Below are 576,716 nucleotides of genomic sequence, written 5' to 3'. Positions count from 1 at the left end.
TACACCCATGAAGTACTACGATACAAGTTTGTCGTATTCTGTTAAAATAAACACTTTACACGGATACGAAAAACTGCCAAAAATTGAGCTCTTTTGACTCAATCTCGGGGTATCGTGGAATAAGGTAAAATTAGGTAAACCGTGTTGAAGGTAGTTTCCCTTTAACCACGGTAAAAACCACAACTCATTGACAGGTTTTTTATACTCAACCTTGAGTTAAATATGCCTAAATTTAAGTTGAATCTACCTAATTTTGAGTATACCTCAAACAACTCAAAAGTACCTTATTCCATGGAAGGCCTCGACTGAGTCGAATCTCTCTCTTTGTTTATGACAACACTAATAAGTGCGAAAGCGATGCAAGACTCAAAACTACCTAAATTTAAGTTAAAAAAAACTTATTCTGCGGGTTGTTTTATTTTTCCGCGTACACTCCGCATTAACTAGTCTCCACTCTACCATTAGCCTGTGCACGCTAACGAAGTAGACATAAAAATGACTTTTACTGTGAGCCATGTTTACCAATACTGCCATTAAGCTGTGAAGCAATGTCTGTAAACACGGCTCACAGTAAAAGTCAATTTATGTCGACTTGCTGGTCGACTTCATCTGCGTGCACAGGTTAATATTCACACCGATCACAGAAACTGCCAAGAGCAGAAGCTGTGGAAGCACAATAATCCGTGCGCCCAAAAAATATTTTAAGGCTTGAAAGCCAACTGTCAAAATTTTCTTTGAAATGAAATTCCGACAAACCATTACTCGTAAACCAAAAATGTTGGTAGTAAACAAAAGAAAAAAGTTTTCTCTTTCATAAACTGCTGTGAACTGTGTTTGGTCAGTAACGGTTTTTCCGGAATTTCTTTTCAAAGAGAAATTTGACAGTTGGCTTTTAAGCCGTAATCATATGTTTGGCGAGAATTATGCAAAAGGGAAGAAACTTTTTGGATTCGTATCGTTTATTATTGAATTGTTAACATGAATTTTTGCTGTTTGACCTCTATTTGACATTGAAGTGTAAGGTGAAACGGGAGGGAGAATTCTGGTCATGCAATTCAACTGAAAATGAAAATTTAAAAAAAAAAGGTATTTTTTGTATCCCCTTAGCTATCGTCTGAAACGCGGTTTTCCATCATTCGAAAATTAAATTTAACCATTTTGAGTTTAAATAAAAACAAATTTTCCCCCGTGATTTTGGTTAGAAAAAAAGCAGTAAATTTCGTAAAAATGCTAAATCGACAAAAGCGGTCCGTTTTTCGAACATTTTCTCAAGTTTTTTCCAAGTCAATTGATGAATTAGTCCCTGATATATCGTGCCAACCAGTTGCAAAAACACGACTTTCGGAAAACCTGCGAATGCGTTGTAGGGGACAGCGCGTAGCCCGGAAAACTAAGCTAATGCGTATTTCTGTAAAACCATTTAGGCATGTATTTCAAACATATTTTAGAATATAAAAATACCAAAAAAACTATTTTTGAAACTATATTTGTTGAGAACCTCTTTGCTTTGCTTAGATGCGTTAAATTATATCAATAGTTATTTTTACGATATCTTCATGAAAGAATGTATCACAGAAATATAGCACTGCCAAGTTCGATCAGCAGGCTAGCAACGAGAGCCAAGGACGAAAAATACGAAGTCGGAGAAAATTTCGGATATCGTCGCCTAAAGAAATTTCATTACTGATGATCTCTCCGTCGGAGTGGTTGACAGCTAAATGGCATCGGTATCGGGAGAAATACCGCCGTCGATAAATTCTCAGCACCAGCTAGCAGATAAATAGAAACGAGTAGCGCCAAGAAGGATAAAAAACCCTGCGATGGTGGTTGTAAAGACATGTAAATCATTATGGTTGATACCTCTGGATCGGTTCGTGTCTCAACAGGCGGTGATTTTTGCAGCAGACCTGAAAAGTTAAGATATACCGCGAAGGTTGGACAGCAAGCAATAACCGATTAACATAAAAAGAACAAGAGCACAGTCCCTGCTGAAGTAGAACCTAACGGTTGCCCGGAATGGATGAGGAATGCGAGATGCTAAAGGTTTAGGTTTAGTTAGTAAGCTTAAGGTGTTATATACAAAGTTGTGCCGAAAAAGTGCGCTAAGTTCGTGATTTTCTAAAAGTGGTTAATCCAAATTTTATTTGAAAAAGCGAAAAACAGTTCGTTGGTAGTACAATTGAAGTTCGAAAAAACAAGTAGAATTTTAAAAAAAATATTCAAGGTTGGCGGAGTTATGACCCCCGAAGCGTGTTTTTTTGACAAAGGTTTGCGGTGAACGCTCTCCAAGCCGAACCGCTCAACTGAAACCAAAAAAGTAAACAGACTATTGAAGAAAAATGCATTGTGGTGTACTTGAACTTCACAATAAAAAAATCCTTCCTGCAAAAAAGTGTTGACCAAAAAATTCAGTTTTATGATGTTCAAAATTTTAAACAAAAATTCATTGCAAAGAATCAAAAAAATTTGGATGAAAAAGGAACCTTCAAGTACACAAGAGTTTAAATACAAACAATTCAAAAAAATATATGAAAATCGGATGAATAGTTTTTGATGATATCACGTTCACCGCAACGGTTCTTTTCGAAAAACTTAGTTCCGAGATAATTGCGTTTAAAGTTTTGTGTTAGCTTCCCAAGCAACCAAAAGTGCGTATAAGGGAGCTGGATAAGCTTCCCGTTTTAAGTTATTTTGCGATATGTTTTGTGTACTAATAGCGGCTTAAGCAGCTTTCAAGTTCCATTAAAGCTTAAGCAGCTTGAAAGTTCGCTAAGAACTTTATGTGAACTTTAAAGTGTGCTTTTTAAGTATTATCCGTACTTCTGGTTGCTTGGGTTCATTCGCGGAAAAACCAGCGCGCTGTGAACGGCTGTAATTTTAAATCTGGTGCTCCGATCTGGATGAAATTTCACGCAGACATTTTCAAAAGTGTGTATTTTCAGAATATTCAATAAACAAATTTTCGATTTTTTGGGTTCCAACTTTGTATATAACCCCTTAATTACTATGAACCAATCCGACACTACCACGAAGCAGCAAGCAGCGGTATCTGCTTTCTCGACAACAGAAATTTACCCAATTTGTTGGGCGTAGTCGATTGGTACAAAAGACTCGGTCCTCCAGATCTCGGAAAAAATCTAGTAAATTATAAACGAAAATAATCAATTTGTTGGGCGTAGTCGATTGGTACAAAAGACTCGGTCCTCCAGATCTCGGAAAAAATCTAGTAAATTATAAACGAAAATAATCAAAACCGTTTAAATTTTAATTAAAATTTTTAAGTTCAAATTGGTAATTTTCTGCGCACAGGCCTGAGGCAGACTATGGAAAAAAAATCCATATCGTGAGTCTGAACTAACCGAAGCAACTCCAAAAAGGGTAAATAGCCTATTTTAGCTTTATTAGGGAGAATGCCACAGTGTGTCATTATTCATGCGGCCTACAGTCTATGGAATGCTTATAAATTGGCATATGCATCTTTGTTTAGTTCCTAAGATCCAATATAATGACAAAAATAGACTGAGAATGGTGCAATAGTTCTGATTAGGCGCAACTAAAACTCGAATCTTAGGCACCAATTAGTACGTTGACAGACGCTCCTCTAACCAACGGCTTCAAATAGGTAGGGTGCTAATAAAAAACAGGGCGAAAACAGGCTCATTACCAATTGTGGTAGCCATATGTGTTGTGCTACGTTTTGATATTGTGATAGAAAAATCACGAAAATGCAAACGGATTTTCGTCCGAAAACAAACAAACACCACTCATAGATTCGAGAACAAGAGAAAACAAACGAAAACTCAGACGAACATAAAATCAACCTCGAAATGGTTTGAGTACTTTCAGAATGGCTATGAAAAACGACAATGTTGACTTTATGTCGTCGTAGCAACCACCTACCGTACGGCGAAGTCAGAAAGCGTAAAAAGATTACACGTAAACTGTGATGGCGTGCTTCAGTAAAATATTTCACCATTGTTGTAAGTTGACGAGGAAATCGGTTGAGGTGCGTTGGAATAGTAGATTCAGAACGCTAGATTGGGATCATCGCTTGTATTCGCATTGCTTGTGAGTAGTTAACTTTGTTCCAGTTCTATCCATTGATTTTAACTCAATTTTCGATAAACTTTTATAGTCAAGCGAGGTACGTTACAACCGCATTACCCTTTAAATTTAATTATTTTTAGAGTGTGCAATTAGTTTATTCTAATAAGCGAATTTGGTGAAATAATAACGCTCTGAGTGTGTTTCGAAACGAAAGATGAAGGTACATTTCCTTCTGAAGATGTTTCTATTACCAATGCCAGCGGTAATCCGACAATCATCATCTACAGTTATATATCTACTGTTGAAAAGAAGTAATAAAACTGCACTTTTCAACATTTCTACTTTGCCTTCCCAGCTATTCAAACCAAGACGAACACGACAGACGACGAAATTGAAATTCAAAATATTGAAATTTAAAATAAATGTTTAAACAATAGATTTTATTTTATTATTTTATTGGATTGCTAAGGTCTTGCATGTGTGTGCGAGCAGCAGTGTGGGTGCCAAGATCAGGAATTTTCACAGATTGATATTTGTTCTTCCCAACTCCATTCTTTGTTCTTTTCTGTTGCTACTTCCTGATCCAAAGCTACGCTATTTTTAGTAACCAAACTCGAGTGCTGAGTAAGATGCTCCCCTCCACTCGAACTTTAGCGGGGAAGCGTCTGAAGGATAATCAACGGTTATATCAGTAGTCAAACACTCGTTAGACAAAGGTGCACAAAAATAGCTTCCTGTCGCCTTGTGGAGTAAGCGGAAAACCGCTGACATCTTATGTCCGTGATGTTGCTATATTGCGAACTGCTTTTGGTCAAGGAAATAAGTAAATAAGACCAACAGAGATTTGTATGACTGGTATTGTGCTTCTCACCGAAGAAAAGTTAACCATTTCCAGCGTATGGTGCCTGTAGAGCACCATAACTTTAAACAGTTATAACCTTTGGTTATTTATTTACAAAAATAAGTTAGCTTGATAACTGGCGCTATCACCTTTCATTTTAGTACTCACTATTATAAGTAAAACTAAAGTTATTGTAATTGAATTGATTGGATTCCATTGAAGCAATGCTGCCATGAACAGTTTTGTTGAAGGTGAAAAATGAATTTTTGAAATCCCAAGTAATAATCAAAATGCTTGGAGGATTTATCATTGTTTTATCTTGGATTTAAGAAGGAACCGTTGAAGTCGATGATTTTATTATGGTTTTTTGAAGCTGTCATTTTCAGCTGGAAATTTACTTTAGCAGCATTATCGACGCAAATTCGGTTGATGGTTCGTCCTAGAGAAGGAGTGAGCTTTGCGACAGCAGCGACTTGTTGTGGCGGAAGGCTCTCATCGAAAAAAACGCTTAAAAAATTTGTCAGAGAACAGTTGGAAAATTTCCTTAGTGTCCGTGCCTTAAACTCCATTATATGACATACAAGATGGTAAACCGGATTCTTTTCGCTGCTCGTTCATATACTTACAGAATGACTTGGGCTTACATTTCAGTTCACGCTCGACGTTTCACTGGTATCTAAAAAAAAGCGCGTCAGCTTTGCTGTTTTTATTCGTGGTTAAGTTGAAAGTAGTGGTTTCGTGTCTTATATTTCAAGAATATTTTAAATGCTGCTTGTTTGACATTTTTAATCGTCTAAGGACGGTTGATTGCCAGGGAGGGTATTGATTGGTACTTTAAAAAAATATGAATATTGGGATCTAGCATTTGTGATGCTTTACTGCCGAACGAAACGTGTTGCCTAAAAGTGAGTTTATTATTTAGGATGGCTCCAAGATCTTTACCGCGATTTCAGCTTCTACTAAACGTGTATTTGAAGCGAATCTTTTGTTATTGAAGAAAATCACTGAATTTCATCAAGTTGTGAAAGTGTTCAATTGAGTCCTTAAATGAAGAATAAAATTCTTCTTTTATTTCATAAACCGATAAAGCCTTTCTTAATATAGCAATGTAGATGTTCAACCCCGAATGATCTTTAACCCATTCATGCCCATGTTGTTTGTGGACAACAACGTTTTTAAACAGCTATAACTTTTGATTGAGGTAAGATTTGCTCACAAAGACAAGTAAGACTAATAAATATGAATATTGCCTCTCATTTGAGTATTAACACTTATAGGGATCAGCTCTAGAAGTGGAGTTATTGTATTTAGTCTGACTGGATTCCGATGGAGCAGTGCTGCCAGAGACAGTTTACCTTGACGACGGAAAATGAATTTATCTTATATCTTCGTTATGTTGCAATATTCTTGAAAACTGATAAAACTTATCAATTTAGACAGTTCTTGGCAATGTTTTCCACGCATTTGGACTATTGTAAATATTCTAGGAAAATTGTAATCAGCATTGGAAGGTAAAAAATGAGCAGCTTTTAGCACTGCGAGGGAAGCACCTATCGTTATGAAGAAAAACTTTTCGTGTTTCTTGACCCCACCGTTGTCAAGGAAAAATAGTTTTGAAATTTTACATATACTAGAAAAAAGTTGGGCATGAAAGGGTTAATTGACCACAGAATGATCTTTAATTGATTTTCTACGAAAATGTAAACAGCTCCTCGTTTGACACTATCGATCTTCCTCATCAGCGAATTTAGCCACGTGGGCATTTTTGACAGTAATCCCAGCAAATGGATAGGGATTAAAGTAGGTCACTCGAAAGTATGGTCGTTGCAACGACACGACCAGAAACTTAATGAAACATCGTGAAATAAAAGTGTCGCGAGTAATTTGCCGCCAGTTACCCACACATTGACTCACCCCTCGGTATTGATAAAATATTAATTTCTCGAGCAACACTGGTTTGTTTTCTTCACTTGCGATTGCCAGGATACCACGATAATAAACAAACAAACGAAAAAATTTGCAGAAGCTGTTCATCATTCCTGTACTGTATATTTTTCCGTTCCTAACAGTTCTATTGTAGATAACGGTCTATTTCGTTATTGAAAGTGTTATTTTGCTGGTTGACTTCACTGAGTGCTACGTCGGATTCGCTATTACAGTAGAAATTCCGGTACGTTTGGTGTGCCGAGCAAGGCGAACCTGCAGTAGCATGATCGGTCGTGGTATCCTAAACGGAACTCACCGTTCACGAGATATCGTCGGCTGGACGGTGACCTATCTGGTGCTTGTGATCGAACTGATAAAGAAGGGTGAGTGTATATGATGTGAGAAAAATACACCGGCAAAGTCCCAGTATCCTGATAATTGAAACTCTTTCAGAATACGAAGGAAACTGAACATTGAAGCAATCGATTATTGAATTTATTTGGTCAAATATTTGGATTTGGAATCAGTCCTATTGAGGTTCGGACCTATCTAGTGGCCGCTGTAATAAGTCAAATGACAATATTGTGCACACGACGGTGTTGATGTACTACGATGGTAATAATGACGAGAATGCGTATGATAGAAAAAATTTTAGTCCCGAAATATGCATCGAACGTGGGTGATTTTGCTGTGAATTCTGATGAAATGGGTGATAAGCAAAAATGTGCATTGCACATTGTAAAGCCAAAAATTGTTCAAATGTATATCGCACCAAGAATTCAGCATCATTAAAAAAATTATTCTCTAAAATTTATTTACATTTAAACTAGCTGTTATCGACTCTTACTGTTCACAACGAAATCGAATAATTTTCTACTTTTTAGACGACTGGAAAAGTTCCTTCCCGTATCAGACCCCAGCGAGAAACCGACCAACAACAGAAAAAAGTATCCAAACAGTAACTTTAATGTAGTTGCCATTGTTGTGCGAAACAAAATATACACGTCGACTTCATTGAATTGGGTGGTGAGTTAATACTTGAAAACGTGTTTTGAGTTTCCGTCCTAAAATATTTTTCATCGTTTGTTGAGTTGTAAAAAATACTGCGAACTAACCAATGAGGGGTTTGTCCCCACTGCACAGTGGATCCACTCCATACAAAAGCTGGACAAAACCTCAAAAGTAGTTTAAAATGTCTGAAAATATCATCTAAGGGTAATTTTGGTGCGCTGAACTCGATTTTGATTAAATTACGACGCTAAAATGAAAATTAGACAGCCTAGGGTGGTTATAAAAGCATTTTTTTTAATTTCGCAAAAAGGGAATTTTATTAACTTCTCAAAACAGATACTTCGTAAGTGAACAGAAACATTTTGATTTCCTAGGGTAGTCCTTAGCAACGAGTTAGCTAGGGTGGTTCCAATTTATCGAAATCTGGAGAATAAAAAATGATGTAATTTTATACATTTGTTTGTAGATCTGCAGTCCAATCTGAATACCATCGTAGAAAAAATCATTCCTTCGTAGCTCTTTAAGAGATAATCCTCATGTACTAATTTGTGAACGTATGCCTTTAGAATAGTTATGAAAAATAGCATATCTAAAGGCGTTTGATAGATTGCCTTAAATTTTTGTTTTTTGGTTTATTTAATTATAGTTATCGTCATAGCTATTAAGAGATGACGGGTTTATTTGATTTTGATGAAGATCTCAAATCACGCCCTACTATGCTCTATTCACAGTTGCTCATACGATGCATGCTGCAGCTAAGCCGCTCAATACTTTTCCATTGATTTTCAATTTCAATGATGATATGAATATCTCTCCTTGTGGGTACTGACTTGGTTTTTCGTACGAAAATATCCTGAGCATATTTTGCACTGTATGTGTATGCTAAAAATAGAGACGTGAGCGTTTTTACAGGAAGCTGTCGTCAATTTGTAAGTGAATTATTGAGGGAGATTTTGAATTTGATTGTTGATTGTGATAGATGATTGTTGATTGTGATAGATTCAATAGGGGGTTTGCACTTGAAAATAAATGTTGCATTACATTAATTACAAAGAACACTTCCCACACTCACGTGTTTACCTTACATCGGTCATAAGTAAAGCTAACGACCTGCCTAACAAAGAGATAGGATTCATGGAAAGATATAATAATAGTTGCAGTTAGTTTACCTCGTTGATTTGGCACGGATCTCAAACCAAACATCATCAAAAAATGGCAATGATTTTTATTTCAAAATTCTAGGAAGGTTCTCATTTATTGTCCACCTGATTGTCCCGGAAGCTGTTTGGCCAGCACCTGATCATACAAATCTTGGACTCACATTTTGGCCGTATTATTTGTTACGATCCAGTTCTGAAACCTTTCCGAATGGGCATATACCGAACTGTACAGCACAGAGTTTGTTGACCATAATCACGTCCAACACCTTGATTACATCTTTCGGGAAACAGACAAACGTTCCTTGAAATGGTTCAGAACTGCACAGACGGTGGGTTGGGATATTTTCAATACCTTTGCGATCCTCGTACTCGGCCATGTTGTGATTTCATTACTGTTGGGAAGAAAGAACTCGCTCCTTTTTCCATTGCATGACAATTCGAGAAAACACCAACTATGCTAAAAGTTTGAACAGGGTTTCAAATAAAAACTTTGTGTATGGATTGCCATTCATGTTTTAATATTTTTAAATAAAGAAAACATAGCTGGAACCTTGTTCATATTCGTGATTACCCTCGGTAGTTCAAAATCGGCACGACGGGGTCTCAGATTAATTTCATAACCACAAGGGATTATTATTCCCAGCGATTGAAGTGATTGTTGATGTCAGTAGATATTTTGATAAAATAAAACACCGTCGAAAATTGAATTCGCTTCAAGTCTGTGCGATGTCTCAAATTGATAACATAACGCCAAATCCGCAAAAATCGCGAAAGCCGCGCGACCGTAACAATTCTGTAATCTGACTGAATGATATTAGAGATCAGGAAATGAAATCATAATTAACTATATGCAGACAAAATTCAACCAATTATAGTATCACGAATTTATTTCCACAAACTATCGATAATACAATTATTAAAGAATCATAGCGAACGGTAATATTAATCGCATCGGAACCCTTGTTGAAACTGAAACACGCAATCATTTTGTCAAAATATATTCTGGGATGGTTCCTGGTATCATTCCACGTATCATTCACGTATGCCACAAACTGCATCATCTTTAGTTTGGTCAAACCCGTCGATGGCGAACTTCTTACAGCGGTCACGATGGTGTCGCCCAATGCAAACCTTTAATAAATGCTCGTAATGGTTAATCAATGAATAAAAAAACTTACACGAACACAGCCGCACTGAATCATATCGTCCAGGATCAGCTGGTCAATGTTCAGATAATGAAACATAAGCAGCGGTCGGCGGAAATCCGTTTCGTTTGTGTAGTATGCATCCTAGAGGGACGTAATCCACTGGATGTCCTTTTGCGATTCTTCTCTCTGAGTGTATATGGCACAGTATATTTTTTACGTAATCTGCTGGTTTTCCCTTCCACTGCTGGTGTAGCGAGCGGATCGACTGCCAATACTTAGCAGACACAAAATGGCTTCCAAACGTCACGACAGAAGACTTGCCATTACCACCCTTCAAAAAAAACTTTCCATTACCACCCTTGGTGTTTTCCTTCCATATGAGTAGAATTTGCAAAATAAAAGTATTTTAAACAATTGAAGATTCCAGCCAGTTTATTTATGGTCACAATATTTTCCCCTGCGTAACTATGGGTTACTGTTATTAGAAAACAACAGATTCGTCAGAGCTGCTAGTTTCATGAATTTTTTAAGCAAACATCAAATTTGACATTTCCAGTTACCTGAGTTACTGAGGGGTAGTCAGATTTGAGATACAGTTTCGGAATGCAAGTGTCTAGTCGTGTCGTTGGTCGTTGTTTGTTATTTTACGTAAAAAATCGAATCGGGGTCCTTTCAAAACATTGCTCACGTCGTTGAAAAACAATAAAAATATTACCGAACCAAGATAGGTTCCCAGTAGAATACTTATGTAGTTCTAGTCTCTAAAACTTTGCAACAGTTAAAACATGGCAAATCTTCTTGAATGCTGCCAATAGATCAGTGTAAATAACATCCGTTTGATTTCGTTCCGCCATGCTCGCAGTGACGTATGAAGCAAGACATAAAAAATTCGTAGGTGGTTAAGGTCCTGGTCCTGGATAGGGATCTTGACTACACTTCAAGATAACATGGAGGCTAAACCGAACTTCGATATCTCATATGAGGTCCACATAGTGGATCGTCAGATGTGGGATGTAGGGATTTCCATATTACCTCAAGGTACAATATCATTCTATACGGATGGTTCTAAAATGGGTGAGCAACGGGAGTCTACGGACCAAGAATTAAAGAATATAAAAGATATCAATGAGAAGTGGCCTGCAGTTTTCCAGGCAGAGGTATATGCAATATACACCTGCTCGGAGGTCTGTAGGAAACGAAACTACAGACATGCAAAAATCACAATCTTCTCGGACAGCCAAGCAGCACTGTTGGCAGGTCGTCGAATTGTGAGTCCAAACTGGTTTGGGAGTGCATCACATCTTTACAACAACTGGCAACTCGAAATAAAGTAATGATATTCTGGGTACCTGGCCACCAAGGAATGGATGGTAACGAAGTGGCCGACGAATTAGCCAGGCGTGGTTCATCAAACGTGTTTAGTGGACCAGAACCATTTCTAGATATATCTACCTGTGCCATTAAACTAGAACTTTCGGCTTGGGCAACAGACCAACTACTAAACGACTGGCGTAACGTAGAAGGCGCTCGACAAGCTAAGAAATTCATATATCCAGATACAACGAGAGCAAAAAAAATAACGGATCTAGAACGTAAAGACTTGCGTATAATCACAGGTTTATTAACGGGACATTGTCCTGCTAAGTATCATCTGAAAAAAATGGCAAAAGTCAAGATGAAACTTGTCGATTTTGTAACTATGAGCCCGAGAGCTCGGAACATATTCTCTGCCATTGTGCAGTACTATTTCTTCGAAGGGAGCGATACCTCGGAAGGCCTCTTATGACGCCTCACGAGATATGGCATACCTGTCCCAAACGGATCCTCAGCTACATTAATAATGTACTACCCGGTTGGGACGACACATGTGGACAAACAAACAACTCGCTTCCAACTACATTGGATTCGGGCAATTTGTAACATGCAGGGGCAGCCACAAAAGATAACCTGAATAGTGGTCGCAGTGGCAAAGTTTCCCCTAACAAAAATTTTTAATGAAGTGATGTCTGTGTCAGTTTTGCATGGGGCTTAGCAGTGCATGTTTGTGTATCAATACTCGATTCCTGCGAATCCAGGGGTGAGCCGATAGGGATCATTTTTTCTTGTCACTCTAAATTACATATTACTGCATTGTACAGTACGCTTGTCACGTGAGTGACAAGGTTTGCTCACTTTTTTGTACTACACATCTCACTTAATAATAGCAGATAGACGCAGTTCGATACTTCGTGAATTTTCTCATGCGGCTCGCTTTACTGTTTTAAGCGGTAATTCAGCGATTGTCATGTCCCGGCGAAGGCATGTGATACTTGATCGACATCATTACCGTCGAATAAATGGTCGCAGTCAAACTCAGATAGAACAGCACCTACTGTAGTGGTCTGCATTATGATAGTCTTGAAAAGCCAGACAACAGAAGGTCGATAATGAGGGACAATTTTCACCAAATAAGTCGGGCAAAAAGTGGGGGCAACGTACTGAATGCTAACAAAGCAAAGATTCAAACTGCGGCCGTCTTCGTTAACCACGTCGTTGATTCGAAAAAGTATGAAAAAAGTAGCTGTCGATTAGGTTGATGCAGCATGCATGAAACTCGGAGTTATAAAGGTTGGGATACAGGAGCTTATAGTGAAATGGATACCTCGACATCCCTAGAAAATTGAAATTAAATTAGTTATGGAATTTGCGTTTCGACTTCGTAGCATCAATCCGGCGCTAGCTTAGTGCTGTCATTAAGTTAGTGTCGGATTCTGATGAGACGAAGTCGATACGCAAATTACATAAGTAATTTTATTAAGCTAAAGTTATCTCGTTTATTATTTCTGTTATCTGTTCGTTGAAACAATGCATGCATCTAGTGTGGATTGATAGTCAATCAAGTGAACCCTTTGGTTTTATTTATTCAGAGGACACTCCCGCAGGAAATACCATGCTTCTCCGTCAAATTTCAACATATCATCAAGAAACTAAATACATAAAAAACAGATGAAAGATAACCTTAGCACAAACAACTTTGCGACGGTAACAAATCAAATTACGTCAATAGCTTTATTCGCAAGAAAAAATAGCGCACAACGCATTGGTATTAGGTAGCTCAGCTTCATACGAGTGGTACTCGTTAAAGAAGCTTTCTCATATCCTCAGCGGACGTGTTATCCCATCTGTAAAAGTTGAGGCGAGACCAAATCTGAATGTAATTTGTCATCAAATAGATCTAATTTGTCTCCAGGTCTCGCTTCGGAAGCGACAACCAGCAGCGTGCGGGTTCCGATCCGGTGGTATTCAAGTGGAAAAGGTGTTTGACTTTTTCTATCGGATTTCCCTCTCTTTGTGAGTGGTGTGCGCAGGGATGTTCATTTTTGCACTGTTTAGATAAAAATAGGATTATTTTTGAATTAAGTATTAAATTAATTTCTGCGACCAAATTCTTAGGACACTTAAATACACATTTAAACAACTATCTCACTCTTTCTTCCTCATAGGGGAATAGACAACTCGGTTCGGTATTTTCTTTCCACATCAGATTAAGAGGTAACTTTCCATTTCCCATACTCATCTCAACCTGACTGCCAGGCTCAGGTAGTACATCGCTCATTCACGTCTTCAATAAAATATGCTCGTTTCGCAAGTTTATTTCCGGTCGGTGATGTTGCGTATTTGCATTTCCATACCAATTCTGAAATGGTGACGCAGGATTCGCTCTGTACTACAAAAAGGACCGATGCCGGCAGTTGATAAACCTTCACAGTTAGGGATAGACGAATACAAAAAAACATTCGAAAACCAGGCAGCAGGTAGTCTATTTATCATATCAAGCTTCTTTCTCGACCCTTGCAGTTGAATTTGTGAACAGCCATCATCATGAATAAAATATTTATAGCGGTATCAGCTTAGGGGAGTTGGAATTCTCTTGATACAATTTTTTTTTCTCGTTACTAGAAGGGAGAGGGGGTGTAGCAAAATAAAACATGCCTTGACTTCATGCGCCAGATCAGAGGTTGAACTCAGCAGCTTAGATGTTTTAACATGGAGGATTTTTTCCGTCACCTTTCCGGTGTGATGATAGAATGATAACAGCTTTTCGTGTGTAATCAAATTAGGCAGATGAAAAGGATTGGGAAGAGAAGTGTTTTATTAAAAGAAATGTTCCTGTCGAGTTTTTCATTTACATCTGGATATTTTGAAGTAATCATTTTGTAGTAAACTAGACTCAAATAGAGGCGAATCGAATGAATATAGGCAGAATTGCATAGCTTGCAGAAATGACCATCTTACAAAGTTACTGGTAAACCCTTTAAACATATGTAACAAGACTCAACGCAACTAGAATTTTAAATAAGGAGCTTCTAAAAATCGAAAGATTAACATGTCAGTTTTATTAGAACCCTGAATAGGGAATTCTTGTCTGATGAAGTTCTAGGCTGTACGGAGCCATCACTGACAACTCGGAAGCTTTCGTTTGAGGTATTTCTGATTATTGTGCGTTGGTTCGTAGTGTTGACTAATCGAATCGAAGGACAATAAGCGGTTGAAAACTTTGTTCCATATTAAACTACAGGAAAATATCAAATCCTTCCAATTTTACTTCTACTAGGATATGAACACTTCTAACATTCTTTAAGGATAGGTCCCGTCGCTAGTCTTGCCAAAGTATATATTCCATCAGAGTGAGAGGTAAAAATAGTAAAATCATTTCCCAAAGGTGGCCGTGGTTCATATGCAGAGGCAAAGAATTATAGACCAATCTGGCTAGCCAGCTTCAACTTGGAGTCAATTAGACTATACATCCAACCTTGGAGCATATTGGTACAATTTATTGAAAAATTCAGTATTCAGTAAAAATTTGTTGACTAACTAAAAAGACTATGAAAACTCATATTCGAGCCCTGCTTGGTGACAGATCTTTTCCTGCTGTGTCCAGGAAAATGGTCAATTTTCACCGCATCCATTTCTCACCGTCAATGCACGAATGGTCAATCTTTCTAAATCTGAGTTGACCAGATAGACACTACACCTACAAGTTCAAATATTTGTTTATAAATCGTTTGTCTACTAGACAGAGCCTAGTAATTCTGCTAATAGGAGGTATTATACATGTAGTACATTTATTGAATATGAGAATCCATTCAATCCTGCAATCCATCAAATTTGATAATATGATTATTGTTAAACTTAGGAAAAGGAGCTCTAGACTTATACGGACAAAGTATTGATCTTCGTTGTCCTGTATCACGCTGTGGTCTGGAACCCAGCAGATCGATGTTCACATGTCATAACTGTTTTCAGTAGCGTGCAGGAATAGGTACTTAGTTTTCTCCACAGATTTTAGGCCAGATAGTGAATCGGCGACGATAATGATTCTCTCATTCTCGTTTTTGTTGGCCAGAGCTAAGGCAATCGCTGGCGCAGCAGCCTCCGCCGAGAATACTAAACACGGAGCATGGAGGTACTTCGTTCTCTGTCTTTTACCCGGTGGTGAAAATTCGGTAATGGTTGGCATATTTGGTTTCAAATAGCCTTGGTGCGTGCTCCGATGGGGTTAGCATTACAAGGCCTTCGATGAACCTTGTGCAGTTTGGCTAGTGATGTCAGTCCAGTGTTGATGAATTCTCAGTGTATTTCGCTAGCGATCAGCATCAAAATGCCGTCAGACCCTGACGTTCGTTCCAACCATCACAGAATCCGTTTGAGGACCAACGGAAGGGTAACGTGCCTGCTTCAAGGCTCGTCAGTGGTGGTGACGTGCCTGGAGCTACAGCATTGCAATATTGCACATTTTGGAGTACCATAAACCGGGTTGACTTTGATCACTCCAAACTTTTTTCGTAGATTGCTTATTTGGCCTGAATAGTCTACCGAATCCTTAAAATTTGAAATCAGTTTTGCTCTAAACCTTATAAAATACTGATTTGTTATATTTTTTGAGTACATTGTTTGATTTTTGGGCAAAAAAACCACAAAAAACCGAAATTTTACTTTACCTTATTTTACGAAGCTTCGTATAGTATCTATTTTTTATAAAACAAATAAATCTTAGTTTTTAACAAGAGTAATAAATTCTAAGTGAGTTTTAATTTTCTTTAGGGTGGGGCGCGCTAAATTTATTTTAAATATTTCGCGTATTTTAAAAATAATTTTCTGTAAAACTAGTTGGCAATAATTTCAGATTATTTCCAGCTAAAATTTGCAATATTTTTTATATTCAATACTCCAAAGCGTTAAAATGAATGAAACTCTTTGTACATTGATAAACTACTGAAATAAAACAAGTGTAGCAGTAAAAAATGCTTTCAGATTCTGCAATTATTTTGAAGAGTGAAAATATAAAAATCTGGTTTTGTAAAATACCACGAAATGGGGTGGAAATTGATATGAAAAAATATTTCTGACCAGTAATACATAGGTAACATGCAACGTTACTGTTACAGCTGTTATTGTGCCCAAATTATATTTGAGAACCATTGCTTTGAAAAACTATAAAAAATAAACAACAAAAATCAGCAAAAATGAGAACGATTTTTTGTTTCGCTTCAAAATTAAATTAAATTAATTAAATAAATGATTTAAAACGATTATACGATAATAGTAATTGTTACCACCGTAGTAAAACAACCAGTATTTAAACTGGTATTGTCACGAATCACATTTCCACTGACAGCACGAAACCTGACGAAACACTAATGGCAACCGTACACTGGGGTACAAATGTACCCCACGCCAACTTTGACACCTGCTTCCACGAAGGCTATAAGCAAACTGACTATACCATCTTTTCCTACTCTTACTAGGAACTCTAAATTGAACTATGGTTAGGGTCCCAGGTCGATAAATGCCGAATTCTCGTTTTTACACGGCCGGCCCCAAAGAAGGCGTGGGGTACATTTGTACCCCAGTGCAACGTTCTAGGGTTAATGTGGGTGAACATGCAGGTTATCAAAGGCATCCCGGAATACGAAGGTGGACTTGAAATTAAAAATCATTTTTGGACAAATAGTTATAAGCGAACAATTTCAGGTAAAACCATCCAATCTTCAGTACATGGTTTAAAAATGTTAAACTTGAAAAAAAAGTGCTGCGCCGAAAAATATGTAATGATTACTTCCAAACGTGATCAATGTCACCCCGGTTTACGGTAGCTATATTAAAGCTAATCTACCGACTGCGTCGACCGCGGCTTGTAGCTTGTAGCTATTACCCAGTGACGACTATCATTATATCTTCCACGTAAACTAGAATATAGACTTCAAGCGTGGAAGCGAATATTGAGTTAATAGTCACCTGGAATAGTGTAGCGGCTAAAACGGATCCTTGTGGCACTGTTTGCGTTTCTACGATGCTGACCTTGAAGGAACGTTCGTTCAAGTAGTCGCTAATGAATCTTCCTACAATAATGCGCACCAACTTTTATTCTTCGTCTTCTCTATTGTCTTCCTGACATCGTTACAAAATCTCCGCAAGTTTTCTGTTCTTGGCTCTCGTAGTGGATGTTGTTGGTCGGTTCTCTGTAGGATTATCAGTGTCTTCCTTCGTTTGGCGATAACTTTTTTCACCTCTGAATTTCGCCAAAGTATTGTCCGCTTGAGTGTTATTACTTTCGTGTGGGGTATGCCTTTTCTGACGTCTTGTACTAGGCTCAGTGTAATCTCTTCCGGTATGTAGTCGTGACAGCGAGCTAATAAACTTTCTAAATCTGTTTCGCACAGCTCCAAATTCGCACTATAGATTATCCACCTGACTTTTTACTTGAGGGGGGGGGGGGGGGGTGCTCGCTTCGCTATGTTTATTATTAATGGAGCGTGGTCACTACACGTAGGTATACTCCACCACGTAAGAGAGTCTACGATGAAACGAAAGCACACATTCTACAGAGGACAAACCTGTTGTTGCTCTGCCGTTCACCATAACCACTACGTAGATAACTTGCTTTATAGCAAGTTTCCTCGTTTGCAGCATTTGCACGCGCCCCACGTAGAATGGTGGGAGGTATGATGAATATTGAGATCTTCCATTAGTATAAACGGGTCTCCTAACTGTTCCAATACCTTCACCAGTTTTTTACCGACGTTGGCTACTCCTTGCGGGCCCCAGCTGTGCAGGGTCTCGGAAATCTTGTTTTTTGAGCGGTCACAATCAATATATTTCTAAGCGGTACGGGGGTGACCGCGATATCTGTCCGAATTCCAACGCTGACATTATATTATATATGCTAGTGCCGTCCGCTCCTCTCGGCCATTTGTACCATCCGCTTAGCCAACTTGCCGGGTCTACATTTGCTCTCCCATGGGTTTCGACAGGTTTCAGTACTATTTTTCTTGTAACTAAACTTGTTGGTGTTTCTATTTTTAGGTGGGTTCGAGATTGGTACCGAGGTTTCGAGGGCTCTGAAGGCATGAGCGCTACTTTCGTCGGTGTGGCTCGTCTCTGTTTCCAGGCGGCTTATCGTCTGTTGGATCTCGTGTACGGTCCGCCGATGTCTCTTGGCTGAAGTCTAGGGGATCTGATCCGTTCTTTATCTGCACTGCTACTTACGGCTGATCGAGACGTCAATAATTACCGTGGGATAACTTCATTGAATGCTGTCTCGAAGTTGTTCGAGCTGGTGATTATGGAACCTGTTCAGGCTAACTGTAAGCAATATCTAAGTGACGATCAACATGGCTTCACGTCCAGGCGGTCAACTGCATCTAACCTGTTATGCTTAACATCCTACATAATAGAGAGTATGGAACGTCGCGCTCAAACTGACGTTGTTTACACCGACTTATCTGCCGCTTTTAATAAGCTAAACCACGATATCACAATAGCAAAAATGGAGAGATTTGGAATAAATGGTAGTGTTTTGCAGTGGCTTTGATCTTACCTGACAGACCGAGAGATAGCGGTTGCCATAGGAGATTGCCAGGGTCCTATATTCACTTCTACGTCAGGAATACCTCAAGGAAGCCACTTGCGACCGTTGATGTTTCTGATATACTTCAATGATGTACATCTAATTCTGAAGACTCCCCGATTGTCCTTCGCGGATGATCTCAAGATTTTTCGCATAATTCGTACAATTAAAGATTGCAGATTTCTCCAACAGCAGCTTCAAGCCTTTGCTGACTGGTGTACCATGAACCGCATGTATGTAAACCCGAAGAAGTGCTCGGTAATATCATTTTCACGGAAAAAGGATTCGATCTATTTTAAGTACCGTCTTCTAGAAACAGAAATCGAACGCGTCAGTCACGTGAAGGACCTGGGAGTGATTCTGGGTTCTCAACTTACGTTCAAACAACACGTCTCCTATGCAGTCGGTAAAGCGTCTCGAGCGCTAGGATGCATCCTCAGGATAGCCAAAAATTTTACAGATGTATATTTTCTCAAATCGCTGTACTGCGCTTTATCCTGATCAATCCAAGAATATTGCCCTGAAGTGTGGAGCCAAAACTACAATAACGGCATTGAGAGAATTGAAAGCGTACGGCGTCGCTTTTTACATTCCGCGCTCCGTAGATTGCCGTGAAGAGATCCTGTCCGATTACCTAGCTATGAAAACCGGTGTCAGCTGATTCAACTGGAACCCCTTTATGTTCGAAGGAATATAGCAAGACCTTTGTTCATGGCCAACACTTTGCAAGGTCATATAGATGCCCCAGCTATATTAGAACAAATCAATATAAACGTCGCACCACGAACATTACGCACCAACATTATGCTTCGATTACCGTTCAAACGCACTAATTATAGTATGCATGGAGCCATCACTGCTCTACAAAGGATTTTCAACCAGGTTGCTTCAGCTTTCGATTTCAACGTGTCTAGACAAACTCTGCGTCAGCGATTTTCTAGACTTTTTAATCGATCTTTTAACCACATTTGACTTTTTTACCGTTTTTGTGAATTATTGTATGACCACCATTTTTGTATATGACTTGAATGTTAGTAATAAGTTTATTATTAAGACCAACACCATTGGGGCTTTGGTATGCGTGTTGGTGTTGTTACCGTAACACAACTTAGTTTTCTTAAAGATGTGTGAACCGTAGGGATAAATTATAATCAATTAGTGTAGGAGCAACGGTGAATTTAAAGTGGGCGGTCGGTAAAGAAGATATGTGGATTAGAACGCAGAGTTTGGGTGAAAAATGCAGTGGATTGACGCGGAAAATGAAACGGAAAGAGTGAGAGCGAGAGAGATAGTGAGCGGGAGTTGAAGTTGGTTAGAAGGCTACGATAAGGGAAGGCTATTAGTTAGTTGGACTTGGACGATAAAAAGTGTAAGACGTGTTCGAGGTGCCATCGCTACGGCCCTTGTGGAAAAAGTTTAAACGAACATTATTAGCTAGACAGTTACTGCTACGTCCTTTTCCCAAATTGGGTCGCCGTTTTCCTAAAACTAAAAGTAACGGCTCACCGTCAAGGACCCCGTCGCAGGACACGATTGCCTCGTGCATTCCGGCACTTTCGCCTGCTAAACGCCAAGGACGACAAGGCCTGCGCGCCCAAATGCAGAACCACCCGTTTCTCGTGGTCCCGGATACAGTGAATGTAGTAGCTCTCCCGGCCTCGTAGCCCACAAAACAGCTCAACCTTCCTGCCTGCCGCACGTGACATCCCTGATCATCGTCGCCCGCTGCTCGCCGCCATCGAAGACTCACGCCATTGTCACCACCGCACCCGAACCGGAATAAATTTTGTACGTAAGGTAGGAAGTGTGTTATTTTCTTTAGGACCACCACACATCCGAAAGCTCCCCTACTTCCACAACGCCCTGGGACTCGGAACTCAAGAGGCCTTGAGTGCCCACTCCAGGACTCCCATACCAGGAGTCGGAGCTTAGGCAAAACCCCCATCTGGGACTTTGCACCTTCCGAGGCGAGAGCCTTATATCTGGCGCCCAACGTAAATTAAAGGTTCCTAGGAGAGAAAAAATATTCATGGAATATTTTTTCTTAATCAGTTGTGGGGGAGTTTTCGAGCTTTAACCTCTCAAATCCACTCTGGTCACATCGCACACGAAGAATTGGTGGCCATTTGTAGGTAATTCCGCCGCGGTAGTAGAACCACGTGGTAAATTCTGAGCGGTCAGTGGGGCATCAAAAGCTTATAAGTCATTTTCGATGAAGTGTAGTTAACCTCGAACAGTCTTGAAGTGCTTTGAGTAGAGAGACGTTTGATGTTCGGATCGTTTTCTTACAGATTAATAAGTGCCATCTAAACCACATTTATTCCTTCTCCGCGATCGTATCAACCATCTACAATGCCTCCGTCACGTTCAGTCTCGGGTACAGATTTCGGGACACTCTATCACAACCTGCGGGTTGATCATCTTACCGCGGGCGAACTTGATTACGAATTAGCACTCCGAAACGTGTGTATTAGCGATGACGAATCTCGGTGTAGGCGCCGTCGTCGGTTGAACGGAATCCTGAAAAACGAGCGGGAAGGTCATGAGTTTATTATTCACTATAATCAAGACCCGGAGGTGGATCTTAGTATCTGCCGACTGCTATACAATGAACTTGATCGCATTATATCCGCATCGCCAAAAGATGAAGCTTTTTTCTGTAGGGCAAGGTTGTTACATTTGGGTCATAGATTAGTTCTAATTAAAAACCATTCAGTAGGAGAGGTACAAAAGAAAGCTAAATGTGAGTTTAACAAAGTGATTGGACTGTTCTCAGAGCATTTTTGGGACGATGAAAATTGGTCTTCCGAATCAGATGAACAAGGGTCTGACGAAGAAGATTTGTTAGATGAAGCCGCAGGAACCACAGACACACCTCCTATCGTAACGTCGACAGTCACAACCTGCACAGGGACAATTCCTAAAACTCACCCAGAAACTGGCTTTATTACAAAAGAGGATTTTCACCAAGTTATGACCAATATCAATTCACTCATTCAATCAATGGCTATACAAATTACCGATTTGAAAGAACAATTAACTCAGCCACAACCTACGAAGACCGTACAGAGTCTGAATGAAACAAATCCTTTTCTGTTTCGGGACGATTTCCAATCAAATAATAACCCAGTACCCCCTAGCTATGATTTCCGGAAGGTGTCTCGATCTTCAACCATAACCACTACTGCCATTAGTAGGGGTATACCATATCCAGCACCCGCCACTACAGCGACTTCACATTTTATCCCAGCCAGCAACCCAAATCCTTTTTCTGGCACCAATAATCAAAATCATTCGTTCAATCGTAGAATTGATGAAATACAATTTAGTCCATTTGATCATGGTTATGTGCATCAACAAGCAACTCCCCGTGCATACGGTAATTTTAGGCACCCTTCGCAGATTTCCCAAGAAATTTCGCAACGAAAAATGATTCCAGTTTCACAGTGGAAAATTAAGAAGTACTCGGGAAATGATCAAGGGTTGGCCCTCAATGAGTTCCTCAATCACGTCCAACAGCTAGCAAGTTCAGAACATGTCAACGAGTCCGATCTCTTCGATTCGGCGGTTCACTTGTTCGAGGGAGCGGCGCGAAGTTGGTATACGTCTCAGCGTAATCAAAGTTCCCTTCTCGGATGGGCACATTTGGTACAAGAGCTTAAAAGCGAGTTTAGGCATCCAGACCTAGACTCTGTTCTTCGTACCAAAATTTATCAAACCCGGCAACAGAAAGGCGAGTCGTTCCAGCAATACTATTTGCAGATGGAAAAACTGTTCTCAGCTATGAATCATGGCATGGCTGATGCAGAAAAGGTTGAAGTGTTGAAGATGAACTTACGATATGATGGCAAGAAAGCTCTCGTTGGTAAGAACGTACGAACTCTGAGGGAATTGATAGCCATCGGGAAGGATTTAGACGCCACCGACTTTTCAGCTTTTACAAAAGTATTTGAGATGGGCAAACGCGAGACCTGTGCTATCAACTCAGGTAATAATTCCGGTCATTCTGCCCGAACTTTCTTTAACAAAAACCGTTCGGATGACAATAATGCCCAAACATTAAAAGGGAACAAAATGTGGAAGGGTCAGAAGGGAGAATACCAAAAGTACCCCCCACAAACAGACCACAAGCATGCATCTACTAATAATAAAACAGATAGAAGGAATATGCAATCTCCAGAATCAGGTCCTAGCCAACAAAGTCCTTTGTTGAGACTGGTCTCAAAGTACGTTCCCCCTTCTAACGACGAGTGTTTCAACTGTGGGGAGAACCATAAACTCAAGGACTGCCCAATTCCGAGAAGAGTTTTTTGTAGCGTGTGCGCCTTCAAAGGCTTCACGAACGAAAACTGCCCTTATTGCTTAAAAAACTCGATCAGGAAGGCCTAAAGGCGCAGGTGCTTCCTATAGCGCGGGAGGAGGAGTGGTCCCCTTTATGGTGGTCTGAGGTCAGTCAATTTTACGAATTAGCATTGAACGAAGAAGATTACCAACCACCCTCTCCAGCCCAAATTCACAAAATTACCTTTCATAATACGCTGGATGACAGACCTTATGTTCAGATTAAAATTTTTGATATACGAGTTAATGCCTTATTAGATTGTGGAAGTAATTTGTCGTTCATAAATTCCAAAATTTACCGTCAGTTGCACCGAGTAACCATTCGAAATCCGTCGGAACTGGTAGAGCTGCAGACAGCAGACGGATCGCCAATGGAAATCCTTGGAGAGGTTCTCATCCCATATACATTCCACGGCAAAACGAGAGTGATTCCCACCTTAGTGGCGCCTAGTCTCACAAAGGAATGTATATGTGGCATGGACTTCTGGAATGCCTTTGGAGTGTACCCGTCAATTGCTTCTATCTGTTCCATTTCAAGAAGCTTAAATACTATACCAGATTCGATTGGACCAGTTTTATCTGAGGAGCAAATAAAAATCTTGAACCGAATAAAAACTAACTTCAAATGTGCTCGGGCAGATCGGTTAGATACCACACCGCTTTGTGAGCACCAAATTATTCTCGACGGTGCATTTAAAACTGCTAAGCCGATACGACAGTATCCGTACCCAATTTCCCCAAAAATTCAGGAAGGATTGTTCACTGAACTGGACAGACTGCTGGACCGGGGAATAATTGAAGAATCAAACTCGGACTGGTCGCTCAACATTGTCCCGATTCGGAAAACGTCTGGGGCGATACGGCTATGCCTAGATGCTCGTAAATTGAACGAGAGAACGATACGTGACGCGTACCCCCTGCCTCATCCAGGACGAATCCTCGGGCGGCTGCCCCGAGCTCGGTTTCTTTCGACGATTGACCTGTCGGAGGCCTTTCTTCAAATTCCACTGGCGAAGGAGTCAAGAAAGTACTGTTCTTTTAGCGTACATGGGAAGGGCATGTACCAATTCACGCGACTTCCTTTTGGCTTAATTAATAGCCCGGCGACGCTAGCCCGTTTGATGAACCGCGTCTTGGGGCACGGAGCACTAGAACCAAATGTCTTCGTTTACTTAGACGATATCGTCATCGTAACGGAGACATTTGAGGAGCACATACGTTTGCTCGATGAAGTCGCGACGCGCCTCCGCGAAGCGAACTTATCGATTAAATTAGAAAAGTCCCATTTTTGCTTGAACGAAATACCCTTTCTAGGATACATCCTTTCCTCGCAGGGATTAAGAATTAATCCCGAGAAGGTAAGGCCCATCGTAGAGTACGACCGTCCTAACTCTATAACCAAACTCCGCCGCTTTCTCGGTATGTCGAACTACTACCGACGTTTTATCGCGGATTACAGTAAGACTACCGCAGCCCTTTCTGAACTTCTCAAATCGAAGTCTAAATCATTGAAATGGACTGTAGAGGCGGAGGAAGCGTTTCAAACAATAAAAGAAAGACTGATAACAGCTCCAATATTGTCCAGCCCTGACTTTGACCGTGAGTTTATTATACATACTGACGCAAGCGACTACGCCATTGCTGGTGTGCTAACCCAGAAGATTGAGGGGGAGGAACGAGTCATTGAATACTTTTCAAGAAAGCTAACCACGCCAGAGCGATCATACCACGCGACAGAAAAAGAAGGACTGGCAGCATTGCAATCGATCGAACATTTTCGCGGGTACGTGGAGGGTAGCCACTTTGTGCTAGTGACCGACTCATCCGCTTTAACCTTTATCATGAGGTCAAAGTGGAAAACTTCCTCTCGCCTTAGTCGATGGAGTTTATCGTTACAGCAATATAACATGACGATCGTCCACCGTCGGGGAAGGGACAACATCGTACCCGATGCTCTATCGCGAAGTGTAATGGCGATATCGGCCAACTCGGAATCGGTCTGGTATAATGATTTATTGCAGTCAGTACAAGATTCTCCGGTTGATTACCCTGATTTCCGACTCCAGGGTAAATTGTTGCAAAAGTATGTCTTCAATGACGACCTCGCAGATCACCGCTTCGACTGGAAGATTGTTCCGAGCCCGGAATCGAGAAAGGACATTATTATAGCGAACCACAACAATAGCATGCACATTGGCGTTGATAAAACGCTAGCCAAAGTACGTCAGCAATATTATTGGCCCAACATGGTAAGAGACATCAGGGCCCATATTAAGAAATGTAACGATTGCAAAGAAATCAAACCTCCCAATACATCCACGGTACCTCTAATGGGTGAGATACGTTCCCCGTCCCGTCCTTGGCAAATCATCGCGATAGACTATATGGGTCCCCTACCGCGTTCGAAGGCGGGGAAACAATTCATCCTGGTTACAATGGACCTGTTCAGCAAATGGGTGCACTTGCGCGCATTTCCCCAAATATCGTCAAAAACTTTGTGTGTCGAACTAACCGATCATTGGTTTTTCCGGAACTCCGTCCCCGCGATTATTCTATCGGATAACGCCACTACCTTCACGTCCATAGATTTTAAAAATCTGCTGGACCGCTTTGAAATTAAACATTGGCTAACCTCGCGGTACCATTCGCAAGCAAACCCAGTCGAACGAGTAAATCGCGCTATAAACACGGCTATCCGATCGTATGCGAGAGGAAATCAGCGCGAGTGGGATACGCGCCTGTCTGAGATCGAACTTATAATCAATTCCACTATACACACTTCCTCTGGTTACAGCCCGTTCCGGGTGGCGAAAGGTGAAGAGGTCATCTTGAAGGGAACCGATCACTCACGGTTAGTTGACGAAGAGGAAACCTCACTAGAAACCCGGCTAACGCGAATTCGCGAAGATTCTCCTCTGTTATATTTCATTGTTAAAAATAACCTCCAAAAGGCACACACTGCATGTGCAAAAACCTACAACTTAAGAGCCCGCAAACCAGCTGAACCTTTCAAGATAGGCGAAACAGTTTATAAAAGAAATACGAAGCAGTCAAACGCAAGTGAGTTCTATAACGCCAAACTCGGAGCTCAATATTTACCTTGCACTGTTGTGGCCAAGCACGGGTCATCTTCGTACGAACTAACTGATTCTAATGGCCGCAATATTGGTGTCTGGCCAGCAAATTTGCTGAAAACCGGGTAGACCAAACCTAAAATGAAACTAACAATATAGAACAAGAGAAGATCATCGTATAGCAGATTGCTATTGTTCATGTTTTCGACCAACAATAGTGATAATTACCTCATGACCTTCAACACTCCTTGGTGATAAAAGGCCACAACTTAGCCAAAAGTAGCATCTAATTCCCTATCCAGAACGGTGACTGGGAGATCATTCATGGCGGTAAAGCTGGTCTATACGTGGAGATGAACGTTGTATTGAATATCCTAGCTCCAAATCGCGGAGACGTCTGCGAATCATGGCCCTGGAAATCCTCTCGAAATCACGCGCGGATTCTGACCTTCATAGGTTCAGAGTTAAACGACTACTGATATCCGGATAAGATTTCAACTTATACAAAGCTGTGTAAGTGAAATTAGTATTGCCCTTGGCTAACTGCACGAAAACCCGATCCCATGGGAAATTTATTTAATTAACAGTGACATGTAAAAGTATTCAAACCCCTATTATAATCCTACGAGGTTCGAAGCGAGAGCTCTTATCACCTAATCTGTGATCCTTGTCTCGTTCGATCGATCATCGTGACGATTTCACCCGACGTGTTGTAAGATACGAATCTGGCTTTCATCCTTAGTCTTACGTGAACCTTAGACGTCGTAATATGAATCCAAATTACTCGCGGCGCGTCGGTTTCGTACCCTTTCCGTGAAAAGATTAACAAATGTGGTGTAGAAGGCATATAGGGTGATGAGCCTATTTGCGCCATGTTTCTATTATCACCCTACCCATTTGAAGCCGTTGGTTAGAGCAGTGTCTGCCATCTTTGTTCAACGCATTGAGTCAAATGGTAGCGCAACAATAGGGGCACTCGATTCGAGTTTTCATTGTGCTCAAACACGAGAATTTTACTGTTTTCAACGCATTTGTGTTATTATATTGGTTCTTAACAACGAAGCAAAGCGGTTGATGTCAATTTTTACGCATTCTATTGATTATAAGGCAAGAAATTATCGAATTAGTGAGGCACCTTCCTTAGTATGGTGAAAATAGGCTCATCACCCTACATAATCGTTGTTGCGTAATCCGTCTGCGCTACTCAATACAATTTAGCACTGTCTCTGGTGCCTAAGCTGATCGAGAATTTTGACCGTAGTAAATAAGACTAGGAATGCACCCGATGATCGATGTAAGAATAGCCAAACGTTTATTTATATTAGTGTAAGTGTTTTTGGTATATTATGGTGGCCACCTATTCTTCTATGTGTGTTTATCAATCGTTTATTTTTCTTGTTATTTCAATATAAGGTATTTGTGTATAAAAAAAACGAATTATGTATCATTCATTTTTTTCGCTGACCAGAGGGGGAGTGTTACCGTAACACAACTTAGTTTTCTTAAAGATGTGTGAACCGTAGGGATAAATTATAATCAATTAGTGTAGGAGCAACGGTGAATTTAAAGTGGGCGGTCGGTAAAGAAGATATGTGGATTAGAACGCAGAGTTTGGGTGAAAAATGCAGTAGATTGACGCGGAAAATGAAACGGAAAGAGTGAGAGCGAGAGAGATAGTGAGCGGGAGTTGGAGTTGGTTAGAAGGCTACGATAAGGGAAGGCTATTAGTTAGTTGGACTTGGACGATAAAAAGTGTAAGACGTGTTCGAGGTGCCATCGCTACGGCCCTTGTGGAAAAAGTTTAAACGAACATTATTAGCTAGACAGTTACTGCTACGTCCTTTTCCCAAATTGGGTCGCCGTTTTCCTAAAACTAAAAGTAACGGCTCACCGTCAAGGACCCCGTCGCAGGACACGATTGCCTCGTGCATTCCGGCACTTTCGCCTGCTAAACGCCAAGGACGACAAGGCCTGCGCGCCCAAATGCAGAACCACCCGTTTCTCGTGGTCCCGGATACAGTGAATGTAGTAGCTCTCCCGGCCTCGTAGCCCACAAAACAGCTCAACTTACCTGCCTGCCGCACGTGACATCCCTGATCATCGTCGCCCGCTGCTCGCCGCCATCGAAGACTCACGCCATTGTCACCACCGCACCCGAACCGGAATAAATTTTGTACGTAAGGTAGGAAGTGTGTTATTTTCTTTAGGACCACCACACATCCGAAAGCTCCCCTACTTCCACAACGCCCTGGGACTCGGAACTAAAGAGGCCTTGAGTGCCCACTCCAGGACTCCCATACCAGGAGTCGGAGCTTAGGCAAAACCCCCATCTGGGACTTTGCACCTTCCGAGGCGAGAGCCTTATAGTGTATAAGACTAATAAAGAGTTTTAATAATAAAGAGTTTAAATCTGATGTTCACGATGGCTGGAACTATATTTGATAAAAAGTCTGCATTGTGCGTTGTGGTTCTCTTCGTGGATGGTTTAAAAAATACCGGGTGGCCATGGCAACTGGGTCTCTTCGATCTCGTTGTTGTTAAATTAGTTATGGAATATGCGTTTCGAATTCGTCTCATCAAAATCCGACACTAACTTAGTGACAGGACTAAGCTAGCGCCGTTGCTGGTGTTTGTGGTCATCACAGCTAAGAATTCTTTCCGGTGACCTTCCAGGTGCGGAAGAAACGGGAGACTTGAGCTGGCTCTCGCTATCGTTGAACTGATTTGATTACTCTTCTCGTGTCAGATGTAGTCTTTGAGATTAAGCGGGGGATCGCCTGCTCTGGAGCCCAGCAGGAATCGGGACACTGGAGGCGGCCTCAATTAACGTATCTGCTAGGCTTTTTGGTACCTAACTATTCGGATATATCGATGGACAATTGGGACACGGAGTTTCTTAGTGCCTCGATGCCCAAGATGTTGTTGCGGAAGCTCGATCGGGTTATTCGGGAGTTATTTTTAAGATGCTGTATCTCGGCATCCCTTTTTCCTTTTGCGAATTGTTCTTTTTCGCCTTGAGCTTGAGCTCAATCCTCCTTCAGTCTAGCGATAGTACAGTCTCTACTTTTGGATTCGTGCGCTCTCGAGAGATTGTTCGGTAGAGCTGGGTGCTCTGTGGTTTTATTAGCTACTCTTGCTTCAGGAAAGGACAGGTTTTTGAAAATTTTTACTTTAATTGTGGCTTCTATATTTATGAGTTTGGTGCGCTTTTTGGCTCTAGTTGGGAGTTCGCCATTGCAGTTTATGCGTCTGGGAGGGTTGGTGCTTGGGTTGTTCGGTGATTAGCGATTCAGGCTGCAATTTAGACTAGTTTCCTGTTTGGAGCACACCTTTGTACCATTTCTAGATTCGCCACCACGGTAGCACAACATGTGGGTCCGGTAGAAGGGCCAGATATTAGTGCGTACCTGGCCGAGATAAATGTATTCGGGGAGGATTAAGCCGCGGAAAGAAATTATCGCCAGGGGCTATTGCCCACTACGGCGTTGTTCAACGTGGTTATCCTAAAAACCATCCTTCATCTTTCAGCTCGTTTATTTGCCGTATGTTTATGTCATTCGCCATATTATTGGTATCGATGTCGTAGACTATACCCTAGGGGATGTGGAGTGTGTGATAAGAGTCCACCACTACTTTTCGACCGCAATCAGTTTGTTCTCACGCAACAGAGCTTGGTACGTCTTTTTCGAGGGTCCTTAGAACATAACGGACTCCTCTGCCCTCTGACTCGGGGGAATAGGTAAAACGAAATCCACAGTGAACATTTATTGTGGCGTGTGTCCGGTTACTTCGTCTGCGGACAACTTAATTGATTCCTGACATTGTTACGTAAGGAGCCTACATTATATCCGCACTTAGCCTTCTATAAAGCTATGAAGTAAAGTCGCATTTTTGATACTTTATTCTCACGATCAAATACCTTCCCTATCTCTAGAAGAACAGTTTCTGTGCCAAAAACCCCTGAAATGTATATTAGCATACAGAATAATTGCACGTCTAGTACCACCATTCTGATACCCAATTTACTCTTCATGACTCATATAACCCTGTCAATTGTGATGAGAATGTCAATTATGTAACTGGTACATTTTTTCGCAGCCGTTTTAACTTTGCCGCCTACAAGACACGAATGCAAAAACGTGAAATCTATGGGGTAATGCGGAAACGTTACTCGATTCCTTCTCTAACCTTCCTCTCTGGCGCGATTGAATGGACTGAAAAAGCAACCATTCGTTTCTTCCACTGAAATAACTACCTAAGGACTGAATGCACTCAATACTCGCGGTATTTCCTTGTCAGCATCCGATTTAATGTTGTTCTTTCCATCATTTCTATCAATAATTGGCCAATGTTTGAAAAGTATCTGATACTCAAATAATTGAAAATACATACAAATACTATTATACGCCGCGTTTGGGTTACATACATCCAACCGATAGTCGTCTTTTCTTCGTTTGTTCAGTTCAGAATCTGCTTACAGCGCAATGCAGAATGGCTGCGGTGAAGTAGTAATAGTCCTAGTATCAGACCACCGACCGTCTCCATTTTTATGCGGGGAGAGATTTTATATGGAGACAGAGACCACTGTTTAAGAGGTGCTTCAAAATGACAAGAGCGCGGAATAAAAGCTGGTAGCGTCGTTGGCATAAAACCAAACTCGAACGCTTGAGCAGCACTCCGTCAGGTTTTTGCCAGTAACTTCTCCACCTCATTATTAGGGTACGGTAAAATGATGGAGATGGATGTTTGTATTCAATGGAGGATAACTGTTGTATTCATGTTTTTCGCGGTTAAATTTTGTATGAGACTAGTCAAATGTAATTATACGGTCATTACCAAGCAAGGCTTCGAAGTGGAAAGCTGTGAAATTGTGAGAACAATACCTATGCTGAGAAATGTTGAATTTATTTCATTTTCAAACCGAACAAATGATAACTTGCATGCAAGTTTTCACGATTGAATCGTACGAATGATAGATGACGAAATTATCAGTAAACACATTTGAATTGTTGTAAAACACTATATATCTTGGAAATCAAAAACAAAAATTTGATTATTTTCTTCTCCCTTCCCCAGCAATAAAGGTATGTAGTGGACGACTGTTACTATTTGTTGTTACCGTTCTTCGATTTCTGCTTGATCTGAAGAACATTGGCGTGATAAAAAAAATAGTGGAAGACCTCTAGTAGCGGAGGCGGTTCTATGGGAACCGTCGATCGATACCCCAGCCTAATTGAAGATGTTGAAGCAACTTCTCTTCTGATTTCTAAAGATAGAGCGAACATCCCAAGTGCTGGATCAGTTATACGTGATTCTTTATTCTTCACAATGCCAGGTCAATCTTTTAACACTAATAGGTAGATGAATATTGATTCTGTTTGCATCTCAAAACGAATGATGCTGAACAGGGCACTCGGATGAATAACCGAGCAGTATCGGAAGCTATTCAACGAATGGACTTTTGCTCTTTTCGCCGGCGCGCTAGCAAAATCACAAAAGCGGAAATAGCGAAGCTCTTGATTGAAGCAACAGCGGTACGAGAGAGAGAAAAAAAAAACAGTATTGAATGTGCATCTCACTAGTGGATAATTCGATTCGTAATTAAAGCGTCTAATTGGCGGAACCGATGAAGTTAAAGCAGGGGAAACTTGGTGCCTGAAAGTTCTCTTGCTGTAGTAGTTTGTTTGGGTGCTTTCGTGTGGATAATCGACGGGTCCGAAAAGTTTAATTGTTTGACAAAGTACTTTCATAATGGACCGCTCTCGATAACTCGGATCATAACAAGAATTTATTTGGTTGAACAATAACAAACGCCGGTATTGTTAATGTGTAGCAAGCTAGATCATTTAGAATGTAATTTGTGTATCCACCAAATCCGTTTAAATATTTTCTACGCCTGACTCCAGGCTCATCAACAGAACAACATCAGTTTATAAAATGAAAATATTAAATTCGTTAAGTGGGGTTAGGTGCAGTTTCCGAATGATTGGATATCACACCTTGAATAACACGGTGCTACAGCGATTTTGTACTTTTCAAGAGACCCAGTATAGATTGTAGATCTCATTAAATGCAACACAAAACAATGTATGAAATGTATACATTGTATACCCTCAAAATCTTGATTTATAGCAAAAAAACAATTTTTCGAAATTTTTTACGTGATCATTTTTCAACCGATTTTCAAATTGAGTGTTTTGAAAAGAAGAAGAAATAACCTTTCCAACGGTATGCTATGGTAGGTTCTTTTGTTAAAAGTACTATGCGGTTTTGATACAAGACTATGAAAATTACCATTATTTTGGTGTTTTTCATTTAAGATTTGAAAATTACTCAACATTTGATACAAGACTATGAAAATTACCATTATTTTGGTGTTTTTCATTTAAGATTTGAAAATTACTCAACATTTTTATTGGAAAATGTCTTCATTTTAATAAAAATTTAAGGAGAACATTTAATTCCGCATCCAATGACCTATTTTTGATCAGAATCGGCTGAAAAATGGCAGAGTTATTATTTTTTCCAAATTAGAAACTTGTTCGCATGAACTGTTAAGGGGTTAGTGAGGTATTGTCTCGCACTATAACCCAGTAAAGTTCAGCCGGAAATGAACTGGAACACTGGGTGGTTCCAGTTCGCATTCCGGCTCCAGTGACACAACCGATTCTAACTAGAATTGTCCCAAAACCGCATAGTACTTTTAACAAGAAAGAATAACATAGAATATTGTTAGAAAGGTCATTTCTTCTTCTTTCCAAAACCCTTCTAAAATTTAAAATCGGTTGAAAAATGACTGAATAACCGTTTTTGACTATAAATAAAGATTTTGAGGGTATATTAAATTGATCAAACGTGGTTTTGTGTTGTATTTGACCAGACCTACAACCTTTACTATATCACTTTAAAAGTACATTCAATTATTTTTATTTTGTAGCACCGTGTAATGTTTTCTTTTTTGTAAACGTGGTTTAAACACTTGTTAATAATCTATCCAACAAGCCTCTCTTTCGCTGTAGTCATTGCTTCATCTACTCGATGCGGCGAGGCATAGGTATGCCGAAGCAATTCGGCAGGTCGACAAGACCGAATAATGAAGAGACAAAGCTAATTGTAAACAAACGAAACAAAGAGAAATCATCAGGACCACTTTGCACGACAGGTTAGGACAGGTGCTAAAATATATTCATTATGAAATAGTAAATCAACTACCACTAATCTAGAATTGAGTGAAGGTCGATTATGGTACGAGCTACCTTATTATGTCACACAAATAGGATTGAAGTAAGATTTACGACACCGAATTTATGCTCGAGTAGCATCATGTTTACAAGCATCTCTTATTACTATTTAGTTGCTTATCATCTAGAAATCATCTATAGGAGTGTAATTGTCTACTAGAAGACACCCGAGAAGAAACTAATTGTATGTTAGTATGACTTAAGGGGTTATACCACTGTAGAATTTAAAAAATGGAATTATTTTTATTGGTCGAAAATGTGCTAAGATCCTAAGTCTTGAAAATGATATACCATAAAACCACAATCGAAGGGTGTTGTAAAGAGATGTAAATCATTATGGTCGACATCTTCGAATTGGTTAGTGTTACAGGATTTGTCAACAGGTGACGATATTTGCAGTTGACCTATGCAGGTCAGATATACCGCGAAGCTTGGAGAGCAATCAATAAAAAGCAACAATGAAAAAATCATTAACGGTTAACAAAAGATAAAAAAAACAAGAGCACAATCCCTACTGAAGTAGTACCTAAGAGTTACCCTGGATGGATGAAAATTGCGAGGTATAACAGGTTTAAGTTTAGTCGGTAATCTTTACTACTACAAACCAATCCGACGCTACCACGAGTCTGCAGGCCGCGGTGCCTGTTGAAGATTTCTTCTCGATAACAGACATTTACTCAATTTGTTGTCGATTGGTACACTTCAGGCCTCGGCAAAAGTCTTCAAATTTTGAGGGTTTTTAGGTATTTAGTGAAACACCATTCACTTTGGCAGCCGCATCGGTCAACTGACACTTCCCACAGTACAATACTGTTTGATCAGCTCGTGTAGATTGTTGTCTGCTAAACACTCGCAGATGTACAAGTGGAAACTTGAAGATCTCACTCTACTTGTCGTAGGACCATAAACAACCCAACCTAAACTGGTCTTCGCGGCGATGGGCTCTTCTCGATGACCTTCTCGAACTTGTGTCGTTGCGGACATGTGTGCGTGCTTTATTCCAACGTCTTCAAAACTCTTGACCGGTAAGTTGCGTAGGTTGCGGTACCTACAAGTTAGTTCGTCATATCACAGCGTTTGTTGGGGAAGTGCCAATATACGGACAGTCCTAACGTCGTCAACCTTGTACCGTGAGCTGTCTTCGTCGCAGGATATCTCGAATATGATCTGTAGAAAAACCGAAACAGTATTGTACCTTTCATGCGGTGCTGCGATATTATCCCTTTCGATGCTTATTGTATTTGGCCGGATGGTCCGATAACCTGGCGAGTCGGGTTTTTCGTACCGTGCTTTCCAGAATAAAAACGAGTACAGATGAAGAGTATGCTCTGCCTTTCATCAATCATTGCAGCTCATTCGCTTAAACGTCTCGCATCCCTTCTCTTTATGGCTCAACTTGTTGCAGACCAGACATGACGTCGTTCTCTCCGGAGCCTTTGGTTTCTTGCTCGGTTAGACCTACTTCTCTGTTGCCCGGTGCAATTGTAGGATAAGCGTTGAGAAATCCATTCTCTCTGGCTTGCCTGGGTGTGATGCATGCAGTTCCAAGGAAGGAGTAGCTGAAACTCATGTAGTTCCCGAATAACCGTAAATCTACTGTCAAGTACTGTCGCTGAAAAAAACCAATTTCAAATTTGCGACCAACTTGTGGACCAGCTCATCAAGTAGTATCGGAATTGACAGCAGATCAATCTATCCTGCCGCTTCCAGATGATCGTAAAAACTCCTACAGCCATCCCTAAATTGACCCGAGTCCTCAAGTTGTCCTGCTTTGGTGTCGGTACCTCGTGCACCTTGGCTAGCAATGCAAATATACTTTTTAACAACATTCAATTAGCTAGAGATTACTAAGTAGGGAAAGTGATGAAAATTAGAGCCGTGTCGATTCTCACGGTAAGGAAAGACAAGTCTGTCTTTACCAGGAGACATGTTGGTAGACTTAAGTGATTCGTAGTTATACTGCCTAAGAAGTCCGACTCCTGCCAGCAGAAGACAAAAGATTAGTCTGTAGGATTTCAAGTCTGTTTCTGTCACTTGAGTACTATAGCTCTAATTTTCTAACTTTCCCTACTAGGTAATTTAATGTCGTTAAAAAGGAAAAAAGAAAGACCAGACGTGACTACATAAGTCGAAAAAAAAATGAAAATGCCAACTTAATTTAATCAGGGCGCCCATATAACACCTGCAACCAGGGATGCCAGGTGCACAGATTTATCTGTATTTCACAGATTTACAATACGCTGCACAGATTGCAACAACTGCACAGATTTCCACAGTTTTCTGTTTTAACGCACAGATTTCCACAGCTTTCTTCTAGAATGCACAGATTAACACAGAGTTCTCAATTTTATACCTTGCGCTTAATTTTTGACACGTGCAAATAAAAAAAGGTAAGATAGACACAGATTTTTAAATGGGCCGCGCAGATTTTTCAAAATATCACCTGGCATCCCTGCCTGCAACATATATAAAACTAACGACGGCCGGCAAGGCATTACCTTTAAGTTAACTCGGCCAAGGTTCTCCGCTTCACTGTAACCGCATGCTGCCGTTAATGTTGTATACGCACTAAAGAACAGGGGCCATTCCTTTGGATGCCCACTAATCGCAGCCAAATATTTCGGTATCACTTATCTCGTCGCCAGCTGGCGAGCTGTAGTACCCCCCACCTTACCTGTATGCACCATCGAAGGGTGTGTTAATTGCGGTTGGATATAGTGAATGAGTGGAGATTTTGGAAATATATTATTTGAAGATTTTTTTGACTGTCATCTTGAAATGATATACCATAGAAACATTCGCATATTCCATACTGTTAAAATGTGATGATATTTTTTTCAATTTTCTAACTTAATATTGTACAAAACTTTCGGGCAGCCATATCAGTAGATGGTTTCTTGCCACTTTTCGAGAAAACTAAATCTCTTCGTCTGGGCTTAAAACTAGGCGTTACAAATAGATGTTGTTAACAACTGTCACGCAACTTTTGACGATTATTCTTGACAAGCGACAATTAAACAAGATTGCTCTCAATCTTCAAACTCTTCCTGAATTTCTTCGTCGTCACTATTCATTGTCACCGTTGAGGAAGTTAGGGGTCGCTGTACTCTGCCAGGGTTTGCGTAAGGCTCTAGATTGATACCTGTTTCCGCGACAAGTTTATCCAACAAACTCTTCTCTATCAACTCCTGTTGATACCAATCCAGCTTCTTCTGTGCAAGCTGTTTCAAATAGAACAGACCTTCTGAGTATTGGCTGGTCGAAACCAAACATTCCACCAATAAGGCCAGAAGGTCCCAAATTCTCACCGGTGGGGCAACCTGATCTTCTAATTTAACCTTCAATATTTTGATTGCTGATAAGAACTCTCTTCTTTCTACAGCGTCCTGTAGATCTATAAACTTTCGAACTTCCATCACTGCTTGTTGTAATGTTTCAGTGGTTTTCTGAGAAGGTGGCTGTGCTCTGGATAAACACTTTCCTGCTTCCTGCAAAGCCTTTAAAGCTTTATCATAGTCACGGAATTCGTCAATTTCTGCCTGAGCACAGTTGGCATAAAAATTCGCTAATTGATTATAGGCCTGTCCTTTTGTGTAAAAAGTTACAATATTTTTCAAAATTTTAGAATCGCTCTGCCAGCTCAATGCTTGCAAATAATTAGCTGCCATCACATATACTTCCTTTTGACGTGACATCCCTGCGAAAAAGATTATTTTCTCGGTATCGCCAGATTTTAATAAACTTTTCATCGCACGAATTTTATCGCCGGCTTGAGTAAACTTTTTCGTGGCAGAATGATAGTCACCTTGCTCTTGTAGCATCTCGCCAAGCTGCAACAAAAGCGCCACTCGACTTTCCTCTGGGATTTCATTTTTTGTAGGCGTTAAAAGCTCCGCCAAAGTTTCCGTCAGCGGTACCGAGTGTTCAGCAGCCACCTTTAAAGCTCTTTCCAGCTGTCGAGCACTTGCTAACAACTGAACAGCTTTATAATTTTGCTCAACCCCGATGAAAAAGTCAGCGCAGCGACCTACCAACTCTGGATCAGAGCTTGCATCCAGTTCGGAAGCAATCACCTGAAGCGATTCTGGCTGCTGGGATTTGAATGCCATTTCTACAGCTTTATGCAGCATTCCTGCTCGATGATACAACTCGACAGCTCGTCGATAGTCCCCATTTTCTTCAAAATAAGCTGCCGCTGAAGCTTTATCACGTGGTCGCGCCGTGCATGCAACAGTCCAGAGATCGTCTTGGAGATCATTTTCCTTGCATATTCGTACGGCATTACCATACGTTTCTGCTCGTGTGTAAAATTGAATGGCTTCTGAAAACTTCCCACTGTTTTCATAATATCTTGCCAAATGATAACAAGCAGCCCGATCCTTGCTATTTCTGGCTATCTCGTCTGCTTTTCCAATTTGACCAATGAAGCATAAGATTCTGACTTGAGAAAACCAGTCCTCAGACTTCTGATAAATTTTAAACGCTCCTTCCATATCACCGCTACTTTCGATATACTGTGCCCACCATTTCAACAGCTCAGGATCCTTCGTGGTCTGCATATATTTCTTTAACGAGGCCGGATCATCCATTAGCAACTGACTAACATTATGCATTAGCGTATTCGTTTTCTCGTAGTATTGTATTGCTTTCTGAGTCTTACCGTTTTCTTTCAACCACTCTGCATATTTATAATATGTGTTTTTCAAGTGTACCCTATCCAAATTCTCTGCTATTTCTAACGCTTCATCAAATCTACCAGCAGCCTGATACAACTTATTCAACAGATCATAACGGCCAACTTGTTTGTACAGAGATTCTGCTTCTGGAATCATGTTCAGCTCAATTGCCAATACCGCAACGCGACACTCATGCTCTAACGTCGTATCTTCCATAGCCTTTCGAAGGGCGCGAACCGATCTAGCCTTCATGAGATGACCTAGGCAAACTTTTGCTACATCTAAACGACCAGTATGTACGCAAAGTTTAGCCAAATTAGTCCAAACTGTATCCGATTTCAGTGACCGAATGCAACTAAACGCTTGATCCATGTTCTCCTGTGCCACATTCAAACTGAAGTTCAGAACCATATTTCTAGTCACCACATCACAATGCTCCATACCTTTGAAGTCCCGGAGCGGGATGTGTTCGATCTGATTCAATTTTAGAAGTACCACATGAGGTATGCACAAATTTATCAACTGATCGCCACTATTTAATTCTATTACCTCAAGCTCCTTTAATTGCGTTTTTTGGTCCACAAACATAATGTTGATTTGCGACTCAGGAATATTTCCAGCTTTCCCAGTAACCTTCTGACCCGATCCATAGATGGGTTTAGTCTCGCAAACTAACATCCTCGGGTCATCAGTGTCCCAGAAAAAAACTACCGGCAGATGCGGAATAACCGAATCTGAGTCAAGCTTACTTGAAAACTCATAGTACTGGATGATGTTACTTTCCAAATTCCAGAGATACAACTTTCCATCCGGAAGCAACTGTTCATTTGCTATAGTCAGCGCCAGATAGGTTCCGGTTGAGTTACTTTTGGCTGAAATGATTTCGCCAAACTTTTCGAACAAATCGTACGCACATTTCGGTGGTTGTACCAGCTTGAGTTCGTGACGCGAAATGTCAAACAACTTGATGTAACCGTTCAGGGTGAAGACAGTCAGATACTGGCCCAACAGATCGGCTCCGATTGGTTTACCTGAAAGACAAAACATCCTTGTTTAGACGAAATCATGAGAAATGCAACTTTTAAAAGAAATGTTTATATAAATTGTAGTAATTGTACATGCTATGACGACTTGGAAACAATACCGAAGTGAAGAATCGTATGGACTACATCTTTTGAACGTACAATCGCTGTCTAAAGCTACGCTTTCACGAGCAACTTAAAGAAGCAATCAGTCGCAAAATTTTAGTCTCTTCTATCAGCAAGCATGATCAAAAATTGATCGATGTTGATGTGATCCCATGGAATTTCAAAGTATGCTTTTCTCTAGATCGCCACAGAAATCAACCAATAAGCCCCTTGAAATCGATGACTTTCAAATGTCAATCAGTTTTTAACTTTCAGTTTTGACATAAGACTGTCTTTTAGTTAGGGCATGCCCCAACTAGCGAACACCCAATTAACGAATTTGCGCAGTATCTTCACGAGATTTTGACGGTGTAATCGGGTCTGTCTAACCGTCGTAAACTTGCTGAAACACGAAGTTGGTCGTTTCGAGAAATCCTCGCTTCAGTCGGGTAAGAAACTTGACTGTGAGCCATTACGTTTGACGTCGTCCGTAAAGGCCATGAAGATTTATTCCCCATCATACTCTTTTCGCGTGACTTTCGCCAGGTCTGCTCTGTCTAACCACGTCTATATTGACAAGGTTGACGTTTACGAAGAACCCGAATTTCCTTTAAATGTGAAAAGTTGAGTGTGGCATAGTGCACTAAGTGCGGAGAGTCTTATAAGGAAGATGGATGCACGAGTGATGCTGAAAAGTGCCTTTATTGTTGCCAGACTCCACACTATCTCTCGATACAACAATCCCCAATTTACAATTAAAGGCTTATCCAGAAGGTGGACCGCTGAAGTATACTGAAATCGTGGCTTGGTTCTTCAAAGACTTCGATATTTCTATTTCTCTTAAATCACTTATAAAAATTCTCCCAACAGTAATAACATTTTTGAAGGAGTTAACTTGAAGTGTAGCTCCTTGCAGCGATCGTATTTGTATATAGCTAGCTAAACCTAACCTAATTATTCCTAATATCGATTCTTTCAAATATTTTATTTTTTTTTGTCGAACGTTTATCGAGAAAGGGCTCTCTACGGTGCACTGCTAAAAGAATGCGTAATCAAAACATAACGAACGAAAGCGATGGATTTTGAATGTTGCAAGGAAAGTATACCCGAACTCTATTCCTACACAGAAAATCATCGTCGGGAAATTACCTTCAACGCAACATTTGCAATGATAGAATTCACATGCATGGATAGAATAAAATTAAACTGATTGAAGAATCTGCCTGACCCTGAAAAACCGTTTTTCTAATTTGTTCAAAGGGTTTCTTATACAAACCATTTTCCGACGTTACTGGAGACAAGTGAGAGTGATTGCTATCCCTAAACCGAGAAAACCAGCCTCCGACAACGATTCGTATCGACCGAGTTCAATACTTTCCTGTATCCCCGGTAATAATAATAATCTTAATACGCATCGATAATTGGATTGAGGAGAACGGGTTGTATTTAGATACTCAATTTGGTTTTCGCAAAGTTATTAAGCCATTGCACAATATTAGCAATGTATCGCCACAAATGCAATGTATTGAAACCTATAATTTCATACAAAATTCAAAACTTTTTGAGCGACTTAGTGGAATGTCACAATTAATCCTGTTATGACAGATGTCTTCCGTTTAATTCCACTACAGAAATAATAATAAAAAACTGTTGCTTTTCACTAAAATGAGATACTAGAATTTCAACTATTACTTATAGAAACAAGTAACAGCGCGAGATATACTTTTGAAATCTTTCTGTTAGGTGTTTCTGATCGGGGTATACATATATAAAGCTGATATAACGCGTACATGCTTTAAAATCTTTGACCATGTATGCTTTACATATGAGCTACTGAAAATAAATGTCATAAGGACAGAAAATGCTTCGCAAAACCCGCTTCAAACCGAGGGGCGACTCACTCTAGTATTTTCGATTCAGGCTAACGTATTGAGAGACGTATTTGTGTATTTTTCACAGATGACACGTATTTTGTGTATTGATGAGTATTGGTTATTTCTTTCATAATTCTTACGTATTAGCGCATTAAAAACGTATTTGTGTATTGTTCACGAAATGCAATGTATTATGCGTATTGGTGAATTATTTCATAATTCTTATGGATTAGTGTACTTAAACGTACAATTGTATGCACGCATTGTATTTTTGTTGAATAATCAATTGAAACCGAATGTTACTGAATTTTGACGTTTAAATGTTATTGTAGAATGCAAGTAGAATAATTTCATAAACGCAAATAATAAAATTAGTACAAATGGAATTACTAGTGATTTTTCAAGATTAACGAACAATTAAGCATTATGCCAAATTTTATTATTTAGAGAATTAGAATTTCTAATTAGGCTTACCCAATGGTAATTTTTGAGCAACGCGGTATTATATTTAATCACTGCAGTATTATCTAAATTTATTTCAAAAATTGAGATACATCTCAGTAAAATTGAGATGCTCCTAAGTAAAATCAGCCGAAATTCCTACTGGTTGTACTAGACTCGGTTGCGTCACTAGAGCCTGAATTCTGGCAGAATCCAGCCGGAATTCCAACTGGACTTAGAGTTATGGCTGAACTCATTCCTGCAAGTTGATCGGAAGCGACTCGTAATTTGGATTCTTGTGTTTTGTATTATTTTTTATAATTTTAATTATAGAGGTTTTAACCTTAGGGTCATTCGCCTCTTTTCTGATTAGAGTAATTTCTTGTGGAAAAATCTCTAACCCTATGTGCGGGGTTGAGAATCGAACCCAGGTGAGCTGCGTACAATCTTGTGTTTTGCATTCTCAATTCATCGAGCGTTGGTTTCGATTCTATTCCCCCAACGAGTGTTGATTTATAATGTAACCTGTATCTAAACAAAATGATCCATCGCAATGTAAACTTCGAACTTGCAAGATTTTAGAGCTTCACTATTTGAGGTAAACATTAAACATTGTTTAAGTCGATAAAATGAGCGAATTCTTGATCAAAAATTTCCTACTGATGCTGGTAGGAAGTTTCGGATTTATTTATGTTCACGTCCCCTGGGAGTATTTTCAAATGTACGGGATGTTTATTTCCATTAAAGATTATGGGATTGTTCCTCTGAATCAAACTAACAAGAATTCTGATTGATTTCTGCCTACTTGTCATTCTAATGATTCACCGATTCTGAGTCCGTTTGCTAGGAGTCCCAATTCCGAGAAAAGTAAACAATCTAGCTTGAAAAAAACATACGCTATGTCATAATAAGAAATATACTGAATTAGTTTCATTTGGCATGAAATTAATGTAATATTTGTATGGCTTGTATCAACAGTGTATTACTTGACGAATTGGATTGTTATCGACGCATTGAAAAATATTTCCGGTAATAACGTATTTTTGTGTATTATACTACGTTCACACTACGAGTTAAAACGTGTTTTGACGCTATCTTGATGACATTTTTCTTGTTGCTAATTATTATAACATGTTTTAACTCTGTAGTGTGAACATGGTATTAGCGTATTTTCGACGTATTATCGACGTATTGAAAAATTCTTCCGGAAGTAACGTATTTTAGTGCATTAGTGTATTTTCGGCGTATTAAATGTATTAAGGTGTATTGAAGCATTTCTCGTGTATTTTTTCAATTGGGTATTTTCAATTCACTTTGAATGGGGAATGAATTGCCCCTCGCTTCAAACATATTAGAATTTAAAAATCGGAAATAAAGTTCAAGTATAAAAATCGGAGAGAAATCCTTCAGCATAAGAATCGCTTAAAGTCAGTATGAAATTTGGCTGAAAATAAATAAATCGTACGCAGGAGCATCCCTATATTGTGACGTTCAAGATTAAAAGTCGTCTAAAAAACTACTTTGTGTGAGAACGAAATTTGTCCGGGTACCCACAAATTGAAATGCTCATAACTATGGTTTCCTTTAACCAATTTGGACACTTTTAGATGTTTTGGATTTAGGAACGTCCACTTTTTGATTCTGTAAAATAAAACCAGATGAACGGATCTGGTTCTTGGAAATCCGGATTTTCCGGAGTAGTGTTGCAGTACTAGGGTATGATTTGTAAATTTTAATAATGTCCTAGCAATACGAGTATCAAAACTCTTCAAATTGTTTCGGAAGTCTGTTATTTATTGTTACGGGACCCTATGGCAATTTGAAAAGTGGAATTGGAATGGAATGGCCACTCACGGCCCCACGGGAACCTGCTCCGGAATGTCCGTTCCTGGGTCAAATCACCAAAACCGCGAGATACAGCCTACTGATGCAATTCCAAGAATTTTGATACCCATATTGCTAGTATTTCATTGAAATTCACAAACAATATCCCAGCACTGGAACAAGCTTCCGGAAATCCGGATTCCCGGGAACCGAATCAAGTAGCCATATTCATTTTTACCAAGTCTAAAATGAGAGATGAGTTCCTGAATCCAAACTACTTAAAAGTATCAAAATCGGCTGAAAATTACCTTAGTTATTGGCACTTCAGTTTTGTGGGTACCCGGGTACCCACGTCGACCTGTTACGTAGTAAAAAAATAAGGAACCCCTCCTCACTCCCCCTCTTACTATATCAACAATATTATTGACCCAAAAGCTTAACTTAGTGAAGTTCTAAGATGTCAATTTCCAGCTATGGATAAAACATGGTAATTTCATGAATTGAAACCTAAAAAGGTACCCGGGTACCGCGTCGGACACATAACCGTTAAACAATAGATAAATCGCCGTAACATTGTGACAATGCCTGAGATAATCCCAATGTAGTGGTCAATTGAACAGTAATAAAACATTAAACTCGTCATACTTTAAGCTCACCTTCATTATCATTGAAGAATATCTCCTGCAGCACAACTCCACTGAGCGAATAAATTTTAACATGTTCTGCTCCGAGGGCTACCACGCTCTGCTCGTAGAGGTAAATCGCGACACAATCAACGCCAAAACTGCCGACATGCGTGATGGACAGAGTATTGGCATCTTCATCAATGCCAGTCGTTGAGGACACGATGGAAGAGCCACCGCCGGTAGCACCCATGCTGCCCACTCGATAGATAGCGACCGTACGGCCATTCGTTACGACAAGATTTATTTCACTCAATGCAAGATGGATGATGGAATTATCGCTTTTCATCACCGCCTTTCGCTGTTTCGTGTCACTTGTCGCAGAAGCCAATGAGTTCTGCGACACAAGAGCCAGCTGGTTTGATTTTTTCTGGGTTGCCCACAAATTTCGGGTATGTCCAGCTAGCAGCGGTTGCTCCTTCAATATGAAAACACTAGATAAACAGTTTACCATCATGCAGGGTCGATTTGTGTCCGTTATCCCCCAGGTGAGACTTTTAATCGTTCCTCTTACCGGTGTAACATTCGATAGCTGCCATTGGTTTTCCGGATAGTCATATGACCGATTAACATTCAAGCGCCGCCATGCATACAAATTTCCCTGATTTGTACCGGCACTCAACGTTTGGTTTTCCTTGCAATAGGCAACACAAGTAAAGACTTCTACTGCAGGAGCGCGCGAAACCGCGTTGTTCCCATCAACATTCACACCATTCACTAATTCCATCGATAATACGTAGTTATCGTTGCTTTCGATGTCCCAAATCCTTACGGATAGATCGCCCGTTAGGATTGCAAGAGCCGCTCCCACCCCGGCAACCCAGGTAATAGCGCTCTTATAACCAGACACTTTCACCGATCCCGATAGTTTCACTCGATCCAGCTCGGTGATTTGACCGTTGCCATCTACCTCGTAGTGACCAATAGTAATATCTTCCAACAGTAGTACGATTGAGTCCCTGAAAACAAACAAATTATAGTGGGTTATTTCAGGACCATCAAAACGCACACCAAGCACTCAAAATGAAATGATCAATGAATACAATGGCTGGAATGCAGCGTCAAGAGATTTCTAAGATATGAGTGGCATTCCTCGGAAGATGTAGTGGACACACACACAAAATAATATTGACCAACTAAGAAACTAATCCACAGGGCACTTAATGTGCGTGGGGAATACGCATATTACTGTATGATTGGAATTATGACTGTTGAACATCAAAAAACCAAAAAAGGTATTAAATAATAATACTAAAACCAAAATTAACCAGTTTGTTTTAAGAAACACTGGCTATAAGGCTATAATAGTAAAAAATGCGCATGTGGGTTTTTGAAGGATGGAAATTCTCAATAAATATGCAGTTGATATTTATGCCTCATATGTACTCGTCAGACTTGGGCTATTCAATTCCACCTGATATAATCAGTCGTGCTGGTCGGACCAATATCTGAAGTAAGAAGTACCGCAAAATACCATCCCTACCGTTGTGAAAACAGCAGAAGTAAAAAGATTAACAAATACTAGAGCTCCCCGCCAAAATAACGTTAGACTACTACTTGTACTTACTGTTTGGGATGCCACAAGATCTGAATGATTGGGATGCTATCTCCGCGTACGATTTCTGTGCATGTGCCTTGTTGATTGATATAGTATAAGAAGCCGGCCTGGGTACAAGCGTAGAAACAGTAGTTATCCTGCGACGATGAATGCGCCAAATTGCGCACAGCCGTTCGTGGCCGCCAGGTAGTCAGCGTGTCCAGTGCAGCTTCATCGCCAGCGACCGCAGCTCTGTAAACACAAAAGACCAGTAATGTGACATGTCACTCTGAGTAAGACAATTACGATTACTTGGCCAGATTAGTCAACTCTCGATTGCTTGCGCTTTCAATCGACCTCCGGAACGTGATATGCAGCAAAGGATCCCTCAGCTCATGATGGAACAATGTTAAAAACTGTCCATGACCATCATAACGCCACCCAGTAAGTACGCCCATGGCATCAGCCGTAACGACTCTGCCACCCTTTTCACTAAACTCGAGCAACATAATTGGGGACTTGTGGGGCCCGTTGATCGTCGTGAAGTCACGCTTTCCTTCATACCACGCGTGGATCTCACCATTCTCCCAGCCACTTAGCAATATTTTCTTCTCCGGGTGCCACGTAAGAACGGTGGCTTGCGATGTTGAATGCACTGGGTAAGTGATATTTCTTAAAGGTATACCCTACGATGAAAAAAACTTAAATTGCAAGGACAATATTTCAGGGAAAATAATACTCACAGCATCGTCGAATATCGTAACGGATCCACCTCTTTCATTGCTATAAGATGCCACCGCAAATATCGGCTCATTTGGATGCCAACAACTGACGGTACTGATAGCTTCACTGTCCAAAAATTGGACCTTTGTGTCAAAATACAGTGTCATCTTCCAGGCGGTAAAAGGAAGCGAAAATTTTTATTGATCAAACCAACAAAATGTTTCCGACAGCTTGATGAATGAACCATTATCTCATTCATAAAATTATTTGTTTACTAGCAATCACACAACAAACCGTTTCCATGGTGACAACGCACAGGTGCAGTGTAGTTTAAAACATTATATTCTATTTATAAAGACAAATTACGATATTTTAATAAATGCCAAATAATTTGTTTTAATTGATATTGTTTTAATGTAAAAGCAATAAAAATCTAACAGGTAATTCATTAAATTGTTAAGAATTTCAAGAACTAAACACCTGTTGATTTTGTTGTCAATTACTGTACTACAAGTTTCATTCAACCCATTCAACCTGCTTTATTTCCCCTCTCAATCAATGATTGGCGATGATGAATAAAATGATTACAGTAAAGGGTGTAGTACTGGCGCTACTAGCGTTGTGAAGTAGTACTAGCATTGAATCCTAGCAACACTGCCATTCGTTGATCAACAAAAGGAAGAAACTCACTTAAACGTCAAACAAAAAAAGCTACTGCTGGATTTTTTTTAAAAAACCAACATTACTAGTTTATAAGTTCCCGAAAACATAACAATATCTTGGAATTTACCAAATGGAAGGTAGGAAACTATTATTATGTAAAGTACAGCTAATAACATACACTCGAAAGATCAAACGGCGGATACAACTCAGTACTGTCGGCTATGCCTTCAGCGAGTGGAACATTCGGAAACGTCGGATCCCCTAGCGGACATATTTGCCAGAAGCAAACCCGATGGCACAACCTTAGCCGAGCAGATACGAGACTGCCTAGGACTGTACATTGACGCTGGAGATAGTATAAGAAAAATATGTGAAAATTGTGAACAAACTATCAACCTGATTGACGAGTTCCGTATCTTATGCCATCAGACCGATGAGATCTATGAATCGCTCCAGTTACAAACAGAGGATAAAGAAACACGGAAACAGTATCAAGAACATGTCACGAAATTACGAGTGCTTGTTCAGGAACAACGCGTCAAAGTCAACAGAGCCTTGGAGAGTGAAGATCTTGATGTGAAGGAAATTTCTGTTGACGTGGATCAAGATTTTCGACCCTTCATGGTCAAAACGGAATCCGTTGAAATTGATACGGAATGGATTGAGGATGTGAAACCGGCTAGCTTCCTGGAAATCAAAGCGGAGTACCTAGAGTCGGAGGAAGAACCAAAAGAGGATGCTCTCGATGACGATACATTGTGTGCCGCAGGTAAGTTTTGTTGCCTTATATTCATTATGCTTATATCTAATCCAGAATTATTAGACCTCCAAGATAGGGACGCGACATCGGAAGATGAATCCTCGGATGAACAAGATGCAAGCAAGTCGTAAGTATTCAATGAGATATTATGCCGTAGCGAGCTAAAAAACATCGGGGAGGATTGATAGTTTAGTTCAATAACCATAACATGCCTTTTGTGACATTTCAGCACGAAATTGCCCCTCTCTTTAAAGCTAGCTATCGCAAAGGAAATTAAAAAAAATCCGGGGCTGCTGGATATATCGGCGTCAGGGTAAGTGCAAGGAATTGACCTATTTATGTTGATAGGTGATTTGCTTTGTAATAGATCTGCAGCTAAGGCTTCGCTCCTTTCTGTCCTGTTTCATTTCAACTGAATAAGAATTGAAAACAACATATCTATTCTTTATTATTACTATATTGCCTATAATCGCAAGTCAGTTCAACATAGATAAACAATCCCACAGAACATGGGACTGTCTTGCTATTATAAGCAGTATATTACCAGGGTATTTTGTGAGGGCATTGAAACATTTGGTATAGAAAATTTCAAAGATGTTCAAAAAAATTCCCCTAATTTATGACATTTTTACCGAAGCTCCATATTGGATAAAGGCTGGAAAAAGGTAGCGCAGAAGTTCGGAATGGACGTGCCTGCGATTCGCCGACACTGGCGCCGCCTACGCTGGCAATACGTGTCGGCCCGGAAACGAGAGGAGCAGGGTGTGAAGAAACGATTTACGAAAAACAAAACCTACGTGCACTTGAATGCAATATTGCATTCGATTTATGGCGATGGTTCCAGCAATGTTCAAGAATGCCCTGAAGAAGATGAAGAGGACTGGCTCGGCAATCAGGACAAATGTATTAGCCTTGCAGAAAAAGTGTACAACCACCCAATCCTTTGGAGTATCAAACATGCAGAGTACGTATGACATTTCACTTAGTTTGCATCACTTGTGTTGATTTTATTTGTTTCAGCTTTCACAATACGGAACGGCGTGATCGGATCTGGGAACAGATCGGTGCTGAGATGGGATCTGAAATGGGATTTTTAAAATCAAACTGGAAACGTTTACGCGACTGGTATCGAAGTCGGTACTTACGGTTTCTAAAGAAGCGAGTTCAAAGTAATGATCCTAGCTTAAAGGATCCTCTGTACAAGATTCTCGATACAATGCTCCGTTCCAACATGCGTGTGGGAGCTCGAGGAGGGGCACAAAACATAATCAAAATGGCTCAAGCCACCCCAACGGAATCCGATGGCAATGAAAATTCGAATCAACAGGATCAGAGCATTGCGGAAAAACCGTACAGAATATTTGACAGCGAAAAGAGGCTAAAACTTGCGCAGATTTGTCACAGTTATGAAATAATTTGGAATACCAGACACCAATAGTATGTACGAGTTTTTATGCGTTAGGAACATTTTCTAAACCGTTCTTATTGTAGTTATAATTTTCCTGGTAAAAGGGACTCATATTGGGATCAAATAGCAGAACAATTTAATGTTACACGAGCGGAGATTAAATTTCAATGGAGTCGACTGCGTGGGGTGTATCGGAATCGATATCTTCGTGCCAAAAGAGGTGATATAGCTAGTGACGATCCGCTAATTAACGAACCTCTCTACAAATTACTGGAAGCTATGCTTGGCGAAAATATGCTAGTGGGAGCGCGAGGTACGAGACAGACAGGACAGTTCAAAAGCTACGAACAGGAAGCTGGAATGAACAAATTCAGAACATACGACAATGAGCAAAAGATGCAGCTGGCTGAGGTCTGCCGTAATCATGAAATTATTTGGAATTCTCAGCACCCAGAGTAAGCAAACAGCAAACAGCAAACTCTTTATGATATCCCGAGGAAAAATGGAAATTTTATTTTATAGGTACAATATTGCAGTCAAGCGGGATGCCGCATGGGATCAGATAGCGGAACATTTTAATGTCACACGCGAGGAAGTAAAATTTCAGTGGTGTCGCTTGCGAAATGTTTATCGTTGTAGATGTCTGCGTGCGATGCGAGGACTGATTCGCAAAGACGATCCTATTTTGACTGATCCTCTCTACAAACTGTTAGAAACAATGTTCAGTGAAAACATGCAAGTAGGTGTACGCAGCCAGCTGCTTTCCGATAATCCCGTAATCAAACCCAGTGACTTGAAATCGTACGGTAGCATTGAGCAGAGAGTACAGCTGGCTGAAGAAATTTCGAAACATGAAATGATTTGGAACATGGATCATCCAGAGTGAGTACGACATATGCCCGAGACATCCTTCCACATACCTATGGCTCTTTATTTGTTTGATGTGGCCATCTTGGCTTTCTTCATTGCTTCGCTGAACGTTTATTATGTCTATGCCAATGGGTCTGGATCATTTAACATAACGGACATTTGGTATAACGGTAATTTGCCATAATGGTCATTTAGCATAATTTTGAGAATTGATCACACTGGAGGTTATTAGCCTTTTTATCTACAGGGAAACGGTCACAATTTTAGCCCGCGAGAGAAATAATTTTTAGCTGTGCTGCAGCTGAAGGTCTAATATTAGTTCATTATACTTTACAATTTAAGCCCAACCGGAGTGCCATCATCAGGATCGACCCCACTAACATCCTGATTATGGCATACTGGCCATGGCGAACGTCAACGAACAGGTCACGGATCATGAATTGGACGGCGTCTTTGGACTGACAGGCGTGCTGTTCTACTCCCTGAGTAAAGAAGGATGGCACAAACTTGAAACAGTGGGATAACAGCACGGCTGCCTCCGTCCCAACAAAACCCTGGCAGGTCTCCGGGTACGTTCAAAACTCGTCACCGTTTAGTTAATGGCACTAGGTTCGTTTGGAGCATTCCCTATTTTACGCCGATTCAGCTCTGAACACTACACTGCCCATAAAAGCATAAGAGTCCCATGTTGAAAAACAGCAAACCGAGAAAAACGCTGTTCAAGATTGTCTCATCCATTGAGCCAAATGGATGGGACAACCATGTTTTGGTATTTTTTTGATATTTTCTAAACAAACCCGGTAATCTTATTTGTGCAGTGTGATTCAGTGGTGATACAGAATACAATCCAACGGATAACTCATTTTCGACAAAAATCCACATGGGACTCTTATGCTTTTATAGGCAGTACACCCCGTGAGGGATACTGTAAACCCTAGCATGACCTCACTGCTCGAATAGATAATCATGGGATCGCAAGAGCTTGAGCTTGCGCGACCACCCCTAGCTGCTACTCCGTCATCGATCTAGACTAACTGAAGTTGCACATGCCATAATCGCAAGTCAGTCCCATGTTCTATGGGATTCCTTATCTACATGGGCTGACTTACGATTATAGGTAGATCAGTAGATGATTATGCTTGGGAGTAGCGAAACATTTTTCAATGTGCAACTCCTGGTAATCCTAAAGTGTGTATTGATCAATACCGGCGCCGACCAGGCCCGAACATAGATGGCGGAAGGAAAGGGAAGGAATGTTAGTCCGATATTTGCTTTTTCTAGAGGCCGTATATACTATTGCGCACTCCACAAGTATCACGGAAGGAGGATATTTGTTAGTAATTATAGCCACAGACGAACAGACATAACATTCGAAAACAATGCTTCGTTCGCTTTAATGTTAATTTTAAATGTATTTGTAGTTGGGACTGTGGCAATCATGGCGCCAATGGCATATGAACAAGCGTATGGGGGATAGACCACTAGTAAAAAAATTGCTTCCAAAGCTGAGGGGTAACCCACCAGCAAATAAGTAGTTGGGACCGTGAATAAAAGGTGGAGCTAGTATTCTGGGCAAATCGCCGAGTCGATATTTTTTAGGGAATTCCCTCATAGTGTTATGTCTGTTAGTCGGTGGTATAGCAGCCAAAGACCGACGCCAGATAGGTGACTCTCCACTATCTGGACTAGATATCAACCCATCAACTCATGGACCGGGGTCCAACGGCTTTACTTCCCTTCCGAAGGAAGACATGAACACAGATTTTTTCATCACAGAAAAATTTCAACGACCTCGGCTGGGATTGAGCTCAAACCAACTGCGATGGGTGGCGGTCACGCTTACCACTCAACCACCGGCGCCGTCATAATAAAAGATAATCATGGGACCACGAGACAGTAGAAGAGTCCGCAATACTTGTTCGGTGAAAAGAGCGAGGGACACGCCTGGCGACCAAGAGGACCGAAAAAGCAGAAGAGCGAGCTGGAGGGCTCCAGCGACCAAAGGAACGTTGGGAAAGACCGTGGTTGGCGCATCGTGGAAAGTAAGCAGGCGAAGCGGAGGGAACGAAGAGCAACGAAAGAAAAGAAAAAGGAACAAGAGAAGAAAGAGAAACGAAAACCTTCTCGGGAGAGGCACAAGGGCGATGCACTGATCATCGAAACGAACGATACGACGTCCTACGCCGCTATTCTCAAGAAAGTGACAGATGACCAAGAGTTAAAGGAGCTGGGAGAGAACGTCGTTAAAGAGACGTACTCAGAAAGGCGAGATGATCTTCGAGCTGAAGAAGGATCCTCCCATCAAGAGCTCGACCTACCACGAGCTCGTTGCTAAATCCTTGGGCAGTGAATCAAACGTGAGAGCTCTGTCGCAGCAAGCCGTAGTCGAATGCAAGGGTCAAGACGAGATAACGACCGTAGATGAATTGTAGGGTGCATTGATCGAGCAGTGCAAACTGGGCGCGCCGGGAGACTATCCGGATTTGGAAATCGTATGGAGGCACTCAAACTGTACGCCAGTTAATCGGTAAGATAAAAGTAGGATAGTCGGTGCTCTTTGAGAGTGGCTCCGCGAGTTACTAAACAGATGGAGCGATGCATCAGGTACTCGGAACTCGGAGATCGAACGAAGAACTGTAATGGGCCGGACAGGTCTGCACTGTGTAGAAAGTGTCCTAGCGACTGCACGAATCAACCAAGATGCATGATCATCAAATAGGAGGACGGAAATGACCAAATGACAGGTGGTTTCAAATGCACTGCGTTCAAAATGGCGAAGGCAGGCCAACAATGATGGAGATTGCCCAGCTTAATCTCAATCATTGCGACAGAACGAAGTGCGACGTTGCAGTAATTGCAGAGCCGTACCGTGTTTCTCCCGATAATGATAAGTGGGCGGTGGATAGTCCAGGAATGGCCAACTAATGGGCGGTATCCCTGTCCAAGAGATGGTTGATAACACACGAAGGCTTCGTGGTCGCCAGGATCAACGGCGTATACGTCTGTGGCTGCTATGCTGATGGACACCAGAGCAATACAATCGGATGCTGACCTAACCAAATCGTTAGTCGGACGTACGCTGGTTGTTATAGTAGGAGACTTTAACGCTTGGGCCATGGAGTGGGGTAGCAGGCTGACCATAGCAAGAGGTTTCAGCTTATTGAAAACCCTGGCGAAGTTGGAAGTAAGACTGTGCAACGAAGGTTCCGCTAGCACATGCCGTAAACGGGATAGGGAATTCATCATCGACATAACATTCTGCAATCCTTCGCTATCGGATAACACGAATTGGTGAGTTGATGAGCAGTACACACATAACGATCACCAGGCGATCCACTACACCATTGGTTGGTGAAATTGTGCTGACAGCGTTCCTCCAATTCCGTGCGCCGATTAAGATGTCGGAAACAGTAGCGAGGGCATGTGATGTAACAATGCCTAGAAAAATGGAGCCAAGGAACTACAGGCGTCCGGCGTACTGATGGAACGAAAGCCATACTGGTGGAACGAAAGGCGTCTCCTGCGAGCTGCCTGCCTAAAAGCCAGAAGACGCGAGGCAGTCAGACAAGAGTGGCACGACCGCTTCAAAACGCAAGATAGTGCTACGCAAGTCCACCGACTGTGCAGGGAAGCAGACGCCAACTCCTGAGGTAATGCTTACCGTGTCGTTAGGGCCAGGATCAAGGGTCCAATGACGCCAGTCGAAATATGCACGGACAAACTGAAAATTATCGTGAAGGATCTTTTTCCGAAGCCCGATCCGTCCCATCCGCATGGCTGCCTACACCTTACGTTGATGTAGACGGTGGAACAGGAGATGAACCACTGCGACCAGTATTTAGATCTATTGTGGTATGCCCCTTCCATCTAAGTGTATTATCTACTACGATATATCACTATTGATGAGTGATTGTCGTTATTGAGATACACACTCTTCCCTGTTAGGCACACCACTTCGTATGAGGTTTATTACCAGCTTGGGATTTGCAGTCCAAATATCAAAAGGCTCCCATGTTCCTTTACCGATGACTCTTAGTCTGCGTTGTATCAATGCACTGCATTCGCAGAGCAGGTGCTCTGATGTTTCACTTTCAGATCTACAGACGCGGCATGTATCGTTTGTAAGCTTACCAATTTTCTTAAGATCATATTTACTCGGACAGTGTCCGATAAGTAGTCCTGTCATGATGCATAGCTAGTCTAAGCAACTCCAGGCTTTTTTTTTCGTTGGGTGAGATAAATTGTTTTGATTGTCGTAGTCCAGGTGTGGTACTCCAATTGTTCTTTATAGCTGTGATTTTCTACTTTTTCAATTCCACTTTGAGGGCACTCGATGAAACTCAACAGTATGGTTCTGGGCCGATAAAATTAGCAGAAACCCTCTTCCTGCTAACTCATCGACTTTTTCGTTCCCTGCAACTTTACCATGTCCTGGAAGCCAGTATAAATTAACATGATTTTTCTTCGCCAATTGTCGGAGTGCAAGAATATACTACCATACTAGTTTTGAGCGACATTTAGGAGCCATTAATGCGATGAGCGCAGCCTATCTGACTATCTGAGAAAATGCAGATATTTCCCCACCGGTATTTACTTTTCAGACATACCCCAAGTAACAATTGAAGTTTTGTGATAGATTTATAGCAACTCATAAAACTTAGATTCCACTTGTAGCGTGCTATAAAACTTCAATTGTTACTTGGGACTAAAGTGGCTTCTAGAATGGAATATAACCTGCGGGATGATCACTTCTCAAAATTATGCCAAATGTTTGCTATGCTAAACGTCCATTATGCAAACTGACCTTAGGCCATACGACTTTATGCCAAATGGCCCGCTCCCCTATGCCAAAGACTCCGAAATAACGGTTCCGATCGTATAACATTTTACTCAAAACTTTGACACTTTGTCGGAAAAACATTTGCCAGGATAAATCGCCCTGAAATAAATTTCCAAAATTTGCGGATAAGCAAACTCTGGTCCTCAGAAAGAAGACAAAATTTTGCATATGTCTTTATTAAACATCACTGTTAGCTATCTAATAAAAAATAGTTTATTCTGAGTGATAATGCATTCCGAAAAGTGTTTTTCTTGATGTTGCATTTAGAAAACTAGTTCAATAGAATAGTACACAACACCCACAATTATTTTTAAACCATGCTATTTGTTACAGCTTTCACAAATCGGAAAAACGAGGCAGACTCTGGAGACAAATTGCCGCCCAGTTCGAAGTGGAACCGCACGTGGTGCGAGATGAATGGAAACGTTTTCGCGATTACCACCACGCCCATAAAGTGCGTATCGCTCAAGGGGGCCAGGACGAGACCTCCACAGACACTCTGTACCAGGCGTTGAATCAATTCCTGTCTCCCATATGTGAAGGAGCAGTGAACATAAAAGCAGAAAAAGGTAACAGTGATAATAGCCGAAAAAGACCACTTCCAAATCTTTCGAATAACCCCACTGTGATGAAGCGTCGCTTCACTGGCAAACGACAGTATGACGATCTTGGATGTATTAGAATCAGAGAAAACGGAAGCATCCGGTATCATAAAATCTGCGAGCTGTGTGGGAAGCAAGTCGAACGGTCGATGTTCGAATTCCATATGAACGGTCACAATGGACTGACTCCGTACGCTTGCTCGTTCGAAGGGTGTGATAAACGGTACGGCAACAGGATTACCAGAGATCGACACGAAGTGATAGTCCACGGGGAAGATGGATTCCGATTCGAATGTGATCAGTGTGGGGAGAAGTTCAAGCAGAGGGCCAAATTTGACTATCATTATGCGATCAAGCACAAGAGTGAAGAAGTACCCTGTGGTATCTGTGGAAAGCTACTAAAGCACAAGTAAGATATTTTTTCTTACCCTAACATAGTTGAATAGAACCTACGTCTTTCAGGAGTTTGATAAAAGACCATGAACGGCTCCATACTAGCAGTTTTGTTTGTAAAGTTTGCGGCAAAGTGCTTCAGAAGAAATGGTCTCTACATGTTCATATGCGTGTCCATACACAGGAAAAGCCGTATCCATGTGAATTATGTGATCAACGGTTCATGCTGAAAGTTCAAATGAAAACGCACCTCCTTAAGAAACATGGCCTTCAATTAGATGAACTACAATCAGCAATTGCTGCACTTGCCGCGACTAAATGAATACGATGATCAAAATGCTAAGGATTTCTCAAATTCTCTAATCAACACATCCGAATACCCTCGTTTTACACATTTGTACTGATAATTTATTACATTTTAAAATTATTTTTACATCACGGGATAAATTACATCTCAACAAATCCTAGGAAGCGAGCTAAAATCAATACCTAGTGGGACAAACAGACTAACAATAACGACTAACGGACTTAGGAGAGGCAAAGTTGTACTTAAAACAGTAAGATTAATTCGAATTGAAACTTAAAATTATCGACTTTTGGCACTCGGTTTTATTCTTTTTCATACTTTGTCAGTAAGGCTACTAACGTTCTAATCTTTTAGAAAGCATGCGTTTGAATGTTTGAAAAAATAAGCATTCAAAAGTGCGACTCTAGGGGTTTTCTTTTGCGATGCCGTTTAGCAGCTGCTGGAACGGAAAATAGACGATGGAAAAAACGGATTTCGTTCGATTTTTTACTCTAATAGCTCTGTTTGGCTGCAAGCGGCTTCTATAGTTTAGTGCGTTATTTTATTTGTGCGCAGAGCTGAGCGAGAGAGCAGGTATGTTCATACTAGTATGGTTAACACACAACATTCATGATGCGGGGATGCGAGGAAATGATCTGTTTAAAGCCACCAACCAATTAAGGAATGACGATTTGACGAACACATGGATGCATTGCTGAGTTCCTGTCTTACCACAGTCCGCTTTGCGCGTGGTTACGTGATTTAATGTCCACTCAGCTTTGAGGAATCATTTTGTAGGAACTGACATGGGATGGCTGTCATGAAAGGGTGAATACTTGTATTATGTTATGCGTGATGAATTGACTGAAGAAGTGTCAATGCCAAGAATCTAGAATACTATTATATACTATCATACTAATATATAATAATTCTGTGATAAAGGTAAATAAGTGCTATCTGCTGAGCATTTGTTGCATATACCAATACACTTTCGCAAACATGTTTGGACTTACTCTTTGTCGCGGAAAATCTGACCGTTCTTTTTTGAATTGGGCCACAGCTTTTAGAAGACTATAGCTTAATTTGCATACACCGAATAATAAAAGAATACTTTAAAAGAGTCAAAAGCATCTTGAATACGAAGTACCTAATGCCTTTGGCCAAAAATTGATTTAGCTTCGGCTTATTGCATTTCCATTCTGTTATTCTTTGTCGAAGCCAGGAAATTCATCGTCGGATAGTAACGGCAAATGTTCAGTGGTTGGTCATTTCACTAACATTTGCATATAGTGGAATAATTTGGCTCACTTTTACTGGTTAACTATCTTCCTTCCAGTTGTTTGTCTATCTAACACTATCGGGATGACACACGGAAGCCGTTAAGCCTTGCTCGCAGGACTATATATTCGGTATGAACTGTAAACGCTGGATCCCCAAATGCCACTTGTTTCGGTTCGTTGGTTGTTCTTGCGGCTGTGACGTTTGAACCATCGTATCGTAATTAGGCAATCCATTAGACGTTTGTTTGACAATTCAGCGGTGGGTTCTGTCAACAAGTCTACTCCTGCGAACAGAAAAACTCGTCCGACAAACAACTTTGTTAGTCCGATTCGTTTGATGTTGGATCGAATCAACGATATTATCGGACGTCGCATCCCTCGGAGTAACGTCAGAATAAGTAAACAAGAATTAATCAGTTGATCAGAAACGTTCGTAATTGTTCACTACTGTTCGCTTTTGTCAGATCAAAATAAAACTGTTTTCTTTAACCAGAATCGATTGCTTATATAGCGCTAAAATGTTACGATGTTATCATTTTATCAATTTGCTAGTTGTTATCATGTTCTTACGACAATTTCTTTTCGGTGGATTTCTACAAATATTGAATGGAACCATTAGTACACGAGGCGTTAGTAATGTCATTACTGTGCAGTAATGTCACTTTTAATGAACGTGTAAGGCGAGTAATGATGGAATTCCCATACAATTCCAGTAATGACACTACTTAGTAATGACACTTTTATAGCGCGTGTAAGGGCCCTTATGATTTTACTTAGTGTATATTATTACTCTTCTTCTTCGTGTTGTAGTTATTTTCCGTCGTCCTATTTCCACTACGAAACGAAACACCGACGCCAGAGAGGTGACTCCACTATCTGAACTAGATATCGACCCATCAACTCATAAACCGGTGATCAACGGTTTTACTTCCTTTCCGAAGGATCACAGATTTTTTCACCTCAGAAGAATCTCAACGACCTTAGCTGGGATTAAACGCAGACCAACTGGGGTGAGTGGCGGTCATGCTGACCACTCAACCACCGGTGCCATCTATATCATTACTCAGTGTCATTTGTAGTACTACCCTTCTAATGTATGCTACACACACCACATGCAAAGGCCTTAGTATAAAGGTACGCAAAGAGTGTGCAGAAAGTGAAGCAGAAAAATTAAAGGGTTGTGTACAGGACACGACCACGGTGACATTAAAAATGTAGCTTTTTTCAAGAGCGTGCAAATGTATTTTATCTATCACACATATCGACTCAAGTTCTTGCTCACTCGCCTGTTTTTTATGTTACAATTTGCTATATACCCTCCCCATTAAAACATAATTTATTGAAGGTCTTTTAACGGTAATCTATTAATTAATCAAGTATCTCACTAGGTGATTGGCATTATTTGGCTAATCCATCTAGTAAAAATAGGCTGGTCTGTCCAGAAAATATATTTAAAAGAAAAGTTCCATATTTAGAACCGTGACGAGGAAGCCCACGCCCAGCAACGGAAATATACAGATTCTTCATGAAATATGAAATTTCATTTTCCATTTAAATTTTCAATAATGTATTAATGAACTTAAGTAAACAATCTTAAGGTTAAGTATTTCTTGATCGATTAGTGGTGAAAAAAATGAAATTATTTGATAAATTACATTGTTATGCAACGTTCGCACTACCAGTTAAAACGGGTTTTATGCTATCTTGGTGACATTTTCTCTTGTTGCTAATTATTAAAACGTGTTATAACTCTGTAGTGTAAACATTGTATTATTAAACCAATTCTGCAGCGTTTTATGTTATATAGGTGTTTTATGTGGTAATAGGACTGACATAATTATATCTTCAGTACAGCGGTTTGTTGCATAATTTCAAACAGATATATTTTAAAATTAGTATACCTAACCGTTCAATTTGTTGTATACTTTAAAACGCAATTAGAACTGTGTTTTAACTACATAGGGCAGGACAGATACTCTGACTGGATAAACTGGGAAAACAATTTTAAGTCCAGTAACGATTAAGACATGGCTTGAATTTGAATCGAAAAAGAACACCCGCCTAAACTGCTGCTGGGACAGTAAGTTCTGTTTTAAAATTTTCCGTTGTGTACAGTACGAAACAAAAGTGTTTGAAATTAGAAAACAAAAAGTTCTGCTGGGAATGTGATTGTTTCCGATGCAATTACACTCAGGTTTTTTTTACGCAGGGGATACAGGCCGTGCAAATGAAAACCGCCTAAATTAAAAAAAAAACGCGTGAATGAAAACCGCGGAAATTTCAAAATTCGCGTAAAAAATACCGCGTAAGAAAACCTGAGTGTACTCCCCTATATAAAATACTACGCTGCTGAACAGTGCAATAACTACAGAAGCACGTTGTCAGATGCCTTACTGATAAAAAAAACATATAACCAAAATATGAAACATATGAAAACCAATAGGCTCTTTACCCTAGGCAGCTACAATGCGCCGTAAACATGGATTAACAAGTTACAACGCACACGCATGCATAAAAATAAATATATTTTATTCAAACGCAACACTCTTAAGCAGCACACACCGTATTGAATTCAATCCAAACCACCCCACCCACCCACTTTGCAAATCATTCTGTGACACCGTGCTGGTACCCGAAAAATCCGCACACGGCCACCGCTGCCGAAAATGCATAGCGTCTACCGCTTATTGTAGTGCCCACACGCTGCAGCCATGATCTTACCCGTTCGACATAAGAACAAAAACTGATTCAAACGGGTACGCGTCACCTCTATTTATAAACTAACCGTATATGGTTTAGTCACATAGGTGCGAGTGTGTGCAAATGCCAACGTTGCCGAAAATCGATAGCGCTTATTGCATCGCCCGGAGACGATGTTGTTCGTATGAGACAAGAGCAACAACTGATTTAAACGGACATGCGTCGCTTCTATTTATGACTTTTCGTCTTTCATTGAGTCACTAAGCTGCCCTCTTTTGACGGCTGTGTCTGAGAAATCTGCCTCACGAATGGTAATTTTCCCGTTTTTCGTGAACTTTTTAATTTTACCAATTTCCAAAAGTCTACTTTTATTGGGGAGATATTAAATTATTACCAATATTTAAGTTAGGTGTTTCTGAATCGGTTGGTGTATGAATGATTAAAATCCATCTAATAATATCGGAGTTATAAGCGTGCAAACCTTACATAGTTTCGTTACATGGGAGATAGTTTAGATTTTAGAATGACACCTAGCCCCAGATAGTGGAGTAAGACATTTTTAATGTCAAAAAAATCTACCTATCGATCAAAATTAGAATCCAACTTTGCCGCAGAGGTATCACAGATGGATTCCAATTGTGCTCGATAGGTAGGCTTTTTTTGACTTCACTCTTTGCGCAACTGTTCTCTATAGACTGTGATCACATGTAACTAAAATGAATAAACTCCATTCCATATTCGTCACATGAACAAAAAACACTTATTCTCTCTACTTTACCCTAACCACTACTCTGCGTCTGGTTATGGGTCCAGCGATGAAAAAAGTTTCGCCATCTTGCAAAAAAGAAATCGTAGTATAGGCACGCGTTATTTTCGATCAACAATATCGCGCGTACCATGGAATGAAATTGTTTTTCGCTGCAGAAGCTGAGTAACAGCAATTATCAGACCTGGCGTTTTAAGGTCGAGTTACTGCTCGTTCGAGAGGAGCTCTAGTGCTAGGTAGACCTAGGTTAAAAACCGGAAGAAGAATCTATCGGTGTATGGAACGCGGGTGATTGATCGAAGACAATCAGCACGAACTGATTCGTACTTAACGATCGGCCAAAGAAGCCTGGACAGCACTGCAAAGCCATTACCAAAGGTCAAGAATCACGCTGAGAGTCATCGCTAAAACGGATTTGCGATAAAAGTTTCTGAGACGGTGACAATATGGCGGAACATCTTTTTGAGATGAAGGAGCTGTTTTCTCATTTGACCAACGCCAGTGGGGAAATCGATGATAATCTTACCGTCGCGAGTCTCCCCAGCTAGTACGATACCCTTACTAGGGCACTCAAAACCCGATCGGACGACGACGTCACACTGGAGCGCGTCAAAAGAAAGCTGTTGGATGAAGCGTCAAAACGGCAGGGTACTGTGTCAAACTCGGCATTGAGAGTCGGCAGCGGCAACAACAAGAAAAAGCCAAATGCCTGCCATTACAGCAAAAAGACAGGGCATAAACAAAAGCAATGCCGTGAGATGATCCGCGATTCGAAGAAGGTAACCTCGAGGAAACTCTAACAACAAGGAGACAGTTTAATTCGCATTCGCTACAGGAGGAGCAACGATTGTCGGCACAGCAAAGCCGTGGGTCGTCGTTAACAATTAAGTTTGTCAACCTGGCGGACGGTAAATAAGCGAAAGTTTGCGGCGGATGTTCCGGTGTCGTCGAATACGTTAATTAAGAGGGACGTAGTCCTGAAAGGACCACTAGTTTTGCGCTTTACACTCCGACTCTATGCATGAATGTTTTGTCTCTACCAGCACCAGTCCAGAAACAAACTACAGTTGTTTTTGACACATCCGGTTGTCGGATTCTTCGTGGAAACACTACCATTGCTGTAGCACGTTTAAAAGAGGGTCTGTACCAGATCAAACATTCTACAGACATCGTGATGGCAGCTGGTAGTCATTACAACAGGGACGGTTACCACGTTTGGCATCGCAGATTTGGTCATAAAGGCAATCGATCTTTGGAAGAATGCTGAGTTAGTCGACGGTCTGACGATTCACGGATGTAATGTTGACGTAACATGTGAGTGCTGTCTAAAAAGTAAGACCCCCGTACTCTTTTTCCAAATGAGTTCAAATCCACATCAAATGCGCCCATGGATCTGGTGCATACGGACGTCTGCGGTCCGGTACAGGTGTCGATGGACAGTGGTTATCGATACTTCATTACCATGATCGATGACCATAGCTGGTATTGCGTGACATACCTCTTCAAAGAGAAGTCGGAAGTTACCACGAGCATCGAAGAGTATGTTTAGTACTTTGAAACTCTTTGAGCGAAAGCCGAAGGCAATCCGCTCTGACCAGGGCGGTGAATATAGCGAAAAGCAACTGCGCATGTTCTGCAAGCGAGAGGGGATGTCAGCTCAAAATACCGCGGGATACAGCCCCGACAGAACGACATGGCGGAGCGAAAAAATCGTTACCTTGTTGAAACGGTGCGGTGCATGCACCGCTAGTTCAACGTTATTTGGCAGAAGCTCTAAACATGGCAGTATAACCCCAGAGCGTGTTGCCAACGAAACCAGTCGATGTTACGCCGTTTGAGCTTTGGAGTGGTGTTAAACCTAAGGTCAATCACTTGAAAATATTCGGCTGTCATGCGGAGGTCACCTCCCAAAGATAAAAAGAAGAAACGATGCCACAGCACAAAAGTTGACGTTTGTGGGCTATTCATCGGAGCATAAAGCTTATCGCTTCCTGGAAAAATCCACACGAAGTCTACGTAAGCCGAGATGCCAAGTTCATCGCAAATGATACGACAAGTGATCCAACGGAGGAACCCATCGATGGTAAGAGAGGTAAGGAAATTTTGTTCGATGTTGGTTTGAAAAGCAACCTAACCGCATCATATGCTCAGCCAAAAGCGGAAGATACCGAAGATTATGATTCAGTCGTCGAGAATGTGAATGATGATATTGAGTTGACCGAACCGAAAAAATGGACACATCAAACGAAAGGTATTCCACCAGCACGATATCGTGATGTCACTGGCGTGACAAAGAACTCCGTTTGGTAGGTTGCGATGCAGAAGGAGATATAAGCTCTCCAAGAAACCGACACGTGGAAGCTGTCCCCCTACCACTGGATTACAAAGTGGTAGGTTGTAAATGGACGTATAAAAGGAATGAAGATGAAAACGGACAAGTGGTACGATACAAGGCGAGATTAGTCGCGAAAGAATTCTCCCAAAAATTCGGTCAGGACTATGACGGGGTTTACGCCCCCGTCGTCCGTCGAACGACCTTTCGTATCCTATGCAGGAAAAAAGACGTATCGTAAGTAGGTAAAATGTCGTATTGACAGAAAAAGGTCGTACTGTTGCTTAATAATAGCAATAATCGTTACTATTTCATATCAACCGAATTACACCATTAAAGCAAGGGAAAAAACAAAACCGTAGATTTTTTAGTATTTAAAACGGTTTAGTTCCTAAATAGGAATTAAAAGAATTTTTGCCATACTTCAAATTTAATTTTCTGTGTTCGAGCAATAGGTCGTTTGAAAACCCATCGTAGAATTACTGTTAATATTTTTATTCTATATTATTTGGAAATATCATAAACTCCTGAGTATTTGTTAATTGAAGGTTACCTTTTCTGAAAATGGGTACATTCGGGAGGTGGTCCACAAAATTATTCCTCTTATATCGACAAACCTTCATTATGCCTTTCAGGAAAATGATATGTGAAAAGATTTGAAAGATGCCACTCAGATTTAAACATCAACATACAACAAAGCGTGGAACGTAAATACAAATTATGTTAATTGACATGTTTCATTCGATTTCTAAATGAATACTTATTTATGTTTGATAGTTATGAACTAAAAATACAAGAGCTTGCAGCACATTGCTTGAATTATTCAAGAAATAGTTTTCCTTTCAATTCAAACCGGGGGTTAAAATGGTTGAAGGCTCTGTTGAGATATTCGTATATTGAACTTGTCTATTGTACTTTAAATCTTATGAAAGGGTGGTTTAAGATAACGACAACGCGCTTAGAACATGATAAGGGAAGTTTCCCCCTTTTCCATCGCTATTTTCCGCTTGTGCAGATCCGCTAGCACCGGTACACCTAGCGTCGAGTGCATTCGTTCGAACGAAAACTCATATTCACCAACAATGGCCAGTAAATCGACATTCAGAACGCTGTTGCTTCTGCTTGATGCTCCATTAACTGATCGCGAAATACTTCCATTTTTCTCACTTGCCTGTGTTTGAGCGTTACCGCCTGAGGTAACCTCCTGCAGAAGTGTAGTCGGATCCAATATATGCCCCAACGGAGCAGCTGACGATGTGATAGGCTGCATGATCTGCGTTGGGGGTGCTGGTGCACGTCGGATCACTTGGGGCGAGACGATTGTTGAAGATGGAGCGCCACACGATTCGGACACTAAATATTATTGATGCTAAGTTTTAGTTCATATCTAGGTCAATAAATAGTCAGTCTATTAATAAAAGAATAAAGGCGCGATTACAAACGACCAGAATCGTTACATTTTGTAAAATGAAGACCAAAGTCGCCCATTTATAAAAAAATCAGTTTCAGAGACCAACGTTTTAACGTTTTATATTGGAATATTTGCAGTAGGCGAAAGAAATTTTAACAGAAAAGTATGCGGGAATGATTTCTCGATAAGCGAGTTAAAGATATGTAAGCAGATATATGAATTGGCTAAAAACTAATATGTATTGTTAAACTAACAGAAGCAATATTTTAAGCATGCCGGGATAATTATAACATAAGCAACAGAGCACCTCTACCATTTGCAAAGTTGCACGAATCGTATTCGTTCTTCATCAGTGAAACTAACAACTCACCTGTATTGGAAGCATACTCCACTGGAGATGGTCGATTAAAAGGATTTTGCCGACGTGGGGGCGCTTTCGGCGTTGGTAGCGGTGTAGTTTCGGGGGTCTTCTCTTTGCATCCCTCTATTTCATCCAACTGTCGCTGCAGTTCCGCTACCATTAGCTTCATATAATCGTAACCGGCGCAAGTTAAAGCTTTCATCCATTGTTCCATGTTTCCTTGTGATTCTGTGCTCAAATAATATGTCCGGTTGTTTGGACCATGGAAGATAATCTGGAAGCAGTATTGCTCACTTTCCTCGGCAAGTTCTGTAAAAACAGGATGGTTGTATAATACGGGTAGTATTCTAGTTTGAGCGCTACCTACCCACGGTACATCCTTCTAGGATAATCATCCCAAGCGGTTCACGTTCACCTTTTCGCTCAAAATAAAACAACAAATTTCCTTTCAGAACAAACCACCGGCGCTGCCAACTTTTGTTTATTTCACCCCGTTTGTTGAGCCATCCTTCCAGATCGACCGGAGGTGAAGTGGCAAACATGCAAAGATTCTTCTCGTTGATCTTCATAGTTGTGACTCACTATAACATCTGCCACTCGGTCGATCAGGAGCTCCACCCAAAACTAGTTGTTTCTGCTACAGGATTTCACGATAGTCTGTGGTTTACTTACTGGACATAACGAAAAATAATATAATTAATAGATTCCTTTTTATCTACATTAAATGAACAATTGATAACAATATGTTTCAAGTCGATTCTAACGATAGTATTTATGTTCAAAAATGGATTAAATACCTAAAGCGAATTATTAAAGTTACTGAAATTTTTAGATAGATTGAAGCTGTCAATGTGCACTGCGAATCAGAGCTGCCGTTTAAAGATTAAAATTTTTTAAGCGCAGAATCATGGTACAGAATACACACAAATTATTATGTACATCGAGATATACATATTTTCCATCCAAATGCAGATTTTATTGTAATTTCAAATAAAAAAGGTTTTCGGACATTTCGGAACCCGTTTATTTCTAAAAGTAATCATTTCTTCAATAAAATATTATCAACGAGCCGTAACCATAATTCTGTATTCAACTCATTCCAACAGTAGGCTTTTTGAATTGAAATTTAAACGTTGTTCTGAAATCCATATTCAAATTATTTTTTAATTTACTTGCATCAGCGTGCAATCTTATTAACTGTTGAGCGCACATAAGTTATCAAAATTCATATTCTTAATTGTATTACAGACAAAACTGCATATTATTTTTATATTAGTGCAATAAAGATTTTAAATAAAATTCCCTGGCAACTCTGCTACACACAGAACGATTTAAAAAGTAAACAAAACTGATTAGGGCTGGCATCAGAGATCCATAACACTAGGAAACACGGAAAAACTTGCTGGTAAAAATATTGGAAGCCGATTCCCATCTTTCATGCAATACTGATGAAAAGGTAAATGTAATATTCATTAATTTTACCAATAGATTTTTGCAATTGGCAGTGGCATATAGACACTACTTGCTGGCATATAAAAATGTATGTATTTACAAGCAATATTAATTTTACATTCACATTTCATACCCATAAGGCACATAAAACCCGATTCTATAACTATACACACATATAGCTTAGGTGTTTGCATGCATAGTTTATACTGTTGACATATAGAAGGCATGTCTGCGTGTGATTTTCGCATTTATTCTTCATATGGGTCTTAAGTGTTTGAAGTAAATAGCATTTACGTTCGGATTTTTATCAGTGATGGTTTGATACCAATCCCGTTGCTGCTACTAGACATATAAACCGTTTATAAATTTACCAGATGACCGACGAAATCGGGTGCTTCAAGATCGACCGTTCAATTAACCCACTAGGTTGGGTTTCGTCGGTGAACAATTTGCGTCAACATATTAATGGCCAGATTTAAGCTGTGTAAATATGGTTCCAGTTTTAACCTAGCAACTAATAGACCAAATTTAATTGGTTGAAATAGACCGAATGCAACAGATTTTGTCGGTCATATTTAATCGGTTGTCGCGTCCGTAGAACACCATGTTGAACTATCATAAAAGTCGGTGCACTAATCGGCCGATCAATTGGTGCTTAGTCGACCGATTTTACCAACGCAATCCGATTTAGCCAGTGTGAAATTTGGGAGGATATTCTATTGGGCTGTACAGCTGTCCCCTTCCAAACCATCAACTATATCCGCTGCCGCTATTGAAAATCGACATACGACGCATATAAGCAGCCTAAGAAACCTTATAGAAAATCATCCTGCCCACACCACTTTTACAGTAAACGGCAAGTTACGGCGGGTAGCCTAGTACAAAGCATCATTAGCCTACCCGAATAGAAATGCACAACAGTATTACAGCATTTTTTATTGTTACATTACAACGAAAAACAATGTTATTCTGGAAAATTTACAATGGAAATATAATCACATTTGTTGTTTCTACAGCCAATTTCGTTGTAAACCCGATTTTTACATGGAAAAAAGGGGGTCGTTAAGGGATGTAACAATGAAAAATTGATCTTTTCCCATACATTCTGAAATCAAAAACATCGATTTACATTGTTTTTCCGTTGTAGATTTTGGAGGTATGAAGGACTGCATCATAAGTACACTCAGGTTTTTTTTACGCGGGGGATACGAGCCGCGTAAATGAAAACCGCGTAAATTTCAAAATCCGCGTAAATGAAAACCGCGTAAATTTCAAAATCCGCGTAAATGAAAACCGCGTAAATTTCAAAATCCGCGTAAATGAAAACCGCGTAAATTTCAAAATCCGCGTAAATGAAAACCGCGTAAATTTCAAAATCCGCGTAAATGAAGACCACTTAAATTTAAGAATCCGCGATAAAGGGAACCTCATTGATGGATACCGCGTAAATTCCAAAATCCGCGTAAATGAAAACCGCGTAAATTTCAAAAACCGCGTAAATGAAAACCGCGTAAATTTCAAAATCCGCGTAAATGAAAACCGCGTAAATTTCAAAATCCGCGTAAATGAAAACCGCGTAAATTTCAAAATCCGCGTAAAAAAAACCGCGTAAAAAAATACCGCGCAAAAAAAAACCGCGTAAAAAAAACTTGAGTGTATATTGATGTTACAACAAAAGTTGTTGTTAACTAATAAAACTGTTGTAAATTCAACGTTTCTACGATCAATTTCGATATTACTTTCTGTTCGGGTACCGTTCGTCAGCATCTTGTTTAACCCTTTCATGCCCAACTTTTTTCTAGTGCATGTAGGGTTTCAAAACTATTTTTCCTTGAAAACGGATTGGTCAAGGAACACGAAGAGCCTATTTTCATAAAGATAGGTACTTCCATGGCAGTGCTAGAAGCTGGTCAATTTTTACCTTCTAATGCTCAATGCAATTCTCCTAGAATAATTACAATAGTCCAATTACGTAGAAAACGTAGACAACGACAGTCTAAATTGATAAGTTTTATCAGTTTTCAATAATATTGCACCATAACGAAGATATATGAAAAAATCATTTTCCGTCGTCAACGTAAACTATCCCTGGCAGCACTGCTCCATCGGAATCCAATCAGACTAATTGCAATAACTTCAGTTCTAGAGCTGATCCTTGTAACTGTTAATACTCAAATTAAAGGCAATAATCACATTAATGAGCCTTACTTGTTTTTGTAAGCAAATCTCGCCTCAATCAAAAGTTATAGCTGTTTAAAAACGTTGTTGTCCACAAACAACATGGGCACACTAAAAAAAATTATATGGTAACATTTACCATATGAGGAGGTTAATTCGACTTTGTGAGTATAGTGGTTTCTAACCGACAATAGCATCAGGTCACTTGAACCATATCCATGTTCAAGATTACTATACAAGAGCTTTGGACCATAATAGTATTATTGAACATTCTATTGTAAGCATGAACATTATAAGTGAGATGCTCGGTATAACAATACACATAGTTATTTTGACTACGAACTGTTTGTTATAACTAAACTAGGAGAATGGAATATTTTACCATGCATTATGCATAATAGTAAAATTGAACACTCTGTTGGAGGAATGACCATTATGAGTGAAATTCTTGGCATAACAATAAGCATAGTCATCTTGACCAAAGCTTGTTTGAAATAACTACAGTATTGGAATTTTAACATTTTTTGCTTAATATCGTTGTTTTTGAAAATGACGCGCCAATATAATTAGATAAATGGTAAAGATGTATTTGAGCCAGTTTCAGCTAATCTAGCTTTTGGAAATTTCTCGCAGGTCTCTTTTTTGTTTATTGACGACATACAAATTTTATTAAAAATAATAATCGTTTCAGCAACCAAATCTTAGTCTTCTATTTCTGCCTTTACGCTTAGCTAAAAGAAACAAAAATTTTGATATTAAGATGTTGTTATTAATTGAAATTAAAGTATTTACTCACATAGTGTAATATTGTGTATTTAGCGAAGCAAATACTTAGTCCTACAATCCATTGAAGAATATTATCTTGTATTTCCTTGGACTCAGAAGCCGATTCTTAGTGTACAGACCTTGGTACAGACCATTTGTAATGCTAGTGCTAAGCTCATATTTAGCCACTAAATATCTTTCATGATTGGAACTCGGCTTATGAGGCCATCGACTTACCGTAATATCACAGAGATCTTATTGCAATCGTAAAAAAAAATTAAAAGTGTACCAAAAAGCACGCTTGTATTTTGTGTACACTGCAATGGCCGCGTCATGTTGGAATACAATCTGAATCTGAACGCAAACCTTGACTAGTTTTATAGTTGTTAGTAGTACAACTCATTTTCAGCTGAAAATCACTATACGCAAAAGGTATTTACAACAGATCTCACGTCTATATAAACGGTGTATATAGTTAATTCAATCTTTTCATTCATATAATAACTATAAATTTAGTGTTCACGGCTTCTTACTATATTGTGCAGAGAACAATCAAACGAAAAGGAGTTATAACAATGACACTGGTGATTTTAAAGACGTTTACTATGTACATATTTTCATTTTTACTTTTATTTTACTAGTGATCCTGACTATTCCATTGTCAGTCTTTTGATGATAGATATTGTTGGAGTGAGCATGTTCAAATTGTCATAAATAACAACAGCATAGTTAAGCGGCAATCGATTTTAGTAGTATTTATTACGATACAGAAGTTTAGTATTACCAATTTCATGGTCGTTACTGTTATATTTGCAAATAGTTAGAACAACCACGAGAGTCAGGTCACAGATACCATAGGATTTTTCTCAGTGCATGAATGGGTTAACCTGCCTAGCCGCCTCCCCAGTAAACGAAATGGCGGCTAGGCGTGTTAAAATACATGCTGGCGAGCGGTAGGCTATTGAAACATTGTTCTAGGCAACCCGCCGTAACTCGCCAGCAACCCACCCTGATACTGTGGGTCTTCGTTCACTGGGCGATTTTCCCACCGGACACATGAATAATACTCTGGAAATTTGGCACCCATGCTTGAACATAAGGAACTCATTCTCTTTATTTTTGGTATGTAACACAATCAGCTGTTTGCTGTGAGTATTATTCTCACAATGCTCAAACGAGCTTAACATCATCAGCTGAGTACCCATAAGAAGACGTCTGTCTATAGATTTACAACAAAAACATAAACAACTATCTTCAAAACAAAACATTTTCATCGACGATTAGTGAGAAAACTCAATTTTCTGTAATTGTAATCATTCTTTGACTGGTAAAATATAGTGCGTTTTAAACGATGGGAAACCAACTGGTAGGAGTTGCTCCTTCGCAGATTTTCCCGGTGGAACATTATCTAACTGGTGCTTTTGAGTCCGAGTTGCAGTATGAATCCAGGTAGATGTTACATTGCAATTAAAATAAATCCAAAACTATTCACGTAAACCAATACTGTATGCATTTTTTATTTCAACGCAGCATGGGAAGCACTCGCTTTCTCAAAGTTGCACGTGCTAAATCCGATGAAGGATTGGTAGTGGTGAAGGTATTTGTAAAACATGACCCATCCCTTCCGCTGGAGCAACACGTCGATAAGATTGAGTACATTAAGAAGAATCTTGCAAATGCAGTGAATTGTTTGCCTTTTCAACGTGTGCTGGTGAGTACTACCGAACTACCGGTGGGTTAACCGCGATCGAGATCGATCCACGATCGCTTTCATTAATTTGTTAAGAACTATTTTTGAAAGAGCATTGTAACATTGGAAACGAATTGGTAGGCTGACAACTCTTAATTTTCTTTAGTTTTAATGCATCTTTGTTTTCTCTAATTTTATTACAATTATCAAACTAATTGCTGTGCTCATGTTTTTATCCTTCGCAGACCACCGAACGTGCAAGCCTGATCATTCGTGAGTACGTAAAGCACAGTTTATACGACCGCGTATCAACTCGTCCCTTCCTCACACTGATTGAAAAGAAGTGGATCACATTTCAAATCTTGTGTGCGATGCACCAATGTCACAAACAAAAAATTTGCCACGGAGATATCAAGCTGGAAAACATAATGATCACTTCATGGAATTGGATTCTGTTATCCGATTTCGCGTCCTTCAAACCGACATTTCTACCAGAGGACAACCCGGCAGATTATAGTTTCTTTTTTGACACTAGCCGCCGGAGAACGTGCTACATAGCGCCGGAACGGTTTGTCAAGTCTGCCAGTGGCGAAACCTTGCCGCAGAAACCAGATGTATCACTGGTGGGAGATGATCCTTGTTACACGGGAAATTTACAATCCGAGATGGATATTTTTTCGGCTGGCTGCGCGTTGCTTGAGCTTTGGACGGAAGGAACGGCTCCGTTTGAGTTTTCTCAACTTTTGGCCTATCGGCGAGGAGAAGTTGAGCTGGTTAACAAACACCTGGAGTGTATCGAAAACGACCGCTTGAAGAGTTTACTGCAATCGATGCTAAGTTTGGATCCGAAAAATCGAAAATCAGCAGAGCTCTATCTAGACCAGGAGAGAGGCAAACTCTTTCCAGAGTATTTTTATTTATTTCTACAGTCGTATTTACAGATGTTCTCAACCATTCCAATCGTCCCTCCTGATGAAAAGATTGCGCGGTTACACACCGACGTTGATAAAATAATTGAATATGTAACAGGTAAAGGAGGTAGTCAGCTGCCACAGAAAGAGTTAGAAGAGGTCGATCCAGAACTGAATGATATCGAGAAATCCAAACAACAATCTGAAGATGATGGTATAATTCTGATTACCGCCGTGGTGTCTTCTTGTATACGAGGTAGGTAGTATACAATATAAATTAATTTGATTACGAATGACATAATCGATTTATGAAATCTTCATTTGCAGGTCTCAAGTTTTGCAGTTCTAAACTTGCATCACTGGACATACTTCGAAAACTCGCCGAGAACACCACATCCGAAACTATCCTTGACCGTATTCTCCCATACATCCTACATCTCGCGCAAGATTCTACCCCGCGAGTTCGGGTTTGCGCTTTAGATTCACTTACCCTCTGTCTCAGCTTGGTTAGAAACCTTTCCCGAAGTGACGCAAATGTATTTCCCGATTACATACTCCCCGCAATAGCCCCTCTCGCTACTGATTGCTCCACAATGGTTCGTGTGGCCTACGCCAGAAATATCGCCACCCTAGCCGAAACTGCTGTGGGCTTTCTAGAACAATCCCAATACAGTTGTAGCTCCGAAAATCATGCTCCCCCACACTACGAAACGGAGCTCAGTGCTCTACACGAAATGCTTCATCAATCTGTCTTATCCCTTCTCACGGATTCCCAACCGATTGTAAAACAGATGCTAATGGAATCCGGAATTACTAAGCTGTGTGTGTTCTTCGGTCGTCAGAAAGCAAACGATGTTATTCTATCCCACATGATCACATTCTTGAATGATAAGGAAGACAAAAGCTTGCGTGGATCTTTCTTCGATTGCATCGTCGGTGTTGCCGCCTTCGTTGGTTGGCACTGCTCTCCTATGTTGATACCCCTGCTACAGCAAGGTTTAACCGACCCGGAAGAGTTCGTGATTGCCAAAGCGATTAGGGCAACTACTTCACTGATTGAGCTGGGATTGATTCAAAAGTTAGGGATTATTGAGTTCATCGCTGAGTGCGCCTGCTACTTGAATCATCCCAATTTGTGGATCCGACATGAGATATGTGGACTGATATCGACATCTGCAAGGGTTTTGAGTGCTCTCGATGTCCAATGCAAGATCATGCCGTCGATTGCTAATCACCTAAAGACACCCTTGATTCAGGTTGAAAAGCCGGAATTGCTGATGGATAGTTTGCTGCCACCGATTCCTAGAAATATATACGACGCCATGATCAAGTGCAACGACATCAATCAGTTGATCGAAGTCCTACGAGAGCGGAAAGTGGCTCGAAGCAAGTGCGGCGAAGGTTGTATTCCACAGTACGGAGAGTTGACAACGCAGATGAAAAATGTAAGTAGTGTAGTAGTTAAGAACTATTTCTATATGCATCTAAGCAGAGCAAATCGTTAGGGATTCATTTTTGGATAACAGCAATCATTACCAAATTCTTTCGATTTTGTTGAGAATATAGCGTGCACGACAAAAATGGAACGTTCATGATGTTTAATTTAATTTAATATTTTTTTTAGTTTGCATCTTCATTCAATATGTTAAGTGTTCATCCTCAAATCTTGCCTTTCCATCGTAATAATCACCTCATCAAAATTGAAATTAAAATATGATTTGATCTCATGGTTAAGTGATTTTTGCTGTAGCAAACAAATTAAAATTACGAGTTAAGAGAAGTAACAGGTTCAACGGATCTTAACCCTTAAATGCAAACTTTTGCCATTTGACAACCTACCCAATTCTGTGACAGAAAGCATTATATCTATCCGTAAAAAGGAATAACAAAGAAAAATTAAAATGATGCATTTAACGGTTAAAACTAATTTTCAAACCTGTAAATAAAAACGGACATCTCAACTTCACCCATTGTAGCTCTTCCGACGACTTAGCACCGAAGGCCTGACGGACCTTATCGAAGCTCAACTGCTGGCAATGAGCGCCCACTTGATAAAACTTCACCGCTACAAACTAGCGGAAACTCGTTTCTCGCATAACAACGGTCGTATTCAGCTAAACTCTACGCTCCTCCGTGTTGTTACTCTAGGGGATCGTGGCAGCAGAGGTGATCCTGTTTCCAAAAGCAAACAACGTAAAAGTGAATCAGACAACCCCCAGGAATGGCAGCACATGTTTACCGCTGTGGACTCACACTCCCCATCCCCTACATCACCATCAAATGACTCGGTGACGTCTGTTCTAACCGCTACTAATCTGGCTCCACCGACACATTCGACTCCTTCTTCTAGCCTGGTAGAGTACAGCATGCCCGAGCGCACCGCTATGCAGGAGCGTTCCGCAGAATGTAGAGTGGAATTTGAAAAACTAGTTACAAAACTAAAGACTAGATACGCTACCTATGCGTTGAACAGGGAACTACGCGATCCGACCATAAATGCATCACCTCTTGCATCGGGCTGGAAAATGAACGGAACACTAGTAGCTCACTTGCATGAACATAAAGCAGCGGTTAGTAGAATGACCACGCTAAAACCGTACGGATCGCTGTTCGCCAGTGCTTCAATAGACGGCACAGTACGGCTGTGGGACTGTAACAAACTAGATGGTCAACAATCGATTAATCGCTCTCGGCAGTCCTATCATGCAAATACTCCATTGCACGCCATCGCCGCTTGCGATGCAGGTCAATCACTGGCCATCGCTGGTAAAGATGGTGCACTCTTGCTGTTGAAGATTGATACAAATTCTAGTAAAATGGCACTACAACAAGCTCGCCATCTTGATTCGAACACACGGGTAGATAGGTCGAGTGAAGAGCCACACGGCGATGGACCAGTAGTAGAAATGCAATCATTGGACCAAGGAGCTCAGAGTGTGATCGTTTATGCCACACTCTACGGGGCCTTGGTTGGGTGGGATATCAGAATGCCAGGTCATGCATGGCGCCTAGAAAGTGACCTACGGAAAGGAGTAATCACAACATTTTGTGTAGATCCAACCAGTTCATGGCTCACTGTCGGAACCAGCAGTGGTCGCCACATATGTTGGGATCTACGATTCTTGCTTCCAATTGCTGAAATCAAACATCCGCACGACTCCAGAATACGTCGAGTTTCTCACCATCCAACTGAACCATCATGGCTAGTATCAGCTTCCCAAGGTAATAACGAAGTTTACGTGTGGAACATAGAAACTGGTCATCGTCAACAAGCATTCTGGGCAAGCCCCAGTCCTCCACTTTCAAATGCCAATGTTTCGCCACACTCAGTTTGTTCACTTCTTCCGGGAGTTGTAGATGGTAATGGCTTCTTATTAACCGGTGGAACTGACCAACGTATCCGATACTGGGACACAGTAAACGTAGATAACTGCTCCTTGGTAGTACCAGCACCACGAGATTACTTGGCAACGTCCAACATTTCCTACGAGTAAAACTGTTGTTTGTTAACTACTACCGTTCTAGTAATAATCGTATCGCTCTTTTCTGCAGATCACGTCTCATCGACGGCACCAGGGTTACATCCGAAATTCATCCCAACAGCAGTGTCGTAGGGCCTGATCGCAGCAACCGAGCTGGCTCGGAAGATGTGCCCCGATCGGGACCGGAAATGCCTGCTCCAGGGCATCACGATGTCATTAGCGATTTGCTGATGTGTCGAACGCCGAGGCAATCTTTTGTGATATCTAGCAGCCGGGATGGGGTCATCAAGTTGTGGAAATGAGCACTATCGTAGCTATAGGAGATTATCGGCTGACTTAATAAATATAATGAATTTATATTATATTATTTAGAAGTTTACATTAATCTTCTTCATCTATTTTTTGGTAATAAGTGAATATTCATGCTTTCAACACACCAATAAAACTTGAAATTTCTATTATTCTGCAACATCACATGAATGCAGGTCAGTTTTTAACTTTTCACTTTGAAACGATTCCGTAACCCTACTCAGGTCGCCCGTTGGATTCTTTCGGGCTTTCTCCACATTTCCCATTTAGATTGCTTCGAATCGCTATGAAAAATATTGTTAGCTAACCGAATGCGGAAGCTAGATGTCGAGCGCTGTAAAAAGATTTTAAACCTCTTCAAGCGAAATAAATCTAATAATCGTGTTCACGAAACAGCTGTCCTTACATAAGCTCTCTTTGTGTAAAAGACGTGGACGACGAGTACAAAAATATATACTTGCCAAAGCATCCCGCAAGTGTTATGAAATTTAAAACAAAAACAGCGAAATACTGCGGGAAATCTGCGGGATGCTTTGGATCCAGTCTTGGTTCCAGAAGGCGACAAAGTAAATACGGAGGCATAGATCGGCATTTTTAGTAAGTGTGCCCTTCCGTGGATTAAAGAGCAAAATTGACTTAATCTGAATGTGTCATTTCAACAAGATATGGCTCCGATCCACATCGCTAATCGTACTCAGAAGTGGTTATTAGTACATCAGTCGTTCTGGGCAAAGAACACGTAGTGACCGTTTCCAACTAGGGCACCTGTACAAATACAATAATTTCACCTATTTTGTCAGCAAACCTCGAGCACTCCATGGATTGCAAACTATGGAGAAGTTGATGCATGCCGATCTTGATTTCGCGCGGAACGTACTGCCAGAAGATTCAGGAGTATATTGAAACTAGCACCAGAAAATTTAGAAGAACCAGAAAATACATGATATCTATCGCCGAGGTTTAATCCCACAGGTGGTACAAGGCAATCGATTTACTGAAAAAAAAATTAAAAAAAAACGACAACAAATTGATGCGGTTTGTGTAGAAAGTTTTCGACCATGGTCCTTATCAGCTTGCTGTGGAGAAACAGAAGCGCACTGGTAGTCTAATTGGATGTCATCATACGTTACCAATCATAGTAGTTTTTTGCGACTTGAAACTACACGGGCAGATCCATTCCACATTACAACAGGTGTTCCTCGAGGAAGTCTTCTCGGACCTCTTCTTTTTGCGTTATTTGTGAATAAGCTCCGCGGTGAATTGTTTTAGTATAAAGTAATGTACACAGATGATTTGAAAATGTATCGTGTCACCTTAGATAGACTGTTGCGCATTGTCAATGAACCGCCGATTGTTTTCGATTACACTCAAGTTTTTTTTTACGCGGTTTTTTTTGCGCGGTATTTTTTTACGCAGTTTTTTTTTACGCGGATTTTGAAATTTACGCGGTTTTCATTTACGCGGATTTTGAAATTTACGCGGTTTTCATTTACGCGGATTTTGAAATTTACGCGGTTTTCATTTACGCGGTTTTTGAAATTTACGCGGTTTTCATTTACGCGGATTTTGGAATTTACGCGGTTTTCATTTACGCGGTTTTCATTTACGCGGCTCGTATCCCCCGCGTAAAAAAAACCTGAGTGTACTTGATGTGTTCTGCCCCTGTAGAACGAGTCAAATCTGTGAAGGATCTGGGTATCATCCTCGACCGAAAAATACGATTAACCGCACATTTCGCTTCGTTTATAACTAAAGCCTACGCTGTGCTTGGACTCATCAAATGCAACACTCGTGATTTCAATTATGTGTATTGTCTAGAATCTCCATATATCATACTGATATGCAGTGTTCTGGAATTTGAAGTTAACATTTGGACATCGCGTGTTTTGAGCAGGCAAAAATGAATTTCATCAGGATTGTCTTCGTTGACTACCCTGGCCAAATCGATATCAGCTGTTCTCATATAAAGAACGCTGCGCTCTCATCTATCTCCATATACTGCAAGATAAACTAATTGTTCAGCAATGACATTTCTTCATTGACTTGTTTACAAATAACAGAGGTTCCCCGTGCACTATTAGCAAATCTTGATCTGAACGTTCGGAGATCTTTCCGGAGAAAAGATTTTTCCGGCGGTCAACTCTCCCCCTCTCTGGTAGTATTTTTGTTTTGTTTATGCTTGCTCAGTTTTGCTCAAAATGTCGTTGAAACAGGAAGCTCGGCAAAAGTATACGATACAACATGTTAAAAGCAAAAATGTTGCGTCATCTACTGTTTAGTATACCCTATGATCCCTAACAATTACTCGCAAGCAAGGTAGTGGAAGGCCAGCCAAATTATTGACGCCAAATGATTTTGCTCACTTTCTCGTGTCTTCAACAAGAATTCTCTGAGCCAACAAGATGCCTCAAAAAAGAACTGAAAAGAGTTCAAATAAAGTACCGAAAGAGAACAAAAGTCCCAGGATACACTGAGCAACAGACAGCAACGCTGCAATCTCAATGCCGCTAAATAAATTATATCTTCTTCAAATACGTTTGTCTTTTTTGACAGCTTGTCTAGTCTAGTCTACTCTACACATACATAGCCAATAAATGTAGGAATCCTGGAAAAATGCAGACCTTCGCCTACAATTTTTTTTGTCAATATTAATGTTTGTGGTACATATGATACGTGACACAATCATTAAAGTGGCCAAGCCAACTGTGCAGCGTACAAAGTGAAGATGATTCAAAATTATACGGCAATTAAATTGTTCATTTAATGAAGAACTTAATCAACGAACTATTTCGTTGATTAAGTTCTTCATTAAATGAATAAGGAAGAAACGTGGACAACCGTACCGACCGTTTCAATTTGATGGGGATTTGATGAATCGTAGGGAGTAACTTGGCTAAGAGGATTAAAGTCACTCCTTTGGTCCTAGGATCCTGTGATGGGATGGGACAGAAGTATTTAGCCCTGTTCTGGCTGATGAGCCTAGGTTATAGCGCCTTTACTCGCTCTGTTTGTCTTTTTTTGACAGCGCGAGAAAAAAATTCACAGTTTTAGTTGTCATCTGATATCTCACTTTGTGCAGGAAAAATAACTTCCTCAGGATTGGTTCAAAAGCCGCATTTCCCAAAAAGAAATTTCTATGTTGGAAAGCTAAGTAATTCCGTCTTCATAGCTTCCAACAAAAAATGGCATGACGAATCTACGTGAAATGCCTCGTACATGTATACTTGAAAATTGTGGTTATATCTTATAACCGACCCCACAACTCGCGATATTTGTACTGTTACAGTCAGTATAACTGATGATAAAATGGACAAAAATACGTCGATTGTTCGGTATATGAGCCGCATAATGAATCATCACCTTGTGGTGATTTTAAAAGAGTTGTATCACATTGTGGTAGAAATGGTAGTAATGCAAATACCCATCACATTATTTGTGGCAGCTCAGATATAAATTCGAGAAGCTCTCAATTCATGAAATACTAAGCCTAACACTGAATCTACATACTCAATGCAGGAAATCGCTAAACATTTGCACGATCTGGCAAAGAAGAGGTGTTAAATTTTACGCTCCTGTCTGCTATTCGCCATGTTGAGTATTATTCGTGTGATTTTTGTGAATACGATTACGGAACTTTTATCATTTGATAAAATAGTAATTGTTCTGTAGTAAATTGTCTTTCCGGATTTCTGGTTCGCTATACACGACTACGAATCCTTGTACAGGGAGCTAAAACTCTATGATATGCTATTGGTCATAACCCATTATGGAAAAAAGCTATATGCTTGATCAGGAGGGTTCATTATTCTTTCGGTAGTGAAGAATCCAGGCTGCTCATTGTTTCGTCTTGTATTGTGTCGACATTTTTTTCATTTCCTTACCACTTTCTTTAACCTCCTTTTTTCTCCCACCAGTAGAATGATAAGATTACGGGGATTTCTGTAATCTTCATGTCATCACATCACATGATTTGATATTCATAGTATGTAAAACAAAAATAAAGCTGTGGCACAAGGTGGTAAACGCGCGCTAAAATCCTGTTAATCCTATTTTTATTGAATTGTCTGCTCTAAAGTTATCACCAAAGGGGCCGTTCATAAATGATATCGCCTATGGATAGTTGGAAAAGAGGGCACCGTAACATGAATTACCCAAATTTAAAAACTGGATTTGAGACGTATTGGTGGAGAGGGGCTAATAAAACTAACAACAATTTACGATATACTTAGAGGGGAAGTGTATTTTAGACTATATTTTTCTTTTCTGTGAGACGCGGTTTATGAATGGCCCACAAACAAACAATATTCCATATTCATACTATCACGCAACATCGATGACAGAGCAGTGGGATTAGTGCCAAGTTCCCTCTGGGTCGTGCAAAACTAAGAAGCAACATTAATTTAGGCACAGAGAACAGTCCATTTCAAGCGAAAAAATTGAGAAAAAAAACTTTACGGTGTATCCAAAGGTAATTGAGAAGTTAATTCCAGAGGTAATTCTGTTGTTATTCCGTTTAGTGCGAGAGTTTTATTGATTTGACAGTGGAGCACACAATTGATGCCCAAGTGACCGTCATAGTTATATTGAGATATGCCAGTATGCCATAACTAAACATGCGCTACACTCGGAGACTATAGGGGAGAGTGGGTACGCTTGATCCCACTTTTGTTTTTTTCTCATAACTTTTCAATTCAATGAAATACGAATTTTAATTGCAAAATTCGCCATCTTGTAGTCCATTCGAATTGTAAGAGCTATGAATAATGTGTAATTTTGAAAGTCATGCCAAAACGAGGTTTTCGTACAAACATGTGGTAACTTGATACCCCCCCCCCCCCCCTACTAGGACTAAAGAAAGCCCACTATGACCTATAGATACGAAAGTTCAGCTAACCACCTATCCTGACAAATTAAATAATAAGACTACCTTTCTAGATGGACGACAAGCTTTAACCACAGTAGAAAGCCAGTCCAAATATTAGCGGTAAATCAGTGTTGTTTAACTGGCTTTTTCAACCTTCAATAACTTATACCATGACTTGTTGACGGAAAAAACATTTTAGATAAATTAATAGGGCCAGGTGCTTTATGAAAACGATGTTTTTCTATTTCTATGCATTTCGAAAGTTTTTGAGAGAACTAATGATAGGGATCAAGAATACCCAGTGTTACAGGGATCAAAGATATCTGTTGTATGAGGTGAACAAAATTTAATTTTTTTTGTTTGTGTTGAGAAACTTTTTATTCAAAAACGTTTTTTTCTAGACAAAAGCCTTTAGAAAATAATCGTACATGAATATATTCATAAATAATAAGTTCGACTATCTCATACAACCAAAAAACTTGTAAAAAGATCTTCGAGATGGATTTAAACACATATTTTCTAAAATATGACAACTTTTCCAAACCAAATGTATTACGTCAGATTTGTTTTTAAAACATCATAAACGAGCAAATACTTCATTTTCTTTTAATATTGTAATGACACATTCTTTCGTGACGTTACAACAATTTGACGAATCTTTGTTCGACAATTCTTTTATAACTTTATCAAATGAGCACCTACATCAAAACTTATTACAGATTCAGAAAGTAGACAAAATTTCACGAAAGATTCAATCAATATAAACTGAATATACTGGAAGAGGATTGTTTCCTGACCGATAATGTAGCGTGACGTTACAACGCGTGACAAATTAGAACTTTTAAGGCATTTCAATAAAAGTCAAATCATCAAATTCTAGTGTATTCAGTTTATGTTGATTGAATCTTTCGTGAAATTTTGTCTACTTTCTGAATCTGTAATAAGTTTTAATGTAGGTGTTCATTTGATAAAGTTATAACATATTTGTCGAATGAAGATAGGTCAAATCGTTGTAAACGTCACGAAAGAATGTGTCTAATAACGTTATGCTTATAGATTATGAGATATGGCCAGGGATGCAAATATCCCCAAGGATCAAGTGTCATCACTCTCCCCTACATCACATAAAAACATATTCATTTCGTGGTCACATTGCCTGTTTGTGGTGAATTCTAGACCTATATTTGTCCTTCAATCCAGCTTCGTAATGCCTATTAAATCGTCGCTGAGTCGGTGGCCTTCCTTATCATTTCTTACCCTACCCTAAGTATCGGTGAAGATGCTCATGGCCGGAAATGCGGATCCTCATGCTATTGGTTTACTGAACTCAAAAAAGGTAAAGTTCATTCCCGATCATTTATCCCACAAGCAAGATGAGTTAAACTACATATGGACGACATGATAATTGTTAGTATGCAATCTACGAATAGCACCGTACTTCGCAACGCAACGCAAAAATAATGATTTGGCACCGCCAGGTACAAATCTACAAATGAAATGGGAACGTGCCAACCGAGCCAATTTGCTTTGGTTTCTGATTCCTGAAGCTGGTATAGCTCTGGTCCAACTCGGAAGCGGTATGGATGAGAACCAGAATAATGCGCGAATAATTCGGTTGAAATGGAATCTGAAAACTGATGAGATGCTTTTTACGTTAGATTTTCCACAGTCGGATTAATATTAATTCAGTCTTTAGTGATGATCCTTACTAAACGTGAATTTTTGGAGCTCATGATGAGTAATGCCCAATATCTATGCAAAGCACAAGAATTAGCATCACTTATATCTCCAGATTCATAGTTTTCAATAAGGGACCATTAATAATTACGTAACGCAAAAATTGCCCAAAATTGACCCCCCCATGTAACAAATTGTCACAAATTTCTCCATCCCCCCCTCCCCTATTACGTAACAAATTCCCAGAATTTTTTTTTTCTCCGGTGAAAACATGTTACGTAACGATCTAGCTAACTCCCCCTCCCCCCTATGTCACAACATGTCACAACTTGTTGTACCCCCTCCCCCACTAAAAGCGTTACTTAATTTATGAATGGTCCCTAAGAACTACGAGCTGACCTTTTCCCGCCAATTAGGTATTACAGCAACGATTTGCTTCACTAAATAGCCCTTAACTGCCGATTTGTGAAACTTTCTATCGAAAATTTTTATTTGAGCTTTACAAATGTGTTTACACTCTTTTTAACGCGGTTTTTTTGCGCGGTATTTATTACGCTGATTTTTGAATTTATGCGGTATCCATTAACGAGGTTTCCATTAACGCGCATTCTTAAGTTTACGCGGATTTTGAAATCTACGCGGCATGTATCCCCCGCGTAAAAAACCTAAGTGTAGAAATATACAAGATGATTCAACATAAGTTCTTTTAACAAGGCATTTTGTCGTGGTTAACGGGTGCAAAGCCGCGATGGCCGAGAGTGTACGCGAATAATCGTGTTGACGCCGTTCTCACCAAGTTTGGCGTATTTTACGAGAGCATACAAAATTCAACTGGTGCAAGAATTGAAGCCAATCGATCTGCGCGTCACCGTGTTTGGGCTATTGAAAATATTGAAAAGTGGCCTTTAAGCGGCCCTTACACGTTCAATATTTTTGTCAATACCAGTATTGACGATATTGTTACAATATTTCAGTCCCGTTTGAAATCCACATCGTCAATACAACTTTTTTCCATTACACGTACAATACTTTTGTCAATACTCTCTAGTATTGACAAAAATGTTGAACGTGTCGGTGTAAGGCCCGCTAAATAGAATCATTGTTTTCTGGTTCAACGGTCGCGTCAATAAGCAAGATTGCCGCATTTGGAGTGAGGAGCAACCCGAAGAGATACAAGAGCTTACACGTTATCCACAAAACAAACGGTTTTGTGCAGATTGTGAGCTGGTGGTATCATTGGGCGCCATATTATTGTGAATGGCCCCCATTATCGTGCTATGTTAACATACTGATTACTGTTCGAACTTGAAGCCTGCAGTTTTGATAACATTTGGTTCCAACAGGATGGCGTCACGTACCACACAAGTAATGTAACAAAGAAAATATTGCATGAGAAATTCAGTGAACTTTTAATTTGTCGTCATGGACCTGTCAATTGGTCGGACTTTTTTTCTATAGGACTATGTGAAGTCAAAAATCTATGAAGATAAGCCTGTAACTATTGAAACATTGGAAGCCAACATTACTCGAGGAATTAGTCAGATACGACTTGAAATGCTCAAGCATGTCATCAAAAATTGGACCATTCGAATGACGCTGTTATATTCAACATTTTAAAGAAATTGTTTTCAATCCAAAAATGGCAAAAACTGTTCTTTCGAGTAATAAGTAAAAGTAAAAAAATGTAATGAATCACTCTGTAATTAAATTTTCATAACGCTAAGACTTATCTCTCCTTTCGAAAACCTAAAGTAGGGCAACCCTTAATAGGCAGCTGAATCTTTCATCAAAACAGGTATCATCAATCCAAAACGTTTGCGATTTTCGAAGCAACGCAATGAAAAATTATTATTTTGGCAGGTTGAGCTTCAAATTACAAAATATAAGCATTTTCCTGTGTTTAGGTAAACAGCCCTAATATGTCTAATTTGTTTTCTAGATTTGAGCAAAATCGGATCCATCATATCTAGTCGATAAAAACTTACCTTATTACCATTTTTGGACGAGCGTCGATCTTCATTTTCTAACCTGCACTATTATGTCTTGAAAAAAAAGAAAAAGGGACCTCACAAATTTTTACAAACTAAATCACTATTTCTGTGGACTTTGGGCTAAATCGAACATGATTAGGGAGGGCCGCAAAATGGTCAAAGCTTGCAATCTAAAATCAGAAATCTATCTTATTTCAAAGAATGTGGACCAACATAGGTCAGACAAAAAATAAGAATAAATAAATAAATAAAAGAAGTTCGATTATTGATATTTTTCAATTACCGGCGATTTAAAAAAAACATTCCTCTAATGATCACTTCTATCGATAGCTCAATAACACCTCCAAAAGAATCTATCCAACTTATATAGTCATGAGCGGATTAGATCATAAATCACTCATTAAATGACCATTAATTGGCCCTTTGGTGACTAGCCTGCTAGTAGGACCAGATCTATCGCGCTATTGCCATAACTAATAGTGTAGGCATGTACAAGCATCAAATTGGTCGTAAAATAAGCTTTGCACGCGTGAACAACCTCTCTAAACCTGGTTGTCAACAACGGTAGTGCGGCGGTGCGAGTAATACAAAACGAGTGACCGAAATATTTTGTATGATTGACAGATTGCAATTATCTTTTCAAGTAAGTCGATGTAGTGCAGTTGTAAACTAGCCTATCCATCCATGCAAAGATTTTGCGATTAGCTGTATAGAAAACCTGTTTCTAAACACCTACCAACGTTGAAATAATCTTGCTCTTCGTCTCTTCGAATGGAAATGTATAATATACAACTGAAATGGAACCGGTATCTTCATTATATAATGAACCATTAAGAATTCTAGCTACAATTCCCATATGCAGAATATTCTAGGAAGTTAATCGCGGTACTAAAATTCTGTAGATTATAGAACAATAAAGTTATAACACCTGTAGGTGTATAGGGCAAAACTTAATTCATTTTATCTCGTTAATCATTTATTTATACGCTTTTCGCCAAAATCTTTAGTTGGAGCTGTGTGACTAAATTCGATGACAGAGAAAAATTAGAGCAACATTTGTTGGTAAACCCTGCGTGTATATAAGGAGAGTGACTGCAACTGTGAAAAATGAAACAATGATTATTTGTCAATGTTGTTCCAAACGAGTCAAATCCATGTGTTTTGAGATGTCGTCTGGAATGACACTGACAAATAAACATGTCAATTTTTTCACTGTAAGGAGACACTCTGGGTAAACCCATAATATATAAAAACCTAGAAACAGTCGCAATCAACCAATAATATACCATCTATACCCTATATCAGATGACAGCTCATCTCGCAGGTGAGCATATTTACGCGTGATACTAATCGGTAAAGAACCGATTCTAAGGCTGGGCAGAATAACCTACCGACACACAAACTGTGTGACGATCGTCTGCAGGATTGTCCGGTAAGAATACTAATCAGCCCATATTCTGTAGGGGATCGTCTCGAATGTGTTTTACGGTTACTTACAAAGAAGCAAACAACAACAAAGTGTACATGAAACGTGATATCAATAACCAGAAAAAATCAACTTAGGCGGGTGAAATTGTGTTCTCGGGAATTACGTAAAATCCCCACTTAATCACATTCGGTCGTTAAACTTGCTTTTGTTCGGTATAATAATCGGAAAATTTTATATCACAGCACTTGCACAAGGTACTGCGTCTAACGATATGAATTTAAACAAACATGTATAAAACTCATTTTAAGAATGAAATGTTATTTAGATAATCCCTTATTAATCTCATCTTTCGTTGATAACTGTCGGATTCTGATGAGACGAAGTCTAAACGCAAATTCCATTACTAATTTAGTAATAGATTTTATGCTCTTCACGCGCAAAGATGGTTTTAATCATAATCATAATAAACATAAGAGATTGCCAGTAGTTGCTAATGTTCATTAGAACAGCATGCTGGAAATAACATGATGACCCACATTGTTCAATCTATATTGATCCTTGCATGCTGATCAATACCGACGAAGGCCACGTCCGAATGCAGATATTCTGAGAAAGAAAGGAATATTAATCCGATACGTGTCTCTACTAGAATCTTCTGCATCTCCACAAGTATCACGGGTAGAGAGAGTTGTTAGCGAGTGTACCGATAGCGTTATCATATAATGATTGCTCTGGGCGGCCGGCTGCCGAGAATTTGGGAAATTTCTCATTTTTTTAATTATTACGATTGGCCAAATAAACAACTTGAATTCCGGATAACCGACTATGAGGAGCATTGCTTATATTTTAATAAAATGTTCACTTATCTATCACGCAACGAATTTTTCGTGGATTCTATCGTGTCGGTGCGGAATCTTATATAAGAGGTATTTCTGCGCGTCTTAATTTTTTCTTGTGTCTCGTACTATTTTTGTAGATAGTTAGAATTGCACATGTATAATGGTTTTGTAGTAAGAGGGGCTTTTATTAATATTAAACTGCAAAAATAATATTAAAACAGAAATGGAAACTGAGTTATTTCCATAGCATTAGTATAACAAAATGCCGATTCTAAGCAAATATAGAATGCCGATTCTAAGCACCCACTTCCATGTGCGATTTATTTGTCGTTATGATCACTACTGGTTATGCCAAGTAAGTACTAAAGAAGCATAAAACATTAGATCTACTGCAGCTCAGAATGAAGATATAGAATTCAGTTGATTCAGACTTTATTCCTACAGAAGACAAACCAGCAAAAGGACAAGCAACAGAAAATCTAGAATAGAAAAAAAACAAGAGTGGAAACGAACTGGCGCTACAACTAAACAATATCGACCGTTTTCGTGACAGGAATATCAAAAATTTCTTCATGCTGATACGACAGAGAAAAATCGATAAGTGGTCTTCGATCCCTGTCGTGAACGGTCAATTCTCACTGCTCGTACATGATTGAAGTAATCACTCCACTCAGACAAGATCATGCTTACTCCCCATGCACACTTAATCTCCTGTGGGTAAATTCACTAATTGGTCAAACAAGCACCAAATAAAAATAGAACCCAAGTAACGATTGAAATTTTATAGCATGATACAAGTGCAATCTAAGTTTTATGAGTGGCAATAAAACTACCATAAAACCTCGATTGTTACTAAGGACATTAGTCTTTAGTAGTCTACCACAATAGATCTAAATATTGGTCGCAGTGGTCCGTCTCCAACAAAAAAAGGACATTAGTCTACTCAGTTCAAGAGTAATGTCAGCCCGATTCCCATAACCCGGGGCGGATGCGTCCTCCCTTACAATGCCCTCTTCACGCGCAAAGATGGTTTAAAAAAAATCGTTTATGGTGAAAACAATAGTTTTTACCAAAATTGTTCTCTACTAAGAAGAAATATAGCATAATGCATCTTGCATTGGCTTGCTAAGCCAAACCAAATGTTTCGATTTCATTAGTTCTTATCAACCTAAAATGAGCTCTTTCTATTGGGGGCCATACACAAATGACGTAGCTTTTTTCGGCGTTTTTTGACCCCTCGTAGCATTTTGTCACAAAACTCTAACCTTCCCTTTGTAAATAACGTAGCATTTCTGACAACCCCCCCCCCCCCTTCCCAACGCGACCGGGGGATGAAAAAAAATTAAATATGTTTTACAATTCTTTTAAATCCATGTATTTACAAAATGTTTGAAGGCCTTTATCTACATTTTCATTTCAATAGCAAATTGCGAGCAAAATAAGCCCATTTCATAACTAATATCGCGTTAATAATTTTGTTTTAAGTTTTATATGTCATGGAACATGAACAAAAGATCTCTCAGTTCACGATGCTGCAGATGCCCACGATTCTAGGAAGCATACATTCAACAAAATTACTAAATTATATTTTATTGAATCCGAAGAGGAACATTAAATTATTTTTTCTAATCAATGGGTTTTAATTTCCGTAAAAAAATTTTAATGCTACGTCGCGCAACTTCTGACCCTACCCTCCCCTCGTCACACTTCGTCACAAATTTAGTATACCCCCCCTACCCCCCAAAATGCTACGTCATTTATGCATGGCCCCTAAGTCCTATTTGCATTTCCTTTGTTTCTTGGTTTTCAGTATTTTAGTGTATTTTTGTAGTAATTTTGGGCTTTCCGTGGTATTGCCAATAACTAAATAGAGCACGAATCTGAATGTCCCTCATGGGGTAAGAGTCCGGGCAAATTAATTAGAAAACCGCTAACATATCTGATTTTCGCGGATGGCACTAAAGTGTTAGTTGGCAAGGTTCGCGCCATCTTTCCATTAAACTGTACTGAAAAAAATCCAAACGTTAATTCTATTAGCTCCAAACCGCTTAAAATTCATATGAAGAAGAAATGCTATTGTTATCACGCGCACACATACCTTCTATGTGTCAACTGTATAAACTATGTATGCACACACATAAGTTATATGTGCATATTGTTATAGAACGGGGTTTTATGTGCCTAATAGTTATGAAATGTGAATGTAAGATTAATATTTCTTGTAAATACACACATAAGGTTTATGTGCCAGCAAATAGTGTCTATATGCCTCCGTTAATTGCAAAAATCTATGTGTCAAATCAATAGGCATAACGTTTACTTTTTTTTTAGTGTGGTAGAGCGTTACACTACTGATTCAAATTTGGAACAGTCTCCTGGCGGGCATAACTAGAAATCGACTCACGGGTGGGTTTTCAAAAACTCGTTTTTTGGGTAGCCTAATGACTATGTAGAATTCAACAACCCGTATCCCCGGGACAGAGATTGCAAAAAATCTGGTATCTAGAAATCGCCCGAATCCTATCCGAGAGAAATGAATACCAGTTTTGGCTCGCAAAAAGTTTTTCCGAACTCGATTTGAAAGACGATTTTTAAAATTATTACATAGCATCGAGAAGCACAAAAATTAAGGATGACCTTAAGAGCTGGCTCTTACTAATTAAACGTAGCATGCATGCTGTTAACTTAATACAGCTAAAGAACACGTGTTGTTTCATTATTTATTCGTTAACTATGTTTCTATTCACCGCACACCGTGCTAACATAGTAAATTCTTAAATACAAAAAAATCGTTATTAAATCTCGCTTGAACTGAATATTCAATTCAACCTGTTAGTTGAAACAGCCACATACAAAATATTTTATCTGCCCACAAAACCAATAATTTCTTCCACCACAAGACCTATTTCGAAATCGCAAGGCCTTAGTTTCCGCACTCCAATGCACGGAGTAATACTTTACTGGTCGTATATCGAATCGCATGCCACCATTAGGCCTAGCATGAACGTTTAATGTGGTACCTTCCTAAGCATTTAGCGTAGGTACCCTAAGCAGTTGTGCCTATAGACAGCCTTACAACTTGCAACAGGTTTTACACTCAATTGTGGTGGCATTTCGTGAGTAGGAGCGCCAAATTTATATGGTAAAAAAAACTTAGCCAGCAACTTAATTTCAGTCTGTTGTAAACGTCTCTAGACTGAGCTCGTTGTGTTTTGTTTTGGTTTTGAAAAAGTGGATGAACCTAGATGCGAAATCAAAACAACTGATAATAGTGACAGTGAACAGAGCACAAAAGTCAAGAACTTTTTCGCGTTCTTCCTGTAAGGATTACTTCCTGGACCGGTCGACGTCGTAAGTTTATTCCGGAATGCATCCATTCGCGATCGACCTACAGTAAGAACGTTGACTTATTTAAGGTGTCTTTAAAAATACGTCATAAACACAGCTGATCAACGGAGGCCTGATTGCACATTTTGATTCGATGGGAATGCACCGCCTTTCAAGCTTGTCGCGGCAGGTAATGACTATTGCATCGGTGCACGAACAAGAAAGAAGTTGAAGTTCAAGATCTGCAGCAAGCTTTCGATTGCGCTGTGACCGTTACGCACGCACCGCACAGGGCAAGGTGAGATGACGACAGGCCCCCCATTATTTTTTTCCTTCATTAAAAGTCTGGCGAACTGTCTTTTGAAAATTTGGCTTCATTCAAACAATGCCTGGGAAGGCAAGTAAAAGGGCCTGATGAGTTGAGAACTCTTTAAAATATTTGGAGACATCTTATACATAAGGTATTAAGGGTATCTCCTAGTATATAATAACTAACTTTTTTCATTTTGCTTTGATTTTTAATTCTTTACTGTGGTATTAATGCTATTAATGACGATGCTGGCTACAAAATACTTATAGAAATATGTTTACACCGGCGGCTCCCGGGGAAGCCCAGTGCATACACATTTTCGTAGGTGTTCCAGATAGCGTATTTGTTTGGAACTCATTTCGCCATACTTTGAAATCAGGATATATCTTCTTATGCAGGTTGTCATGGTTCATGGGCGCAGCATGCTAATTATACTAGATTCCGGCAAGGTCATCCATACCTCGGTCGAGAAAATATGAATGGGTGCGATTGTGTAGTGTGCGATCAAGCGATATAATGTCTTAACAGAAATAACCTTCAGAATATATCCAAAAGATTCAATTAATCAGCAACGATAGCGTACTTCCCCCTTGATTGACGCGCGACACGTTTACATCGTTTAATACAAATACTAAATGTGTTACCTGTCATTCAAAAACTACTTAACCGATTTCTTTCAAACTTTGCATACCCATTCTATATTAAAATAAACTCAATCCATACGTTGAATTTTTGCGATAATTTTTCATTGTTTATTCATAAAAAGGCGGAATTTTTTGTGAAAAATAGTAATTTTATTTAAAATTTAAAAAACCCTGTTAATTGAAAATTTATCTCAAAAACTCAACGTAGGGTTGGGTATTTTTTACATAGAATGTGTATGCAAAGTTTGAAAGAAAGCGGTTAAGTAGTTTCTGGATGGCAGGTAACACCGCAAATCCTTTTTCTCAGAGACGTTCTACAAAAAGTTTCGTCACCGAGTCGTTTGTTGATATTTTTTCATATAAAAATTACAACATGTTATTGAAATGATATACTATAACGTACAAGAGTTTTGATCAATTCGCTTCACGCAAAGCTTTAAAAAAATCGAAAAAAAGTGTTTTCACGTTGAAACCCTTGAATTTTACCGATAACGAATCTACTTCAACTTTGAGATTGTCATTATCACGATAAAATTTGATATGCATGTCAAAGTACACTAGAATCCTAACATTTCGTTTTCTGATTAAGATCGCAAAGATTCCGTGCAAACATCACAGAAGAAAGTGCAAATAAATAGGGTGATGGCCTATTGCCTCCCTGTTTCTTTAATCATCCTACCAATTTGAAACCGCAATGCATTATGGGGCAACTAGGCCAAAAAGCTGAACAAAATTATTTTCTGCTGTTCTATGTATTATTTTGCATTTATAATTCAAGGGAAGCTTAAAAATTTAATGTTAGGCACAGTTTTCATAAAAATCCACCTAACAGTGTGAAAAAAATTTCTTCTAATATTTTTTTCAAAAACCTAACCTAAATTGAACCATTGTGATTGGTGGCTATAATTACATTTGTAGAATTATTTTCTTAGTTGTTTTATTATATTTTTCTTGGTATTGGGAATAATACATAAACTACCTTGTTCGATTGTTAACTATTATGTTGTTATGTAGCTAAAAGTAGTATTCTAAAGAAGATTATCGTTAACTGAATAGATACTACAGCTCTGTATGCATTCAATATTAGAGTCACAATAATGCTGTTCGTCATTGAGTATGTATGTTTCGTTCAAAGATTGAGATGCGAATGTTAATGACTGCCCAAACAAAATATTTGTGTCGACGTAGAAGGAAAATTACTAGAGAAATCTCATTCTAAATAGTTAATTGAAAAAATCTCTTTCTGTTCATCTACTACGAACAAATGCATCAAGAAACCTTCTTCGAAAGTGCTAGTGTATACTTAAGAAAAGTGTGTAACGTTAACATTCCATCTCTTTAAGTTGTGTAGCTGGGTTGAAAAGGCGAGGAGGGAGGGAGGTGAGGGTTTGTCGCTAGTAATAGATCGAAAATACATGACTACTATGCACTGAAAATGATCGACACGTTCTATTCATGTGTTCCTTGCTCTTGAAAATCAATGGACACACAACACCTTAATTTCAAGTGTTTTGTCGTCAGTTTTCATTCAAATGCTTGCGACACTTGAAATCTAATATTCAGACATTTGCTTTGAAAGCATTTTTAATTTTTTACAGCATGACGATTCCATAGGAATGTCATCGAATTTGTCGGAAGCAGCACTGTTCGGAAAATATAGAAACCTTCAAATAAATATTACAAAAAAATATATAACCTAAAGTAAAATAAGTATTTCATTTGATTTTCTAATGTTGGTAACTCCAAATTTAAGGGGTTATATACAAAATTGGAACTCAAAAAATCTAAAAAAACATTTATTGAATATTCTGAAAGTACATACTTTTGAAAATATCTGTGCGAAATTTCATCCAGATCGGAGCACTAGATTTCAAACTACAGCCGTTAGCAGCGCGCAGGTTCTTCCACGTATGAAGTTAACACAAAACTTTAAACGCAATTATCTCGATACTAAGTTGTTTGAAAAGTACCGTTGCGGTGAACGTGATATGGCAAAAACTATTCATCCGATTTTCATCTTTTTTTTTAATTGTTTGTATTAACATTCTCGAGTACTTGAATGGTTCCTGTTTTATCCAAAATTTTTTGATTCTTTGCGATGAATTTTTGTTAAAAATTTTGAACACCACAAAACTCATTTTTTGGTTAACACGTTTTATTTGCAGAAAAAATATTGGGAAACCAATCCGTTCAAGTACACCACAGTACATTTTTCTTCAATAATCTTTTAACTTTTTCGATTTCAGTTGAGCGGTTCGGCTTGGAGAGCGTTCACCGCAAACCTCTGCCAAAAAAGCTCGCTGCGGGGGATAGGCCATAACTCCGTCAACCTTCAAAATTATTTTAATTCAACTTGTTTTTTCGAACTTCGATTGCACTACCAGTGAGCTGTCTTTTGCTTTTTCATAAAAAATTGCATAAAACGCTTTAAAAAAATCACGAACTTAGCTCTCTTTTTCGCCACAACTTTGTATATAACCCCTTAAGGAAAAGGACACTTTAATTATAATAACAAAAATAGCAAAATTAAATTTCTTTAGAAATAGGGCCGGCGAAACATTTTTTTACCCGAGTGGGTAGTAAGATTCGGAGTGATTTCTACTCGTGCTGACGAAAGTTCAGACTTGGTATATGTAAGTGAAAGTGAAAATTTCCAGATAATACCTGGTGGCTATTTGTAAATACTCTTTGTTAACGGACCGACGGCTCAGCGAAAATGTGTTTGTTGATTACTGAAACTACAAATGTTCCACAGAAAAGTACCAATTACTCTATTGTTTTAAATTTTGTGGAATTAATTATCTGTTTCCTTCGATAAAACCTTCTTTGCGTGGCTACTGTAGCCCGCATGATAGTGTTGACTAATGGGAAGGTATCTCCGACAACAGACAACCCGAGGTCGGAGGTCGATTTAAAAATTTATCCGATGGCAAAATAATGTCGATAAATTTCCTTTTCGATATAAATTATATTCAGCTAATATAACTCATTTTCGATATATCGCGTAAACTAACTAAACAACACTCGGTCGTGTACGAAGAAGTATCTTGTCTACTCACCCGTCTGGGAAGTAGAGATTGATGGTGTAGTCTCCAACAGGGGCCTTAATTGCGAAATATGGGGTTGGCTCCTTGCAGAACGTTTTGCTTCAGTCAGTGAAAATTCTGGTTTGTAAGCAATGCGTTCAGCATAAATCGAGGAGTATATGAACTTATTTTCAACCAGTCTCATGACGAACCTTTCGTCGGATCTACTCTTCCAAATTTTGTTCTTTTGAACGGGGCTCGTCTACCTGTTCGCCTTTTTGTGTCTCAGAGCATGCCGTTATTGCGAACAATTGGGCCATACAGCTACCCAATGTAGAAATCACGACTAATTTCTACACTCCCTTGTCCACTAAAGAGCGAAAGTCTGACAATTCCATTGAGCGAACATGTTCTAATGTGCCTATAAATTTCCGAAAAAAAGAAAATCATTTCCTCTCCTAAGCTGCCTCGTGAAGGCCTGTGAGTATCCTTTGATGGGTGCTATTACAAACCCGAAGTAAGTGGCTCCTCGTCTGGGAAACTTACAGGATTTTCCTCATGGGACATCAAAAACCCCAAGTGTCCCTATATTTCACTCCCATGATTTTCCTAGGTTTAACATGAAGTATTTGGTTAATTTCCTACGTAGATCTTCCACAATTTTAACATTATTTGCCAGGGCCGAATTAATCCTCAGTACTACCAGATATTGAAGTTGTTGGCTGTCAAATCTGAATCAAAGGCAGACATTGTTCCCCATATATCGCACCTCAGCTGGTTCAAGAAGACTTCAACTCTCCCACCGTACGCTATAGGGTTGTCCTCACGTTGATTACTGATCTATTTTAGTGATTGATATTCGCGACAATTTCTATATGGTCATGACTACTCCACCACCGCGGCCAAGCGTATTGAATTTATCATTGTACTCAACCTCAATTAGTGTGCCTATTGATTGGAACAGCTACGCGTCCACTATATCCGAAACAATCGAGTCAAAACAAGAAATTCCCCCGTTGGAAGCATACAATGTTCTAACTGGGGTGATTATCGACACTGAGATCAGACGAAACAAGATCCGGCGCAAACAGCAGTGGACGGTCTCCCATTTCGTGGTGGGTAGAGAGTACTCAGAATTGTACGCGAAAAGATCCTACAAGTACTTTTTGATTGTCGGATCGCCCGATTTTTTCCGAATATATGCAACATTTGAAACGCAAATGAAAAACTTAATGAATGCTGAAAACGCGGTTATTAGCACCGGTTTGTCGATGGATTAACGAGTTAAATAATGTTCCGTCTGGTGGCTAAGTTCTACGTTGTGTATTCTACTAAACCGTTGAGCGGAATACACGGAACCAAGAATCCTTTTTCGGCGAGAACAGAATCCCATATAGATCTACACTCAAACAATTGATGTTTCACGATGAAATGATAATACTTTATTTAATCGAAATCAGGCATGGGAAAAATCATTTCACGAAATGATCAATTTGAAATCATCCACCAACATGCTCTTACTGTGAAACCCGATCTCGGCAACCCTTCTTGTGCAGAGTTACGCGTTCATGTGAAAGCGAGAAGCAAAACACAAAACTGAAAAAAAGTGTCAGCGCCCGGCTATGATTCATTCTCCATCGCATACGTAGTGTTTTGAATGAAAGCAGAAAGGATCGCAAATGAATGCATTCTTTCATTCACAAAGATTCATTTCAAAACATTCACCGGATCGTTCTAATAAAAAAACTTGTCGTTCTTGTTTATAGACCTATGAAATTTTCACATGGTGATCTCTTATTGTTGAGAAAGTAGTTTGCAATGTGCTGGTTAAAAAAATAACTTCTTAAAACGATTCCGTGCATATCACAATATCAATTTCAAGTGGATTGTAGTGCAATCTACTTCTCAACATTGATTATAGTGTACATTTGCACTATAAAGTTGACCTAACCCAACCAGAGAATACAATGTCACATTTATTTGTGAACTAAAAGTTGATTCACCTGTGAATGTTTACAGTACAATCTTCCGATTCAATCCCCGTATGAAGAACACGATCTTCTTCATTCTACATAGTACGTGTCATTCTTTTACCTGGCTCACATCTTAGGAAGTTCATCTCTACCTACGTTCAGATGTGTTCTTTTGGAGAGTTTTAGTCGGATCGTGAATGAACGACTGGCTGCTGTCAAAGCAATGAACGGATTCGCCAAGAATCATGCGAATGAATGATAATTCCCATCCCTGATCGAAATGATAACACAAATTTATCTGATAGCAAAGATGCTTGCGCTAAGTATTATAGTGCGCATATCACTATAGCGTTCGTTAGATGATGACAGCTTTGCATCGCTTTTATGCTAATTATCATGACAGTAATGGTGAGGGTGATCATAAAAGAAGCTGTGCTGCATATACTCTCCCCAAAAAACTGATGGTTTTATATTTACCCATTAACGATAATGTTCACATCGTTGCAGTTCCAAGGATGCTCTCCATTCGATGGAGCATGGAAACCACTCCTTACATTTTCTAGGGAAAACTTGGGGTTTCTTTAGTTCATTATCTGAAAAATCATATCATATTACCATAGTTTGAATTCTTTAGCATTCCTCCATTCCGGGTAATGAGAAGGTGAACATTTAGATTAGTATGGTAATGAGAAAAGGCGAACAGTTAGGCATTAGAAGCTGATATTCATGAAAGGTCGCGTAGCTTCAACGAGTTTTTCAGTATTGCTTATCACGCTAGAAAATTGGCAAATTTCGTGGAACAAGGGATGTTTAGGAATCCCAAAGCCACAAACAAGCCTTGGTTCAAGGATAACACTTGTGACTTCATTCGGATGATATCTCGGGTCATGTCCAGTCATTATACGTTAAATGAGCATCTCCGGTGTAATGGGGTCGTGGAGAGCGGTCTCTGCGCTTATGGTGGCGATTATCGCAACATTAAACATGTTGTCTGGTCATGCGCCTAGTGCCCTAGCGCTAGATCTCAGTTAAACGAGTTCCTTTCGGCCTAGTTCCAGTCGGAGATGTGCTAGCTATCCTCGATCTCCCTATATGTCTCTCATATACAAATTTTTAAACACGATAAATAGCCAAATTTAGTTATCTCTTCTCATTTGGTTGATAACAGCTGCCTGGAAATCTGGTCACAAAAGAGTTCCCAGCAGATCAAAGGATGATTCATGATGTCCTGTAGTATTTTTCCGTTTACCAAAAAGCTGCAACTTTAATTTCTAATATTGTTGTCCGCCCTGCCTTCACCTTCCCTGATACGGTCTCTGCTACTCTGATGTTGAAATCAATTCCTATTGTATATATCTTTTGTCTTCCTTATAATAAGCCTAATAGTGTTTCTCCATGTTTCAATTGTTAATCAAATAATAGTATGTGCTAAAAAAATAACATTGTATATCTAGTCTTTGAAAATATTTAATATTTGTTTTAAGATGTAGATGTGTCAAAATATATTCCCCTTAGTATTACTAAAAAATGAGTTTAAATTTTAAACAAATTCTTATTATTATACCATATTTTCAAGAAATTTAAATTGTATGCCAAAAGACATGTGCATCTCAATAAAAAAAAATGAAATTATTGTGCATCAAGAATTTCAGACGCATGCATTTTGTACGCAATACAAATATTTCAAGTTTTAGTTCGTTCCAAAGTTTCGAGTGGGTATTTTCCCTCTCTGTTATTTTCGAGTGGGTAGTACTACCCATACTACCCACGGTATCCGACGGCCCTGTTTAGAAATGTTATTGATTATCAAGTGGTCGGTAAATTGATTTTCTTTTTTTATTATTATTCTCAGGCCCTTGTTGGTATTTTATTAGTAGATGCTGATGCCAATACATACGAATTTGGAGACAAACAAACAGAATCTGGACTTAAGGGAAGGACGATATAGTAAAAATGCAAAGTATTTTAAACGTCAGATATGTTTCATACCTACGCGGCTGGATAAGACTGTTCAGTCAGCCATTCTTCTTAATAGGAGTAATTTGGGCATTCGCCATTTATGATATGATTTTAGTTGGAGAAATCATACTGGGTAGAGGCTGTGCATGCCCAGTGCTGATATGTGCTTAAATTCTACACCAACCGCCAACCTTTCACATCTTTCTATAACAAAACAATCCCTTGCTAATTAAATGTTTAAATCGCTATCTTTTAGTAAATTACTCAAACTTTTGCCAAAGATTTAGTGGCACTCGATCTGAGTACTGAGGCTGAATATAATAAGATATGCGAATATATGCCTAATATAAAGATGAGGCGTGCCTCCAGTGCACCATTTCGGAAGAGGTTAAATAAAATTCATATTTTTTACAGATACTCTTGTTGTCAAATTCATTGTAAGCATAATGTTAAATAATACAATCTATCCCATCGTTCCAGCCGGCAAATTTTCAAATATCACATCGATCAAAACAGTGCGTGCTTCTGGTTTGCATAGAACTTCGCCCACCGGTCAGCCGGCCATACATGTACAGACAAAGAACGAGCGCAAACCAGAATCAACGAACTACAGCAACACAAGCGCCCCAGGTTAACGACAAGTAGCAAAAGGTCCTTATAAAAGCATAGACTCGCGCTTTTCCATTCACCAGATCATCAAACGTTTGCTGCTCGATCGGACGCGCTTCAAAGTGAGATAAACTAAAATCGCGGGCCGTATGTTATTCCATTCTATTCCGCCGCATAAGCCATCTAAGGACAACACCGGATGATCGTGTGAAAAATCGCATCGGCTGAAGTGTAGTTAGCCGGTAATCGATGTGATCAAAGGTGCAACGTCTCTTACTGATTAAATTGAACATTCGTTGCTGCGCATTTGTGAAATAGTGGAACAAGTGATCTTGAACATATCGTTTAGGGGCACGTCTCTATGATACGTAGAAAAGTGGTTTGCGCTTAAACTTACTTCGAAAAACTTGGATTGCCGTTAGCTAAAAAAATATCCCAAGATGAAGTCACTATCGTTGGTTCTAACAACATTGCTGAGTCTACTGTTGCTGACAGAGCTGACTCTGGCATCGCCGGTGCTGCTCGACAAGTTGTTTGGGTTTGCCGCCTACCAACCGAGCAATTCCGGTTACGGGTATGGAGGTAACCAATACGGGTACTACGGTGCAGGTGGAAGTGGTGCAGCCAGTACAACCCATAACCGCAAACCGAAGGGTCGGTCGTACAAAGAAATCTGCCGGGTAGTGAACCCTACACCATATGCTTTGCCCGGTAGAGTCCCATTCCCTGCGGCTCCATTTTGTCCATACTAGTTGTTAAGAATATAGTGTGAATAAATATTCATCCGTGCGTTCCTTTCAAGCGTGAAAATCGCTTTGATATTAGTCATAAAAAGATCATAACTTTGAGTTGCATTTTAGTAATAAGATTCAAATAAATTGGAAAATTTGAAAACGTATTGATAAGATTGGAATAAAGGTGAAGAATATTCTATGAATAAGAGTAAATATCTGTGTTATTGTATTTTTGTTGTGTTTCATTCCGTAACTGATAACGTTGACCGTGACTTAAATAAGTAATAACAAGTTGCGTTACTTCCAATCATATTAAATTAGCTGTACACAATGAATCATATTATAGCGTGTGTTCTCAGTTATCTGGAGTTCTTCTGAATATTGCGAAATTTATACTCGTTCAACCTCGAGTGACAAAAATACCAATACTCGTTTGTAGGTACTTCTAATAAACCGTTCACCTTCGGTAGCAAGGTGCACATATATGAAAGAATCGAGTCGCAAGAATTCAAACATTCTCCATGGTCATTTCAGCCGTTCGATTCACAACCAAAGAGGAGTTATACAGACTAGTTCACTAACCGTACGCCGCTCAACCTATACACCAGAGATAGACATCTAAGTTAGAACATTTTTTAAATGATCGCGAGTTAACATTCAAATGAAAATACGTTACAAAGCACCCATCATATTGCTCGACATATTGCCACGCTTTTGTACGTTAACGTAGCATCAATGATCTTTAAAGAAAGTTCTGGTCGTATTAAAATATTTCTTCGGTGAAATATTTAGGAAATTGTATTCCAATTTACATAATACCACAGACATAGGTACAAGTTTTGAATACAATAGCGAGTTGGTTTCAAGTGATTCAAGTTCTACCATCTTCTTCTTCCCGCTAAGTAGGAGCTCCCCATGAATGGATATACGTACTCATAACTTATACTCTAATGGGGACCTTTTGTATTACAGTAACAACAATATGCCAAGTGTTCTTAAGAACCTTTGTAACATGTTATGTAAAAAAAACCCCGGCGTAAAAAAGCTTTTGCAAATGCCGTGTCAAATAAACGTTTTATGAAAAAAAAAATATATATGCCAAGTGTCCTTAAATTATGAATCTGCCTTTCGATATCTTGGATCAAAACTCAAAAGTCGAGAATGTACTTCGTAATCTTGATGTGAAATATGACGTTAACGAGATTTAGCAATTCTTTGTGTTATTGTTTGCAAGATGTTGGTATTGTAGGACAAATATTGAAATTAATGTTAATATTAGTTGTCTTTAAATCCTGCAGATAATTACGGATATAAGCCGAGGATAAGCAGCAGACGAAGCTAAAGGTTCTTCAACAAACTTCACCTTGCGAAACTATCGATACTGCTCTGAAAGCAGTTTCAGTTATGAAAATTAAATCCTTATGACAATAGATAAAGGAATAATTTAGTCAGTACTCTCAGCTGAACCTTTTCCAATATCAAATGTGTTGATGTTTTCTGTAGATTCTTTGTGTATCAATACTCGAGTACGCATCCGCTTCCATCTAATACCAACGAGCAATTCATTTATATTGTCGGAAAGTGTGCTTTGCTAAATAACATTGTATTAAGAAGTATCAATCAAAAGCTAGGCTGATCAAACATAACTACGACGTTGTGGTCGTAAACGCATCCGAATAGCTTTGTTCAATGTTTAACAGGTGGAACACATAATTTGAGGGACTCACGGACGTTATTAATAACGGAAAAAATGCCACAACCAACGGTACGATTAACACAAAATGGTACCCTGAAATCAGGTATTAGGCATATACCATTACCTGTTGAAAACGTTTGCATCGTGACTCCTTGCATTTTTCACTAACCTTTGTTTTGACAATCTCGTGTCGGGATATTTTCCAGACTACTATGGGCGTAAATCAATTATTGAACAGTGGCGCCACAGCATTATGCGTGGTTCCTGCACACTAACATATTTGTAATTTGATATGTTAGCGATGGTGAAATTTAGAGTGTTATGTCTGTTTGTCTGTGATAATACTATAACACTTATTTGGTACATTTTCCATTTTTTTAACGGTCCCATAAAAATTCACACCATTCGCTGAGAAATTCTATTTTACGATAAGTTCGGTTATCTCAGCAAATCGCATAATCGATTTCGTTTTATTTTTGCTATTATTTTGGGCTTTCTCAATAGAAGCGTTATGCAATTGTTCCAAAAACCGGCTTTCTAACCGATGTCCTGTACCACAATAGATCTAAATACTGGTCGCAGTGGTTCGTCTCCAACAAAAAAACCAAAGTCCAGAGGACCGAGTGTCATATACCATTCGATCCAATTCGTCAAGTTGTTCAAAAGTTTGTGTATATATGTGTGTGATACACACTGTGTGTGCATGAATGTTAATAGAAAGATAATATCGGTTTCTCAGATATGACTGAACCGATTTTGTACAGTATTGTATTGTATTGTTCATTGCGGATGTAACTACGATTGGTCATTTGTCTTAAAAATTCGTATATTACATTTAATGTTTATATTTCAATTGTCTTAATTGGACCGATTTTTACAAATCATGTTTCAAATAAAAACTACAAGGGGCAGCCCTACGGGGTTGCATGAGCTGTAGACGTGGGATTATACTACTAAATGTAAAATATTTTTTTAGTACATTAGAGTAATAATAAATCAAATATATTTCTTACGTATAGTGTAAGCACAACCAATCTTCATCGAATGTTGCATATTGAACCAAACCTTCTTGGTTATCAGGTCATTTCATTTATAGTAGGTGATCGAATCCGATTAAACTTTTTTGAGAAGATCTGAAGAAAGAAGATCTGAAGAAAGACAGAAAACCGTAACCGAACTAATATCTGGAACTAAATCTTTATAGCACAAGATCAGCTAAAAATTGTAAAAACTTTTCGACTGTGTGTGGTAAAAAAAATCCGAACCCGAAGTATGTACCTATTAGCAGAATCAAAAAAGGATAGGCTGAGTGGAAATGAATCACGTGAAGTGGAAATGAATCAATGAATTGATCGAACGTAAATAATAAACTTTGCTTGCCATCGATCCGCGTAAATTTGTTCTAAGAAAGTTTTCGTCTTTACGCAACGAAAGCACAGATTGCTAGCATGCAGGTTACGCATGCAACAGCTAACAAACAGGAATGCCACATTGAAATCTGTGTTTTGGTCAAAAATATCTTTTTACCATCTGTGATAACTGAAACAGGAAAAAATTTCCGAAAAATCTGTGAAAAATCACAATATTTCCAAAAATCTGTAAAATTTTCATCAAATGCCAAAAATCTGCCATCCGCGAAAAAAAATCTGTGACATTACAGAAAAATCTGTGAATATGGTAACCCTGCCAACAAATTAGATACCTACACATTCGTCTTAAACATTGAACCCAAGCGCATAAAGCAAAATGAGTCAACGCTGATGATGATGGGTAGAGTGAAAGAGACAACTAGTACCACGACACTATGTTAACCGTGTTTGCAAATAGAGCTCGAATGTACAAGCGATTTTGTATACGAATAATAAATAAATCTGTGTTCGAGATTGTACATAAAAGTGTGCTGGAAACGACCACAGCACAAAAGAAAGCATAGTGTTTGAACGGACAAGCTCTGGCGCGTGTTGGAAGGTACTGGGTAGCGTACCTCCACAGCCAGTGTAACGGACTTCTAATTCAGCTACACTGGCTGAGAAAACATACAGCGCAGCGATCTACTCCGCCTGCCGTTCAACAGGCAACTGCGCTTGTCCGGCCAAATCCGTTCTTTAAATAGTCGAAAATGACGTCATTCATAGAAACGTAGCGCGCTAGGTACACAAATCTGTTGTGCCGGACATGGGAAGCGCTATCTTCTGTGTGTAAAAGCGCGATCTTTTGACTAGGTTGTACATTATTTAAATTCTTAATGCATACAAAAATCTATGGGTTTATCTATTGGAATCCATTCTTAGAAGTATTTCGGGGCGATATGCGCAAAAAAATTGAAAATTTATCGTGAGATGGCTGAATTATATGTGTTTAAAATCGGACCATTGGACTTTTCGTTACATACCATTTTTGTGGAATTTGCAAAGTGCACCCCCATATCGAAAACAAAGACGTAGTCCTACGTCAAAAGTACTATGGTCCCATTGGATGCTATTGAATTTCATTATTGATCCGACACCCGGTTCCAGAGTTAGGGGTTGATGACTGCGGTAACATAGAAAACCAGTGCCACCTAAAAAATAGAAGTGTTATAGCCTGAGTGTTGAGCACATTGACCAGTTGACAAGAAAATCGATTTTTGAGGCGTTCAAAATTTAAAAAAATATTCATTGCAAAGAACCGAACCTTTCAAGTACACGGGATCGTAAATACGAACAATTTAAAAACATCAAAGTCGGTTAAAAAGAATTTGAGATATCACGTTCACCGTAAAGGTACTTTTCAAAAAACCTCCATTCCGAGATAATCGCGTTTAAAGTTTTACGTTTGCGTTTCAAATATCGCGCGGAGTCGATCATTCCTAACCAGGGGGTTGATGTACAGACATTGACAGTAGTAAACAGATGGTGGGCCCAGCCACTTCTAGGCCCATGCCTCCCATGCTCTTGCATTGGGTTGTTTTAATTTCAACAAAGGGAGATGTTTATTGTCGATTATTGTTTATTTGTTGTACCTTCACCAAGAGACCTCTTGGCCCCAATGGTGGTTGCTTAAGCTAATTACATTTCAGTATAGATAATATTTTAGCTTCAATCGAATTCCTCATCCGGTTGAAGTTAAAAGCCGTCGCCACACTGTCAGGCTCTGGCGACCATAGTTGGTTCTCATGAATGGAGCTCGCAGAAAAGAGTTATTGCGTAGAACACGAACGCGGGCTTGAAGATCCAGACGTCCGAGGATTGTAGGGCAATCCACCCTGGCGGACAGTAAGTCTGAGACGAACAGGGCTCGAGAGCAGTCCCTCCGCATGCCTGTGTCAAGGTGTGTTAACTTTCAAAGGCTTTCGTAGTTCGGTAGCTGAAATCTGTTTTGCCAAGAAAGATGTCGGAGTGAAAAGCATATGAGCCGACATTGGACGGCCTCGATTCTGTCAACGCCGTTCTGGTAGAACGGATTCCAAATAGCAGAGCAATACTCTAGCGTTGAGCGAACCAGTGCGCAATAGAGTGATTTTAAACAGTATACTACCTATTATCGCAAGTCAGTCCCATAAAGATAGGGAATCTCACAGAAAAAGGGACAAATATGCGATCATGGGCAGTTTTTCGCTATTCGGAAAATGAACCTAAGCTGTCTTGATTCCTTATCCACGATGTATGAAATATGTGGTTTGAACGTAAGTGCTGAATCCATGATGACTCTAAGATCGTCGACGTGAGAATGTCTTGGAATGCACGAGTCGAATTAATGGTAGTTAAACCGAATCGGATGGCGTTTCCGCGTGAGTGTAAAGATTGAGCATTTACTCGGGTTTAAACTCATTCTGTTTAGGTCACACTACATACTAAATCTCTCCAGTTTTTTCTTAAGAAACTCGGCATCGGTTTTATCCCGTCTTTGTCAAAAAAATTCATGTCGTCGGCCAAGGAAAGGCGGGGTCCTTGTGATTTGATATTGACATCTTTAAAGTAGAGGAGAAATATTACTGGGCCGAGATAGATTCCTTGCGGGATGACGGACGTAGCGAAGAATGGTGCAGATAGACAGTCTTTAATGCGGATTTGGAATTGCATTCCATCGCGGTAGGAACCAAATCAGCGCAGGAGTTGTCCATGAATACCGAGTTTATCCAGCTTCGCTATTGCGATATCATGATTGATTTTGTCGAAGTCCGCAGACAGCTCCGTGTAAATAGCATCGGTTTGCAATCTGTCAGCGAATCCATCGAGTGCATATGACGTGAATGAGAGCAAGTTGGTCGTTGTCGATTGTGTAGGCTTAAAATCGTGTTGTTTGTCTGCATTGTGATGTTTGCAGTGAAAAAATAGGATCTAAGACGAAATTCCCCGATAGTTATCAATGTTTAATTTGTTTCCTTTTGGTGAACCGGAAACATTTGCGTAACTTTCCAGCAGGAAGGAAATGTTCCAGTAGTGAGTGATAGCACGAAGCGGCTTGGCCCACCATATGTTGACTACTGTCAACGTCTGTACATCAACATAGCGATGCCACCCCCTAGTTAGGAATAATCAACTCCGCGTGATATTTGAATTTTGTAATTTGTTTCTCGCATAAATAAAAACATTATATATGCAATTTCATATCAATTTTTATGATTTTAAAATAATTTATGTAGGGATAAAAGTAAAAAAATGCAAAATTTCAATGAAATTGCTTTGGTTAACTTCAATTCATTTTCGGGTCCATTAATTTTTCTTGGATCAGTTTCAAATTTTACAGGTGTTTTTGTTAGGTTAAAAGGAAACTTGTTCAGCTCGGCGCTCGTTGAATTATTTTCTAACAAATCGCGGACAGGCTAAGGTTTACTATGCTTGGTTGCGCTGCTTCCAATCGTTTGTTAATGTGGCAAAAGTGGTGACTGCCATTTGAGTCCAAGCGGGTTCGCGGCAACGCAACCTTTTTACGTCTTCAAACTATTGGATTGCCTTAGTTATAAATGGCTGACTTTTTCTCGGCGGAATGTTGTTAAGCACTAAAAGTAGTTTTTTTTGCGAATTACAAAGAGGTGATGCAAACCCTTTTTCCTTGTTGTCATGAACAGTTACATGATGCATTACATTTTTTGAATATTTCATTGCTGATTTTATCATTAAAATCAGTCAAAAGGGTCGCCCGTCATAAATTGTTGAAACCAAATGGGCTGAAAACTTTAAATGGTAATATTTTCGTCAAAAATATCTTTTTGCCTTTCTCATATAAAGAAAGGCTATGCAATCACTGTAAAAATCGACTTTTTAACCGAGGCCCGGAGGGCCGAGTGTCATACACCATTCGATTCAGTTCGTTGAGATCGGCAAATGTCTGTGTGTGTATGTATGTGTGTGTATGTGTGTGTGTATGTGTGTGTGTCATTTAAACTCACACAATTTTCTCAGAGATGGCTGAACCGATTTTCGCAAACTTAGTTTCATCTGAAAGGTATAACGCTCCCATAAGCTGCTATTGAATTTTTAGTTGATCCGACTTCCGGTTCCGGAGTTACGGGTTGAAGAGTGCGGTCACACAGCAAATTCCCATATAAACTGGTACAACCATGATGTTCAAATGATGTAAAACATATTAAAATTGATGTAACATTACTCTAGTTTGCGGGTCTGGATCACTAATGATCAATCAAAGCAGCTTTGACCACATTGGCCACCTATGACGGTTCATGACGCCCCCGGGGAACCCGCCAAGTTCCTAAGCTAATATCACACCCATTCCCCAACGAATTCTCTACCGATTTTTACAAACTGGATTTCAAATGAAAGATACAGTAATGCCATTGACTGCTGCTGAATTTCATTCGGTTCTGACTCTTGCTTCCGGAGTTACAGGGGTGTTAGTAAGGATACACTGGAATTTCCCATATAAATCGGTACAATCGTAATACCTCAGAGGCTAAAAACTATTGAAATGGTCACCAAATTACTTCTAATCGCAGATCTAGATCACTGATTGCCAATCAAACATTCATTGAATGTATTGTCCACTATCGACGATTCCGGAAGTCCGGAATTCCGGAAGTCCGGAATTCCGGGCATATTCCACAATTAAAGTCACATCGGTTCTTCGGTGATGACTGAACCGATTTTCTCAAACCAAGTCTCAAATGGAAGGCAAAATATGCAGTTGAGTATTACGTCGCCGCCCCTCCTCCCCCCGCCTTGCCCTTACACCTCCCTCCTTCATCACTCCCCTCCCCTTGGACCACCCTCACGCCCGCATTTCCTTCATCCACCCCGTATACCGAAATAAGATGAAGGATTTCTGACGCATCCTCCACTCTCACTCTACTAACCCCCCATTCCCTCCACTTTCAAACCCATTCCACCAACATTTCAAAATATAATTACATGAAGATAACATTGAACTCATGCTGATTAAGGTAATTAAATACTATTCTTTTGCCTTTCTCATATAGAAAGGTTATGCAATTGCTCCAAAAACCGACTTCCTAACCGAAGCCCAGAGGGCCTAGTCTCATATAACATTCGACTCAGTTCGCCGAGATCGCAAAATATCTGTGTGTATGTATGTGTGTTTGTATGTGCGTATGTATGTGTGCATGTATGTATGTATGTATGTATGTATGTATGTATGTATGTATGTATGTATGTATGTATGTATTTTTGTATGTATGTATGTATGTATGTATGTATGTATGTATGTATTATGTATGTATGTATGTATGTATGTATGTATGTATGTATGTATGTATGTATGTGTGTGTATGTGCGGATTTGTTAACAATATGTCCACATCGGTTTCTCGGAGATAGTTGAACCGATTTTTAGAAACTAAGATTCAAATGAAAGGTATACTATTCTCATAGGTTGCTATTGAATTTCATTTTCAACCGACATCTTGTTCCGGATTACGAGTTGAAGAGTATGGTTACAAAACAAAATTTGTTGATTTGTCCACATCGGTTTCTCGGAATTTTCTGAACCGATTTTGACAAACTTGATTTTAAATGAAAGGTCCATCATCTGCTGTTGAATTTTGTGTGGATCCGAGTTCTGGTTCCTGAATTACAGGGTGATACGTACGATCACGCAGCAAATTTCGATTCTAACGAATTCTGCGATGAATGTAAAAAGGTAAAATTTTTGCCTTTCTCAATAGAAAGGTATTGCAATTGCTCTGAAAACCGACTTTTTAACGGAGGCCCGGAGGGCCGAGTGGCATATACCATTCGATTCAGTTCGTCGAGTTCGGCAAATGTCTGAGCGTGTGTATGTATGTGTGTGTATGTGCGTCTGTGTGTGTGTATGTGACCAAAGATGTCACTCATTTTTCTCAGAGCTGGCTGAACCGATTTTGACAAACTTAGTCTCAAATGAAAGATACAACGTTCCCATAGACTGCTATTGAATTTCTGATGGATCCGACTTCCGGTTCCGGAATTACAGGGTGGTGAGCACGATCACGCAGAAAATGTCGATTTTAATAAATTCTGCAATTAATGTATAAAGGTTAAAAATTTCTCCAAAATATGACCACAACTGCTTCGATTTGTAGTATTAGGTCTCTAACATCCATTCAAAGTCTTTTTGGCCACATTGGCCACCATCATCGGTTCTGGAAGCCCCGGCGGAAGTATCCAAATTCAGAATAACAATCACATCGGTTTCTCGGAGATGGCTAGACCGATTCAACCAAACTTAGTCTCAAATGAAAGGTGTTGCACCTTCGTAAATGGTTATTTAATTTCATCCCGATCTGACTTCCGGTTCCGGAGTTACAGGTTGTGGCGTGCGATCACATAGCAAATTGCGATTCAAACCGATACTCCGATGAAAGCAAAAAAGGTAAAAATTTCGCTAAAATGTCTCTCAAACAACTTAAATTTGCTGTTCTAGGTCACCGACGGCCAACCAAACTTTCGTTGACTACATTGATCACCATAGACGGTTCCGGAAGTGCCCGGGAAAAGCGGCCATCTTTCAAAATTGACGTACTCACATCAGTTTCCCGGAAATGGTCGGGCCGATTTTCACAAACACTATCCCAAATGATAGCTATAGTATCCCCACAGATGTCTATAAAATTTCGTACGGATCGCTTGGATGCGTCCTAACTAATCCATCCGGTCACATATGAAATTCCCATACAAGCCGGAACTAAATTTTTTTTCAAAGGGGGGACCCCATGAAATTTCAGAAATCAAATTCGTTTTTGATGCCAAACATCTTTAAAATGCATGAAACGTCGAGATTTTATGTTATCTCGAAAAATTTTTTTTTATGAAAATCGAATTTTTGGGACTGCCGATTTCGCACCTTTTTTCAATTTAATATTAATGTTGCTGTTTTTTCTTTTACAAAATTTTAGAACTCGAATAGTGATTTTTTCTTGTATATTTGTCATGTCATGTATAATAATAAAATGTAATATATTCATTTGAAAGCTTTTAATGAATATAAACAACGCAAATATTCACGTGTTCATGATTGAGAAAGGCACAATTGCACCGCTAGGTGGATTAAAACAGGTTTTCCAGGATGGATTTGATTTGCCAATGAAAAATGTTCTATTGGAATTGCAATTGTACCTATTTTGAGCATTTTGACTCAAACCCGCTACACCTGATACTTAAAGAATCTTCTTCTCGGCGTTTATTTAGTTAGGAATCCTAACTTAGGATACGGGTCGTAAACGTGTTCCTTCCTACCTGACAATAGTATGCCAAACAAACGGAACAAAATCACGCAAACACCGCTAAGCATCCATTAAGGAGAGATTAGTTTGTGCCCATAATGTATTCAGGCGAATATACCACTTTCATTTTACCAAGAGGTCATTATCCTATCCCATAGGTCATTACCCTGGCGTAGTGCATATGGTCATCATATTCGCGCTAAACGACCACCCGCAATGTCTGCGGTTTTCTTGGGCGCAAAGGAGAACGACTGTTGCGTTTTACATTTGTTTCATAATCTATTCCCTGTGCGGACAATAGCTGTACCTAGTGTATACTAAAAACTAGTGACACGAGTCCGTGCTGCTTGTCTAATCAAATTTAAAATAACAAAATAAAAATTGCTAACACGACATGCCACAATATCGTAGCAGATCTAGTAATCATCTTTCGTGTAATTTAATATCAATTTTATATATGTCAAATAAACAGTAAATATATTAGTAACTTACCCATTCGTTCACTAAATATTATACTCATCCTAATCTTGATTCCAATAACTTTCCATTCTTACTCACCGGCGAAGATTACTAGAGAACTATTAATTTGGTAGCAACATACAAATTCCACCAAACTGGGCGTACGCTGTGCTAATGTGATTGAAAAATACTAGTAGTATTACTTTGGAGTATACAGATTTTTGCCAAGTTTCCGCAGATTTCTGAAGAAATAATACATAATATTATTAGAAAATCCGTAAATTTCCAAAGATCATCCGTGAATCTGGCAAAATTGTTGTTGGCATCACTGTCCACAACACAATGCGCACTCAAGATCCCATTTTCCTCGTCATCTTTACTACAGGCATGCTGCCGTGGGGGATTGGAGTTACCTGAGTGACGAATAACTCACGAGAGCATGCTCTTTTTAACGGTAATTCCTTTACACTTGTCGGCATTCGCCAAATTTTTATTAAAGCATAAGCCACTCACTTTTGACAATCACGTTGATGTGCAGAAGCAAAACAAACAGCATAAAACTGTGATGTGTCATTGTGATGAGAGCAGAACTTCTCCAAACGATCTGAATTTTTTCAATTAAAATATTTGTGTCATTCTATAGAAAACATTTGCGCATCTTTATTTCAATGTTCTGGTGTTTTTTGAGCTTCACAGTAGCAATATCCTATAAATTGGACACCGTTTCATGTTAAAATGGAATCCCAAAAATACACACTCTCCTCAATGCGGCAGGACATCATAGACAACAACTTGCATGTTAAGGCTATTATCCAAGTATAATTTCGTAATTCTATCAATATTTTATCAAATCTAACGATATATGGTATTTGCAGGACATTCTAGCATATCGTGGCTCAATAGCAGAACTGAATACATTAAACGAAGCCGGTCGTGGCAAGTTAGCTGCTTTGAGAAAATGTATCGAACGCCTGGATGACTGGGCTCGGGATGAAGGTGATCAACAAATATTCAAAGAAGTAGACCAGCACCGGGAGCAATTCTCCAAGTGAGTAAATTATGATAAACACTGGTGGTATAGCGTTTAATATTGCTGTACTTTCGCAGAACTCTTCAAGCATTCCGCAAAGCAAACATATCAACTATGCTCGAAATCGAGAAACAACACAAAGAGGAACTATTTGCCCTAAGTCCTGATAGTGAATTGCGCCAGCGACATCCTGGGGCAACATCCACCAACCGCTCCTCTTTACTGTCCCAGCAGGAAAGTGTTACCGATCGGATGCGATCGATATCCCAGCAGTTGTCGGAAACCACAAACAAGAGCGCAGCTACGCTGGAAACCTTGATCTCCTCCAGTGTCAGTGTTGAGGGAACCCGAGACGAACTGCTCACCACTGCCGGGACCATTTCGCAGTCGGGAAAGTTGTTAAAAAAGTATGGTCGGCGCGAATGCACTGATAAGATTCTGCTATTTTTTGCGTTCGCCTTCTTTTTGGCTTGTGTATTCTACATCGTGCAAAAACGACTGTTTTAAAAATATTTCGTCTTTCTCCAAGACAAAGGCTATGTTGTGTGCTATTCAAATTTTACTACATGAAAGATAAGGTACACTAATTCCAGTTGATCCATTCATTAGTTTATTTTTCGATTGTATTTTTGCTTACTGGAAAATAAACCGTCAAGCCATTTGGATCGCGGAGAAAATTCAAAATGGAGACAACTGAAAGCTACTATTCACCAACATCCAAAGTATTTTAGCTAAATAAACAATGACATTATTCTTCGCTAACAAGTTATAGCGTAAATGCTACAAAAACTTGTATCCGTAAGAATCGCATAAATACAAGTGAAATTTGCATCCACTATTTTGAGCTGCATACACATCGTCTATTTATTATAAAGTTAATCAAATAAATAGATCACAACAAACACAGATGTGGTTATACTTGCATCCTAAGCCCCTGCAAAGTGTTTTATAAATCTGCGATGATGGATTGTAACATCTTTTCGCTCGAAACTTTTTGCGATGATGAATTGTAATGTATTTTTGTTCGTAATTTTCTTTTTTTTTTTATTAGTTACGCCTACCGTATTTGTCAACCCTTAGTAGATGTCATGTTCATCCTAATATAATTTTAACCCATCAGACTGATTCCTATTTCATCGGCGTCCAATTGTCCAGGTTAATCGGTGACTTTTAACTGCTTTAAAAGTAAGCGAAAAACTTATATGGTCCAGTGAAAATACTTAACTTTAAACCGTCCTAACGAATAGCAAAGTTAATTTTAAAATTATATATGAAAATGAATTCAGTGTACCAAAACTACACTCATTTGCAAATGAATTCTGCGCCCTTGGTTTTTAATGTACAGTCGTGATTCGCCGGTTGGACCTAGGGTTTGCCGCGGTTGCGCTAATTACCGCAACCACGCGGCAATTACTGCATTCGCACCGCGTGCGTAGACGAGAGACTCGACGTAGAATTTACGTAGCAGACTAAGCAACATCGCAAGAGTGAGACCGACAATCGACATTACCTTTTTGCTGTGATTTGTCAATTAAACACGATTTTCAACTGATACAATTAAAATAATAACAATCAGATATCGAGACAGTTGTCAAAAAATCCCAATAAAAATGTTAAAAACCATACCACACATGATAAGCGAGATATGGCGTGTTTGAATCATAGCAGAGCTATGTGTATGTATAGATAATTTATTGCCCCTTAGATTCGATATCAACCTTTAGCTCGTTCAAAAGTACGATATAAAGTAAAGTTTGCCGGTCTAAATAGGGGCTAACTGAAAGTCAGCTTGAAATTAAAATGGATGAAAAATGCATTGATCATTTTCTGGTGGCCAAAAAACTACTAAAATGAATAGAAATAATTAATAAACATTCAGTTAGTTCTACTAACTGACTGCTACCCTGAATAACGAAAAACATAAGCCGTCAACAGTCTATTGCTAACAAACCTAGAATTTGTAGATTTTGTTTGCATTATTTTATTAGTATGAAAACAAATTTGAGACCTACGAATTGCAAATATTTTGTAATTAAGTGGACAACTATGTGTCACTATCTTTAACTAATAAAATTACACTAACAGTTATGAGTTGCAAACTTGCTTGGTCAGAGCTTCACTTTCTCTATGATAGATTTATTTCATAACAAGTTTTTGTTCAGCATAAAATCAGACTTTCTTCAAACGCGGCTAATGAAAATTACATTATTATATCTTTGTCTCAATTAAAAACGCATTCAAGGCCCTTAATAAAACAGGTACGACTTAAAAATTAAAATTTTATCAAAACGCTGCTCTTATCAACAAAACGCGCAAGCATCTGAAATACAACTTCTGCAAAAGCGTATTGCTCCATTTTTGTTTTCACTTTCTCGACACACTTTGTGTTTGGCTAACGTTTTTCGATTTTCTGTGGCTCATAAAATTAAGCTCAGGCAATGTTCAGCAATTTTATGTGCGGATGGCACATTTTATTTAAAGTTAATTTGGTTTCAGTGTATGTTAATGTGATTTCAACTATCATTTTTGCAGAGCTGTTGAAGCAAAATGCATGAAAATACCCATTGGTGGATGTATTGCCATTTGAGTCATTTTAATTTGAACATTGCTCTCCAACTAACTAGCGTCAAACTAACGAATTTGTGCTGTATATGCGCGAACATGTGTTAATCATTTTTAGTGTGTAAACTGTGTTTCCCAAAGTTCATCGAAGCGTATATACACGCGTGGCGCGCGTATTTTATGAGAGCCAAGAGAGCGAATAGACTCGTCGTACACTCACAGAGTACATGCTGGGTACCACGGCTCACAGAAAGTATATGTAAGCCGTGGCTGGGTACAACAAAATAGAAAAAAAAAGTTGCGAATTTTAGATAGGTACCCAGCTCTCAGCGTCATCATCATCGGCTTGCGCCTCGACGACCATGAAGTCAATTTTCATAATTTCATTCACGCTCGTGTATCAGACCGTGTTGGATGTGTGTGGATGAAATTCCGGTTGTGCATGCCAAGAAAGTAAGAGTGAGTGGAGTTTAGAAAATTTAGCTCGCAATCTTTATTTTAATTTACTGATGAGCTTAAACATTTCATCATTCCGTCTGCAGACCGATGAAATAGATGCAATGAGTGTAATTCCGCTGCATAAGTAGTGTAAACATAGGCATCACAACTCTAAGTTTATTCATAACATTTTTAACTTCCCTATTATTGGTTCAGCAGCATAGTGAAAACTTGCGTATGTCTAGTGAAATTACACAATACAAAACAAGCTTATAAATCGCGACGTGAAATGATTAGTACCGATGTCGATTTAGACACAGGCGAGAACAAATAAAAAGATTGCAAATTCTTCACGATAAGATTTGTAACAGCCTAATAGCAGGTGTTTATTTCCACACCGCAAGAAAGTGAAAAAATATTCATAGTTGAAGCTTGCTAGTTGGGGCAACTGCAACAGAAACCAGACAATAGAGCGGTGAGCTGTGCGAGTAAAACAAGTTTGTGGAGAACGTGCTTTTCGTAGCGTTTCGTCGAATCGCCCAGTCTCAAATTCCTGAGATATTGAAAGGAACACAGAAAGGACATGGCCGAAACAGTTTACGTCGGTGGCATTGAAGGGTAAGTGAATTAAGCTAGGTTCGTTTAAACTTGAATGATGAGGCGGGCGTGAGGCGTATGCGTTGTATGCGATTGGTTTAGGGAGACATTCATAGCACAGAGAAAGAATTTATAAGAACGCGTAAGAGCATGCTGCATAGCGACATTGTTGTATAGGCATACTTTAAAAATGTTGCTGGGTTAGGCTCATAATGGATCATTTAATAATCTAAACCATTGTAGATATTCTTGATATAACCTGTTTGGATCGAAAAAAAAATTTATATGCATAACCTTTGAAATCCCGTCTGAAATGAACACTATCGAAAGAGCGAATAACTATGTATCAATAATGATACATAGTTATTCGTCATTTTATAAACAAATAAACGTGGATCTCCAGTACAAATCAGTAATACGATTAAGCACAGTTAAGTTGAAATCAGTCTATCAAGTTGCAGTGGAACAGCTTTCGATATAAATCAATCACATACATACATGCAACAGATGCTCATTAGCTCGCGTGTTTTTTTCATTTATGGTGGGTACATAAGCACATAGCACGCGGTCGCTATTATTTGCAGTACTTTCCTTATTACCTTGGTTGTTTCGTGGGGTGATCATTTCATCTAACGTAGGCAATATCTTTCCCCTGTATTTGATGCTACAGGAATATGGAAAACACATACGTTTAAATGAAATACCCGAGACGAGTAGTTAGAGGTATTAACACAGATGAGTAGTTGTAGGACTCGACATCTCACTGCATTCGGTTCATTTTCGGTACATTGAAGTGGTCTAAATGGGCCAAATCAGATGACGAATTGATCGTCCGCAATAAACTGTTGCCCTCGATTGATGACATTGACAACGTTATTGACTGATTGAACGTAGACCCATCACCCTACTTCGGTTTCCTGTATCCATGAACAGGTCGAAGCAAAAACACATTTAGATTACAGGTTACATATCTTGTTTCAGGAAGATAGTCTTACTAAATTAGGAAGGGAAAATAACATCTGGCTAATATGTTTCCCAATGTAGAACAATATTTGATAACATCAGTAATTAATATTAAACAGCCCCCTTCCTCCTACTAGAAGCATTATGATAAACTGAACCAATAAGCTATAAGCTAGCAAACCAATCAACGGATGGAACATCTATTATACAACGATAACTATGGGTTTGGTCAAGTGGGTAATCTTATCATTGCGTTTTCATTATACCTGCAAAACATCGTACTGATAACAGTACTCTTTCACTGTCAAGATCGTTTATTGGCTTTGCCCCTTTGCTGCCGCTTGACCAGGAAACAAACTAAATTTACATCGATACTTTATCAGAAATGGAAAGTTCGTTATGAGTGCTGCAGGAATAGTGCAGATCATCTGATAATACCTAGATCGATGGCAGTCCATATGTGTAATATTAGAAGAAGCCTTATAAACAACAATATTGTGCGCAATACCGAAACAACTTATTGGACAGGCAAAATGAAGATATATATTTACAATCGACAGGTGACTGGCACACTTTGTATTAGGTAGAATATCTAGTCTGAATAATCTATATCTATATAATTCGATTCACCTAATGGTACAATTATGCCTTTCTAATATAGGTAGACTATATATGGCTTGCCTTTGTGGCTATATGAATAATGTATTTCAAAATGCATATCTGTTTCGCTTCGCCCCAATATAAAAATCAAGTAATTGACGGAAAATGTAAAATGAATCTATTTCAACCGAAGTTGTAGCAACAATGACCTGTGCAAGATGATAAATGAAAGGTGGGAACATTTTTGCAGCTGTCAAATTTGAATAGCGAAATAGAGAAACCGCCTACTTCACGTACTTCAATATTCCATTGAGTTCTACAAGATGACGACACGAATGAACTCAGGATGAATGAAGTTCATGTTTGACAATTCTCGGTGGTTTGTTTACTTTGTCAGTTACGTGAGTGCGAGTGCAACGGGTGCTCATCTGTTCCATTACTCACGTAACTTCCATGTAAACAAACCACCGAGAATTGTCAAACGAAGTTCATCCGGCTCATTTTGTGGGGTTATGTCGATTGGTGTAAAATCTAATTGCAAAAGGCAAATTAAAAGAATGCAGAACAACGAATTAATTTTTACAACCCAGCACAATGATTTATTGACACATTCTTTCGTGACGTTTACAACGCTTTGACGAATTTTCAACTTTATTAAATGAACGCCTACATCAAATCTTATTATAGATTCGAAAAGTAGACAAATATTCACGAAAGATTCAATCAATATCTTGTTTTTGTACGCTTGCAATCAATATTCCGAACTGCCATTTAGCCAATTTATAGATATGTATAAGTTTGTTTTGCAGATGACAGCTTCAATTGTCCCCTGCAAAACAAGCTTATAGCCATTTGTAGCTGCAAATTCCAAGAATATTGATATCCATAATGATTACGCTTGGTTTTGACTGGATTTTAGCCACCTCTCCTAAAACTTTTGAACTGTAACCAGTATCATTGCACCAAAATGATTTTCTGATAAACAATGTTCTAGCAAATCAAAGAAATTAGATACCAATGTCAGTAGGTATCAAAGCATATTAGTTAGTACTAGTGTTGATGAGTTCATACGATACCACACTCATAAACCCATATCTCCGGCGCCGAAACTCCGATCCAAACAAAATTAATTAGCATCCGATAAGACTGCTACACCTTTCGTTCAAACTTTGTTAATCGATTTAGCCATCAATGTCACACTAACACATATTTGTCGACCTCAACGAATTAAATCGCATTGTACCTATTTTATATAAGTCGTTCTCAAAAATCATACGGAAGCAAAAAACTCTGCAAATTATAGATAAAATAATAGGAAGAAAATTGAAGTGAATCATATTGTAATGACATTTTTTGATAGTATTGCATGGCCTTTCTTCTATGAGAAAGGCAGCAAACTACTTATGATAATAACAGCTAATACGTCGTTTTAAGGCAACGATATGTGTTCGCTTACTATCTATATGCAACTCCAATGTACTCGATCGTTCCCAATTGACTGGAGGAAAACGTGCATCCCCCAACGTGTGGGTGGTGCAATAACCGTTAAACTGAAATCAATAAACAACTTGACAAGATTGATAGCAAAACAGAATCCCACAATATACTACTACGGGTTGTAAACGGTTTTACGAGGGTTGTGCAGTGGCACACACCCGCATCCCTTTGAATTCAAGGTTTTTGTTGTGAGTGGCTGAGCATATTTATTCCTGTAACAAAATATTTTGAGTCAGCAATTGCTGATTCACACAGTTCTTTTACATCTGGAACTGTTCATGACATCGATTAACGCGGAAAAATTGTCGACCGTCTTTGAGTACCTAACCTGGGAGTTGTCAGGCGATTTCTTGTTAAAATTTTTCTCTTTTTAATCATTCAATTAATGATAAATAAAAAATTTTAAAATCTGACGGTTGCTGTCTCCAAAACACGAAAAGTATGTGTATTCAGGAATTTTTAGGTTGAAATCTTCATCTGAATTTAACGTAACAGTACGCATTTTGGTCTGTATTTAAAACACTGCGTGCTGTCTCTTTTTATTGTGGAAATGTATTGGTACTAGGGTTATCATTGCTTCTAAGGTAATTGTTTTCACTTCGTTTACCCTAACATTTTTTGGGGAGAATTCGGCATTTCTCGACCTGGGACCCTAACCATAATTCAATTTAGAGTTCCTAGTAAGAGTAGGAAAAGGTAGTATAGCCAGTTTGCAGGTGTCAGAGTTGGCGTGGGGTACATTTGTACCCCAGTGCACGGTTGCCGTTAGTGTTTCGTCAGGTTTCGTTCTGTCCGTGCAAATGTGACTCGTGACAATACCAGTTTAAATACTGGTTGTTTTACTGCATAAGTAACAATTAGTGTTATATAATCGTAAAAATCATTTATTAAATTAATTTAATTTAATTTTGAAGTAGAAAAAAAATCGTTCTCATTTTTGCTGATTTTTATTGTTTTATTGTTCCTTTTTTATAGTTTTTCAAAACAATGGCTCGCAAGTATAATTTGCGCACAATAACTGCTGTAACAGTAACGTTGCGTGTTACCAATATACTACTGGTTAGAAATATTTTGTTCATTTCAATTTCCATCCCATTTCGTGGTATTTTCCAAAACCCGATTTTAAGCTTTCACTCTTCCAAATAATTTCACTTTTTCAAAAATATCGAAATTCCATTTTATTACGCTTCTAGACCATTCTTTCAACTTTTAGAATCATTTGATTTTTCTCAAATTGGTTAAAAACTCTCAAAGTTATAGTAATTTTTGTGTAAAAATCAAAACCGACCGATTTTTTCACTTTTTTTGTTCATACCAATTTATGTATCATTGATTCAATATATTCCGTACTTTAACTTACAGAGCTGTTTTTGCAATTAAAAAACGAAGAAAATGATGTATTATACATATCTTTTTTTTGCCTTTTTACCTGCGAAAATTGCAATTAAACGCGTGGGGTACATTTGTACCCCAGTGCAACGTTCTAGGATGGAAAACGCAAGTGCAACGTTCTAGGGTTAATTCGGGGGGGGGGGGGGGGTTGCTTCTAGTTGATTCACCTATGAGAATGATACATTTAGCTAAAATAACTAATGTCATTGTTGAAATAAAAAGCTTGTTGATTAAACTTTAGTTGTTTTAACTGTATAATTAATAACCTTAGCTGGATAAACTAAACCATTACTGATTCAAAAAGCTTGCGGATTCTAATTGATTGCGGCTTTGGTTGATTCAACTAAACTTATATTAACTCAACTGAAATTATTTCTAGCTGTAATTTTTAATTTTGGAACATTTCTCAAAAAAACGTTTTTAATCCACCTAACAGTGTGATGAGACATTTCTTATAGCTCTTCTGATATTATATCGATTGAGAATATTTAGAACTTTATGTTTCGCGATGTTTTTGATAACACATGTAGAGAACTAAAAACTGAAATTGTAGCTCTTGATATCACGCTGCCTCTGAAGTGCATGCGTTCACAGTTCTAACTTTACTTCGATATCGACTTTTTCTAAAAGTGACTTCCCAGTAGTATCTTTGATTTAAATTATTATCGCTCATCCTAATGCCAAAGAACATTTAAAAAAACTCACGAAACCCGTTAAAGAAAATCATCATCACTGGAATTTTCGTTTCTACGAAACTTTTCGATAACCTTCCATCCCTTGTGTTAGTGCACTGGGTGCACGCTGCTCTGAAAATCTAGCGAAATCGTTTTAGGGCACCAGCGGGTCTCATTCCGAGTCATTTGCGTGATTTTCGGCGGTTAACTTCTATCCCATAATTTTCAGTTTAGCTATTCGAGAAATCGTGCTCACCGCAAGTCATGAAAAATAAACTGCCTTGTATAGCGACGGTCACTACCCCGTTTACTAAAACTATTAATAATTCTCAAATACTGTTTAATTTTGACAACCTTTTTAGGGAAAGTTGTTTAATAAGCTTTTGTAATATTGTGTAGGAAAAAAAGCTGAAAATTTCTGTATTTTGTCTATCCGCAACATATAAGCCCTTAACTATATCAATTAATTTAAGAAGCTCTTTTAACATAAACTATCGCACGAATAGGAATAGGTTCACCAAAATGTTGGAAGAAGTCGATAAAATAGTGTGTAGAACGACTTTGTTTCTACTTACTTAGGGTCAGCGGCGTAGCTAGAAATTCGGTTAGGTGGGGGTTTGGTGAAAATAGAACTTAATCTCCAAATGGCATAATTCCGAAACCGTCATATTTGAAGTTTTAAAATTATGGAGAATTAATTTTTCAAAAAATAGTAACAGAGTTCGTTTCTTCAGCGAATTTGTTGAGACTATCATTTAAAACAACTTTATTTGCAGAAATGAATACTACGTGTAGGGAGTATATCGAGTTTTAAAATGATAGTTACGAAATGTTCCTTAATCCATTTTTTTAGCTTAAAGATTTTTTTATTGCGAGCTTCACAAAATCAAGCTTTGGATAAAATGTAAAATTTATTGTTTATAAATAGTAGAAGATCATAAACAGTAAAATCATAATAATTTATTTTAAAGGTACAAATAGCCTAAAATATGTTGATACCATGAACACACGGAGCCTTTATGTGTTCAACAAAGTGGTTTGTAATTTCACTCCCCAAAATTTTGCTGAAGACATTAAGTCTCGAACTAGATTTGTTTGAAAAGTAAATTCTCCATAAATACTTGTTAGAGGATATAACGTTAACATAGGTAATGTCGTCAATTTCGGCAGCAAATTTAAAAAAAAACTGCAGAAAACGCCATTTTTGCACCTTTAAACATTCATATCTTGGAAACTAAACATCAGAATCAAAAACCATTTAATAGCGTTCTGTCTAGGTGATAGGCCTTTCATTTAAAATTGATTTGGATAAGATAATATAAACGACGTATAGACGTAGAACGATAACATATTTCCCTTGAAAAAGGCCAAAACCAGTGGCCGAAGCGTCGGGCAGCATACAATACCCGTTCTGTTTTGAAAGACTGAAAAGCCGAGAAATAAAAAAACAAAATTGATAAATCATTGAAATCCCCGATCTATGCTGGTCAATAAGTTTATCTTCTTTAGTTCTAAATCCTTTGCCGATGGATCTTTGGCGTTTTTATTTATATATAGTGCGACAGGTTCAAACAAAGAATTCCACTTCTTAGATGGATCTGTCGGATTTCCCAGTCCTAGCTTTTTGTAGTCAATATCCAACTAGAATAAACTATACCGAATTATAACATACAAATACATTATAAAACACAATATTACCAGTTGGTACCCAAATTCTTCTGTCAAATGAGGGTAGCTATCAATGAGCTGATTGACTTTGGAATACTGGCGTAAAGTAGCTTTTCTGGCTGGAAAACTAACTTCCCACTGTGCCAGGACAGTAGTCCAAGGAAATTTGTTAATTTTCAACCAAGCTAGCGCTGAAGCTACTTTTGGCAAAAGACCTACACTGTCACTATCGTTAGTATTCGGTGCAATATGCAGCTTTTCCTTTTGATCCCACTTACGCTCGGATTGTTTAATATAATTAATCCGACTGTACAATTTTCCAGAGGGATTGCCACGGCTTTTGACTTTTGCCATGTAGTACGTTTCCTAATATAAAATTTAAAATGTAGTCATCAATATGACCATTCGATTGTATAGAGAACACAGATATACATATAAGTATATGATACTATCAGTAGTGCAACTTATTAGGCATTGCCTTTCTTTCCTTTTTGAACAGTGCAACAAAAAATTCGCTCAAATCATCTACAGCTTCGGCATAAGTTTTGAGGTTTAAGGTTAGGTGGTACCTTGCAACAGTATCTACAACTAAGCTCCTTCCAGCATCCGATAAATAATGCGTTTCAGCTGTCTGCAATAACTGTTTACCGTATATAGTTTGCCGCAAAAGATCCTTCAGCAAATCTGTGGAGTTAAACGGGATGAACTTGCATTGCCTTCTACATCAATGCCCGCAGTTTCGCATTTGACGGGTGGAATACATATAGCACCTAAAGATTTTTCCTTGGAGGTCTGCTTTGTTGATGTTAGCTATTACGGAAGTATTCTAGAAATTATTTTAGTTTTTTCTCATTGTTTGTAAATAGCTCACACTGATTTGTTGCGTCTTCACTAAGAGAAGATGAAAATTCGTCTCTATAATATCACTCTCGTTCCGAAATGCTGTTTGACTGCAACTAGGTTCATTATGGATGATTCCACAGTTTAAATAATATTCCGATGTGGTACTCTGCAATAATAAAAAAGTAAGAATGATAATGACTTAAGTTATTTTGATTGCCGGCATATTACGCACCAACGTCAAATCTAAAGGTTCCTCGAAATTTGTGTTAACAGTTTTGGTCTCCGCTATATCTAAATATTCTTCCGTAGTAGCATCCTATAGAAAAATAAATCGAAACCAAATGTTAAATTTATATAACTATAAAATATAGTTGGAGCATCAAACCTGTTCGAAATCAGTTTGCTCAGCTTGCTGTGAAACTTCAACGCTTTCAGGATGAGAAACATTTATGGATTCACTTTCAGCTTCTTTCGAGACAAGTGTTACGTTATCCAAACTTCGTTAAGAACGTCAATATAAAGTTTTCTTCTGCAAAGCTTTTTCAATTCTACTTACGTTTCTTCTACGCCAGCTAACGATCCAGGACCACAACTGGTTAGTGTCAACCTCCGCATGAACGTTTTCGATTGCGTTGGAACATTCGGTCTCGCTGAATGTTAACAGTTGGATGGTTGTGATTTTTGCGCCTGAAAGGAAGAGCAAAATGATTTTTTATTAAATCAATTGAGAATAATTACTTTGACTTACGTCGGAATATTTCCAAGTTTACACCGGGTGCACCGTTAAAAAAATCCGCGATTAGCTTCAATTCGTCCACAATTATAGGCGCCATTTTTGTTTTTGCTTCACTTTTTTTTCGCACAAGTGACAACATTTAATTTCATAAGGCGCGGTAATGAAAATCCAATGTGTGACGTAAGATATTCATACGTTGTTCTTAAAAGAATTATAGGTAGCGTATGGAACTCATAGGGGCCATACATGGGGGGGGAGGGGGAGTTTCAAAATATCTTACAAATTCTTATCTGAGGGGGAGGGAGGGTTTGTCCTTTCTTACGTAATATCATAAAACAAGTTTAAAAAATTAAATCCATAAGAAAAATATTCTTTTTAATAAGAAAATTTTCATTTGTGCCATATAATCCTTGTATATCAAACAATATGAGTAATTTTTTGGCTCTTGGTTGTACATTGTTCTGTTCGGGAACTGGAGTCACAATATGCCTTACAAGTTAAGAAGTGTTGATACCCTTCGTGTTGTTAGACCGACTTTGTTCTTTTCAAACGTTCGATTCAAACCCGCAAGGTATCTGGAAAATGTTCTAACATGCGATTGTCAAAGATCTTGAATGTCGAATATTTCCAGAGTGTGAACTGAATTTTATTTCAAGAAAATTCGAAGATGGTTAACTCGGAGCTATGCGTACGATAAGCGAAACACACAGCTGGAACTCAGAATAAATTCGTGCTAGAAGCATAAGCATAAGAGATCGCCCGTAGTTGCTACTCCGTTATTGACCAGAACCAAATTAGGTTGCAAAATGTTCATTGGAACAACATGCTTGGGAATAACATGATGAGCCACATTGTACAATCTATTCTGATCCCTGCATGCTGATCAATACCGACGCCGGCTACGTCCGAATGCAGATCTTCTGGGAAAGGAAGGAATGTTAGTCCGATACATGTTGCTACTAGAGACCGAGGAATCCTCTGCATCTCCACATGTATCACGGGAAGGGGAGAGTTGTTAGTAAATGTGGCAGTAGCGTTATCATGTAATAATTGCTCTGGGCAGCCGGCTGCCGAGAATTTGGGAAATTTGTTGTATTAATACGATTAGCAAAATGAGCACCTTGAACTCCGGATAGCCGTCTATAAGGAGCACTGCTTATATTTTTAATAATATTCAATCACGCGACGAATTTGTTCGTGGTTTCTATCGTGTCGGTGCTGATTTTACCCGGCGATCGTTTGAATAAAATGCGGAATCTTATACAGAAGGTTCATCGGACTCTTCCATAGGTGTCGCGGAGTTAGTGGTTTGGAAGGGAATAGGGTCTAGGATTCGCTTCCAACCCCGGATTATTTATTGCGACATTATTTGGACTAATTTTGCTATTCCGTCTCTACGATATATTTTTGGGTTGCAAACTACCGAGTGATAACACTTTATACAGACAAAGAGTTATGATAGTTCGAGATGTTATAAATCAACGAAAATATTTCCTATTTTCCTTATTGGATTGTTTGTGAACACGTATACGAACGATTATATCGAGCATTGAAGGGAAATCGTTAACCCGTTGCACGGGCCTGTTGCCAATAACGGAGCTTGAAATTAGACTTGCAAGATCACCAAAACAGATGCGGCGAACCTTCAGTACGCATCGACCCGCGATCATCGACACCAGTCAAATCAAAGTCCCAACAATTCGTCTTTACGGTATTGTCTTCCCGGCCAGATCCGCTCGCACCCCCTCACTCTGCCACCACCGGCAGAAGGCCAACAGCACCCAGTCGTCGCCTGTCCAAGGACCAAATGTCATCAATAGACCCAGACTCGCGTGGGGGCATGAGATAGAATTGAACGCTAACCAATGAACATGACAGAAAAACACTTATTCTTCGTGCGGACATAACTGAAGGTAATTGCCAACCGGTCCCCGATCCCTCTCGCGAATTGTCAATTCTCAAACATTATATATGATTGAAGTCATCATTCCACTCAAATAAGGCCATGTGTTTTCCCTAAGCACATTGAATGTTCTGTGGATCAGTTCCCTCGTTGATAAAACAAACCCCAAACAAACATAGGAATTAGTTTGCTCAGTCCAAAGAAAAGTTAGCCGACCGGTGGATACGTGTTTTTGCCTTTCTCAATAGAAAGGTATTGCAATTGCTCTGAAAACCGACTTTTTAACTGAGGCCCGGAGGGCCGAGTGACATATACCATTCGATTCAGTTCGTCGAGTTCGGCAAATGTCTGTGTGTGTGTGTATGTATGTGTGTGTATGTGCGTCTGTGTGTGTGTACGCGAACACAATCTCACTCACTTTTCTCAGAGATGGATGAACCAATTTTTACAAACTTAGTCCCAAATGAATGGTGCAACGTTCCCATAGGCTGCTATTGAATTTCTAATGGATCCGACTTCCGGTTCCGGAATTACAGGGTGATGAGTACGATCACGCAGAAAATGTCGATTTTAAGAAATTCTGCAATGAATGTATAATGGTGAAAAATTTTCCAAAATATGACCACAGCTGCTTCGATTTGTAGTACTAGGTCATTAACAGCCATTCAAAGTCTCTTTGGTCACATTGGCCACCATCATCGGTTCCGGAAGCCCAGGCGGAAGTATCCAAATTCAGACTAACAGTCACATCGGTTTCTCGGAGATGGCTAGACCGAATCAACCAAACTTAGTCTCAAATGAAAGATGTTGCGTCCCCGTAAATGGCTATTAAATTTTATCCCCAACCGACTTCCGGTTCCGGAGTTACGGGTTGTGGCGTGCGATCACATAGAAAATTGTGATTCAAACCGATACTTCGATGGTAGCAAAAAAAGGTAAAAATTTCGCTAAAATGTCTCTCAAATAGCTTAACTTTGCAGTTCTAGGTCACCGACGGCCAAACAAACTTTCGTTGACTACATTGACCACCATAGACGGTTCCGGAAGTGCCCGGGAAAAGCGGCCATCTTTCATAACTAGCAAACTCATATCAGTTCCTCGGAAATGGTTGGGCCGATTTTCACAAACTTAGTCCCAAATGATAGCTATATTATCCTCACAGATGTCTGTAAAATTTCGCACGGATCGCTTGTATGGTTCCGGATATATAGACTGAACGGTCCGGTCACACATGAAATTCCCATATAAGCCGGAACTCAAAATTTTTTTTCAAAGGGGGGACCCCATGTAATTTCAGAAATCGAATTCGTATTTTTGATGCCAAACATCTTTAAAATGCATGAAACGTCGAAATTTTATGTTATCTCGAAAATTTTTTTTTTATAGAAATCGACTTTTTGGGACTTTGCCGATTTCGCATTCGATTTTTGCCTTTCTCATATAAAGAAAGGCTATGCAATCACTGTAAAAATCGACTTTTTAACGGAGGCCCGGAGGGCCGAGTGTCATATACCATTCGATTCAGTTCTTCGAGATCGGCAAATGTCTGTGTGTGTATGTATGTGTGTATGTGTGTGTATGTGTGTGTGTCATTTAAACTCACACAATTTTCTCAGAGATGGCTGAACCGATTTTCGCAAACTTAGTTTCATCTGAAAGGTATAACGCTCCCATAAGCTGCTATTAAATTTTTAGTTGATCCGACTTCCGGTTCCGGAGTTACGGGTTGAAGAGTGCGGTCACACAGCAAATTCCCATATAAACTGGTACCACCATGATGTTAAAATGATGTAAAACATATTAAAATTGATGTAACATTACTCTAGTTTGCGGGTCTGGATCACTAATGATCAATTAAAGCAGCTTTGACCACATTGGCCACCTATGACGGTTCATGACGCCCCCGGGGAACCCGCCATGTTCCTAAGCTAATATCACACCCATTCCCCAACGAATTCTCTACCGATTTTTACAAACTTGATTTCAAATGAAAGATACAGTAATACCGTTGACTGCTGCTGAATTTCATTTGGTTCTGACTCTTGCTTCCGGAGTTACAGGGGTATTAGTAAGGATACACTGGAATTTCCCATATAAATCGGTACAATCGTAATACCTCAGAGGCTAAAAACTATTGAAATGGTCACCAAATTACTTCTAATCGCAGATCTAGATCACTGATTGCCAATCAAACATTCATTGAATATATTGTCCACTATCGACGATTCCGGAAGTCCGGAATTCCGGGCATATTCCACAATTAAAGTCACATCGGTTCTTCGGTGATGACTGAACCGATTTTCTCTAACCAAGTCTCAAATAGAAGGCAAAATATGCAGCTGAATATTGCGTCGCCGCCCCTCCCCCCCGCCTTGCCCTTACACCTCCTTCCTTCATCACTCCCCTCCCCTTGGACCACCCTCACGCCCGCATTTCCTTCATCCACCCCGTATACCGAAATAAGATGAAGGATTTCTGACGCATCCTCCACTCCCACTTTACTAACCCCCCATTCCCTACACTTTCAAACCCATTTCACCAACATTTCATACTATAATCACATGAAGATAACATTGAACTCATGCTGATTAAGCTATATAAATATTATTCTTTTGCCTTTCTCATTTAGAAAGGTTGCATAGCTCCAAAAACCGATTTTCTAACCGAGGCCCGGAGGGCCGAGTCTCATATAACATTCGACTCAGTTCGCCGAGATCGCAAAATGTCTGTGTGTATGTATGGGTGTATGTGTGTATGTATGTATGTATGTATGTATGTATGTATGTATGTATGTATGTATGTATGTATGTATGTATGTATGTATGTATGTATGTATGTATGTATGCATGTATGTATGTATGTATGTATGTATGTATGTATGTGTATGTGCGGATTTGTTAACAAAATGTCCACATCGGTTTCTCGGAGATGGCTGAACCGATTTTTACAAACTAAGATTCAAATGAAAGGTATAATATTCCCATAGGTTGCTATTGAATTTCATTTTCAACCGACATCTTGTTCCGGATTACGAGTTGAAGAGTATGGTTAGAAAACAAAATTTGTTGATTTGTCCACATCGGTTTCTCGGAATTTTCTGAACCGATTTTGACAAACTTGATTTTAAATGAAAGGTCCATCAGCTGCTGTTGAATTTTGTGTGGATCCGAATTCTGGTTCCTGAATTACAGGGTGATACGTACGATCACGCAGCAAATCCCGATTCTAACGAATTCTGCGATGAATGTAAAAAGGTGATTTTTTTCCAAAATGTAAACACATTCATGTTGCTAAAATATTTGTAGATCTAGGTCACCAACAGTCATTCAAAGTCTCTTTGGCCACACTGGCCACCATCGACGGATCCGGAAGCATCCAAATTCAGAATAACGGTTATATTGGTTTCTCGAAAATGGCTAGACCGATTTGATCAACTTAGTCTCAAATTAAAGGTGTTGCGTCCCCGGAAACTGATATTAAATTCCATCTCCATCCGACTTCCAGCTCCGGAGTTACGGGTTGTGGAGTGCGATCACATAAAAAACTCCGATTCAAACCGATACCGCGATGAATGCAAAAAGGTGTAATAAGAATGAAAGACATTTCCATAATGTTATATTGTACGAACCACCTATTAAATCATAGTTTGGAGAAATGAGAAAGGCACAATTGCACCTCTAGGTGGATTAAAACAGGTTTTTCAGTTCAATATTACCATGGCTGTTTTTTCTTTTTCAAAATTTTAGAACTCGAATAATGATTTATTTTCCTGTATATAGTTGTCATGTGATGTATATTAATAAAATGTAATATATGCATTTAAAAGTTTTTAATGAATATAAACAACGCACACATTCTCGTGATTCATGATTGAGAAAGGCACAATTGCACCGCTAGGTGGATTAAAATAGGTTTTTTACAGTGCCATCACATCAACGAACGCACAAAATTTACATGCGACAAGATATCTGCAATCCCGAATATAAAAGAATCAAAACCTCTACTCATTTGCAATAAAATAAGAAAGCAATAAAAACAGTGGAATATCCAAGAGTATTCAAAGATAGCACCGCCGACACCGGTGACAACGGACGCGGACGAAATTAACTGAGCACCGATCGGCTGGTTTGCCACCTATTTTTCAGGTGAAGAATTTTGGGGCGACACCTGGTAGTCGCTAGTCGCTGGTGAAACACCAATTATTTGAATATGTCAAATTTCCCTATCGCCGCACTTTTTCACTTTTCGGATCGAGCTTTATTTTCCGAAAAACCACTTTTCACTACTTCTAGAAAGTACACCGTGTTTCTAGATGTTTTCTGTGCACTCCCACTGTCCTTGCATCGGGAATCGACGGCCCGTAATGCGAGGAAAAGACTTTTTCATTTGCCGAAATTAGACCTTCACAAACTGTCACACCTCGCGTCAGTCGAAAAATGCTTTTATAAGCCACTTCACTTTGTATTATCGCCAAATTGCACCGTTATTCACACTTTCGACAACCAAAAGGCAGTAAACCGCGCCGTAAATAACCAAAATTAACCGACGCGAAGGGAGCGCTACGAGAGTCAACCGCTCGCGACGAAGATACACACTCCCTCAGAATAAATTCGAAATTCTGCAGATTTTGTTAAATTTTGTCATGAGTTTTCTTGTAATAATTCTATACATATCGTTTTCGCTATCTTATTATTTGATGAATTAACAATTCGATTTTTTAATTACGATAATCATGATAAGATCTTATGTAGGGGGAGGAAGAGTTCACCAAGATCTTACGAACTCTTATCTGGGGGGAGGGGGAGGTTGAAAAGCTCTAAAAAAGGCTTACGTAATTAGTGTACGGCCCCATAGTTGCTCTATGTATTTTAGATTTTCAAAGTTTTTGCTGCTACATAAGGCGAAACTTACGAATTACGCTAGTCTAGTTACCTGAGTGTATAAGACAAAAAGTTTCAATAACGTTCAGTAGTTTGTGACTGTCCAGTGTCAGGTGTGGACCATTGCTTATAGAGCCAGTATTGCACCTGGCCCAATGTATACGTGACTGATTATAATCACCACAAACAGCGTCACAGACCGATCATTTATCACAAAGCTCGTGTATATCGCTGAAGTGCTTATTGATCCGACTCAAATCCTGGCTATAATATGATGGAATGTAGATTGCGTATTTAGTTAAGTTTTTACCTTATATCCTTGTCGAGAATGAGACTTGTTTCGTATTTTGCCTACTTATCTTCATACTTCTAATATAGGTACTGTTAGGCCACCGCGATTAGATTAGAACGCGCGGGAACATATATTACTTAATATTACGCTAACAACACTCGATGCGAAACAAGTGAAGTGAGATGACTCGTTCAGATAATGGGACAAAGTACTATTATCGTTGCTAAAAGCGATTGAAAACGGATGAATACGAAAGAAAACGTCCAAGCATTCGGCTTTGACAAAAATTTTGGCCCTAGCTGCTCAGGAATCTGGCCGTACACTGAAAGATGTATTGAATTCAATCCATTATTGCCGGACATATGCTCGAGCATTGGAGTTACAGTTGGTTGCTCTTGGGTAAAAAATGGTCGTCTCATCGTGTTTTCACAAAACTAACGACGTCAAATGGATCAGTCAAATCTCTAGGCAGCGAGTGCCAATCTGAGCGGTGGCGCGACCGACGTGATTAAGTTGACAAAGAGGTCACCAAGTCAATTGAATTATTAGACCTCTTCCCGTTGTTGTATTTCTAGTACTCTCTGTAGGGTCAAATTAATATGTAATTGTTCAATTGCTTTCATAATTTTGATTCCCTGTAAACAGTTGTTTTTCATAGGTTTGGAGCTTTGGAACTCTTAACTCAACGCAATTATTAGAATCCATTTCCCGCAGTGGTTTTTTGGGTATGGATGTCATGGTTTGCCTATAAAGACATAAGCGTCCCATTTGGAAAATCGCGCATCGAAAACGACGCTCGAAACTTCATCTTGTTTCAGTGCGGTCGTTTTATAATATCAGTATTTATGTGGTGCTGAACATGATTATGAGTATAACCACAGATATCTGTAGTATAACTTGACCCTTAAATGTGTAAACCAATTTTTCAAATTTTTTGACAATATGTCTCATAGCTTTAGTATGTTACTATTCTAATTTTGAGATGGTTTTCGCAATGTTGTTTTGAAACAACATTGCGCATTTAAGGGTTAACATACCTAATTTGTAAGAATTTTTATAGTTTGGTGGATTTTATACGATGAAAATAGGCAATGGCGAATAATGACACACTAATCCCTCCGCGTCTTACCATACGCTTCCCTCGTACGTGGTTATTACCGCAAAATCGATTAAGCCGGACTAGATAAGAGATTTTTCAAATTAAAGAAGTTAAACGTGGTGAAACTGAAAACTCCGAATCATCTTAATTCATTTTCTTTTCCTCAGCCGCTATTCGAAGCAACTCTAATCTGGTCATGCCAGCCAATCTCAAGTATAAAAGCAATCTACAGTTCGCATTTTCGCACAGGTCATTGCCGGTGCTTATCGATTTGGCACAGCTAGTAATTGCGCATGAAGATAATAGATGTTGACGGGATGTCGTCGTAGAGACCGAAGCTTATTTTGTTTGTTTTTTGCCTTTCTCATATAGAAAGGTTATGCAATCACTCTGAAAAACGTCAACCTAATCCCGGCCCGGAGAGCCGGGTGTCATATCCCATTCGACTCAGTTCGTCGAGATCGGAAAAAGTCTGTATGTGTGTGTGTATGTATGTATGTGTGTGTATGTGTGTGTATGTGTGTGTGTATGTGTGTGTGTGTATGTATGTGCGTATGTGTCAAATAATGTCACTCATTTTTCTCAGAGATGGCTGGACCGATTTGCCCAAACTTAGTCTCAAATGAAAGGTGCAACCTTCCCATCAGCTGCTATTGAATTTTGGATCGATCGGAATTCTGGTTCCGGAATTACGGGTTTCAGAGTACGGCCACACAGAAATTTCTCATATAAACTATAGGAAAAATTAAAAATAGAATTTTTATTTTTGATGCTAAATGTGTTCAAGGTGCATGAAACGTCGAGATTTGATGCAAACTCGAAAAAAAAATTTGACTACGATTCACTTTTTTGGATTTTGGCACATTTTTGCCTTTCTCATATAGAAAGGTTATGCAATCACTCTGAAAAACGTCAACCTAATCCCGGCCCGGAGGGCCGGGTGTCATATCCCATTCGACTCAGTTCGTCGAGATCGGAAAAAGTCTGTATGTGTGTGTGTATGTATGTATGTATGTGTGTGTATGTGTGTGTGTATGTGTGTGTGTATGTGTGTGTGTGTATGTATGTGCGTATGTGTCAAATAATGTCACTCATTTTTCTCAGAGATGGCTGGACCGATTTGCCCAAACTTAGTCTCAAATGAAAGGTGCAACCTTCCCATCGGCTGCTATTGAATTTTGGATCGATCGGAATTCTGGTTCCGGAATTACGGGTTTCAGAGTACGGCCACACAGAAATTTCTCATATAAACTATAGGAAAAATTAAAAATAGAATTTTTATTTTTGATGCTAAATGTGTTCAAGGTGCATGAAACGTCGAGATTTGATGCAAACTCGAAAAAAAAATTTGACTACGATTCACTTTTTTGGATTTTGGCACATTTTTGCCTTTCTCATATAGAAAGGTTATGCAATCACTCTGAAAAACGTCAACCTAATCCCGGCCAAATTTTTTTTTCGACTCGTTTAGGGTTTCTGGATTTTAACAGAGGCGTAGTTGATGGTTTACGGAGAGGGGTTACACCCCCCCCCCTCTACTGTTCGCGCCCCTCCTTTAAAAATGTCCTTAAATCACCCCTCAGACCACCACCCCATCCAGCCCTCATACCCCTCCCTTTCAACCCCGTCATCTTTAAACCACCACTGTATCACAAAGCATAATAATTTAAGCTGGGGAGTCGTTCGTTCATGGGACTTTCGCCCTCTTCACATACCCAGCCCCGCATGACAAAATGAGTTAGCAAGCAGATAACATTGATCTAATGCTGATTAGGCTAATGGAGTATGATATTTTTTTGTTTCAAGTGTTTCACCGTCGACACGTAGCTCATCAAGTTCGTGGCTGGCATGCCATTGTGTATAAGTGCAAAGTGTACTAAGAATGTAATGGACATTTCCACAATTATGTTGAACATAAAAAGCCTCCGTGCCATAGTTTAGAGAAATGAGAAAGGCACAATTGCACCGCTAGGTGGATTAAAACAGGTTTTTTTTATTTCGTTTAGTTATTACTGATCAATACGGTGCCTTAGTTGTTCAGTTTGATCTAGTTCACACAATTTTCAACCAATTATAAGTATTATTAGGAATTCATTCAAGTTTGATACGCTCTTTTGTAAGGTCAGATAAATGGAAAAATCGGATACAAAATTCAAGCGTCAAAATCGTACTGAGGTATATTCAATTAATACCATTATTTATATTGACTAGCCCATCGTTAAAAATAACATAATACAGTGTTTTATTTCAAATGATGAATGATTTTAATGGACTTTCAGATACCTCCGAACCATAGATCATAAATATTGACAACCTTGGGTGAGCTTGAAAGATGAAACGAAATTCAATTCATGCTCGCCGCGCTGAAGAAAATGTTTCGGTTGTTTGCCTCATTAAATATTCTTTAGTTCAGTTCAGAGTTTTCATTCAGTTATTTTCGGTTCAAAGTCTACTTCAGTTGCACAATTTTTTTTTTTGTTTCTTTTCTGGTTCTAAGTGGGATTATCAAGCAAAAATGAATCCTACACAGATTACGCAGTTCACTTATGTTCGAAAATGAAAAATGTGCTACATTCTAGCTTCTATTTGTTCACATATAACAAATGAAAGCTGTTTGCTGTTTTATAGTTCATCCGCACTGAAGGCAATCGATCCGGCGTGAAATTTCAGTCAGCTTGAAAATGACTGAATGAAGAAGGCGTTTTGGCAAATCCACGCAGAAATTGGCAACTGAATTCGAGATTTCGTATCACTGCTCCAAATGTTCAAAGTGTGGAATTAAATTGTTGAAGTCAGATCATTTGAAGTTTATTTGATTATTTCAAACGATTGAATTTTGTAATTTGTTTTAGATCGTCACATTAAAATTTTGCCAGAATTTTGTAAGTAGTGAAATGTAACCATTTTTCATCTCTTGAAATGCTTAAATAGTTGTGGAAATGCATCAAGTATTATTGTAGAGCTGAGCTAATTGATCAAAAATATGATACTCTACGTCAACTCACCAACCAACTACAAACTATTCAAAATTCGCATCAAAATTAATTAACTAAATCAGCGATTCTCAACCTGAGGTCTACGGACCCCTAGGGGGCCGTGAAGTAGTCACCAGGAGTCCGCGAAGAAGATTATTTATTTCGGAAGGAGCTTTTTTGTAACAGACTAAAATTAATATTTGAATAGTATACAACATGGATGTTAAGCCATGGGGGTCCGCAACAACCCTGGGTGATTACAAAGGGGTCCGTGGAACGAAAAAGGTTGAGAACCGCTGAGCTAAATAATAATGAATAGCTTGATTTGTATATATTAAGTGTACTGGCTCAGACGATTGTCCGATATTAGAAATAGGAAATACTTTCGTTGATTTATAAGATCTCGAGCTATCATAACTCTTTGTGTGTATAACGTGTTATCACTCGGTAGTTTGCAACCCAAAAAATATATTGTGGAGAAGGTATAGCGAAATTAGTGTAAATAATGTCGCAATAAATAGTGATTTGGCCTATTATGCAGATAAGATTAGCTGTTCTAGGCAATACTCCCACGAGCTGTGTGGAGTTGAAATTGCTTTTGTTTAGAAAACATAGGATACTCTCGGTAGCCGGCTACCCAGTGTTTAAAAAGAACCAAAAACTAAACAAGATCTTCTTTTTCGAGCGATCGTGTTCTCGAAAACTTACTAAACTACTACCTAATAAACTATGTACAGGTCGTATCGCTTGCATGGAGCGAATCCTAGAACACCAACTTCGCTACACCTATGGAAGAGTCTGATGAACCTTCTGTATAAGATTCCTCATTTTATTCAAACGATTGCCGAGTAAAATCAGCATCGACACGATAGAAATTACGAAAAAATTCGTCGCGTGATTGAATATTATTAAGAAATATAAGCAGTGCTCCTTATAGCCGGCTTTCCGGAGTTCAAGTTGCTTATTTTGCTAATCGTATTAATACAACAAATGATAAATTTCCCACATTCTCGGCACCCGGCTGCCCAGAGCAATTATTACATGATAACGCTACTGACACACTTACTAACAACTCTCCCATTCCCGTGATACATGTGGAGATGCAGAGGATTCCTCGGTCTCTAGTAGCAACATGTATCGGACTAACATTCCTTCCTTTCCCAGAAGATCTGCATTCGGACGTGGCCGGCGTCGGTATTGATCAGCATGCAGGGATCAGAATAGATTGTACAATGTGGTTCATCATGTTATTCCCAAGCATGTTGTTCCAATGAACATTTTGCAACCTAATTTGGTTCTGGTCAATAACGGAGTAGCAACTACGGGCGATCTCTTATGCTTATGCTTATGCTTATTAAGTGTACTGGCTCAGACGATTGTTCCAGGCAACTTCGAAGTCTAACATTTTATACTGCAATGAAGAAGAATTAGGCAATCCATGAGACGTTTCTGATCAGCTGATTATTTCTTATTCTGACGTTACTCCGAGGGGTGCGACGTCCGACAATATCGTTGATTCGATCCAACATCAAACGAATCTGACTAACAAAGTTGCTTGTCGGACGAGTTTTTCTGTTCGCAGGAGTAGACTTGTTGACAGAACCCACCGCTGAATTGTCAAACAGACGTCTAATGGATTGCCTAATACCGTTGTCGAGAAATACCGAGCAACTAACTCTCCAAAAATACCTAGTTTAGCAAACGATCTACGGGCACTATCAACAAATATGTGTACGAAAAAGAATGTCTACCGAAGTGGTTCTGTGTTGGCCTAATTTGGTCTCTTGTTACTATTCAAAACCCCTCCCGGAACCTGAAATGGTATAATGCTCAAATCAGTGCTGAAACAACCTCTTCGCCAAACTGTCGTCCATTACAAAAAACTATGCACTAGTTGAGCGGAAATTATTCGAAACTAAGAGGACCGCAAATGTAAATAATTTCAACGAAACGGGCGGCACTAGCATCTGATGATACAATATGGAACCTAATGGTGGATATATCACAGAATGTCCATTGAATAAATGGACAAGAGAATTACCACCGAAATAAGTTATTTTTGTAATAGATGTGTAAAATTTTTAAAATAAATCTTGAGCGTTTTTTCAAAACGTCATATCTGCAATAAGTTACTCTCTTTGTTTACTTTCTCTTTCGATTTTTACGGCGTCACTTTAACACTTTTCACTTATTTTACAGTACAAATCGAAAGACGGTGGTTTTAACTAGCATATTATGCAAAGAGTTGAGGGATAAATGTTAAAGTGACCGAATTATTAACAGAAGAGAAAGTAAACAAAGAGAGTAACTCATTGCAGATATGACGTTTTGAAAAAACGCTCAAGAAATGTTCAGTTTTATGGTTTTTTTTCATATTTTTTTGTTTTGCTACACCGAGCAAAATTTAGATTGAATTTCCATAATAACCTCTTATGACTTTCAGACATAAGGATTTTAAATGGATTTTATAAGTCTGTCTTATGATTTGGAGGGGAATTTTCCAAATCCATCTCTTATTATTTTCATAAGAGAGTCTTATGAAATTTATGAAAATGTTCGAATAAACGCCATAGGTGCCCATTTATGAAAATTGCTGACATTTATAAGCAGATAACAAAGTAAAAATCTTGAGCGTTTTTTCAAAACGTCATATCTGCAATGAGTTACTCTCTGTTTATACTTTCTCTTTCGATTTTTACGGCGTCACTATAACACTTCACTTATTTTACAGTACAGATCGAAAGACGGTGGTTTTAACTAGCATATTATGCAAAGAGCTGAGGGATAAATGTTAAAGTGACCGAATTATTAACAGAAGAGAAAGTAAACAAAGAGAGTAACTCATTGCAGATATGACGTTTTGAAAAAACGCTCAAGAAATAATGATTTCCATAGAAAAGTCTTATGAAATTCATCACAATGTTCGAATGAATGTCATAAGTTTATTATTTATGGATATTATTGTGCATTTATATAAAAAATAGATCATGGCTGACTCGAGCATTTTTAGTAGACAAAAAATCAAAAGTAAAAATCAACCTTGAGAGGATATTATGTTTACACCAACCGACATAACCTTACAAAATGAGCCGGATGAACTTCGTTTGACAATTCTCGTTGGTTTGTTTACATGGGAGTTACGTGAGTTTGAATATAACAGATGGGCACCCGTTGCACTCGAACTCACGCAACTGACAAAGTACAAAAATCACCGTAATTGGGTCATTAAATGAGAAAAAAAAGTCGTTTTTATTACTTAGATCGAAAAAGCTGATTTTCGTGATTACAACAATGTTTTTTTCCAACTCAGGAAACGTGAAAATAATATTAAAATTTAAAATAAAGAAATATGTTGACAGTCTGGATTTGACACTATAGGAAGGATTTGACATATCGAATTTCACGTCAAATGATGCCCTGTCAGAAAAAATTAGGGCATGTTTTCTCGGTTTTCCCGGAGGGTTATTTTTATTTGACATAAGAACCATCCATTGCATATAGTTTTATTTCATTTTGGGTGTTGTCCTGATTGCCAAGATGTAAACAACCGCAGTTTACATAAGATTTATTTTAAAAAACAAAAAAACCGTTTTAAAGTATCACAACTAAATTTTTTTGAAATAGTGTTTTATTATGTATATTGGACCTAAAATTTATCGAATGGAACGGAAAACTATATATAGCTTAATGACCCAATTGTCAACCATGAACGTCATTCATCATGAGTTCATTCTTTTGGTCGTTTTGTAAAACTTCATTCGGGACAGATGAACCGCCAAGTGTAGATCCCTTCAGAAAATTGAAGAGAAAACTCTCATTAAATATTAAAATTTGTGCATAATGAGCAATGCTTCGTCAATATTTCCTGGGAAACTGGACTTAGACAACTGGGAAACTGGACTTGAAAACATAATGATAATGATTGTTACTTTTCAAATGATTTTGATAATTATAGAATACGCGTCAGACACTAATTATATGCACAACTTATTTCATTTCAAATAATCGGATATCTTCTTTAAAAATCACCCGAATAGAAATGTACAGTAACAAAACCATGATTTTCACTGTGACAGTACAGTAATTTTACAATAATTTACAGTAAGTTTTAGTGTTATGCTACAATACAAAAACAATAAACTTTAACGTTTTTACAGTAAATTTCAATGTAAAATAGACTTTTACAGTGAAGGGGTGGTTATGTATCTTAACATTAATAAAATCAATTTTTCTCCATACATTTTTTTCCCGAAAACAGTAAAACTTAATGTGAATGCACTGTATCAGTTTTTTGCTGTACAGTGAAATTCATTGTTACATGAAATTGTATTGTAAATCTACTGTGAGAACTTGGCATCGAACAATGTTGAAACAGTAATAACTATAATATTTATTGTTTTATGATTGTTTGTAGGGTAAATGCTATTGTAAAATTCTATCCGGGCATAACCACGGAAACTGATTTAATGCTCACAGTAATTTATTGAATAACATAAAGAACAATTATCTAAAATTTTGTTGCAATTTGACTAAAAATCTCACTTCTTTTGTTTCAAACAGTGGTAACCAAAAAGCGCTGGCCTGAAACTATTAGCTTCCGGTTGGCCGTCAAGGCCAGTACTGAATTCATAAGAAACAATTATGAACTTTTCACAAAAGTGACGTTTATGAAAAACAAAATATAATTTTATAGAATCAATTACAGATCTCATATGGGTTTCATGAGAAAAACTTATGAAATTCTTTAACGCATATATTGGAGCGAAGTCATAAGACTGTTTTATGAATATGAATTAAAATGAAATATGAATTATTTGTACGTCTATGGAGTGCATGAATAAAGATAAATGAATTCATAAGCCTGCCTATGATATTCTAAAGCGTTCAATGGTATCGTCAGAAGGCTGGTTCATATGCCGAGACTTATGAAATTCTCAGATGCTTTTTGCTCGGTGTAACAACAGAAAAAAATCGGACGGTCAGAACATATGACGTCAATTCAGACCCTTGCTTGATTATGAGCTGGTGGATGAGTTGTCCTTAGAAGGTGATGTTCGTGCTTTGTGTTTGTGTTGGACTGGAGGCACTCAAGATAATGAGGATAAAATTTTTCAATATATATATATATATATATATATATATATATATATATATATATATATATATATATATATATATATATATATATATATATATATATATATATATATATATATATATATATATATATATATATATATATATATATATATGTATATATATATATATATATATATATATATATATATATATATATATATATATATATATATATATATATATATATATATATATATATATATATATATATATATATATATATATATATATATATATATATATATATATATATATATAAATCAATAATCGTAAGCGTAAACGTAGCCGGTGTACGAAACCAAACCAAACCAAGTTCTACATGAATTCCGTGAGAACAGTCGAGGAACTGTTTCTTCCACTTCAAACGACAAGCTGGCGGATGCCTTCGATGTCTATCCATCGATTCGTATTGTAGCACTCGACCACGAATCCTTATTGGGATGAAACACCCAGGGAAACGTGTCGTACGGAAGACTAGTGAGATGGGGTTGGATGATCCGACAGCTGCAAAGACACGTCTAGGTTGGACGATTAGTGGTGAATGGCAAGTGAACCAACCACTTGATTCGGCATTGTGTATTATATTCCATGTGCGCCGGGCCGACCAAGTCCAAGAAACAGACCCGTCCCTGCATCAAATCATGAAGGCGTATTTTACGCTGGATAGCTTTGGCCTGCAAAACCAGTGTGTACTCTACTCTCGTGCGATGATCAACGCTGAAACCCAAGAAGGTGTTGGGGTTTTTGAACACGTTCAAAGCATACGTGTTTATATTTACTATAGACACTCATAGTAATAGACCAGCGAAGGCATTTTTATCGAGCCAAACGAACTGTCAAAATCCGGAGCCAAACGAGCATGACGTCATTCAATGCAAACAAGCAGAACAAGTATTGCGATTTTATTTAAAAAAAAATATTTTGTTATTCACAGTAGGCTTCACTTTTCGTGTTCGTATTAGTATTTCACAACGTTATTTAGAAAGATATTTATTGTGTTCAATATAACTACACAAAAAGCATTTTACTTATGCTCTTTTTCATCAACTTTCTGTTTCTGAAGAAATTGGATTTTTTCTTTCTTTTCTCAATTTCTTGTTGCTCAGTATCAAACATATAACTTCTCTTTTGATTCATATATTGAACCACTTGAAATTTTTTTTTGATAAAAACAGAGAGTCGATCACGTTCGAGCTTGCACATTTTTGGGTGATGCCAGTTTAACATGCTTGTTTTTCTAGTTGCCAGTTTTGTGATTTTTACATCCGCGAGTCTATTACTATGAGTGTTTATAATATTTACCATCCAAATCCCACCAGCCAGCAGTGGTATTATGAAAAAATCTTGCATATGTTCTAGGAGGTGTTAGCGCTGCCGATTTTCCAATGACCCATTTCAGAATGACAAAGACCTAGCGGTACATTCCGAGGTCTCATCCCGTCGGCAAGCCCCGCTCACGTATCAAATTAATTGCAGTATTATTATTAAACTTTCGATTCCTTCCCACGAATAAGTGCGCTTGAAATTGACGCGTATTTAGTGTATCATTAAATTTAAATTGATCGCTTTCAAGATTTAGCTTTGTACCTGATTACATATTTGAGTGATGACCACGTAGAAATGGAATAATTTGGAGACGTTTTACAAGGAAATGAAACGACCTCACCGGATTTCATTAGCTGCAATGGAAGTTCATCTAAACTATGAGCAGCGTTTGACATCTATTCTCTTGAAATTTGGTTCACCTTTTCAGCAATCGCAAATCAGGAAACCGACGATCTTGAATTTACTGCTGCGCCGAATCCTACCAAGCGGCAAAACACTCTTTGTAGGCCAATCACACTGCCTTCACTTTCGTGTACGATGCTTTCATACCCTAGGTAATATTAACAATTTTTTGAAATCATCATTTGTATAATTTTGACGGGAGCAAAAAAAATTTCACATCCAACGCGTAGGACTACGACGATTAAAAAAAGATACGCACGGAAATTCACCTACGCTGAACTGAGTGGTCGGGCGAAGGACGTGGTATCTACCAGTTTCCCGGTCACTAACCCGAATAAACCCGGGGAAGGTTGAATGGTTTGAGATGCAGCAGCTAAGGCTTTCAGCATGTCATTAAACTCCGTCCTGTTGAAATGCCCAGATCAACTATGTTCACTATAGACGATCCTCCTTCAGTTCCGCGAGCATCCAGTAACTCTGACTGAAGATATTCGCGACTTATTTCACCAAGTGCGAGGTCAGGAGGAAGATCAGAAATGCCAACTGTTTTTCTGGGAGGACGAAAACAGTGCAATCGTAGCATATGTGATGCAGCTTATGAACTTTGGAACCCGCTGTTGGAATTTAAATGCCACTACGTAGACGACTTGTTGGTGAGTGTAGACATAGAGCAAGAAGCGATCGAGCTAGCCAGGACATCAAGTATTTGCATTCGGAAGGAGGATTTGAGATGTGCAACACGGATGAGTATCTCGGAGATAGTACTATCGCGATTACATGAGTCTTCTAGAGGAAAAGAGCCCTGATCTGCAATCAGAAATAGCCCCTCGGAAAGTCTTGGACATGTAACCGGGCGTCAGATGCATTCATATCCCGGGTGGGGTGTAAATGCCGCTCTTCATGTCACAGGAACATATGGCCTGCCATACGAGATATTTTTTGCGAGCTTCTACAGATTAATATGTGTTTGAAAATCTCTTCACCTTTGCTCTTCCAGCAGATGTATAACATTCCGGCCCAAATAGCTTTAGTCTGCCTTGATGTAAATTTCATCGTCCTGTACCACGCAAACTTCGTCAGCATCTTCATGTACAACTTCCGCGATTATTCTCTGGCCGACTTGTTTTGCTTATTGTCACGATTTGGAGTCACCACCGTATTAAAAGTCGACAGTCCAGGATTCCACTTGAGACAGTCTTCCCGGTTGTCGACAAATGTTTTCCGAATACTTTTATTACGTTGGTGACAGTTGATTTGGCCACATTCAACAATTTCGTCGACTTGGCCTGAGAGTAGTTTGGATTTTCGCGACGAGCGAGAAAAATTTTGCCTGGTGCTAGTCTTGCTTCGATGCCATTTTCACAACTGAAGAGCAAATGTCAGAATCAAACAGTTGGCATTATGCTACACACATACAAGATTAAAATGAGAGGTGACAGGTTTCTTGATGTATGATAATAAGCTTCCTAACATCTCACCACGCGCGATGAAAAAACTTCTCACCAATTTACACAACCAATTGTATCTGGTTCAAACAACCCTATAATCGACAGTATTCGGATAAACAAGAGTTAATCGACTGCTATCATTTCGTTCAATTGCCCACAATTGAATAATGTGGAAGAAATGATTGCTTCAACTCTTCTTGATCATTCTCTGTCTAACCTAGTTTTCTTTAATTTTTCAAGACTTGTGGTCACAGGTTAGATCCAACATTCAGGAATATCACACGTAGCTATTTCAGTTGTTAAAGGTTGGGAATAATTTAAAAATGCTATGTGCAAAAAAGAACAACATAATATATTATACGCAATTTAATTATATAAGAAAGACTATTAAATTGTTCTTCGAGTTTATTGAAATTGTATTTATCCTACCTTTACTAATATCTTTCTCTCCCTCCTTCCAGCGGTGCAACACACTCCAAGTTGGTAATATGCGATCTGGTCGGGAATGTTGTAGCCTCGACCAAGGGCCCCGGTACCAATCACTGGATGGTGGGAATTCCCGAGGTAGCCAAACGTATCGATGCAATGACCCGGGATGCCAAGACCCAGGCACTGATTCCTGAGAGCCAACGGCTAGCAGCGATGGGACTGTGCCTCAGCGGTGCCGAGCAGGAGGCTACCAACAAAGAGCTGGAGAACTATCTGCGTTCACATTATCCGGATGTGGCAGAGCGTTATACAGTGGGCAGTGATACGATTGGAAGTATAGCGACGGCATCGAATTTCGGTGGAATGGTAATTATTTCGGGGACGGGCTCGAACACGCTACTGCGGAATCCGGACGGAAGCACGTACGGCTGTGGCGGATGGGGACACATGATTGGGGATGAAGGTGGAGGTTAGTGTGCGATGCATGGAAAATGTTGATTCGTGGAATAATACATTTTTATATTTTCAGCCTGGTGGATCTCAAAAAACGCCATAAAAGCAGTATTTGATCACGAGGATAATTTGCACCGAAGTAAGCTGAGCATCGACCGTGTTTGGGAACTGATTCAGGAGCACTTTGGCGTGAAAACAAGATTAGACCTGCTGGATCATTGTTATGCCAAATTTTGCAAGCCAACCTATTCCGGTTTATGCGCTAAACTGTCAACCTGTGCTATGGAAGAAGGTGATCCTCTTTGTCGAAAATTGTTCGAAGATGCTGGCCAGGAACTGGCCCGTTCAGTTTGTGCTTTATCACCTCGTATCAGCCCAGCTTTAATTAGCAAATGCGGAGAACTGGACATCGTTTGTGTCGGGTCTGTCTGGCTAAGCTGGGAGCTATTGGAACCAGGATTCACTAAAGAACTGGAAAGAGCCAAATTCAAATATGATCTGAAACTGTTGAAGCTAACCAACACGATGGCCCTCGGTGCGGCGTACATAGCTGCGGATACATATGGGCTGCAGCTGCCAAGAGATTATTCCAAGAACTATGAGGTATTCTATGGTCACCGAGCCGTACTGAATGGAAACAGCAACGGAACTAGTAATGGAACCAACAAAACGACTAATGGAAGTTCTATAGAAGCAGCTAACGGCACTATTCAATGAATATCCAGTTGTACAAACAATACTACATAAGTGATTTTGTGTTTTAATTAGCGGAAGAGCACAAAGAGAACTGAGATTTTTGTATAGACACCAATTGAAATTTATAGTAAATTTTTTACGAAAGCAAATTGCACAGAAATACTATATCGTGTTGATGTAAAAATATATTCTAAAGGCAGTATAAAATCATATATGTTTATGTATTTACAAATACAGTAAATTATGCATTGTCAATCTAGTCGTATTGTTCTATTCTGAATCTTCGAGGTTCACCTTTACGGTCATCTTCTCCACTCCACGGTAGATACTGATTGTAAGGACACGGTCCTTGCCTGCCAGCAGCTCATACACGTCGGCAGAGTTTTTCACTTCTTTGTTGTTTATGCTAGTAATGATGTCACCCGGGTAGAGACCGCCACTGTAAGGAGAGTAGAGTTTTTTTTTAATTTTCAGAGCTAGTACGGGATAAATAGGAACATAGTTGAAATAAACTCAATACACTGTTGTTGCATTGCGTTGTTTTAGACTACAAATTGAATTGCTCTAACATAAGTGATTATCGCGTGTTTGAAAATGTTTACAAAACCTTTTTCTATTCGGTTTTTTTAAGGGCCATAATGGCGACCTGCATCGTCTTTCTCATAATACTTTCAACGCATTGGATAGGCCACCTAAACCTGCAATAAGAGATGTTCCGTAGCCCTCCAAAATTAATTAGGTAAAAAACTGAAACGACCCTTCCCATCTAAACCTGTAATACACTAGCTTATTCTAATAACATTAGACATTTCAAACATGCCATTTAAGTCGAGTAGATTTTAACCCCCGGACATAGACTACTTACACATGCGCTGGCGATCCTTGAATAACCTTCCACACCAGAATTCCGCTTTGAACGCTCTCTGGCACGTTTAGACTTCGCTGGCGCAGTTCCCTTAGAATTTCCGGCGTCAACGTTAACATCGTGATACCCATATATCGTCGAACCGGAATCTTCGCGGTGCTGTAACCTTTCGCTTTTCTCCTATCGGCTCCTTTTTGCAGAAACTCTTTAGCGTGATCAATTGGAATTGCGAAACTAATACCCGGCGTCACCTTCATACTGTTGATGCCAATCGCTTCACCATCTAAATTCACCAGTGGTCCTCCGGAATTACCGAAAGTTATCGCTGCGTCTGTCTGAATGTAGTTAATATCTTTTCCACGCAATCCCAGTTCCTGAGAGGGTCGTTGAGTGGAGCTCACTACTCCCGCTGTTACGGTATTATTCAACGCAAGTGGGCTACCCAAGGCTACTACCCATTCGCCCGATCTGAGTTCGGACGATTTACCGAGCTTCATAACCGGTAGATCCTGGCATTTGATTCGCACCGTTGCAAGATCCGAATTTGGATCCACATCCTCAACGGTGCCCGGGAAGGTTCGTCCGTCCAGTAATTTCACAGTAACTAGCGCATTCGGTTTACTTATCACTACATGAGCATTAGTCAAAATCAAACCATCCTGCTCAATGACAAATCCGGATCCGTTGGAAACCGTCACCGGTTGACCGGAGAAAAAATCATAATGCCGCGTATCTTTAATCTCAATGTACACTACTGCCGGGGCAGATACATCAACCACATCTGCTATAAAATTATACATTGCCCGACGACCCTTCAGATCTTTGCCATGGGTAGCGGCCGAAACACTGGGCAAAAATGAGTACGTTGTTCGTTTGGTCCCGTGACCATCATCTTCATCGGTTGGACGTAACCAGAAACCAGTGAAAAATCCACACAAAGAAGCTATAGAACCAATCGGTATATCACCCCCAGAAGAAGAATCGTTTCCATGCTGACCCCGTCGCCTTTGCTTACGACCTTCTATGCTTGCAAATCCACCCGTCGATAGCGTTGTCGTTGAGAGTTGCCTGACATTCGAGTAGCAGATAGTTCCGGCTGAACGAAGTTTAATTGTTTGCCTTATCACTTGCATTATGCGGTCGAATTCGTACTCTAGAGCGGCGACCGTTTGTATTGCACCGATTGCACCCGTGTTTGTTTTCTGATTTGGTGGAAACGGCCACGTTGAACTTTCTTATCGCGCAATAATAACAAAAACAAACGAAATTGTCATAACATTGCATAAATTCGATTGGTTCTCAGAGTTCTCGCGACACTCACAAAATGTCACTCTTTCTCAACATTAATTCTTGAGCGTTTTTTCAAAACGTCATATCTGCAATGAGTTACTCTCTGTTTATACTTTCTCTTTCGATTTTAACGGCGTCACTATAACACTTTTCACTTATTTTACAGTACAGATTGAAAGACGGTGGTTTTAGCTAGCATATTATGCAAAGAGCTGAGGGATAAATGTTAAAGTGACCGAATTATTAACAGAAGAGAAAGTAAACAGAGTAACTCATTGCAGATATGACGTTTTGAAAAAACGCTCAAGAATAATTATTTCTCTCTATTATACAACTGTCAAACTCAGCTGATCATACGAAGAGAGCCGAAAACCAAAACAAGCCGATGCTAATCATGAATGAACGTGTGTGTGACTACTCGGTCCACTCCCTCCGTTGTATTTCAAAGGATCCATTTTTAAAGAGCTGAGGAACAATACACTTTAGCTCGATCGGTTTGCCTGAAGCATCCTGTTACTTTTGTGTTGCCAAACCGAAATGTCGGAAGCACAGTGCATTTCCCAGCATGTCAAATTTAGCGAAATAAGTGCAATGTTGGAAAAGGTTAAGGAAGCCGCAAAGGTACCCAGCAAACGGGACCAAGTGCTACGGCGCTACTTTGCTTCCTTTAGCCAGTTCCAGCGAGAGTACCGACAAAAGTATGGTGATACAGGGGTAAGTAATTAAATCAGTTTAAGCTGTAAAACAGAAAAGCTAGATTTCTGGGATAATATGAGTATGGCATTGAAACAGTAATATTAATTAAATTTTCTGCGCATTGCACTATGAAACCTACAACTGCTTAAACGTATCTAATACAAACCCAGTCTGTGGGAATGGCTCCCAAGTCTGTGGAAATAGCGTCAAGGATTTTCTTTAGATCTTTTGCTAAAACGTTGTGATTGAGACAAATGTATTGTATTCTTTATTGAGGTTTTAACTCGATAAGTCATTCGCGCTTGAGACTAATATAATTATTTGCATGTTAAAGTGCTATTTGTTCCCTTTTAAAATGGTAGTCTTTACGAACTAAATTATGTATTGATTGATTCGACTGCTTGTCTTACCGAATCTGACGTCAGATGTTATGAGGCAGTTATCCCATGGCTTATTTGATAACCAATCAAAACCAACTGTAAATGTTTTATTTCCATTGAAAACACTAAATAAATCTATGCCCTAGTTTCAAAAACTATGTTCAACCTACACTGTCTTATTCTTCCTTCTCAATAGCGTTCCACAATCTTTCCAATCCTGCGTCTGCTACTGCCAACAGCTGACCGCGAGCGGGACTCGTACGGGCTGCGGATCAAATCGCTACGAGATATGTACATCAAAATACTAGGCATCAGTGAAACTAGCGTCGAAGCTCGTAAACTATCGGGTTTTGATGAGTCTGGTTCTAGCAGCGCAGGTGGCGGAGATTTCGCCGATCGAATTTACACCTTGATGCGTGGCAGGTGCCCGCAGGAGTGTCGGCTAACTGTCTGGGACGTCAACCTGCGGCTGGATGCTATCGGGCAACACTACCACAACGGCGGCCAGCGCGGAAAAATTCAGAACGAACTAATTCGAATGGTCGAAGGGTTGACTCAGTTGGATCAGAAGTGGTTGATTCGGATTATCTTGAAGAATCTGCGGCTGGGTATGGGCCAACAGAAGCTGCTGGCATTATATCACCCGAAAGCAGGATTAATGTTCGATCGGTTTAGCAATTTGTCCAAGGTGTGTGAGGTGGTGGAAACCGGCGAGGGTTTGGAAGAATTCCAAGTACGTAGGGGCGGAATGGATGTGCAGCTGTTTCATCCGGTGAAACCGATGCTTTGTCAAAGAGTTAATTTAAAAGTAGTGAATGGTATGCTGCAAAAGGAGGAATTTTGGCTGGAAACCAAAATGGATGGAGAACGGTTTCAGCTTCACAAGGATGGGCAAATTTTTAAGTACTTTTCTCGAAATAGCATCGAATACAGTCACGTGTTCGGAGAAACTCGAAACCATACGGGGTCCTCTTTGACACCCTATCTAGCCAGCCTGCTATCTACAACGGTTCAAAGTATTATTTTGGATGGAGAGATGATGGTATTCGACAAGAGCGAGTTAACGTACCATGATAAATGTGAGAATACCGATGTTAAGAGCATCAGGGGTGACAACCCTAGTATGCGACCATGTTTCTGCGTTTACGACATATTATTTTTGAATGGAAAAAGCTTATTAACCATACCGTATGCTGAAAGAATTCGTCTCCTAGGGACAGTAGTTGAAGAAAAGCCAGGCGTATTGACATCTTGTAAACGAACCAAAGTGGAAAATAGTGAGCATCTAGTTGATCTACTGAATCGAGCTATCGATGCACGTCAAGAGGGAGTCGTAATAAAGAAACAAGATTCCGCCTACAGTCCAAACGAACGAAATGCTGGTTGGTACAAAATAAAGCCGGATTATATCGACAATTTAGTTTCTGACTTTGATTTGTTGATCATCGGTGGATTCTACAACTACAGGAAAACGGCCATCAATACTTGGCTTGTCGGTATCCTAGATAGTCGTCCGTCTAAAGAAGAAGACACATCGGTGTTTCTTGCCGTCACCAAGGTGGCAATGGGACTGTCTAACGAGCAGTGGAAGCTATTGAACACATCGTTACGACCTCATTGGCGAGAGGTGTTATCACAGAAAGAAGGACGTAGTACAGTTTATGAAGAACCTCCTGGACTTCGTTGGGGCCAAACTCCGCCCGACGTGTGGATACCCCCGAAACATTCGATTGTTCTTCAGCTGAAAGGATCCGAGTTAGTCCGAAGTGACTCTTATGGTACGGCGTATACCATTCGCTTTCCCCGTGTAATGACTATCCGCAGCGATAAAGGTTATTTAGATGTTTGTACCAAAGAAGAGTTTGACCAGCTATGTGGATCGAGTACTACAGTAGCCAAGTTGGCTAAGCGATATGTAACCGCGTCAGATTTGGTATCGGATACTGGTTCCGCAGGATCAACTCCTAAGCGTAAACGACCGTCAACTGTTCAGTCTCGTCGTTCAGGTAAATTACCATTTGTCGTAGCTTCGAACCCTACCGAACTGGACGACCAGCCAATCGATAGTATTTGTTCTGGGTTAGACTTCTGTGTTCTCTCCTCTGCCAAAGGCTTTCCCCCGATTTCGGAGTTGGAATCGATGGTTCGTCGCCATGGAGGTAGAGTAGTAAAAAATCCGGGACCTAAAACTTACGCAGTGATCGCAGGCGATCGAACCTTCCGTGTAGAACGAATTATCGATAATGGACAACATAATGTCGTCACCGTGGGTTGGTTACTTCGAGCATTGGCTGGAGTCGAATCAAGACAGGAGCTAATAGAGTTCAAACCAAATGATATGCTGGCAATTACTCCCAAATTGCGAGAGCAAATGGCCGATCGGTTTGACCGTTACGGAGACTCATTGACGGAACCGATTTGCGGTTTAGATGAGATGCGAGAGATATTGAAGCAGATGAACCTGAACGGATTACAGTTATCGATGATGGAGCTGCGACAAGGGCAGGAAGAGATCATTGGTAAAGCGTCGGGCTTTCGGATATTTCGGGGCATTGTTGCACGTTTGTATGATGCAAATTTGAGCGAAGATACCGTTCGGTACAAAAGCAAGTTTCGTATGTTGAAATTTGTTAGAGCCGGTGGACTATGGGTATCCGAGAAAGCTGATAATTGTGTTACTAATATATTTGTGATAAAAAATACAGAATTGGATAAGAACCACTTGAAGCAGTGGATTGACAGTTTTCCCAAACAAAGTATTGAGCCAGAAGTTCTGCAGCTTGATTGGATCGAAAGTTGTTTCAGCAAGAACCGTTTATGTGACGAGCAATTGTACAGAGTGTTTTGATTTTAGAAAAGAACAAATTTTTAATATATTTTTGATAATAAAATTTTATCTTGTTTTGTTGACGATAGCTTTAATTGCACACGAAACTGGTCTTTTAATTGTAGATACGCTTGAATTTCCTAAGATTTTCCTTTATTTGTTATAACTCAATTATTGCCACAATATATAGATACCTATACACAAAACCTACCTAATGCAATGAACATCTAGCACATCTCATTGGAACCCGAATCAGTCAGACCGTGTTACATATTTCGCTGGTCCTTAAAGACAAAATGTTGTTGTCCTACCTTGTCTAGCCCCGTATAATTCAAGTTTGTCCGTGTATTTTATTACAATTGTTATAGTGAAAATGTATTCAACCGACTCGATCAACCATTTACTTTCGAACTAGCGAATAGCCTGGGACATGTGCAGTGGAGTTAGCATAAGCTCAAGCTGTGCGTCTTTGAAATTGGCTCCACGGAGGTTTGCTTCTTGCAGATCACTTCCAGAAAGATTGCAGCGCTGTTGAGAAAAAATAGGTCATTGCTTGTTTCAACCGAAAATATATTCAAAATCCAAGGCCTTAACAGTAGTTAATTAGCGTTCGTAAACCGAATCCTTACCTCTAAATCCGCCCCCGCAAGCACCGCCGCCCTAAGGTTGCAATTCTTCAGATTTGCATTCCGAAGATTGGCCACCCGCAAGTTCACTCCAGCCATGTTGCTATTTTCTAGACAGGCGCCCTTCAAGTTAACCCCTTCGAGATTACTCCGCACTCCGGACGGATCCTCGAAATTACAACCCTGCAAATTAGCACCTTCCATGTTAGCACAAAGCCCCTTCACGGACAACAGCTGGGCTCCTTCCAAATTGGCAAAACTAAGATCAGCTCGTTCAAGACAGCAGTAGTTTAAATTAGCTAGGGACAAGTTGCATCGTTGTAGGCAGGCATACTTAAAATTAATATGACGCAGATCCAGCTTTCGCAGATCAGCACCAGCCAGATTGACGCCCTGGAAGCGCAGTTCCGTCATCTGGGATGTCTTTATCAGAGCACTTATTACATCCCGACGCGTCAGCGGTAAATCCTCCATATTGGCAGCCTGCTGCTGTTGCACTAAACTTTCCAGCTGTGGAATAAGGCCTTCAATACCGAAAAACTTTGCCTCCTCCAAAATTCCTTCCAAACTCAAGTGGCCGTCGTAAATCAATTGCCCGTGCCTGAGATAGTTAAGTATCGGCTCAAAGTACTGCGAACTGCGATCAATCAGAAAAGCACCTTGGCTGTCCTTGTCGCTGGGACACATTGCATCTTCCTGGGCAAACATCCGAGCCAGCATACTGCGGGGTTCTTTATTCAGCAGTGTACTCAGTGTTGTGGTGAAAACTTTTCCACCAACGTTCAGACTGACCCACTTGGACGGGGTTGGTTCGGATGGTGTTGTATGCTTCTTGCTATTAGCATTACTCAGACTGTTTTCTTTTGATGGAGATGGAGTATTTGTTTGTTTGGAATTACTGCAGCCAGAACTTGAAGGTAGACAATCATCGCCTAGGCGATTATTTGTCGAAGAAGAAGGAAATTTCTTCGAGTTCATCGCTACCTATATCTTTCTTATGGCCAATACTATTGTACGGGAATTATAAGCTAGGATGGAACTGTTCGTTACACTGATATTAAATTTTTAACTTGATTTGGGCAACTTTTACAAACGTAAATCTAGCTAGTCAGATTTTTTTCCTATCGCACTTTTTGTTTTCTGCTTGTCACCTCAACAGCTCAGTTTTAATTTCTCCTTTCAGATATCAGATCAATAGTACTTATTCAAAAGGTCCTAAGTGACATTGAGCTCGAACTGAGAAAAACGAGGCTGAAGTTTCATGGACCTAAAACAAATCCCTATTAGAGAACAAATATGTGTTTTGATGAAACAATTATGCCAATATAGTCTATGGACTATGCTCTTTAGGTAAAGAATACTAAAAACATGAAATGTTTAGTGCTAATGTAGTTTTCAAGCGCTTTAAAATGATGCGTCCTTTTGAAAATTATAGGACCTTTCACATAGGTCTTTTTTTCGGGCCTAAGAATCATACGACGCTGCACATAAGGCTTTTTTCAGCAAAGGTAGCTCTTACGACGAATATTGAATATCTTAAAAGTTTTCGACAAAATGAGCACCGGAATACGAATGTTCTTCATTACTATGGTAAATAGTTGCACTGCATTTAACAGAAGTCTTGCAGTAAAAAAATTGCGGGAAACTTTAGTTTATATTAACAAACCATTGGCTGGAAGTGGTTAAAACCAACGAATGGCACGTTACTTTAGAATAACTAAGCTTTCCAATTATCATTTAATTTATTATACTTTCTAAATTCAACTTCGAAAATAAGTCGCATGATCAGAAGAAAATAATTTCTTTTATTTTGATGCTTAGGACGTTTTTACTAGGTACCTATGTGCAGTGGGAAAACATAGAATGAAATGAATCATGCGTCGTTTTTGCATGGCGCCTATGAACAGTCGCAGAGGTTTTGAAATGTTTCACGCATAGGTCCTTTCAATTTAAAAGGTCTCAAGTGCAAAATTTCAAAATAAGATCATGAAAACTTTGCGGCTTTTTATACAATGCTTGTTATTTTGATAAATACTGGGTATAATGAATCCTGGTTTTCGGTATTCGTTAGCAATGTTGTAATCACATGCTGCGCTGCAAATAACTCAGTTTGTTTACATTTGTCACTAAGGTCCATTTGAATCAGCACTCTTGAGATATTCTCTTGACACAAACTGTCAATCTCATATTTATTAAGCCCGTATCACACTATTGGAGGGTGTCTTCACCCTGTAAAGTTCAGCCGAAAATGAGCCGGAATTCTGACTGGTTCTAACTAGTATTCCGGCTCCAGTGACACAACCGATTCCAACTAGAATCGGTTGTATCACTGGAGCCGGAATACGAACTGGAACCAGCCAGAATTCCGGTTCATTTCCGGCTGAGCTTAACTGGGCTGTAAAGTTCAGCCGAAAATGAGCCGGAATTCTGACTGGTTCCCCAGCTGTCATATATAAAACTGTAAGCCAATTTGAACATTTGAAAAAGCTCGCCTAAAGTATTTATAATGGTTTTGAAATGCTCTATGACATTATAAAACTTATTCCGGACACGTACAATACCGGTTGGCCAGGTTCCACATTGAAAATAATCCGACCGAAAAGTTATTTTCGATTTGTTTTCCTCCACCTATCATAGTCTGTTGAACGCACAAATCGTTGAACGCACCAGGGATACCAGGCATATTTTTCAAATGTCTTCACATTTCATGAAAAAATGTCTTCATTTGACTTCACCGACCAGGATTCTGAATCGGTTTTAGATTTTTAGCCAGAATTCTGCCAGAAATCGGTCAGGCAACCGAAACCGTCTTCACAGCCTTTCAAATGTCTTCAAAATGAAGACATGTCTTCACATCTGGCATCGCTGGAACGCACTAACGACACGAGACACTTCAATTCTACCCGGTCAAACCTCTCGGAATTTGATTCGGAATCCTGAATGGAGTAGTATGGATTCCAAATCAAATGCAACAATCGATTCTGAAACCGATTGAGTCGGAATCGGTTGTTGCATTTGATTTGGAGTCCATACTGACTCCATTCAGAAATCCGAACCGGTTCCGGAATGAGTTTAACTGGGTAAAACTGCATCACAAATCCCTCTAAGAACGGTTGGTTTCAAAATTGTCCAATGAAGGACGTTCGTTGGACCAATTTGGACAACGTCCAAATAACCGTTCAACAAACGTCCATCGTTGGACCCGTGTTGAACGATTTTGAAACAATTTTTTGGACGTCTCTTTGGGATCGTCATCGTGGCAAGTAGAAAGTTAGCAAAAGTTGAGCAAAGCGAAATTGATGCTGGCAGAGCTTCTACGAGCATTTTACGCGATTTGTGCGAGAATTCTGGCAAAGAATTCGCTCAAATGCAACAATCGTTTCTGACAGAAGCGGTTAAACCTATAGGGGCAGATCACTCTAGGAATGTATAACAAATTTGCATCAACTTAGAAAAATGCATTTAATTTCCATTTTTGCATCAACTTTGCACTCCCTCGCAGAAAATTACTTAAAGATTACTTATCAATCGTCCTACGCTGATCCACTTTGTTCGATGTTTTGTTGAATCTAGGGCTGTTTTTGTAGGATTTTGACGTCTTACACGTAACGCAAAATCCATTGCACGCAACGCACAATGCACTACGAATTTTTATTTTGATGGAAATAAATGCATTTAATTTCGCCGATTTTTAAAAATGCATCGCAAGTGATCTGCCCCTAGGGTTAAACCAAATACAAATATGTTAATACGGAATGCTCTAACGATTTTTCAAGGACACGTTTTATAACCCAGGTACACCGATAAAGGTACACTGTCAGAGTGACAGCATACTTTGATGAAATATTGCCAAACTAGCAACACAGCTTTTGCTTTGTTGTTATGCTTGAAAATTTATGACAAGCACAACCGCACAAAATCAAAAGCTTGAAGAGTCATCCGGTGCTCCTGCTGCTGCTTCCGATAGTTAGAAAAAGAGGATATATTCAGTGCTTTCGCCAGTCACAAGAAAAAGGACCAATACGTGGAGCCACAATTCGAAGACTTGCTATCAGCTGGTGTGGCTGCTTGTGCTGTTTCTGCTGATGCGACTGCGGCTGTTGCTACTCCCGATCCCGCACCAGTTGCGGCCCCGCCGCCGGTTGTCACCCCAAAAGCGGCGAACCCGGTGAGACAATCATCGGAGGAAACACCGAAACCGGTAGAAGCTTCTTACAGTAAACCTGCTGAGCAGTGTATACAGGCGGAGAAATTGTTCAAGCAATTTGGTTTGGATGCTTGGTTCAAGCCGGAGAAATTGCACCCGAAAGTGGAATCCCTGATCTACTGGCGCGATGTTAAGAAATCAGCAGTCGTGTTCGGCAGTGGCCAATCCTGCTCGCCATGTCGCTAATTTCGCTGATCATCGTTTTCTCGTACGTTTCGCTGCTGGTCCTTTTCGGAACCGTTTCGTTCCGAATCTACAAGAACGCACTTCAGGCCGTACAAAAGACACCCGTTCAAAGAATACCTGGACTTTGCGCCCTCCCAGTAAACGAAATGGCGGCTAGGCGTGTTAAAATACATGCTGGCGAGCGGTAGGCTATTGAAACATTGTTCTAGGCAACCCGCCGTAACTCGCCAGCAACCCACCCTGATAGTGTGGGCTATCGCAGGAGAAAGTACAGCAGCTGATCACGGTTGCTGTAGCGCATGCCAACGCCCTGCTGTCGGAGCTACGCCGTCTGTTCCTGGTGGAAGATCTAGTCGATTCTATCAAGTTTGGCGTTGTCCTTAACTGCTTAACCTATGTCGGCGCCATTTTCAACGGAATGACGTGTGTCATTGCATTCGTTGCACTATTCACCTTGCCAAAGGTCTACGAAAATAAGCAGTCGATTGACGCTAACTTGGAACTGGTCAGAAGCAAAATTCTGGAAATCACCGAAAAATTAAAAGCGGCCGTTCCTCTGGGATAGAAAGCCTAATCCGATAAGGAGAAATAAGTTGATAGCTTGTAATTGTAAAAGAACCCTTTTATTTTTTAATTTATTTAACATGATAACCAACGACACGACCTGACACTTAGTGAAATTTATCGAAGAAAAAGTGTGCGAGTCATTTACTGCCATTTACCAGTACATTTAGTGACCCCTCGATGTGGTCAAGAAAAATAGTTTTCCAGCAGCACTTTCTTGTTTTGCTTTTGAGTTGCTGTGTATGCTATAGCAACCTTTTTTGTTTATGTAAACAAGCAGTATGAATAAAAATCCGAAAAAAGAGGAAACACTTTTCCAACAAATATTCGAGTGAGTGCGAATTTGCTGAACTGGCCCTACTTCGGTGAAAAATCACACGTGTCGGAACATGTGGGAATAGCCGGTTCATTTGCAACCAATTTGTGACGGTGCTAATGACACAGGTGTTTGGTGGGCTATTTCGATCAACGCGGGAGATTTAATGACTGCATTGCAAGTCAGTTCGTACTTTTAATTGTTTAATATACAACTGAAAAAGTTGTTATCTTTTTAGGATTTCGAACGTTCTTTGACTCGAGGCCCGCTTTCATGACCCGTGGAATGACCGCCAGTGCTCAAATATGAGTTCCTTTCAGTAAGATGGATCAGAAACTAATTCGCATCACTCCCGAATCTCAGGTGAGGGGAGAAATTTAATTTGAAAGCGTATCTTTCATAAGACCAGAACCAGCGAGCGGAGCCCTTGCGTGGTCTTCTGGTCCCCTTGGCGGGATCTCAGGTATGCGTTCCAACAGAAGTTGTAAAACGTCCCGCTGACATAAGCTGGATAACTATGTAGCTTCAGATAATTACATACCTACTGACTTGTCAAAGCAGTTTGGGTTAAAAAGCATTGAGACTGACGCCCCTTGCAGACCCCCAGCCTTACTATTTCTGCATCCAATAGACACCGAGGGCGAAATATACCGATGAAAAATGGAGCAGAATAAACACATCAGATGGAAAGATTTTATTTAATTTTACTTTAATCTCTAAGTACTGATATACGAGAACCTGCAACGGTTGTAGGAATGAAAAACGGTAATCCTTCGCAGTCTCCATCACTCGAGGTCAGCTAAATAAGGTAATGACGTGAAAGTTCTTTATTCCATGTAAAACTTAAACCAATGTTATCGCTTCCAGAAAAAGAAAACTAGAAGGATGAAGAATTAACTCGTACTCGTTCCGTTAGCCGAGGCAGCAGTCCTAATGCTAGAACCCACACTTCGGAAATCAGTAAGAATGGCGTTCCCTCGTCGTCCAAGATACAGGACGATGCGACGTTGTCGGAGTTGGAATTGCAAAGGGCGGCTTGCCTATCGCAACTGAACGAATAATTGGACGAGTGCTCCCAGTTAGTACTGACGGTTAACTTTCCCTCAGCGAGTCACAGAAGACAGTGATGCAGTAGCAAGTTAGAGGTACAAAATTGTATTTATTTGAACCACAGATGAAAAATATAAGCGGTTTATCAACAGTGAATGATGTACCTAGTCTATTTAAAAGTATCCAAAAATTCCACAGTTTAAGTACGATTATTATTAATTAAAATTAATATTGAATTTTCTAAGCTTGCATTTTATACTAATTTGAAAATACCCGAAGGAAATAATCATGGTTATATTTTATGTTCGACTATTTGCTTTGTTTTCACAATGTATGCAGAAGGAGCTTCCTTTTTGCCTTTCTTATCGTTTTTAGCTAGAATGGCAACTTCTACCTAGATGGGTTCGGGAATATCGACGGTCTGTCGCAACATACTCCCCCCAAAACCTATGGTTTTCAGTTGCACTACGTTGTGGCCAAATGTATGATGGTGATCAGGTTCTGTAGGTTGTTGAAGGACGTTATGAAGACGATCTTGGTGCGATTCCTTCATTGTTGGTTGTAGACAATACACTTGGCACTTGGAAAGCAATTTCGCCAGAGCACTTGCGTTAGATTGAACACACTCCAAGGCGGTGCAAATGGTAGAGCCGTTCCACAATCCTGGTGCAAGCTCAAAAGCGTAAAAATAGTGCACTCCACTACACCGGAGCCCTGCATTGAAACGGCAATACATAACTGTGGTTCATTCGCCCATACGGAGCCAATTCGATCAATTTTCGTCATTATTTTCTATATTACAATCGACTTGATTCACTTCACCAATGGCATGAAGATTGGCAAACGAAAAAAAATAGGGTAGTCATCAGCCAAAAAGTAATTTTATATCCATCACATTTAGAGCAAGCATTACTCCAATTTTATTGTATATTCTATTAACAGTATAATAATTTTACTTACATTCGAGCCAGCCTAATAGTATAGAGAGATGACGCCGGCGTGAGTGGCGTTCTCCCAAATCGTGTTCATTAACAAACTCACATTCTACTAACTGATCAGCCTCAACCTCATTCTGAAAGCGTTCATATTTTTCCTTTCAATTTATTGTAACTCGTTTTTCCTATATTGTATTATCCGTTTAATTTGCTTTATTGATCACTATGCTGGGATACTGATGAAATACTGAGTCATCGTACATTGTACACTAACCTGGCGACCACATCGGTTGCTTTTTTCGCCCGTGTTAGCCTCACAAATATTTGAAGGAACAATCTGCGAAGACTGTTGCATGTATGTACAACAATGCGTTAGGTAAAATTTTATAAGTTCTTTCCAATCGGAGTTCTTCAGAAACCGGACTGACAGCAGTGGAAAAACAGAGTTGGACAACCGCGGGTACAATATTTATTCATCCTGCATCATGCCAGATTAGGAACTATCCGCTTATCATCGCGGGAACTGGAAAATCGTATACCAGCTACAATGTTTGTGAGGCAACCAACATTTTTTTCCACTTTAAGTACTTTATTTTTGTCCTACAAAGGAAAAAGTAGGATATAAACGATGAAATAGATTTATAATTATTCGGATACTTACAATGTGCTATCGGTTTATTTTGTTTTCACTCCCTTAACAACGATAACAACGGCGTCTAGACAACGGCTAACAAATTCGTAAGTGTTGCTAGTTTCGTGCGTTTTCTAATCAAATGTCAAATTTGACAGTACCAGTTACCTGAGTCACTGAGGGGTAGTCAAATTCGTGATACACTTTCTAAATGCAAGTGTCTAGTCGTGTCGTTGTGATAACTTTTAAACAAGTGAAAAAGCTAATGCAACCAACCACAAAATAAGATGTGCAAAACACGAAAATCAAATATTTTATTTTGAAATCAATTTGATGGAAATATATCTGTTTTAGTATCAAGTCAGTGAAGCATGGATTCTAGATTAACGACTACGTTCTTACTAAGGAAAACCATGTTGACGACGGAAAAAATAATAAATAGATGAAAAACAAAACGATTTCTCCTTTCCGTTTCATTTGATTTAAATGCCGTGATTTCTGGATGAGATCCGCGAAAACACACATTTCAGAAAAACGACGCATATAGTCATTATATTAATCTTTCAAATAGTTAAACGGAGATGAATTGGGTCATTAAGCTATATATAGTTTTCCGTTCCATTCGATAAATTTTAGGTCCAATATACATAATATAACATGATTTCAAAAAAAAATTCGTTGTAATACGTAAAAACGATTTTTTTGTTTTTTAAAATAAATCTAATGTAAACTTGGCAACCATACATAGGAAAACAGCGGTTGTTTACATCTGGCCTATCAGGACAACACCCAAAATAAAAAAAAACTGTATGCAATGTATGGTGTTTATGTCAAATAAAAATAACCCTGTGGAAAAACCGAGAAAACATGCCTTATTTTTTTCTGACAGGGCATCATTTGTCGTGAAATTCGATATGTCAAACCCTTCCTATAGTGTCAAATCCAGACTGTCAACATATTCCTTTATTTTAAATTTTAATATTATTTTCACGTTTCCTGAGTTGGAAAAAAATATTGTTGCAATCACGAAAATCAGCTTTATCGATGTAAGTAATAAAAAACGACATTTTTTTCTCATTTAATGACCCAATTCAGCACTTAGTACCAAACAGATAGGATGAACATTCAGCAAAACACACCTATCCAACTAAGGATCGTTTTGTTGAAGAGTCAGTAATAAAAGTAGCGAATCAAATTTAATTGTTTTTGATTTTGTTCAAATCTTCGGACAAGGGATTAATAGATTTGTTCCAGCGCACAGATGTGGCTGGCTTTTGAAAGCACAAATTTTTCGGCGGTTCAGCATGTGTTTAATATCAATGAAATAAGTGGTGATTTAGCACGCTTCTTTTATCAACCCACTCCTCCGTTTCTGCGGGGCTATTCTCACAGTCACGTCACATAGTGACTAGAAGAAAATTTTCTAACATCCACAACGTAGTAGCGCCAATCTTGGAGGTGACGATACAATAATAATCGTTACTGAGCAGCTTAGCGGGAGGCGTTTGAATTACTCTTGCGACCTTCGATGCATCCCTTTTTACAAACCTGCGGTTTCTCCAACGATGTCGGTTGAACCATCACTGATATCCAGTCCTTGGAATTTGGTTGTCACTCCTACCAACTTTTCAGCTTCAATTGCTACGTACCTGTAAATACCTATCGATGAAGGGAAATCATGTGAATGCGTTTTGTGCATATTTTATCTATTTATATAAAATGTGAGAAAAAGCTCGAGAGAATTTCAATGAAAATCAAACTGATAGCACAATATCCTCCAGGCTTACTTAATTTTTATTAGAGACTTTTAAAAAAACATTAATTCGTCACGATCCTCCAGGCCGTTTGCTTATTTTTGAAGCACTGCAACGTGTAACGTGGTTCGGATCAAGTTCCGGTCTCAGTTCATAGTTCTCTGCACCTTAACCATTAACCACGTGTAGCACCGGATGGTGCATTTAAATAAATTTTAAAAATATGGTACCAGGTCTTCTTTATCCTGCATGGCGTTTGATGTGAGACGCCATATCTCCTATCAGAGAAAACGATTTTTCTCACCTGATTCTGAAGAGTTACTTCGGGTTACAAACGTTTATTTAGTTGCAATAGGAAAGCCCACCTCTCTCAATTTGACTCTCAGAATCGGATGAGGAGTGTCACGTAGTGTATAGTAAGATTAGTCGCTTCACACGCCACTCAAGATAGAGGTGTGTGTCTCACAAATGTGCATGAATAAAAAATCATTTTAAGTATGCCAGGCCTACAATCGTTGAAATGAGGCTCAAAATGGGTAACCCCTGTCTATGGTAGGGGAGTCATAGAACGATTTCGGATAGACACATCTTGCATAGAATATGAGAGGTGCGCTATGGACGAAGCTAGCGCGATGCGGTTTGGCTGCATAGCTGAGTCCAAGGTCCAAAGCGGCGCAAAAGGAACTGTAGATCCGTCACACGAAGTGTCTGCCAATTCTCCTTCGGAAGCGCAAGGAAATCCGTGGTCAACTGATTTGCGTGTGTAACTGGATATTTACGCTACTAATACTGGTGCGTCAAATACTGCCAAAAAACGCGTACACTATCATCACCACTTGCCAAAAACATGCCGAGGGCAAATTGCTTAGGTTACCCGGTAACCTTGGTTGTAATTGGTAGCTTTAACAATTCAGGAACGAGAACGTTATTTCAGCTTCCGCAAATCGCCTATTCTTCGTCCTTCTCTAGATCTCTCAAATTTCTGTCGAATCGCCTGTGTTTGTCGCTCATGTGGTACACGACGCTCTGCTGATGCTTGAATGTTTGGCTGCAGATTTTACACAAATACATCTTCTCCTTCACTACGGCCTTAGAAGCCTTGCATTTGTGCACATAGGTATACTTTATACCACAATCGCGACAATCGAACAGTTTCTCGGTGGCATGCAACTTCTCGTGCAGCCAGAAACTTTTCGCTGATCGGTAGACCTTGACATGTACTCGAAATTTGTGCTCGGTCAGCACGCCGACTTCGCATCCTCGGTACACCGTTATGATTGTGTTGGGTTCACAAATTATAGGATTGAGTGAACCCTCGGTCGCAGTATTCGCACACGTACGGAGTTCTCCGGGTGTGCACCCTGATGTGTATCTTAAGCGTTATCGATTGAGTGAATGTTTTCAAGCAGAAAGGTGTTCACCTGTTTACAAAGATTATCATTATTTTTTTTAGATCCAATGCTGAATGCGTGTTACTACAATTACCTGTGTGGGTCTGCACGTGTAGAGTAAGTTTTTGGTTTTCGCAAAATCCTTTTCCACAAAATTCACATTTAAAGGGCTTTTCTCCTGTAACAGTAAACATTATATAATTAGAATTTATGGAAAGAAATGATTAAAACCTTAACCTACCCGTGTGCCATTGGATGTGCGTTGTTATCAGGTACTTGTCGGCAAACCCTTTATTACAATGTGGACATCGATGCCGAATGGGTAATGAACAATCCTCCTTTAGCCGCGTCATCAAGTCCCAAATTACTTTGTTTTATCTTGTGATCCGGATCCATAAAATCGACGAAAACGCTCTGCAACTCACTCATTTAAACTTTTTCCTCTCCCATCCCGCCAATAACGTAAATCTTCTCATTTGCTCCCCTGATGCGCATTTCGGGTTTCGGTTCCAAAGAAAAATGTGGTAATTCATCAGCATGCGTTTTCGATATCTGATCACTCATTCTTCTTAGCTGGGTCGAATCTGAAAGTAGCTCTCGGAAATAAGTAGCTGCTGTATGAGTGTTGTGCGGCATTTGTCACAAGTAATGTAGCTAGATTGTACTAGCGAGGCGATGGGGGAGTTCAGCTTCGTCAGGGCGCACCTGATTTGTACCTTTCGTTCTTCCGTAACGGCTAACACGTGTCGAAAGGGTCATGTACATAAGCCATCGCAGAAACTACACCCGCCGGAGCTGTGGCAGTAATGAGGCTACTTAACTGTAGAAGTGACAAAGTACATAAATAAGTGAGCGGGAAATGCAACTAGAATCCATACCGTGTACATCGCCGTTTTGTATATCCAAAAATACAAGAGGATTAATTATTTTTCAAAATTCCGTGATAATTAATTTTTCTTCTACTACTGAACTTGTCACTATAAAATGAAAACAAAGAAATGAAAATTTCAGCATACTTTGATCGAACAGCGTTTCCAGTTTTATTTTTCTTCTACAATTCTGACCTGTCAACACGAAAGAGATGAATAGGGTAGACAAATTTGATTGTTTGGTGAGTCAAAAAACGATGACCCTTTTGTATGGGACCTTGGCGTATTTAATTTGTATTTGGTTAAACCAACCGATGCTGCTCACTTTTATCCCGAATCCAGCCAGAAATGTACGGCCAAGATCTCTGTATGCTTCTGCCACATCTTTGTCAGATGTTTTGCTCGATTCGTGCTAAATTCTGCCAGGTAGGAATTGCTAGGATCTTTGCACAGTTTATGTCCGAGTTATGCCAGGGTTTCCCTCGGTTTGCCAGAAAACGCGAGCGAAACCGAGTTCGCCCTAGCTCAACTAACCCGCCAGCATACGCGCAGAAATCTGACAGGGCTGCCAAACCAAGACTGACAGAAATCTAGCAGAGCGGTCTCTGCCAGAAAGTTTGGTGACTGGGTATATACTAAGACAAGACGTGACAATCGGCTTCTTATTTTTCCTTCGGCATTCTTCTTTTCACACATTTTTTCCCTGCCGAAATCTTCCGAAGTGTTGCTATTTTTATTAACCCTTTCATGCCCAACTTTTTTCTAGTGCATGTAGGGTTTCAAAACTATTTTTCATTTGAAACTGTTGGGTCAAGAACCTCGAAAAACCTTTTTAATAAAGGTAGGTGTTTTCCTTGCAGTGCTAGAAGCAGCTCAATTTTTACCTTTCAATGCTCACTACAATTTTCCTAGATTACTTACAATAGTCCAACTGCGTGGAAAACGTAGCCAAAAACAGTCTAAATTGATAAGTTTTATCAGTTTTCACTAATATTGCAACATAACGAAGATATATGAAAAATTCATTTTTCGTCGTTAGCACTGCTCCATCGGAGTTCAATCAGACTAATTGCAATAACTTCAGTTCTAGAGCTGATCCTTGTAACTGATTCTAGTTAGAATCGGTTGTGTCACTGGAGCCGGAATACGAACTGGAACCAGCCAGAATTCCAGTTCATTTCCGGCTGAGCTTAACTGGGTTTCTGAATAATATTAGATTATGGTGTGGTTTCTGTCTTATTTTTGTTAAAGTTAATCAACCACGTATACGGTAAATGTATGATAAATACTTGTTTCACTTCGCTGCACAATTTCAGTTCAATTTAGTAATTTTTGCTTTTTTAACGATAATAATTTTATTTGTTAAAAAGTAATGACAATCTTTTCTTATAATAATTCTTATATTGCTTGTGGCACTAAACACTGGATTCTAACCGCAATGCGCACTTACTATTATTCTATTAAATTCTTATCATAGACTGGTTAGCTCGACTGGTCTGTCTATGAAAGTACGATCTCTATCACTTGAAGTACATGTGTTTTGACAGCTCGCAGTTTTCAGTAGTAGTTTGATCACTCGCACTTTGAAAGTGCGGAGTCCAGGTTGGTGGGAAGTGTGCAATAATAGCAACATTGCCAAACATCATTTCGCTATCCCTGCAGTAACATTGCGTACGGTGCAAAAAGTCAAAATCAACCAATCCAGGAGCTGGACCATTCTGACGTAAAATTGGAACAAAAACGACCCCACCCCTATTAGGGCCCCTTACACGCGCAATAAAAGTGTCATTACTAAGTAATGACATTACTAGAATTGTATGGGAATTCCGTCATTACTCACCTTACACGATCATTAAAAGTGACATTACTGCTCAGTAATGACATTACTAGCGCCTCGTGTAAGGGGCCCTTTAGGGTTATATTACCACCTTTCTATCTTGCATGTCATATGCAATTTGTAATCAGGTATGTTCAATGCTTGCCTGTCCCATTTTTTATCTCTTTCTTTCAATGGTCAAAGATCGTAACAACCATCTCGCTTGGTTAGCGGTTCATCTAACCACACTGTACAGTACAGACCTTGCCTTACCGGAAGTGACGCCTATCTGTTTGCGTTCGTGATTTGATAGAAGACGAAGAGAGGTTTCGACTTTGTCGTAGCAAGCAGCAGTCCTCGAAAAGTTTTTGCGAGTAAAAGGAGAGCATAGTTACTTCCTCACGGGTGTTTTAATCCTTGTTGAAATTCTGCGTTTTTCTTTTTTGTTACGGAAAATCGAGAAGTTTTTGCTGAGAACAAAAGATAACTGTTAATCTTTTGCTTTTGAACAAAGGTATGCATTTGGTTATTGCGATTCAGGTTGATTTAGTTTTTTTTTTCTCGTTTGATGTTTGAAGTCGGATTTTTTTATCCGACCGTTCTAGAGATCGACATACGCGGTTTTTCTTTTATCGTAGTAGGCGCTGTCACTGCATGTAATAGTTTTTTTTATCCGTTTTCAGAGTTGTGTCAACGACATTGTGTAGTTTTCCGATTGCATATTGGAACGAAATGGCGACCGAAAGCCAAATTGAGACACTGCCAGCCGCAGAACAATCGGCCCCATTGGAAGATAAACGTGAGTATCAAGCATAATGAGGGCTTCGCTTCGTTGCCCTTATTTGACATGCGAGTCAAAACTCTAGTACTAATTGGAATTAGGAAAGCGTTGGGTGAAATCATCGCTATAAAAACAGGTTTGACGCATTTGTTTGTTTTTCATTTTTTTATAACATTGAAGAAAATCATTCTAGTGAATTGTAATTTTTACGAAGTCAAGTTTGGAAAAACATCGCCTGCGATGATGTCAGATATACACATTTCGTAACAAGAAAAGAATTTCAACCCCTCGCTTTCTTCACGTCCATGTCTCTCGCCTTCAACTGCTTCTACACTTTTCCAGTCATTGGAACCTAACCTCATTTCTACAATAATTTTTGTTTGTCTATTGCAGCGAAAGAGGTTACCAAACGCACAATCCGCCTGGAAACATGGCAAAAGATCAAGGATCAAAAGCTGTCACCGCTGCGTCGGTTCACCGTGTTTAACAAAATTCCAAACTTTGCCGGATCCGAGAAAGCAGCGGAATTGTTAGCCGAAACGGAGGAATTCAAGAAAGCTAGTGAGTACGATGGGATTTTGTTATTTTGGTAAGAAGAGTAATGGTTGCACTGAAAAGAAAAGAGCAATGGTATTGTTTCAGCGTTTGTAATTGTAATTTGTGATTTCGACACAGATCTTTCATTAGGGCCTAAGTCGCAATGTACTCAAATGGAGAAAAATCAGTTTCAATATTCGGCGAAGGTTTTCTAAATGTAGTTTTTATTGTAGGTATAAATTACTTTATGACCGTGTTTTTCCGGAAGCATTTTTCGTTAAACCTTATGACAATATAACAAAGAATTTAATTCCTATGTGCTTTTAGTGGGTAGAAACTAAAAAAATGTTTACGCCCAATTTGCATCCCAGTCGTGATTTCGCCCTTCAGCAACCACCATTTGCGGAAGGGCTAAACGGTGTACATAATTTTCAGAAGGGCGCGGTAAAAGGGCTAAACTGACTCTGTCTTGCTGGGTAGGGCTGGGTAAATGGGCAAGCTTGACAGTATACTTTTTAATAGGGCTCAGCAAATGGGCGCATAGAAACCCAATGTAAAAGAAAGGGCGCGTGAATCTTTTCTTATAATTTCATGAAAATATCGAAATATTCGAATGTTTATGTGCAACAACTATCGAGTAGACATGATCATAGTAGATATTGCTTATCATTTATATAACAGAATCGCCGTTTATTCTTTTATTTGTGAATAATAACCGTACGCCCGCTTCTGTCTAAAAATGTAAGTTTGGCCTTTATATTCCATATGAGAAGAAGGGCCTAAGTCGAAATCTCGAAGAAAATGCATGTTTCGCCGTTTTGTTTTCTTTAATTATACATCGAACTAAAAACCATTTTAACTAATTTTCACCTCAATCTTGTAGTATTTTTGTTGCATAATGTCGTAATAGCGAAAACGCAGTTTGTTTACATTTGCGATTTAAGCCCTAATGAAAAATCTATGTCGATTTAATCGCACGGTAACCTGTTTTACCATTGCTCAGGTCAAGGATAGGGATGAAAAAAATGTGGATTTTGTTTATGCGAGCTAAATTTGTTTTTAATTGATTCAACGCCTACCAGTATTAAGTACAGGTGAATACGTTGAGACAGACAATTTGTAATTTCATTGAGTTTGATGAGTTACACTGTTTTTCATTTCAAAAAAGTAGCTCTGGTTAAGGTTCATATTCGGAGCAAATAACTAAATCAACGTATTCGTTGCAGCATTTAAAATGGTTTTCTTCACATGGGGCTACACATTAGTTTATACGTTGAGATAGACTTATTACACGCAAGTTCGAATGGTCGTACCATCGACTATAACGGTGTAGCGCAATGTCATACGCGAATAATAAACTTCTTATCAAATCAATTGCCCGGTAGGTGTCAGGTACTTGTAAATTGATAAATCGAACAATCCAATCGTATGAAAAGTATACAAAGGGTTACAACGACTTTGTCGATACTTCTTGTTCGTTCAGGTCAACGATATACGATATTTCTTGGCTTATGACTATGAAAGTTCGTAAATATTAGTAAAACCGCTCACCGCATTTGTATTTCAAATTTCAACTGAAATTTGTAACGAGTCCACATTCCATCCTTTTACATGTCAGAGCAAACACCGTTTGGGTTGCTCTGTTCACTTTTAGACAATATGATCCCAGTCTCTATTTTGAGAGAAAAAATGCCCTTTGTTCACGAAACCAAGGATTTTATGGTCATTATGTGCCACGCTACGTTTCGTTTCATCGACTTGAAATCTGATTCAATAATCAAAAGATTCTGTTAACGAGTGTGGTTCTTTAAACAGAACACGGGAGTATCTTTTAGGCTTTTCATTTCATTCATCATCTTTCATGCGGTTTTCATTTACGCAGTTGTTGAAATTTACGCGGTTTTCATTTGCGCAGATTTTTGAGTTTACGCGGTACCCATTAACGAGGTCCCCATTAACGCGGATTCTTAAATTTACGCGGTCTTCATTTACGCAACCTGTATCCCTCGCGTAAAAAAAACCTGAGAGTATTTATATAAAAGTCAATGTTTTTATGTATATGATTTATAGACTCCGAAACGGCTTAACCGATTGCTGTAGTTTTTTTACGTATTAGACATTTGTCATGGAGCGTGTTTGTGTGCTATTGATTGGGAATTATCTGCCCGCCATATGGCGCTTCGGAACAAATTGTGTTTTACTCCTATTTCGTTGAATGTCGCAGAAACGCGCGACGGGTATTAGCTAGTCTTATATTTATGAGTTCCCTGCTGGATTGTTCGTTTACCATCTTTTCATCTAACAGCAATTCCATCACTACTGATTTGTTCTCGGTCGTTGATCACTAGCAGAGTATTTTCTCATAATTTCGATCGCTTCGAAAACATTCGCGCGTCTTTCCTGCATAAAGCTACTCTTTTCCTCCACAAGCACCTATTCGTTGTAGCAACGTTTTGTTTTACTCTGTTTACGAGCAATACCGTTCGCTGTCCAAAACTGCCGTGATCCGCATAACAGTCCCATTTGCTATTAGTTTCCTATGCAGGTGGGACTGTTATGCGTATCACGGCAGAAAAGTGTAGTCCGGAGTGAGTCCTATGAAGGACCATTCATTAATTAGATCTGCTGTCTTTAGAATGTTCTGATATCAGAAAAGTGTCGACCGTCTATCAGAACGTGATCGGTTTGAAGTTTCGCCATTCGGGTGTCTGGCTGTGGCAAGATGTATAAAGCTAAGTCGTTCTAGTTATTTATTAAGCTATTAAGTCGTTGTAGTTATTGGCATTGACCTCGGGCTTCATCTTGTCCTTTCTGATCTGGGTATTTACATTCCCGGATGAGCGAGTGTCTTCTTGATCAGATGACAATAGAACTCTTCCTCGCAATGATCATTTTTATTTCGATTAGTCCTCGATTTGTTCCGCTTTAATCTTTGGGTCATTCACCTCCTTTTTGGGTTAGAAAAATCTAATCCTAAGTGCGGGGTTGGGAATCGAACCTAGGTGAGCTGCTTACAATCGATTTACCGACTACACTATTCCCGCCCTCTTGTGCGTATTTATTATTAAGTTGCAGCTGAAGTATTTGATCACGCCAACACGCCACTGCATATGTTTCTCAAGCACTATAAAACCCATCAGGTTCCAACATCAAGTACCATGTTTCCTATAAACATTGCCGTATCCGTCCTACGCAAATACAGTAAAGACCCGTTGACAAAATTGGGACATTGACGAAATCGAGACGCGAAAAATAGTATTAGGGGGGGACACGCTTTTCTACTCTTCCGGCGTCATATCCTGTTACAGGTATTACTTAATTTCAATGAATGATGTGTGTATAGTTAGCACTACCAAGATGAACCATGACAAATGGATTAATTGTCGCTTAATTGTAAATTAGTTGCGAAGTTAAAAAAATTGTGATTTAACGAACACGGTTGCTTCATTTGGGATCTAGGCTCCAAGTTATCCGAAATTATGCGGCAGAAGAGGTCAATCGGAAATTTCAGGGTTGCTGGAGGAAGTTCTTGCAGTTTATGCCAGTTTCAATGACGAATAGGCAGCACTTCCTCCCGACAACAAACAAGGGGAGGATGGAGAAATTTTGGGAGATTTACTGAGTACAAACGTACCTGCAATTCCACACGGATCCAATCCTTCCGATAACCAAGGATCTCTTTCTGAACAGCTCGTAGGAGACGTAGGAGACGATAATAAAGCGTCTCAGGGATCTCATGCTTTTTCAAAACCTACTGAAACGCTAATTGGCGGGATTGCTTCACTGACTACAATTTCGTCAGTTTTAAGAAAGACGGTGTGAGAAAGTAATTGCCTACTACTAACGGCGGTCGAACACTTCCGAGATTACTTGTAAGGTTATCATTTTCGGTTCCGGAAGTCTGTCCTTGATCCTAGAAGCCTGGATCCATGCCTTCAGCTGGACCGATTAAGAAAATACGCTCATACCTATTAGATAATACGTCTCATGGCGACATGACCGGGAACCCTATCGATATAAGGGATCCCAATCTCTGCTAGAGTTCTAACCGCACACCGAAAATTTGATATCAGACTCACGTCCATTCGGGAACACACGCAAATATGTTACAAAATCACGTCAGCGTACAAACGTTAGAGCCCCTCGCGAATTTCCAAGCAACTTACGCCCACGAACTCGCAAACATGATTACACCCCGGTGATAAGGTGAACGTCTCAGCACTCATAAACTTATCAACGCGATCTCAAGCGTCAACCTACAAATTCCCGCGCTCGCGCCATCATGAGTCGAGATCTTCCGGAAGTCTCTATCCTCGGTACCAACAGTCTAGGTCCATACTGCCGTGATACGCATAACAGTCCCACCTGCATAGCAAATGGGACTGTTATGCGGATCTCGGCAGCATATTAATCAATAAAAAAAGTTGTAAAATTAAGATAAATAACTCCTATATCCACTAGACAAAACGTTGCATAGCGACACGACCGGAAATTCTAGTGATATGGGATAACTCACTCTCTGTCAGAATGTGATCCGTACACCGAAAACTAAATGAATGACGGTCCGCAAATATGTGAATGGCCGCAGGGTTTCAAAATCGAATTTATAGAATCGAAGACACATACACGCGAACACACGCGACAAACACGTCAAAATACGATCGCGCATACTTGATAACACCGCGGTAATTATGTGAACGTTTTAGTACATATGAAGTTACAAACGCGGTCTCAAACGTGAACCTGCAAACGCGCAAGGTCATGAATCGGTCACGTCCGGAAATCTTTACTCTTCATACTAGCAACTTAGGTTCACACATCCAGTTGGACCAAGAAAAAAATAAAGCTGATATCCACTAGACCACACGTTCTACTGCGACATGACTGGGAACTGTGGTGATATGGAAGAACCCACTTTCTTCTAGATTCTTAACCGCACACGAAAAAATATGTATCAGATTCACGCGCGCGATCATTCTAGAACACACGCGAATATGCGAAAGGCACGCGGTTATAAAATAGACTTTATACACGCGAAGTTACATACACGTTAGCACACGCGACATGCAAACGCACACGAGATCGAACACGTTAACGTACAAATGCTCGAGTCCTTCGCGATGATACACGATATCGCGAGTCCATACGCCCAAACATACCTGAACCGTACATTCAGAATCACGGCTTGCTACAATTGGCCTAAAGCAGTGTTTTAGTGGGCGCTACTCGCCTGCCTCGTCTGCAAATTATAGTATGTGATTCTGACGGGGAGCCCTACCGAGAACCAAGCTCTACAGGTCCAGTAGGACAACTCTCGAAAAAAAATAACACTCACCAACACAATCAATTGCATATTCTCTCATATCCATTCATAATATCTCGAATTCAGAACATACAAACACCATCGCGATATCACAAACCGGGTCACAAGCGCGAACATGCAATTGCAATCATCCACACATACTTACACCCGCGATCATGCCAACATTAAAACACCCCGGTAATTAAATTAACGTTTTAGCACTTATAAACTTACAAACGCGATCTCAAGCATTAACCCACCGCTCGCGCGATACTGAATCGGTCACGTCCGGCAGTCCCTGCTCTTGTTCTTTAGCATCCTAGATTCATACCCTCAGCTGGACCAATAATAAAAATGATGCTCATATATCTGAAGCGCACACCAAAAATTAAGTACCATATTCACGGCCCGTGCGACCATTCTAGAGCACATACAAATATGCAAATGGCCACACGGTTACGGAATTTATGCACGCGAAGTCACATTCGCGCTAGGACCCGTGACAAACAGGTTGCCATACAGATTGACATACTAGATGCCTTGACAGTACGTTCGAATAACCTTTCAAACCCTCCCCCGGCCATCCATCTTCTTTTCCAATGGAGTGCATGTAGTCATTATCCAAACTATCCACCTGACCCGCACCACGACCCGACTGACTTAACTACAACTATTCCACGTGGTTTCGAAGAAAAAAAATAATGCAAACTGGTTTTATTAAGTATTGTTCAATACAACAAATTTATGTTTAATTGAAGAAATAATTGTATTTATCAAGCAAAATGTTCTCGCCGAAATATGAATTCTATTGCATCCCTATCCGCAGATTCTGTCAAGGTAAACATTGACATGGCCCAGGAACCAATCAAGCTGGAGGTGATCAAAGCCCGCAAAACGCTATTTGTACCACCTGCTCAGAAATCACCAAACGTGTACGCAAAGATCAAGAACTGCGACCCAGACGTGGTAGAGATGGCAGTGCAGAAGAAAATCATTAAACTACAGGGCGCGGAGGACACGTTCGAAGAGATTGGTGAGTACTTATTTGTTTTGTGGTTATTTTTTCGCATGATAAGCACAGCAGAATTCGCTACTTATTGCACAAAATATTTTAAATAAAGGTGATCTTGACTGCCGCGGGAACTCATAACAACTGATAATGGGGAAATATACCAGCATCGTGGCAAATGGGGTTGTTGAATGTTTTTGTTTCTTCTTTCGTCATCAGATATCAACGGCATCGAAAAGCTAGACATGATTGTGGTGGGGTCCTGTGCAGTTGACCGGCAAGGTCACCGAATCGGCAAGGGTAATGGATATGTCGATCTGGATATCGGCATCCTGACTTACCTGGGAGTGATTACTAAGGACACACTGATCGTGACCACAGTACACGATGTACAAGTGTATGACACGCTGCCGGACAATCTGTTTCAAAGCTATGATCTACCGCTAGATATGATTGTAACCCCGACAGAAGTGATCCGCGTCGGTAAGCGACTTTCTCGGCCGACCGGAATCGAGTGGAAATTGCTGTCTTCAAGGCGGCTGGAAATCGTGCCGGTGCTAAAAAGCATCAAAGAGCGAGAGGAAAAGTAAGTCTATGCGGGGCGTAAGGGTTTATGCGAAAGTGACACTTTGGCTTTTCTTTTCACAGATCCGGTAAGGTGATTGAGCTTAAATCGGAGGACACCGATGTTGAAAGTTACCAACAGAAAGCACGCCAGAGGCGATCGTTCCGTCGTCCTCAGTCGGGTAATCGACGAAGGAGGCGATCCGATCGAAGGGTAAGTGAGAAGCATCAAAATGGTACAGCCGAAAGCCACGAAGATGGTGAGATTAATGAGAAAACCGACGGTGAGGGAGAAGAAGGCAAAACAAAACAACGCCCACTGCGGAGGCCTCGTAATCCTAGACGCGGTCCACGAAGATCAGGTAAGGACACGGGCGAATCCGGTGCAGAAAAGTCCGAAGGTGAGGACAACGACAAAAAGGATACTGGTGATGGCGATAGGAAAAAGGGTGATCGTCGCAATCAGCGTGGACGCCGCCGGGGAAATCCCAAAGCGGACCGAAAGTTTGGACGAGTAGAACGGGATTTGTGCATTCGGGTAACGAACATTAGCCGTTCGATGAGAATCAAGGATCTGAAGCAGGAATTGCGAACCAGAGAGTGTAATCCGATTTTCATAACCTGGAACGGATTCTACGGCAAATGCTATTTGCATTTTCAGAAGAAACCCGAGCAAGACGACGAAGAACAGGGAGCTGAATTGTTGAAACAGCTGGAAAATCTGACGCTCACTGTGACTCCGAGGGAGAAGGAAGGAGAACCGGCGGCCGAGCCCAAGCAAGTAACACTAGCGTGTGAGATTATGAAACGAAAGGAAGGTGGTGGTGGTGATGCCGCTAATGCAGCGACTACGAATGGAACGGTTCTGGAAGGTAGCCGGATTGAAACGACTGACGTGACTTCTGTCTAATAGACACAGAAGCCGCAACAGACGCTATCCCAGAAAAGAAATAAGCGCGAACAGAGTGCAAAATATCGGAGACACCGATTCCCGGCGATTAGTGAACCGGAAGCGGTCTTCGCCGTGGCCAACGTGTCGTCCAATCTCTTTGTTAGTTCCCCTCTCCCATCCAAGTTGTTTCGAGATTAATTTTACTAATGGAAGAAAAAGGAAGCATATGCCGTTGCAATCGTGCAGCAGTCGTAACCGTTGAAATGCGTCAAGATTAGTTTATTTGAAAATATTTTCACCGCTGCGCTTCCCCGACCATTTTGAATTTTGGGCCTGAATCGTGGTACGCCCTAAAGGAAACGCAAAATTTACCAACTATTCGCGCTCGTTGCGAGGTTTTGCTGGACTTTAACTTTGCAACCGATAGGAAAGAGCGCTAGAAGGAACATCGAATCGAATGCTGTTTTATGTTACTAACACTAGAAGACGTATTCCAGGGAGATTATTTATGTTTATGTTTTATGAATTAGCCTTCCCTTCCGATATCTCAACCACAAAGATTTTCCGCAAAGAGAGCGTGAAGCCGCAGAGGCGCGCGTGCGAAATCCGAATTTTGCTACCTTGTGTCGAAAACAAGAGAACGATAATATTACGTGAAACGAAGCGAAGCAGAGAACAAAAACAAAACAAACCCGATTGTATATAATACTGAAATGTGCACTAGAAGCAGAGATTTTTTTTACTAGTGGAATATAAGCAATTCTTTTTCCTGCTTAACGGACAAGCGAGACGAACCATTGAATTATCGCTAGCAATTATATTACAACAGCAAAATCTACCAATCAACTATACTACTATTCTGTTAAAAGGACAATTTTTGAATGAATTCCGATCTAAAAATATATTCAAACCACAGCTGGTATGTAGAAACTAATATATTGGAAGCAATGAGATTCAACATATTTCCGATTTGAAAATACGCATTGAAAGATCGAATAACTTAACCATCTATTGTGCATACGAACGAAAGCGACACAGAGATGCGCTTGCCTATTTATAACTATATAATATTCATGTTGATTGAAAAAGAATATTTTCTTCTTTGCAATTGAACAAGACATTGAGAATCAGACAACGTTGGGAAGCAAAAACGTTAACGCGTGAGCAAAGTGACGCAAGATAGCGTTTCTGTACTTGAGATCCAGATTTTTTAGGTTTATCATTATGACGATAAGTTTTCGTTTTGACCGTGCAGACCACAAGCGAGCAAAACCATTTATTACCTTTCAGTCACAAATTGAAGGGATATACGTTTGTTAAAGGAAAACAGTGCGCGGACGCCTTGTCCGCAGATGTATATTGTGAACCACGTTTTCAGACGGGAGAATCGCAAATGCGCAACGAATGTAAGAAGCTCTGATTATAATGATAGGAGATGAATTTTTGAATAGACAAATAACTTACCTTACCGCATTGAGTCAGCTTGTTTGTCAGGAGAAGAAAAAGAAAGAGCGGTAAAAAATTGAAGCAAATAATAAACGCTAGAAAAACATAAATCTAACAATTAATTACTTTACGGTTGAAATTTATGTAAGGAATTTGAAGCTGATTGGGGCAAGCTGTAATTATCGTATCCGGTTAGAAACAGAATCCATGAGCGGATACTCCCATGCTAAACAAATCACTTTGCTTAGCCTCGATCAGACAAATTAGGTTCTAGGATTAATACGCAGGATTCGACCAACGGTGATATCAAGTTCGATCATTAGTCTGTCGGAGAGTTTGCTGAACATGTGAAGCTCGCTTCGTTCATGCAGTAATTTAAAAATAGCGAACCTCTCAGGAGTGATGCTTGTTCTTGTTTAGCCAGTAGAACCTCTAAGCTAAATAGTATATTGAATATGAAAGAGGGTGGTCGAATTCTAGCACCGATTTTACCTATTTACTAATGTTCACTCTAATAATTACAAAAGCAAGCAACCACACGCGTGTACCGTAACAGCAAAGATTGTGTTGTCCCATAAACCTTTTTTATTTGGGCAATCGAATTGGGAAATCTGAAAACTAGGGATGTTCGCAAACCAACAAAACGTCGCGTTTCACATGGACTATGGACGTTGTTTTGATTTTTTTTAGTATACACCATTTACGGTTCATAATTCTCAAATACAAAATAGTCGCAATTTCGGCGCTTATAAGATTGCGCAAGTATCTGCGATTTGGTCTAACAAATTAGCAAATTTATCGATACACTATTATACCGGTCCGTGATCCGAATTGTGTTGTGTGCGTGTCGCCCTGTTCGATAATTAACCAATTCTGTGACCAAAAATGTTTCCCCTTCCAAAAATCTCCTTCCAACAGCAAAAAAACGCTAATTAACGGTTTTCTTCATTAGAACAAAAGCTAGGGTAAGATTGTGAAATTCAACTAAAGGAAAAATCGAGCATATGAAACACAAAAGAGGTAATCAGAGTGTAAGGTTAATAGGATTGCGCAAAGCACCCACTAAAATACGAAAGACGAGAAAAATGCTAGCAACAAGTATATACAATTAGCAAGCAGAGAAAAGTACACGACAAAACAAACGAAACGTAGGTTTAAAGTCTTATATAATACATCTAAAACAAAACAAAGTAAAGTAAATGATGAGGGAGACCAGAAGGTTAGCTTTCGTTTCGATCTAGCCAATTAAAAAAAATCAAAACTGTAGCTAAACACTGGCGGTCACGAGAAAGCTTTCCTTCTTTTTGGAAACCCGACGTATAAAAGTAAGGTTTACTGACGTTTTCTTTTAACAAAATACTAACCAACCACAAAAAAAACGTTACATTCACTATTTAGGCGACCGTTGTTTTCACCAATCCCCATATTCCGCACTATACTAATAACCGAAGCAATCTGCTTGAAAAATTAACTGGCGTATTTTAGAATGTATTGCAATATACTGCCCATAATCGGGTGATAGTCAAACTGTACGTGAGATTATACTGCGGATTATGGTCAACTATATAATAAATTCATAATTGGTCTCAATCAAGATCACTTATTTTGTTAGACTTTTACCACAACCTCCAAAGCAAGCAAAAAATCCATTTAGTCTTTAGTACATTCTGGTGCAAGCGCATGCAGCAGCAAGAAGAAAATACACAAATGAATATTACGTGGACAAGAGAAAATAAAATTAGGCCGTAAAAATGAAAGAGGTTACGAGAAAATGCTGAAGGTATGAATTCGAATCATCAAGTTAGAAAACATCTGCAATTGTTTATCCAAAAAAATCGCCAAAAACAAAAGCACGCACTAACAGGAAAAAGAATTAAAGTAAAAATAATCAATCCAGAAAAGGAAAACAGTAAATTGACGATTGAGCGAAGATGCAATAGTTGCACATTCTGAAAGGGCTTGGTGAAGCTTTGACGAAATAAATATGGAAGGGAATAGGATCGATGTTGGAAGCTCTTGAAATATAGAGTAAGTCAGCAAATGAGAAAGAAAAACACAACAATACAACGCCCAGGGATTTCACAAAAACGAGCAAGCAGTAAGTAAACCTAAATAAACCAAAAACAAGCAAGAGAGCTACATGCTCGAACTTGTAGAACAACAATAACTGCAAATCATTAACACAAAAACCTGTTTGATAACGGAATATTACAAAAACCACAAGATCAACATTTGTACGAAAATGAACAATGAAAAAAAAAACTTTTTGAATAAAATATTTTACGCCTAAAACAAATTGTATGATTTTATTCAATGTGTTATTCCCATTTTCGTCACTTAACAACATAAACAAGCGTAGCACAGGTTTCTTTTTTCATCCCTACCGCACCGTTGACTATTGACGTTCCCTTCTGCCACTAGAACCTATGAATAGCCAAGTTCTTGAGTATTTTAATTTGTTGTGTCGCTTGGAAAATTGTATAAAGCGTACTTTCGTTTCAGTCTAATACCGTGCTATCATTTCATGGCTTGTTACTTGTTTGTTTTGATCGCTCCGATTAATTTAAATATTCGACGTGTTTGGTGAGTGCTTATAGTGTTTCGTATTATTCGGTTTTTTTTTTACCGTTATTTTGGCCATGATCGCATATTTGTCCCGTTTTCTATGGGATTTCCTATCTTTATAGGATTATAGGATTTGCGATCATGGGCAGTATAGTGAAGTTTTGAATTCGAAACGTTTTTTTCCTGTTGCGGGAAACTACTACTGCGACCATTATTCAGTTTATTTTTTGAATCGAGGAAATTATGCTGCACAATAGCAAAGTAGGAATCGTAGTTACAGAATCGATAAATGCCATTTTGACGTAGTGCGCATTTTTCGCATAATGATGTGCTATAATGCGCACTACTTCCGACGTCGTGGATTAGCACTGAACAAAACAAAAAACGATTGTCGCTGATTGGTAACGATGATATGAATTTCTTAGCTTGTCGAGCGTCTACTACTACACGTCAGTCGTTTGGTAGTTTATCTCTTGTCCAAGTTGAAAGTTTTATGTCGATGGCACAGGTCTCTACAAATAATTCTGGTCCAATAAACGTGTTTGATGAACCATGCCTGACTAATGTGTCGGCCACTTCACTGCCAACGATTCCTTGGTGGCTAGGTACCCGGAATATCACCACTTTATACCGAGTTGTATATTACATATACATACCTCAACCTGGAAACCCGTAGGCCACTTTCTCATTGATATCACTCCTTCAATTCTTACTCCGTAGACTTCCGAGCCAGTCAGCTCAGTCATTTTAAAACCATACCTTGTAACGTTCTCCCGGTGGAAACTCAATGTTCGTCAACAATTCTCAAGGGATCTCCGAAACCAAACACTCTTTGCTAAAATCTGAATTAAGCGCCGAATTCTGAAGGGATTTGCTAAATTTCCACCGTTGGGTTTGCCTAGCTACTCGTCGGCCGTCGCAGGTTCGGCCCGGTCAGTTTATCAAAGTTTCAGATCTACACAAAAAGAACCGATTATCATTTCATCACAGTTATATTCACCGCAAAATTCCCTCGCCCGCGCACTTCATTCGTTTTCATTAGAAAAACTCTAGTAAGAGAACTGCGGAGAGAAAAACAGCATTTTTGGGAACGTATGACCCGGCATTGTATGGCAACACGTCCAATGTTATAAGGATAGGCAATGTTCGATTGGATTCGTTTTTTGACAGCTAAACGCGAATCCAATCGATCCAAAATGGAGTCTCCGCAGTTCTCTCTCTAGAGTTTTTCTAATTCAAACGAGCATTTACGAAACGCAAAAAAACGATGCATTTTAGCAGGAAAAAGAGAACGCAAAGTCATCGCTTGCTCGATCAGGAAGCGAGAGATCGAGATATCAATTCTGTGTACGACTTTTGAGATGGTAGGCAGTACCGTTCCACTGTTTCAAAATTTGGATACGACAGTCGGTTTGCTTGGTTGATCGTACGCCGTTGCGTCGATAGGAAGATTCTAATTAATTCTTTTTATATTGATGCAATAAAAATTGCAAGATTTGGATGGTCCGTGTCCGTAGCCTGGACCGACGATGCTGAGCGCGTCTGTCTAAGCCGGTTGGCTCTCGATAACAGCGATATTGCTGTCTAATCGCTCGTTTCCGTGCCTTGAACCAATAATGCTAAGTCGAGATTCGAGCACATCTGAAGTCGGTTGGCTCTCGATAGCAGCGGTGTAGCGTGCTTCTGGCTAACGACTGTGTTATTGTAACCGCCCACTGCGTCACCCGATCGAAGATCGTCTTCCTTCCTCAGCTTCGTGAACAAATAGACAACCTATAGAATGGTATTGTACAGTGTTGCAGTTGCAGTATGAGGACTATCTCACATCTGACGATCCACTATGTCGACCTGTACTCGCAATCGCAAAGCGGCGAGGGCAGCCCAGGAAGGCCATAACGAACACGAGTGCCGACAAACCAATAGGACGGCGAGATCAAGCATTACCTCTGAAGACCAACAGTGTGACGAAGCGAAGGCGAAAAATCGAGGAGCTCTACGAATTCGTGAAAAGCAAGGGCAACGTGCATGGACAAATCATGGATCTAGTGATTATCATCAAATTCGCCGTAGTAGCAGCCGAATGCAAACAGATGGCGTTACTGGCGAGAGCTGAAAACACCGAAAAGACACTGAAGACTACGGAAATAGCGAAAGCAGATGCCGAAAGGCAGCTGGTATTATCGTTCTGTGAAAAGAGTAAGGGAAACACCAAGAGGAGGAAAAAGAAGGAGAACGTGGCAAGAACCCGGCGCACTCAGAAAGGCGAAATGCTATTCAAGTTGAAGAAAGATCGATTGATCAAGAGCTTGACCTATCGCGAACTCGTGGCGGAAGCGGTGGGAGGAGAAGCTAACGTGAGAGCTGTAGTTCAGGACGCAGTGGTCGAGTGCAGGAATCTTGACGAGATCACAACGGAAGATGAAGTGAGGAGCGCGGTAATAGAACAATGTAACCTAGAGAAAGAGCAAATGTCAATCAGGTAGAGAAAGGCGTACAGTGGAACACAGCAGCGATACGCTTATCGTCAACCGCAGCCAACCAGCTTATGTCGACCACTAAAATCAAAGCTGGATGGTCAGTGTTCTCGTTACGATTATTCCCTAGAGCAACTAAACAAATGGTCAGGTGTTTCATATATCTGGGTTTCGACCATCAGGCTAAAAACTGTAGAGGCCTGGACAGATCTGATCTGTGCAGAAAATGTAAGGAGAAGGAACACCCTCGAGGAAGTCTAGATGTTGACGGCAGAAACAATAGGCATCATAGAGACCAGGATGGTTCATGTCAAGTTTCAGCTGGCTCACTACAAGTTGGAGGTAGTGCTGGCCAGCGATCGAAGAAAAAATCAGCCTGTCGTCACCAGCGTCGGCGGATACTCAATTCCATCGCGGCGGATACTCTATTCCAGTTGACAAGCATGTTTCGCCTAATGACTGTTCGTGTTGCGAGCGCGTGCAGAACGATATCGTCGGAGGCGGTATGTGTAATTGCCGGGACGATTCCAATCTGCATCGCTCTGGCTGAGGATGTGGAATGCTACCAACGGCGAAATGCAAGCAGACTGCTTCGAGTGGACTCGTTGGTTAAGTGGCAGCAAGAGTGGGACAAAGCGGAGAAAGGAAGGTTGACCCACCGACTCATCCCAATTGTGTGTCGGTGTGGGTGCATAGGAAGCACGGCGAGGTTACGTAGTTTTTGTCCGTGCACGGATGCTTCCGATTTTGACATGCTTCGTCGCCCCTTTGTCAGGAATGCGTGAACATTCCATAGACACCGGAGCATGTGGTCTTCGAATGCCACAGGTTCGTAGGGTTGACAATATCGTCGAAGAGATGTGCCACGACGAGTATATCTGGGATTTTGTCAACAGAATGGTTAGGAGTATACTCTCCGAGCTGCAGAAAAACTGGCGAAGGGTCCAACAAAGTAGCTGTTGGCAAGAAAGCCTATGTGAAACCGCCAATCGGGTGTCGGGAGAAATTCCGCTGCCAGGGAACTTTCTGTCATTGTTGACTAGGGTCGCCGCCGGGCACAAGTTGAGCAACACGTGACATAGCACCGGGTCGCTGGGCGCCAGTGAACTGGACGCCAGGACTCACCGGAATCCTCGCTAATAGGCTAGATCCACCGCCCGGTGTCTACTCTCTAGAAAAACATGGAAAACCGGGAATTCTCAGGGAAATTTATTTTACTTGGAACAACCTGGAATCCTTAGAGAATTTTGAAAGTTGACCATGATGATATTAAAATTGTATTAATTGTCACGAGCAACGTCATCCGTAAAAGACTTTAGTCCCTCAATACCATCTTACTTTTTCTAGAGTATTAATTAATCTGCACTGAATTTTGATAGGATGAAATAACTATTTACAAAAGAGAGAAAATGTAGATTTATAGATTCATACATTTTTTTAATCCTCCATCACTTTACTTCACTTATTTGTTTATTTATTTATTAGTCTTAGCGACTGCTACGAATACCAAATATCTAAAAAAACCTTTATTTGGGTTTACTTGCCAATATAACTAACAATCATTCAATTGAACAGCAATCTCAGTTTTTTCTTACTTTTGAATACCGATTTATAGACCGAATCAAATAATAAACAAGTGGGAGAAGCTTGCAATAATCAAATGCTAATGCAATATGCACTTTTTGATGAATTTTTCGTTAGTTTTCATTTCAAAAAATATAGATCGCCAACAATAATGAAACTTGATATTTACCAATTTCATTTATGTTGGGCTACATAAAAAGTCACTTATTCGTCTGATAGTTCTGGAATGCTGTCCATACTGCATGGTGAAATAAATCGAAATGATTGGTAGTGGTCTGTTAAGCGCCTGGGAGTGTTTGTTATTTTACCATACATACGTACATTCGTATTATATGAAAGTATTAACTTATCATTGCATTCATATTTGTGTGTCGATTTCAGCTTCTCGAAAAAAGTTCTGTCTTCGTTTTGCTTCCTGTTTCGTTGCCCAGTTTATCTCGCCTTTCTTTTGCTCACGAAATTTCCGCAGCTATCTCGGAGCCACACTTAATCCATGAAATAACCTTTGAGCCATTCAGCTCTCGACTCTTCTCTTGCTGTTCGTCTCCATCTATTACGTCGCCATTTAATTCTTTAATTCTCTCAGTGAGCGGTTTAGCTGCTGATTTCCTGAGCCTGGTAGCTCATGTTTCCGTGAGTCATTTAACTCCCAGCCTTATCTCTATTTACTCGGATAGTCTTCGGCGGTGAACTCACACTACTCCGATTGAGAGTTCCCTGACAGAAGAATCTCTCCCGACACCGATACCCGCATTCTAGAACCATTTAGTTCCCAGTTTTATCGAGATCTACTCGGATATTATCCGGCGGTGAAACTACCCTACTGAGAGTTCTCCGGCGGCGAAATTTCTGTCGGTATCGATGTGCTTCGTAAACCAATTAGCTCCTAGCCAATTAGAATTTACCATACTGTAAATTCCTCGGTGGTGGATTTATCCCGATACCGATGCTTGGTTTTCGTGAGCCATTTAGCTCCCCGCTTCGTACCGATCTACTCGACCTAGTCCCTGGCGGGGAAGCTAGCCTACTCAACGGGCCAGTCAGTGGGTGCCGAGGACTGTCCAACGATTCTGGGTGGAGCATAGCTCCCGGTGCACTGGCGCCCCAACGACCCGCTGCTTGCTGTTCGACGCGAAAGGGTGTAGAGGTCAGTCCGGCGATTGCGGTAGAGCCTTGCGTCCGGTTCACTGGCGCCCCGATGACCCGAACCCGATGCTGCGTTTTACATTACTCAATTGGTCCCCGATGGTGGGTCTATTCTACTCCGGCAGAGGGTTCCCTGTGGCGGAATTTTTCCCAAACCCGATTTGTTGTTTCATGATGGCGCTGCTTTGTTGGTTCTTCCGCCACTTCCTCTGCAGCTCGGTGAGTATACTCGTCTCAAACCTGTTGACCGCATCCCAGATATGATCATCGTGGTACATCTTCGACGATATTGGCATGACTTTGATCTTCTTCGAATCTAGGGCATTCGAAGACCACGTGCTTCGGCGTTTCTTGCACGTTCAGACACTCCGGGCAATAGGTTGACGAAGTATGTCCAAAACGATGCAGGTACTTCCGGAAGCATCCATGCCCAGATACAAATTGCGTTAAATGGAAGTTCACCTTTCCATGTTTCCTATGTGCCCACGCTGTCACAATTGCATGCCTTGGAGATAGATCTTGGAGGTCCAACGAAGCTATGTTCATCGGTTATCGGGAGCGATTTCTCTAGTTCTGTAAGGCATCAATGCCACGTCCAGAACGAAAAGCGTTTTGCCGTTCGTCGAGGCGTCTATTTACGATGCGCTTGAACAGATTCGCTATACAGCTAGTGAGCGAAATTGGTCGGAAAGCAGTAAGTCCTGAGTCGTCGTAATTGGGTTGAAATAACTATAGCAATCCGCCAGTCTCACCACGGCAGCAAACGCCGCACCTTGTCGATAAGAAATCTTGTTAGACTCAATCACGATTTAAAAAACTGAATAGTTTTTGTTTTGCAAACTATCAACGAAAAATGCAACGTAGAGTTAAGTTGTATCCCAAATCGCCAATATGCAGCAGAAATACACCGGTGAGCCTTCTGCTTCAGTGGCAATAATTTACAATTTGTCTGCAAATCGTTCGCTTCTAAGGCCGATGACAAGCTGGCGCGGAAGGCGAAGCGTCTGCGAACGCGAATAAGCACTTTATATGGTGTTTTGCCGCGTACGCCGACGCTTTCCACCGCTTTTACTTTGACATAACTACGCGTTCTACACGTACACTTGTAAGATACGGTTCGAACGCATTCGCTTTGCTTACCGCAACCGCATCGTATTCCACGAAAACATGCCATCGGCCTATTCATCTCTGATATTCTATTAGGACGCATCGATTATGCTGCTTCGCTAGAGCGGGTCAGCATTCACGTAAGGTCTACAACGTTACGAGGAAACGTTCTTCTGAGATGAATTAATCACACTGCTAATACCGCCATCATGGGACTACAGAGCCTTTTCAATCGTGTTGTTCGACTTCCATCCGTATCGGACTTTGGAACCAATTCCTGCAGGTTTTTAGAAGTAATTTGTTTGTTTCCATCATTGGGGCTGATTGCAGGACTATTAATGTGTGAGTTAAATGTATCTGTCAAAAAATATACTGGTTCTTCCGCTTCCGAACTCCGTAAAGTCATTCGCTCGTTGTACTACAATGCTTCGCTGTCGGTTACCATGCAGAGCATTCACTCTAGGCTACTGTCCGGTCGCTGTGATGCTCGGCAAAATCTTCCTACGATTTGTGTTCTGCTAACTTGATTTCTTTCCATGACGCTGCTCTTGATTCCTAGAATCGTATGAGTGCTGTTGGTCTATTTGGAACAGAGATCTCTAGACGTCGAAGGGCTCGAAGATGTTTTCTAACTGGTTAACGATCTGCTTCATGTATCTTATGCTGTTTTTGCGTGACCCCGAAACTCAGTCAGATTGAAATCCCAACCGCTGTCAGTTCAATTATTTTGATTGCAGTTTGAGTTAGAACCTGACTTATTTTCGCTTCAAGCAAAAACAACATTAATTATTAACGTGTCCAATCTTCCAATCCCTTGCTATTGAATGACGCACGCATTGTTAATGAACAAGTAAAACTCGAAAAAATAATGCTTTGGATTAAATTTTCTTTCTTTTTGAATCTGTGATTTTTCACAAAGCCCTGGAAAACCTGGAATACTCAGGGAATTTTTTTCTTCAGATTGAGTAGACACCATGGGTGGTTAGAACGAGTAGACCGCGTCGAACAGCTAGCAGTCTGTCGTTATAACACCAGTGAACTGGAAGCTACACTCCACCCGCAATAGCTGGCTGGACAGACCTCGAGAACCTACTGGCTGGCCCGTTGAGTAGGCTTGGTCCACCGTTGGGGACTCGAGTAGATGAGAACCAATCAAGGAGCTATTGGCTCACGGAAACGAACATCCGTATCGGGAGAAATCTACCACCAGTGAATTCACGGTAGGGTAGATTCACTGCCGTAGATTATCCGACTATATCGTGACAAAAGTGGGAGCTAATTAGCTCACAAAAAAGACATCGCTACCGAGAGAAACCTCGCTGCTACAGAACTCTTAGTCGGAGAAGCGTAGTTCATTGCCAGAAAATATGCGAATAGATCTTGATAAAGCTGGTAGCTAAATGGCTCAAGGAAGCGGGTATCAGTGTCACGAGAAATTCTTCCGTAGGGGAACACTCAGTCGGAGTAGAGTGAATTCGCCGTCGGGGACTAACCCAGTAGATCATGATAAGGCTGGGTGCTGCATTACTCACGGAAACCGAAGCTAAAAGGCTCATGGAATCAGCATCTATACTGCTCACTGCAACGAGAGCTAAATAGCGAAGTAATAAATGGAGACAAGAAGCAAGAGAATAGTCGAGAGTTAAATCAAAGCTCAACGAGCCCCGCGCAAATCATGCCCTACTATGTTCAATTCGCAGTTTTTTCTTTTCATCATTCATTCAACCAGCCGAGCTGCTCAATCATTTTCCATTTATTTTCGGTTTCATTGACCCTGTGAATATCTCTGTACTGGTATATTGACTAAGTTTTTCCAGCAAAAGTACTCTGAACTAGAGATGGTCGGGTTTCATTTTTTTCGAACCAGAACCCGACCCGAACCCGAGAGCAAGAAAATTTAAAAATCCGAACCCAACCCGAGCCCGAAATCTTAAAATTTGAAAAACCCGAACCCGATTCGAGTCCGAACATTTTAAAGCTTAAAAACCCGAACCTGACCCGTAACCGAGAATGAAAATTTTGTAAAACCCGAACCCGACCCGACCCGTGAATTTTAAAACCCGAACCCGACCGGAACGCGAAAATTTAAAATTTGAGAAGCCCGATCCGAATCCAACTTGCAAATACTTAATTTTAATTTTTAATTCTAGGCTCCCAAGCTGGACCCTAGGCTCATCTAAGAATAGTAGAATCACTCGAATCTGAAGTAGCACCATACACATTGAGTTATATCTGCATATGGCAAAACAAATCACTGCCGAGTAGAATCCGCATTTATATTTACTATTATTGAACGTCGAATTTGTAGTGTTTTGAGAAACTTATAAATCGTCGATATCTTAACCGGAAATTAAGTTAAATCGGCGGCTAACTCATGGGGAAACTGAAAGCTTAATGGTCACAGTTTCCAACAACTTTGCCCGTCGTACTTAACCAATTTTATTATCAGAAACCATTCCTGCAAGGCAGTTTCGTATAATTTATTACATGCAATTGGCAATCCGTATTCGACAGTTTACATGACGTCACCCACGTTACTGGTTGGTACGGTCAAACCTGTATCGAAGGGTATCAATCAAGATTTTCTGACGTGTTCTTGATGTCCCATCATTAGCGTTAGGATGATCTATGATGAGGTATCTTAGTTATTTTATGCTTCAGATTATATGGTAAGCGCGCCAGTAGAGATGCTTCGATATCTTCAATAGAGCTCTCGGAACGAATCTAAACTTTTAAAAATCCGTTAATGGCTACAACAGAACATACAAAATTTTTGCGAACAATTCCTTAAGTTCGTGGAAATTAATGTATTTTCATGAAGGAATCCGGATCATGCCCGGGAACATTCTGACAGAAAGTGCTTGTTTCATATATGTACCACTGATTTGATAGGGGTGTTATTATACCATCACCATACGAGTGTCATGAACAACGAAACCTGGCGGAAGTGAAGCTAGGTTTAGGTCTGATGGAACAGTCTCTAGAAAATAAATTTGGCCTAAACTATCCGCTTTTAAAAAAAATAATGTGCCCTTTTTAAATTTGAGCCGCCATAATGACACCAAAGTACCACCAAATTTGTGAGTTCAAATTCTTATTTTTCCGTCAAAGTTTATTTTAATTTCAAGCAATCTTTATCATAAACCAATTTGATTATTAAACTTCTGTTAAAGCAGGTACAACCTATTTGTTTCATTTGACCAACTAAATAGTGCTCGCTTAAAGTTTGTTTGGGGTACAAATGTACCCCACAAAACCGTTTACATTAGTTTTTTGTCATGTGTACATAATTCAAAAAAATATTATATCTTTTTTCTAAAAGCAAAATATCAATAGATAGTAAGTGAGAAACTTATGTGAAATTCTATAAACTTCAACATTGCTGAACAATAGAATCTGTTATTTCATATAATAAAACTACTATAGCACGTAACTAGAAAATGCGCTTGGATCGGTATCGTAATTTTTGCTTTTACGGATGAAAGGCAAAACACATTCGTGAGTATGATTTGTATACAGTATACAAGATGCATCATTCGATTCGTTATCTTCTGCAGCCCAGGCTCTGGAACACACTTACTTTAAATACACGTATAATGCACCGGCTCAACCTGTTCCTTCGACGCCTTCCTGTTTCATCTCCGTTACTGCATATTGCTGTATTTTTAACGTTTGTATTGGCGTTTGGTTTTCAAAAAAGCATCGGAATAAATACATTTTTTGACCGGTTTTTGAAAAAAATTGTTCAAAAGGAAATTTAATAATCTTTACAACGTCGTATAAATGGTCAAAATCGATTTGAAACTACCGGAGTTATAGCAATATGAAGAAAAAGGAGAATTTTGAAGTATTTTAAAGACTTATTCTATACAAAATGAAATATTACATAATTAAATAGTCAAAACACGAATATTTCTAAACAGGTTACTTTACGAATGATTTTAGAATAAAACTATCCAATTTGATTATAAATTTAATAAAAATTAGACATATTAGAGCGATTTTAGTTTTGGGGTACGAATGTACACCATGAAACCGTTTACGTAGAGAAAAAGTTGCCGCGGCCTAAGTATCGGTTTTAAAGTACCTGTCGAAATTTATTCCATTATAGAAAGTTGAACCGAAATTTTCCGATAAATTCCTGTTGACTTGGTTTATTACTAGTTATCATGAAAAATAAATCGCAAAGAGATGTGAAACACGTATTGTTGAATGCTCTCTCATTAATGTTCGTTTAAAAAATTAAATAATTCAGGCAGTTTGCGAATTTGAAGAGACGGAATTTTATGCAAGAATGCAATATTTGAGCACCAGAAAATACGACGAATTCTAGCGATTCAGAGATGCTAACATTTGGTATGGTTATATGTGCCATCCATTCGTATCACGAAGAATAATTCACTACTACAAAAAAGACTGCGTTTTGTGTAGAGACGCAAACCGTGTCATGAAATAGTAGGGTTGTTTTGTTCAAAACTCGAACCCGACACCGATAATTTGTAATTTGTAAAACCCGAACTCGACCCGAGCCCGAAAGTTCAAAATTTCAAAAACCTGGACCCAACCCTAACCCGAGAATTTCAAATTTGAAAACCCGGACCCGAGAAGCTTAAATTTACAGAACCCGAAACCCGTCGGGTTCGGGTCGGGTCCGGGTTTCGGGTCCAAAAACCCGAACCCGACCATCTCTACTCTGAACATACTTCTTACTGTTCATGTAAGCTTGAAAACCCAAAATATGTCAACATTTAACCTAGACTGGCTGCTACGTAGCAGATGACAACTTTGGTTGGTGAATGAAAAAGCATCAATTTGAAATGAAGACGTACGGTTTGGAGTGATAAAAAAAATTATTCTGAAAAATAAACCGTTTAAAAATATGATAATTATTATACCTACTGTTAGTTTCAGACAGATTATTATTATTATATGTTGGTCTTGAGATTTGTTGTAACATATTATGAAACCAGAAGGTTGTATCATTTGGAAGTGCGGGTTCACAAACTCGACCCAACTAGCTCAATTAGATTTTCACTCAGGGTCGGCAACCGTATCAGGGAGGACTCGAACAACCCGAAACTTACCCTTTTCCGAGGTGAAATTAGCGAGAGACAACTACGCAAGGAGTACTGGCTCTGAATGGAAAGAAACAGAAGTAACATAATAGAACTTCTTTATTTCCCGATTCCGGAATATCGGTACCGCAGTGTAGGTTGATCGATGAGGCCCTATGATGAAGGTTGGGGAGGTAGAGGAGAGAATCGTACCTTCTTGCTTAGTCGATGTGACGGTTCGACCGCCATAAGATGACGCTGTTCGACTACTGTGCCGCCTGAAGAGCTGCACGTTCCGTCGGTCAGATGCTCGCACCACTTAGGAGATGCGCGTCGATTCACTGCAGCGAGGGGTGTCACGTCGTATTCTCGCTGAAGGGTGTGGTGAGGAATTCGGGGTACTTCGGTCTGTTCCCAAGCATCAGCGACTGCTTCAAAACCGTGCCTGTAGCTGAACGCTGGGCCCCGCCGGGGCTGACGGTGTGGTTCCGATGGGTGATGTTATCGGATACCTATTCTGGCGTGTCCCACACTACCTACTTCGATCCCGTGGGTTCTCGAAGGAAAAGAGCACTGTGGCGATTTATACTAACTGAATATTATTCACGGCACAGGTCACTTTTTCGGCTCCGTCCTCAATCGGGTTTCTGAGGGCCTGACTTTTTCCCGTTCGCTTGGCTTGATGATCTATCATCGACTGACTTTTCATTTCCATCCTCACTTACCATCTCTTCTCCCTTTCCATTACTCTGCGATCTTCATTCTCTCTCTCCCGCTACCGTTGACGTGCAGGATGCAGTAGTGATGAGCAGCCAAAATATCCCTTCGAGGTGATATAATTTTGGCTGTTCAAATATTTCGGGAACATTTTACAGGGTTTGGCTATTAGTGCGGTTTTTTCCGTCTTTTAAGCGTTGCGGTTTTTCCGTTACAAAAAAGGAAAAGCTGCTGCTGGCCCAGGCACTTAATGACGGTTCCTTAAGGGAACCTTTGCTAAGCCCCAACACCTGGTGTGGATGTTCCGGGGTGAACGCAAAAGGTTTCTTTTTGAGGTCTGGGTCGGTATATAGCAGTGCGTCCGTAGTTTCTCAAACGGTAACGTTAACAATTTAGTAGTATTCCGAAAACTTACGCTGCCTAATTATTGGATTATTAATTTTTATCGGGGTTAGTAAACTTATCCTATGTTAAACAAAAATACAAAAATTATAGCAAGAGAATTATACTCACGACAATATTTAAACACAGAGCCAGATAAACAAATAGAAAATAATTTTAAACACTTACAAGCTAATTCTTACAAACTACCAAAAAACTCCAACCCTGATGTCTCTCACTTGTTATGAACAAAAGGGACGGTAACACATTGTACAACATCTGATACTCCTATCCCTTACGTCTCCGCGAAACCAACCGGGGTAAGAGGTCGGGTTCTTAGCCCAACCGCTGATCAAATATTTTGATCGCCAAAGATATTGACAATAATTGTGGTTGGGGTCTGACACAGTTTCACTTCGAGCGGAAGCGACATTAGTGAAAATCGAGGGAGATTCGTGGTCGTATGTTTACAGTTAAGGGGAACAATTGAAGCGCGCGTAGATTTGCTAGTATCTCCGTTATTCAAAGTAAATCTTTCAGCACAGTCAATGCTTATTTTAAGCCGTTTACAACGATTTAATATTTTCTTCATGAATAAAATTGATAGTTTTTCGGTTTGTTTACACTCGATTATCTGCCGGCCTTCAAAAGAGCGTGAAAGCGCCCGATCTGCTTTATAAAATAAATGAGGATAAGTTATACAATATGTCAGGATAAGGTTGTCATTTTTATGTTAAAGTAATAGTACGATCTGCTGGAGCGAGATGATGGTTCGATGTATAGAAACAGCAGCAGTGCACAGCAGTAGATAACGATTCTAAAAATCATCTAAAGCCTATAATCTCCTTTACTTCGAAAGGATGCCAATATTTTCAACCAGAGCTGGCACTAGCTAGCTGAAATCGTTATCTAATATATTATTTTTATTTTTTGTCTCCGATTGGGATACGGTTCGCCATACTCTTACTGAAGGGCATTAATTCAACTGTGGGGTATTACCTGTTTCAATAAAATCGATCAATGTGCTTGCGAGACTTATCATAGCTATACATTTAGGCGCTTACCATGGCGCAGTTCAATAACTGTTCGCATGAGAGAAAGGCATTTCTGCCATTCCGACATACGATCGGGAGGTTAAAATTAACGATGACATCATTCGTAAAATTAGTTTCTGCGATTTCTTCATCTTCCTATAGCTGCAATAAGGTATTGAATCTCGAGCGTTGTCTGGCCGGTTGTAATGTGTTTCGCTTTTGTGCAAATCGCGTAATTTTCCACAATTTAAAATTCGAAAAGGTTGTGTATATTGAAGCTCGCATTGTCACCTGAGTAAATATTCGATAATACCAACCTATAAAATAAATATTTGCCACAATTAAAGGCAAATGAAATCTGGAAACTATTAACATAGCAAATGAAGATGGCCCTGCATAGTCTTCACAAATAGCGGCTTAATCGGCATTTAGAAACAACTTAAAAGTGGACCACAACGTTAAGTGTTCCCTTCTCCGGTTTCCCCCGGAGGCTTCCCAGCGTATCGATCGAGGGGAATCGCGAATCGCCATTGAAACTCATACACTCACAAATGACCATTTAAAATATATAGGAATAAATGTTACGACGGTGGGACGATGTCGTTTGGTCGCGAATTTCTCCGCTTTTGGTGATCGCAAGAAGTGGTTTGCCGATTTGCGAATCTCGGATCCGTTCGGTTGTTCGAAGGGGTCATACACGTCTAGGAAACGGCTTATTCGTGCCTGTGTGCTGAAGCTTTGGCGTCGCGTTTATGCTTTGGTGACCATGAAGACACCTCGACTGCTTCAACAACCAGTTCGGGAAAAAAATCACCCACTAGGATCGCGGTGCTGTGGCTCGGTTGATGGAGTGCCTTTGTCCTGCGCTCGCTGGGGCTCTGTTTGTCTTGGCTGCGTTGGGCACGAGCGACCAATCAACGAAGGCGACAACAGGAGTGGCTGTGTGTCGGTGTGTTGATGGTAGTCATTTATGAGCTAATTTATCAACGAGAACCGCAAGTTTTTCAATTTAAATCTTAGGTTCGACTACCGACAACGGTGCGGTCAGCGAAGTTGCAGTACAATGGAATGGGCAACGATTTGTTAGAGTGCAGAAATAACGAGTATATACCGTCATCAGAAATCAATGATAGTTAAAAAAGATTTACAATCCTAGTTGCTATATGGTCTTGTTACTAGGAATAGGATCGGCGGCGTCAAAGCATACATAGGAAGTGGCGCCAGTCGCCTATAGGATTAATCTGTCTGTATTTATATTAGTGAACTTCAACGGAATGAATGACTAATCGTAGCAGCAGCAGCAGTGAATGGTTTATACGAGATATTTATGTTCAAAGTATCGTTTTCAAATCGATAAAACCGTAACCATGCGTGTACAAACCTGTCAATCTTCGTTAGTCCAAATATCGAATGCTACATATCGTTACTGAACGCAACATCCAACATCGGTAACAGACGCAACCGGGAGTATCAATTATCATTCAGGTTGCAATACGCATATCCGTTCACACCTTCTTGGAAAATCAATTAAGCATGTCTCTTCGGTGCACAGACTCGTATCATTCATGAACTTATAAAACGGAAATGAAATATGTATCTTTGTAGCATGATTGAAAGATCGGTTAGGTAACAGTCAGCATCACGATCGCCTATGACTTTGATACATTATTCATTAACCCTTCGGTAGTTGCGTATCACAGTGTATAGATATCGTGTTAGTAAATTCAGGCGAAATCGTTTTAGAGCACACAGTGTTTCATTTCACGATCAAATATCGTCAAACTTTCGAAACTTTGATCAGGAGACGTAATTTATATAAAAGGATTGAGTGATGAGTTTTCCCAAAAATTAAAAGGATTTTTTTAAACAAATCTAACTAGAGATAGTGTCTTCAGTAAAGTTGTAAAAATACTTTTAGAAATAACTTAGGAGAAGATGTGAAATTTCTATATCTTTATATTATCGCGACTGACTGCTCGGTCGTCTATGCAATCTTCTTTTTCCGGACACCCTGGAAAACCCTTACAGTATCGTGAATTGTTGTTTCAACCGGATCAGAATTTCACTACTGTTGCCGATGCACAGAAGAGTATTCGTGTCAAAAAGCTGGCCAAAAGCATTAATATAATTTGTTCTACGAAAAAGGATCCGGTAATGAATGGAAACCAGTGTAATAGGATGTGCTAAGCAGTTTTCATATGGAATTATGTTTGTATGCATCTGGAAGTGCGGTTTCAACTTTCTGTACCAGCTCCCGAATGATCCGAAAGCGTCGTTCCGAGCCAAGGAGACCGTTTTGCTGCGCGTGATTCGTCTTCCGTCTATTTCGTTCAAAACGTTGTATCTTTTACAATATATGGAACAAAACGCTCAAATTTTGCACAGATATTCTCTGAAAGTAGACTATATAATATAATATTATATAATCGCGTAAATAAATGGTATGTAAACTGAATAATACATCATTTTGTAAAAGGCCTATTAAACACAAAACGGAAGAAAGTGGCAGCCATCACACTCTTGATTCACTTGCTAGGACATTGATTTATCAAATGATATTGAAATTTGAGGTGAGAAATGGTGAGAACATAAATAAAGATAACTTTATACTACCAACATATTTAGGAAATATTGTGCAATGCATTCAGCTCAATTATTACTGTCAACTTTATTGAAATGTGCGATTAATTTCGATTTTCGAATATACATACCAATGGATTTAGCAGATACTTTAGGACTAGGCGATAGATAATACTGCGCTTTAGTCCATGTATAATTCTGGGCCGAAGACTTGGAATCTTCTTTTTGTTGTGCATTATGTATTGGAGATGAAAAGTAGAGTTCTCAAATCGACAATGGTTAGGGTAGTATCAAACAATCATCAGCATTCTCAGTCTGCGTTGAACTAACTAGTCATCGTTCATGATACTCAATGCACTTTTATTATAAGTCAGATCAAAGCGAATGATAAAAAAAATTATGCCAAAGTTTTTCATGAAGGGAAAACAATTAAACTTTTTGTATCCGTAAAAGAGAGTCGAGTGCCGTAATAAAAAGTGAAAGAATAAAATGTATAAAAACACGTTGTATTTGCACGAGGTAAAAACTGTTACTGACAACAACAAACTGCTACTCGGATGACGTCGCTTTTCTGAAAGCTCCCGCTGTCAGGATCGAGCCTCTTGATAGGCAGCGGTAGAAAACCACCAGTGTTCCCAATCGTAACATCTCCCCTCTTAACCTTCTGGCAGTCGCGCTGGTGCACTGAGTGCACGCTGCTGTGAAAATCTAGTGAAATCGTCTTAGGGCACCAGCGGCTGCTCGTCCAGTGGGCCATAAGCGCGACTTCCGGAGGGTTAATAGAGGTGGTATGGAGCGTGCCACTGAGACACTCTCGGAGTCCGCGAAGAATGGCGTGAGGGTCGATGATGAGGAAGACCTTGAAGCTTCTGAACTGAATGATGAAGATGATTCTGATTCTGGTGACGGTCCATGCCACGGTGTGGACAACGCACGGTTGGTTTATAGAGCGACATATGCGTAGGCGTTGTGCTTACCGATACTGATGGTGAAAAAGCTTGCATTTGTTGAAACCGCAGGCGAAACCACGCTTCGCACATGACGTCCAAAGGCAACGGGTTGCTAGTTTGCTTAGGAAGGTGTCCGACAGTTGGTGTTAGACCGGCAAGGCTGCGCATCAGTTTGATGTGAGATCGCAGCATACGACGTTCTTCCATCCACACTAGAGAGACAGTAAAAAAATGATCCCTATCGGCCCATGCCTGAGTCGATTCCTAGTTCCACCAGGAGTACTTGTACCACATTTGAAGCAAATCGGACAAGTCTAGCTACCGGACCAACGTGCCCGAAGTTTGTATGGGATTTTTCGACAATTTACATGGAGAAAACCCACTAACTCGCATTTTCGCCGCTAGGTGGCACTATATTCATCGTATTATCACTGTAAGTGAAAATAAGAAAAATAATTTAATGGCCTACAACTTTGTCGAAGACTGTTAGTCAATCCGGCTTTGGTAAAAGAAGTTATTGAACTTTTAACGAAGTGATGTCTGAGTTAGTTTTGCATGGGGCCTAGCAGCGCATAGTTGTGCCCAGAAACCACTCCGCTTGGTCGTTAGATTGTGGATGGTAAATATGACGCGGTCGGTGCTGAATGACGTTCATTGCGCAAAATTCGGCAAACTCCACACTTGTGAACTGCGTCCAATTATTGTTCACCAGAAGAGTAGACATTCGCAGCCGAGTGAATATACCGTACATGGTGGTCATCATGGTGCGATTTGAACAACCTCGACCCATTTTGAGAAAGAATCTAATACGTTGAGGAACTGATCGCCTTCGATTTGATCTGCAAAGTCGGTGTGTACTCGTTGCCATTGACCACACAGTTTTGGCCACGGCACAGAAGGAGAGTGCAGGAGTGACTTTGCTACTGAGGCATAGTGCTGACAAGCTCAGTAACTCACAATGTCATCATCAATGGATGGCCAGTACACGTAACTTCGGACGATGGCATCCATCTGCTGAATACCGGGATGGCTTAATGTCTGGTACTACGGTACGAAATAACGATCCTGTCCGCAAACAGAAGACACCCGTGGAACCGCTTTATCTCTGGTTTAACGGTTTTCGTATGAGGTCAGCCATCCTTGAAGATTAGCGAAGAAATGCTGCTCGAAGGTTGTGAAACTTAGGGACAGAACACAAGTTAAAAACCAATTGCTACTGACCTAATATCCGTTTCAAAAGAGATGCACGCGATGACGTAATCCTCCTCGGTTTTTTAATCAGACATGACAATACAGCTCCATTACAGAACTTCTGTGTCGGCATGTACTCGATTCCGACATCGTAGAGTCACACCGTTAAGGTAAACGTTGAAGTCGGTTGGCTGAGTATACCGGTATCCCTTTCTTGGAACCAAGGATACGCAACATTTGAGCGTGATCGGTCTGCAGTCGAAAACATCGATCAATCAGCGTTTTGTGGAACTGGTTACGGCGAAAATAATGGTTTACGGCAATTCTCTTCGGCTTTGATGAGTGCTCTCGAAGCGTGTTGGACTACTTTGATGGTACAGCACACGAAACCGATGAGAAATCCGATAAAAGAAGCATTGGCTATTACGATGTACTTCTCGGAACGTAGTGTGTGACAAGAAGATTCGACGAGAGTAGTTGTTTGAACCGCTTGAATGCATGTTGGCACTGTTGGGTTCATACGAACTTGGAATCTGCCTTCAGTACATTGTCGAGCGAGTACTGCAGTGTTCTCATGTTGAGCACGAACTTGCCATGAAAATGTATCGCAACCGAGAAAGTAGCGGTCGCCAGAAACATCTGTGGGAGGCAGTAGCTTAGTAATTCCCTCGATTTTTCCGGGATTCGGCCGCATTCCACGACTTTCGATGATGTGACCCAAACAGGGAATCTGGTCCTTACCGAGCATTCCAACTTCTTGGATGCAATCATGTTCTTTTTCGGTTTCGCCACCGACAACGACGTCATCCAAGTGGTCGCAAGTTTCTTTAAGACCGGCCAGCATCTTCTCGATGTTTCCCATCAGGTGCAATTTTCACACCCGATGGGAAACGATTGATACAGCCCGCGATGGGTATTTAATGTAAGATGGTGAAACTGTTTATCGACCTCTACTTGTAGAAAAAACATCCGAGACATCAATCGGGCGGAAAACTTCAGTTTGCCAGCATGTTAATCCCGATCAGCCCATTTATCTTAACCATCCGTATACATCAACGTGAAAAGAGCGAAAGTAGGCCAACGAAAGGGACACCAAATATCACGATAGAAATGTGGCACGAAACAAATTAAAGTAAGATTTTGATTTTTTTTTATTTATTAAGACCTTACATTATGAGGAGAAAGAAGGATAGGGAGAGGATTCGTTGCGGCCGAAAAGGTGGCTTTCTGAGCGGGGAAGAAGAACGACAAGTTTATTACTTGCCACGCTGCTGCTGACAATTATTCCTGGGGTGAATTGCAGCTGCTTGAGCGACGTTTTTGGACACTCTTTCTATAGCCGGAAGGCTGCATATTCCGGATTCACTAGTCGATCACGCGATTCGCGTCTATCTCCGGTTGCTTGACGTTGAAGTGGCCTTTATGGCTTCAAGGTTTTGAACCCCGCAGGAGTGTTGGATACGTGTTAACTTTCCGAGTCGATCCAACCACTCCTATTTTTGGTATACGACGTCCCACGTGGTCATTAACGAGGTGGCAGCGCATTGAATATCGAGCTCTAGTAAGCGTTGGACTTTACTAGAGCCCTCACCTCCAAGACTGTGGCTACCGTCTTCCCGTAGTGTGTGGCTCGACAATAACGGGCTCTCGTTGGTCACCAGCACAGGGCTCACCGAATTTTCTTCCGGGTTAAATAAAACGGGGAACTCCTTGAGTTCCGGATTACTTCGTTCGAGTAGTTCCTTCCAGTACCGAGCACGAGGTCGCTTCCACAACCGATTGAGCCGTTTTTGCGGATTCCGCAGATTCCGATGGCACTGCTTGCTTTGCGGACTCAACTCCTTCAACAAATCGCTCCTGCGGCAATATTTAGTTAATAGAGATGGGCAAATCGATTCAGTTTGGAGAGTGAACAGTATCCGATTCACTCACTAAAATAAATCGACTCTTTTGATCGATTCAGTGACTCGTGCTTTGAAACATGATTGTTTGAGTTAAAAACGAGAAAAAATCCAGGGCTTTAAGAAACGCTTTCGTGTTACACATATTTGAAGTAATTTTCTATCATAGTTCCATTTTCAATAATGGACTCAATTCATTTTATGTTTTGTTATTAGAGAGAATGTTGACCTTGAAGCTACCTATATGCGTTTTAGCATAATTTCGAAAAGAGTATGATAAACTAATTTTCTTTCCTTCCATCAAATAGTTGGATCACATGTGAGTGTGAGAAGAAGTTCTGCTATTATTTGATATTCTCAAATTTAACTGCAACTGTTGGATTTGGCGAGACCTCCCATTCAGGCGCGATGTTGATAAAAACTTTTCAATAATGCTAATTTCTAGCAAATTCTACAGTTATGTTGGATATAACAGCTGTTTTATTCCGTGTAGACAAACTGTGTTCAATGTTTGTTATTCATTTTGTTTTTTTATAATCATGGCAAATTGTCAAAAGATTCATAATCTTGGCAAATTGTTAAATCGACTCATTCGGTTCTAGTTGGATCTCATTGGGCTAATAATAATTAGCTACTTTTTCAGTGAATCGCAGTTATTTAAAAAAGAATCGCGGTTCATTCACTCTTTTCGAAGAGTCGATTCTTGTGATCGATTCGTGATTCATTCGCCCATTTCTACACACCTAGAAAAAATCGTGTAAATATACGTCTCCTGACCCTGACATATACGAGCATCAAAAATGACTTAGTTTTACGTTTGGTTTTAATTTTACATGACGTTGATTTTTGTAAATCGAGTAATTTTACTCAACATATGGCGTTTGTTTTCAATGGCAGTAAGTGTAATTTTATGTCATTGCGCATGTAATGTATATGTGTCATGTAAAATTAAACGGAACACGGTAATGTTTCGTCATTTCGAGAATTACGGGTTGTTAAATTGTGTCATGTTCGCAATTACGTCAATGATAAAATTCATAATTTTTTGGTGTGTAGTAGTTAAAATAGCGGTCGTGCTCCGCGATGCCCAATTTTCTGAACAACAACCTAACCTTAGCTTCGTCATCTAAATGTCTGACATCTTTTTCGAAAAGGTCATTTCCGGTATTTTCCGGCCCCGAATGCAAATCCTAGTAAACCGAAGCAGGATCTTGAGCTTGCATTAAACGGTGATATTCTTATTAAAGATGTCGAAACTGGTGAACCCGTCGAAATTTGATCCGTCAGTGTAGGACATTTTGTCACACTTGACTTCTCAGAGTTTATCATAAAAAATATTTGCGGGTATGGGAGATCCGACATTCCATGAATCTCTTTTTTCATGAATATGTATGTCAAAGAATACAGTTGAATCAAAGGTATTACGATTTGAATTATATGAAGAAGAATTGATATTTTGTGCCATATAGTCGAAGTACAAAGACTCGAAATTTGCAAAAACCAAATGGTGTTCTCATGTCACCAGAGACATCTATTTGCATGCTATAAGCTTTAGATTTCATTCTACTGTCGATAACACGAAGATTGTTTTGCTGTCACAAGATAACACAATTCGTTCAATCGAGAATTTGATACTTTGATGCCTTTACCTCAAAAAGGTGAAATTTCTTCACCCACGCTTAACTTTTAGCTAGGTTTAGCATATAGAAATTTTTCGTTTCTTCTACGAAACCTAGCCTTTCCAATACGATAGGTGCCTAGGCTGACCAATCTAAATTGACGACGTCATTCTGATTCATCCAAGTGCTTCGGTGTTTCGAATCGTTATCCTCTTGAGACCAAGCCTCATTCGTATTGATGAATCATTGTTTAACAGTAAGCAAAAGAATTTGTTTTTGTATGGATGTCACGTAACGATAAGTCTGGATTTTTATAAAGCAGAGCGCTTATCATTTTTTCGACCGTTTCGACATTTTTGAGGACCACGATCCGCCGGGTCGTCGATATTTTTTGTCTCCAAATATCGGTTTACCCAGTTCAGGTACAAATACCTTCTTTTGTCTTTTGGGATGAAGATGACCATGCTACTCCATGATTGACCAGAACAAGCGAAATTACACTGTGTATCAACGAATGGGGTATTGGAGTAGCTATCCATCCTTAAAGTACACGTTTCGAGATTTCTATACTTGCCAAATGCTATATGAAATGCCAATAACGGTGCCGGCCACGTCCGTAAGGTGTAAAGTCGTCGGGGAAGGAAAGGAATATTAGTGTACCAAACGTTGTAATGGAGATCGTGTATACCTCTGCACCTTCACGCTTGCCACGGGAAGGAGTTTTTGTTAGTAGGATGGGGTATCAGGAATCAGGAATCAGAATATATTGGCTCAAATGGCACGTTTCCCGTACATAATCGGGGATTTGTGCCTTAAGGATGGGGTAAAGAGTTACACAAATCAGCCGGCTGCCGAGAATTTATGGTAGATTTATCTTTTGTGGATATAATTTTGAAATGCTCGGTTTGTAAAAAAACAACTTCTGCTCCAGACAACCGAAGGTTAGTGGTGTTGCGTTTATTTAATTGAATTAAACGGCAGGTGAACGATTTTATTATTCCTTGCTTCCTTGATTCCGGCGAAACACGACATTCTAAAACCAATTAAATATAATGAATGTGATTACTTTTAATGTCTCGAGACATTTTTCGGAATGCCTATGTAATTGAAGATTTCATAATATAAGCAATATTTAGAGTGTATAAACTTTGGTATTACTATAAAAATGAAATGAGAGTGCAGTAATTCATTTCTCCGCGGATAATCAATTCTTATGTTATAATTATTCGTGAGCGTTGTTTTAAACGGTATAAAATAAGCACTGCCGAAATACCTGAAACGCCAAACTTTGTATGTCGAATTACTAGAACAAGATTGGAGACAATAAAAACGAAAAGAAACTAATTTTTCATCTTTTGCGTCAATCATCAAGCTATAATATTTCTATACCCATGAAGAAATATGGTTAACATGACAATTATATAGTGCATATACTTCTCCAAATCATATGAAAGTCCTCAATACAATGAGAACAATTGGCCTGTGTTAAGCCAAAGAGGACCAAGCGCCATTTTGAGGTACTTTATCTAAAATCGCTTTAACATCCAATGTAACACCAGTAACTCTAATATCTATTATGTTTTGGGAGCTCAAATAGCAAACGAAAGCAAGCAAATGTTCTTTGACTTTCTACGTAAATGGTAAGTTATCGAAAAATGAATTTTGGTACGAAAAATACACGAAAAAACTTATGGCGCTTAGTTCGGTTTGGCTTAACGCAGGCCAATTAATATAATTGATTGATGATTTAATGGATTAAAAGTAAACCAATGAATATGACAATAAAACATTTGATCTTCGTTCATATGACTGCCGCAAATTGGAAACTAATTGTGAATTCTTCTCACGAATTGTGAATTCTCATTCCTCATACATAATTCAAACGTCATCATTTACTCAGACAGCGCCATGCGTATTCCCTACTTGCATTAAATCCTCATTGGGTTAATTGATCCTAGTGGATCCTCAGTGGTGGATCCACGGGGAGGGTCCTGGGGTTCCGGATAAATTTTAAAATAGTTTCTATTTTAAATTCGTTCTAAATTCCAAATCATTTCAAACCAGTATCGACAACCAAAACTGTTTTTAATTGAGAAAGGGTATTACATATTACGTATTGTACACTGAACATTTCAAAATCGAAATTTCGAACCCCCTCCGAAATTTTTTTCTGGATCCGCTCCTAGTTGGTAAACAAAGAAATCAGTTTGCTCAGTCCAACGAAATGTCAGCTCGATTGGCATCAACCGTTCCTTACAATATCATCAAATCAAAGAACATTTAACATACGACAAAATATGTGCAATTCTGAATGTAATCAAGTGAAGACTGCTTAATTATTTGCATTAAAATAAGATCTGGATAAAATAGTTTGCATAACCAAGGTGGTCTATTTTCAAAGATAACACTGTTGATAAATTACTTTATAAAAATAGGTGATAAAGGTCGTGGACGAAAATAGCTGATCACCGCCTTCTTTTGTCTTTTGGAATAAATACTAGAAAAATGCATCATACCAAGACACGAGAATTACACTTATAAAGTTAGTTGGATGAAAATTCGATAATAAACATTTAATTATGTTTACAAAGCATCAACAACATTCTAAAAAATACAGTGCGTACTACTACGACTGTTAATAATCACGATAACGGTCTTAATGGACAGACTGTAACTCAGTGTACCCTAAAATGATATTTGTTTTAAGATAGCAGTAGTGACGATATTGCATTGATGGTCGCTCCATTTGGTGTAGAAAATTTGAAATTGATGCTTTTTCACACATATTTGGTATATGTTTGAGCCTTTTGCGGAATCAATTCTCGTAGACCAAATAAGTTAACGTTTTCAGAGAGCTTTCTTAGGCATGAAACCTATCATTTTCATATGCAAGTGACGGGTTGTAAGGAATATTGGGACAGACTAGTATGCAGTGTCAGTGTAGCTACTGAGCCTCATTAACCCTCAAACAATGGGTCGTTTTAGACCCACACGATTTGTGCAAAAAAGTGTTTTTCAACAAAAAAACGCTTTTAATCCACCTAACAGTGTGATGAGACATTTCTTATAACTCTTATCACTCTCTTCGGATATTATATCGTTTGAGAACATTTAGAACTTGATGCTTCGCGATGTTTTTGATAACACATACTACATGGGATAGTGGCAGGACTCAGAGAATCGCTCAAATCAGCATAGGACAACATCAGTGCTAGAAATCTCAAACCAAATCAATGGGAAAGCGAAAAAATGGCCCATAAAATAGACATACAAACGAATTATTGCTAATACTCTGTTAATAAAATATCTAAATTCCTCAATCAATGCATTGTGGTGGGAAAACTGATTTTTTCTAAAGGGGTTATGTATATTGTACTGAGCCAAAAAAATCGAATTTTTTTTGAATCGATTTAAAGTTTATACTTTACTCAAATTTCCAACGCGACTGAGAACTAAGAAATCAACGCTTCTTCTTGAAAAGGGCGATACTAGCAGTGACACCATTCAAAGAAAATCAACAGTGAATATTTCCAGACTTGGTTTTATTTCCTATTTAAGAAATATTGTATTTTTTACATCCTATATTGCATGATTCAGTGATCGAAATCCAAAACTTCATGAAGTATTTGAAATTATTAAATTAAAATTTGTGTTTGCTATTGAAACTGACAAAATGATAGTATATAATATAGTATATAGTATATAGTCCCTTTGGCGATTGTTTACTTTTTCGATCCCACCTATCAGCATTGAAGTACGTTACGTTTTTTTACAATACCAATTTTACAATTGGTAGGGGTTTGGTGAAAATCGATCTTACTGTCCAAACGGCATAATTCCGAAACCGTAATTTTTGAAGTTTTAAAATTATGCTGAATTAATTTTTCAGAAAATAGTAACAGAGTTCGAGTCTTTAGCGAATTTGTTGAGACTTTATTTAGTCGTGAATAAAAAATTCACCAATAAATACTTCTTGGACGATATACTGTCAAAATTATTTTATCAAATGATGCGCTGTTTAACGTTTGGAAAACTCATCGAAGATACTAAACCTCCGAAATTGGCGGTTTCAAAATGATGTTATCTTGACCTTGAATTACTGTTTTTGAACATTTGAACTATACATATAATTGGTCATACAACAACAATCAATTTCTCATCAAATTCGATCAGGATCTGCTAGAGTCGAATGGAAATCGTCATTTTTCATAAATTTCTCTCTACATTCGGAAAGTGTTATCCTCGTTATTAATCATACTACGTTTTCGTCTCAACTCGACGCATTCCCAAAATAAAAACCTGTTTTAATCTACCTAGTGGTGCAATTGTGCTTGTCTCATTTGTCCAGACTACGATTCCATGGCTGGTTATGTTCAATACAATGGTGGAAATGAATATTACATATTCAGTACGATTTGCACATACATACAACAGATCGACAGCCACGATCTTAAGATACTATGTGATACTGAAACATCGCTTGAAACTAGCGACGGATCATGGAGAAAGATCCGGGAGGTCCAGGTCCTGCCGAAAATTTTCAACTTATTAAGAAATTTTAAAGTAGTTTTAATTTTAAAGTAGCAACCCCTCACTGCATACTCCCTCCGGGCCGGTATGATTGACGATTTTTGGAGTGATTGCATAACCTTTCTATATGAGAAAGGCAAAAATGTACCAAAGTCCAAAGAAGTCCATTTTTGTCAAACATCTCAATGTTTCATGCATTTTAAAGTCATTTGGCATCAAAAATACATATTTGATTTAGAAAAATTTTTCATTTCAGTTTATATGGGAATTTGCTGTGTGATTGCACTCTTCAACTCGTAACTCCGGAACCGAAGGTCCACAATCAATGAAAAATTCAATAGCAGCCGATGGGAAGGTTGTGCCTTTCATTTGAGACTAAATTTGTGCAAATCGGTCAAGCCATCTCTGAGAAACAGAGGTCACATTTTTTCCACATACACACATACATACACACACAGACATTTTCCGATCTCGACGAACTGAGTCGATTGGCGTATGATACTCGGCCCTCCGAGTCGGGATTAGATTGATGAATTTTAGAGTGAATGAGAAAGGCAAAAACATTTTTAGCAAATGTTGAAAGCTATGCATTTTCTTGGTGAGCAGTTCTATATTTCATAGACATTAAATAAATTTTAACTTCGCTTTCTATTAAATAAAGACCCTTATTACAGTGCATCTCTACAAAAGCGAGCTCAATTTGAAAAGAAATCTGAGGATTATGATTGATTACAGAACTCTGGAATTTTCTATTGGAATGTTTTCACGCAGGAATTTGATATTGATGCAATTAGACAACTGTGAAATCAAGACCAATAGATCAGTTACATATCAGGAGGACCCCATTCCGACAATTTATCGAAAGTCCTCATGATGTTTACAACAACAGGTTATCAATGTACGGATCAGATAATTGTTATTGTGATACTGAATTAAATCAGTCAGCATCAATAAATTTTCAACTTCAATCCAATATTTTTTTTGGGTGTGGTGGGGGGAGGGGAGTTGTATGGTGTTAAACCCCAAAGCCTTCTCTTGGCTACGCCGTTGCTTGGAGTTATTTACTTCGCTTTCATTTTCCGATATGTTTCAGATCGATTCGATGGTTATAAGTTAGAAAAATTGCAGTCAGAAGGTTCGCACAAATGAACATTTTTGCACTGATAAGTTATCAAGTTCCTTCCAGACAACTTGGAAGTGTTCGGTGATTATTTCTAGCGGTTGTAGATAGAAAAATGAAATACAAAATTCGTTTTATCGAAATAATGTTTGGCTTATTTCATTGAATTATTACTATATTGAACAATAAATAGGCGACAAAGAGTAATCCACAAACAACAAGCCATAACTTTTAAAGTATTCAAAATAGATATTTAAAGTGTTCAGTAAAATTATTCGCAAAAGTAAGAGCTAAAAATTTGCTGAAGGCATCATTTCGATATAATAACTTCCAAGAAAATTTGTGAAAATATCTCACTCATAGGGGGATTAATCAACTAAAGCACAATACCAAAAGAAAGAGCATATTACCTCCATTAAATTCTTCGAAGGTACTATTGACCTAAAATAAGCCGTTTTGGCGTTAATAATAGATTACATGTTTTTGGTCATATTTCTGGCAATGGGAAATGATAAAAATCTTTCGTCAGCATTTAATGTTAAATATCTCTTTTGATAATAGTCCGATTTCAACAATCTATAGCTTGTTCGAAAGGTATTCGTTAAAGCTGTCTAAAAACTTATAAAGTGTTAAGTCTATATTGTCAATTTCGGCAGATAATTTAAAAAAACTGCGAAAAACGCCATTTTTGCGCATTCAAACATTCATATCTTGGAAACTAAACATCAGAACCAAAAACAAAAATAATAGCGTTCATACTGTTTTTTAGTTCTTTCATTTAAAATTGGTTTGGATAAGATCGGTTCAGCCATTGCTGAGAAACACGAATGAGAATTTGTCCGTTACACACACACACACACACACACACACACACACACACACACAGACATTGTCCCAAATCGTCGAGCTGAGTCGATTGGTATATAAGACTCGGCCCTCCGGGCCTCGGAAAAAATCTTGAAAGTTTGAGCGAATTCTATACATTTCTTTTATAAGAAATGTAAAAAGCTTGTTTTCTTTCGCAGATTTCGGTTTATTTTTAAATAAATAATGCTTGTGAATATATAATGTTTATTTAAGTCAAACATTGAACTACAAAGTTTAAAAAATTGTAATTGATCAATTACTAGAGATATTTGACTTTGAATTTCACGCCGGGTCGAATATAACCCATTATAGCGTTATAGCGCCTAATATCATGGAAAATTTTGGTGTTATAGCGTTTGAGGGTTAAAGAGACCTTCTCCTGGATTCGGCGGAAAATCAAGCAATATTTTTTGGAAGAAAATGAAAAAACATACTAACTTCTGCTCTTGATTTTTTATTCGTCATTCATCGATAATTAAAAAATGATTTTTTTTTCGAAAATTTTAAATGGCTGCTTCAAGTGGCGGATCTCGTCGGCCTCTGTGTGCGAAATATCGTCCTACTTCGCCAAGTGTACTCCTTCTCCTGGATTGAGCGTATAATATCTATAGAGAGAAAAGTTGCATCGTTATGTGGGGCTATGCGTAAAGTATGCTCTTTTGTTCCCCAGCATGTACTTCTAAAATTTTATTATGCGCGCATCCACTCATTGCTGAACTACCTTGTATCTGTGTGGGGCCGTGCCAGTATTTCGAATATGAAAAAGCTACAAACGCTTCAAAACAGATGTCTTAAAATTATTTATAAAAAACAATTTATGTACCCTACTATTTTGTTATACAATAATAATGCCCATAACCCATAAGGTAAAATTTGCTTGGGTTGACTAACTACCAAACAATAATGTACATCCACAATGCTTTGCATAATACTATTGCTCATAATAATCTAGAATTTACGACAGGAATTCGAGCTCACAGCACCAGACAAGCCAATCATTTATTATACTCCAGAGTATCCACGAACCTTGGTCAAAGACGCATTTCTTTCATCGGACCTAAGTTATTCAACCAGCCTCCTACTGATTTAAAGCAAATAACATGTCGCACTCGTTTCCAAGCAAAATTGAAACTAATTTTTAAAAATAAAATAGAAGAATTTTTAATATAAACTTTGTTCACCACCAATCGAGCTTATTCCTTTAGCTATAATTGGTTAACATTTTTTTTAAATAAAAACAATTGATAAATGCATTTTTATAGCAATAAGTAATAAATAAATTTAAATTATTATGAGCTTCCTGCAAAGCTACGATGGGACCCTTAAAAGGATTCTTTTCCGCTGGGTACTCGCCGTAGCTTCTTGTCAAATTTTGTGTTTTGTCGGTCTCGGATTTTTTTTTGTTCTCAGCGTTTCCGCGATTCGTAACTTTGTTTTGTTGTGCTGACCTTTTTTTTGTACGCTGAGAACTGATGTGTCCACTACCAGGCGGCTCCGTTTGTGAGCTTTTTGGTGTGGGGGTAAGAGGCGGGCTATTAAAAAAAAGTGCGTGGCACTCTCGTAGTTAACCGAAATGAGAAATTAATATAAATTTATTAAAGTAGATAAAATTTCCGATGACTTATACTTAATTTCAATAAATTTTGATGAAAAAAACCAGTGTTATAGACGTTAAAGAGGAAAGTGAAATTTGCTTTTTTTTATTACAATCTCGTTTAAAAATAATAGAAAAATATTTTTCATGCCAATGTTAGATATAAGACATACAAAAATGTATATATTTCCAAACATTTTTTGGACAAAGGAAATTAGATCAATAGAACAAGCCCTGTTTTTGCCGTTAGAAAAAAGAACATGGTTTCGAGAAAAACGTTATTTTGAAGCCGCCATTTTGAATTTTCGAAGAAAAAAAAACATCATTTTCTGAATGAAAGATCAAATGCAGAAGTTCGTATGTCTTTAATTTTTTTCACAAAAAAATCTTCAATATTGCTTCGATTTTCCGCCGAATCCAGGAGAAGTTTCCCTTAATAAATAATTATTCAAAATCAGAAACGATTTAAAAGACATAACCAATAAACGATTTCAAAATAAAGTTATAAATACGAGTTCATGTCAATAGCAATTCATTTTTTTGATTATCATAACACGCGACCGCCTGTCAGCATTTTATAACGTTTAAATTTCCGAGTAAACATACCCCGGAACAGAAACAAATTGCCTTTCTATCGAGCCCTTCGCAAGCAGACAAATAGTAACGATAAACAGCTTCATTTTCAAAGCCCAGAATGCGTAGGTTAATTCACAAATTTCACCCCTTGGAACGATGTGCTATGTGGAACGTAATGCTTATGTGTCGGAGACGGCGCGCGTCTGTTCTTGCTTTATTGGGTGGATCATATGAACATTATTCATCCTTGCCACCCCTCTCTATCAGCACGTTAGCCCCGATCGGGTTATTTGGGTTTTATCAGTTGATTGCAAAAAAAGATCTTGACAGTTAACATAGTAACACTGTTCTGTGTCCTTTATCAATCCCTACCTAGCTAATCGTTATTATTCAACTAGCTAGTCGAAGTTAGAAGTGTTTTGATCTCATGTGGGGTGCTTTGGTCAATTGTCCTAAACGAAGTACTCGATCCGAAGCGCGATTCAGTCCCTTGATTGCGTTTGTTGTCGCTTGATTAGTTACTCAAGATCACGAGAGGCACACTTGTATTGACTTGGTATGCCTCTACCTACAAGCATGCTAATGTTCATATGTAATGTGGCCTCCATAATGTCATGAAGAGGAAGCCCACGAGAATGTACATAAGAAGAAGTCATCTTGTCACGATGAAGCATTAATCAAAAATTAATTACACTCGCGAGTGTGTGTCGAGTCGAGACTAGAAATCCAAGGGAGAGGTTTAAATTCCTAAGGTGTTACTTAAGATTTCTTACAGGACGAACCGACTGAATTAATGCAAGCTCAGAATGCAGCGTTTCTTGGCTGTTGATCAGCCACCTCGTGTGGTTTTGGATAGGGGAAAGAAGATTGAGACCGGTCATAGGAAATTAAAGGTATAAAATACCTATTATGTTGTTAATGATATGTTCGTCGATATGTTCATGATATGTTTAACTTTCTTTATCAATCCTTATCTAGACAATTGTTATTATTAGTACTATAGGTAGTCGGAATTAAAATTCGCAATGTATGTTTAGCATATTTGTGTACTTGGTACAGTTCGTGATTCATGCGTTTGCGCCATTCTCCATTGGGCTGCCGAGTAAGTGAGACCGGGGCTAGTAAGAGGTTGGGGTAAATGTAAGCAAGTTGCGGAGCACTTCAGTCGGCTTTCGTGATGGACATGTGGCCATTAAATTGTTTTTACAGTGCGTATGATGCGCTCCCAGCTTCCGCCCATATGTGGTGCCAACGCCGCGGCAGATTAAACACCCACTCAGTATCTGGGCTTACAAACTCCTTTGTGATCACTTCCTGATCTATCTTCCCAACTGGCTTTTTAGCTCCCCAACAAAGTTTGTACTCCGATCACTATAAATCTTCCTGGGACAACTTCGCCGTGCAAAGCAATTTCGAAGGGCAATGATGCACGAATCAGTGGTAAGTGAGTGTACTACTTCGAGGTGGATTGCGCGAACCGTCAAGCAGGTGGCAAGCATAACTCACCGTTTTTCCATTCGTCTTCCAAGGGCGACTTCTACTGGGCCAAAATAATCTACGCCCATGTGTGTGAAGGGTCGGGAGAATGCAGCTAGTCTGGCTGCAGGAAGATCAGCCATGATCGGGTTTCGTGGCAATGAGGCTTCATTCTTACAGCGTTGACAGTTACTGCGTATCGTTCGATAGTAGACACGGATTCGGGAAATGTAGAATTTTTGCCGTATCTCGTTGATCACGGTTTCATGATTTTGGTGGTGGTATTTGTTGTGGTAGTGTTGCAAAATAAGAGAGGTTATGTGGTGATTACGAGAAAGAGGTATCGGACTTTTAGCATCCTCCGTAGCGAAATCGCAAGCAGCGATCCTACTTCGCATCCGAAATATACCGCGGTCATCCAACCATGGCGTCAGTTGGTACAGTTGGCTCGTTTTGGAAAGTGGCTTTCGAGGGTACTCATTAAGTTAATTCACTTCTACGGGAAACGTTCCACGTTGTTCTTCCATAGAAATTGGTGCTGTGCGGATTCGCTCGCATTGTAGCTTGCGGCAGTTTGCCAGAAAACGCTGAACAAGTGCAACTACATGGACTAATCGCTTCAAGCTAGATAACTTGACGATGCTTACGATTGGTGTTGGTTTGATGTGGTGAAATAGTAAACGGTGACGGCTGCCTCGTTCACTTTTTTCTGTCGTCTGCCACGTTAAGCTTGGTTGGGATCCATCGCCATTCCCTTTTATCGGTAGTTTCAAGAATTTTACTTACACGGTAGGCGATGAATTGTGAGTATCGGCGATGATCTGAGCGTATCCAGCACAGCACATCTCTGGAGTCTAACCAGAAAATACGCCGGTTGATTGGTATAGAAAGTGTCTCTTCGATTGCGCGAGCAAGCCTAGCAACAATTACAGCCGCCTGAAGCTCCAGCCTGGGGATAGATTGGTACTTCAATGGAGCCACTTTGGTTTTGGCTGTTACGAGGCGGCATTCAACTTCTCCAGCATGCATGAAACGGATGTACACTGCGACCGCCATTCCATTCTCACTGGGATCTACGAAAGTATGCAGCTGTACTTTGATGGAATCCTTCGACGAATGTGTTTGCCTATTGTCGTTTTGGATTGACGGATTGATGTTTCGAGGCTGGTTGGCACAGCTTAAAGTTGAGAGATCTTTCATGACGCCTGAAGATTCAACGCTATCAACTGGAGGTGTTCGTAGCTGATAGCAACGTGAAACCTGAACCAACTCGACTTGCGGAAGAACTGCCAACCAAATTTTCCATTTATTGTACAAATCGTCATCGATTTCTTCGTCTTGAGGTACATAAGGTAATGAGCGACCAAACCAAGGGGATCGAAGATCGTCATAAGCACACGGAGAACCTCTCGTTTCGTAGGGCATCGTTGACCTGATAGTAAGGTGCGGTCATAGCGATTCCATCCAATCTTGTAAGTGAAAACATCCTTTTCCGTACACCACCACATCCCAAGCACTTTCTCGGTGGACAATTCGGGCGAGAGATCGGCGTTGACGGTGACGAAAGTATATTTATTAAAATAATTACTAAGGTACTAGTAATGGCCCTATACTAATAAATTTCTTTGCGCCTTAGGATTTTATTTGAACTGGTGGACTTCCTTCGTTGTAGTCCTTTCCAAAAAATACTTTTATAAACTAATGCCTGTTTTTTCACTGAAAAATAATCAATCAAACTATAGCTGTGATATAATGTAATGTAATGAAATTATTGCTTCAATTCATTAAAAAAATATTAACTTTCCTCAATTTTGTTACACGAAAAGGTTAATGTAATTAATTTCACATTTTGTTACACGAAGGAAGTGGGTACTCTACTTCGCGAATAGACATCTTGCAATACCTAAAAATAGTTGTATCCGTGACCCCTACTCTCTGTATTCCTTCAAATAATTAATTCTGCATTTGCGATTCCACATTAAATTGCCATCTTCATGTTTCAGAATAATCATATGGTTGCAATTTATACAAACTGCTGTCATAAGGTCTGTGAAAGTAGAGGGTTTAGTACTGTTAAGTGATTGGGTATCATATTTTTTGCAATCAAACTGGATTTTTTTTTGTTTCGATTATTATGTCATTTCCTCTTATTAGAAAAATCTCTATCTCTATGTGTGGTATTGGGAGTCCAACCGAACTATGCTATACTCGCTTCCAAATGGGAGTGGTTCTTTTGTTGCTTCAAATTGTTTTAAATAGATTTCCCCTGTTATCAATTTCCAACCAACTTTTTGGTGTAATCATAAAATCGTATTTGACGACATTTATGTTTTAACGAAAATAGTTGAAATCTTCTCATTTTTTCAGTTTTCATAGTTCTCAATCCAGAAACTACCACATTCCATTGCTAGTCCGTCATGCCCCTCTATCCTACATATACATTCGTGTCCGCTGCTTAAATTATCAGCTAATGGTTTTTACCTCAGTACTGACCGCGGGAGCTGATCATAATTTAGCGCTTTTGTATGATGATTGCAATATCCATTCAATCGCTATGTTATTGAACGCCATCCGCGAGCTGGTGTCAGCAGGTGTCGCGTGTGCAGTTTGCCTCATTAGGTATGCGATTGCATTAAACTTAAGATGGTTTTTTTTTTTCTAATCATTACTGACCTCCTTTGGATATCGATGGAATGGTTGCGAAACTCGGCAGGAATTCAAGAAACTTCAATGATATGTGTAAATAGCCGCTATGAGCAAGGTGCAGCATTAATCAAGGTGATATAAAAATTGATGTAAAACATGTCGTTTCCGTTGTTTTTCAATCTCAGCAACTTTATGGCATAAGAAAATTTCAAAATACATCTGTCATTTAGATGTGTTTTATCGAAGCGTAATAGCACAGAAAGGACTGGGAATCGAGAATCAGAAAATATTGGCTCAAATGATACGTTCCCCGCATATAGTCGGCTATTTGTGTCTTGTCGGATCTTCTCATCATTTCCCTGAGATGAAGGAAAAGAAAAGAAGGAGGAAGAATGAAAAATTGGAAGGATGAGAAACTAACATCAGGTAAATTGAACTTACAAGTAGTCGCCCAAACACAGTTTCGTCTATGCGCAGCCGAAAACTCGAAATCGCAATTGCGTTCTAATTTACAAAGCTCACATCAAAATGACTCAGGGTGCTGAATAGCAGCCATGTAATAGTCGAGTTTGCAGTCGCCGGCTAAAACCCTGATCAGCATGCCAAAGTATTGTTTCGAAATGCGTAAAAGGTTTTTTTTCGAAATCACTGGGCACGGTTTTATCAAAAGAGCTGTAGTTTGTAGATTGCGCCAATAGTTGCAGTGCTCCTTTATCCCACTTGTCCAAATTGGCAAAGCATGCTTATGACCAAAGTCATTTTCGGCGCCTGCTCGGCCCAGTTCGTCGGACCATTCATTACCAGTAATCCCGGAATGTACGGGCGCCCAAACGAAGTAGATAGTATTTTCAATGCTAAGTTCTTATATTTAATTTCGGCATGCAATCATTAATTTCGACCTTGATTTGTCCCTTTCATTGCTGCTTGATTATTAGAGCAGATGTTTTTAACTTTGCCGGACAAGCTCTGTTGATTTCTGCTTGGAACACAGTACAGTATCTACCTAGCAGTGCGACTGTTCCAATCTCATTTCACGACAGTAGATAGCGTGGCCTAGTTTTAAACGATTGTGGTGCTGTTCATTGCTGATAGTTTTGCGTCATTTAATTACCAATAGATTCTGAAAAATCGAACTTAATTTTTTTTTACATCTTTATTTGATTCAGAAGATTGCACCTCTCGGTTAAGGGGGATCATTTGATGTTTTTACCTTGGAATAATCATTCCGGTGCAAGTCACTGTAGTATCGCGGATGACCATCCTATGTCAAAACTTCATATGGTTATGTAACAATATTGTTGCTTTGTTTTCATCACCGCTAGCAATTTTGGTATGGACGGTCATCGATTTTTTTCGGTGAAAATTAAAACAAACTGCATTTTACCGGACGTTTCGACCTACTAACATGTTCAGTCATCCTCAGCGGCTTACTAAAATATAATATTTGTTAAAATCTAACACTAAACATGTAACAATAATATACAGATTTTAGAGATTTGTGGGTATCCGGGTACCCTGTCGACCTATTAAAGGTTAATGGACACACAACGGTTAATTTGTTTCAATATTTTTTGAAGATAACTTGTTGATTATAGCCATTGGGGTTAATTAAAATAAATATAGATAATCTTTAGGTGAAATGTTGCAGTGAAACTTGGCAAAAGTTAACTCTTCTGAATTTGTTTTGACATTGTATTTAAATAAAACTTTATGATAAATTTTATTGTCAGTAATAAAAAGAGATAAGCATAATTTTGAAACAAGTACGTTTTTAAATTACTGAGTTTCACATATTACATATTTGATCGCATTTTGAACAATCCTGTTCACGAACATTGTAGAATTGTTTTCAGTTTTATATAACAAAACCTATTTTTTAAGAAACCTACTTTTATAACCAATATTTTAACAACAGTTTTTTCGGCATTTAATTAGCAAGGGACTGGAAGGTGAAGTATATTTTTCAATATTTAGAGCCATAGTACTCAAGGGAGAGCAAGGTATTGAAGGGAGAAAGTTTAGAAAAGCGTGGAAGGATCATATATGCAAGCTTAGAGCTCACCGGCGACTTAACCTTTTGTCTGCTACCGTAGGAGTCAGGGTCTTTTGGCATTAGAAATGCGAATCACCTGAGTCTACGGCATGTCCGGACAAGCGTAAAGTAACTTGTTACTTCATGCTGTCGGAACCGTCGACAGCAATAAATAACAATAAATCGAAATTGTCCAGGACTTTTTGGAGTGGCAATCAATCTGCAGCTGCGGCAAACAAAGTTAGATTTAAGACACAATCGGGATTTTGAACCGAGAAAGGGAACTTATTACATAGAATGCCTTCAAAAACTTCGACTACCTCTTTTAGACAAGACTGTGGTTCTTGTTTTTACCTGATTTGACACCGTACCGTTATGCAAAATCAATTCAAGGGGTGTATAGAGTCATCAAGATAAATTTTGTGCTCAAGGACTGCAATACGCCAAACTGCCCGGAACTTCAGTAAATAGAAAGATACTGGGCAATTACGAAGCTGCCGCTAAAAAATCAGATGTAGTTATAAAATGAAATGAAAATGTAATGAGAGTAAAAGAAAGCATGTGGGAAGAAGTGCATGTGCCGAAAATTCTTTTGTTTGTTCCAATTGACCATGCATGACAATAGGGCTTACACGAAACAATAACAATCGGCGAAAACCAAGTAACAATATACCAATAACAATATTTTTTTAAAAATATTCCTCAATTTCGGAGGGGAGAGATGCCGCACATTTCTAAAAATCGATCCTGCATCAAAGTAAACCATTCAATATTCGACGAAATCATTTTTATCAATTACAAGTTTCTAAAATACTGTGAAAAGGTTTTTTGCCATGGAAAAAATTCATCAAATTTTCACGAACATTTTTTTTTAAAGTCACCCGACGCGGCATCTCTCCCGAAATTACCCTATCTTTAAACGAATGAATTAAAAAATATCCTTATTTTTAAATTAAGGAGCTTATAAAAGTAAAAGTTCCTAACATATTGAAGGTGAGCAGTAGAGTGACAGGAAAAAAATTACCCCTATCGGCCCATGCCTCAGTCGTTTCCTAGTCCCACCAGGAGTACTTGCTCCAAATTTGAAGCAAATCGGACAAGTTTAGCTACCGGACCAACGTGCCTGAAGTTTGTATGGGATTTTTCAACAATTTACATGGAGAAAACCCACTAACTCGCATTTTCGGCGCTAGGTGGCACTGTATGCATCGTATTATCACTATAAGTAAAAATAAGAAAGATAATTTAATTGCCTACAACTTTGTCGAAGACTGCTAGTGAATCTGAATTTGTTAAAGAAAGTTATTAAACTTTTAACGAAGTTATGTCTGAGTCAGTTTTGCATGGGACGTGGCAGCGCAACGTTGTGTATCAGTACTTGATTCCCACGAACTGAACATTTTTGTGAAAAAATGGTTAGGTTTAGGTCAATAGTATGTTCAAAAGATTTATAGTAAGTAATACGAGTCATGTTTTGGTTAGAAAATTTTAGTTCCACATTTTACCGCATAGAGGGCGCCAGCACTAACTTTTCACCGGAAAGAGATAGAGATTAGGTGTCTTCTACAAAGTTGTAGAACAAGCATTTCCAAATAATTCTTCCGAACATCTCGATATTCTATCTCACTTCTATAAAAAGTTAGTGTTGGCGCCCTCTATACGGTCACAGGTGGAACTAAAATTTTCCAACCAAAACATAGCTCGCATTATGTACTACACCTCTTCTGAACATACTATTCAGCTAAATGTAACCATTATCTCACAACAATGTACAGTTTGTGGGAATCGAATACCGATACACAACCATGCACTGCTAGGCCCCATGCAAAACTGACTCAGACATCACTTCGTTAAAAGTTTAATAACTTTCTTTAACAAAGCCGGATTCACTATCAGTCTTCGACAAAGTTGTAGACAATTAAATTATCCTTCTTATTTTCACTTACAGTGATAGTACGATGCACACAGTGCCACCTAGCGGCGAGAATGCGAGTTAGTGGGTTTTCTCCATGTAAATTGTTGAAAAATCCCATACAAACTTCAGATACGTTGGTCCGGTAGCTAGACTTGTTAGATTTGCTTCAAATTTGGAGCAAGTACTCCCAGTGGGACTAGGAATCGACTCAGGGGTGGGCCGATAGAGTTTTCAAAAATTCGTCATTTTTCTGGGCACTCTAGTGAGCAGTAACAAGTTCCTGATGTGATGAAATTGGACACAATGAGGCTTCAGAAAAGCCACATTTTGTTTTTCAATAAGCATACTGCTTCGCCAACAGAAGGCTTTGACATCAATTAGGGGAACTGTGGGTAAGACGGACAGGTTGGTGAGTGGTTATTTTAGGGGTACAACATTAAAACTTCAATTGTATTGTATGTATACCCCATCATTATGGGTAACCAAAACCATGAATTATGAAACACTTAGTAGGCTTTGAATACTGTTAAGCGTGTACAATTTAAGCAAATATTGATAATCAGTAGTGCAGCTTCGTGCGGATGTAATTTTCAAGTTTCCGATTTTAAGGTTTATCGATCAAAATATCAATTCTTTTGCGGATTTTTTCCCTTTATTTCAAAAAAGTAACTCTTAAGTGTCATTTTTGTGAAGAGGTAAGTTGATTTATGCGTGAATAAGTACACACGTTTAAAAAATATGCGTACTGGTGGAGCAAGATGGACAGTCTTGATTAGTTCTATTGATTCATCTTTATATGAATGTCTTGCGTGTAGAAACGAAATTCTAGCAGTCAAATGTGGAGAACCATCCAGTTAGCTGAAGTCCCACATGCAGTAGACTGCAGGATGTACGTTAATGTGACCGAAGCTAAATACAGAATTCCTAGAATCTGGCTGTGTGTAAACTGAAGTTTATGAAAATCGTTGTTTTCTCGAAAACGCTAAAATTTAATGTAAGTTGGATAAATTAGTGAACTTTCAGAAACAAAATTGGTCTAACAGATACTTTTTATATTTTTTTCTGTAATATGTCAATAAATTCAAATAATGCAAATACAAAGTGCAATTTTAAAAGACTTTTCCAACGGTCAAGATCACACAATTTCGAAAACATCAACTTTGAAAGTTTAACAACTTCGAAGGAGCTTTCCATCATAATAGCTCATATTTTGATATAATAATTTTGGTGATGAAAACTCCTAGAAGTGATTGCGAAGACGAGATTTGGTGTCTTCAGCAAAGTTGTTGATAATGTCATTTTAAAAAACTTTGTAGAAAATATAAAGGCTACATAAATGCAATATATCGATATACAAAACAATACTAAAAAAAATCTTAAAGCCAGTTCTTTGCAATAAAACTTTAGGGACTACCTTGAATAGAATGTGAATTTTATTGCTTATACACCGCAGAAGAGATTTATCAATTACAGTAATCAGAATAACTCGTTTCAAAAGTTTTGTTTCACACATGGTCGGTGTTAAGTCAGACCGCAAGACTTTAAAAAAAATAAGATTATCATAGCGCTGAATATAGAATTTCTTCAGCTACATTTTAGCTGATTTGAAATATGTTACAATGAGCTAGAATTATAGCAAAGATTAATTTCAAATTATAATGTAAAGGATACTGCGATTCAAACTTTAAACTGGTTTTTCTCGAAATCAATACAATGTCACTTAGTCCGGTCTGACTTAACACCGACCTTATAGTCTAATATATTTCGATATTCTGAGCACAAAGAGTATTTATGTCTTCTTCAAAATTAGTAATGGAATGTCTTCAACAAAGTTTTTCTTTTCATTTTGATTATAGGGGTGTTAACCTAGGGTCTTCCGCCTACAAGGTACTCTCCCAAATACTATGCCGTCGACTATCACCAATTGCAAGAGAGTTCGTGGGGCAGTACCAGGCGGATTTCATGAGCGAACGATCTACCACGGACCAGGTGTTCGCCCTTCGTCAACTACTGCAGAAATGCCGCGAGTACAATGTGCCCACACATCATTTGTTCATCGACTTCAAAGCCGCATACGACACTATCGATCGAGATCAGCTATGCCAGATTATGCACGAGTACGGACAAACTGACGCGATTAGTGAAGGCGACGATGGATCGGGTGATGTGCGTAGTACGTGTCTCAGGGACGCTCTCGAGTCCCTTCGAATCACGCAGAGGGTTACGGCAAGGTGATGGTCTCTCGTGTCTGTTATTCAACATCGCGCTGGAAGGTGTAATAAGAAGAGCAGGGATCGACACGAGTGGTACGATTTTCACAAAGTCCGTTCAGCTACTTGGCTTCGCCGATGACGTTGATATTATTGCACGAAACTTTGAGAAGATGGAGGAAGCCTACATCAGACTGAAAAGAGAAGCCAAGCGCGTCGGACTTGCCATCAACACGTCGAAGACAAAGTACATGATAGGAAGAGGTTCACGAGAAGAGAATGAGAACCGCCCGCTTCGAGTTTGCATCGGTGGCGACGAAATCGAGGTGGTTGAAGAGTTCGTGTACTTGGGCTCACTGGTGACCGCCGACAATGATACCAGCAGAGAGATTCGTAGACGCATCGTGGCAGGAAATCGTGCTTACTTTGGCCTCCGCAAGACACTTCGGTCGAACAGAGTTCGCCGTCGTACGAAGTTGACCATCTACAAGACGCTGATTAGACCGGTAGTTCTCTACGGGCACGAGACCTGGACCATGCTCGTGGAGGACCAACGCGCACTTGGTGTCTTCGAACGGAAAGTGCTGCGTACCATCTACGGTGGAGTGCAGATGGAAGACGGCACATGAAGACGGCGAATGAACCATGAGTTGCATCAGCTGTTGGGGGAGCCGCCCATTTGTCATACCGCGAAAATCGGACGACTACGGTGGGCCGGGCACGTAGCCAGAATGTCGGACAATAGCCCGGTGACAACGGTTCTCAGTTGCAATCCGACCGGTACAAGAAGACGTGGCGCGCAGCGAGCACGATGGATCGACCAGGTGGAAGACGATTTGCGGACCCTTCGCAGACTGCGTGGCTGGCGACGCGCGGCCATGGACCGAGTGGAATGGAGGAATCTTTTGTATACGGCACAGGCCACTTCGGCCTTAATCTGTTAATAAATAAAAATAAAAACCTAGGGTCTTTCGGCTCTTTTTTCAGGTTAGAAAAATATCTAAACTTATGTGCGGGGATTGGGAATCGAATATAGGTGAGATGCGTTCAAGGCAATCGACTTACCAACTATGCTTTGCCCGCCCCATTCAACGAAATTGTTTGAAATAGTGTTTTCGAAAACTTTGCTGAGGGCATCAAGTCTCGAACTAAATTTGTTTGAAGAAAATATACTTTATAATTACTTCTAGGAGGATTAACCTCCAAAATTATTTTATTACAAGATGTGCTGCTTTACGTTGTAATATACTTCAAAGATACTAAACATCCAAAGTTGACAGTTCCGAAATAATGCGATCGTGACCGTAAACAGTTTTTTCCGAGCAATAATTTTACTTTTTTCACTATTAAATCTCGCAAATTCAAAGCGAGTCCTCGTATACACCATTTTATTACACCATTCGCTTGAACACTCAAATGTACACCATTTATAGCCACTAACTTGAAATATTTTAAAATTGCAGGATTTTCAATCCTTCTTAAAGACTATTTATATAATTGATTATACCTAAAATAACAAATGCTCATAAAAACCGATCCTGACCAAACGGAAAAAGTAATTTTTCATCATTTTCCTTCTATTTTCTCAATATTATTATCGCTATAAATCACATTGAGGTTTTATGTTAACTCTATTCATTCTCAAAAAAATACGGCTTAGCAAAAATTTAAAATTATCCAATTTTTCGGTGAGGAAGTTTGTGTTTCATGATAATTTGACAACTATAGGACAAAATCCAATTCCAACTATTTTTCAAAAGTCCTTATGATGCCTGAAACAATAGATTCTTTATGTAGTGATGAGACAATATCCTTCAAAAAATTTTATTGTTCCATATTAAATTTAATTAGTCAGCTGTAAGTTTTTTTCAACGCAAATATTTTGGTTGGGGGGGGGGATTGTTCAAATCCCAATCCCTTCCCCCCGCAAGCTACGCAACTGTTTCGCACGAAGTTACTTGACTCATATTCATGGTTTTAGGAGCTAAATTTCGGATTTTTTTTTAATGTGCCTGTGTATTGTTGTGATAACGTGAACTAATGTTGCACAAGTTCACGAATTTGGATGCTTTATCATGATTATCGAAACTTAAGAACAGGCAAGAAATATGATAAACAAATTTTTTTTAAATCAAGCAATAGTCCACGATGCTATATCGCATAAAAGTGGAAGTAAATTTTAACATTTTATGAACTATTTTACAAGAACAAACGGTGAACCGTAACTAGTATGCTATGAATCAGGAATCAGTTCACGAAGTAGAAGAGGATCCATGAATAATATTCGAAGTTTTGTGAAAAAAAAATCAAATGTAAATATTAAGACCATACCAAAAAATACATAATATTCAAACTAGATCATGAAAGTGGAATCGATCAGTGGTTTTCTTATAGTTTGGTGAATTAGTCCACGAAATCGTATGTATATCAGATCTTGATCAATGTACTATGAATGAGAAACTAGTTGACGGAGTAAAATAAAATCCACAAAACATATTCCGAATATTGTGCAATAGTCCACGAACAATTGTGCAGACCAAGCAATGAGTTGATTCTACTATGAACATGAATGAAATCATGATGAAAGGGACATTAGGCATCTCCTAAACGCGAGAACTTATTCACGCTAACATAACATAGATCTTGAAACTAGTGAACCACTTCACGAAGCAAAAATGGATCAATGAATAGTATTATGAGATCTGTGTACAACGTCGCATAGTATTTGAACATATTAGAATGCGTAAAATTATTTTATGGCTTCATGAAATATTTTTCGCACATTAATGGTGAATCGAAACTATGAATTAGTAATTAGATCATGAAGCATAAATTGGCTCATGAATGATGTTCTGAATTTTTTGAAATAGTTCACGAGAAAATACTAAGCCTTCTTTGATTTTGTAAACCAATTCATAATGACTCATTTTTATTGAAGTATTATTTATACTATTGGCTCATTTTTATTAAAGTACTATTTATTAGCACAATATTATCGGTCGGTGTTAAGTCAGACGGGCTAAGTCGCAAAACATCAAAAATGAGATAATGACAACACTGGATAAGGAATTTCTTTAACTACATTCGACTTTTGCCAGATTTGAAATATGTAACCATAAACAAGAATTATGGCAAAAAATAATTTCCAATTATAGCGTAGAGGTTGCTGCTATTCAAACTTTAAACCAGTTTTTTCTCGAAATCAATATTTTGTCACTTAGTCCGGTCTGACTTAATATCGACCAATTCTTCAATCAGTGATTTAAAGCCGGCATGGTTTGATTGAAACAGTTGAGTACATACAATCCTCCTAATGCTTCCTAGATTCAAATTAGTATTTGCCCCGTGCGGCTCTTGACGTCCCTGGCAGTGCTTTTCTAATGATTTGCAATTTAGATCAACCTTTGAACCTCCCAGTCGTTCGGTTTTAGCTCTAATAAGACTGGTCTTGTAGGCATACATACCATTCAAACTAAATAAAGATATAAACTTATTCTACAATAATGAAGGTGAAGTAATAAGTGCAAATCTAGACGATGTACCCCAATCAACACATTCAACTACTGGTGCATTTTTTGAGAGCCGCGCTTGCCTCGATTCAACTGGTGTTTATCAATATTGTTATCCCACACCACTAGGCAACTATCCAAATCGCATGCTCATGCAAGCCCGCGCGATGGCACCGAGAGCAGCATGCTCGGTTGGGTTTTTTTTTATGTTGCATGCCTCCACGCATGCACGCACACAATCTTGCCACCGTTAAAAACAAACGCGACCTACGAACGAAGCACGCCTCGTCCATCGGCACGAGCATGGTTTAATGTTTCTCTCCCTCTCTGTCTCTCTTGTTTGTGTTCTCTCCACATCGGTCTGAAGTTGGCTGCAGCTCTGTCGTCGTAGTTGGCTGAAGCAAAAGAAAACGGGTTTCTGCCGTTGGTCGCGAGTCGCGCAAAGTCTCATCGCATCACACACATCACATGCACAGTGCCCATCATTTCTCGGTTGTGCCTTTGCGAGTGATGTTGATGGTTCAAGTTCGCTAGCTAGCAGTTCTTTCCAGTGTTTGAAGTTCGTCGCCTTCGTCGCAGTTGTTTTGTTGAGTCGAGTTTTAGCTGTGGCGGGTTTACCGGTACTCGGTGTGTTTGGGGTCCAGATTACAGCTTACGGGGCTGAGTGTATGTTGTGGTCCCAGTGTAGGTGAAATAAAAACCGTGCTTTGCCACTTGATTGTGACCACCAAGCCTCGAAACGATAGCCTCCGAACGGCCGGGAGGACGCACTTTCAGTGGTCGATCGGAACAGTGAAAGGGGTGGGTGACCGAACCGGGTGAAGAAAGCCAAAGAAGACGGCGAAGAAAAAATGTTTAATTGGCAAGAAAAAGTTGAATTTTGAAAGTTTGCGTGATTTTTTTTTTCGTTATGTGAGCTGCTTGTTTGGGTCGGGTATTGAAAAAAATTGATGTGATTTAGATTGATTTTCAATTGTGCGGGGAAAATTGCATACGTTTGTTGGTTGAGCAAGAGAAGCGGACAACGTCAGGCTTTGAGAATAACGTGCTCGGTTGCAGTTTTAAACAGGTTATAGATAAATTGCGACAATCTGCTAGTGGAACAGCTATTTGGGTCCCCTGCAGGCACGTATAGAATTTGCAGCTTGGAGTCGGACCGTACAAGTGCTGCAATTTTCGCTAGATTACGCCATCGTTGAGGAAATCTCCAGCTAGAAGGCCAGCGCTTGATGAATGACAATTGTGAGTGTCTTTTGTTTCAGAATAATAGTATTTTCATTCAGATATGTTTCCAGATAAGTTTCCATATCCATACCGTAAACCACATACATTTATGTGAAAATAGGTTTCGTAATGATAGTTTCGATAAACAAACATGAGTTGAAATATTCTAGTCAAACACAAATTTTTTTTTTGTTTTGAATGTTTCTTCCGCAGCGCTAGAAGCTGCGCATTTTTTCCCTCCGAATCTCAGTACAGTTTTTTCGGCATTTAATTAGCAAGGGACTGGAAGGTGAAGTATATTTTTCAATATTTAGAGCCATAGTACTCAAGGGAGAGCAAGGTGTTGAAAGGAGAAAGTTTAGAAAAGCGTGGAAGGATCATATATGCAAGCTTAGAGCTCACCGGCGACTTAACCTTTTGTCTGCTACCGTAGGGGTCAGGGTCTTTTGGCATTAGAAATGCGAATCACCTGAGTCTACGGCATGTCCGAACAAGCGTAAAGTAACTTGTTACTTCATGCTGTCGGAACCGTCCTATCATTTCTGTATGTACTGGCAACTAATTTAGTTACAATTCAATCTTGCTCGAATACTTACCAATTCGGTGTAGCTAGCAACGCTGCGTATTCTATTCTTATTTTTTTTAAATTCTGGAAATAATGCTTATGTTTTGATATTGATTTATTCGAGCAGTTATTTAACTGATAATGGCTTATTTTACATCCTTTATACGTCAGTGGAATTGTGCAAAATTTGATATTCGAGTAATTTTCGTTTTTACATATTACAAATTCCATATCCATCCTAATTGTTTTTAATTCGAATACCAAACTTAACCAATTCATACAAAATAAGGAAAATATCTCTTAAGACACCATCGCTGAATGGCTGTCTTTACGGGCCATTTTGTAGATTCATCATCTTGACTAAGATTTCCCTAACGATCAAGTACTTGAAAACTTTAGACTTACCTCACAGAAAAAGTAATTACATATTTTTAAAAGTGTAAATTTATATTCGGATGCTGGATGCGAAGTTCACGAAAAATTACATTTTCCCATGATATCAAATATACGAAAGACCTACTATGTCCTTTTCCCTGCGATAGATTATACAAGTAAACTCCAGTTGTATTTTCAGAGCGTACAAAAATTTCAATGAACCGCAAATTGCTGAAAATCGAGGGGTTCGAGAATTTGTTTATGCCACTAGTTTACCATTTTCAACCAATTTCGGGCAGTTGGGGACTATTGGAAGGTAACAAATATTTTACCGTTCGAGATCCACGTGTAAATAGGTCCCGCTTCTTCATGAACTGTCTAACACAGCTTAAATACTTTGGATGAATTGATTTTCGTGTTTCTCGACCAAACTTTTTCTCACAACCAATGCCGACGCTGGTGGTTGAGTGGTAAGCGTGACCGCCACTCATTCCAGTTGCTTGGGTTCAATTCCAGCCGAGGTCGTTGAGATTTTTCTGAGTTGAAAAAATCTGTGGTCACGTCTTCCTTCGGAAGGGAAGTAAAGCCGTTGGTCCCCGGTCTATGAGTTTGGTGGATCTAGTCTAGATAGTGAAGTCACCTCTCTGGCGTCGGTAAAGAAGAAGTAGATCCAACTTCTATACTCTTGCTAACAAAAATATCCTCCTTCTGTGATACTTGTGGAGGGCGCAGTAGTATATACGGCTTCTAGCAAAAGCAAGTATCGAACTAACCATTCCGTCCCTTTCCTTCCGAGATCTACGTTCGAGCCTGGCCGGTGCCGGTATTGATCAAAAACACTTTAGGATTACCAGGAGTTGCACATTGAAAGATGTTTTGCTACTTCCAAGCATAATTATCTACTTATTCTCTGTTCAACTATAGCTAGTCCAGATCGATAACGGTCGCACAAGCTCAAACTTTTTCTCACAACCAACGGTATATAAATGCTTGTAGAATTTGTATGTAAGTAACAATGTGTGGCAAGTTTCCAGTCACTTAGAAGTTTAGTTGTATATTGTATCAATGTAGGTTTTGAAATTTCGGATGAAAAAAAAAAACAAATTTTGAACGTTTTCACTCTCGTCCTGGACAAAATTACTTATTGTATAGCACATTTGGTCAGAATTCTTAATCATTACAGTTGCATACGAGTAGCATAGCTGAGTTAAAAAATTTGTCAAGGCCAGAAGCAGCTATAATGATACTGCTGCTTATTGTGTCACTTGCATCGGTTGGGATAATCATTTTCTTCGATGTTGTATTCCGGAGTTATATATTAACACAAATTGCAATTTTGGCGATATTAAACTCGGAACATTTTTGGATGTGGGTCAAACTCGAATATAACATCGAAGAAAACTACATTAACCCCGACTGATTCGAGTTGTTCAACACGGGTATAACCTAAACTTGATATGTTGTAACGACATTTAATTAGCAAGAGACTGGAAGGTGTGAAGTATTTTTCAGTATTAAGAGCCAAGGAAGAGCAAGGAGGTGAAGGAATTAATTTTACAAATGCGTGGAAAGTTTTCAAATGCGTGGAATATGAACAAGCTAAAGATTTTCTGACGACTCTACCTTTTGTCTTCTACCGCAGGAGTCAGGATGTTTTGGCATGTTTCAATGGGAATCACCTGAGTCCGCGACATGTCCCAACAAGTGTACAATGACTTAGTACTTTATGCTAGCGGAACCGACCCTAAACTTGATAAATATGAAAATTTGACAACTTTTTCAATGCCGCCAAAATTTTTCGGATTTTTTTGCATAGTGCTAGTGGGATGACTACATTCTACCAGCACAAGTATTGCTTCACAAGGCGTTCCATTTTTTCTTTGTTTTTCGTTTGTGTTCTTTTGCAAGACTACAAGATGTTTAGAACATTTCGAACATAGTTTGAAAAAGGTTGTTTTGTACTATGGCCGCAGAGTTTAATTTTTTTTGGAACATGAAACGTTTCTATACTTCCCTCGATTATAGACTGGTACGTGGAGAAACTTTCAATATAATTCGATCAATCCAGTTGTCACCATTCTGCGAGCTTATGCCCAAGAATTAAATCTTTCTTAACATTACACAGGGACAGTCATCGGGGATGGCTTCGAACTCAAAACTCTAATCGACCTCTACAAACTCACAGAACCCGAGGTAAATGAGCTGATACTATAAGTAAGTTTGTTGTATCCACGACCTTATTTAACCCAAATAAAAAGTAATTGTTGGATCATACCTGTCAAACCTAAAATCCTCTTCGCAGAGGTTCTAGTTTGTCGATTTGGGATTATGAATTGTTACAATATCCAAACGAAAGTTCAACAAAGATGTATTTGCAATAAGATGAGCACGTTGGGTGTAAGCTAATTAGACAACTGATGTACTGTCGAAGCAGAACACTTTTGAAATCATCAGAAGGAGAGGAAATTTTCGTGGAAAATATGTGGAAAGTATTTCGAGATCGAACGAGCCAGAAAGTCGAACCAGATAAACCGTCCAGAGACTACCTTTGATGAAATTCACTAAGAATTTGTCGAATTCGTCAATAGCTGTGGTCTATCGCAAGCAAATCTATGATCCCCTTGTTTACTGTGGATCAGTTAAAGTTGGTAGACGAACAAAATTGATCAGTTAAAGTTGGTAGACGAACAAAATTGATGTTGCAGCGGCTTGTTATTTGTTTATTTTTTAAGGTAAGAAGGAGACTTTTTTTTGAAACGGGCCACAAAAAAACACGTGTTTTTTTATTATAAATAACATGTGTTAATTAGTGTACAAAAAATGTCCACAACTTTTTAGACAGTTTTGATAGTTAGCTAATATCTTATCAATTGTAGTTGACAAAAAGTTCGGATATTTTAGCTTTCGCATAAACGTCAATTGTCACAATGTTATTCAAGTAGATTTTATGAATATTTGGCGGGATTGAGTCCCTAGGTATGACGGAAGTCGAAAGAAGTCACATCTTATCGAAACATTTTCATGCTACATCGTGATCTACATGATTCCTCAGAATAATACGAGATAGTTGAGGCTGTGGTCCACTAGTAGGTTGGTAACAGTCTATTATATTTCTCTGGAAAAACCAGCTTAGAGGCCGTGTTGTATCTGGTGTGTTGAAATATATCAGCCAAAAATCGATGTACTGAGGCCCTGATTCCATGTCGTAAAAAACTGAAAACAGAGGTCCTCAAGTCAAGTTAATACTTCGTACCGTGGACTGAATAGCTGGCAGGACTAAAATATGTCAGTCGCGCATAGAGTGTCGTGGGTCTTAGTTTTGCTATAAAATAAGTTTGGAAAATTCAAAAAATAAGTTAGAATAAGTATTCTATTTCCAGGTATACAATAAATTACTGTTCGAAAGTCGAACTGAAAAAGTTAACGCCAAAGGAGCTGAACTGGAAAACTGAAACTCCACCAAAGTCGGCCAAAGAGCCCTGTCAGTTATCAAATCTAAATTGAATAGATGTATGTACAACTAACTTGTTTTAATTGTGCTACAAAAAAATTCGACTAAAAATCTCCAAATTAAAAAAGGCGAATATTATTGCACACTTTATCAGTCGTTTTAACAACTTCATAACAACACAAAGTGATTAGAAGAGTGGTCATGACTCGATCAGAAACACATAACAGAAATATTTCAAAACTATAACTCGCATTGTTACTTGTTATAAATTTCTGTTATTTTAACTACTAACGAGACCTAATTTATAACACAATATGTTACAAAAATGTGTTCAGTTATAATCTTGTTATTTCATTCTGATCGGGGAGTAGTACCGCAGGTGATCACCTTAAAGTTATAGCCATGAACGACCCACCGTACAAAGTTGTCAAAGCACCAACCCTGCACTAAGTCGAACTTTTGGTTGAAATACGGAAGCGCTGGAAATTCATTGTGGATCTCAAATCATTGTTAAACGTTTCCCTGATATGAGTTTGAACGGACTTACAATTTGTTACGTCCTGTGCGATGGCCGTTCAAATCTCATTGGAGTAAGGGGTTCTCGAACCAATTCACCTCTTTACACCATGTATAATCAACTCGAATCGGTTACCCTACCGTCGATCTCGACTATATGAACGGAAATGTAGACGCGGTAATCCTTCATAAAAGACTTGACTTTCGAGATATCTGTCACGGCCGAATATTTCTGCATCAGTTTTTCAGTTATCTTTAGAATACTTAGCGGATAATTTTTAACCCGAGAGTAGATCAGATATGGTCCAATTGAGGTCATTGTGTATGATTTTGAAAGGAAAGTCGGAGACTTCGATAACGCATTTCTTGACGTTCATTGCAGCATAATCTGGGTCTTTTTCAGAAGAATTCAGTCATGCGCGGGCCTAGAGCCCGGTCCAAAGTGAAAACGTAAAGAATGCAAAGAAAAATACATAGATGGTAGAGCAGCAATGTTAAGATCGACATTCTTAGCATTTTTTTCATTTTTATTTATTGTAAAAAAAATAAAAAAAACCCACGGCTCAGTTGTGCCTAAGATTTAAAAAAAGAGTAACAATGTGGTTGCCTATCATTACTTGATGTATGGCTGGATGCAACCGATTTTCTTAGCAACTGGCACAAAGAAGGCGGAAAACCTTTAACAGCATCTTTGTTTCACTCGCATGTGCAAAAAGATGAGTGGGTAATACTTGGGACATAACCGGAATATCGTGACAGCATTTGAGCTGGTAATTAAAATATCAATAATATGCATCGTGATATACAAACCACTAACTAGCTAAAAGCTCCAAAAATTTCTCCTTAGTAGACTTCTCTTGATATATAGTCTCCTGAGTGAATGCTCTATCCGTCGCCTTGAAACATCTTGCGTCAATCGATTTCACGAAAAGGCAGTTCATGTTTTCCGGCTTGAATTTATATGAAACACGAACAAGCCAGTGTCGATTTTGTTTTTGAAATCGGGTTCTCGGTGTTTTTATTAGCTTCCGACCATCGGAAATACATCTAACGCTCACTACAGTATAGGCTCCCGGAAAACTGCTCCGTCCGTCGCCTTCAAACATCTGATGGACTTTATTTTTTTTAGTAAATGTGACCTTTTCGACTGTAATGACTGAATATATGAATGTAGTTTTTTTGGTTTTGCAGTCTATAGTAGTAGTAAGAATGGTGTTTTGCTTCAACTTCGACGTTTCGGTGGCTAATTCCACCTTTTTCAAGGGATTTTAAAATAATTCCGTGAAAAATGCTGAATAAATCAAACGAATAAACGTCGGCGGTGAAGCACTACATCGTTTACTACAGAATACCGTAAATCCGAAAAAACTCCATTCGCTTATTTTTTAAATTTCACCAAAGTTTGTCGTTCTGTTGGTGGTCCATAACTGGCTTTTGTCGCTTTCTGAAAATTTTCTTAAAAGTTGCTTAGTTGGAAAAGTGTGATGCTTGCAACATTAACATGAAACATTCTAGTAGTGCTTTATCATTTACATGAACCCAAGAAATCATCAGCTCATATTTGTAAATGCCAATAAATATGTAGTCACATTTTCTATTTTACGACATTCAATAATCTAGAGATTACTGAGTAGGGAAAGTTATGAAAATTTAGAGCCATAGTACTCATGTGATGTAAAATATACAGATCGTTGAACTAGAAGTGACAGGATCATTAGAAACAGGCTTAAAATCATACGGACTAATCTTTTGTCTTCTGCTGGTAAAAGTCGAGCTAAGGCAGCCCCTTATATAGATCTATACTACATAGGGACACCAAAAGGGTCTAAAGACATCCATGGTATATCTGATCAAACACTACATTGAACTGATCTCATTTTGAAATGTGCTCTTACAGCCGCCCTCTTATAAAACGAAAACCTTCATTAACACCCAACTGATGATTCTCAAACTGTCGACTGTCCATCAAGTCTTACAATCACGCATCAATTCTATTTTGTTGTAAATTCACAGGACCAGGAATCTTCGAGAAGCCCATCCGGCAACCTTTCCCACAGCAATTATCATGCCCAATCACGACTTTGTTGCCCAATTCAAGATCAATTTTCCCGAACAGATTCCCCCCAGGGCAAATTGAGTGGCTTGCCTCGACGACCGAAAGCCGAAAGTACAACGGGCATTAAAACTAAATAAAATGACCAAGCCGCTCCGCGGTGCGTCGCGCAGCCCTTCAGTTTGGGAAAAAATAAACTTGGTGCGTGAGAATGTTGCGTTGTTTTCAAACGTGTAGAGTCAAGCAATAAGGAAAATGCGTTTTCCCATCCATTACAGAAGCCAAAGCACTAGAAGGTCACATTCGGGCACTTGGAAGTAAAACTCATATACTGTTTAATGTGTTTACTTTCGCCTTTCGAGTTGTGAATTATGCGGTGATAATGTTCTACAGTGGCACAGCTCAAGTACAAACAATGGTATTCGATGACTCTGGTGGCACATTGTGATCGACGTAGAATGCTATCACTTCTCGCTGAGATTAAATGCAGTCGAGTATGTTTCTCTTGATTGCTCTAGGATTAGTTGTCATACGATGTACAAATAAGCATAGAGTTTTAGTAGCTAATGCTTTAATTATATTATTAATAATTACAAAGAACCGAAAGCCAAATTCCAGTTCTGGGATGTAGTTACAGATAGACAAGGACGAAGGCGCTTTTTTATTTTTCCTAACTTAAAATACACAATGATAATTTAAACTATTTTACACATCACTTCTCTGTAATCGTCAACCAATATTTCAGACATGATGATATGTTTTATGTGTATAATATGTAATTACAGAATTCTTTCGATCTTGACACCCGTTGAACCTGGCACACCCCTCAGAAAATCAGGGAAGAAGTAATTGATAAAAACAGCTTATACATGCTGCACGTTTCTTGATAGTATGATTTTCTCGAAGACAGTATTTTTTGTTGACTGACGACGACACAATCAACGGCGGAATGTTAATTGAAGCTGGCCGAGCTGCACCGTATTCATACATAATAGGGTCCAATTGTTTCGACGTACCTCAGACTTAAAAATGACAATGACAATGAAAATGGATGTAAACAAATCGTTTATAAGCAATACAACTTCTTGTGCCGCTTGTGTGCTTTGTTCGGCTACAATGAATGTGCCAAGATAAACGTTTGTGAAAGTTTAATCTATTCAAACTCTACACGCTATGGAGTGCGTTGCCATCAGCTTTAGAATTGACAGCGACGCCTCCTAGCAGGTCTATCGGCCGAGAGCTGATATGGAATTATGCTAAACAACAGCGTTGACAGTTGGAGTGGGCGTGGGTGGATCCAATCGCGCACACGCCATCGGCCACTATTTGTGCGCGTTTGCTTTACAGGACCATTTCCAAGCCGTTTCGTTCGCGGGTCGAGTAACGTGTAAACAAAGACGATTGCGGTTCGCGTGCTGAATTGGAAGAGCGACTTCTTCGTCGGCCGTTGGTTTATTGAGCTCATCCACTACTCACAATGCGGCACGCCATATGCTTCCTACATATTTTGCAGTTGAGGTACTAACGTAGGAATTAGCAGTGTGCTATTTTGGTTATGTCACCCGCGCGAAACAGCGATAAACGAAATAATGACCACTGAGGAGGCGCTAGCGCACTGTCAGCGAAGTGGCCGCTCCCGTGCTAATTTTTTTGGATATCGCCTCATTAAAATTAGCTTTATCGCGAGGCGATTTGTGTGTGTTTTTTGTTAGTTATAATAACTGGATTTTCGAAGGCACCCACTCTAAAGCCGGCCAACGGGAGTATCGGGGTTCGAAAGATTTATGTGATTATTTGACGAAGTTTTCGATTTTGGAATTGGACTTTTACAATATTACTACAGGTTCGAACGATGTTGAGTGAGCTCATCACTTGCTGTTGACTCGCAAATGACACGCACGACAATTACTGGAACAAACAGTAGTTTAACACGTATTTGTTTATCTGGATCGGCGTTTTTTCTGTATTGTTTAGTCAGCACAGCGGCGATGGGTTTTAGTGCACATAGAAAATATTTCGCTATATATTCCATCGTTGGTGCATTCATGAAGAACTGGAGTGTTTCGAGTCATTTTATATGAATGCATGCTCTTCTATTTATGCACAGATGTACTTTCGAAAGAATATGATCTAGATCGAATTACTCTACCAAAGAAATTGGACGCGCTAATGTGCATACATCTATAAGGTAATGTATCTATGCATATGACGGTGCTAGATCTTCCAACCTGAGATTCTTAAAATTGGCGTATTTCCCGGGATAAGAAAGATAAGTCTTTTTCCCGGGATGTCGCGTATCCCTCGAAGCCAAGATTTAAATTTTATTTAAAAAATAACTGCAGCGGAGAATTTCCTGAAAAGATATAACTCATAAAATATTTAGAATCGGTAGTAATGGTCGGACGTAGTATGATATTGTTAATTGCTATCCAAGAATATTCAATGTTTTATATAGTAGGCGCGCGTAGTAGTTCTGTGGAAAATTAAAACTATTCATACTATTCGAGGTGATTATAATAAAACTGTGTTGAAAAAGGTAACTGTGAAGAATTATTCCTTCATCAGGAATCGACATCTAACCCGTAAACTTCAAATTGTTAAGAACTTTGTTTTGTTAATGTTTTATCGATTTCGGCGGTTTAAACTGAACCGCACTATCAATTGTCTCTTATGAGCACCCAGGGACAACTTGACAGATAGTGCTTGTTTCATATGTGTACCACTGATTTGATGGTGGCACTAGTATGTACGAATACCACGAACAACGAAACGAAAAAGTTTCAAGAGAAAAGCGTGTTTCGTTACGTCTGTTATGAACGTCGTCAATGCGGCTAGAATAATATTTATTAGAGAATAATTTTTTCCCTAACTGGAAACCGTCAGCAAAGTTACATGAATCTTATTATAAATTTAGCTGGAAGTCGTTGTTTTTAGCAACCCGCTCGCTTCCTTCCGAAAAATGTTTTGGTTTTCTTGTTGTGTGAAGTTCGTAGTCGGTAAATCATTGGTGCTTTTTTCTCGAGAAATATAAATGAAAAACATTTTGGCCAATGAAAGTAAACCACCAAGCTTCGTGAACTTACGACATCTTGTTTCAAGTTTACTAAGAACGTCAAGAATTCTAGTATTTTGATCGGGAAAATAAAAAAAATATATGTAGGATTTTCGACACATTTAGCAAAATTCGTTTTGAATAGAATTTGTGTGCTTTTATCAGAATTCTGGCAGCAAACCGGTAGTACTCGGTTTCAGCATGAATGCTGCCAGGAATGTACAATTTTATTCGACTCCTACCGGAGTTTTATTCGACTTTTGCAGTTATTCCGTCCGGCAGATATTGCGATGGTTTTGGTACGGATTCCATCATAATTATTCTGGCATTTTACTCCATTCTGATAGCCTAACGGAATGGCATCTGCCGGAGGATTTTATGCCTGGTAGAATGTTTATTCAATCCGAAAGATTTTCGGAAATTAAGTGGAAGTGGCTTTATTTTGAAAGTCATCTTCTTGTATTTCCGAAAATCGAATTTATTCTATTCTGTATTTTTTAAATTCAAAATGGAATCTATATTTCTGTTTAGGTATGACGGAAAGAGAACAGCTTCTAATTTGAACAGCGAATTAAATTTGATGATAGAAACACTTAAATTGTTTATTTTTTACAGATATGGAAAATAAAAAATGGGATGCGCCTTTTTCAAATTTTGCTCCATTCGAGCCGCCATGACATCACCAAATCACCACAAAATTTGCTTATGAGTTCAATATATGGGAGCTGTCAAGTTATCCCCGGGCTGCTTATGAGTAAGCTCTTGAGAATTAGCGCATTTGCGATAGTATTCTTGAAATAACGGGAAAGGCTATGAAGGCTTTGCACGCAGCTTACCTTGGTTTGGTTTCCAATCCAATCAAACATAAAATGAGAAAAAAATCTAAAGCTATGAATAACTAACTAAAAAACTTGTTACTTCGAAGCAAACAAAACTAATTGCGATATTTTGTTTATTATTTGCGAGTTGGACTTCGTCGTACTATGTTTTAGCGAGATGCCATTTATTTCTATCTGAATTAACGGGAGTAACAAAAGTATTGAATTGCTTATACCTTGAAAGGAGATAAATTGTATTGAAATGTGGTAAGATGTGTCAAAAATAGTTGAATTCAATGCATTAGGAATGTCGTACAAATACGAATGGGGATAAACTATTTTAGTATTACTGTAAAGACCAAAATTATTTCGAATGGCTTAATCTTGACAAGTGGGAAATGATAGTTTTTACAGGAATACCAACAAGGCATACGAAATTTGAAAAAGAATTTTTTTTTGAGATTCAAAGATGGCTTTTATTTTGTGTTAAAGTCAACGTTTCAAAGGGAGTATCCCTCCATCTTCAGGACAAAACGATTCTTTTCGGGGTGGAGAAATCTCTTTTGGAAAAATCTCGAACCCTATGTGTGGGGTTGGGAATCGAACCTAGGTGAGCTGCGTACAATAGCCATTTACGGGGACGCAATACCTTTCATTTGAGGCCAAGTTTAGTCGAATCGGTCTAGCCATCTCCGAGAAACCGATGTGACTGTTATGCTGAATTTAGATACTTCCGCCGGGGCTTCCGGAACCGATGATGGTGGCCAATGTGGCCAAATAGACTTTGAATGGATGTTAGTGACCTAATACTACAAATCGAAGCAGTTGTGGTCATATTTTGGAAAATTTTCACCATTATACATTCATTACAGAATTTCTTAAAATCGACATTTTCTGCGTGTTCGTACTCATCACCCTGTAAATAAATACCGCAACCGCGCGGTATTTACCGCACCCGCACCGCAAAATCTGCGGTGCGGTGAGACACTTTTTCCCGCAGATGCGGTGCGGGAATGAGCTTTTACCGCGCGGTTTTACCGCACCCGCACCGCAAAAAAAATAATAAAGTCTCACGTTTACATTAAAAAGTGGATTAAAACTAGGACTTTAACCATTTGAGAAGGACGCAACTAGATTTATTTCCTTAGCAAATGCTTAGCAATAGCATTGTTAGAAAAACCCCCCTGTCAGAACGTTCGAGTTTTACTTTTCACCCTACAATAAGGCAACATAAAAAACTTTGAATTGGCATAAATTCCATTGACTTGCTAATTATTGGAGAAGAAATCGAAATATAATAAATATTCGACTTATCGCTACTTGATTTCTCACATTTTGGTTATTCTAAATTGATAAACAGACTGCTATTACGAAAGAAAATCTTGCTGTGTCCGAAATAATTTGACGCTATTTTATTACATATTTTGGACACTAGTTAGTTTATACTTCTAAGATAAACTTCACAAACTAACAATTTCAAACACATAAAATCCAAGTAGAGACAAAATTATTAGATCATTTAAAAACAATAAATTTGTGCTCTTAAATCCAATTTAAAAGTGCATCACTCCTCCCGATTCCTGTTGGAAAGCGTGGAATTATGAATCGTTTTCGAGATCAATTTTTCAATTTGAATTTTGATTAATTTAAAGGAATTGGAGATAAACTAATTATGCTGGGACATAAACACAATCCAAAGAATATTTTATCTTCATCAAACCAAACGAATTTGAAGTAATTAGCAGTAAAGGAGACAAATGTATGAAAAGCGTTCAAAATAAGGATGGGTCCAAATTAAGCTGATTATTCTATCATTCATTCATAAACATTGTATTTCTATCTTCTTTGATTGCTGTGAAAATTCAATGGGAATTTTTCTGCAGTCAATTTTATTGGACTCTCTCAAAAAGTATGCTACATAACTTTTTTTGCGCACTTCCATTCAAATTTACGATCATTTTCTACCAAATCAAGTCCTAATATTCTTCAGTTAAGACTATTTTTTAGCTTTTTTGAAGTAAAGTTATTCGAAGTTAGTTTTTTATAGTGTATGGTATTACATTTTTTTGTAATTCTCAAAGTCATATTGTGACAAGTGTGAAAGTTAGCTCAGATGCCAAATACCACATAGTTTGACTCCCGTCCACTTGAAGTTTTTGTCATTGGCTCTTTGGGAAACTATTAGAGGAAAATACATTAAATACTATAACTCTCGAACTAGCTTTTAAAAAATTACAGTTCATGCATTTTTAAAGGGAGCAATCTTAGTATTTGAATGATAATACATCTGTTTCTTGAAAAATACGGAAATCAGATTTTTGGGATATTTTGTCCATGAAACCCCCTATTTTTAATAACATTTCTGCTGTATGCTACAAATCATACATTTTTTGCAGTTTTTCTAATGTTCAATAATTCTGTACCGGTTGATACCGGACCTCTGATTAGATGTAATGTATAGAGCAATTTTTTTTCGTCAAATATGGCGTCGTTCTTATTGATGAAATACAATTTGTTTTTATTTTACTGTATTGGAATATATGCGCTACTATATAGAACCTTAATTTTTTTTGGTGAAATTCCTTTAAGAATGAAAGGTGGTTTTTACTACGTAAATGCGGAAAACATCCATTTCATTTTCACATGTCAAAAACAATGAAAATATGAAAATTTAAAGAAAAAAATATGCAACTTCATTTCTTATTACATTTTTATGCCATTTTTTCAATTAACTGAAGAGTTGCTAAAATAAAAATATTCCTATTACTGCAGTAGAACGTGTTTGAATGTATAATGTTTGCCTTTAAATGTACGGAATTTTATTAATAGAAAATGCAAAAGTTGATTTTTTTCATAAACATTACATTCTGAGGAGTCTCTTAAAGTTAAATTTCGTGTGAATAAGAATAACATCTTTTTATACAAATGAAAAATTTTTCAACACTTTTTTTTAAATATAAAAATTTTACCACATTACCTCGGGTGCGGTGCGGTAAATAAAGTGCGGTTGCGGTTTAATATTTTTTTTTGCGGTTGCGGTGCGGACAATCCATTTACCGCCCACATCCGCACCGCGACGAACCCTACTTGGGACTCCGACCCAATACACAAACCCCTATGCTTTCACTGGGTTATGATAACGTCCCAGGTATAACACAAGATTATCGTTTTGGTGATAGTGATCGTACCACTGCCTCTAAAGAGACAGGCAGATCACTCACATCTGCTATGGGCCTGAGTGCCTAGGGTTGCTGGTTTGAATCCTGCCTCTTATGGTGAATTTTTTTCACATAATTTCTTTCGGTTAACTCACCATTTCGATCTGTTTTCCCCGTAGGATACCACCAAAAAGTTCTAAATAAGATATTGGCACTTACGTCAAAACCCAAAAGAAATGAATTTAGTGTCTAATTCGAACGGTTAGTTCACTCCCGTCATACTTCTGTTAACTGAGCAAGGGACCAGAAATCGACAGTCTCCATTAGCTCTGTCGCCCATCGAAGTGCATTAAGTAAAAAAATAAAATCAGACATCAGATGGTAGGGTGGATGTACCAATAGTCGCATACTTAAGGAAAACTTTTGATAAAAAATCGATGAATAGACCTATGGACAATGTCAATACATTAAACGAAAGCTTTCAGTCACTACTTCATAGGAAAAATATAAAGATGGTTTAATAACCAATTTATGTATTCAAAACTGCTTGTACCACTATAGGAACACATGTACCAATAGTGGTGCAATCGCTAATTTCGGTTCCTATTGTTGCAAATCCCATTGCTTTCTTATTGGACTTGCAACTATAGGTACACTATATCAACTATAGGTGCAAGGGAGCTCAAAATTTTAAGAAAATCATTTTTTTCAATAGTTATTTGAGCAAATTTCAAGGATAACAGTTTTATTTTCGCATAATTTTAGTGCGATGAATCGATAAAAAAATATTTGTTGATGGTTGGTACCTTAGTTTGGTCTACAACCCACTACTGCAACTATTGGTACACCTCAACTATAGGAGCACCCACCCTAATACAAGCTCAGACTTTGGTTTTGTTGGCTTTGTTGGGTGGCAGCAGCGGTTGTGTGTGATCTCCCTCTAGAGGCAGTTGTACGATCACTGTCACCAATGCGATAATTATGTGTTCTTTCTGGGACGTCATAGCCCAAGGATAGCATAAGGGTCTGTGCATTGAGCCGGAGTTCCAAGAGTTTTAGCTTCGAATCCCGCCTCTGGGGGGGGGAGAGTTTTTTACACAATTGCTTTCGTTTAACTCATCATTTTGCATTTTCCCTTTTGGATTCCACCAAAAAAGCCATAAATAACGTATTGGCACTTACGTCAAAGCCCAAAAAAAATGAAGTAATTGGATAAAATTATATTATCAAATGACGTTTACGTTATCTCCAGGGACAGAGCATTTTCTTCCAACTATAAGATCTAGCCATTTGAATAACGCAGTTTCCAGTCCTTATTAAGACACTGCCTCATGGTTTGTGTGAGAAGGACGCGGCAATCTTATTACCGCTTATCAGATAAGAACGTTATCAACAACAGCATAATTCCGAAGAGATAAGTGAGAGAATTCTTACCTTGAGAAGCTGGCGACCCCAGACATCTAGTCTAAGTTCTAACTTGATTGATACCTTGACGCTCACTCCTAAACCATTGTCATTGAAATGGTGTATAATGGATATACTGAATATAATGAATAAAAAATGTAGTAAATATAAAGCATATAATAAAAATAATGTACGAAATGCAGATGATGAAAAATTTGATTGTTATTTTGTATGTATCTCAATAATTTGAATATAATGGAATGTAATAATTTATGAATGGATTTTTACCTACAATGAAGTTTGGATATTTCATTCTATATTTGTCTATTTTTGAGTAATTATGCAAAATTCGGTATTCTTTTAGGGACTGCCTGGCCTGCTAAGCAGGTTATTGTTAGCGTTAAAAGACACTGCCATGAACTGAGAAGGAAATTTCCCCATGTTCTGTTAATTTTTTTTCTGAACTATGAACTATCAAATAAATACAGTGTCTTGATGAACTGTAGGCAGATACAGTTGCGTGGAAATAAAATCTGCGTTAATGACTGAACCATATGCTCGGCCTCAATTTGCATTTTTGCATTCCATGCATAATATTGTATGTTAGTTGTTTTGCGGAAATACTCATAACAAGTACTTAGCAATACAATAAATACCCACCTGACTTTAAAGCAGAATATACGTTGTCTTTCACATTTCGATCGCCCCTAATGCTTCGGTATGAAAAATCGTCTTGGGCATATTTATTTATTACGAATCTTCGGTTAAAGAAATTCCATGTCAACAGCAACCAGGGTGCGTGCAGCTAATAAATTGCGTCTCTGTGCTAAACGCTTCCTGCAATGAGCACTTCCGCAGCTCGTTAAATCGTTCACCAAATGCACAAAAATAAAATAAATAATCGCAGACCCAGTCAGTGTATACGTATACATCCAGCCCAATCAAAATCTATTTGTGTTCCTATCCGAGCGATACGGTGAAATGAATTTCTCGCATGAGCGATAACTCATTTCCCTTCTCGGTGCGGAATTCTTTTCGGCACCACTTTCCCAATTCGGGGGTGGAAGTACGACCTTGTTCCTACTGATTGTCACACTCACCGGTGCGGTGGGTGCACCGGTTGCTCGGTGGTCAAGTTGAGTCCATCCTAGAATCAATGGGATTTACACATGACAGGTCATCATCCTTACATTGAGAAGATGTTTTAACCCTTAAGCTTGCCATCCGAAAAAAAATCCACCCAGCAAACAAGAGGAAAAATCGATATCAGCAGCGGTAAACTTACCCAGGAGATGACGATGCGACGATTTTCCTGGATTAGTTCCATGTCACTGAGCACCATCCGGAGTGCGCAGTCGCGAGTGAGAAGCAGCCAGGCGTGCTGAAAATTATTGATTTTCCTCTGCACTCTCGGTGTGTTTTAGCTGGAGGAGCCATCCTCCACAGATACACGAAGCATCCGGAACACCCTGTAGTTGAGTTACGAGCAGAAACGGGCGAGCGGATTGCGATTACTTCCAGCTGAAGGAGCTTAACTTTTCGATTCCAACCATGGTTGGTTGGTTAGTTGGTTGCCATGGTAGCCGGCAGCACCCGTCACGCATCAATGGCGGCCAGATCCGCGACGCGAAGGATCTCATTTCCGTGTGCGGTGCAGTTTAGTTAGGTCAAGTGGGTGCTTTCGACCTGTGAATTCCAGGGGCTCGGCGGGAAGGTTTCATTTGCATTTTAGGCTGTATCGATCGGGGTCCAAAAACTTGGGATACTTTTGTGATTAGCTCTTGACTGTCTCAGCCGTAAATGAGCATCTGTTAATCAGACTTATTTGGAATCGATTTTGTATTTACTGATCTCAAAGGTAAATATGGGTACCCAGGTAAAATGAAATTTGTAATCAATTTGAAACCAAAACTATCAAAATTACGGACTGACTTTGCAAAATACGTGTCACTCGAATATTTTCCATTCTTTGTATGTATACCATTCGCGTATGCTTTTAAAACTTGCCTTTCGATAAGCGAAATACCTTTTTTACTTTGCAGTAAAAAATTAGAAAAATATTGTTCAATTAATTTATTAATTACTTTATCTTAAAATACATCTCCGTGGTAGAAAGTTACTGCGCACCGCGCCTACCAGGTGTAGTGGAACTTTGACACTTTAAGCTCATTTATCTAGGAATGTTGCTTTTTTAATGTTTTTTTTCGTGATCGTGATTGTCGATAAACTATTCAACCGATCTTCTAGATTGTTTTTGTGCCATGACTATGGCTTGTATTAATATTGGTGACCCTTTTCAAAATTTCGGAAGAAACAGCCGGTGAGTTTTTGAATGCTTGTAACTTCCATTGTACTGAACGGAACTACACCATGTTCATACTATTCAGTCGGAAAAATGTGTATCAATTTTGTATTAAATTTCAATTTTCATAAAATCTTTCGAGCGGCATAAAAAAAACTAAGTTTTTTCCGCCCATTTCAGGCAGAGCCGTCAATAAGGGGTACCTAAAAGACCCAATCGTAGACTGGGAGGTTATATGTAAAGATGCGGCATGTTCATTTTCTACCATTCGTTGCTTACGTGTTGAACGTGCAACGTATGGATAGGAATATGCGGACGGTAACGAAAAATAATTTCGACAGTGTTGGCATAAATTTGTACATATTTAAACATAGTACACATTTTTCGGATCTCAGGACCACATGCACGTGTTTCCTAACTGGGTGCAAAGTTTATCGGCAGCTTTCCACTCTGCTGTGCGAGGTTGAACTTACCACACACTAACAAATGTGTAAGAATGCAATATATTCGCGTAGTATTTGTTGAATAGGATGCACACACGATGATTTCGGTGGTCATACTCGGTTGAAGTGGGTTTGAATTGAATTCACTTTTTAACATCGCAAATCAGCGGTGAGCCGCATATCTTGAACTGGATAAATTATGAAATCAGTCGAAGGCTGCTGTTCAGATCCGTCGTCGTATTCAAGTACCCCCATTCTAGAGCTGGTGGTGCTGCGATTTATCCAACGACCGCTGCATCTACTAATTCCGATTTTTATTGTAGAGATTTTAACATAAACATGAATGAATTTCTAAAGCTTTGTATTTTCTCTGGTCCTATACAAGCTACTATGCATGCACTGATCTCGTATTTGTCAAAATCGCCGATATAGAAAACCGAAAAATGTTTCGAGTTGGTTCTTCATAATGATTTGGTCGATTAATTACAAAAAACATTTTTTAAAAAAGATGCGCTGTACATTACGTGTTTCAACATTTATTTCTGTATTCAATTTTTTTTTCAGTATTCACATGTACGCGATTTTGTTTTTCTCATATAAAAAGGTTGTACAATCACTCCGAAAATCTTCAACCTAATTACGGCCACGAAAGTAGTGATACTCGTATTTTCTTTATATGAATAATAATAAAATGCATCATTCTTTCATTCATGAGTTGTTTCTCAAGGTATATATTTCCTTCTTGGAATGTATGAAGTATTCTATGTAAAGGTGCGATATTCATTCCTTAAGACAAATGAGATCGATTTTAAACATGAGTGTTGAACCTATTATAGTCATCTGAAATTTATCGGATATACGTATAGAAATTAAGGCAACATCGAAAACAGTTCGAACATTTATTTTCTTGCCACCCGAGGCCATAACCACCAGATAATTAGTTCCTTTAAGGAGCCATGCATAAATGCAGTAGCATTTTGGGGGGTAGGGAGGGTATACCAAATTTGTGACGAAGTGTGACGAGGGGGAGGGTAGGGTCAGAAGTTAACCATTAAGTTTAAAACCCATTGTTTAGAAAAAACAATTTAATGATCCTCTATTCCCAAGAGAACTAAATTTAAATTCAAACAAGTTACTTTTGATGCGGTTTTTCATGAGGTAAATTTTATGATTCGCGGAGTTACAAGTTCTCAAAAATACGAAAAGATTTTGTATGCGGATTTAACTTGCTACATTAGTTAGCTAATGTTGCTAACTAGCTAACTAGACTTAGTTTGGAAGCTGAATTAAATTTTCACTTCGGATTCAACCAAACAAAATTTTGTAATTTAGATGAATGCAGCTGCAGGATTGTGAACTGAGAGAACTTCTCTTCAACTTCTCCCCTTGACATATAAAATTCAAAACAAAACTATCAACACTATATTTGTCATGAAATGGGCTTATTTTGCACGCAATTTGCTGTTATAATGAAAATGTTGATAAAAGCCGTCAAACATTTTGAAAGGACATGTATTTAAAATAATTGAAAAACATATGTAATTTTTTTTCATCCCCGGCCGCTTTGTATAGGACGAGGGGGAGGGGGCAGGTAAATGCTACGTTATTTACGAGGGGGAGGTTGGAATTTTGTTACCAAATGCTACGAGGGGGAGGGAGGGTTCAAAAATCGCCGAAAAAAGCTAGGTCATTTGTGCACAGTCCCTAAGTAATCCATGATAATTTATTTCTAACGTCCGTTATGCCAATCGTCCAGTATGTCTAACGTACATTATGCTTAACGTATTTATGTCTAATGGTGTACATTCGGAAATATGTGAGTGATATGAGTAGGGAAGATTGAGGAGACTTGATCCCATTTTCTATTTTTCAATTCAACTCCGGAAAATGATAAAAAGTTAAGATTTTTTTGTAGGTTTATATAGTTTTTACGGGTGACTGATAATCATAGGAAATTACATGAAATATTACACTGGACTATGAGCATTTCTGGAAAACAACAAGCCATTTTTACCCTGTTTCTATTTTCACCCTACCCATTTGAAGCCTTTGGTTGGAGCAGCGTCTGTCATCTTTGCTCAACGCATTGGCTCAAATGGTAGTGCGATAATTGGGGCATTCGATTCGAATTTTCGCTGCGCTCAACCAGATGAATTTCGCCATTCACAAGTCAAGTGAATTTATTGGTTCTTATGAACAAAGCAAAAACGCTGAATCAATGAAATAGTGTGGCACCCTTCCTAATAGGGTTAAAATAGGCAATGTACGGATGACGATAAAATTGAGGTACGCCTACAGCCTACAGCGCCGCACCTTAGAACAGAACACATTAAAAGAATTATGTCAAAATACAGAGAACGGATTCCAGTTTCAAAATACGGAGAAGTGGAATTGGTTATTGAGGGAAAAATTCCAGTGTCATGTCATTCGTGTTGTTAAAATGAAGTTGGCAAATAACGCTGTGCACTTACCCTGGTCAGATGCCTACGTGACAGTTTTGTAACCTGACGTGATTTTTTTGGCAAAATGATGGTTGGGTTTAACTGAATACTATGTTTGAAACTATTTTAGTACATGATGTGAGTCATATTTTAAAGCTAACACTAAATTTTAAAGAAAAACAGATAGAATATGGACATGCTTACAAGAATTACTGGAAAGTTTTTTTTAACAATTTTGTAGAAGACACCAAATTTCTATATCCTTTCGTTGAAAAGTTGGTGTTGGCGCCCTCTATGTGGTCAAAAGTATAACTAAATTTTTTGTGGTGAAAAGTGGAACTAAAATTTTTACGGTAGGGTTTTTGTTATAGAAAACGCGTTATTCGTAGTTTTGGACTTGCTTATTGTGAGGCTTAACCTTTTTCAAACCAATTATAAGGTGATGAGCCTATTTGCGCTATGTTTCTATTATCACCCCTACCCATTTGAAGCCGTTGGTTAGAGCAGTGTCTGCCATCTTTGTTCAACGCATTGAGTCAAATGGTAGCGCAATAATAGGGGCACTCGATTCGAGTTTTCATTGTGCTCAAACATGAGAATTTTACTATTTTCAACGCATTTGTGTTATTATATTGGTTCTTAACAACGAACCAAAGCGGTTGATGTCAATTTTTACGCATTCCATTGATTGTAAGGCAAGAAATTACCGAATTAGGTACCTTGCTTAGTATGGTGAAAATAGGCTCATCACCCTATTACCAATATACTTTGCTTACAAACAATCCCAATTGCTTTTCACTATCCTTATGTACCTTGCATTAAAAACCCTGGAGCCCAAGTTATCAACGTACATCAACGTTTTACAAAAGCACATACAGGACACGTAGACTTTTTAAATAAAAGCTATACATTTTTCATTGTATATTCTTTATTTCCGGGAATTTAGCTTTTTATTTCCCGAATCCCAGGAACTGAAAAAGCGGCGAAAATATAATTTAGTTGACTTCCCTAATTGACGAAAAATCCCGTACGAATTTCGTATACGTTATTGCGGTAGTTAGACCCTTCCAATTTGGTTCAAATTTGGAAAAGTTTGATTTGAATGCTGTCAGTTAGACGATATATCTAACCTAACACCAAATTGGCGCCAGTTAGACACTAAATCCAAACAGGTCACACAATATGTGTGAACGCCTAAAACAACTGGCTTGTACCGAGTGAAGTCAAATTTGGAGCAAACACTCTTGGTAGGTAGAAATCGACTCAGGAGTGATCCGATGGGGGTCTTCTTTCTTGTCACTCTAGGCCACATGTCCCGATTACAGTAGATTTCTGTGTTTGATTAAGCTGGTGATACGAGAAAGCCATTCTCCATTCTCCATTTTACGACCAAGTACTGAGCACTCCAATCTTTTCTTAAAGAAATGAGAACTCGAAAATGTACCTACATTAGCGTATTGCCATACAAGGCAACAGAGAGTATCATTGATTTTCACAGAGAAAGTTTTGTTTGCTCTTAGAAACTTGTATAATAATTTAGCTAATCAGGTAAATCTATATCGCAGCCGTAACATGCCTTTGTATCTTGCGACTTACGGCATTATTAGATGTGAGAAGTGGTATTTTTCACTTCGAAATCAACGCCATTGCCATCCCTCATTTTCTACCAGCCTCATGTAAAATGTCTGGATAGAATTTATATTATGTCTTGTTACATCTCACAGTGGGAAAAATACACCGAGTAGGCGACTATTATAAATAGACTGGATACAGTTTACGGAAAAGCATGCTTTTTATTTAAATTAAAATTTAGCCCTTGCTGGTGTTCTTCTATATGTATAAAAAGATATTTTCAGAAACTTTTGTCTTAATATTGTTGCTATGTCGATCAAAATATATGATTTGGATTTGAGGTTATAGTGTTCGGTCATTCTAACTATCGGCTTTGGCTAACTTTTGATCCTCAATCAGCCTCCTTCTGAGATATAGTGTCAGATTCAATTGTAAACTAGAGTCATTTATTAGAACTCATTGCGACTGACGCCAATTATTTTGGTGTCGTCCGTGTAGCAAATGAGATTCTATGATGATGATTCCGTTTCTTTGCATTCCAGAGTTTCGAAAAGCATATGACGACCTATTTCAATCCACCTAAGGGTCCAAAAGGAGTCCGATGTTTCTTCGGCTGTCCTGACACTTGATTTTGATGCATACAGCGTCATACGAATCAGCATCACGGCAGAAAACCATTTTCTAACATTTTGTGCCATAACTCGTTTCGTATCACTGAATCGTACGCTATCTTAAAATTTACAACAGAGAATAAGTCCGCAAGTATTTCTGGATTTTATCAAAAGTTTCACGCATGGTAAACACCTGATCCATCGTTCTCGAAGCCCGGTTCGTTAATCGTAAGCTTTAAAATTGAGCACAAAATTCCCTATAGACGGTATTGTTCTCTTCTCTATCTCAGGTCTTCAAGACGAAATAGTGGATTCGTTTCATCTCATATTACGCAAATCTAGACAGAACGCCAAAAATGAGTAACAATAAATTTTCAGTGTGCAGGAGATCGGGCAACGTATAAAACATTAGGGGTTATCTTAAAATATCGCATATCTAGGATGGCGGTTCGAAAAGTTCAAATTCATCGGTTCAGATCGCAATTTGACCTTCCGTAGGGAAACTAACCTAAAATATCCGCTCATACAACCGCTGCTTTGAGTGAAGCCGTCCCAGTTCAACAGCAATATTTCACATGTATTTTCAAAAAAGGGGCCAAGAATTCAATCTTAAGAATATACAACCCAATTAAAATGTTTATCACCAAGCGACATATTTATTGAATAGGTATCATGTTCTATGCATAAATAATATATTAGTATCCTCTGAAACTTAGCCGCAGAAATGAAATCAGAAACCACTCCATTAGCAGAGCACACACATCCATATTTAAACTAACTAGCTAAATTTTTAATTCGCCAACTATTAGACCTGAACCAGTTCAACAACCGCTCCACGTTCCCTTGGTAAACATTATTGCCGGATTCCGATCGTTCGAAACCAGATCGTCCGATGGTTCTATGCTTGATTCGATTTTTGCACCCAATTAGCGGTGCGATGTGGAGAACGGTCGATGATACAAATAAGATCAAATTCGCGATCAGCGCAGAACAGGTCTCCGACTGCGATTGGAATAGCTAAAAGCGCTAGATTGATCGAAACTCTTGGAGCAATTTGACCTATGCCGATTATTTGCATGGGCCTGTTTCTGGAAGATTATCATAATTTTGAGTGGATATTATACTATTCAAGTTCCTCTGCAAATCTATTTCCATCTAGCCGTTTCACTGATTAGTTAGCCATAACGTCCTTTACCTTGCCACTCCCATAAATGCTAATTGCAAAGAGACGGCATTCAGCGCACCTGTTACTACCCATCAGGTCAACCGAATACCAAACAGTCTGCTTCTTTCGTTGAACCCCCGTCAAGATTTCTATTCGAACTTTTTAAATCTCCATCGTAAACCAACCCGCAGGCAATCTGGATAACAAATCCGTCGCCGCGAAAGTTCCGCACACTTCCCAATGAAATATAAGAAATATTTCAATGGCCTGAATTCCACTCCTTTATTTCCAAAATGATGGCCTCGGCCTCAGTCGCGCGGAGGTCCAAGTATGGACACGGATTTTTTTCCGAACGTCATCCGCCCCGCGTCACCTTCTGCCATTGCTGCCAGTTTCGCCGAAAGGTTCGGCATCTTGTTCGAAACTTGAAAATCAACTTGTTTCGCTCTCTTTCTTGTCACGTCGCGGTTTCACCGTCGTCCCGGCCGCATTAGAGCCACCCCAAAGCTGTTCGTGTCTAGCGCAGAGGAGACAAGTGCTTGGAAGCACGAGAAAATTGAATTCCAATCAAAATCAATTATTATTTTGTGTGTTCGTTGGTCCGAACTACATAGACATTGGAACGTGTCGTTAGACCCCTCCGCGCGACGATCTTTCTTGTTGGAGGTATCTCGCCGATCGCCGAGTCTGGTCAGGTGTTCGCTTGCTCACGCATTCATCGAAAGACGGCGGCTGCTCACGTACCTGCCTATACCTATAGCCCAGAGAAACCTACAAATTCAAATGGGCAAAATTCTTCGAGTTCCAATAGCCGACTGGGGTGAGTTAAACTGCAGCTAGTAGAAATAGCTGAGGTCGCTGATATTCGGCTCCCTGTGTTGTTTTTGCGTGCGGGGGAGGATCAAGTTTCACGCCGAATGGGCAATTGTTTACGCGGATTGACGTGGAGGTATTTGGTGTTGATATAAACAAACGGAGTATTTATGAATTCCTTCACCTAAACAGCAATGCACGGCTAAACGTGTATTGATGCGGATAGTGGTAGCCGGCCCGTGCGTATTTTTCATAATTTATTATATAAAATAATGTGACAAAAATTAGGAATAAATACTGGCTTTAAGGTTTCAATAATGTTATACTAATAAATGAAAGTTGCCAACATATCTGAGCTTTTCATTCAACAGCAGCTCTTTTTAGATATAGACCGACTGAAAATTTCAAATGCGATTTGCTTGATACAACATTTTTAGATTGGCTGGAAATGCTACTTGACAACTAACGAAATAAATTGCGATCGTTTTGTTTACACAGTATATTCAAAATTGCACGACAAAAAATCGTGAACTAAATGCCATGAATTCTGGAACAATCACGTTTTTACGTTACGAAAACAGGATTATGGACAAAAGTTATGCGTTTTATAATTATGTTCAATTGCCCTTCAGTAACGCCAGCATAATGCTTAGTAGTAGAAATATTGGTTTTCGTTTTGTGAACTTCTGTCACGGTTTCTGCCCTACCAAATCGAGTTTCTGTACGTGAACTACTTCACAACTTTATGAACATTATTCATTAAACCAAAGATTGACTTATGATGTTATTCATATATTTAGGAACATTAGTTCACAAAATCAAAACATTCTGGATGTTTTCTCGTGATTTTTTTCACGAAACTCGGAATTTTATTTATGAATCCATTCAATCCTCGTGAACTAATTCATGATTCCTAATATATTAGTCACGATCCGATATACGTGCTCGCGAAATAGTTCACAAAATTGTGAAATATTGTTCATTAGTTCGTGAACTAATTCATGATTCCTAGTACAACCAGTACGATCATGCTTGCCTGTCAAATAAATCGCAAAATCAAAAAAGAATTATTCATGTATACTTGAACTAGTTCATGATTCCTACGTCTGTATATTTAGACAAAAAATTCCTCGTCGTTTATTTTTCCTACAAATTGTACACCATCATCCATAATCTAAATATATCAATCATATTATAAATATTGCTTTGATGTATACAACAGTGTTAAAATTGATTAAATGTTTAATTCATAAAACATATCCATATTACCTGCCCTAACAATATCACCTCCTAAAACTTATCAGTATAACTATTAAGAAAATTATCCCGTCTCCAGATTGTTCCGCCGGGACAGCGGCAACAACAAACAGCTGTCAAATGCCCGGCGTTTTGTTCGTCTTGGCAACAATTATGCCACTGATAAAACAACAATACAAGCATCGAGGGGGTGGTCGGCGGCAGTTTAACAACAGGCTCTACAAAGAAGGAAAACAGCCCCCTGTGTTACCGATAGTTTCCGACAGCGAAAAAAGGGGACGATTTGTCCTTCTGGCTATAACATATATTCCGTTCATAACTCAGCATGAATGGGAGAGGGACGGGACAGTATGATCGGTACACGTGCAATCGCCCTGCTGACTGGGAAGGGGAATTTAGCGAGACGTTTCGCACCACTGGCTGTATGCACAGTTTTCAGTAATAATAATTGATTATTTGTGGGTGAGAAGGGTGCAGGAAAGGGAGTCGCCACTTGACACATATTCCGTCGAACAGAAGGGGGGAAGCTCGTAGGGTACGAAATCTGTAATTGAGATGACTGAATATGTCGGTAATAAAAACGCCCTAATAGCTGTTATTCGGGGTGCAGTTCTGGTGGGGGAGTTGTTTGGAATCCTACAGCGCGCTTGGCGAGAATGCGGTAGGAATTCGTGCGGTGATTATGATCCACCCTGTGGGGCATTCCTTTCGACACTTGTGTTAACCCGTGAAACGTGGCTGGTGTGGGCGATTTTCCTCGTGTCACTACACGTTGGCTTCAATAAAAGGGTTTGAAACATGGCTTATAAAAAAATGTCTCCTGTTATTAAAAAAATGCACGTGGAAGTATACATTTTCATAATCATTATAGAAACCGTATTTATAAGCTTGATCTAAACAATGACGTCGTTAGCCAAGCTGCTTATTATTGAAAACGTTTCTTTCGAAATAGTTATTACACTTACACTCAACAGTTGTGTAATGGTTCGAGAAACAGTTTCTTAGAAAAGTGTTTTCCGTTAATCACAGGAAGACAATTAAGCCATAACATAAGTTTAGTTCGCGTGCTACCGAAGATAGCTCATTCATGCGGAAGGAAGTTAGTCGAGGTCCGAGAAATGTCTGATATCAAATACATACAACAAATGTCTAGGAGATATAATAACTGACCGTGGTGACATCATGTTCTCACAGAGAGGGCATTTAAGTTGGCAGTTCTCCCGCGATGCCACACGGAAGAGATTGTTCCCCAGTAATTTTGCACTCGCCAAACCACGCGTGCATCATTTCTGGCGGTGCTTCAACTCTAGGCTCCCCGGCCAGGAAGAAAATAATAAAATAATGAGATTTTTTCTTGCGTATATGCGTTATCATAGTGCAGCCAGCGAACCTCAGTCCGCAGTTGGCAGTCGGCAGGCAGACCGATAGTAGTTGGAATGCACTATGTAGCTTGAACCACGCCCCGTTGGTTCGTGAGCCACCACTTGGCATGCTGTAAAGAGAATGCATTCGTAGATAACGCAAAAGCACTACACAGAGCGTACGATGCAATTGCTCTAGATATGTAGCGGTACTATGCTGCCGCAGCAAACTGGTTCGGAAAAGCAGGTTGATCCTCAGTGCGCAGCAGTTTTTTCTTCCGGAGCGGTTTCTACGTTTGGATGAGACCAGGAGAAATTCTAGACGGCATGAAAAAATAGAGGCACGATTTGCAGCATCGCCGCATAAGGAATTTAAATAATGTTGAAATATATACAAAATGGTCCCTTCAGCACTACAGCATTTCGCAGTGAAAATCGCGTACAAAAAATACACAAATTAATCCATTTTTTCAGAAAAAGAACAACCTATTTCTGGTCTAAAATTCACAATGAAAACTTCATATGTTTTCAAAAGTGAGATACCTGGAGCACGAAATATTTTGAGCAACTCCACAAAACTAAGAATCAAAACAAAATTGTGGTTCTAAGAACCATCCACAGTCAAAATTTGAATTCTAAAGTTCATCATGAACGCCGGTCAATTGACATTGAAAAAATGCAGTCCATTTTATACCTCCCTCCTCCCATGTATTCTGTATACGAAATATATGCTGATTGTTTTTGGAATACATTAAAAATATTATCGTAAATGACTGTGCGTTAATTGCGCTTATGTATACTGCTAAGTGAGTTTCGTTATTATTCAGCTCGTTAGTAAGGATCGTCAATTCCATTGATTACTCGACCTATGTACAATCACTGCATTGCGCCGAGATCGGTATCAATAGTGTTGCTTCGTTGTTTAAGCGGACCCTACACGAACAGAAAAATTGTAAGGTAGGAACAAATGTAAGTGAATGTGCGTTACTCATACCTCAATACAAATAGGATAGATTTTAAACAAAAGTGTCGAGCTTATTTCATTCATTTACAATTTATCCTATGTTGTACGTTGTATGTCGAAAAATTAACGCATTCGATTTGCTTCTTTTATTTGAGCAAAGATTTGTTCAAGAACAAAATGATGATCGAGTTTGATCAGCTTCCTACGTAATTCTACAACATCCAAAACAGTTCTAACATACACGCTCTTACCACCCGAGGCCATTGCCACCAAAAATGAGTTCCTTGAAGTGATACTTTATCATACTAATTTTTACCTGCAGTCTATTATGCCAATCGCTTATTATAACTAACGTCCATTATGCCTAACGTATATTATGCATAACGTCCATTAGACCTAACGTACATATGCCAAACGTCCGTATGCCTAACACCCAAAAACCCTAGCCATCAATTGAATGATCAGAGGGACAGGGGCGAATTTACCCCAGCAACTTTTAGTTTTAAAACATTGCGCTGTTAGAAAAGTGTAACATTTACTGAAAGAAAAAAATGTGAGGGTGTGGTCTTCATATAACATCTAAGAATACAACACAACAATTTCAAAGTATTTTCGATGATATAGTGGTAGAGAGACTAGAATAACAAAGAGGCTTAATTCTTGATTCAGTGACATAAATTCAACTAGCAACCAAGCTACAGACTACAAGCACCACTGCAAATGTTCAAGCCTCACGCAACTTGTTTGTTGTTATTCCGTTTGGTTCTTGAAAAAATACGCTGCGATTTCTATTTTGCTAAGTTTTGAAGATGTCAAAACACCTACTACAAATTGTTATCACTGTAATTATCATGACGGTTTTATACCCCTATTTTCAGGAGAAATTATTTTTATTTCAAAAATCGTGAGAGCCACCCTACTTTTTCACACTGAAATGAATTTCTAGCCCATGGAACAGTTGGAGTTTACAAGCAAAAATGGAACTGTTTGCCACTTTTTGCCAGAGTTAATTACCTTAGAAAATGTTAAATTTAAATCATAAAATCGTCAACATCTCTTTTTATATAAAATTTAATGAGGACTCTGAATAAGGAATATGTGCATTTGTAGGAGCAAGCTCTTGTACGAAAACGACGTTCACAATAAAATAACTTTAAATACTTTATATTTAAAATTCTGATTTTTGAAGAGTCACTCTAAATGAAACAAGGAAAATCGCAAAATAATAACCGTTAAAGATAGAATTATGACATTTCCAATAGAGTTATTCAGGAATGATTTCTTTACATTTGTTTGTAAGGTTGAGATCTGTTTTCGTTCAGGAGATGATTTTTTTTCGCGAGCTGTCCTACTGGATCTGTAGAGCTGGGTTCTCAGAAGAGATCCCCCTCAGAATCACTCACTACAATTGCGGACGAGACGGAAAATGTCACCCAGTAATAAAAAAAAACACTGCTTAGGGCGAATTGCAGCGGGTCGTGATTGGGGGGGAAGGGTGATCGCGTTATCAGGAATCAGGAATCAGAATATATTGGCTCAAATGGCACGTTCTCCGTACATAGTCGGGGATTTGTGCCTTGCCGTGTGTTTTCATCATTTCCTGAGCGGAAGGAAAGGATAAGGAGGTGTGGGGAAGTAGAATTGGAAGGGTGGGAAAAATACCAGCACAAAACAAAAATAAACAACAGGTAAGTTAAACTCACAAGTAGTTCAACTTGCCTGCGAATAAGCCTAAAGCTCTTTACCACATTGGATAAGAAACTTTAGTATGTCACTGAGTTTCAGCCGACCAAACATGGTTTCGTCTATATAAGGACGGCTGAAGACTCGAAAAAGGCAATTGCGCTACCGCTGGACAGTTGCATATCAGATGATATGAGGTTCCGTAGTCGGATTCACAAAGATCACATGAAAAATACTCAGCGCGCTGAATAGTTGCCATGTGATAATTGAGTTTGCAGTGGCCGGTTAAAGCCCTGGTCAGCATGCCGCAGTGGAGCTTCGAAAAATGTAAGAGATTTTTCGAAACCACTGGGCATGGTTGTTCTAGAAACGCCTTTGTTTGGCGACACGTTTGTAGATTTCTCCAATAATTGCGGTGCTCGGACAAAGCCCAGGACCGTATTTTTTCCCTTGTCCAACTTGTCGAAATTGGCAGCGCGGGCTCAGGACCAACGAAGTCAATCGCTGAACCTGCCTTGGCCAATTTGTCAGCCCATTCATTTCCAGTAATACCGCAATGTCCGGGCACCCAGACAAGGTAGATAGTGTTGACAATGCTTAGTTCTTCGATTTGGGTTCGGCACGCGATCACTAGCTTGGACTGGGATTTGTCTGAGCTAAGGGCCTTGATTGCAGCCTGACTATCGGAGCAGAAGTTTATAACTCTGCCGGACAAACTCAGTTGAAGGGCCGATTGCACCCCGCACATAATCGCAAAGATTTCTGCTTGGAATACAGTACAGTATCTACCTAGTGAGTGAGATTGTTCCAATCTCATTTCACGACAGTAGACACCAGCACCAGCACGTCCCTACATCAGAGAACCGTCAGTGTAACAAACTACTTGCGTTTGTTGTTGTCTTTCCATAAAGCCAGACAACCACTCCTCTCGAGAGGGAATCTTCACATGGAATGTCCTGTAAGGAAAACTACAAGTGAGTGTAATATCGCTGGGAGCAAGAATATCTTCACCCCATGTAACCATTTGTGACAACAATCGTGTATGACTGGTAGCAAGATCAACATGATTACTGTTCCAAAGCCCAGTAACCTGCAGTCTGTATGCACATGATAGTGCTTCTTGTTTTAAGTGTATGTGTAATGGTTTGATATTTAGAAGTGCCTCAAGAGCAGCAGTCGGAGTCGTGGTGAAAGCACCAGTCAACGCCATGAGCGCCATTCTTTGCAGATGGTTTAGCTTGGACTGGACTGTCACCACCTCTCCCCTCTGCCACCACACAAGGCATCCGTATGACAGTATTGGACGTACAATTGTCGTGTAAATCCAATAGATGTATTTAGGTTTGAGACCCCAGGTCTTTCCAAAAGTTCGTCTGCCCGAAGGCCATGCACGCTCTCTTGACTCTGAACTCAATGTGACAGCTCTTAATGCCTGTTGCATTAAGTCAAAGATTGTTCCGATGCAAAATCCAGTAATTAGTATTTGGTAATCGTCAGCAAACCCGTAGGTTGGAAATCCAACCTCATTGAGTTTCTTCAACAAGCCGTCAGCTACTAAGTTTCATAACAAAGGTGATAGAACGCCGCCCTGAGGACAACCGCAAATACTCAACTTCCGTATCTCAGCCTGTTGCAGTGACGAGCAAAGTATGCGGTTACTAAGCATTGCGTTTATCCAACCCGAGATACATGCAGGTATCCCATGACCGCGCGTCGCTTCCAGAACAGACTGGAAGGACACATTGTCAAAAGCACCCTCAATATCTAGGAATACCCCCAAGCTAGATTGCTTGAGCGAGAAGGCTTTCTCAATGTTGTAAACAACATCGTGAAGCAGAGTGATCGTGGATTTCCCACACTGATATGTATGTTGCATTTTGTGCAGTGGATATTCAACTAAACTAACGTGCCTGATGTGATGATCGATTATCCGTTCCAAAGCTTTCAGAAGAAAAAAACTTAAGCTGATAGGCCTAAAACTCTTGGCTTCTTCATAGCTTGAGCGCCCCCCTTTGGGAATAAATCTAACAGTTATTTCTCCCAATGCTTTCGGGATATACCCTGCAAGCAAAATCTTTTTCAAGACATGTTTAAGAATATCAAATCCCTTTTGCAGCAGCACGGGAAGTATTCCATCTTTTCCGGGTGATTTGTATGGAGCAAAGCTGTCAACTGCCCACTTGACCGATTCAGTGGAAACCAATGTGCGTGATAACGCCCACGAGTCCGAATCACCAGAATGAGATCTGTGAACATTGTTCAACTCCGGATCGATACAACCTGGAAAGTGTGTGTCGAAGAGACAATTAAGAACATCTTTTTCGTCCGTCACATAAACACCATCTCTGGTTTTTAAGGAGTTCATCTGAAAATCATTCGATTTGGAGAGAATTTTATTTAATCTGCTAGCCTCGTTCAGACTAGAGACATTAGTGCATAGGCTTTGCCAGCCAGCCCGTTCTGAAGATCTAAGACATTTCTTATATGCGCTACGAGCTGACCTGAAAGCCCTGGAGTCATCACGCTGACGCCGGTTCCAAGCTCTTCTCATACCTTTCTTCATTCTTTCAAGCTCAGCCCTCCACCAAGGGGTTCCCCTAGTCGATTTAACAGTACGAAGTGGACAAGCTTCTTCGTAGGATGCTAATATGAATGAGTTTGTCGTATCCACGACGTCATCTAAGTCGTCTAGTTGACTAATTGTTGGAAAATATCCAAATTTAGTCGCCAAGTTTTCCAAAAAGAGGTCTCATTTTGTAGATTTAGGATTACGATATGTCACCACATTGAAGGTGACATCAAAATGATCGAAAAATATATATTTATGATCGGATAGAGACGTTTCAGTTTCATTTGGAACCTGCCAATTTCCCAGTTCATGCAAAATTCTATCAGAGCAAAGTGTTATATCTAACACCTCCTCCCTCCCAGACCTCGCAAAAGTTGGCCGGTTTCCCACATTCAGAATATGGAGATATGTACTACTTATGTACTCCATCAGTTCAGAGCCTCTCAGATTTATGTCTGAGCTGCCCCAAATGATGTGATGAGCATTCGGATCACTGCCGATAATGAGCGGAAGCCCATTTCTGCTACAATATGATACAACGCTTTTGAAATCATCAGAAGGAGATGATTCATTATGCGGTAGGTATGCTGAACAATATATATATTTTTTGTCTACGTTTCCGACAGTCAGTGTAACTGTGACAACACAGATATCGCGAGTTGTGAGCTCCGATATGAGACACGCGTCAATAGCCTTATTTGCAAGAATGCAAGCACGAGGCATTTCACGTGGGTTAGTCATGCCTGTCTTGTTGTAAGCAATGAAGGCAGTGTTAAGTAACTTTCCAAAATAGAAGTTTCCTTTATGGAAATACGGTTCTTGAACCAATGCTATGGAAGCTTTACCTTCCTGCATGAGTCGAGATAAATTCATAGTTGCTGTACGTTTTTGTTGGAGATTGATTTGTGCTATTCTAACCATTGTTGATTAGAGAACTGTACATTTCATCTCCAACACAAATTGCACATCAACTAGAGAACACCAAGCGAGTTGGGATGTTAACGCATATAGCGAGCCATATCAGGTTTAAATGGGACATGATCATTTGATTCCCACGATTTGCGAAGAAAATAATGGTCCACTGTGTCAGAGATTCGCATAACACAGTAAGGGCAAAACCCAAAATGCTCCGTGCGCGACTGGCATATTTTAGACCCTCCAGTCATTAAGTCCTCGGCACGGAACTACAAGGGTCTCCTACTTTCAGTCGCCTCCTACGACATGGGAGCAGGACTCCAGTGGCTCAATTCTAGGCCGGATACCACACGGCCTCTGGGCAGGTTCAACTGTACACATCGAAATTTGATAATCGAAACTCAACAAAACTTCACCGAACTACCATCAGCCGAGAGTCTCGGCAAACCCCCAGCCAACAAAAATTCGGCAAAATTAAGTGGATCAGCGGGTCGTGATTGGGGGGAAGGGTGATCGTGTTAACACGAGCGTTTGTAGTTTTACTTCCGAGACCGTGGTTGTAAATTTTAAATCGTTTACTTAGTCGCCGAGTTGCTATCCCGGTTCCGAGATCGCGGGCTTAGATGTGCATGGATGATCGCGAAACGCTCGAGTGTTTGTATGTTATCGTGTATGTCGTATGTGATAGCGTGTATCTAACTACGCGTAGATAAAATCGGTATTTTAATCGTGTGACCATTCGCATATCCGCGTGGCCGTGAATATGATGCTTAATTTTCAATGTGCGGTTCAGTTACTGGTGTTCCCGGTCATGTTGGCATGGAATGTGTTTTCTAGTGGATATAAGCGTCACCAATTGGCTTTAACTTTCACATTCTTTTAATGGTTGATCGTCAGTTTGGGCTGGTGCAGAGCATGAAAAAAAAACAAAATCCATAAGCTCTCTCGATCTCCTCGATGCACCACTATCGAGGCGTAATGCCATAACCATCTAGAAGCAGTTGTCCGTCAAAAGTTCTTTAACACTGATACACGAAATATGCTTGATGATGTTTGCAAAACCGTCAAACCCATCAACCTAGGGGAGGGCGTTTAGAAGATAGTATTTTATTTAAAAAATCGAGAGCGCCACTCTAATTTTGGTACACCAAAATAAAGTGCACTTATTGTCGACAAATTATTTCGAAGGTATTGAATGTACTTACGGGTTATAAGCATTGAATTGTCGACCAAAAAATCGATCTTTAGCCCAGGATGCCTTAATGAGAATTATAGCATAGTTAAGAATTACGAATTGAACTTTTCCCGCTAATTAGGTACTATAGTGACAAGTTTCTTCGCTGAATAACCATAACTTCTACCACAACAGATCAAAACGCTGGTCGCAGTGGAATATGTACTCAACAAAAAAACCATAACTTTGCTATTTTGAAATTTTTTTAACGGAGCAGTTTTTTGAGCTTTTCTAATAATTTTATAAATATACCCAAGTTTTGTCTTTTTCTGCAAAAAAAAATCGCGAAAACAGCCTTTCTTGTCTCCCAAAACAGGTCACCCTACTATTATACCTTTAGTCACTTATATTCATTTTCTAAATGAGAAGAATGTGGTGCTAAAGAGTGAACACGAAAATATTACGACACTTACAACTGGTCGTAACTTTTTTCCAACTGTATAGAAATTACCCAAAATATGTACAGTTTCTCTTTTATTCACTTTTTATTTGCATGTTTACATCCTCTAAATTTTAAAGTTGCACTTTTTACGGCAAATCTGGAATTACAGATGCGTTTTATACCGACTTTGGGTTAGTAAGCGTCTGAAATTTATCATTTCGAATTTAATGTTAACTTCCTTTTCGTTCGGCATACACCAGTCTTGGAAACTATTTTTTAGAATAACGTCATTAGTTACGCAGATTTGACACGACTTCATAGGTTATTAAAAATAAGATGAAAGTAAATGGGTTCAGGTGGCTACCTTGCGGGACGCTGATAAAGTTTTGCTTACACATACAGTATATAAAATAATTGAAGAAACCCCCGCCCTTTTCTTTTTTTAATTTGTTACCACTATTCGACTACCACTCTTTACTATCGCAACAAAATCGTTGATTTTTTAAATTTATTTGCTCTGGAATGGTAAATTAAACCTTTGAAAATGTCCCCATCATATAATACAACAAATCTTTTCTTTCAATAAAAATAACGGAATAATTCAGGGGTGTCTTCAATTATTTTACATACTGTATTCAATATGCTTGTCAAAATTGGGAGGGTTTTCATTAAGGTCTAGGGGTGCCACTAACCTCCTCTGTTTTGAAAATTTTGGGAGAATTCTCGCTGAAATCAGTACATTTTTCACACATGAGAGCGATAATTTTATTTTCAATCGATGGTCCTCAGTTGTACAGTTCAGAAAGTGGTGATGGTTATGGATATTAATGGACCACTGGTTAGCTATTTGCATAAACATATTATCAAACTCCTCGATTTTTCTTAATTTATGGTTCACAATAATACGTGAAGAAATGCAGGGTTTACTTCGTATAACCATATCATTGGCAAAGTTAAAATTTTATTTCAATCAACAGAATTTTGTAGCGGCGATATTAGAGGTTGGCAAAGCTATTATTGTGAAACATGAGACCACATTATGTCGCCATTCACTTTTGATACAGTATTCCTATCTTCTATCTGTCCGCGGTGTCAACAGAGGTACAAACCATTTTATACCGTTTTTGGTTGATCCGGGGACTGGGTCGGGTTTTCCCTCCAACCACTGTCATATATTCCAACAGCGGTTGGGGTTGGACGCTGACTCAGTGTCATTTTTAGTAGAAGTGACATTAGTGAAGATCGGATGGAAGAGAAACAACGACCCGCGCGTGGATCTGCTAGTGTATTTTTTTGATCATTTTGGGCCGCTCAAAATTATTTCATGTTTTCTTCATGAATAAAATCAATTGTTTCCTGTCGTAGCTCCGTTTACGGCGATTGATTTAGATTTTCGCAACTATTTTGAGCGGTCAAGCAAGCTCATGCTTAAGCTAAACGAAAACTTAACGCCAATACTAAAAACCAAACTAAAATATCTGAAAATGATCGTGGAAGTATCCGAATAGCAGGCTATCCTGAGTTCAAGTTGATCGATAAAAATTTTCGGAAATTGATCGCGAACGGCTTTCGTGTATATTGTCTACCAAGACATCTACTAACAAAATTCCTTTCCTGTGATGCTCATGGAGATGAAAATGTAGTCTCGATCTCTATCAAGAGCGATTCTCTACACCACTTTTTGAACCCATAACTGAGGATAATAGATTGAATGTCAAATGTTTGCTTTTTGAGACCCTTGTGTGGAAGTAGTCCTGTTTCAGCCACAATTCTTCTCAAGTTTCGTAAATTTTTAAAATAAGTGGCTTAGTGGGTCCCCTACACGTCCAAAACAACTTTGGAACCGATCTCGATTTTCGTATTTTTCGGGCCACCCTAATACCCATGTTGTTTCTAAACAACGACTTTTATGACTAACTATAATTTTTGGTATAGACAAAATTTTCTCACATAAACAAGTCAGTTTAAAAACTGGGGCTATTACCGTTCATTTGAGGACCATCATTTATAAGCATTATCCGTAATCCTGCAGTTCATGCAATTAGTGTGATTGAATTTCGCTGAAGCAATGCTGCTAGGGACAGTTTCAGTAAACGGTAAAAAAGGTAATTTTGATATATCTTCTTTGTTTTGAAATATATTTGACTAAATTGTAAACAATCTAAGATAACTGTATTGAGCGTTGAAAGGTAAAAACATAGCATCTTCTAGCACTGCGAGAGAAGCATCTATCTTGATCAAAACAGGAGTAACTTCAACCGGTTTTTTACATTTTTACAATGTTACAATTTACAATTACAATGATGCCTCATAAAAATATCTATAAAACTTGGACAACTAACTGTGTTGATCAGGGGCGATGCGCAGAAAATTATAATCTAGCCTTGGTTTGCATGCTAAATTGGAGCATATAACATATTTGCTTAAATTACAATTTGAGGCATGGAGTTTCAGTTCGGAGTTCTTTCATGAGTTAGAAATTCTTGTGGTTCGGGGTTTGGATTATGACTCCTGAATTATTAGTTCCAGCCTCCGGTCTTGAGATTCGATTATCTCTGCGAGTTCCGACTACGGATTTCTGGATAAAGATACTCGGGAGTGCTCAGGTATTTGCAGAATATGACCAAGCTATTATTTTTGAGATATGATTTAGTTATTATTTCTGATTTTTTTTTATAATTATGCAGGGCTTATTATTACCTCGTTGTAATAATAAACTATTGGGCCTGACATACCGGAATTTTGCTTCATGAAGTTATTTTCTTCCGCTCTGTTAGAGTAAACGTACTCCCACAACGGAATTGAATAAATATCTCAAAAAAGCCATCACAGTTGAAATGCTTGTGTTCCAGCAACCATCGATGATGCCCTCCTTCTCTCTCTCCCCACTTGAATCACACATTTCAATAGTTTGTACCGAACCACCTCCGGTACGGGGCAATTACCATATTATTACTTTACTGCCAGAAGCCAGCATCCGTCAGCCAGCAAATTTGTCGTCGGACACCGCAAATACCAGATTGAGATACTCAAGCAAATGAGATACCATCTCTTCTCCGAATGAGTTCATCGTGGTTGGGCATCCCCCGGCTCTTCAACTGGTGATTCGATCAAATGGAAAGAAAAATGAAACTTTTACTTTAATTTGCGGTATGAGAGGCATCTTCAATAACAGCCAACATCGGAGCTTCACTCTATCTCTTTTTCTCTCTCTTTATGAAATAGCGTCACGAAGCGGTTCAATTTCGGTGTGTTGTAATCCAGCGTGTAATGAATCATTGAAAAGACGCCAGTACGCAGAGTCGCGCTTTGATGCAATATATTTGTGCAATACTGTGTGAACGTTTCAAAACCGAAAATGAACAGCTCTCGTCAAACCACATGAGAATTACCTCTCTTGCAGTGATGCATTCGCTGAAGAATCTAGATCTGCTGCAAGTCATAGATATCTTCTCACCGTGACAGTTATGTTCCGCGAACGACTGCAATAAGTAAGTTGCTCCGTATGAAAAACATGGCGAACGACATTAATGTCAGTAATTATCGCTGCACCAATTTTGAGTCATTAGGTCATTTTTTAAACGCAATCTAACCCAACGTCCGAAGGGCGTCCATCAAATCAATTGCTCAAGTAAAACCATTCAGCGAATGCAGTAGTAGATTGCCGCTCGCCTCGGAGGCTGCAATTCGAGAACAACAACATGTAATATCTTTCAGGCTTCTGTTTGCAGCTGGTTCCGCAAAATACCAGGTGGGTGGCGTTGGCATAGTTTCTTTCATCTTTCAAATCGCTTCATCAACCATTGCTCAGGCTGTGGGTAGCTTTGCAATGCCGCAAGAGCTCCATCCAAGGGACGGTTTAATCACTACAGCAGATGATTAGATAAGTTTATGCTGCAGTTTTTTCTCTGTTTCGATTATAGAGGCTTCAACCTTGAGGTATATGCTGCAGGTATTGGATTGTAAAAAATAGTTTATTTACTCTGATTATGAGCAGTTATCCTCTATCCAGGGGGAAACTAACTGACATGACATGACAATAACGGTCTGCGCACAGATTACACGCAGATTCAGGAAGCGATACATGGTAACCGCGTATAGGCCAAGCCTTAATTTGTGCCTTAATTTAAGCCCAGATCATCCATCATAGTGAACCCGCTGCCGTCAAACACAACAATTACTCTGAATTCACAGCCATCACGCTGATCAGGCAGCTCGGAGAATGCCTAAACAATCGAAGTCGCACCGCACCCAAATCTTATTTTTATTCGTTTTTTTATTTCTCTGGAGATAATCAAGTCACTCTGAGGCAAGCTATATCTTTATTTGCCTCCTAAATAACTTCTTTGTGCGGTGGTACTTGTCATGCAATGACACCATACGGCATACGCACTGTTATCAGTACCGTCTTTACGCATGGGCACACTGGGCCAAGGCCAGGGGCCCCGGGATTTTAGGGGCCCCCAACTTAGGATGAATATAAAATCACTCTGAAGGCTATGTTCCAAAAAATAGTTAATAACTCTTTGGCGTGTGGGTGATAATGCTCGTATTGGCACATTGCACCTTAACTCATGTGACGTTTTAAGAGCATCAGGCAATGAAGCGGAGCGATGGTAGCGGTAGGCAACGAGGTACTGCATGACCAGGATGGTATTGGACCAATTAAAACGTCAATCCAACATTTCGATTCAAGTTTCAGTTCATTTTAAGCAAAAACCATGAAATGTTTTCTATAACACGTATAGAAAATTTGAAAGGCACCAAGCAGGAGCGGCAACCAGTAAGGTGGCAAAATTTGCACAAGGAAGCTGTACATAAAGTGGAAGAAGATTTCGAAATTCGGAACACAATTCTTGTTTGGCAAGCGATCCGCGCATGTGGCAAATTTTGATTTCTTCATCACATCAGGGATTGTGAATGGACAAATCTACATGAAAACCTCTAAAAATGACTCCTGGATTTCTTGAGGTCTCACGATACTTTCGCGGCCGGTATAGGCATTTTCCACAATGCCGTAGTAGTCTGGTACAGTACCAATAATGTTATTTTTGTACGACACTCGTTATCAAAAATATTTTAGGCCGTCAGAATCAGGATTTTCGTCTTTGATGAGCGTCGGTGGTAGATAGTTGCATTTCTGTAAATTTATGTTTAAGGCTGATTATAAATGAATTCTTCAAAGTTGTGGTAGTAAATTATTGAAATGAATTGTGTTGTTTATATTAATAGGTTCGAGTGAAAGGTTAATTATTGTTATTCTTTATTTTTTTTCCTTCGGTCTCTTTCACCGACACCAGAGAGGCGACTCTACCATCAAACCTCTAGACTTGCCACTTAACTAGCAGCGCCGTTATTGAGATACTAATTTCGTTGAATATGAAAATGTTAATATGTATTACTATTTGCTATCTTCGCCTCTCAGAACCGTTCACTATAAAAGAAAGCACAAAACTTCTGTCAGAATATATAACAAAAATCTACCTCACCAACAATTCGTGCATGAAGAGACACTATTTTTAAGAATCGTTCTATACGTGCAACGAAAAATGCGAATATCTAAAATGAATGAACCTTGAATCTCGCAGTTAGATTCGACATAATATCGATTGATTTCAGTGGCTGCAATATTCAATATTGTCATCTATAAATGTAGTTTAATGCGGCTTTTTTGTAAAGCTAGTAATTGACTTTTTCCAGCTGCATCATATCAGGAACACTAAGAAATTGAGAACAACATTGTACGAATCAATGTAACTTTTGTAAATGACGTAATCGTCATCTATTAATAAGTTGAATTTCATTGGTATATTGAATTGTTGAATGAATCGTCGAGATTGTAGTGTTGACGATTAACCCGTCTTACTCCATTATTCCTCATTATTGACGGAGGCACTCCTCAGCCTCAAACGACGTCTTACAACTACGATGGTCAGATTATATCATATTGGGGGGGAATAACGCAGCTGGTAAGTCCATTACACTGTACGCAGCTCACCTAAGTTCGAACTCCCACAACCGCATATAGTGAGTTTCGCCTTTTGCCACTTTCAATATCTTTTTAAGATCTATCAAAATCATCTTCCGTTTTTGAACGATACCTGGTCATTCACAATGCCACCTATAGTGGTGGAAATCTAAAGATGATCCTACTCTACAGCAGTTTATACCTATTCAATTATAGGGGCCCCTCGGCTCAGTTGTGCCCAGGGGCCCCGAGTGGTCTTAAGACGGCTCTGACTGTTATGGGGCGAGAGTGAGTCGTTGAGACTGCTAGAATCAAATGTATAACGAAAAGTGCGCTCAATTTCATTAAAATATTCGTACGTTCACGATGCGGTATACTCTGGTCGTTCCATTCAATAGAACTATAGTTCTTATATTCATAGCTAGGCGGAGACACCGAGCGGAGTCAAGTGAACATGTCAAATGCCTGAGCTAATCGAGCATGGCGTCACATAACGTTTTCAATTTGGATCTATATGGAGAAGGTATTGTGATTATGATGATAAATATTTTAGTCATTTATTTTATTGAACATAAAGAAACGAAAATAAACACTATTTTTATTGAAGTCATGGGTGCGATTCGACTTCGTCTCATCAGAACCCGACACTAACTTTTTGTCGGAATATATTAGCGCCGACTTGACGCTAAATCCCTAAAACTAAAACACACTTTGTGTTTCAACCACTGGTCAAACGTGATGTCCCGTCCGAGCAGAAGTATAGCATAATATTTTTATGTGACACTGATAGATATTTGCACTATTATAACCCTTTATAAGCAGTGATAACTATATTGCCACCTTTTCGTTTCGTTCATAACGCAGGAATATGAAGTGATAAGAGTTCCTATCGTATGAATCTAGTTGTTAGGAGTCGGGCAACCCTTCTTATTACTTTTTATTGAGATACAGTGAAAAGTGTCAGATTGGTGAAAAGTTTTTTGAAAAAAATGCGGCGATTTCCTTTTGGACAATAAAATTAGCTCAATTTTGAAAAAAAAAAATACTCTAGACCCTATTAGTTGGTGATGCAAATTTCTAAAAACATCTATTTTTATTCTAAAAAATTGTTTTATGAGTGGTAAAAATGGCAAGAAAAAAATAAAATGAATAAATGAACGTTTGTAATCTGTGGTCTCATTTTCCAACTAATCCTCAGAATCCAGGGGTTATTTACTTTTGATCAGGTAACAACCAGTAACTCACCTTAATTTCTTTCTGAATGTCTGATCCAGCTCGATTTGTCTTTATATTTGCGCCAATCTCGTTGGAAATACATCAAACACTACAAACAGTTTTTACTACGAAATAAATGTAAATATCTTCTAAACTAAGTGAAAGAACTATGTTTCTATTAATATAACATTCATTAGTAGCTCCAAACTCTGGGCCTTATAAAGGGATAAGGGATAAATGATCTATTTCAAGCTATTTTGGGTTTGGGTAATTCATTCGCTATTAAAACTCATTATTTTGCATGAAAACCCGAATTTTACATCATTAATGTTTATTTTCAAGATCAGACTCCCTCTGATCCTTAATACACCCCAAAATGTCTATTTTGTGTTTGGCTTTTTTATATAAAATTTTGTAGAACAGCATATATATTTGCTAAGGAGATATGAGCCAATTTATTATAATTTAATTTTGAATTAAGTGATTTCATTTTTTGGGCCAAGTTATGCTTAAAAATGTCCAACATTGAGAATATAATGTGAAAAAATAAAGAAATTGCTGAATAAGGCATTGTTTTAAGTGTATGAGTTAGCTGCACGAAGCCGTCTTTTGACAAAATGTAAAAAATAGAATTTTGAAAAACGATTACAAATTTTAACAGCCTACGATTACGTTCCTGATTTTGTTAGTTTTTTTACTTGATTTTTTCTGCATCACATGAAATCAGGATCAGTCAAATACGAATAAATCCTGTGCCATCATCGTGGTTACTGCCTTAATGTTTGTGATCAGATGCTCATTCCCAGCTTCTTGCCCTTATGGGTCACGAGTGTGAACTTTCCATCGTTGCCAGTAGCTTGCTCACTGATGATGGTGCTCTTAATTTTGATGTTCTTGACGCATTTGTCATTATTACTACAAATTTGTAACCGTTTGTGGTTCAGGTGATGGCACGGTGTGCTTGGTAAAACGACTTTATTCAAAAAAAAACTGCATCTCACAATACACCAAACCTGATCAAAATTATTTTGAAGGTTTTTTGTTTAACAAAAAACTTATAACTTAATAGAAAGTGTATTGAAGGGTTCTGGAAGAAAAATTGTTCGAATCAATCCACCTGAAGTCATACATACTTTTCTGGTTGTTGCTTTCATATTTTTAGATAAAATACATGAATAATTGAGCGACCGAAAATAAAAGTCGCAAGGACAAAAAAGGCTTCTTAAAACCCGTTTCAAATATATTAGAATATAAAAACCGGATATAAACTTCAAGCATAAAAATCGGACTGGGACATTACTTTGTAAGAGTCGGATAAAAAACCTTCAGCAAAAAAAAACCGGAAAAAATATATCCGATTCTCAGTTATTTTTAATAGCCGACTACGGATGCTCCTACGAACGATTTATTTATTTTTGAACAATACCTCGTTTAGCCCGTATTTACAATAATTATTCGGCTAAAATATATAAGCATTGAAAAAATAACATTAAACAACTCCACCTGCTCTCAATTAATAAGGGTTCTCCTCCATCATCAGTGAAATCGTTGCATCAACTAGTCATTTATAGATGGCGCTACGCTACGGGTGTATTTTTGGCGGCTAGATTCACGCGCATGCATTGCAATGTTATCAGAATGTGACGATAAAATCACTACATAAAATCTCTCTATTTTTTGCACTATTCACGCTTATTAACACGTAACTCTATAGAAGAAATGACTATGTGAATGATTGACTTCGATTTTCCGTCAAACACATTATATACAGAGTGTAGGTAAGGAGAGTGAAGAGAACTGTCATGATTATCTTTCAGTAATATTCCAAACCAACAAACGACCACTCAAAACACATGGATCAAATCGTTTGTAATAACATTGACAAATAATCATTGTTCTAATTGTGACCGTGTCGTCACTCTCTATATATGCCCTCAGATGATATACTATTGGAAAACTTAGGAAAATATTGCACGAACAGAAAGATAATTTGTTCATTGCGCAGTTGTGTTGCATTCCCCAGCACGGTGTGGTAGTGTGAGAAAAAATCACAGCCAGTTTTTCAAAAGCAACATTTAGCTAAGCCGATAGTTTTTCCAGCAGCTATTTTGCATGATTTGAATCGTGATGATCTAATAAATCGACTGATATTCTTCTTTTAGAGTTTTGAAAAGGTTTAAATAATCCGATGGCAAAGCTGAACACAATTTTTCCTACGCATACTACCAAGCGTTCAATTCTAACACAGGCTCAAAAAAGGTAACTTGAGCCTTAGTTACATGAGTTGCAGTAGTGTAAGCTATGAAATAAATGAATAGGACAAAGCAGGACATATGCGTTGGTGAATGTGCGACAGGTTACTGAAAAAACGATGGAGGCATCATTACTCACACAAACGCGTTGATTTTTATTCTATTTTGCTATAGTTGAGCTATAGCTCCGTGCAGTGTCCTAGCTATCACCGTGCTAGCGAGAGCTGTCGCTCATCGGTGCTCGTGCTACTTGCTAACGCTAGCACATCGGAAATCAGCACAAGCACTAGCTCAATGAATTTAGCCTTGACACATTATGAGCCAGTGCACAGGAATAGGACACGGAGCAGCACCGTTCTTGTGCATGCCTGACTAGAAGCCCGTAATCGGCATTATCTCTTTTGAGAAACGAAAGCTAGTTCATCAATGGAATTTTGAGTTTGGCGACACTTACGCTCAAAATTTTTACTCTTTCCGTGTGATCAATCTCTCAGCTTCTAGGAAAAGTGCATCAATATTGTACAATTTTGGTCAGTAGACCTCTCCACATTTTGAAAAAGTTTTGGAATAAACATCGGTTAGCTCAGATTTTTATTCTAGGTATGAATTTAAAAACTTTCGCTAAAAACGATTTAATTTGGACATGATTTAGAGGTGTCTCCAATCAAAAATCGTGTTTTTGCTACGTTTATATAGGAAGATCACTTACACTCTAATTCAATAGCCCTGCATGGCCACAAATCATCAAAGGTTGTTCCTTAGACATATTTTAACATGTTTTAACAGGTGAACATAGCTCCAATCGCAATAGAAAATTTGTTACTGGATTTTTATATAGAAAAGTTCATCAAAACCAAGGAAAATTAGTAGTATTTATAGTTTTTAAATTCACACCTAGAACAAAAGTTTGAGCTCACCCATGTATATTTCAAAACTTTTTCAAAATGTGGAGAGATCTATTGGTTAGCATTTATCTTTGTCTCCTTATTCCAAGACATATATGGCGCACTATATCAAGTGGAATCTGGAATTATTGATTTCGGTTAAAAATGATGCTTTCCAAGTATTCAAACTCCTCTGAAAATACAATTCAACTAAAAAAAGTAAACTTTTTTTAAAAAAATATGCGTAGAAACTTATTTCTTAACCGCTCCGTCTCGTATGAAATTAATTCATAAACTATTTAGATAAAATATTAAAATACTTTCCCGGATGGTTTCAGATCGATTATTAGTTGTTAACGTTGTAGACAATTAAATTATCCATCGGATTCTAACTGTTGGTTTTGTTTGAATGTCTAAATTGCCATCTAGGGGTAAAAACGAGAACTAGTTCCATCCTAAATTCTATGTTTCATTTTGATGTTGATTTGGTTGCAAATTAAAGGGGAAAGTCCATCCATTCCAAAACTGTGAGAATGGCGATAGAAATATGCTTACTTGTGGGACATTAGTATTGTTACTCTATTTTCCTTTTGTTGAAATTGAAACATTAGCAAATGGTCTTTTAAGTATAGGGTTATCTTCCGTTGCATTTAATGTAATGCTTGAGTGAATGCGGTATTCGGATTAATGACTTTCAGGTAAGTGGTCTATTCGGGCTTATGGCATTCGGGTAACTAGTCGATTCTAGTTGATGACATTCGGATAAATGGTCCGTTCAGGTAAATGGCTTTCTGGGCAAATGACATTCGGGTGAATGTCATAGAATCGTTTTAATGGATATCTTGCAAGTAAGTGGTGCCAAATCATCTAGCCTGACCTAGATTTCTCCATTATCCATCTTGTCACATACAACCACGTGATTTTAAGCTTGTATGTAAAATGGATCTTTTCGCGTGGTTCAATTTGTTGAACGGTGTCAGTACCAAATTCCGCACATGGTCGAACTGGATATAAACGACTTCCATAAACCTATCCACCTTCACCTTTACCAAATTACCATAAATTTGCCGCATAATAAATCATCACCTTCTGATGAATTCAAAAGAGTTGTATAATACAAATGTGATTCACAGGGCTGTAAATAGAAATTGCGGGCCTGGGGAGTCCTGCATAAGGGCCCCCTCCATCATTGTAGATTTTTCGAACACACAAACGGTTAAGCTTGAAATCTATTGGGACAATAGTACGGTCAATTTTTTTCGATTATTTTCCATGTCCGCACTGAGCGCCTATCAAGGTCGGGGAGGTAACTCCACAACCAGATATCGGTTCATCAACATATCGACCGGCGCCAACGCCTCCACTTCCCTTGCGAAGGAAAACGTGACATATAGTTTTCAAAATACTCCGCTGGGATTGAACGCAGACCCACCGGGCTGAGTGGCCATCACGCTTACTACTCAACCACCGGCGCCGTCTATGATCCGAATTTGGTGAAATAAGAATGATTAAATTTTTTATTGCAAATTCAACCAATTTAATTAGAATAAAATACAGAAAAATATAAGGTTTCGTTTGAGTGTCATTTAACTACTGCCATCAAATTCTGCCACCTCGTCCACCCTGTTCGCCACAGCCAGTTTAATTTTGGGCCTTCTTCGGGTTCCACTTGACGATGGATCAATATTCCTCGATTAGATTAGTTTCTTGTCCTTGTGCGCCACCTGAACATAGTGGGCGTCATACTACTATACGTCCTTTTTCCGCAATTGCAGGTTTCTAAATCCGGCAAAAATAGCATGGAACAATTGTGTTGCTTCATGAAAGGCAGCAGACGTTTTTTCATGCATTCTTTCACGTAAATTTTCTGGTTGACGGTCTCGGTCGCAATGAAAATGTTGCTTTTCAAACCACAGGTACAGAAAGCAAGCCAAACCAGATAAGAATCTTTTAATTATTTCTACAAAATATCTAATGGCTTTGAAAGGAGCGATTTATCAATAATTCATATTTATCCAAGTGTCAGTATTGCATGGATTTGTTCGGATCGTTGTCTGGTTTTACCTAGAATTCGTTGAAAAACAAACACATTTCGTCAAGTTGGTGCGCTACAACATTGCCTGCCTCTGAAAATATAGCATCTCATTTGTTCGATAATGTTGCAGACTTTTCTCGGTTTCGGAGAAAACTGTGATTTTAGTGAGTCCTTCATTTATATATTTGGTACGAACTAATAATAAAAAATGTTGTGCAATTTGCAAAAACAGTGGCTAATTGTAAATATAGTCAATTAAAAAACTAATTAAATGGATGAAATGTAACAAAACGAGAAAAATGAAAAATAACATTTAAAATAATGGAAAAGGATTAAACATATTCAAATACTCAAAACCTACCAATAATAAACAAAAAACTCAAAGCGGAGAAGTAACAGAAAATGGACAAAATAAGGACAATCTAATAGTTTAGATTTGAAAGTATGCAATAAATTTGAAGGAATGGTAAAATAAAATAGATTGAATAATCGAAACAATCAAATTAAACTAAGGAAATGAAAAAGGAAATTGGACAAAAATTGAAGAAATAGAAAAATATTGCAAAATTGTATTTCTTGATCTTTTGATCCTTTAAACGTACCCCTAGATATCGTCACATGTCGTAATCCCAAATCTACAAATTGGGTCCTCCGCGCAAATGGTTTGGCGATAGGGTTTTTCGGGTATTTCCAACGATCAAAGCTCATGGTGACATCGATGCGGTGATGGATAAAACAAACTCGCTCACTTGTACTTTTCAAGCTATGCGTGCTTCTAGAGGAACCTCTTGGTGAAATGCCGAACTTACGAACTGACGTAGATGAAGTACTCAATTGTCTTTTGGACACACACTTTCCATGCTATACGGAGCAATAATAAACGAATATCTCTGACTGCTTTTCAGATAATTCTAATCCTTGATCAATTGCTTGTTGAATTTTGACAACCGAATTGATTAAAAGGGCGCTTGAAAGTTTTGCTTCGTTTAAGTTTATGAGAAATATGGATAAAGCACAAGCTCTTGGGTTGCATCCGAACATACCAACCATTGGCGTAGCTTGTAAGATTGCTTTCAAACAAAAAACTTATCTGCCAGCTGTGAGTCCGAAAATTCAAAGAATTTTCGCAAGCGCAATTGCAGTACTCTAGTCGGAGACCTGACTAGACATTGCAAACTCAATTATCAGATGGCTACTATTCAGCGCATTGAGTATTAGTCGTGTGAATCCGAACATTTTGAAAATTAAACTTTATCGAAGAATGTAACGAAAGAAGAATATTATTATTCATTTAATGACCCCATTGAAGGATCATTTTTTCTGTTTTAGGCTGTTTTATACAGTGTATATTCTACTGCGTACTCCGTAACCGTCACGTTCTGTTAGTATTTCCTAAAAAGAACCAACGTTGGACGATGTCCAACGACTCGTTTGACAGTCGTCCATTATGGGATCAATACTGAAACAATTTTTTGGGCTTCTCTGTCAGCCATCTAAAAATTCACATCATTCTAGATGTTTGACTCTGGGTATCCAGCCACCCCAGATTGATAAAATGCCGTATAAACTTTTTAGTACAATATCGAAATAACGAGTGGCGGGGCAGTATCTAGCAAAATGCTTTAATCAGGTCATTTTTCACTAAAGTTGAGCGAGAAAACAGAAAAAACCCGAAGTGGATAAATCGACGATAATACTCTAACGGGCACAAAACGTACCAGTTGTTTCGTGATATTGAATATTGCTTAACCCAAACGCAAACACCTGTTATTAGAGGCCTATTACCGGACCCGCAGTTAGCGGATGATCTGTAATTCATTGCCTGAAAAGTTGATTTCTTCTGGGAAGATTCAATAAAGTGTGTCATCTCCACATCTTCCAACCACAGGCTTAGGCGAAGATTCGACTCAAGAAACAGGTTATCCTTAGCAACTTTTCATCAGTGCTGACTGCGTGCAAACCACTATCTATTTTCAATCGCTAACTTGTTGATTGGTAGCGACAGTACTCGCACGTTAATCCGACAATACCTCAATTCGATTCAATTTGGATATTTGTTGAAATTGCTATTAGGTCTCATTGGAGGACTACCTCTGAAAAGTAAACTATGAATTAGTCAAATAACTGATCAAGCACTGTATTCACTTGTCCCATAGAATCATCTCCATAATTTACTATTATTGGGTCCCTGCCGCAAGGCACTGTATTAATGATTGAAGCTATAGCTGTATGGATCTCTCGCTGTGGATCAAGTACATAATTTTTTACACCATTTAGCGATCCAGTCCATCGTCCTTGAGTTACAATCGTTTGTTTTCGTCTCATTCTGAACCATACAAGGGAACCGCATTCCATTCAACGATCGGAGACTTCCTCATCGCGGTTTGCCTTGAAAGCAATGCGAGCCATTGCGGAGACTGGCTTACCGAGTGCGCCGGTCGTTCAAGATTTATTCAGGTGTGACCTGTCAAAAGAGTTACTGGTTGGCAATAAATCATTGGACCATCGTGTTCATGGTTCCCCGCATGCTAGTTACGTTGTAGATTACCCAACGTTTTTATGTGGTTACAAACATTTTTTTTGATAATTTTATTGATAAGTAAAGGTTCAAGGCTATCACGGTTAAAGACGATAAACTAAGTTTTGTAACTGGCGTTAACAAACTGTTGGAGGATCGTTGGACACAAAGCAGTATGCATCAACTAACCAAAAAATGAACAACCGAAAATACTGTTAAGTTCATAAAAAATAACAAAAAAATTATGACCTAAATAAAACGCTTACCTCAAAATGACACTTCCAACTGCCTAAATCAACCAAATAAATGATCACATCCCGCCAATTAAGTCTGAAAATATCTCATTTACCACTTCATCAATTTTCAATTTACTAAATTGTTTTCATTCTGATTGTATTCTCTTGCTCTTTCACGCTGCCTCGATCTGGCTGTGCAGACCACACTCACACGTCGAAATTGCTCGATTACAACCATCGAAAATCGAAGCTCGCAGCGGCCAGATAAATGATTATGTTCAACGGTGGACAATCCACGCGATCGCGCAAAATGGCTAACTGTAAATTCTAGTAATTTTACTTCTCTTCCTCTTTGCATGCATCCACCGAAGCCAGACAGCTATAGCTGTCAAAAAATGAAAACAACACAAAACACGGATACGGACGTGACCCATTGAGCGAAGAAAGTCTCGACGAGATGATTTAAACTTTTCTTCTTTCGTTTGCTTCTTTTCTTCATATTTCTCCTCCGTTACTGCTGCCGGGGAGTGTTTATTGTTTACATTCGCATATTGTTCGCTTTGGGAAACATCGCAGCGTAGATGGTTGGACGATAGGCCTTCCAAGGGAGATTCGCCATCGAGCACATGCGTGTCATTGTAAAAAGTTGAATATTAAGTTGTCTCGTTTTCTTATATCTACTTCGTCTCTGAGTGTTTTGTTGAGTTTTATTTTTTGGCAGCTCTTTTGTGACATTAAATGCCAAATATCTTCTTCATTTCGATATTATGTTTTTTTTCGAAAATGCTTCGGTAATTATTTTGGCAGTGACTTCAACAATCGTTTGCAAGGTAATTACTATGAAAAAAGCGGAACTTGTTCTAACCTGCTTTTCTTGTATTTGTTTTTTTTCAGTATACTTTTCATTCCAGCTATCGCGTACTTTTTACTAACAATCAGTTTGCCATAAATTTATCGAAATTTTTATGCACATGAGATGGTTTCTAGTACTAATGTTAAGTTTTTTTTTCCGAATTCCTTCTTAAAACGCTGCCACGGATGCACTGCTTAGGTATGGTTTTCGAATCGACGTGCGAAATGGCGCCGAGAAGAGAAGCTACGCTCGCAGAAGCGCCTGATTAATCAGGTCGGTAGTAACGGCTCTCAGCCGGGAATGGCCTCAACAATTTGCTCACCGTCGGCAACGAAGATTTACAACTCAGAGTACGATAATCCTTATGCGGCGGCGGCTGCTGCATCGCAGCCCACTTCGGACTGTTACAGCTCCATATCGAACTCGGTCGGATTGATGGCCGGTCAACCCCCGCGGGACAACTACCAATACTTGCTATCCGATTCCTTGCACTCCCTGAGCATGCCTTACTCGTTTCATCACCGTCTACCCTGCAGTTCACCGTCCAGCGTTCAACCGATGGATCTCAATACTCATTCGGCCGCTTCGGCGGCTGCTGCAGCGGCTGCGGCTTCCGCGTACAGTCAATCGATAAGCATGACCGACCTGTCCCAGATGACACCGGCAAGCGCGGCGGCGGCGGCGGCAGCCGGTCTGCCACCGCCGCCGCGACATCTTCCAATCATAACGAGTTCGATTACTTCCAATTCGGCGGCGGCCAATAACGACATTGATTCGGCTGGACCCGGAGGTGGCGCTGGGCATTACATTACGCGACTTGAATAGTCATTAAGTCAGCCGCTGCCGTTGACTCACCACCATCACCATCATCATCATCATCTTCATCAACAGCAGCAGCAGCCTTTACTTCCACCACATGCTCTGACGCAGCCTCATCCTCTCCAAGGTACATCGAGGGAGGCTCATCCATCGCTGAGGCACGAGGAACTATCAAACACAAGTCAGCAGCCACAACCGCCAAGCGAAATGGAAGGATAAAAATCCGGGACGATGAACTATTGCAGCAGGCTGATTAGGGAGGGATTACGACAAAATAAATGCATTGATCCCGACTGACGGTTGTTTCGTAAAATGTGATATTGTAATACGTTAATTAGTACACGTTATAATCAACAAACGAACTCATTACAGATGTGTAGTTTCGGATTGTAAATCCGACCAACAATGTAGTAGCATTCAAATGTATGGTTTTTAAGCGCATGTTATAGTTAGACCCCGACGTTTTGAGCAGGAATTACGATTGTAACATAGACTTAAGAAGGCCGAAGGAGGGCTACCGCCACCTGGCAAACAAAACCGCAGATACAGCTGCATGCGTTGCCTAAGCAGGCCGTGCATAGAAACGACAGCAGATGAAATAATAATCAAAATATGTGTATGTACTAGCAAAACAAACCACAGAGTTCATTCTATGAAGTAAAATGTGAAAATAATTAAACTGTTGAGCAGCAGACATAAACGGAAACGAATTTTTGACAAATAAAATACAACGCGAAATAAATGTGATTAGTTCGCAAAGAAGGAAGCAAACCAACACTCGAAGAACACAACGGAAACTGTCTTTTCATTCATTGTTCGGTTTAGTTTTGCCGGCTTTTGTTTACATTTCCGCGCACGTATCCATTATTTTGGCAGCTATTGAGTCAAATCGCAGCCGTCTGCGATGGTTGAAAAGACGACCTAAATGGCTTAATTTGTACCAGCATACTTTGTTGTATTTGTAGGCAATGTGTCAAGTAAATAGTGCTAATCGTGTGCGGCGACAAAACTGTAGATGCTATAATGGATGCGTACATCGCTTTTGAAAGAGTTTTAATACTGTTTACTTCAAAGGTGTGTTTTAGGTAGACCAGATTTTTGAACCGAAATGAAAAGTCGAACCGCCGGCAATTACAGGAACCGCCTCATATTTCGAAATGAGTCTCTACATGAATGGTTCACTTTGTGTGTTGTTTGATATGTCAAAACGCGTAAGTTGAAATTTATGACTTAATTGTAGTGCTTTTTGACACAATCGTAAAACTGATTTCGGTTTTTTTGCCTTTCGTTTTGTTTTTCTGTTTGTCATGAGCACTGTTTGCGTACATATGTGGTATTAATGTTTGACTTTGATCGGTGTGAATGATTGTTTTGTTTTTTTGTCGTTTCGTTTGCTTGTTTGACTGTTATCGCCAACAATGGTTTCTTTGCTGGCGTCATCGCGATCGTTTCACTTATCTCCCTTTATGAGCTTACGTTTTCGATAATGTCTCCTCTTTAGAGTAGTGCAAAATGTTAATTGCTTACTGTTTGCAAAAAAAAAAAATAGGTCGGGGGAAGCACATGTTGAATCGATGAGCCCATTTTAGCCATATTTCTATTATCACCCTACCCATTAGAAGCCGTTAGCTAGAGCAGCGTCTGCCATCTTTGTTCAACGCGTTGAGTCAAATGGTAGCGCAACAAGAGGGGCACTCGATTCGAGTTTTCGTCACGCTCACACACGAGAATTTCACTGTTTTCAGCGCATTTGTGTTATTATCATGGTTGTTAACAACGAAGTAAAGCTGTGGATTTCATATTTTACGCATCCCATTGATTGTAGGCCGAGAAACTAATGAATTAGTAAGGTACCTTCCTTAGTATGGTGAAAATAGGTACTTTACCCTATAACCCTACAGCTTTCTAACGTTTACTCTCATGAAAACCCCAGTAAATTTAATAATTCAGATCAAGTTTGTTAATCGAGATACTATCGTTATCACCGATTAAGTTTCGTCATCGTCATCGAAGCTATGTTGATGATAATATAATATATTCATTGTAAAATTTAATAACTCATTATAGGTAAGTAAGGCACGTTAAAATCAGTAGCTGTGAATATTTCAAATAGACATAGAGATTACCGGTAGATTCTAGAACGATTAATTAATAATTAGCTAATTAACATTAACAGTTTCAACAAAAATATTTTAAGTCCTTTTGAACGCAAAGAGCTTAGTAGATTTTTGGAAAAGTGGAAAAGACGGATCTTGAATCCATAATAGCATATAGCATAACGGATCTTGAAGATTTCTTCAACAATATTTCGGGGCAGAATTAACGTATAGGCAATTTTGAAAATAATCCGAGAAGTACTGCGGCACAATTATATTTACTACCTGAATACAAATTCGTTCCTTGGCATGAAAATTGCTTTTCGGAATATAGTGTGAATACTATGCATCGAATCATAAATTATTATTTTTGTAAAATACATATCGCGTGGCAACTGAATCGTTTGTGACGTTAGATGGATTGATGCAGGGCAGCTCATCTATTGTTCAACAAAGCGAAGGTGTGGTATGAAGATCTGATATGCAAAAGAATGGGACCATCATCACAAGATCTTACATGCTTCTTAACTTAACGGACAACGTCGACATCATTGGCATTGATCGCAGAGCAGTGGAAGAGCCATTTGTGCCTGTAAATGAGAGCCTGCGGAGAGAAACGGATTGACTGTAATCTCTGACTCTGATCTCTGATAATTGGAAAACTTCTTCTCAGTTGTTCCAAACATGTTTTTGTGGTGTGGATGTGCGTCAAGAGACCTAAACTTTCCATCCACACTATACAATTCGCAACACATGGAACTAAACAAAACTGAAACTATGCTATGGACCCATCAATGACAGATTCCTGCGGGTAGCAAATCCAAAGGCAGTCTCCATCATTTGAACCACAAACTGCTTGTGTCTGTCATGGCAAATGCAATAGCAGCGTCCAGCACCTCCACATCAATAGTCAGCCCCATCAACGTGAAAACTAATAACAAAGGCGACAGGTTTACACTCGTGCCCTTTAAGTGCACGAGACAAGAAAGAATATCTGATCACGAGTACCGTTTTAACGAAGAAGCCATTGTCGTTAAAAACGGCGAGAGAGAAGTGAACGACAACCAAGATGTAGTAGGCGAGCGAACCCAGTCACGAAAAACGATCTCCATGCGCAATAGTAAGGTGCGTCCACGGGATCCGACGAACAGTCAATAATATTCAGATGTAGAACTTCCTGCGATAAGGGAAACCACAGTAATTTACATAGGTACACAGAAGTAGTCTACTTGATTATGGTTGCGATGCAAACTTATCGAGACTCACAAAATACATTTGTTGATTGGTTGGAGTTTAGTAAATGTCAATGGTCTTCAGAGAGCTTCATGTAGGACTGAAGTTATTTAAGTGAAACTGTCGATCATTTAAAAGTTTATAAGTGTCGTACTCACATAAGCTCATATCATTAAATTGAGATAAGTGTGGATTTCATAAACGATACCAGGTCATCCAAGAACTTCCTGGAGTAAATGTCTGGTGATGTTCCTGAGCAACCAGTGAATCTTTGGTTATTTATTGATGTGGTACCAGTGGCGGATCCAGGGGGAGGGTCTTGTGGGTCCGGACCCCCCTCGAAATTTTTTAACTTTTTTAAATTTTTTAAAATAGTTTCTATTTTAAATTTATTCGAAGTTCAAAATCATTCCAAACCAGATTCGATTACCAAATCCAATTTTAATTAAATGAGTGTATTATATATTACCTATTGTACAATGAACATTTCAAAATCGAAATTTTGGACTCCCTCCGAAAAAAATTTCTGGATCCGCTCCTGTGTGGTACAAATCTAGAATTCTATAGTTAAGATGAATAAAGTAAATTATTAGATTATTTATCGAAGCTTCTATTATTGAAAATAGAAAATGAAGTGGTGCCACACGGAAAAAATCGGATCATAAGTTCATGAACCGAAAATCACGATTTCGTGAACTGAATCGTGACCAAGTTCCTGAAATTATGGATAATAAACCTCGTATTCCTGAAACTACCTGTGTTTAAAAGAACTCGTTTGCGTCAAAAATATACATAGCGTCACATTCCAATGTGTGGTTGCGTTACTGTGATAGCTCCCTGGACATGTTCACTGCCTATAACCGCATATCAGTTTCATAAAAATAGGAAACCCCATGGAAAACGGGACAAATATGCGATCATGGGCAGTAAGTTTTTAAAATGATTCTTGTTCATATTTTGTGGATATATTGGTGTGTACAAAGTATATCACCTAATTGAGCCGACATTTAAATGATATTCATGATTTCAGAAGCTTTTCGCGATTTTTAGGCATTTCTCAGCACGTTTCCATGATATTTTATTCACGAGCCTACTATTGGATTATTCTGGCAGAGTTACGATTTACGTTTATGATTTTAGTACCTTAATGACAATTTCCGTAATTTATTTTAATGTTATATTTTAGTCACGAGTTTCGTCTTGGATTGTTTTAGCACAGTAGTGTGTTTTCTATGCACGGTGTCGTCATATTTTAGTCACAAGTAGAGTGGTTTGAATTTAGGATCTTGGTCACGTTTTCAAAATGTATACGTTATCGTCATATTTGACTGGCTATTCGATTGATTTTTGATGCTCAACGCAGTTTTCGTTTTCTGTCCGAACAACACACTGAACCTTATCAAATGAATAACGATGTTCGAGGGCCTAATAGTTTTCTTTTGTCTGCTGCTCGTATTTCTAATCGTTAGCAGCTGGACGTAATTATATGATATCGTCGCTGTTGTGCTATCTTATGACAAGCGCCATTTTGCACATTTCGAGAAAAACGATTTTTAAAGTTTGAGATTGAATATCTTGAAACTTATAAATGGTATAAATAATTCAAAGAGGACAAATGATGCTTCTATCTATGCTGCATTAATCTCTCAAATATTACGAGAATCGGTTAACTACGTTGCGAGTTTTCTTTAAAAATGTAAACAAAAGTCGGTTTCACACGTGTCATAGGTTTGTATTGATGACAAAATTTGTATGGCGTGTCATAATCGTGCATGGAAAATTTTCCATAGAAAAAAATCATCAATTATTAACTTTTATTCATATCTTTGGGTTCATTTGGTCTATAAACAATCGGTGAGATGCATTTTGAAGGAAATGAGTCAGGGAATCTAGAAAAAATAGTTATTTTTGGTTACAGTGTTGCCAAATATGCTATATTTCCAATTTAAAACTTAAATTGCTTTTTTCTCACAGTTCGTGCATTTTTGTTTCGAAAATGATTATGCCATTGTGTTTATCAGATAGTTTTACATATAAAAACATCTCATACATAAAGATAATTTGAGCCAACCCCCAGACACAGTCATTTGAAGCAAAAAATTAGAAATTTCTCAGCACGTTTCTCGCTATATCTCAGTAACCAAACAGAATGTCAAAATTCTGTAAACGCCACTTTGTAGAGATTTTTTAGACAAGTAATGTGGCATATCTAACTCAGTTTACCCCAAAATGGCGTTTGTCATAAGATAGCACAACAGCGACGATATATCATGAAAAAATCCAAATTTTGTGAAAAAGTTCACATAAAAATTTCATGAACATGTGCAGATTTGTATGAAATTGAAAATGATTAGGAATATAACAAGCACACATGATAGATCGTGAACTATGTACTAGGAATCATGAACCGATTTACGAATCTATGAATATTTTATAATTTTTTGAGCACGTTTGGTGAGTTATGATTCATGTACTAGAAAGCACGAACCAATTCACGAATACTTGAAGAACACTTTATTATTTTGCGAACTTATCACGAGCACGAATGGTGAGTCGTGACTAATTCTCTAGGAATCATGCATCAGTTCACGTATACATAAATACTCAGTGCTTTTGTGAATAGTTCCAAGAGCACAGATGTTGAATCATGGCTAATATCTTGAGAATCAGGAACTAGTTCACGATGATTGAAAAGATACATGAATAATATTCCGAGTTTCGTGAAATAGTGCTCGACAAAATGTTTTGATTTTGTTAACTAATTCACAACACGCAAAAACCAGATAATGGTCCAGATGTACTTGATCATGAATCAGTTCACGTCGTATAGTCGGACTCGGCATATTGTTACTGCATTTATGAATCAAATAACGAGTTAGCGCTGGGTTTTATGAATAATGTTTATTAGGTCGTGGACTAGTTAACGGTAATGATATGACGGAATCGTATTTTATTTAAGATTTTGGGAACAATTTTTTCCCACGCACAAATAACTGCAAGAACTAATATGAATGAAGAGATGAATTTATTGGATTCTAGGCCAACTGATGCTTTTCTAGAGTATAGGTCTGAACATACATTACCAGGGATTTTTGGAAACTAACATTAATATGCGGGCTAATACAATTGAGTTCAACAAAATAATTCTTTTTTCTGATCATCGAGGTCGTCTTAAAACTTCATGGAGTCTTCAAATCTATAGAAGCAACCATTGATTTATCGGAGGTTTATGGAAGCGGAACATATTAGTAGATACTTGTAAAACTATGACGAGTTTTGTATTGAGTCACGTCTTTAAAGACCTCCTTGGTTATACAAGCGGAAATTGGAAGTTCTGGCCCGTGATTCGGTCATGACTCAAGACGGACAAAAGGTTGATGCTGGGAAGTTCACAACTTATTGCCGCTTCAATAAATGCTACTCAAAATGCCATAACGATCCCGCTCGAAATCATTGCAATTACAATTATGAAAATATTTTCAAAAGAGCTACTGAGTTCCAGAACCAAGTTTGTGAATTGGACAATTCTGCGGGTGTGCTGAATCTTCCGGAAGGCCATTATGTGACGACGACAAAACACTGAACTTGTAAGCCCAAGCAGTTTGTGTAGCCTTAAATTAGAATTCGGTTTTCTCCTAAATATCCAACTATTGAATCTAGTTCGTGTTCATATCCTGGCATGCATATTATTATTCCCATGTATTACAAAATTGATGTTTGGTAGTGTGTATCTTATTTCATAATAATTTCCTTGTTATTTTTAGAGCACCTTTAAGTTATACAATATGTACTGCCCATGAACGCACAATTGTCCTTTTTTGTATGGGGTTTCCTATCTTTATGGGACAGGATTGCGATCATAGGCAGTGTATTCCCTAAGGAAAAAATATTGTGAGGGTTTCAGCGCAAAAATAAAACACATTTTTCACGAATTTTTTAGAACTTTGCGTGAAGCGAATTGATCAAAACTTTTGTACATTATAGTATATCATTTCAATAACATGCTGTAATTTTTCTATGCAAAAATATCGACAAACGACTCGGTGACGAAGCTTTTTGTAGAACGTCTCTGGAAAAACATGAAATGAAAAATTATCTCAAAAACCCACGTAGGGGTTAGGTATTTTTTACTTAGAATGTGTATGCAAAGTTTGAAAGAAATCGGTTGAGTATTTTTTGAATTCAGGTAACACCGCACATCATGTTTTTTCCTGAGACGCTGTAAAACAACCTTTGTCACCGAGTCGTTTGTCGATATTTTTGCATAGAAAAATTACAGCATGTTATTCAAATGATACACTATAATGTACAAAAGTTTTGATAAATCTGCTTTACGCAAAGTTCCAAAAAAAATCGCAAAAAAGCGTTATTTTTCACACCTTTACTTAAACAAATACTGAGTAAAAAAATCTGTATACCAGTGATAATAAAATTATCTTGTTTGGTGTTTCTTAAAGTAGTTTTTCGTTTTTTTACAGTATCTAATCTACCTACTTAAATAATAAAATTTATTATTATTTAAGTTTTTATAGCATGTTATTCATTTCGTTTCGTTTCCATGTACTTTTATGCAAACCATTTCGACAATCATTTTACAACTCTCCTACTTTCTTCCGCAGATCACCATTGACACCAATCCAGCGATGGCTATCATCATTTAACTGCAATCCGTGCAGCAACGCAAACATGTCGAGCACCTCCAGTGGACCTTCTCCAAATACTTTGCCCAATCCCCAAGAAGATGGCGGAAGAGGCGGAGGAACCGTGTTTAGTCGTAACCATCAGCAACCGCATCGCATCGTTCCCGGCTCGTTGAACGTTGTCGCCGTTGCCGGGCTGGGAAATCCTCATCCTCCGGGTGGCAACTTTGTTCCGGCCTCGGTTGTTCTGCCAGCAGAAGTTCTCAGTAGTGCAGCTGGTGGTAATAATAGTACCAGCGGTCTAACCGGTGGCTGCGGGGCATCGCGAAACATTATCTCCAGTCCGATTCAGGCCGGCACCGGCCCATCCAAGGGATTGCTGAACGGACCCGGACAGAACAATTGCTTCCTGAATTGTGCCGTGCAGGTTAGTGCTGCCATTGTTGTTAGAGATCTAATTTGTAGTGCGATGAGAGTGAATTTCCGTTCTGCACATGCGGAAACGTAGAAAATCGTATGGGGTCGACCGGTGTAGCTGGTTGGTAGTGGGGGGGGGGGGCGGAGGAAATGACGGCACATCGGCCAGGGCTTCCCTGTGTAGGGTCGTTTTTTGCTTTTGCTCACGGGGAAGAAGGAAATGGCAGAAGAAAGTCTTCTTGAAGTAAATCGAAAGGGTATTGTGTTTCAAGTGCTCATCAACCAGTAGAAGTTGGGAAAACCTTGTAATCAATGTTTTGTTATACGAAGCGAGAAACTGTCGTAGTGTTGGATATGCAAAAATGTAGGGCCAAGCCTTTGTTGTAATCAACAAGCTGAAAGTATGTTAGTCTAAATCATTATACAACTATATTTTGGCATATCAATTGCCAAGTGTTCTTTGCTGTGAGTCGGAACAACGACACTCGTTTCCTAGGAAGCCTTCCTACTGGTAGCTGGCTCCTATAACAAAACGACAAAACATGGATCCGCAAACTGTTGCGGCGATCGGTGCTAGTACTTACCAGTGCAGCGGTTGGGGGAGGATCGCACGTCGCTCACCGCAAGACGATGGCATATCAAGCAGCCCATTCCCACGGCTCTAGTAATTAAATAATAATGCATTCAACACCACTACTATACATAGTGGCTGCTGCTTCGCTCATGTGAACATTTTCTCAATGGGTTCGTGTTTTTTACGTGCGCAGTCGGTCGCACAGCAACTTGTTAGGGAGAAGAAGGGAAGATGGATCGAGTGAGGAAACGGCACGATAAATAAGATCACCATCAGATGGCAGCACAGGGCGATTGGGTAAACAACGAAAAGCCATGTGCCATGGGAGGAAACAAGTGTATACAAGTGGTATAGCATTAATGGCACACTTGATCCTTCGCTGCGAAAGCGAAAAGAACTCTACAAAAATCAGCCAACTATGACGAAAGAGGGAAGACGCCGTCGTTTGTGGTTCTCAGTGAAGGAAGGAGAGACGCCAAACGGTGACGCTGCCTCTGAATAAATATTCATAAATTTCAAGAATAAAAGAAAGTTGAAAGAACTTGCCAGCCCCATTCGTCATTTGGGCAATGGAAGGTTCCCAGGCGCTTGCTGGACAGCAGGTTGCTTTATTGTGTTATTTAGGATTAAATACGATTTAATTTACGACGAACAGGTCGGATAGTTTTGCACGAGTTTCTGTTGGACGATTGGTGATTCGATTTACGTATGTAGCAGGTCCAGCAGATCATTGTTATAACTGTAGATGGGGTTAGATGTTATACTAGCGTGTTGAGTCTATTTTCAACAATTTTATTTTGGTGCTTCTACTTAGAGTGGTATATGTCAATTTTGTTTAACTCATTGACATTGGGTTCGAATTTTCGTTTCTCTCAAACAGTTTTTACGTCAATTAAACCGTTCTTTAGATACGAAGCAAAGATACTTGTCCACTTCAGCACTTGTCCGTTTTTGGCAAAAATAACCGAAAATTTCATTGTTTCGAATCATCCTGTAATCCTACGTTTTTATTGTTTATTATTTTCTGTTTTACTATTATTTGTTGAAACCAAAAATTAATTTTCGCCATTCTTTTTACGTTTTCTATACGTTGTTCATTTCCGAGTTCTCGTTTCGGCGGTCGAATAAATTTGTCGTGACTTTTTGGCCCACTATCTGTGGTGTATCAGAAGATGTCAAAGGCTGTTTCATGGTGTTGGTCGTAGAAGATGAATTTTCTTTGGTTGTTTCGGCGCATGGCTTATCGTAGTGTACCGTTTGGTTACAGAACTGGCACGTTGGCTTCTGCCCCGGGTACTTTATATGTAGTTAACACCTTGAGATGATCTGCCCTCGAAAATCAAGTAAGACGGTATAGGTTAGTTCAACCGCATTCGCACTACCCGAGCACCGTTGATACAACGACACGACCTGAAACTTCATGTAACTTTCTGATGAAAAAGTGTCCGAATAGTTTACCGCCAGTTACCAGTTCATTGAGTCACCCCCCGAAACAGTTAAAAAAAGAATTCTTCAGCAACACTTCTTTGTTTATTTGATTTTCTGTTGCTGTATAGCAACCATATTGATTCCGTAAAGCTTTCGATTAATTCAGCGTTCTCCATGAATTAACTTATTAAATATTTAATAATAAAACAGTTGCATTTTGTACGGACGTTCGCATTGATAAGGAAGTTAGTATGAAAAAATTGTAATAGAATAGCATAGTATGAAAAAATTGTAATAGAATTCAATTGTCGTTAATTGTGCATAAATATAATTTCGATTAACAAAAAATAATTTGCTGGCATTTAGACGAGTTCAAGTACTTTGATTGCATTTCAAATGTGTTCCATCATCTTACTTCATTAGTCTACCTCTGTTGTACTATTTGATTGCTTTTCCACTACTCATATCTACCAAAAATAATATCGGTCAATTTATATACTGTTTCTTAATCTCTTTGCATCTCTGTTATTATTCAACATTTTATTTTTCATTTACCTATTTGCTATGTCTTAAATTAGATTCATAACACTCACAAACACAATCAATTGTCTATTCTCTCATATACACTCACAATCTGTCTCTCGCTATTCCAAACGTAGGAATGCTCGTGACCTTCGCGATAACACCAAGCTGATCACAAACGCGAACATGTAATTGCAATCATCTACACATACTTACGACCGCGATCTCGCCAGCATTAAAACACCCCGGTAATTAAGTGAAAATTTTAGCACTTTAACGTGGTTTGAAGCAATAACCCACCGTTCGCGCAATCATTAATCGGTCGCGTCCGGAAGCCCCCACCCTCGGTCCTTTCAGCCTAGACTCATGCCTTCAGTTGCACCAATAAAAATGACGCTCATATTCACTAGACAACATGTTCCATGGCGACATGAACGGGAACTCTAGTGAAATTGGAAAACTCGCTCTCTTCTAGCATTTGAACCGTACATTAAAAATTAAATATCAGATTTACTGTCAGAGCTCGATCATTCAAGAACACGCGATTATATGGATGGCGGTTATGAAAAAATACACGCGAAGTTACACACAGGCTAGCACACGCGACAAAAACGTTAACATGCAAACGCTCGAGTCCTTCGCTATCATCCACGCACAACTTCGCCCGCAATCTCGAGTACAGGATAACACCCTGGTAACTAAGTAAACGTTTTAGCACTTATAAATTCACAAATGCGGTCTCAAACCTGAACCTACAAAATCCCGCGCTCGTGCGATTATAAATCTTTCAATTCCGGAAGTCTCTATCATCGGTAGCAGATGTCTAGGTCCATGCCTTCAATTGGACCATTTAAAGAAAACAAAAAGCTTTCATGTTCACTCGACAACACGCTCCATGGCGACATGACCGGGAACTCTAATGATATGGGGTAATTCACTCCCTGTTAGAATCTGAACCGTACATCACAAACTGAATATCAGTATGACGGACCGCATGAAGATCCATGAACACACGCGAATATGTGAATGGCCACACGGTTTCAAAATCAAATTTATGCACGCGAAGTCACACACGCGAGCACATGCGACACGTTAACATACCAACGCTTAAGTTTTTCGCGATAATCAACGTGCACCCAAGCCCGCGATCCCTTAAACTTAATACCCCGGTAATAAGGTGAACGCTTTATTATTTACGAAGTTACAAACGCTGTCTCAAACACCCACAAACGCCCCTGTTCGTGGTATAATGTATCGGTCACGTCCGGAAATATTTACCCTCCGCCCAAGCAACTTAGGTCCATACATTCAGTTGGACTAATGAAAAATAACGCTCATATCCACTAAACAACAAGACCCGGCGACATGACCGGGAACTTTAGTTATATGGAAGAACTCACTTTCTTCTAGTATCTGAGTCGTACACCGAAAATAAAGCATCAGATTCACGATCCGCACACGATCAGAGCATACGCGAATATGCGAAAAGAAACACGGTCATAAAATAGAATTTATACACGCGAAGTGACATACACGTTAGCACACGCGACATAAAATGCATACGCGATCGAGCACGTTAACGTGCACACGCTCGAGCCCTTCGCGATGATGATCGCGAAGTCCCTACGCCCGCGTGGATCTGAACCATACAATGAATATCATATTCAAAATCACGGTCAGCTGCAATTGGCCTTAAGCAGTGTTTTAGCGGGTGAAATTTGCCATTCGTCTGCAATTGTAGTGTGTGATTTTGGGTAATTAGCCACTAAACAGTAATTAAACAAATAACTTTGTGGCCACGAGCATAGTGTAGTTGGTAAATCGATTGCCTTGTACGCAGCGCATCTGAGTTCGATTCCCCACCCCGCACGTAGGGTTAGAGATTTTTCCAAAAAAGAAATATCTAGCCCGAGAAGAGGCGAATGACTCTAAGGTTAAATCCTCTATAATCAAAATAAAAAATAGTTTTCACAGATATTAGAGTTTTGGGCACAAGTGGTGAGTTTAATCTAAAAAATAATTTCGGTTGAGCGTTATACGTGTAGCGTTTCGTTCACAATCTGGATCAGTGCCATCGCGCTCTAAAGCTTGTTCCCGTCACCACACTAGAGGCGCGGCACAACCACATGGCATGGCCCACGCGCGTCGTTTCCTGGTCGCACACTCCGAAATTATTTTTAGCACAACTTTCAAACTTCATTATTATATTGTTGGGTAGTACAGGTATCGATTGAAGGAAAAAAAGTGATTTTTTATTGTCGTGTCAATCTCTCGGAGTGGCTTTTTTATAATCGATAATACAAAAAACCGACTTAATCCACCTAACAGTGAGATTAGACATTTCTTACACATATCACTTTTGGATCATTCATTAGTTTGCAGAACTAGTGTGATGTAGGCCCCCAACTAGAGTTAAGATAACCACAGATTCGAGTTCTGCACGAAAAATACCTCGAATAAATTGAACAAATTAAGAAAATCAATAAAACAAATGAAATTTAAAAATCATCAAAGCAAAAAATTAAAGTTATCAACTCCATAAAATGCGTAGAAATATTAATGTAAATCGAATAAATAATATAAATAAATCAAATTGGTTCAGCTCAATGAGTAAAAAATTTGACAACATGAAATGTTATGAAATTAATAGAATGAATTAAATTGATTTAAACCAGTAAATTCGATGAAATGTATCAAAAGAGTGACTTTATAGAATCGGAATAAATAAATAAAATTAAAAATAAAACGATTTGAATAAATCAAATGAACGAAATGAACAAAATTAATAAAAGCAATATAATGAATAAAATAGGTTAAAACAATTAAATGAATGGATCGAATAAAATTAATAAAATAAAAAAGTAAATGAAATAAATAATATAGATAAAAAACTAAAATAAATAAAATTAATTTAAAAAAATGGAATTGAAAAAATATATGAAAAAGAAAAAAAAATAAACAACATAAAATGTGAATGATTAAAATAAAAACTATTAAAACAGTAAGAAAATTAAAAGAATAAATTATTTTGTGTCAAATTTATAATTTGGATGAAATTAATAAAATAAATGACTGGAAAATATAAGCTAGATTTCTAACATGAAAAAAAACAGAAAAAAATGTACTGAAAATGAATGAAACAGTAAATAAAATAAGTTATATAAATGATATGAATGAACGAAATAAATTAACTGATCAGAATGAATCCAAGGAATGAAACAAATTAAATCAGCCATGTTTTTAAAAATGAATAAAATAAGCAAAAGGAATTCATGTAATGAATTAACTAAAAAATGAGTATAGAAAATTTTTAATAAAATGTTTAAAATTAAGTAAAACAATAAAACGAATTTGAAAACCATCGTTGCAGAAAGTTCTGAAATATTCTGTGAAATGAAAATCCCTATTTAAAGAACAGCTGATTAATATACAATGCACTTTCCAGTGTTTCAATTCTTTCCCGCTTTCACCTTTTCGGTTCCGCTCTTCTTGCCTTAACGGTGTCGTTTAAGATTATCTACTCTATTTATTTTATTTATGAACTTTAATTAGTTATTAGGAAATTGGAACGTTCAATTTGTTTTGGAATTCAAACATGTCTTTTTGGTCACAGATTTCACGTGGCTCCAAATGATTTTTGTTATCATAGCCGCATCAAAACACTAAAGAACGCAACTCACATCACAAAAATAATAAATAATAAATATCAAAGAAAAACTGCGAAATTACTGAATTTCTCTCCATCAGAAAATAAATTCAACCGATTGTAAATCTTGTAAAAATTTAGTGTTCAACCTTTATTAGTATTTTATGTATTTAATTCCCTAGAAGATTTCTTGAATAACGCCAAAAACATATTACATGCGATTTTCTTGCTGTTTACGAGCAAATTTCAGGTGAAGGGTTTTCTAAAATCGACTACTAATAGTTGCTGGTCAAAAATTATTTGTTTCTGGTTTCAGATCTCTCAAAAAGTCTTCTCCGTACTTCGAACAAAATAAGAAGATTTTAACTGTATAACGAACTTTGTTGTAAGAATAAACATTGATCTGTGTTAATAATAGCGTCGAGAGTTTCTTTAAAAAAGATTAAGTCAAACGCATATTAACATAGCATGGAAATACACTTTCTGTTACTCCTCTTTCTTTGCTTCTCCCTAAAATCTCTAGGTCCTCAACAACACATTTAGGAGTTCACTAATTACCAAAACATGCTTCACGCTAGCTTACGATTTTTGTATATTTTGTAGAAGAAGCTAACAAAATAAGAAAAATTCTCACGACCCCAAGCGTCGGTATCAAGATTGATTATCTTTCTAACTTTATGGTCAACGTTGCAAACACACCACACCGAACCTTGACAGGTTCGTAACGTCTCATCAAATATATAGGCGTAACGTCTCATCAAATATATAGGCTTAACGGGCTCCGCCAGGCAATAAAATCTAGAATCAGTATGTGCAACTTTAGATTGCCCACAGGCTATTGACCACAAAGCACTAAACGAAGAAACAAACGAATTTTAAATGCTGATTTCCAAACGGTCGTGCATTATTCTGGTTTTGAGAGAAGTAACAATTTATGGTGAACTTGATTGTTCAATTCAAATTCAAATCTGTCATGTGAGTATAAAGCTATGTACAATGTATTGCTAATAAGATTCTAGCCCAATGCTAATCACGTTCCTAGTAGAATATGTACCGGCTCTACCAGAAAGACGACACGAAACCTGACGAATGACTCCTCAAACGACCACAAAATAAATTGTCTACGCTTGAGGTGGTTTTCCCAAGCGGGCAGAACTGCGCCGCCGTCGTCTTTTGTGCCGACCAGGTGTCATGAAAACACGCTGACAGCACTCACCGCACTAGCCTACTGTCCGTCTCCCAAAGTCTCAGCACCAATCTCTGTCGGAGTAGTTAACGATCCGGGAAACCTGGAAGATGGCCCTTGTGCGATAGCATTATGGTGCTACTGACCTCGCTGCGATCGGCGCCCTGTAAGAAGTTTTGCGTGTGTGTAAGCGCCCACCGATTTAGTTAATATAGTTAATCCAATTTTCCCATTTCGGAAAATCTTTATTTCATTAGAGAACTGGAAAGAATAAATCTAAGCTTCCTGTCCGGTTTCGTGGTGAAGGGGAAAGGAACTTGAGAACAAAAGTGGTGATTAGTGTGCGCGATCTCATCGAGTTCGTCGCCTGATGCCGCGAAAAAGTTGAAACGAGGCACTCTTTTGTTTTCGGAGTTTGGCTTTTCAGAGCACGGCTTTGGTTGTCATCATTGTTTGTTTTCTTTGGGCAGTAGGTAAGCGAGTTTCAAGCAAATGTGGTCCAGGTGAACGAAGTATTAAAGGCTTAATTGTGAAAAGAATTCGTATATCTTTCTGACGTTTAATAAATAGACCAGGATTTTTTTTAAATTCATTTGGAAGATCTCTATGTTTTGCAACTTTTTTCAAAAAATGATTTCAACTAGATGATTTTAACACATATAAGAGAGCATCTAACAAGAAACTTTCAACTGGAATGAAAATTCCAGATGAAAACTGCCCACTAAAGGCTACAATCAGAATAACATAAGCAAACAAATCGATGATTGAAGTTAATGCCACTCAAATTATGAATAACAGGTACCCGAAAGTACATATAAGGACAATAGAGAGTACCGTTCCAATTAAAATTCAAAACAAAAACGCTGAAACATGTGGGACAGACGAGGATTGTCTACTTGATTGACGCAGGCGGTGGTGCCTCACTTTAAACAGACACGCAATCGCAGTAAGCAGTCGGTTGGGATTCCAATAAGATTGGAACAGATGTGCCTGCTTGTTTAGGCTATGTCGTTTTTTTTTGTTTTCATGTATGCTTTACCTTTATTTTGATTGCTTCTGATTGTGTTGTTTCGTCCCCGTTTTCAATTCAATTAACATCAAATTGCCGATGGACAGTTTTTCGATACGACATATGGTTTCTGGATTCATCATCGTTCCCAATTAATTCTCGAACGATTAGGAAAAATTCCTTCAACAACTCAATATTTATTTTTACTAATTGTCGAATAAAACACAGTCCAAACTTGAAACTAACAAAATGTGATAGGAGCCTGTTAGGGGCCGTCCATATAACACGAGGACAGTTTAGGGGAGGGTCGGGTGTACGAAAAAGTCCACGCCAGTCCATGGAGAGGTGGTGGGGATATGGAAACTGTACACGTGGAGTTTTGATTATTTTGTTCCTACTTTGGAATGTAGAATAAATTTGCACCATTATTGGCATAAGGGGTTATCTTTTTCCTTCCAATTTTTTTCCCAATAGTAAGCAACACTGAAATTGCACATGCAGTTCTGTAACTGATCTCGCACAATTTAACTCTTAGTAACATTTTATCCAATCTTTTGTAATTTTGTCAATTCCCATTTTTTTTTTGGATTTCATAGTTAGTTGCACAAATCAATTCAATTACTTTCATTTTGCGTTACGAAGAATGCAAAATGTGTCTTTTAGACATAAATTTATTAAAAACTTTTTTTAAACCGGTTTTGTTCAAATATACGATATTTTTACAAAAAAAAACTGTTTTAATCCACCTAGCGGTGCAATTTTGCCTTTCTTAATCATGAATTTTTTCGTTGTCTATATTCATTAAAAGCTTTCAAATGTATATATTACATTTTTATTATTGTTATACATGACATGTATAATACTATATACAAGAAAAGAAATCATTATTGGTGTTCTAAAATTCTGTAAACGAAAAAAACAGCAACGGTTTTTTTATATTTTATTTCTATTATAGATCTTTTAACCTTAAGGTCATTCGCCTCTTCGGCTTAGAAAAATCTCTTATGAAAAAATTCTAACCCTATGTGCGGGGTCGGGACTCGAACCCAGGTGCGCTGCGTACACCCGCCCCCGAGCAACGGTTGTATTAAATTGAAAACCTGTTTTAATCCACCTAGAGGTGCAATTGTGCCTTTCTCATTTATCTAAACTATGATTTAATAGCTAGTTCGTACAATATAACATTATGGAAATGTCTATTACATTCTTGTTACACTTGGTAACCATATAAAAGAGCACGACTGTCACGAACCTGAAAAGAACAGAAATAAAATATTTAATTGGCTAACCAGCGTGAGTTCAATGTTGCCAAACCATCTCCGGGAAACTGATGTGAGTTTGTTAATTTTGAAAGATGGCCACTTTTCCGGGGCACTTCCGGAATCGTCTACGATCAATGCGGTCAATGATATATCGGTTGGCAAATTTTTTATCTTTTTGCATTCATCGCGGTATCTGTTTGAAACGGAATTTTCTATGTGACCGTACTCCACAACCCGTTACTCCGGAGCCGGAATTTAATATCAGTTTCCGGGGATGCAACACCTTTCATTTGAGACTAAGTTTATCAAATCGGTCTTGCCAGCTCCAAAAAACCGATATAACAATTATACTGAATTCGGATGCTTCCGCCGGGACTTCCGGATCCGTCGATGGTGGCCAATGTGACCAAAGAGACTTTAAATGACTGATAGTGACCTAATTTTTTTTGTAACCATACTCATTTTTTTTGTAACCATACTCTTCAACTCGTAACTCCGGAACGAGATGTCGGATCAAAATGAAATTCAATAGCAACCTATGGGAACATTAAACTTTTCATTTGAATCGGTTAAGCCATTTCAGAGAAAATGATGTGGACATTTTGTTAATAAATCCGCACATACACACACATACATACCTACACATATACATATATACATACATACGTATGCGATCGATTCAATAATCGAGTACACTAGCGCAAAGCAAAACATAAGCAAGGAGTTAAAACAGAGTCTCCTGGAACTCCGAAAAACTGTTCGTGTCGCAAGACAGAAACAGCAGGCTTATGTCAAGAGGGTGGAATGTCGGGAGAAGTCCGACAGAGAAACCCAGACAGTGGCCTCCAAGAGGGAGGGAAAAGAGAAGGTCCATACGGGCACTCAGACAGTGGCCTTCACCTTCTATGGAGCAGCCACGTCGCTCGAAGCGGCGGCCGAGTTCCCCTCGAAGGGAAAAGGCAAGGGTAAGGGCAATCGCAAGACGTCGTCGAATGCGAAGCGCCCTTGGAAGTCGCCAGGCGAGGGTGCAAAAACCGACACCACACGGCGTGCAACCGTTAAGGCCAAACGCCGTCTGGTTGAGGTAAGCGAGGGCGAGAGTGACCTCGCTGAGCAGAGCGTTGGTACCAGCAACCCGGCGCGACCGGGGCAGGGGGACCCAAATCCCTGGATGCTGGTCACCAAGAAGAAGCCGGCACCGACACCGGAGGTACCGCGGCCCGCGAAGAAGGCCAAGGACAGAGGCGAGGCCTTGTGGTTAAAAACCGACAAGGACAAATACGCCGATGTCCTAAAGTCAATGAAGGCGGCCGAAAGCCTTTCGACCCTTGGGCAAGATGTGCGTAGCGTGAGACGCACCAACACGGGAGAAATGCTTCTGGTGCTGAAGCGAGGCGCACAATCTAGTGCGGTATACAAGGCCTTGGCCCAAGAGGTCCTTGGAGAAGGCGCCCAAGTCAGGTCGCTAGGGGCGGAAATGACTCTCCAGTGCAAGCATCTGGACGAGTTCACGACCGCAGAAGATGTCGTCGCAGCCGTTAAGGAACAATGCGACGTCACAATCGAGCGGGCCTCTGTGCAATTTAGAGATGGGCCCTCTGGTACCCAAGTAGCCTAACTCAGGCTACTGAAGGCGGATGCCAAAAAGGTAACCGAGAAAGGGAAGCTGAAGATCGGCTGGTCGGTATGCCCTATTAGCATACCCCAGCCGCCTTCAGTGGATAGGTGCTATCGGTGCCTTGAGTCCGGCCACAAAGCCTACGAGTGCAAAAACACAGACAGGAGCAAACTATGTCGTCGCTGCGGCGAGGAGGGACATAAGGAGCGGGGCTGCACTAAGGTGCTTATTTGCACCGCTAAGAAGCAAGCCCATAAACATGCTATGGGCGGACCTTCGTGTTCCTTCGGTGAGGCAAATAAGAAGAAGCAGTGAATGTCACACAGCTAAATCTTAACCATTGTGCAGCAGCCCAACAGCTGCTATGGCAGTCGGTCTCGGAGTCAAGGACAGATGTCGCCCTCTTATCAGACCCGTACCGCATCCCTGCCGGCAACGGCAATTGGGTTTCGGACGGGTCTGGAATGGTGACAATCTGTACAACGGGACGGTTCCCGGTTCAAGAGGTAATACACTCCTCCGCCGAGGGTGTTTCGATTGCCAAGATCAATGGTGTGTTCTATTGCAGCTGCTTGCGACAGGCTCTCGTCGGACCTAGTGGGCCGGAAACCGGTAGTCATAGCGGGAGACTTTAACGCTTGGGCAGTGGAGTGGAGCAGCCGCTGTACAAATAGCAGGGGTCAAGCGCTAATGGAAATGCGAAACTCGATACTGTGCTAGCTAATAATGGCTCCGCTAGTACATTCCGTAGAAACGGAGTGGAGGCGTGGATTGACGTAACATTTGCCAGCCCGAGTCCGGTTCCAGGCATGGAATGGAGGGTAGACGAAGGCTACACCCATAGCGATCATTTAGCAATCCGCTTTAGGATCAACTATGGTGTGCAGCATCCGAGGGCGGGAGATCCCTGTCAGGTACGCGGGTGGAAGTCCAATCACTTCGACAGCGAAGCTTTCACCGCGGCCCTGGGACTGGAGGCCAACACCGACAGTCTAAACGGGGATGCGCTGGTAGCTGTTCCATCACGCGCGTGCGACGCCACTATGCCGAGAAAAACACTGCCAAGAAACGGTAGATGCCCGGTATACTGGTGGAGTGCCGAGATTGTAGCTCTATGGTCAGCCTGCCTCAGAGCTAGACGTAGGATGCAAAGAGCTCGCACCGAGGATGCAAGAGAGAACCGCCGTGAAGTGCTTCGAGCTGCGAAATTGGCCCTTAACAAGGCCATTAAAAGCAGCAAGAGAGCGTGTTTCGACAACCTGTGTGAGAGTGCCAACGCGAATCCGTGGGGTGACGCCTACCGGATTGTGATGGTCAAGACCAAAAGGGGCTCCTCACCCCCAGAACGGTCTCCGGACCGGTTGGCAACGATTATCGAAGTACTCTTCCCGTCTCGAGCCACAAGCCCCTGGCCACCTGCACTACGAGACAGTGCGGGCACGGCCGAAATGGTGGCTCCAGTGACGAATGAAGAACTACTCGCAGTGGCTAAATTCCTAGCAATGAACAAAGCTCCAGGGCCGGATGGAGTTCCAAACAACGCTCTCAAGGCAGCGATCATAGCGAACCCGAACATGTTCAGGCTAGCTATGCAGAGATGCCTTGACGAGTGCCGTTTCCCCGATAGATGGAAAAGGCAGAAATTGGTGCTGTTGCCGAAGCCCGGGAAGCCGCCAGGCGACCCATCGGCGTACAGACCAATCTGTCTGATCGACACGACTGGCAAACTGCTTGAGAGGATCATCCTCAACAGGCTAACCCCGTACGCGGAAGGTACGGACGGTCTGCCAAGAAACCAGTTTGGCTTTCGGAAGGGTAAGTCCACAGTGGACGCTCTCAACTCAGTGATAAATACTGCCGAGATAGCGATCCAACGAAAAAGGCGAGGTATTCGATACTGTGCGTTAGTGACACTTGACGTGAAGAACGCATTCAACAGCGCAAGCTGGGATGCCATCTCGCTCTCGTTACACCGGCTTAGCCTACCGGTGGGTCTGTACCGGATCTTGGAAAGTTACTTCCAGAACCGCGTACTGCTATACGAGACCGATGCCGGTCAGAAAAGGGTTCCGATTACCGCCGGAGTCCCGCAGGGCTCGATCCTAGGCCCGGTGCTATGGAACCTCATGTATGACGGGGTTCTGAGACTGAAGTTCCCTCCTGGAGTCAAGATCGTCGGCTTTGCTGACGACGTAACCTTGGAGGTCTACGGGGAGTCGATTCCTGAGGTAGAACTAACCGCAGAACACGCGATCAGCACGGTGGAGGAATGGATGAGCGCGAGAGGCCTGGAGCTCGCTCATCATAAGACGGAGGTAGTTATCGTCAACAACCGTAAGTCGGCACAACATGCAGTTATCCATGTGGGAGAAGTCGCGATCGTGAGTCATTATAGAGGACAAGCTGACCTTCAGCCATGTCGACTATGCATGCAAGAGAGCGTCGACTGCTGTTGCGGCTCTATCGAGAATGATGTCCAACAGCTCAAAGGTGTGCGCCAGTAGACGTAGGTTACTGGCAGGCGTTGCCGTATCTATTCTCAGGTACGGCGGCCCGTCATGGTCAAGAGCACTGAGGGTAACCAGTTACCTACAGAAACTGGAGAGCACCTACCGCGTGATGTGCCTCAGAGTGATATCTGCCTACCGCACGGTATCACACGATGCATCCTGCTTGATAGCGAGCATGATGTCAGTCGGGCTGGTCATTCGGGAAGATGAGGAGTGCTTGGAGCTACGTGGAAATAGGGGAGCCCGCGAGCGCACCAGGGTGACCTCGGTCGCCAGATGGCAGCGTGAGTGGGACAACTCCTCGAAAGGTAGGTGGACCCACCGGCTGATACCTAGCATATCGAGCTGGGTGGGAAGACCCCATGGGGAAGTTCACTTCCACCTGACACAATTCCTGTCAGGCCATGGCTGTTTCCGACAGTACCTCCACAGGTTCGGGCACGCGGAGGTCCCAGCCTGCCCGGACTGCCTAGGTGTAGACGAAACTGCCGAACACATACTGTTCGTATGTCATCGGTTCGACGTCGAAAGAAGAGCAATGCTTGACGTCTGTGGCTGGGACACAACCCCTGATACCCTTATTCAGCGGATGTGTCAATCGGTGGAGAAGTGGAACGCAGTCTCGGCTGCTACCATCCAGATTGCCAGTAGGCTACAGGTAATCTGGCGAACCGAGCAACAGACGACGGGCACGGCTAACTAGTGATTGGTTAGCTGGAGCGAAAAAGACCAAGCGCAAAAAAAGGGAGTGAATGGTCTGTTCATGCCGAGGCAGGTTTGGCGCAGCGACTGGCAACCGCGTAAGGGGTAAACCCAGCCACCCCGAAGCAAGACAGAAGAGTGAGTGTATAGGCGTATAAGTGGACTGCCTCATGCCAAGACGGGAGGGTCGTAGCGTAGTATGTTGGAACTTAGCTATCGATGCCTCATGGCGTGGCAGAGGAGTGAAAGGGTGAGCATCCAAGTCAGTCTCACACGGCATGTTAAGGGTGAGCACAAAAGTCAGCCTCACATGGTATGGTAGAGGCTAGCACAAAAGTCAGCCTAGCAAGGAATGAAAAAGGTGAGCACACAAGTCAGCCTCGCATGGTATGTCAGAAGTGGGGCCTAAGAAAAATGTCCCACATGGGATGCCAGGTGGAGTCACAAAGGTACAATAGAGTGGCACGATTGAGAGTGAATCAGGTGATAGGGTGAGCACCCAAGTCAGCCTCACATGGTATGGGTGGGGCGAGCACAAAAGTAAGCCTAGCAAGGAATGAGTAAGGTGAGCACACAAGTCAGCCTCGCAAGGAACGAAAAAGGTGAGTACAAAAGTCAGCCTCATGTGGGAGTGTTTGAGAGTGAATCAAGGTGCGATAGAGAGAGCACCCAAGTAAGCCTCATACAGGACGTATGAACGCGTGAGTGAGAGTGAATGAGTACATTTAGTACAGCCATCCCCCCAGAAGTAATACCGAGAGGTAGTTCCTGGGAGGAATGATGGCGGAGCCCAATGGAGTTTAGTCGGTATTAATGGCAGCCTCCCCATTCGAGCCCGACACGCCCCCAGTGCACCCCGTGTGGTAGATTGGACCCTACCAATAGCACGTGTACTGGGCTAGGACGTAAAGGTCTTCTCCATTGTAAAAAAAAATACATACGTATGCAGCACTGCTCAAGAAAGTCAGAGAGGACCCGGAGCTGAAGGACTTGGGGGAAAACTTGGTAAGAGTCAGGCGTACCCAAAAAGGTGAAATGCTTCTCGAGCTGAAGAATAATTCCAGCTCGGCCTTGCAGGAGACTATTATCAAAACAAGGGGAGAAAAGGCAGAAGTTAAAGCCTTAAACCCGGAGATGGTGATTGTATGCAAGGACCTCGATGAAATCACCACGAAAGATGAGCTGAAAGGAGCACTAAAGCAGCAGTGTAACCTGGGCGAGGTGCGCATGACGATCCGGTTAAAGAAGGGATACGGAGGAACTCAAACAGCGATGATTCGTTTACCGGTAGACGTTGCAGAAAAGGCACTGGAGGTATGCAAAGTGGCGGCTGGATGGTCGAGATACCTACTGAGAGCCGCCCTACGAGAGTAAATTAACAAGCGGAGAAATTTTTCAAGTGTTTGAACTTTGGACATTTAGCAGGGGCTTGCAAAGGTCCGGACAGATCCGGTATGCGCTGAAAATGCGGGAAGACGGGCCATCTTACGAGAGACTGCACGCAGAGAGGCCGAAGTGCTTGCTTTGCACCCCAGCGGACGGAAACGACCAGCAGACGGGTGGTTTTATATGCCCTGCCTACAAGAAGGCGACTGCAGGTCCCCTGTAATGGAGACAACCCAGCTAAACCTGAATCACTGTGACACTGCACATCATCTGTTGTGGCAGTCTACGAAAGAAACTATGTGCGATGTCGCATTGATCGCAGAGCCTTATCAAGTCCCCCTGCCAACGGTAACTGGGTGGCGGATAGATCAGAAACGGCTGTTATACAAGTTATGGGCCCCTTTAAAGAAGTGGTAGAACGCTGCGATGCCATCCTCCTTTCAGCAAGGATGTGCAAGCCTAACAAACGACAGCGGTCTTCACACGACGGCAGGTTTTGTGGATCACTGCATGACAAGTAGCGCAGTGCGTAACTGACAAAACATCTCTAAACGCCTTCGATCACTTTCAGGATTCAAAATACCAGCAACGTTATTAATAAACAGCGAAAATATCAGCGGTCCAAGTGTACTACCTTGAGGAACTCCAGAGCTGTTCGAAAAGCAATCAGACTGATCAGCACCAATTCAAACAGCAACTTGACGATGAACGAGATACGATTGATGCCGCTCACAAAACCTAGTCGCGAAGCAAATTTTTTTTCAGATTGGCAATCAGGATATTGTGTCGTGATTCACTGTCAAATGCGGATTTCAAATCAGTATATATCGCATCCACATTGCACATTGTTTTTTGCACATATTATCCATACAAATTGACGTAGAGCTCACTAAATAAGTTTCCACTGAACGGCCACGATACTTCATTTGGTTTAAATATTGTAATGTATCCAATTTTTCGGTGAGCAAATTTATATTTTATAGACAATCAACTTATTCAAACTTAACCTTCCATTCGAAAAACTGTACCTAATCCATATTTCGGAACATCTTTCCAAAAAAGAGTTCATAATAATTTAGGCAGTTATTTTACTTGATATTGATGTAATTTGACAACTATGGCTTCAAGTCCTCAGAATACTTAAACAGTGTTTTCAAGGTGATCAGACAATATGCTTCCGAAATTATTTTGAACAATATTTAGTTAGCCCCAATTATTTTTTAAATACAATTAATTTTAGTTTGCGTTAGTGTGTTTTTTGTACCTCATTTCTTACCTTAAACTATCCACATGCTATGTGGATGGCCCCTAATCTATAGTATAGAAACAGAAACATTACTTCCATATCTTTTCGATATGAAGAAACGATTTTTCTAGCGGTTGAATAATGGAGATTTAATTACAGTTCTATTAAATTAAAATTAGGCAAAGTTTCATTCTAGTTTTCAAGTCACACGATCAATCCGATTCCATTGTTCAATCCGATTCTTCTTCCCTACTATTGAAGCGTTCTAATTAAAAACGATCTTTTTAATTCCTTCTCGCATAAACTGTTCAGTTTCGCATGTCGCTTAATTCACTCACCGAATCTACTTCTTCGCGTGCTTTTTGTTGTTTTGTTTACTATCGCTTTTCTGTTTTTCGCTCCGAATAATCCTTAAGAGTCAGAATCTTCAGAATCGTGAAGGCGAAATTAGCTCAAAAGACGCAAGAAACATAAAACCGAAAGAACACCGGCAAACGAAAATAAAGCTCGCATACATTTTCATATAAATCATCATGCTGCTGAAAACTGCAGCGGCTGCTGGCTGCTAATGCAGACAATTCTTCATCACAAAAGAAAAAAAAAAAGTTCTATAACCCCATCGCCGGCAGCCACGTTTCCACGGAAGACACTCGTTGCACCTGTCTAATAGCAGTATCTGTTGTTGCATTCGAGAGATAATACGATTGCAACCGTGCAATGCATCTTGGCTAATAGGTTGATCTGCGCTTTGGAATCATATTCGGGGTGATAACATTATAATGATTATCATCGCTACTTATGAGAGTGTGGTGATTGTTGAGGATTGATGTCTATTGTTCAAGATAGCTTCTTTGAATGTCGAATGAGCTTCATTATACGAGGCTATCTTAGACAGAATATTCAAAAACGGTCTACAAGATTCTTCAGTTAATCTCAACGTCAAGAGCTACATCACTTCATGTTTCGGATCCGTTCAGATAGTTGTTCTTTATTAGCCGGTTTAAACGTCAATGTACTACAGCCCACTCCCATAAAACATAACAATCTTTGACTGCATGAAATTATAATTCTACCGTTCCACTGAAGTCCTGTACCGATGAAACGATCCTGATGGATAGTATGAATCGTACCTAAGGCAATTTGACGTTTATTATCTTGGTCGTTCAAATAAATTCTCAACTCGACAAAGGAAAACGTAAAAACATTGTATCAAAGGACATCAGGTGATCGCAAAAAGTACAATCACCATTACGTCGCACGTGCCTGCCTGTCGAAAAGATGGCCGACAGGTGTTGGTAGCCCTAACCAGATCATTCGAGCTTTTCGGGTTGCACATTGCCTCACGAGAGTCGCCGCGCAAGCTGGTCCGTGTGAGCCTGATTGCGCCCGATGGTTGCTGCGAAGCGCAACCGGTCAATATATCAATTACCCGATACTCTTTTCCATGTTTCACGTGCTTTGCTCGGTCTGATCAAGCCAGCTTTTACGGGAAGGGCCATTGGCAATTTTGATTGTAGAATATATTTGTGAGTGCTGAGTGATAATTTGGATATTCCAAGGCAGAAAGGTGGCGTAACTACCGTAACGTGACTTAATGAATAATAGCCTGCGATGGAACGAGTAATTTTTCCAGGTTTCTGGCCATAAATACGGCTGTACATTACACCGGTTGGTGCCTTTTTGTTCGAGTAAACGCGTGGTTGTGGGAATAAAATGCCGAAAATTGTTGGGGGTTCATACGAGATCTAACTAAACTTTTGTCTTATAGTAAAAGGGGTGGATTCAAAAGAACTTTTCTGACAGAACAAATCAAAGTAAACTAACGAAGGACTATCAAATTAAGTTTGTGTTATTCTCCAACACAATGATTTTTCTAATTGTACTACCTTATCTATATCTATTTATCTTATTGAATGTCTGAACAGAAGAGCGATCCAGTCACCTTTTATTTTTTGGGACCCCATCATTTTTCCCTTTTGTTTATTGAAGTTGAAAAGGTAATAACAACGAAGCTCGTTGCGATATACAGCGATATTAATTTAATCGTGGAAATACAATTCGTTCGGTCCGTGGTCTTACCTATCAAGCTTGCAAAGAGTCGCTGACTTCTGTCCAAGTTCGGCTCCATTTAGTCCGATCGCATAGCTCGCTCATTCTTCTATGTCTTGTTCCTGTCGGGTTATAGCTTTGCCTCAATATTGCGAGGGTTTCTTTCCACGTGGAATCTACCCATCCATTCGCCCAGCTTTGGTCACACGGAATACTGGGGATTTTTGGAGTTTTATTGGCTCGTGCTGCATATTCTTCCTTCGCAATCTTCTGCATGGTTCCCAACATCTGTCGATCCAGAATTCCTAGTTGCGGCAGCTCCATCTTAAACATAGGCTACGTTTCATGTCCGCAGCGTACTATCGGCCTTATAAGCGAATTTTATAGTCTGGTCCAATTAGAATCTAGACACTTATTTTAGAGCAGCGCCTCTAATGATCGGATTCGATAGCGTTGACAGCGAATTGTTTTGAAATTACTCGTGTTTCAGTGGTGAATGCTTCGTCTCGATAAATGCAGTATTAATGATTTGTGCAGAATTTTTTTTTCCTATAAGTTTATTTGACACGGCATTTGCAAAAGCGGTTTCTTTTTTTACATAGCATTATATAGGGTGACCATACGTCCTGGTTTCCCAGGACATGTCTTGGTTTTTCACTGACTGTCCTGGTGTCCTGGGAAGTCGAGGAAAACGCTTGATTTGTCCTGGTTTTTCTCCTGTAAGGCTAATATATTTTTATTTATTTAGTTCGCATTATTCTCTCCGCTCCAGATCCCAGTTACGACCGATCGCAACAATAACTGCAACGTATACTCATCCTCATGCACGCAGCGCACCTGGGTTCGAGTCCAATGGAAGTGCTGCCATAAAGCCGAAGCAAGTTGCTCCCGGACTTGAAATTTGAATTCCAACAAGATACTCCTTGTTGAAATTCAAACCGCTTCCAGGGACACCAAAAACCCCAATTGTCCCCCTTTTGGCTGCAGGCAATTGAAGGTCATAGCCATCCAAAAAACTAAGGAAACCAGCTTCCGACCACAACTCGTATCGGTCAACTGCAACGCTATCTTATATCCGGAAGCTACTAGAGAAAATGATCTTATTTCGCCTCAACAATTTGGTTGAAGCAAATGGCTTACACAAATACACAAATTGGCTTCCACAAAGGCAAAGGGACAAACGATTGCCTTGCGTTGCTCTCTATAGGAATTCAAATGGCTTATGCTAGCAAAGAGCAGATGGCATCAGTTTTCTTGGACATTAAGGGGGCATCTGCCAGAGAAGCTGCACGAGCAACGTTCTGTCAGAGAAGCTTCACTAGCATGGCCTTTCACCGATTTTAAATAACTTGTTGCTAATTAATGCACTCTAGGGCAACTTGCAGATGACGGAATTGTCTCTATTGCAGGGCAGGGGATTCCACGGAATGTAAAGGAATACCTTATAATGGTTCGACAATAAAACAGAGGTCCCCGGCCCTCTCACTTCTCTTCCAATTTCTGTTTAATTAAAATACAGCATTGTTCGTTATCCTGAGAGTACCAAAGTACCATACCTTAAGTCAAGCCAACTGAAATCGGGAATAACAGCGAGGAGAAATTGAAAAGCGACATTTGTGAAGATCTTTTGAAAGATTACCCTTCAGCGCTATCAAAAAGTAACCTTTTTCCAACCTTACTTGAACTCGATGATTACTGAGGCCCGAAGACTCTACAAAATGAGCCAAAGACTAGACTACACGTTTAAATGATCAAAGACGATGTGCTTATGATCAGCTAACGAACGATTTGAGCTCGTTGGGTACGAGACATTTAGCCAACATATGCGCGTAATTCTGTCAGAGCAGAGAGTTACATCAAACACTTCTTCTATGCCAGATCGTGCAAATGTTGGGCGATTTCTTACAATAGGTATATGCAGATTTGTGCTACTTAAGCATTCCATCAATTCGATGCCTCTCAAAAAAATCTCTGAGCTGCCCCCAATTATGTCGTGGACCTTTGCATCATTGCCGATTATGAGTGGAAACTCATTTCTGCCACAGTATGATACAACCCTTTCGAAATCATCAGAAGAGTGACTTTAAACTAATTTACTTCCAAAAGAATACCAAATTCACTTAACTGAAAGGTATTAGTACATTTTTCTCTATAAAATTTTCTTTGGCTTTCTAATAAAAAACAATCAAAACTTCAATGAGTTCCATACTTTTTTAATTAAAGCTACTATTAATGAAATTACTGAAATACATAGAAACAGAGATAATTAAAATTAAAAATTATGTAGCTCTTTCAGACGAAAAATCTGAATCATTGAAATTATGATGTTAACTATTAGGATTTTCGAGAAATGAACGAAAAATCGAAAATGTTAAATTTTAAATCAATTACTTCTAACAGATTACATGTGATCAAATCACCCCGCACCCCCCTCCCTCCCCCCTCCTCAGCGGCCTTGTCTGATCGCACTGCTCACCGGTTCGGATTCTGGACACTTTTTGTTTGAGGCTTCGGTAGGGTTGTTTCCTTGCTCGGTACTAATTGTTGTCTTCTCGGAGACGGATTCGCCGCCCAGCACCGTGGCTAGGCTGCAGTTTTTTCGTTAATTCATAATCTGAGATGTTGTGATGACCCTTGATTTTCCGAATGACATTCAACCACAGTTGACAATAAACGGACACTCCCACACTTGGTCTGTACTTTGCACGTAGATGGTAGAGTTTGCTTATACGTTTTAAACCACAGCACTTTTAAGATAATTTTAGGATAGTTTGGACAGCTTCCGAGTTCAAGCTGATGGATTTGGCACAATTATTCTTTTGTTCTCATCTTGCAGGATGAATAACTCGGAATCAAATTTTGGCTTCATTTTAAAACTAGTTTCAAGCTCCAAATAATTGCAAGCAAATATTTTCGCTGGTTTATGAGAGGTTATTACGTATGTTATTAGTATTGTACAATATTGACATTTTAGAATCCCCCTCCCCTTTCTTTTGGGTCCGCCCCTGTTTAAAGCTGTGCAAAAATAGACCAAGTGCAACTTTTTACCAAGAGCAAAACATTTTAAAATACTTACGCATCCATCCAAATACTTACGCATCCAAGCCACTATCGCCCTAATTAAGTGCTCTATTTGTAAATGATCTAGTTTCTACTCTGACATGCTCGTTTTGATTTTAGCTTCTCGCGATCACTCTGTAGGGGCACCCTTGGTCTCTAAAAGAGGGCAGAACCCGCCGTAATTGCATAATCAATAATTTCCGTTTCGTTTCAACATCAGTTGGTAGGTACGAGCACTAAGTGAACCGCATTTTTTCCATTCAAACTATAATTGAGCCTCATATTATATATATACCAAGGTATTGCGAGAGAAAACCTCGTATCTACTTGCGACAACCTGAATCACCAGTCAAGAAGGGAGCTCGACAGTTCATTCATAAATTCTGCATGCAATCTCGTATCGCTCGGAGCGGGCGCGTGTATAACCGATAATTAATTTTCCCAACCGGGTAACCAGTTTGCTTCGCCACCTTCATTACCATCAGAAGCGCGACTGATAATGGTAATCGGCATGATACGCATGCAGGATACCGTTGGAATTCGATTCATTCATAAAATGACACACTTCATCAACATCCGAACAAATTCCTAGCCATGCTTGTGCTAATAGACCGAACTCAGAATCTTTCCCCTCGAAGCAGTGCTGCGACGAGAACGGATATCTCAATGCGGTGATCTGTCTTTTTTTAGTCGTCCGGATCGCTTAATTACCACTTCCCATTCGTGGGTCAATTTCAATTCCCGCGGCACCCAACCAAGTTAAATCTCAATTGCAGCGAAAGGAAGAAAGAAAGGAAGTGATCGTTTTGTTCCCCTTTGCTCTTTGATTTTTCATCCGAGTCAAAGCTGCGCCTAGGCAAAGGATTGAGAAATTCGGTCGGTCGACGCGTCCAAAGGGGTCGCGTTTGAAAATCTGCCGGGTGGCCTCAGCAAGTGATTGAGAAGCGAATGATCGCATGGATGCGCACAGGATGATGCTGGGACGAGAACATGGCTAAAGATGCCACGAAAGGAAGTGCGGTTCTAGTGATACAAAAGGCAATAGTTATTTCGAGGCTTGACATCCGATTGCGCTGCTAGATGGGATATCCGTCTCTGTGCGGTGTTCTGACGGAGATGCTAATTACGAAATAATTACCGACAAGGTTGCGAAGGGTCGTCTGATCGTTAAGTGTAATCGACTCTCTTTGGCCGGTAAGGAAAGAATGTTTCTTTTTTGTGGGAAGATGGTGCTACTTTGTGAGATTTCTGGGAACGTTGGATGCTGCATGCTGAGTGTGAAGGGCGGTTAAATGGTCGGTCTTCTACTCTTGCTATTTTTTGGATAGGCATTACAGAGAGTTGCATTCAACGAGTTCGCGATACGAACAATTTAATATTCATTAGACTCTAAAGATGTGTTTTTTTTTTCGTCATTTCATGCATTCGAAATCATTGGTCTCTTGATCCTATCAAAATTCGCAATCATGTTGATATGGGCTTGAATTTAATTCTTAGTTTCAACAGGACTATTACGCAGTTGACCCTGTGCTCTTGGAATCGGCTGCATAGCCGCTTTGAAAATGCCATTTTACCATCGAATCCTCCACCTTCACTCTGACTGCGTTGACTGACGTAGCATTACGTTTTTATCCGACTCAAACCCCATCAAATCCTCATAAAAATCAAACATCATTAGCACTCGAACTCCAGCACCACCGCAACGAGTAGCAGGGCCTGCCGTGAAAACCACAATCACAAGCAATAAATCCCGTGCCCCCGGTGGTACCGACTGAAAGCACAAAGAAAACCGCATCACTTAATTAAGTGCGATGTGACTGCAATTGACGCCAGCTTGACCGGCCCTTGCGCGGTAGTTGAGTGGCAAAGCTGCCGTTCAATTAAGCGCGACGGAATCCCAAAGCCCGGGAACGGGGCCTGGTGGTCGATCTTACGCTTTGGTACAGACAGTGATCAAGCTTGTCGGAGCTGGGATGGCACTGTCAAATCCAATGAATTTAGCAAGTTCCGTGTCCAAGCATTGGGTCCGAAAGCGTCGAAGTCAAAATAGGAAATTGTGAACACATATTCTAGGTGTTGCATTCAACTTAAAAGCAGGTGAAATGGATTGGAGAAAACTTTTCCGAAACATGCGTTCATCATGCATCAACATCTGGACTGCCGTTTTTAAATCACGTTTCACGAGTAAAGGCCACATATGGCTTCAGTTGCAGAATTATACGTACGCTCGAACACGTCCGCTTTGGTGCGAGTTTTAAGGTTTCCAGTGAATTCAGTTCACCTTCTTAGTTGGAGTATATGCAACATGCAGCAGCTCCGGAAATTATTGGTTGGAAGACGTCGGATGCTGCCGTGATTAGGTTTTATTTATTTCTCTTCCAAGGTTAGGTGGTCGATTCCGTGTTCGGATCTTTTACGTTTTAAGTTTTTATGAATTCGAGTCGAATCATTTCCTCGTAATACAAAGGATTCCGATCTGACGTGTGCAAAAATGTGCTGAAAAATAATCTTTATGTTGCAACGTTAAAAAAAAGACAGGTGGTCCGTAGACGTTCAGCTGAAAATAATAGCTGGGTTGTATTTTTTTATCTTCTCATTATTTTGGTTTATGCAGTTTCAGAAGCAAAGGTTCGTTAGGGATTAAAGGTTAATTGTCGTTCGTATCTCATTGTTGATTACATTGTTAGTCTATTTCATTTGCGGTTGATCGTCGTGGTTGGTATTGTGCATTTCAGGTTTTACTCAAGCGAGATGTGCTTATCGAATCTAATGAGAATGTCTTCTTGTGTGTTTGACGAAGGGACATGAAATTTTAATACTTTAGTAGTACGTTTATTTAGTTATTTATTTATTTATTTATCAACAGATATTATAGGGTAAATAATTTATGTGGGAAAAAGACCGTTTGAGTTGGCCTCATCCGGCCATGCGCCATCCTCAAATGGGCGTAAAAACTACAAATTTTTCTGATCTTAGGAATGTAAGATGTAAAAAATCAATTAAATTACATGTTGGGTTACTTATTACTAATACACATAATAATATATAATAATCACAGTGATCATATTCTGCTTGAAAATATTTTCGAGAATTCACCTCAGAGGCACTGTCTACACGAATCATTGAAGACAGTGGTTCGTGGAATTCAAAATGTCCGATGGAACCTCCGCAATAATAATGATGTATCTCGTATTTTTCCCGCTACTCGGCAATCTATGCGGGACAATAATTTGGGCGCACCAGATTTAAAATTTTTACCAAGGCAGTAGCTTTCTGGTTACTACAACGTCACGGTCACGATAAGTTGGTAAATTTTGCGGATCACACCAAGGCAAGTTTCCGAGAGCTAAGCGTATGAGCCTTTTCTGTACTCTATTCAATTTTAAACACCCAGTTAGGTGATGCGGATTCCAAACCGGCGAGACGAACTCGGGGATTGGTTTGACCAATGCGCAGCATAGAGATTTTTGACAGTATGGGTCCGTAAAATTCCGTGAAATCTTCGACATGAATCCCAACTGCCGATTTGCTTTCACAATTATGTTGACCATATGAGAAATGAGGGACAGTTTGTGGATAAGAATTACACCCAGATCGCAGATCTCATTGACTCTGTAGCAAAACCCCATCGATAAAGATGAATAAATCGTTCTTACGATGGAACGTCATCACGGAGCATTTGGCAATGTTTACCGTAAGTAAGCTGATTCTTTCGACATCATAGTGCTTGCGATCCAATAGTGCTTGCGGTCGGCGGCAGTTCTCGACTGAGTGCATGACTAAGTACAGCTTAAAGCCGTCGATAAATATGGGCTTACAACCGAGACTTAACACTACAGTTACATAATTGTAAAACAGTGAGAAAAGTAGTGGCCCTAGATTGCTACCCTGCGGTACACCTGATTTATTGGTAAATGGAGCAGATACACAAGAGTCCAGATTCACCCAGTTATGTACGTAAGATAAGAGTGTAGCCACGACGTAAGCTTGTCTGACGCTCCTAACATGAAAAACTTGTATTTTACTTTTTCCTTTTTTATTTCGACTATGTTAGTCACATTTTCTTTTTTACGTTTTAACGACATTCAATTAGCTAGAAATTACTGGGTAGGGAAAGTTATGAAACTTAGAGCCATAGTACTCAAGTGAGAGCAAGGATTCACTTCACGTAAACAGATCGGAAAACTAGACGTGGTAGGGTCATTAGAACAGGCTTAATATCGTACGGGCTTAATTTTTGCCTTCTGTTAATGAGGGTAGAGCTTAGGCAGAATAACTACGAATCACCCGAGTTCACTAACATGTGTCCTTGTATTTTACTTCTACTTGTGTTTTCTTCTCCATTGAATTGCTACAAGTTGACTAACTTCCAGTAGGTTCGTCAAAACGGATCGCCAGGGCATGAAGCCATGTTGGTCAGAGGATATATTACTTGTTGTACGGCTGAGGATGAATTCATTGACAACAGGTTCAAACAACTTAGATTCAGCTCAAAAATTCGTTTTTATTCGGTACTGCTTGATATATCGCTTATCTCAGGCTTTGGCAACCGAGAACATGTAGGATTGCTTCCAAACGTCGGAGAACTTAGCGTGGTCAAATGATTGGTTGAAGCTGCGAAGCAAAGTTTTAGCCAAAGCGACAAACCACAGAGGTACAATTAATCAGTGATATCTTGCGGAACAGTTACTAATGCGATATCGGTTTCTGATCAGTTGCTGAACAGGGAGCAAAGACGGCACTGAAATAATAATTGGCAAACAATTCACAAGCTGTTGCAGTGGACGACGATTCTTTTTCATCGAGGTAAACATTCATTGGAAAGAACGCTAGGATTTTTCCTTTTATAATTTACAAAGTTCCAGAACCTTTTGGGGTTCGCTTGACTTTCGCACCACTTCAATTAGAACTGAATTAGAAGGTGAGTACTCGTCTTACGAATAGGAAGTACTCAACTGTATTTTTGAGACTCACTTTCCAGGCTGTACGAAGCCTTCACCGATTATTCCTGATTCCTTTTCAGATAGTCCTAATTCTTGGGCATTTGTGCGTAGAATTATGTCAACCGAATGAATCAAACGGGGCGATTGAAAGCTTTGCTCCGTATAAGTCTCCGGGAAAAGATGGAACCATTCCTGTTCTTCTTCAAAGCGGATATGAACACATATTTTCAAAAAAAAGTGCTTAGTTGTAGTCTTGCAGTATGATGCATTCCATTAGCGTGGCGGAAAATAATTTTACAGTTACCTATGAGGAGGCAAAGAGCTTCAGTCCGATCAATCCGACCTCCTTCCTTTTCAAATCAGTGGAACATTTAGTTTACCACTACATTCGGAAGCTTAAACGAGCACCCGTTTCATGCAATGCACAATGCATATCAGCATACCACCCTGTTGCACATTTAGAAGTTTTAGAGTTTAGACATTGAAGCTGCGTATCTTTCGAATCCATTATGGAAGCAGCACGAGATTATGGAGTACCTATATCACAAACTGTATACACGTAATGCTTAGCAACCGATATTTGTAATCATTGTTAAGACAAGTAGAGATAAGGAAACTGAGTGTCTGAGGATGATCTCAAAGTAGTGTGTTGCCACCACTTCTATGGAACCTTGTCGCTGATGACTAGCTGAGGAAACTTCCGACATATAGTTTCGCGGCTTATTATCATATAATGATCACCGATATTTGCATTAACACACTTTTTTTATTTGATGCAACACGACTTATGTGTTGTTGAGAAATGGTACTTGGACTATCGGTAACAAAAATAACAATGGTGCTTTTCACGCATCAAAAGAGTACCGAAGCTTTTTTGACTCCGAAATTATTGTTGTAGAGAGGGTACGAGTACGTTAGGGTAATCTTTGAATCAAAACTATGTTAGTCAGCTCACATCAATTTCAAAATCAAAAGCTTGCATAGCATTCGGCCAATGCAGGCGGGCTTTCAGAAAACCATGAGGACTCAAACCCAATTAAAATTGAGTGCATCTATACAACAATTTTTAGACTGGCGTCCGGGTGCCTTGTGTGATGGGAGAAGGGGAAGTCGCAACAATCCAATCAAAGTAAAGCGGTCTTCAGAGGATGGTGCTGATGGCGATAACTGGTGCATTCACGACAATATTTACTGCTGCTCTAGGCACTGGTTGAATATTGAACATGCAACAAGCAACTCTTTCTTGTGCATACTGTCTTAAAGTCACTGAGCTTTGAGAGAGTAGCCCAATAGATCCCCAAATAATTACTTTGGATGAATGTATACTGGCTCAGAGTGACTTCTGTCACGTTGCATGGATACGCATATGTCATAAGTCTACAAAAAACGATAAAATCAGATTATATCACTGTTCGGTCGTCCCCGAACGGAAAGAAATAATGAGCAAGCACCTTTTTTATGCAGGCTAAAACTAAATAAACTTTTATTAATTTCCATCTTTAACATTTAATTTCTCTCTCTTACTTTCAAATTTTCCTCCCACGCTAATACCTTCCGACCAGCTTTTCTAACTATCTTCCTTTCCTCTTTCCTACTTTTGTTTTCCTCGGTAAGGTAAGTATTTATAATTTTTGAGGTAAGTATTATGAATTATAATTTAAATTTCTTTCTTTTTCAGGTTACTCACGGTAAGTATTCGGTAAGTATTCAGGTTATTCCTATGGCAGCTTCTGGGTACAATAAAGAACAAACCACATGTGAACTTTTTCGGTTTTTTGACAGTTCACACACGGACACAACGAGCGGGAGCTAGTTGCGAAAAACCAAACGTCACCATCGACCGAGGGATGCTCCGCTTGCAGGTTCAGTCGCGGTAACAGACCCCGGCCCGTAACATCCGGCGTTACTTCTTGTTCCGGATTTACCTTCAACTATCTCCATTACCGCAATGTTAACCGCTCCCCGGCGATGTAGCTTCCCGTCTGCTGTCCTCACGCTGACTTGTCTAATGGTCCCGTCTGTTCCCGGAAATACTTCTACTATCTTTCCACGCCTCCAATTCTTCCGAATTTTCCCATCCACCAGAAAAACTAAATCCCCAACACTCAACTGTCGCTTATCGTCAAACCATTTGCTGCGTTTGTTGATCGTAGGTAGATACTCGGTGATCCACCGCTCCCACATACGGTCGCTTAGGTACTGGGCACGTTTGTAAACGTTTCGTAGAGCCTCCGCTGCACTCACTGGCTCCACCTGGATATCCGCACTGGTCACTGCACCTCGCAGAAAATGGTTTGGCGTTAGTGCTTCCTCGCCTGCGGGTTCCTGAGGCTTGTACGTGAGTGGACGCGTGTTGATCATATCTGCTGCTTCTGCTACTGTTGTTTTCAGGATTTCATCAGTGAGTTTCCTTCCGTCATCCAGTGCTTTCATCGATTCCTTTACAGATCGCACCATCCGTTCCCAAACACCGCCCATGTGCGGGGTGCCGGGGGGATTGAAATACCAGGCAGTAGTTGAACTGATGAATTCCTCGGCGCACTTTCTGTTGATTTGTTGTTTGGCCTTTACCATTTCGTTCCACGCTCCTTGAAAACAAGTCGCATTGTCGGAGAATATCTCTTCTGGCTTCCCATACCTACTGGCAAATCTGCTTAGTGCCATGAGACACGACTGCGTTGAAAGGGAATGCACCACTTCCAGGTGCACTGCACGCACCGCTAAGCAAGTGAAAACGGCGACCCACCTTTTTTCCTTTCGGCGTCCAACTGTCACCTCCACAGGGCCCAAGTAATCCACGCCGACAGAGTTGAAGGGGCGTTTTCCAGGCGTAACACGCTGAACCGGCAGTGGTGCCATGCGCGGAGAATGTGGAACGCACCGATGCACTTTGCACCATACGCATTCACCGGCTACTCTAGAGACTGCTGCACGAAGGTTCGGGATTTCAAACTTCTTCCGTATCTCGTTGAACACTGTCTCTCTATTCGCATGTCCAAACTGCTCGTGATAATACTGGATGATTTTCTTCGTTACGGTATGAAAACGGCTCAAGATAACAGGATACCTCTGATTGAAGGACATTGCTTCCGCATTCACCAGTCGACCATCTACTCGTAGCACGCCATCTTCGTCGAGCGTCGGCGAATATTTGTATAGGGCACTTCTTTTCGGGATTCGTTCTGCTTTCTGGCCAGGGGCTAACTGTAGGTTACTCGTCAGCACGCTCATCTCATCGGGGAAACTGTTCCATTGTGCTTGTTTCCACAAAACTTTCTCCGCCTCCAGTAGTTCGTTTTTCTGTAACGGTGTTTGTACTGCGGGGTGTGCAGTCTTCAGCATTAATTGTTGATTCGTCGTTGCCTTTGCTGTGAGTATCGGCAACCCTTTCTGTTTGCGCTTGCAATTTCCGATAAAACGCAACACTGTGGCGGTCACTCTCAGCAGCCTATTCCATCTCGAAATCGCCTCAATCTTTATGACTTCATGAAACAGAACAACTCTTCTGGCATCTTCGTCGGTTTCTCCGGAAGGAAACTGTGATGATGGCCACTGGCATTCGGGAAGTAGCAAGGAGGAAGGACCCAGAAACCATTCACCGTCGCTTTGTAACGGCGGACCGCGACCCCACTTGGTCAGTACGTCGGCTATGTTTAGTTTAGTCGGTATCCAACGCCAATCCACTACCTGAGTCAAGTCCAAAATCTCTCCCACCCTAAATGCCACAAATTGCTTATATTTGTATTGATCTGACTGGAGCCAAGAACAAACCGTGCGAGAATCAGTCCAAAGAACGCAGCGCGAAATGTGCAGCGTAAGCATTCGCTCAATCGTTCGATACATCCGGGCACCGAGAACCGCTGCCATAAGTTCTAGTCGAGGAATTGATTGCCGTTTGAGTGGAGCCACCTTTGCCCGAGACATAACTAAACTGCATTGAATCCTGCCTTTGATAAGCACACGTAGATAGGCCACACACCCGTAAGCATGCTCACTAGCGTCCGTAAAGATGTGGAGCTCGAGCGACTCGATCTCCGTCGATACAGCGTTCCCGATATAGCAGCGTGGAATCCGGATGGCTTCGACCTCGGGCAGCAAATCAACCCAGCGTTTCCACAGCTTCCAGCTTTCGTCGTCCATAACTGCGTCCCAATCACAGCCCTTTCGCCACAGATGTTGCAGAACAATTTTCCCGTGAATCGTGAATAATGACAGCAGCCCCAGAGGATCGAAGAACCCCATAACGCAGCTCATAGCAATTCTTTTCGTCGGTCGCTTACCACCATGTAAATATTGATCGACCTCTTCGCGCTGTCTCGTAGAAAACGAAAATTCGTCGAGGATAGGGTTCCAAACTAGGCCTAACACTCGTTCTCGCAATGTCTCCTTGTCTTGGTTGAAATGAACTGCCACGACCGGTTTGTCTTCGCCCAAACTTCGTAATACCTCTGGAGAATTCGAAACCCAGTTCCGGATTTCAAAGCCCCCGTTCTTGTGCACAAGCTTCACCTGTTTCGCCCTCTGCACTGCTTCTTGGATTGTGTCGACACTGTCGAAATAATCATCGACGTAATGCCGATTGATTATAGCATCGGCTGCTTCAGGGTACTGACTTGCATGCTCCTCGGCGTTCCGATTTTTTACGAATTGGGCGGAACTCGGCGAGCAGGTCGACCCAAATGTAGCTACGTCCATCACATAAACTTTAGGATACTCTTCGGGATTGGATCGAAAGAGAAATCGCTGGGCTTGACGATCTTCCTTGATAATCTTCAGCTGATGAAACATTTCCTTGAGATCGCCCCCGAATGCGATTCTCCGCTCACGGAACCCGATAATTACTGCCACTAACGGTACGAGTAGATCCGGTCCCTTCAGTAGCTTGCTATTAAGCGAAACACCTTGCACCGTCGCCGCAGCATCCCAGACGATACGCACCTTTCCCGGTTTCTTCGGTTCCAGTACGACATTTATCGGCAAGTACCACGCTTTCCCTGCTTCGGTATTCTCCAGCTCCTCTTTTGTGGCCAAGTGAGCGTATCCCTTCTGCACATATTCCTCGATTTGCATTCGCACTTTCGTGTATAATTCCGGATTTTTCATTAACTTCCGCTCCAGCTGCAAATTTCTCCTCAGCGCCATCTGAATACTTTCCGGAAATCGCGGTTTGTTCTCCTTCCAGAGCAAACCGGTCTGGAACCGTTCTCCGATGCGTTTCGTGGTCCGCTCCATAATCTCCATCGCTCTTTTGTCCTCTGCAGATTCTTGGGCCGTTGCTACTACAGATTCCTCTAATGCATAGTGGCTTTTCAGTAAACCATGTATGTCTTCGTTGGTTACATCGTGATGCAAGCATACGTACCCTCTCTCTGTAGTATGGCATGAACATTGTTGAGACCGATAAGAAGCTCTGGCTGGCCTTCATAAGATGCGATCGGCAGATCGCTCATGTATTGATAGCGGGCTGAAAGTACTGCAGCATCCAATTTCTGATGTGGCAGCATTAACTTGCTCACAGTTCGAACCGTTCTGAGCAACATTTTATCTCCAACCCAACTGCCGAAGCCCACACATTCATCTTTCTTGAGTTCTTCTCAGTACGTGAATAGTCGGCAGTCCATTTGATTGTAAGCTTTTCTTCGGCCCCGACAATACCCAATCTATCGGCAAGCTTACCTTCGATCAATGTGACGGAAGCACCTTCGTCCAAAAATGCCAAAACCGTCAGCGTCCGATCCCTACCATGTAGTTGTATGGGAATTATCCGAAACAGCAGGGGGTTGCACGAGTGAATGTGTGCACTAATACCCACCGTACTGACCGGGTGAATGAGCGGATTGTGTGCCTCCTTACAGGAGCCAACGTTGCAACGAAACTTGAACCGGCATTGTCCTCCGTGTTCTCCGAGGCATAGCTTGCATAGCTTATCGCGGGTCACCATTGCTACGCGCTCGGCGTGTGACCAGTTCTTGAAATCCTGACAAAACCGCAATCGGTGGTCGGTACGCTGGCACACTTTGCATGGTTTCAACCCTAATCGGTGGCTGACGACTGTATTCGAATTTCCTTCCTCGGCGTGACTGAATACTGCTCCTTTCTCTTTTCGCTTTCGACCGGAATGTTCGCCTGAGAATCTCGTCTCCGTGGTACGCTCGATGTCCACTTCTGCTTCCCGCGCGTCATCCGCAATTCGTAGGAGAAAGTCCGTAACTGTACGAAGAGAAATCTTTCTTCCCTCTCGAGCTCGTTTGATATCAGCCCACTGTCTTTTCTCCGCATCCGGAAGCTTTTTTATCAGGCCCTGTATAAGCAACGGGTTCTTCAGATGCTCCTTAAGGTCCGCTGCTTCCACGTGATCGCAAAGCTGCTCTACTACGTTGGCGAACGGAATGAACCCTTTCAGATTCTTCGGTGCCGGCAATTCTTTAACGCGTTCCAACAGACGATCTAGTAATTGCTCGGGACGACCAAAGTGTTGGCGAAGCTTCTCAATAACACGAGGGACCGATTTCGGAAGAAGCAGTTGTCCACGTACAAGCTCCAGTGCATCGCCCCTTAGGCATTGTTGCAGACGTGCTAAATTGTCGACATCGCTAAACCCGCACGCCTTTGTAGAAGAGTTATACGCCGCATAAAACAGTGGCCAATCATCCGGCTTTCCCGAAAATAGAGGAAGGTGTTTACCGATCCCGTGCCTGGCAGCAAGTTGGCCCTTTGTTGGTCTGGGACCCTGCTTAACCTTCTCGTCCGGTTCATTATCAGTTTCTTCCTCCGAACTGGAACTCTCCTCCGTATCATCAATTTCCGACTCAACACAAATACCCGTCTTTCCCGCCGGAGCTAGTAGCGGTGTACTTTGATTCTTAACGGTAATCGGTCGGGAATGTTTCTGTTGCCGTTCCATTTTCATTGTGTCCAACTGATTATCCACAGTTGACATCTGCTCCCGAAAATCTTTTTCCAGTTTCTGAACTCGCTTCAGGTGCTCGTGTTTTACCTGCAGCTGCAGCTGGTTTTCGCGCTCTAGTTCTGCTAGCTCGAAACAGCGCCACTCTTCCTCTAGCTGCATTTGCTTTCGGCGCAGTGCTTGTTCCTGCAGGAACTTCTTCTTTTTCATTGCGGCCTGAAACTCCAGTTGCTTCTCTTTCACTAGCATCTGTTTGTCCCAGTCCGCCTCGAGCCGCCGCTGTTCTTCTTCCATGGCCTTTATTTGTTCATCTGCGGACGGCACAGTGGACGATTTGACACTTCCGGCATCTGATTCATCTGCCGTCGATTGAGGGTTTGCGTCCTTCTTCGTGCGCTTTTTGGCTGCCGCCACACAAACTGCATTATCGCAGAACCATTTTTCTTCCTCTTAACGGTATCGGTTACACCCGCGCAAGCGTAATCATACCAATTGTTGCAGTGGTCGCATGCAACCATTCCACCTAGTTCCTTTGGAGCCAATCCGCACTTGCCGCACGGCGTTGTAGTGAAGTCTAGTTCCTGGTCGCTCATCGTGCCGAGGGTGAGGTGCGATCCAAACTTTGAAATTTTAGTTTGTTCGGTCGTCCCCGAACGGAAAGAAATAATGAGCAAGCACCTTTTTTATGCAGGCTAAAACTAAATAAACTTTTATTAATTTCCATCTTTAACATTTAATTTCTCTCTCTTACTTTCAAATTTTCCTCCCACGCTAATACCTTCCGACCAGCTTTTCTAACTATCTTCCTTTCCTCTTTCCTACTTTTGTTTTCCTAGGTAAGGTAAGTATTTATAATTTTTGAGGTAAGTATTATGAATTATAATTTAAATTTCTTTCTTTTTCAGGTTACTCACGGTAAGTATTCGGTAAGTATTCAGGTTATTCCTATGGCAGCTTCTGGGTACAATAAAGAACAAACCACATGTGAACTTTTTCGGTTTTTTGACAGTTCACACACGGACACAACGAGCGGGAGCTAGTTGCGAAAAACCAAACGTCACCATCGACCGAGGGATGCTCCGCTTGCAGGTTCAGTCGCGGTAACAATCACCATTAAACATTATTAAGGTCATGAACACTAAGTCGAATACTCTAAATACATCTTAGTTTTAATTGTTAGGGAAATACGAATGAAGTTTAGAATTATTGGAAACAATAAGGGGAAACTGAATCAAATTCGCATGCGTGACAACAGTTCTATGTTATACTTTGGAACACTAAGATGAGAGTGGGATATATATTTTACCAAAAGATTTTTTAAAAATTAAGTTTGTTGGATTTCCATTAATGTCAACTTTGTCTCATCAGAATCCGACGCTACCTTAGTGACAGCACTAAGCTTGCGCTGGATTGACACAAGCTCAAAAAAAACACTAGCGGGAATCCGGCGCTAGCTTAGTCCTGTCAAGCGCAGTTATTTTCGGATTCTGATGAGACGGAGTTGATACGCAATTTCCATAACAACCTCATTTTTGCTGTGACAGTCAGGCTGCCCTAAAAGCACTTATTTCGGCAAATTCGCGATCGCGTATTAGTAATCGCACGTCGAGCTCAAATCGAAGAACTGATCATTTTAACCCATTCATGCCCATGTTGTTTGTGGGCAACAACTTTTTTGAGCACCTATAACTTTTGATTGAGGCAAGATTTGCTCACAAAAACAAGTAAGGCTAATAAATGTGACTATTGGCTTTCATTTGAGCATTAACAGTTATAAGGATCAGCTCTAGAACTGAAGTTATTGCAATCAGTCTGATTGAATTCCAATGGAGCAGTGCTGCCAGGGACCGTTTACGTTTACGACGGAAAATGAATTTTTCATATAACTTCGTTATGTTGCAATATTAGTGAAAACTGATAAAACTTATCAATTTGGATTATTTTTGGCTACGTTTTTCACGCAGTTGGACTATTGTAAATACTCTAGTAGAATTGTACTGAGCATTGGAAGGTAAAATTGAGCAGCTTCTAGCATTGCAAGGAAAGCACCTGCCTTTCTGAAAAAAAGTTTTTCGAGTTTCTTGACCCCACCGTTTTCAAGAAAGAATAGTTTTGAAACTCTACATGTACTAGAAAAAACTTGGGCATGAAAGGGGTAAATGCTGTTGTACCGGACTATTCCGGTATTACTGTCATTGAATTGAAGGACGAATTGGCTAGAACAGACGCTGCAACTGACTTCGTTGATTATAAACTTAATATGTCAAATAATTATTCAGTGTGCTGAGTATCATTCATGTGATCTTTGTGAATCCGATTACGGACCTTCATTTTATTTGATATGCATGCTGTTTACTGTTTAGCTGGGACGGGATCTGCGGAAAGAAAAAAAACGCGTGTCAAATTGATCCAGCACGCAAATGTCAGATTGAACCGGCTGTCCTCAGAGTGATTAATATGGGGAGTATTCTATTTGAAATTAAGTAAATGCTAACTTTTTTTCAAATATTTCAATAAATTAATCATTAGATCAATAATGATAGTGGAGATGATAGTGCTTTCATTAATTTCGAGATCGTTAATTCTTGTGAACTTCTCCCACTGTTCTCACAAATCGGAATTCACCGGAAAATGGTGAAAAGTCATCTCCGGATTTTTCGCTTTACTACGGACCGCAATTTTTGACCTTGCACTTCATGATAATGGATTCACAAAAAAAAATTGTAAGTTCAATTCTTGTTTGTTCTTTAAAAAAGTCATGTCATTTCTTGAACTACATCAAGTATTAGTGTGTGTGAATCGAGAAAGTAAGATATAACAAACAAAAAGAAAGAATAAGAAAACACGAATCCGCAGGTCCCGTCCCAGCTGTTTAGTATTGTGATTGTATTATGTTTATTTTCCTATCCTTCTCTGTCACCTTCCTTTCCCTTCCCACTAGAAAAATTATAAGATGACGTGGCAAGGCACAAATCTTTACTTTGCATATAGAACCAATCGTGTCAATATATTCTGATTTCAGCGGTCTGCTATAAGTAGTTTTCGTCAAATACTAATCCGAGTTGACAATAAACGGTGCCAGTGCGACGTTTGATTCGTACAAGATGAGGAACAAGTGTGTTGTGTCGTAAGCTAATTACTTGTGTATGGAATAACAATTAATTTATGATAATTGTAGGTGTAATAGAATAGTATTGAATATTCACAACAATGTCTTGAAATGTCCTCCATTAATATTTTACTGGCCTTCAGTCGCTTAAGGATAATGTCAATGACGTCAGTTGCTGAACAGATGTAGTATTCCAGATTTTAATTAGGTTGGCCTTCAAATGATTTAATAAGTATGTTATTTAGTACAGTAAAATTAGACGGAAAAAAATCATCAAATTTAATTCAGGAGAGCTTGATGGCTAATAATCGTTAGTAGAATATTCCGGACAAAGTTTGCTACAGCATTCCCCAGTCTTTTTCGCTCCAAGTCAAGTCTTATTGAAATGCATATTTGGTGTTACCGAAAGGTGTACGCGCTTAAGTGCAATAATGTCCTTCAAACAATTCTGGTACATAAACTCGTTGATTTTACGCTTTTCTCGCTAAATATTATGGAAGTTTTCCCGATAGTCCAAATTTTTGCCCAAACCATCACCAAATCTAGATAGTGTGATACGTTCATACGGTTAGGAGTACCGTTTGGCAGAAGCTGACGATCTTTTTGATGATCCTGTGATTCGCGATCTAAAGCTGGATGCAGACCGCAAGATGGCACGAAAGTTCAAAGAAGATTTTTCCATGTGTCAAAACGCACCTAAAAGAAAATTTTGATCGGTAAATTTCTTGATACATCACTAAGAATTCGTTCTTCCGGTTTCAGTTTACACTAAAATGAAATTCAGAGATTGAAATCTCAATAAAAAAAACCTGTTTTAATCCACCTAGCGGTGCAATTGTGCCTTTCTCATTTCTCTAAACTATGGCACGGAGGCTTTTTATGTTCAACATAATTGTGGAAATGTCCATTACATTCTTAGTACATTTTGCACTTATACACAATGGCATGCCAGCCACGAACTTGATGAGCTACGTGTCGACGGTGAAACACTTGAAACAAAAAAATATCATACTCCATTAGCCTAATCAGCATTAGATCAATGTTATCTGCTTGCTAACTCATTTCGTCATGCGGGGGTGAGTATGTGAGGAGGACGAAAGTCCCATGAACGAACGACTCCCCAGCTTAAATTGGTATGCTTTGTGATATAGTGGTGGTTTAAAGATGATGGGGTTGAAAGGGAGGGGTATGAGGGCTGGATGGGGTGGTGGTGGTCTGAGGGCTGATTTAAGGAGATTTTTAAAGGAGGGGAGTGAACAGTAGAGGGGGGGGGGGTGTGTAACCCCTCTCAATAAACCATCAACTACGCCCCTGTTAAAATCCAGAAACCTTATGCGAGTCGAAAAAAAAATTGGCCGGGATTAGGTTGACGTTTTTCAAAGTGATTGCATAACCTTTCTATATGAGAAAGGCAAAAATGTGCCAAAATCCAAAAAAGTGAATCGTCGTCAAATTTTTTTTCGAGTTTGCATCAAATCTCGACCTTTCATGCACCTTGAACACATTTAGCATCAAAAATAAAAATTCTATTTTTAATTTTTCCTATAGTTTATATGAGAAATTTCTGTGTGGCCGCATTCTGAAACCCGTAATTCCGGAACCAGAATTCCGATCGATCCAAAATTCAATAGCAGCCGATGGGAATGTTGCACCTTTCATTTGAGACTAACACACACATACATACACACACACATACAGACTTTTTCCGATCTCGACGAACTGAGTCGAATGGGATATGACCAATAATGATGGAGGTTACCCAGCTCAATCTCAATCATTGTGACATTGCACAGCAACTGTTGTGGCAGTCAACAATAGAAATGAAGTGCGACGTTGCAATTATTGCAGAGTCGTATCGTGTCCCTCCCGATAACGGTAACTGGGTGGTGGATAGTGCAGGGATGGCGGCAATCCAAGTGATGAGCGGTTTCCCTGTTCAAGAAGTGGTGGATAGCACACACGAAGGTTTCGTGATCGCCAGGATAAACGACGTATTCGTGTGTAGCTGTTATGCTCCTCCACGGTGGACACCAGAGAAATACAACCGTATGCTGGACGCATTAACCGACTCGTTAGTCGGGCGAACGCCGGTTGTTATAGGAGGAGATTTCAACGCTTGGGCCGTGGAGTGGGGTAGCAGGCTGACCAACGCACGAGGTTACAGCCTATTGGAAGCACTGGCGAAGCTGGACGTAAAGCTGTGCAATGAAGGTTCCGCTAGCACATTCCGTAAAGACGGTCGGGAATCCATCATCGACGTAACATTCTGCAGCGCGTTGCTGATGGATGACATGAATTGGCGAGTTAGTGAGCAGTACACACATAGTGATCACCAAGCCATCCACTACACCATTGGTCGGCGAAATCGTACGGTGACGCAGAGAGTGAGGACTGGCGAGCGGAAGTGTAAAATAAAGGAATTCGACAAGGACCTTTTTGTGGAGGCACTTCGTGCTGACAGCGCCACTCCAATTCCGAGTGCCGATGAGCTGTCGGAAACAATACCTAGGGCAATGCCGAGGAAAATGGAGCCGAGGAACTACCGGCGTCCGGCCGGCGTACTGGTGGAACGAAAGGCTAAGCATCCTCCGGGCTACTTGCTTAAAAGCCAGAAGACGCGTTCAGAGAGCAAGATCTGAGGCAGTCAGAGAAGAGGGTAAGGTAACATTCCGGGCGGCTAGGGCCGCTTTTAAACGTGAGATAGTGCTAAGCAAGTTCACCTGCTACAAGGAGCTGTGCAGAGAAGTAGACGCTAACCCCTGGGGCAATGCTTACCGTGTCGTTATGGCCAGGATCAAGGGCCCAATGACGCCAGCCGAAATGTGCGGCGAAAAGTTGAAAATTATCGTAGAGGGCCTTTTCCCGAAGCACGACCCAACCGCATAGCCGCCTACACCGTACGCTGATGCAGATGGTGGAAATGCAGGTGACAATAGGGTTTCCAACGACGAGCTCCTTATAGTGGCAAAAGGGCTGAAAGCGAAGAAAGCTCCCGGACCGGATGGTATCCCCAACGTGGCACTGAAGATTGCGATCCTGGCGTTTCCGGACATGTTCAGGATAGTCCTACAGAAATGCCTGGACGATGGCTACTTCCCGGAAAGATGGAAGATCCAGAAGCTGGTGTTACTGCCAAAATCAGGGAAACCACCAGGAGATCCAGCATCGTATCGGCCTATATGCCTGCTGGATACTCTCGGTAAGCTCCTGGAAAGAGTCATCCTCAACAGGCTGACGACCTACGCTGAAAGTGAGAACGGACTATCGCAGAGACAGTTCGGGTTCCGGAAAGGAATATCGACGGTGGACGCCATCCGCATCGTCATCGCGAACGCGGAGAAAGCATTGAAGCAAAAGAGAAGGGGTAATCGCTACTGCGCCGTGGTAACGATAGACGTGAAGAACGCGTTCAACAGTGCTAGCTGGGGAGCCATCGCCGTAGCGCTGCATAGAATGCGGGTTCCGGACTATCTGTGCAAGGTTCTGAAAAGTTACTTTCAGAACCGAGTACTGGTCTACGAAACGAACACGGGGCAGAGGTCGATTAGGGTAACGGCGAGAGTACCTCAGGGCTCCATACTCGGCCCAACGCTCTGGAATATTATGTACAACGGAGTGTTAACACTGGAACTGCCCAGGGGAGTGGAGATCGTCGGCTTTGCAGATGATGTTGTCCTGACGATAACGGGCGAGACCCTTGAGAAGGTGGAGATGCTGACGGCAGAGACAATAGGCATCGTAGAAACCTGGATGGTTAACGTCAGGTTGCAGCTGGCTCACCACAAGACTGAGGTAGTGCTGGTTAGCAATCGTAAGGAAACCCAGCGTCTCGAGATCAGCATCGGGGGACAATCCATTCCGTCGATGCTCGCGCTGAAGCACCTGGGTGTGATGGTTGACTAGCGCATTGGCAAGGATCATGCCGAATCACGGAGGGGCAAGAGGCAGCACGAGACGTCTCCTGGCGAATGTCTCATCCTCAATCCTGAGATATGGCGTACCGGTCTGGGCTGCTGCGCTGAACTCAAAGCGGGACCGGACGAAGTTGACAAGCACTTCTCGCCTAATGGCTGTTCGTGTCGCAAGTGCGTACAGAACGATATCGTCGGAGGCGGTATGCATAATTGCCGGGATGATTCCCATCTGCATCACTCTGGCTGAGGACGTAGAATGCTACCAGCGGAGAAATGAACGTAATGCAAGGAGACTGGTTCGAGCAGACTCGTTGGCTAAGTGGCAGCAAGAGTGGGATTACGCGGAGAAAGAAAGGTGGACCCACCGACTCATCCCAAATGTGTCTACTTGGGTACATAGGAAGCATGGAGAGGTGAACTTCCATCTGACGCAGTTTTTGTCCGGGCATGGATGCTTCCGGAAATACCTACATCGGTTTGGACACGCTTCGTCACCCCTTTGCCCGGAGTGTGTGAACGTGCAAGAGACACCGGAACACGTGGTCTTCGAATGCCCCAGATTCGAAGAAGTCCGAAGGGGTATGCCTGATATAACAGTGGATAATATCGTCGAAGAGATGTGCCGCAACGAGCATATCTGGGACGCTGTCAACAGAGTTGTTACGAGTATACTCTCCGAGCTGCAAAGGAAGTGGCGAAGGGACCAACAAAGTAACGACATTGGTTAGAACGCCGCAGTGGAACCACAAATAGGGTTTCGGGAGAAATTCCGCCGCCGGGAAACTCACCGACGGTGTAGACTGGGTCCACCGCCGGGGACCAGTTGAGTAGTACGCGATGTAGCACCGGGCTCGGGTCGTCGGGGCGCCAGCGAACCGGACGTCAGGCTCCACCGGAATCGCCGGACCGACCTCGACACTCTACCGGGTGGCTCGTGAGTAGGCTAGATCCACCGTCGGGGCTAGACCGAGTAGACCGCGTCGAATAGCCAGAAGTGGGTCGTTGGGGCGCCAGTGAACCGGAAGCTACGCTCTACCCGGAATCGCTGGATGGACCTCAGCATCTGCTGGCTGGCCGTTGAGTAGGCTAGGTTCACCGCCGGGGACTAGACCGAGTAGACGAGGCGGGGAGCTTAATGGCTCACAGAAACGTACATCGGTATCGGGAGCGGTCTGCCGCCGGGGAATTCACGATAGGGCTGATTCGGCGCCGTGGACTACCCGACAGAATCGTGACGAAAAGGGGAGCTAATTGGCTCACGAAACAAACACCGGTAACGAAAGAAATTCCGTTGTCGGGGAACTCTCAATCGGAGCAAGATAAGCGGTAAAGCTGGAAGATTTTAGTACAGCTAAATGGCTCAAGAAAGCGGGTATCGGTGTCGGAGGAAATTCCTCCGTCGGGGAACCATAGGTCGGAGTAGGGTGAGTTCACCGTTGAGCACTATCCAAGCGGATCCTGATGAGGCCGGGAGCTGAATGACTCACGGAAACATGAGCTGAATGGCTCAGGGAATCAGCACCTAAACGGCTCACCACAGGGACGAGAAATAAACGGCGACGTAATGGATGGAGACAAGAAGCAGGAGAGGAACCGAGAGTTAAATCAAAGCTCATAGGTCGTGTCACTCCATGAACTAAGCGAGGCTCCGAGATAGAGCAGCAGAAAGAGGTGCGACGAAAGCGCAACGAACCCCCCCACGAAGTAATACGATGACGTAGTTCCGTGGGGAAAAAAGGCGTAAAAAGTAAGGAATGTTTTTAGTGGTTAGGCACGAACGTGAGTCGTGAGTCCCACACAGTGCCAATACACTACAGGCCAGGCTTTTGAAGCTTTTTTAACCTTACTTAAAAAAAGCATGCAGACTTTTTCCGATCTCGACGAACTGAGTTGAATGGGATATGACACTCGGCCCTCCGGGCGGGGATTAGGTTGACGTTTTTCAGAGTGATTGCATAACCTTTCTATATGAGAAAGGCAAAAATGTGCCAAAATCCAAAAGAGGGAATCGTCGTCAAATTTTTTTTCGAGTTTGCATCAAATCTCGACGTCTCATGCACCTTGAACACATTTAGCATCAAAAATAAAAATTCTATTTTTAATTTTTCCTATAGTTTATATGAGAAATTTCTGTGTGGCCGCACTCTGAAACCCGTAATTCCGGAACCAGAATTCCGATCGATCCAAAATTCAATAGCAGCCGATGGGAAGGTTGCACCTTTCATTTGAGACTAAGTTTGGGTAAATCGGTCCAGCCATCTCTGAGAAAAATGAGTGACATTATTTGACACATACGCACATACATACACACACATACACACATACACACACTTTCTCTGTCAAATAAATTCAATAAAATTTTCGAGAGGTCCAGTTAGTTTTTTTTTACATCTTCCTGAATGGTCCTCTAAATTTCCAAACTCATTGTGTCGTTTTATAGCATCGTATACTGTTTGAATGGACCTTTTCAATATTTTCAAAAAAAATATCGCTCCATTCCCTTGAGTATAAAGCTTAATTACTACATCGATTCAAGTGAATATAGTCACTAGCTTCAGGTATGTCACTGTCATCTGTCAAATGTGAGCACTACAATAAGTAAAAAATGCGGATAGTTTTTCCTCACCCTGTAAATAGACATCTGTAAACATATATTTAGGATTATCAGTGCCCAATGTCTTTGTTTTTTGAATTGTTTTCACTTTTAACTTTTTGAAAGTGCATTCTGTTTGCAGTGAACCATCAGAAATCGTTCATTAACGCATTAAATTTTTAAGCGATGCCAAATTTTGGTTGCGTGTTTGAACTAATAAAAGTGATATTCTTTTCTTTGCACTATAATATCTCTTCAAATATTGCTAAACATTTCCAATGGAAGTAGGTCTTGGAGGCCTTTCGATAATATAGCAGATTTTGGACTGGCGGCTCCGGAGATAAGACGCTGGTTCACAAACCAGCCGTCTTATGTTCGTGCTCTAACCAAGAAAGATTATTAGTTGTCAGTAGGATCGGTTATCGAAACAAAAGTTTCGTAACGGAACTTAACGTAACGGTACGAATGGACTTGTAATATTTTGTAATCAGTTTTGATACCCAGAAGTGAATTCACCGTGTATACTGTATGTCATTTTACCTCTATCTTCATTGGAGCTTAGAGCTGGCAGTTGAGACGAAGACGAGGACGATGCTCGGTACTCGCTTACTGATGGGCTTGGGTGATTGTTCCTGCACTAAACGCAACTTTAAATCTAAACTGATGTACGGCAACGATTACAATCGCTTATTTCAAAGGTTCATGTTAAAAAACTCAAACTCTACATTTTCTATTTTATGGTACGTTTATTTCACGCGTGTTGTTGAGTAATAACTAATGGGAAAATTGTTTCATATAAATTTCGCGACCTCTGAGTTCTGAAAAAACTGCAAGTTACAATGACTATCTCTTTTGTTTCATGAGAGAATTGATTGAACGATTTGACCTATTTGTCGAGTATGAGCATTATCATTAACCCACTTGACAACCCTTCGGTATCCGGATACGCAGAAAGGCGCCCTATCAACGGAAGCTATCGCACCGATTCCCTATAATCTCTCCTATGGCAACACTCTCGATTGGTAGGTTAATTATCATCATAATGTGATGGAAGTGAATTAGCTGAAGTCCCTTCGCATCAACGATCTATGTGGTGCTGCTATTGGGGACTGAGGATTTCTAGGCAACCGGTTGCCGCAGCAACTAACCCTACTTTGATTCATAATCACGCGCAAATAAGTTCTTGCTGTTTTATGTGAAAACGATCCACACCATATACCTAACGAACATCATTTCCTACTGTGAGTTTTTTTATACCGATGATGGTTAGGTAGTGGGTACCCTAAGCCACAGTAGGTCGCTAGAATGATTACCAACGCCGTCGTCGGTGGCGCTTCTGCGCTACTGGGCCGGACATGGGGCATATCAATCTCTATACGAGGCTTCGAATTGATTGAAAGCTGATATATACGTATAAACAGGAAGGCAGTAATTATTGGTGTGGTGATGTGCTTTTTTCTCCTCGATTCACATCTTCACCGACAGACCTAATTCCGGGGAACTTAGCCTCAGCTCACAACTTCTGGGCTGTCGCGCCTCAAGGGAGCGATCAAACGATGCACGAATGTAAATTAGTTGTCAATAGGGAAAAATGGTAATTCCCCCATAACGGAATGTTGCAGATCATGTTTTATGGTAAACAGTTTTATTGTTGATTTTTTCTGCTTTATGAAGACTGGCATAGGGAGTACAGTAGATGTTATTCAATCGTTAATTGCAATTATTACCATTCAAACACTGTAGATGTAAGGTTACGCAAATTATGCCGTCAATATACATTGTGCTTTAGTGAATGTTAACATCGTGTTTTTTGGTCCATCTCTTTTTAGGTAAGCTCCACCCTCAGTTGAAGGACTGTACGATTTATTCAATACCAGAGATGCGGCCAGTGCAGTAAGTCTGTTCGACTGATGACACAATAAAAGTCCTCGTAATGCTGATCAATGATCCATTAGCAGAACAAACAACGAACCTTAAGCTTAAGAGAAAAAAAGACTGACCACTCTAGATCAATCAGAACAAAAGGGTCTGGAACATAATCCTTGTGATTCATTTTTCATCCTTTATTTTATGTTCAAATAACAGCACAACCCTCTGGTGCACTTGTGGACTGATTCAAGAGAAGACAATACCGTCAACCCAAACAACCACTTTTTATGTGCTTGGTTGATAAATCCAATCAGAGGTCTTCGAACTCTAGTGGAACAGTCGTGATCGCGAATCACTCTCACACACGTGTGCACAGAACGTGATGAAAAGAAAAAAATCATCTTACTTAATTTGAAGGTACGATCTTGAAGGGTCTCGATTCCCTGGGTATTTGTATTTTCTAGAAGGTGGCTGGAGAAAGAAGAGCAAAAGAAAAAAAAACAAGCCGATTACGGAACTTGATTTTACTTTTATGTCTACTATAGAGGATGGTTTGTGTACTGTCCTGACGGTCGGCGGTTTGGATTCTCTGAGTTTCTTGGTTTAGTTCGTTGGCCATGAAGCATCTTCCGAATATGTATAGTTAGAGGTGGCTTCTGTAAATGACACATCACGACTTTTGAATTGCATAGTGTGGGTTTTTTTCGCTTTGTTTGCTAAATCTATGCCATAATAATCTCGTGATCGTTTTATTATCCGAACCTCTCGTTCTGGGGTTTTTTATGGACATAATCAGGTCGTTCTTCTGCAGACTTGACATAGAAATTCCCAAAAATGCCGCTTAATTAAGAGTTCTCTTTTTTAAAATCTGCAAAATTTTAATTTTACCAGCTGGGTCATAACAAAAATCTCTTGCATTAATTTCAAGCGACAATCAATTGTAATTATTGGTAGCATTTCTTTTAATTTTTCTGTTAAATTTGCAGTTAAATTTCGTTACAATTTTGCAGTTATATAAAATCTCTTCAATTTCTCTTCAACACAACAGCCGAAGGTTTGCTACCATATTCACGTGCCTATTAGGGTGGGTCAAAATGATAATTTTTTCAGCTTAATTGGTACCCCCGCAGTGCTGACAAAAAAAAAAGATTTTTGGCAATTAATTCGATCTATAGTACTTTGAATAGTTATAACTTATTTTAGAGACATTCAAACACCATGCATCCTTCGGCAAAGTTGTTCAACATATGCTGGACTACATTTCTATCTAATTGTGGGCATACTGCAGAAAGAATTGCAATCTGTAAAATTAAAAATGCAAAAAAGTAGGTTTTCCCATACTAATTTCCATACAAATTTCAAACGCAATTCGCTACGCCGGGTCAAAACCAATCGACCCCAAATTTTGCATAGTTGTTTGGGACCCCAAATGGAACCAAAAAAGTGCTGTACTCGGTGGATGTGGTTATGATTACGATTTTCCATATAACAATGCCCCATCCTAGTGCCTATGCTGCTTGTTATAGCACCGCACTGTGTATTTTTAATTCCCATCTGCTTTTTACTCATTTTTCACCTACAACGTTAAACGTGAAATTGTCCAAGTGTTTACATGACTTTTATTCACTTATAACTATTTGATAGCATGGCTGAATGGATAAAGTGTTCGTTATCAATCTGCCAGTGCGGGTTCGTTTTTCAATGTCAGCGGCCTTTTTTTTTCCAAATGTGTATTGGTCGTCAATATAAATATATCGCTTATACATAGGCGATATCGTTTTTTCTGTCTCTTGTATCACAAGCAAGGAGGCTTCCTGCATTTTTTCTGCATTGCAAAAATTCATCAGAAATATTTGATAAGTATTTTGTGAGATCCCACCTATTGATTCAGCATCGAACAACACAGCGTTGGTCTTGATTTGAAACGAAAACCAATGAGCATAGCCTTGGTTTCCATATTCCGTTTCAAAATCAGGAATCCGAATATATTAGCTCGAATGGCACGTTCTCTATGTTATTCGGAGATTTCTGCCCTGTCATGTTGTCTCCTCATTTTCCTGGTGAGTAGAGAAAAGGAAGTAAACGAAAATGGCAGGGAAATGACAATGCTATACAATCATAAAACAAAACAGTAAACAGCCTGGATTCATCACTCTCGAACAAATAGTGAACACTACTGATAAAGCCTATAGTTCTTTACCACACTATATTACAAACAATAGCACATCCTTGAGTTTTAGCTCCCTAAACAGAGGTTCGTCTTTTTGTGGAGAAGCAAAAATTCGAATACGCAGTTCCAGTACTGCAGGGCAGTTACATACCAAATGGTATGAAGATCCGCAATCGGATTCACAAAGATCACATGAATAGTATTCAGCACTTTTAATGGTGGCCATGTGATATTTGAGCTTCCAATGTCCTGTTAGTGTATACTTCAATTGTGTTTGGAAAAATGTCACAATATTTTTGGAGAAAAATCCAAAAATACCACAACATTATCGGAGATCCAACAAAACAGTTTTTGTTTAAGCGTGAGCTACGCCTATGGTTGGCATATTCGGCAGCAGCCCAAGAGCTTATCTTGTACTTTATCCGACTAATCGACAGTGAGAATACTGGTTCTGGACCAATAAAATTCTTAACAAAACTGGAAATTGCAAAAAAATGCAATGAAAAATAAAATGCTATGTACGTCGCTGGAGAAAGCAATTGACTGAAAATTTCAGAACGATAAAAAGTGATAGGGTAAGAGAGTGTAGTACGCCCCACCGGGGCAAGGATCCTAGAATTATCTGAAGCGTAAAAATGACATTACATTATATGGAATCAAAGTGTTAAGTTAGTTTGGCATTTCTCATTTGCTGCAAGACAACAATATACATCAGGGTTCATAGTGTGGAGGTTTATTACGAGATATTTGTCGCCTTTTCATAAGCATACAAAACAATCGCTTAAAATCACTGGGTTTATGCAAATGCAATCCTCATACATAGAGAATTTCAAACGTGTGCATTAAAGGGTGTACGTAATCAAATGGCATCACAGGAAAACCTTCGTCAAAATCATCTAAAACTAAACTAAAGATTAAAATAAAGCATATTATTGATTTTTTTCCGTGCTCCTTTTATTCAATATCATAACAATATCCAAGTGCACGTACACCGCTCATAAGACCTTGTACAACATTCGGGCCAACTTGTTTTTTTGTGGAGATCCATTTTTTCCACATTTCTGCTTTTGATTTCCTTAGGATGCTTTTAGAGGGCCTGCTTCAGTATGTACTAGCATTTTCAAATTGGCAACAATTCCAGTGTGTTCTAGGCATTAAGATCCTTTAGCACGAAAATGACCCCCTTAACCTTGTACCACTCCAGAACTTCTTTCGAGTAATGGCACCAGATTTAATTCGGCCAGAATAGCGTAGAGCCATCTTGAGATCTCAGAAGGGGAAGTAGACGCTTTTACTGCCCTTGTATTCAAATGTGACGTAAACGCATGTTTTTACCCGCATCATACAAGATAAAAATTACTTTCCTGAAAGATATACTTTCGTTACTTCGTCTTCCGCATTTAAATGGTCTATTATTTTTAGTTTGAAGTGCTTCCACTTAAAAATGAGAATTTTCGTAGCGAACTTAAAAACATGAAAAAGTGAAAAAAGGGGCAGTTTTAGTAGCATATTTTCAAATACTCCGCCCATTGACTACGCACGAATGGAGTGTTCCGCTTTTCGTACGAGCAAATTGTCTGCCCAATTATGCATTTTTAGCCACCTTAGACATGTTCTGCTTTCCAGCTTCCTCAGGAATGTCGAACTAAAGACGAGCTGTAAACAAAATCAATTGCCGAAAATTTGCTCACACATAAATCTGGTCATTCAATGCAATGCGGCCAGTCTATCTTCTAACCTCGCACAAAGCAGAAGCAAAAAATCGCTACGCTATAGCAGGCTATTGGCACCACCACCAATGAATCAAGCCGGCCTTTTGTTCTATATCAATGCAAAAACAATATTGTATCGTTGCCCCCGGCTGCGGAGTGAAATGAGTCTGCCAAATGAAACAAAAGTACCTAGGCTACGGGATAATACGATTGCAATCGAATTTAATAAAACTCGTATTAGACCCACAGTACAGAAAGTGGAACATTTAGTTAAAGTTAAAATGGAGCTTAATCTCGCTGAAGTTACGTACATCCAGCTACACCACGTCAAAAATTGTGTTTTGGTTACGTTTAGAAGTTTAGCACAGGCTGAATACTTTATTGCAAGGAATACCATGCAACACGAGGTCGAATTCAATAACACCAGGGGTGGCATTGCGCATCTCGAAACGGAAAGTTTATTGTATGCAAGCTTGTATGAAAAAGTCGATTCGAATTCGAATTCGCCCCACATTCAAGATCCCCGTGCATATGGAAAACGACATGGTGGACGTGCGTATCCATGATTTGGCACCGCGCACTAGTGAACATTACATCAAACGAATTATGTCGGAATACGGAGCAGTGGAATCTATTACGAATGACACTTGGGGAAATTTTTCACCGGCATTCCCAACGGTGTTCGTATTGTGAGGATGCGAGTAACTAAACCGATACCTTCTTGCATGACTCTCGGTGGCCAATCACCGAAGGAAGGCGTCAACAAGATCTGGCAGAGAGACATTCTTAGTATTTTTTTATATTTACTTATTGTAAAAACTTGAAAGATCCACGACTCAGTTTTGCTAACGTATTGAGCCGCATCAAATGAACCATTATAAAAAAAAGTTTTCATTAACAGCTGAGTAGAGCGACCGCACACGTGGTTTTCTCACCGTATTCTGTCGTTTATCGCGACTCGGCGCCATTTGAATATTGTACGTGTCTTGCACGTTTTTTGCATCTTACACAAAATATTTAGTTCAAGGCAGTTTTTGCACCACATTTCCAACTGTACGAAGATCCATTTTGACCACTTTTTCCCTTCTTATCGACGGTCAAACGTTCGTTATACCGTTTCAAAGCACGACTTACCATAGATTGTACCACTCCCTGCTTCTTGCTAAAGGCACAATGAGACATATCTGGAGATCCTAACAGGGATGCCAAGGAATATTGCATGAAAAGATAATCGTTGACAGTATAAATTAATAGGTTTGATTTATTTTCAATAATATTTTAAGACAACAAAGATTTAGTATAATTTAATGCTCGCCGTTCATTGAATCCTTGGCAACACTGTTCCAGTAGAATCTAATCACGTTAATTGCGATAAGCTCAGTTCTATAGAGAATACTTGTAATTACTAGTTCTGAAATGTAGAGTTAAAATCCCGATAGTTAGCCTTTCCTAAGAATTTCTGGAATGAATCGAATGTAGCAGCTGTTAAAAAACGTTGTTGCTTGTAAACAATAAGGGCATCCAAATTATCGTACATTTGGTCAATATATTAGAGGTAAACAAAAATATGCTGCATTGAATGTGTTGCAAATTACCCCATATGCGGGGTTATAAATTTTTGGCCATCCTGGAAACAGGGTATGATACATTGATTTGATAAGTACCATTTAGCATTCTTCATACTTTTATTAGCGCTTCACCTTTAATTTTTTCAGCCGAATCTCAGCTTTTTTCGCATTTTTTGCCAGCTGAGATCTCAGTAAACAATTTTTTGCTGAGATCTCAGTAAAAGTGACGTTTCATAGCTGATACTCGGAAAATAAGCTTTATATAAAATCTCATCTAAACTGTTATTGCTACTCTGAATTAAATACTGACCCTGTATTCTACGTGAAAATCCGTATAACTGGTCAATTCATGAATCAAAAAACTTCAGAATTCTAGAACTAGATTCATGAAATAGCCAGTTTTACGGATGTTCCGGATCTTCCGGATGATTTCACGTGAAATCCAGGGTCAGTATTTGAATCAGAGTATCAATATCATTTTAGATGGGATTTTATATAAACTTTCAAGCATATTACAAAGTTTTGGGATCACTTTCATTGATTGACCACATTGACGCTTGATCAATATTATGAGAAATACTATTGTATTGCCGGAATCGGTATCAGAATCGCAATCCGGGACATCTAAGATCGATCGTATCATGTCCAAATTTAATATATACATTCTTATTTGTGTTTTGCTTTTGTTTATAAATAGTGTTCTGTCAATAAACCTGTGATTTATGATGACGGTTCTGCATATATTCATGGATGCAAAACATGACCTCATTCGGAACCGATTCCCACTGATCAACCAGGTCAAAAAACGGTAATATTTACTAGAAACTGAAAATTTAAGCTCTAACAAACAATTCAAGTAGCAGTTCAGATAGATTTGGTGGAATCTGTGTCTTAAAACTGAGTTCGAAATCGGGGTCATAATGACCCGCTAACACCTTATTCGTAACTTTTTTTGTACAGCCCTTCAGGATTGAGCTGAAAAATTGAACTCTATTGAAAATTGTTGCTCTCCATGAAAGAGGAAAAGTCAAGAAATTCTAAACTTCTAGGTGCAAAACTTAAAAAGTTATCGCATTTCGAAAGTTTCTTTTGAGGTAATATTGATCCCAACACCTAAAGAAGATTAAGTCGTCTCTTGCGACATGGGAGCAGGAACACAGTAGATCAATTCTGGGTTGAGAAACTTTAACCCGCTGGATGCCACACGGCCTTTAGGCTGGTTTTGTCCGGAGCAAGATAATAGACTGTTATCAACCCCAGCCAGAACATTATTCAACTGAATCACCAGTTGAAAATTTTCGTCTATAATATGAGTTTTAAATTTTGTCCGTGGAGTTATTTAAATTTAGTAAAGATGAATGTTTATTTTATTAACAATTCGATTTGTGACAACTAAACACTGAGTTAATGGAATTTCAAACTGCTTCTTGAGAAAACATAAAAGTTACTGAAAGATGATCAGAAGCAAAATCATCATTAATATGACTTACATCTTTTAGAACCAAGCGTAGATGGATTTCTCACAGACGAATAATACGTAAGTCTCTCAAAAAAGAATTTCGAAATATTGTAAGCAGAGCATTCATATACCGTTGAAATTGCTTTAAATATTTTTTTATGTTTCTCCATTCGGTGAGTATCGGAGACAAATATAATTACAACCTTGATTCGTCGCATTTCATTAATCATGATCGCGAAAACGTCACAACCACTGCCTGAGCATAGCCAGTGACCGCGAAGCGATGATTTTCAACTACTTATCAACAATTCTAAAAAATGGCACTAATTTTAAGTAAGTCTAATCATGGAGCAATTTATGAAATTTTAACGCAGTTGAGCAAAAATTGACTGCAAATGGCTAAATAGCCATATAAACCACTCACTGATTCAGTGACTGTCGTGACAAAATCAACCATGTTGAATTACGATACATTTCATTGGCGTGGTCCATGGTGCGCGTGTCTATTTTCATTCAAATGTTGATACACGTTGATTGAAGGTGTGATCTTAATCAGCTTGTTGTACCATTCCGAGCTCATACAAAGAACTAGATTATTTGTAGCAAAATAATGCTGTACACCCTGCACCCCTCGTTAGCACTAGCAGCAATGACCGCAACTGCCAGAAGCAAACTCCACATCACGCGGGAACACTTACCTTTCAAACTCATATAGTTCAGTCAGGGCCGATAGACAGGCGAACCTGAACTAAATTAATTAGATTTTGACACGGTAAATCTGATTCTCACAATTCTAGGGCTTTAGCACACTAGGTTACACTGAGAGAAAAAAACATTAGAATGAAATCAATACATCCATTCAATTAAATAAATAGTTTTTTTTTAATATGGACATTTCGATTCGAGGTTCATCATCGTAAAAATATGATGTGTGGTAAAAATCACAGGAATATCGTAACAGGAATTCGAATGTATTTTCTCAGTGTATATTTTGGGGTAGCTAATCTGATGCGAAAGAATAAATTCTCGAAAATTGAAAACAAAGGAACAAGATGATAAATGTTCGCAATTCATATCTAGATCGACTTTGATGGTGGTGTAAAAGGAGAGGGGACCTCTTGATTCACAGCAGCAAACAGCAATGGACGTTGGGCTAGCTCGCAAAATTGATGGACCAGTCCAAATGAAAATTGAGGATGATCCTACCGAGATTTGATCGATAGTTTAATCCAAGTTTCCCCGGCTGTTCCTCTTTGTGTAATGGTATCAGCAGAACAGCTGGCTTCCTGTACTTCATGATTAAATTTGGGCATAACGTTTGTTCATTATAACGCTTTATGATATTGTCTTTTAGACGTAGGGGCACTCGCAATTCAGGGCGGCATTTTTTGCTTTTGCTTATTTTGAGATACCTAATTTTCGAAGGCAAAGTCTTAAGCTGCAGCCGGTAGCTCTGTGAAACTGCAAAGCAGAAGTGAAAACGAGCCCATTTAATTGTTAAAAATTAGATAAATTCCATTACATTTCAACCAAGAATTTCGAACTAGATAAAACTCTCCATTGCAAGATCTTTCTGGCTAAAATATATCAAACCATCACCCTCGTTTGAATACATAATAAAATGAACGTCCAACGAGGGCAGGACGGTTGTAAAATAAATGTCAATTCTCGTTTTATGTGTCATAAATCACCTTCTGCCTGTCAAGCGACAGTTATTTGACGTATTTAATACATTTTTTCGAGAACGAGATCAGACCGCATAGTTTGGAAAGATCGCTCCACTTTTTGACATCCAACACTCCCCGAGAATTGTCAGTCCTCTTTTTGCTTACTCTACAGCTTCATCTGGATTACACTCTCTACAAAGGGCACCAGTTCAACATTTCGTTCAATCTGTACTTATGAAGTGCCTATGTTAAAAACCGAAACTCATCTCATACCAAAAGATCATCTCATAGACGTGTAATCAATCATCGAAGCGTAGCGTCAATAACCCTTCTGGAGAGTTGGCCAACCCAGCGCGGCTCGGTTGTGCCTGAAGAGGAATCTAATTGCGTCTCTGTACGAAGCCCATGGTAGATCCGAACGAATTTGAATTCAACCGTTCCCTTCTGCTGTAGGTACACGTCCAACCAAATCCATTGTTTTCGGTTGGTTAATTCTTGAAGCATCATTCAACCGATCGACGAGAGGAAAAGCATGCTTCAACAGCGCAGGAGGGTAGCAATCAGAGTGCGTACGTGAATGTTTTGAGTTTATTTTCGGAAATTTGGTTATTTTTTCGGCGAAGAACGATAGCACAAGTACTGAGGTACTGTCCGTGGCCAGTACAGATGGAATATTTTTTCACCAAAACAAAGGCACGCGTGACCATTTTCTTATTAAACGCACGCTTTCTGTTGATCAGTGGAAGACTAATTATGGTCTGTAATGATTTATGAGAGTCGGATTAGCATGTGCCAATATTGTAAAAATACTGCGTACTACGAAAATACCTGCATTGAATCTGCCAAGAAAAGGCATGTTTTATAAATAAAATCGGCAAAGAAATTTCAAAATCACGACTGTTCAATTAGCATCGAATGTACAGCTGTACGCAGTACTTCTGAACTATCAATGAAGAAACAAAAGTTAGGAAAATGAATTCTCGACCTTAACTCACAAAATGACTGTTAGAATTGTTTTTGCTTCTGAGCTTTTAATATGTTTGCAAATGTATATTATATTTGAATGATCCCCCAAAAAGTAGTCAAATTGCTCCAAAAACCCCGTTATGCCACTGCACAGTGGTCCAGATCGCTAATTTAGGAGGAATTTTTACTTTCTGACAAACCTGTATAATTTAGCCGTATCATGTCTTAGGATGAATTTGTGTACTTTAGAAGATGCTTCTTTTTATTGGAATAGTTATTAGGGTGGTTCTAATTTATCTAAAATACGAAAATAAACTTTTTACTGATGAAAGATAGAGCTCCACAGTCTTCCACAAAGTTGTAAAGTAACTTATTTTGAATAAATTTGTTGAACATATTAAAGCTCTATCTCTTTTAGTTTTTGTTATACAAGAAATTTAAAAAAAAAGATTAGGGTGTTCCTGAAAAAAACGTTTTTTTAGTATAACTTTCGTATCTTTTACTTTTTGTTAACACAACCTTTGAACAGCTTATTGAAAACTTCAAGCCGAGTATTTTTCTCCAAGACACCGAAGGTCTAACTTTTTTCTTTAAAAAGTTATGGACACTTTTCGTTAAAAAAATAGCCTATTTCAAGGCTCAATATCGCTGATGCGGGCACCTAAAATTGAATTCTGTTTCCACCACATGAAAGACCATACTTATTAGTATATTTGAGCAAAAATTGGCGAATACGATATTTTTTTAAAATTTGCAATTTAGATTTAAAGTTTGTAGTTTTGCAGGTTCAACGCATTAAAGCATTTACACACATATCGTTGTATTATGAAAAAAGCCACTTTCAAATATCATTCTCTCATCGCAGCAAGCTTTGCATAAGTGAAACGACTGTCAAAAAAGGTTTCTGATTTTATTCGTTTTAAATAAAACTAGTAAATATGGATATTAGTCGAAGAGAGTTGGCGAATTTGCTTATTGCTGGTAAAAAGACAGATGAACTGCTTAAGTTCATTACAAGTAGTAATCCAAATGTAAAATTGAGACTTGTTAATGTTCGAAAGAAATTTTATATTTTGTTAAAACAACCTTTGAACAGCTTTTAGAAAACTTCAATCCACGTTTTTTCATAACTCTGAAAGTCTAACTTTATACTTTCAAAAGTTATGGAAACTTTTCGCTCATAAATAGCCCTTTTTCAAATGTCATTATCTCTGATTGGGGCAAATAAAAGTAAGTTCGGATTGAACCATAGAAAAGAACATACTTTTAAGTATATTTGAGCAAAAATTGGAAAATATTATTTTTTTTAAGCATGTAATTTTAAATTTACTAACCAAAGTTTTAAATTTTATCGCATAGCGACATAAAAGAAATTGCCTAAAGCCTTTGTATTTCCTTTTCTGTTTTGCTTACATATCAACAATACAGAATGTGTTCATTAAAAATAATTTGGCTATGACAACAATTTATGATTTATATAAGGAGAATTTATTCAATGCCAATTAATTCAAAAGTGGATGCATTGCATTATCAGGTATATCCAGCGAAATGTTGCTAGAACGTATGTATGTGCTATTAACAATCATCAACAGCAAATTGGGAATAAACGCGGATGCTTACCGGAGTTACGCCGAAGATACACGATTGCTTTATGTACGCCTGTATGGTTGGTACGCTCTCTCACCAACCGTGCATAAACTCCTGGTCCATGGAGGAAGCATTATTCAACATAACATGCTGCCAGTAGGTATGTGCAGTGAAGAAGTTCAAGAAACCAGGAATAAAAGTATTCGCAGATTCCGAGAATTCCACGCACGCAAATTCGATCGACTCGTCAATCTTGATGACGTTTTCAAGAGACTTCTTGTTTCATCAGATCCTATAATTTCTCTTAAATGTAAACGTCGAATTCAACGAGCACCGCTGGATATACCTGAAAATGCAATGCATCTACTTTTGAATTAATTGGCATTGAATAAATTCTCCTTATATAAATCATAAATTGTTGTCATAGCCAAATTATTTTTAATGAACACATTCTGTATTGTTGATATGTAAGCAAAACAGAAAAGGAAATACAAAGGCTTTAGGCAATTTCTTTTATGTCGCTATGCGATAAAATTTAAAACTTTGGTTAGTAAATTTAAAATTACATGCTTAAAAAAAATAATATTTTCCAATTTTTGCTCAAATATACTTAAAAGTATGTTCTTTTCTATGGTTCAATCCGAACTTACTTTTATTTGCCCCAATCAGAGATAATGACATTTGAAAAAGGGCTATTTATGAGCGAAAAGTTTCCATAACTTTTGAAAGTATAAAGTTAGACTTTCAGAGTTATGAAAAAACGTGGATTGAAGTTTTCTAAAAGCTGTTCAAAGGTTGTTTTAACAAAATATAAAATTTCTTTCGAACATTAACAAGTCTCAATTTTACATTTGGATTACTACTTGTAATGAACTTAAGCAGTTCATCTGTCTTTTTACCAGCAATAAGCAAATTCGCCAACTCTCTTCGACTAATATCCATATTTACTAGTTTTATTTAAAACGAATAAAATCAGAAACCTTTTTTGACAGTCGTTTCACTTATGCAAAGCTTGCTGCGATGAGAGAATGATATTTGAAAGTGGCTTTTTTCATAATACAACGATATGTGTGTAAATGCTTTAATGCGTTGAACCTGCAAAACTACAAACTTTAAATCTAAATTGCAAATTTTAAAAAAATATCGTATTCGCCAATTTTTGCTCAAATATACTAATAAGTATGGTCTTTCATGTGGTGGAAACAGAATTCAATTTTAGGTGCCCGCATCAGCGATATTGAGCCTTGAAATAGGCTATTTTTTTAACGAAAAGTGTCCATAACTTTTTAAAGAAAAAAGTTAGACCTTCGGTGTCTTGGAGAAAAATACTCGGCTTGAAGTTTTCAATAAGCTGTTCAAAGGTTGTGTTAACAAAAAGTAAAAGATACGAAAGTTATACTAAAAAAACGTTTTTTTCAGGAACACCCTAATCTTTTTTTTTAAATTTCTTATATAACAAAAACTAAAAGAGATAGAGCTTTAATATGTTCAACAAATTTATTCAAAATAAGTTACTTTACAACTTTGTGGAAGACCGTGGAGCTCTATCTTTCATCAGTAAAAAGTTTATTTTCGTATTTTAGATAAATTAGAACCACCCTAATAACTATTCCAATAAAAAGAAGCATCTTCTAAAGTACACAAATTCATCCTAAGACATGATACGGCTAAATTATACAGGTTTGTCAGAAAGTAAAAATTCCTCCTAAATTAGCGATCTGGACCACTGTGCACTGGCCGGAACTTTTGCCAGTTCCCCTCGATTGGCCTTAGAGGCGAAAGTTTTCTTCTGTCATTAGTCAACTCTATCTCCCTGCGCAATGAAAAGAAATCTGTCGAAGCTGTCAAACACTTCAACAGTCCGCGCTAACGGACAGTTTCCAGCTCGACGGAAAGGAACGGGAAACTAACCAATTATTGCCATTAGCACTAAGTGAGGTGTGATTTGAAACACTTGAAATGAATGGCACATTCTCCGGAGCCGTACGCCTGGACAATACAAGCCGATTCAATCGATCGAACGAACGTAAAAACTGCTCCACTTTGGTAGATCGTGCCCAGCCACTAGAGTAAGAGCCGCCACAGAGCAAAGTGTGATAATAAATGGAACCTTTTCCAAGGCTTGTTTGCTGGTGAAGTGCCGTGGTACTAGTTGGAACTAGTCAACCAAGCCCCGTGGTATAGGAATTGAGCGCATACATATGATCATTATATTGGATTTTAAATCTAGTCGAACCCATTTGCGGCAGAACACGAGTGCTAAAAGCTACATTGCTGTAATAAAAATAGATTTGTGGCTATATAAGGATTTGTTTGCCCAAAGCTTTCAGAACGATCGAGCGCAATACAATATCTCCAGAGATTCCAGAGGAAGTTTCATTCCGCGAATAGTTCCAAAGTTACTGTGGTACTCATGATTACAATTTAATAACCAACACCCATCGTCATAACATAAAAATACATTACTTGCCAATAAAATAGATACCAATCACAAGCTAGCTTGTTTGATTCAATAACCGCAGTAGAGGAAAGCAAACTCGCGAAACATGCACTCAGAGAAATTGGCATCCATGAACAATGAGTCGCTCAACAAGGAAAAGATTTAAAAGCACCAACCCACTATTAACCTTCCGGCAGTCGCGCTAGTGCACTGAGTGTACGCTGCTCTGAAAATCTAGTGAAATCGTCTTAGGACACCAGCGGCTGCTCGTTCAGTGGGCCATAAACGCGACTTCCTGAGGGTTAAGGTTAATCATCTGATGAAAATCCGATGGATCGCTAATGTTTATATAATTTAAAGTTCCCTTCTCAAATATTGTGATTTGTGGCTTTGTTCTGATACACGAAACAAAGCGTACAGAAACGATGCATTCGTACTAAAATTATGGATATCGATAATATGTTGTCGCATTTCTACGTACAGAAGGTCCATTGTGATTGTATTAGTTTTAACACAGAGAACAGACATCCAAACTAGAACAAAATTTCCGGAAAAACCTGTGTAAACATCTAAATGAAAATACGTTGAAAAACACCCTCGCATACAGGTTCGCATGCATGAATCACAAGTGTATCCAAGTTTGCACGCAACGCCGTATAGTTGTCCGATCGTAGCGCCGGCTAGTGGCAAGTTGCTACTTGCTGGTGACATTCCAAAACGACAGTTTTATTTCTTACACATATGGAAAACTTTAATTGTATGTCAGTTCGCAGTGATTTTAACCAATGAGTTTCCGCGGAAAAACTGTTCATGACATTGCACATTTGGATTGAGACAACATGGATGTGTTATACTACACATAAGTGGTTTATAAGTACTGTGCAGAGCCCATCCACCGCTAGGCCTCCATTTACCGATCAATTTGACGGCGAAATTGTTTTGACTCGAATATTGCACGGAATTTAGAAATTATAAATAAAGTGAAATATGGAAATAGTACGTAGAACATCAATATAATATACACTTTCATTATTCATCTTTTCGAATTTTTCCAAATAATTGTATTTGAATGCTGCATTAAATCCGTTGCCATTTTACCGCTTTTTTTCTCTTAACCCAAACCAACTGTTAATAAAACTGTGTAAGGACAATATTTCTAAGTGAATTATACACAAACCATATGAACAAAGTCTGCAACACATGTTTGGAGCTAATTTGTCAGTAATAAAAAATTATAAACCTAGAATTTTCGGCAAATGGATATCTATTACTTGTAGTGATCGGTGAATGGCACTCTAGAATTGTTGGGCTTTTCGGCTATTTTGCACTGCCTGCCAATTTATTTACAAATTTGTGTATTTTTTCTTGATAGTTGATTGAATATTCTAGTTGAAAACGAAGATCGAATTGAAATGCCTTTTAGCATTCTATTGTAAAGAGCGTTGGAAGTAGAAACCGCTGTTAATTGATCGGTAGATGGATCTTGTACGGTACCGTAAAATGTTTTAGCATCAGTGAGAGAACATCCACACGTCGAGATAAGTCTTGTGAATGGGTTCATGTGTGAGACCAAATTAAGGGAAAAATTGCAATACATATATTCAATTAATTGTCGTTTTTGAAACTTCAATACATCCAACTCATGTCGTTTACAGTTGGAAAATATCTAATTGGGCTGGCTGGATAGAATGTTTGACATCATATATAATTCGAAAAAACAGCTCATGGTAAAAAGAAGGACATAAGCAAATAATGAGAAGCAAGCAAACCAAATAATAACCGAGAAGCCCCGAAAGCTCCGCTAGATAAACTTAGGCTTCTTTTCCCCCTCTCTGTTAAACATTCAGCCTAATGTCCAGTCCGCCTAACGTCTATTTGATCTAATGTTCATTCGGCCCAATACCATTCAGTCTAATGTTTATACGTCCTAATGTCCAAATGGCTTAACCCTCTAGTGCCCAATTTTTTTTTTGGCTTGAAAAAATTTTTGGAGGTGGGCTTCGTGATGAGAAAAACGAAAGTAATGTTGAAAATTCTTGAAAGTAATGGATTTTTCATTAAAGCCTTAAAATAAGTAGGCCGCCTAGAGGCGGTGTTAGGCACCTGGGCGAATAAAAATAAAAACTACGAATACAGATGGTTGCTTATATTTTGGACTCCATCATAACGCAAAATGCCTAAACTGTAAGGAGTATTTCTCTAGTGCTTTGGTTGTTTAATTATTGACTTCTAATTTATAGTAGGGGAGTCCAGGGTCTGCTTGCTATGGTTACACTTATCATGTTTTATGTTTTTAATTTAAGAAGATCGTGTAAAAGTGAATGCGTTGTATAAAAGAGCAGACTGTTAGCTGCATTACAGAATTTTAAATATGTGACGCGGGAATCTCGCCAATTTACGACTATACGCACTATGATGCCACCTGGCCTTTTTTGATGATAAAGTATGGATCGCGTGAGATGCTTTTTGAATAAAACTGTAAATCAATCGAGTTATTATTTTTCAGCCCCAATGCTCCTGCATTTTAATTTCGGCGCACAATTTTTCGAAATTCTTCAGGTGAAATTCCGAAGTAAACAAACAAAAAAAACAAATGTTGCTTGTGTTTACATATACGGCCAAGGAAAGTTGTTTTCGCGCTATCGAAAAATCTAGTCATTCGTGGAATAGCTTTGAACTAGCCCTAAATAACAAAAATACTGAAATTTAAAAACTATACCTACGGTAATGAGCCTATGTTCGCCCTAACCATGTAAAACCGTTAGTTAGAGCAGCGTTAGCCATCTTTGTTCAACGTATTGGTTCAAATGGTGATTTTTGATATCATAATGGTTCATAAGAAGAAAGCAAAGATATTGGGGAGCACGTCGTTTGGCATAAGTTCGTTTGGCATAAGTTCATTTGGCATAAGTTCATTTGGCATAATGTTCATTTGGCATAACCGTAGGTGACACATACGGTCGTTTGGCATAATGTTCATTTGGCATAATGGTCATTTGGCATAATGGTCGTTTGGCATAATGGTCATTTGGCATAATGGTCGTTTGGCATAATTTGAAATATACATTGAAATCTCTGTTATATTAGGCGTTGACGATGCCTAATGTGGCTACGCCACATCGCTTTAAACGTGGTGCTATCCGACATCGCTCCGCTCCGTCGGACTTAAACTAGCTGATAGCCCCTATGTTTAAGTAATCCGGGCAAACGAGTGGATCACAGATTTGCTTGCAAGGGGCTGCCGTTCCGACGGGGGTATACAGATTCAAAGAACTGCTCATGTTTGAAAGAAGGAGTCAACTCCTAAGTTTAAGTAATCCGGGCAAACGAGTGGATCACAGATTCCACTCGTTTGCCCGGATTACTTAAACTTAGGAGTTGACTCCTTCTTTCAAACATGAGCAGTTATTTGAATCTGTATACCCCCGTCGGAACGGCAGCCCCTTGCAAGCGAATCTGTGATCCACTCGTTTGCCCGGATTACTTAAACTTAGGAGTTGACTCCTTCTTTCAAACATGAGCAGTTCTTTGAATCTGTATACCCCCGTCGGAACGGCAGCCCCTTGCAAGCAAATCTGTGATCCACTCGTTTGCCCGGATTACTTAAACATAGGGGCTATCAGCTAGTTTAAGTCCGACGGAGCGGAGCGATGTCGGACAGCACCACGCTTAAAGCGATGTGGCGTAGCCACATTAGGCATCGTCAACGCCTAATATAACAGAGATTTCAATGTATATTTCAAATTATGCCAAACGACCATTATGCCAAATGACCATTACGCCAAACGACCATTATGCCAAATGACCATTATGCCAAATGACCATTATGCCAAATGAACATTATGCCAAACGACCGTATGTGTCACCTACGGTTATGCCAAATGAACATTATGCCAAATGAACTTATGCCAAATGAACTTATGCCAAACGAACTTATGCCAAACGACGTGCTCCCAAGATATTGGTGCCAATTCATACGCATTGCATCAATTGTATTCCAAGTAATTAATAAAATGGTGAGGCACCCTTTCTAATACGACTATAGTAGGCCCTTCACTTTAATACGCTCGAAAACTCAATATCACTTACAACGTGTACGAAACAGATTTTAATGCAACATAAACACATTGGAGAATGGATTAAACAGTACTCGGAGTGCAGAACTAGAGACAGCACCATATGTATAATACAAAAGGAGAAAAAATATTCCGCCAGCTATCCCCAGACTCCCCTAAATATTATTAAATGATAAGAATATCCATATTCTAACAGCAACATTCACCCAAAGTTTTTAAAACATACTTCTTTTCAGCTAAAATTGCACATAATGCTTGTTTCGGTACGATAAGTAATCACTAAAGACTGAAATTTTTTTTCGCTCAGGTGCCCAAGACCGCCTCTAGGCGGGCAAAGTATTTTAACAAAAAACCAAAACTTCCGAATTATTCCACTAAACCAATTCACATCTACAGTGAAATGCTAGTAACAGGCACCTCAAAAAAATTTTTTTTTAGTTTTTGAAATTTCCAAAAATAGTTGAAATTTGTTTAATGAAGATTACCACTAAACACAAAATAATTTTTTTCCACGTTTTCCTCGAGTTTTCAACTTTGAGCTTCAATTGCCTTTGACAGAAAGCTACGAATATTCAAATAATGTGTGTGTATGAAAGGTGTGAGCGTTGGGAAGAAATGATAGTGCGGATGACAACATACAATCATGTTTTAGTAGTTTTATTTAGATTTTTATAGAGACCGCCTAGAGGCGGTGTTGGGAACTAGAGGGTTAATGTCCAATCAGCCGAATAATCTTCAGCCTAGTGATCTTCGGCCTAATTGTCGGACATCGTCGAACCTGCCTCCACTCCACTGTCTCTTTTCGAGTCATCTGTATAATAATCTAGGGAGATTATGAGTGGGAGCGATGGGAAGATAGTTTTATAGATGGTCGTGTTTTTCGCTTGTGCTATAAAAACGGCAATTTTATATTACCCGACGTTTCAGCCACTGGTTTCGGCCTTTTTCTAGGCTATATATGTATTATACTGTTATGTTTATGGGTAAAAATATTATATGCTAAACTCACTAAATCTATCGTTCTTCGTCAACGCGTCGTTTACCAACGATCGGAAGGTCTACGTATTGTATTTCATATACAACGGTTCTAAGCAACGATTTTAATGTCATTTGGATGTAGAGGACTGGTAGATATTAATTTTTACCTTCCACGTCAAACTAGGAAGCCTTCCGGAACCGGCTCCACCGGATGATATTGCTTTAAAAATAAAGTGGGATTTAAATTATACAACCAGGTGTCGTTGTCGATGCCCAAATATCTTCGTGGACTTATTAACTACGCTATAGTATTCCCAGATCGTCTCGAGATTCGTTCATTTTATTCACATTCCTTCAAAAAAAATGTCTCTTTTGCATGAATTGCTTTGAAAACAACTCAAAAGATCGCTCGAATCTATCATTGTGATCGGTACAATTCGTTTCAATATCAGAAATGTAAAACGGTTGAAATATAAATGATGCCGAGTGCACGTAGCCGTGACGCCTTTTGTCCAAAAACTAAGGTTTTTAATCTAGCTAGGAGAACTGCTTGTGTGAGGCACCACACAAGAATATTTATTAAAAAATTATGCTACAAAATGTCCAAAGTTCTTCAAACATCCTTAAACGCGCGCACACTTACCTTGACTGATTTATTCAAATCTAGTTGGAAGCCAGGGTTGATATGTGTAAATACTTCCAAAAGAGCATTTTCAAATATTTTTGGGATTTCATGACGTTTGTCTTCGTGATTAAATTGTTTTAGTTAAGGTGGATGAACTACAGAACAACATTACTGGTATTGTGTCAGTCTAAGACTGACTAGGCAAAATGAAACATGCCAAATGCGACCAAAAAGTGTCGAGTCTCCGTAAGACCTCAAGAAGTCACTTTTGGACATTTTCATGTGAATTTGGCCTTTTACCGACTCAAATGTGACGAAGAAATGAATATTTTTTCACATCCGCAGATCGCTTGCCAAACAAAGTTTTCTAGTTCGGTTCGATGCCTTCCAAATTTTGTATACGCGGTGTACCAAATGTTTGATTTCAGTAGTTAAAAATAAATTGAAATTTGAATCGAAATGCTGGATTGACCTTTTAACTGGTTCAACAGTCATGCAGTGCCTCGTTTTCTACCGCACTGATGTCCTTTAAACAGCTTGATCACAGGGGATACGGTGCAATGTGCGATTCCAAGCTGTTACAGATCTATTGTTACCCCCAAGGACGCAAAATGCCTACCTTTTCTGTGGCTGTAATTTTTCTGCCTACATTCTTATTTCTCTTTCGACGGTGCTCTCGTTCGCTATTGCAGGACGCCCAGCGCTGTACGGCAGTCTGTAAGGAAAGCAGTAACATGACAAAAAATACTGCCCCCAGTACAGTCACCAGACGCGAGCGGTACAGCCTCTCTTTTCTTATTTTACACTTTTTAATATTTTTAATCTATTCAATATTTTCAATCACAAACGACGACAATGAATGCGGTTCGTTTACGCCACGACCGGAATCAACGCTTTCGAGTGCGGGCCTCTCCCTTTGACTACGCAGAGAAAAGTGTACCAAGCGAGAGAACAAATTTTACTACGCCACACTCTCACCGAGCAGTCGGAGTACAGCAGCAAAACAAAAATGTATTCTACTGCTCTACGGGAAAATGTACTCGGTTTGGCTACTGTTCTGGCAAGAGCTGCAGTGATGCGTCGTTGTAGCGGACTGTACAGCTTGTGCAAATGTAAATATACCGAAAAAAATGTAGTTTATCGGTACCTTTGGCATCCCTGGTTACCCCACGCTAAAAAGTTACGAACAAATATTTTTTTGAAAATTAATCTTTTGAATGGTTTTATATTCATCCTAAGTGCGGGGCCCCCATAACCCCGGGGTTCCTGGCCCTGGTCCAGTGTGTCCATGCGTAAAGACGGCACTGGCTCCATTCAGTTCGGGCAGGTATTGCAACCTCGAATGAAAATTCAAAGATCTGCAAAAATCACATGCTATCAGTGAATGTATTTAGGCGTAGTGACTGTTCCGAGACATGTTCCAGCATTTTAAGATGGTGCATAAAATCCTTCGGTAAATACCGTTATTGTTTGTGTATTCGCGAGGCACTATGTGTTGCTTCCCTTTTAATTTGGACATGTAATGATTTACGTTTGGAGCAGCTTGAGTGCAGTCCGAGATCGTAGGTTCATCCATGCCGTTAACACTTGACACTTGTCTTCTCTGCAACCATTTTTTTCAAGGTCCAGACCATCCAATTGATTCAGAAGTCCGTCTACTAACATGTACCACAGAAGAGGTGACAGCACTCCTCCTTCGGGGCAGCCTCTAATGGTTCGCATGGTAGAGCGACGCTGTCACAGTCCGGAAACTCAAAATTTCGGATATCCATTTGATATTGGAGCGCTTTTCCATTTGTTAGTGTATTCACTAGCACGCAGAGTCGACTCGAAGCTAGTATTTTTGAAGTGTCACTCAATAACGATGATGAGCCATATTGCGCGTTTTTTATTTTGCAATACATTTGCAACCTTCTTTTTGACAAGATTATGTAACGGTTGATTGCTCAGTTTTTTTATTTCGATTATATAGGTTTTAACCTAAGGGTCATTCGCCTCTTTGTCGTTTATAAAAATCTCTTTGAGAAAATTTATAACCTTATGTGCGGGGTTGGAAATCGAACTCTGGAATTTTCTAGGATGAAATCATAAACAATTGTTCATGGCTTCAATTCTCTGCAGTTAGTCTACTCGAAATCGAAACCAGGAGAGCAGACTAACTGCAGAAATGTTTCACATCAAAATTCTCGGCGAAAAAAAAAAACAAAGAGAACTTGCAAAGAGAATGTGGAACGTTCTGCACAACGTATGATGGTCTGGTCACCAAGCTTCGGCAGTGTTGGAGTAGCAAGGAACGCAAACAGTCGAGGAGTGATCGCCTGCCTAGCGGTGAAGAGTGAACGAGAGTTCGAGTGAGTGGAGGATGCGTTAGATAAGATTATGTGAGTTGATTGTAATTTGTAATTGTTTTGTGAATACTAGATTTGTATTTTTACATTTCTTATAAAAGAAATGTATAGAATTCGCTCAAACTTTCAAGATTTTTTCCGAGGCCCGGAGGGCCGAGTCTTATATACCATTCGACTCAGCTCGACGATTTGGGACAATGTCTGTGTGTGTGTGTGTGTGTGTCTGTGTGTGTGTGTGTATGTAACGGACAAATTCTCATTCGTGTTTCTCAGCAATGGCTGAACCGATCTTATCCAAACCAATTTTAAATGAAAGAACTAAAAAACAGTATGAACGCTATTAATTTGTTTTTGATTCTGATGTTTAGTTTCCAAGATATGAATGTTTGAATGCGTAAAAATGGCGTTTTTTGCAGTTTTTTTGAATTATCTGCCGAAATTGACAATATTGATTAACAATTTATATGTTTTTAGATAGCTTTAACGAATACCTTTCGAACAAGCTATAGATTGTTGAAATCGGAATATTATCAAAAGAGATATTTAACATTAAATGCGGACGAAAGATTTTTATCATTTCCCATTGCCAGAAATATGACCAAAAACATGTAATCTATTATTAACGCCAAAACGGCTTATTTTAGGTCAATAGTATCTTCGGCGAATATAATGGAGGCGATATGCCCTTTCTTTTGGTATTGTACTTTTGCTGATTAATCACCCTATGAGTGAGATATTTTCACAAATTTTCTTGGAAGTGATTATATCGAAATGATGTCTTCAGAAACTTTGTAGCTCTTACTTTTGCGAATAACTTTACTGAAGACTTCAAATATCTATTTTTAATACTTTAAAAGTTATGGCTTGTTGTTTGTGGGTTACTCTTTGTCGCCTATTTATTTTCAATATAGTAATAATCCATTTAAATAAGCCAAACAATATTTCGATAAAACGAATTTTGTATTTCATTTCTATCTACAACCGCTAGAAATAATCACCGAACACTTCCAAGTTGTCTGGAAGGAACTTGATAACTTATCAGTGCAAAAATGTTCATTTGTACGAACCTTCTGACTGCAATTTTTCTAACTTATAACCATCGGATCGATCTGAAACATATCGGAAAATGAAAGCGAAGTAAATAACTCCAAGCAACGGCGTAGCCAAGAGAAGGTTTTGGGGTTTAACACCATACAACCCCCCCCCCCCCACAACACAAAAGAAATTGGATTGAAGTTGAAAATTTATTGATGCTGACTGATTTAATTCAATATTACAATACTAATTATCTGATCCGTACATTGATAACCTGTTGTTGTAAACATCATGAGGACTTTTGATAAATTGTCGGAATGGGTATGTAACTGATCTATTGGTCTTGATTTCACAGTTGACTAATAGCATCAATATCAAATTCCTGCCTGAAAACATTCCAATAGAAAATTTCAGAGTTCTGTAATCAATCATAATCCTTAGATTTCTTTTCAAATTGAGCTCGCTTTTGTAGAGATGTAGGGTCTTTATTTAATAGAAAGCGAAGTTAAAATTGATTTAATGCCTATGAAACATAGAACTGCTCACCAAAAAAATGCATAACTTTCAACATTTGCCAAAAATGTTTTTGGCTTTCTCATTCACTCTAAAATTCGTCAATCTAATCCCGACCGGGAGGGCCGTGTGTCATATGCCAATCGACTCAGTTCGTCGAGATCGGAAAATGTCTGTGTGTATGTATGTGTATGTGTGTATGTGGAAAAAATGTGACCTCTGTTAATCAGAGATGGCAGGACCGATTTGCACAAAGTTAGTCTCAAATTAAAGGTACAATCTTCCCATCGGCTGCAATTGAATTTTTTATTGATTGGACTTCCGATTCTGGAGTTATGAGTTGAAGAGTGCAATCACACAGAAAATTGCCATATAAACTGAAATGAAAAATTTTCAAAATCAAATTTGTATTTTTGATGCCAAATGACTTTAAAATGCATGAAACATTGAGATTTGATGTAAACTCGAAAAAAATAATGTTTGACAAAAATTGACTTTTTTGGACTTTGGTACATTTTTGCCTTTCTCATATAGAAAGGTTATGCAATCACTCTAAAAATCGTCAATAATACTGGCCCGGAAGAAGTATGCAGTGAGGGGTTGCTACTTTAAAATTGTAACTAGTTTAAAATTTCTTAACAAGTTGAAAATTTTCGGCAGGACCTGGACCTCCGGATCTTTCTCTATGATCCGCCGCTGGTTTCAAGCGATGTTTCAGTATCACATAGTATCTCAAGATCGTGGCTGTCGATCCATTGTATGTATGTGCAAATCGTACTGAACATGTAATATTCATTTCCACCATTGTATTGAACATAACCAGCCATGGCATCGTAGTCTGGACAAATTAGACAAGCACAATTGCACCACTAGGTGGATTAAACAGGTTTTTATTTTGGGAATGCGTCGAGTTGAGACGAAAACGTAATCTGATTAATATCGAGGATAACACTTTCCGAATGTAGAGAGAAATTTATGAAAAATGACGATTTCCATTCGATTCTAGCAGGTTCTGATCGATTTTGATGAGCTTTTGATTTTTGTTGTATGACCAATTATATGTATAGGTCAAATGTTTAAAAACAGTAATTTAAGGTCAAGATAGCATCATTTTGAAACCGCCAATTTCGGAGGTTTAGTATCTTCGATGAGTTTGAAAAACGTTAAACAGCGCATCATCTTATAAAATAATTTTGATGGTAGTAGAAGTATTTATGGTGAATTTTCTTAGGTTAATATTCATGACTACAATAAAGTCTCAACAAATTCGTTAAAGACACGAACTCTGTTACTATTTTCTGAAAAATAAATTCTGCATAATTTTGAAACTTCAAAAATTACGGTTTCGGAATTATGCCGTTTGGACAGTATGATCGATTTTCACCAAACCCCCACCAAACCGAATTTCTGGCTACGCCGCTGACTTCAAGTAAGTAAAAACAAATTCGTTCTACACTCGTTTACAAGAAACTTCTTCGAATGCTGAATATCTATTATAATGCATTGAAACCCCGATTTTATCAGCCAAATATGAACATAGGTTTGATGGGCTCTAGCAGACGAACAAGACTGAATTCGAGTAAATCCTTTCTTGAGCATGTTTTCCTTATCATGAAGATGGAAATATGCAAAAATGAAAAGTTCATCATAATCAGAAATAGTTATCAGACTACATCAAGGGACGGGAAAAATATTTTAACAGTTTCAGTTCATTATAAAGAAAGAAAAGCCCGATTTAGTCAATGTCCCCATTTTGTCAGCCTAAAACACACCATGAGACTGATAAAAATGGGTCTTTATTGTATGTATTATTCACTGTGTATCACATTAATAGGTACATTTCATTTTTGGGGATTTTTTATTGCAAACTACAACAATTTTTAGGTAGTTTTCAAGGGGTTATTTTATAGATTTGTTCCAAAATTTGGCGAACCTATTCCAATTCGTATACCAATTAATTGGTATACTTAAGGGTTTATATGTTGCAGATAGAGAATATACTTAATTTTTCAGCTTTTTTCCTACACAATATTACGAAAGCTTATTAAACATTTTTTCTTAATAAGTTTGTGAAAATTATAAGCTTTTTGGAATTTTTTCATAGTGTTATTTTTTATTTTACCGTGATTTTTTATTAAATAGTAACCATCGCTTCACAACGTAGTCTATTTTTCATGGCTTGCGGTGAGCACGATCTCTCGAAATGCTGAACTGAAAATTATGGAATAGAAATTAATTTTTAGTTTTCTTTACAGATTTAACTCGCCGCGCAGATAGCTCTGAACTAGACCCGCTGGTGCCCTAAGACGATTTCGCTAGATTTTCAGAGCACTGTGCACCCAGTGCATTAACGCAAGTGACGTAATGTTATCGCAAAGTTTCGTGAAAATGAAAATTCCAGTAATGATGATAATTTTCCCAAACGGTTCCTTTTCGTGAGGTTTTTATTTGTTCTTTGGCATTAGGATTAGCGATAATAATTCAAATCAAGGATACTACTGGGAAGTCACCTTTAGAAAAAGTCGATGTCGAAGTAAAATTTGAAACTATGCACGCATGCACTTCAGAGATAGCGTGATATCATTTGATTCTACGATATTGCTTTCTTAAACTACAGCAAAAAATACAACGGACGAAACTGTATTTTTGTTTGTTTATTTAAAGTTTCGCCCTCCACGCTCCATGCAAACAAACAGGGCGATACTTTTTTTGCTAGCAGTTTAGAGGCGAAACTGTTATTTTCGTATTTTTTTTTAGGATTATCAAGCTGATACCAGCTGTAAATAGTAACAATTATCTCTATTAAAAAAACACGGACGAAATCGGTGGTGTAGAATGGTAGTTATTGTAAAAAAACGTAAGGGCGATACTTCAATGCTGATAGGTGGGACCGAAAAAGTAAACAATCGCCAAAGGGGCGATACTATCATTTTGTCAATTTCAATAGCAAAAACAAATTTTAATTTAATAATTTCAAATACTTTATGAAGTTTTGGGTTTCGTTTACTGAATCATGCAATCTAGGATGTAAAAAACACAATAGTTCTTAAATAGGAAATAAAACCAAGTGTGGAAATATTCACTGTTGATTTTCTTTGAATGGTGTCACTGCTAGTATCGCCCTTTTCAAGAAAAAGCGTTGATTTCTTAGTTCTCAGTCGCGTTGGAAATTTGAGTAATGTATAAACTTCAAATCGATTAAAAAAAATTTTTTTAGCTCAGTACAATATATAACCCCTTTAGACAAATTCAGTTTTCCCACCACAATGCATTGATTGAGGAATTTAGATATTTTATTAACAGAGTATTAGCAATAATTCGTTTTTATGTCTATTTTACGGGTCATTTTTTCGCTTTCCCATTGATTTGGTTTGAGATTTCTAGCACTGATGTTGTCCTATACTGATTTGAGCGATTCTCTGAGTCCTGCAACTTTCCCATGTAGTATGTGTTATCAAAAACATCGCGAAGCATCAAGTTCTAAATGTTCTCAAACGATATAATATCCGAAGAGAGTGATAAGAGTTATAAGAAATGTCTCATCACACTGTTAGGTGGATTAAAAACGTTTTTTGTGAACAATTTGATGTTAATGTTAATGCTCAATAAATGTTTGTAGGCGTCCGAAGATGGCTGAAGAACAGTAAGCCGAAACGCTACATGTAATAATGGTAAAGTTTGCTGTTTTCATTTTCACCGAGGAAAGTCAACAAGTCCATGAAATACATATGCTATTGTTTCTAACTCAATATGGCAACAGTTTACGTTAACGAGAGTGTGTGATATACGCGTTGTTATTTTCCCATAGCGAATGGTTTTGGCAGCAAAATCATCGCTCTCTCATTCTACGCTTCAGAGAAGAGTGGAAGAAAATGATTTGTGCTCAGATTGATTTGCGATGATCGTTCACTGAGGCGATGATGTGCGCTGGATTCGCATGTTCGGGATATAATACAAACTGAAATGAGCTGCCACTGATGCTCAAAAGTTCAAAATCATGTCATCACTACCTTTATAGTTTATGATACTTTAAACTTAGATATTTTTGCTGCGAAATACTGATATAATATCACCTGAAAGTACTGTTGATATGAGGAATGCCAGAAATGATTGGCAGACTGCTTCTATCAGACAAATGTTGAATTAACTTGTTGGTCCAATGTTCCCATACAGGTACCTTTCTCCTGCATATAGTGCGCTTAAATAGTCATTAATCATTATTAACATATATGAACCTATCTAGTGGCTAGAACTCGCATATCGCTGGTAAATTTAGGGTTGAGAGAACGCCGAAAGCTCAACATAATATCAACACATAAGCATCACCCACACCCCACCAATTTGATGATGCTATAAATTGCTATCTCCAATATACAGCATGTGATCAGTAGAAAAGCGAAATGGAAACAGATCCTTGAGCGTGTATTAGTATTTTCAGTGCACACATGTATACGAGCGGAGATGTCCTTTACATGTGTATTAGTGCGGAGTCATTTTAATATTAATACTCCGATATCGTTAAATTCACTAATACATTCCCAACTGTGGGTTTGTGTAGGTTTCTGTGGTGTAATCGCGATTTAATGCATTTTTGTCCCGGACCAATATCGCTTTCTATGCATTATACCAGTTACAATGCAAAATTCTCATTAGAAGCATGCTTATTCGCATGTAATTCGTACGGTTTGCGTTTTGGGTATACCGATTCTAGAGCAATGCAAAAATTGTTGGACGAATACTCAGTGAAATAGTGTTACACATTGACCAACCAGATGAATAAGAGATCGTCTACCCTACATCATTTACGGCGACTTAGTGTCAAGGGTGCGAGGTAAAGGCCAAAATGAGAGACCGGCGCCGATGCATGCACGCAAAGAGCAATGAGTCATTCATAGAGAAATCGTGATTTACAGCCAATTTCGGTGTCTACCCACGATCGTTCGTGTACGTCATCTACAAAGGCCTAATAGGCTATAGACAAAGGCCTCACAGCGCGCGTTGGCGCGTGTTTGAGGCTGACCACCGGAAAATGTTGTTTGTTTGTAAACAACCACATGGAAGTGTTGGGCGGCGGAATATTTGTTTTTTTTTCGCTTTATGTTTGTTTACAATTAGGAGACATCAATGTTGGTCAAAAATTTGTTGATTAGTTTACGCAACATTATTTCCGTTTAATGATTCGGATATCCTGTTGATTGTTTAGATTTTATTCAATACTATTAATCGATTATCTTTTAAGAAAAACGCAAATATTCTAACAAATCCGACAGAATAAAATAAATTGGCACTGCGTAAGCCCAAGGCATCATCCGCGTATTACCTGGTTATTTGCCATGACAAATTGAGATTAAAAAATGATGTGCTTTCATTTTTCACATTTGGCAAGAAAGCGTTGTGCCATATTGTGTAATCCGGATCCATTCCTCTTTCCTGATAAATACTGGTTCCGGCAACGTTAATTTGTTAATTTAAGGGGTAGCCTGTTTTAGAAGGCAGATACTGTTTTTAAGGAATGGAAACATCTTACCTTTTTGAAATTTGAACTAAATTTGCATACATATTTGAAGAGCTCAAACAATTGTTTTGATAAAGTCTATCACAAAATAGCCGGCATAAATCTGCAAAGTAAATTACTTATTATTATAGAGAAATTATATCGGTTGGCAGAATTACACCACTGGTCAGGAGCGGTGTTCCGTCGCAATGAGACTCTAATGGCTAATGAGAAGCATAGTGATGTCAATACGTGGTTTTGTGTAGGAAACCGATAAGTAGTACACTATATTTCATCCAAAAGAAAAAATTGGATCCATTTTGCGTAGGAAGGGCACAATTCCTTACTTTAGTAAATCCAAACGGCCAATAGGCATTAGAACAAATAATATTATTGCCAAACGATATTTGACGAAACGATATTTCACTAAGCAGGTGAACACCGTTCTACCACATATGTTATTTTGCCTTTCGTTTGCACAAAACTCGTCCAACTCTCAACATCCAAGAACGGAAAGAGGCCCAAGCCAAGTCCAGACATGAACCAAAACTGTAATGTGACATCAAGCAACTGATACGCTGATGCTCGCTCGCCTAACAGTACTTTGCTTCATCCTACTATCTCCGTCACGGAACCGTAAGCCAACCATAAATAACGCGCATGCAACAAACAACCCTCTTCCGAAGATGTCCCTACCCCCCACACGCAGCATCCGCATCGCGATCTTCCTCCTTATGTTGCGTATAAAAGTAATTTTTTCCTGTCCGTAGCCACACAGCATCTTGCGCACGTGTTCCGAAAGTCGAACTTCTTTCCTCAAGCAAACATATTATCATCTTCGATGGTCCTCCTATCACCTGTCATGTGGCTCGTGGAAGCCTGGAAGGAAAAAAGGGGAAACCGATGCATCTTGAGCTGTGAAAAGTCGTCTGAGACCGGACCGAACAACGAAACGCGGTGACAGCAGAGTGCCGCAACGAAGAAACAGCAATATGTATTGCAATTAATGATCGGTCATTGAAAATAAATTAAGAAACTGCTGTGTACGTGCATGTTACCAATGTATTGCAGCAGCATGCATTGTATCGGTGCAAATGACGCTAGGAAAGAAAGGCGCGAAAAGTTTCATCCGTTCCAGCTCCTACGGTCTTGGCGATAGGCGAGATAAATCCGTGATACTTTAGCGACATCAAATACGCTTATGGCAATTAATCGTAAACTTACTAAACTAGATTAAAATCTCGCTAAGTATATTCAATTTTATATTGCAAAGCGAAGCAAAGCCCTATTACCAGACCAGAGGGATTTCATATTGCATTTGTGTCAAAAATTGGATTGGACGTAAATTACAGCGCAACTCACAATATGTACATAGTTAGCTCGTGCGCAGGCTCCCTTTTCATTTCACTCCAGAACCTATCTGAATCGTGAAAGGAGAGCACGTTTGACCATTCCCTACCTCAGCCGACTCAAAGCCGTCCTCCGTCTGTTATTGTGCGCATAAAGAGCAGGCATAAGAAAGCAACGAACGTTCACAACACCCAGAAACGGATCACCAAGCTTCATGTTCTCGGCAAAGTATGGTCACGAACACCCGGTACAGCCGAGAAACCGGTTCTTAAGTTATTGAACATAAAAGAGGCTTAGAAGGCTCCACACGCCCGCCGGTCTTCTTCACCGTTTGCTGGATGCTGGCCGTGCTGGTCAGTCCAAAGAACTCGAGTTGGCGCGCTTTTCGCTTATTTAAAGCTCCTTGTTCCGTCAGGCAGTCGGCTATCGTACTTTGCGGCTGTTCATTTATTATCACGCTATTAAATCCGCTTAAAATTGTATATTCATGCTGGCAGCAACGAATTTTAAGCTGTCTGGTTGGAGGAATATCCTAGACAGACGAGGATAATTACAGGATCCACGCCAGATTCAGCATATAAAGGTCTTATCTGAGCTATTGGCGTTGAAAGGGTTCTATGTTTACTTAGGCCAGGTTGTGAACATCAAAGATTTGGGGGATCGTTTTCCAATTAGTTGAGTTTTGAGTCGGTTCCAACTAGCAACGGCACTCGTGCTGTTAGGCATAATTAAACTTTCCAACAGGGTTATTTTGTTTCTATTTGTTTGTCGTTTCTTTGACAATGGCGGCTTTTATTCGAGATTGTGTTTGAATCGGGATAGAAAGCCAATTATTAAAAATAGATTTTGAGGAGCAATTTTGAACAATCCATCATTTTATTTTCGTATAGTTTTTTACACTCAAAATATTTCCCCAGTGCACTACATCTTGTCGTACCTATTCTGAATTAGAATCAAGCCTTCTTTGCATTATAGACCAAATTTAGGCTATGCATAATACCAACACAATTTAAATCACATGAAACCAATTGAACTAGAACACCTACTGCTGTTTGATACGCTTATGAAAGTATTAGTTAATAAATCCTAAAATGACGCACACGAATAAAGCTTTTTTAAAACGACTTATCTATGAACATAGAATCTGTCAATTGATTATTATTTAATTTGATATATTTTTCTGATTTTGCATCCCCAAGGATTTATTTTTTTTAACAATTATCCTCCATCCAGCTCGGTCGATGGCCGCTTGTCCCTAATTTCTCAGGTGACCAATACTTCCCAGGTTCTGCTCCATATGATTTACTCAGCGCGAACACTTCGTTCCACTTCGTTCCACTTCGTCTTGTACCTGTCGGATTGGAGGTGCGACATCGTTTCAACATCTCACTTCCAGCTAAAGCTACCTTCCGGGGACTTTAATTATCATAAAGTCTCGCAAGTACGTGGTTTATCTTTCTCCCCCACATGCCGTTCTTATGTACATCTCCGAAGATCGTTCTAAGCACCCTCCTTTTGAATATTTCGAAGATTTGCAGGTCCCCCTAGAGCATTGTCCACAGTTCGTGCCCATAGAGAACCACCGGTCTGATCAGCGATTTGTACATGACGAACTTCGTGCTTCCTGAATCTCAGCGTTTTATGGAACACATAGTAAGAACGACTGCCGGAGGTAATGCACCTTCTGGTCTCCTGGCTGGCATTATTGTCCGCAGTCACCAATGAGCCTAAGTAAACGAACTTGTTAAACAAAGGCCGTCGATCGTAATACTGCTGCTCCTGTCGCGCTCAGTTTTGTCAGTCACCATGTACTTCATCCTAGATATTTTTATCCTTAGTCCTATTCATGTTACTGCGCGTTTCAGTCAGATATGCAAATCTGCTATCGTCTTTATGTTTCTGCTGATTATATCCACGCAGTCGGCAAAATACACGAACTGTCAGCATTTCGTGAAAATCGTGCTCCGTATGTTGAACCACGCTCTTCGCATCACACTCTCCAGTGTTATATTAAAGAACAAGCAGGACAGTCCATCACATGATCCTAGTCCCTACGTGATTGCAACAGGTCCGAGAAATAGCTCGAAATCTTGACACCACTCATCGTGGACTTAATCAGTCTTGTCAACTTGCACGGATTTTTTTTTGAGGATTTGCCATATAGATTTGAAAGTTGATAATCTAGTTGATGAAGTCAGTCAGTCAGTTGATAATCAGTTGATGTAGTCAGCTTGACCAACAGTTTACCAGTGGTAATAGGCTTCGGAATGGGTATCTGGGATACCATGGAAATGTGATCACCCTGTAGTTTTCACTGTACAGTGTGTCGCCTTTCTTGCACATCGGAGGTATTACCTCTTCCTTCCACTCCTCCTGTACCTATTATGCATTCTGAAACCTTCCAACTAATCGATGCATGTATTTCGTTGGTTTCTTCCGGGCCAACTTAAAGAGTTACACGTGTTCTTGAGCAGATTGATAGCCTCCTTGACCTCCTTCATAGGAGGCATTGGTACATATTCGTCGGCTGCAGTATTGACATAATTGTTCTCCTCAAGCGCCCTCGCCTGCACACCGTTCAGATGTTCTTTGTAGCGCTTCCTCCGCCCTGCGATCGCCTCACGTTCGTTCGTTAAGATTCCAACTTCCTTGTCTCTATACTTTTCGGCCCGCGGCATAATGCCGTTGTAAGAAGCTCTATCCCATTTCTCTCTGACTCTTCCAGGTGGCACTTTTTTCCCGAAAAAGACGTGCCTGCTGTTTTTGTTTCGATTCTACGGTACGACGTCAATTTTTGACGGGTGGTATGGCGCCGCATAGATGCGCGTCTTCTCGTTCAACATCTCTTGGCAATCGCTATCGAACCAATCGTTCCACAGACTCCTCAGCGCGTATCCTGCAGCAATGATTAAGGCTGTTTTTTTCTGTTCCAGTGCTCAAGCGGTGCTTTAGCGAGTTCTTCCTGGCCTAGTAGCGCTATTTAGGTCCAGATTATAGCGTGTCGGACGCCGTTATCTTACGTTGTTTACTACGGATAGCTTCGACCATGCCGAAGGCTGCTGGGTCAGAGGTCACTAGGCTATTAGTCCGAATGGACATTAGTCTGACATAAGGCCGAATGGACATAAGGCCGAATGGACATAAGGTCGAATGGACATAAGGCCGAATGGACATTAGATCGAATGGACAGTAGGCCAAGTGGACATTAGGCCGAATGGACATTAGGCCGAATGGACATTAGGCCGAATGGACATAAGGCCGAATGGACATAAGGTCGAATGGACATAAGGCCGAATGGACATAAGGCCGAATGGACATTAGGCCGAATGGACATTAGGCCGAATGGACATTAGGCCGAATGGACAATAGGCCGAACGGACATTAGGCTGAATGGACATTGGCCCGAAGGTTTAACAATGAAGGGGGAATAAGTCGAAGCTTATCCTGCCGAGCTTTCGGGGATTCTCGGTTATTACTTGCTTTGCTTACTTCTCAAATATTTGCGTATATCTTTCTTTTTATCATGAGCTGTTCTTTCGAATTATATATAATGTAAAACATTTTACCCAGCCAGCCCTACTAGATAATTACCACCTTTATTACTTTGGGATGTAACGAAGTTTTCAAAGCGAAACGTATTGAATATCTGTATACGTACTGTACCACTGCGCTAGTTCTTGCGGCGAACCCAGTATAATGCGGTTTTGTTGTAAGTCTTTCGAAGATCAACTATACAAATAAGGGAGTCTGGGTTACTTCGTTGAAAGCCATTTCATTTCGCCGAATGAGTTGTTTCGTGACTATTTATTTCGCTGATTAGGTCGTTTCGCCGAAAAATTGGTTGTAAGTACGGTCCCGACAGCATAAAGTGCTGTGTTAATTCGCGCTTGTCCAGGCATTCCACAGACTCAGGTGATTCGCTTTCAATAAAAATGCCAAACATCGAGCCTTCTGCAGACAAAGGTTTAATAAATTTTCAAAGTCTTCCCAAAGAAAGACAATCTCATGGAATAATGAAGCGTTGTCGCGATTCATTGTTTGGTCTTTTTAAATAAAACGGATGGGCATGGTTGCAGTGGCTCGTCCAGCGCATCATATCTCTATTAGAAACACAAAAATGTTCGATAATCTTTTGTATACCTATATAAGAAGGATGGAACAACATTCAGAATTCTAAAATAAAGGCTCTCACTGTTAGTAATATTCAAGTTAATTGCAATTTACATTTTGGTTATTCGGTTATTCAGAATAATCGTAATTTTACTATGTTTATATTTCAATTGTATATATTTTAATTGTAACATGATAAACATGAAAAATGATAAACCTATTTGCTGAATTTCCCTTTCTGTTTCGAGAGACCTCACTGCCAAGTAAAGTGCTACGATTCTGACACTGGAAAATCTTCCTGTGTGAAGCTCTGAAAGGGGATAAGAAGTGTGGATGGTTTAGTGATGCAGGTCATCCAAATGATGTCCCCATGAACGTAAGTCGAAATTATCTATTCGGCGGAATGACCCTCTTGCAGTGAAATAATCCATTTGGCAGAATGACTTTCAATGAAATAGCATTCGGCGAAATGTCAATCGATGATTCGACCCGATCCCCTCGTCAATATCTCTCTACAGCCGGGAACTTTCCCTGTGTGGGAGAGTCCCTTCCAGTATTCGAAAAGGGGGACAAAATTTGATATTTTCGAATTAGCGTGGGATAACTACAGTTTGTGTTGCATTTAAGCTTGAATTAATAGTTACTCATTGTTATTACTCATGGTAGTTCTAACTACGTATCAGAGACCCAACACGAATTTAATTTAAAACAAATCGACATTGGCAAACATCGATTCTAAAAGATCCGCACGCAATAATATTTCAAAACACGAAAACTTTTGTTCGATTAATGAAAATGCAATCGTGTAACTAAAGAAATCGTTCAATGTACGAAAAAATTCCCCTTTTCCATAATTATTTGTACTATGAATTTTTCTTCAAAGAACGAAACATTCCGTTTCATTCACGAAAAATAGTTTTGTCATGGACGATAACAGTCGTGCAATTTACATTTTATGTAAAATTACGAAAATTTTCATTCCTCAAGTCGCCAGTTTTCAGTTCGTAAAATGAACGAAACCAACTAAATACGCGGAATTGCTTCGTTAAAGAAAAAGGCGAATGGACTCGTGCATAGTATGAACATTCTCGTTCTAGGAATTTACTTATTCGAGTTCGTGAAATAGGTCACAAAACCATAAGACTCCGTTGATCGGTCGCACTTTCCTGATTCGATGCTAACTTCATTAGTAACTACGTTACTCCGTGCAAAAAACTGATGGCATAATATGACACGATAACGTAAAAAGAAATTAAGAAATTAATGATAAAATTGTTGATATCATGACCGTGTGTCAAATTTGATAATAAAATTACGAATGAAATATCACGACAACGCATTATGAAATTATTGTCCTCCTGTCCCTTGATCTAAGGGTGGACTCATTAATCAAATATTACTTCATTCAAACACTTCCCATTGTTATTAAAACCAATCGCTGAAAATTTGTGGTCGATAGGGTTGGTAGGTCACCGCGAGGCCAATTCCGAGTCAATCGCGTTTATAGTTTTTAATCTATGCTCGCATGCACTTCAGAGGTACTGTGCTATTAGGAATTGTAATTTTAGTTATAGCACTCAGTTCGATTTTTTTGGTAAATCATGTATCGGTTGAATAGCTGTAACTTTTTAGAAGTCATTCTGAACATGAGTACAGTCATCCATAATTTCAGACGAAAATGTCGTCGTGCGGCATCTCTCCCCTACAATTCGGATAGATGCCGCATCAAAATTGTGTGTGAGATTCCGCATATTATGGCGGAGTATCCAAAGCTAAAAAGTATTTTTTCACATCGGGATGTCATTAAATGAACATTTGCGTTAGGTATAGCTTCTTAATAAGGTATATCCACAAACTAACGGACCTAACACAGTGACATATAGTATTATGAGTCTTTTTATCTATATATTTAAACGGGCGATATGTATCTAAGTATTAGTTACTTCGGTTTATTCTTTAAAGTTTCACACACTAATTTTCGTGAACGCATTGATTTGTAGTGAAGTCAAAATTGGAATAATAACGGTAATTATTTCAAGGAATTAATGCTATTTTTTCAAAATAAATCTTTCAAAAACAAACCTAAGTTATATAAATTCATTGTTGGGAGATATTAAGTTACTCCAACTTAAACGTTACATAAGGTTGAGGAAGAAAAATATTTTTAAAATGTTGAATAAAAAAATGTTTCTAGAAATGGTAGTACCCCCTTAAGAAAAGTGGAGGTGCTTGCCGGTTTGTAGGTGTAATCAAACTTCATGAAACTCAGCTGAAGACACCTAATACTAGTGTTCACCATTTTCCAGCTTGGGACCACAGTGCGGCGTCTCACCCGCACATGCGGCATCTCTCCCGCAATGACCTTTCTTTTTAAAAATGTTCGTGAAAATTTGAATTTTTTTTCATGATAAACCAGTTCACAGTATTTTAGAAACTTTGCGCAGTTGATAAAAATGATTTCATCGAATATTGAATGGTTTACTTTGATGCAGGATCGATTTTTAGAAATGTGCGACATCTCTTCCCAAACTACCCCATGCAAAATTTAGTAATAAAATGATCTACAGATATAAATGATATAAAATAGTTTTTAAATTCACCACACAACCGCAATAATTTGACAAGTAATTCAGTTCTTGTTAGTAATCAAAATAATCACAGATGTTGTTTTGACATTTTGTTTATTATGATATTATAATCTCTGCTAACTGCTGCTCTGCGGATCGGATAAACACACATGATTTGTTTCCGATCGCTCTCAGCTCGAAACATTTACCACCCGTTTGCACCAATTACCATTTAGTTTCCCACAGGAACTGGGCCATCTGGAAGTCAACGAGCATTGGCAACCAGTCGGTCGAGCTTTCGACACTTCCCAACAACCATAGAAGAGAGCAAATCTTGCCGGCGGGTACGCGCACCCGGAAGGGAGGGTCATATGTAGGCTAAGTATGGAACAAAGAACGCCATACATGGCTCATGTGCTAGGCAGTGAGGCTGCGCTGCATCACGTCGATGCGGACGAATGGTGACATGTTGAATAGGTTAGTCATATGAAGCAGAGCGCGGTCCATCGTGACCGATTTTGCGAATAGACCGACAGCGGCACCGATTTGTAACGGTTTGTCATGTTCTTTTGTTTTTACACCACAATGAAGATTCCCCCTTCCGTTCAATGTTTTTTGCTGTATTTTGCTTACATGCACCGGGGGAAGCAGTGCAACAGTGTTAGGTGAAGAAAAAAGCATTCAACAATCTATGGAAACATAGGTTCGTGCTAGATTTTCCAGTGGTACATTGTAGAGCAGAAGACCTCATCTTTGATGGGTTATCCATCTTTTATTGGTTTAAATATTAACTTCGATTTTTTCGAATATTTTTCTACTAACAGCCAACAATTGTAAAAGGAGAAAAAGCAAGGAGGTTCAACAAATCTAGTCTGAACATGTTACGTTACATTTTATTCGTCTCATTGGCAAACTCAGAACAATTTGTGCTTCCCTCCCTGATCTAGCGTCAAGTTAGTGTCGGATTCTGATGAGACGAAGTTAAAACTCAACCCATGGTTTTATTAGGTTAGAATTTATATCCTTCACTCCCAAATAGAGGTTTTATCAAATTATTAACCTTAGGGAGAAGTATTATTTTTTACCCATTTTTTTCTCCGGAAGGGGAAATATAGCATAGATGTTCTTATTCTCGTTAAGTTCTTGTGACGCTAATGACAAGTTTGAACCGTCCACGAGTTTTCTTATAGATTACAATACCTGTAATGCAGGGATCACCCAAATTTTATAAAATCCATACTCTATTCAAATGATTTCTGTACCGGGTACCTAAACTTCCAGTGGATCCTTTTAGATATCAAGTTCTATATTGCAACGACTTTTTGTTAGACTAAGATTATTAGAATTTTTATAATAAACCTTTTAACTGCAATTAGTAATAGTTAGCTACAATATGATAAATTTTGTACGAACTCTATTTTACGAAAATAAGTAATGAGTTGTGTTTCGCCTTCGTATCATCAGAGTCTGGCACAGACTTAGCATTATATTGGCGCTAGATATAAGACGATTTGCATTTCGAACCATGATTTTCCGGTGGAAAAGAATTTTACACTTCAGGTGAAATACGTCATAGTACGAAATAAGTACATTAAGCAATTTTTAATTGGAATTTACTTTGTAAAAATACGTACATTTGTTAAACTAGTTACGTTAATTAAATAGTGTGCCAGAAATACTTTCTAATCGTTGGATTTACTACATACAATGATTAAAATAAGCATAAAAATCAAGAAAGATGATATGACGATTAACGAACCAAAGTCGCATGATGAAGACTGGAAATTTATTGCCAATCGGAATTTTTTTCCGAAAATCTAGCAAATTTCATAGCAAGAGTCAAATTTTGCTAATATTAGTCCAATCAACATAGATAATTTATTTGAAAAATATGCAAACCTTCATCCTTTGAGACGCAGCATTCCGCCACTATGTACAGTCTCCCGGAGATCCCTAATTAAAACTAGAACACCACTGCCTGGCGGGCTATAATTTATGAGGCATAGAACCACAAATCACGCACCTCCTACCATGTACCAATGAGTAGAATCTTCGGCGCCAGAAGACACGAAGGGATTGAACTGGTCACGGTGAATCAGCATGGTAACACATAAAGACACAGCACCACGTCGCCTAGGTCTCTACTAATATATGAAGGTACAGCAACATCATTCCGCTCGCGGCGCTTTCGGCGAGCCCCGCAGCCGCCTTTTCCCCCCCGAACGATGGTTGAACAAAATTTATGTGCTGTCATTTGCGGTCGTCACATTTCAATATTCTGTTTCTTCTTCTGTTTCTTATTTCTCCCGACTTGATCACCAAATGCGGGAGAAACGGCAACCGTCATTTGCCGAAGAGAAAGATTTCAATGCGCCCCAGCGAGGAACTCCAAAAAAATAATTATTTAACAATTTCGCGCCAAACAGTATTTTCCCGACCGGCGTCGCCCTCCGCGGTATCAGTGCGATGGTGTGGTGTATAACTTATGCGCGCAAACATGCATATTTACCAGGGAATGTTGATTGCTGTTATCACCGCCATTCCGACCCGTTCGAACCGGAGTTTTTTCTCGACTCTATGGAGTGTTTGGTTGTTTGCTGTGATGTGAGACGGTGATGGCGGTTATTATGGCCAGATGGGTTTGCGGCGCTGATTTTTTTTGCCCCGCTTGCTATGCTATCGAAAAACGACTGCTCGTAAAGAGATAGATAGATCCGATTGCAAGAAGGGTTTTAGCATAAATTCAACATTAATGTAAATGAGGTACAAACCAGTTGGACCAAAATGTTTTGAATCGCCATTAGTGCGATTAATTTGGCGATGGAGACAGAAAAAGATGGTTAGAAAAAAATAGAGAGATAAAATAAATAATCGCTGAGGCGAAATATATGGCAGCAAGGTATAGTATTACGGATGCTATCTCACGAGATATGACGAATTTAGGAAGTGAGGAAATTAAATATTTTGCCTTTCTCAATAGAAAGGTATTGCAATTGCTCTGAAAACCGACTTTTTAACGGAGGCCCGGAGGGCCGAGTGACATATACCATTCGATTCAGTTCGTCGAGTTTGGCAAATGTCTGTGTGTGTGTATGTATGTGTGTATGTATGTATGTGTGTGTGTATGTGTGTGTGTATGTGACCAAAAATGTCACTCATTTTTCTCAGAGATGGCTGAACCGATTTTGACAAACTTAGTCTCAAATGAAAGGTGCAACGTTCCCATAGGCTGCTATTGAATTTCTAATGGATCCGACTTCCGGTTCCGGAATTACAGGGTGATAAGTACGAACACGCAGAAAATGTCGATTTTAATAAATTCTGCAATGAATGTATAAAGGTGAAAATTTTTCCAAAATATGACCACAACTGCTTCGATTTGTAGTATTAGGTCACTAACATCCATTCAAAGTCTATTTGGCCACATTGGCCACCATCCTCGGTTCCGGAAGCCCCGGCGGAAGTATCTAAATTCAGAATAACAGTCACATCGGTTTCTCGGAGATGGCTAGACCGATTCGACTAAACTTGGCCTCAAATGAAAGGTATTGCGTCCCCGTAAATGGATATTTAATTTCATCCTGATCCGACTTCCGGTTCCGGAGTTACAGGTTGTGGCGTGCGATCACATAGCAAATTGTGATTCAAACCGATACTCCGATGAAAGCAAAAAAGGTAAAAATTTCGCTATAATATCTCTCAAACAACTTAAATTTGCTGTTCTAGGTCACCGACGGCCAACCAAACTTTCGTTGACTACATTGACCACCATTGACGGTTCCGGAAGTACCCGGGAAAAGCAGCCATCTTTCAAAATTTACGAACTCGCATCAGTTTCCCGGAAATGGTTAGGTCGATTTTCACAAACTTGGTCACAAATGATAGCTATAATATCCCCACAGATGTTTATAAAATTTCGTACGGATCGCTTATATGGGTCCGGAAATATAGACTAAATCGTCCGGTCACATATGAAATTCCCATATAAGCCGGAACTCAAATTTTTTCTCAAAGGGGGGACCCCATGAAATTTCAGAAATCGAATTCGTATTTTTGATGCCAAACATCTTTAAAATGCATGAAACGTCGAGATTTTATGTTATCTCGAAAAATTTTTTTTATAAAAATCGACTTTTTGGGACTTTGCCGATTTTGCACCTTTTTTCAGTTCAATATTACCGTGGCTGTTTTTTCTTTTTCAAAATTTTAGAACTCGAATAATGATTTATTTTCCTGTATATAGTTGTCATGTGATGTATAATAATAAAATGTAATACATGCATTTAAAAGCTTTTAATGAATATAAACAACGCACACATTCTCGTGATTCATGATTGAGAAAGGCACAATTGCACCGCTAGGTGGATTAAAATAGGTTTTTATTATTCTTTGTCGAAACTTGTCGTTACTTTGGTGAAATATTTCACGGATGCGTATGTTTTTATCTGTTTGCGTTATAGATAGGTAAACGTTAACTTGAAAATTCATTGCTCTTATCTAATCAAATTTTAGGGGAAAATGAAGAGAGTTGAGGAATGTTGGTCAAACATTTGAAATGTACCTTAAATCTCTTAAACCCGAAATGGTACAAATTGATTTTTCAGCTAATCATACTCGTATGTTTACAATTTAGATTTTTTGTTATTCAAAACAGGTGGTGGATTATTAGAAACGCTTCCAAATAAAACGTATGCATACGAAAATAATTTTTATAATATCCAGGCGGTTCAGAGAGAAAGTTCAACGGATGTCAACGGTCATCAAGTACGTCTTGGAGCATAGTTCTACAGAACTACAAGCGTTGGTAGTGGAAAGAATGTCGGATAAAATGAATCGATGAAATGGAATGTGAAGTGAATCCAGATATCCCCGCAACAACAACTTGACGAGTAGGTAATAGAAATCGATGTTTAGCGCCATTTAAAAATCCAAGGCTGCGACATCCGGTCTAGAAATATTCTCTATAATCATAACAATATTGATATTTTTGGAATTGGCTTGACAAGTAGATGGCAGAACACGATGCTATTTTGTAATCCAAGATGGCGACTTCCTCAATAACGTTAACAATACGGAAAATTTTTGAAATTGGCTTGACGAATAGATGATGGAAATGAATATTCGGCATCATTTTGAAATCCAAGCTACAACCATAGGTTTAGGAAAAGTCCCTATTGCTCTTAAAATATATTAAGATATTTTTTAAACTGGTTTGACGAATAGATGATGGAAATCGATGCTTCACGTTATATCAAAATCCAAGATGGAGATTATCGGCCATGAAATATTCTCGGTAATACTAACAATATAGATATCAGAACGGGTTGGACAAGTAGATGACGAAAATAGATGTCTAGCGTCATTTGAAATTCAAGATGACGACATCTGGTGGAACAAAGGCAACAATATAGGTATTTTCGAAATTGACTTTACAAGTTGATGATGGGAATTGGAGTTTGGCGATAATTTAAAATTTAAGATGACTACGTCCGGTTTTTGGAATGGGACCGACGAGGAGATGATGAAAGTCGATATTTGACGCCAAATATGCTAAAACAAAATATTAAAACATTAAAAAAATCAACAACTCAAGTTCAAGTTCGAAACACAGGATGAAATTATGCGTTGTCGAATAGTCAATTAGACAACATCGTTTTCTTTAACTGTCTCGCGTGCTGAGTTGTGTAATGGAGTAAAAGTTTTACATGTAATTTCGAAAATGACGGTTCATTATCTAAAAACACCCGTCTGTGACCGCAGTGAGGGCAATATCGCTCTTTGTTCATTTGGTGATCCAAACGGATCGTTTCATCGATACTTCGACTATTTTATTAAGATAGTTCAAATGCTGGATTGCAAGCAGTTGCATTCGACCGTAAAAAAACCGGAACGAAGGACGTCCATCTGAACTCATTTCACGGAACATTCGCATGTTCCATCACAAAATTCGTGCATCTTTGCTATTTAATGAGCCGAATTTCGGTGATCTACAATAAGTAACATTTGCTAAAATAGTATTATGCGAGTATTTGAAATCTACAGAAAATCTCATGCGGTGTTAATTGTAGATAGATTTGCCTTATTTAATCACCAATGGATTCGGATAAGTCATTCTTAAAAAATGATTGTAACTTTATTTTGGTATTTCAACTGTCAGGGGCGAAATGTGTGAACCTATAATAAACTAACTATATAAAATTTAAACTAATTTAAAATTACTCAACTAGTAAAAAAATTTCGGAAGGGGTCCGGACCCCCAGGACCCTCCCCCGGGATCCGCCACTGTCAACTGTACACTATTGAAATATTCGTATTATTGTAAAAACATCGTGAAAATGTGGGGAAATAGACAAAGTTTTCGCTTATGTTTTGTTAATTGTTGAGGGATTTTCATAATTCCAACACCGATCGATTCAGACAAATGCCAGTAAAACATTGGTATCAAATTTTTTTTATGTATTTAATAGTAATCTATTAAAAATACGTAAATAGGCAAAACAAATATAATTTTCACAAACTTGCGCATGGCTTTCCCCAACGCAAACTCCTCGAAAAGCCACGAAAGAGGAACGTTCGTACTGGAAGAATTTTACTGTCCATAGGTCCAAGCGATGATGGCGCATTAGAAGCGAGATGGTGGATTGTTGGTTTATACTGTGCCTGTGAGCTGTGCCGGCAAGATTCGATTCGTTTCATAGGACCGAATCACAAGATCTAGTTATCAACAAACGCTTGTCTGGATGTACTGAAAGAATGTTGATGTTCGTAGGTTCAAGCGAAGATGGCCCAACAGAAGTGAGATGGCGAAATGCTGGGTTTTACCGTGCGTGTGAGCCGTACCGGCAAGGTTGAAATCGTTTCAAGCCGAATCGCAAGTCATAGTTACCAGTAAATCGGCCTTCATAGGATAAATACATAAGGGAAAAATAGTTGAATTAGAAAAATATTTCTATTAATTTGATTTATATTTGCGCTTGTTAATGGTCAGTTCTATACATTTACCCAAAGAATAATAAAGTTTGAAAATAATATCTAAATGTATAAAAAATTAACTGAATCAAAGTGCGTACCAATATAATTTTTTTCATTAATTTGTTCCGTTCCACTGTACATTTTATCACATTGATATGTGTTTCAGGTCAAACGATCTTTTATCTGTGATGGTAAAAACAAGCAATAAACAATCTGTGCAAATATGTCAGATAATCTGAAAACTAACGATAACGATAGATCTTCACACATAGTGTTCGCTAGACATGTTGCATTTACAATGTAACCATGGTCGTGTCTTGTACACAACCCTTTAATATTTATTTTTGGCTTATATGTTTGATTAATGCTTTGCTGTTCTCATGACTGAACGTTCTTGCAAGTATACGGCAAACTGACTTGAGTAATATGCTCTCATAATTCATTCGACCTAAATCTGCAGATATACTAAATGACTTAGAGACTTAGTTGTACGCCTTGAATGGATTAGATTTGATTTTGCATTCTTAGCAATTCGTTTAGCATACTACATCAATAGACTTATCCCTTGTTTGCACTATTGAATTTTTAAATGGCCTCTGACATCGATTTACGTCATCTACACGTCAACCCCATTCCGAATATTCCCAACTTTTATTCGTAATGTTAGTTATGAATATGTTAAATATGAAGTTGTAAACCTTCATACTGTACTGCACGCAGCCAAACTGTTTGTACGAATCCGCTGAATGTCACTAATGAGAGTCAGCAGAGTCAAGGGACAAATGTGCGAAATGATTATCTAGTTCTTTGAGTTATCATCCTAGTTTGCCGCGCTTAGATTGCTATCATATCTAACAATTGAGCAATCGAAAAAACAGTTGGAAGCACAGAACGTACTTCATGAAAGCAGTTTTAAATATTTTAGGATGTAAAAATCGGATATAAACTTCAAGCGCAAAAATAGGACTGGAACTCGCCTATACAAAAATCGATCACAAATTTTTCACTATGAAAATAGAACAACCATAACCTGATTTTACAAAATAGTTTTTTTTAGTCATCTTTTAATCATGAATGTAAATCTTTATGTGATTCTTATGCTTATAAACTCAACTTTGCGCTTGAAATTTATATTCGAGTTTTAGATTTTCACACAATTAAAGCGGTTTTAAGAAGTAACTCTTGCAAGTCAATTATGTGTAGACACCAGCGGTTGAGAATGTTTTCATCATTCTGATAGAGTCATTCTAGTCTCACTACATTATAGTCTTTCTTACTCTTTCAGTCATTTTAGAAATCCTCACCCTGTTAGATGTCACCAAACATATTGGCTCGTTTTAAATCTTTAAAAATATCTCAAGTATTTCGACAATTTAGAAGCTCATCATCGGGATTCGCCTTTTTTATGTTTTGTTTCATAGATTGCAGAATGAAATTCGTGATGTCTGGCTTAACCGATTGCACATCGCGACCGGTAGTTTGAAACAACCGAACGTGATTATTTCTGACGTGTGTTTCACGATTAGATTCAATGTCTACGTCCCCTCTCGTGATTTGGAAATAGATGGCGTAGTTACCGTAATTGGTTTCAGACACGATAACTTTTTAAATGTTGGGGTTATTCATTTTGAAAAAAAACGCTTGGTGTGTTTTAAATTTTTGTAATTTCGGTCTCCCACTGTAGTAATTAGGCTTGGAGTGGGAAATTTGGGGCAAACAACTCTTGCGAGAAGAATACCAAAAATGTTATTTACTGTAGGGAGGAATCAGGAATCAGTATATATTGGCTCAAATCTCACGTTCCATGTGTGTAGTATTTGTGCCTTGCCGTGTCTTCTCACAGTTGCCCTGATCGGAAGTATAGGAGAATGAGAAAAAAGGAAGTGGAATTGGTAGGGTGGGCAAAATAAAATCACAAGCTAAAAAAACAAGTAGTTCTAATCGCCTGCGAGAAAGTCTATCGCTCTTTACCGCATCGGATAAACAAGTTTAGTGTGTCTCTGACTTTCAGTCATTTAAACGCGGTGTCGTCTATGTAAGGATGGCCGAAAACTCGAAATCGTAGTTGCGCTACTGCGATGATATGAGGTTCCGTAGTAGGATTCACAAAGATCACATGAAAAAGACTCAGCGCGCTGAATAGTTAGCCATGTGATAATTGAGTTTGCAGTGGCCGGTTAAAGCATGCAGAAGAATGTTTTTTTAAAAAATATAGCAAATTTTTCGAAATCACGCGACATGGTTGTTCTAGGAACGCCTTTGTTTGGCGACACGTTTGTAGTTTCTGCATTAATTGCGGTTCAGGACCGTATTTTTTCTCTAATTAACTCATCCAATTGGCAGGGCGGGCTCAGGACCAACGAAGTCAATCGCTCAGCCTGCTCTGGCCAATTCGTCTACCCATTTATTTCTAGTAATGCCGGAATGTCTGGAAACCCAGACTAGGTAGAAAATGTGAACAATGCTTAGTTCTTCGAATTGGGTTCGGCACGCGATCGCTTGCTTGAACCGTGATTTGACCGATCTAAGGGCTTTGATTGCAGCCCGATAATCAGAGCAAAAGTTTATAAATTTGCCCGACAAACTCTGACAAAGGGCTGTTTGTACCTCGCACATAATCGTGAAGATTTCTGCATGGAATACAGTACAATATCTACCTAGCAACCTAACGAAAAGGTTTACTTATAATCACTGGTTTATTTACGGGTAATAGTCCTATTAAATATCATTTGAAAAAATTGGCAAAAGCCAAGATGACATTTGTCGATTCTGTAACTACGATCCCGTGATCCCGGAACATATTCTCTGCAATTGTGCATTTATTCGTAGGAAGCAATACTTCGGAAGGCCTCGCGAGGTACGGCATACATGTCCCAAACGGATCCTCAGCTACATTAATAATGTACTAACGGTTGGAACGACACATGTGGTCAAACAAACAACACGCTGCCAACTACATTGGATTCGGGCAATTTGTAGCATGTAGAACCACATAAGATAACCTGAATAGTGGTCGCAGTGGCATAGTTTCCCCTAACAAAAAATAAATCTACCTAACGAGTGAAACTGTTCCAATCTCATTCACGATAGTAGATACCAGTACCAGCAAATCCCTCCATTAGCGACCCGTTAGTGTAACAGGTCACTTGCGTTTGTTGTTGCCTCTCCATATAACTAGACAAACACTCCTTGCCAGAGGGATTTTCCACATGGAACATACGCATAAAGAGATCAAAATTAAAGAGTTCAAGAGTTCGATGAATATAAGAAATGTAAAAAATTCAGTTATTACGGCGGTCAATTGACGGGTTAACTAGAGAAATGTCAATGAACACTCTTTAGAGCACGGACCGACATATTGTAAGTAGCGGTTTGCCCACTACTCGGGTTCTGATTGCCTGGCGGACCCTTCTTATCAGGGCGGCCTAGGTGCCTCTACAAGAATTTCGGATTTTCGTATACAAACAAATAAAAGGGTAAACAAACAAATAAATTAATAAATTTACCGACTTTTATTCTCCTCCTCTATACTACAAACTGCTGCTACTGCTGGTGAGTCACTGCTGCGGACGGAAAGGCGGGCGGTTTCTTCCGACCGGCCGGGACAACAACGGCCGCGTTCTGCTGGAATGTTGTTGGCTGCTCCGGCAGCGGTCCTTTAGGTTTGGCTAGGGAGGTGAGCTTGGCTCCTTTGTTGGAACCTCCCTAGCGACGATGGCGAACTATCGCTGGATCGACTTGCTGCTTTGTCCAGCTTGCTTCGTTCTCCTTGGCTATTAGCTACAGAGGAGAGCTATGCTCGTTCAACTTATCCTCTATAGCGAGAACGGTCGGTGTTTGGTTTCTTGGGTTTTAGCTGGGGACGCGAGAATGCTCCTTTACGGTTAGCTGTCCCACTTCGGCGAACCCACACAACTTTTATGTGTGCCCGAACTACGGACCGGAACTCTTCGTCGGATTGCACTGGCCGTCACACGCGCGCACTTCACTTCACTGGCAATAGTGGCGAAAAACTGTCCTGAAAAAATAGCACTGTTTACGGACGTCTGTAATACACCGTGGTTTGTCACCAAAACAAAACCGGCAAACCGCATCGGTGCATAGCTGTCACCGCCCTTGCAGCATATCCAGCAACCAATTGAACAGCAAAAGGAGAACGGTGACCTAACTAATCCCTATGTTATTTATCTACAAGTGTACAACAAAAATTACTACACCTATCTGGACTAATAACAACGTTCATGGACTATTATTTAAACGAAATTTACATCAAAATCATGAACGAGCATAATAAACAGCGGTGAGTTATAGGGTGCAATAACAGTACACTCTACGGAGAGAGTATACACAAATAGGTATATTTCAATCTATGGAACTAGAGATGGGCAAAACAGTTCACTTCGAAGAACCATTCCCGACTGAACAGTTCTGTAAAAAGAACTAGTTCAGATGAACCGTTCTTCCGTTCAGCTGATATTTTACTTGTATCTAGCGAATGTCTCTCAAAACACTCGATTCTTGGAGAGCAACTAAACAGATGCTGCCCAAACTATTATACCCCTGTATGCTTAACAAGTTCATCAAGGGTAGCGATTTCTTCATGATATATAACTAGAGAAATAGAGAATGTGATGAGTCGTTCTTCACCGGTTCCATTCTGGGAGAGCACAGAGAGCGGTTTGTGGGACGGCAAGTCGGTTCATTTTCATTCGTTCGCCTAAAAATCGGTCCGAGAAATTCGCCAAACGGCTTTGGGTCAGGTTCAGTTCATTCGCTTTGAAGAGAATTGAGAACTACCGTTCTTTTAAAAAGAACTTCCGTTCGCTCATTCTCTTCGAAGAACCGGTTCACTTGAACCGTTCGCGAACGAATGGCCCATCTCTATATGGAACCGAAACAGTATTAACATAAATACGGTGTAACTCAAACCGTGGGATATTCTACTTTGCCAAAAAGGTTTGTCAGGATTCTGCTCTAGAACAGAATACTCGTTTTCGAGTCGAATTTTCACTTGCTAAATTGAATAAAATTCAGTTTGTTAGAAAATCTGCCCAGCTCTGATTTTTGTAACTAGTTCCATGAGGGTGATATTGTCCCTCATGATTGGTAGTAAGTTAAGGTTATCACCATACTAAAACCAGGAAAACTAGCCTCAGATCACAACTCGTATTGGTCAATTGCAATTATGTCATGAATCCGGGAATAGCTCGAGAAAATAATATTGTTTTACCTAGACTATTCAGTCAGAGCAAATGACTTTCTGGCACATACACAAAGGCAAAGGAACAAATGATTGCTTTGTGTGGCTCATGTCTAAGCCTGTACTTTTTATGTGCTTTCCATTCGTAGATGTCTTTTTAATTAAGATTCAAAGCGGTCGTTTTACAAGGACCATTGCAACATACCTTGGACAATACGTCAAGTCAATGCAAGATGCTAAGCCAAACCAAATGTTTCGATTTCATTCGTTCTCATCAGCTTAAAATGAGCTTCATTTCTTACGGGACATCACGCTTGACTTAAGTCAAGCTTACTCATGGAGACACAATTTGTGTTCATGAGTAAGTTTTTGGAGCTAGTGTCAATCCAGCGCTAGCTTAGTCCTGTCACTAAGTTGGTGTCGGATTCTGATGAGGCGAAGTCGAAACGCAAATTCCCTAACTAATTTAGTTATAGGTTTTGTGTTTAAGCGTAAAGATGGTTAATGGGTAATTATTGGAGAAAATATAGTTTTGACTGTTAACATAGAAGTTTTCTGGATGTAGAAGGTACTTTTGAAAATGTGTCTTTCGAATCCATTTTACTAACTGTACTAGGTCGTTGGGTAATTTCGTTATCAAATATTGCGTTACATGCAAGATTATAAGTCAGGTACTTGTTAAGAACTGGCTATATTTTTTTTGGTTTTTATACTGTTATTTTATACTGTTATAAAAAGTGCTTATCTATTCTAAGCTTTAAAACGGTTCTAAAATGTCCCATTTCGCAATACAACGGCACACAAACCTCTTTGTATTTTGCATCTATACATTGCAGACACCCTTGATAAAACTTTCCTCGACAGCCACAATCATCGCTATTAAAATTGAACTTAACTTGTGACATCTCTTCAACCATGCAGTCATAGGTTAGCTATGCTGTCCAAGATACAATCCCGAGATTTTCTCACACCAGCAGGTGACAAACCCGACTCAGTCGATGGCATATACAAGTAGCATTATAAAATTGTTAACACCTAGCAGTAGATCACTCATTCCACCAATTCTAACATTAACTTGCTGGGGCACCTTTACGAACCCAGAAGCTAACCGTGGGAAAATGCCGAATAGTCACGAAACGTTCCCTAGTCGCCGGCATGGTTCCAATTTGCAAACCATTTCGCCCGACCCGAAAACCGGAATTTCCGGGGTGGTGCCCATAAAGTAATAAAGTCATCAGCAAGCATCGTGAAAGCGACAAGTTCCACACCATCCAGAAAGTTCTAGCTATCGAATAAATTATTCAAATTCATCGTTGCAACTCAAAATTTCCCAGCATAATCACAGAGGACGATGTAATTTCAGGTGTTCGTTTTTTCTTCGGAAATCCATTCGTCGATTCGTGTGGAAATTCCCAGGATCTACCGGCAGCAACTGTCTTGTTCGGTGGGAAAACATGTGTGCGCAATTTACCAAAGAATACAAATTCCAATCTTTTCTTCCATCCAAAGGATATAATGATTACCAACAATTGAACGTGCAGTTCTTTGCATCGGATTGGGATCATAAATATCAATAGTGCACACAAGCGCTCGTAAAATGGCCTACCTGCGTGACCTTTCGGATTTGGGATCTGTGAGGCTAGCGCGAGGAAGTGCAGAGAAAGTGCGTGAAGAATTAATCCTTACGATCGACGGACGGGAATGAAAAGAAAACTTTTCTCGTTTTCTCGTCCTGCGGGGTGGAACAACCCAAAGCGCTGACGAAACGAGGATAAAAATTACCATGAACACAGTTGATTATTGGATTCACGCCCTCTTCTTCTACCATTGGCCGAAATCGTGGCATTGCATGAGGTAGCATTAACTCGAATTTTGTGGAACTGGGTAGTCATGGGAACTTGTCAGTCCTCCACAGTTACTGATTATTTTCCCGAAAGTTTGAGATTACTTAGTTCGTGTCCTGTTATAGGCAATGCATTATTTCTTCACCCGAGTCTCGAATTAGATCCAGAGTTGATTTATCCGAAAATTATTCAATTTCAATTCTAACCATCTAACTGTGATACAAATTCAAATTTTCTTTTGAGCCGCCCAAGTATGACATTCAAACGGTTCCTATATTTTTCCCGCTAAAGCTGTACACAGAACCAAGCCCAAGAGCCATCCTATAGATATTACAAAAATGTCGTTTATCGGACAGATTGCGTCACACAATAATACTGTTCGGACCCAGTGTAAACCGATGGAATGCATTAGCTAGGAACCAACCTACATGACGAAGGTGAAAAGCTAAAAAGATTAAATTTCATTTTTTATGCTTTTCTAACCTGTTGGAATGCAGCCGAGGGTGCTTGGTTTCTATTTGGATAGAGGATTTTGTGATTCTTTATTCGTACCTTGATAGGTACCAGGCAAAGGTAGGATGAATCATCTTCAACAGCGTGAAACAGAAGCTGTAACTGGGCTTGGAATTCTGGTGTCGAATTCGAGAGCGGTAAATCAGGATCGAGTTGAAGTTGCTTTATTCTGTGTTTATTTATAATCCTAGACGTTGCATTCGTCGTTCTGGTATGGCAGGTGGAGGGAATAATTTCAGTCTATTGATCGTTGACCGAAGATCTGACGTAAGTGTCATTTTTTTAATCCACCAAATTTGTATACGTAGGGAGGTAGCCAGCGTATTTTTTTGTGATCAGCTTGAAGGTTTATTAAATTAAATTGGGAATTGCACGGTAAATTTGTAGTGCAGTCCAGTAAATTTAAGTATTTTACATTCAAAAAGTGGATTTTTTGATAAACCAACATATCATGAATGTTCCTGTTTCCTTCCAACGAAGACAAAAATAACGAAAATCACACAAAGTAACACATTATTTTCGTTGTGGAGTTAATTTGCAATTTTCTCCTTAGTGGAAGAGGAGAGGAGAAATATAGCTTAGTGCATATTACATTGGCTTGCTAAGCTAAATTAAGTCTCGATTTCATTAATTCTTATCTGCCTAAACAGAACTTCCTGTCACTAAATTAGTGGCGGATTCTGATGAGATAAAGTCGAAATGCAAATTCCATAACTATTTTAATATATAAGTGCTAATGCAACTGTTCGCTATTTGCTCTTTAAGGAAATAACATCTTTCTAGTAAAGATGTTACTGCCTGGTGTAGGGGACTAGGATTAGCCAGAACGTGCAAAAATTTCAAGCGCTTGAGGTAAATAAATGTTTGTCGGCACAGAAGAGCAACTAAGAAATTAAACCGTTTGAATAAGAATTCGATTTTGTATTAAAATAAATTCTCGTGAAGGAAATAAGATCATTGGTATTCTCAGTATTAGTCGATCATCCTCACAGCTGGTGACGTTTTGCATTCGTTGGTCTCGCGAAATGATTGGTTTAAATTCTGGATTGATTTTAAAAAACTCACCATGGCAAGTCTCTCCGGGTAGTGACGGAACTTATTGGTTTGCCTGCAAGCGTGATTTATTGGGCTTGCGTCAACAAATTAGTAGTCTATGCTTCAATTTATCCTTATAACAGCTGTATAAAAAAATATATTAAAATATCCGATCGGTCTATAATCAAATCAGATGGTATAGATATACTTAATACCGTTCGTTGTGTTTCCTATGCTGTGCGATTTTGTACTATCCTATCACACGGTAACCGCCAGTGGTTCAGCTGACAATGGGCAAATCGATGGCGGGTGCCTATGCTGGGCCGGGTTGCCGGATATGATGAATTGTTATGTATCTACATACCCCTTCCCGTAAGGAGTAAGGGACTCGTTTTTACCATCTTAAACCACATCTAAAATGGCTAATTTAGATACTGGACGACGGGAACGTCCGCTGAATGTCTGAACGATCCCTTGTCGTACTCGACCATTTGGTCCAGTGATTGCCTCTGCGAAGTGTCGTCGATAATAACTACCAGATCGCCTGGCTTCATCGGTTTAATTTCTCCGAACCATTTTGTCAGATTAGTGAGCGTGGAGAGATATTCACGTAACTCTCATAACGAGAAATAGTCCAATTCGGTGAAGCTGAATGGGCGTATGCAGCGAGATAAACATGCTGCCGATCCATTCTTAGAATAGCCGGAAGTGCTGTGTACACTTTGCACCATTGCACAGTTGCAGATTTCGCTAAAAACCTGGCCAAAACACGAAAATGGTACTATGTAAAATATATAGTTGTTTTTTCGTGCAGGAGGGTACATTACCTAAATTAAAATTAGTTTTAAGCGGATTCTCCTCATCTGTAACTAGCAAAAGTCTTTGGGCTAGTTAGACGATAAATCTAAACTAGCACCAAAACTGGCATTAGTTAGACGCTCAATCCTAAATCCAAAAAGTCATACGTCCGTCTTGGATGAACTAAGCAACTGACATGGTGGTGCTGGTAAGGCTTGTTATTTGCTCACACAATGTGCACAAAAAGCGAAATACACCGAGAGCAGCACAAAAACACTGCGATGTGCAGATCATCCGCACAAAGAGAAAGGGGCCGTACACTAATTACGTAAGGCTTTTTTAGAGCTTTTAAATCACCCCCCCCCCCAGATAAGAGTTCGTAAGATTTTGATGAACTGTTAATTCATCAAATAATAAGATAGCGAAAACGATATGTATAGAATTATTACAAGAAAACTCATGACAAAATTTAACTGTAATCATCTGCAGAATTTAAATTGCATGCCAATCTCGCGTAGTAGAAAGAATAACTGTTGTCAGATTTTCAGTAACTCCAATTTGGTCCACATGAATCAAACTTCCTTTGAATCTCTTTTCTTGTGATGTAGAATTTAAAAAAGTTTATAACCTCTTCTGGCATGAATTTATTCTGAGTACCAGCTGTGACGCTTATCGTAGGCATAGCTCCGAGTTAACCATCTTCGAATTTTCTTGAATTAAAATACAGTTCACACTCTGGAAATATTCGACACTCAAGATCTTTGACAATCGCATGTTGGAACATTTTCCAGATACCTTGCGGGTTTGAATCGAACTTTTGAAAAGAACAAAGTCGGTCTAACAACACGAAGGGTATCAACACTTCTTAACTTGTAAGGCATATTGGCATATTGTGACTCCAGTTCCCGAGCAGAACAATGTACAACCAAGAGCCAATAAATTACTCATATTGTTTGATATATGTACAAGGATTATATGGTACAAATGAAAATAGTTCCATTTTCTTATTAAAAAGAATATTTTTCCTGGGGGTGGGCGTAGCGTAGTTGGTAAATCGATTGCCTTGTACGCAGCGCACCTGAGTTCGACATAGGGTTAGAAATTTTTCAAAAGGGATTTTTCTAACCCGAAGAGGCGAATGACCTTAAGGTTAAAACCTCTATAATCTAAATAAAAAAAAAATATTTTCCTTATTGATTTATTTTTTTAAACTTTTTTTATGATATTACGTAAGAAAGTACAAACCCTCCTTTTCCCTCAGATAAGAATTTGTAAGATATTTTGAAACTCCCCCTCCCCCCATATGCCCTTACGTAATTAGTGTATGGCCCCAAACTTGAAAACGAAAAAGAGAAAGAGTTGTGCACCAAGAGCTGTACAGTTTCGCACAAAGAGTCACCTTGAAGAGTCACTTTTTTATGCCTCCTCTCACTGGCAAATAGGGAGGAAGGCGAATCAAACCACAATTCAGAATTGAATTCAGATTGATCGGAAGAACGTTTTTAGTATGTTTTCTGATTGTCTTTTCTGCGTCCGTGCGCATGGAACCAAGATGCACACTAAAGAGCCTCATTATTTTTACTCTTTTATGTGTGCAGCCATGGAGACACGTGGGAGTAACCACACAACGGAGCGAAGAGGTTTATTGTAGAAGAGAAGAGTGGTGGTTCGCGCGAAAAGCGCAAAGAGCGTTTTTATTCTTCTCTTTATTTGCTCTAAGGTGCATTCCATCCCTGGTGCCAGTTATTGATGAAGAGAATCCGAAAGGTATTGTGCCCTTTTCCAAGAAAAACAATTATATTTTTCGCATAGTGCCAGGCGTTTTGGTCCGCAAACTAAAAAAAACTGTTTCGGATTCTGCATATTCATCAGCAAACCAGAGCTTCTGTGCTTGTCTTCCGATACATCCCTCGGAACATGCCAGGTATAAAACCATGGTGTTTTTGGGCGCAGATCACGATTTTGGTATCAGATTTTCAAAATTCTAAATAACGGATGCAAAATGGCCGACATTTTAATCTAAATACACCAAATTCTTTTTTTGCACGGGGGATGCGTTCCGTGCAAAAAAAACCGTGTAAAAAAAATCCGTGTTATTTCGAGAAACCGTGTAAAAAAAATCCGTGCTATTTCGAGAAACCGTGCAAAAAAAATCCGTGCTATTTCGAGAAACCGTGTAAAAAAAATCCGTGTTATTTTGAGAAACCGTGCAAAAAAAATCCGTGCTATTTTGAGAAACCGTGCAAAAAAAATCCGTGTTATTTTGAGAAACCGTGTAAAAAAAATCTGAATTTTTTATTAACAGCTATTTGGTTATCGTATTTAACAATGAATACTGTTGGACATTTTAAGTGCACAAGGGGGCTGTCAATGTGCCCAGTAGAAGTTTTTTAATTTTTCGAGGAGTTTTTTTAGAAAGATGTAAATTTTTTTATTCGTTAAAAGAAGTTATTGTCCGTTGAAAAGCAATAGTTAAAATGGTAAAATGTTTCAACTATTTAGAGTTTGTTAACTTTTTGTAGATTACACTGTGCTACAGCGATTTTAAATTTTTAAAATGAACTAGTATAGCAAATGCGATACAAAGTAATGTACACACGAAATTTTGAAGCAAAAAAACATTTTTTTGGGACCTTTGTCACAACAAAATTAGCTACGTTGTCATTTTCAGCCGATTTTCGGTTTTGTAACATTTTTTGAACGAAGAATACTAGACCTTTCGAACAGTATGCGGTCATATACAGTTTGGTACGAAACATTGTTCAATTCTGGGACAACAATATCAAAATTGTCATTTTTTGCGATTTTTTCATGTAAATGGTTATCTTCTCATTAAAAGAATTTTCATGAAAAGTAAAAAAAATCATATTGATACAAAGACTCTCTTGCGCAATTGAAATGTCAGAAATTGTCAATTTTCAACGGCCTATTGATTGGCTTTTACTTAATTAAATACTCTTTCCTGATAAGAGGCAGCAATTGCCATTTTGCAATGTTGACAGGCCCCTTCTTTGCAATTAAAATTTCCAAAACTGCACTTTGATGAAAAATTCTTTCCTGCAAAGCTGAAAATTCGCTACTTTACACTTAGCGAATCTAGTTTTTTTAACGACTGCAACCTGTGCCTGGGTGGATATCGGTCCGTCCCGCGAGGCAAACTTTGCAAAATCGTACGAAATGGCGACTATCTGCCAATTAAACACCGATCTTTAGGAGGACGATAAAGTTTTGTGCATGTGTGTCTCAAAAAGTGTGATGTCCTCTAATTTGTCTAATTCTGAAAAATTTTCTCCTGTCAGTGCGTTTGAGTCGTCTGTATCTATACTAAACCAATTTAGAATTAGAACCGCCTTTTGTCTTGTACCTATTCTTTTCTTTCGTCTCCTAGGTCTGAAGCGGATCAATCGACTATTAATAAATATGATAAAAGATGCCAGCAGTATTGGCCGTTATTCGCAAATACTTTATTCACTACAACTGTGCTATATTTCTTCTCGATCTTATAACAGAATTTGAAAATTTCTGTTCTAAATAGTCGATATTGGTAGTTGTTATGATGTACCAATAAGCTAGAGTAGTGACAATATTTTTCAGTTCCACAGATAGAATCTCCCTTTATTGGATACTTCAGAGTTATTCGCATCTGCTCTCGGAGACCAGCAATCCTCCATTTTGCTCGAACCGAATGCACATTTATACCACTGAGCATTCAACTCGAACATATCACACCGAGGAAGCGATTTGTTATTTCCAAGAACCAAAGCTCGAGTAAAACAATCAACATTCTCGTAGGTGCCAGTCCTGCACAACTTCTTGGAACCAGCTAACATATCCAAGCTCGACAGCTAGCAGAATTCACATATATCTCCGCCCAAGCGAAGTGATCAGTTCACTTGTAAGTCCACAAACCAGTCATCCACATCCACAAACCAGTCATGAACACATCCGTACCAACGAGAATTGATCATACCAGACGAAGGCCACAGGTCCAGCACCAACTTGTCCCATCTCAGTAAAAAATAGACTTGTGCCTGTTCTTAACTCTTTGAAAGCTCTATTTAACAAGAGATCACTAATTGGTTGATAAAAAGAAACATCAGTCGTTATCTACTCAGACCAAACAATACGTATTGCGTATCCCTGCATATTAAAATCTCCGCTATCAGTTTCTAGCTTATCAAACTGAACAAGCAAAATTAATATACTTTGTGTAGTGGCACTACCCGGGGGAACTTGGCCATATACCAATTGCTCCATTGCCAATGCGATGTGATATATGAATCGGAATATTATTTGATGATATCTAAAAAGCATACAATCCTAGAAAAACCATTGCCCAAAATTATTGATTTTCAACTACCATAACTTGAATTTTGAATAACAACTCATTTCCTAAAATTGAAAAATACGCGATTTTTACACATTGGCAGATCATCCCCATTTGCATTGCAAATATCCAATGCCATTTATTTTCATCTGCCGTTACTAAATGCCTATTAATTTTTTTTTGCACGGTTTCTCGAAATAACACGGATTTTTTTTGCACGGTTTCTCGAAATAACACGGATTTTTTTTGCACGGTTTCTCAAAATAACACGGATTTTTTTTGCACGGTTTCTCAAAATAACACGGATTTTTTTTGCACGGATTCTCGAAATAACACGGATTTTTTTTACACGGTTTCTCGAAATAGCACGGATTTTTTTTGCACGGTTTTTTTTTCACGGGATGATCAAATCATTAAACTTGTATATCGAAATAGGTATTTTATACATAAAAATCGTATTATTTTGCAAAACCGTGCAAAAAAAGTCGTGCAAAAAAAAACCGTGCAAAAAAAGTGCGTGCAAAAACAGAATCCGGTGTATGTGCAAATTTTCACGTACGAAGATTTAGTGGAAAATGTGTAAAATTTTATCCCTCAAAAAGGCAAGTAGTCTCAGAGTCCCGGCTAATTACAGTTCTCTAGTTTCAATGAACTTGTAATTTGAAATACGAATGATCGAGCGTTTTCGGGCTTTCGATTTTCTCTCTGATAAGATGACGAAAAAGAGGCTTTTGATTTCATTGGGTCTTAGGAGTGATGCTTCTTAAAGACACAATTTTAGCTTGCGTTTTTGGAGTTTAAATAGTGTGTAGTTAAATGTAGTTAAATGAAATGTAGTTGTTGATTTGCATGCATTGAGATGTTTGAGTGTCTAGATGATACATTATGAGAATAGATGTTATCAGTCATTACACTTTATGTATTTTGAAATAATGTACAAAATTGTTACAAAACTTTTATTACAAATTCTGTACGAATATTAGATTTTTATTCAATTACTTTGCGATGCAAATGTTTCTCATAGCGCGAAAAGTTACTTAGTTCTAATTTATAGAAACAAACGGATTTAATCCATCTAGCAGTGAGATGATATCACTGTTGGATCATTCATTATTTTGCAGACCTTCAGCGAGCTAGGCATCCAATTATAGGTGGGATGACATTAAAAAAAATACTAAGACATAATAATTGAAAAAAATTTCAAGTTAAAAAAATGAGTAAAATTATTAATATTAATCGAATTAAAATAATTAATAAATCAAATTAATTCTGCTCACTAAATTCGAAAAGATCAAAGAAAGTTATAAATTTATAAAAATATTTTTTAAAGCTCATAAATTGGTTGAAATAAATAAAAGGAACAACTGAACAGAATTAATAAACTAATAAAATGAAGAAACTGAACAAAATATATGAACTGGGAAAAACTTTAAAATCAATAAAATGAATAAATTACACAAAATCAAAAATTTGTATAAAAAGAATAAAATAAAAAAATAAATAAAATACATAAAATTAATACAACAAATGAAGTAAATAACGCAAAACAAATAAAAAGAATTATATGAATAAAATTATCAAAACCAATTAATTGAAAAGAATGAATAAACAGAATTAAATGATTAAAATGAAAAACTAACGGTATTAAAAATAAATAAAATTGTGGCGAATTAATTATTTAAATGAAATGAATAAATTGAATCACTGAAGAAAGTGCTCAGATTATTTGAATAAAAAAACCTGAATCAAATGTATAAACTGGAAAAAATTAATAAAATGCATAAAATGAAAACAGCGCGGAAAATAATTTATATAAATGATACGAATAAAATGCATAGAATGAACAAAACGATGAAATCAGAATGAATCAAAAGATTTAAACGAATAAAATAGATAAAATGAAATCAATCGAACAAAAAGAATGTGGAATGAAATAAATAATAAATATGAAATGATGTTATATTTGAAATTAGTCAAATATTCAAAATGTAAAAATGAACAAAACGAATAAAATCCTTAGAATGAAGCAACTAAAAAATGAATGAAATGTAAAAAATGAGTTAAATAAATGAAATGAATAAAACAAATTCTACAAATTCGAGAACCATTGTTTCAGAAAGTTCTGGTTTATTTGTAAAAATCCTTTTATATGAACAATGTCATATTTAATACAAATACAATGCCCTTTCTAGTAGACTCATTCTTCTTCATTTTCATCTTTTCGTGTTCGTTCTTTCACGAAATAGAAATGGCTCCAACTATCAGAATATGTACATAATTTGTTGGAAAAGCAAGTGGCCATTGAAAGATGTTCCAGAACGTATATACTGCTTTTGAGACATGAACGTTCATGAAATTACAAGTTTTATTTTTTTTAAATAAATATGTTTTAAGTCAATCATGAAAAAAGTATAATGGTGTTTTCCGTACAAATCGTATCAGTTGTAGCTACAGAGTGTTGTGCGTGGCAAAAATGTAGTCAGATCAACTGGATGTCCAATGCATAAACTGTGATTGTATTCCTCGCTAATTTACTTGTGGAATGCGGAGCTCTCAAACGATATGTGTACTGATTTATCCAGGGCTTTTCCATTAGTTGCGACTGCCATTGAAACTTCAGAAGTGTTATCAGCGTTGGGCAAATATGAGCTACTGAAACCTTCGCTATGAGTCAGAAGAAACATTCTACTTGCATCTCCAACCAGAGTTCAGCGAGTCTTTGGGGGACTTTTTCCCGGATATAATTTGTGGATAATTTTAAACTTTTATCCGATATTTCAGCATCGTTTTACCAAAATAATCAATAAGCATTTTGAATAATATCATCACAAAGTAGGTATTCTTAGTTTTCAAATGACATATTGCAACATATGTTGCATTCAAAATTCAATAGAGATAGGAAAAGATTAAAAAATCGCACTGGAACGACTATTTTCAAAATTTTCATTTTTAATCATCGATGTCACCCAGTTAAGCCGAATATTATTCTGAGATACCCAAAGATTTACTTATTTATAGTGTATATAAACGTTCAGTCTAGAATTTAATTTAATTGAAGTTGATGTTGTTTTCGATTTTTGGTCACATGCCTCTACATAGGGCAACATTTCATCTTCAGGGGAAAGCCGGGTTTGTACATAAATTAATTATAGTTGTCTCGTAATACAAACATTTTACAAATTTTGTCAGGAATACATTTTTGCCTTTCTCATATAAAGAAAGGCTATGCAATCACTGTAAAAATCGACTTTTTAACGGAGGCCCGGAGGGCCGAGTGTCATACACCATTCGATTCAGTTCGTCGAGATCGGCAAATGTATGTGTGTGTGTATGTATGTGTGTGTGTGTGTGTATGTGTGTGTGTGTCATTTAAACTCACACAATTTTCTCAGAGATGGCTGAACCTATTTTCGCAAACTTAGTTTCATATGAAAGGTATAACGCTCCCATAAGCTGCTATTGAATTTTTAGTTGATCCGACTTCCGGTTCCGGAGTTACGGGTTGAAGAGTGCGGTCACACAGCAAATTCCCATATAAACTGGTACCACCATGATGTTCAAATGATGTAAAACATATTAAAATTGATGTAACATTACTCTATTTTGCGGGTCAGGATCACTAATGATCAATCAAAGCAGCTTTGACTACATTGGCCACCTATGACAGTTCATGACGCCCCCGGGGAACCCGCCAAGTTCCTAAGCTTATATCACACCCATTCCTCAACGAATTCTCTACCGATTTTTACAAACTTGATTTCAAATGAAAGACACAGTAATACCATTGATTGCTGCTGAATTTCATTCTGTTCTGACTCTTGCTTCCGGAGTTACAGGGGTGTTAGTAAGGATACACTGGAATTTCCCATATAAATCGGTACAATCGTAATACCTCAGAGGCTAAAAACTATTGAAATGGTCACCAAATTACTTCTAATCGCAGATCTAGATCACTGATTGCTAATCAAACATTCTTTGAATATATTGTCCACTATCGACGATTCCGGAATTCCGGGCATATTCCACAAATAAAGTCACATCGGTTCTTCGGTGATGACTGAACCGATTTTCTCAAACCAAGTCTCAAATGGAAGGCAAAATATGCAGCTGAGTATTGCATCAGAGCCCCTCCGCCCTCCCCCCCGCCTTTCCCTTACATCTCCCTCCTTCATCACTACCGTCCCCTTGGACCACCCTCACGCCCGCATTTCCTTCATCCACCCCGTATACCAAAATGAGATGAAGGATTTCTGACGCATCCTCCACTCCCACTCTACTAACCCCCCATTCCCTCCACTTTTAAACCCATTCCACCAACATTTCAAAATATAATCACATGAAGATAACATTGAACTCATGCTGATTAAGCTAATTAAATACTATTCGTTTGCCTTTCTCATATAGAAAGGTTACGCAATTGCTCCAAAAACCGATTTTCTAACCGAGGCCCGGAGGGCCGAGTCTCATATAACATTCGACTCAGTTCGCAGAATCGAGATCGAGATCGCAAAATATCTGTGTGTATGTATGTGTGTATGTATGTATGTATGTATGTATGTATGTATGTATGTATGTATGTGCGTATGTGTCAAATAATGTCACTCATTTTTCTCAGAGATGGCTGGACTGATTTGCCCAAACTTAGTCTCAAATGAAAGGTGCAACCTTCCCATCGACTGCTATTGAATTTTGGATCGATCGGAATTCTGGTTCCGGAATTACGGGTTTCAGAGTGCGGCCACACAGAAATTTCTCATATAAACTATAGGAAAAATTAAAAATAGAATTTTTATTTTTGATGCTAAATGTGTTCAACGTGCATGAAACGTCGAGATTTGATGCAAACTCGAAAAAAAATTTGACGACGATTCACTTTTTTGGATTTTGGCACATTTTTGCCTTTCTCATATAGAAAGGTTATGCAATCACTCTGAAAAACGTCAACCTAATCCCGGCCAAATTTTTTTTTCGACTCGCTTAAGGTTTCTGGATTTTAACAGGGGCGTAGTTGATGGTTTACGGAGAGGGGTTACATCCCCCCCTCTACTGTTCACTCCCCTCCTTTAAAAATCTCCTTAAATCAGCCCTCAGACCACCACCCCATCCAGCCCTCATACCCCTCCCTTTCAACCTCATCATCTTTAAACCACCACTATATCACAAAGCATACCAATTTAAGCTGGGGAGTCGTTCGTTCATGGGACTTTCGTCGTTCTCGCATACCCACTCCCGCATGACAAAATGAGTTAGCAAGCAGATAACATTGATCTAATGCTGATTAGGCTAATGGAGTATGATATTTTTTTGTTTCAAGTGTTTCACCGTCGACACGTAGCTCATCAAGTTCGTGGCTGGCATGCCATTGTGTATAAGTGCAAAGTGTAGTAAAAATGTAATGGACATTTCCACAAGTATGTTGAACATAAAAAGCCTCCGTGCCATAGTTTAGAGAAATGAGAAAGGCACAATTGCACCGCTAGGTGGATTAAAACAGGTTTTTTCTTTATCAAGTCACGGGTGTTCAATCAAAAATGGGAATGATTTCAATACCTTTCTGTAATCAAAGTAAAGAGCGTAAATTTTTTCCCTCCAAGAGGATTGCCCTCTGAACTCCATAGAAATGGGTGACATGTTTCTTTTCTCTCGGGTACTGTAATTTCAATCAAAGATGGCGTCGAAACAGCAAGCACTCCGCGAGCGTGTTGTTTGGTTTTACGAAACGTATGGTCATCGTGGAAAAAAGTTTACTGTAGACCACTTTCGCCCGTGAGTATAGTTTACCGGATCCTGGCATTCCTGAGTGTGGAGCAGAAACCCGGTAGCGGCTGTCCGGCGAAGATAATGACGACGAAGAAGAAGAAGGAAGCATTGAAAAAGCTGTTCGACAACAAGGATGAACGAGTTGATTTGCGAAAAAATCTGTTATGCTCAAAAATGCGAAATCTATATAAAGGGATTTATAGTTTTGTCTTGGATATTAACAGATATATCAGATTAGTAGAAGATCTGATGACACAACTTAGAGATTGATATATAAATAGCAAGATTACTGTGAGGCGTGACAGTTGCCAAGACAATGAAGAGGAGAGGCGTGGGAGGGCGTGTGAGGAATGATAAATGATGGTTAGTGCCTTAACATTATTTTTGCATTTTTGGCGATAGTTTGATTGCTTACATCCTTATTATAAATGATACAACTGGTAATTTTTGCGCCATGACCAATATAACCTAAATCTTTCACAAGTCAAACTTCCACTAGAACTTTGGGATCCCAAAATACAGAGGCTCTCAGTTATGTCATGAGTATAATATGTATTATAATGTATTATATTATAAGAGGAAAGCTGTTATATCACTACTAGGTGGATTATTTGGTGATCTGTGTTTTCATATACCATCCAATATCTACTTTACGGCTGAACGCAACGCTTAATCCAAGTGGTAAATAAATCAGCTCTGAAAAAAATTCACTTTCAAGTTAACTTACACATTATTTTGTCTTCGATGTGATCTTGCATATTAATTTTTGAGAAAAAGTTCATTCGTTTTTGGTTCATTGAATTCATAAAATTATCTCGGAATTTAGGTTTGCCCCTAAAAAGCCAATAAAGCAATACTCTGTGTGTAATGGTCTCATTTTTAGTTATTGGAAATTAGTAAGTGAAGAATAGAAATACAAAATGGATTTTGACAATCTATAGCTTGTTAGAAAGGTATTTTTATAATTATACGCACATAGCATGACAAAATCGCTTTTTTTGAAAGTGATGGTCTTAAAACATGACCTTAAAATTAGTGCACATAAATACATACATACACACACATACATACAGAAATTATTCCAATTTGTCGAACTGAGTCGATTGGTATGTGAAACTCGGCCCTCTGGGCCTCGGAAAAAGTATTCAAAGTTTGAGTGAATCCTTTTGTAAGAAATGTAAAAAGCCGATTATGCGACGAATTTCATTGAGCGACAAGATTAGATTCGATTTTACTAATCATCAGCTTAAAATGAGCTCTTCTTGCAAGACATTACGCTTGACCAGAGGTTTGCTCTGGAACACAAATTGTGTCTCCGTTTTTTCGAGCTAGCGTCAATCCGGCGCTAGCTTAGTCCTGTCACTAAGTTAGTGTCGGATTCTGATGAGACGAAGTTGAAACGCAAATTCCCTAACGAATTTACACACTAAGTGAGTTTTTTGAAGTGATACAAAAATTTGGGCAGTAAAGGATTAAATTGGACAATTTATGACCTCAATGGTTCATGCACTTTTCAAAAGTTTTCTAATTAACAATTTTACATTCTGTCTCAGATGATAATTCTCGACTGGAGGATGTTTACCGTAACAATCTTCTGTGAGAAGGAGTTTTTGGAGATCTGTCTACGTCTACGAGTCTACATGGTTTATTAACTGCCCCATTCAGAGAAATTCAAATAGAATTTAATTTTAATGAGTTAGACCAAAGCTGGAGAGATTTCGTCCTATTCCTTCGGTCTAACTTTCAATGCCCGCTATCAACACAATCTTTCGAATATAAAAAGTTTTGAAAAACTGGCTTTAAGCGACATGAAATTACATTTCACTTCCGATCGATCCGATAATGTTTCGGTAAAAGTATTATCAATTCTATCGTTAAAACTAAGTCATTTGTGATGCTCGTATATGTCAGGATCCGGAGACGGATTTTTTCTAGGTGTGAAGCTATAATTTGTGAAAATGGACACCCCGAGTAAGATGGACACCCTGGGAATTTTAATATGATTGTAAAATAACTTGCATAATGTACTTTAGTTCACTATGCTATATTTCTTCAAATTTAGGCCCAAACTATTTTTTCTGCACTAAGGTGGCACAAAGCTTATAAGAAATTTACTTATGGCATTTGCGTTTCGCCTTTGTCTCTTCAGAATCCGACACTGACTTAGTGACAGGACTAAGCTAGCGCCGGATTAGTTACTAACAGTACACAAACTCTTCTGAACCAGACATCACATATCTATTATAGCAACTGTCAAAAATATTAGCAAAAACGAATATCGTAGATCTATTTTTTGTGTTTTTGGCGAGTATTTCTATATTTCATCGACACATCTTGATGCTTCGGATATTGTGAGGTTGAAAAACGGTGGAACATCTACAACCACTAACTACATAAATAAATTTTATTAAAAAGTGTTCATTGCGAGTAAGATTGTTGAATATTGTGTTTAAGCAGTTACTTTTGTATGTAAATTCTAAACATATTATCGAATTCTGCTTCAAGCGACATTAATGTGTAAGACTTTTAAATTTCGTCTAAATCCTACTCATCGAAAGGCAAACAGAGATGAACAGCAGCATATTTTATGCTCTAATCGTAGACAGGTTTTCAGTGGTGATCTTACGTGGCATTTCTTTTGTCGTTTCTCACCGTAAAAGAGACAAGTCTGTCTATGCCGGGAGACATGTTGGTAGACTTGATCGATTCGTTGTAATGCTACCTAAGTTCGACTCCTACCAGCAGAAGACAAAAAATTAGTCCGTAAGATTCTAAGCTATTAGTCGAAATGAAAAAGGGAAAAGATAATGATATGTTCAATCAAAGCGGTTATGTCAAATTGAGATACGAATTTATTAAAATAGTACTAAATATTTTGAAAGCTAAGGCGTATTTGTGGTTTAATTAATGCTTGCAGTGTTTCCTTCAAGAAACAATATCGAGTTTCGATCAAATTGCTATAAATCGATAAAAAAAATCCGACATGCTCGTCCTATCCACCGTAGGTGCCCATGTTTTCCAAATTTTTGGCGAAACGCAAGATCTGGTGTCAAATTTTCATGGAAAAAGTTATGGAATTTCTAGTTTTTAAGAAATAATTTCAACTTATTTGTAAGGAACATTAAAAGAACTATGATTCCATAGTCAATTCCATATTGTAAATAGCTTTAAACACCTGAAAAAAGGTTCCAAACCTTAAGGTGTCCGTCTGGGGTACAGTTCGTCTATCGTTATTTCTTTGAAAATATACTTTTAATCCTCTAATAGATATAAGTAATTCACAATAATGTCCCCGTGTTTAAGTCTCGATTTTGCAACCTTGTTATACATACATGTATCTACACAACAGTACAGTGTCTCTTGGCAATGAAATTTACATATTCAGAAGCCCAGTTGCAACCACTTTCAGAGATTTAAACAACGCAATAAACCAGAATCAGCCATAACTCAACTACCCATGCTATGGACTTCTTTGCTGCAGAACCACCAACCGCACGGTTTACTTCCTAAAAGTCTCCGTTAATGACGCTGATCATACTTATTCCGGTGCTCATGCCCCTATACCCATACCCATCCTCCGCTTCAGGAAGCTTGACGAACGTAAAGGTCTCGGAACATGTCTTCTGTCGCCGTCTGAATCCCGCGAAAAACCGGTACCTACTCCAGAGTTTATTGTGTTGTGTTTTGTTGGTCCTCATGCTGTTCTGTTCACGGCCATTTCTTTCTGGAAAAATGAACGGAAAAGTTGGCGCGCTTTATGCGCCTGCAAACCTCCGTACGCCAAAGCAAACAATGTTCTTTGCAGTACATAGTAGAGCCTGTTTTTACTCTACTGTACTCTATAGGTGTACACGCGGGTCTGTATACATTTTTCTTCCCACTTTTAGAAGTTTTATTCTTTTCTGTTTTTACCATTTCTTACGTCGAAGTAAAAGCGACTTCATCACGCGATAAAATGCTGAGCGCGCTTTTTAAACATTCGAGTCCCGGCTGCATACATACATACTATCAAACCCAAGTAGCGTACGTTTGGTAGCATACAGCCTCACTCTGAAGCTTAAGCTGGATCCAACTTTTAGGCTCTAGACATAAAAAACCGGTTCCCCATGCTACTACCGACTTCTTTTTATTCTTGTTCACGCTACAACTCTTTCCAATCAAGTTTCTTCCCCCGCGGCGGCCACCGCAGTTCAACCACCCGCTACCCAACAATAGGCCTTTTTTTCTTCGCTGTTGCCTTTCAGACGTAAATTTTTCATATCATATTTTTCGATTATTTATATGAGCTTGTTTGGGATGGAAAGAAAAAAACAAAACAACATACAAATTTAAGACTTGGCGCGTATTTTCACATTTTAGTGATCATATCTTCCAAGCAGCCTGTCATTAGCTCAATTCCAAAATTGACGATGCAGAACGGCTTTTGCGTCTTATTGAAATTAATTCTACCACTGGGGACGCTGTACCAATGTGCCGGATCGATCCAATGATCATACCGGTCGGGACACTTTACTTCAACGAAATTAATTGCTTTTGGTGACCGATAAGATACTTTTATTCCTTTTCTTTTTGCCACAAATTAGTGTTTAGGACATATTGGAGTTCATTAGCTTTCCGCTCCCAACTGCTAATATCGCGAGGAGATTATAATTCAAGGTTTCCCTCCTATACATCTAGGGTTTTAAGCAGGTTTAGAGGCAGTTTTAGAACGCTGCTAAATCTTCGAAACGATCTTCAAAGCGACGTAAAAGCACAGGCTGGGTGCAATAAAAACATCCATTTGTTTACCTTTTAGGATGATTAAAATCGCGCACACGAGAAGGCGGTTCATTGTCTTTGGCTAATAGCCACCGACCGCAGACGGCCATAGTTGCGGATGACGCCGAATTGTACCCATTAGTCACACGAGCAGCACGGTTGTACTCCAAAGAGGCCAAGATCGAAGATAGCTCTGCCAGATCGAATCTCTCAGTGATCGTGCGTCGTGCAAATCTTCTGCTAATGGCTTGTTCACAGTGCCATAAAAAGGCGTTGCGGTGTCAGTCGGTGGGCTACCGCAGGTTGTGTCCATCTATAATTTTGGGAGTCCTTCTGGGTTTTGTGCGCGTGTGGAGGATATTGTTTTTTTTCAGGTCGATAGAAGGAAATTTTGTTTGGCGGGAGTAAGCGGATTAAAGTGATAAATTAAATGATATGTTAAATTGCGCTTTTAGTCAGAAGATGTTCCAAAAGTGTTATTGCGAATGGCTTTATTTGAATATTTATGAATGCTGATTCCTTTTTACTGCTGTCTTGTGACGATTGTAGGGAATAAAACAAGTAATCTTTTATCAAGGACGTTCTCAAATGTGAAGCCTGTCTCGAAACAATATTAGAGCTTTGTTTTCGTTCCAAATGCATGGTTTTTTGCGCGATGAATTCTGCATCTATTGTGCACAAGCGGACAAGTATGGAGAACAAAGAATGATGCAGATGCATTAAGTAGAACACAATTTCAAACTCATGCTTTCCCGAATACATGACAGGAACGGTTTCTTTATGGAGGCTCGAATTATTGTTTAGAAATTAAAGTGGGTGGATAGAGTAAGAAATTATAATATGTTTGTATTCGTTTGCCTCAGTGTAATAATTCTGTGACGTCGAGGGTTATGCAACCAATTTATAATCCATAATACAGGTGGGTTCAAAGTTCTCTAATTCTCAAATTCTCAGGTTCGGTCTTTCAAATTTAAAATTTTGTGCATTCGGGTCGGTTTCGAGTTCAACTAGGTTTTGAGAGTATTGACCTTTTTGTCGGTATCTTACCTTCAGCTTGACATACTAATTGATGATAGTATTACCGTGGTGCCTTGGTTCGCTCCACGCTCGAATATGCAGCTGTTGTTTGGTCACTTTATTAAAAACGATATTCAACGCATCGAATCTATCCAACGTAAATTTGTCAGGTTCGACCTTCGTCGTCTACCGTGGAGGGACCCGTTGAACCTCCCGCGCTACCAGGATCACTGCAAGCTTATCGACCTAGATCTCCTGTGTGTTCGTCTAGATGCTTCAAAAGCAACGTTCATCGCCGATCTACTGCAGTCACGTATCGATTGTTCTGATCTTCTGCCGATGTTAAATTTCGATATCCGTCGTCGTACCCTTCGATATACAGTCAAGATCCGATTTAATCAGCACCCGATTTTATCAGCGCTCAATTTTATCTACCCCCGATTTTATCAGCTTCATATGAAAATTGATAGTTAGTGGTTTGATGGGCTCTAGCAGATGAACTAGGTTGTATTCGAGTAAATCCTTTCTTGAGCGTATTTGTGTTATCTTAGAGATCCGAAATATGCAATTTTTTTAAATTTTGCACTGTCAGACCCCCTTAAAGGAAGTTTAAGCTAAATAATCAGGAAAGTTTATGTGGCTATATCTAGGGACAAAGAAGAATATTTTAAGAGCTTCGGTTTCGTAAAAAGAAAGAAAAATATATGTCCCGATTTTATCAATGTCCCCGTTTCATCAGCCTAAAATTCATCAAGGGGCTGATAAAAACGGGTCTTCACTGTAATTCTTTCTTCTGCATTCCTTTCGTCAGAACCAATTACGGCTATAATAAGCCATTCGCCTGTATGTGTCGTCAATTTAATCGTTGTTCACATGTTTTTGACTTTAACTTGTCCCGTAGCGTTACCAAGCGATTGTTCATTAATTATTTGTCCAGCTAGCTTTAATATCAGTATTAGTTATAATTTAGCAATTGCATAATGTTACTATTATTTGTAGAAATAAAATGTGATATGTATCGTTCGGATGTTTGTCATCTGTTGATGTAAAAGATGAGGAGGTTTTATGCCTGCTGGAGAAAAAGTTTGAATGAATGCAACAGAGCTCTAGCAAGCTTTTCCCTGCTCCTAAAGAAAAAAAAATTAATAAATGCATTTTTTTGTAATCTTCTTTTCCACTTTTGAACCGCTTAAATTTTTCAGTGTCAAAATTTTGAATTATTAATGAAAGTCCAAACAACCAGAACAAACGTTTTAAATTTTTTTTAGATCCTCATGTATGTTCCAATAGGGCATTGCAAAAAATTGTTTTTTTTTTAATTCTCAAAGGCCCCCCTCTTATATTGTAACAAATGTCAAAGTAAGCTCAGATGCCAAATTTCACATCATTTGGACAATTGTAAATTCCCGCCCACTTCGCTTGAAATTTTCAAATTGGTGCTATGGGAAAATATGGAGGAAAAATATATTAAATGCTATAAATTTTGAAGTAGCAATTAGAAAATTACAACTTATGCCTCTTTTTAAAAGGAAACAACCTTAGTATTTGAATGGAGATATTGCTGTTTCTAAAAAATACGAGAAAGTAGGGTACTGGGTCTTTTAGACCAGAAAATCCCCTATTTTTAATAATTTTTCTGCTCCGTGATGCAAATCATACATATTTTGCAGCTTTTCTATTGTGAAAATATCTCAGAAATCGAACGGAATTTTTTTGATCATTGTCTGAATACGAGAAGTTGGCGTTATAGAGCCTTTTGTCATTCATATTAAAGTTTGTCATTATCTCTTGCATATATCTCTATTATTCTACAATCAATTTTCATAAAATGTAACTTGTCGAACGTGAACATTTTTTAGGAATGCAACAAAAATAGATTCGTTAGCGGTAAAATTCAGAAACATCAATTTTTTTGATATTAACTCTACAAAACACATTTTTTCATTAAATACCTCAACTTCCTTTATTTATCCAGGATGGAAACTTTTCTCGTGTGATCTCCAAGCGTATTTTGCACTAAAAGTAGTAAATTAAATATAAATTTTGTTGTTAAATGGAGTTAATATGTGCGATTTTATGATAAAAATGTGAAATCGAGACTATATGTCAGATAATTTGATGTTTTTGAATTTTACCGGGAGCGAATCTATTTTTATTTCATTCCTAATCATTTCCCACGTTCAACAAGATACAATTTATTAAAATTGAGTGGAGAATAATAGAGATATATGCACGAGAAAATGATAAAATTTAATATGAATGACAAAAGGCCCTATAACCCCAACTTCTCGTATTCGGACAAAGGTCGAAAAGATTCCGTTCGATTTCTGTGGTTTTTACACATTACAAAAACTGCAAAATATGCATGATTTGCATCACGGAGCAGAAAAATAATTAAAAGTAGGAGATTCTAGGGCCAAAATGTTTCCTGTACCCCACTTTCCCGTATTTTTCTAGAACAGGAAACAGGTTAATACTCAAATGAAAGGCAATAGTCACATTTATTGGCCTTACTTGTTTTGTGAGCAAATCTTGCCTCAATCAAAAGCTATCGCTGTTTAAAAACGTTGTTGTCCACAAAGAACATGGGCATGGATGGGTTAAATTAATAAAATAGTGACAATTTAAATAAACTGTTTTCAATGGTAAAAAATTATCTAAGTGAATAAAATCACAAAGTTAGAAAAATTGATAAAACGAATTAAGTAAACAAAATGAATTTAATGAGTTATTTCAATAAAAAGAATAAAATGGATATAAAATTGGAAACCACTAAATTGAACAGAATGTATAATATAAATAAACAAATTTAGCATTATTTATAAAATGCACAAAATGTAAATTATGATAGAAAACCATGAAATAAAATGTTCAAAATGAATAGAATATCTACAATCAACAATTAATAAAAGAAAGTAAATGAATAGAATTGATAACAAATAAGCACAAACACAAATAAGCATAAACAAATCGAAATAAAAATAATACCAAATATTAATAAATATAATCAATAGGATTAAATTTTAAAAAATGGTAAAACTAAGGTAATTTATAAAATAAAGCCATAAATATGTGTAAAATGATTCAAATGAATACTGCGAATAAAACAATTGTAATTTTAAGTAAGTAAGAAATATTAAGTAAATAAAATAAATGAACGAATGAAAGGAATATGATTCATAAAACGAAAAAAGCGAATACAATGAACAAAATGAATGAAATGAATGAAATGATGGAAATGAGTAAAATAATGAAAAGTTCGCAAATAAAAAGCCTAATCCTGTCTTTTATTCAGTTTGTTTATTTGATAAGGTACTGAACGGTTCCAATGTCTTTGTTTTACATTATGTTTATTGAGGCTTTGAAATAAAAATAGGAATCTCAAATTACCCACCGCCCCCCCCCCCTTACATTGCAACAAATGTTGGCTCTGATGCCAAATTTCACATCATTTGGATAATTTTAGATACCCGTCCATTTCGCTTGATGTTTTTGACATATATAAAATGCTACAACTTGTGAAGTAGCGCTTGGAAAATTACAGTTTATGCATCCTTTTTGAAAGGAAACATTCTTACACACAGAAAAAAATGTTGGTAAAAATAAGAGTTTTTCACAAAAACAACCAACGCACACTCTTAGTTTGAAAATAAAATTTTTATTTTGATTACCATTCTTCATTAGCTTGAAAGGAAAACTTTTTTTTGATTATTATTTTCGATTATTTTAGAAGTTTTACTTTCAACCGAATAGTAGGCGTTGGTTGTTTTTTGCTAAGAACGGAACACTCTTACTTTTACCAATATTTTTTTCTGTTTGTAGCATTTAATTGGAAATATATTCGTTTCTCAAAAAATAGCGGAAGTTTGAGTTTTGTGACGTTTTGTTTCAAAAATCTTTAATTCTTAGCCATTCTGATCTATACTAAAAATCATTCATATTTTGCAGTTTTGGAATAGAATACTTTGCATTACCACGGCCCCTTTCTAAAAAATTCTGCTTAAAATTTTCCCCAATTTTTAAATGTGTTCTACTAAACAAAATCGCAATATTTTTATCCGATCTGATCAGAAGTATGCACGCGTGTTTTGCATTCAATTTCACAAAATTTACGACTACTACAAATAAAACAAAAACGCATTTCAAGAAAATCCATCGAAAATGATGGGGGAAATGCGAAGTTTGTAAGCCTATTTCAGGCAGAGCCGTCAAAAGGAGCATTTATGCGTTTCGTTACATAAGGGAAAGTTCTTTATACAGGTCACGCATGCTCGTTTTGTATCCGTCGATGCTCACTTGCCAAACGAGCAGCATGTTGATTGTTTCGTTGAGGCGGTTCAATAAGCTGGAGACGCTATGGACCTGGATCGTCCAAACGGTACAATAAGCGGTAGACGTCTGGACGGTACAATCGTTCATTTACGTGGGTTTCGGTACGCACGGCGTAATGAAGAGCTCACGATAGACTGTACACCGCAGAGATACGGGTGCAAGTTATACACAGTTTAACTGTGTGCGAGGTGATGCCGCCACTACTGGAAATACATAGTCCTTTCCCATCAAGCCCCTCCCCCCGGCCCTGAATAAAATTTCCGAGTTCCTCCAGAATAAACTTTCCTAGTGGGTTTGAAATTTCGATTTTTAAATAAACATATTACGTAATACGCAATAACTACATTTAATAAAAACCATTGAAATATTTGGTTTGTAATGATTTTGAGTGTGAAACTACTTTAAAATTGAAACTAATTAAAAATTTCTTAACAAGTTGAAATTTTTTGGCGGGGTCCGGACCCCCGGAATCCTCCTCCTGGATCCACCGCTGGTTTCAAGTGTTTCAGAGTCGACACATAGCATCTCAAGTTCGTGGCTGTCGATCCATTGTATGTATGTGCAAATCGTACTGAATATGTAATAGACATTTCCTCCATCCTATATTAAACATAATAAGTCATTGAACCATAATTTGCACAAATGAGAAAGGCACAATTTCACCACCAGGTGGATTAAAATGTTTCAAGCACTCGACTGGACTCGAAATTATTTTTCCCAGTTTATCCAGTCTGAGTATCTGTGATGTTAGATTGTTTTTCACAAAGTTGTTGATTGTAATCGATCAATGCCAAAAGATGGTTAATTGGAATAATTTATTAGTTTAAAACTAAAAACAAAGAGCATGGTGTTGTACTTGGTCTAAGAATTTTGTTATACAACAAATCTTGCAATATGGAAGCAGGAGAGTGGGCTATAGTGTGTTTTATTACAGATTATGTAGTCTCCAGCTCGTCTCTGGTCGATAGTTTTGACATATTTGGATTCCTTCGCGAATTGTGTTGCACGTTCTTGAAAGGGGCTATATTCTTGATGTTGCCGGGACCGTGGATTTGTACATGTGTCATGTACCCTTTAATTTTTTACTATAGTTTCTATAGTTTTAAAGCGCTTGCATATTCCAGAACGTTAAACGCGATGAGATTTTTTTTCGGTAAAAAAAACAAATCGATTTCTTTGGAGATTCCAATGACAATGTATGGTACAAGTTAGAAGGGAAAAACTTAAGTGTATTCTACTTTATTGCGGTTATGTTACATTACCCACCCATCTTTTCCAATGTAAAAAAAATAGAAATCGAACGCAACCTTTGAGACCTTTGTCAGAATATGAGAAGTTGGGATTCTAGGGCATATTGTCATTCATATTAAATTTTATTATTTTCTCTGTTATGCTTCAGTCAATTTTTATTAAAATTAATTCTCAGGAATAAAATAGAAATTGATTCGTTATCTGAAAAATTCAGATTCAATAGATTTTTTGACATTTATTCTTGAAACCATATTTTTTCATTAAATGCCGTAATACCCCAAATTCCCGTATTTTTCGGATGTTTCCACCATGTTGAGCATTTCACACTAGAAATTGTAAATTAACTAGTAAATAATAGAGTAATTTTTCAGAAATAGTAATACAGTTTGGCTTATTTTTAGGAAAGAAGATTAATGATACTAAGGGGAACAATTTAACAACTATCTTAAAACTAGGAATACAGTTCGATATACCAGAGGAAATGAATAGGCCCGTTTCAATAGCTCAACTACGGCAACGTACTTCCGATAAAATGCTACACGTTCATTGTAACAAATCTAGTACACCGTTCCTTCCATCTGCTGCCCAAATTAATTATCTTCGCCTTTGATTGTCTACTTTCATAGGTTAAATGCGCATGCGCAGTCGGTGACGGGATGTGAGCTGCTCTAGTTTAGTTATTTATTTTTGGAACTAGCACGCGAGAACTTTTCGCGCCAATTGTTTTCCCGCTCTCGATTCAGACGATTCGTGTAGACAAACACTGCACGCGAGATGCAAATTTTCAGCACTCTTCATCACTCAATTTTCTTCCACCTTGGCAACTTCTTTGGATCGGTGCTGACCATGAACAAACGATCACATGTATCCCGGTGAAAAGTAAACAGGTGCAGAGATCCATCCATAAGGGAGATCCGAGAGTGTGCAAAAGCTCGAATGCAGAGGGCTGACGGGGAAATGCCATAAAACTGTTGTTTTTACGCAAGACAAAGGTGAAGTTTGATTCGCGTAGTGTCAGGCAGGACAAGCAGGGAATTTCCTATCTATATATTATGATAGGTTGTACTTACGGATTATGTTATTTATCTTTATAATGATCTCTATAGATTCCGTACAGCTTTCGTCAAATTCAACTGCATGCAACATACAAATCCACCAGCGGTGATCGCCGATTCCAACTAACTCCGCTTGATAATATGTGCACACGAAAATTGTAAATTGAATTTTAACTCAGCAGTTTCCACCGACTACCACTGCAATTTTTCTGTTGATTTAATCGCCCAACTCACCATCTTCATGCGCCGTGTCTGGCGTGACTTAGCCCAACCGACGAGTTAATCACGAATACGGATCATTTTGACCCGGTTTCCCATGGCATACAAAAAAAAACGCAAAGGAAAAGAAAGGGAGGTGTGTACTGGCGAGAATCACACGCGATTTTACAATTTTTTGGACAAATAAAATAATCACCTTTGTGTTGTTAGATTGTTGTGGGTTTACGGCATGCATGTGCGTTTGTAAAATCTACGGAAAATAAGGTAAATTAGTCAAGCCTTGGTGTCAACCTAAATCGTATGAGCTTCCTTCTTCATTCAAAATGTATAAGCGAAGGTGAAGTTAGTGGATGATTTTATTTCAATTTCAAGATTGAAAATTAAGGCAAATATAATAAAACAACAGTCCACTTCTGCATTTCTTAAAAGACACCACACTAACGACACTTCTCAGTATATTACAGTACTATATAATAGAGGTGGCAACATTTCTCGATTAGGAGGAAAATTCTTTTGAAATTATTATATCTCTGGTAGAAGAAAGCTATATGACATCGTTTTATTGAATGTATTACAACACCCACAAGAGATAACGATCATTGCGTAGTCTAACCAGCTCATTGAGAGACACATAAGGAATAAAAAAAGGAAACAAAAAAGTATGACAAAAATTCTGAAAAATCTGATCATCTGCTTACGTGGGTTTGGAATAATTTTTTTTAACACCGCTGAAGAAAATTGCACTAGTTTAAAGCAGTAACTCTAACATGCAGATGCCGCAAATACACATTACATCGATAAACTCCCTAAATATACAGCCCGGTGAACACTGAGCCCCAACTGTTATTTTCTGTATCTAAGTATCAGCGCCGATTTCGTTCAACATCGTCGGGTAAACTACGAACGATCGTCCAAACCAGTGACTATTTAGCAACGACTATACCTAGCACCTCAGAACTAACAACCAGAATCACCAGGGAAGAGCACCAACTATCACACAATCGTAATCCGTTACTACAAAAAGCAAACAAAAACATTGGACTGTGAGTGATGATGGAATGACGTATACGATGGAGATGAAGAAGATGGGTTGAATAATCCCAGGCAATGTAAAATAGAAATAATGTTGAATTAATGGATCGATACATGAAGTGTAAAAGTGCGTGTCCTGAATTCAACAGGAACGTACAATTTTTTACTTATTTTACTTATTGCATATTCCTTTTTCTACTCTATCGTCAAATAACACAATATAACGGGAAACAGATCGATAAATCAACAATTGGAACAGTTGGAAAGCCTGTTTAAATTCTGTCAGTGTTCAATTTTGGTCGAAGAACTACCACTGCGTACGAAATAGTGTGTTTATTGAAACCTCCCAAAAATGGATCGAAAACCATTGAGCGGTTACGATTGCCTGCAAAAGATACCCATTTTCACACTGTTGATTACAAAAAGCAACCCATTTTCACACTGAGCACAAGAAATAACCTTAGTTGTCACTAAGCTTTGTGGATATGATTTGAACAAAACATCTATCGTCGTTGTTTGAACGATTTCAATGTTTTACGTTGTTTGACCTCTGTGAAAATTATTCTGAGAATGTAATCGACTGCAAAAGCGAACAAACACGATCGTATAAACGAACCAAAATGACAGTTTCGGTGACTTTATTTTACCTTTGCCGAAGAGTTGACATTGTTCATTTTTTGTTAAGTCTATTTTTGTCAAACATGGGTTATCCGGAGTTCTTTTGGAATTGCGTTCTGCTTTGGTGTCTTCTACGTACTTTTAGTGTATTTCTTTTTTATAAAAAGTTTGGTTTGTAGCTCTAACTACGATATTCATGGGTAATGGGATTTAGATTGAAAAAGTTGACTTTCCTACTTGTCCACTTATATTAACAGAAGAATATATCTTTGTTGTAGTATTATGTAACTGATTTGTGCAATAAATATCCCACAAAGGAAAAAATGGATTGAACCGAATTTTGCACAAAAGTCGACTAGATTTAAAGATACATTGTTGCCTTTCGGATTCTCCTCATCAGTAACCAGCACCAATCCGGGTCCAGTTATACTATAAATTTGCATAGTATCAAGTTTTTGGTTTCCAAATTAATCGGTTTTCTCACCAACACACCAGAGCCACTTTGCTTGTGCTTGCTACACGAGACATTACTCGGAACCAAGAATTGTTGAAGTTTGTTACTGATGAGGAGAATCCGAATTGCATAAGTTCAATTTTGACTGCTTCAGCCGATAATGTTTTCAGAAGGACTCTGCTAACTGGGACAGTGAAATAGTGCGTTTTTTCGATTTGCTACGAGTTTTTCAATCGGTTTCCGGTTGAATTGCTGTGGTAAATTAGATACTGATTTATCAAAACAAATAATATCTTCAAATAAGGTATATAAAGTGCTACAGCACAGTTAAGCTAACGAATAATATTGTGCTAATCATACGAAATTAAAAAAAATTAAATTAACGTGGAATTTCAAACGGAATTTCACGTGGAATTCCACGCAGAACTTCACGTGAAGTTCCACGGAAAATTATACGTCGGGTTTCAGGTGGAATTTCATGCTGAGTTTCACGTGGACCTTCACCTGGAATGTCATGTGGAATTTCAAGCGAAATATCGCGTGGAAGTTTATGTTGAATTTTCCGCGGGATATCATTCAAAATTTCAAGTGGGATTTTTAAGGCGGAATTTCGCTAGGAATTTCACGCTCAATTTTATGTGAAATTCCATTTGAAATTTCATTTGAAATTCGTGGAATTTTAGCTAAGATTTTGAGCGGAATGTCATGGGAGTTTCACATGGAATATCAAGTGAAATATTGCGCGATATTTTACGTGGGATTATACATGGCATTTTACATGGCATTTAAGTCGAATTTGACGCAGATTTCCCCACAAAATTTTACGCAGAATTCCACGTGAAATTTTGGGTTGAAATTCACGTGAAAATTTACGCGATATTTCAAGTGAAATTTCGTATGAAAGTTTACGTGAAATTTCAGGTAAAATTCTACGAAAAACGTAAAGATTCGGGCAGAGTTTTTAAGCGGAATGTCACGTGGAGTGGCATGCGGATTTTCCATGCGAACGCATCCAATTTTGCTTGGAATTTCACATGAAATTTTACCGGGAAGTTTACCTGGAATTTCACATAGAATTTCAAGCCGAATTTCACATGGAATTTTAGGCTGAATATCACGTGGAACTTCACGCGATATATATTACGTGGAATTTTAGGTGAAGGTTCACTTGGAATTTCATGTGGAATTTTACGTGGTATTTTACGTGGTATTTTACGCAAACTCTACGTAAATCTGCCGTCGAATTTCGCGTGGAACTCCACCCAAAGTTTTTCGCGCCATTTCGCACCAATTTTCCTGTAAAATTTCACGTGGAATTTAACTTGGAATCAAGCGGAATTTTACACGGAATGTCACTTGAAACTTTATTTCGTTTTGTCCGGAATATCACGCAGAAGTTCAGGAAAAATTCCACGTGGAACTCATTTGGATATCATATGGATTTCCTCGAGGAATTTAGCGCGGAATCTCACATGGAACATAGCACGGAATTTCACGTAAAATTACACGTGGAATTTCACACGAAATTTCCTATGGAATTTCATTTGGAATGTAAAGCATGTTCACCTGGAATTTAAGGCGAATTTAATGCGGAATTCCAAGTGGAATGGTACGCGGAGTTGCTTTCACATGGAATTTCGAGTGAAATTTTGCACGGGATTTCACGCAAATTTTTTGTGGAATTTCACCGGCAGTTTCACGTGGCACTCCAAGCTGAATTTGGCCTGGAATTGCCCGCGAAATTACACGTGGAAGCTTACGCGGAATCTCACGTGGAGTTTACGTGAAATTTCAGGCTGAATTTCACGACAATTTGCCGTGGAGTGGCGGAATTTCACGTCATATTTTAAGTGGTATTTCAAGTAGAATTTCAAGCGGTCTGGAAATTTATGCCGTATTTCATGCGGAATTTTAAGTAAAATTTCAAGCGGCATTTCATGTGGAATTTCACGCGCAACTTTCCATAGAATGCAACGCGAAATTTCACGTGGGATTTTACGTAGAATTGCACGCCGAATTTCACGCAGAATTTCATGTGATCTTTCACGTGGAATTTTGCGTGGAGTTTTACGTAGTATTTTATTTTCACGCGGAATTTAGCGTAGAATATCCGCATGCGGAAGTTTCATGCGCAAAGTTTCATGCGAGATCCCATGCAAAATTTTACGTGGAATTTCACGCGGGATTTTACTTGGAGTTTCGCACCGAATTGCGGAGCTTTACGTAAAATTTTAAGTTTTTTTTCATGTGGAATATCACGTGGAATTTAGCGTGGAACTCCACACCGAATGTCTCGCGGCCATGAAATTTCACTTTGAATTTCAGGGATATTTGCCGTGGAACTTTTCATAGAATTTCACGTGTACCGTCAGGAGGAGTTTCACATGGCATCCACTTAAAATTTCAAGCGAAATTTTAAGTGGATTTTCTAGCGGAATTTTAAGTGGATTTTCTAGCGGAATTTTGCGTGGAATTTCACGCAAAATTTCACGTGGAAATTCAAGCGGAATTTTACGTGAATAAATGATTGATCCTGTGAAATAACGGAGGAAACAGCTTTGCTTCCAATCGTTGTTCCAATTTAGTACTTATTTACTATTATTTGCTCTACTAAGATTTTCAAAATATTTTTTTGGTCAATTGAACATGTTTTTTCTCCCCCAAACATTTTCTGTTTATGTTTATGAGAGCTAACTATAGGCATCAACATTATTTAATTTTACAGGGCTCAGGAATATTTGTTGCATAAAAAAATTGAATAATTTTTAGAAGTTTTCCCTGAAAGGAATTTGGTAAAAACCATTTGTGCAAAGGGGCACAAAACCTACTTTTAAGTTCAGTTTTAACGTTAACGCTCAGCAGCATATGACAACCGTCGTGACCGCCATGTATACGTTAAGTCAAAATTAGTAAAATGATGTTTTCCAGCTGCTCTTGTTTTCAATCAAAACGCGAGTGGTGTAAAAGTGATTGTTAAATTAAATACGTGATATCACATTTTACTTTAGCTTGAAACCCAAAAAATAAATCAAAACACTACCTGCATTATTAAAACATTCATTGCAACAACCCAATTGTATCGAAGTGTGGTACACTTAATCAAAACCTGGAGCCTGTTCATTTTGCATTCAACACACACGCCACTGACTTGCATATCCCGACTGTTGTACGAACTTTTCAACCCATCCAAGGGAAGCCCCAGCGTGCGCGTAAAACCGGCCGTTTCTTTCTGGCAAAGATTTAAATGCCCAAGAAACCTCGGCGTAATCATTTGGAATTCATGATCAACATCGCGTGTATAACCACAGCGAGAAAGAGAGAAAGCCACCGTATGAAGTTTAAACCCACCAGAAAGCCTTCCAGAGGGACTAATGCAGCAACTGATCAGCCAGCAAAGATTAGTTCGTGAACCTTTAACATGGTGGACAATGGGCGAACGGTAAGCTTGTAGCTTTGGTTTGGACTAACACACACCTCTCAAGAATTGTGCTTCTAATATGATACAGCCCACGGAAGCCCAAAGAAACTACTACTGAGACAAACAGAGTAAGAACCGAGCGCTGATTTAAGAAACAATGAAACCAACAACCGCGTCTTACATAGAAGCACTATAATTTTCATCGGGAGTTTTGAAATATCTAAGGCATTTAAATCGTTGGCCCCTTGGGGGCCAAAGCGCTAACACAAGCCGAGCCACACAAAGCCCGAAGATAGCTTTTTTTCTGAACAGTGTTTCCAACACTCATGATGGCAAATTGAATCCATTTACCCGCACAGATGCTCGTTTATTTCTTAGATCTGACAACCCTGCCAACGAGTCCAGTATGAATGCTACATGTTGCCCACGATCACCCGAATGAAACCCGAACCTCAGGCGATGGCATCTTCGGGTCCTAGCCGAAGAAAAACCGGTCGCACCTGCATTGTTCGTATACCTGGGCCGGTGTATGTTGCGTCTATGCTCGCTGCTTCTTACTCAGTACCGAAGTCGCCAACATAAACATAAGACGTGCGGTGGACCTCGCTGCGCGAGTTTGTTTTTTCCAATCCTTCTTTCACCATACCGAACTGTGCTCGTAGTGAGAAGTTGTGTGTGCTGCTATTCTGTTTTCCACCGGTCGTCGATCGTGCTCCTAGATGTGAGCAACCTGGAAGTGCTGGCCGTGATTTTTTGCTTTTGTGGGCAAGTGATTTCAACGCTCGACCGGCGACGGCGTGGGTGATCAACGATCGAACCGCCCAAAATTGGTTGGCCCTGAGATCCGGAGCCCTAACTGGAGTGACTAACGCGTCTTCGCGACCGCAATGCATGACATAATGCGATCTAACGTCCGGTCATTTTTCCTCTGTCTATAGTTTTTTTGTGGATACGCGAAGAAGCCTCCGTTTTATTATTATTATTATTTTGTGTGGCCATCAAATAGACTCAGAAGAAGACCCCATGTGAACCACACGAAAAACATACAGAAAATTAACATAACGCATGTGAACGAGTAATAAAAAGCACAAACGCGTGACAGTGTAGAACCGTAAACAGAAGTTAGAAACAGTCATTTTCGAAGGGGAAGACAAGTGCACTGGCGAACAAGTGAACGAACCATTTTCGGAGGGTTCCATTCTGGAGTGTAGTGAATTGGTTATATCTCGCTGCTTGGATCTTTCCTGCCAGACGTTGATGACGAAGCAGAAGGTTGCTGCTGCGTGAAGAAAAAGTGAATCCCCGAAAGTTTAGTTTCAGCCGGCGAATAAAAAAAACGAAAATTAAAAGCAGGTGTTCAAAATACATTAGACTAAAAGACGAGGGTCAGATGTGAACCATCCCCATTTTTGTTTTGGAAAGTTTCGCTTGAACAGAAGTTCCTCAGATGTTTCGATCAAACATGACAGTTGTCGGAGAGAAGATGATCCAGTGGATCAACCTGACGTAGGATTAAGACATTTATAATTAATTGAATCAAACGCTAGGTGAAGGCCTACTTTTACTTGCACTGTATCGTATTTTGGAACGAGGATCTTGCATCCACACAGCAACCCACAAAAATGCACACCGTTGATAACATTGGCGCATTCTTCCAGACCTGCAAGGTAAATATCACCTTTCACCTGTCATTTTCCGTAGCGCAGAATAACCTCATTTCTCACGTACGCATGTAAAAAGGGCGATAAGAAATGCATTTGAATGTATGAACCATACGCTCTGCAGATCAACAACGCTGATCTTCGTCGTCGAATATCAACACACTTTTGTAAAGAAAAAAAAATAAACAAGCTAGCGTAAAGTAGCGTACGATGCAAACTTAAGAAAACAAGATGGCCGCCATAGGATCAGTCAGCGGCGTTGTGCGCGCCTTGGCTTTTACCTAACTGGTGCTTTGTTTGTGGTGGGCAGCCGGGTTTGTCGAGGTGGCGCGGCGAGGAAAGATCACGATCCCCTACAGCTTGCAGCTGAACCGAAGCCAAGCATCCGAGTTGGCTGCCGGAGCTATGCAATGCCCGTCGCCGAGGAGAATGGGAAGGGATGCCAATTTTATTTCTTATTGGTTTTTTATGATGCAATGAAATCCCGCAGGTGGAATCTTGTTTGAATTGGGTTTGTTTATCATTATGCTGGTGTCGGGAAAATGATTTCGAATGAGATTCGGATGTTTTGAAATTGGAAAAAAACATCGGAATCGAGCTTCGTTATTCTGCTATGAAGTATCCTTCTACGAGTACAGCAAACTTGCGACAATTTATTAATGTGAAACATTCAAATTTAACTGCATGGACAAAATCGACAAAGCGATGACGCGTAACACATCATTAAATTTTGACAACGACGCTGGATTTGCTTAGACTTGCCGAAAGTAACGAACTAAATCAATAAATTAACAATTTAACTATGTGCGAAGTTTTGAATCAGGGGGCAATTGTGGGAATTTGTTATTCTTCGTTAACGTTAGTCTCTTAAATTCAACACAATTTGATACAAGAGTCTTGTAAGGGCTCAGGTAATTGGTGATTTGGTGATTTTAGGCTTATGTTCATATGGTTCTTCCACAAATTTTAAAGTAGGAGGATTATTAAGAATGTTGGTCAAAGATTATAGTCAATTTCTAATAGAATAAATTGATCATTGACCAAATATAAATTAAGTTAATAAATTCATTTGATTTTTTTTTCGATTATGGAGGGTTTAACCTTAAGGTCATTCGCCTCTTCGGGTTAGAAAAATCTATTATGAAAAATTTCTAACCCTATGTGCGGAGTCAGGACCCGAACCCAGGTGCACTGCGTACAAGGCAATCGATTTACCAACTACGCTACGCCCACCCCTTCATTTGAAATTGCGTCCCATCGATTACTTACGCTTTCAAAGTTGTGCAACTGTTACGAATTGTATTTCAATATAGACTATATCGCAGCGGCTCAAGCTTACGAATCAAACCAAACTCATGTGAATCCTCTCTTGAACACATTTTTCTCATCTAATTCAGGCAAAAATTACAAAAAAAAAACACAAATGATTTATTATAAAATTTTCACATGCCACCCCTTAAAAATCGTGGTCTGTTTTACAAAATCGACGAAAACAATTGTGTTTAATTAATTTAATTCTTTTAGTTCAGAAATAAGCCTGTGGTATCATGAACCACGCGTCGTATGTTCAAGTCCGAGTCAGAAAGAATTCTCAGTAGTGAATAGGATCGTAGCACTATTGTTTGGTACACTACGAATCGGCTGCTAAGTCTTTCGAAATTAAGGGTTGAGTTCCATAAAGTCGTGTAGTTCCATAAAGTACTGTACGGTTTTGCTTTTCACATCATAAGAAAAAACTGTCTAAAAGTATATAAAAAAACAAAACTCGATTCAAAATATTTTAGAAGATTGGAGCGCCAAACAAGTGTGTGAGCGCAAGGACAAACGTGGAGGATGGAACGCGTTTTCTTCCAAATATCACTTTTAAGATTCTTTCGAATTGGCGAGAAAGATATCAAAGCAATTCTTGACCGACTGGAACAAATCAAAGTTTGTTTTGTTCTGAAATAAATGCTCTTTTATATGAACCTACCATCATTAAAAAGATTTTTTTTGTATTTCTTATGTAAAAAAATATATTAATCTTGTTTCTGTTACTGATAATAGTACAGTCGGTAGTACAAAAAGCTCTGCGCCAGATCTCCATTGTCCCAAAATGTTTGTCAACTAGCAAACGTCCTCTGACGAGAAGCGCTATAAAATTCATTGCAAGCGATGGGGCTTTCAAATATATCATCATCTAGTGCACCAATCTAAATTATCAGATTTTTTTCATTGCCCGCAATAGAGCAATGGGCGAGGACCCACACAAGGGTAAACTAGTAACATTTTCTTATTAGGCTACCTTTGGTTATGGTCAATTGATATAATTCATGGTTTTCAAATTTGACTCAAATAACCAACATAATGAGAATGAAGGTGTCAATTTTGTGAACAAAAATATTGTGATTACTGAAAGTTAAGTTATTGAATTCGCCATCGTGGGACCACATTTTAGCTTAGCTTTTTACGCGATAAATAGAAATGCTTGGTGTACTTTCAGAGTAGGAGAAAGTGAAACTAAAATCCTATCGATCTACAATCTGTTTCAACCAAAAATTCCGTATTTCTGCAATACAGATGCTTCGTTCAAAATGGCAAAGGAAATCTGCACAAAAACGGATTATTCTGTATATTTGATAACCCTGGCTGTGGCCTCTTTGGTAGCTATTTGCGGAAATTGTCACTCTTTCAGTAATGAATGAATTCAGCAGCTCAAAACGTGTTGTCTGCTAAAATTTTATCGTATAGATAAACGCCGAAAGAGCCGGTTATCCGTGCTCTGGTAGGTTATTTTATACTGTCGCAATCCAATAGTACCGACAATCGATTCATTCCAATTAGTTTACTATTCCATTAGGCCTCAAATTCGTAAAAATGATACTGAAATAAGTTTTGCGATCCGTATTGATAGACTCGAGAGATTCTTATATTTCGCATTAACCTACTTAAAAAATGATGTGCTAAGCATAATATCAGAAAAGGACATTAAACCTATTGAAAAAATGCCAATTAGTTGAGTATGAATTTCACACTATACATAACACTCTCAGCCTACATTTTTTTTTAAAAATATGCTCCAGTATACAAATGGAAAAATGTAAAGATGACTAAAAATACGTTTTACATTTCTTATAAAAGAAATGTATAGAATTCGCTCAAACTTTCAAGATTTTTTCCGAGGCCCGGAGGGCCGAGTCTTATATACCAATCGACTCAGCTCGACGATTTGGGACAATGTCTGTGTGTGTGTGTGTGTGTGTGTGTGTCTGTGTGTGTGTGTATGTAACGGACAAATTCTCATTCGTGTTTCTCAGCAATGGCTGAACCGATCTTATCCAAACCAATTTTAAATGAAAGAACTAAAAAACAGTATGAACGCTATTAATTTGTTTTTGATTCTGATGTTTAGTTTCCAAGATATGAATGTTTGAATGCGTAAAAATGGCATTTTTCGCAGTTTTTTTGAATTATCTGTCGAAATTGACAATATAGATTAACAATTTATATGTTTTTCGACAGCTTCAACGAATACCTTTCGAACAAGCTATAGATTGTTGAAATCGGACTATTATCAAAAGAGATATTTAACATTAAATGCGGACGAAAGATTTTTATCATTTCCCATTGCCAGAAATATGACCAAAAACATGTAATCTATTATTAACGCCAAAACGGCTTATTTTGGGTCAATAGTATCTTCGGAGAATATAATGGAGGCAATATGCCCTTTCTTTTGGTATTGTGCTTTTGCTGATTAATCCCCCTATGAGTGAGATATTTTCACAAATTTTCTTGGAAGTGATTATATGGAAATGATGCCTTCAGCAAATTTGTAGCACTTACTTTTGCGAATAACTTTGCTAAAGACTTTAAATATCTATTTTGAATACTTTAAAAGTTATGGCTTGTTGTTTGTTGATTACTCTTTGTCGCCTATTTATTGTTCAATATAGTAATAATCCATTGAAATAAGTTAAACATTATTTCGATAAAACGAATTTTGTATTTCATTTTTCTACCTACAACCGCTAGAAATAATCACCGAACACTTCCAAGTTGTCTGGAAGGAACTTGATAACTTATCAGTACAAAAATGTTCATTTGTGCGAACCTTCTGACTGCAATTTTTCTAACTTATGACCATCGGATCGATCTGAAACATATCGGAAAATGAAAAGCGAAGTAAATAACTCCAAGCAACGGCGTAGCCAAGAGAAGGTTTTGGGGTTTAACACCATACAACTCCCCCCCCCGCCACACAAAAAAGAATTGGATTCAAGTTGAAAATTTATTGATACTGACTGATTTAATTCAATATTACAATAACAATTATCTGATCCGTAGATTGATTACCTGTTGTTGTAAACATCATGAGGACTTTTGATAAATTGTCGGAATGGGGTCTTGATATGTAATTGATCTAGTAGTCTTGATTTCGCAGTTGTCTAATAGCATCAATATCAAATTCCTGCCTGAAAACATTCCAATAGAAAATTCCAGAGTTCTGTAATCAATCATAATCCTCAGATTTATTTTCAAATTGAGCTCGTTTTTGTAGAGATGTACTGTAATAAGGGTCTTTATTTAATAGTAAGCGAAGTTAAAATTGATTTAATGTCTATGAAACATAGAACTGCTCACCAAAAAAATGTATAACTTTCAACATTTGCTAAAAATGTTTTTGTCTTTTTCAAACACTCTAAAATTCGTCAATCTAATCCCGACCCGGAGGGCCAAGTGTCATATGCCAATCGACTCAGTTCGTCGAGATCGGAAAATGTCTGTGTGTGTATGTGGAAAAAATATGACCTCTGTTAATCAGAGAAGGCTGGATCGATTTGCACAAAGTTGGTCTCAAATGAAAGGTACAACCTTCCCATCGGCTGCAATTGAATTTTTTATTGACTGGACTTCCGGTTCCGGAGTTACGAATTGAAGAGTGCAATTACACAGCAAATTCCCATATAAACTGAAAGGAAAAATTTTCAAGATCAAATTTGTATTTTTGATGCCAAATGAATTTAAAATGCATGAAACGTTGAGATGTTTGACAAAATTGACTTTTTTGGACTTTGGTACATTTTTGCCTTTCTCATATAGAAAGGTTATGCAATCACTCTAAAAATCGTCAATCATACCGGCCCGGAGGGAGTATGCAGTGAGGGGTTGCTACTTTGAAATTAAAACTAGTTCAAAAAATTTTAACAAGTCCGGCAGAACCCGGCCCTCCCTGATCTTTTTCCATGATCCGCCGCTGGTTTCAAGCGATGTTTCAGTATCACATAGTATCTCAAGATCGTGGCTGTCGATCCATTGTATGTATGTGCATATCGTACTGAACATGTAATATTCATTTCCACCTTTGTATTGAACATAACCAGCCATGGAATCGTAGTCTGGACAAATGAGACAAGCACAATTGCACCACTAGGTGGATTAAAACAGGTTTATATTTTTGGAATGCGTCGAGTTGAGACGAAAACGTAATATGATTAATAACGAGGATAACACTTGCCGAATGTAGAGAAATTTATGAAAAATGACGATTTCCATTCGACTCTAGCAGGTTCTGATCGATTTTGATGAGCATTTGATTTTTGTTGTATGACCAATTATATGTATAGGTCAAATGTTCAAAAACAGTAATTTAAGGTCAAGATAACATCATTTTCAAACCGCCAATTTCGGAGGGTTAGTATCTTCGATGAGTTTTACAAACGTTAAACAGCGCATCATTTTATATAATAATTTTGGCGGTATATCGTCCAAGAACTATGTATGGTGAATTTTATTCATGAACTCTGTTACTATTTTCTGAAAAATTAATTCTGCATAATTTTAAAACGTCAAAAATCACGGTTTCGGAATTATGCCATTTGGACAGTATGATCGATTTTCACCAAACCGAATTTCTGGCTACGCCGCTGATTTCAAGTAAGTAGAAACAAAGTCGTTCTACACTCGTTCAAAAGAAACTTTTTCGAATGCTGAATATCTATTATAACACATTGAAACCCCGATTTTATCAGCCAAATATGAACATATGTTTGATGGGCTCTAGCAGACGAACAAGACTGAATTCGAGTAAATCCTTTCTGGAGCATGTTTTCCTTATCACGAAGATATGCGAAATATGAGAAAATAAAAAGATCATCATAATCAGAAATAGTTATCAGACTACAACAAAGGGACGAGAAGAATATTTTAACAGCTTCAGTTTATTATAAAGAAAAAAATTGCCCGATTTAGTCAATGTTCCCATTTTGTCAGCCTAAAATACACCATGAGACTGATAAAATGGGTCTTTATTGTATGTATTATTCGCTGTGTTTCACATTAATAGGTACATTTCTTTTTTGGAGATTTTTTTATCGCATCGAACTACAACAATTTTTAGGGAGTTTTCAAGGGGTTATTTTATAGACTTCTTCCAAAATTTGGCGAACCTATTCCAATTTGTATACCAATTAATTGGTATACTCAAGGGTTTATATGTTGCAGATAGAAAAAATACTGAAATTTTCAGCTTTTTCCTACACAATATTAGGAAAGCTTATTAAACAATCTTTCCTAATAAGTTTGTGAAAATTATAAACTATTTGAAATTTTTTAATAGTTTTATTTTTTATTTAACCGTGATTCTTTAATAAATAGTGACCATCGCTTCACAACGTAGTCTATTTTTCATGGCTTGCGGTGAGCACGATTTCTCGAATTGCTGAACTGAAAATTATGGAATAGAAATTAATTTTAAGTATTCTTTACAGATTTAGCTCGCCGCGCAGATAACTCTGAATTAGACCCGCTGGTGCCCTAAGACGATTTCGCTAGATTTTCAGAGCACTGTGCACCCAGTGCATTAACGCAAGTGACGGAAGGTTATCGAAAAGTTTCGTGAAAATGAAAATTCCAGTAATGATGATGATTTTCCCAAACGGTTCGTTTTCGAGAGGTTTTTATTTCTTCTGTGACATTAGGATTAGCGATAATAATTCAAATCAAGTATACTACTAGGAAGTTTCCTTTAGAAAAAGTCGATGTCGAAGTAAAATTTGGAACTTCAGAGATAGCGTGATATCAGGAAGTGCGATTTCATTTCAACGCTTTTTTGTGGAAAGGGCGATACTTTCAAATGTAAACATAAGGTTTTTTTCATACATGCGAATGAGGGCTTTGAAACGCAACAAATTAACCTAAAAATTTGGATTCTACGATATTGCTTTTTTAAACTACAGCAAAAAATACAACGGGCGAAACTGAATTTTTGTTTGTTTACTTAAAGTTTCTCCCTCCACGTTCAATGCAAACAAACAGAGCGATACTTTTTTTGCTAGCAGTTTAGAGGCGAAACTGTTTTTCGTATTTTTTTTTAGGATTATCAAGCTGATGCCAGCTATAAATAGTAACAATGATCGCTATTGAAAAAACACGGACGAAATCGGTGGTGTAGAACGGTAGTTATTGTAAAAAAACATAAGGGCGATACTTCAATGCTGATAGGTGGGACCGAAAAAGTAAACAATCGCCAAAGGGGCGATACTATCATTTTGTCAATTTCAATAGCAAAAACAAATTTTAATTTAATAATTTCAAATACTTTATGAAGTTTTGGGTTTCGATCACTAAATTATGCAATCTAGGATGTAAAAAAACACAATAGTTCTGGAAATATTCACTGTTGATTTTCTTTGAATGGTGTCGCCCTTTTCAAGAAAAAATGTTGATTTCTTAGTTCTCAGTCGCGTTGGAAATTTGAGTAAAGTATAAACTTCAAATCGATTCATTTTTTTGGCGCAGTACAATATATAACCCCTTTAGGAAAATTCAGTTTTCCCACCACAATTTAAATATTTTATTAACAGAGCATTAACAATAATTCGTTGGTATGTCTATTTTATGGGCCATTTTTTCGCTTTCCCATTGATTTGGTTTGAGATTTCTAGCACTGATGTTGTCCTATGCTGATTTGAGCGATTCTCTGCCACTATCCCATGTAGTATGTGTTATCAAAACATCGCGAAGCATCAAGTTCTAAATGTTCTCAAACGATATAATATCCGAAGAGAGTGATAAGAGTTATAAGAAATGTCTCATCACACTGTTAGGTGGATTAAACACGTTTTTATATAATTACTTGACAAAAGATTTGAACAAGTCCACGAAATCATTTCGAGAGTAGGGGAGAGGGTATCTCATAGGCTCAAATCCCATTAAAACACCTCAAAACACCATAAAATGGTCTCTAAATACACGAAAAAATACACGAAATACGGTTTTTGTATGGGATCTGCCGGACCACGGTAATGGTGTTTTCATGCGTTGATCCCATTCTAAACACTATCGAAACACCATTCGCCATTCCAAAACAAATACTCATGGGTTCAAACACCATCCTCCATAAAAATACCATGAATATGGTCCGCGCCAAATTTCACATTCATCAAAACACCATAAATGGTCTCAAAAGCCCATAAATACACCAAAATATGGATTTTATATGGGATCTTCCTAATCTTGGTGATGCTTCATAGGCTGAACTCGTTTCAAACACTATCGAAACATCATGGAGTGGAGGTGAATGTTGACACGAGCATGGGGGAATTAAGGGATTTTTGTTCGTTCGGGTTTGCTTTCCTTCCTGTTTCGAATAATTTACACTAGCACACACTGGGCGAAATTCAGGACAGTTTGGTGGGGATTTGCGGATTTTTGGTACGAATTTACCTCTTGTGCATTATACTATTCAAGGACGGAGTTTACATGGTGGTAAGAGATCAAAACATAGTTGGAGTGTCGTGGTTTCTGATGAATGATAGCAACCACTTCTGTAGATTTTATAGTTCATACATTTCTTTGTTGATAGTTCCGGTAGATATGAAATATGTAGATATGCAGCTACAACTGCATATGAGCTGCCAACTCAAGTGCTTTTTGAAGAATTTGGACATTTACTCAGTAGAAATCAAAGAGTGCGTTATAAATTTTTGCAATATAAATCACTGGAAAAATCTCTAGCCCTAAGTGCGGGGTTGGGAATCGATTCCATGCGAGCTGCGCACAAGGCAATCGATTTACCAACTACGCTATGCCCGGTCCATGTCATTAGATTTTGTTTACCAGTCCAAATACCGTCACGACAAAGGTGTAAAACAAAGATGCTTTAATGATCTGCTGCTGTTAAATGGTTTTACACGCTCTGTTTGCCATTTGCTATTAGTAGCATTCTACCATACATCGAAAAAAGATAGGTAACCACATTTATACTATCGCTTGACTTGTGTTCCTTTCTTATATCTTCCGTAATGAATTGTCGCTTCCTTCGTACTCTTGGGTGTCCATAGGTGTCGAACAAGATTCGTCTTCGAATACTCCGACTTCCTATTGAAAGTCATACAAATTGAACTCAATCGGACCCTATCTGATCTTCTCCGAATCAAATATAATCCGCTAAGTATTTGAAAAAACTGACGAATAAACTATTTAGCCAAGACAGATATCTCGACAGATCGCCCAGATAAGCTCAGTATTGTAATATACTATCTAAAGCGAACAAATGACATAACTGACGACAACTTTTTTAAAAAGCACTTTCGCGTATATATGCCCGCTCACAAAGTTAAGATCGACGGAGATGATACCGATTTGAGTTTGTCAGGTGTAGATATGCTGAAGTACGAGGTTGGTTGTTTCAAGGACCCCTTTATCTAGTGAGAAAAGATTGTGAATTGTCTTTAGAATGACGCTTGTATGTTGGAATGTTGAATAGCTTGCCTACTTTGAAGAGATTTCACATGATATATTACCATTCCTCGCAACCAAACAGTGCGCAGAGAATCTGAAAGGTTCGATTAAAAAACGCTCTAAGCACACCTTTGCAAAAAATTGCAAAAAGCTACATGAAATATACTATCTTCGCTTAGAAAGAGTACGACTCTGACAACCGACTTGTGGGGACATCGGTTACTGCATCTAAAACGAGATTATTTGATGCAAAGCCTAAGCAAACAGCTGTTGATCTTAGTAATTCCAAACCAAACGACACTTTACACTTTTCGAAGATGCAGAGAATAATTCGGTCATAACAATCACAAGTGTTGAACTAACATTCCTTCCCATCCCAAAAATTGACCTGCATGGGCGTGGGCATTTACGCTATTGATCATACTATAATCTTAGTCTCTTTAGGTTGCACGTTGAGTATGATGTACTACTTTCAAGTAGCATACAATCGGTTCAATATACAATTTCAACAGGCTTTGACCAATCACGGGAAACTCACGGGCGGTTAACTAAGCCAAGCTAAGCTAAAACATGTTACTTATGCACCCCTAAAGATTTCAACTGAATGCACATTAGTTTAATTAACCCGCTAACAGTGTCTTCCGTTTAATTCCAATATACAAATATTGAAAAAAGTTGCTTTTCACCATCAAACAACAGATACTATTTCGTATTTCTTCTTCAGTGTTCGTATCAGGACTGATATGACGGCAGATTATATACAATGTTGGACAAACTTTTTCGAAAGATATCGTAATATACCAATCGATTGGTACTAAAGCATTCAGTCTGTGGAAGCAAAAAAAACAATGGAAAATATATATGCTTTGCAGGCGGTGACCAGTCTGAACGAAAACGTTATGAAATTTTTGATATAGGATGTAGGGAAAAGAGTCTATTTTGGCTCTATTAGAGAGAATGCCGCACTATTTCCTCAATTGCGCGATCTACAATCGATGGAATACATATAAATTGCCATCGGTATCTTTACTTCGATCCTGAGAATTAATATGAAAACAAAAATGGCATGAGATTAGTTATTGAGCGCAACGAAAACTCGAATCGAAACCCTACGTGAAACGCTGAAGTAAAAAAAAAATAAAAAATGTTGTTAAAAATAAGAGTTTTTCGTTCTTAGCAAAAAAATAATCAACACATACTCTTATTAGTTTGATCATTATTCTTGACTAATTTGCAAGTTGCACTTTCAACATAAAAGAAGGCCTTGGTTGTTTTTGCTAAAAGTGAAACACTCTTAATTTTACCAATATTTTTTTCTGTAAGGCCTTAGTCACGCAAAACAGGGTTTTGTCTTATGAGAGTGAATGTCACCTTTTTAATTTACATTCATAAGTTACATTTGATTCGTAAAAGGAAAAATACGCTAAAATGTTTTCCCAAAAAGAAATATTTTCTACTTGAAAAAAAAAACGAAATCTTGAAGATAACTAATATTTTATCATTAACAAATTTTATAATTTATTGGCAAAATTTATCATTTATAATTTTTTTTACCTTCGTATATCCGAGACAATCTGGCCTCACTGCCAACCAAACGTTAGATCGTTGAAATATTCATGCTAGATTTGCGAGATGAAACAGCGAACAGTGAACTTAGGAAGAAACAGACGTAGAAAGAAACCCTGCGACGAAGAAAACTATTAGAGTCGGTTGTGCACCACCGTCTGAATGTTTCTGCTTCGCCCTTTCTCCTCGATTCCATCATACATATATATGTACTAACTCTTTGGGTTTTCAGAGCCTACTGACTAGGTAGCAGTCCCCGTTATCTTTAAAGCGCTTACAATGTAGTACTGACGCCATAGTTTTTTGTGTGATTTTCCGAGCACATAAGAAGACAGTATAAGAACGCGTACCTCTAAAGCCATATTCTAAATGAACCTTCACCACAGTATAATTAGTTATTAGTTTGCGTGGGTTTATTTCCGGAGTTTTAGACTGCTCACGGAACTAAGCTAATTGGAAGCGCAGTAACATTTTTCAAAAGAGACCGAAGATTTTTCTAGCCCTGATTAACTTGTACTGTATATAACACATGCAGCACAACTACTTGAATTTGTAGAACGTCAGCAATATTTGTAGTTAATTAATTTACACTTAAAAAATCTTACAATTTTTACTATTCCACTTACAGGTCCTCTGGCATCTGGACGCTTTTCGGCGATCGTTCCGGCAGCTCCAAAGTCACGTTTGCGGTGGACAGGACTGTATTTTCTGTGCCCTCAAGGTAAGTTTCACCCTGTAGCAGTTTTCATTCAGCACAGCTTACGAAAAGGCTCAACCAATCACCGCCGGAGACGATAATATCACCGTCATCCAGCAACAATCGAATTTTTCAGCTTTACTCATAGTGGTGGAGGGACTGCCGAAAGCGACGAACCCGTTTACGAATGTTTGCTCTACTCCGTGATAGTGGCATAGATTTGCAGACATAACAGTTGGTTTTATCGGGCAACTTGTGGTGATCAGTAGATGCTTTTGTAGTCATCTTCATTTAACGCCAGCACCACCTAACGATATTTGCGATGTTTGTAATTTACAATGCGTCAACCATATGTATGGTGTATTGGTACTAACAATATAACAAAAAAAAACTTTATGGCAGGCCTGCCAATCTGAATTCAAATTGTAGTTGAATTTATTCGATGAAAACAAATTTTAATTATAATTAAATTACAATTGATCGGCAACCCTACTGGTTGACGCTTAAACGTAACATCCGTTTATCTGTGTAGTCAGAAGTCGGGTGGTCAGTCGCGCGATTAGTTAAACTATAGTGAAATTTGTCTCACTTTTCCGCTTCGGCTACGTTGTACTGATGTAGCCGACCGTAGAAAAGAGGCTCAACATCTGCGCCAAGCTTTGCATGACAAAACGACACCGACGCGCAGCAAAAATTAACACAATCGATTTTATTGTTTTTATGGATGCTCCCTTTCTTTTTCTTTCACTGTCCCTGGCTTTATCTTCGTTGTGTCGTATGCTTGGAAACCTGATGCTGTGTCGCGCGGTCAGTACGACTTTCACTCAGATTCGGTGGCCAATGTGAAATCGAACTGACAACCTGTCCCTAAAGGAAGAAAGTTTATCGCTACATACATTAATAGAAGTGATAGACAATGAATTTGCAATGGTTATTTCTTTGGGGGGATATCTTTGTTTGGCTGGTTGGAATTTGACATTTAATGGAGGGATGAGATTAATTTTCATACATGATCATTCGTTTAACCCTTAAATGCGCCTTGTTGGTACAAAACAACATTACGAAAACACCACAAAAATTTTGTGACACCGTAATAAAGTTGCGAAAAAAATTTCACAATACTATGAAGATTGTTGGGCATCACCAAACGTTACCATTATGTTTTACTGGCACATTTCAGAAAATTGGCTCCCTGGCAATAATCTAGTTTTGCCCTTTAAGTAGTTGTATTAATATGATGATATCCAAGATCAGAGAAGTCATGATAAAATTATTCGCTTTCTGTTCAGTGTTGCCAGTGTTAGCTGTTTACCTTCAAATCAGAAACTCATTTCCATTTCGTCAATTTATTGGGATTTTTCCTAGTATTTTGAGACTTTTAGTATTATTTTTTTTTTAATCATTTGAGACGGCTCATAGCGGTAGCTTAACGGAGCCGTGGATCTTGTATATGTTTACAATACATGTAAAAATAAAAATACAAACAAAAATTATTGTAATAATATTGGATCTCGTGCGCGCAAGTTTTTATTGCGAGCGGAGACCTTTCGCGAGGTTTGTTGTCAAACAGCGTCAGGGGGATCATTTAATTCTCTCTTTTTTTCACGTCCCGGTCGAAGCTGACTTGGTGTCCACGATCAGATGTTCTCCCCTGCTTCTTGCACTTATTGTTGATCAGTGTAAATCCGTCGTCATTGTTACTACATTCGTTGCCGATAATGCTTACAGTTGCTTTGGGGTGCTAGATGATACTTTTGCGGTTGTCATTATGGTCTGAACAGCTGCCACAAATTTGGCCACCGTTTGTGGTTCAGGCATTCGTATTGACAACTCTGTTTTAAGTTGGTTTGCCGTAGATGAGTTGACAATCGGTTGAGATGCACTTTCCTCTGCATCTTCCGCGCAAGGTTGTCCATGATGAGCTGTCTGATCACAATACTTGCACGTAGTAGTTTGCCCCTCATGGGTGCATAGCGTAGTTTGCATAATTGTAGTTCCGTGAGTTTTGAGTTTTATTGTCAAGTAGGAGGGTACAGGCCTTTCAACCCGCATCCTCACTCAAAAACGCCGTTAGGAGTACCCGGGAAAAAGTTTCTCCAAGTATCAGGTGTAACGGATTCTACTTCTCCGTATTGCGACATGCTTTTTGCAATTGGCTCAGGAGGGTTACGAGGTGATAGGTCATATAACCTTACATCTATATAATCATTCTCAATATATACGGTAATCTTAATTCCAACGTTGTCACTTTCAACCACTTTAAGTTGTTCTGCAAAACGAAACGCTCGGCTTGTGCTAACGTGTTGAATGATATTACAACGGCATTGCGAAGATGATGTAATATTATTTTTATCAAAATTTTTAACGATTTGACTGTTAGATATAAGCTTAGCATTAAGACATCATTGGGGCTTTGAAATACGTGTTGGTGTATATATGACAAATAAGAAATAATAAACAGTAAACTAAATTTCAACTAAATTTAAACATCCTAAGAGGAGCAAACATTTCTTTAAAAGAATTTTCTAAGTTAAAATATCAATTTTTAGGCCATCCCAATGAGTTTTTTCTGATAAGTTTAAATATCAAAAACGATTCAGTCACCAAAAATAGGTAAATAAAAGATCTAAGAACAGTTCAGACAAATTAAACGTTTTAGAGCCACCATAATGAATAGTAAATAGTCTTTAAAACGGCTTCATCGTACCACCATTATTTAAAAACATCGTATTTGAACCGAAACGAGGAGGAAGTTTTGACTTTAGTCCACCTTTTGTTCTAAGCGCAGCCACTGTGGAGTGTACCCACGCGTAAAGACTGCAGGTTGAGAACCGCTGCATTAGACAAACAAACAAGCGATAACACGCAAATAATTTAAAGAAATACTTTTAAGCTTAAGTCAAAACATGAACCGCCATGTTAGAGAAACGCGAAAAACAACCAAGTCCATTTCAGCCGCCCGAAAATTTGTCTATGTATTGAAAATTATACCTTTCAATAGCATCCGAAAATTGCATTTGTTTCTAGGGGGAAATTAGCACATGCGAGTAGAGTAAAATGTCAAAATATTTCCGCCTTGTCTGAATATGTTCGCGTGCAATCTAGGAAACAATGGTGGTTCGCGGACGCGAAACTGTGTGCGATGGTAGATTTGCCACGTATTTTGACTTTAAAGTTTATCGCAACCTTTCTGAAAATTTTATTCTAGCTTGTATGTCTGTTCTCTTTGGTATAGACGAGTAGAGTCAAACGTCAAAATGTTCAACTCGCCTAACAACGTTTGTCCGCCTTTTTCTTGATTGGGATATAAGTGAGAAAAAACTAGACAGTATTAAAGTCAATGTTTGTATGTATATGATTTATGGACTCTCAAACGGCTTACCCGATTGCCGCCAAAATTTATACATAGTAGGCATTTGCTATGGAGCGTATTTTTGTGCAATTGGTTGGGAATTATCTGCCCGCTAGATGGCGCTTCGGAACAAATTGTGTTTTTCTTCTATTTCGTTGAAAGTCGCAGCAACGCGCGGTGGGTATTAGCGAAGACTCCATATCAAGAAGACTGATATCTCTTTCCTTCCTCCATACAAACGAAGAGCGACAGAGGTTCCAGCGCCTCTACTGGATGAAGGTAGGAAGCTTAATGTAAAAGTGTATATGTGTGTGTGCATCACTATGGGAAGTACCACCTTTACCCGCAAGTGGCGTTGCTGTTACTGTCTCCAGATTCTGGACAGAGTTGCCAGTCTTCTTGATATGCAGTCTTCGGTATTAGCTAGTACTCTATATACCATCATCTATACTGCCCATAAAGGCATAAGAGTCCCATATTGAAAAACACTATTGAAGATTTACATTCTCATTGAGCCTTATGGATGGGACCAATGTTGCTTCAGAATCTTCATCGCGACGAAGCACGGTGAATATGAATCACCTGCATTCGTCCAACATCGTTCTTCGCTGTTATATTCAACTTGCTGTTGATATTCATCCACGAATGAATCCGACTGCCAATCCGTGTTTACCCGAATGCCTTATCCATACGCTCTTGCCTTGCTACTCATCGAACGACCGAATGAACTGCACGAGGAAGCTATGAAGCGAATGACGAATAAACGAATCAGCAAACCATTCCTCACCATAGCGATGATCGCTTACAACTATTGGCGAAGATGACTTCAATTTTATCTTCGCAGAATGATGGCTCGCGAAGAAATATATTTTTATTCTGATGCGTTGTACTTTTCGGAACAAGCCAATGCGCTACTGGTTCTTCAGTACAAAACTATGGGTTAAATTAACAGCCGAATCAAGGCAATATTTGTTAAATATAGTACAATCTTAATAGAAGCCTTGTGTGTCAAGTATTCAAAGGAGATTGAACCCATGTTTGGTGATAAAACTCGGCATAAGCAAAACAAAATTCTTTTGGATGAAGTTTTGATTTTAATCTGCTCATGGTGTTATATTACAATAATTTAACCTATTGCGCATGTTTTGCTAGTATCACGACGAATTCGCTTAATCAGCACGGTTGTTTAAAAATAAATTAGCTGTAGAATGAACAATGTGTTGTGGGTGTAATATGGACAATACAAATATTACTTCTTGTTCCCCCATCGGGAAAGACTTGGCATAAAAAACGTGCTGTAATTATTTTACTCCATATTGTCGAGATCCTTAGATACCAACAAAAAATATAAAATTGTTGAATTTCGATTTTTTAATGCATTCCCTTCTAGGGATTAGCTATAATGATTACATTGCATGTGCACATCTCACGAATTCAACCATGACTGCTAACTTTGTTAACTAGTGCTATAAAGTTAGATTGATGTTTAAGGTGAGATTTTTTGTGACGTGGTTAACATTAACAGTAGGTACCACAGTTTGATAAAAAATACATCATTTAACGAAAATTTATTAATTAGGGGTCATACACTAATTACGTAAGGACATATGGGGGGAGTGGGTGTTTCAAAATATCTTACCAATTCTCACCTGGGGGAGGGAAGGTTTGTCCTTTCTTAAGTAATATCATAAAACATGCATGAAAAATGAAATCGATAAGAACAATATTCTTCTCATAAGAAAAGAAACTATTTCTTATTTGTGCCATGAACATTTTATATATCAAACAAAATGAGCACATACTGTACATCATGGTCATGGAAACGCAGACCTCAAATTGAAGTGTTTTGCAGCGACAAAATATGATTGTTAAATTAGTTATGGAATTTATTGTTGCCAACGTAAGGGGCGGCTTAATTGTCGATGGTTTTGGAGCAGTTACAGAAATTTCTTGACTCTTGGTGGTACATTGTTCTGATCGGGAACTGGAGTCACAATCTGCTTTACGAGTTAAGAAGTGTTGAGACCATTCGTGTTGTTAGACCAACATCCTTCTTTTCAGACTTTCGCTTCAAACCCGCAAGGTATATGAAAAATTTTCTGTCATGTGATTGTCAAAGAACTGTATAGTTCCAGAGTGTGAACTGTATTTTACTTCAAGAAAATTCGAAGATAGCTATGTCGGAACTATGCGTACGATAAGCGTTATAGTTGAAACTCCGAACAAATTCACACCAGAAGAGGTTATAAATTCTTTTGAGTTCTACATCACAAAAAATAGATTCAAAGGAAGTGGAATATAGCGAAGCAAATTATGTGGAACAAATCGGAGTTTCTAAATATCTCTTAAAATTTATTCTGAAATTTCTACTGGGCGAGATTAGGATGCAAATGAAATTTCTACAGATGATTATACACACACTTAGAAAAAATCGTATAATTTTACGTCTCCTGATCCTGACATATACGAGCATCAAAAATGACTTAGTTTTACGTTTGATTTTAATTTTACATGACATTGAATTTCGTAAATCATGTAATTTTACTCCACATATGGCGTTTGTTCTGTATGACAGTAAGTGTAATTTTATGTCATTGCGCATGGAAAATATGTTTCATGTAAAATTAAATGGAACACGGTGATGTTTAATATTTAGTCATTTCGTGAATTACGGTTTGTTAAATTGTGTCACGTTTGCAATTACGTCAATGATAAAATTTATAATTTTTTGGTGTGTAGTTTAATTTTGTCCTGAGTTCTCTTTTAATAATTCAATAAGTATCGTGTTCGCTATCGAATAATTTAATGAATTAACAATATGATTTAAAATTACACAAAGTAAGATAAAATCTTATGTAGGGGGAGAGGGAGTTCACCAAAATCATACGAACTCTCATCTGGGGGGAGGGCGAGGTTGAATAGTTCTAAAAAAGCCTTACGTAATTAGTGTACGGCGGCCCCGAGCAAAATATTTTCTATGATGAAAGTATTTTCCATTTCAAACATTTATAATTACCTTAAGGGATCGAAACAAGTATAAAAATATTTTAAAAAAATTAAAAACCAAAGAGAATACGTTATAGCCAAATGTAGAATCTTACACTTAGTCAAGTCTCCCCATGTTCCCCTACTCTATCGTCAGAGCAATTAAATTTTCGTACATTTTCGAAATATGCTAGAAGTACCAAGTTCCAATCAATTTTACATTTAAATTTCGCCCACTTAAAATAAACAACTTGATCAAATTTAGTAACGCAAGCTTCAAGATACTCAACACATTTCTGATGAAAATAAGTCGTTTAAAAAAAAGCATATCGCGGAACGCATTTTCACGCTAGACATTTTGAATTTATTTATGAAACTGTTATGAACACTTTTTCATTAAAAATATTTCTGTTTAATATTCCAGTAGCACTGATTATGGCAAGCAAAGCTTATTTCCGTTCAACTTCATAGTATGTCATGACTTGTAGAACACTTGAGCGATATTGGAAAATATTGATATTTTTAACGTCCATTTCTCATATTCTCCACAAAAGAAATTTTGAAGTTTTCGAAGAAAAATTTTGCCTTTAAAAATCTGGCCTAGAGGATTGATATGTCTTGACATATTGATTCCCTAGACTCTAGTTTGTTCCGTGAAAAAATTATGAACACTTTTTATATAGGATTTTGAATGAATATTGCAACATATAAAAAAATTGTTTTGGCATTTTCAGGCCATTTTTTCTAAAAAGTCGTATATTCTTTATGGAAAAAACAGGTTTCACTTTCAGGCACTTTATTCGAAGATGACGAAGTTCTTATAACTTTCAAATGAAAATAGTTTAGTGGTTGGTGTCCTTAAACATCTCATGCGCTCTAAAATATTTTTAATATGTCCAGAGATTACATTTATGTTAAATAATAATTACTAAATTTATCTAAAAACGGTTTTAAAGTGTCACAGCACTGTAGAATAAAAAAAAGTCGATTTTCAATTTATTGGTCAAAAATGGCTTTAGAATGTTAAAAATCATGTCCCAAAACATGGAAGACGCAAACAATACATAAATATTCAGATTTTCCATTCTACCGCAATGCCTCTTATGTATATCTCGTGTGTACTGAAAACTTTAACCGTGTTTTTCTCGAAGCCGCAAATGTAACTCGAACAAATGATTTTTGAACGCTTGGAAATTTTCACAGTATATTCAAAATTGATTTCTCCAGCGACGTACGTAGGATTTTTTTTATTGCTTAGCTTTTTTAATTAATTTTGTGTCCATTTTCATGACATATTTGGCGTGCTCTACAGTGGTGTAGCCCCTTAATAGAATATATCCAAATTTTATTTCTTGATGTCATGTCAAGTAAGATATACATATTCAGCATTTTTTTCTGTAATGCTTTGTTGTACAACTTTATTGAAAACATGCTAAATTTTGCTGAAATTAAAACCATATTAGCTGCTATTTAAGCTAAGGAATAGTCTTTCATGGTACAAAAACTTATGTTTACCAGCAACAATTGAAGTTTTATAGCACGCTACAAGTGCAATTTAAATGTTATGAGTGGCTATAAAAGTACGATAAAACCTCAATTGATACTAGGGTATAAGACTAACCAGTTCAGTTTTGGCAAAAAGTTTAATATTTGCTAAGTTTGGTTGAAATCGGAATGCATCGATTTGTCAAAAACTTGTGGCTTGATAATACTTCTATAGATATAGAAATTATATTATATAAGAGTATTGCGTCTTACGGTTGCTATTTGTGCCAAATGGTTCATTAAACGTAGATTCAAGGAAACTATCACCCAGTGTTGATTTCATAATTAGAAAAAAAGTTATTTGAAGTACCAATAGTCTACTATGTAGATTCATAATTGTGTTGATTCGGTTTTCGCCCGCGAGACATCCGCAGATTTACATATGTAATTGATTTGTTTTGCTTTGCTTACGCAGCTTCCCGTTTCAAATCTGATAAAAAAAAACATCAGCAAATAATCATTATGTAATACTAATTGTTGTTTATAGCAAAAGTCATCCTATTCCGAACATAGCAAGCATTTCTGCACCACTTCAGTCATGAAGCTCTGACCCTTCCACCAATGAACAAGAAATTTGTTTTTCTTGGTCGCAATGCAGGAGGAATGAAGAACGAAGAATCCTTAGCGAAGAATGGCTAGTGGCGATTATCACCTAAGCCATTCGTGTGCCGATCCGAACGATGCGTGAAGATGAACATTGCATGAATGGCTAAATTCAACAAACAACGATGCGAACAAGCAGCGAACAGCAGTCATCATATTCGGATTTTTTGTTTGTTTGTATTATTCATTTTCGATGATTCTGTGCTTTCGTGTGACGAACGGCGCAGCGTTATTCGAGGCATGGGTGAATGACACGACGAATATCGCATCGATGATGAACGAATGAACTAGTTCGGCGAAGAATATTTGCAACATTGGATGGGACAACCATGTTTTGGCATTTTTTCGGTATTTTCATAACAAACCTGGAAATCTTATTTGTTCATTGTGATTCAGTGGTGATACAGAATACAATCCAACAGATAACTCATTTTCGTCAAAAATCCATATGGGACTCTTATGCTTTTATGGGCAGTATACACTATGTAAACATTATCTCTGGTTCTCACGTTTGAACTTTCTACTATGTTAACACTACAGATTTTAAACACAACATAATAATTAGCAACAAGAAAAATGTCATCAAGATATTGCTTGTGGCAAGGGATCATCCATAAAGACGTAGCATTATATGGGGGAGAGGGGAGTTTTGTATTTTGTGATGATGTGTGACGACAGGGGGTAGGGGGTCATGTCATGCTACGTAGCTTTTTTAAAGGGGAATAACTAACATCGTTTTTTATATTTTTAAACAAATTTGCGGGGACAAGGGGGGGAGGGGAGAATTACCGTCAAGCTACGTAATAACCAGAGGGGTATTTAAAGGTTTTTGACGAAATGCTACAATGGGGGAGGGGGGGTTAAAAATCACTTAAAAAATGCTACGTCATTTATGGATCGTCCCCAATATAAATTAGATTCTAGCCGCATTGCGCACTTAACATTCTTATAATAAATTCTTCTCATTGACTGGTTAGTTCGACTGCTGATCTGTCTATGAGAATACCATGTCTATCACTTGAAATGTATGTGTTTTGACAGCTCGCAGTTTTCTGCAGCAGTTTGATTGCTCGCACTTTGGAAATGCGAAGTCCAGGCTGGTGGGAATTTCGCAATATCATTAAAACACGTTTTAACTCGTAGTATGAACGTAGCATTAGCCATTCAACTGAAAACATGTTAATTTTTGAAATGATATTATTGATGGCATTGAAAGCTTAACTCCATAAAAGTAAGATTTTTCTTATAAAAGTGCGCTTTTACATTGAATCGTTTTCATGTATGAGGCGCACTTATTCCTCGTTGGATAATACATAAGTGCGTAATAGACACCAAGACAATTCAATGTAAAAGCGCAATTGTATTTACGTTTCCGCACTTTTAGTCGCGCTTATTATGTGCGCAATGCGCTATATATTGCACAACGTTACAAACAAAACAGAGAAAAAAAATCCGAACTCTGTTTTTTCTCTGTTTGACAGCGGCATGTTCGTTTGAAATGGCATTGAAAGTTAAATTGGAATTCTTTGATATTCCAGTCTCTTTATTGCTGACATTTCTTTTTCTACCTCGCATTTCCCGTCCCAAGTCTCTACGACCGCTGTAAAGGTTATTTTTAATCACACATTTCTAAGTAATTAACGAAAACCGGAACATTTCCGCCTATTTAACAAATGGCATACTAGAACGATTGAAATGTGGATTTTAAGTTAATTTTTTGGAGAATATTCTGGTTAGATAAAATTCAAAATTCCACAATAATGCGATTTGTAACCTTTACGCACAATCGGACTCAGATCTAGTATTCCTTTAATTCTACAGCTATTACATCACGATGATTAACGTTAATTTGCCATTTTGGGCTAGTTCCATCAAAATACAAATTACATCGAAAAGGTTTTGCGCGATGCTTATGTGCGAGCCCATCTTCAATGTTGCCGTCCCATTTAAGCGGCATAAAATCAAACCTTTTCACTTTCAATCAAACTTCTCATGATTTATACGCACACACCGACTGCAATTATTGATTTAAGCCAAATTTTCTTATTTCATCTCCCGAGCCAAAATAACCATCTAATGGCGGCTTATTATACAATCAAAATCGATCAAGTAGCCGGCAGTAGAATCGAGCAACTCATTGCACGCCGGATCGTAGCCTACCTTCTGGCGTTTGTTTATGTTTGCGCTTTCGTCGCCGCTCACCGCCTCCCACTCGACAAGCAAAACCACAACCAGTCAGTAGTTGACCAGATTTCCTTCTTCAGCTTCGTTGCTCACTCTGCTCTGTGTACGACCGAACGCTCAGTCTCGATCTTGAATCTCGGTCAGCCCACAAAACTCGGAGCTGCTTTGAGCGGAGATTGTGAAAAGAAACTTGCCAACAATTTCGTTCGCTGGCTTGTATCTTGTCGGCCTAGCTGTATAACACCAATACCATCTCAGACACGTCTTCCTTTTCTACCTCGTTCCGTCGTACCCTACTCCAACACCTTTCCGAGAGGGTTGATTTCACGTTCTCTGCCTTATTCCCGATCCGTTTCTTCACCAACACCAACGGTTTACGGTTGATTTGACCCCCCGAGTGTGCTTGATCTCAGTTCAAACTAATATCTTACACAAACATGCAGGTATCTTTACAGAACCTGAGAACCATTAGAGCGGCGACCCACTGTTGATAGATCAAGCGATGGGTAGTGGGAAGTCAAGGTAAGAAGAAGTCGAGAAAAAAACGCGCCACAAAACACGCAAGTGTCGTTCTACCTGGCGATTTTAGGAAAACTAAAAGATGCATGTTACTCGGTTCTGACACAGTTGAAAGTCAATATTTGTTAGACAGGGTAATATTAGGAAAGATGAGTAACAACAGGTCTAAAACAACGGCTGCCATTCATCTGTTTCGAAAGATGCCCCATTTGAAGCCAGATAACAGCATCTACACACACGCGCGTCTCGCGTTTGGGGGCGATCAACTTGTTGGGTAAATAATACTGATAATAGCGCAACGAGCGGGTTGCGTCAGTTTTCCAAGAAGCCGACCGCTTCGCAGATGTGCATACGTCGGTCGTCGGCGGCACAGGTTCTGTACGTGTGACGCCTCACCCGTGGTTTGTGACTCGTGGTACAAGATGTTGTTCAATATTTGTTTTTTGTGGGTTATGATTTTGGTTCCGGCTGGTACCGGATCGATGCCCTACTAAAGTGGGGAGTTGGGAAATTGCGCGACAAGGTAAGGGAGAAGCAGGAACAACATGTATAGGATGAGAGGTGATAATTTGCTGGGATAAACGTCTGAAAATAGATTTGTTTTCTTTGTTTCGTAGGCGATGGAGCTGAACAAGTTCGGCTTGTTTGAGGGGCATGAGCGATAATTGAAACGTGTTTTATACGCTTTTGGGGTAGCTGCTAGTCGGGAAGTGCTAAGGTACGTTTTCTACTAGTATTAAACGGGCACTTAAGGTGGTGGGTCTTTTGAGTCAGTTCAGGCTTTTTTCTGCTAGTCCTGAGTAATTTCCTTAATTTTAAGAAGAATGTTCTTTTTAGAAAGTGCCAAATCGGGAAACAACTTTTGTTGTAGCTAAAATAGAACTGTACCTCGGCATGGACTTATAAAGTCATGAGAGGTAGATTATTTCAAACTTCAATAGTTTTCTCTTCTTTTCATGCAAGGGATTATTGCAAAAAATCTTTTTTTTTTTAAATGAATCAGCTTTTGTAGAGCCAAAGGGAATAATATCTAGCTTAAAGTTAGTATTTAGCGTTTCGGATTCTTCTCATCAGTAACTAGCACAATCTTGGTACCAACTGAATCATTCCAAAAATTGCCTTTTTTGCCTTATTCCAGGCGGTTAGTACTTAAACCAAAAGACTGTTTCGGATTCCGCTTTTCCCATTAGCAAACTCGAACTTCTGTGCCTGCCTTCCGAGACATCACTCGGGACAAGCCAGTGTTTAAATTTAGCATCTAACTGGTACCAAGATGGTGCTAGTTACTGATGAGGAGAATCCGAATCGCTAAATACTAACTTTAAGGGAATATTTTAATAAAATCTCAGTTGTAAAGTGTTAAATCTTTGGTTTGCACCTTCAGGTTGATTATTATTTTGTCGCTATTTATCGTTGAAATATTTCTACTCATACGCACAATATTTAGAGCCTTCCGAACACTACATTTACCACAAACGAGTGCTTGAGGCCTATTACATTTTTTACCTGATTCAATATTCCCATCGTAGCACGAATATGGAAATATAGTTTATGTTCTGCCGTCATAAATATTTGCATATTTTCCACAGTCCCCAACTAAAAACACCTTCACTGGCGAATCGGGCGACATTCGCTTGGTAGAACATTAGGATACAATCAATGAATAGCTAACTACATTGCCACAAACAAATAGCTCCCTGTCCATTGTCTATTCACGAATGCCATCACTCATGGGATTAAGTACAGGGTGACCTGCGATTGGAATAGATTTCATTCAATAAAATCCAGAACTGTGCGCAGTGTTTATGACTGATGATCACTTTTTATGACAGGTGAAAATGATTCAGGTATGATAGTTATTCTTTGCTAATTGCAAACAAGTAGCGGCCAACAGACGGATATCAGATTTACGACTGGCTTGACAAAATGAGTAAAGATAAATAAATCACCGCACACCAACAACGTTGTGCCTTTTTTGCGCGACCCATTCCACACTAAAAATTTACTTCAATGTAACGTGAAAAGTTATTGGTTATAAGGTGATTATTTTTCGTATTAGTTTGCGCATAGAAATTACATGATTCTTATTAAAAATTCTAAAATTTTCACTAAATTTACAGTTGTTTCTGAATATCTGTCAGACTTCGTGCACGCAACTTGCTACTGCACGTAGAAAACTTTTTTCGTGGCGGTGAAACGCTTCATGGGGTCATTAACTGCTCTTTTGCTGTCATTCACGTTAATATCATCATCGTAATAACTGCCCTGTCGGTAGCGATCAGATGTTCTTCCTTATGTCTTGCATTTATGGGTTACGAGAGTAAGCCCGTCACCGTTGGTATCAACTTCCTCGCTGATGGGGCTGACTGTTGATTTGGGAGTGCTGGGTGCTTTTTTAAATAAACTTGCTCCGAGATTGCTATTTGTATATTAAAAAAAATAAATTAAATAAAACAGATTTATATTAATACGTGTTGATTCAATGCATTTCAGATGATCTCGTTTAGCATTAAAGTTGGTGATGATTCACGTAACTTTAACGTGATTGTTTATTGAGTGTAGTAGAAGTACTGTCAATCTGTCGCTGGTTGGTATAATTCTTCATCGACGTCTACAAAAAAGAACGGTCCTTTGTGTTTTTCATATCGTTTTCCGTCAGTGTTCAAAGAACATGCAAAACACGGCCTATTCATACGTTTAACATTGCATGCACAAGGAAACAAATTCCAAGACCTGTCACCCTGTAAGTTCAATCGTGAAACATGAAAAGCCACAACTTAACCGGTGGTGGATCTTCACTCTCGCCACAAGTGACATTTGAGGAATACGAATGTGTGTATACATGTAGTATTATAGCTATATTTTGAATCGAACAGCTTCGGTACCTATGTACATTCTAACATGATGCTCTATTGAATTAGCTAAACGAAACATCGGGGTAGGAGAAGAAGAACCTGCCTCTCACGTCTTGCCAGCGGCGGCGAAATCCAGCGGCATGAAAACATTGGTTTTTAGTTTCTGACTCGTGTGTTGTGCTGCGGCAGGAGACGGCGGCGGCGGGAGGTGGAATTGAAATTTAAATTATACAATTTCGTTTGTACCGCCAGCTGGATCGATCCGACAGAATTGATGGACTCCATGTGCGCTGAATGTGTCTACTTTGTGGCTTCTGCGATTGTAATTACCGATTAGGACAGGTATCCGTTACCGTCAGTTGTCGATCTTAGAACTTAGCGTCGTAAAGTAAATACCCACTTCGTATGAGGGGAATCTATATTACACTCTACTTCTGGTTAGCCTAGTTCAATCGTTATTTCAAGCTTTTCTCACGCAGCCTGCCTGCTGCCCTTGATTCACTTTACCAAGCTTGTAACTGACATAAATCCACAGGATCAGCTTGTTTTGTTTGCTATAGATGCCTGCTGAGTCCGTGCTGAGTTTAAGCTCGCTTCAACTTCGCAATATTGTAACTGGGTAGAAATATAAAAATCGTGACTCTGAATGTCACAATCATCTTTCGCAAAAGATCATAGATACGCGGTGAAGATTCACCCGTCACCAAGCAACATTAGGTATAACCTGTCCGTTTGATCTACACAAATGCCATAGCAACGTGAGACAGGCAAAAGTCATCTAACGAGAAAGATTTACGACTCGGGTGAGAATACCTACTTGCAGTTCAGTACAGCGCAAAAAAGAGGGTCTTTTGCTAATAGTTGAAAGCTCAGGTCGTAGTTTAAGAAAAGGCATAAACGCAGTAGCAGAAAGGGAATTTGAATGAACAGAAAGGAAATTTCAATGACGCTAGACGACGAACCTTGTTATCGCTGCCGGGTCATAATTGCCACTGTATGTCGTCGACCAGGTCTCAACGGCAGAAGGGAAGAGGGCTCTCTAGACATGCATCCGGAGGGACGTGTCTTATCTGATTTCCTGTCGTAATTGCAGCGTTTGATTGTTTTGTTTTTCGTTTTTTGCGTGGGTACCGGATATCTGCTCCGATAAGTTTAACCTTCACATGGGATGTTATCGAGTGGTGGTTTCTGTGGAAGTTTGACGTTTTTGCGGAGATTTTTACGGATCTTTTGAATGATATGTAGGTTACATATATGGACCAAATTAATACTGCATTTCACGTAGACAACATCGCATAAATAAAGCCTAATTAAATTGAGCATCCGGATTCAATTTTCTGCAATATTCAATATTTTTGAACGAAAATTTGACAGCTCGTCGATGTTGTACTATCTTATGATAAACGCTATTTTAGGATTATCTGAGTTATACATGCCACATTACTTGTCTAAAAAATCTCTACAAAGTGGTTTTTTTTCGGAATTTGTACATTCTGCTTGGTTACTGAGATATAGCAAGAAACGTGCTGAGAAATTGTGAGTTTTTTTTTAACAAATTACTGTGTCTGGGGATTGGCTCCAGTTATCTTGATGTATTAGAAGTTTTTCAGTGAAAAAATAACGGAGAAACACAATGGCATAATCGTTTTCAAAATAAAAATACGCGAATTGTGAAAAAAGGCAGTGTAAGTTTTAAACTGGAAATATAGTCTATTTGGCAAAACTGTAACAAAAAATTACTATTTTTTCTAGATTCCCTGACTCAAATCTTTCAAACAGCATCTCACCGATTGTTTATAGACCAAATTAAAACAAAGATATGAAGTAAAGTTAATAATTGATGCTTTATTTATATGGAAAATTTTCCTTGCGCGATTATGACATGTCATACAAATTTTGTCATCAATACCTATGTGAGATCGACTTTTGTTTACATTTTTAATAAAAACTCGTAATAACCGATTTTCGTAATATTTGAGAGCTTAATACCGAATTGATTATTCAATCTCAAACATTCGTTTTTTCTCGAAATATGTCGTTTGTCATAAGCAGTGCTGTGCAATCTCAGGATGGTCTTTGAATTGTGACGGTAAATATGAAATGACCGTATCACACTACAAAAGACCGTCATTTTATTTCCATTTTCTTCACACAGTGTTTCAGTTAACTATCTCTCACAGACGCCGTGTGAAAGAGCTCATTGAAATGACAGATATATTGAGTTCCATTTATTTTTTAGTGGAGTGGTAAGCAAAATACTATCAATGCACTCCGTTCAGGCAGTATGCGGTGCATTGTTTTTCCTTCACCTCTCTGTTGATTTTATGCAGTTCTATTTGTATTAAAACGCCCTTTTGTTAATACTAGTTCATTGTTTGTATTAACATGACCGTCATAACCGTATTTATGCTTGTAAATAAAATGATGGTCATTTTCCATTCATCTCAATGATGATTCCAATGAGTGAGAGATTACCGGAAGCATCGTATTACTGTTTCCAATTCATTGAAGTGAGAACTGGAACTCAATATAAGCATCACATACTGTTTTGAGTGCTAACCGCTTAATTCCAATTTGTCTTGTAGATTTGCCATCAGTACCGTGATGGAGCTCAGCACTGGTCATAAGATAACACAACAGCGACGAGCTACACAAAATTGATATTATTATTTAATTCCAGATTTAATTGATTTTCTTGTATCGAAATGATTGAGGCTACATAGAAATAGGTACTCAAATTCTTGAAAATGCATATATCATAGTGTCACTGAGCACATTGTATTCTTTTGACAGTTCCGGAAACACGGAAAGCCAAAATCCTATCAAATTCAAAAGCACAAAAAAGTTTTTTGTATGATATTACCCCATTAGAACCTATAAAATATATAAATTTAAATTTACAACTTGTTCAATTGAAACCTCTGAAAATAATTTTTGGATGCATATTATTGGATTAACATTTTTTAAGCAAAATCGTTGGTGCATTAATATTTCTGGGTATAAAATCTAAAATGGTTCAAAAATTGCATTGATTATAAATAATTAAAGAAGTCATGGAAATGTAAATACATAATATTTATTACAATTACCAGAACTTGCATCATTTGTCCGAAGTTAAAATATGCAAAATAAACTAGCATTCACAGCTATTGTGAAAATCGAACTACTTCCTTGACCTGATTCAAAGTATGTACTAACAGGTTACCGTGCTCAATAAAATTACAAACACTTCATTTATTTCTTTATGTGTTTAGTTATCATCGACGATTGTAGCACAAATAAAACTTAAAATTAACTCTTTTTTAATTGTATAATTGCCTGTTTGTAACATGTTGTAGGTTTTTAAACCTCTGGCAGATGCACTATTATCTACATTTAGGCGACCGCCTGAAACTCGTAAGACGATTTGGTATGATTTTCAGGGGGTTCAAATCGTAGAGGTAGATTTCCGGCTGAAGCAAAAGAAAAGAAATTTACATATGCGTATCGAAAACTACAACGCGTTTAAAAAAGTTACCGCTGGCATAGTAAAAACGAACTCACCAAGATTCGAACTTGTGCTCTTGTGCATCGGTGGACTTACTATTAACTCTGCACTATTCCTGTACATGAGATATTACATCTCGTACAATCAGCACATCCGCAATGATTGTGATGATGTGTAATGAATGAACCGCAATATTGCATACGATGACGTTGGTGAGGAATGAATAAAAAGCAAACTGAAATAAAAACTCGTCGCGCTTTACTATAATAACCAGAATAGACACGTAAATATGGCGGCAATCTTTTGTTAGTAGACGGTTGAAAATAATGCAAGAACTACTTGTTTTGGGTGTACATCTTGTTGAATACCACAATAATGGATTCATGATACAGTGAAGACCCGATTTAATCAGCCCTCGATTTGATTTACTCCCGATGTTATCAGCTTCATATGAAAATTTATAGTTGATAATTTGATGGGCTCTAGCAGACGAACCAAGCTAAAAAAGTAAATCCTTTCTTAAGCATATTTTTCTTACCTTAGAGATCCGAAATCTGCAAAAACGTTTTTTTTTTATTTTGCATTGTCAGACCCTCTTAAGGGAAGTTTAAGCTAAATAATCAGGAAAGGCTAGGAGGCTATATCTAGGGACCAAAAAAGAATATTTTAAGAGCTTTGGTTTCTTAAAAAGAAAGAAAAATATATGTCCCGATTTTATCAATGTCCCCTTTTATCAGCCCAAAATTCACCAAGGGGCTGATAAAAACGAGTCTTCATGTCATTAACGACTAATATTTATATCAAGGAGCAAAGATGACTTACTTGTGGGACACCAATGAAATCTTGAACAGTCTAGAGTGAAAGTCATGAAAGTTTTTAAAGGCCGCTCGTCCGGTCAAATAAGCGCATATATCCATTACGCTGTCTTAAAAAACCATATTTTAGAAACCATTTCATGTGTTATCGAATAAATATGACTTGGAGGCAGTCAGTAATCGATCCTCTGAAAATGGTTTAACTTTGACTGGATCCTTTTAACTTCTGCCTTCTGGAATCAGTATGCTAGTATTCACCTGACAACTATTGTGTAGATCGAATTAGTGTATTTGGGTTTTAGTCTAGAATTACCCCAACCTACTTAACTTGATCTACGACAATAATTTCAGAGTGAAATTAAACTGATGAGCTTCGGTTGTAATCCTTCGTGATGTATTATTTAGATTATCTGATAGTCCAACATAGAAAACCACTACTCACCAATACATAATAATTACTGCATCAAATTAAAAAGTGTTTTAATACAAATGCCTGTGATTATTATACGATAATCATAAGTAAAACTATATGTCGGAAATCCAAGCTCATAAAAGCGGTGATCATGGATGCCAGCTAATATTTTATAAAATCTATGCACAGTATATGTAAAAATCGGTGAAAATCTCTGGTTAAGGTTGCACAGAGAATGCGCAAAATTCGCCAACGAAAAAAGCAGTTTTTTTCCACACCCTATATCAGATCTTCATAAAAATCAATCAGCAGTACTGTAACAACATTCTACATACGCTGATTGATTTTTATGAAGATCTTACATACGGTGTGGAAAAAAACTGCTTTTTTCGTTTGCGAATTTTGCGCATTCTCTGTGCAACCTTAAGGAAAACGTAAGTTTTGTCTCAAAACGAGATATCACGATCTTTTTCAGTTTGTTGGTGTAGCATGGGGTAAAAATGAAACACAAATTAATCTGTGCATCTGGTATCCCTGGTGGTGACAGCACACCACATCGAGGATAATTGCTAAGCATTGCGTGTATCGTGTTGGTGATATATAAAGGTATTTAATGAACTGGTACTGTTTCCAATATGGTTTCTAACGATACGCTTTCAGAAGCACCTTCAATGTCAAGAAAAACTTCTAAGCTTGATTGTTTTTGCGAAAAGCATTTTAAACCTGATGGTCGTGAAAAGGTTTTTTGAGGGTCCGCAAAGATGAATGGACAATGAAATTTAAAGCTTTTTCGCAGCAAACAGAAAATAAGATATCGATAGCAAACAAAATCGATCTTCACAAACAGTATTATATCGTCGTTTCCGGCTGCACAGTGAAAAGAATCAGCCACAGAACATACATTATTTTTGACCTACAGTACATGACGTTCAAAGTGAAAATGAATCTTAATCTCAAGCAAGAGACACACATCCTGCAGGAAGTATAGGAGAAAGGTCATTTTTTGACAATCGTAACTCCAAGGATCTTGTGTTTTCATCGGTAGGGACTGTAGAATGTACGGGCTATACTGGAAAGCCAGCGGTCAGATGGTGTGTCGTAACAATTGTATGATGGTGCAATAGCGGGCCGCTCTGTTAAATACAGCGAATTTTTCCATCGACCGATTGCTTTTATGGCCGTCTATTTCTTCCTTCCTTTCTTAGAACGCGAGTTGGCGATTGTCCAACTAATTCCGATGAATTTGGTTGGATCATCTCTTCCAGCACAAAATCCACGTTTTACGATTCGTACTATACCAACAGGTTTCGCGTGTGGTATATTTCGCCTTTTATCGATCCAGAAGTTAGTTAGGGAGTGACAATTTCACCGCAACTACAAATAACCTGCCAGATCAGATTTTTTTGGCGAAGTTGGACTTTTCCTTTTTTAACATGCTTTTGCACCGGCATATATCGGTTTAGGGAGTTGGTGTAACTTTCGCTGTCCATCACGATGCAACACGATTTGATGAGCAACTAATTGTAATGTTTCAAATTTAATCAAATACACTTCATTGTTACAGGCTCTTATCTACAGCTGCACTTTGATGGGAGGGCGGTTGGTTTAACTCAACCTACCGGATCAACAACAAACGAGTTCTTTCCGTGCTAACTTTAGTCACTCCTTCGGCGGTTCTTATATATTGGATTGATTTGCTTCTCTGTTGGAACCTTCCTATTTAGCGACCGTACGAAACCGATACCAGATTTTTCTGGAAAGAGCTTCAGGTTATGCAGTTTACTTCTCAGGTGATGCTACTATCCTGCCTCTCTCCATTTCTTGGTTGCTGGTAGCAGGGCAATGCTCGTTCGGCTTATCGTCCACAGCGAGAGTGGCTAGTGTCTTTGTATTCTTTGCGGTTAGCCGGAGAATTAGATTCTCCACCAAGCTAATCCGACAGAATCGTTAAAATACACGAGAAGTTTATAGCTTAACGTTAACGGCACACTTGCAAATCAGTCCTAAATTAATACCCTGGCGAGTTATAGAAGGAATAAAACAGTGCATACTTTTCTCTTTTTAACCCATTAGGTAATAAAGCGAGATTAATGTGCTCTAAAATGTTCGCATTCTACTTGCAGTCTACTCCCAGGACAGTAAAAGTCTCCGGGACAAAGCCTTGCTAGAGGTAGTAACCCTAAATAATAACCATCGAATTAGGCCGGATTTAGAGATACGCTTTTCCTTGTCGGACGACTTTCAGTCGTAATAATCCGTAACAAAAACCAACAGTCAATATAAATGCTCAATGTCCGTGCCATATAAGTTTGGTTGCTTTCCCATATCAAATAGATTTTCCGGTCAGTTTCACTTCATTCTTCGTGTCCTGTACTGCACCAGCTTATCGACGGCTTACTATGGTAACTCAAAGCCGTTTCCTGCCAGACGCCCATCCGAGCCATAGGAATTATTGCGTTCGTTTTGTCCTTGTACAGGAAGACGAAATCCAATTCATTTTTGTTTTGTTTTTACATAAACTACCACGAAAACGAGAATTGTTCCTGATACTGAAGCGTAGGGGAGTATCAAGTTCTTCATTTGCACAGTTAACCTCACTTTTCTGCTCACTAGTACCGTTTACATGGGCTTAGAAAAAAATAGTGGACGACTAGACTCAGTCCATATAAACAGTACAAACGAACTGTCAAAAATACTCGAGTTCATTTGTGACGTCAGCGTAAAGTACTCAATTCTCATACTCAGAACCTAGGTAAATTGGTTACCGATTCTGGTGAATTTTAAACTGGTCACTTCATTTCTGAAAGATTCAACCAATTCGTTGGAAATTTGGGCATCTAGTTATTAGGAACTATGCCAGCACCATGCTCTGCTAGAAAGACGAAAACAAATACATTGTTGGCTGCATACTTTGAAAAACTCCTCTGCACTAACGACTAAAGGATTTGAAACGACACAATCAGCACCACCTACTGAAGCGAGCGATCGTTGACAAATTACGAACCGCGCAATGTTTGTAAGGGGCGTACGACATATGCAAATAAACTGAATCCGGCCGGCACCAAACTATTTCTGTCGCGGTCTGAAGGTGGTGGTCAACTGACGTGATAGTTCACGCGCCCCCTCGAGAACCCCCCGGCGTGGGCAGTATCATAATCCGCCACCGATGGAGCTTACGGCTTGCATTGAATGTAAAAAATACCTAATCGAGCAAGTTCTCACTGTAAAATGATTTATGCTATTCGTACCTGAAACCATCAGCAACTTGCAACCTATATAGCAATGTCCAAACACACAATGTTCCAAAGTCCCCGTTTCCCGTACGACGTTGTTTATTGGGATTGCTGCAAAATTGAAATTCAAACAACACTTTTCTCGAGAACATAAAAGTGTGTTTTCTGCTGTTTGCTACCTTCTTCATCCCCTTTGTTGCTATCACCGTCTCCGTGCGTTCTTATTTCCCGTGTTATTTTTCTTTTTCCTCCACACACAATTGAACCCTGGACGGAGTGAGGGTGGTAGAAGGGAAAGGAAAAGAAGAAATCTTAAGAAAGCCGCACACCTGAGTCAACCTTTGCGCCAAACTAGCAAGCAGTAAACATCGAGGGGCAGAGGAAACTCACCACTGATAGACTGACAGCCATTGCTGTAAAATTCACCACTCAAGCACACACACAGCTACGCGACTCTACAAATGGTGAGACAAACAAATTGAAAGAGAAAAACGAGTTTTACCTGTACGATCGCCTTGCAGTGATCAAGCTTGTGTAACTCAAAATGGATAGCACGGCGTGTTAGTTCACCAACACATGTGCATTCGCACCTGTCTACTCTCTGCTATGCGCGCGGGCTTGTGTGTGGGATGGCGTACGCAACCAAATCAGTCTTGATTTTACACTCGACCGAGTTGGACGTAGTTCGCCGGAAATCCGTGCCGTGTGGGTTAGTTGTCAGCGAATTTGAAGCGACCAGAAGAAAACATAACTGCATATGTGATCGTGATCGCGTGTAGCACTCGGTGCTGTGTTAATTTTCCATTATGGATACATGCAGTGAATGGATCTCACATTGATCTTGAGGTGTTCTCTCAAGAAGTGGAACCAATTATGATGTGAAGCAGCAAGAAAATAATCTAACTTAGTTCGAGGATAACGTTCACGGAAAAGAAGAAGAAGAAGTTATTGTTGATTTCTTGTGTGTCTTCAGGTTTGTGTCTAACGCGGAATCGGTGGCAGTCGGTGCAGTGATTGGTGGAAATGGAATATCTTCTGGTAACCTGCATCGGATAGCGAACCGGACGACAGCTTCGATCTGCAAGGATTATGCACAATGACGCGTTAGTCGGGAAATGACCAAGCAGTAATGGGACAGCAATTACATTAATTGCAACAACACAGCGCCATCTGTTGGACAGTGGTCATACGTAGACCGCGCAAGCCGCATCATCACCATTATTAGGGTCCTTGAGTTTCACCTGTTTCTGCTTTACGAGCGGGGATTCACCATCCCCCAAATTTTATGTTTTTGTTCCAGTTGTAGCAAAAAAGACAAACGTAGTGTGTCATTGAGTAACTAAAATGTGCAAAACAGGTTGCCTCGTGTGGTTTTTAAGGTTCCTCACCTATCGAGCGAATGGGACATGTGCAAAACTACTCTTACCGTCTGTCATAACCCATGCAATTTATTTTTGAGCTATTACCGCAGGGCTCTGGTTGGGTACCAAGGGACACGCGCTGACAGCTGAAGAAGGGTTTTTTTCGGGAGCGTTTAGGTTTCTCTGTTATGATCAATTAGTGCGCGCTCGCCGTCAGTCGCTAATTGGTACGGTTTACCGGTGCAGGCGCACGCGTATCGCTGACTGCGTAATGCAGGTGTGCACCCCGGTATGAATGGGGAGCGTCCCGTTCATTGATGGTGATTCGAAAATCAATAAAAAAACCCAATTTGGTAGACCCAGGTCAGGTGTTCGAAATTGCGTTTCGCGGTTTTTTTTCTCGAGTGTTTTAATAACATGTGAAAGAAACTGGGAATTCTAGGATTTTAATTATCTGGTGAAGGGTGTAGCCAGCGTTGGTGTAGCGGCTTCGGCTTACTGCAACAAATAGTTCTACTGGCTTATGAAAAACATTGCAATTGACTCTAGTTCCGGCTTACTAGCCAATGCGTAGTACTATGCTATTATTCTTCCAAATGAGAAAATTGAATGAAACCTTGAGTGGAACTTTTACCAAGAAAAGTTTCCCAGAAAAACGTAATATTGACAACTTTTCTGCACCAAAATTTTTCATTACACTAATGTAAAATGTCTAATATGATCATAAAATTAAATTTTGCATACGTTGTGTCCTATTTACTAAGAAAAATATGAATTACGGTCGATCTTTAAGGAGGTCTGACCAGGGTTGCCACATTCACAGATTTTTCTGGTATGTCACAGATTTATTTAACAATTTTTGGCCACAGCTTCCTTTTCACAGACGACAGATTTTTGACATTTTCATAAAAATTTCTGTTTTTCATAGGCATTATTGAGTCCAGCCCTTAACATCCGGCGACAGTGATGGATCTCACGAAGAGAATCCGTTTTTGGTCGTAGGTTTCGCAGTCACTTCATTTCCAGAAATGGCTAGCTGCTTGCGAATGGATTTTTCTGCGATGTACTAAGTCTGTACAGTTTCCACTTATTGGTTGATCCTTTAATGTCCAACTTTTTTAGCACAGTTAGAGTTCCAACATGATATTTTTGTTGCGGTCAAGAATCACGAAAAATCTGTTCTGATCAAGCTAGGGGCTTCCCTAGCAGTGCGCGAAGTTCCTCAAATTTTACCTTCGGATCTTCATATTTATAATCGTCTAAATGCATGGACAAGATAGTCGAAAACAGTCTCAATTGACAACTTTTATCAGTTTTTAATAATATTGCAAGATATCGAAGAACTATTAAAATATCAATTTTCATCGCTAACTGAAAGTAGTCCTGACAGATAATACTTAAACATGTCATCACTCAAATGAAAACTAGTAGTCACAGGTACTAGCCTTACTTTTTGTGGGTGAATCTTGCCTAAAACGAAGTTATAGCTTTTTAAAAACGTTATTGTCTACAAACAACATGGACATGAAGGGGATAAGGCCAAGATATTGTACGCAAGGTGTGTCTAACCTGCAAGGAATACTATCCATTGCCAGCGGCTATCTGTAGTTCTATAGTTATTTAGAAAAGATGAGCTAGTATCGATAAGAGTAATATAATGATCATATTGATCGCAGTAAAGGAAAGGAATGTTAGTCCGGCACTTGTTTTTGCTAGAGGTGAAATACTTATGCGCACGGGAGAAGGGATATTGCTGCGCACGAATATTATTGTTAACCCAACTACTAGAATGATTAGCAAGCAGTTTTATCACGAATAGATAACAAAAAATTATATGAAACGTTTTAATAATTTAGCAAAAAAAAAATTAAAAGTCTGGAACATCCAGGAAATGGAGAAGAGAGACCAGTTTCTATCTCATTTAGATTTTACCATAGATGCAAAGTATCGCCAAAGCAGATTTATACGTTTTTACCACGAAATGCCTAGCTTTAAACGGTTTTTGCGGTGCAAAATGTTTTGTTTTCATTACGTACTGAAACGCTTATTTTCAATATCGCTATAGCAGTGCAGTAGCATTCTTACTGTAGTGGCAACTCGCTAAATCTAGCCAAAACTTGACGGATATGATGAACAGAAAACTGGCATCACTGTTTGCTATATTCCGGTCGTCAGTAGAGCTGATAGTTTATTTTTGATTTTTTAGTGTTTTACACTCGCGATTATTTTTATTCTCGTTTTATCTGTATATCGTTTTATTCGGTAGTACGTGTGCATTGAAATTTCGTGACTTCAAGCACGATTATATCTACCGGTGTGATTCGTGAAAGTGATTGTTTTTGGTTGTGATTTTTGTTTTCACTTGACATTATCACTGCACAGACGTTACGCTCAATTTTTTCGCTAAAAGCGACATCTGCTGGTGGGTAGTTGAGTTGTCGCACGTTGCGTGCAAGTTCGCTTCCATTGACGCACGTTACCCGTTAGCGTTTTCCTGCGCATATTGCATACCCGCTAGGCGTTATTTCTACATCAACAGCATGGCTTGCAAGAACTGCTCGAAAGTGGTTAATGATTCTGATCGAATCACATGTCGTGGATACTGCGGAAATTCGTTCCACATGATATGCGTCAAGATGGATTATGATGTTCGTGACGTCCTGGGAATCCACCCACGGAATCTATTCTGGATGTGCGACGGCTGTGCTGACTTATTCTCGAATGATAATTTCCGTAGAATGGCTTCGCGTTGTTGCGACATAGTGCCTGACAACAATTCTCTGAAATCTATAAAGAACGACATAGCTGATTTGAAAGATGTCGTCAAAGCTCTCTCGGTTAAAGTTGACTCAAAACCGCTATCCCCAACTATAACGCCTTGGAATCGAATTGCTGAATATAATCCAGTTTCAAACACGCCTAAGCGCAAACGGGAAGATGATTCGCTCAAAACAAAAATTCCAAATATTCGTGGATCCAAAGCTGCGTTTGAAACAATAAAAACAATTTCACCACCTGAGGAGCTGTTATGGGTTTACTTGTCAGCGTTCGATCCCAGCACGACGGATGATGAAGTTTCTACCCTTGTGAAAGATTGTCTGGGGGAGAATCTGCAACCGAGAATAGTTCGTCTAGTTCCTAAGGACAAGGATCTCTCAACTTTGAGCTTCATTACTTTCAAAGTCGGCGTTAGCAAATCATACAGGGATAAGGCTCTGTCCAAAGACTCTTGGCCGGAGAACATCTACTTTCGTGAATTTGTGACCAATTCAAAAATCCAACGACCTATCATCAGGATTACGGCGGAGAAGAATCCATCTGGTGGTGAACAGTAGCGCCAAGCTGTTCCGGATAAACTCATCTGTCCAACTTCTTGTATCCCGGCGAGCGATTTAGGTTTACCTGGCGAATCGGCGACTTCTTCTGTGTCAGGTAAAGCCAAGAAGGGTATATGTCCTTCCGAAGCAATACAAGATGCTGCACGCCCTCAATGTAAATTTCACTTACAGTCTGCTGATGAACACAACTCTACCGCCGCTGTGAATCTTCAATGTCAAAAACAAAATTTGGATCCCACCGTAACGAGCACGTCTCTTCATAGCACATTCGGCTCTACAACGATCACAGAAGGACTAAGCACTCTATGCTATGCTGGTATGACTCATCGCACCCTGGGACGCACTGCAGCTAGCACTATGGAAGCCCTAGATCCCCCTGCCACAGTCGAGCCATTGCAGCCAGCGTTCACCAGTCGTCCCGGTCCTGTGTGCATGAGTGGTGAAGGGGTCTTCCAAATCGATACCAACGGCAAGTACGAACCTGATTTTGTTAATGCAAGCATTGATCAGCTCCTCGCTTCCAGTCAATCGCGGCATTCAAACCTACAAATATATTACCAGAATGCCGGTGGTATGAATTCAGTAATCGAAGATTATTTGGTAGCAAGTTCGGATGAATGCTTCGACATAATCGCCCTCACAGAGACGTGGCTTAGCGATAGCACTCTGTCAGTGCAAGCATTTGGTGCCAACTACGATGTTTTCCGAACTGATCGCAGCTCACGTAACAGTCTCAAGGCTACCGGCGGCGGGGTACTTGTGGCTATCCATCGTCGATTGAAAGCGCAACTGATTGACGATACTTTGGGGGTCTGTGTCGAGCAGGTGTGGGTGCGAATCAAACTGGCTGGCTACGCACTTTTTCTTTGCGTGGTTTATCTTCCACCGGACCGCACTCGCGATTCGACATTGATTGATTCACATACTGAGTCACTGGAACGGATTTCCGCTCAAGCAAGCCCGGTTGATGAGATCCTGATTGTTGGTGATTTCAATTTCTCCGGATTAAAATGGCGCTCTGCTTCTGACGGATTTATGTTCGCTGATCCCGAATTGTCATCTTTTCATGCTGGTATCACCAGTTTGCTTGACTGCTACAGTCTAAATCTGCTGCGCCAAACGAATAATGTGGTGAACGAGAACAACAGAATCCTTGATCTCTGTTTTTCGAGCAAATCTGACTACGCGCCAAAAGTTACCGCAGCACCGTTCCCCCTGGTAAAGACTGTTAGACATCACCCTCCCCTGCATATATTGCTTGAAGCGATTCGAGTGAAGCATGTCTGCAATGCTTCTGACACCGTCAGCTATAATTTTAGAAAAGCCAACTATAATAGCATTATTGACTTCCTGTCGAATATCCACTGGACTGAAATTCTCGACAATGATGATGTCAACGTTGCAGTGCAGACCTTCTCCAATGTTATGAGCTATGCTATAGATCGCTATGTACCCAAAAGAAGTGGCCTTCAATCTAAGCACCCAGCGTGGCACACTGCCGAGCTGAGACGGTTAAAAGCGACTAAAAGAGCCGCTCTGAAGAAGTACTCCAAGTTTGGGGGCTACGTGCTGCGACAACACTACGTTCATGTTAACCAAGTCTATAAAAAGACATCGAAGCGTTGCCATGCCGATTACTTGCGAAACGTGCAACGTAAGTTGAAGTCCGAACCTAAAACATTCTGGAAGCATGTAAACGAGCAAAGAAAGGAATCCGGGTTGCCTTCAACGATGAGCTATGGAGGACGTATGAGCTCTAGTTTACAGGAGATCTGCCAACTATTCTCTGAAAAGTTCGCGAGTGTTTTCTCCAACGAGAAACTGACACCGACCCAGGCTTCACGCGCGGCTCTCAATGTACCTCAATCATACCAGTCTTTGAACTCTATCAATATCGACAATAATATGGTACAACTGGCGATTAGCAAAATGAAGGCTTCAACCTCGGCAGGCCCAGATGGTATACCAACTATTATTCTAAAAAAATGCTCTGCCGGTCTAATTGAACCTCTTTGTCATCTGTTTCAATTGTCGCTATCAACCGGAGTATTTCCCGAACTCTGGAAATCCTCCTTCATGTTTCCAGTTCACAAAAAAGGTGATAAAAAGGTAGTTGACAATTACCGTGGTATTACAACGCTAAGCGCAGTTCCTAAGCTGTTTGAAATGGCTGTGTTGGAACCCATCTCCAGCCACTGCAAACAGTATATCTCCGAGACTCAGCATGGATTTATGCCGAAACGTTCAACATCTACGAATCTTCTGTCGTTCACAACATATGTTACAGATGCTATGTCGGACGGCCTTCAAACTGACGTTATCTACACGGATCTTTCAGCTGCTTTTGACAAGATAAATCACGCTATTGCAGTGGCAAAATTGGATAGACTTGGCTTTGGTACTAATATTCTCCGTTGGATGCAATCGTATCTCAGTGATCGTCGTCTAGCAGTCAAGATAGGTGATTGTGTATCCGAAGAGTTCTTTGCTTCATCTGGTATTCCGCAAGGCAGCCATCTCGGTCCATTGATTTTTCTTTTGTATTTCAACGACGTCAACTTTTGTTTAGAAGGACCACGGTTGTCTTTCGCCGACGACCTCAAGTTATACCATAGAATCCGCAATACTGATGATGCAGCTTTCCTTCAACGCCAACTGGAAACCTTTGCGGAATGGTGCGAGATCAACCGAATGACCCTAAACCCCAAGAAATGTACGGTCATTACGTTCTCGAGAAAAAAAACGCCAATTCGATTCAATTACTGTCTAGCTGAATCCACAATTGACAGAGCGAATTGCGTCAAAGATCTCGGAGTTTTTCTCGATGAACAACTGACGTTTAAACAGCATATCAGCTATATTGTCGCAAAGGCATCACGCTGTTTGGGGTTCATAATGAGAATATCTAAGCACTTTTCAGATATTTACTGCTTGAAATCTCTCTACTGCTCACTCGTTTGATCAACTCTGGAATATTGTTCAGTTGTGTGGAACCCTCATTATCTCAACGGTGTCCATCGAATTGAGACAGTACAGCGCAGATTTGTTCGGTTTGCCCTTCGTCGATTGCCTTGGAGCAACCCTCACCAGCTGCCAAGTTATGAAAGCCGGGGTTTGCTTATTGGACTCGATACATTGCAAGTGCGACGGGATCTATTCCGTGCTATGACGATTTCGGATATTTTGCAAGATCGAATTGACTGCCCCGAGCTTCTCAGTGCGATAAATATGAATGTTCGCCCTCGCGCCCTTCGCAATAATTTATTCCTCCGATTACCTCTTCGCCGGACTAACTATGGAGTAAACGGTGCCATCATTGGTTTGCAGCGGACCTTCAACAGAGTGTCATCCGAGTTCGATCTTCACATTCCACGTAGCAGATTACATGTTGACTTTTTAAATAGATTAAGAAATTATCATTAGGACCACACTGTGTCTGTTGATATTAATTAATTATAAATAAATGCCGGTAAAACAGAAAAACACTTTCTTCAGACATTCATTGATATAGAATTGTTCGTTCGAGTTGTCGGTTATGATGAAAATCGAAGTCTGGCTGGCCCCAGCTACAGATTTCCTGTCAGATCAGCAGCTTGCCGAAAAAAAAATTCGCGAAATAAATTTATATTTCTTGAAAACATCTCCGCGATCCCTAGCAAACTCCTGCCGATGAAATAGTTTCTAGTCAAATTTGACATACGTTTATTCGTCCATAATAATGCATCCCTTGAATTTGATTAGATCGTGGCTTGCAGGTTCGCGTTTTGTTCGAAATATTTTACTTTATGGTCCAGTTCGATTGCTAAATAGCCTGATACTTGGAGAAACCTTTCCACATCTAAAAGTCCTGGGTTTACTTTAAAAATCTACTTGACGTCCTGACGGTGTACTGTATCGTTACGATGTCTCGATGGTACCGGGAAACGGGCAAACGTTTCTTGAAAAGTTTCAGGATAGCAAAAGAGTGGGCATTCCCCACTATTTTGCGATCCTCATTCATCATGTTCGTACAAAGCAAAACAAAAAAGGCAAGGGCGGCTTCTTCTTTCGATTCTACGGAAGCGATTAGCAGAAGTAGCTGATTTTTGTGTTTTGATCGAATTGTACCTCATCAGTAACTAGCACCAACTTGAAGCCAGTTAAACGATAAACTTGAACTAGCGCCAAATTGGCTCCAGACAATGAATTCAGTCACACAATACCCAAAAAGAGAGAAAAAAGAATCAAATATATTCCCCTTTGGGAGAATTTTCGTAAAATATAGACAAATACTATTTTCTGAACATGTTCAATAATATTCATCCAATAAGCAACGCCCGAATTCTAAAAACATTAGAAAAAGATTAAACCAACCACGCTAAACTGTACGTTTTAAACATCCCTAGAACATGCCTCGTAAAGAGGTTAGTTTGTATTATTCTCACAAATCAACCAACTCTGACTAACGTTTTGCTTTAGTTCCCAGAAAATAGCAGCACCTATGGCAATGACCACCGGCTACAATGAGGGCATTTCTCACCCAGAATACCAATCATTTTGAACGGTGGCCATTACTTCGTTCGTTAGCATTTTAGAGCTGTCACCAACGGTCATCATCGGTATGTACCTACCGATCTGCTATAAACAATGAATTGAGTCGAAGCAGACGGAAAGAAGTGCTCGTGTCAGCTTCGGCTATCCAATTTCGGTAATGATTGGGCAGCGTCGATTTGATCTACCTGTTTTGGCCACGCTTAGATCGTGACCGGCACTTTAAACTCAAATTGCTTACTTGCCGAATGCACGTTTGCATTCCGGTTCCATTCGACACTGTACCGTCGAATGTTATGTAGAATACCTAACAAGGGGCTCATCGTCTCAATTGCGAGTTGGAAACGTTTTATCGCATTCCAAAATTCTCGGAAATTTACGTAGAGGGTATAAGGCTCACTGCAACAACACACGCCAGAATGTGGTTACCCAATCTTTAACAACAAAAAAACAACATGTATTTGCCTTTTACGACGTGCTCATGTTCACCCTTCGCGGAGACGGCTGAACGCACGCCGTAATTAAAAATTAATCCTTTTACTGCACATCACGCAATATTTTAACAGCAACAAAAATGGCTTTGACAACGCGGAGGCGTTGCGACTTGAAGTGCGATTGACGTCAGCTTGTCGGTTTCTTCCCCCGATCGGATCTCCCAATACGCACTCTGTCACAATACCAACAACTGATCAAACACATAAGCTTTCCAGAACAGTTTGACAGTTTGTGGCAGATTAAATTTGTATTATTTAATCTGATTCTCATTCGCGTCTAATTGGTTTCTTCCAAATGTAGACCGGTTTCCAACGATTTCCGCCCCTATAGATCCTATCCCTATCAAGCATATACATACAATTGTACATGACTCAGCGTCAGGGAGGAAACTGGAACCCGGCCAGTTTCCGGTCGCGAGTCTCCAACCTACAAATGTCCGCACGTCAATCAGCATGGAATGACAGTTAAAATGGTGTACTTTTTCGCTGTTCGTGTATCGAAAGACGATGGCGAAATGAGGTTATTTACATTTACTCGAGCACTTGTTGCTCAAAATCACCTTTCGCGAAAGTTAAACAAAAACACAGCAGTGGCCTGCAAGAAAAGTCAAACAAAACTCTTTGACCACGACGACAGCAAGTGACTCATCGCTTGCATTTCCGCTGACGAAGCAGGCGAACTACTCCATTCAAGCCGCTTTTTTCTGTTGGTTTGTCTTCTTTTATGCACCTACCTACCTGGCTGATCCAGTGTAGCTGAACGAAAAGGATTTTTGATTTGTAAAGGTGGCAGCGAAGGAAATTCTTGACATATTTCAGTGATGATGAATCAAACATTCATCACGCTTCCGCGGGTGCTTCGCACTGTGGAAATATGGGGTCTCTCTCGTAAATGAAAAGAACGGAAAGATGAGCGCGCTGTCGGCGTCCTCGAGTTACCAAGGTTACCAAACAATCCAATCACTATGGACGACTGCCGCACGGTATCGAGCGTAGCGAAATGTGTAGAGAATGAGTGTTTCAAACCTCGTCTTTCACAGATCATTAGGAGATTATCTTTCTTCGGTTGTTGATCGGATTGGAAAAGCTGGAGAAAACGAAGCAGCAGCAAGATGATCAAGTTTCGCTACAAGCGGAAAGAAACGTCGTCGACGACGGCGGCGGCGACGGCAACAACAACGACAATAACAGCTACTGGCGGTGCTACCGTAGGTGTCAGCTGCAGCATGGCTACCGTAGCGTCTACCGGTAATGCCATACAGGCGTCCCCGTCGACATCCTGTTCTGCACATCAGTATCTTCAACCTGCCTCAAGCGCAACTTTGCCAAAAACTAGCACTAGGACACCCCATCATAGTCAAACGGCGCACACCGATCAGTACCATCCGTACTGCGAAACTAACAGCTACAATCCAAACAAACAGTGCTCTACCAACTATTGTTTGTCAGATGAATCGTCCTATCATGCGGTAATCAATCGTATGAAAACGGAGAGCGTTCATCAGCAGCACTATGAGTACATGTCGTGCATCAATTCGGTTGTTGTGAGTCTCGTAATCCACGTTTATTTGTTCTATTAAAAATTATATTATCTGAGGATTATTTTTTCTAAATTGTGCTTCTTTTTCTATTTACAGGAACTATTCTCCCAACTGCAAACCAGCTCGGAGCCAGCCCTCTGCCCGGAACCGCTTCGGCGAGCCCTGGCCAGTGGGCCTCTCGCCGGTCGTCGTTTCCCACTCGGATGCCTGGGCGATGCAGCCGAATGTTTTGAGCTACTGCTGCACCGTGTCCATCAGCATCTGTCTCCGGCCGAGGGGGACAGTTGCGACACGCCACAATGCGTCGCCCATCAGCGATTTGCTATGCGAGTGGTGGAGCAGAGCGTGTGCGAATGCGGTGCCAACTCCGAGCAGCTTCCGTTCACACAGGTAAGCCTATACATACATACTTGCTAATGAACTTTTGGCCTCTGAATCGATCCGACGAGTAGAGACGAGACGATGTTCAATGTTTGACCACTTTCACCATGGAATCACAATCCATTCGATTGCTGATGGCCATCATCAACATCATCATCAATGGCATCCCATTGAAAGAAAGACGCTTGTCATCGCTAGTCGTGTCCGGAGGTGATGAAGTGTGAGGTTTTACTGCTTGTTTCTTGTTGTTGTGCACCCAGCGCCATCGGTGTAACTTATCATTAGTCGTCTGTCAGAGTCTGGTTTGTTGAAGTGATAAAAAAGATTCATAATAAAAATAATGGAAAGTGACGAAGCCTCGCCACTCGAGGATCCGTCATAAATCATAATCAGGTATCGATGCGCGCACAGCAATCGATCGAAACGAAGTAGGATTGTGCAAGCGACATGAGCTTTGTCCGGTCGGGAACTGAACAACTGAAGTTGTTTTGTTTCGCTTAACTAAATGTCGTACCTTGACACCTTTGAGCCGGATTCCGCCACCACTCGCGCATTGTAGTGATCACGTGGGGGCAATAGTCGATGAATAATCATTTGTGCTGGAGATGGGATACTTCAAATTGAACTTTACCTGATAATTAGGTGAACAAGGATGCCAGGTACACAGATTAGTCAGTTTCACTTATTTTCAATGCTTCGCACAGATTTTCACATTTTTCTGTTTTAATGCACAGATTTCCACAGTTGTTTTGTTATAATGCACGGAATAGCACAGATTTTTCAATTTTTGATCTCGCGCTCAATTTTTGCTTGGAGCAAAAACTAAAAAAAGCTCGCCACTTCTTGTTTTGAGAAAATTTATACGTTTTTCTTAACAAGGATTTGCACAGATTGTTGCATAGGCTGCGCACAGATTTCAAGAAATATGACCTGGCATTTTTGGTTGTAAATAACCTTATTATGAAACAAACGTGAAGTGAAATATTGTTCAGCTATGTTTTCTACTAAAAGCCCTATTTCTGGATTACTTATGGTCAGAATTACTGATGTGAGTCCGTTTCTAACAGTTCATATCTTGAGCAGGTGAATCTCCGCAACAATTGAGAATAAGAAAATTTGTAGAGTTCAACATCCGCTTATTTCGTCCGCATAATCTAATACACTAATGGTATTTTGTTGCGGAATTTGACGTTAAATATATTAGTCAGTTAGTAGACTAATTTACTAATTAATTATTATCAATAGCAGAAATCAATGACCGAACTATGGAAAGCTCAGTTTATTTTTTTGCTAAAAAATGTATTGTTATTTTCGTAATCACTAAAGACGTCGAATTTCTCTGGATAAAGACTCGCTATCTCTATCGTTTGTTTATCGTTTATCAGTCAGTGTCATTCCAATCGAGCACGGGACTTGCCAAAAGCACTCAATCCTCAAGCTTCGAATCCTTCTGGAACGAGAGCCATTGACAGATCTCGTGCTCGATTGGAATGACACTGACAGATAAATGGCAAACAAACGATAGAGATGACGAGTTTTTATCCATAGGGATTCAGCGTCGTTAGTAATGACTGGTTGCCAGTGACACGACGCAAAAATCTACGTTGTGGCCTATTTTCGCAAAGCTTCGCTTCAGTTTAGTATTGATCTGTCACTCTGACGGTGAACCCAGTTCATCGAGGTGTTGCATTTAGATGGTATATAGAAACCTTTGACCACCCTGTCTTAAGTTTATCTTTGGTTTCGTAGTTCATGATTTATTATTGTGCGTCAAGACTGTAATGGTGAAGTAGTCTATGAAACGCATAAATATGGAATGTGTAGGAATATGGGGTGAAAATAGGTACATATCAATATCTGAAGACACCAACAAATGAATGAAATAGAAAGATATAGCAAGTGCATAATGATTGTTTCGGTTTGACTGCTATCGCACGGAGGGTCACAGTACCCATATTCAGAAAAAGGCTGATGAATAATAGAATTATTTTCTAAGAAATAAATTTCACGTAAATTATAATTTGTTTTCATCGTTATTAGCATTTTGAACGTACTGTTTTATTGTCAGACTTATATTTAATACCGTACACAGTACGAAAGCGCATTCACCATTCGCATATCCCCTGTGTTTCAGCGCCTTCTTTCAGACCCTGCAGAAGTAGCCGCTAAAATCCAGATTTCGAGTAAATTCACAATATCTACATTTGATGATGGTCGTTACTTCATTTGGCTTACATTGATTAAAATGTTAAAGTTAATTGTTTTTGTATTGTACCATAACATTGGACCGTATTGTAACATATTGCAACTGCAAGATGAACCCTTACGAGCATTAAGATGAAATAAGATAGTCACGATAGTCACAACTTTAAACATATTTAGTGAAATTGATGTCGAAGTTTTCGTTGCTAAGTTTTGTAGATCGTGTGTCTATTCTATATGTAGCAAGCTATGTTTGCCTAAAATTTTCATTAGTTGTAAAATATATAGCAACATAATCAAATTTTCTGCAAACGTGCTACTAATGAGATGAAAAAGAGAGCGTCTACCTTAAAACAGAACAAACCTGAATTCACCAAACCCTTTCCAATGTTGGTTGAATAGTAGGTGTGTTTCTTATTTACACACACAGGTTTCGTTTCAATAGCAAAAATTTCTACGAGATCTAGATTGTTGCCTACACCATTTTGGCGGCCTTCGAAGATTTGGATGCTACAACAGAGTAGGTAGAGGTACACTGTTCATCCAAACCGATGTTTCTAGTTTGGCTTGAGTGGCAGGTTTCCAAGATGCGTGGTGCTGTATGGTATTTTCTTGAATTTGAATTTCAAATCACACGCCACGCCACATAACCAGCCAGCCGGTTCAACCCAGTTCGATATCACTTCACTTCATTACTGCCTACTGCGACGTTCGGTAGGGGAATCACAAGCAAAATATGTTTTCGAAACAAAGGGAAAGTTTGACTGATAAATGGGCAGACACTTTGTATTCGGAGGTTTATCAACCAATGAAACCCGGTCGTCGAACTTTTTTTCTGAAACATAATCAATGTCAAAGTTTTTACTAAATCAGTGCATAACCAACAATTCTATAGATAAATCAATTCTCACAAGTCACTCACCGGAAAAGTGGAACGAAAATCATCGCCTCAATTACGAACACACTCAAAAAAACAAACTGATCTAATTAATTCTTACGACTCATTTATGTATTCCATCTGATGGTTCCATTTGAAATCAACCAATCTTTTCACCACCTCTCTCTCTCTTTCTATTCCGCACTCGATCCCACGACGACTGCTCGAAAAAGAAGCGTGGCACCTAAAAATCCGCGACTCAACCAAACAGGTGTTGCTTACCAACGATACGATGCACAATGACCCGCACCCTCCTTCTCGGTCGGGATTTTGTGCCCTGCTTTGGACCCTCTACAACAAATCACCGACAATAGCAGCCAAGTCTGGAGGAAAATCACTCAACTAACGGTAGAAGGAGTTCTGTTTTATCGACTCCCACCGTACTCGTTGCCTCCTTCCTATCCCCCCTAACCCGAACCGGCAGCGGTTGATGGTGTAGTGTTTCTCCCGCGCGGCCATCGCTCACTTCGGGAAAATGCACACAAGTGTGATCAAACTGGTGCTGCTTCTGCTAGTGCTGCTGCTGTTAGGCGAACTGGGTGGGAAGGCAATGACTTTCATTTCCCAGCAGCCCCGCTCGAGCTACAACAGTTCGCAAACAGCTAAGAATAAATTATATTAAACCGGGAACGGCGGCTTCAGAAGCAGAAAGACTGGTGCTGTTGAAATGAAGCAATTTTTTTTTTATTTCGGGTGCGAGTGGCAATGAAAAGTAGTGCAATTTTATTTTTATCTTTCGGATGAATATTCGTCTTCGAGGAGGGCGATGCCGTTGGCCTAATTTTGCTTTTCTATAGAAATAAAAATCCATTCTGCAGCAAATTATTTGCGTTTCGAATATATCTAGTGCGCGAGGTAATGAGGCAGATCATCGTGCCGATTGGAAAAGAAAAACGCAGTTTATTGGCCTAAATAACAGTTCGTTCTCGTCGGGTTGGGCGGCGATAGTTCGGTGACGGTAATGAACGATATCCGGTTCAAGGGTGACATTCCGCATCTTGAATCGAAAAGTTAGTTGTATGCAAGCTTGTATGAAAAAGTAGTTTCGAGTTGGTCGCACTACAAAGCGCTTACTAAATCGAACATAGGGGTATTAAAGCGTAATTTAGCTGTCAAAGAAAAATCAGGTAAAGCCTCACACCAACGAGAATCGCATTTGATTTATATCATGCGCGTACACGTTAGTCGGATTGAGAAAGGCTATGTTTCATGCAGGGAGAGATAGGTATAAATGGAGGTCTCGAGCGAGAGAAGAGCGTGGAGGTTAAAATATCGCGGAAAAACACTTCCCGAAATATTTATTATTTTACATATTTTCCTTCGATTTACCTAATTTTAGCCAAAAGAAACCGATAATACATAGTTCAAAAATGTTACACAGCATGAATTGCCACCTTTTACAGTCGGTTACCATTCATAAATATCTTATAGAAAAATGTAAATATTAGGCGACTCTAGTGAAGGTGATGATAAGCTTTTGTTATTGTGCGCTCGTTTCATGTTGAACTCACGAATCGGTTGCAAAATATAGTTCAAGACTAATTGATTCACGATATTATTAAGAAATATTAAGCTTTTCGTAGAGAAAATGCTTTAAATCCCGGACTAAAAAAGGTGAATAAAATGCACGTTGTTTGTTTACATATTCTTGATTTTTCTCTAAACTTTTGTAGAGGGCACCTCAGTACACTTGAATGTCCCCATTGCATGGCACCGTTTAACATCACTTATTTTACAATTCTTGTTGAGCTTGTTGTCGTGGAGCCTAACGAAACTGAATCTCTGAGTAAAGAATCGCAATTTTTTAAAGTGTTTGTTTGCATTTATCTGTCAGTGTCATTCCAATCGGAGACAAGACCTGTTAAAAGCATTCAATGCTAGGAAAACTCGTCGAATCCTTCTCGAACGAGGGTCTGGTGCTCGATTGGAACGACACCGACGGGTAAATGGTAAACAATGGAGATGGCAGGTCTTCTCAGAGATTCAGCGTGATTATAGAAATCTACCACAGTACGAGAAACGAATTTCATGTTTCAACTCCTGTTAACTTCAGACGCTGAAGCGCTGGTGTAAAGTCTTGGCGTCAATCCGATGTCGGAAATCTAACTACAGAATTCTAACGTCGCAAATCCGATGTCGGAATTCCAATGTCGCAAATCCGTCTTCGGAATTCCGATGTCGAATATCCGGCGTCGGAATTGCGATGTTGAAAATCCGTCTTCGGGATTCCGATGTCATTAATCCGACGTCGAAATTCCAACAACGAGTTATCGACATCGGAACTCCGACCGCAGAATTCCGACGTCAGATTTTCTACATCGGAATTTTGACGTCGGATGTTGAAAATCCGTCGTCGGAGTTCTGATATCAAAAATTCGAGATCGGAATTCGGATGTCGGACTTCCACATTGGAATTTCGACGTCGGTTTTCCGACATCGATTTGCAATGAAATTCGACGTCGGAGCTCCGATTCCTTCAGAATTCCGATGCTAAAAATCCGACGTCGGAGTTCCGATGTAGGAAATCCGACGTCGAAAGCAAAGTTAGGACTAAGATCCCTATGTATTATGGAAGGTAACGCAATATGACTGGTCATCCCGCCGTACTTCGATGTCGTTATCTCCGCATAAACACGATGACACTATTTGTCAACTCATGTCGCAATATGGAGAGAGTGCTTCCATTATTTATTTATTTATTTAATTGCTTCAAACATTAACACTAATCTTATTTCTAACAATCAAGTAGTTCAGAAAAACAATAGTTATAGAATCAATTAAAAAAATCGAAAGGTCAAATGTTGTTAACGAATCGATTAAAAAGTCTTGAAAAACTAGAACATCGGAATGGTAATCAGAACATCATGGTGTAGCGTAATGCTCGAGGTGTGACGTCTATGTCGATTTGTTCTAAAATAGCTGAGGCATGCATAGTAACAGCGGTATTCCTTCAAACAGCTCCTGTTTGAAAGAGCTGATACCCGTTTTCATGGCAAGGTAGTCGGGCAGGATCTCTCTACAGCAATCAACGGAGCGCGAAGCGTAAAAAGCGACGCAGAATGGTCTCTATTCTCCCAACACCCTGAAGTGGGCTCCACACTTCAGAACAATATTCTAGGATTGATCGCAATAAAGAGCAGTAGAGCGATTTGAGACAAGATATCTGTAAAAAAATTGGCTATCCTGAAAATGTACATCATTGAAGTATAGTAGAAACATCAACGGTCCCAAGTGGCTTCCTTGAGGTGAAGTTCCCTATGACAACCGGTATCTCTCGGTCTGTGTGATAGGATCGAAACCACTGAAAAACACTACCATTTATTCCAATCTCCATTTTTGCATTTTGATATCGTGATTTATCTTATAGAAAGCGGCAGATAAGTTGGTATAAACAACGTCGGTTTGAGCACGACGTTCCATACTCTCTGTTATGTAGAATGTTAAACACAGCAGGTTAGACGCAGTTGACCGTCTAGGCGTGAACTCGTGTTAATCGTCACTTAAGTACTGCTTACAGTGACCCTGAAGAGGTTCCATAATCACCAACTCAAACAACTTCGAGAGAGAACTCAATGAATTTATTCCACGATAATTATTGACGTCTCGTTTATTACCCTTTTTATGTACTGGGAACATGTTCGCGTATTTCCAGCAAGATCGAAAAATGCCTCTAGTAATAGATGCTATAAAGATGTGAAGAAGCGGAGTAACCAAAACTTCGATGAAGATCTTCAAAATAGCTGAGGGAAACCCGCCGGGTCTCGGATTGAAATATGACTTAAGTCGAGAGGAAGCTCTGGTAATCACCGATGCATCGGTATCCATAGCACCCAAAACATGGCCAACAAGTAGTGCTCTGCTAGCGGCGAGTTCGATTTGGTGTAAAATAGGTCTGGTCGCAGGAGACAGAGAGCGATGAAACGTCGAAAACATGCAGCACAGTGCTGTCAATCATGGCAATCAATGAAGGATGGTTTTTCTAGAGGACTATTACTATCGATGTGGTGAAAACCTGGTCGCTGACAAAACAAAGACCGAGGTGGCAGCTATTCTCAGTGGCAATAGGATTGATTTATGGTAACGTGGATGAGATATAGCTGTCGAGTAGCATCACTGTACCTGGGTGGAGAACGGAATGTCAGGAATCCGGATTAGAGATGATAAATATTCGAGTGGTGGGCTAAAGCACTGCATTTCTTTCTTCATAACACTGTGTCTTGGCTCTACCTGCACTCAGACCGCACTGAATACGTATGACTATCAATCTCCCATGTGTCAGTAAAGCAAACAATTTAAATACTACAGAAAACTCTGCTCGGTATTACCTATGAGTTAAAATGTAAACAATACACTTCAAAGAGAAACTATTCGAAATTTGGTTAATTTTTATCTAGTGGAAAAAAGTTACAACCAGTTGTAAGTGTTGCAATAATTGCGTGTTCACTTTTTAACAGTCTTAAAAACTCTTATTCTAACAAAAATCCACCCATTTATTTCCCAACACAATTTTTGCCATGATTAATGCTAATTGTAGAAAATTACAATTCTGGCAAAAGTGGAATGTAACTGAAGAAATCTTCCTCCAGCGCTATCATTATCTCACTTTTTGAGATTTTCGACTTAGTCCGGTCTGACTTAACACCGACCATGTGACAAAAATCACCAAAAATTCGTTGGAAAAAGGTGGCTCTGAATTTCATCATGCCATCTTACGAACCTGTCACTAAAACTATCAAAATCTTCCAACGCGGGTCCCAAACTTGCCGGCTGTTGAAAAAGATTTTCAGGTGGCCACCGAAGGACGGTAGTCGACATTTTTAGCGGGGTGCACAGATTTCTTACGCAAATTCAGCTGACTACTCTTGCTAACGGACCACCCGCACTTTACTACCCACTTCAACTGATAAATAGACCTGTTATAACTTAGCGATACTCTTGTTATCTAAATAATGCATTGGGAATTCCACTAACGAGTTTTCTTTCGTTTTTTTCTGTCTCTCTCTTCCAGATGGTACATTACGTTTCGGCTTCGGCGCTCAACTCGCAGAGCAGTCTGTCTGCGCAACAACAGCAGAATATCACCTTCGGTCAGCTACTGCGCAATGCCGGAAACATGGGCGATATTCGGGATTGTCCGGTAAGTTTCAAAATATTTACTTAATTTTTCTAGCGTGTCCCTGAGTAGTTTTTATGTCCCACAACACGCGTAGCGAGTGGCGTCAACTTTTTTAAAGCCGTAAACCATTAATCAAAGCAAGTTTTGCTCGGTGTATTGTAGGCACATAGAGCTACCACTGGTTTCTAAGGAGTGTTTGCTGTATAATACCTTTTTTATGTGTTTCAATGGAAGTGAGCGTAAAACTCTAAGATATCTAGATCAAGCAACATCAAATGAGTATTAATACATGTTTCGAAACTCGTATGCATGACTCTCGGCCGCTGCTTGTGCTCACAGCCTGGACGCTTCGAACCTTCAATGCCAACCGAGTTGACTTGTGCGGCGTCGCTAAGAACATTTCATTGTGGTTGCGTCGAACACAGTACCATTGCTGCTAACTGTCGTTATTGCGAAGGTTTACCATACGATCCGTCCGCAAGTCGTGGGTAATGGCCGTCCTCGGTTCATAACTCAATCATAACCCCCGCAACCGTCCAATAAGTTTCCGTCCATTCCATTCAACCAGAACCATTGCCACTTTGATATGCCCTATTTTGCAATATTTCCCTTAAATGGCGGATGCTGACCACAGCACCGCACAACCACCCGTTCATTACCTTGCAAACGGCCTGACACGGTGATACTTTCTTCTTGTTCTTTTCCACCGTATACGCTACCCGTGGTTACCATCGTCGTCATCGATCGACGTGCGGAGAAAAGCTTGGCCTACTGTCTGTTGTTTTTTTTCTGTTTCTGTAGACGGTCAAAGCGATAATTGCGAATATATGGTCACACCACGATCCGAAACGAATCGCGAAGAAGCTGTGTGTCATTGTGGTACAGCTACTGTGCAGCAACTTGCGTCCCATTATAGTGACCACGACACGCGGATTTAAAAATCTCTAGTGAAGCGTGTGTTGTTGTGCGGCTTGTGTTGGGGTTGACGAAGGTTGCGGGGGCAATTAAGGCACATTATTGTAGGTTTTTTTTCGTTTCTGACTCGCTCTTTCACTGTTTTGCATAAAGTGGTTGGCGATTTGGTTGGCTGGAAAGGAAGTTGGTCCATGATTGAGATAATAGGGATGGTAACCTGTTTTGTTTTATTGTTGATTTGACAGTGCACAGTTTAAAATTCCATACATGGGAGATATTTGAAATGGTAACGAAATCGAATTTTATTGTTTAATAATTCAATTATAATGATCAAAATATATCAGTGTTAAAAAAGTTTATCGTTCGATAAAGCCCTAACCGGATTTTGCAAATATAACTTAGGACTTTTCTTTCGTTAAAATATTAATGAATTAAAAAATTAATATTTTAACAATGCTTGATCTAAAATATGCATGTCACCATAAACTGTATGGTTCTTATGAAAATTTATATGGAAAAGAGCATATTCTGGTATGGTGACCGTTCTTAGCAACACGTGTATACCTATTTTTCCTGCGCCTGCTTCATGATGGCCCAATATTTTTCAATTGGCTGCAATTCCATTGCATTCGGGGACTAAGATCCCTTAGCACTAAATTGATCTTCCTATCCCCAGAATATATTTCCAGTAATTGAAGTGAGATAAAATAGACGACTTTGGCGGCATTCTTTCAAGTACACCTGCCCAATACCCATTCATCGTTCCGGTTGTCACGAACAGGGTGCTCCGCTTTCCACGCGACCAAATTGCCTACCAAATCATGTATTTTTGGCAAACTCAGACATCTTCTGCTTTCTACCTTCCTCAGAGACGTCGAACTTATGACGAGCAGTGAAGAAAAATAGCTTCCGGCACGCGATATCTTCACTATTCAGCTGTTCATCTCGATTAGGTGCCTTTTGGGCTTTGTAGTTCTTCACATTACGAATTTTCTAGGCAAGAGCACAAATTTTGTTTGCATCGCTGATGTTCTTCCGACTTCATTTTCGCAACTGTTGCACAGTTTCTAGTAAAACTTATATAATGTATACAATACACATTGAATTGACTTCACCCAAAATTTTAATGGAAAATATGTAATGGGAAAAAGGTTCAGCAATTTAAAGGTGATGCAATTTGATGCCGTACACCCTGTACTTGACAATTGCGATTTCTCTGTACCCTGGCGCTATCTTGAAAAGTTTAAAGAATGGACAAAGAAGTGTAAAATAGCATTCTTCTTCTCCTTCTTCATGTTCTAGTAATAAATAGAATAGAAAATATTCCGTCGACCTATTTCCGCTACGAAGCCAAACACCGACGCCAGAGAGGTAACTCTCCCCTATCTGTAGTAGAGCAAGGACCGGGGACACACGGGTTTACTTCCCTTCCGAAGGAAGGTGTGACCACGGATTTTTTTCACTTCAGAAAAATCTCAATGGCCACGGCTGGAATTGAACCCAGAAAATCACGTCATGTTTCTTTTGCAAGTTCAATTCATGCAGTACAAAAAATTCGCTAAAGCTTCCTTCTTAGAGAATGCGAAGTCCCGGGCTTTCGTTCGATTCCTTCCATCAAGTTTTGCCAGTTTGCCTTGAACTGCATTTCGCTGACACTTGTCTCTCGCGTCTTCTCGGGGATCTGCTTAACGATTGCCCAACTTTGTGGAGCTCTGGCATGCTGGGAGGGCTCATATCGTTGGTCACCACCTGTACGTTTTTCGCGGCATATCACTCAATGTTTCTGTAATGGCAATTCTAGCCAAAACAGAACGGAATAATTGTGTTGCTTGAGGAAAGGCAACAAACGTTTATCGATGCCCTCCTGCACATGAATTTCCTGGTTGATGGACCAGGTTGCAATGTAAATGTCGCTCTTCAAGCCACAGGAATAGATGGCCAGCTACATGAAATATTTCTTTGCGAACTTAGACAGTGTTTGAAAATATCTTTCCTCTTGCAGTCAACATATAATATTCCAGTTCAGGAAGCTGCTCAATGCCTAACTTGACGTAGTTTTCGTTATCCTGTACCACGCAATCAAACTTCGTCAGCAAGCACAGCTTCCGCGATCGTTCTCTGGTCGTCTTGATTTGGTTATCGTCACGGTATACTACCTTCTTGTAAGTCAACACCCCGGCTCGTTTTTTGGCTCAATGCACGGTTGTGGATGACACTCCCAGCCTTATTGTGACATCTAGGATCCGGCGTGCGAGCAACTCGGATTTTCGCGATGCTCGAGTAAAATTTTGCTCCATTGCTCCTCTTGTTTCACTGCCATTTTCACAACTGAAGAGCAAATGTCAATATCATATAGTAGGCATGATGCTACACACATACATCTTTAAAATAAGGGGCGCACAGGTTTGTTTTAATGCATCATAAAAAAATGCGTCAAGTTGAAGATGACCAATACGTGATCTGTGTTTTTCTTGAAATTTCAGAAAATTTACTTAACTAATTTTTGGCCCGATTTTGTTGGCTCGAATAAAAACCTGTCGAAAGTCAACAAAGTTCATTCCGTAGCGTCAAACTGGCGCCCAGGTAGCGAAATCGTTACAGTTCAATGGGGTGCTGGAGCGTTGCCAGCAAATTTTCATTTCCCAGATTAAATTTTAGGAAACTTCTCAGTCAAGTTCAGCCAGAATGCTGGCTGCTTCTTATTCGTATTGCGGCTCCTGTAACACAACCGTAGAATAGGTTGTGTTACTAGAGCCGGAATCCGAATTAGAACCAGCCAGAATTCCGGCTAGTCGCCGGTAACCATCCGATGCCCTTCAGGAACCTCTGTTTAAGGTACCAGTACGATGTGGCTTAGCCCGGAGCGGCACGAAGCCGCTGAGGATCCGCCGGGCGAGGTGGCCGCGGACCCACTTTCGGATGCCAGTGAACCTGTGATCCACTCGTTTGCCCGGTTTACTCAAACATAGGGGCTATCCCTAGTTTAAGTCCGACTGAGCAATAGCGAAGTCGGACAGCACGCGGAAAAGCGATGTGGCGTAGCCACATTGGGTGGTGGAATCAAAATAAAATTGGCAACGCTAGCAAAAGGTCCCAGTCAAAAAGGGCAAGTTGCTGGCTAACGGGGGGCTATTTGCCAACTCGGATGCGCTAATTGCCCTTCAATTTGCCAGCAAATTGCTGGCAATTAGGGGGCTATTTCAAATGCAACATTTGGGCGATTTGCCGCTGTCATTTTTTAGCCGCTCTACCCGCCCTTAAATCGCCCCCGAAACGCGCCATTTAATCGCCCTTAATTGCCTAATATGAAAATTACAAATAATACTTATTTTCGGATTCATTATCTACTCACATAAACTTATCACTGCACTAGGTAATCACCACCAAATTGTAGGAAGAATCAATAGTTAAATTGGCATTGCACACCAAAACTTACCACAATCTGACTTTTATTAAGATTTTAGGTCAGATGTCTTGTTCCACTATATTTACACACGATTCCTCAATTTCCCACATTCGTTGGCTAAATGAAGTGCACTAGACAAACAAAATACAAGCGAGAACACGCCAATCGTTTAAAAAAACTACTTTAAGCTTAAGCCAAACATGAACCGCCATATTTGAAAAACTCAAATACAACCAAGTCCTTTTCAGCCACCAGAAAATTTGTCTAAGTGTTGAAATTCCCTTTAAATCGCATTCGCAAATTGCATTTGTTCCAGGGGCACAGGCAGTTAAGTTAAAGTCAAACTGTTTAAATCGCCTGACCATGTTCGTTTTTTGACAGGGGTAAACACAAATGAACACTCTGGATGAACCTGTCGTCAATTTACATTTCGACGAGTTTTGATTCGAGCCAATAATATGCGCCCCTAATTTTCTTCAAATTACGATCGTAATGCACGGACCTTTAATTTAAAAAGTTGCGATAAATAGTGATATACAGCAACAATATCTTTAGAACAGCCGCTTTGCAGACAGGTTCACTCAAGCGAATTTAGTTTATTTCTTATTTATAGGATCGATTTAAGTTTGACTAAATATAACAGAGTACCTAAAAGAGAACAGGCTTTACTTCACACATTCTGAACAATGATTAAGGGCCCCCATTATTGTTTCGAATCAAAAGTCGTCGAAATGTCAATTGACGGTAGGTTCATCCGGAGTGTTCATTTGTGTTTACATTTTGCTAGCGTTGCTAATTTTATTTTGATTTCACCACCCAATGTGGCTACGCCAGATCGCTTTTACATGTGTATAGCCCCTATGTTTGAGTAAACCGGGCAAACGAGTGGATCACAGGTTCGCTTGTTTCCGACGGCGAGTCAGCACCCCGTTGAACTCTAACGATTTCGCCACCTGGGCGCCAATTTGACGATACGGAATGAACTTTGTTTACTTTCGACGAGTTTTGATTCGAGAGAACAACATCCAGCCATAATTAAGGGCCACTATTATTTGCTCGCATCAAAACTCGCCGAAATGTCAATTGACAATATGTTTATCCGGAGTGTTCATTTGTGCTTACATTTTGCTAGCGTTGCCAAATTTTATTCTGATTCCTTAACTCTTAAACTAAGGATAGCCCGTATGTTTGAGTAAGGCGGGCAAACGAATTACAAAGGATTACAGGTTTGGTTACTTCGGCGGCGGATCGATAGCCATTTCGCCTAGCGTATCCTCAGCGGCTTTGTATCAATCCGGTTTCTAGGCCTCGGTTATGTGAAAAAGCCGCATCATTCGTTTAAACCTTGATTAGAGATTCCTGAAAGATACGGGAAGTTTCCTTAAACATAATCTGGTAAATAATTTTCTGGGAACACTCTAGCTCCCTGTTGAACTCTAACGATTCTACAACCTGATCGTCATGACGCTATAAAATGAACTTAGTTTACATTCGACAAGTTCTGATTCGAGCCAACAACATCCAGCCATAATTAAGCTCATGGAAAATTTATCATAAATATTGTTTTTTGCGCGGTTTTTTTCTGCTTTTTCTCAACCCGTTAAATAGCAGCGGACCTTTCATATGGTTTTAATCACATGGGTCAGCAGTTTTAGCAGTTAATCTGCCTGGATATATTTGGCTCAAATCCAAACTCGTCGAAAGTAAACAAAGCTCATTCGCCCATATGGCAAAAAACGTTGGAATTGAAAGGGAGAAATGGATCGTTGCCAACTAATATTTATTTCCCAGATTAAAAAACTTCCGGTAGCCATTCGATACCCTTCAGAAACATCTGCCTAAGGTTTTCCAGTACGATGTGGCTTAGCTGCATAACTGAGACATACACAAAAAATAAAACAACCCGCAGAATAAGTTCTTTTAACTTAAATTTAGGTAGTTTTGAGTCTTGCGTCGCTTTCGCACTTATTAGTGTTGTCAAAAACAAAGAGAGAGATTCGGCTCAGAGGCCTTCCATGGAATAAGGTACTTTTGTGTTGTTTGAGGTATTCTCAAAATTAGGTAGATTCAACTTAAATTTAGGCATATTAAAGTCAAGGTTGAGTATAAAAAACCTGTCAATAAGTTGTGGTTTTTTCCATGGTTAAAGGGAAACTAACTTCAACACGGTTTACCTAATTTTACCTTATTCCACGATACCCCGAGATTGAGTCAAAAGAGCTCAACTTTTGGTAGTTTTTCGTATCCGTGTAGGAATCGAAGCGGCGCAAAATCGCTGAGGATTCGCCGGACAAAGTGGCCGCCGGAAAGGTAACCTATGATCCTAGTTTGCGCGGCTTATTCAAACATAGAAGCTATGACTAGTTTATAGCACGTGTAATAAGCGAGCAAAATGTAAATAAGACTGAATTTATTGTCAGTTGACATTTCGACGTGTTTTGATTTGAGCCAATAATAGGGTTAAACCAGCAAATAGATAGGAGTTATTGTTGTTGAATTCATATTTACTAAATTTTATAAAAAAAATTACACGCAGAAAGTAGAAAAGAAGACTACGTATCTTTAACCTGTTTATATAATAATTATCTTCTCGAAAAATCGTTCAGTTCACACCTTTGAGGGGAAATGAGGTGGGAGCATCAGCATTATCAACGTCAGCTGCATCGAAAGAAACCCGGAAACTGCATATGGCTTAAGGGTCAACTGAGAATTCCTCAAAAAGTGGCCATATTCAAAAATGAAAAAAAAACAATTTTTGCAAATTGTTGACAAAATTTTCATGGAAATCGATCAATAGTATTCTTAAAATGTCCCAAACGCATTGATTGATTTTCAAATAGATTGGGTAAAGGGTAGCAAGCAACTGCTAATTTCGTTCGCAAAGATGGCTGCTATTCGAGGCTTTATCAGTTCAACCTTAATGCTCCAATTGAACGCATTCCTTAGAATATGTTGTAATGCATTCTATTAGCAATGTAGTGACGAATCAAGACATTCTAGGCAGTAAAACCCTATTTTCGACAATTCGAGTCTATCGTTATAGTTCAAACTTCTTGATCATGGCCTCCTATGACAACACAACGTCACGAGGCGTACGTTCACTTCACCGACAATGGTCAGCTAGAAGCACGATTGTGACCATCAAGATCAGCAGCCTGCATATATTTCGTAGACACATGGATTTTGTAGCAGATTGTGCCCAAACAAAATGTGTATGGTAACGAGAGAGGCACACACACATAAAATCGTTCACTCCATCAAGGGCAACCATGCCGGAGTTTGAATATGTGCATTGTTTCGTGGTCACTTGCTTTGAAAGTATCGTCGAGCTACAGTGGCGCTCGTAGTGGAACCTATAGTGAACCACGTGATGACTGCCGTTGTTGTTTATAAGGAAGGGGTCACATTGCCGTGGTATGCCAATGTTGATTGTTATTAAGTGGCTACTTCTGGTGGGAGCAAATTTATTTCAAATTAGCAAAAAGCGATCAAGCATTTGATCGCGATGTTGAGGAGCTCGACTAAATCTGGTTTAACATTTATCTAATTACCTGTTTCTGAGACAAAAAAGTTGTAACCTAGTTGTCACTGCTCATGTCCATGGTACAACTAGGTCTAAGTGACGGGGAGTTGGACGAAAACTGGTTTCTTCACTGGTCGCATTTGCTTTGAATGAAACACGTTACACCCACCTTCCAACCTACCTTTCTTCTGCTTGATTGGCCGATACCTGGTACATGGGTGATACGGCTTCATTATAATCTACTAACCTAACCCTTTACCATCGGTTCTACTATGAGGTGGGTGTGGTTGGGCTTGTAATTATCAAGTAAACAAGCGGTGTTCAACTCGTTATTCCTTATTTGGCACTGCACCGTATACCACACGCTTTGATTATTTTTTAGAATGCTTCGGGCGGGAACCATTTTAGTGAAATCAACTTTCACTTTTATATTTTTTCACCTTCTAGAACCATAAATCCTAACGCATGTCTATTTTCTTCTTCGCAGAACGCTTGTGGCGCAAAAATCGGCATTCGTCGGGCTTTGCTCAACCGCCCCGATGTGGTTTCGATCGGTGTGGTCTGGGACTCGGAACGCCCAGCGGCTGATCAGGTGCATTCGGTTCTGAAAGCCGTCGGTACATCGCTCCGTCTGTGCGATGTTTTCCACCAGGTCAGCGATCAGCGATGGGCTCAAACCGTCAATCACGAACTGGTTGGCGTTGTGTCCTACTATGGTAAACACTACACGACCTTTTTCTTCCACACCAAACTTCGTGTTTGGGTTTACTTCGACGATGCTAACGTAAAGGAGGTAGGCCCCAGCTGGGAAGGAGTGGTGGATAAGTGCTCTCGAGGACGGTATCAACCTTTGCTGCTTTTGTACGCACTACCGCAGCCACAGCCGCAGCCCCAGCAGATTGCTGCTCAGGAGTTGGCTGCAATGCAACAAGCACAACACCGCCGTGCAGTTACTCCAAGCCCTGAAAAAGCTCCGATGGGATCACATACCCGTAGAGCCATAACACCGACTCCCAACCGCGCCGTCTCCGTATGTGACTATCAGAATCTGAGTGTCATCCAAAGTAAAATCTTCCCGAATGAGGAAAAAGAAAATTACATCAGCCGTAAAGCTGTTCAAAATGTGCTGCAAGCTCAACAATATCAGAATCTCTCCGTGATCCAGGATAAGATCTTCCAGACACAGCAGCAGCAGCAACAACAACAACAAGACGCTGACAAAGAACAATCAGGTTACATCTCGAAAAATGCCTTGAATGCTCAATTACGCAAGCAACCGATGAATCTCCACCGAACCCTCAGTGCCGAATCCGGTCAGGTTTCACCTCCATCTTCGTCAACCTCCTCTCCAGACGGTCTTTCGATTCCAGATCATCTGAACCAGCCACGCCGGAGAGATTCTGGCAACTGGAGTGGCGACCGAAACTCTGCTTCCTCGTCTTCGTCCACAACGCTTGATAATCCTTACCTGTATTTGGTTGGTAAGCGCAATGGCAGCGTTCCGGCAAGTCCTACTCGCCAAGGCCAGCTTTATGATGCCGGGTACGATTCGTATTCGCTCTCCTCGACAGATTCCTTCCCACCGAAGCACGCAGCCAATGGCAACAATATGCATTTGGCTAAGATTCCCGAATCGGTGGTCCTCAGTGGCGATTGTGAGAAGCTTTGCATGGAAGCGGACCAGTTGCTGGAAAAGTCGCGCATTCTCGAGGAAGCACACGATCTTGAAACCGCATTGGTATTGTGCAATGCTGCTGCCAGTAAGGCACGTGCCGCGATGGATGCACCCTACAGCAATCCACATACGATGACATTTGCCCGGATGAAACACAACACCTGTGTGATGCGCGCACGCTCCCTACACCGACGAATTCTTATCGAAAAGGGTGGAGAAATCATCAAGGAACAGCATCAACAACAACAACAATTGGCCTACAATTTGGCCGGAATCAGTGCCGGTGGAATAGCACACCGAAGACAGAACAGCAAGGAAAAACTGCTCAGCAATGGTCGACAGAGTAGCAAAGAAATGCTTCACGAAGGCAGCGGATCGGTTTCTTCCCGTAACTCACCATCTAAGAGCATCGAGATATATGCCACTCTTCCGAAAAAGAAGGTCACTCTTAAACTCGTAGAAGCGGAAAACATCGAGGAAGTTATTACAGGGACAGTCGATGTCAAACCGGAACGGGAAAGTCGCTCCCTGTTCGGCAGGAGCAAAGATTCGAAGGATAAGCGGAGTCGCAGTGAAGACCGAAACAAAATGAACCGAGATTTTCAGATAGCCGATCCGGCACTTGTCAATGCGAAAGATACTCTTAAGAAGCACAAGGAAGAGAAAGAGTCAGATAAGAAAGAGAAGGATGCTAAAGGAGGAAAGAAGCAGCATAAAATTCGCAGGAAATTACTTATGGGTGGGCTTATTCGTAGGAAAAATCGCTCCATGCCGGATCTCACCGAAGGCGCAGGTGCAGCCGCTGATGAACAGCCTAGTGCAACAACGGCAATCAAGCAGATGATTTCGATTGATGACAGTACAGTTGGGCTTAACCTAGCTAAGGACGCAGCGAACAGTGGCTACCTCTCCGAGGGACACTTTGACTTTCAAGTGAGTATTATTAAAGTTGTTGACGCCTCGATCATCATTAAACAAAATTATTTTCACAGGTATCCAACACCAATCCCAATCTGGAACGCAGCAAACTTATGCGTAAAAGCTTCCATGGCAGTGGCAAAACTCTGTCAGTGCCTAAAGTGCCACCACCTCCTCCAGTACGACTGGGTTCGTCTCTGACCGGACCACAACAGCAAATGCCGCCTCAACAACCACCACCACAGCAAATGTTACAAGTACAAAAACTACCACTCAATGGGGCCAATCTTCGGCACCTGGAATTCCAGGAGAGCCGCCCACCAGCTTCTCCGATTGAACCCTATCACCGGGCTAATCTGTCCAATCTTTCCACAATGAGCTCCAATACCAGTATGAGCGAGGACTCGTGCCAAACCATTATTACCACTTGTGCTGTGGTCCACCAGGAACAGTCCCCCCTAAAACCTCAAGATCAGTACCCCAACTCATCATCAGCTTCAGTCGATGAAGTTGATTCGATTGTCAAGTACAATAGTAGCAATAGCAACAACACGCACACCAATGGTCCAGCAGGGGGACAGAGCGGAAGTATGGAACTGCCACCTTATCCAAGTCCTCCGTCGACTACGTGCCATTCGCGGCAGGCTAGCGAAGATTTCCCACCTCCACCACCAGCTATTGATTTTGAACCACTTAACGAGCAGCTAAGTGAAATACAAAGTCTTCAACAACACCAGCAACAGGGAAAAAATAATCAGCCAATGTACCACCAGCCATCCATTCAGAACACAACCAGCATTCTGGCACAGTTACAAGCTAAGCAACAGCAACTTGTGATGATGAATAAACTACGAGAGCAGCAGCAGCAAAGCAGTAACAGTAACAATAACAACAACAACAACCCAATCAGCGCAAGTGAGATCCTAAATGAAACAACTCGTTCGGAGATTTGGTTGAAGGAGCTTCAAGCAAAACAAGTGGCTCTCAAACAGCAGCAATATCAACAAAATCAAAATCCTCCAATCCAGCAGCAACAGCAACAACAAGTTATGACGTCCGGTAGCGATCAGAGGAGTGTTCGAGACCTGGCTTCCCGTTTCGAACAGATTAAGCTAGCTGCTCCATCTCAACAGCAGCAGCAGCAACAGCAATCACCCCAACCACAAAATCAGGCTATACCGACGATCAGACCGTATCCTAGTCAGGAACTGCTGAGTGGATCGGTGAAGCAGGTGAGTTACTCGTGTACAATTTTTGAAATGTATACCCAACATCTTTGCCATCAAGAAAACCACCAATCTAAATATTTCCCCTTCTTCTTACAGCCTATGCAGCAACCATCAATACCCCCGCAGCAACAACAACAACTATCCAACGTCCGAACCGGTATGAGTGGACTCCTAACAGACCAGAAGCCCAAACCGGCTTCGGTTGCCCCTCAACCGACCGATGATTCCGGTGTTGATGAGGTGGACTGCGCTATCGCGTACAAAATGCTACCCAAGCCACGGTACGACATTGCTCAAGCTCAAATCCAGGAGGAGATTCGAGAGGTCGAAATGCTGAACCAAGTAGTGCAGCAGACACTGAACAATGCTGGTAGTGGTACTGCACCAGTACCTGCTGCCTCAGCTGTTTCCAAACGAACTAAGAAGAAGAGCGTCAGCTTCTGTGACCAGGTGATTCTGGTAGCCACAGCCGATCAAGATGAGGATGAAGAATTCATTCCGAATCCAATTTTGGAACGGGTTCTGCGAACTGCCGGAAACGGCGGAAGCGATAGCGAGGACCCGCCACGGCCGAATCAGAATTCACCCCAGCCTCAGTTGTCTACAAGCATTACATATCATCCGATAAAAACTCAACCAAGTGCACAGTACTCTTTGGCCGCGGATATGCACAAACAAAATATGGAGATTCAGAGACAGTTGCAGCAACAGCAGCAGCAATATTATCAGCCGCCAACACAATCATCGCCAAACAACGAGAGTTATCAACAGTACTCAACCGTTCCGAGTAACGCGGTAATTTTTAAGAATCAGCAGTTCCATCAACAGCAACAGCCGTTGGCAACAATGTATAGCGAGGCGCCCATACAAAAATCGATCTATCAACCGCCTCCTGTACTCCAGCACCAGTATCTTCAACAAAAACAGCGACTATACGAAGACTCTGGAAGTGAGCATAGCTACGACATGAGAATGAGTGCTCCTGCGGCAGCTGCCCCAGTTTCCAATGGATATGTTCAGTCGCCCTACATGTCCGTTCCTTGTCCAATCGATCAAGGTTTTCAAACGGTATCAGCCTCACCGACAATAACCACCAATACGACAGTAATGAATGGTGGTCCTAATCCTGCACTTCCACTGGGAATTCGACAGAACATCACTTCCCTGATGCATCAACAGCTGAACCAGCAAAGCGTTCCTGCTGTCCGGCAACAGCAACAGTCACCATTGATGATGTCCCAGCAGCTGCCACCAGCTTCCAGCGTCTATCAAAAACCACCACTGCCTATGTCCTACACGCAGCAACCAACACAACAGCAGAATCTTTCACAGTATAACTCTAATCCTAATTCCTACAGTTCTTACAGTTCCCAACAGCAGCTTCATCAGCAGCAGCAATCTCCTTATCAAAGGGTACCCTTGCCCCACTATCAGGATTCTTCCTATCATGATCTTTCACTGCCTCAACAGCAACAACCTTCCCCGCAGCAACAGCTGTACCTTCAACCTCCGCAAATCCATCAGCAGCAACCGCAGTCAAAGCCCATTCAGAAAAAAGTGAGCTTCGAACCTGGTACCAAAGGTGGATCAGATTGCCCCCCTTCACCCCAACCACAAAATCAACAATCTAACGAACCCTTACAACAACAACAACAACAACAACAACAGCAGGTCGGCCTTCCCGTTACCCGGGTAGCTATCGCAACCTACAATAGCAATGCAATCGTTAAATCATCGGCCAAAGCGGTCCAGTGCAACCTCTGTCGAAAGAAGCATTGCATTTTACCGGCTCTGTACTGTACCGATTGTGAGTTCTACATGAGCCGCTTTCAGGTTCCGGTGAGAAGGTGATCGGTAGATCGATAATATTCGAAAGTGCAAATTAGTTCGTTAGGTTCGATCAGAGTAAAAAAAAAAGTGCCTTCGGACGGACGACGGCCGATGGACTTGTCCTTCAGCCGCCGTCCGCTGTTTCCCTTCTGCTGTGAGTTTGCCTTAGGAGTTTTAGCATTAGATTTTATTTGTTGGTTTATTGTTTTATTACATTCCCGTGCTCAGTTTGAAACTGGATCGGCCGCGGAGTTACAAAATATTCTGCTGAGCAGAGCTTCTTTTGAAAAGAAGTGCTTTGCAGACAGAAAATTCGTTAAGGTTGCTGCTTCCGGGGAGGTCCCACTCCTGTTGATTGTGATATTTTGTTTTCGAATGCCTATTTAATTATTTTATCTACTTTCGTCTGTCTCAAATATTGAATAATTACGGTACGAACCAGAAATACGTCCAAACGTTAAATAAGTTTTAACTATAGGTCTTAGTGTTAGCTGATAATCATCCATTCCTGCCTGATTTACGAAGTTTTTCTTTCTGTAAAGAATGAACCAATCAATGCATTTTAGTGATTTGAAGAAAATAACTAGACTTAGTAAACAAGTGACCGAGCTCCAACTTCGTCGACATTCCATTTGTATTAAATTTTAAACGTAATTGAACATAGTAGTTAAATATTCCAACTAGAATAAGGCAATTAGTGTCCTGAGAGAGAAACGTATTAAAGTGGAACAAATGCGTAAGTATTAATGAACATACATCGAAACAGGTGAGATTTGTTTCTAATCTGCTCATTTTCGTCTCTGATTAGTACTTAAATTTTAGTTAAGTTTCTCCTGTCTTTTGTATGCTTTTTTGTGTTACTTCAAATGTGCTTTCTTTATAATTATGTTTAGTTTTCATACTTTTACATGATTTATAACGTATATTTAAAACAAGAAAAAACAAACGAAATAATGAAATACATTTTTTCTTTATTTTTCAGAATAATAAAAACCATTGTTTTATTTGCTGTTATTGAGAAAACCCACAATTTGTTGTAAATAAACAAAAGATACACGGCTCTGTTAAGCACATGCTCGGAGTGATGTCAAATAAACAATTAGTAAAACACCTTCTTGAACTTTGAAATGCTGTTTCGAGGGATTTATTTATCTTTTTACTTCGTTTATTCAACACGGGTCTAGAGGCACACACCGCTAGACGGTCTGTATTTCCTGGGCCTTGGGCCGAAAAATCAGGTGTACAATTTGTTCGATCGTTCACTTGATCTTGTTTTCTGTCTATTCGATTGTGAAGATGGAGCCGATAATTGTACTGTTCCGCTGCTCCCTTTAAACACCCATCATCCACCGCTTGTCATTCAAAGTATAGAACTATTCAAAGCGTCCAATCGTCGACGATTGACATTAGTAGTACCGTACGCCCATTGAATTATCGATTGATAGATTTTTCTGTTCTTACCGAACAATATTGATTGGAAAGTTGGATTTTAATGTATCGTGTTACACTCGTCAGTAACTGACACCAACTTGCTGCCAGTTAGACGATATATTTAAATCAGCACTAAATTGGCGCCAGTTAGACACTAAACTGTCTAACTGGCAGCAAGTTGGTGTCAGTTACTGACGAGTGGGGCACAAGACATCCAACTTTTTAAAGTGAGGTCTTGTACCCTTATGTGCAAATTGGCTAATCCATTTTTCCCCTTAGGAAAAAAGGTTACACGTTCGTAGGCGTTTGACTTTCGTTAGACATTAAATCCAAATAGTTCACACAACATATGCGAACGGCTATAGCAACTGGCTGGTACCGAGTGATGTCTTGGTTAGCCAGAAGCTCTGGGTCGCTGACGAGCACAGGGAAACTGTCTTTTGGCATGAGAGCCACACGACTGGGAGTAGGAAACCTTTATTTTTTCCTAAAGGAAAAACAATTCGATGTACTAATTTACTCTTAAGGGCACAAAACCTAATAGAGAGTAGGATTTTAATGTTTTGTGTTCCGCTCGTAAGTAACTGACACCAACTTGCTGCCAGTTAGACGACATATCCAAACTAACACCAAATTGGCGTCAGTTAGACACTACATCGTTTAAACTGACAGAAAGATGGTGTCAGTTACTTACGAGTGAAACACGATACATTAAAATCTAACATTTTAAAGTTAGGTCTTATGCACAAATTGACTATTTAAATTTTTTTCACCTTAGGACTAAAAAGGTTGAATATTGCTTGGGCTTTTTTGTTCGCTACTGGTGAAATCGATTATATGACAGAAGGGTTTTATGGTGAAATTAAGAAATGATTTGAACTAAATGTACCTCGTATCAGACCACCCCAGTCCACTATTCGGAGTACATTTCAATTACGTGGATCAACGAAAACTTCGCCACCGACGGACTTCTGTTAATGCATGCAATTTTTATCGATCTGCCAACGCATGTTGATCTTTAAATGCCAGTTTATATAGATCGTATATACTTCCGTCGCAGACTAATCTACGATGAACCTTTCGATGTTTTTGGCGATTTGCAAATTCCAAAAGAAAAAGCCAGTGTCACAGAATCTCTTTGTTGATAATGTGGTCGAAACGTCAGTTTCAGAGTCATGTGAGCTGTTTGCAAGGTATTTCGCTGGAGGTTTTTCGAGCGGTTTCACTTATAGAGAAGAGGGCAAAGGTTCTGCTTCCGATGTTCCAGTCAGTATAATAAATTTGTGTGCTTTTGTCCTTAAAACAGAATTGGTTGAACATGTAGCAAAGGAACTCAAATGCTGAATGTGATTTCCAATCGATCAGTTCAGCAAGCGAAATTCCCTCGCATCTGGAAGCAATCCTACGTGTCGCACATTTTCGAAGATGGTGATCGAAGAAATGTTGCTAATTATTGTAGAATAGCCAGTCTTCCGGCTTTTTCGAAACTTTTTGGGATTATTATGAGATGTGCTATGTTAGATTCTGGAACGGGACGCGCGGATAGAAAAAAGTATCACATTGATCCACTTTGAACCAGTGTGATGCAGAATCTGAAAGCATGTGAGCGATATGTGAACCAGAATGAGAACGTGTGTGGGCAGTATGGTAAACAAAAAAAATAAATGAAAAAGAAAACAACTATCCGCGAGTCCCGTCCCAAGTTAGACTGTGCAAAGAATTATATCTCTTTCGATCAACATGGATTCATGTCATGAAGATCGGTCACGAAATATTTGCTCAGTGTCACGTCCAAGTGTATTGCAGGCATGGAGTCCAAAGCTCAGATGGGTGCCATCTACACTGATCTGAAAACAGCGTCCGACAAGATTGATCACAGGATACTTCTTTGCAAGTGAAATTGGATGGCAGCATATCAGCAGCAGTCCTCGAATAAATTAAGCGTTCCACAAGGCAGTACCTTAGGACCCTTATTGTTTGCATTATTTTTCAACGATATCGCATTGCTTTGGGGAGATGGATGTACACTGGTTTATGCAGATGATTTGAAGCTGTATCTCGTAGTTAATAGTGTAGAGGACTGTTGGCTCTTACAAAGTCTGCTTCAACTGTTTGTTGATTGGTGCTGTAGAAATAAACTTGTCATTACGGCGGCGAAAGGCCAAGCGATTACGTTCCGTCGAATTTCAGGCTCTGATTATGTTGTCGGTTAAGTTTGATTATAGCATAAATGATACCATTAATGTGAGTGAAGTTACCATTAATGTGAGTGATGTGCGAACGACACAGTTAAGTCAAAGATAAACTCAAGATTACTAGGTCCCATACAAACCATTAACAAAAAATGGTTCAGCAACCGTGAACCGGTGAACTGGTTAATAGTATGCTTTTGCTGACCCCTCGTTAATAGGCGTCGATAATTTTTAGCACGCGTCGACAAAATGCTATGGTTACGAATCAAATCAAAGTTATAGACAATCTTGTTATGAAAGAAACATGTAATCTATATGGACAATAAAACATATTACAGCTCTGTTTGTAGAGCATTTATGGCCGAAATTATTAAAGGGAACGAGTCCGTTTCTAAGCAGGTGAATATCGTAACAATTCCAACTATGAAAATTCGCAGTTTACCATCGACTTCACTCTACCGACTTTCTTGCTGAATCTGACGTAAAATATATCAATTGTTAGTTGGCAGACTAATTCACTAATTTATTTATCAATAGCAAAAAATTATATTACTTCACATATCACATAATTACCGAACTTTGAAAAGCTCGAGATTTGTTTATTTTACTGCCCAAAATTTCCTTGTTATTTTCGCAATAACTTATTGTCATAGATACGACGCAAAGATCGACGTTGTTTCTTTTTCGCAAGGCCTCGCTTCAGTTTACTATTGAGCTGTCAGTCTGACGGTGAACCGGGTTTATCGAGGGGTCGCTTTTGGATGGTACATGCGAAACATCGGACCACTCTATCTTGAGTTTATCTTTGGTTAAGTACCGATATTATATTATATACCTCTTTCTTTTTTACCATTTTTGTTAACCATTTTTTGTTAACGACCTATTGAGTCAATTTGTCAACAGTTGTTACGGCATTTAATTGGCAAGGGACTGGAAGGAACCGACAGCATGAAGTAACAAGTTGCTTTACGCTTGTCCGGACATGGTAGACTCAGGTGATTCGCATTTCTAATGCCAAAAGATCTTGACTCCTACGGTAGCAGACAACCAGTTAAGTCTCCGGTAAGCTCTAAGCTTGCATATATGATCCTTCCACGCTTTTCTAAACTTTCTCCCTTCAACTCCTTGCTTTCTCTTGAATACTATGGCTCTTAATATTGAAAAAAAACTTCACCTTCCAGTCCCTTGCTAATTAAATGCCGTGACAACTGTTGACCTCTTTCTTGTCTCTTTTATTATCCTAGGCCCGTGCAATGTTGACTTCTCCTGACAATGGTTCACCTCAAAGTGAGAGAGAGGCTGAAATGAGTTCGACTCCTCGACTTCAGTATTATCCATACTCCTCGACCGGGCCTTATGTGATCTTCTTCCGGGACAGAGATAAATTTTTAAATTTGTTGCAGATTTCTCGAGTTCTGACAGAACGAAAAAATCGCACCAATAAGCTTCAGGTGGCGCAAAATATATTGGATCAGGCAAATGACATTGCTGGCTACGGGTCCTGTATACGAGTAAAGAGTATATGTATCAGTTAATCGGGTTGAAATCCGTGGGGTTGTCTCCGATTGGAGTTTGCATTGCGTAGATCTGCTGACACAGGGAGTTAACTATTTCAAAGACCCCATGCTTCAGTTAGTGAAAATACTGGACTACAAACGTTTGCATTTAGCATCAGTCGCAGCTGACGGGAAGAGGATCTATGTCAGCTCAGACTCGTATAGGGTGAACTTCGCCGGGTCTGCTCTACCCAACTACCTCCTCTATGACAAGATTCGACTACCTGTTCTCCTTTTTGTGGCGCTGGTGATAAATTGTACTAATTGCAAATAACTAGGACGCATAGTAACCAAGTGTAGTAATTAGATTCATTGTGGGAAATGCGGTGGGAATCATGTGGATGATTCCTGTTGAAGGGATGTTGAAAAGTGTTTGCTGTGGGAGAAATCCGTATAATCTCCCGACACATCCCTCGCACAAACAGCGCGATGAGAAACTGAAGGAGCGCCTTCAAAGACGCTCTAAGCGATCTTTTGCAGAAATGTTAAAGATAGCTACGTCACCAGTGTCTACGAATATCTTTACTAATTTATCAATTGATGAATTTGACTCTGATGAACTCCAGAAGGGAACATCTTCTGTTGTGCCTAGACGCAATTGAAAAAGAAAGAACTTCATTGTAAAGGCCAGAAGTTGTCACTTCAAGGTCTTCCAAAATAACTACTCGAGTAAGTATTGGTGCAAAATCGAAGCAAGTAACTCCTGGTTTCAGAAACCTGATCTCAGGAAAGGAGTTCCCATCACTTTCAGGGACATCAAAAACCCCAAATGTTCCTATAACTCAGCCAGAGAAAGAAACCAGCGCTGGCCTTATAAAAATCTCTTCAATTGTGGACCGCATTTTCATAGGTTCAATAAACATTTCTGACTCATATTAAAAGCTTATTGATAGGCATTCTCTCCGCAGTAAAAACATTCTTGATGCAGTTGAGTACAAAATGGCCCCCTCTTTTCGCCGATTGTATCCTTCGATGGCTAATTCATCGAACGAGGTTACGGATTTGATCACTGTGCTACAGTCGAATTGCAAAAGCATGATCCCGAAAATTGATTCCTTCAAAATTTTAATAATTTGTTTGAAATGCAATGCTTTTGCATTATGAGAAACATGGTTCATTTCAAAAATAGACCTCAAATTTCACGACTTCAATATTATTCGCTTGGATCTAGAAGACTCGACTTCCTCTTAACACCATATATTGAAGTTATCGCTTGTCAAATTAGAATTAAAGGCAAAGTCCTTTGAATTGCTTCTACCTACATTTCCCCTAGAGTTTCGGCTTTGTGATATAGCGGAACGCCTCCTCGCATCAAGGCTAGTTTTAAGAAATTTTAACTCCCATGGTATGTCATGGGGTTGCCTTCATGAAGAAACCAAATGGAGTCCACAGAAGAACTTACTCGGGGGTTTTGGCTGCCTTGATCCTCGACACCGCAATTCGAACTCAGACTAAACGCGTACCAGACGCGAACTCACGCGGACGGTCTTCCAACTGCGGAGAAGCTCGCCTAGGATTGCCACCCTTCCGTGTTTCACCCGGAGACTCCGGTTTTTGGAGCCGATCTCCAGACCTGCGGGTTTTACATCAATTTCTCGGGTCTGATGAGATGATGGATAATTCTTACTTTTATAGTCCTGAATTTCTAACGAGTTCTTCCAGTTTTCTTGCTGGCTGCTCCTGTAGCGTCTGTTTTCCAAAGAGGAGAGCTGTGCTGTTTTGTTTGAACTAGTGACTGTGGCGACGAATAACCGGATTCTTTGCGCCTCGCTAAGCATTCCGAAAGACGCCGCGGTGTGCTTCCCACACTGCTCTGGAGGAGAGTAATGCTCGTTTGGCTTATGCTCTACAGCGACTGCTTATGCTTTTGGTTTCCTTACGGTTAGTCGTGGCAGTTAAAGGGCGAACACGAAATTATTGCTACACCGAAAATGTCATGAAAATTTTCTTATAATGTTTAAAATCAAACCAAATTTTTAGGGTAGTTTTATACATATATTTACTTCAAAAATCGAAAGAAAAGTTAATCGATGGAGCCTTGATTGTAAAATTGAACGCATTTTCGCTTGATGCCCTCAATCAAAGTCTTTACAGTGTCATCCGGTACCAGTTTCTCAGTTTTTTCCATTTTCTTACCATGTCCTTCTCATCTTTGACTGTTTTCTTGCTCTTCCGAAGTTCCCGCTTCATCATTGCCCAGTACTGCTCCACCGAGCGCAGCTCCGGACAGTTTGGCGGATTCATGTCCTTTGGAACAAAATGGACAGAATTGGCCTCATACTCCAGGACACTTTTAGAATAGTGGCATGATGCCAATTCTGGCCTAAATAACGGAGCTTCGTCGTGCTGCTGCAAGAACGGCAAAAGGCGCTTCTCGAGGCACTCAGATTTGTAGATCTCACCATTTACTGTGCCCTTTGTCCCGAAAGGCTCAGTCCGCAAGAGCAGATGGCCTGCCAAATGAGATATTTGGAGGCGAACTTCGACATTTTCTTCTTCTTAAATTTGTCGTCCACATAGAACTTGCTCTTGCCGGTGAAAAACTCCAACCCCGGAATTTGCTTAAAATCGGCTTTTATATACGTTTCGTCGTCCATCACACAGCAGCCATATTTTGTCAACATCTGCTCGTAGAGCTTCCGTGCCCGAGTTTTAGCCGTCGATTGTTGCCGCTCATCGCGGGTTGGGGAAGTTTTGTACCTTGTATGTATGTAGTCCAGCTCTCTTCCTCGTATTCTGGACGTAGCTCTGCGACATGCCGATCTATTTAGCCAAATCACGGCTTGAGACGTTGGGATTTGCTTTAATCATCCGCCTCACCTTTCCCTCCGTCTTTTTGTTCTCCGGTCCCGGTTTTCTTCCAGCTCCTTTGCCGTGGTCCAACGTCAACCGCTCCTGGAACCGCTTCAACATTCTGGAGACGGTTGAATGGTGAATGTTCAACATTTTTCCCAACTACCGGTGCGACAGGTCAGGAAATTCCAGGTGTTTGGAAAAAAAATGTTCTCTCGACTCGCGTTGGTTCACCTCCATTTTCGTTCCACACGACTTCGAGTTTGACAGCATGTAAACAATATACATCACTGAGAAAGTGTGCAAAATTTGGTTGATTTTTACCCAATGGTAAAAAAGTTATGCCCTGTTGAATGTGTCGCAATAATTTCGTGTTCGCCCTTTAAATTTTACACCAATCTAACCAACCGCGAACAATTTACAGCTTAGTGTTACCGGTGCACACATGTGGTGCGCATTATGCTTAGCCGAAACAAACTACTCAACGGTCAATATGAGTCAATTTGGTAGTTTTCCAACCAGTGATAAATTGATAACCTGAAGAGTTGGATTCAAAGAAATAAACTTGTTGCTGTTCAACTCAGTAGATAAAAAACCGTTTAAAATACGCTAAAATGTCCAGCGATCGCTTTGATTCAAATTTCTGGCTCGTTTTGGCGTTTACTCATGTTCCTCTATGACCTTCCGGAACGACGGATTACCCGCTAGCTATCGACAGTACGCGACGTTAGAAACACGAATGAAGAGTTTGATGAAAGCCAAGAAACGTAGTCACTGGCGCCGGTTCGTTAACGGACTAACGAGAGAAACATCGATGAGCAATATTCTAATCGTTGGATATTCGATTTCGCCAAGGTTTATCCGATTTCCGCCCCAGTACTAAATATCTATCGCTCCCCTCACGATAACGCGAACGAAACGTCTTTTTCGAGTGGAGTTCTCACTTGCTCTCTTATCATGTAACAATAAAGTCCCAGGGCCAGACAGAACTAGAGGATACCCAGCATGTTGGAATGTTATCTCATGTTGCGAGCCATATCAGGTTTAAATAGAACACGATCATTTGATTCCCACGATTGGCGAAGAAAATAATGGTCCACGGTATTAGAGATTCGCATAACACAGCAAAGGGCAAAACCTAAAATGCTTCGTGTGCGACTGGCATATTTTAAACCCATCAAGTCTTCCATACGGAACTACACTTTTAATTAGGGACTCCTGCTTTCAGTCGCTTCCTACGCATAGGAGCAGGAACCCAGTGGCTCAATTCGTCTGTACACATAGAAATTTGATAATCGAAACCTAGCAAAACTTTACCTAACTACCATCAGCCGAAAGGCTCAACAAACTCCCAGCCAACAAAATTCGGCAAAATAGTGCCGATCGTAGGCGAAAAAATTCCGGTGCGTAGATCGAACGTTCCACTGCGTAATGGAGCACACCGGGGAGTTTGTTCGGCTTTTCTTCGCCATTGAGAATATTTTAAACCTCCTCAACAATTTTAATTATAGCATGAGTCGCATGACACTATGGAATTTGGGGATCACTGTTTGGTGGGTTTTTGCAACCGGAACAGACAGTCCGTAGTGTAATTCTTAGCCGGTTGAAACAACCACTACCGACACTATACGGTTTATCTAGGCTGTTCGGAGAAAGAAGCTGATAGTGAAGGACAGCTTCCATAGATGACCGAGAAGCCGTCAAAATGGTGATAGTTGAAGATATTTATTAGGTTGTTTAGATCACTTGATTGCATTTCTGAATTGAGCAGAGAAGTCAGTGAGTTTAGTTAAGGGGCTCAGTGCAGCACCGGGAGGGAATTTCAACAAAAATATCGATCCACCAGCTTTGCCGCAACTTCATAGTTGGTCGCTGTTGTGCTATCTAAGGACATGCGCCATTTCGAGAAAAACGATTTTTAAAGTTTGAGATCTCGAAACTCATGAAAAGTAGAAAAAATTCAGAGAAGACACACGGTGTCTTTGGTAGAAAATATTTAGACAAAAAATCAGTATCGCCAAAATCGAAAGCTTAGATGTTCCTCTTTCATCTGAGTATAACTTTGAAATGTTCTATCGGGGGGTCTAAAACATTTTGTTTTCAACATTTTGATGATCAATTTTTTAGATAATTTTTTAATGAGTAGCTCAAAACAAACATCTCCCATTTAGGAGGTTAAATCAGCACACACTGTCAGAGGAACGGACTTGTAACGTTAATGAAATGCTTCGAAAACATCATTTAGCCAGTATTTCGCGTTGGTATTAAGGAGGCTTGAAATTCGCAGAACAAATCGTTTCCATCATTTATTTTTCTTCGAAATATATTTTTGCTCGGGGTTTCTTTGTAACTAATGATGCATTCAAAATTCTATCATTGTTCTATGGATTCTTAGAACAGTTTCAGCTCAACTTGATTTGTGGTCCACATTTTAGCAGAAAATTATATTTTCCGCATAATCATTTCATGCTATCTCATTTGGAGGAGGCGAGGAAATGTTTGGAAGCAGCAGGATGTTTTTAGGGATTGTTTGTAGGTTCAAAGTAGCATTTCTATTATAGAAAATATGGGAAAGTTGAAATTTTAAAATTCACTTTATCAAGTATTTTTATAGGCGTAGTCGACGAATTAAAGGATCTAAATACATTAAATAAAGGTAAAATGTTCTGAGGAATCCAAAAATGGTATGACTCTTAGCAAGAAAAGGGTCGGAAAAGAATCCCGAGCAAAAAAATCTATTATCATTAAATATAAACAAAAGTGTATCATTTTGTGGATTTGAAGAAATTCTACAAGGTTATCATAGAAGATTTATGGCCGAAATTTTTTAAAGAAAACAAATTAAGAAATCAAAAATAAATTAAATATAAATATTTTCACAACTCTATAGATTCGAAAAATAGAAACGTATTCTATATCGTAGCATTTTTAAGGCAAAGTATAAGAATATTTTGTGATGGATTGATCGCAAATCCATAAAGAAAGTATTCAACATTTTTGCCTATTTCGCAAGATTAATCCACAAAGACAGTTTCATCTCACTTACCATTGAAGTAGGAAGCAGATATTTGTAATTAGGAAGCAGATATTAGGCCAATGTACTAATAATATATGTACGAACAAACACTGCAATCATTGAAACCGGTACATATAAAAATGACTTCTCGTGCACGTTTGTGAAAAAATGCTCTAAATTTAAGCGTTAAGCAATACATACACATAACTAATTGAATTCAACGAACACAAATAAATCATTAACTAAGAAATCATTTTCCGCTACCAATCATTCATCAATTTTCAAAAAAAGTTAGTTTCGCATATCGACGTATAAACGAGTAATGAAGTGTCCATATGTATATAAACAAAGATATTAATTTTTCCATATTAAAAAAGTTCTAGACCCCTTGAAAAACATTTCCAAACTTGTCTCGTTTAAAATAGAAACAAATTCCCGCATAGTGAGTACATCAGTGATATTGATTTGTTTATGGTAATATTGTTTTGCCAGAGACAAAAAATACCCCTTGAAAAATATTATTCAAATTTAAATTTGAATCAGCGCGAAATTGACTGAATGTCGGACATTCGTGTCTTCGGAGGCAATCATTAACGTAACAAGTCACTCCTTCTGATACTGTATGTCTAAAGATTCATCCTCCTAAAAGTGATATATCTTCTGAGAGCTTTTCATTGAAACAAATTCTTCAGAAATAATCATCAAAATGTTAAAATATTGTTCTAGACCCCCCGATAGAACATTTCAAATTTACTCTCAGATGAAAGAGGAGTATCTAAGCATACAATTAGTGTATAGTTCAGCGATACTAATTTTTGTGTCATAGGTGTGTAGGGAAAAGTGAGGCACCCTAAGGTTGAAGCCAAATATATCTGCAGCAAAACACACTCATAATCCCAAATTTCCCTCTATTGGTAGAATACAAAATATTCTTCACATGCAGTTATTAAACGTGCTGAAGAAAATTCAAAATCTTTGAAAATAATCGTTGTTCGTAATGATCGATTTTTGGCTTGGTAAAAACATTGTGGGGCAAAATGAGCAATCTTGAGGGGCAATATGATCAATGATCATGTCGCAAAAGTTTATATTTTATCACAAAATTTAAAGTTGATTTCACTTATAATTAATAAGAATCACATTTTCCATTGATTTAGTGACATTTATCTGCCAATGCAATTCATCTTTTGCAATGAAGGTTATCACGACATTGATCACGTTGTCTGGGTATGCGCCGGGTATTGTGACGCCAGGTCTCAGTTAAAGAATTCCCTTCGGGCCCGAGGTAGATCACTCAATGTCCCAGTTCGGCATATGTTGGCAAATCGCGATCTCCTCTATATGTCCCTTATTTACATCTTACATCCCCTATATGTCTCTTATTTACACCTTGAATAACTGCACCTGCCATACGGGAGCGGTGAGCGGTAAGCCTAGTTTACACTTGTATAACGATGAAGCTATTCAAACAGGGTTGCTATGATTAATAATAAAATCCACTTGTTTTGAAGCCATGCTGCTTCTTTAGTTAATAACTTTTCTCGGCGAATTTTCACAAACTTACAATGTTCCACGAATGTGTTCAGTAGAAGAATACCTTTAGAAATATATAGTGTTCTCATGGATTGATTGATGAGGTGATTTTTTAAGAATTTATTTTTAATTTTAACCGATTTTCCATACTAATCTCCATATAAACTTTGGAATTTTTGTAGGGTCCGTAGGCACAACCGATCGGTACCGAAATTGACACAATTACTAATGGCCATAAAAGGAATCAGTAAAGCCTGGTGGAGCTAAAGGTCAAAAATTGAACCAGTCTAATATACATACATACTTAGTTGAGCGACCGAAAATAAAAGTCGCAAGGACGGTACATGCTTCGTAAAACCCGTTTCAAATATATTAGAATATAAAAGCCGGATATAATCTTCAAGCATAAAAATCGGACTGGGACATTTCCTTGTAAGAGTCGGATAAAAAAACCTTCAGTAAAAGAACCGGAAAGAAATATATCCGATTCATACAAAGTAGCTTTTTTTAGCCGACTTTTAATCTTGAACATCAAGATATACGGATGCTCTTACGAACGATTTATTTATTTTAAAACGATTTTTATACTGGAGGGTCATCCTTGCCGAGTTTTATGGGTGAAAACTTTTTAGCGATTCTTATGCTGAAGAATTTCTGTCCGATTTTTATGCTTGAAGTTTATTTCCGATTTTTATATTTTAATATGTTTGAAACGGGTTTTGCGAAGCATGTTCTATCCTTGCGACTTTTATTTTCGGTCGCTCAGTTGAACCCAGCCAAATCCCCGCATAGTCGAGTATTAAGGAATGCTTTATACTGACATCTCGGAAAATTCTCGATTTTACCAGATCAATTTTTTTAAGTTAACGACATCGATTTTGAAAAAAATCGTTTCGACATCGCTCATTCCTATTTCGAAGAAAGAGCCTATCTGTGGACTATAAAGTTCCTGGAATAACATATGATTATTACACTGGCGACAACTGTACTCGTAAATCTTTCAAGCGAGAAAACAGTATATTTTCTAAGTGTTTCGGTATATTCCAATCGATATGTTTTCATATATTACGGTTTAGAAGCAATGACAATATCAAATTTATTTTGTTGTTTTATATCTACTGAGTTTTCAGGATGTGAAACCAACGATTTACAGTTTTTCGATGCAAAAACTTGCCAAATCATACACGCCCTTGTTTATGTAAATTTACCTTTTAATTCAAAATGGTCTGTTTACTCACTGAACACAAGAGAAAATTCGAACGATACTGTAAATTTTTGACACCAGAATTGTTACCGTGGACCATTTGGTAAATAAATCGAGGAGATTGCCATCTTAGAATTATAAATGGCTTCAATCCATCATTCAGTTACCACCACTTTCATATGACACTCATTTTTAGTTGTCTAAAAGTTTTGTGACATCCGTATACGGCCGTCTAGTACGTCTACAATCATTAGTTTTTGAAATTAGTGATTTGTCTAATTTAAAATTTCCGAATGTTCCAAAAATTATCGTATAAAAAAATTACCGTTGGTTGGGATTCGAACCCAAGCCACTCAAATCTATAAAAGGCTAGTGTAGTCTTTGTACAGACTCTATTCAGCAGGCTATACTTTTTGGTACATCGGTGAAATCTTAAGCATTCGATGTATGCAAGATTGGTGCAGACAGTAAGGTAAGTGCTTAGTATTCAACAGGTAGCTGGGATAACTTGAGCCTATCCCAAGACACAGTGATTTGAAGTAAAACACTCGCAATTTCACAGCACGCAATATCTCAGTAACCAAGCAGAACTTCACAATTCTGAAAGCGCCACTTTGTAGAGATTTTTCAGACAAGTAATGTGGCATATCCAACACAGTTTACCCCAAAATGGCGTTCGTCGTAAGATAGCACAGCAGCGACGAGTTAGGTCTCAATCACTTATTAGCTAGTTGGTTATCCTTTAGGCTTGGGAACAATTTTTCATTGGTGGTCCACATGGGCGACGACAGTCCGAACTAAAAATGTGTTTAAAATAACCGTTAACGTGGGCGAAGCATTGTTTGCGAGCGTTATTTCTGTTAGTCTGTGTTATCTTTGGATTTTTTTTCCAGATTAAGAAAAACCATATTTTTGCACCTAAATTCTCGAATTTGAATTTTTCGATTGCAAGCTAATGTAAAAACATTCAGTACAATAAAACCGATAATAAAACCAGTTATCTCATGTTTCAGTTGGTTGGCTTGGGCCACTCTTGCACTGAGCCCCTCAGTTCTTGTTTATGTAAAGCGAGGGATTGTTTCGAAAGGCTGCGCTGCAGCTGTTTCTTGGCTTGTGTTTATACAATAGCCGTATTTCAAAGTAATAAGCTTTCCGATGTAGCTTATTTATGGGTTTTTTAGCATATTATACCTTGAACTATGCATTTGGAAAAGGTTTATGCGGGATATGTAGTATTATAGCTTATTTCAAATTTCCACTATTACTGCTACTTTCACAATTACGAGAGGCTTTTTTTGAAAGTACATAAATAAGCTATCGGGATTACCAATGCACAGTGGTCCAGAATGCGAATTTAGCAGAAATTTTAACTTTTTGCTGAAATTAAATGACTTAGCCTTACAACATATTTGACAAAGTTGTTGTGCTTTGCAAGGACCTTCTTTTTGTTTAAACCGATGATAAGGTGGTTCTAAATTTAGCAATATTTAAAATAGAACTTTTTAACGGTTTGAGATAGAGCTTTACTGTCTTCGATAAAGTTGTAGAGCAACACATTTTAGACCAATTTGCTGAAGACATGCAAGCTCTAGCTTTTATATTTCCATTGCACGAAAATTTCAAATGTAAGCTTTAGGGTGTTCCTTAAAAAACGGTTTTATTTCTATAACTTTTGAAGTTTTTATTTTACGCTAAAGTACCCTTTGGACAACTTGAAGAATATTTTAGAGCGAATAATTTGCTTTAAAACACCAACTACTTAATTTTTTTCGCATTAAAGTTATAAGAACTTTTATATAATAATATAACTTTTTCAAATAGAATTATCTTCTATTCGGGCACTGAACATTAAATACTATTGCTTTCATATGAAAAAGCATGCTTTGTAGTATAGATCACCAAAAAATGGCAAATACGATATTTTTTATATCTTGCAATATTTACTCAAAAAATAGTTTATTTTTAGTAAAAAGTATATAAAACTTTCTAACGAGCGAAGCTAGAGGTTCAATATATTAAGACAAATTGTTCTCCTTCAAAATATCTGAAAGCATTTCTAAAGTGATCTTAATGAAAAATCAAAACTGCAGATGTTATACAAAGAAAACCATTTTTTGAGAAACACCCTAAATTTTTCTGGTAAATTTCATGCAAAATAAAAAGTGCACGACATAGAGTTTCAGTGTCTTGGACAAAGTTTTTTAAAATTTCATTTTCTTCAATTTTCTGGAAGACAGCGAAACTCTATCTCGAACCATTAAAAAGTTAATTTTCTGATTTTAAATAATTAGAACCACCCTACCCGCTATTTAAAATAATAGAAAAGTATTGTAAAGCGCTATATTTTATCATGAAAATAATACATTTTTTATATTGTTCACCGCGAACGTAATTTTAACATATTACAAAGAGTCAATTCATGAAAAACCAAATTTTTAATTTAACTTTTTCAGTTTTCATTTTTTTTCAACCTATCCTCCAGATGTTTTCCAGAGTTTTTGAAGACGAATATTTTCTTCTAATACATCAAAACTCTAGCTTTTATTGTTAAGAAGATATAAGCACTTAATATTTAAAAAATAGATTTTTTTAAACCAATTTTATGAAATATTAAAAAATATCGCGTTCGCCATTTTTTGCTCAATTATAACTCTAATCATGACCTTATTTATCGTTCAAAAAGAATTATCTTTTATTTACCCCAAATGTGATATTGTTATTCCAAACAACCCCATTTTTGGCAAAAAGGTGCTCATAACTTTTCAACGGAAATAGCTAGATATATGGTTCCAGGAAACAAATTATTCGCCTTGAAACAATCTTAAAGTTGTCTGAAGACTACTTCAGTTTTAAATGAATACAGCAAAAGTTATTGGAATAAAACTGTATTTCGAAGAAACACCCTAAGCTCCCACTTTAAATTTGTTGTAAAATAAAAAGAATGACAGATAGAGCTTACACGTCTTTAGCACTTTTCCAAAATTTGTCGCTCTACTACTTCGCTGAAGGTCGTTTGGCTCTAGCTAGAATGATTAAAAAGTTAATTTTTCGATCTTGGTAAAATTAGAACCACCCTAACTGCTGTTTTAACAAAAAAAGGGGGCGCATAAAGTACGAAAACTTCTTCAAAGACTTAATAAGGCTAAGTTGTTTAGTTTTGGTAAAATCTCAAAATTACTGCTAAATTTGCATTCTGGACCACTGTGCAATGATTGCAGGGATTTTTCTGTGTGTAATAAACGAAGGACTAGTTTCTTTTCCTGTATATTTGATCCGTTACGGCAGTTTACAAATGTCTTCTACGGAATTGCTTTTTTTTTTTCTTTATTTAGTTTATACAATTGATAAAAATAGCTCAAAAAAGAAATCTGATTTCTATACCAACTTTTTCTATTGGCCATTATTTTTATTTTCATTATCGATGCCAGTACATGTTAACTATCATCGTATTCATTAGGGTTCCTTTTTGTATAAACTTAACAACTATTCGAATTAATATGATAATATTGCAGTTTAGTTCCAATATTCGTTTGATTTTCACGCATTCGATTATGGTTGTTTTTATATTTTCATTTAATCATTTAAGATAGTTATGATTTTATGCTTATATGTATAAAAACGGTCAAAAATTTCAATTTTAGAAAGAGTTTTTCCAAATCACAATTTCGGTCGGGAAAGAAATAATACACATAAATAGAAGCCATTAGGGTCTGGATTGAAATTGATACCGTATGATTCACGTCCCTCTTCCTGACTACACGTTGTTAATTGATTATATTGGGACGAGGGAAACAGTGGGGAAGACCTTAACGCTGTTATCCTTATAATGTAGTTGCGATCCTAGTGTATCCTGGGAGTGTGGTTGTGGTGTCAGAATGCTTCGTGTGCGTGTTTGGTACGGTTTGTTTACAGTTCACGCACCCCGGTGCCGTAGTTTGCTCCACCGGCCTTGTTTAGGTGTGCCTTGAACATCTCTAGGTCCAGATCGTTGCTTGTTTCCACCTGCAGCTCAACTGCGAAGTTCTGTTGGAATAAAAAACAATTTAAATTAATATTCGCTTTCCAACGAACTAAGCAAACAACTCACATTGATCACATCCTTAATAATCGATTTGTCGGTAGACATCTTGGCTCGTTGCATCACACCCACTTCCGGGCCGATCCAGGTGAGGAACATGAACTTGCTTCGCTTGGACATCTCGTCGCCCATCTGTATCCGGATGTAACCGAAGGCCCGTTCATCGTCGTTGAATTCGGCACAGAACTCGTCGAACCCGATGCCTTTCTGGGAGCAGATTATTTTCAGACCGTCGAATTTGAACACCGCCCACTCGCTGTCGGTCAGATTGGATCGAACGTCCTCGTACGCTTCCCGAATCGCGTCTTTGTCCAGAGAGGTGGGAAGCGCCATCTGTAAAATAGAAGAACGAAGAAAAGGAACCGGTTAGATTGCCCACTCAAATCACGTGATCATGTCAATCCCCGTTGGTTTGCGGGAAACAGGCTAGACGGACGATCGAAAAACCAAGAATTGTAAAAAATCGAGAACTCTGACAATGTGATAAAGTGATGTACTGGATCCATTATTATAATCTGTCTGACTTCAGGCTGGAACCAAATGGCGTTTTTGTTTTTGCATTAACACAAAATCGATACGTGCTCAGAAATAGGACTGTCTTATTCCTTGAGACTAGTGCAGAAACGAAATCAACATGTATTGAAGGTGGCAAACCAATGTACTCAAGGTAGGTCGTGCATCGCTAACACCAAACATGTAGAGTTCTACGATCAAAGTGTAAGCTCATTGGTTATTCAATACCGCTTGAAAACATGCCGCAGTTCATTGTTTATCGAGGTAATCGAACATGCTGGCTGTCGGCTTCAATGTGGGTTAGCATGAAAATAGTTCATTTATACATACAACAAATGCCGCTGTTTGGACTATAATATTATACATGCATAACTGATGATCATCGAAAGTGATAGTTTATACTCAACGAGTAGCTGCTTGAAGGTGTGGAAGTGCAGGAATTTTGCCATTACTCAATAATATAGCCCATAACTGAGCCTGAAAATCAGTGGAGTGTATCCTCGAGGCACGCGATTCTCGAACCTCACCTACGGGATGGATCGCCGCGTGTACGGCACACGTGTGTGATGTGTGCCCAGCTGGGCTGGCTTCAGTTAGACGGTAATTCTTCCGTGATCGCGATTATGCGAAAGTGAAAATAGCAATACTTTCGTTTGTTTACTGAACCAGTTGCTAATTAGGTGATTGCGATTTCTAGTCCATTGAACACAAAAGCCCGCATCTTTGTTGACCGGTGCGATGGTCATCAACGTCAATAGGACAGTTTGATTTTATGGTCGTCCCGTGGTTTCAGCAGTTTACTGAATCGCGTGTTTTCATTCGAGTTGAAATTGACTTACGGCCTTTTCGTTTTCGATGTTTCACTTTTTCAAACTTGGGTGTAATAAGTTTATTTCTTTTGTTGCACAACACCAGTTTAGCACTAATACGCTCTTAGTTATTATTAGGCTATTTCTTATTAGAAGAAAATATGTATGGACAATGCACAGTGCGTATGGCTGAATAGAAAAAGTAATCATATCACGGGCGTCGCACAAATTTGAGATTCGCTGCACATTATCCATCTCCAGTTCTATAGTTAAAATCTCCTTATAGATTGTATACAAAGTCGTCATCCATACCATAAGTGAAGAGCTTCGGTCATGTGTCTACAAAAGGTATGATAAGCTGGGTAGTTGCAATTATCACATTACTGTGGCGTTAAGCCGTTGGCAAACGAACCTTCTACGGAGAAGTGCAGATGTAAGATAACCATACCAATAAAAGTCTTTCACCGAAAGATTACCAACGCCAGCTGATCAGTGACTTCACGCGTGTCAAGGACATCCTATTCGTTGCACATGCATGGGGAACCTTCGATCGGCTGCGGAAATCGGAGGTCGCACCGTCAAGCATACGATGGGGTTAGTCACTCTCATCCTCCCGTCGCCGATTCAATGCGTACATATATCGATGTAGTCCAGTGTAAAAATAAATGAAGGAAAGCGGAAATATTTGCATATTTGTCTGTGCATTTTTCACATTCTGGATGTTTGGATATTCTTGTCGCTGATCTGATGGAAAGCGAAAACCTTACCGGTGAAATGGTTCGCGCGACTATGCGCTGTCATTCTCACTCGTCGCGAGGTTCTGGGCACGCATAGAACCTGAGGAAAATCAACTGGCACAGGGCGGGGGGGGGATGTATAACTACGGTTTTCATCCGCAAAGAGACTATTTCAACAAGATATAAGACGAGAAAGGGTGATGAAGTATTTTCATGAGTAGATGGTGCTACATTATCGTAGCTGTGTTTACTTTTCTTATACAAACCGATGCATGCAGAGTAGGGTGGCATTTATTTTTGCGAGGTTGGAATTTTGTCCAATTTCAAAACCGATTGGTCCAGTAGATTTTGAGTTATGGTGTACACCGCAAAACAAGTTTTTGACAACGCGCCTCTGGAGATTTAATGTTCCATTTTCAGTAATTTGCGAAAAAAATTGATGAAATATTTATCATAATTGTGGCATCATTATATGGAAGTTGAATGCATATACTAGCACTCTCTGTAATGCCACATTTTTTTAAAAAATGTGTCTTCAACGAATTAATTTTACCCCCTTTATCGAACATTTCACTAGAACCGTAATTATTGGTAATTTTGCTCAGTTCAAAATTTAATACAACACAACTATGATTAAAAGTGTCAAGTGAGCGCAGTTCGATTTCCACGTAGTTCTTTGAAGGAATTGTGATGTGACATCATATTAGTAGCGACTGGCTTGAATGGCACATTCCCCAAGTTGATCGGAGCAGTGGCGTAGTAGTGGGAGGGAAATTTGTTTAAGAAATTTGAAAAAATTGAATATGTTGAACAAAAATATGCCAAATATTTGCAAAGGAATTGTCAAAATTTTATTTGAAGTTATCTTATGAGAATATTTCCTTGTAGTGAAAATTGGCGGCAGACCTCGACAACTACCGGTCGGCTCGTTGGGGAGGCTAGGTCTACCGCCGAGGACTACAACTAGTAAATCGCAGCGAAGCGGGGAGCTAAATGGCTCCTGGTATCGTGACAAAACTGGGAGCTTTTTGGTTCACGAAACGGATATCGGTACCGAGAGAAAATCCGCCACTTGCTGTAGTTCTTGACTGACGGCGAACATGGATTGGAGAGTGTGCGAGAAGTATCCCCATAGCGACCCCCCGGCGATTCGCTGCCTCATCGGCCTATGGAACTCTGCTGCAGCATGGAGAAGGACGACCTGCAAGCAAAAGTGGAAGACAAAAGTCTTTAACAAAACCTCTTTGTCGAGTCGCTTCGGCGAACAGCTGAATCAAGTACGTTGATGCGGCTGATCTAACAAGAAGAATTGTGAACCACGCTGTAGGCGGCATCCAGCTTACTGGTTTTACGTTACATGCTGCTTGTCTCAGAGCCAGAAGGCGGGCTCAGAGAGCATGATCGGAGAGTGGGAGAGGAACACAAACGACGTTTTGGGAAGCTAGGACCGCTTTAAACGGTATATCAAGCTTAGCAAGCCTGTTTGCCATAAGGAGCTGTGCTGAGAAGTAGACACCAATCCCTAGGGGACGCGCAGTAAGTCGTCATAACGAAGATGAGGGCCTGTCGATACCAGCTGAAATATGCCCGGGTAAGTTAAAGATAATCGTTGAAGGTCTCTTTCCGAAGCACGATCCAACTAGCTGGTTACCGACACCGTACTGCGATGAAGTAGGAGCAAACACTGCCGAGTGGCAAGCGACTAAGGACGAGCTCAACGAAGTGTCGATGCGACTAAAATCAAAGAAAGCCTCCGATCCGGATGGAATACCAAACGTAGCGCTGAAAGCTGCGATCCTGGAATATCCGGACATGTTCAGGACGCTACTGCAGAAGTGTTTAGATAATGGCAGTTTCCCCGGAAGGCACAGAAGCTGGCGTTGCTGCCAAAGTCAGGGAAATCACCATGCCATCAAGCCTCGTACAGGCCGATGCCGCTGCGCTGCACAGTAGAATGGTACAGATCCTGAAGAACTACTTCCAGAGTAGAGAACTGCTGTACGAGACGAACGAAGGGTAGAAGTCAATGCGAGTCACAGCGTGCGTTCTTCAGGGCTCCATTTTCAGTCCACCTCTTTGGAACGGGATGTACGATGGGATCTTAACATTGCGGCTGCCCGTGAAAGTGAAAATCGTTCGTTTCGCGGACGACGTGTCACTAACGGTGATGAGTGAGACACTTGAAAAAATGGAGGTGTCAGTAACGAAGACAATAGATGCGATCGAGAGCTGGATTAACGGAGTCAAGCTGCAAATAGCTCACCACAAGACGGATGTGTTGTAGGTCGGTAACTGCAAAGCGGTTCAGCGGATACAGATCACCGTCAAAGGGCACGTGATTGCATCGAAGCGTGCAATGAAGCGATTGGGAGTGATAATCGACGACCAGTTGAGCTTTAACAACTATGTTGATTACACCTACGAAAAGTCGGTCTGTTATCTAGTGTTTTGTCATTGAAACTGAGATATTGGGTTCGCGGAACAGCGAAAAACTGAACAAAACGTTCCAGTTATTGGTCGTACGAGCTGCGATTACGTACAGAATAATATCTTCGGAGGCAGTAATGAAACGCCAGAAACGTGAGGTAGATGATGAGAATCGATTCGATGGTGACGTGTCAGCATGAATGGGACAATACGGAGAAAGGAAAGTGGACCTACCGGCTCATCCCAAATCTGTCAACGTGGGTCAATAGATAGCACGGAGAGATGACTTTCCACCTAAAACAGCTCCTGCCGGGCCATGGCTGCTTCAGGAAGTATCTTCATCGGTTCGGGTACGCAACGTCACCATTGTGCCCGGAGTGTGAGAACGTCGAAAAGACACCGGAGCATGTGGTCTTCGAATGTCCGAGGTTTGAAGCGATGTGCAGGGAGCTACTTAAAACGGGAAAACCGGACATCAACCCGCATAATGTAGCCTACAGAATGACAAGCGACGTACAGACGTAAAACGTAGTAAAAAGAGTTATGATTTAGATCCTGATCGTCTTACAGCGGAAACAGCGTGATGAACATCGAGCAACGGTTTCGGGAGAGCAATCACCGCCAGGGAACTCTCCGCAGAAATAAACTAGACCCACCCCCTAGGCTAGACGAGTAGACTGCAATAGAGAACCGAGTATGGGTCGTCGAAACGCCAGCGAACCGGACGCCACGCTCCAGCCGCAATCGCCAGACCAACCACGACACCCCACCGGTTATTCCGATAGAAATATAGCGAAAACCAAAGAAGAATTGGTTTTGGGAGAACTTCTTTGGCCAGGGAACTCTCCGTCAGCGTAAGCTAGATTCACCGCTGGGGACTAGACTTAGTAGAGCGTGACGAGACACCACCAGTCGCGGGTCATCGGGGCACCGGCGAACCGAACATCGTGCTTCACCGGAATCGCCGAACTAACCTAGACACCTAGCTGATTGGCTTCGGGAGAACTTCTCTGCCGGAGTAGCTCTGGTCCATTGTCGGGGACTAGACCGAGTAGTTCGCGAACAAGTCAGGGAGCTGAATGGCTGATCAAGAAAGTAGTGCTAAATGGTACAAGAAGAGAACTAAAGGGCTTAAAGGAGTTGCGGTGCTATATGGCACCGGACATGGAGCCAAAGGGCTCAAGAAGATGTGGTACTGAAACCAAAGAAGAATCGGTATCGGGAGAAGTTCTTTCGCCGGAGAACTCTCCGTCAGCGTATAGTCAGATTCACCGCCGGGACCTAGACTGAGTAGACCGCGACGAGACACCATCGGTAGCACCGGGGCTCCAGCAAACCGGACGCCCTACTCCACCGGAATCGCCGAACTGACCTAGGCACCTGGCTGGTTGGATCGCTTTCGAACTTCTCTCGCCTTGGAACTCTTCGTCGGAGTAGGCTAGATCCATCGTCGGGGACTAGACCGAGTAGTTCACGAACAAGTCGGAAGCTCAACGAGGAAGTGGTACTAAATTAGACAGTCTGAAGTTTGCCGCCCAGATTGTCCTCGTAGGGGAATAGCACTAATTCTCGACCCACAGCTAGCTTTCCTACTACCATACAGCAATTGCCACGCTATGCGGATGGACGAAAACTGGTAGTGTGTCGAGGATGGGTGCTGTAACCCTACTGAATAGACTAACTACTAAGTGGTTGGATAGGAGTGTGCGCTGTGCACATAAAAAAACCTCTTCCCGAAGTAATGCCGGGGAGGAAACAGGTTCCGTGCAAGAGTAGTTATATTAACGGGTCGGGTGACTACTCAAACCCTTGTACCCTGAATTGTTGGTTTTTGAACATTTTGTTCTGCTCTCTAAAAGACATATATACATATATTGTTTATATATACAAAAAATATTCATAGGACCCCCCACCCCCCTGAAAATTTTTCTTACTATGCCACTGGATCGGAGATCTTTGCCTTGTCATGATTTGTCTTTTCATCGTTTTCCTGATAGGAAGAATTGGAGAAGTAGTAAGATCAGAGATGAGAAAAAGAACGACACAGAGAACATAGATAATACGGATGTATTCGTCACTCCCAAGGAAATAAAAAACACTTCTCGATGAGAGGATATCTCAACACCCCGAGGAGATATACAGATAACAGTAGGACAAACCCAACCTTCGCTTCCACCCGCCAAAAGATATTGTCATTCAAATAACCCTTTTTCGTCAGAAATTCCAGATTTCAATCGTTAAATTGCAAAAATACTGCTGTACTTTCTCTGTAATAGACTTGGTTCTCAGAACTTCCCAACAAGCTGCCAGCGAATGAAGATCATAAAAATCTAGCCTCATCGAAACATCAACTCTACAAATATTTCTTGAGATTCCATGAAATGTAAAGGAATACCTTATTCCGGTGATGTCAATATGGTTCGACACTAAAATGGAAGTCCGCTGCTCTCCTACTTATTGCCTGCAATTTCTGTGTCAACCAGGTACAGCATTGTTCGTTGTCCGGAGAGAACCAAACAGTACCGTATCTTAAGCCAAACTCACTGAAACTGGTGATGAAAGAGGTATAAGGGATTGAAAGTAGAAGACAACAGATCATCCTTCTGCGCAATCGAAAAGTGATTCTTTCTCCAGCCTTGCTTGCACTCGATAAGCACTGAGACTCGAAGACTGTTGTGGGGAGTGACTGAATTTTCGATTCACCGAAATCCGAACAAGTAGTGGAAATGATCAGCACACATCAACGGTTTGATAAAAAAAAGAGTGGGAATTTACATTCTAGCAAAGTCCATACAATTAAATCCAATTTTGTACTACCACTTGCTCAAAATTGAATTATTACACAGTAGAACCGCAAGAGAATGCTACATCTGAGCGTGTAAATGATAAAAGACAATATACCTCTGATCAGATAACGACGGTTCGAGCTTGCTGAGTACGAGCTAGTTTGCCAACTCATACGTAATGCAGTCGGAGCAGAGAGTTACATCTAACAGCTCTTCTCTGACAGATCGTGCAAATGTTAGGCGATATTCTACATTAAATTCAGTGAGATTTCTTAGATGAATGGTCGAACACCCACCGAATCCAGTCGTGGTTGGAGCCGAGTTAAGGTGAAGATATGTGGAAGCCACGTTGCTAGGCACCGACTCGCTTGTTTACATTAGCAAAAACTGAAATCTTAAGTGGAAATTCAAACGCACAAATGAGAGTTTCCGAACATTTTCCTTTGGTCATCTGCACATTGGCAGAAAATTTGAAGTTTTGTTAGTAAACGATTAAAGTTTCGCGAGTGTTTTTGCAGTGGTTTGTGAAAAAAGTGCATTTGAAACAGTGCAATGAAAACGAGAAGAAGAGTGTTTCGAAAAGAAACCCCAAGTGAAGAGGGGTGATATTTTTGCACAAAATAGGAGCTTCAGATGGCATTCCGTCAAAAACTCGGATTGATTGCATAGGAAAATATTCTAGCTTCCTTAAGTAGCAGTTTCGTGGCACACCAGCAAGGTTAGTGTGTTGAAAAACGTATTTTTATATTTGCTCATGTCAGATACCTGGTTGTGCAGGGGAGAGGGATGTGTGTGGCGTAGGAGCTACGTTGTGGCTCGCATGTATAATGTCCTTAAGGTTATGTGTTTGACAATGCAGTCTTCGATTTACAAAAACTCTATTTGGTCGGTATTAAGTAAGACCGGAATAGGTGACATTGCATTGATTTCGAGAAAAACGAGCTTGAAGTTTGAGCTTAAATTTTAATTCGAAATTAATTTTAACCATAATTCATGCTTACTGTAACAAATAACAACTCTGGCAAAAATGGAATGTAGCTGAAGAAATTCTTTATGCAGTGCTATCATTATCACAATTTTTGACGACTTAGTCCAGTCTGACTTAAGAGCGACCATTTTGATTTCATTCGACGTTTCAATCCGCTTGGGACCCTTTTCAAGGACTCGATCATGTGTGTTCTGTTGTTCGTTTTCTCGCTTAGTGCAAATCAAGAAACCAGACTACAGAACACATATGATCGAGTCCTTGAAAAAGGTTCAAAACGGATTGAAACGTCGAATGAAGACAAAATAGTGTTTTTATAAATCGACTACATTATCAAACACATAACCTTAAAGTTAAGGTTATGTGTTTAGCAAATGGGTTTTGAAAGCCATTCGGTAGACCTCGGGATTTGCTGGTAAAATATCGAGGACTGGGGATATTCAAAAGAAATTGAAGCCTTATACAAAAAGGTTTCGGGAAAACTTGCGTAATTTCATGAACAATTGCGTAGTTCTGGTTAAGAAGATTTTACACATGATTTAAACTGAGGACTCCGAAGATTTGATCTTCTACTTAGTTCCGGATTGTTGAAGAGATAAGAATGGTTTTAGGTTTTTTTTTGCGCCTCAGTGTGATTTCATAAAATAATAAAAAATAATAAATAATCATATCGTGAGATTCTCTACATCAGTTTTGCCATAAATTAGTTTTCACTTCACAGTTATAACTCGAGGTAGTGTAGTGGCTCCCCGCATAACTACTAGGGTGTCCCAAAATGACATCATGTTAAAAAAGTCATCGGGCTCACTTCTTAAATGAAAGGTTAGGGTATTAGGACCACTTTCTTCTTCGGAGTGAGTTTGCTGAAACGCTTCCTACTGGTGGCGACTTTTGATTTTTTGAAAAATGGGCCGATTTTGGATAAAATTTCAAATTTATGCCTATTGAAGTGGTCCTGAACTGTCTTAGATATTTTTTCAGTATTTTTTATTTTTTGTAGATCCAAACGGAGAAGTTTGGTTAGTTAGTTTGTACAAATTTTGAATTATAATAGCGGCAGACCCATTAAAACTTAGTAAAAAGTGAAATTTTTGGTGCTTTTCAATATTTTTTCTTCAAAACTGGGTATCTACAAAATTTTAAAAGTACAGAAAACACTTTATATGGTTGAGGCGAATTCAGGGGCGTAATTTTGCTGAAGAAAGTGTATAGCTACGGCCAATGGAGTATAACTTATTTACATTTTTGTTTAATAACCTTTTGACATTTTATGATATTCATAAAAAATAACACTGTTCTACAAAATAAAACAACTTAAGTGGGCTTAGTCCACATATAATTTTTCGGAAAATAGAAAGAAAATGATGAAAAATGGCGTTTTTCGCTTGTCTCTAATACATCAGAATCGGTTTTTATGAGCATTTGACGATTTTCTTAAAAAATATTTTCTATATTAATAGCCTCCTAGCGGGCTTGAAAATCACTAAAATTAAACAAATATGTCGAGTTAACGGCAAGTTATGGCGTATATTTGAAGGCTGAATTGATTAACGTACTTACATTTTGTATATAAAGTCTTATTTTCATGTTAGGAACTTTGAAGTGGAGAAAAATGCAGAAGAGTGAGGTGAGTGTTGAAAAACTGAAATTTACTGTTTAGATCACATAATTCCGATATAGTCAAATTTGGGGCAAATATCCTCGAAAAAGTTTTACAACAGAATACAGCGCATCTTCTGACACAATCGTTTTGTTGAAGATGCCTCCTAGAAGTAATTATGGAGAATTAACTCTTCAAAAAATAATTAGAGACTTGGCATCATTAGCAAAGTTATTATTTTTATAATTTAGGTTACAAAAAAAATCATCAGATGCTCATTAAACCTCGTCCTGACATACTAAAGACGTACAGAAAACGTCATTTTTCATAATTTTCCTTCTATTTTTCGAAAAACAATGTGTGGTCAAAGCACATTTGAACTGATTTACTTTTTGGAACAGAATTATTTTTGATAAATTGCTAAAAATATCAAAGGTTATCTAACAAAAACTTAAATAACTCATACCCCATTAGCCATAGCTATACACTTTCTTCAGCAAAATTACGCCCCTGAATTCGGCTAAACTATATAAAATGTTTTCTGTACTTTTAAAATTTTGTAGATACCCAGTTTTGAAGAAAAAATACTGAAAAACACCAAAAATTTCACTTTTTGCTAAGTTTTAATGGCCCTGCCGCTCTTATAATTCAAAATTTGTACAAACTAACTAACCAAACTTCTCCGTTTGGATCTCCAGAAAAATAAAAAATGCTGAAAAAAATCTAAGACAGTTCAGAACCACTTCAACAGGCATAAATTTGAAATTTTATCCAAAATCGGCCCATTTTTCAAAAAATCAAAAGTCGCCACCAGTAGGAAGCGTTTTAGCAAACTCACTCCGAAGAAGAAAGTGGTCCTAATACCCTAACCTTTCATTTAAGAAGTGAGCCCGATGACTTTTTTAACATGATGTCATTTTGGGACACCCTAATAACTACGCAGTAGCTTAGAGAGTTGATATTCTCGAATTAAGGTAACGTGCTACTGGTGGGCAGTGCAGTGCGTGCTCTAGTACCACTTGTCACACAGTCTGCTTCCTCATCTCGTACAGATCAGAAGTCAAAAAGCGCACCGCTTGCGGACAGCATACAAACAAAAATACTATCCTCGCCGCGTCGCACTAACGTATTCGTATAACATAGACACAACAAAGTTCCATTACCCTAAACTGCAAGTGAAATGAGTGAACCACAAAGTGAATTTCACCCATTTCGTGAGAACGAAATCGCGAATGACTTTTCGTAGACCCGTCATAAAACCACATTGCGCGAGGTGGATTAGCTGAGGCCAAGGTGCAAATGGAACTTATTATTTCAGAAGTTTCACAAATACAGCTACATCATACGACACAAGTGGTACTAATTACCTTCAACTCATATGCAATATGCAACACGACGTCGAATCTGAAAACGTCAAAACAAAGATCCTCGTGTATATGGACCTTGATGTTATGGAAATACGCCTACACGATTCGGCACCTGGTACTAATACGGATTATATTGAGATTTATGTCGAAGTATGGAGGGAGAAGGAAGACAGAATGGTCAGCAAGCGTCAGAGGGTAAATTTGTTCGTTGCTCAACTATTAATTAACACAAAAGTCTGAAAGCAGTGTGCCCAGGATAGGGCCGAAATAATATTCGTTCATTGTTTTTTATCTACTTTGAATTGTAAATTGAATAGTTCATATTTTCAAAAAGGCAAATGACCCTCGAGGTTAAAACCTTACTAAATAAATAACAATAACCAGCTTTTCGTTACTTGCGTATTTTTGCGCATTTTTTCAACCGCTTCTGACCCCGCCTAGATGCACAGATCCCGGTGAACCATCCGGAAGAGCGACGACCGTCAAACTCGCGCTAGGCAAAGAGCAGCGTCGTTGCCAGCATTCGTCCATTTGGCTGGGCTGGGCAACGACAATCAACCCACATGGGAAACGTGAAACAGCGACCTTCATTAGGTCAGACTCTGCCAGCAAACAACCGGACAAATTGTTTGTGGCAACCGGATCACATCTTATGCGAACTGGATCTCCAAGCGACACACGTAAAACTATGGTAGTGTGATTACTAGACTGCCCATGAAAATAATAAATTTTTGAAAACTCAATCGTCCCACCCCTGAGTTGATTCCTAGTCCCACCAGGAGTACTTGTACCAAATTTGAAGCAAATCGGACAAGGCTAGCTACCGGACCAACGTTCCTAAAGTATGTGTGGAATTCTTCGACAATTTACATGGAGAAACCCCACATTGTCGTCGCTAGGTAACACTGAATGCATCGTACTGTCACTGTAAGTGAAAACAAGAAAGTTAATTTTATTGTCTGCAACTTTGTTGAAGATTGCTAGTCAATCCGGCTTTGTTAAACAAAGTTATTAAACTTTTAACGTAGTGAATCAGTTTTGCACGGTGCTTAGCAGTGCATGGTTGTGTATTCGTACTCGAATCTCACGAACTATACGGTCACGGATGGAACCAAAATTTTCTAACCAAAACATAACTTGTATCATGTATTACAATTCTTCTGAACACTCACGTTGGTCCGGTAGCTAGACTTGCCCGATTTGCTTCAAATTTGGTGCAATTACTTCTGGTGGGATTAGGAATCGACTTAAAGGTTGGTCGATATGGGTCATTTTTTTCTTGACATCCGCACTCGCAATTGCCAGTTCAGTGACAGTGACAGCCTTTTCCTGACAAGTTCAGAAGGCCGGGCTCGAAACCCGTTTATAACCTTTTTTGGCGGCTCAATTTTTCCCACCGCGTGAAAATCCAAGGTCAGCGATAAAATCGATGTACACGCATAATTTTATTTATGCATCGATAGCATACTTTTCTATCTGCCTCTCGCTTCTTCTGCACTGATAAAATATATTCGTAAATTGCTAGGCCTTAGTTTCGTACAGAAAATTTTCATAAAATATACAAATTTTTCGTACATATAATGAATCTTTCATAGTTTTATTGAATCACTTATTTTTTATTACGAGTTTTTCGTGAAAACCAAGAAACGACTTTCGTTGCCTTATTACGAAATGGCTTCATTAGGCAAACGAATTGTTCGCTGGTATATACGAAAGTCTTTATCATATTTACGAGCACTATTCGTCAAACCGTCAACGTCAAAAGAGCTTCAATAGAGGTAGAATATGGAGTCATTGTCGCTATACGTCAGATAATTGTTGATCATCACGACGGTCTCGGCCTGACTATTTAGTAGCCGTATCCGCGTCCGCCGGATTCAGGAAGATTTCCTGAACCTCCTTCGCTTCCATTTGATCCGGAATCCGGAGCAGTACGGATTCAGTTAAGCCATTGCGAACTCCTCGTTGGTTTTGTATGAATGAATTTGAGTTTTTCTCTGCAGGAGCAATGTCAAAATAATATGCTATTAAATTCGAAAAATTCTCTTAGATAAACGAAATGAATTCGTGCGACCATCGAGATTGTTCGTAAAATACACAAACATTTGTTAAAATAAACAAAACATTTCGTTTCATTCACGAAAAATAATGTCGTTTTCAATAACGACATTCGTGCAATGTACACCAAATAAGTAAAATTTACGAAACTTTCGTTCATCAAGCGGCCATTTCTACATACCACAATAAAATCGATTTTGCCGGATCTATTTCTGTACATCATAACATCGATCCCAAAAGATCGAATGAAAAAATAAGACGATAATAAATACGAAAACTTTTCTAAGATGAACGAAAAGAAATCGTGCGACCAACGAAATCGTTCGTAATATACATTAATGTTTATTAAAATAAACGAAACATTTCGTTTCATTCACGAAAAATAATGTCGTTATCAACGATTACATTCGTGCAATGTAAACTAAGTAAGTAAAATTTACGAAAACTTTCGTTCATCAACCGGCCATTTATTCGTACCACGATGAAATCGATTTGGCCACATAGATTGTTTTTTAAATAAAAAAAATCGATGTTGTCAAACATCGATCACAAAAGATCGACTGAAAACAACAACAGGATAATAAATACGCAAAGTTTTCTAAGATGAAAGAAATAAATTCGTGTGAGCAATGAACGAAACCTACTATTTACAATGCACGAAAATACTTCGTTGTAGAAAACGACGAATGAATTCGTGCATTGCATGCTCGATTTCGTTATATTTACGAATTTATATTATCAGTGTGCTATATATTTTATGCATTGGACAAATTCGGTCTATCCACTCATTGAATGCTTACTAGAAGTATATGCATGAAAATGCATAAAAATCACAGCAGAAGAAAAGAGATGGGAATAGAAAGTATGCTAACTATGCATATTTTTGTTTCTCAGTGTACACGCAGACATGCCTACTAAAGATGTACGCACCGAAATCCGAACACTCTTTTTTGGATGAACACCACGCTAGGTATTTGAATTCTTTATTTATTTATTTAAATACTTTTTCTGTAAGCGAATATAGCAACTAAACTGGTTTTTTGAAGTGAACTATTTATGGGTATTTTCTGGTGTAGGAAGTTTCATGATTTTCGGTCGTTTTTAGTTCGTAGCGAGCAGAGTTGACTCTTTTCCCTTTCAACTCCACCTTTTCTAAATCGGCCATGATGAAGAGAACATCCTCAGCCGTGATGATAAAAAGAATTACAGCTAATCTACTATACCAGTCCGAGACCTTTTTGTGTACTGACTTTGATATCTAGCGAATGTTTTCAGACTGCTAAGACTATCAAGCTACCTGAGTCCTGTTGGACCAACTGGGTCTCAATAGCTGGGCAAACCGAATAAGGTAAACCGAATCCTTCAGGAGTGACGCAGAAGACACCCGCTAAATATTGATGTAAATTTTGCTTAGTTTCTCTTTAGAGCGTATTGTTTACATCCGCTAAATTTTGCAGTTGTCAGTGAGATTCCGATCGAGATGGAAGAAAATCAGGAAATCGTTCTCGAAAGTATTTTTTTCACCTACATGCAAAATCCTACATTGTCGCACCGTCGCATATCTCTTCCTAAGGTTCCAGAAATGGATGACATTGGACCACAATCCAGGAGCTGGACAAAACCCGGGAACATCACGCGTGAAACCGATAGAATGCTGATTGCTCATTTCAAGCGGAATCCGAATGTTTCGAAATGGTCAAGAAACTTGAGGTTTCACAAAGTTTCGTCCAAAAGACCATGATACGATCCTGATTGGAAATGTTCTAACGACGCTGCCAACGAAATACCGGTGCTGCGTCATTGTTGATGTGACTTACATCAAAGAAATTTTTCATGGGTAAAGAACAAATCTGCTATGGATGACCATTGCAAACGGAAGAAACTGTTGCTTCGAAATACCTAGTTTGGCAGGCCATATGCACTTGTGGCATATATAGTGAACCATTCGTGACCAAAGGCAGCATGAATGGTGAAATTTACAGAGACCCTCCAAGACAGCCAGATCCATAACCGTTGTTTTGCCAATATTGCAGAATTTTATAGGTGTGATATGCGGTCAATTCGGTGGATATTTTGTCGATGTATACTGAACTACTATAAATCTTTGGTTTCATTTCGATAACTATAACCGGCGCTAATCTATTCCGACAAAAAGTTAGTGTCTATAACCGATTTGCCAATCTAAAGTGTCGTAATAATAACGACTCACACTTTAAGAAGAGTTAGCCTAACGTGGACTGGAGGATATTTTTTTTGTTTCGATTATAGAGGTTTTAACCTTAAGGTCATTCGTCTCTTCGGGTTAGAAAAATCTCTTATGAAAAATTTCTAACCCTATGTGCGGGGTCAGGACTCGAACCCAAGTGCGCTGCGTACAAGGCAATCGATTTACCAATACGCTACGCCCACCCCTGGAGGATATTTGTAGATCGACTGTGTTCGATTGGGTTTTTCCATTCTTAGTACTTCTTGTGGACTATATTATATTTTTTATTTGGGTTATAACCTACCCGTCATTCGCCCATTTATAATAGGTTACATGACACCAAAAAATAAAAAAGCTCCGTTGCTTTGGAATTTACTGTTCACAGGAATGGGAGTCACAAACTTGCCCAGTTAGATGAATTTCACATCATATTCAATGCATAGGTCACACAACATCAAACAGTCAACCATTTTCGTTCCTCTTGGCTGAACGAACCGAAAATTCCGCTCCAGTTGCACCTTCCGAAAACTGGATCAAACCATACGGTGCAGGAGAAATCACAAGTGTCCGAAAAAAACGAAACAAAGACATGAATCACTGGATTGTCTCGAATTGAGCACCGTATAAATTGTATCTCGCTCGAACGTGAATGTTCAATACTAATATCCTCAATAGTTAGCAGACTAGACTCCATTAAAACGTGGGGCGCTTTCAGCGATGATACCCTGTATGACAGTTCACAATCATCACCAATTTTCCGATGCAGGTACACAATGCGGAGTACACAAGTACCAAAGTAGGCCACGATGGCAATTAAAGCTGGAACAAAAAAAAAACGACTCCGCACAAGAAACCAGTTTAAATATTGATGAAGCTTAATCCCCTTGGAGCATGATTTATGGTGGAAAAGAAACTCATCTGGAAAGTGAACAAACTATAGATTGAATTGGAAGGAATAACAGGGAGAAAGTGTTCGCAGATGTTGAACCTTAACAGTAAATAAATTCATATCAATAACCGCTTGATCCTTTGTCGGGGTCTCGTCCAAACAGAGCCGTCTAGACCGCTTTCTGTTGCAATCAAAGATGACGCACACACTTTTTGCCATCGGCCACAAAGTCGTCTAGTGGTACTCGTTGCAAGGCGTGGAGGTCACCATATAAACACACACCTCTGCTTGTGCCTATACTTGTTCTCCCGAGTGCGTCTGTGTAGAACAAGACCGGACCCGACGGGCCATACTGCGCCTCGTGGAACACGACTCCGTTTTCCCTTTTATGGACAACCGAATGCCATTGTCCCTAAATGGTAAACCAGAGACTGTGCCAGCCAGGCCAACTTGATGCAACCGGTTGCGCGAAAATACAACATTGTACATAGAACATGGCTCCGGTCTACTGGCCTGCCGATTTACAGTGGAGGATCTTGCAGCTCGGAACCGGTTTCGGTGCCGGCGCGCACTCTCGATAAGTCATAAAAGTGTGTCTCTGGGTGTTTATGACCGGTACGGTCATATTATTTGTCATTATTATTTTTTTTCTACCAAACCAACTGATTGCTGCTATTAATAGTCATCAATTGATAATGATTCTGGGCTTTCGTACGTATTGGTACCCCCGGTTATCGTTCACGACCTAGCGAAAATTAATTCAAATTCATATCAGGCAATCGGCCGTATAATTTAACCTAAACAGGAAATTACTATCGGAAGTAATCGTTTGCTTTGCGGAGAAGTATTCGAATTATGAATATTTCTTGGAAATGTGGTGACTTCATCGTTCGTCGCTGTATGCACTGATTGAAATAGTATCAATCCACGTAAAGTGAACATTTTTGAGTATCAATAACCTTTCAGTTGAAATTATATTTCTTATTGTGCTTAAAGGGTAAACTTTCTAGAAAAAGACATTTCTCGAATTAAGCGACAAAATCAAAGACGCAACGCAACGTGGAAAGGCGAATTCTCGTAGTTTGTGGAGTATTCGAGTGGACCTAATTTCACATTGAAGCAAAGCGATAACAAGCTACACGGTTGATGAGATCATACTTTCTCACTGCAACCTTTCCGTCACCAACTGGAACTCATCCATCATCACAAATCTAGCCTTGTAGTTGGTGCACCTGTCCACTCGCGTGCTGAATTCATAAATCCCGCATGGTAATACATTTATCGCAGTGTTGCTTTATATCTATATTTCTACTCGCACTAGGAACTGGAGTTGCTCTTTGTTTTCAATCAACAGCCAGTCGATATATAGGGTGATGAGCCTATTTTGGCACCATTATGGAGAGGGTCGCACTATTTTTTGAATAACTTAAAAAGAAGCCATATTACCCATAACCTTTTTCAGAATAAAGTATCAGTGTACTGTTTCTTAAACATCTGTATAATGCTTATTTGGCAGAATTGTCTCAATTTTCAGCATAAATGAAAATAAATGTTCTATTCTGTGCATCTATTCCCACCTGAACGTTCCAATTATCGCCTCATGGGTGTGCCGATTTCCACCTCATCGAAAAACAATCTAGTTGAAACGCAATGCCTCATATTTCATTTGCGTCGATTCTAACTAGGTATCCAGATCATGGACGCCAACGCGTGATTTGTAAAACGAATTATTCTGCTTTTTTCAGCCGATCAAAACAAACGTAAACATTACGCACACGAAAGAAACTCATCAGCTGTTAGTAGAAGAGCGCCCAGAACTGTACATGCAGGAAATAACCATGCGAAAGTTAACAACTGGAATATAAAGTTCACATCACACATTACTTCCTCCCGATCCAAATTGTATGTGCAGATGAAAATAAAATATCTGCGATCAACAATTAGTTGAATAACTTGAAATAATTGATTACTTATACCTGAAATTGCATAACATTATGTTTTCAAGTTCATGTTTTGGTTTGGCCGCACTGGTGATTCTTTTCTGTATGATGGATGCAAAAAGTTGGTTTTGATTGTGGTAGTGTATCAGCAAAACATGCCAATAATAGGAACCCCCGTATTTAGTTTTATCCTATTATAACACTAGGCCTATTCTAGTGTTTGACGAGTGCTTTTAAAGTGAAATAATCGTAAAAAGGTTCTCCAGCTAAAATAAAGGTATGTATCAGTGCAATATTTAATATATTTGTGCCGGAATAACGAGATATGAGGCGGTAAATGCTGGCTCGAAAGTGTTTATTTTGCTAAGCGCCGTTGCGTCCTGTTTCGGTTCACTACGCGAGTGAGGCGGATCAGCAGATATTTCAATAAGGTGATTTTGTTTTAATTAAAAGTTGGATTTAGTGGATAGTTCTGAATACGTATGTGCACAACAAATAAAGAATATAACTTGAGCTTTTTTTTGCACACCTGTTTTAGCCGAATCGATATTGTCATTATCTCACAGAGTTAAAAATATTCAAGTTCATTGAATGAAAATTGATCATATTCAGCCGCATTCATTTTCAATATTCAGTGACGCAGCTGAAAATGTCAAACGAACAGACCGCCCATTCATCCATGCAGATTTTCATTCGGCTCCGATTATTACACGAAGCGACTGTGCAGCAACGAATCAAACGCATCAAAGTAGGCCCTGTCACAATGTACGCGATGATGATTGTTGCTTCATATGCTTTATCGACATTTGAAAACATTTTCGTAGATAATTAGTGTAATGAATATATTGTACGATATTCAACTGAATGAATAAGATGGATAGTTGAATGAATATTTTTTCTATTCACCGCGAGTCGCAACAGGTTCATTTTCAGCCGTCAACAAAGAGCTTCGATTATTTTTAACTCTGTTATCTCATATGCTTGGTTCGAAACCAAGGGGTACGAAATAGGGTCACAATAGGCTCTACTGCCATAATAGGCACATCACCCTACCAAGAACACAGAAAAGGCATCTGTCTGCGGCTACGGGTGGACGGAACTGCATTTATCTTCCGCACGTTGCACAGTGGGGCGAAACTGAAAAAAGACGGTCAAAAGTCTTTCCTGAGTTTCACAGATGTTTTCATGTTTTGATGTCTTCAGGAAAGTTTCCTAGGACAACATCCTACATCTTTTAGGATAGGCACCTTAATTTTTCTTAAGGTGCAACTGCCATTTAAAAAAAAACTTTTTTAGCTCCGCATCCAAAATTTTTTTTACGCGTAATCTTGTAGAGCAATTTATTTTGAACAACTTTGATGAACATATCTGCCATCTATATTTTTTCTTTAAGAGACATGTACGTTGCACCTTGAAATTAGTTTTTTCAACTTTCTCTTCTACAACTTAATTTTTTCTACATTTTCTACAATTTTGTGAACCAAAACTCACAAATGATTAGATTCGCCATGTTATGTAGTATATGTAAGCGAAGTGTAACAATCCGGTCTTTTCGAGTTTTTTAGTTTACATGCATTTTTATACTGTATAATTTACGGATATATCACAGTATCTATAGAACGGGCGTTAGTAAATCAACACATCATAATACAGAATACTAAACTCAAAGCAAAATATTTCTTCTATTATCAACAATCAGCATGTGAAAACAATGAAAATGTATGAAGCACTAATTATACATTAGAAGGACGCTAAAATTGCTTTTTACGCGGGTATATTGCACGCTTAACAGCAATCCAATTGTTGATAGCATTAGTAATATGAATATTTTATTGTGAATTATTGAAAATAAAAGAAAACACACGTCAAAGCAAATTTCATTCTGAATCACTCTCAGTGCTTGCGTTTTGTGGATTTTTGAGTAACTGGATTGCTGATTGTTAAGAACGAAGAATGAGAGGGATAATACCAAAATTATATAATCCTTCCAAGATTAATAGTTTTAGTCATCTTCTTCTATACATATATAAAAGTCAGTGTTTGTATGTATGTGATTTATGGACTCCCAAACGGCTTAATCGATTGCCCTCTCCCCTGGTTGGGGATTATCTGCCTGCCAGCTGGCGCTTCGGAACAAATTGTGTTTTACTTCTATTTCGTTGAAAGTCGCAGCAACGCGCGGCGGGTATAAGCTAGTACAATATAAAATACGTCGAATGTAAATTTAGTGCTTCATACACTTTCATTGCTTTTCCATGTTGATTGCTGATAATAGAAGATATATTTTGCATTGACTTTACAGTATAAAAATAAAAAACCCGAAAAGTCCGGATTGTTATACTTCGCTTACATATACTACATAATATGGAGAATCTAATCATGCTGAGTTTTGGTTCACAAAGTTTCACAATTTTGAGAAATGTTGTAATGAAAAAGAGTATTTATTTAAAGAAAAATTGATTTATATCCCGATACACATGTCATACATCATTGGAGTCTTCAGAAAAGTTGTGTTTTGACGATATCTTAAACTTTGTAGAACATGCCAATGTAGAAAAAATTAAGTTGTAGAAGAGAAAGTTGAAAAACTAATTTTAAGGTGCAACGTACTTAAGAAAAAAAATATAGATGGCAGATATGCTCATCAAAGTTGTTCAAAATAATTTGCTCTACAAGATTCCGCGCAAAAAAAAAAAATTTTGGTTGACGAGCTAAACATATTTTTTTGCTTATCCTAAAAGATGTAGGATGTTGTCTTAGGAAACTTTCCTGAAGACATCAAAACATGAAAACATCTGTGAAACCCAGGAAAGACATTTGACCGTCTCTTTTCAGTTTCGCCCCACTGTGCGTCGTTTTGAAATAAATCATTCATCACACCTACTAATATAATAGCAGATAATGGTCGGAAAAGGTGAAAGGGTATTATTTCATCGACAATGTTGACAGAAATTTCATCCGTAAGAGTAGGCATCATATTAAAAACTAAACTGAATACTTCCACCAACAGGCTTTCGTTACCAGTGAGCAGCAGCTTCTGCGGAAAGCTGCTTTTCAAGGATAGCTGTCTGGGAAAATAATACCGGTCTTGCTGCCTAGTAGCAAAGATAATCATATCCAATAGACTGGCAACTATTTGTTTTGTAACGAGTTGCTTAACGACACAAAACCGTGATTAAAGCAACAAATAAAAGTGAAAAAAATAAAAGGTAAGTGTTTCAATGGAATGATTTTTGTTTAGGTAAAAACACAGATATTTTCAAGACGCTCACCACTTTTGTACGAAATGGGCATACGGGGCTATTCAGACCCCCTATTCCATCAACCACCGTTCAGCAGCTTGCGACTGCGCACACAATTGCAGACGCTATGGCTAACATGATTAAGTTTTTGTAGCGCAATTTATTTTTTTTTTGCTTCCTTAAGAGCTTCTCTAATAAATGTTTCATAGGTTAACATAATTTCATTGTAAAAAAAATTAAAGAAAAATTACGGTCTGAATTGCCCCTGTAGAGAGGTCTGAATTACCCCTACATTGTGAAAGGATGGAAAAACGTAGAGTTTTGCAAATCGTCGCCTAGCGCTGCCATGGAGTGGTGCACATGATCTTTTTATGGCACCAAATGAGTTTTCAAACTAACAGTTAGGACCATTCACCGGGAAATGTTTTCATCTATCCATCTAAAAAGACGAATTTCTTAGGTAGGTCCGAATAGTCCCGGGTTCCCCTACTCATACTGACAGAAAATCCATTCCGACCGAGATTCGAACAAATGATGACTTATTTATGGGTCTTGTATCTATCACCAGGCAATGGAAATTGATTGGGCAATTGTAATAAAAATGTGATGTATGATATCAGTATGAATCAATCTCATTGTTAGGTGAATTGGGTCGGTTTTTTGATTTTGCAATTTAGTTCATGAGATTCGAAAAATTACTCCGTAAAATTCTGTAGAAGGTACCAAATCATTGCTATGAACATATTCCGAGATTTTTAAGATTAAAACTTAGGTGGAATTGAGAAATAATAAGTTTAAATAAAATCTTAGCTAGTCAGAGTTATCGGCAAAGTTAACAAATTCTGGACAAACATTTTATAGAGTTGGTTTTTTAGTTGTGTCCCCTGTATGGGAGTGCTGGACAAAGGTATAGGTACACTATACACACTAGACTGGTTCAATTTTTGACTTTTAGCTTCACCAGGCTCTATTGATTCCTTTTATGACCCTTAGTAATTGTGCAAATTTTAGTACGAAGTTTGTATGGAAATTCGTATGGAAAATCGGTTAAAATTGAGAATAAATTCCTAAAAAATCACCGCATCAATCAATTCATGAGAACACTATATATTTCTAAAGGTATTCTTCAACTGAACACATTCCTGAAACATTTTAAGCTTGTGAAAATTCGCTGAGAAAAGTTATTAACTAAAAAAGAAGCATGACTTCAAAACAAGTGGATTTTATTATTAATCATAGCAACCCGGTTTGAATAGCTCCATCGTTATACAAGTGTAAACTAGGCTTACCACCAACCGCTCCCGTATGGCAGATGCAGCTATTCAAACAGGGTTGCTATGATTAATAATAAAATCCACTTGTTTTGAAGTCATGCTGCTTCTTTAGTTAATAACTTTTCTCAGCGAATTTTTACAAACATAAAATCTTCCACGAATGTGTTCAGTTGAAGAATACCTTTAGAAATATATAGTGTTCTCATAAATTGATTGATGAGGTGATTTTTTAAGAATTTATTTTCAATTTTAACCGATTTTCCATACTAATTTCCATACAAACTTTGAATTTTTTGGAGGGTCGGTAGACACAACCGATCGGTACCAAAATTTGCACAATTACTAAGGGCCATAAAAGGAATCAATAGAGCCTGGTGGAGCTAAAAGTCAAAAATTGAACCAGTCTAATACACACACGAGTCATCCGAAAACTGAGCAAAAGGCGCACATTTCAGGTTACGGACAATTTTTTATCTTGTTAGTTATTACAGTTCATTAGTTAGTAATTTGGCCACCCTTTATTTGCTATCTCATGTTCCTAATTCAGCCATATGTAGTATAGTATAGTATATGGGGTATTCCACACGAAATTTGCCACCCAAATTACATTTTCCATTTTTTCAGTTTAGCAGAATTTTAAATTCATTTTATTTTGGTAGACGGAATTCTCTGTCTTGAATTTCCACATTTGGAACAAACTATTTTTATCAATCTTTTAAACGCTAAACTAGCTATTGAACGTGGAAAAAATTGGATGGCCAAATCAGATACTAAATAACTGTTACTAGAAATGGGAATTGATTAATTATTTTAACATGTTTCATAAGATTTATTTACAATCCGAATAAAATTGATCTTTTTATGAGCATACGGTGACCAACACTAATCACCGCCGACACTACCCGAGCAAATACTCATGGGTTCAAACACCACATATCCCCTTGTAAAGACCTTAAATATGGTCCGTGACAAAATTCACAACCATCGAAGCACCATAAGATGGTCTCAATAACCCATAAATACACCAACATATGGTATTTTATATGGGATCTACCGGACCATGGTGATGGTGTTTTCATGGTTTGAACCCATTTCAAACACCCATGTCAAACCCCATGACCATGGGGGTATTATGGGTTTTTCGTTTGCTCGGGTATACAAAAAGTTCATGCAACCATAGCTTGAAGAAAAAGAAACAAACACATTAAATAGACTGGGGAAAGCAAATAAATCATACTATAGTGTTGAAGGGAAATAATTAACTAAACACCTAGCGAAATGTAGGATTCCTGTGTAGCTCATGAATCAGTTCAATATATTATGAACATTAAATTAATAATAATTAATATTCATTGAATTGAGTTTATAACCAATATAGATATTTACCCACGAAAGTTTGAAAACTCTAAACAAGTGTTTCTGTTGATTGCTAAATCGACGGGCCATGGCACATTATACGACTTTGACCCAAATATGATTAAACTTTAGTCGACGTAATGGAGTAGCTTATCTAATATTCTGTTGCCGGAAAAACATAAATATTCGCATAGTATAGGGGCTAAGAAAAATAAAACACAATGGAAAATGGTGGGGTCAAAATGTAATGTGAGAGGTAAATATTGGTATTGCTAATATTTGGTTTTTGGTCATCTATCTTGTACTTGGATTCTTTTAGCTTGGCCCCAACAACTAATAGGTTTTTTATAGTCAATAAAAAGATCGGGAGCTATTCAATGTGCCCTAATTAGATTTCATGTCGTCGCTGTTGTGCTATCTTATGACAAACGCCATTTTGGGGTAAACTGAGTTAGATATGCCACATTGCTTGTCTGAGCAATCTCTACAAAGTGGCGTTTTCAAAATTTTGATATTGTGCTTAGATATAGCGAGAAACACGATGAGAAATAATCAGTTTTTTGCTTCAAATCACTGTATCTAGAGATTTGCTCAAATTATATTGAAGTTTTAGAAGTTTTTATGTGTAAAAATGTCTGAGAAACACAATGGCATAAAAAATTTCAAAAGAAAAATACACGAGTTGTGAGCAAAACGCAGTTTACGGTTTAAACTGAAAATATAGCATATTTGGCAACACTGAAACCAAAAATAATTATTTTTCCTAGATTTCCTGATTCATTTACTTCAAAATGCATCTCACCGATTGTTTATAGACCTAATGAACCCAAAGATATGAATAAAAGTTAAAAATTGATGGTTTTTTTTCTATGGAAAATTTTCCATGCACGATTATGACACGTCATACAAATTTTGTCATCAATACACGCCTATGACACGTGTGAGTGCGTCTTTTGTTTACATTCATAGTAAAAACTCGCAACGTAGTAAACCGATCTTCGAAATATTTGAGAGATTAATACAGAATAGATAGAAGCATCAATTGTTTTCTTTGGATTGTTTATAGGGGAGACTGAGGAGACTTGATCCCCGGGGAGACTTGATCCCATCATTGTAACTCAAAGGCGGATCAGAATACATTAATCGAATATACTATAAAGTTGCGTAGTTTTATCTAAACATAAATTGCATTAACACAGAAAAAAGAAATTGGACTTTTATGTAACCGAATTTTTACCGATTTAAAAAAAGCCTCAGAAGAACTGAAGAAGATTTATTTTTCAAATTTTCAAACTTTTATAAAATTGATAAAATCACCCACTACATACTCTACTTTTGCATACAGAATTACAGGAGAATGTCAATTATATGAATACGTTATGATTGAGCTGATTCTTTTGTTCAACTATATTTTTACTAAAGTTTGCTGAAATAGATGCTATGGGTTCACTTGATCCCTTCAAATTCGTGGAGATTTGATCCCCTTCGCCATACTCCATACACACCACTGAAAATAACCAAATTCACACCAGAAAAATTGAAGTCATTGTTGTCATAAAAAATGTCAAAAATGAACGCTTCATCGTAAAGAAACATAACTGTAATTGTTTACTACAGTATACGTAGCAACCATTCATCCCACATTTGACGTTCCTCCACCATAATAAAGACAGCTTTCAAATAATTACACGGAGATTTGGGGAATTCGTAAAAAAATCAGGTGAGAGATGCGTAATATGTAGTAACAAAAATAACAATATCTAATCATAACAATTTAATCAATACTACAATCCATTTATAAAATTGAATCCCCATAATGTACCCGTTTTTGCCCTATTAAGAAGGGTACCACATTATTACTACAATAATTTTATTATTTCAGCTTCTTTGATTTGTTATTAAGGTCCATTTTTTATTTCGATTATAGAGGTTTTAACGTTAAGGTTATTCGCCTCTTATTAAGAGCCAATATAATAACAAAATTGTCTTGAGAATGGTGAAAATCTTCTGTTTGAGCGCAGCAAAATCTCTAATCGAGTACCCCCATTATCGCAATACCATTTGAGTCAAAGCGTTGAGCAAAGATGGCAGACGCTGCTCTAACCAAAGGCTTCAGATGGGTAGGATGATAGTAGAAACAGGGCAAAAATAGACTTATTACCCTACATGCTGTTTTAAACACGTTTTCATAAAAGAATCAAGTGTCCCCAAATTAGGGATTGAGTCTCCACTAATCTAAGAATTTTCCATTTTTTTGTTGTTTTCCAGAAATGCTCATAGCTCATGTCCAGTATAATATTTCCATGTAATTTTTTTGTGATTATTAGCCATCCCTAGAAACAATATAAAACTACAAAAAAATACATAGTTTTTTATCATTCCACGGAGTTGGACTGAAAAATAAAAAAGGGGATCAAGTCTCCTTAGTCTCCCCTACTATTTATAAGTTTGAAAATATTCAATCTCAAACTTTAAAAATTGTTTTTCTCGAAATGTGCAAAATGGCGCTTGTCATAAGATAGCACAACAGCGACGATATGGGAAAGTGTAAATTTATGGCAACCAGTTTACAGATTTGACCAAAAATTTTCATAATTTTTTGAAGTGTATAATCGGAAGAATATAGAAAACATTTAGGGTTGTGCTTATAAGACAATTTTGGTGATTTTTTAACAAAAACTCTAGGATTTTACTCTAATTTTCAATGCATACGATGTTGTGGTTATTATAGCAGTAGAGTAGTATTCTCACCATATATCGTATGAAGAATCTTAGATAATGGCCATATCAATTTGGCATAACAAGTATGCTGTGATTATACCAGGTTATTTTCTACACTAATTCGATCAAAAATATCGGTAAACATCTGGTACTTCACTCCATTCTCACTACACCGTCACAAATGTATTAATCGTTTCACTGAAACATACCCTTATTTCGTAACTGATTTACTCACAAAAATGAATCGGTTCATTTGATCGATTCATGTACTCATTTAGGAATACACTCAGTTTTTTTTACGCGGGGGATTCAGGCCGCGTAAACTTCAAAATCCGCGTAAATGAAAACCGCGTAAATTTCAAAATCCGCGTAAATGAAAACCGCGTAAATTTCAAAATCCGCGTAAACAAAACCGCTTTAAAAAATATTGTGCAAAAAAACCGTGTAAAAAACCTGAGTGTACTGAGGAAGTTTCTGTTTGAACTAACGAGGGTATTTTGGACCACTTAATGATGACTTGTACATTTTCCCATTTAAAGCTCATAACAAATTGCTAATGTAACACTGAAATTATCATGCTAGAAAGCAGCTCCCGTTATATTCTGAGTGAATTGGTTTAATAGGAAGCATTGAATTGAAAATTTTCAATCGTGTTTTCACATTTCAGCGGAACTGGTCCAAAATCAGAAGGAGGTGGCATTGTTGTAATTAACATCAAAGAGTTATTATTACTAAAGTGTATACATTTCAATCATGCAAATATGGTTATTATACTTACAAAATACATAAGAAATCGATTTTAGGTTGAAAAAAAGCAATCAGATGTATTAAAATTGCTATTTTGGGTATGCCCAAAATATGTTAGCTATTTCCAAACGATAGCATATTATCGCCATGCCCCCAATTCACTCTGATAACTCTTGCATATTTACTCTGCATTGAAAAAAAGTTCACATTTTATTTCCAGAAAAGAACTTCTTAGTCAATAATGTACAAATTCATCATACCAAGTAAGATATGTGAACATTTAGATGGTCCAAAATCTGTTTCGAGACCGGTCCAAAACATGTTTGTAGCAATGGCACAAAGGATTATCGATGGTCCAAAATATGATTTGTTTACGGTCCAAAATAAAGTTGAGTGGTCGAAAATAAGAAAAATGCTCGTTCACGATTTGTCATTTTTCCGAAGTATTTACGTTTATTTGACTATTTAGAACACTACATATCCAAAAAATGATTAGACCGCACATATTAGCCTATTAAATGATACAGATTACATAGCCAAATCGTATTTTTCAGATTTTTTTTCATGACTTCCCAAAGCGGTCCAAAATACTCCTGTTACCCTACATTTTTGGAACATTGTATCTTTATTGCGATGGCAGTAAAGTTAGCAGAAGTTGAGCGACGCGAAATTAGTTCTGGCAGAATTCTATCGGCTCTCTTATTTTGCAATTTGCCGGGAGGTACTCTAAAAGAAATGATCAGAACGGTGTCGAACAAAGCGACCCAACCTGGAAAGAGAAAATCTGCTTCCCGGATGACAACACGGAAGGACCCGCAGGCTGTTGGACGATGCCGGCTAGCAAGCAACAGCCGGTAACAACAACCTTCACGTTTGACGCCAGCTGAATCGTGTCGTAGCCGCGATTGTGGTGGAAGAAGCTCTGTTATCTTTTTCCATATATTTGTTTTGATCTCTGCATCTGTTCCCGGGGTTTGTGCTGCTGTTGCTTTCTATCCGCCGAGCAAAGCAAATGCTTATTAATTACTTAACACAACACACTCTCGTACAAAAATGTGTGCTCACGCCTATGGCGGAGCCACGTTTGGCTTGAGATTTAACTGTTCCTTCGACCGTTTCGCTTTACGAACACATTACGCTGTCCGGATCTTTTACTTTTTCGAACAGTTATGTATAATGACCCCGGGCCAACCCGAGAAACGTGCTCACCACTGCCCCCAGGTTCAGACGCACTTGGTGTTATGTGGTCAAGTTCAACCATATATAAATTCACGCTTTCTTAGCTCAGCTTTAGGCTAACCTTTGCTGTAGCGGGTTGGGAAGAAGTGCATCTGATTCGGAGCAAAACGCTGACCTCATTGGTAGCCGATCCGGAGCAAAAAACGAAGGGTAGCACCACTGTCAAAATCTGAGTTTAAGTTAATGATCAGCACGCTGATGGTGAGGTGGCGTGGTGCACTCAATTAGCCGTACAAGAAGAAAACAAACACGGTATGGAGGTGAGTATGTTTCTTTTTCACATCTTCGAAGCCTACGGTAAGGATCCTATTTTGGCCCTATTCCGTTAATTGCTTGACCTTCATCGATAAAATTAAGTTAATAAATTAATAACATTAGCTTTACTTTCTTCCTAAGAACAAGCTTTACTTGAATCGAATGCGTGACTTCTCACCCAACAATTTAAGCCAATTGAATAAAAATGGGAGACGCCACGGCTTCATGTGGGTACGATCATATCATAGAGTGGAAATAGCCTCTTTACCCTATATTTTCAAGGAAGTACAGAAACTGTTCAACAGAAATCACACATTCGAGCTTACTTTTCAGTGGAAAGTACAATCACACGACACGTCTGCTTTTCTCGACGGAACGAAATATCGACGTCAAGATTTGTTAAATTTGTTGTTCGGTTGTTCATTGACACGTCCCGGACATCAAAACCTACCGAATCGTGTACATCGAAGTGAAAGATTTCAATGCAAACATTACAATTTAATGATTTTATAAGTTCAGGTTTATACCAGATTCCTACATGATGGCAGACTATATACATACTCAGGACTCGGCTTCAACGCTGGAATATGCTATGTTAAAATTTGAAAATGATACGCAATCGACGTATCACGAGTCAGCAGCCATTATCAGCGTTGCCGAAGTGTTTAAGAAAAGCAAACAACAATTGCTGCTCGCTCGGAGTGGGAGGTTCGACGAAAATGGTTCAGTTTACAATTGTAATTAAGCGTACATCATTAGAGATAATGGGTACAACAGTGCAAGTAAGATTTTTTTTCTTCTCCCGTCACGTGATGAACCGATAAATTGAGCAAGCCGAACAGGTGCTACGGCTATACTTGGTTGTTGAGTAATTTCAGAAACTTTACAATTTAGGATTTTTTAATTGCAATACTTATATTCAGCGGTCCTGAACGAACTACCCAGCAGCTAACGTACCATAATCGTAAAACATTCGCAGGCCTTATTTGGGCAATACTTATTTTCATTAGTCCAAATCGTTTGTCAAACATTTCTATCGGGGCTTGGATGCAAGCTGGTGTGAATGACTATTCTTGATACAGTTTAATCTATCTATGTCGATAGTGAAGGGACCGTCGAGATATTGAACGCCATGGTATTATATGAGGACATTGTTTTGTTTCAGGATATTATTATGCAGGTCGAAAAACAGTCCTTGGGGAAAAATTGGAGTAGATGGTGTAATATGTTCTGTCCGTCAAATGTCAAATTTGAAAGCCTAATATCGGCACCAATCATGCTATTAGAAAGCACGAATTAGCTGTTATTTTCTGCAATGCTTTCCTATTCATATTTTTCAGTATAATGACCAAGAAGAAGGAATATTAAAATACTGTTTAGAACTGTGATTTACTTTCATCTAATGCATTGTAATGAATATATTGACCTTAAAAGAATTTGGTTAATTGCATTGGTTTCCATCAAAATAGAAAATAATAATGAATTTTGCGTTGCGTGTAAGACGACAGAACCCTACAAAAAACCAGCCCTACATTCAATAAAATGTTGAACAGCGTAGAACGTTTGTTGAACAAATTTATCTGCGAGGGAGTGCAAAGTTGATGCAAAACTGGAAATTAAAGGTATTTTTTTAATGATATGCATATTTGTTGTACATTCCTAGAGTGATCTGCTCCTAGTTCTCAAGCAATATTAACCCTCAAAAAGGCACGCGGGTCTTCCAGGCCCGTCGGCTATCGATTTCTTAGATACAAAGCGTTATGCATGCAGTAAGAGCTTGAGCATGGAAATTCCATTAATTGGCATTAAAATTAATTGAAAAATTAAGATATTACGGAAATATAACATATGGTGTGCGTCGTAGATTCATATAAACTTTTTACATGCACAAAAAAGCAAGTGAGCCTAGTAGGTCCGCTAGGTATTCCAACATCAACTCTGCATACTGTTGATGCAAATAATATACCTAGCACGTATGTTTTCATCCAAAAATCAATTTTGATGAATTCATTTCCGTTTTTACAAATATTTCCTCAGCTTTGACGAACTTATCTTCGATTAAGTTAAAACATATTTACCATTTATTTTTGTCATGTAATTTTTCTCACGCAAACGCTTTCGATTGCTGCCAGAACTGTGCCGACATACTAGGCCGGCAACTTTATAAACTTTTTTTCGGAACACTGCCAAATCAAGTGTTAATTAGCTCTACAAACCATATGCCACTTAGGAGCTTTTTTACTATATAGCTCTAGTTCACTCACAAGAGTTTTAAAGTTCCTATTGTGAAATATATGGAAAATCTCAGAGCAAAGAAATCAAAATTAAATAAATATTCCCACAGTTACAGTTATAGTTACAGTTACAGTAACATACCTCAAAACTTCAGGTGGTGTAGCTTTTTTAATAACGAACAACTTTGTTAAAAGTTGCATAACGATTGGAGGTTACCGGACAAAGTTATTTAACTTCGAAGATTATAATTTTTGAAAACGTCCTATTCTAAGCATGTGCGAAAAAGAGAGGCAGCATTTAACATTATATTACAATATCTTTTTACCACAAAGTCGGATCAATTTGCAGTCTTCTGCAATGTTAATCCTTTCATCTTCAGCTGTATGTAAATTTGAGGATTTTAGGCAACATAAGACGATACTGACATTTTTACGGAATTTATTGTTTCCATTGCTAATATTTCATATATTTTTGCATACAAACTTAAAAATTCTTGTGAGTAAACCAGAAGCATCCGAACAAGTTTGTATTTGGAATGGGGCGTCTGGAGATAATTACCATTCGATTGGGTGGTGTTCCGAAAAAAAATAAATTTTTGTGGTGCACACTCATGAAGTTCACTGTAACAAATGTTTGGTTCAAACAGAACCTCACAATTTTTCTTCAATGAAACATGTACCTGAAGAATTTTTTTTTTGAAAAATCTCATGCAAGAATAGCGTTGCCATTTGTGTGGTCTGTATGGCAGAATAACATTTTTTGCCATACCGTTTTATTACATAGCGTTGAAGTAAGCTGTGGATTCATAGTTTGGGTAGAATAATGTCAACATACTAGCACACGAAGCTGTCATCTCAGAGTATTCAGATTTGACAAAGGTCAACTACCTATGATAGTAAATCAACCCCATAAAAATAGGAAATCCCCTATATAACGGGACAAATATACAATCATGGGCAGTACAGAAGTTTGAGACATGCGTTTTGAAGAGCAAAATTTTGCTCGGCAATTCTTTTGCTCCTCAGCGAAAACTGTCAAAATTCTAAAATGCCTTAATACTGAATTTTTTCTTGTCTGAAAATGGAGTGAACGAAAGTTTTTCAAGGAAAAAGTTCTCCATTTTTAGCCTGTGGTAAAACAAGATATTGCTCGACAGATTCGAAAAGTGGTAATTATTTAGTTACCTATTTCAGGTTTCGGCTTCACCCAATGCTTACTCTAGCTAATCCCAAGGGTGAGTATTCATCGGAGATTCGCATTTGTAAGAGAATTTGACTTTATAAGTATATAGTATGGCCAGTAACTACAAGCGTGAGCTTTAATGTGCTTTGGATTTTTCATGCTTTTACTGTAAGAGGGTATAAAATTTTACCGGGCCTTAGAGGCCTGGCTTGACTTTTAGCGTTAGGATTTTATCTTGCCTTCACAAGGGTTAATACTGACGGATTCCATGAGAAACTGACCGACATCAAAATATGACCATCGCGGATTCGAACGAATCTTTACAGTTGTGTTCGTGTTATGATTTTGATTTTCTCTGGCAATTGCAATATTTTGATACACAAGCAATTGTTCAAAAGGGCGTAGACGTTTCTGCGTGCATTGCTTTCAAAAAAATTTAATCGAAAACAGTTCTTTGAACAGCAAAACTATCTGAGAACGAGTTACAGGGAATGAATGCTTCTGAACGAAAAAATATACAATGAAAAAATGTAATTATTCACAAAGAAGATATGCGGCTCAGTTAAGCTAACGCATTGAACCGTGTCAAATAAACGAAATATTTAAAAAACAGCTTTTTATACATGTATAGAGCTGGCGATAATGCTACATTTTAGCTGTGGCTGTGTGCATTTACGGTTCTAATATAGAGCTTGGTTGCATTGTAAATGCTAAAATAGCGTTTCTACTGCACCATTAGATATTTGCACTAATTTGAGTAGCCAAAATTGAGCAATGGCTTTATGGTTATGGTTGCTTGGAATGGTTTTAGCATTTGGATTATCCAATTTAGAACTGTACACATCACAAGATGCCTTATTCAGGAAGTATGTTCATTAATATAAAACAATGTTTGGGTTTGATTTGGACTTCATTATTTTTTTCACTTTAAAAATTATGACAAATAGGGTAACTGCAATAAGATAACCAAAGCATATTGAAATGAACTCGGGGGCACGATAGTAATAACTTGGAGACATTTTTGAGCGACCCTTATACCGAAGTTTCGGTATATGAGCTTAGCAGGTCGATTGCCTATATGAAACAGGTAACTTTCATTAGTTCTTTAGTATATACGAGAATGATTGAACCTTTCGTCAAAGACAAAAAGACAAAATATCAGAAAGACAAAAAGACAAAAAGACCAAAAGACCAAAAGACCAAAAGACCAAAAGACCAAAAGACCAAAAGACCAAAAGACCAAAAGACCAAAAGACCAAAAGACCAAAAGACCAAAAGACCAAAAGACCAAAAAACCAAAAGACCAAAAGACCAAAAGACCAAAAGACCAAAAGACCAAAAGACCAAAAGACCAAAAGACCAAAAGACCAAAAGACCAAAAGACCAAAAGACCAAAAGACCAAAAGACCAAAAGACCAAAAGACCAAAAGACCAAAAGACCAAAAGACCAAAAGACCAAAAGATCAAAAGACCAAAAGACCAAAAGACCAAAATACCAAAAGACCAAAAGATCAAAAAACCAAAAGACCAAAAGACCAAAACACCAAAAGACCAAAAGACAAAAAAAAAACAAAAAGACAAAAAGTCAAAAAGACCAAAAGACAAAAAGACAAAAAGACAAAAAGACCAAAAGACCAAAAGACCAAAAGACCAAAAGACCAAAAGACCAAAAGACCAAAAGACCAAAAGATCAAAAGACCAAAAGACCAAAAGACCAAAAGACCAAAAAACCAAAAGACCAAAAGACCAAAAGACCAAAAGACCAAAAGACCAAAAGACCAAAAGACCAAAAGACCAAAAGACCAAAAGACCAAAAGACCAAAAGACCAAAAGACCAAAAGACCAAAAGACCAAAAGACCAAAAGACCAAAAGACCAAAAGACCAAAAGACCAAAAGACCAAAAGACCAAAAGACCAAAAGACCAAAAGACCAAAAGACCAAAAGACCAAAAAACCAAAAGACCAAAAGACCAAAAGACCAAAAGACCAAAAGACCAAAAGACCAAAAGACCAAAAGACCAAAAGACCAAAAGACCAAAAAACCAAAAGACAAAAAGACAAAAAGAAAAAAAAAGAAAAAAAAACAAAAAGACAAAAAGTCAAAAAGACCAAAAGACAAAAAGATAAAAAGACCAAAAGACCAAAAACCAAAAGACAAAAAGAAAAAAAAACAAAAAGACAATAAGACCAAAAGACAAAAAAACAAAAAGACAAAGAGACAAAAAGACAAAAAGACAAAAAGACAAAAAGACAAAAAGACAAAAAGACAAAAAGACAAAAAGACAAAAAGACCAAAAGACTAAAAGACCAAAAGACCAAAAGACCAAAAGACCAAAAGACCAAAAGACCAAAAGACCAAAAGACCAAAAGACCAAAAGACCAAAAGGCCAAAAGACCAAAAGACCAAAAGACCAAAAGACCAAAAGACCAAAAGACCAAAAGACCAAAAGACCAAAAGACCAAAAGACCAAAAGACCAAAAGACCAAAAGACCAAAAGACCAAAAGACCAAAAGACCAAAAGACCAAAAGACCAAAAGACCAAAAGACCAAAAGACCAAAAGACCAAAAGACCAAAACACCAAAACACCAAAAGACAAAAAGACAGAAAGACAGAAAGACAGAAAGACAGAAAAACCAAAAGACAGAAAGACAAAAAGACAAAATTCTATTCTATTCTATTCTAACCCATACACAGCCAGTATTGAATTATTCATTAGTGTTTTTCTTGTCAACATTAATATTTGAGGCATATTATGAGTAATATGTTGCAAATATTAAAACGGCCAGGCCCAAAAAGACAACAAGACAACTGGTGTCAAAATATGGGCTGTTGACATATTATATTGTTGGTCGCTGTAATATTACGTAAAAAGTAGGATTATTCCGGAAGCATTAGACCTGAACAAAAGAAAAAATCACAATTAATTGTCTACGCTATATTTCAAATGGTGCTAAATAACAAAATAGAATTGCAAAACATGATCCGAAAACCAAAAACTTGACTAATGTCACTCGCTTTTACAGTATCCATTTGTGCAGTTACTAAGTTTGTCTCAACGAATGGAAATGGAAGCAACATCTTTCACTTAACATCACTCAACGAAATCGTGTCATGGAAGGGGGAAAGCAAGTTGGTCACTAGTCGAAACGAACTGCCAGCTGCTATGTTTTCGATTCTTTCTTCTTACTGGGAACTTCCCCTACTAGCTCAAAGTACTGCTGCTCCAATATTTGATTTATTTCATGTATCACCATTCTCCGAAGTTCGAGTTGCTTTTCTCTGCTATACAACTGTGTTGCGTTCGTCGTCTCGTCCGGCGATGGTACACCAACCATTATATAGCCCGCCAGTCAGTGCAATAGGAATAATTTAGCCCCACCATAAACCGGTTCCTGCCCTGGACTGGAACCAGCGGCAACTACTCTGCACATTTTCCTGGTTTGATCCGCCAACCTTGGACTTCGGCATTATCTGTAGTTGCTTCAGTCGAAACCGGCTTCTCGTTTGTGGAGAATTCTTCCTTGAGGACATTTATTGGGTTGGTACATTTTTAACAGGTCTACTGGGAATTATATTCGGTTGATGACCCAACTGACACAGTTTTAGGGCAATCATCAGCAGGGTAGCAAAATAGTATGTATTATGTATTAATTAAGTTATTCCGATCGATTCAATTTGGGCTCGAGGCGAAACGGGGGGTTTAAAGCATAGAGTATGAAGACTTGCTCTGGCTATTTTTCAATTGCCGTTTCTACTGTTTCAATCTCAGCGCAAACACTTTAGTTCAAATATGTCTTAGCATCTAATCGTACGAGTCGGATTGATTTGGAGAAATTAATTAAATTAATCGAACAGCTGCTTCCTTACGGATTGTATACGTTATTACCGTGCTGAAAACACCTCATAATTTTTCTACCAGATTGAGTACATTAATCTGTCTACTCTTATCGAACACGTTGATAGTGCAAGTAAATTACCAACTATGGAAAAAATACACGTAAGGAAACATCAAGTTCCGATCGGAAATAAATTGCCAGTGCACGACTGCCGTTTACTAAAGAGGTTTACTTTACAAAATTCCTCTAAATTGTACGGCACATTCTCCATAAATATTGAGTTTAATCAAGTGAAGCAATTCCCCTCCTTTGGCTGCCAGGGAAATTCGCAAATTGCACGTGATCCGCAAGCAGAAGCAAAGAAACACCTCGGCGGAGGGAAGAAGCCTGCGTCGAAAACAAAAAACGCATAACAAAATCCGGAGAAATTCCAACAATAACTGCATTCAACCGGTCACTCGCTTCGAGACTGATCACCATTCGAGAAGAAAGTTTAAACAAACCCTGATGCGTGTAAAATGGGCTCTCGGCGCGCACCGATTGATGAATGCAGCAGTCAACCGGCAGTGCGGACCGATCATTACGGCCGCCCCTGTACAGCACTAGGCTACCTGTATACAGTAAATACCATTATGGCCGAGAGCATGCGAAAAAAAAATAAAAATAAAAGAAACTGCCCACTCAACACGAATCTCACCTTGCCTCGCTCGGAGACCGCGGGACCATCCGTGTGGCTTCAAATGGACCATAAACAGTAAAACTGGACCCGAAGCCAGGGACCGAGAGCTGATTTCGACGTTGGTGTAGGAGCCGCTCGCTTGATCGGTGGTGATATTTATGTGACAATGATTACTTGCTTGGCGTAGGTACGTTTACCCTCGTTTGGTCAAACTGTCGTGACCGAACGAAAATTACTGTTGACCTGGACCTTGGGGCTTTCACTTCGTTTGTGGCTTGGATATAGGAGAGATATATTTTGGGTGTGTTAAGCTAGGGTTTTATGCACGTGGTCGAACAGTTGCCATTTTCATTCCAAAAGTAGTCTATTACAAAAAAGCACTTATAAAAGTTTAATCCAGAAGCAGAAGAGCAAATACAATTAGAACATGACAAATCACCCACGTGATAGTTGTTATATAGGAAAGATGCATCCGACTGCACCAGGCGGATCAAAATGGTATTATATGTAGGTATCAATATATCGATCGCCATCCAAAAAAAGCAAAACCTCGTTCTTACAACCACGTCTGGAATTGTTGTCTTTACTGTTTCTTAGTAGCGTACAGCAGGAGAGACAGAGAAGATTTGGCAAGGTTTTCAGTTGAACTAATGTGAAAAGCGATAAAAATATTGAATCTAATGAACAACTTATTTTTTGGTGGTGCACTAACGTAAGAGCTTTGTCTGAACACTCACAAAAACGCGACACGCAACGGGAGACAATATTTATTGTTCTTAATAATACTTTAGGGTAGCTCAGATATCAAATTGAGAGGCACCGAATTAATGGAATACTTGAGGAGCACAAATCTGCATGGAACTGGTCTAACATTTCTAGCATGGAAGAGGTATTAGATGTAACTCTCTGCTTTGACAGTATTATACAAACTCGCTGGTAGTCAACGAGCTCGAACCGTCTTCGATCTTTTAAATGCCTCGCTAGATATCGCCCTGTTTGCTCCGGAGTAATGTGTACTGGAACAAATCTATAATCGGCACGCAACACCACTACATCTGGTCCAGTTATGGATCACGAGAGAAAAGCGAGAGGGATAGAGGAGCATACAGAGGTGTCCAGAAAAGGCGAAGTCAGTTGGATGTGGACGGTCGATGTAACGAGGCATGTTATTGGAAACTCTAGTCGGTGAACGAATTCCAGCACGTGGCAAGTGCAAGAAACGAAATCCGCGAAACGCAAGCTAGCACTGCCGGTCCGGACCCGAGCTCCGCCCGTCCGGAACAAACATGACGTGTCCGGAAATTACATTGCTAATCCAGCCTACTCATTTTTCGTCCGGATCCAAGTGTTATCCACCCGGAATAATTACCATTCATCCGAAACAAGCACCATACGCCTGGAACAAGAATAATCCGTTCGAGAAAAGTACCATCCGAGTACTGCCTACCCGGATCTAGTGTCGTCCATCAGGAACAAGTCTCATCCGTTCGGAACACGCACCATCCGTCCGAAACAATCGTCAACTGTTCGGAATAAGCACGAACCGTCCTGAACAAAGCGAAAGCATCCGGAAGCAACAGTTTTCTGAAAGAAATTGTACTCCATGTCGACAACGGCGACAAGAACCATCTGGAGTGCAAGTACATTGAGCAAGCCGTCGTCAGCGGACTTCATAACCACGTCCTGAACCATCACGCAACGGAGTCATTTCCATTCAATCACGTCGAGCGGTGCTGGTGCCCGGTGGGCCCCTTTAGGATATTGCCGAGTCACACCTGTGCGTCGGTTGGTGGAAATGAACGTTTCGGAGGCTTGAGTCCGTTGAGGTCTAGTTGAGCCTGGCCCCCGCTCATCGACACTTGTGCCGATGAGTTTCCTCTCCGTATACGAACACCAGGAGTAGAATAAATGACACCTGTATAACCAATGGCTCTATTCTCCGACGACCATCGTACCGTCTCAACAATTAAGGTATGAATGCCCTCTCGCTCTAACTCTCCACAAAGTACGATCCTCCTCCACAAGTATGATCGACGTGCCCGATCGGTTCCAGTCCGACCGTATCGATACCCTTATTCCCCATTTCGCTCGTATTATGCTTCCTTTAATAAATTAGTTAAATGAATGTTTGTTAGCTGTACTTTCTTTCATAATGAGCCTAGAAGTCTATTTTGTCTGTCGGTCTAGATTGTTGTCCGTTACGAGTTCGTGGAAAGTTAACGGTTGCGGTCCTAAAGCAGCAGTGGGAAAGCCGACCGTGCGAAGTAGCACCGACTGAGCTAGTCACCTATTACAGTTTCATGGGTACTTTCAACGATTGAATCTCCAAGTGGTTCGGATGACGTTGTGGATAAAATAAACTCACTCATAGTACCAGCATTCCGAGAGGCACGCCTGCCTCGAGTTATGTGTGCAGCCAAAGAAATCCCTTGGTGGAATACCGAACTGTATCGAGTTGAAATGTTATGTAGAAGAGCTTGCAATCGCAAACGCAGGGACGCAGCATACATAAATACCCTTCGATCCATTGAGCGAAATGGTTGGAAAAGACTCTGCACAAATGTCTCAAGGCTCAACGAGACTAGTAGATTAAATAAGTTACTCTCGAAATCGAAAGACAAATGGTGAATACTTGTTTGACAAAGATGTACTGCTGAACTATCTTTTTGGCACACACTTTCCAGGTTGAACGGAGCCATTACTGACAACTGCCCCTGAGTTCTTTTCAGGTAGTTCTGATTCTTGATCTCGTACAATTAAAACAATCGAATCGATCAAAAAGGAGATGAAAAATTTTACTGGAAAGTGTCTCCGGGAAAAGATGGAATTATTCCAGTTCTAGTTCAAAGAGGATATGAGCACTCCAAGCATATCAAAAAAAATTTTTTACTTGTAGTCTTGCAGCAGGATACATCCACTAACGTGACGGGTAATAATTGTAAAACTCATTCCCAAAAGTGACGCTTTGGACCGATCAATCTAACCTTTTTGTACTCAAATCAGGTGAATGTTTATTCAACTACTACATCCAGGATGTTATCTTTGGTGAGCACCCACTGTATGCAATGCAACATACATATCTGTAGGAGAAGTCTACTACCACCCTGTTTCACAATGTTGTCTGCAGCAGGGAAAAAGCTTTTACTCGAAAGCAATCAAGCTTAGGAGTTTATCTTATAGATTTATTATAGATTTATTTATTTATTTTCATCTGACCTAGTTGGTCTTAATGAATATGAAGGGATGGGCCAATTTGAGTGAAACATTAACTATGCTCAAATTGGCATAAAAACCCCATATCTTTTCGAATGAATACACAACACAGAACTTAACAATAAATACAGATATAAATATAACAAAAACAAACTAAAACAGTAAAATAAACAATGTAAAAAGAATATAAACAAAAGCAGCAAATAAAAATACAGATTAAAATGGCGTTAGGAAATATCTGGTAAGTCAGAAACTACTTAATAGCCGGTTTTTTAAGGTAGTAGATGACACGTTGAAATCGAAATCCGCAAACACGTCGTTGAATGTGGCAGACATGAAGCGAATTGGATCATGGCTACCATACAAGGAGCTCCTGTGTTCCAACAGCAAAAAGCTTCGTTGACGGAGTACACGTTCCGGTGCATAGATGTGGAGTTGACCCAACAATTCCGGCGTATCTAACTCTCCTAGAAGAATCTTAGCGACAAAAATAGCTTGGGCTGCTCTCCTTCTCGCTTCAAGCGTGTGCAGACCTAATAATCTACAGCGGTCTTCGTATGGCGGGAGATTAATAGGGTCCTGCCACGGAAGGCGTCTTAGTGCATAACGAACGAATTTTCTTTGAATTGCTTCAATTCTTGCTATCCATGTTGCTTGATACGGACACCGTATTACGGAGTTAGATTCCAATATTGACCGTACCAATGCGCAGTAAAGTGAACGGAGACAGAGAGGGTCATTAAATTCATTAGAAATTTTAAACATGAATCCCATCTGGTGGTTTGCCTTGTTAATAATATAGTCGAAATGAGGTCGGAAAGTGAGTGCAGAATCCAAAGTGACTCCAAGGTCACACACTTGTAGTCGCGCTCAAGATGCTGTTCTCCAATACAGTAGTCGTATGAAATTGGTTTGTGCTTGTGATGATACGATATAACACTGCATTTATGAATACTAATTGTAAGCAAGTTTAAGGAACACCAGTGTACAAGAGCTGTTGTAAAGCTAAGATGCACTTGACGATCATGTATAATTTAACATCATCAGCGTAGAATATACTACAACCCGGTGGTAATACTGTAGATAGATCATTGATAAAGAGTGTGAATAAGAGTGGGCCCAAATTGCTTCCTTGAGGAACACCCGAGTTGTTCGAAAATGGGGCAGAGAACACAAATCCAATTTTTACTACAAGTGTTCGATCTCTCAGATATGATTCGAGCCAACGAATCAAATCAGAAGACACTCCTATTAATTTCAACCGTTCCAGAAGTATTGCATGATCAACTCTGTCAAATGCTGATTTCAAGTATACAGTGTCAATCTGAGCACCAGCGTCCATGTTACGCAAGCAGAATGAAGCAAACTGAGCGAGATTCGCGGAGGTTGATCTTTTTTGGATGAATCCATGTTGATCAGGAGAAATGCAGCTTTGATTGGATGAAGAGAGCACATCGTTCATTACGATCTCAAAAACTTTGGAGCAGGCACACAACGATGTAATTCCTCTGTAATTTTCAACATTTCGCCGATCTCATTTTTTGAATACAGGAAACATATCTGACCTTTACCAGCTGAAAGGATAACAACACTGCCTAAAGGAATTGTTGAATATAGTTGTCAACCGCAAAATTAATGCATCCGTGCATTTCTTGAGAACACATGAAGGTATGCCATCAAGACCAGGAGTGACTGAATATTTTAGCTTGCTGATTGCTGCTATAACCTGACGATCTGTAACAGTGAAGCTTCTCAAAGGACAAATATTTAATGGAGTGTCTCTACAAGCACGAACAGTTTGATCAGCAGATGAAATAGTTTCATTGAATGCGCTTTTAAAGTGGGTGGCGAATAGGTCACACTCCTCCGTAGCCAGACTAGCACTATGCTCCTTCAAAAACATATCAGTAGGTAATCCGTTCTCTTTCCGCTTGGAGTTCATGAATTTCCAAAACAGTCGGGGATTATTGCGCAGGTTTGCTTGTGTTCTAATGGAGTATCTTTTGTACAATAAAAGGTTATAGGATCGATAATAATTATTACTCGCTAGCGCAAAACGATATTTTGCGAAACGACAGCGTGTACGGCAATACAATCGTAGTGCTTTAGATCTGAGTCGTTTGAGATGTCGTAGATGTGCATTACCCCACGGTGGCGTACGAGCTGGCATACGCAGAGGAACATAATCAGCCATAACGGCATTAAACACAGCAGTGAAATGTTCAACGGCAGAGTCAATGTCTTCCGTATCCTCAAGTGAATGCCAATCGATATGAAGTAGTGCTGATGCAAGTCCCAAGAAATCAGCCCGGTGAAAGTCAAGGCCAAGATCATCAGGAATATCCTCATAAATAACAGGTTTAGGCAGACTGATAATAACTTCTACGGGAGGATGATTTGCATCAATCACAGAAATAGATTCAGCAGGTTCGTGGATCTGACAGTCGGCTAGTCTTGACATCGAAGGTGCTTTTGACAACGTGTTTTTCGAATCCATTTTGGAAACAGCACCAGGTCGTGGAGGTCATGATCAACATCTGTGCTCATCGTTAAGACAAGTAGAGATAAGAAAACTGAGTGCCTGTGGATGTCCTTAAGGTGTGCTGTCACCACTTCTATGGAACCTTGCCGTCGATTGCTTGTTGAGGAAACTTAATTAGCTTGTATGTCCGATATATATGTGCGGTATGTGCAGCACACACGTGATTTGACGCAGCAAGCCATATTTGCTGTTGAGCAATGGTGTCCTCATGTCTTCATGAGGATGGTCTTGATGGCGATGACTGGGGCGTTCTCGATAACACCTACTGCTGCTCTAGAAGCACTTTTGAACATAAAACTACTATATGTATTTCTTGAAAAAAGAAGAATTTGCTTGTCCATGCCGTCCTAAGGCTACAGGGCTGTGGAACAGTAACCCAATAGATCGTGCAACTAGCCACATAAGATTGTCACCCTAAATGATTACTTGAGATGAGTATATAGTCGCTCCCAGTGACCTATCAAAAACATGAAGTTTCCTTTCAAAACCTTCAATGTGCGAATTGGGTCATTAAGCTATATATAGTTTTCCGTCCATTCGATAAATTTTAGGTCAAATATATATAACATAACATTATTTAGAAAAAAAATTCGTTGTAATACGTAAAAACGAGTTTTTGGTTTTTTGAAATAAATCTTATGTAAACTTGGCAACCATACATAGGAAAACTGCGGTTGTTTACATCTGGCCTATCAATACAACACCCAAAATGAAAAAAAAAAACAATATGCATTGGATGGTGTTTATGTCAAATAAAAATAACCCTGCGGGAAAATCGGGAAAACATGTATTATTTTTTTCTGATAGGGCGTCATTTGTCGTGAAATTCGATATGTCAAATCTAGACTGTCAACATATTTCTTTATTTAAAATTTTAATATTATTTTCACGTTTCCTGAGTTGGAAAAAAAACATTGTTGCAATCAAGAAAATCAGCTTTATCGATGCATGTAATAAAAAAAAAGATTTTTTTCTCATTTAATGACCCAATTCCTCCTTGCGATTTATGTCAATTTATGTTCATTCAGCCCGGCTGAATGAAGCAACAACTTTAAGAATACGTAGTTTGTTATACTGACGGTTCACTTTTGGAGCGCCGAGCCGGTGCTGGTGTCTATTGTCGTGAATTGAGATTAGATCAATTCGATTCGCTTGGTAGAAACTGTACCGTATTCCAAGCAGAAATCTTCGCGATTATTTATGGCATACAATCGGTACTTTAACAGGGAATTTGTGGTAAAAGAATTTTTTTGCTCTGACAGACTGCCCTAAAAAGGATTCGTTCGGCAGATTCTAGATCGGAATTAGTAATCGGATGTATCACTCACATCGAAGAACTTACCATTTCAAATGTTATCTATCACACAATCAGTTTTAAAAGGTGCATCTAAAAAAAGTTACGTTGTACAGTTGCGAAAGTAGTGGTGTAGATTGTACGCGTTGAGAAATAACGTGCTTAACCCTTTCATGCTCAACCGTTTTCTATGCCTATAGATAGGGTTTCAAAACCATATTTGAAGACTTTTTTTCAATAGATTCAATCTACAAAAGAGCACCTCTCTTTGTTTACTTTCTCTTTCGCGAATTACTCTGATTTCCCTGCAACTGTTTGCGTAATAAGCTAGTAAAAACCTTGGTCTTTCGAAACATACTGATAAATGTTTGAAAAGTATTATGGTTTTGCAGTAATAATCGAAAGAGAAATCGAAAAAAGAGGGCTCTCATTTGCAGATGAGACGAAAAAACAAGTCTTCAAAAGTTAAGAAACACAAAAAGGCTTTGTTTTTACAAATATAAGTGCTTTCATCACAGTGCTAGAAGCCGCACAATGTTTGCCTTTCAATGCTCAATACAATTCTCTTAGAATATTTGCCATATTCCAATTGCGTTGAAAACGTAGTCGATGACAGTCCAAATTGAAAGGTAAAACCACTATTAATTAATATTGCAAGATAACAAAGATCCATCAGAATTTCATTTTTCATTATCAACGTAAGCTATCTCTGGCAGCGCTGTTACAGCGGAATCCAATCAGACTAGGGTTGCCAGTCCTCTGAGTTTGACCCGGAGGCACCGGTTTTCGGAGACGATCTTCGAGCCTCCCGGTTTTACATAAATTTTTCGGCTCTAGTGAGATGATGAATAGTTTCAACTGAATTTGTTTGTTTCAAACGAGTTCTTCTGGTGTAAATGTTGGCTGCACATGCAGTGCTCATTAACTGTTGACCAGAGAGAAAAGCTTCATTTCTGTGTTGGATCCTCCCTAGGGATTGTGATGATGAATAACCGTATTTGCACCCACCGAAAATTCCAGAAGATATTGTAGTGTGCTTTCCAGACGTTTCCGCTTTCCTGCTTGCCGCACTCTATTTCTCCTATTAGCTGTGGGTAATGTTATGTTTATCCCCCACAGCGAGAGTGGCCGGTGCTTTTGGATATTTTTTTTCGTTAACCGAGAAGTTGAAATTTCACACCAATGTAAACCGACAGTTTACAAACGCGAAAGGTTTAGGGGAAAGTGAGGACACTTGATCCCTGGGGATATTTGATTACCTGGTCATATCTCATAATCTATACGCAAAAAGTTATCACAATATAAAAAGAAGAAAAAATAATGGTCGTTTATGATTTTAAAAAACAAATCTGATGTATTATATTTGGTTTGGAGAAGTTGTGTAATATTTTAGAAAATATTTTTTTAAATCCATCGCAAAGATCTTTTTACAAATTTTTTTAACGGTTATACGAGATCGTCGAACTAATTATAGAAGAATATTTTCATGTACGATTACTTTTTAAGGGCTTGCGTCTAAAAAAAATAAAAATAAAAAGTTTCACAGCACATTCAAAAAAATTTAAATTTTGTTCACCTCATACAACAGGTATCTTTGATCCCTGTAACACTGGGTATTCTTGATCCCTCAAAGCTCTCTAAAACACTTTCGAAATGTATAGAAATTGAAACACATCATTTATATAAGTAGTATAAAGTATATAGTATATAAAGTTCCGTGAACAAATTATGGGATATGTAATTGAAAGTAGGAAAAGCCATTTAAACAGCACTGATTTACTGCAAAAACTTGTCCTGACTTTCTATTGTGGTTAAAGTTTGTCGTGCATCTAAAAGGGTAATCTTATTAATTAACTTGTCAGGACAGGTAACTAGCTAAACTTTCGTGTCTATTTGTCGTAGTGTACTTTGTTTCTTTAGCCCCAGTATGCAGGGGATCAAGTTACCACACGTTTTTACAAAAACCTCGTTTGGCATAATATTCGGATTTACACACTATTCAAAGCTCTTACAATTCGAATTGACTACAAAATGGCGAATTTTGAAAAAAAAAATTTTATTCCAATGAAAAGTTATGAGAAATAAACAAAAGTGGGATCAAGCGTACCCACTCTCCCCTACAGCTTCATGCGAAACGCTCAGAAGCACCAAACGGTAAATGAGAGTCAATTTTTAAAACTGATACCTCGATGAGTTACAAAAAGAATGAAAGAGTTTATACTTGTCTCATTTATACTCAGCAGGTAGGTCAGGTTTCAACGTATACTCGTGCTTTTATAAAAGCCTATCAGACTAATGACGTTTTTGCTTGACCCCAAAACTGAGTCAAGTGCCAACCCCAACTGCTGTCAGTTCATACATTTTGACAACAGTTGGGGTTACAAACTGGCTCAGGTTAGGATGTGTGTTTCTTAACATTATTTCGTGCAGAAAAAGTGCCAAAATAGTTGAACAACCCACTCTTCCTCCTTAACACATAAATACGGTCACTCACCGGTATCGTCCTGAAAAACCAACACTATTACATACGAACCAATAAGAAGCTCTTTTCATGCTCCTTATTGCCAGTAGACCGGTAGTAGTAGATCTGATCTAGTACTTCAACCAAAAGCCCGCAATTGCGTTCACTAATGCCATTTTTGCTCAAATCTGAAACTAAGTCAGGTTGCACCCCAACCGCTGTCAGTTTATACATTGTGACAGTAGTTGGTGTTAAAACTTGACTCAGTTTTGCTCCATGCAAAAACGGTATAAGTGGAATTCGCGTTCAACTCTATCACGTCATCTATGTTTCAGAATATTTCACATTCACTTCCCGTAGCTCGCAAACAAGCAAGGATACACGCGTGGAATTCAATATGTGTAAAACATATTTTAATAGTAAAATTGATTTTAACTTAACCTTCCGGAAGTCGCGCTAGTGCACTGAGTGCACGCTGCTCTGAAAATCGAGCGAAAACGTCTTAGCGCACCAGATGCTGCTCGTTCAGTGGGCCATTTGCGCGACTTCCGGAAGGTTATTACGTTGAAATCATTCGAGTCCATAAATAAACCCATGTATCATCATCATCGTAAATCTCTCTTCATCTTTTTGTTTATCGTGCCATATACGCCAAGAGATAGGAATCAAATGCAAAGGCGACATTGCCCGGAATTTGAGGATTTAAGAAACAACCAGTTATGGTGAGCCTCGCGGCGAATAAATATATTCAATTATAATGAATTTAGTGTAATTTTCTTGTCATGCAAGTACAATATTTGTACAATATTTGTCATCCGTTTAATGTATTTTAAGCAGAAAATATTCTTTCTTTGTTCATAATCAAGTCTTATTAATTGGTATATGAAATTCTTGATCGATAAACGAGAAGGATGCCAGACCTGGTTAGAACTGATCAGTTGGAAAATGGAACATTGTGATGAAGCAAAAATCGAATTCGTTATACCAAGTGATCAATGATCGTTTATTCATAAATCAACCGTTTGAACCGTGATGGTAGAGAGACAGCTTGATAAAAGCTTGAATACATCTTTAGCTGCTGCCATAAAACCCCAATTATAGCTTAATCTCAATCATTGTCTTATAATAATTAAATTATGATTTTATTGCTGCCAGCTCGGAAATCGAAGACAAGCACCGAACAATTGTGGTAATTATGGACACTCCGTTACACGGTCGGTGAATTATATTATAGGGTACACGAATCCTTGTTCATCTCATTAGTCCAGAATGTTCCACATAATTTCTGTCAGCATTTATTTAAGACGACGGAACTACAAACGAAAGCATCTTCCTGCTTACTTTCTCTTTCGTAACATTCCTTTCAAAAATTACGGTAGATTCTATTTGTTATTCGGCCTACAAACAATGGATGACGTTCCTATAATCTATATTCACAATCAAAATATGAAGTTAAAAATGAAAACTATTTGTGTTTGAGCAACACGATGATTTTAGTCGAAAGCCACTCTTTTTATCCACCCATTGACAACAATATGTTTTACAGAGATAGCAGATGCTGCTCTCTATCATCTATTCAAATGGGTGGAATGAGATGAATTAAAGGACAGTTACCTTTTACCAACCAAAGTCATTTTGTTATATGGAAATGCACAGTTTACGGCAGCTCGGTCCGAGAAATCAAACTGCACGAAGTTTTACGGTCGGCGTTTAGTAGATACGTTGGAGGGCAGTAAAATTCTAGAAGGCCAGCCCATCCGACCGCTTATCTTGATGCACTCAATTGAAATTCACTTTCTGGAGACGTGTGTAGCTGTTTCTTTTTTACGCTTCGGCGAGCCGCGCTTAAATTGAAGTGAATGTCGCATTTTAAGTGTACAGTCACTCTTTTCACTTTTGCTATTGGGTTAACTTTTTTTGTCACATTTGATGGTGTTGGCGCAGCGTGTACTCAATTTTATTGCGCTGTTTGCTTACGCGAGTAATTGCACCTTCGAAAAGATATCTGATAAACATCCAAAAATTACAACATAGAAAAGCACTGCAAAATAGGTGAGTCATTAGTGATAATTGTTCCAGTTCTATAGCTGAATACTAATCTATAACCGGATTTCCTGATAAGTATCATCAAGAACTTTCAAAATGCACCAAGTATTCTAGCACTTTCTATCTTTCTCTAAGAATATTGGATTGCATGACGAAATCAATTACTTACTTTCATTATCTATTATCTAGGTTAGAAACGGCTGGAAACAGTGTCTAACCCGGAGTGAACATACCGAAACACCAACAAACAACCTGCTGCTGAATATATTAAATAAACGGAGCGTTGAAATTGACATAATTTCTTTAACCATTGAAGACGCATTTTTTTAATTTTGTGAAAATTTTCTCTTTGGTATATTACTATGATTGTTTTGAGGCTATATTGGTTTATAAATTACATTACGTATTTAAGTGTTAATAACATATAAAAATACACGTCAGGAAACAATTCTCAATTATTCAGCGAAATTTTACATTGAAAGAAAGACAGTATCTTCTTAGCAGACAAATACAAGTGAAATTTTCAATGCGTAAAAGAAAAATAACTCTCGCATCTAAATATCAGCAGCAAGTAGCAACTTGCCGTTAGCAGGCGTACAGTGGGACGAGCCCGGACTTAAGTCCAGATAGGAAGGTCACGCGATATATTTATCAATATTTTTCTTGTGATGACTTATGTATCTGAGATCATTCCACAAGATTTTAGGCTATTCGGCTGAAAAATGATTTTTTTCACAGCTTTTAGAAGGATGTAACTCTAGTGTTTTTGCATAATTTGCTCACAGGAACTTTATCCGGTTATTATTATTTTTCGAAGAAACTGTTGTTCCTATGGCATAGGTTACTTTAGCAAAATTATTCGTTTAATTACATTGCATCACAAAATTACCACAAATGAGTTATTAGTTTCTTTATCCATTGTTTAGCTGTTTGTCATGATTAGTTATAAAGCACGAACTTTTAAAGCCATAACAACTACAACGTCCGGTACCCGACCAGAAGAAAATAACTGTCCAATAACTCGAGCATACTATTTTCTGGTATTATACCAAAACCTGGTATTAATTGATTAATAATACCTCAATGAGGTACGATACTTTATTTTAGTATGATTTATGTATTCTAGTTATTTTTACAAATACCAAATCAATACCTTATTGAATACCTCCATACAGTGAATTTGGTTATTGAAAGGTTGAAAAGGTTTTTTTATTTAGATTATAGAGGTTTTAACCTTAAGGTCATTCGCCTCTTCGGGTTAGAAAAATCACTTATGAAAAATTTCTAACCCTATGTGCGGGGTTGAGACTCGAACCCAGGTGTGCTGCGTACAAGGCGATCGATCTACCAACTACGCTACGCCCACCCCCTGAAAAGGTTTTGTTATTGTTCAGGTATTATAATAACTATAAATAATAATCAGTTGATCGTAGTACATGTCTCAGTTATTATTTCAGGTAGTTTACCTCTTATGAAAGGCTTCTCAATGCCTTATTGTGGTGTTCAAATATTAGGTACAATATACCTGAATTTGGTATTCTGAAGTTATTTTCTTCTGCTCGGGTATAGCACTATACTCATTCGAGAGCTTTTAATTTTCTCTTTCACATGAGCCCAAAAAATTAAAAAAAAACTTTTTATAACTAGAATACTGACATGAAGACATGCACAGCTGTAAAATAGTATTGAGGGGATGATCCGCGAAGTTTCTGCAAGTGCACAAACGAGGTGAGCCGAGTGGAAAAAGTAATTACTTGGGATGTTGATAATATCCATTCCACGAAGCGGAAAATATTGGACGAATCATCATCAAACTTGAATAAAGATTAAAATAAATTACGCTTATTTTTTTAAATATATGAATAAAATCTTCTTTTAGAATACATCACATGTGATGTGATGGAATCTGAAGTCCCAATCATTTCAAAACTTTTCCAGTGGATGCAGGTAGACTTACGGCAACCCCGAAATACTTTATCATAAAACATTCATTATGCGTGAACCAGTGAAGTGAAGTTATTTGTGCTTATCAATATACGTCAAAAATGAATTGAACGTTCAAAGTTATTCAAAATCATCCTACTTCAATCGTAAAGACATAACATTCATTTGAAAGAGATAGAAATAAATTCTTGTAAATATAAAAACATAAATGCAAAATTTACAAAAAAAATCAAGGTTTGCGACAAAATAATTATTTTTAGCCTCCCTAATTAGTGTTTTCCTATGGTTTTAATATCAAAAAGAAATGCAGTGCACAAAAATTACTATTAAAAATTTTAAAAGCTTCGACAAAATAATTATTTTTGAGTCACCCTAATGAGAGTAGATTTTTCTAACATGTTTAAATGATGAAAACAAATTCAGAGCACGAACAATACAATTCTCGCGTTTTTTAGAAAACGGCCAATGAGCATACTGTCAAAATTCACTTCCAGAGGAAATTCTGGACAAACCATTATACGCCGATCATAAACCATAGCAATAAACGAAAGAGAAAAGTTTTCTCTTTCATAAAATATTAACATCCTTTCTGAGCGAGTTACGGTTTGTCTAGAATTTTCCCTCAAAGTCGATTTTGACAGCATGCTTATTGGCCGTTTACAAAAAAACACGCGTGAATTGAATAATTTTATGAACGATTACATTAAAACAATTATTTTTGAGCCACTCTAATGATTGAGAATCTTTTTTCTGACATGGTTTAACATCGAAAACGAAGTGCACAATAGTTACTTTTAAAATATATTATGAATCTTTTCAACAAAAAAACTATTTTTGAGCCTCCCTAATGAACAGTAAATGTTTATTTTTAATATATTTTTACACCGAGGAAAATGCACCTAAGAATTTCACAAGCCACGGCTTATGAACCTGCACAATTTCGATTTCATTAGACACTTATGCATTTCCTAAGCAAATATAAGAATTTTATAAGTTCGCATTATGGAATTCTTGGACGAGTTTAAAGATTATTATAAAGAATAGTATTGTGAAAATGTCATAAATCGAAACAAAATTAATGGAAGGTTTGTTGTAGTTTAAATAATTAATTGATTCAAGTAAGTGGAGAGTAAATGTAAGCATTCATTTCATTTTTATATTGATCATTACCTCATATTATTTGTACATATTTGGCAGCGCCTAGGCAATCTTGTGACGTGACTGCATCTTTAACAGTGGAGACTTAGCCCAATCATAGCGCTTCTGAAACTTTAAAGGTTCCCAAGCAGGATATTGGTTTTCCAACTGGAGACTTTTTTGGTGAAGTATGTAAATTTTTGTTTGGTAATGTTGAAAATATATGACAATACAAATGAAAGAACAAATCTATTCTTATTTAGAAATATGAACCTCAGAACAATTCCTATTCATAATTCATATTTCACCATGATGAATAAAATGAGTATAATCGCATAAAAACAGATGCGACGCGTGAACCTGTTCAATATACCACCAAGACCCTCAAAACGTCACAATCGTCTCTATGAAACGTTTCTGTTCAGCGGATTCTTTCGTCGTCGATTTCATCCAACATCTAACGAATAGGACCAAAAAAATGTTCGTTGACTGAAAATTTCGCTGGAGCTGACCAAAACAAATTTGTTGTCAAATCCCACCAGTGAATTGTCCAACAAACTTCTTGTACAATGCTTAATTTTCCGTAGAAAGAGAACAAAAAATATATACCATATCCGAGAAGGTTGCCACTTAATTAGAATTGAAAAAGATTTCTTAACAGAAACATAAGCAATACAACCATGTATAACCTTCCGACAGTCGCGCTAGTGCACTGAGTGCACGCTGCTCTGAAAATCTAGCGAAATCGTCTTAGAGCAGCTGCGACTGCTCGTTCAGTGAGCCGTTTGCGCGACTTCCGGAGGGATAAAGAGATTAAAACTTATATATCGTTATATGATTTGAATTAACTTGCAATGTAGAATCTTATTTTCTATGCACCGAGAATTATTCGTCCTTCTGTTTGAGATAGACTGAAACATTTGTCAACCGGTTTAAGAAAGTACCTTAATTCCTTCAAATTTGATAGAAATTTGAATGTTGTATTTTCCTCGCAAATTATCGTAGCAAACAGGCATTTAACATCGCGTTCATGATTAGAACAACCCCTGATTTGAGCTTGTCTGTTTTACACATTCAGTAGATATATTTTTAGCATGTGAATGCAAAGATCAAGCGATTTCTTTGACGCAAAAGTGGACGGTTCATTAGTATAATTGAACCAAGCAAATAAATACGCGCTTGTAACTAGTATGTCCCAGGGGCAGAAATATCTTGTTAGGCTACCCAAGAAAAAAAACTGTACGACCAACAGCTATGAACGTACGGCGCAAGGTGTTCGAAAATTATAAAGCGCTATCGTTTTGCACACAGCTCCAACGCCCATATGTACATCGCAGCAATGTACGCTGGTTCAATTTTTGTTTTTGAACCGGTGCAGAAGAGAACAGAAAGAGCCTCGCCCATGACACTCACGCTGCTATTCCAGCCGTCGCTCATGCAACTGCCCCCTCTAGAGCATGCGGTGAGAGTACGAGATACGTGCATGTTTCTGGTTGAACCGGTCATAGGAAAGCACTGCTGGAGACGCTAGGTTGATTTATCGTTCAGATCAAATTATCGAACTTCAAGGTTCGGAGATTATTACTTTCAATAAAAATAGTTTACGTGCTACTGCTTTAATGTTAACGCAAAATTGGTTTTGGGTCGTCTAATTGTTCCTACCTGTTCAGTGAACAGGTTGAACATATCGACGCGTCGCCTCTGCATAAAAATTATAAGAATTCATCAGTATGACTTAAGAAATTCGTGAGTGTCTCGATGGCTAATTTACCCTCTAAATCATAAGACAAACCTATGATTTGTATATAGGATCCTTGTGGCGCAAAATCATAAGTGGTTCTTATGGATTTCGATAGTTATTTTATCTCGGTGTATATCAAAAGCGAATTGTACTTACCAAAATTACATAAAACCGTCCAATTTGTACTGATACGACAAAGTTTTGACTTCAGTTCACCTTTTGCTCTAACCCGAGTCACTAGGTTTGGTCAGCAGAATTCCAGAAACCGGGGGTGGCATTGCGCATCTCGAAACGATGATGAAAAAGTCGATTCGAAATGGTTCCATAAGGTTCAACTGAGAAGGCTTGGAAAAGCGGCCATCTTGGATAACGAAAAAAGCAGTTTTTTCTCACACCGTTGGAAAAATCTTCATGAAAATGAATCAATATATTCGGGGCATTGGTAGAGTACTATTGATTGATTTTCAAGAAGATTTTTCCAACGGTGTGAGAAAAAACTGCTTTTTTCGTTTTTCAATATGGCCGCTTTTCCAAGCTTTCTCAGTTGAACCATAATGTCGCCCCGGTATACGAACCTTGCGTGCAAACTTGAATACAATAATTATTCACGTATGCGAAATTCAGTGTTATGATGATGTGAGAGGAAGAAAAGAAACGTAGTTGTGGTAAGTTACCACAAGCAATTATTTATCAGCGCCCATTCGTGAGCTAGCCAACCTGCTCGAATATCGTAAAAGCACTGTGACTTGAGATATTGAAAAGTACAAGGAAACGCTCGCAAACAGCCCGCAAAGTGCAAAACAAGCGTCGGAGTGAAACAGTTTTTTGTCAACTGCGGTTAAATAGCCATTCAGAAAGACTGATCCCAACATCTCAGATTATGAATTAACTGCTAGTCGCTGTGCAGCTAGGTATGTTACCGTGGACGTATACAACCCAATCGAAGCCTCAAACAACAAACAGTAGTCAAAACCAAGGTCAGTATGACCAGGTGCTGACGAAACACGATGGATGTGTCTTGATTAACGATTTCAAACAAAGCCCGGGACTTAAAGTCTTCAAGGCTCCTTTTCGTGGCAAGTTACCTAGCAGATTCGAGTTGGCTTTCACCGATAAGCTCGCCAAAAAAATTATGATTTGGTAAGGGATCTTTTCCTGTGGTAAGAAAACCAGTGTTTCAATTATGGCTAATACTACGAAGCCGGACTGCACTGTAACCGAACGTTACAGAAATCAGACTAAATTTTTGAAGCTATAATCCCGAATTAAAAACATTCAAATTGCTTAATCTTTATACAAAATAACTCAAAACAAGTACTACGTACATTGCAAAAACACAACACCGCTGGGAATCACTGCTACCAAGGCCTGGAAAGGGGATCGTCAGTAGCCCTACAAAGGTCGAACCCTCGGAAACAGGGCAAGAACCGCCATCAAATAGTCGTCGACGATCACTTTTATACAGGCGAGCAAGTGTGTAAGACGTATTTTTAGTAAAAACAAATTGCGATATATAAGTAGGTGAAGTGAAACTCTGCCAGCCATTCAGGACCTTTTTTATTACCTACCATAAAGTGGCATTCCCGGTAGTTTGCGAACTCCCGGAGATACAACGCACACGCATCGACCTAGGTGATTCAGGCCACCTACGTTTTAGACTCTCGGGCAAAGGCCCTAAACAGCAAGGAGAGCAACCCTTCTCGGTCTGGCAAAAGTCGGTCCCGTCCGTCGCCAACCGATTTCGCCAACGAAGGAAGCGCCTGTTGGCTACCTCGCCCAGAACGTCTTCTGAGTCCGCCATCTTGCCCGCCGCTACAAAATCGAACCATACGCCCAAGAACCATCCATCGCCATCTCACGTGAAGTCGTAAAAACACACGATTTTAAAAGTATTCCATTACTAAATGATCTAGCCTTTATCTGTTGATGAATTAGGTTCACACAAGAGTGTCATATGTCCATCATTTCCGTTTCCAGGTGTGGGAGAATTATTGTACAGTATCATACTGCCCATTTACGCATATTTGGCTTATTTTCGAAGAGATTTCCTAAGTTTATGGGAATGATTTGTGATTGTAGGCAGTATAATCATCAATGCTTGATATTACTGTTTCGTATGATCCAGTATGGATAAAGATCAAGCATTAGAATGGCCGTTGAACAACCCGACTCGTTTGTGACGTTTAATGGATTAATGAAAAACAATGCATTCTAGAATTTATTATTCGACATAGCCAGCGAAGGAGTGACACGAAGCTCTGCTGTTGCGAACATATCGCAATTAGTAGGTCAATTGCTTTTTATACCGCTAATGTCGGTTCCATTTCTAATGGCTAAATATTGAAGTCAAATTCTTTTCACCCCAAAGAAGAGGTGAATGTTCCTAATGTTGAAACTTCCTGTGTAAACTTTCAAATTGATAAACGTTGGAAATCAGTGTCTTACTATTACCATCTACGCAACTGTTTGCTACACGTGTTTGACAGCTGCACTCCAACTGCATATCATCCATCAATGCGCCACCTACAAACGTTTGCCAAACGTGTTTGAGACGTCTGAATTATTCGGAATTTCAGTAGCGGGTATATACACACACTTTTCGAATCGAGCCTAAGTCTGTTTTCTGTGGTAACAGCAACGCCACTTGCGGATAAAGGTGGTACTTCCCATAGTGATGGACACACACATATACATTTTTACATAAAGCTTCCTACCTTCCTCCAATAGAGGCGCTGTAACCTCTGTCGCTTCTCGTTTGTATGGGGGAAGGAAAGCGATATCAGTCTTCCTAATATGTAGTCTTCGCCATTAGCCAGATCATCCAACAATTGCTATTAAGATTTCTAACAGCTAATTTACAACCAAAGAAGCAAAGTCAAATCAAAGGAGTTCGGTTTGCTTTTACCACGAAACCTCAAGAGGTGTATGAAGACTGAAACCAGAAGTTCCAATCGAACTCAAAACAACTTTTCCAATCGAGCAATGAACACAAATACGGCGGTTTCAGGAAGTAACGCGTGGAAAGATTGAAATAAAAAGAAATGACAGTCCCATGTGGATAGAGATTCCCAAAGAATATGGAACCGACTTGCGATTATGGGTAGCATACATTTCAAAAGTATTCGAGATCTAATGATGGGATTCAAAATTATTTGTATCATGAGCTAACAAAACTTCTTGTATAAGTTGTGTAAATTTTAATTTGAAAAACTTCCTGGTCAGGGCTACATTTATATTTCCAAAAAAATCTTGAAAATGTTCAAATAAATGGTAATATATTTGTTCCATATTAGGTAATGATCTTTTGTGTTTAGATTATGATAGCTTGAAATAGGACTTAAGAAGAAATGAAACATTATCAATACATTATTATAAATCAAATGTCATAATTGTAGCCTTTTTGCAATCAACTCACGAAAATTTAATGAAATGCTTCAAGAATAGTATTACTTTATACAATGCAGATCTGTTTATGACATTTGCTTGAAAATTATTGAATGCTTCTGTTCCTCCAAGCAGTAATTTCAGCACAATCCCCAACAGCCATGATAACAAGATACTTTAGGTAAACACTAGTTATCAGTAGGATAACGGTGTTTGATAACCAACTTTCATTGATTTGTTTATACATTATATTTCAAACACTGCTCCCAGAGCACCCTTGATCGAAATATCCGATATGACCAGAGAACATAAGTGACACCGGTTTGTAAATTAGGCAATCCAAGAGACGTTTGTTAGACAATTCAGCGGTGAGTTTTGTCAACAAGTTTGTTTTGCGCCTTCCCAGTAAAGTTCGGCCGGAAATGAGCCGGAATTCCGGCTGGTTCCAGTTAGAATTCCGGCTCCAGTGACACAACCGATTCTGACTGACCGAATTTTACTGGGCACTCCTGTGAACAGAAGAACTCGTCCGACAAACATCTTTTGTTAGTCCGATTCGTCGGACGTCGCGCCCACCGACGTCAGAAGAAATAAACAAGAAAGAATCAGCTGATGATCAGAAACGTCTCATGGATTGCCTAATGAAAGAAGTATCATATCGATATCTGTTACGTCTGGTGCATACTGAAATATGATCACTAGCAGCAGGCCCCAAAGATGTCGGTAGAAAATTTAATTCCCAAAAAGATTGAAGTAAATTGATTTTTTCTTCGTATATTATCTGTATCTCCTTGGCAAAAAAAAGTCCAACAGAACCTTATTTGCGGTGACGATTGCCTTGGAACTGTAAAGCTGATAAGCAGTAAGCCGATATGGCATGCAGTTTTACAGGAAACAGACGCTTGAAACTTGATGACTGTTAAGCCGGTGAAGCACTTCAAAATGTGCAATTTTAAAACTTCTGATAACTGGTAACGTTGACTCGATGGTACACTGATAAAGTGTAGGTGCGACGTGGCGAATGGCAATCGATCGCTAACGTTTACTGTTACAATGATACGGCTCCATTTTTTTCAAAATTGTACGAACTAGACAGCAATAGCTGAGCAGAAACACAGCAAAATTCAACTAAATTTAAACATTTTTGTTATTACACAGAAATGCACTATTTTCTTAAATCCATGAAATCATTGCCAACGATTCTAAGTAAAATTTCCTACCAATGCCGACTCACGCCACGTCATCGTTCTTTTCGGCAATTTCCTCTGCAGTTGTTAATTTTTATGTCTACCATATTACCACACATCGTCTGCTTATCGTTTCTTCTACGGTATGGTAGGATTCTGACTCATCTGCTCGAGTATTGCAGCAACTGGCTTCGTTTGTTTTGTTTTCTCCCCACCAATGTGAGTCACATGGTATTCCAGACTGCGGTGCTTAGTGGGATTACTAGATGGGTTCATGAAATTTTTTACTAAGGCTCAAGAAACTACCAAGCGTGTGTAAGAATATAGAACCGTGGATAGTAGGCACGCGTAGAAAAAAAAATTGCTCGCGTTTACCCCACGTTTTATTAATCTAAAACTTTTATTAAACTGTAAAAGAAAAATAACACTCGATTCATTCGATAATCATGATTCAAATTATGCAAAATAGTAGCTGGCGAAGCTATCGAGCTACTGCTTTTAAAAAATAGCCGTGTGTTTTGCGCTACTCATGTTAGTTATCTGCCAGAGAACAGTGTGAATAAATTTAGGGTGTTCAGGATCAATTTGCTTTTTTCGTCTTCCATCTAGTCTCCATCTTTTTATTATCAGAACATCGGTAACGAGTTTATCACAAATAGTAGCTAAAAATCGTGGATTAAGCTAGATCAATTATTGTCGAGAAGACAATCCTATGCCATACCGTGGGAATCTCCTCGATACCGGAATAGCTTAACATATATCGTAAAACATTTGATTTTTTGTTGCAACCTCAAATGCAGATATCCAGCTAAATCATCAGCATACGCAAGACTGAAGTCTGGTTCACTTAGAATCCGGACACTTTATTTATTCTGTAATGTTTTGATAGCGATTAGTTTGAATAATACACGTAATTCAGTGGTAAAAGTTTCATCTCGATGATGAAAAGTTTGGTTTAGGGTCCACAACTGCAAATTTCCTGCGATATTATCAGTTTCCGGACGAATTTACTGAATATAAACTTCAATTCGCTAGAGATATCATCCCGTGCTGTGGCCAAATGAAACTTTTGTCTGTATCTACAGAAAGAACAATTTTCAACTTTTTCGTAATATTTCGAACTGACCACGTCGCACAGTGGCTGGAGGCTGGCCAAAACCTCAAAAAATTATTTTTGAAATATTAATATTTTATATTTTTCCTAAATTTCTCATGTATTGAATGATGTATATTCAAAATTCAACGATTTTTAACATCAGTTTAAACGTAGCAAAGTCCGGACTTTTTAATGATTTTCATTTCCGAAACCACAATTGCTCTGTTCACTTCAAATGTATGTTGCTCTTTTGATTTTGGTCCGCTTTTAGCACAACTATTTTCATTGTGTAGAGGAACGAAAGAACTTGGTTAACGATTAGAATACATTCGGTGAATATGCTTGGAACTATGACTTTTTTCGTTTAAATATGTTTGAGGTGGTCAGATCAAAAATACCTTTTTCACTAATGTATTCTGTACAAATTTCGGAATCAATTCAGAACGGTCACATAGATTCTATGGGAAATAACCTCTGCTTTTCGAATATCATGGTCTCGTTCTGCGTCTAGGTGCGCAAAAAGGTTTAAGGAGATTTTGAAGCTTTGTTGCTGATATGGAGGCGCATGGTGTTTTGTGTAAAATAGACAATCTACAGTAAAACACCACGTTATACAATGAATTTATAGAAGTGTTCTTCATTTTTTATTATATTGCTGACATTGGTGAACAGTAATGGAAAATCTATCATGAAAACGGGATCATAGTTATAAGAAAGGTTCAATGACACTGTATGGAAAAATGCATTTAATATTTTACGACTTTTGACATCACAAATGAGATCAGCACCTCAAAATTAGCTTAAATTGTGATTTTCAGCTAAATTAGGTAACATTTGAGGTTTTGTCCGACTTTTGTTTGAAGATCCGCTACTGTGCGTCGTGGATGTGCAGAATCAAATTTCTTTTTTCTCCCTCCATCTAGCACTACTTTGTTAACACAGCATGTCGTCGCTGTTGTGCTATCTTATGACAAACGCCATTTTGGGGTAAACTGAGTTAGATATGCCACATCTTGTCTAAAATATCTCTACAAAGTGGCGTTTTCAGAATTTTGACATTCTGCTTGATTACTGAGCTATAGCGAAAAACGTACTGCGAAATTTTATAATTTTTGCTTCGAATGACCGTGTCTGAGTATTGGCTCAAGTTATCTTGATGTATAAAATGTTTTTATGTGTAAAACTATCTGAGGAACACAATGTCATAATCATTTTTAAAACAAAAATACACTAATTGTGAGAAAAATGCAATTTAAGTTTTAAACTGGAAATATAGCATATTTGGCAACACTGTAACCAAAAATAACTATTTTTTCTAGATTCTCTGACCCATTTCCTTCAAAATTCATGTCACCGATTGTCTATAGACCAAATGAAACCAAAAATATGAATAAAAATTAATAATTGATGATTTTTTTTCTATGGAAAATTTTCCATGCACGATTATGACACGCCATACAAATTTTGTCATCAATACACACCTATGACACGTGTGAGTGCGACTTTTGTTTACATTTATAGTAAAAACTCGCAACTTAGTCAACGGATCTTCGTAATATTTGAGAGATGAATACAGAATAGATTGTGTTCTTTAAATTGTTTTTACCATTTATAAGAGTCAAGATATTCAATCACAAACTTTAAAAATCGTTTTTCTCGAAATGTGCAAAATGGCGCTTGTCATAAGATAGCACAACAGCGACGATGTATCGAGGTAAAACTTCCACCAATGAAACACGTTTACTTTTCTAACTAATCGCTGTCAGAACATTCCAAATGCGGCACTAATACAGGATAAATAAAGTGTCCGGATTTTAAGTGAAGCAGACTTTATGTGTAAGTAAAACGAATCTAAACATACCGAGAACATCCACTTGTGCCGGATCCAAAAGACCTTTGACTCCTGGCTATTCAAAATTCATGTTCATTTCATCTTTTAAGTGAGTGTTCAATATCAGTATTCAAAAACCACAAATCGTGATAGTACGGAGAGCGTTCATATCATTAGATTTATATCACCATGGGCCATCACGACATTCCGGTTATGTCCTATATATTATCCAGCCATCTTTTGGCACATGTTGATAAAACAAAGATGCTTTTATGATCTAGTTTGTGTTACCATCCTCTGACCTGTCTTTTCATTTCTGACATCTTCCACAACTTCTATCTCTTCCTTCGCATTCTATAAATTTTTATTTTGCGTCGGGTTTCAGACCTAAACTCCTGAAAAATAACTAATGGAAAAGTGGATTTCGAACAAGATTCGTCATCAACCACTTTGTATTCCCGTTTAAAATCATACACATTGAACTCGATCGAACCATATCTGATCTTCTTCTCTTTTTTGTTTTCTAAAGATTTCGACAGGAATATTCAGTCATTAATGGATGATGATGATATCTTCAAAGTTCGCCCAGATAAGCTCAGAATTGTGATATTCTGTCTAAAGCAAGCAAATTACGTTAGTGGCGACAAACCTTTTATGGAGTACTACTGTGTACATGCCCGCTCACAAAGTTAGGAGCGACGGTGTGGGCAGTGACTACTAGCCACCGATTCGACTTTAGCATGCGGGGATCTTCTAAACTACGGGGATACGGGGTGACCGAAGGATTTGGCAATCGTAATGGACGGGACAAAGTGGTATGTCCTTTCAACTCGTGTTGGGTAACCTTTGGTGGGATTGCGTTGCGTTTAATTGCGTCTTCTTCGACAATGATCGTCCGTCTGTTCGGCTATTTGTACCGCGCAAATGGGCCATTGGTAGCGATATGGCTTGGAGTGACAATTACGCAGAGAATCACGAGGATGACTCTTGCATTGGGAATGCTGAAAAGTGTGCCTACTGAGGGGAGAATCCACATTATCATGTGCCAAGTACAAGTAGTGTCCGAGTAATCTGAAGCTTTGACTTAAAAAAACACTTAATTATGTTTTGCAGTAATACTAAATGGAGCTACACCACTACGGACTGTGACTGTGATGATCTCCATGTGGGGACATATTTAACTGCTCAAAAAACTATGAGCAGATAAGATTCCTTGAGAAGGTGTTTAATTTTTTCTCTTGTGAGGCCGCTAAATATACCAGCTCGAGAAAGCTCTGACATAAAGCCGCAATAAACAGCTTCTGCGCTAATAAATTTGAGATCAAACGAGAAGTTTTCAACGCTTTCAAGAATACCAAAAGTCTCATGTGATATTTTAAGAGATTCAACTTAGTGCAAGAATTGTTCGGCACCGGCCACTTTGTGATATTGCGAAGCTCCTCCCGGTATCGAGGAGACTTCTATTCCCACGATATGGATTGGTATTGTCTTGTGGACGATAACTGATGTAATCCACGATTTTGAATTGATTTTCTAAAACATGTAAACACGTCCTCGTTTGACACTATCGATCTTCTTTGACAGTGTATTGAGCCACATGGGTTAGCATTTTTGACAGTTATCCCAGCAAAAGCATAGGTAATTCAATGGAAGGAGTGTGACCGTGATAATTCAGTTCTGTAAACAAATCTTGTAATTTTGTGCACAAAATAGTGAAAAAAGTTCGATTACGTATCTTTAACGTCAGCTGCATCGGAAAAAATTGAAATCAGCATATGGCCAAATGACCCAATTAATAAGGGCTTCGCCCAAACACGAATGATCCGTATGTTACACGGTAGTTTTACTATACTGCTTCTTAAGGCATTTACATCGAGCTGCTAACTTTTCGAAATAAAAATAACCCTTACGATTGGTTATCGAAGCCAAAAAAAATTAGCGAAACAGGACTAACTTTCTTCTAGTTTCTTGGGCTTGAAGACTTGAAAACGTTTCTGATCAGCTGATTATTTCTTGTTTTTCCACTGGACGCGAGTCCGACAATATCGTTGATTCGATCCAACATTAAACGAATTGGAATAACAAAAGATGTCGGACAAGTTTTTCTGTTCGCAGGAATAGACTTCTCGACAAACATATGATTACGGCCTAAAAGCCTACTGTCAAAATCCACTTTGAATGGAAATTCCAGTCAAACCGTTACTAGTCGAAAACAGTTCACAACAGTTTATGAAAGAGAAAACTTTTCTCTTTCATTTACTACCAACATCTGTGATTGGCGTGTAACGGTTTGTCCGGAATTTCCATTCAAAGTGGATTTTGACAGTTGGCTTTTAGGCTGTAATCATATGTTTGCCGAGACTTGTTGACAAAACCCTCCGCTGAATTGTCAAACAAACGGCTCATCACACTCTATGTTTAAGTAAATGGCAAGTTACGGCGGGTAGCCTAGAACAAAGTTTGAATAGCCAACCGATCACCAGCATCTAGTTTAACCCGCCTAGCCGCCTTTTGGTTTACTGGGATGAATTGCCTACTATTAGGCAATCCATTAGACGTTTGTTTGACAATTCAGCGGTGGGTTCTGTCGACAAGTCTACTCCTGCGAACAGAAAAACCCGTCCAACAAACATCTTTGTTAGTCCGATTCGTTTGATGTTGAATCGAATCAACGATATTGTCGGACGTCGCACCCCACGGAGTAACGTCAGAATAAGTAAACAAGAAATAATCAGCTGATCAGAAACGTCTCATGGATTGCCTAATTCCATACTAAGTTTCAAAAGAGCTAATAAGATTTGCAAGCAAACTTTCGTTTTGCTGATTTCTCTTTCTTTTCAACAATTTCAATGCAGAAAACGTCTGCAATTGCTCCTACGAAGAGTAAATATATAGAGTAACGTTATTTTTCCATGAAATTCCACTCTGCAGCGGAATAATGAACAAAATACGTTTGGTTACAAAAAGCACTATTCAGCATAGAGTTGCCACCCCTGCGGGTTTGACCCGGAGACTCCGGTTGTTGAGGGCGATCTCCAGACCTACGTGTTTTACATCAATTTCTCCGGGCCCGGTAAAACAACAGTTAATTTAAACTGTTTTGGGTACTAATTTTTTTCAAAATTCTTGAAAAGTGTAAGCAGTGCTATTGTCATCAAGGGTTGAGAGTTATTTGCTGGACTAACCCTTTGTTTCAAAATGGCTAAGATGCCAAGAACTATTTCGGAATTCGTATGAAAAACAAATCAATTTGTCCATCATTTTAGAAAAAAATATCCCGCCGTTTGCCAGAATTTATTATTTTACTTCCCACAAAGATGCTCAAAATAGTTTAATAAAGTTACATTCTTTCAATTTCACCAAATCACCTCACTGTTGCTGATGATTATATGCAGCTGCTGCTTGATAGGATGGCGGTTGGTCTAATTCAACCAGCCGGGTCAGCATCTAACGATTTCTTCTCGTGTTAAAGTTTGGCGCTTCATTAGCGATCCGAATATTGGCTGCGGAGTTGAGCTTTGCTCGTTTGCAGGGATCTCCCTAACGATTATGCCGAAAAACGGGATTCTTCGCTTCCTTCAAATAATCCTGGTAGACACCGCAGTGTGATTCCAGACAGTGCTGATATCCTGGTTCTCTGCTCTTCCTGTTAGCTGTATTGTAGGACAATGCTCGTTCGGCCTATCCTCCACACTCAAACAAATTATCACGTACTTATCAAATGCAAAAACATATAATTATTTTCCATAACACTTTTCACGTAAATGTTATATGTTTCACACATGGAAGGCTTTGTTGTAAATCTGATTAAAACCAGTGTCGACTGTATATACATTACGTATTACGTGAAGTTCATTTACTGTCCATCGGAATGTCACATACTTTCTAAATTAAATCCATATAATTTATATGTGATTATCATGTAATTATTAGCTGCATTTAAAATAGCATTCAAATGCTTTCCTCATGTGTTTAAGAGGGAAGACGGGGAATAAATATGAAACTTTAAATTCAATTGTCATACATCATATATTCACTATTTATGGATTAGTATAACTTTTTATTATATGCCATAACAATTACGAAGTAGAACCGTTGCATATTATTTTCGCCATGAATCAATTATATTGAAAACATCAACGAATTTTTTCGCAGTTTTTTGCGTTCCAATAATGCTAGCAGTTCCGTTTTCTGAAATGTTATTTTGATTTAAATGTATTGTTTTTCATGAAAATAATTATAATTTGCGTTCAAATACCTTTATTGACTGTTCGGGAATCTCCGATTCTATTGACTGTAATTTGTTCGCCTAGCGTTGTGATGCGTGAAGCCATATTAATCTGTTTATTTTTCACATCGTATATTCAAGTAATACTTATGTTTTTTGCATGTAACATTAAAAGTATGTGACAATCACATAGAATATATACGTTATATACTTGAAAATTAATGGTATCTTATTTGAAACTCATCAATGTAGGTATGAATATTATCTGCTCCACGTCAATCTAATGTGATTGGCCGATTTTAATATTTACGTGCTTTTTCACATGAAATGTATGTGATTATATGGCTCAGTGCACAGTGAGAGTGGCTGGTGCTTTTGTATTCTTTGCAATTAGCCTGGGAAGTGAAATTCTATACCGAACCAAACCTACGAAACCGTTACAAATGTGAAAAATTTATAGCGTAATGTGAACGGCTTTGAATAGTGGTGAGTGTTATACTTTGCAAATATGAGCAATTTGATTAATTTCTGTTCCAGCGAATACTCATATATTCCTTAAAGTCTACTACCAGGTCATTTAAAATCTCCGGGTCTTGCCAGAGGTAGTAATCCTAATTCAGCATTTTTGAAGAAATAATTGTGAATTCATCGATAGTGAGTGTTGTAGTGATCCATCCCGACTAATATGTTTAAATAACCTATAAAACCAATTTCTATTTTTTAAATTCTGCATAATGGTAACACTGATAGACGGCTGGTAGAAGCAATGTAATTTAAATTGAGTTGAGGGGGATACATTGAGTTCTACAAGATGACGACACGAATGAATACAGTTCATAGGAGGCGGGCATAGCTTATTTGGTAAATCGATTGCCTTGTACGCGGCTCACCTGGGTTCGAATCCCAACCCCGCACATAGGGTTAGAGATTTTATTTAAGAGATTTTTCTAACCCGAAGAGGCGAATGACCTTAAGGTTAAAACTTCTTTGACAATTCTCAGTGGTTTGTCTACTTCGTCAGCTTCGTGCCTTCGATTGCAACGGATGTTCATCTGTTGCAATCGATCTGACGCAACTCCAATGTAAACAAACCACCGAGCATTGTCAATAGAATGTTCATTCGGCTCATTTTGTGGGGTTAAGTTGGTTAGTGTAAAACCGAAGACTACATATTAAGAAGACTGATATCTCTTTCCCTCCCCCATACAAACAAGAGGCGGCAGAGGTTGCAGCACCTCTATCGTATGAAGGTAGGAAGCTTAATGTAAAAGTGTATATGTGTGTGCATTACTAGGGGTAGTACCACCTTTATCCGCAAGTGGCGTTGCTGTTACTGTCTCCAGATTCTGGACAGAGTTGCCAGTTTTCTTGATATGAAGTCTTCGGTAAAACCTAATTGGAGACTTTTCTTTCATTAAGGACCAATCTGAAAATGAGAGTTTCTTTAGCGGCCCTTACTGCCGTTATAAGCTTAATTGTCCCATGTTCTATGGGATTCCCTATATACATGGGACAAGTATGCATAGAACGGCAGCTTACACGTTCAATGTTTTTGTCAATACTAGAGCTTATTGACAGAACTATTGAACGTGTAGTGGAAAAAAGTTTTATTGACGATGTGTATTTCAAATGGGATTGACTTATTGAAGCTGTATTGTCAATATTGTGTATTGACAAAAGTATTGAACATGTAAGGGCCGCTTTTATTTATCTTTCAAGTTTACTTTCTCTTCCATGAATTATTCTGTTGCTCTTACGTTTAGTCCTCAACTATTTGGAGAATGAGCTTGCATTGTTCGAAATAAAGGGGTTGTATCGCTGCGACACTTCCGAGATTGCGTAATTTTTTCATACATCGCCGAAATTTTTCCAAGTGTCCCTTCAGAATGTATAGTTTACATTCGGTCAATTGTACAGTTGTCAGTGAGATTTAAGTCGAGGTGGAAGACATTCGGTAAACTGTTCGCAAAAAGATGTTGTTCCCACATGTATCATGGATTGTCGCATCGCATATTGGAAAAAAAGGTTAATTATACATCATTCGACTGCCATAAAGGTCCCAAAAACGGAAGTGACAGTGGACCACAAGCAAGGAATAGTATGAAACCGGGACCCACGAGCATAAAACCGATAGAGTGCTGATTGCTCATTTCAAGCGGAATCCGAACATTTCACTGCGGGTCTTAGCCAAAAATCTTGATATTTCGTCCAAAGGGCCAAGAAACGGTCAATATTGATGCAAAACTTTCAAAATCAGCACGTACGCCAGCTTCTGCTATTGCCAAAAATATTCAGAAATTTTGTCGTATATAAGCATTTCAAACGAAGGAAACTGTCGAAATTCGTTTCGAAGTACCTAATTTGGCAGGCCATATGCCATTGTGGCAATCGTAGCAAACCAATCGTTACCAAAGGCCCATAAACGATGACGAAACTGAGTGACTTCAAAAACAGTTTTCGCCATTTTTGAAATAGCACGATCAAAAATCGTTGTTTGACCAAAAGATACTGTTGTTATTTTGTTTTAACCTTAAGGGTCATTCACTTTCTAAATTTAACTACATATCATTTGACAAATAATTGTAAAGCATTTTGAAATGTTTCGCGCCATGTAATCTTTGGTCCTGATTTGGACAAAAAATGGTCCAATGGTATACCAGGATGTTTGCATGACTTTATGTTTAAGCTTAGATGATATCATACCAGTCAGGTAGTTATCTAGCTGCCCTGGTTGAAAAGTTTGCAGCCATCTCTGCGTCATTCCATCAATAAAAGATTGAGAATAAAAATAGCTGAAATCGCAAACCTACAGCGAAAATATAGGATACCAGACTCTCACCAATTATCCAATATCCCTGCATCACACACCATCCAGCCGGCAATTGCGGGATTTTCGAGTCTTATTCGTCGCGGATGGCAACCAGAGTGAGAAAGCGAAACGCGGATGAAAAAGCAAGCAACGCCTCGAACGGAAGAACGTGGGGGAAAGGTGGAGTAGAACTCAGCTTTTATTATGTTCCTCTTCTTTCTTCGTTTTTTCCGCCTGTGCTCAGCAGCTTTCGATTCTTTTTACTGCTGAACCGAATCGCCCGCGGAGGGGTACATGACCTTCCGCCGGGGGGTTTTTCATCTATAGCTGTTGTAGACCAAGAATCAAAAGAAAGGTAGCGGTTAATCCGCAATACATGTGCTTAGGCCAGAATGTTACTAGAAAATCATTTTGAGTGCTGACCCAATGCACGTCTACTATCCAACAACGCTACCTTGGTTCCATCATCTTGACTAGTGCTTGCTATGGACGACTATACGTACTCCACGTTGAAAACCCCCTTGTGGCCGCTAACCACCCACTTTCGACCGTGGTCATATTGCATCGCACAGCCAGGACAGCAGGCACCAGGAGTCAAGAGTAACTACCACCATCCAGGTTTTATCGATCTGTCTCGCCCTCGTTGACGGTCGTCGGCGTTGTCGTCATGTGCACGCTCGTATAGTGTAAGTGTATATTTACTTAGTAGCTTGTATGTGGGGTTCAAATAAATCCTCTTCTCGCATGTTTTACATGTCTGGACCGGCTGGATAGCATACATATAGAATGTTCGTGAAAAAATAGCTATGTGTTTCAAAACTTTTGCATATGCACTGGAATGTAAGTTAGGGATGTCGTTATGAGATGAACTTGTATGCAGATCAAAAACTCTACTGTCTTTAATAGACATTCTATTTAATAAAACAGCTTTTCATATTGTCTTTAGTATGTGTTGAGTAGACTAATCATGCATTGTGTCACCTACTCATCCGTAATACTGTGAAAATCTCTATTATTTATCTCTATTCATAAATTATGAGCTGAGGTTCGGTAGCACTTACATTTCTATAATACTAAAATTGATCAAAATGGCAGAATTTTCGTGTAAAATAAATAAATATTTAAAAATCACAACAATCTTCTGAAAAAAATCTAGTTTAGGCCGTGCCTTTCATTGATTACTAATCGGCAGTATTCTCTGTTCCACAACCCGTGAAACCACCGAGGGATGAGAGATTACTTCTTCACATAAATCAAGCCTACACAGCCGAAATTGTGTGGATGCTGCGTGTGCAACTACTTATTTATTACCTTTCGGGGCTTGCTTTCAATGATTTGCTCGACTTCGACTGCTTCGGACATTTTGTTGTTTCTTTCGATTGCTTGTTTCCTGTTTGCTGAGGACTACCTACACCGTTCTTCGGTGCTGATGGGTACGAAACTTTGGGGCTTTTCCTTCTTCTCGTTCCACACTATTCCGCTCGGGAGGGGGACTGTTAATCCACGTATCACGAATTGGCACTCAATTTTTCGCGATCGCACAACGGTCACGCTGCTTCCGGTCAGCCGGTTAGAGTATCACTTTTTTTTAGCTTGATCAGAGACAGGTTTTGAGGAAGAAGTGAACGGAAACACGCACTCGAATCTCACAATCAACACAGTCTTCCAGAAGGGATCGTTCCGGTGAACCTGCAGCGATACCCTGCTTAAGTACACTAAACTCGTCCGAAACAAAGAAATAACTGAAGAAGCTGGACTGTTTCCAATCGCTTCGAACCGGTATCTGGTTGCTTATGCTGAAAGCAGAAAGTTGGAGCACATTCCCCGTGCGTTCTGTGTTCGTTGAAAATGAATCAAACTCTCTTTCTCTTGCTTTCATAATCGCTCTCCAGATACGCTCCGTACTTCGCTGCGTATTTTCTCACCGCTATGCATTTCTTTCAATCCGCGGCGTGTGATATGTGCGAATTTGAATGAGAGTTGTAAGATAGAGAGTGCAAAGAGGGAACGATGGGGCGAAGTGCGCTTTACGTAAGAGCCCCATCAAAAATTAAACATTTGCGAGCTCGGCCGACGAAATTGGGTGCCTTCGAGATCGATCTACTAATGTACCGACTGAATTGAATTACATCGGGGAAGATCTTCGTCACCATATCAATTAATAGATTTTAACCATTAAATATGGTACATAACTTAATCGACTAAAAATCGGTGCAAAAAATTGGTTACATCGAAACAAGATTTAACAAACGGAAGATCCGGAAGACTACATCCATAAATGACGTAACATTTTTTGAGTGGTTTTCAATACCCGCCTCCCCCATCGTATCATTTCGTCACAAATCTCTGAACATCCCCCTAATAATGACGCAGCTTCACGACAACCCCCCTAAAGCTGAGTTGTGCTGTTCGAAAATTAGCAAAGGATTTTTCAGGGTAATTAGGGTTAGTTGAAAGGCTTAAAAGATAAAAAAAATCGAACCGACACATGAACCATTGAGTACAGAAACCAAATAATTTTCTTACACTTTGGATTTAGGATCATTTATAAGGAAACGCTTTAACAAACTGAAAGTTGACCTCCCATTTTACCTGCAATTAATACTTTAACCGCAGATAACAGACGTTTAGGCTCGTGTGTAAATACCCGCTACTGAAATTCCGAATAAATACACTAAGGCAAAATGCATAGCGAAATTCATAAGATTCATCTTATGATGAGTAGAAAAGTAACAAAACTATGTTTTCATAATATTAATATGAAAAACATACACTCAAAAAAAAGTAAACGTTATGCCTATTGATTTTACACATAGATTTTTGCAATTAACGGAGGCATATAGACACTATTTCCTGGCACATAAACCTAATGTGTGTATTTACAAGAAACATTAATCTTACATTCACATTTCATAACTATTAGGCACATAAAACCCCATTCTATAACAATATGCACATATAACTTATGTGCGTGCATACATAGTTTATACAGTTGACACATAGAAGGTATGTGTGCGCGTGATAACAATAGCATTTCTTCTTCATATGAATTTTAAGCGGTTTGAAGCAAATAGAATTAACGTTTGGATTTTTTTCAGTGTATGGTCCCCAAAAAAATCTAGCATGACATAACCCCTACCCCCTGTCATCGATCTCTCATATAATGCTACGTCATTTATGGATGGACCAGAATTGGAATTATCGACAAGTCATGCCAAGTTCCAAACGTAAGTCTTTTATGCTATGTTCACACTACAGAGTTAAAACATGAGTTAATAATTAGCAACAAGAAAAATATCGTCAAGATAGCGTTAAAACAAAATAAAATAAAAAAATTCTACGAAAGCCTCTCTTCTAAAATCTTGTATACTTGTATGATTACCTTAACATTTTACAAGTTATTGCATATGCAAGTCGTTCGAGTTTCATACGAGCATCTTATGATTCTCATAAACATAAGAGAAATGTATAATATTGTCTTATGATAATTCAAAGATGCCTTATGAAACATGAAATCATAGCAAACCGATTTGACCAAATAAATGCCGTTTCATAAGATAATCTTAGGATTTACATACGTGCTACTTGTGGCTAAAAATTATACCACAGACAAACAGACATAACACTCTAAAACTCACCATCGCTCATGTTGAAAACAGTTATTTTACAAACATGTTAGTGTGCAGGAACGCCGCACTCAATTTGATGGCGCCACTACTTATCTTTAGAAGCTTTTACATAGTAGCCTGGTAAATAACTAAATTGGTTGAAGGCACGAGTCTGTGTAATGTCAAAACAAAGAAAGTTCGACAATATGAAAATCATTCGGTTTCCACGCGGAAAATCGTTTGGATGCCAGATCATTGTATCTTGTCAATAAGATGAAAAATGCAACAGTGATTTCGAGCAGCGTATTGTATTGCATAAGGTTTCAAGTACCTCACTGTGTGCAAACAAATATTCGAGAGGTTTCATTGTCTAAGCCGACAGAATGTGAAAACAAGGTTAAAACAATTAATTTCGGCCAGTCTGAGTCTTACATCTGGCAGCATTGAAACGTTTTATTGCTTGATGTCATTTTTTACACTCTAATACGATAATTATTAGGCGAAGGGAATTTTATCGAAAAGGAAAAGAATAAACAACGCTTTTTGTATTTACTTGCTTGAATAAGGTTTGCTGAAAATTAATTCTACATTTTATGATTCGATTACTGTTGCTTTGTAAACAGCAAAGTGGGTTGTACTGAGGATAGGTGTTGGAGAACTCCATAATCATTCCAATAACTACCATATTATGGGCGAAATTACGGTTTCCGGCAAAACAAGTTCTAATTTATCCATTGTGAATAAAACTTCAATATCTTGCGCTAGTTTGAGCATTAAACAAATAAGATTGAATAACACGTGCAATATTGGCTTCAGACAGGAATGCAACACGACAAGGAAGAACTCCAGCGATGAGAATAATAATCACTTATTAGTTGAATTAAATCGATCCGATATCATATTGTTACTGCACTATGATCAGATCGTCTATCTAGTTTATTCTGGAAAGTAGATGTGGTATACGTAACGTTGTCGTTATGATGGCTAACACACGTACCTGTAACTTTTTCCATTACGAATCTTCTATCTGTCAATGGTAACCAATGGTGGTCTTTTAAGAAATTTTGTTCTAACCTAAATGTCTGTTATCTGTGCTTTAACAGTTGTACCGGCAGTTCTCAGTATACCTCGGGTAGACATATCGTAACAATAGGCTAATAAAAATAATGAATTCCATTTCTTGACTTTTTAAGCGCTGGTGTCTCAACTGCAGCTACAGATATTCAGCCAAATACTATACGTCGTCTTTAATTGCATCGGAAAAATATTATTTTTCAAATTGTGCAAAAAAGATGAGTTAAGCACTAGTTTATTTAATAAGTTTCTAAACAACAAAAATTGTAGAAGACATCTTCAACGGTATCTACGATATTCATATTACCGGGTTTAAAGACATGATTTCGCAGACATGATTAAAAACGCGTGTAAAGTTTTGTGTACGATTTGCTTACAGATAAAAACCGGTTCCGTTCAAACAATGAAGTTTGAATAAGTATTCTTAAAATATTATTATTGCAGATTGTACACAAAGAAAGCAAATTATTTTTTCAAGTATAAAAACTCCTACACTCAAAAAAAGTAAACGTTATACCTATTTTACACATAGATTTTTGCAATTAACGGAGGCATATAGACACTATTTCCTGGCACATAAACCTAATGTGTGTATTTACAAGAAACATTAATCTTACATTCACATTTCATAACTATTAGGCACAAAAAACCCCATTCTATAACAATATGCACATATAACTTATGGGCGTGCATACATAGTTTATACAGTTGACACATAGAAGATATGTGTACCCCTACCCCCTGTCATCGATCTCTCATATAATGCTACGTCATTTATGGATGGACCAGAATTGGAATTATCGACAAGTCATGCCAAGTTCCAAACGTAAGTCTTTTATGCTATGTTCACACTACAGAGTTAAAACATGAGTTAATAATTAGCAACAAGAAAAATATCGTCAAGATAGCGTTAAAACAAAATAAAATAAAAAAATTCTACGAAAGCCTCTCTTCTAAAATCTTATTTTGCAGGAACACGCAGCCAGGTTTTAGCTCCCCAACCCCCCCAATTATTAAAAACCTGTTTTTCGGCGAGTCTTAATTAAATGTGTAGCTCATTTGGTCTGAACAAATTAGTGAGACGAAGTTGAAGAAAACTATTTCCAACCACCAAAGATAATGGTCATGAATTTCAGTGTGCTTTATACTTTTGCTCGAGCTAGTGCGAAACGAATGACAAAAATAGTTACTTTTATATTGTGTGCCTTGCCTGAAGAACAAAAGTAATTGTTACTATAATTCTTGCTGTAATAATCTATCAAGATGGGTGAGTAGTAGAAGCAAGAAGTGATGCTCTGGCCAAATACGGTGGTTATGAAATTATTGATGACTCGCATTGGACCGAGCATTCATAATGAGGAACCTTTCCTAAAAGTGTTAGACTTTCGAAAGTCACCTGCATCGAGTTCTACCATATCAGGCATTCAGCGCTCAACACAGTAACCATACGATACCATTCCTTTCGGTAAACTTAAAATACATGGCTGTGTGTGACAATGCTATATTTATATTGGTCAAAAGTGAATTTGTATATGTATTGGTCATATATACTCCAACAGGCAATTCAAATCCCCAATGATGTCTTAATGCTAAACTTATTGCCAACAGTCAAATCGTTACAAACTTTGATAAAAATAATAACAATACAGAGAGAAAAAAATATGAACACATCAATGTTCCGCTTCAAGATCGGACACCGCTTACTTGCAGATTCATGTCACATTTGCAAGAAATGGACTCCATTTCGAAGGGCACATGTACTAACTACATTCCCGTATTTCAAATATTGTGATAAGAATGTCGGTGGGCCGATCCATTTCCTCCTACCTGACCCTGCAGTACGAAACATAATGCGATAGTACCTATGAACGGAGATTTATTTGTATATATCAAGGTACAATTAATACGGGCCAGCGTTGTGAAAAAGCGCCACATTACGGTTTACCCTTCTTAGAAGCTGCTGATTATAAACAATCGCAAAATTTGTGGCTGCTGCTCAAGTAATATTGACAACAACAAGTAATATTGACAACAACAAAAGTACCTCAAAATCTATAACCAGCACTATCATTAGGAAAGCAAGGAAAAAATCAGATATTTGCAAACATAAAAGCAGCAACTACGATGATGGTACGGAAATGTACAATAGTAGAATAGATAGAAATGAACGAAAAAAAAAATCCTCGCCTTATAAGGGACCATTCATAAATTACGTAACGCTTTTAGGGGGGGGAGGGGGTACGACAAGTTGTGACAAGTTGTGACATAGGGGGGAGGGGGTGTTAACTAGATCGTTACGTAACATGTTTTCATCGAAGAAAAAAAATTTTTTCTTGGAATTTGTTACGTAACAGGGGAGGGGGGGATGGAAAAATTTGTGACAATTTGTTACATAGGGGGAGGGGGGGTCAATTTTGGGCAATTTTTGCGTTACGTAATTTATGAATGGTCCCTAAACATTTTTCCACGTGCAACGGCTCAGCGCTCGCGCAAGATCTGCCGGACAACCATTAAAACTCATTTTATTATTTGTATTGTTTACATAATGGAAATATATAGAAGACCCACTGCTCCGTTTGTTATTTAAATGATTAGTTTCTGAATTGCACACAATTTTGAATTTATGTATTAGGTCAGTGTACACTGTGCACTCTACACTCTCACCAGGCTTCACCTTCAAGCGTGCTACACAAAAAATATTTTAATTTGTCTGAGAACGATCTAGCAGAGAAGACAGTTTTTGTTTCGCGTCATTTTAACGATATATCATTTTTATTAACATTTCATTTCATATATACGAAGAATTCGTTTCGTACCAATTGCTGCTAAATCATTTTTTTTTGTTTTTGATATTAGAGGTTAACCTTAGGGTCATTCGCCTCTTTGTCGGGTTAGAGAAACCTCTTCTGAAAAATTTCTAACCCTATGCGCAGTGGTGGGGATCGAACTCAGTTGAGCTGTGTACAAGGCAAATGATTTATCGACTACGCTATGCCCACCCCCTTAAAGTTGAATATAAGTTAATCAATCAAAGAATTGATCAATAATTTTTCCTTTCAATTTTTTCTCTTAGGCTAATTTCACTAATTTCTTTCGATACACTTAATGTTGCAACCAGCAGTAGTATATTAATCGTTTTCTATGGTTTCCATGTAAGTTTGAAAATGACTTGACAATACAGCGAAGAGCGACTAAAATGTTGAATCTATAAGCCAATAAGTTGAGATTAATGTTTCGGTTTCATGTCAGTATGTAGGAGACAGTTTTTCGTTCTGTTTTTGCTCGCCATGGAATAAAATAATAGAGAGAATCTTAAATCGTAAACGAGAGGAAAAAAGAATCAACCAATCGAAATCAACTCGAGAGCACCTCTTTTACCTTTTCTATACACTCAACACGAGTGCTTTCGTTATTGCGATGTTATTTTGATTTCGGATTGAATACAACAACATTTTCGTCTTCGTTATCCGTACAACTTTGATGCGCAACAACGTTAATTGAACCTATTTCCCAAATAGAGGTAAAACAAACCTGTAATCAGACAAATTTTACAACTTTCTTCAAGAAGTCATACATCTCATCAGAAGCCCTTAATGCCAATTTCTCCGCCACTGCTTAGCGCTTAAGCCAGGTTAAAAAGTACCGGTGAACCTGTTTTAAATGATAAGCGAGGGTGAAGAAATCGGCCCTTAGTGATGTAACACGAAATTTACCTCCCATATATTTTTCAAAGGCAGAAAACATATTTTCTTCATCAAAATTACTTTTCATTGCAAGAAATAACATATAATTAGAGTACTGATTGTGTTTATAAAATTAAAAATTAGTTTTTTGAAGCGTTTTGATAAATTAAAATAGTTGTATCATCAACGTACTCGCGTGCCATCAGACAATCGACATCCAGCGATAGATCGCGAATTTTAATTCGATCGCTTAGTAGATACAGAACACTAGATTAGGATTGTCGCTGGCATCAGTAATAGGAACATCATTGTTTTGATTTCGGGATATACCTGTCAAATGGGCCAAATAAAAAAAGCCAAAAAATAATCCTCTATCGCCGTTTCATAGCCACCAATCATTTTTATGTCTCTTAGCCAACAAAATAATGGCCATTCTTGGCTGATATATTTCCACTAATTAGAATGCACAAATTGTCTAAACCTGTACAGAATTTTATTAAATTTTCAATTGCTTGTGCGGTACAAACTCTTTCATTTCATAACAATAACTGTCGAAAATTTACACCGAGAAAATTCGTTATATTGAATATACTGATTTCACACATATTTTTTACAATTTGTAGTAGCACATAAGGGATCATCCATAAATGACGTAGCATTTTTTGAGTGATTTTTAACACCCCCCTCCCCCATCGTAGCATTTCGTCACAAACCTCTAAATACCCCCCCCCCCTGGTAATTACGTAGCTTGACGGTAGCCCTGCCCCCCTTGTCACCGTAATTTTTTTTTAAATTCTATTCTATTCCCCTTTAAAAAAGCTACGTAGCATGACATGACCCCCTACCTCCCTGTCGTCACACATCATCACAAAATACAAAACTCCCCCCTCCCCCATATAATGCTACGTCATTTATGGATGATCCCTAAACATTATCTCACAGAGAACAGACGTCCATCTTCAGCATTCAACTTGTGTGAAATCTCTAACGGTTTCGAAGGTAGTTGGGATATCCAAACCAGGTGTGCTACTGCCGTCATGTTTTTTGTGGCTGAGTTCGACAGAATTGACAACGGTTATTTCTCTACCCAGTCAAACTAGTCCGGAACCGGTTCGGACTTCCCGCATGAATTCCAGCTCAAATGCATCAACCGATAGAGTAGGAATCGGTTGTTTTCTTTGAGCAAGATTCCATACTGAACCCATTTAGGATTTCGAACCGGATCCGGAATGGATTTGAGGAATTATTGGGATAGGTTGGTGTGTTTATGTTTACACACGTTTTTTAAACATTTTTGTTTGATCATGGAAATCTGTTCTCTGTGATTATCTGTCACGCCTAGATATCATGTTAAAAATAATGAAATTATAATAGTATGCCGCATCGAAATTTGTTTCATAGCAGATTTCACATCATTTTTCTTTTCGCCTCTCGTCTATTCTGCTGCAAGTTTTATGCATTGGACGTTTTCGGTCTTTGAAGTTCAATTAAGCGGTTTGTGGTTCCAAGCAGGCCATATTTTTCTGTGTGTACAAAAAGTGCGGACAAAAGACTATTACTAGAGAGACTTTTAATACCTTGACAGATCTATACCGCACGGAGAACAGACATTCATGATCGAATAAAAATATTTAAAAAACGTGTGCAAACATTTGAATTAATATACTAAAAACACTAGCGCCGCCACACCAACCTATCCCAACTATCCGTCAAATCGATTCCGGAACCGGTTCGAAATCCTGGATCTACATGGAATCTAGCTCAAAGAAAACAACCGATTCCGATTCTATCGGTTGACGCATTTGAGCTGGAATTCATGCTGGAAGTCCGAATCGGTTCCGGACTAGTCTGACTGGGTAGAGGAATAACCGCTGTCAATTCTGTCGCACTCAGCCACAAAAAAACATGACGACAGTAGCGCACCTGGTTTAGATATCAAAACTACCTTCGAAACCGTTAGAGATTTTACACAAGTTGAATGCTGAAGATAGACGTCTGTTCTCTGTGTATACCGAAAGCAATCCTAGTTACACTAAAATTTTACTTTGAAAATAGATTGAAAGTGGAATTCTATTGTGAAGGAATCACTCGTATTCGAAAACAGTTATTCTAGTGCAATTTTACTAAACACTATTATTCTTTTAAAAGTCTGTAGATCTCTGGCTACGTCTGTAGGAGACATCAAAAGTCTGTAAAATAGAGACATGTCTGTAAATCTGGCATCGCTGGTTCCGAGGCGAAAACAATGGGAACGCCAGCGACAATCCTAATCTAGTCTTCTGTATCTACTAATCGCTTACATTTCTGAAATACAGGTGCTGCTGCAGTAGTACTGCCATTTGTCGGCAGATGTCGACAGTAGTCTTAACTGTTTTTGCGGCTGAATTTTTTGCAGTTTGTGCAGGGATACCAGATATATCTTTTTTAAGCTAACGTATTTAACAAAAAAAATGTTGGAATTAAATGAACTTGTGTATTCAAAGAGTGCTCGAGTCGGGATCGATTGTGGCTTTTGGGGAAGAATTCTGCCAGAAACCAGTCACATTTTCGAATAAAGTTCTGAATGGGTTCTTCAAAATATGAAATATTAATGCCATCATTTCAAATCTCGACAAACATATGATTACGGCCTAAAAGCCAACTGTCAAAATCCACTTTGAATGCAAATTCCAGACAAACCGTTACACGCCAATCACAGATGTTGGTAGTAAACGAAAGAGAAAAGTTTTCTCTTTCATAAACTGTTGCGAACTGTGTTCGACTAGTAACGGTTTGTCTGGAATTTCCATTCAAAGTGGATTTTGACAGTTGGTTTTTAGGCCGTAGTCATATGTTTCTCGAGAAATGACTAATTTATGGCGATTTCGCTTGAACCTGCAACTGAGTCAGGTTCTAACCCCAACCGCTGTCAGTTCATACATTTTGACAGCAGTTGGGGTTAGGAACTGACTCAGTTTCGCCTCAAACAAAAACCACATTAATATGAAGACATCCCCATAAAAAATTTGACATTTGCGAAATTGTGCACTCGACCGACGAAATCGGGTGTCTTCAAAATCGACCTACTAATTTACCGACTAAATTGTATTACGTCTGGAGAAGATTTTCGTCACCATATTAATCAATGGATTTTATCCGTTTAAATTGGGTAGCCGACCTAATCGACTGAAACATCGGGTGAAAAAATTCTGTTGCCTTGCAACAAGATTTAATAGTCATATTATTCAGCAGACGAAATCGGTTCTCATATTGT

The 576,716-nt window shown here is 39.1% G+C and overlaps 14 protein-coding genes and 3 long non-coding RNA genes across 22 annotated transcripts; 9 read left to right on the top strand and 8 right to left on the bottom strand.

Annotated features, from left to right (window-relative positions):
- Positions 1-21,389: 21,389 nt before the first annotated feature.
- Positions 21,390-26,992, bottom strand: LOC131676381 (uncharacterized). Its single transcript, XR_009303169.1, has 3 exons — positions 26,667-26,992; positions 26,464-26,574; positions 21,390-21,543 (listed from the first exon to the last, which is right to left on the bottom strand). It is a non-coding gene; the product is annotated as an uncharacterized LOC131676381 (long non-coding RNA).
- Positions 26,993-36,494: 9,502 nt separating this feature from the next.
- Positions 36,495-47,221, bottom strand: LOC131677858 (intraflagellar transport protein 140 homolog). 2 transcript variants are annotated; one of them, XM_058957938.1, is made up of 6 exons: positions 47,153-47,221; positions 46,585-46,909; positions 46,154-46,527; positions 45,872-46,093; positions 44,278-45,263; positions 36,495-39,386 (listed from the first exon to the last, which is right to left on the bottom strand). In XM_058957938.1, exons 2-6 carry the CDS (start codon positions 46,729-46,731, stop codon positions 36,709-36,711), a joined length of 4,407 nt encoding a protein of 1,468 aa, XP_058813921.1. In that variant the 5' UTR covers positions 46,732-46,909; positions 47,153-47,221; the 3' UTR covers positions 36,495-36,708. The 2 variants fall into 2 exon arrangements, with proteins under 2 accessions (XP_058813921.1, XP_058813913.1); XM_058957930.1 differs by lacking the exon at positions 47,153-47,221 and having other exon boundaries at positions 46,585-47,044.
- Positions 47,209-56,580, top strand: LOC131677867 (uncharacterized). Of its 2 annotated transcripts, none has more exons than XM_058957948.1 (10): positions 47,209-47,364; positions 47,415-47,996; positions 48,042-48,114; positions 48,217-48,300; positions 48,625-48,951; positions 49,008-49,424; positions 49,479-49,850; positions 49,918-50,277; positions 55,439-56,116; positions 56,170-56,580. In XM_058957948.1, exons 1-10 carry the CDS (start codon positions 47,358-47,360, stop codon positions 56,420-56,422), a joined length of 3,153 nt encoding a protein of 1,050 aa, XP_058813931.1. In that variant the 5' UTR covers positions 47,209-47,357; the 3' UTR covers positions 56,423-56,580. The 2 variants fall into 2 exon arrangements, with proteins under 2 accessions (XP_058813931.1, XP_058813939.1); XM_058957956.1 differs by having other exon boundaries at positions 47,211-47,364; positions 48,051-48,114; positions 56,170-56,578.
- A 3,883-nt stretch (positions 56,581-60,463) lies between these two features.
- On the bottom strand, positions 60,464-66,109 carry LOC131677878 (sesquipedalian-1). Its single transcript, XM_058957969.1, has 4 exons — positions 66,034-66,109; positions 65,604-65,907; positions 65,246-65,545; positions 60,464-64,817 (listed from the first exon to the last, which is right to left on the bottom strand). Exons 2-4 carry the CDS (start codon positions 65,803-65,805, stop codon positions 64,423-64,425), a joined length of 897 nt encoding a protein of 298 aa, XP_058813952.1. The 5' UTR covers positions 65,806-65,907; positions 66,034-66,109; the 3' UTR covers positions 60,464-64,422.
- A 4,716-nt stretch (positions 66,110-70,825) lies between these two features.
- LOC131677849 (phosphoinositide 3-kinase regulatory subunit 4) lies at positions 70,826-76,146 on the top strand. Its single transcript, XM_058957918.1, has 6 exons — positions 70,826-71,080; positions 71,162-71,342; positions 71,567-72,488; positions 72,560-73,677; positions 74,209-75,722; positions 75,785-76,146. The coding sequence occupies exons 1-6, from the start codon at positions 70,983-70,985 to the stop codon at positions 76,014-76,016; spliced, it is 4,065 nt and encodes a 1,354-aa protein (XP_058813901.1). The 5' UTR covers positions 70,826-70,982; the 3' UTR covers positions 76,017-76,146.
- A 22,589-nt stretch (positions 76,147-98,735) lies between these two features.
- Positions 98,736-99,618, top strand: LOC131677841 (uncharacterized). Its single transcript, XM_058957907.1, has one exon. The coding sequence runs from the start codon at positions 99,112-99,114 to the stop codon at positions 99,421-99,423; it is 312 nt and encodes a 103-aa protein (XP_058813890.1). The 5' UTR covers positions 98,736-99,111; the 3' UTR covers positions 99,424-99,618.
- Positions 99,619-110,746: 11,128 nt separating this feature from the next.
- On the top strand, positions 110,747-112,149 carry LOC131677833 (vesicle transport protein SEC20). The gene is made up of 3 exons (XM_058957897.1): positions 110,747-111,031; positions 111,091-111,263; positions 111,323-112,149. The coding sequence occupies exons 1-3, from the start codon at positions 110,951-110,953 to the stop codon at positions 111,750-111,752; spliced, it is 684 nt and encodes a 227-aa protein (XP_058813880.1). The 5' UTR covers positions 110,747-110,950; the 3' UTR covers positions 111,753-112,149.
- A 2,034-nt stretch (positions 112,150-114,183) lies between these two features.
- Positions 114,184-144,512, top strand: LOC131677815 (N-acetyl-D-glucosamine kinase). The gene is made up of 3 exons (XM_058957877.1): positions 114,184-114,863; positions 143,141-143,577; positions 143,638-144,512. The coding sequence occupies exons 1-3, from the start codon at positions 114,829-114,831 to the stop codon at positions 144,276-144,278; spliced, it is 1,113 nt and encodes a 370-aa protein (XP_058813860.1). The 5' UTR covers positions 114,184-114,828; the 3' UTR covers positions 144,279-144,512.
- Positions 144,513-144,527: 15 nt separating this feature from the next.
- Positions 144,528-146,385, bottom strand: LOC131677808 (serine protease HTRA2, mitochondrial). Its single transcript, XM_058957865.1, has 2 exons — positions 145,123-146,385; positions 144,528-144,696 (listed from the first exon to the last, which is right to left on the bottom strand). Exons 1-2 carry the CDS (start codon positions 146,253-146,255, stop codon positions 144,528-144,530), a joined length of 1,302 nt encoding a protein of 433 aa, XP_058813848.1. The 5' UTR covers positions 146,256-146,385.
- A 409-nt stretch (positions 146,386-146,794) lies between these two features.
- LOC131677801 (DNA ligase 4) lies at positions 146,795-150,410 on the top strand. Its single transcript, XM_058957851.1, has 2 exons — positions 146,795-147,126; positions 147,685-150,410. Exons 1-2 carry the CDS (start codon positions 146,950-146,952, stop codon positions 150,334-150,336), a joined length of 2,829 nt encoding a protein of 942 aa, XP_058813834.1. The 5' UTR covers positions 146,795-146,949; the 3' UTR covers positions 150,337-150,410.
- LOC131677823 (BTB/POZ domain-containing protein KCTD9) lies at positions 150,159-152,147 on the bottom strand. The gene is made up of 2 exons (XM_058957888.1): positions 150,945-152,147; positions 150,159-150,843 (listed from the first exon to the last, which is right to left on the bottom strand). Exons 1-2 carry the CDS (start codon positions 151,917-151,919, stop codon positions 150,727-150,729), a joined length of 1,092 nt encoding a protein of 363 aa, XP_058813871.1. The 5' UTR covers positions 151,920-152,147; the 3' UTR covers positions 150,159-150,726.
- A 3,177-nt stretch (positions 152,148-155,324) lies between these two features.
- Positions 155,325-155,899, top strand: LOC131676015 (reticulon-1-A-like). Its single transcript, XM_058955139.1, has 2 exons — positions 155,325-155,471; positions 155,582-155,899. Exons 1-2 carry the CDS (start codon positions 155,325-155,327, stop codon positions 155,897-155,899), a joined length of 465 nt encoding a protein of 154 aa, XP_058811122.1.
- Positions 155,900-160,612: 4,713 nt separating this feature from the next.
- Positions 160,613-163,019, bottom strand: LOC131676380 (uncharacterized). Its single transcript, XR_009303168.1, has 3 exons — positions 162,217-163,019; positions 162,070-162,153; positions 160,613-162,005 (listed from the first exon to the last, which is right to left on the bottom strand). It is a non-coding gene; the product is annotated as an uncharacterized LOC131676380 (long non-coding RNA).
- A 1,924-nt stretch (positions 163,020-164,943) lies between these two features.
- LOC131677794 (methenyltetrahydrofolate synthase domain-containing protein) lies at positions 164,944-177,487 on the top strand. Its single transcript, XM_058957839.1, has 6 exons — positions 164,944-165,174; positions 165,344-165,459; positions 165,835-166,002; positions 172,107-172,313; positions 172,509-172,875; positions 172,938-177,487. The coding sequence occupies exons 2-6, from the start codon at positions 165,393-165,395 to the stop codon at positions 173,761-173,763; spliced, it is 1,635 nt and encodes a 544-aa protein (XP_058813822.1). The 5' UTR covers positions 164,944-165,174; positions 165,344-165,392; the 3' UTR covers positions 173,764-177,487.
- Positions 177,488-222,412: 44,925 nt separating this feature from the next.
- On the top strand, positions 222,413-480,290 carry LOC131677764 (uncharacterized). 4 transcript variants are annotated; one of them, XM_058957794.1, is made up of 8 exons: positions 222,413-223,211; positions 283,026-283,473; positions 423,843-423,935; positions 457,262-457,555; positions 465,694-465,822; positions 474,133-476,253; positions 476,313-477,470; positions 477,564-480,290. In XM_058957794.1, exons 2-8 carry the CDS (start codon positions 283,093-283,095, stop codon positions 479,316-479,318), a joined length of 5,931 nt encoding a protein of 1,976 aa, XP_058813777.1. In that variant the 5' UTR covers positions 222,413-223,211; positions 283,026-283,092; the 3' UTR covers positions 479,319-480,290. The 4 variants fall into 4 exon arrangements, with proteins under 4 accessions (XP_058813777.1, XP_058813803.1, XP_058813795.1 ...); XM_058957820.1 differs by lacking the exon at positions 283,026-283,473 and having other exon boundaries at positions 222,414-223,211; XM_058957812.1 differs by lacking the exons at positions 222,413-223,211; positions 283,026-283,473 and adding an exon at positions 410,841-411,931.
- LOC131677789 (uncharacterized) lies at positions 318,090-318,606 on the bottom strand. Its single transcript, XR_009303425.1, has 3 exons — positions 318,426-318,606; positions 318,263-318,343; positions 318,090-318,209 (listed from the first exon to the last, which is right to left on the bottom strand). It is a non-coding gene; the product is annotated as an uncharacterized LOC131677789 (long non-coding RNA).
- A 15,980-nt stretch (positions 480,291-496,270) lies between the features above and the next one.
- LOC131677756 (coactosin-like protein) lies at positions 496,271-566,878 on the bottom strand. Its single transcript, XM_058957783.1, has 3 exons — positions 566,410-566,878; positions 497,110-497,433; positions 496,271-497,045 (listed from the first exon to the last, which is right to left on the bottom strand). The coding sequence occupies exons 1-3, from the start codon at positions 566,458-566,460 to the stop codon at positions 496,929-496,931; spliced, it is 492 nt and encodes a 163-aa protein (XP_058813766.1). The 5' UTR covers positions 566,461-566,878; the 3' UTR covers positions 496,271-496,928.
- Positions 566,879-576,716: the final 9,838 nt, after the last annotated feature.

Source organism: Topomyia yanbarensis, chromosome 1, assembly GCF_030247195.1.
Source record: "Topomyia yanbarensis strain Yona2022 chromosome 1, ASM3024719v1, whole genome shotgun sequence".
NCBI lineage: Eukaryota > Metazoa > Arthropoda > Insecta > Diptera > Culicidae > Topomyia > Topomyia yanbarensis.
Note: the sequence above shows the minus strand (reverse complement) of the source record. Positions and strands in the feature narration are given on the sequence as shown.

Excerpts from the sequence above, each read along its gene's own strand:
- LOC131677858 (XM_058957938.1), bottom strand. The coding sequence starts at position 46,731 with ATGACACTGTATTTTGACACAAAGGTCCAATTTTTGGACAGTGAAGCT. Across the intron at positions 45,264-45,871 it reads ATCTTGTGGCATCCCAAACA|GGACTCAATCGTACTACTGT; the intron begins GTAAGTACAAGT and ends GTTTGTTTTCAG. Across the intron at positions 39,387-44,277 it reads ATTCTTCAATGATAATGAAG|GTAAACCAATCGGAGCCGAT; the intron begins GTGAGCTTAAAG and ends TTTGTCTTTCAG.
- LOC131677878 (XM_058957969.1), bottom strand. The coding sequence starts at position 65,805 with ATGAAGATCAACGAGAAGAATCTTTGCATGTTTGCCACTTCACCTCCG. Across the intron at positions 65,546-65,603 it reads CCTAGAAGGATGTACCGTGG|AACTTGCCGAGGAAAGTGAG; the intron begins GTAGGTAGCGCT and ends CTGTTTTTACAG. Across the intron at positions 64,818-65,245 it reads GGAGTATGCTTCCAATACAG|TGTCCGAATCGTGTGGCGCT; the intron begins GTGAGTTGTTAG and ends AATAATATTTAG.
- LOC131677801 (XM_058957851.1), top strand. The coding sequence starts at position 146,950 with ATGTCGGAAGCACAGTGCATTTCCCAGCATGTCAAATTTAGCGAAATA. Across the intron at positions 147,127-147,684 it reads AAAAGTATGGTGATACAGGG|CGTTCCACAATCTTTCCAAT; the intron begins GTAAGTAATTAA and ends CCTTCTCAATAG.
- LOC131677823 (XM_058957888.1), bottom strand. The coding sequence starts at position 151,919 with ATGAACTCGAAGAAATTTCCTTCTTCTTCGACAAATAATCGCCTAGGC. Across the intron at positions 150,844-150,944 it reads TTGCGGGGGCGGATTTAGAG|CGCTGCAATCTTTCTGGAAG; the intron begins GTAAGGATTCGG and ends TTTTCTCAACAG.
- LOC131676015 (XM_058955139.1), top strand. The coding sequence starts at position 155,325 with ATGTCGCTAATTTCGCTGATCATCGTTTTCTCGTACGTTTCGCTGCTG. Across the intron at positions 155,472-155,581 it reads CTGGACTTTGCGCCCTCCCA|TGTGGGCTATCGCAGGAGAA; the intron begins GTAAACGAAATG and ends CCACCCTGATAG.
- LOC131677833 (XM_058957897.1), top strand. The coding sequence starts at position 110,951 with ATGGAATCCCAAAAATACACACTCTCCTCAATGCGGCAGGACATCATA. Across the intron at positions 111,032-111,090 it reads ATGTTAAGGCTATTATCCAA|GACATTCTAGCATATCGTGG; the intron begins GTATAATTTCGT and ends TGGTATTTGCAG. Across the intron at positions 111,264-111,322 it reads CACCGGGAGCAATTCTCCAA|AACTCTTCAAGCATTCCGCA; the intron begins GTGAGTAAATTA and ends GTACTTTCGCAG.
- LOC131677867 (XM_058957948.1), top strand. Across the intron at positions 47,997-48,041 it reads CGATACATTGTGTGCCGCAG|AATTATTAGACCTCCAAGAT; the intron begins GTAAGTTTTGTT and ends TATCTAATCCAG. Across the intron at positions 48,301-48,624 it reads CTGGATATATCGGCGTCAGG|CTCCATATTGGATAAAGGCT; the intron begins GTAAGTGCAAGG and ends TTTTTACCGAAG.
- LOC131677756 (XM_058957783.1), bottom strand. The coding sequence starts at position 566,460 with ATGTCCGAAGCAGTCGAAGTCGAGCAAATCATTGAAAGCAAGCCCCGA. Across the intron at positions 497,434-566,409 it reads TTGAAAGCAAGCCCCGAAAG|ATGGCGCTTCCCACCTCTCT; the intron begins GTAATAAATAAG and ends TCTATTTTACAG. Across the intron at positions 497,046-497,109 it reads TTATTAAGGATGTGATCAAT|AACTTCGCAGTTGAGCTGCA; the intron begins GTGAGTTGTTTG and ends TTATTCCAACAG.
- LOC131677808 (XM_058957865.1), bottom strand. The coding sequence starts at position 146,255 with ATGCAAGTGATAAGGCAAACAATTAAACTTCGTTCAGCCGGAACTATC. Across the intron at positions 144,697-145,122 it reads CAAGGATCGCCAGCGCATGT|TGGCGGTCTCTACCCGGGTG; the intron begins GTAAGTAGTCTA and ends CTCTCCTTACAG.
- LOC131677841 (XM_058957907.1), top strand. The coding sequence starts at position 99,112 with ATGAAGTCACTATCGTTGGTTCTAACAACATTGCTGAGTCTACTGTTG.
- LOC131677794 (XM_058957839.1), top strand. The coding sequence starts at position 165,393 with ATGGCGACCGAAAGCCAAATTGAGACACTGCCAGCCGCAGAACAATCG. Across the intron at positions 165,460-165,834 it reads GGCCCCATTGGAAGATAAAC|CGAAAGAGGTTACCAAACGC; the intron begins GTGAGTATCAAG and ends TGTCTATTGCAG. Across the intron at positions 172,314-172,508 it reads GGACACGTTCGAAGAGATTG|ATATCAACGGCATCGAAAAG; the intron begins GTGAGTACTTAT and ends TTTCGTCATCAG.
- LOC131677764 (XM_058957794.1), top strand. The coding sequence starts at position 283,093 with ATGTCGAGCACCTCCAGTGGACCTTCTCCAAATACTTTGCCCAATCCC. Across the intron at positions 283,474-423,842 it reads TCCTGAATTGTGCCGTGCAG|GTCCTCTGGCATCTGGACGC; the intron begins GTTAGTGCTGCC and ends TTCCACTTACAG. Across the intron at positions 465,823-474,132 it reads GCGATATTCGGGATTGTCCG|AACGCTTGTGGCGCAAAAAT; the intron begins GTAAGTTTCAAA and ends TCTTCTTCGCAG.
- LOC131677849 (XM_058957918.1), top strand. The coding sequence starts at position 70,983 with ATGGGAAACCAACTGGTAGGAGTTGCTCCTTCGCAGATTTTCCCGGTG. Across the intron at positions 72,489-72,559 it reads GGTGTCTTCTTGTATACGAG|GTCTCAAGTTTTGCAGTTCT; the intron begins GTAGGTAGTATA and ends CTTCATTTGCAG. Across the intron at positions 75,723-75,784 it reads ACGTCCAACATTTCCTACGA|ATCACGTCTCATCGACGGCA; the intron begins GTAAAACTGTTG and ends TCTTTTCTGCAG.
- LOC131677815 (XM_058957877.1), top strand. The coding sequence starts at position 114,829 with ATGGCCGAAACAGTTTACGTCGGTGGCATTGAAGG. Across the intron at positions 114,864-143,140 it reads TACGTCGGTGGCATTGAAGG|CGGTGCAACACACTCCAAGT; the intron begins GTAAGTGAATTA and ends CCCTCCTTCCAG. Across the intron at positions 143,578-143,637 it reads GATTGGGGATGAAGGTGGAG|CCTGGTGGATCTCAAAAAAC; the intron begins GTTAGTGTGCGA and ends TTATATTTTCAG.